The sequence below is a fragment of the Takifugu flavidus genome, chromosome 16, assembly GCF_003711565.1.
Source record: "Takifugu flavidus isolate HTHZ2018 chromosome 16, ASM371156v2, whole genome shotgun sequence".
In the NCBI taxonomy this organism is placed as follows: Eukaryota; Metazoa; Chordata; class Actinopteri; order Tetraodontiformes; family Tetraodontidae; genus Takifugu; species Takifugu flavidus.
Genome location: NC_079535.1, coordinates 7,571,242 through 8,028,741, shown reverse-complemented (window position 1 = coordinate 8,028,741; position 457,500 = coordinate 7,571,242). Strand labels below are relative to the sequence as shown.

The following is a 457,500-nucleotide window of genomic DNA, read 5'->3' as shown; positions in this document are numbered from 1 at the left end:
CATAATTAGTATGTATTGCATAATTAGTATTATTAGTATAATTCACTTTTTACTGACTGTTAAAAACAATGGGAATTTGCTGAGATCTGTAGCGCGGACATTGTCCAGCAGGTGGCAGCAGCGCTCTAGACTCGGGTTGAGGGCTGATGGGAGGTTTTCCTGTCGGACCTGCACAGGCAGGACGAACATAATCTGCTTTCATTCTTTGAACTGCTCCTGACCTACTAAAGCTGAGCCAGAATAGATATGCTGTAACTGAAGTATTAACTCGGGGATGCTCAAGGTACAAAGTACACACAAAAGGTGGATTTGCCTGGTAATGTCTCAGTGGTTGAACAGCTCTTATTGTCACCTTTTTTCTAAGTAGGTAGTTTCTTTAAATGATGGGCAATATTCCCTCATAGCAAGGTGTTTTTGGTCATTTATTTAAACGAAAGCCTCAGATTTTCCTTTTACAATGTTAAGTTCTGTGAAATTCATGTTGCTGTTTCTCGAAACTTGATTTATACAGACCGTAAATGTGTTTTCCCCCCTGTGGGAATGTGGACGCGGCCCACACTTTTTCTCGTATGTCACATTTCCACTAATGATGCGTCTCGGGAGGATTGTCCTTCAACTTGGCAATTTATCATTCGCAAAGATAAATTAAAGCTTATCTTTCACTGCCAGGCCTCTCTGCTTCGCTCACTTCACAGGAGCTTGGTCTCGCAAAATCATTAGAAAGACTGAACTCTGGAGATTCCCAAACCAGCCATTCATGAATTGTGACATGGAAATGATCAATTTAAGGAGACTTTCAGATAAAAAAAAAGACAAATGAGCTCTAAAACTTTAAATATCTTTAAGATGCACACCTTTCTGTCAGAAAAGGTTACAGTCTGAGTGAAAGGATTCCTGAAGCTCCCACATTAAGACCTCACACAGCGCCCTGCTAGCCTGCTCTGCTTGTGCAGCATATTTTTTTAATGATATAGCACTAATCTTGGGTTAAACAGCCACCCAGGAAACCACAGGGCAGCCCAGCCGAGTCAGCTGCGGTTGTATACACCGATCACTTCAGGAGGCTTCACCAGCAGATCTGTACATCACGTTCTCCTGTGGATTTGTTTTACGCCCCTCTGGGCTCTCATTTTCTAGACCCATATTGACCGCAGCCTTTGATGAGAAGGAAAGATTTATGGGTTTGATCAGTGTTTTTTTTGCACGGCTGACTTTTTAACTGTGGCTATTCAGCTGCACCAAAATCCATTAAATAGACATGTGAAATTTATGAGGAACCAAAGTATCATCCTCGGAGCCATCTCAGCATGTCCACAGTTATGGGTTCTGGGGCCGTTTAATAACGCCGGGGTCTCTGTCAGATTATTGCCTTTTGGGTGGTCATGTGGAAATGTCCTTTCCTTCTCTGCAGGACCGTCTCTTCTTTGTGATGGAGTTCGTAAACGGTGGCGATCTTATGTTCCACATCCAGAAATCCAGGAAGTTTGAAGAGCCCAGAGCGCGTTTCTACACCGCAGAGATCACTTCTGCGCTCATGTTCCTGCACGGCAAAGGAATCCTCTACAGGTCTGGATCAGGATCTTTCCAAAACACTGTTTGCGTCGGGGAAAATAAACTTTAATTCCCCCCACCACAAACGGCTTCCTCTGGGCCTCTGAAAAATAGGCTGTTGTTTATAATTGTCCAACATGTGAGCAGAACACAGAGTTGTTAAATTCTCCACGGGGCCCTCACAGTGCAGACTGCCCACCTAACGCTTCATTTTTGACATCATTATCATATATACTGTATATATATATATTGCACACTGCGACTGGGGGTTTCGCAATTCAGTTTTTAGTTTACGTGAACGATGCCCGAAATGATTCATTGTATTTTATTTATATGGTAATCTTATTACTCCTATTTCAGGATCATGATGGGGACTTTGTGGTGAAATGTACCTGTGTGTCTTTCTGTCTGCATAACATAACATGAGGTTTTTCTTCAGAAGCCATATGCTCCTGGCATGCTACAGCACAAACAGGTTGTCTGCACATTAGTAACGCGATGCTCTTCCTTTATAGGAGATGAGTTTTATCCTCAGTTGTGTAATATGTGTGTAATTCTGTTAGTCTAAGCTTTCTGTCTTGCCAGTGTCCATTTCTGTGGAAGTCCAATGTTGTCCCACCTACTGTGCAAGTTCTCAGAACACAAACTACTTGAATTTATCAATTTGAAGAAGACAAACCCACATTAATCACTCGTCTGTTACAATCAAAATCTAGGCGCTTTACAGAATCCCAGGGCCTGACCCCCAACAAGCAACAGTGGTAAGGAAAAACTCCCCTTTAACAGGAAGAAACCTTGAGCAGGACCAGGCTCATGTAGGGGGACCCTCCTGCTGATGGGGGGCTGGGTAGAGAGAGAGGAGAGGGGGGAGGACAGGTAGAGGAGAGAATAGGTAGAGATCATGCAAGTACATTAATAATACAAGCTGCTGGTGTAGGAGTCGAGTGGTCAGCGGGGTCAGTAGGTCAGCATACAGCTATGAAGGTGATACCTGTATATGGATAAAGATGAATACAATAAGGCGAACACGGTATCATGAACAGCTGCTCGATGCTGGCAGTCCAGTTAGGAACATCTGTGTGTATTATGGGTTTACGGAACTCTTAGATCTCGTTGCCTTTAGAAGAATAAGCCATGTTCGCAGGGATAAAACTATTTTAAAAATGATTCCAGTTGAGTACTTTCTATAACCTTTCTAATCAAAAGTGCTTCTGTGCAGATTTTATGAGGATGTTATCCAGATGTTGTCTTTGTGTTATACAGAAATGGGAAACTTGATTTTGCGTCATAGCGTTGTTCAGCATTCAGCCTCAGTTCTTTGGAAATTTCCCTGGTGGTGTAATTTTTTTTCGACATTCCTGTCAATTCTTTAGAGGGAGTTTCAGTAGCCCCTACTTGTCTGATCCCACTCAAAAGTGCAACCTGTCCTCACCAGGCACCACTGAAAGGGTCTTTACACAGCGAATGTGTGGTCCTGGGTTTACTGAGGAATTAAAAAAAAAAAATTAAAACGGCAGGAAGTAATGTGTCACAAGCTGCATTGGCAGATATGTCTACAGTGCAGGAAATGCACTGGTGTGTCTCTTCATTCACAGTTGGTCAGTGGTGCAGTTCATTTGAGGATCGAGCATCTGAGCCACTGTTACACAATCTGCTCACAGTGAAGCGAACCAGATTCATCTGTCCAAAACTGAGCAAGTGGTGCATGATGAGGAGTGTTTGAGACTTCTGCTATCACTTTGTGGCCTAAACCTGAGAAGCAAACTAACCCTTTTGATTAAATGTGGAATAATAATCTAAAATAAGAAGACAGACTTTATTCCATGTTTCGATGATGGATTAAAATCCTAAAATAGCTGTTAGCGATGCTCTAATGGTTCCTGTGAGCGCATTGTGGGAGAAACAAAATCAACTTCAGCTTTGTTTTCCATGCAAGCAGAATATTTATATGAAGGAACCTTTTCCTGCTTGGAAGACACAGTGGTCACATGGACATGTCAGACATATCCTGACCGTTATTTAATGGTCGGGCAGCCTCGTCTGTCAACAGAGGACAGACATTTGTCCTCAGAAGTCCTGTCCCGGCACGACAGGCCTGTCATGAATGCCTTAATACAAATATATTATTTTTTCCCATTCAGGGATCTAAAATTGGACAATGTTCTCCTGGACAAAGATGGACACTGTAAGCTGGCAGACTTCGGCATGTGCAAAGAGGGCATATTTGAAGGTGCAGCCACTGGAACCTTCTGTGGGACCCCAGATTACATCGCTCCAGAGGTCAGATTTTACAAGTGCTCAACAGAAATAGACTTAAAAGACTCATAAAGAATAAATTCAGCCATGTTTGAGTCTTGGGTCAGCTGAGTTCACATGATGTTTCCAGTTCCGACATTTTGTCTCGTCTGGCGTCACAGCCTGTGGTTAGTGCTGCCACTCAAGCTCCCTCGTGTCTGATGGGAAGGCAGTATACTTGTGAGGTCAGCTTGGAACTGGCACTGTTGACTTGACAAGTCCTCATCCTGTCGCAGGCATGCCTGGTTTTTATAATGAGGGATTAGATGTTCTTGTGTCCTTGTATTTGAGAGGCATCTTTTTTTCCCCCCTTACCGAGAATGTGTGTGTGTTTGTGAATTATGAAAGACGCCTTTGCTGCTCTGAGGACACAAACGTGTCCTCATCCAGCACGGACACAGGCCTTTCTGTGTTCTGACGGTGAAATGTTTTCACAGATTCTACAGGAGATGCTGTACGGGCCCTCTGTGGATTGGTGGGCTCTGGGGGTGCTGCTGTATGAGATGCTGTCAGGGCACGCCCCCTTTGAGGCTGAGAATGAAGATGATCTCTTTGAGTCCATCCTCAATGAAGAGGTCATTTATGCATCTTGGCTCAGCACAGAGGCCACAAACATACTCAAAGCAGTAAGTCTGTTTCATCCCTCTGTTTTGTACATCGCAGGCTGTTTAATAAAACCTTTTTTTAACCAAATGCATTCATTTTCATGATCCTTAAATAATGATCTGGCTTCCTGTCTCGGTTTTCAAGTTGCTAGCTTAACTTGTGAAGTCACCGGTCCTCTGAATGTCCATCATCAGGATTTGGTAGTTGTTGTCCTTCATGCTGTGCCGAGTGATTGGCAGCTCTGTTGTGCTCTGTCGGCCAGCTGTTTGGCCTGGGTCTCTTATATAACTATATTAAGGCATAGTCCGCTGCCCAGCTACAGCCCACAAGCTATAAATATGACAGCAACTTGTCCCTCCATCCCTCCGGTGCTTGCACTCCATTGGTCCGTCTTATCCTAGTCCACAGGCCAACACTCTTAAGGAGACACCAGAGCAATCTTCTCCTCGTGATTTGTGTCAAAGCTCTCAGTGTCACATGTTACATAAACACAGGCCGGTGTGAGTGGATTTGGACGCCGCCGTCCTATTTTTACTACAGGTTGATCCACTGCATGGATCTCCCCACTCTTGGAAGCAGGTTCGCTGTCTTAACTTGTCAGACTTGGGAGCCTTTACTGTTGGTTCCTAAATGGGAAATGAACTACTTACAATGGCTTTTAGGATCTTATTTTGTTTCATTATGTGTTTCAACAACCATTGATTTAGCAAAATATTAGAAAGTGGGATAAAATGGACCCAAAAATGCTGCCCTTATTTGTATGTATAACTCAAGACAGGGCACGGCAGAAGCATACATCAGGAGTCCTATTGGATTACCATAAACTATTTACCATTGCAAACGAAAATATGTTAAATAAAAAAAAAAAAGAAACCTTTCTGACAACTGACGCAGCATGTTACAGATGTGCAGCTGATCTGGAAAGATGGCATCACCTTTGTGGAAAGGTTTACCTCATGTTAAGCGGTCTAACTTCATGAACTGAGTCACCCCTGCTGGACCGTCCTGCTCTGTAATTCCCACCACGAAGATGGTGCCATATGATACTTTTGATGTGGTGCCATTAGCCGGAGTTGGCACATGTATAAGATTACAGTTCAGAAAATGAATGCGATGCAGGAAATCGACTGTGTGCACAAAGGCAGTAAACCAAAACATTATTTTGTTTGAAGCGTAGTGCAGACGTCAAACAGAATCGATTCAAGCCTCAGCATGTTGAGTCACCAGGCGCTGTTGCTCAACAGCGGGATGAAATTTAGTTGTGCAAACCTGACGCAGCATGTAGTATGTATGTATTCCCCTACTGCTACAACTTCATTCATGTTGGTCCCTGCTGTGGTCCAGCTGCTGACATGTATACTCATCTAGGCCTTTGGTAGCCTGTGGTGTTTATAGCTGCAGCAAATGGTCAGACCACACATTTTTCTCATTTTGCTCCCAGAAGCACCTTCAAACAAAAGCATTCCATTTTCTGTTCTCCCCCTTGCTCATCTCCATCTTCTCTGGTCAAAGAGAGAGAAAAAAACACTCAACAGGTGATTCACTGTTCTATTGTACACGACTCCAGGAAGTTGGGACATCTTGGATATTCTTAAACTTTGAGGCTGAGGTTACAGCACCAGGCCCAATGGTGGGTGTGGTGTTGGTAGAGGAGGGGATGGGATGTCATCCTGACTTGGCACTCAGTCCAAGTCTGTGCCAGTAATCTGGACGATTAATGCCACCTCATATGCATTTTGCATCCTTTTTCCTCTTTATTTCTATTTGTGGTTATAGATCCACCTTTTATTTATTCCCTGTGTATTTCTGGTAGAAGCAATGTGTTTTTATTAATGCCTTTTATGTTTTGTTCTGCCTACACTGGTTGTAAAGCACTCTGGTTTGAAATGTGCTATACAAATAAATTTGACTTACTTTTACAGTTACTCACTAAAAATTCAGCACACCGTCTGGGCTGCGTAGCCTCAGAAGGCGGCGAGACTGCTATTATCAACCACCCCTTCTTCAATGGCATCGACTGGGAGAAGCTGAACCGCAGAGAACTGGAGCCTCCGTTTAAGCCCAGGATTGTGAGTCCCTCTGAAGGATTCCAGAAGTGTGAAAATGATTGTTTAAAATGCTCCTGATTAAATCTTTGTGGTGCCTTCACAGAAAACGCCAGAAGATGTGAACAACTTCGACCCCGATTTTACCCAAGAAGAACCCACCTTAACGCCGATCGATGACCCTCTGATTCCTTCCATCAACCAGGAGGAGTTTGTGAACTTCTCTTTCACTGCGCCTGAACTGCTGGACAGCTTAGAGACTCCTTATTGATTGGGATTGTGCTACTTTTGCTGGACGGTTTTTCAGGAACAGTCTGTGGCTGCCTGTTCCCCACTGACACAGGGTTTTAAAGTACAGGGGACGGAGCCAAAGCACGTGCTCGACACGGATCAAAGAAGCATGTGATGAACTCCAAAGCCTTCCTCTGGCTCCCTCTTTGTAAAATGATACTGTTACAGTTCTGCAGTTGTCCGACGGTTTGTTTGACCTGGCGATTCTGAGGCTTTTATGACAAAGGGCCACAGCGTCAGAATTTTACTGTACATTTTGTCTTCATTAGATGGATACAGTTGCTGAACTTTGAATGAATTTGCACTTTTTTTTGAACATAAAGCCTCATTTGTGATTCACTTTGTCCTTCAGTGCTGTGCAAAGAAAAAAAAAAGAGACTTCCCAGAAAGCTCAGGACAGTGAGCAGATGAAATAGTTTTAGAATGATGTGAGGCCTGGAAATAAAAACAAACCGATTCACACACTGGATGAGAGGGAAATGTTGTAGTTTTAAAAGAGCCTTATATGAGATGAGAATCTATCCATCTCCTACCAGTGTGTGCTTTAGCAGGGTCACAGGGTGTGTGTGTGTGTGGGGGGGGATTGGAAGTCACCTGCTCACTGCCATCATTTCAAAAGTTAACATTTAAGGTGCCTCATAAGTAATAAGATGTAGGTATGTCATGGTTTTATTTGTTGGTGGGGGCAGAAATGACCTTGGTGTGATCGTATCAGTCCTCGTTTAGAATGATGCAACATTTCATGAGATGAAAGTACTGAGTACCGTTGCATGGGATGAAGTTTGGAGACTCCACATAATCCTCATTTGCAGGGTATGTTTGGCAGTTACCCAAGTCTGTGGGTGAAGTGATTCAGTACAGAGGTCGCTGCTGTCTGCTCACACACACACACACACAGGGCCTCTTTAAACACTCCGGCCGGTGCCCTGGCTCGGTTATAATACTTAATAGGAACATTTTGCACACATGCAAGTCCAGTAAGTTGTTAAATATTCCTGATGGCTGTTAACCCTCCCCCTCCCCCTGAAAACATAAAATGGAATCTAGCACGAGGGAGAACTTTAACCTTTGAGAACAATAATTTTGGCTAATCACCAGGAGGGCCCCTTCAGTCGTTTGTGTCATCACAATCCAGCGCAGAATAAACAGGAAACCACACAGCATCATTACTGCGGCTCGCACAAGAAACAGGAAGAGACCAGATGGAAATGTTTCAGAAACCTTAAAATGCACATATTTAGGCTCAAGAAAAGCAGAGAAATTCAACCCAAGGTTCACCAGCAAGTGGGCTTGCACAAGAGCAGCCGTTGCTTCAACATTAGAGAGTTTTTCGATCGAGCTTCTGAGACTAAATTGCTGGTATCAGATAAATTGTAAAGGAGAGTAGAAACACAACAATACATTGTTGAATGAAGATCCGGCATCATCTTCCTCGCTTGTATATTGCACCAGTCTAAAGGAATTTGATGGCAAAATGGTGGCGCAGAATTGAGCAACGGTTTGTTTTCGTTTTTCACAAAGCTGTGGCAGCTTTCTTCCGGAGGTGTCTGAATGAGAGGAAAGATTGAAGGGCCTTGTCAAACGTTTCATTACTGAGACTTGCTGATAGCTACCTGCAGGCTCTTTTTGTGCTGCGTGATCGAATCAGCCTCTTACTGCTGCGGATCTCAAATGATTGATAAAAAAGACGATGAAAATGACTTCATGTGACTCCATATTTCTGACACAAATCTAGGCACCATCATGGTGTCTGGTGTCACATTTGTCTGTTTTCCTTTTCAAAGCAATAGAAGAAATACTTCTGAAATAATAATGAAATTAATTATCTTTTCATGTAACTAGTTTGCAGGCAGCAACACTGAAGAAAAGGTGAGTGTTTTGGGTTGTGTAGATTGCCACACAGTATTTTTTTATACAACTTGTTCTTACAGAGCAGGATCAAGTCTGATATGACATGGTGCCTCACCTTGAATGACCTACGGCAGAAGGTGGGGCTAGAACCATAACACTCCCTCCAGCCAATCGGAAGGAGAATGACTAAATAAGTCAGTCTTAGCAGTAACCTTTAGCACAGTGTTACATGAGAACAATACAGATATGTCTGTGTAATAAATGCTGAGCTTTTCCCTCTCATTGTTCTCTCACTGGTTTACTGGTAATAGAATTAATCATCTCAGGCCAGGTAAAGCCCTGTCTCGTCATGTTTTCAATTGCCTCCTTGTCAAAGTTGAGGTATGCTGGTAATATTCTGTTTTTTGGCCCACAGTTCTGGAAACCATAGCCGTTCCTTATGTGGCCAAGCAACAAAACTCAGCTGAGTCAGATGGCGAGTGATCATTTATTGGGGTGTGTCATTCCTACCAGAACCATCAGGAAACAATGTTCCTTCCATATTCTCTTCCCACAAAGAACTTAATTGATTTGACTAATTTATAACTGCCAAATGTGAGAAGCCTGTCATGAGATAAATCACCAAACCAGTTGAGGAAAAAAACAGTAGCACTCTACCGAATTGACCCACGTGCTATCCTAAAGTAATTGTTTGCATTATTGTATTATCATTGACAGCACATCTGTAGCTTGACGTCAATCATTTTAATAACAAATAATTTAACCCATTTGTTTTTTTGAAGATAGATCAACGAACTAAATGGGTGATTTCCCGGTGTTACGGTCATGGCCCGCAGCTGTAAGCTGCAACCTGCGTCATAACCAGCCCCGCCTGTGATTGGTCGATGCTATTCCTCGACTTCCGGTGCGCGTACTCGCGGCTCATGTGACTTGCGCGCCTCCGCGGCGATGGAGGGGGGAGGGGGGGCTGTGACTGATCCTTTACGGAAAGTAGCGATCGCTTCTCCAGCGTGGCACTGTGGAACAGTAGGCGAGTGGAGCACTTATTATCCTGGGCGACTTTCATACGCTTGGAAGTCGTATGCAACGCACTTAACAGTTTTTTTAGGACTTAGTCAGAAAGCTCGGGATTATTGTGTATTTCTCGACGGGGCCGGACACAGTTTGATACCCAGAGAGAGACTCAACTCAAGCCGTTGCGTCCTGACATGGACACGGGAATTGCACCAGAAAAGAAAAGGTAACGTAAACGCTAGCTTTCTCTGAACAGCAACGCTGGGTGGGTGGTTTAACAGCCTAGTGAACGACTGTTGTGCTAGTTTGAGATTCGGCTGGTATTATCGGTGTGGTGTTGCGGGATTAATTCAAGGTTAACCCTGTTAGTTCGACAAAATGGGCTTCCTGGTGACGCTAGCGGTTAGCAAGCGGCTAGCCGAGCTAGCCGCCGACCAATCTTTTGACATTAAGCTGTTTAAGAGTAACCTTCTGCTTAGAACTAGTTACAGATAGTATTTTAATAGAAATGGGAATCTGTTATTTTAACAACAGTAACCTAGTTTTCAGCTAAATGTCTCAGTTTGTTGTGCCTGGTGTCAATCAAAAGGGTAAAAACTACTGTAAATTACAGAACCCAAATCCTTTTTTTTCTTCAAGATGTTGTGTGTCTGATGAAATGTTCATTATTTATATATTTTTATTTTTGATTATCTCGGGCCATTCTTACTGACTTTTAGAAATGCTGCAATTGTTATATGCCTGGTGTTTTAATAAATCCCATTGTCTTAATCAGTAATAATGTTATTTTACATGCCTAAACTCCGGAGAAAGTTTACTTGGATTGACTTTTGAAAGTTTGAACATTCGACTTGGGCATTAGCTTTGCCTTGCATGGCCCCTGATTTATGTTATGATGTAATCATTTTCTGTTTAATTGTTCAATTTAAAAATGGTGAGCATTATTATTATTATTATTATTATTGGACGGGCTTTTGTCGACAAGTGGACAAGAATCGATTTGTGTGCTTAGCTCGCTGATATGACTGGAAACAGTGTGTGATTGGCAGATAAAAGACATTTCCTGTGGCCACGATACAGCATCAGAGAACACTATTATACTGGTCAAAGCAGAAAACCTTGGAATGTCACCATGCCAACTTTGTTTTAGGTAGAAATGTTCAGCAAATTGACTATTTATTACTGGAACATAAGTCCCTTTTTCACAGTGAAGAATGTAAAAAACCCTTAGATTGTAAATCTATGTGAAATCTAAGTTGTAAAAATACTTGCTATGTTGCTGTACAGCTGCTCTTTACCTTTCACAAAGCAAAACACTGGATACATGCAGAAATTAATCACTGACAATCTCTGCTGTGTAAGAGATCATCTAGTTTTGAGTTGCCAGTTCTAATTATCATATTATCCTGACAATTAGAATTTGTGGCTTTTTTAAGTTGGCCCCCGAGCCACTTGGTTTTGCACAAAATTGTTCTGTTGCACACCACAGTCAGCAAAATGCTGCACTTGTCATGTAATCAGCATTTAGCTCAGAGATACCGCAGCTGTGTGCTTATTACAGATGTATAACACAGCCTTGGTGCTATTACAGGCCACCCATTGGGTCAAAGGCTCATCATCGGTGTGCTGTTGACAGATCTGTCTGCAATCCAGAAGCCAGTAGCTGTTTAAAATGATGGCCCGTCATGATCAACATTTGTTTAGTGTGTGTTCCGTCTGATTTCAGAGGAGATAAATATCTGAGTTCTGGTTTGAGGCAGTTCCAGCTGCTATGAACTGATGTTATTATTTGTGCCTAGTTTCATAATGACTAAGACCTGGCGTCAGTAAGGGTGTTTAACGGCACAGAGACAGTATCCTGGTTACCTGGAAACATCCTCGACTAATTAGTGGAGCGCATCGTTTGTTTTTGTTCACGTGTTATTTACTTCTAAATCGTCAGCAAAACGGTTTTATTTTTGTGCGAGTGTTGACACGCTGTACCAGACAGTGTCTCCTAGCATCAGAGTCTGGAATTTTTAATGGGATGCGCTCCCATTCCCCTCTCTTTTCTGAGAAATCTGCCAATTCCATAATGACTTTGACAGCGTGTTTTGGGAACAATGCAGGGAAGTGTGAGTAGAATCCCACCACACCTCCCCTGATAGATGTCCTGAACGGATGCTGCTCACTTTACAATGCTTGGCGCTCACAATGGTCTTTCTGCTGTGTTTTTCCAGAAACATACGCCACAGAAGCTCCCAAAATATTGGACCTTGTAAGAATTGAGCTTCTAACCTGCTCTTTTATTCCACTGCATTTTTGTCCCCCGTGTTCACTACACGGTTTAAAGTCGCCCAGATGGGATTATGTAATGTTTGGCCAGCCCTGACTGTCGTGGTGAACGAGCCCGACAGAACATTTTCTGACTGAAATAGGTCAGTGTTCTGACAGAGGCCGTATCAGACCGGGAATTCTACAAGCGCTGGGCTTTTTCCACCAGGCTCTGCTGTGTTTGTCAGTCCCAAAGCTGGATTGTTAACAGCTCCAGTGGTTTTTGGAGTATAAATGATCCTCTGCGAGGGTGATTGTGGAGCAGAGGAGTGCTGGGCCTTCGTGGCGTTATGCAACCGTGGCCTCTCTGTGTCTTTGTTTTAATATTAACAGACCTGGCCGGTTTCATTTCACTGAAGATCCGAAAGGAGCACTTTTGTGTACTCGTTACTGAGTGATGCACATTGAGTTAATTACCGTCCTAATGAAAGATTTACAGCTCGTTTTCGTGCTGGGTCTTGGAGCGGTTTCGTGTCTGTGCTGCTTTGACATATATGAAGACGAGGACCACGAACTTGAGCGTGTTGACTCTGAATCGCTGTTCAAAGCACGTTTGAAAATCTTTCCAAGGTAAATTAGCTTTGTTGTGCTGCATGCCCAAACCTGCACAGAAATAGCTGGAAGCACCAGGCTCTGTGTCAGAGAGCGGTTGGCACACGTGATGATATATCAGTCCATCATCCACGGTGGCTTTCTCTCCCTCCCTCCTTTGCTCATCCAGGAGCTTTTAGATGATGAAGTACATCTCGGAATGCCATTAGCTTTAACTCTGATGTTTACAGACTGCACAAGTTTTTAGGAATGCCATGAACACACATTTCTGGAGAAGTTCCAACGTTTGACTCGGTCTTTACTAAATTGCTGCTTTGTGAACCTGGGTGATGTTGGTGAATACAGAAGCTTATTAGAGTACAGGACATTCTATTAAGTTCCATCTGTAAGATTGTATCCTATTGAAATTTCACCTTGAAAAGAAATACTGAACATGCAACTTTGTTTTAGATGAAAAGGGACGTGCTGGGAAAATGTCTTCGCAACCCTGACGGGAGATTCGATGGGCTAATTTTAGGGAAAGGGTCCGTTCTCAGGGGAAGAACTTGGCCCGGGCCTGTGCAGTAAATGCACAACAGATCAATGTAATGTGAGTGAATGTTTGAAAGCCCCGAGCTTTGGAAGTGCACTCGGTTCTGTTTGTGTGTCCTCTAGCGTTATCAAAATGCAGGTGAGGTTTTAGGGAGCGACTCAATGACGGGCTATTGATCGCAATTTCATCAGAAACTCAGGGAGTCTAAAAAGCTGCGAGTTTTTTATGGCAAATACAGGAAAATCATGGTTTTGAAAGTCTTTTACTATTTAGAAATACATAAAACTCTGTGGAGATCCAGAGCTTTGAAGGCTGCTTGATTCAGATATATATAATGTACTAATGTAGCACAATAATAAATATGGTGTGTTTGTCTGGTAGGTGTCTGTCAGTGCCAGTATTATCATCCTCCTCTCTGAATCTGTTGAGCCAGGCGCATAAATGTCACGGTGATTTGTGTTGCACTACAGTTTGGCCGTGCACCAAGAGACAGAAGTAACCATGCCTCTCCAGCCAGCCAATCACTCCGAGGGGGCGGACTCCTTTCTTTTGGGCAGCGACCAATAAAACGGTGGCAAACAGCCATTGATGTGAATGTGTCTGAGTGGGACACAGACGGTTGTTTGCTGCAGCCGCCGACAGGCCAGCAGCTGATCGGCCTCAGTAAACACTCCGGACGGAGGGATGCCTCTTCTCGTGTGTGTCGTGGGAGCAGAACCGGTTAATGACCAAGCGCTCGTCTCTCGCAGGGTGAGTTCAGAGCGGAGAAAGGAGAAGTCGAGAGATGCCGCGCGATGTCGGCGCGGCAAGGAGTCGGAGGTGTTCTACCAGCTGGCTCAGGAACTGCCCCTGGCCCACAGCATCAGCTCCAGTCTGGACAAGGCCTCCATAATGAGACTCACCATCAGCTACCTGCGCATGAGGAACCTTCTGAACGCTGGTGAGTGCGTGAACATCTTGTATTTGTCACAGAGGCACATTTTCGCTGAAATAAAATTGGATTTTAAAGGCACACCCATCTGATGGGTCAAAAAGTCATCCCAAATGTGCATTTCATGTCTTTTCATGCCCACAAAACCTGCCGTCTGCCTCATTTGCTTTTATTTCTCAGCCATTCTTTAACGGCCCCATCTCCGCTCTCCTGTCTCCTGTAGGTGAGCCCATAACAGGGGAGGAAACGGACCTGGACCTGCAGCTAAATGGTTCCTATCTGAAGGCTCTGGATGGCTTTCTGATGGTGCTATCTGAAGATGGAGACATGATCTATCTCTCTGAGAACATCAGCAAGTGCCTCGGGCTGGCACAGGTAGGTTTTATTGGATGAGTGTGTGCATTAAAGAGACCACTGAGGGAGATCGGAGGATTTTGGGGTAGCCGGGAGCTTTCGTGTAGGAAAACGATTTTTGTCTTTACACAAGAAAAGTTTAAAATGTAGCATCTTTTGTGTGGTCGTTTCTTCCCAGTTTGATCTGACTGGCCACAGCGTGTTTGACTTCATCCATCCCTGCGACCAGGAGGAACTGAGGGAGATGTTGATCCATAGAACAGGTGATCATTTCATTTTAAACACGTGTTTTACATTTTCCCGCTTCATAATTGAGCTTTGTTGTAGTTGCTTGGGTGTATTTTGTTGACGTCTCATGCAACAATTTCTAGAATTATTAACCCAAACAGCACAGCTGGTCCAGTTTCTGTTTCAGTTTCACATCACATTTCCATAAAACTTTATGCTTTAGGATTTTTTTATCCTCCTGATAGTGATAAGCAATCTTTGCCGATCCTAAAGTGAAGCCTTTGTCCTGCTTCTCTCACACGTGAGCTTCATTGTCCAGTGTAATCAAACGTGAGGCAAATGTGAACGATAGGCTGGAATTGTTTCACCTGCAGCGGCTCAGAACAGTCGAACATTTCCTCTGAAAACAGAATATGCAAAGAGTCAGCGAATGTTTACTGTAACACCCAGAAACGGAAAAGCAACGTGAGATGTTGTGGTGTGGGAGTGGATAAAATGCACTGAGCGCTTGTTCCCTTTTTTAACTGTCACTGTCTTGTGATTTCAGGCTCCAAAAAGGCCAAGGAGCCAAACACGGAAAGAAGCTTTTTCCTTCGCATGAAATGCACCCTGACGAGCAGAGGTCGCACCGTCAACGTTAAATCCGCTACATGGAAGGTGATGATGGCAAATTGAAGTGATCTTTCCTGGTGTTGTGGGCCAGTTGTCTGATCTTGCTCCTCGTCCAGGTGCTGCACTGCTCAGGACATGTGCGTGTATATGAGAACCACACTGAGCCCAGTCCTGATGAGCAAAAGGAGTCGGCGGTCCCATACCTGGTTTTGATCTGTGACCCCATCCCTCACCCCGCCAACATTGAGTTCCCTCTGGACACCAAGACCTTCCTCAGCCGTCATACAATGGACATGAAGTTCACAGATTGTGATGAGAGGTAAGTCATTCATTAACCCATTAAATGCTTAAGGATCAGGATGCACCAATATGATCATTTTTGCCAGTACGAACACCTGGTATTAGAATTGTTGTTTGGGCCCATAGCACTATTTACTGATAATAAGAGAAAAGGTTTTTGAGATGATAAAATTTTCTACAGATCCAATGCCGATGCTGCATAAACACTGTATTGCCGATACCGATCCGATCCAGTTTTCCGATACACCGTTGCAATGCTGACATCAAGGAGGCCTACATTATTTTTCATTTACAGTTGTTAGCTTTTTATAGTAAACTTTACAGTCTTTCGTGCTCGTGTAGCTTGACAAGCCTCCACTAGCAGCAATACCACCTTCATCGTGAGGTAGTTTAACTCCCTCAATTCACAAACCTCCTGGAAGTCATGAATTACTATAAATTATGAGGATCATAAATCAACAAATATCCTAACAAAGTTACCTTATCACAGTATTCGTGGCAATCAAACACATTTTAAGCTCAAGGCGACTTCATTTAAACTCAAACTTGCGAACTTTGGCTGCTACTGCTTTTTTTAAATTTCCGCCTGCTGACGACCTTTGCCAGCGTCAGCGTCCTGCCATTGTTTAGGAACTTCTGGGTGGCGGTTTTGCAAATGACTTATCATTTGCGTGGTGTTGAATGGCGTGACACGGCATCCCCCTCGCATTACCTCGACCTTGCAAGTGTTGCATGCAGCTTTTCGATTATCTTCTTTCATCATTTTTTCTCCTCACTTTAACAGCCCACAATCCTGGCACACAAATGGAAATTAGATGGATGCACACATTTGATGTTAATATCCGCCCAGATGCACGCAAATGTTAAAAATGATTGGCTGATAGCAATATTAATGTCTATATTTTGTGCAATTCTACTTAAGAATCTCAGCATGGAATTCCTCTTCTTATTGTTGCTTAGTCGGTATTGGCATAGTCAACCGGAGCCACCTAGTGTTCAGAGGAGGTACTACCGCGGTCATCGACAGTACAATGATACATTTGTAAGTTGTTGTTTTTTTTTTTTTTACTTGTCCAGGATTACTGAGCTCATGGGTTATGAGCCAGAGGACCTGCTGAATCGTTCAGTTTATGAGTATTACCATGCTCAGGACTCGGATCATCTCGCCAAGACTCACCACAACTGTAAGCAGCTCAGTACAATAATCATTCATACAGACAGCAAGAAATCATCTAGGTGATTTTTTGAAATGCATTTTGAATAAAAGTCTGATTTAAATCGCTCTCCTTTTTTGGTCTTTGGTAGTGTTTGCAAAGGGCCAGGTCTGCACAGGTCAGTACCGAATGTTGGCCAAGAGAGGCGGCTTCGTGTGGTTGGAAACTCAAGCAACCGTCATCTATAACACCAAGAACTCCCAGCCGCAGTGTGTCGTCTGTGTCAACTTTGTGCTCAGGTGCAGATCTCTAAATGTCTTTACTTTCCGTGGGGGCTGTAATAAAGTGTAAAAATACCCTAAACCCAGGACAACAAACAACTTCTCTGTCATGTTACAGCGGCATTCAGGAGGAGAAGATGGTCCTGTCTCTGGAGCAGACTGCAGACGTGAAGCCTGTGAAGGAGGAGCTGCTGCAGGAGGAGGAAGAGAAAAAGTTCATCATCGAGAGCAGCTCCCCTGACATTTCTGAGCCTCTGCTGAAGGAGGAAGAGAAAAACCCAGAGTTGGACGTCATGGAAATGTTGACTGAGGTGACGGAAAGCCAGCCAGTGTGCAGCCTGTACGACAAGCTGAAGGAGAAGCCCGAGGCCCTCACCCTGCTGGCCCCCGCTGCTGGAGACACAATCATTTCGCTGGACTTCAGCTGCCCCGGTTGGTCTTCAGTCTGGCCCTCTCTCTCTCTGTCTTCTCATGTGTGCTTCTGACACCTGTGCTGTGGTTTTTGATGGATTCAGAGATGCAGCTGCTGAAGGAAGTTCCTCTCTACAACGATGTGATGCTCCCATCTACGAGCGAAAAGCTGGTTCTGCCTCTGTCTCCTCTGCCGCCCAGCGAGCCTCTCCATGTCGCGCCCACCACCCCCGACGATACAAAAGGGAAGCGCTGCATCCTCGACTCTTCTGCTACGCCTGCCAGCTCCTCAGTGGTAAAGCTGATTACCGTCAAGATAAACATTTATAGTGGTTCAATGTCCACAGAGCAGGGGAATCACTTTAATCCTACACCTTTTTAGGTCGATAGTCCACATGATCTCTGTTTCTGCATGGACTCGGATATGAGCTCAGACTTCAAACTGGACTTGGTGGAGAAGCTTTTCACCATTGATACGGAGCCCAAGACCCCCTTCACCACACAGGTGATCACGCTCAAACGGACACGGTCTAATTACTGATCAACACACGTGTCGGACCGTGTTGCGGTAACTCATGCATGCCCCCCGCAGGCAATGGAAGACTTGGATCTGGAGATGTTGGCTCCCTACATCTCCATGGATGACGACTTCCAGCTGCGCAGTCTCTCCCCGGATGAGGCTCTACCTTCTGGACCAGGAAACCCGCTGCAAAGCACCTCTGTCTGCCTGACACCAGAAATCCCCAGCTATCCCGGTTCCCCCTTCAGCTTACCAGACAGCTGCACAGCTTCCCCAGCACCCCCTGAACCACTGAGCACCCCTCACCTTGCTACCATACTTGCTAAGAGGTATTTTTTTCCCTACCTTGCAATGATTTAATGGTGTTCATTTGGGGATTTGCTCGTTTAAAGTCCCACTGCTGTGTCGTAGGACCACACAGCTGAACAAAGAGGTCGAACTCAGGACGCTGGCAGCTCAGAACACCCCACGCAAAAGAAAACTGGCTGACGTGAAAGACACGATCGAACAGGTACGTTCTCAAGGTGTAAATTCCTTAATTGACATTTACGAGGGGAGATTTTAAACATCTGGATTTGGTCCTTTTCCTCAGGGAGTTCTGCACATGGGGCAAATCGAGCAGGGCAAAAAGCTGAAGGCCTCCGACATGGGAACAACCAGGACCATACTTCTGCTGCCCACAGGTACGTGGAGCTGCTTCTCCTTCTTCGCTCCGTCGCCTCAAACCTAAAACCTCACTGAATTGCGACCGTCGCTTCCTGTCGTGTCCCGTAGACTTGGCCACTCGTTTGCTGGGCACCACGTCAGAAGACACCAGTTCACTCTTCAGCTTACCACAGCTCACCCGCGACGACTGCGAGGTCAACGCCCCCCTACAGGGCCGTCAGTTCTTGCTGCAGGGGGAGGAGTTGCTGCGAGCGCTGGACCACGTCAACTGAGTCAAAGCTTATCCTGCTCACTGCTGAATTAGTGGACACTACAGTTCCTCCAACCTAAAGTCACTCCCTCTCCAGGAAGCCCAACCCTCCTCCCTGACCCCTATTTATGTATCCGAACAAATTTGACTAGAGTTCGGCTGCCGTTTGTGCACCTAATGTGATATTTGCAGCATTCCACCGTGTGAAACACCATCGCAGCTCTGAGATTTGGTGCAAGGGATTCAGACATCGCAAGATGTCCCAATGTTTTTTCGTTGGCTCTCTCTTTCGGGGAGTCTTTTAGCACTCAGCGCCTCGACAGATGACCTTTTCCTAGCCGGTCACCATAGAACCTGGCTCTACTGCCAGGCCAGCAGTGTAATGTAAGCTTCAGTCGCACAATTTATATTTTCTTAAAAAGAAAAATATTACCAGCAATATATATTAAGCCTTTTTAATGTTGTTCTAATGGGATTTGAACAATTTTATTTTTCCTCCCATACTTGTATGTTGTAGTACTTGTACCTAACAGATGTCTTTAGTCCAAAAATATATAGTTTAAACCTTTTGTGGTTTGAATGTATCAATTAAGTCTTTGAGGTAAACGTGTGTAGCAGTCCAGTACATGTCACTTTATTACTTTACTGTAAGTGTGTGTTACTGTGTGTATGCATATACCAGGAAACTTTTAATTTACTCAGTTTGAATTCACAGCTTTGAGTCAGTCAGAAATCTTCCCTCTGTTTCCTTTGGCATTTCCATCAAGCACAAGTGAATTCATGTGTGGGCTTTTTTTTATCATGTGAGACAAACTCCAGAATCTGTATCAAGCACGCGGCATCTCCAAGCATTCGCATTTTACTTGTGTGACCAGTCATTATCTTGGCGTCTCTGAGCTGTCAAAGTGGCTTGCACCTTAAATGGTAGTCAGTTTAAAACCATTCTGTTGTCTGTCATGCTTCTTGTTGCTGTTCAACATTAAACAGCTTTAATAAAGAACACGTGTTTAAACTTTCATTGTCGTTGCATGGAAATTTCCAAAATACCAACAAAGCTGGCCCCACACCCAAAACCATAACTGGACTTTTATGTTTTTATTCTTTCCTCGTGACGGTCACTTCCTGTTGGCACAGATGGGGTTTCGACCTGGCACGTGAATGTACGGGACGCCTCTTGAAGGTTCCATCGACGGGGGCAGAAGTTCGAAACATTCCTTTCTGCTTCGATTTTCATTTTTATTACCTTACAAAGATATTTCATTTTTACTACACAGTTCTCGGACGGTGTGATCCTGACAAACGGAGTCGTCTGTCTCACTCTGTGTATTCGGGAGTGACGCGCAGTCGAAGCAGCTCGCCGCCTCTCTGAACCAGCATGCTGATGTGGTCGCTGCTGCGGACGGCCTCGTAGACCTCCTCTGAGGTGTTCGCCTTTGCTCCGTTTATCTCCACCACGATGTCTCCCGGAATCATTCCAGCTCTAAAATAAATGCAGTCGTGCTAAATTTAGTCAGTGCCACTCGATTAAAATCACCGATCATTCATGCAGCTGGTTCGTCTGCTGACCTGTCGGCCGGAGAGCCCATGATCACTCTGTGGATCAGGACGCCGTGCGTCACCTCCGGGAAGGATGGATCCCTCAGCTTTAACTCTGCAATGATGCTGCAGGAGAAGAAAAGGAACACGACGGATTTTAAACTGCGCGATAATAGGATGCAGTAAACTGCAAGCGGAAGCGGAGCACCCCCTACCTCGGTGTCAACGTCAGCATCATTACGCCGATGTAGCGCCGCCTTGTGTCTGAATCGCGGAACCAGGAACCTTGTGAGAGATGGACACGACCAGCACGTGAGGGAAAATCGTGACACAGAGAGCAATCACGCGGAACGGGAAGCGCAGGCAGACACGCAGCTTTTTCCTTACTTTTCTTTTGTTCTGCCCGATCCAGGAAAAGTCTCAGACGGTCGGATGGAATAGCGAAAGAGATTCCAGCAGTGACCTTCATGGTGTTTATCCCGATGACTTCCCCATCCTGATCGGCAGGAGAGGAAAGGCAAGAGAGTAATGTGAACCGTAAAATCTCCTGCTTGTGCAGTAAATCTGCAACAGCTCTGGTAAACAGTTCGATGTGATGATCAAAATTTGCAGCCAGCGACTCACCAAGTTTATTAGGGGACCGCCAGAATTTCCAAACTGCAACGCAAGTCGGCCACATGTAACATCAAGAAAGACAATTATGCCAGACTGACAGTAAACCCTCGGTAGACAGTGACGTGACCCTGAACTCACGTCGATGGCTGCGTCAGTCTGGATGTAATCCATGTTGGTGTTGGACAGGCCCAGCTCCTTACTCCCTCTCTGTGCTGAGCTGACGATCCCTGATGTGATTGTGTTCCGGAGCGCAAACGGGCTCCCCATGGCGACCACAAACTCCCCCTGTCGCACCTGGGCTGAGGATCCAAGGGGGAGTGTGGGCAAAGGATTCTACAGGTGGAGGAAGAGGAGCGGGGAGAGTCTGGTGATCGGTACCTCATCAGATGTCATTATAAAGAGAAATTATTGTTTTATTTCTTACTGCTGTTTGTTCTATTACTATATTGGATGGTTGGGCTCATTAAATTGTGAACTTAGAAACTGGAATGCTTCAATAAGTCGATCAAAGGTCTTGTTACTGTTTAGTTACAGGCCTACATAAGCCATAAATCCACATGCTAAAGTGGACTTTTATGTTTCATCTAATTGGAATCAACCGTTTGAGCTCCCAAACATCAAATCAGGAGTTCTGTTCTGTTCTGATGTGCAACACACAGCAGGGGAGCATCTAAACACTTGTGCACCTCCTAACTCTGAACCTTGGTGTAAGCTCTCAGACCTTCTCTGGCTGGATGACCCTTTATCAGCTTATCACCAGTTGTCAGGAGTTTATATTCGAATAACCCTGACCCATGTGTTTAGATTCAGTATTCACGTTACACTGACCCTTTATAATATAATATGCGAACTTCTATTTTGCATATTATATAATTAGAAATGAGCCATCAGCTCATTATCATGCTAGAAACATGGACTCACCTTCACACTGATCTTGATGGTGGCGATGTCTGCTACTTGATCGACGTCTTGCACAGTGGCGTTGTACATCTCCCCGTTGTTGAGCTTCACTCGGACGCCTCTCTTATTGGCCACAACGTGAGCGTTGGTAACAATGAGACCATCAGTGCTGATTAAGAACCCAGAGCCATTGGACACAGTGACTTCTCTCCCAGAAAAAGGATGTCTGTTCAAAAAACACATAAAGGTGAGCTCAGTTCATCGAGTAGAAGCAATGTTGTATTAATTTAGAAACAAAGAAAAAAGTAAATCATATGAACCCAAACCTGATCACTTGGATCTAAATCAACTTTATGTCCCCTGTCCTGTCAACTTACCTGCCCAAGATCTCAATGTACACAACAGCTGGGGTGGACTTTTCCACGACATCTGCAATAAAGTTGTATTTATATCTGGGGCTGTCCGGTTTAAAGGGAGAAGCACACTGAGCGGAAGACACAAGCAGGTCGAGACATTTCCTGGCCACTGAACCTCGCCTGTCCTTGGCTTCTTCCTCTTTTTGACCGTCCAGAAGCGCCGCGGTACACAGTCCCAAACCCACCAAGACCGACTGGGACAGACAATTGTTCTTCTGCTGCCCATTCTTTCCGTCCCAACCCAGCGGGGGCACTTTATCCGGTCTTGCGTGTCCCCCTGCGTCTCCGTGGTTACATATTACAGCATGTGGCAAACGGCTGACTGTCCTCTCTGCCAGGGACTTAAGTCCACGGCTTTGACATCGATGATGTGTCCTTAAAGTCGACAGAAGACACCGATAGACAGGAGTTGCTGCCATGTTGCGTCAATCCTGCCAAGGCGATTTTTGACAATGCTGAACACTTTAGATCCAAACGGTTGAGACTTTAGTGTCACTTAAAAGCCATACAGGTGGGAGAAATGAGAATAAGACATTTACAACAACACTGACGGAAACTACCTGTCAAGTATCGCTGTAGCCCGAAAATATGACTCTTTTCTTCTTCGACGAAAGGTTTTCAGTAGATTAGGCATGATTTTTTTAATCCTGCCCTCTATTGGAGAACAATCCACATTACAAAAACTGTAGTCCTACAGTGGCTAAAGCAATAGACATTTCAAGGTAATAGGGCAAATAATAGTAATAAAAGTAATAAGTAATAAAAGTAGACATCGTGCATACATTGTTTTATTTAAGTTTTAAGCTACAATTGTTTATTGTGAGCCGGCTTTACCGGAAGCCGTATGCGGAAGTGACGTATGTGTTTCGAAAGAGCGTCACATGTTTCGAACGAAAGGCGGCAGTAATGACAATTTTGAAATTTGTAGGCTAGATGCTAACTGCTAGCACACATACACACATACACACACGGATCTTTTAGGTTTTTTTTCTCAAGATAATGGCCTCTCATCAGCACTTGCTGCAATACTCAAATCCGCGGTCTGAATCCCCCGCCAAGGTATTTGCTAAACTAAAATCTAAAGTGCAGAGAGAAGGGGCGTACGCTAAGGATGGGGTTTCCACACGCAACGAGCCGCTGGGTGACTTTAAAATAAACCATGGGGCAGAGTTCAGATCGCCCAGGACACCAACAGAGAAATGCAATCTCAATGAGAGAAAGGGATTTAGTTCTCGGGACGAAGCAAAAGCATTGACCATCTCGCCCATATCAAGTCCTCAGAAGAACTTCGGCTTTTGGAATTCAAGGGACACGCTCGTCGAGGATCTTCTTGTTTCTGGCAGGGAGCATGGATGCACACCGAGAAAGGGAGGGTTCCTGGATTCATCAGCTGTGCCTCACCCCCATGTTTTGGTCAACAGCAAGCAGAACCACGTAGAATCAACTCGGTCCAGAGACGTCGATGGTTTTTATGCGAGCAACAAGACGCATATGAAAGCTGTGGAAAATGACCAGATGCTGAGGAAAGACCAGACTTTTGAAAAATCTCCCACCAGTGTTTATTCTCCGATGAGGAACAGGCTGAGGAAAAGGAAATTTGAGCCATGGGATTTTGGGAATATTAGCAGCAGCACAAAGATCCACAACGACACCCAAAATGAGCCTCAAGAAAACAGAAACGGCTGTGTTGTTATGGAGAACCTGGTTCATAGACCAGGGTTCTCTGCTGTCCAACCTGTTATCAACCACTTCCCTCGGGAACCCATAATGCCTCCGCCTAGATCAATGTCAACAAAGCGTGAGCTTTCTTTTCCTCTGAAATCTCCCCTTTTCTGATAATCTAGGGGGGCCAAACTGACAGGTGCTCTTTTTCTGACCAGATTGCCGTGTTTTATTAGAGATGTGTCCTCCGCTGTCTCCAGCCAAGATGTTCGCTTTAATGAAGAAGAGGGAGAATAGAGCGGCCCACCAAGATGTTCGCCACGTCAACAACAGCATGAGAGCTCTGTTTACTGCAAGTGAGTGTGAAACCTTGTTTGAGGTTTACTCCCATGTTCATGTTACTATTCTACACGAGTGACACTCTTATCTGACACTGCACAGATGAATTCCCTCAATCTATTGATACACCTCAGCCCACTGTGTCTGAAACGGTGGACACGGCCACGATGAGTGATGGGGAGAGTACGGGTCCTGGCTGTCAGTCCATTGCAGACACAGCTGAGAGCCAGTCTGCTATGGATCCCTCTGAAGACGTCCGCGTCCCGGCTGTGTCTTCGCAACCTGTTTTAATCGAAGACCCACTCATACTCAATTCACCGCGGGTCTCCATTCCGAAGAAGAGCGAACCCACGTTGCAGCCCGACTGCCCCCAGCTCTCCAAAATCTCACCTGTAAGTAAAACTGAACCTATGATTATTTCAAGCGAATGTTACAATTTTGTCTTTTCCTTCATGGCAGGAAAGAGTAATTCATCTCAGAAAATGGTTCCTAAGGCACAATCAAAAGGGCCTGTTTGTTGAAGGGATCCACAGGTAGGTGCTTTTTTATTGGCCGTGTGTTTTTATCATTTGAGATATAAATGAGGCACTACATGTAACTTTACTGCAGATCGGCTTTGTTTGTAGTTTTAATCATTACTACTTGTTTTTTTTTTGCTGCCAGGGAGGAGAACATAGCGTGGAACAGTAACATCATTGCAGAGAGAGTTTCTCATTATGCGGTGAAGACCATTACAGGCAGGGTTTACATCTTGGTTGGAAAAATGAACTTGCACATGGACTCTGGTGAGTAAGATGGTTAAAAAATAAACCCCCATTTATGTAAATGTTTTGCATCCATTGTTAATCTTTTAATGCCTTGCTTTTGGAATTTAGACTTTCCCAGATGGTTTTTGAAGAAGTTCTTAACTGGTTTTCCTGTCATATGGAAGGAAGTTTATGAGAAGTTTCTATCAGAGTCCAGATTGTAAGAACACGTGAAAGCCAGAATCATGAACACGTGACAACCCTTTGTTTTTATTTAACAGAAGTGTGTTTTTTCTCGCAACCACAGCAAAGACACTAGAAGGAAAAATGAGAGCAGAGGCAATACAGCAAAGACAAAGTCAAAAGACTCCGTCAACCCTTCTGTGAAGAGCCAGAGGAAAAATGTTTTTAAGACTCGTAAGAATATTATGAACATATGCAAAACGTAGCAACACCGCTAATGAAATAACCTAATGAAAGCAAACGTGTTTGTTTACTCTCCTCTTCAGCTGATACTGGTCCTTCCTCCTCCTCGTCTGCTACAATGTTGTCCCGAAGTGGTCGTGTCATCAAACCCCCTTTAGAGTTCTGGAAAGGAGGGAGGGTGATTCTGGATGCACACATGAATGTCACCATCCATGACTGTTACAATACATCCATCTGTAATCCTGTAAGTGAAGTCATCCCAGCTGTAAATAAATCCATCTAACAGCTGATATATCTAACCAGCGCCACTGTCTTTTAATCCCACAGGAGGACACTGCAGCTGTGTCTGTGAGCAAATTAAAGAAATTCTTGATTCCGAGCCAGAACGTTGACAAAGCAGCTTTGGCTCCAAAGAGGAACACCAAGGCCCCGTCCCGCAGACGGAATAAAGTCAAAGGGAACCGCGGGGAGGAGCCGTCCCATTCACCCGATCCTTCCGTGGAGTCTCTCAGCATCCCTGAAAGGAGCACTGGCAGGCAAACAAGATCCAGTCAGAGAGCGCAGCACGTGAACGCTGCCCCTGACCGGAGCAATGAAATATCCTCACCGGTGAAGGCAAGAAAACAGAAGAGCGCGACGAAAAATAGGAGACGCCACACGGTTCCAGCATCTCCACTGTCTCCTCATATTAGCGAAACGGCACCAGAACATTCGGCCCACGATAGTTTAATGGTCAGAAGAACAAAACCATCTAAAAGAGTGCAGAAGAAGAGAGGAGAGGACTCGCCACAACTGCAGCATGCGGAGCAAAGAAGGAAGGAAGTGAGGAAGAGACGAGGACAGCAAAATCAAGAAAAAAACAAAAAGATCTCAGAACCAACAAACAGTAAATCATCCACATCGAGCAAGAAACCAAAGATGTACAAAGGAAACATGCAGATTCCACCTGAGCAAGATGAAGATAAATGGACTGAGGAAGAGCTTGCAAAGCTCCAAGAGTGCGTACAGTCCCCCCAATAAACCACGTGCCGTTCCACAGAATCCAACTGAAGTGTGTTTGTCTCATCCAGGGCAGTGGCGCTCTACCCAAAACACACGGCAAATTACTGGGCAAAGGTGGCGAGTATTGTGGGAACGCGCCGTGCAGAAGAGTGTCTTAACCAGCTCACCTGCCAGGGAACCTCGCCGTCTCCCGTCAGGAAAGCCAGGAAAGGGAAAAAGAAGCAGCCAGAAGCACCAAAAGGTCCAGGTAGAGAGAAGCCTGCCTCGAGTGCTTGTTTGACCGAGTTTATTTACTTTCAAACAAAACCTTTCCTGAGCTTTCTCATATGAGGATCCTTCAACCCCCCTCCCCCATATTTTGGACATGTGTTAAAGATGAAACGTGTTTGCCAGCTTAGCCCCAGTTGTAATTAAGTCAAATACGGAGATGTGTCACTGTAATCTGTTACAGATAATCCGGTAATATCTGGTGGGGTGGGTACCTTCAAGAGAAAGCAGCAGGTACGCCACTTCCTGGGGACCATGTCCAAAGACAACGTGGACGACGTTTTCAGCTCTTCGTACATGCAGAACAAACACCTGGAGGTGGTCTCCTCTCTACATCAGCGTTTTCTCCAACATCCCAGCTCAGCTCACCGCCTATTCTTTATCCTCAGATGCCGACCACCTACACTTCAAATCTGAGCGACGAGCACGACATCAGAGACCTGGAGCCCGTGACCCCCATGTCGGCAGGTTTTCCTGCAGCAAAGACACCTCAGGCTCTGTATATCACCCCTGGCATGATGGGTTCCTCCAACAGGTGAATGAGCACTTTTGCATTGTGGTTGCTGAGAACTGATGCTAACATTGTTCTCAACCTCACAGGAGCACCGATGACAAGTACGTCTTTCAGTTCCAGAAGAGGGAAAAAAATCCGTTCAATGTCAAACAGGCTCCTTCTAAAAAGGTAACGGTCATTGCCTTCTCGTCTTTTATTTAGATGATTTTTTTTAAAAAAACAAAACCTCTGTTACTTTCTTTTAGAGCTTCACCGCAACACCATCAGCCAAGCGAACAATGAAGCGATGTGGCAATGCAGGTAAACTCTGGTAAAGTGTGGGCGCCGGGATTGTGAGGCATCACTTTTACATTTCTAACATGTGCTTTTTTTATTTGTTTTACTAGGAAAAGACACCTTTGTGGTTTGGGAAATGTTCCCAGGAAATGAAAGAGTGCTGTCTGATAGCGAAGCGGAGGAGGATTATTACTTCTCAGACAACGACTGTACCTGAGCGATCCTTGGCATTTTAAATAAAAACCACACCACATTTAAATGATTTATAAGTCAATAGAACAGAGGGAAAATGTGCCTCTTTTATTTTTTAAGGATTTATAAAAATTGAAGCTCTTCATTAATGAATTTTTTGGGAGTGTTAACACGGCATGTCCATAGTTGGTCAAACCGAGAGTTTTGGATATAATATCTTGAGATATTTGATTACCTTTTTTGACATGCTGACAGAAACACTGCTTTGGTCTTGTAAATAGTTTTTGTCCCCTTTCCAAGAGTCAGATGTAACTTTTAATAAATCTTCACTTATTGTTTACATTGTTGTACTAGAGTTTCTATGAGAACATGGCGCTGACTAGTGGTCGAGGGCCGCAATCTTGCCGGGTTTTATTTCCTCCTGGGTTGGATTGTGCGCCTCTTAACCTGGTTTGGAGAGTCTGGGGTACAGCCAAATGGTTTTTAGCACTGCAAATTAAAAATTAAAGACACAGCTGGGTTCCATCATGGTGATGAATGATGCATCGGAGCATCATTCATCCGAGGGTGCACTAACTTTCTATCTACGACCCTCTCGAGACATTTAGTGCAAAGCCAGGCCAGCTAACCAACAGTTTGCAAGAGTGCTCACTTCCCGGTTCTAATCCCCCACGAGGACACGCGCCTAAACAAAGTCACGTGAGGCCCGTTCACGTGACTCAACGGCTGCCTGACCCTCAGTTCCAGAACCAGCTCCGCCAGACCAGGACAGAGGTGATCCTGTTGCCTCAGAGGACGCCATGACCTCCCTGTGAGTGTTTTATTACTGAATGTTCTTGGCAATGCTGTCAAGAAAAGGACGAGCGATTCTCGAGTGTTGTTGCCCTGGTTCGTTTGTATCGACCGACTGAGCTACTCGCTAACATTAGCGCTAACGTTCCCTTTTACAGGAACGAGGAAACTCCACATGTCTGTCTGCGTGTTTTAATTAATAAAATAAGTCCCTTTGGGTGTAGTATCCTCCTTATAGTCTCCTCTTTATGTCTGCTTATGTGTGAATATGATTTTATGTTCTAGACTGACCTTCGCCATTCCCTTGTCATTCTGCGCTTCGGTCTGGGGCGGATATCTGGAATATAACCAAGATGTTCTGTAAGATCCAGAGGTTTTTCTGTTTCTTTCTATAAACTATTGAACAGTATTTTGGTGTCTCCTTGTCTAAACTCAATTCAGGGATATTTGTGCAGTAGTAGGCAAATATTGAAACATGCCTGTTATCTTTTAATACGGCATTTGTCACGGAAAAGGCAAGATAAATTGTTGTTAAAATGATAACACATTTTTCAAGTCTTCTGAATGTGGTGAGCTACAATCATCAACGTGGTTGAACTAAATAGTGAAATTGAATTTTTAATCCACTTTTACCAGGATTCCCAAAGACTGGACAAATGTTGGTAGGGTTGATGCTAAAGAGGAACTTCAGCTGACCTTTGCCCTGAAACAGCAAAATGTTGACCTACTCGAGAGGATGCTCCGAGTGGTGTCTGACCCTGACTCAGCAAACTATGGTGGGGCTCAGTCACAGTCAGGTTGATCTGGACTAACTGATCGTTCTGACAAAGGTTTCTTTCCAGGAAAATATCTCACCCTGGAGGATGTTGGAAACCTTGTGCGCCCTTCTGATCTGACTCAGAAGGTGGTGCGTGACTGGCTACAGAGGAACGGGGTTACAAACTGTCGGACTGTTCGCACTCAGGACTTTTTAGAATGCTCCATGACTGCAGAGTAAGCACGATTTAAAGCAACCTTTCTCTGAACCAATTGACTTTCTCTGCTTGCTTTTGACATTTATCAGACAAAAGTTCCCTGTCTTCTTAAGTTCCCTTTTTCTGATCGATGTAAGGTTCTTGATTTTATCCCAACGGCTGATTCCTCTTTCAGTGGTAGCCCAAAGAATTCCATTGAATTTGTTATTTTCTTTGTTCTGTTTGTGTTTAGGCTTGCAGAACAAGTTCTTCCAGGTAGCAGGTTCCATCGTTATACCCGTGATGATCAGTCTGTAGTGAGGTCATCCGCTCCATATTCTGTTCCTGATGATGTTTACCAGCACTTGGACTTTGGTAAAAACTTTCAAGTCAAGTATTTTCTGATAGAAGTGGAGGTGTATTGTGGATTGGATTGACTTTTTGTCCCCTCGCAGTTGGCGGACTTCATCGCTTCCCCCTCAAACAGCAGCAGGACGTCAGATCTTATTTCAAAAGGGAGCAGAATAACGTCAAGGCAAAAATCCACCTGGGGGTGACTCCCTCAGTCTTGAGGGCCCGTTATAACCTGACATCAGCTGATGTGGGACAGGCTCAGAATAACAGCCAGGCTGTAGCCCAGGTGGGTCATCTCAAAATATCCCCGTAACATCAAGTGTTTCATTTGCTGAGAGGGTTTAATGCCACAATTATTGCCACCATTCTCCAGTTCTTGGAGCAGTACTACAGTCCTGCAGACCTGGTCGAGTTCATGAGCCTGTTCGGCAGCGGTTTCAAGCATCACACTCAGGTGGATCGTGTCGTGGGCACTCAGGGAGCTGGAAAGGCTGGAATAGAGGCCAGTTTGGATGTGCAGTACATCATGAGCACTGGCGCCAACATCCCCACGTGGGTCTTCACCAACCCAGGTATTCGAGGGGGGGACTCGAGGGACAGTTGGATGAGGCGGCAGGTTGGGAACTATGATTCCAGTCAGAGAATCAAGGGTGCTTCTGAAGGAAGGGGCAGATGGATCCGATTGGGTTTTATATTTTATGTGCTTAAATCCACCTGTATGCAGCTGCGCCTAAAGGTGACGTACCCTGGACACAAGCCTGTGGGTTATTGATCTCAGGGGTTGCCCCCCCCCCCCCCCTCCTTCCGAGGCAGCATTGCTGGGCTTCTGCCACTAGGGCTCTCATACACCAAGTAGAAACTGGCTCTAATCCAGCGTCCATGTGGGGAACTGAAATAAAGAAAAACTGACCTCAAGTGGTAACACGGGACATTGTCAAACCACAAGCATGTTGCAACTCACTGAGCATCACTTCCTCGTTAACCTGCAGGTCGTCACGAGTCTCAGGAACCTTTCCTCCAGTGGATGGTGTTGCTTAGCAACATGTCTGACCTGCCCTGGGTTCACACCATCAGCTATGGAGACGATGAAGACAGCCTCTCTACCGCTTACATGGAGCGCATCAACGCCGAGTTCATGAAGGCCGGCATGAGGGGAATCTCTTTGCTCTTCGCATCTGGTCAGTGACCAGTAAGCACACAGGACTCTAACATTTAGTCTGGTGACGCTCAACAAAAACGACTTTCACTATCCTGTCTCCACCTCCAGGTGACAGCGGTGCAGGCTGCAGGCGTTCAGTCAAGAACTCCTTCAGGCCGAGTTTTCCAGCCTCGAGGTAGAACGGTTGCACCTTCCTACAGGGCGCCTGTTCTGCGGCTCCCTCTCTGGAGGGTTAGCAATGGTTAACATCCTGCATCTTTTTCTAGTCCATATGTGACCACTGTTGGAGGGACCTCATTTAAGAACCCTTTTACGGTCTCCTATGAGGTAACAGATTCCATAAGCGGAGGAGGCTTCAGCAATGTTTTCAAGATGCCCGACTACCAGGTAGTATTATGGGACATCAGCTCTTTTTAGGACTTTGTTATCAGACCATAACGTTGATGAAATGTTTTTGTTCTCCTACAGGCTTCTGCAGTGGACGCCTATTTAAAAACCATGGCAAAAGTCCTCCCCCCTCAGTCCTATTACAACACCACTGGCAGAGCCTACCCAGACATGGCCGCACTGTCTGACAATTACTGGGTGGTCAGCAACAAAGTACCTGTCCCCTGGGTTTCGGGAACCTCGGTAAAATAGCAGCAGAATGACGAGCTACGACCATCCAAGCTTAAAATGAGGTTCCACGGAATCTAAGCTCATTTTTATCCCTTCCAGGCATCGACCCCAGTGGTCGGAGGCATGCTGTCTCTCATCAATGACCAGCGGCTCCTGAAGGGGCTGCCCGTCCTCGGCTTCCTCAACCCACGCCTCTACAGACTGAAGGGGCAAGCTCTGTTTGATGTAAGGCAGACATTGAAAATCTGTCCATTAAGTTATGTTCCTATTTGATTGGTCATGCTTTGGAATCCTCCACAGGTGACTGAAGGCTGCCACCTGGGCTGTCTGGATGAGCAGGTTCAAGGTAAAGGTTTCTGTGCTGCACCATCCTGGGACCCTGTCACAGGCTGGGGGACGCCAAACTACCCCGAGCTGCTGACTGCACTGCTGACCTAATGGACATCAGGTTGATCACGGTGGTTTAAACCATCAGATGACTTTAAATTGCCCGACTGCTGCTCCTGCTCCTGCACTGCTGATTTGATCTTATAATACAATACAAATACACAGGTGAAAGCATCATGTCACATCTAAATGTGCGCACATGGCCTCTTTTAAGATGGTACAGGCGTGCCACTGTTAAATCTTCAGGGAAAAGTTGTGATATTTACGATGTTTTTATATTTGCTTATGATTTGTTTTTTAAATGTTTGTTTTTAACAGATTCAGCTGCAACGTCTGCCTGCTCAGCTTCATGCTGCACTTTATCCTTTCATGCAAATGGGAGAAATTGCAGCGTATTAAAGGTTGCAGGTTTTTTCCCCTGGTGTCTCCCTTCTTTCTAATATTGACCTCATTTTCTATTATTCTTACACTGAGCATAATAGTGGAGTTAATTACACAAGAGTGTGAGAACAATGTAATTTGAGCCATTGTACTATTTAGAGCATTTGCAATGCAAACATTGACACACCCCGTGGTGAAACTCAGACCAGCTGCGTTCATAGATTCAACTTTGAAAGCGTAAATAAATACAAGTAGAAGCTGACTTTTTCATTACCCAAAAAGTAGATAAATACTTTATTAAAACAACTATCCAACTGCCATAGCAACCTAATACTGGTGACACTGTTACCTACAGATGTGATCCGAGCGTAGACATGAATAAAGCTCCCTATTGGAGAGGTGAAACACCGGTTAACATCAAAAATGAATGAGCTAACATTTCAATTTGTTACATTCGTAATAAATTAAGCATTCTAAATGACCAAACACCATATTTCAGCAAATCAACATGTGACTCATGAGTTTCCTGAATATTCATGGTGACATGAAAGGATCAACGAGATCACAAACGATTCTTATTGTCAGAGAAATGAAGATTTGTGATGATGGTGCGGGGGGAGAACATTTTAATTAGTGATCGCTATTGAAATTCACATTTCTATTGTCTACATGATTCTGATTTCGGCTTGTACAAAATGAAAATATGCAGACACTCACTCTGAAAACCAAAAAAACCCCACTGGGACGCTCACATTAAGGGAAAACGGACCTCTTCCGTGAAGAGCTACAGGAAAAACCTGACTACACACATTAGAGCTTATGTCAATAGTGTACAATATGCACACTTGATGGGGGGTAAAAAATTGAAAATATCTCACTGCTTGATGCAAATTTACCCTTACTGCAAAAGTCTGAGCCGTCTATGTTAAGGTATAAATACGTTCTTAGATGCAGATTCATGAATTAAAACATCTTCACAAGAAGAGACTTTAAATTCGTCCAAGTTGCGCCACAGCAGGGTGGAATGCCTGAGCGGCTCGGGGGTTCTCCTCAAAAGTCCATTGACCAAACCTCCAAATTAACTGTATCAAAAAAAGCTGGAGAAAATATCATTTCTCTGCGGACACCTTCGATGTAGAAATGATAAAGAATGGTCTGGCAATTTGCTGAGGAGCAGGGACGGGGATCAAGTCCTCCAGTGTGCGCTCAAGCTGCTGCGGTCCGGGCCCGGGCTCACTCATTGGTTGTTTTTTGCTTTGGCGTGTGTGAGGATGTGAGACTTCAGGTTAGTTGACTGTGCAAATTTTTTGCTGCAGCCATCAAAGGGGCACACATACGGGCGGTCTCCAGTGTGGATGCGAACATGTGTGCGCAAGTTAAAGTCCAGAGAAAATCGCTTGCCACAGCCTTCAAATGTGCACTGCAGACAGAGGAGAAAGGTTTTATGCTCTGCGGGTGTGGGAAACATTCAAACATGTCGACATGTTTGCATTGGCCGAGTTCATTGTGACAGTCAACAGGTCTCAGACTGCAGGAAGCAGGCGTGTTACTCACCTGGAAAGGTTTCTCTCCTGTGTGTACAAGCTGATGTCTCTTCAGCTTTGAACTCTCGACAAAGGCTTTGCCACACTCTGCACAGACGTGCACCCGTGGCCCGTGAGTATGCAAGTGCTTCCTCATCGCAGAGTTATCCCTGAACATTTTGGTACAGCCCTAACACAAAAACAATCAACATCAACGTTATGATGTATGCAAGCCTGTGGGTCATGTAGAAACGAATTACTACATATTGGTTTCAAATAAACCAGTTAAAAGACAGATCAGTCTTGGTTCAATACAAAGTACAAATAACATACTCACTTTGTGTGGACAGGCTATAGTCCTGGGTGCATCGTCTTCTTTTACTTTTTTTGGCTTCATTCTGAATTAAATGGCAACACCAAAAATAACCTTATACGACACCATCATCAATTAAATAATACTTTTTATGGAAAGAGGAAGGCATGCATTTTTAGCTGGGTTTTAGTAACAAAACCGCACCACAGTATTTATAAAATGCACAGAAACCACTTTTTCCCCATTTACCTTGCAAACTCTGCTAGTTGTTTGGGGTCTGAAAGGTCAATGCCTGGGATGCCTCCGGGGGGGAGCTTTTTACCCGTCATGTATTCTGAATAATCAGGAGGAGAATTTTCTCCTGCGATCTGCTCCTCATGATCAATATCCTTCTTGTCATCTACAGGGGAGAGATACAAACATGCTGATTAGTCAGTTGGTGCAGAGTGGGTTGATCAAAGCCTTCTTATCTCCAACTACTGTATTCTCTCCTCAGTCACCACAATGTACATTGTTATTTATTGATTAAAGAGAAGCAGGAGATTGATTTTGTGTTGAGTCTCCATTTAAAGTCTAAGCTGCGGGGTGCTTTACAGAAGTAAAAATTAGTTTTAAAATCAAAAGTTGGGACTGACAGACAAGTGAGGGATCAGTGTTAGTTCGATATTTGCTGCAACAAACATGGGATTTCTAATAATAACCTTACGTGAAATGTCAATTTTGTACGATAACGACAATACGCAATCGTATGCAACCCAACAGTTAATGCAGTTATCACTGGCAACTAACAGCTCAACAGTAAAAATAAATAAATAAATAATCTACTCAAATTCAAGGAATTCTCATAGAAAATGCTTTAGACTAAAGGTTCTGTTTGGTTTTAAACCAGCACTCTGTCGCGTCTGGCTCCAAAGCCGGAAGTTTCCGTGCGAGCGGTTCGTGAAGGCATCACTGAACTGCGCCACAGCGGCCTAGCGGAGCCAGCTGCGGCTCTCCCACTCTCGCCGCCATCTTCGTCGGCCAAATAAACGCCATTTTTTCGGGCCGCCATACTTTCCAGACCGGGGAAATATGGCGGCGCCCAGCGACACATAAAACATGGCTTCCAATAAAAACAAAAACATTTCAAGTGAAGTTTAAGTAGCTCAGAGTTGGGAAATAAGTCCCGCTTTGGCGGAGGACAAGGCCTCAACCAGGCCGAGCCACACACGCCAGGACAAAGCATGTAGCCAGTATGCAAGAATTCAATCAGGAACTTACCAGAAGACCACATAGTAACCGAAAACTCTCCTTCCAGAGTCTTTATCTGCACCTGCTTCTGTTCCCATTTTCTGCCAACTTCACCCCCGGTCAGGTAGCTCTTTTTGCTAGCTCTCTTTCCGCTTCCAGACCGCTTCATCCGCCCCGTTGTTGAGCTTTTCCCATCGACTGTAACGAGAGTCTGTTCGATAAAGTCCTCCTCCACGGCGGGTACTGGTATAAGAATTTGATCCTCGAAGCCGTCATCGGCGTGCAGTTCCGAGTCATCGTCGCCGACCACTTCTTCTCTCGTTTGCACCAAAATCACCTCTTGTGGATGAATCGAGTGTGGAACGTCTGTGTCAAGAGGCTGCAGGGCGACCATAGGCTGGTGCTCACCGTCTTCTCCCACAATTGTTGTCTCGATCGTCTCTACTTCGATTTCGTGCAGTTCTACAATTTCCGCAGGCATTTCTGACCCGTCCGTTTCTATGTACAGGGTGTCCCCCGAAGCCATGATACCTGATGTTTATCCTTCCACTTCCACCGTGCTATTATTTTCCTTCGGTCCTTCCTGTCTGCACTCCGGCTTCCTTCTACCTCAACCGCCACAACTCCGCTCGCGGCTGAACTCTCGTCGCCGCAACGATCCCGTTTGAAATCTCGCGTGATTTGTGCTGTCTTCAAAGCGGTTAAACAGGAATACTTTAAGTTTAGTAAATGTGGAGCGCTTTGATGAAAAGTCAAGGATCGAATTGTTTCTTGTGTAAAAATATGCTTCACGTGGATTCTAATTCTAATTAAAACCTTTGCACTGGCTCACGAATGATTGCATTTTATTAACTATCATGATATAAAAGATATTAGTCGGAAAATAAACTCAAGGATGACGACTAGTCACACAAAAGGATGTTGAAACCACAATGCCTTCTTAGAAATCATTAAGCGTAATTGCAATTTTATGCATTTAATCATCTTATTGTCCAATTGCAAAAAAAAGTTTTTTTTAAAATGCGGAATTAATCAACAATTTTAATCTATATAGATCAAAAAATTTGAACTTATACCTACCTACCTAGACATTGAACTTATACCTAGCAACTTTAACATAAACATGATTAGGTTCGCCCTCTTTAAACACAGCATTTATTTGCATACATGTATGTATATAATGGTTGTATATATGTATATGTTAGGGCTTATGTAGCGGTCGCGCAGGCGGTTGTGGGGGAGGAGCTTGCGGTTCTGCCTTTCAGCTCCAGCTTTCAACCTGTGCAGGTGGGTGTGCCTCTGCAATGTGACTGTGACAAATGCATAACGCCACACTGGCGCATTCACGAGGAGATTTATCATGGGGAAAGCAAGTGGAAGGCACGACTTTGAATGGGTCTATAATGACCAGCCACACACTTCAAGAAGAAAAGAAATTCTGGGTAAGGAGATTAAGTTTGCGTCTTTTTCAAAAGTTATCAACGAATTTTGCGGCAGTTGTAAAACTGAAGCTGGACGTTTTGTTTTGTCCTGACCACAGCCGGTTAAACCTGTTTATTAGGTGTTGCTTGTGGTTGTGGCATCAACCTCAATTGTAAGCAAGGGGAAATATAGAACAGCCACGTTCCTCGAAAGCTACCACATTTTAAGGGTTTAATATATTTATTTCAATGTTTAAATCACTGGGTTTTTTTAGGCGTTATAATTTTGTAAAATGCAAATCAGTTTGTCAGCGAGAGTAAGAAATAATAATAATTTAAAAAAGACTATTTGGCACCAAATGAAAGCCTGTTTAGCGTTTCTCACGTTTACTCCTCTCTCAGCTGACTTTGAAATCTAAACAGTATCTGGATGACATTAACCTGTGCTTTTTCTTGTAAACTAATCTGCCTCGATCTTCCTTCTTCAATGAGCGGTGAGACAACAGCATGTTGATGGCAGGTGCAGCTGACAAAGTCCCTGGGCTCCCAACTAACACATTCTCATCTCCTGACACACACGAACTGCATGGAATAAGAGGAAAAAGGCAAAGGGGGAGAGGGGCCCCCTCAGATGGGCCGGAGACCGTGGAACCGCTTGATTTCTAACAAATGAGCAGTTGGCACAGTTCGTGCGAGAGGTCGTTTGACACCCTTAAGTCTTCAAATATTTAACAGTTTAGTATTAATCATCCTCAGCCCTGCCCTGAAAGGGGAGACAGTAGGGTGTGAGCTTTGGATGGCGTTCAGCTTCTTTTTAACAAAGACTATACTGACACTGTGGTCTTTGTCATCTGGTGCCTCCGGCGAGGTGAAGCTGTTGGTGTTTCCTGTTTCAAATGCAGTTCATCATCCACCTAACCTTTTGCCCATAGCTCTGCTGTACCTCTGCTAACATTTAGAACAGATGACCAACGGCGAGATACAGTTTTAGAAGCATAGCGAGGACTCCAGACTAGAGTGATGTGAAACTTGAAGTGAGTTTGAGAGCTGTGCTGAAACAGCTTTTACGGTTCTGCATTTATGTGATCAAGAAATGGAAACTTGGAGATTTAAACAGCGATCACTCCACTTTCTGATTTCTATGGGACCTTCAGAGGGGAAATATCCTCTCGCAGTTGTTGCCTTTTGCGTGATACCGTCCACAGGTGACCACCGGGGTATTCGCTCACCTGTGGACTTTGATTCCACTCAGGGAGTGTCTGAACACTTTATTCATAAGCAGTGAATTAGTGTAGTTCTTTGTGGCTCTGGCAACACGCAGGCGTGTTTAAACTGTAATCTGCTCACCTTTCTGTGAGCCGATCATAGCAACTTTACAAACTATCCTCGAGAAGCTGAAACTTTTTACAGCGCTGTGGTCACTTAAAGCAGTTTAGAGTGATTATTTTATGAGGTCTGGTTACTGACTTCACCTTTACCCTGTGCGTGAGAAACAAGTATTTAAAGCATAAATCACATGATGAAATATTGGTGATCACGTAAAAACACAATGTATTATAGATAATAATAATATATGTGCTATGTGATATACTTTCCTTGCAAATTATTGCTATATAGTTTGCCCTAGGGTAACTTTGGTTGATGATAGGGAATTGCTCTGTGTTAAACATTAACTAAGTCAGAAAAGGGTTTGGCAGGAAATACGAGCTCCGGATGGAGTGGGTACGCCGACCACAGTGTCCAAGCATTGTTAACCTTAAAGTTAGCAAGGTGAGTCCAATTTCTGTTTTGCATAGAGCGATCACAGAAGTGAGCTGAAAACAAAGAACCGGGCAACATTTGCATAAGCTATCGCCAGCGGCGCTCCTGCACCATACGTGCGCTGGGATCTGAAGGGGGTGTGATGGCTTTGTGTGTAACGCTGTTTTGAATGTGCGAGTTTTGGGTCCCTCGGCAAAACAACTCCTCTCGCCAATTAAGACTTTGTTCCTGTCAGCAAACTCTTCCCAAGAGACAGACTTGAATTATACTGCGTCAGACTGGGTGTGATGTTGCTGGTTGCCAGTTCAGATTAAACTCTGGAAAACGACAGCCGCGTAACAGACACGACACTTTCCAACTAATTACCTCGTTGTTTTGGCTTCTTTCAATCTGCTCCACATAAAACCTTGTTGTTTTTTTGGTCTGTTTCTCTCCTCAGCCAAATATCCACAAATCAAGTCTCTGATGGGTCCAGACCCCCAGTTGAAATGGGTGGTATCCGGAATGGTCCTGACCCAGCTACTGGCCTGCTATCTGGTTCAAGACCTCTCTTGGAAGTGGATCTTCTTCTGGGCCTATGCCTTTGGAGGCTGCATCAATCACTCGCTGACTCTGGCCATCCATGACATCTCTCACAATGTCGCCTTTGGCAACAAGCTGGCCAAGTGGAACCGCTGGTTTGCCATGTGGGCCAACTTGCCCATTGGGCTGCCTTATTCTGCCGCTTTTAAGAAGTACCACATCGACCACCATCGATATCTGGGCGGCGACCAGCTGGACGTTGACATCCCGACAGATATTGAGGGTTGGTTCTTTTGTACCCCAGCCAGGAAATTAGTCTGGATCATCCTCCAGCCTTTCTTTTATGCCCTCCGCCCACTGTTGGTCAACCCAAAGCCTGTGAGTCTGCTCGAGATCCAGAACGCCGTTGTTCAGCTCACAGTGGATTTAATTATCTACCATCTATGGGGACTGAAGCCAATTGTTTACCTAATTGCAGGATCCATTCTTGGTATGGGATTACATCCAATCTCAGGACATTTCATAGCTGAACATTACATGTTTCTGAAAGGACACGAAACATATTCTTATTATGGAGCACTGAACTTACTCACTTTCAACGTCGGATATCACATGGAGCACCATGATTTCCCCAGCATACCTGGCAGCAAACTACCTCAGGTGAGACTTACTGGACTCTGTGCAAAACTGGAGTCACCAGTAGCTAAGGTGGTGATCTTTTATCTTTATCTGTTTCAAATATACAATCCTCTATTCTTTCAAATGCAAATATCTGGCTGATAAAAGGCAGGATTTTGTGAATGATTAACACTTGAACCAAAGCACCAGAAGGGCATTAAGAGTGTAATTACTCCATTCTGATGCAGCGGACAGCTGCTTTTATTAAAAAACAGACTAAATCTATGGAAATTACATGTGGATATGTTATTCATAGAAACTGCAATACAGATTTTTATTAATCTTGATCTATGGTGATCAGTTTATGCTGTGAGCTGTTGGTACTGAATGTGTCATTTAAAATCCACAGGCTACAGGAAGGAGTTAGAAAAACATCATGTATTATATCATTGGATTTAGGGACAGTTGTGCAAGTGCTCCAACAGTGCAGCATTGTTCAAAAATGGTGTTTGACTGGACTGTCTGCACTCCAGTCCCGCCTCCCACTAAATATATGCACCAAATTGTGATGACAGATTTAGAAAAAATTTTAGATAAAATCTGGTATGCTGAGAAACTGGGATAGTTTATTAGTTAATAAATTAACTATTTCACTCAAAATGAACTATACTGGAATAAAAATCATCGTAATTCTTTCTGCCAATCTGCCATTTAGACATGTTTAGGTTTAAAAGTTCTCATTTCCTCACTTTTTTTGTTGTCAGGTCAAACAAATCGCAGCAGAATACTACGACTCCTTGCCTCAGCACACATCCTGGTCCAGGGTCTTATGGGACTTTGTGTTTGACGACAGCATCGGCCCTTATGCCCGAATCAAACGGACGTACAAGCTGAGCAAGCAGGAATAGGGACTGTGACTGTGATGTAGTTTTGTATTTCAGCTGTAAAAAACATCAATGAAAATTATATATTCCATCGTTTAATTGCTCTTTTCCTGTCTAGAGTGTTGTTGTCACTGTTGGAAAAATGTTTTTTCCTGTTCAGCCTAAACCATTCTGATGATGCACAAACTGGCCAATGCCCGTATCCCTTCTTGTGTAATTTCCTTCACCCTGATGAAAATTGTCCCACCGATTTGCAGAAAGAGAAAAACAGCGTCGGTATGGGATGAGTAACGGTCCTGTAGGTTCTCCTGAGGTTTGGGCTTGAGAGCTTAGGGCTCCCAGACATTCAGAGAAGTGATGAAGACGAACAAGTCGTATAAAACTTACATCCAGTGAGTTCATTATCAGTGGTGCTGTGCTGCCGGGCTGTAAGCGGATCCTTCTACAGGTAGAACATCAGTTCTACTGGAGAGCAACATCCAGGTTCTTCAGGTGATGCCAGCGGAGGTCTTCTGATCCACTCGGTTTCTGTTGTGTCAGAGAGGTTAGGGAGAAGGAGCTGCAGTTGAAGATTTGGAATTAAAACACACACAAGTGGAGTTTTCTGATTTGTTCCAACTGTTCTGAACCCGCAAAAGTCTGATCCGCATCATTTATGCCCTAATTATTCTAGTGAAGTCGGTTCTACCTCTGACCAACTTTCACATGTAACCTGTTTTTGTATCGTGTACTCTCAATATAATTGCTGAAGAATGTTTGAGCAGGAGCTTTTTTTTCTATTTGTTGTGATAAAATATAGAAGACAGGTTCTCCACGTCTCTTGTGTAACCCGAGGTGACTTCTCTCCTGCCGGAACATTAGTGCCTGCAGGTTTCTCTCACGTCCCAGAGAAACGCAGAGTTTAAGATCCGGCAAAGATGGCTGACGCAGTCTTTTGATTTTTGTTTTGTTTATTTGATTTAATTTACTTCCAGCTTTGAGATCAGAACATAGTCCAGAGCAGACAGAGGTGTTAAATGCAACAACCGATATGCAGTGAAATCCTTCCAGCAAAAGCACATTTGTAGTCCCGTGAGGTCGGTCAGCCCGTCCCGTCCCCCGTTCTCATCTCGGTGAGACGCGTGTTGCCGGAACAACCTTTTACAACCTTCACGTGTAGGAGCGGGGAGTCTTCCTGGAATCGAGCCATTTTCATAAATGTACCACCTTTTCTAAGTCTCTTTTTTCCCCCTCTCAAACCAAACTAAAATTCATAGAGATGTGGGGGGACCATGCAGGCTTGGGGAGGTGCACAAAGCATAGGATGACTATAGTACTACAATGATTTCCATCTCCGTAAAACCAGGTGGAACATTTACATTTATGGGTCAGTTCGGCAAATAATCCCCACGTTTCAGTGATGTCGTCTCTGGCCGGGTGACATCACACTGGAGTTGTAGAACGGACCGATTTGTTTCCAAAACCAACATACAACACCAGTATAAACAATGTCATAAAAAGCCTGCTTAAATATGCCCGTCAAGGGCAGGCGAGTCTGCAGCACCATTACACCCATATTGTGCTTGTAAATATCGATAGTTGGGGCCAAAAAAAACCAGAACCAAACACAAAATATAAAAGGCAGACATAAATGGTGTGCAAGATTCCTTTTCCTTCCATAATAGCAATAAAATACTCGTCGTCAACATCATCACCACAGTTTTTAAATAACAAAATGGTAAAAACTTAGAAAACAAAAATATTTTCCTTTTAAGACTGAACAGAGAACAAAGAGTTGCAACACTGGGCTGACTGAGTCTATAGGTGCACAGAGAGAGGACCACCCCCCCGAACTCAGGGCGACCGTCCGCCTCTCCAGCTTTCCACGGATCTTTTATCCCCTTTTTCAGTCCTTTCCGACTTCCTTTGCCCTCCTCCTGCCTCTTCTGCTCCTCTTTCTTGTACACCTCATCTGTCCCGTATTCTCTGTTCCTTTTTCTTTTTTTCGTTTCGCTGTCCAGCAGACTCAAATGTTGGCACAACGTCTCTGCAACGTGCAGAGACATTGAGAGAACATTCCTCCGATCCTCCGGCCTGTGCATCCTCCTCCTCTTCTCGCTCTCCTCCGACTGTTGCTCAGGTGAGCTTAGGATGTACCGATTCTGCCGATTTCGTGTCTGATGGCTGAGGGAAAGGCAAAGGGTTACAAGTTATTACGCAAAGTATTGACACGTTTGACACCCGGTTAAAAAAATAAAATAAAAAGCACATCTTACCATTGATGATTTCATCTTTCACCTTATGCAGCTCACGTACGACCTCGTCCAAAATTTCCTGCGCGACAAGACGTGGCTTCAGTTTTCAATATCAATGTTAAAGCCGGCGCTTCAGAGCGGGTTCTACACCCACCTGCTTCATCCGGTCAAACTCCGTGTCGGCCTCGCTGGTGCTGCCGACGGGTCTCACTCTGATAGGAAAAAGACACAGGAGAGGCGGTGAGGATTTCTCTCAACGGCTCCACAAAACCACATTTGTGCTGGTGCTCATTAAAATCCTCAGACCTGGACACCAGTGAGGACTTCTCTGAAGAGTTGGATCGTTCCCATGGCTTCTTCACAGCATCTGGGGAGGGGGCATGGTGTGAGGGACATCCTCACTCACAGCAACAATGTTCTTTTGAGCGTCGCCTACCTGTTGAGTTCTGCAGGCCTCGGCCACCAGAGTCGTCCTGCACAACAGAGAAACACATCATCACACACCAGCTCAGGCCCAAACCTCACGCCTGAGCAGTCCCACACGTTCTCACGCTCTGTTCCGTGGAGACTTACTTCATCGGGTTTCTCCGACGCTTTTCGTCTGAGGAGAACAAACGGATCATTTCATTGAGTCGATTCGTTACAGTCGACCAGAGGACAAGGCAGGAAAAACAAAAAGGACATGAATAAATTGCGCAGGATCGGTTTGGAATGTTGCCTGAGGGGATTTACCTGCGAGCTAATAAGGCATTCATCTCCTGCATCAGTCCTTCTCCTCCCCCGCCGCTGCCCCCGCTGGATCTGTTTGAGTCGCTTTTGCCGCCAGACCCGGGGGGGCTGCTCTCGTCCTGAACAATAATGAATTAAATAAGACAGCTTTTAATTTTAATACATAATTCAATAAAACCCTCAGAGGCTCACCCTGTGGACTTTACGTAGCTTAGCTCCAGCCAGGGCTGCAGCCAGTCCTGAGGGTTGCTGCTGGAACCCTGGAAGACCCCCAGGAGGCCCCCCACCAGTGGGCAGCGGAGGAGGCATGGGTGGGGGCACTGCCATTGGGGGCGGTGGACCCGGTGGTGGTGGTGGGGCTGGAGGCCCAGCCATCGGTGCAACTTGGGGAGGTGCTACAGAGAGCATAGCGGGGTGACCTGCAGAAACAGGGGGGCCTGGGAGGAGCAGAATTTAATGTTAATGGGGGTAGGGGCAGCTTTTATCGCCCCCTGGAAGTCATGAATGACATCTGAGAGAGAACGTGCACTCTCATGGTTACATTAACATCTAACTACAACTTCCTGAAACCTGGGAATAATGAAAGCTAAATTAGATGAATTTAGGCGGGGTTGCACTTTAAGTATGTTAAAGGAGACAGAGAGTTTCTGTGCAATAAAGTAAGACATATACATGCAGCTATGGGGCAAAAGCACAACACTGCAAATAAACTTAAATTAGTTGTATTGAAAATAGCAGCAAAGAGATGGATGGAAAATAAAGAATATTCTGAGGGCACAGACCTGAATATTATGGAGCCCAGCACGTTTAAAGGAATGGAATTGATTTCAGCTGAATAAAACCTTTAATATGGCCTTTAATAAGTCAGAACACTGGTTTTTAACTTTTATTTCTATATCTAGCAAGCTGTCATAATGGTTCATGCATTGTAACAGGCAAAGTGTTTCCAGTTAAATGTGGTCCTACAGCATAGTGACATCTGATAGCCATTAATTTACTTTTATTGCAAGTTACACTGGGAGATTACACTCCTACCTGCTAATACTGGCCTGAAAGACGCACACATACTCAGTAATCAAGCTAACCTCTACTGTGCTATTGCTAACTGCTGTGTCACCCTGCAGGTGTTGCACATACGACAGGTGCTTCATTGGGTGGACAATCACAGGACTAGCATTCTTGGACTAGCGTGCGCACACGCACACACACACACACACACACACACACACACACACACACACACACACACACACACACACACACACACACCACACACACACACCCACACACACACACACACACAGCCTTTTCCTAAGACACTCCTCCGCTTTCCTCCTCATACTTACTGCTGCTGGCCACATGGGCCTGCTGGGGGATTGGGGAGGGGGTCTTCTTGGGTGAGCCCCCATCAGACATGGCAGTGTAAGAAGGGGGCGAGGAGGAAGAGGAGGAAGTGGTGGGGGGCTGGGCCTGCTGGTAGTACACCTGCTGCTGATGCTGTGGTGGAGGCTGCTGCTGCTGGGGGTGGAAGGTGGATGCATATTGGGGATGGTGGCCTGCCATGGGGCCCGGGGCGCTCTGGTTTACCAGGGGGGGCAAAGGGACGGGCTCGCAGTACTGTGGAGTGAGGGGAAGGTGATGAGAATGAGGGGAGTAGGAGTCGTCTGGAGTGCCGTTGGACTGAGGGTGAGCCTGGTGCTGGGCGTACTGGTGAGGGCCCGTCACAGTGTTTGGGTCAAGAGGCGGGGGTTTCATCCTCGGGTTCAGGGGTGGGAGAGGATGAGCCATTGGCAGGACTGGCTGGGGGGGCATACCCTGCTTCACGGGCATGGCCATCAAAACAGGAGGGGAGGAGGAGGAAGGAGGTGCCTGATTGTACATTTGCTGCAAATGAGAGGCAGACCAGGTGCCATGTTTAGGGGGGAGGATGATGTCTTGTTGCTGGAGCTGCTGTTGATGATGCAGGTGGCGGACTGTGGTGGGAGGAGACAGGGGGATCTGACGGACCTGTCGGCCCTGGGTGTTCACTCCTGCCTGGACGGGGGAAAATGCTGAGGCCAGCGAGGTGGAGAGCTGGGAGGAGAGCTGGGCCTTGTCCCTAGCAGCCCCCACCTCTCTCTCCTGAGAAGGAGAGGAGGATGAGGAGGGAGGAGAGGCAGACGCCACGCGGACGTAGGAGGGTGGCAGTGTGCTAGCTCTGTACTGTTTGTACTCTGGAGGAGTGTCTGGGTGGGTGGGTGGGGTGGACACTTTATATTGCAGGGTGGAAACGACTGTGATGGCAGAGAGAGGAAGACAGGGAGGGAGGAGAGAGAGAGATGCAGACGGAGGGCAACAAACAAAGGAAAACAGAAAAGAGAAAAAACGTGAGAAGAATGAAAAGCAACCAAGCAAGTAAAGATGAGAAAATCAGGAGCAATCCAAAAAACAGAAGCCAATAGCAAATAAAGACTTAAAATATCATAAAAAGAACAAGCAGCAGAATGCAACATGACTGAGCCATGGTCAGAGAGCATATGACAATTCCCCCCAACAGTAGCTGGAAGAAAGTGATGGCAGTAGAGCATGTTGCAGGGGCAGTCGGGGGTCAGATATTCACTGACAGCAGGGACAAAGGGGACATGTTTAAGTCTGAATGTGCTTTTAAGGGGCAGACTTGAACATTTATATATGTGCATGGATAAAAAATAAGCATAAGGGCATACAGACCGGGGAGCAAACTAAGATGGGAAACACTAAGACAAACCACAGTGGGGAAACCTGTTCGCCTACATGAACGACCATGTTCCAGTCTGGAATCTCTTGTGTTTGCTGTGATGCTCTGCTGGTCCCAACAATGGCCAAAACCGGAGGAGCAAATATTTGCTTGCGTGCGGGGTTGCTAATGACAGCCTAGCATGACCAGCCAGGCTTTTTATTATGTCTCAGTGGTGTGTGTAGTTAGGAGCGAGCGCCGTGTCTCCAATCGCTCTGATCGCGGCTGCCGTGTCAACGTGTGTTACCTCAGCTGGGCGTGGCTGTGTTTGGTTGAGTCTCACCTGATCCTGACGTCCGTCGCTCCCTCTCCTTGTGCGCCTGCATCTGATGTTGCTCCATCATCCTATGAACGGGAAGGATGTCACTGCTCACTCAGCTGTAAGGTTTACAGTCAACCACCATCTAGGAGTCACAGGCCGGAAGGCCAGAAGCTGCTCTGCCAGCTTAAGGTCAGTTTTGAGAGTGACACATCTCTTAAATGTCATCTCAATATCCAATTTCATTAGTTCTCATTTGGTTTTTAGAGCAAAGACAAACTTTATTAATGCTTGCGTCAATCATACCGCCTCTGTGCCTCGTTGTCCTCTGAGGACGGCCCATTTTGGCGCTGGACAACCGGACCTGAAAGGCACAGGATGACAGGACATTACCACTTTATCTCCTAAAGCCTTTCCCAAACCTCGACGTATCTCACACGGCCTGTAATGCACAGTGTGGTGGTTTATATGGTACATGTGTAAAACACAGATGAACTGGAGACCATTTATCAGTAAGAAGACTCACCAGCCTCTGTAAAACAACCAAAGTTCAGAATGGTCCCAGGTACTTTGCCCCAGAGAGATAACAGTCATTTTCTAATTCTGAATAGCAAACATTTAAATGCAGTTAAAACAAATGAGATGTTTAAGGGTGGAACGCATAGCAAGTGCTTAAGGTGTTTTCCACTGCTCTCTCACAGTGATCCTTGATAATAGAAGTTAAATAAAACATTTTCAGACTCTAGACTTAATGAATTCTTCCCGCTTTATTTAGTAATCTAAGGCCAGACTGAAAAATGGTTGACACCAGGCACTGATAGATGTTTATCCTTTAAAATCATCAACATCAAAGCTGCAGCATTAGCTACAGATTAACATTAGCTACGGATTAACATTAGCTATGGATTAAAAATGAATACTGAACAACACTGAAGAAAAATTCCATCAATAAAAGATAATCAGCTGCTAAATTGCAGAGTCATGTTTCAAGGCTCCCTCATGTGCTGCCTCATTGCCTCCGATAAATGCTGTGAATCCTGCTCTGCACGAGCGTGACAGCCAACCAACATCGCTGTTATTTTCCCCTGCAGACGTCCGACTCGCTCTAGGGTGGCTATTAAGGGGAATCAAGGAGGGCGCTGATCACATATCAGCACAACACCAGTCTGTAAATCTCAGCACTCATCCTGACGCCACGCAACCCCCGAGGCTGATATTTCTGTTGACTCTGACTGGCCGTGGGGGTGGAGAGCAGGTTTATGGGAGCAGCCAACGCAGCCGGGCAGCAACCAGCTGTGGGAAAAGTCATTGGACTTATCAGTCAGTGTTTGAAACCAGGCCGCATCCCCCTGATCTGATGAATAAAGCTGTACTTCTGTGCTTTTATCACATCCAGAGACGCTTGTGTTGTGAAGCTTTAAATAGGCTCTTTCCTGTCTCTTGCTGAGCTACGACAACCCGACAACAACTGTCACACAGCTTCCATCCTTTCTCCTAAACTCATATTTGTTCCCTTTATAGATGTTTACTTCAATTTACTTCATCACTGAAGGAAAATCTAAAGATTTCAGTGATACTTAGTCCCTCCCCCACGAACACACCTGCCCTTTGCCTTAATCCCGCTGTGTTGCCGTTATACACAGTAACCCACCAGACCTGCCGGTTTCACTTGCAACAGTTGACCTGGTTGGGAAATATCTTTTGTTACGCTGCTCTAAAAAAAAGCACAGGCTAAAAGAGGTGAGTCCTAGAAGAAGTCTTCATTCTGTGACTCTTTGGCACTCTGAACTAATTAGCTCATGGTAATTGTGTGTGCAGAGCTACACAGTAAATTTGAAAACCCTGATGGTCACGGGGACAAAGAAGCCTGTTTAGCTATCAGAGGTTTTGTTCCCAGCCGTGTTTATTTGCTCCGTTACACAAACGGGGAAAAAACTTTTACAACACTCAAGGTTTGGTGCTGTAGGTTCCCACTCTGATCTGATCTGTTGAACAAAAAGATTTACACCTGCACTTCCTTGTTCACCTCCTGTTGTAGTACAACACGTGTGTGTGTGTGTGTGTGTGTCAACATGCTGTGTGATAAGAACCTCTGTTGTTGCCATAGTGAGGGTCAGCAAACGTGAAGCCCTGGGGATGGCAGGGCCTGATCAGACACGTAAGGGCATTGTTGAAGCTAGCGATACCTTTGTGTGTGTGTGTGTGTGTGTGTGTGTGTGTGTGTGTGTGATGATTTCTCCTGCTCTGTTTTCACTGGTTCGTTAAACACAATGGCTCCACCAGCGTCCCTTATTTTGATACGCATCCCTGATTGATACGTCGTCTCATCAACTCTTGGCCAAACCAGATCTTCAGGCTTTTCCTTGGCTTTGCACAAATGCATTAAAATATCTATTTATGACGCACCTTTTCACATGTGTTTAATCTGAAGCTGCTATAATCTAAAAAGGTCAGCAGAGAACAAACTACATTCAACTCTTGAGATGTGATCTATCAAAAAAGAAAAAGTCTGTTGCAGTAAATTTAGCAAGCCTATCAAGAACACATGAGTTCTTTATTATTATTTTTTTTAACTTACTGAGTCTGATGACAGCTGAAGAGACCCTTCTGAGGACACCGGGTGAAATCTCTGGGCTTCGCATGGTGAGCACCTTACTCAGGAATTTACAATATCCTCTGTGCAATTATGTCTTTTAGTCAGAAACAGCAAAACAGTCAGGAACTGTTTTACATCAGAGAAGCAGCCTTCTCCTGGCATGATTCTGATCCAACATCGTAATGTGCCCCAAAAAAAGAAGGGTTGCCATGTGAGCACTGTGGGGGAGCGGTTTTAGGGGGTATTTTTGCCACCAATAGGAGAGTCACACACACTGCTTACATGTATAAGCAGCAGTAACCAGATCTGGATGGATGCTGTTTGGTGAATCTGTGAGCATGGCTCAAACGTCAAACTCAAATACTTTATACTCAGTAGTAGATTTATTAACGTGAACTCATCAGATAAAAATACACATCGGGGGAAAAAATGAGTGACCTTTTATAGACGCCGACCCTTAATAAAGAACCAACCAAATCGGGCGCAGTTCGCATTATGACCAGCAGAGGGTAGTAGAGCATAGATAAGCTCATTTATATTTCAATCATTGACAACGACAAACTCAAATTAGAACCTAAACTCACACTTGTGCGGTATCTAGAAATGATACATAAATGGGGAATTTTACATATCTTTACCTGCGCTATCAGGTGAGCTGAGGACATTGAGGGCAAACAGCATTGCGTTAGAGAAGGTGGTAGCCTCCTCCTTACTCGCAAAGTTCAGCCCATAAACCTGGCGGGCGTCACGCCACTGGTGGAAGGTCGGGGTTGCCTGATTATATTTCAGGCCTTTGACTATGGAGTAGTTAATCACAACCTACGACAGGGAAAAGGAAGAGTGAATTTAGCAGATTAACACAATCAAATAGAGTGTCACAACAATACTCTAGGCCGTCAGCGTAACAAACTAAGCTTCAAGTGAGAACAAAACCAATCGAGAAGTAAGTCACCACTGAAGAGGCAGACACTTGTGCACATAGAGGCCTCACCTGCTGGTCCTGCAGTTTGACGCCCACCACTCTGAAGGTGTTGTTGGCAGTGTTGTGGTAGATGTTGATGCGGCTGAAGCCCTGCTGCCCAGGCTTGATGGGCACCCACTTCTTACTGGCATCATCGTAGACCATGACCGAGGCCCGTGCCTGGCAGATGCTCTGCTCACTGATGATAGCGAGGAAAAAAAATAATTATTTGATTAGTGCGAAACACACAGCAGCATGTGAGGTGAGGTCGGATTAAATAAAACTAGATGGAAGAAAAACTGGATATTTTCTTGTCTTTCAGGCACTGTGTAATAAAAACAGATCAGACCAAATCAAAATCATGATGTACACAAGATGAAATGTGCTCTTTAAACCATGGACCCTGTTTTATCTCAACACAGAAATCTGGAATCATGTGACCCATCATAGGGTTACTGAGATAAGAACTGGTGGTATTGTGCTATAAGGCGACACTTTAACACAAGGGCCTGAAATAATATCTGTAATATTTAAAAACAAAACAAAATTATAAATAAAGCCCAGAACTGAACTCTCCCGTCCTGTAGTATCGGAACTACAGTGCAGTTTCAGTTTTCCGCCGGCAGGGGGAGCCAATGACACAGCGCGTTACTCACCACTCACTAAGAAGACACATCATACATAGAAACATGGAGGTCACAGCTATGGTGAGAGGGTCAGGCAGGAAATTGTTGAAAAATGTAGCAGATGGAAGCAGGTGGAGAGATGTTCCAGCTGGGCAGAGGTGGGATTAACCTTTGCTACCCAAAGTGCCTCTAATTTGCACAGTTGCCTCCTTGGAGACTGCCTGTCTGAAAGGGAGTCAGTTTAAAGCTGAGGGTAAAAAAGTCACATCAGCTAAACCAAGCCATTCCATTTTTCCTGACATGAGCCCAAATTAAAACCTTGCTAGCTACCAAGTGCTTTAGTAAAAAGCTAAAAAAAATTAAAGCCTACCTCAATAATCCACGCAATTCAACATTTTGAAACATTTTAAGGTTTCTTGGAAGCATAATACCGACTATAATAGGCGATAAAGCTGTAGCTTAAACAATAGCTGTTTAGAGTAAATGCATCAACGATAACAGACAAGTGTTGCTTTTAAAGTTCCTTTTATAACCACATCCTACATGTAACATTATTAGAACATAATAAACGCAGAATCTTGAAGATTCGACAGATGGGTTTCAACAAAACTCCCACGATTATAATCAGCCCCCCCCACAAGCGACTGTTTTCCAGTAGCATTGTCATATGAGCCAGCAAAACACTATTAAAACATGAAGGCATCTCTGGCAAAGAGACATTTTATACAAGGACCAAGAGGGACAAGTCAAAAAGAGTCCAGCGGCCCAGATGTCAGAGCCTCCAAAGTGATTACATAACAGGTATTTGCTTCCTGGAACAAACAGGAAATTCGGATTCAAACAGGAAGCACATCTGTCATTTAGAAAAGGGGATTCAAACACAGTTCCTTAAATATGTTCAGATAAAATCAGAACTGCTATTACTCAGATATTACTCATATTAGAGTCCCCAGGAAAACACTGGGTTCCAGCTCACAGCCTCCCAAAAACCACAGTTGTGATGTTGCTAACAAGTCTAAATAGGTTAAAAGAGTCTCTCTCATCACATGGGAGCCAGGGGCCACCAGAGTCACCGGGAGCAGGAGAGGGAAGACAGGAGGGGAGGTGGCTGTGGATCTTCTTACAAAAACAGGCCCTATTTCTGGAGCAGTTTGGGCCAGAGAAGTGGAGCGTCTCCAGGCCGACGCTGAGGCTTTCACTTCCCTTCAAGCGGTCAGGAATAAAGCCCATCTGCTGGTAACAGCCAGTTTGTTGCCCAATGCTGAAGAGAGAGTGAGGGAGCAGGAGGAAGAGGAATGGGGAAGGGTGAAGGGTGGTGAAAGTCGTCCCGTTTGATCACGTGAGAGGGGACGGAACACGGGACAGGACAGGCTGATGAATATCCTGATATTTACAATAAGCAAAAGACTGTGCAGGAACACAGCGGCGCACATTCAGACATGTCCGACCAGGAAAAGCGCACGTGCCGGCACCAGAAACCACCTGAACCACCGATGGTTTGGGCCATGTTCTCACAGAACCAGCTCGACTTGCTCTGCTTTGAAAGCGTCGTGAGCTGAGTTCTGTTGCGACTCGAATAAAAAGGGGGCCGAATATTCCGCTCCTTCCCAAAAGGTTCAGCTCGACTTGATCTGGCCCGCGGGCTCCAGTCGGAGCGTCCCAGCTTGTTTTTGCTGGACCCCAGCACGTTTCTACGGTGGAGCTGGAATAACATTCACCTCCGAAGGTCGACCGGGTTGAGAGGAAAGGAAAAGAGAGAGCGAGACGTGTGGATGATGGAGCGAAGGAAGAGAGGGAGGGAAAGCCTCTGTCACACTGAGCGCCTGCCCACGACGCACAAGCCTGGCGGGCGAGCGGTGGAAAGGAGGACATATTCCCAGGCCCGTCCCCGCACACATGGTCAAACATATGTGCCCCCCCCATAAACCCCCTGCACGTGTATGTCAGAGTATTGGGTCCATTAGAGGAGATCCTGGCTGCCATTCATTTCAGTGAAGTGGGGCTTATTTGACCGCGTTTCTGGTTGGTAAAATGTTCCTCTGGGCCCCCTGTGAGTGGGAGGGGGCGGGGGTGGGGTGAGGGGGGGGTCCCTGAGAAGCCCCTGGCTGAAGGGCTTCTGTTATCATAGCAATTAGCTTTTGTTGCTGGGATAAATGTTTCGGCTTCACGCGCCCGACCACTCGATGAGCCGCCGATCGCACCGACACGTGGCTGACGAGCAGCTCGGATTCATCAGGCTGCTGTAGGAAGAGGAAGCAGACGCCCTCTTTGGGCTCGCCGCCACTCCGACCCTGACCGGTGTCTGAAGCTTTGCCTCCTTTATCAAGGTCTGAATTCGTGTTTCATAAAGGTCCAACCCTGAAAATATATAGAATCCACCGTCCAGAACAGTGATGAAGGGTCGCTGCAGACGGTGCAGGAGTCGGACAGAGACACATCGTCAACCACGATGTCGACGGGTTCCCTGTAGAGTCGCACAAATGTGGAGAATCACTGATATGATGTTGATTAGAAGTGAACCAAGACGTGGCTCCATTTATGGACTGAAGCTTCAATCATGAAGATAAACTTGAAAGGAATAAACAGTAAATGTATATGATCTTCTCCGTGAGTTCTGGGTGTAACAATCAATGGGGGGGGGGGGGGGGGGTTCTTGGCAACTGTTCAATTAACTGGAATGTTCCTGGGCTGCGTTGGCAGCTGATCACAGCAACAGAACAGCAAAAAACCCTCAGGGAAGAACATATGAAACAGAGCATTTTGCTTTAAAGAATTCACCTTCACATAAATCTCCCTCGGTCCTGCGGTTCAAAGACACACATGGATTCCGATGCCTCAACGATGCTACAGGCAAAAATAAAGTAAACCAGACCTCACATTTGTGCAGATGCAAACGGAACACCTTAAACTTTTCCTCCGCAGCCTCCGCAGCAGCACCAACGGCCCCAGGACGTTTCGCAGAACGTTCTGATATTGCGTTTCGTATCTGAAATATCTCAATTACACGCTAATTAAGTGCTCGGCAGGGCCTCGCTACGGGTGTGGGGCAAGACAAGAGACCCACAATTATACACACACACACACACACCCACTCATAATGGGACTGTACATACACCCAAAATAACACACTCACACTTTCAATGAAAGTGACAGACACACACTCACTTTACACACACGCTATGCTATGTGCGACCTTGACATGCCATGCTGACAAAAGATTAATAAAGAAAAGAGAAATGGAATTATAACCTTGACACAATATGGTGATTTAGGGGTCCGAGTGGTCCTCACAAAAATAGCACAGCCCGGGACCCTTTACCGATGATGGATCGGGTCAGTTGTCTGTTATTATTATCACCATGAGGATTATAGTCTTCAGGGATCTCTGGGAATTTTGGGGGGATAGCAAAGCCACCATCTGTTTATGGGTAACTTGTATATATTTACAGTATGGATCACTGTGTGTGTGTGTGTGTGTGTGTGTGTGTGCATATAGGTGGCTGCTGGGGTCTGGGAGACAGAGGCGAGGTCTGTCTGACTGGCTGGATTAGAGACAGAGCCGAGCAGGCAGATCATTACCTCACTGCAGTCTTAAATCTAAATTAACCAAGACTTAACTCTCATGGAGGACCTCTAATCTGCCCCACAGGGAAAGTACGGCTCGCAGCAGCGTGGAAGGTGGTGCGCAGGGACTAAAAACAGCACCAGCCGGCGTTACTGCTAACTCGGCTCCTCTGTAAGCCAAGCTAACCCAGCAGCCTCTCCTGGATGGGTTAGCTTGACTTGCACGAGGTGCCAGACTTGGCGACTGTAATCAAGACTGCAGAAAGGTCACAAGTCTCGTTATTCTGTTTTTGACGGACTCGGCATTTCTTTTGCCCCTTTGAACACTTTCATTTAATTCATTAATACTCTCAACAACGATTCGATTTTAAAATGTGGTAATGGCCCCTCGATATTTTGGTTATTTAGCATAGCCTCAGGTAGCACGCTAAGCATCAGGAACAGGGTCACACCCCTCAGGTGACGACCGCCTTCGTCTGTGCATCATCTGTAAACCTCCGCTCACCCCTCGTCAGGGTGATGGGGTGCTGGAGCCCATCAATCACCAGGTGAGAGGCAGGAATGCACACTGGACAGGTCATCAGGCCATCTCACACATGCATGATTTCGGACAGTAGGAGGATAGCGGAGCACCTTGTAGGCACTGGGAGAGCAGGCTCCTCCTGCCCCAAAATACCTGACCTGGAACTGAACCCACAACCTTTGTGCCCTGTGGTCACGACTGCACCTCGGCCGATTTGCAATAAGGAACAAATCCGTCCTCCTTCTGAATTCTCTGCCTCAGATTGGCCTTTAACAAAGTCTCACAGAGAACTGAGAGAAGATTAGCTCAGTATAAAACCGTGAAGTTGTGCTTTGATCAATGTAACAAAATCCATTTCCTGGGGGCCCCAAAGCTCATTAATTAACTCCCCAACTCGTTGTTTATTCCGTATGAAAGCGAGAACATACGTGTGCTGTTTAATGGGGGTTGTGGGCCAATTTTACAGAGCAGCTTTCGTAGCAGCCAGAAAAGAAGCAGTGTCCTAGATTATTTCAACATTTTTGTATGCTGCACTTTTCAGATCTTACGTCAAATTAAATTCAGCAGATATGGGTTTTGGAACTATGTCGGTGAGCAGACAGTGAAAGATTTGGACGTTTTTCCAGATTTGTTGAGCCGAAAGGCGGCGAGACGACACCTGACTGCATTGTTGCCTTTCTGGTGTCGGTCTGTGATGACAAATATGAACTACTGCCCCCTGCTGGTGCGGAGAGTTGCTGCCTCACAAAAACACGGTACGAGTGCTGCTTTAGCAGCGACTTTATCGTTCTGTATTCAACTCCACGGAGACAACGTGACATCATCGCCATCATCACATCCCTGATATCATCCCTCATCATGTGATCCCACAGATTGTAGTGGTGTATTTAACCTTTGCCCCGTGGTACTTACACTCAAGTGCAGAAAAGGGCTAAAATTAAGCACCAAATGGCAGATTTGAGGGGGAGGGGCAAAGCACTGCTGTCTAAATGGCATTAATGGAAACCACATTAACATTCTCATGTTCTTAGCTAAATGCCCCGGTTGTACACCAAAAGCTCGGTCTCGTGGCAGAATCGCAGTTTGCAGAGCTGCTACTTCAATCCACACACAAATGCTGCGGTATGGAGGATAATGCCTGACCTATATTCCGTTTCTCCCTTACAGCCATTCGTGTGCATCGCAATATGGAGCAATGGCATCGAAACAAATGGGGGGGAAAATGGGTTTTAATTCAAACAGGCTTCACTCGTTGAGACCTGTTCTGTGGTTTTAGGTAACATCATTAGCTTTGTATTCATTGCAAAGGCATGACCTTAATTCACATGGAAATGTTGTTAGTCACTGCAGACGGAAACGATGATGATCTCCGATTTGCATCTTTTACAGCCTCACCGATCTTCCTCTCCCTCATCTTTGCCTCCTTCTGATAACAAGGCTCCCAATGAAGCTGTTTGATCCGACAGCTCACATCTTGAGCTTCCCTCCGCCCTCTCTATACAACTCTTGCTCAATTCCTTTCCCAGAGAGAGGAAGGGGAGACAGAACCTGAACGGTAGCAGCTTTCCTCAAAAGCCATATGTGAATCAACCATCTAAGGGAAGCATAACTTCCGGAAACGTGCCTTTCAGCGCTGGAATGTTCACACAGTCGTCCGCCTCCCCTCTTTGGGACAGAAGGTTTGAGCCTAAACTTCTGAATCTTCCTACTGAGAGCCGTTTACTTGTGCTGAATAAAATTGTCCACACAATATGTAATGCAAAATAACCTCCATTCTACGGCTGAGGACAGCTTAAGATGGCAGATTAGTATTTGAGAATTGATTAAACTACAACAGGGAAAAGATTTGTGTCCAACCATCTGTGCTGCTAGCATACCTCAGCACTTCCCATGCTGTTTTATAACATTCTCTAAATAACAACATCATGAGTTCCTCTGCCTTTCAGTGTCTCCCTGACATTTAACTCATCGCTGGTGTCCGCCGGTGAGCAGACGCGTCCACGTGCACGTGGTGGTGTAAAGTTCTGGTACCAACCTGGAGGCGATGTGGTTGTAAAACAAGCCTGAGTCACTGACACTCTGAGGGAGGCAGTAACGGAGCACTTGGAGCCGAGGTACGTCCATTTTAGCAAAGAGGAACCAAAGATCCGGAGAGCCAACGCGCCCCCCCGTGCAGCTTCACTACCTTAGAACCAGAACTCATTTAAAGCAGTTTAATCCAGCAGCAGCCGCATAAATCGGGAAAAAACAACAAACAACAGCAGGCAGAGTGGACAGAGACATCAAACACCTCCCGCCTCCGAATTCTTGCACCGCTGCAACAAAGAGATGACGGATGCACAGACGGGCAGTGATGAAGTCATGCACTGACCAGCCTGTTGTCTGAGCGTGTGTGTGTGTGTGTGTGTGTGTGTGTGTGTGTGAGAGAGAGAGAGAGAGAGACTGAACCTCTGTGCTATTGTACTGCTGTAAACCCATGGGAGATTACCTCATATCCCACTTACCCAGCTGCCCCCCACCCCAGCACATACTAATGTTAATGGGGAGAGTACTGAGGGGTGGTGGGGAAGCACACCCCCCCAGTGCCCCGGCCCGCCGTTGCCATAGCCACCCAGTATTAAACATAGCCCGTATTAAGGACCAGCGCTCCGTTCAGAGGTCAGCTCAACGTGCATCAGCCACATTAAATGGGAAGAGTGTGCGTGTTAAAGGTCCATTAATGCCCACTGAGGAATTGACCCACACTGGAGGCACTTTGTTCAACTCACCAACCAGATTAATTAAAACTCATGCTGGATCCATAAATTGGTCTATAGAGCGTATTGATACAGTCGTTTGTTTGTGGAGCATCGTCTCAATGATTGTAGCTGTTCTTTACCCAGTCAGTCCATTACCCCCCCCCCCCACCACACACACACACACACACACACACACACACACACACACACACACACACACACACACACACACACAGTCCTGAGAGACTTCATCTCCTCGGTTTATTTCAAACCACCAGATTGTATACAGTACTGTAGCTTGTGGTTTTTAGGTATAATTATGTCAAGAATTACCCCAACAGATGTGAAAAACTCTCCATGGCAACAATAAACATCTCAATAGTTAGAATGCATCAGTTTGGCCAGATTATACAAAATAACTGTATTTTAAATTCACTTTAAACACACACACACACACACACACACACACGCAGAGTTGTTGACAGTACCACAGTGTGATGATGAAAGAAACCTCCAACCTTTGATTCTGGTTCACTGGCCTCCGCTCTCAACAATTGACCTCAAGCTCCATGACGACGGCGAGCAACACAGTCAGAGAGCCACAGGGCCTAAAACCGCCACTCCAGATTGGTTAAATAAGGGCTGGAGTCTCCACCGATGGGTTGGAGGGCAGCGCAGCGCAGGAGCGATTCATTTTTGGGTTGTTTTTTTTTTTCCACAACAGTGTAAAGCAGCGTTTCGATGGCGTCAGCTGGACCGCGGGACGTTTGCAGTCACGACGCCGGTGACGACTAACACAAACCGATATCGTATAAAGAACCGGCAAAGAAGAGGAAGCGAAAATGTGCCCGGCTGTTGACACGGTGTAGCTGGATTACATAAGAACGCATCGGTGAAGTCCTGAAGAGCGAAATATGTCGCCATCATTTATTCATGGCGCCGCTTCATGGAGTCGTCCCTCGGGCTAATTGTCATGGACACATACTGTTAAATTCACACAGCACCCCCCCCCCCCCCCTCCATCTTGCTGAGGACCCCTCCCCCACCTCTCCTCCTCCTCCACCTCCCTCCACACTGCGCGTCTCCTTGCTAATCCTGATCCTTAAAGGGAAACGCCGGCTCCCTTTGGAGGGAGACGCTCGGACAGGTAGCTCGGACACGGTGGGAAGTGGCGGATGGAACCCACACCCTGCTGCTTTTAAAGTTCATTAGATAGCAGGCCGAAGACTCCATGACAGCTTAGAGGAAGAGCTGAGGGAAGTTTTCAGGGCAGATTTAAGGCAGAAAGTATTGAGGTGTGGAAGAGCAGGCTGACGATGGCGGCGGCTCATTAATGGTGGAGCTACTGTGAAGCAGAGAGGCTTTCCCTCTGATGTCCTCCTCTTTACAGTAGATTAATAGAGCGACGCGGTCCAGCAGAAACCTCCGATGTTATCGCTCCTCCTGACTCAGACTCACTTCTCTGCTTCCACAAATCACCGTGTCCCGCTGTAATCTGCCCGGGCCGCATTAGAAAGAGAACCCTCTCCCCTCGTATCATCTGGTATCCGACTGTCCCGGCTCCGCACAGATTAGCACTCCCGAACCCTTTCCCCCCCCCTTCGCTCGCATGCAAAGAGCCACAATCATCCTGTGAAAGACAGACGGCAGCTGAGCGATTCCCGTTTTCCCAGGAAAAAGATCTCCTTGGGGCAACCGATCCGACTTCTGTGAACAGCTGGCCTTTAGAGAAAACTTCCAAATGAGCCAGATTTTCCTCGGTCGCCAGCATTTTCCATGCTCTGTGGTCTGGAAGCTCTAAATGTTAGAGGAACGAGAAGCTCCGCAGCCAGTTTCCCGGCTTTGCTTTTTTTCTTTAACGCGCACAAACTCCGAAAAACGGCACAGCCAAAGGACGATACTCACCCAAAATCGTCCAGGGAATACATGACAGTCCGGTCCTCCGGCAGAAGAGGGCAAAAGGAGGTGGAGAGGAGAGCGTTTACAGAGGAGAGGAGAGGCCGACAGACATGCTGGGGAGAACTCAGCCTTCACATCTTAAACAGATCCAGCACGCCAGCAGAGCGGACATGCAACTGAGACCCGGAGCGAGTGGGAGGGAAGGAGAGAGATGAGGAGTCAAGGAATTCAAGCAAGAGGAGATCATGTGACCCGGGCAGACCAGTCAGCTCCCTCCACACTAAAGACCCGAGCGCCGTCTTTCAACCTCCGAGGAACCGTTCCCACTTGATGGAAATTACATGTTGGGGTATATGGGAAACAGGAGTTCCTTTAAAAGGCACCTTTTTATAGCGTGCGAAGTAGAGGAACGCTACAGAGGAGCTTTAAATAAACTCGGCCGCTAAAAAAAAACACATGTAAGCTATAACCCCGAATCACCAATTAACAAGGGAGAGGGGAAACAAACAGCAATTCAGAGCTCAGTGGGAACACATGTCGCGTTTGGGCTTTGGAAAAACAGCCGCGGCATATTTGGTCTCCGTATAGTGGAGGGAAAAAAGGGATTAAGAGGGTTTGAAGGTTTAGGAACGTGCAACGGACTCAAGCAGCTCGTCAACGCTCGCCGGCGGCGAACGTTCAGGGCTTCGGCGGACGTTTATTCACGATTCCTGCAGCGCGTCGACGGCGGTGGGAGGTGATGATTACAACCGGGAGTTTACGCTGGGCCTGTCGGGGTTGCTAGAGTTGTGAGGACACGCTGCATGACGTGCACAGGGCTTGGAGACAATATCAACAATATCTGTCCTCAGGATTGCAACCATCAGCCCAACAGTCGGCTCTTTAAAAATAAAAAGCTCTTTTTCTGGAAGACTAACTGATTACATCAACCGATTTATGGGGCTTTCATCAATCATACCGACGTGGACAGACTCATCCAACATCCTTTTATTTAGTTTGTCTTGTTAGAACTTGATATATTTGGTCCCTTTGGCAGCTGGTCCCTTCAGCTCTCCCCCTCAAGATGTCAACAAGCATCTGTGAATAATTTCCATGTTGACCGGCTCTCCACAACATTGACTCTTTCCACTAGTCCAAGTCTGAAGGAGGGCGACCTCACCTCTGAACCCCCCCGGGCTGCTTGTTATGACGCCCACTCACGTGGTTCTAATGTCTGACCCGCTCCGAGCGCCGCAGCGGCTGCAGCATCTGCCTGCATTAAGATGCATAACTCAGCATTTCATCTGCCCCCCCCCCCCGATGACTCACCGCCAACAGGATGGACAGATCACTTTGTTTTGCACCTTCTTCCACTTTCTTACGCTCTACACGCACTCAGAAGAGAGGGGGAAGCTTCCCGTAATGACGGCGCTATTGTTGCAGGTCTAAATTTAACTCCGGCCCCTCACGTGTCCATGCACATACATAAATGCACATAAACCTGCAGCAATGGAGGCAGCGATCCCGAACAAACCGCCTCTGAATCAAACCCTCTCCTCCTCCGCAGGTCTTTCTGCCGATTGGAGTTAAGATTTCCTTTCGGGCCTTGAGTCAGAGGAAAGGACCTGCCTCCGGCACAGGACAAGGAGACAAAACGTCCAGCGAAACCGAGGAAACAGCGCGTGGATCCATACAGGATGGAAGGTTTCTACGCGTTTACCGAGCGTCAGCGTGTCTCAGCTGCTGAGCATTAGCTTCGAAAGAGTAATTATATTGGATAGTCAGGTAAAGAATCATAACGAACCAAAAGATATCCAGATGTGAGGGTTTTTTTCTGATTCTGTAGGGAAGACGTGCCAAGCTTTTTCACTTAAAGCGTCCCAAACATGCGCAGGAACACTGGAAGCTAGAGAGGGGAGGCCGAGCTGCATCTGAGGAGAGCTGTCACACTAGATCTGATGTCACACAGCAGAACTGAGCTGGCTGCATCTACGGAAACACAAAGGAGTCAAGCTAAAGGTAGAGCGGAGGAAATATGAAAGGCCTGCGTCCTCAATAGAGGACAACTGAAGTCCCAACCACAATCCACATACCGTCCATAGCTTCAGATATAGAGAGAGGATTTGAGCGCCACTCATATTTGGGCTCAATGTGTGCATCCATGAGATGTGTGTGTGTGTGTGTGTGTGTGAGAGAGAGAGAGGCAGAGGGAGAGAGAGGAAAAAACAGGGTGGGGGTCTTATAACCTGCCTGGCAACCAGCAGATTTAAACACCCGCCCTCCCGCTGTATTCCCCTTCCACCACATCGACCCCCCCCCGCCTGCTGCCGCTCACATCAACGTAAATGGCGTTTGCGCTTTTGGAGATAAATGCGTGATGCTGTCGTTTCCATGACAACCCTGCCCTTTCCCAATGCCCGCAATAAAGACGCTGGGTGGTGTCCGGCGGTGGCAAAAAGGTGGCTAATAAAGGAGAGAATCTGGCAGGCATTGATCTTACGGGTTATAAGCAGCTGAGGCCCGGTGGGTGGGCCCTTGGATAGCCCCTAGACTGTCCAGGAGGGGCAAATAAATCATCGGTAGGCAATGTCCGAGGTGCTGGGAGATCAAACAATGATTAGCTGTGTATTTTAATGGAGAATGTGTGAAGGCAGATGGAGGCTGGAGGCAAAGGGGCGAGTGCGCATCTGTCATGACGCGTCAAACAGAGCGCATGGTGCTAGCCGCCGCCGCCGCTGCTTACCTCATTTTCTCGCCTTTAATTCAGCCGGAGCCGACGGCACCGATGAATGAGACCAGCAGTCCGCTTAGATTTTGATCTGCTTGTACAGTCCCGGGGTTCGGCGTCCACCTCCCGGCCCCTGAGCGCCTCTCTGTCGACCACAGGCGGAGGATGAGTCTCGCTTCAGAGCCGCTAAGCGTCCACACGAGCGTTGTCTCAGGTTCGCTTTGTGTCCCGTTGTCTCTGCTCTCCACATGCGTTGCCCCTGCGGGTCCTTGAGTCCATGTTCTGCCGGGGGTTCTGCTCGGTTAAAGACGGTGAGCGGTGGTCGTCGGCCGCCGCCTTCCTCATGCCATATTTTCTTCCCATTCGGAGTGTTTTGATGAGGAGGAGATATTTGGGGGGGAATGCTAATGCTGCGGCTGAGCGGAGAGGGGAGCCGCTGACCGGCTCGATGCTGCCCACCTACGGCGAAGACGAACACATGCAGTCTGCCGCCCCCCCGACACCAGCGTTCTCTTAGGCTGGGGTGTCGGAACCCGGTCCTGGACGGATACGAAACAGCCGGGTTTTCCTTCCTGCCAGGCAGTAAACGGCGAGTGGGAACAGGTGAAGGAGTTGACTACCTGGTAGGACGGAAAACCTGGTAGGATCGCGGCCCTCCAGGACCGGGTTTCCATTACTTTTTAATCAATAAAATAACATAGATACAGAAAACTATTTTAGTGACGTAACTAGCTGTAATATTACTTGAATGTTCCCATTTACAGGCGCCTCTGTGGAGGATTTGGACCAAGAATGCATTTAAAAATGACATTTAATACAATGACTCACGCAGACTCACTGGGGATTTCATGTTGCATTTACTGTCAGATAAACGAATGTTAATATTCAGCATTCTGTTATAATATAACAGCATTCCGCAGCTCCAGATGAGCTCACCGCACAGTCTTTTTATGTCATGAGATGTCTTTGTTTCTCTTTCTAAATACAGTATGCACCTTACCAGCGACACAAAAGTGCAGCAGAGCCAAAAAAAAACAACATTTCTCTGTAAATAGGCGGAGCTGGAAAGCAGACATGTTTAATTATAAAAAGCTACAGTAGTGCTGATTCACTTATTCCATTGGGCAAATGAGTACCTGCAGCATGTTCATCAGGCTTAAGCAGTAAAATATATTATTACTTAAAGATGGAAAACCACATTTCGCAGTTTAATATCTCACTGCGGGCTGATGCTGCACATCAGGAGGTCTCCCCCACTACCTTCATCAACTCATCGGGGTGCAAACGAAGGCTTCACATCATTAAAAACTGCCCAAATATGTATAAAAAAAAATCCTTGCATGTGAAGGCAGGTAAGAGATAGAAAAAAAACCACAATTGTGGATCAAGCTTCAGCGAGTATTTACACATAGAAACCAAGCATTGATTTATGGGGGGGGGGGGGGTGACAGGGACAACAATTGGCAGTGAAGGAGTTGACTCATGATCAATAAAAAACAGATTTTAAAGACCTGAAAGCCAAAATGAAAAAGAAAATGTTGGTTTTGACGACGCTTGTCACCTTTAATACACTTTTTCAGTTTCTTTTGCTAATTGAGAAACGGCCTTTATTTTACAGATCAGGACTCAAGAACACTGGGTCAGCAGCCGCATCTAATATCAACTGGTCTTTGTAATTCAGGGTCCTGTCTGATATGTTGATAAGAGGACTTTCCTGAGCTGTAAAATACAAAACAAAGGTTTTGCAAATCAACAGGAGCTTTCATTACACAGTGTTTCTTCTGCTCTTGGACCTCCAGCACAGTTCGGAAGAACCTCTTTGGTTCTTGTCTGCGGTTTAAGTCGACAGGAAGCGTGGAAGCCAAGCTTAACAAATGCAGTCTGAGAATCGGAGCCTTTGGTTCTGTTTAGCTGGAGTTGATCTTCTGATTCACTCGGTTCCAGCTACAGTATGTGAGGGTTTGTAGTGCGACTAATCAAAAGAGGAAAAAGGTATTTTTTGCAACCGCACTGAACCACTGCAACAGTTCATCTCATTTGGGATCTCTGAGCAGACCAGAAATAGAAACCTCATCCTCGTCTTCTGCTGGGTCCGTGGAAGTTTGGTTCGGTTTAGTGCATTTTGGCTTCCTTCAGCAGGGCTTTGGGATCCAACGCAGCCAGAATCCAACAGCATCTGTTTCCCTGTTCCTCACACTATCCTCCACTGCATCACGCTCATGTCCTTCCCCCCGATCGACACCAGGCAGCTGTCGTCGTACAGGAAGCTCACGTTGGTCACGTGACTGCTGTGGCCGCTGTAGAGATGGCTCGGAGCCTGGGGCGTCAAACACAAATTTTGACAAATGACTGACCCTGAGCAGGGTCTCAAAGGCTACCAGGGCGGGTGTTTTGTGTGTTGCCACGTACCCTGAACTGGGAACAAGGGTAGGTGAAGAGATGGACCTTCCCGAAGTCATCTCCAGTCACCAGGAGGCTTTTATCGTGACTCCTGCAGACAGCGTTGACGTCAGTGCCGTCTGAACCGTCAGGCCACAAGCCTGAGGAGAGGGGAGAGGGTCAGGAACGTCAAAGAAAAGGCCATTAAGGATTTAAGATATTGGCAGGAAGCCTCCTGTTACCGAACACTTGGAAGCCCAGGGGGCAGGTGTAGGTGGCCCAGTCGATGTCTCGGGTGGTCTCCACGCTGACCACCTGTTTACACACTGATGGGATCCCTGAGGAAAAAGCACACAACAATCAATTGTTGAATGGAGACAAGCACAAATTTGGAGAATAATCGGAAAAATAAAATGGGAAAAGCTGTCAAAGACTCACAGTAGAGAATCTCATAGTCCCCTGAATTTGACACCAGGTACTGGGAGTCCACCGACCAGTCCAGGTGGGTGATGAAGCTAGAATGACCCTGAGGTGTGACACAAATTCATCAGGTAAGCTTGTGTACAAACCTTATATTTAAAAGGGGACACAGTTCCAGAAGAGAAGTGGCATAAATATGGTTTCTGCGTCCCCACAGCACACGCAGGCTGGAGTCGGCTCGTGTGTTGTTGATCCCTTTACAGCTTCTTCTGGGACATAAAGTGAGCAGAGGGTGTACAAGGGGGGGTGGGGGGGGGGGCTCGAAGACGGCGCCGAGGAGGAACTAATTTTAAAGCGCTGGGAGGAACTAAAAATAAACAAAGCACAGATGAGGGCGGAATATAAATACAGGAGCTCACCGAACATTTCCCCACTCGACTGTATTTCCGCCCATTTTCTGACACAGCATAGATGTAGATGTAGTTGTCATGGGAACCGATGGCCAGGAAGTTACCATCTGAGCAAACAAAAACAGGCAACAAGCTATTTAGAGATTGTGAAGTTGCGTATGATGTGTCACACCTGGAGGAATTCTGTGCCGTGTGATTCTGAATATGCGAAGGCCTGTCGCTCATTACCTGGTCCATATTTCAGGACAGACAGCTGCTCGTTTCCATCCGTGTGCACAGTGACGAGATCCTTGGAGTCCGTGTCGAGAACCAACCACCTGCAGAACCAGCAACAAACACTTCCACATCCTGGTTTTCAGTCTGGTCATTTTAATAATGATTGGAGTCTCAGCTTTGTTTTCTTTTGTTATAGTTGGAGCTGCAAGTTATCACACATTGTAACTCAAAATTGACTATTGATGAGGAGAGGTCTACCGGCCAGTTTGGGTTCCTATGGCAACCACAGCTCCTGATGGATGAAATCCTGCTGACTGAGCAGCATCCTGATATAGACAGACAGAAAATGGAACATAAACACATCAAATCTTGTGTCTTGCTGAATGCATTTTACATTCAAGCGGTTAAACTTTAGTTTACGAGTGTGCAGCATAAACAACAAACAAATATGTCCACTGAATACTTAATAACACATAAAAGTTTTTTTTAAAGTTATTTCTTCCACAGTGAAAAATACATTTTGTCTTGAAAGTGTTTTTTTTCTTGAATTATAATGTAATTATTAACTTAACGCGTTGTTGGGTGCGTCCTCTGTTCGCCCCCAGGGGGCAGTGTTGGCCAACCCTACCTCCATGATCTTGGCCCAGATGAGCTGATGCGAGCTGGAGTCCCACAGGCAGACCTGTCTGTCATAGCCACAGCTCAGGAAGAAAGGCTTCCAGGGGTGAACTGCCAGACCCCACAGCTCATCGGTGTGACCCTGCAGAGGAAAACACACCTCTTAAAAAAAAGTAATGTAATTTGATTAGAATGGATTGCACAACACACATGTATGCAACTTACCTGTGTAATTGAAATAAAATCTCCATCTAAACTGCCTTGCAAAACAAAATTCTTAGTGGTCCCAATGAGCACAGTCTCTCCTCTGCCCTCTGCTATAGTTCTGATGGGGCCGAACAGCTCGGGAACCTGTGAAAACAATGTTAATCTCCGTCAGGTCACATGCAGTCCAACATTTATGGCTTCTGTTTAGGGCAAACAAGACATAAATGATGCATTAGAGCAGAACCTGAGCTCATCCGCTATTATATTTATGATATGATGCAATACTCAGAATACTAAGTGGTCTCCTCAGGCTGGAATGCAAAGGAAGGGTAATACGAGAAGCCTCCATCAAAGGGAAGAGCTGAACATGCAGCTTTTATTACATTCTAACAGTGCATTGATACCCACGATACTGCATAAAATCGTACTGCTGTTTCTATAAACTTATTGAAATACAATTTCCAGCCTTTTCCCCCCACACGCCTGTCCCATTTTCACACTCCATTTTCTTCTTATTTTGCTACAAACAATGCTCCGCGGCTCCTGCTGAGTCGTTCCCACCTCCACTGTCTGTATCTGCTGGTAACTGCTGTCCCAGGAGATGAGCCTGCGGTCTTTTCCTCCAGACAGAAGCGTGCCGTTCCTCAGCATGCACAGGGCAAAGATGCTGCCCTCGTGAGCTCCCTGGATGACATGGCTGATGCGATTAGTGCCTGCGTGACAGAGATGGGATGAGATGGATGAGGCGGTTCAGTTGGTCAGGCAGAAAGGTCGACTGCTTGAAGAGGGCAGATTAACAGACAGGGTGACAGATAGACAGAGAGTGCAGGTTGGAGTTTGATTTCATTTCTAAATGTTGCTTCAGATGTATCTCCCCTCTTTACACCGTGATCCTAAGGTTCTGAATTCATTAACATGCCTTTTCCCCACGCCAGGATGTTCCCGCTCGAGTCTCCAGTGATGGTGTTTCCATTTTCTGCAAATGTCACACACAGCACAAACTTGGGCTTCTCTTGTTTCTGGGGGAAAACACAAGAAATAAATTTAATTCAGTGTGATGTGCTCAGAGCGCACCAGCATAGCATGAGCTCACGGCCCCAGGCCGCCATGATTGAATTAGCGCCGACAAATCGTGAGCTATGGCGTTTTGGTATTGATCTAACATTTGGGAAGCAGTCTGGCGGTGCCTCACCTCAAACAGCCCCTGCTTCTTGACCAGCACGCCTTTCTCCAGGCTCCAGAAATACAGATGAGACTTGCCACATGTCACTATGACGCTGCAGTCTGTCGGGTGGAAGTCCACACCAAACACCGACTCGTTGGAGCACTGAAGGCAGAGGAGATGCTGTCGCTACACGTGCGCATGCAGGATTCTGTTAATATCTTTGTTCTTAACTCACTTTGACTTCAGCCAGTCTGTCCTCTCTCTGCCAGTCCCAGACAGAAAGGACGTGGTCGTTGGAGTCATCGACGGCACACAGCGTGTTTCCTCCATTCTGAAGGTAAAAAGCAGCCATATTCACACATGTTCAGAGCGAAAGTCTCGTGCTCGGCTGTTTCTGTGCTGTTTCCTTACCGACTTGGAGAAAGCCAGGCAGACCAGGGCTCGATCAAAGAAGCCTGAGCCCAGAACATGGAGGGTGTTGAGGCTGACAGAGTCCCAAACACGGACATGAGGAGCCAGCTGCTGTCATGTGGAAAAAGAAAACCAAACCCAAAGTTGTAAATCCAAGACGTCTGTCAATCAGAAACTACAGTAACAGAGCATAAGCCCAGTACAAAGTGATAAAATGTCAGTGTCATTCCTACTTTTCCATCTGGAGTCGTTCCAGCTACCTGTCCAGTTGCTATGGTGATCTTATCAGGGTGGACAGCCAGGCTGGGGAAGAGGAAGATTGGGAAAATGCACATGAAATCGGTAAAAGGCTTTACACATCAAAAGGAGCGCGTGAATAAAGATGAGGGCCGGGCATGGAAGATGAAGGGTTCTGGTGAGAGCCATCCTCTGGCGCGCTCTGTGCTAGTGTGGATGAAACGGCAGTGAGGGTGGTGGGGGGGGGGGGGGGTTAGGGGTGTTAAACACTTTAAAATAGGTTAAAATCAACAGATTATTTTAACACCTCGGCACCGTGCATTTCCTGGCTTCACACTGTGGACTCAACAAGGGAAGAAACGGAGACGTGGGGGGCAGATGTGACTGCATCTGGTCACATGTGGGAGCAGTGCCCGCCGGGCTGGAGCGCGCATGTGCGAGTGTGTGTCTGCGTGCGTGCGTGTCTCACCATTTGATGTCATCTGTGTGTCCTGTGTAGTGCCTCTGCAGCTGCTCGTCCACATTAAACAGGACGACCACTGAAGCGATGAAATACACCGTCTCCCCAGTGGGCAGCAAGTAAAGGTTGGAGCGACAGTCGCGACCACGGTAGCCATAACTGGAGTTTCACCGGGATCAAGGAACAACATGAGAGCTTCAGAAGACAGCAGCAAAGGACAGTCTGGACAGTTAAAGAGGTGGAGAAATCCAGGAGCGTGCACGACCCTCACGTCCCTTCAGATTTAATCTCAGATTAACTAATATCTATTACACCCTATTACACCCTACCAAAACGAACCAAATAGAGGAGCCACTGACACGTTGTGTCCCAGCAGGACAGCTGCAGGACAGACCAGGACAGCTGCAGCTGCGCCCGCTAAATCAGCATCTGAATACATCACGATTATTCGTATATCTGCTAATTCTCTCCACAGTAAAAGAGGAAATGAGCAGTGAAAGGATACACCCAGTCCAGTTTGAGCTTGTTGCCGGGCGGGTCAGCTCTGGCCTCCAGGCAGTAGCTGTCCACTTGATCCTTGGGCAAGAACATGGTGATGGGACGACCCTTCAAGTACATTTTCACATAACCTTCCTCTGGGAAAAACAAAAGAAAGCATCAGTGAGATAATCCAGATCGGGTATATACACATGACTGATTTATCACCACGAGGGTGTAAGATTTTTGTGGATTAATGGCTCAACGTGTGGTAAAAGCGCAGACAGGACGGTGGCTGCTGCTGAGATGATGCATGACAAAGGCTGCTGAATGCGTGGCAGGGTGGACATGAGGGGAGTGATGTGTTTTTGGCACAAAAACGGACTCATTAAAGACAGCGATTTACAGAACAGGCACAAAGAGACAAATCAATGTTTTATCAGACTTTATTAGCCATTAATAAGAAAAAAAAAGATCAACAGGAGTGCAATATGGACCGCAAACACTCGCAGGTGGATATGCAGCTGGTGCTGGCAGAGGTTAACCAACAACAAACGCACAGACAAGCAGGATAATGGACAAGTTATGGAAAAATAAAATAAAAACCCAACCAAACTGAACAAACCGTTAATGCCTATAATACTTATAAACAGGCCCTAAATTCCCCTAACAGGAGGATTTGTCCTAAATCTGTCTGAACTTCAGTGGTAGGACGCTAAACATGACCACGCGTTCCTCACAAACCTTTTTCTGGCTGACTCTAAATCCAACTAGTAACAGATCTGGAAGTACTGGCTTGGAGACTTGACAGGGCTGCGGTAGGAGGGCGTATCGAGTGACGAGTATGATAACAGACTCCCTGACTTCCTCAAGTGCAGGTTAAAACTGGGCGTCTTTCTGCCGGCGCCACTCTTTCTGGACGACCCGGCTTTGCTGCTTTCTGTAGTCTGACGACGGCCTGCAGCTGCTCGGGCCGTCACAGCCGGAGCCACAGGGCCGCCGCTGCTCTCTGTCGGCTGGGCAGAGCAGCTCAGGTAAATCTGCACCGTAACTACAGCACGGATGGGGAAGGGGGGCAAGAACGGAAGAGGGGCGGCGGGGAGGGTTGTGGGGGCCAATCAGGAAGGTGTGAGGAGAAAGAAATATAAACAGACGAAAGTCATATTGTTTTCCTGTTTTTGTTATCTTCAGTACAAAATATCAAATACTGGCTGCAGCTATCAAAATCACACACGGAAAAATGGGGGAAACTATGTTTGGAGTGTTTAAATAATATTAATATTGAAGCCTCTATTCACCAAAATCCTCTTCCTTTAATCCACCTGACACACTCTCTGTGCAACACATCACAAGGAGGTTGACAGAGCTTCACTCAGGACTACATTCCAGTAAAAAAACACCCTTTTGCACTGAAGCGGCATCATAAATTATCCCATTTGCTTCTAAATGCTTCTATTTAAAGTGCAGGGCTGCACTTAAATGCAGTAACAGGCACCAAAGTGGAGGATTTAGAGGGAAAATTCCCCCAAGAATCCAAAGTGAAAATAACAAATAGCACTTTCTGCTTTTCATACACTCAAGTAAAGATAGATTAAAAATCAATATCTTCCTATGAGATATTCCTGAGCTCCAGGTCCCAAAAACACTGATCAAAAAATGTTTTAACTTGAGTATAAAAGATAATGATTCAACGTTAAAGCTGGATATAAAAAGAAATAAGTAATTCCCTTTTAGCACCTACAAATGATGGGAAGACAATAAGATCGGCAGTAAATTCTACAAAGAAGTCTTGGGGGGAAAAAAAGAGGATTTCAGTGTCGCCATGGTGACAGAAGCTAAAAGCACTGCCGTGAGGGAACACACACACGAACTTTGCGTGAACAAGTGTCTTCATCCGCCCTTTAACAGGTGTAGAGAAGCAAACGCTGCACTGGAAGTAAGATATGTGTGTTAGCCTTGGGTAAAGGTAAGGCCGCTTCACACACATGCACACACACACACACAACACACACACACACAACACACACACACACACACACACACACACAGCTGCCCCTGTCTGGACAGCTCCTCGATCGCTACACTGAAGAGACTCCTCAAAGTTCCTGCAGATGATTTTACTCGAATAAAACACGAATAAATGTAACCAGCCATCATGCTTTTATCGTTTATCCGTGTGCAGAGATCAAAGAGCTGTGGAGCCTGGGGGCTTTGGTGGGCGGGGGGGTCAGGGCCATCGGAACAGAGCTGGGGGTGTGGCCTACCTTTGCAGTGGGTCACACGTCGCATTCCTTGTAAAGGTCACAGAGAGAGACAAGCACCAGGTGAGGGATGACACGACTTCCTCACTTCCTGGTCTGTCCTAATGTGAGTGCACTTCCTGTTTCCTGTCTTACGGCAGTTTCTGTGTATTTAAATGTGTTTCATGTTCTGCTCTCTAATTTATGATGACTGATGTATTCTATTCTCTAACTTTTAACTTTTCAGTGATGAGAATGTGGCCTAAAACCTAAATGAAAACTGGATCCAGGTGTGTGCATCCAATAATAAAAGAGCAGCTCAAATGATGCCGGAAGGGAATTTTGATCAATGTTGATTCCAGCGCTGTCGTCTTGTGCATTTCTCAGTTGAACTGAGTCTCATCCTTTTTAGCTTTTTACCATTGCTTTATGAGAAATGATGACTTATGACGCCTAAATAAATAAACCTCCTGGACTAAGAAGACCCGTCGCTGCAATGTTTAGAGACTGCTATCAAATTCATATTAGTATCAGAAAAATCAATTTTATTCTGAATATTACTGATCCATTCCTGTGAAGTGACTGGACTACGAACTTCTGAACAGCTGGCTGCACTTCTACCCAATTAAAAAAAAAACGACTGAAAACACGAGTGCTAAACTGATTAGGTTGAAGCCAATCAAAACAAGAAAGGACAACACTCAACAAAAGATGGATGAAAAGTGGAAATGGGTGGAGGGAACTGGTTACTAATGGGTGAACTGCCTGTGGGATTGGTGTTCAGGACACAGAGTCCCTGAAAGGAACCTTAAATGAACTGAAATCTGAGGTCACTGAGCCGCAGGGAATGACGGCGCTCTCTGGGTTTATGATTACAGGAAACTATCAAACAAATCTTACCTGCGTTGAACACTGGCTCCCTCTGTTTGCTGCAAAGTAAATGGAAGTAAACAGACAGCTGTCATTCAGCATCCTACCTCCAGGTGGACCAAAGATTTTAAAGTGCTTCATAATCAGTCTGACGTATTCCCAGCTGGATAAATCCAGAACAGGAAGACAAAAAAAAAGCTTCCAGTAAGCATGAGAGCACTGGTTTGAATGGAACCGTTACCTGTCGCTCCTTTTCCCGCTGGAGTTGCTCCCCGTGGATCCAGCGCGGGTTCGGTTGCCCTTGGATTCCCCCGAATCTTTCCTAGTGAGAGTCCCCACGTGTTCGTTTGAGTTGGCTCTCCTCACGGTGCTGCGATGAGACAGAAGATGAAACGGGTCGTAAAATTACCGGGCTGCTCGCGAGGAGCGTTTTTAATGAAGGGCTCGTTTATAATTTCCACTCAAGTCAATGAGAAATGAAGTGATTGTGCTTTTCTGGTGATTGAAGGTGCACTGTAACAACAGAACGGTGGAAATCTGCATTTCAGTGGTGCAGACAGCCCCCTATTCACAACAATAAAAAGGCTCCATCAGCAGTCCATTGGCCAGCAGGCCCGGTCACCTAATCCACCCTATGGGAGAGAAGTCCATTCAAACCCTCAAACTGGCCAGTGGCCGTTATCCCTTCTGGAGAGTGTGCATGTTTGTTCACTAAAGAGCAGAATAGAGCTGGATGGGGTGGGGGGGGGGGGGGGGGGGTTGTTGTTTGCCTTATTATCCCATGAGGAATCATAGTAATTGGGCCTCTGGGAACACGGAGAGCATGGCTGTGAGTTTGCTAATGGGAATGTGACCAATTTGCACTTTGGTGGGACAAAAAGTCCCATTTTAAAGGAAAGTGTGGATATTAGGAGTGCATGGAGAAAGTAGTCATTCATTTAGCCAAACGTCCTCTGAGCTGAGGATAATTCTGGAAGCTTTTTAAGCAGTGGAACAGCAAACAAGCAGAAGAAGATATCATTTGACTGGAATGATTCTGCAGAACCTGCGAAAATATTTATTTAATATATATTTTGACAGCTGGACTCATTTAGCTTTTTAAATTATCGATGTCCATGCTGCTGATTTCAGGCTCTTAACATATTTTAAATGCTGCCTGAAAAAGGACGTCAAAATTGGCACTTGTAAGACCCCCACAGTCTGAGTTTGTCCATTTCATCTCCTTTATTTATCACTTCTGAGACAGAGAATTAGTGGAGTGATGTTTACCTCTTGCTGGCCGGTGTGCTGGTGTCCTTCCTGGACCCAGGTCCAGAGGGGGAAGGGAGAGTGCCGCTGGCTTTCTTTGGCAGGACAGTCCCGTTGTTTAGAGTGGACCGCAGGGGCAGGGTCGCAATCATTGGCCTGGCTGGTAAGAAGAAGAGAACCACAGAGGCCACATTCAAACAAAATAGGGAGATTACAATTGTAACACAATGATAAAACAAGGTCATACTTTAAAATTAGATTAAAAAAGAAAGAATAACTAAATGCAAAAATCTATAGAAAAAAGTGGTGTATTTTATCTCTGTAGGCTTTAGGATGTAAAAAGGGTGCATGTTTAGGTGAGATTCTATAATTCCTGTGTGTGGATGCAAACTCTTTAGGGATAAGAGCAGAGAACAATAATGGAACGCAGCCCCGAGTCTGAGTCATCCTCCAGCACCCAAATCAAACTGAAAACCTCATCTGTGGAAAGACTGAAGCTGGCAGCCGCTCAAAATTAGAGTCTGTTTCCATTTCATCATCTCATCGTCCACTGGAGGACACCAGCATCTGTAGTTTCACATGCACTTTCCCCCCCTTCTATGTGGGCGTGGAGGGGGGGGGGGTCAGTATCTGAGGCGCGGCCAACACATGCTGCATTGTTAAGCCACACAGGAAAGTCCTCAAAAATGGCACCGATGAGAACATGTTGGAGTCAGCCTCAAAGAGCAGAAGTAGCAACTCGCCTGTTCGTCTCTTCACACTCACAACCTGTTGACCTCAGGCGGTGCAGTACTAATACTGCGTCTCCTACTTCAGTACACAATGTAGTACCACCAACAGGGCCGCTCAGTGGAGACAAGACTTCACAATCAGCCTACCTGACTTCCCAACACTGCAGTCTGCTGAAGGAGACTTTCTCAGCTTAGCGGGGTCTATTCTCGGGACGCACAGCGCTATTAGCAACGCAGGGCGGGAGAAAAGAGGACAGACGGGGACAGGAAGAGGACAGTGACAGCTCATCAGGAGAGGGAAACCAGGAAAGAGAGAAAACAAAGAGGAAAAGGAGGGAAAAAACACACTTTTTCTGCAGTTTGATGCCCCAAAATAGAGCTAAAACAGCATTAAGCAGCAGGATTTGGTGTGTATTCTACCTTTGGTGGGTCCTCTGCGTGACCCCATGGCCTGCTGCTCCTCAGATACGTTGAGCCGACGCACAACGTCAGCCAGAGCAGACTTCAACAGCTGGATCTCGTCCTCCTGCATCTGGACCCTCTGCTCCAGGGAGGCGATCCGGTCGGTCACCTCCATACTGCTGGCGGCAGACGCGCTGTCATCTGAGGAAAACAGTCGGATTTTAAAAAGCACCGACGGCACCAGCAAATCTTCATTGTCTTTCAGCGAAATTGCAAAATCTGTCACTTGTTTAGCTTAATTTGATTTAAAGATACTCTGGAAAAGTTACCCAAACGGACGACAGTCATTCAAAGTTAGTGTTCACCTGTATTAAATTAGAGCAGCTCAAACCGGATCACAGCCAGTTTCACCAAACACTAAAAAGAACATGAAATAACACTTGTGCTTGCAGATTACGTGTCTTGGCTGTAAAGTGGCGCCCGCGTTTCTAATAAAACCCCCAACGCCGCGCTGCTTACTGTCTGTGTTCACTGAATTTAAACAAACTTAACACAATATTCCCACCCATCCATCTGACGCCCTGGTCCCAGCCTCCCCCCAGGTCCCCTTCATTAGTGACAAATACACACACGCATGCATGGTGCCACGGTGATGGATAAAATATTAATGTAAATCGCTGTTGTGTTCTCCCTGAAGACTGGCAATAACAGCATGATGCATTATGCATCAGAGGGCAGACATCTGCTGATTAGTCAGGCTTGCTTCTTCTTTAAATCTGGGCTAACGTGTTATTTCTTTTGAATTAGGCATAAAAAAACAACATACAGAGTGACTCTTATTGCAGCAGTAATTGTATATATATCAGACATTAGATGTTTTTAATGTAAAACAAGATTAAGCACATAAAGATGTGCAATCTTCATGTGTGTCCATTAAAATTCAGTTATGTTTTAATGTGTAATTTCAGCAATATGCCAAAGGTCAAATCAAGCCAATTGAATTAAAAAGGCAGAAAATGCCGGGGAGGAATTTGGATGGGTGTGTTTAAACGCTGACAAGTTCCATTAGTGATTATGAATTGTTCCAGTCAGGGAGACCCTCCACCAGGCAGGATGGCAAATTGGTGCATTAGCAGACGGGACACTTGTGCTTGTAACGGGAAACGCTTTTGAAAGGCTGAAACATCTAATTATGATTCACAAAGAGAGACATCAGCTCTACAACACACACTCACACTCACACTCACACACACACACACACACACACACACACACACACACACACACACGCTCACACACAGCATCTAAACTAACTACTAACAACTAAATAACTTTCTGTGCCTCCTTTCCACAGACAGAATAGTGTCATCTGACTGTCTGTCTATCAGCCTGCGCATCATTTTAAAACCCACCGGGGCAGGTTAACACCCCCTAATGTGTCCAAGCATGGGTGCAGTGGAGAACAGGAAGGGTGTGGGGGAGCTTCAGCGGGGTCTTTAATTTAATCTAGAAACAAGCGTGTTGAGAGTGTGACACCCCTGGGGACACATTTGCTCTCGAGGCGTCTCTGTCCAGCGGGGCCAAATAACCGAGATGTCAGTGCTCATCCAACTACGCGAACGGACACCGGCCCGCTCACATCGCCTCCGCAGCCGCGTCGACCTTCTTGGGCTCAGCTGGACCTTTCACACCTGTCAGACAGATGTGCAGCTCATTGCGCCGCTGTCAGAGCCTCTGTCGCCATCTTCTCCAGGCAATCTTTCAATAATCGGGAGAACATGGAGGCCGGCTCAGTCCTCTGCCTGCTAACCCTGAGAGGCGCCGCTCCCTGTCACCTACTTCCAGACCACCTCCCTGCCTTAAGTGCCTGTCAGCTCAGCCGCAGCGCGTCAATGAAGGATAAACATAAAAGCAGCCTCTCGTGTAGGCCATTTATCCTGTTTAAAAACTCCCACACACCCACCCTTCCTTCGGTCACCTTGTTCTACAGCCGCCCACCGACCTAAGTGACATCAATAATAGACCATGGAGCTTGCAGGCCCCCTTTTGCTGCCCCTTTCAGCTGTGAAGATCAATAAACTAAGGCTAAAATATTCCTGCGTAAATGCTCACATCCTGATCCGTGCTGGGCTGCGAGTGTTAAAGATCTTCTGCGGCTTCCCCCTGCCGAGCATCGCTGTCAGTCACAGCTACACCTCCAACGGTACAAGAAAAGAGGATACGGATATAAATACACACTCCATGATGACAGAGAAATGATGTGAGGGACGGTTCCCTCTCAGGCTCTCCGGCTGGCAGTGATTGATGGCTGTTTTTCTTTTGCTGTCTGCGGAGGAGCCGGACAATAAAGCTCAATTCCCCCTTTGGTGAGTGTGGATCAGGTTAAACCTTCCCGCAATGAACGCTTTTGATGAACTACGACCCATATTTGGAGAAAAAGGCGACGGATCCCAAACACAAGAGGCAGCAGGAAACTGCCTGACTCAATGTTATGACAGTCATTCCTGTTTTTGGGCGTCGATTACGTTGGATTACGTTGGACAGCTTCACCAACTGTGCTTCATTTCACAACACAGATGCACACAGGCGGGCACAGAAGACCAGAGGGTCACGCTTATTAAACAATCACCCCGATGGAAGTCGAAATCTAATCCCAGTGAAGTGACATGTTGGGTATTATTTATGCCACCATGAAAATAAGGAAATAATTCAGATAGAGATGAGGAAGGTTTGGATAGTGTTTAGATTTAGAACCACGCTGTCAAAAAATACACGAGGATGGTTCTAATGGAACATCAACAAGATCAATGACGTGATGCCTCGATGGGCTCCAGGACTGTTTTTCTTATAGCCGCGTCGTTTTTTTGTCATTCCATCCAAAGAGAGGATAAAGATAAGTGCAAGTGCAGCTAAAAGTACAATACTATGAATACTGGACTTTAATGTTATTCAGCACAGCATATGAAGAGACGGCAGCGTTTGGAAGAATGGGTTCTGTCTGAGGCGCCACTGAAGTCAGCCAGCAGCTGCACCTCAGCAGAATGAAAAATGACCAAACCCAGTGAGTGGCACAGTCACTTAAAGTGCCATTAATCCCACGTGTGACCCCAGGCAGACAGTAGATGACTTGGCGTTGGTGTATTAGCTGATCGACCGAGCGGATAAAGACGGCAGACGTTTGGTTTACAAACGACTTTGGCGGCTTCTGCTGGATGGGAGCTTTGGGGCTATAATTGGACAGAGGTGAATCAGAGGAGAGGAAACCCTCGTGTTCACGAGTAGAGATTAAAGAGGTGTCAGGCAAAGTAAGGTGAGAGAACAATCACGCAATGGCTGAGAGAGTGAGGAAAGAAATACAAGGAAAAAAGTGACTCCGAAGAGAGAACCTGTCTTTTAGGAGCATGTTGCGACCTTCCTACCTCCCATCAGGTTACCCTCAGGTCAAATGGGATGATTCACATCCCTCCTGTTCACTGTCACACACATCAAACTGCATCTTGTAGCATTCAAGATCAGCATTAAGCCACAGAAATGATCATGTGATGTAACATCATCAGCATTTCACTGTGTTAGCTGACAACAACAACGCATCAGCAGATATCTGCTTATCTCGTAAGCATTCCATTAGAGGTGTTTACATGCTATCCTAGCTACCTCAGCCAGCTGATGGCACAATTCCACCCCATAGTGTTAGACACTCCAAAACATTCCCTAGATGACACAATGAACAATTTCAACTTTTCCTTTAAGGTAGAATTTCAAAACATTCCAGAATACCTGTGAGGGTGTTTCTATAGCATCACTTCTGGAGGGATTGCTGCTGCAGAAAAATGAGTGCAGTCGCAACTTGAGGACACCAGCTTGGCCCAAAACCACTGATTCAGGAGAGACCAGGACCTTATCATTATTCTATAAATTGCTTTGCAACCTGCCTTCACCTCATCTCATCTGTCTGACTGATCCACTATCTTGATCCTCCTGCCGGTGGAATCCTGGACGTCAGGGATTCGGTTTCTCCTAACTCATCCTCAGTAACAAATCAAAAAAGGAAGTAAAATGCCTCACAAAAGCTCAAAAGACACATAACTTGTGTAGTGGTTGCTTTGGTTGTCAGTCTAAAATGACATAAAGAGAGTTAAAAGAAATATTAAAGATATAATAAAAGACAAAATATTATCCCAAAAGAAAGGAAAACACAGGTCACTGAGGCAGCTGAGGCATGTATTGTACATTGAATAATCCCTTGGCCCTGCTCTAACCCACACACACACACCCTCTTTCAGTTCTGGAAATGTTTGGAGTTGGTGGGGGATTATTCTGGATGTGGGCAGCTGATCTTGCCTGATGTGAGTGATCCCTACACTCAGGGAGTTGGAGCTTAGCGCAGCAGGGCTGGTTCGTTTCTAACCTCTGTCCCCTCTCACTCGCTCTGCCTCTTTTGCTCCTTTTGCTCATTCCCTCCAATAAAACTGCAGTGGGGCCGATTGTCTTATCGATGCCTGTGAGAATGAGCTTCGTACTGGCCGTTTCTGTGTCCCTGGTGTGCGTCGGCTGCACGTTCCAGAGAAAAGGCCATCTCAATCTTTGAAGTGCTAAGAGTTAACTGCACCCGTTTCACTGTTGGAATTGAATTGCATATGCATGAGGCTTTAAGAAAAAAAGATTAAACAGTGCATGCGTAAATCCCTCCTTCTCTCCGCATGCAGAAAAGGTCAAGGCCGCTCGTGACCCTTAGAGGATGTATTCACTCGTTTTGGAGCGCATCAGCCAAAAAGGGTGATATCAGCCACCGTCCTGAAAGCTTCCCCATCGATGCACCGCTTTGATAGTGTCTCTGTTAGCGTGGCCATGTAAGACAGGGAAACAAAGGACGGTTCTTAATATCTTTTACCAATTTAAGCATATAAACTGCTCATCAGAGGCAGTGACTCTGCACTCCAGGCTCTGACACGAGCCTCTTTCTCACATAAAACCCTGCTTTGTCTGGCAGTAACAAACAAACCACAGGGACAGAGGGCGGGATGCCTGTTCTGATATGTGTGGCGTTTGTGTGTGCATGCATGTGTGGACTCCCTCCAGTTGTTATGGGATACAAGACTTCCGTGCTGTGCACACATGCAGTCTGTGTTCCGGAGACCGTCCTGAGAATTAGCCAAACTTCTATCCACCATCTGGAGAGGAGAGAACATGCAGTGGCTTCACTGGCAGCAGCACAAACCATGACACCATAGATCCGCCATGGGATCAGTTTCTGGTGATGTGTAGGTGTGCAGATAAATCAAAATCACATTCTTTGGCGGGGTGCTTGGAAAGGCCCAAACTCTTTTACATTCAGCCTTTTTCAAAAGTGATTGTGGTCTAAAAAGTGTTTTAGGTCCCAAAATGATCATCTAAATATTATAGTTTCATCATTTTAATCAGAAGTCTGCGCTGGTGATTTCACCTGTAATATCTGGGACATAAAACGTATCCAAACACATTAAAGCAAAAGGAAAAATCAGTGCATTGAAGCGTTTGATGAGCCAGAGATGAAATAACTAAAGTACGTTAATTTGAAAAGAAAGTGCACCAATGAAAGGGCTGATTGTCAAATCACGGGCTTCTACTTTAACGCACGACGGAATTAAATCAAATAATCATGGCCATCCTCTCATCTCTGCACCTGTGTTTGTGATGCATTTTTAATGGAATTTCTGATGGGAGTTCTTGTCTTTTCCCTTCCCATCTGTTACAGTCAGAATACATACAACTGTGGTCACACACACACACACACACCACACACACACGTAGCTTTCCGCCTGGTTCTTTCATTAAGAGCAGATGTAAGAGACCAATTAGGCTGCTGGGTAGCCTCTGGGAGTGCACCTCGGCCACAGAGAGGTTAATTACATCTGCACACGTCAAGCTTGGCCAGGTGAAATGTTGGGGTGCAACCAACAGGCCATCAGAGACCCCCCATCTGTGGAAATGTAAATATAATCAAACCAATACTTGCAATGCTAACGTAATTGATTTTCCCTACCAGACCTCATTTCAATGCTAATTTGAAGCACATTTGAATCATAAAGCGGACTCTCTGATTGGACAGAATGACTTTGCAGGCTAAAAATAATGGCATCTCCCCGGGTTTCTGCTGACTCGTGTGATTTATATCCAGTCGCCCTCCCCCACAGGTAGAACGCTCGGTTGATCTTGGTTAATGTTACCCTGCAGAGCACAAGAATCCCACATGAATCTGTATTTTTATGCATCCCTGACATCCAGATCAAGGACTCAGGCCTACATGTCTTCACTCCAGATCTTTAGATGGTATGAGGGAGAGAGAGGGAGAGAAAGAGAGAGAGAGAACTACCATACAGGGTTTTCTCTTCTGTGTTTGACTGTTAGGAGCATCAGATAAACACAAGCAGAGGCAGTTTATATATTTAGCCCAGGAGCGCACCGCGTACTCCTGCTTTACATGCCTGATTGTTTTAGTGGGTCAGGGGACGAGGCTGTGCAAAACTGTGAAAACTGTGTCAGTGGAGAGGAGACAAGAGCAGGAGATGAGTGCTGGGAAGTGCTGAGTTCATACTGAAAATGCCCGTTGGCTGACCGAGAGGCTGTTTTCCACCAGCGCACTGACTCTGACCTTGTTTTAGAAGAGGGCTATAAAACACTCAAGCCGTACGTGCCAACGCCCATAATATTCATGGGAAATCCAAAGAATAATCAGTTAAGAATGGGCAGAAAATAGCATGAACACTAAAGCTAACATCCTCTTTCTATCTGCTAAGGTCAAAAAGTCATTTGTTTTTCTGTTGTGTGTCTAACTGAGATAGATGCTGCCTAAGAGACATAAATATTACAATAATCCTATTACAGATTCCTGCAGGGCACTAAGAACAGCAAAATCTAATCAACTCTGAGCTTGTCTTTGTCATCTGAAAGAAAACACTTACAATGGAAAGATGGTGTGTCCATTTAAAATTGAGTCACGCACAAGCTTTTATCCTCCCTGCCAGTAGGGGGTGCTATAGTGGCTATGTCATCAAGAAACAGCCAGCTTGCCTCAAACCAGTGTTTAAAATAACCACACGCTGTAACCAATAGCGGATGCTAAAGGCTCCCCTCTACAGCAAAGAAAGAGAAAGAGTGAAAGAGAAAGAGTGAAACTTATCGGAACAAAGGGGAGAGAAACAATGAGTCAGATAAGGGGGTGGGGGCTACAACAAGACTCGTGACTACAGCAGCCCTAGTGCCACGCTCAATATCCGAGTGTCTGGAGGAAAAAAAGCATTTCAGCACTTTGAGGTCCTCGTGGGGGATTTCTGCAAGATCAAAGAGGACGAAGGAGAAGAAGAGACCCCGAGAAAGAGAACCAGTGAGGCTGCAGTCAGATGAATAAATAATAACCACGTTTTCTGCCAGAGGAGCAGGAAAATCGGAGTGAACCTTGAAATGACTCAGCAGCATTGGTCAACATTACAGCGGCTTCATGTACAAGAAAATATTTTTAGAGACTCTGTAAAAAAAAAAAGAAGAAAAAAAAAAGAAAAAGGATAAGGTCATTCAAAGCTGAGTTAGAACACAAATGACTTTAAGAGTCAATAATCAAACTGACTGTATTGACAACAGTCAAAGATTATCAGGCCTGAATATACACAAGCACATTAAGCTCCTCCCACTCCTCTCTGGCATCCCTCCTTGGCTACTGTGCCCGGTAACGTGAGGCTTTAATCCTAATCCCTCTACACGTGCCATCATTAATCAGAGTTAACCATAGGACCACGGCCAGGAGGAGGACCAGGACGGATGGAGCGGCCTCGCCTCTGCGACACCGGCTAAATGAACACCCCTGATGTCTGGCCGTTCATCTGCACTCTCTTCCATCCTTTCTTTACCCCTCCGGTTTCCTCCAGTGTTACACAGCTGAGCGGTGCCAGCGAGCCTGTGGGTGAACAACACCAGCGTGCAGCACGAAGATAAAAGGGTGTTTGATCCAATTCCGAGCAGACGGCATTAACTTAAGAGGCAAAAGGTCCAGCACTGCTAATGACTGCAGGAAATAGTGAATATATGAGTGCGATCGTCTGCATGGCAGCGCTGTCGAGAGGGGGAGTTTTTACTCATCGGGAGGATTTAGTGCACCAGGAACCAGACGCTCGAATCAACTTCAGCATAACTGCTGGTCAAAATGAGCCATAACACACTGTATTATGAAGGCTAATTGGTCCTTTTTAGACACTATAGAATTAATGACAACAAAAAATGTATGTCACAATTTGTACAGTTGGGAATTCTATGACCCAAAAACACACAGGGACCGAGGACGTGTCTTTGTGGTACGCATCCTGCTCGTCCTGCCGTTGGCAATCCAGGAACATGGAGGTGTGTTTTATGATAGAATACCCAGAATTGGCAGATCAAAGCACCAGAGAAGAAAGTACGTCACAACAGGCTCAACACACACAAGACCTTTTAGAGAAGACGGCTCGGAGGCAGACACTTTTGATATCATCTGAAGATTAACATGTGTGTGTCGGCGCAGCAGACCGCTTCATCGCCTTGGTACAAATGAGGCCAGTTCTGCGTGACACTAAAGAAAGACTCTGCCTCTATTGGGCTCTGGGTCGTCTCTATGTTGCTACTTGGGTTGTCTTTTTTTGGATGCTGCGTATTAAAGCACAACAGATCTTAATCCTCTAAACTCACAGTCGGCTCTTACTGTATGGAGGATCTGCCATGGCGATGGCACTTCCATTGGCTTAACCCAAACAAAAATTTGGACAATCTAATACCAGGACATCAATAATTCAGGGAAAACAACAGCGGCTGCATGAATCGGGGGGAGGCATTGCAGACTGATTCAATAAAAACGGGCCATTTCTCCAGGACCAAATATGATTTCATGGATGTAATGGATGAAAAGGCTTCTCTTCGCAAGTGCTGAATTTTCAGTTTGCCTGAGCTGCCCCGGCCTCCGGAGGACAGAACCAGGCAGGCTGTGCGTACTTGTGCGGTTAAGCTGACCTAGTCTTCCGACATTAGTCTGGTTGGATGCTCCGCAGCACATGGGCCGAGCGAGCGAGGGGTGGGGGAAAGACACGAGCGGATGACATCACCGACGTTCGCCCCGAGCCCATCCGAGGAAAATGTGATGTCACATCAGCTCACAGCATCTGGTGCTGCTCATATGGACACCAACCACTGAGTCAGGTCAACGGTGGAGGTGCAGCTCCAGGATGTTTCACCAAAACATGTTGGAGTTTTCACGTGTTTGAAAGAGAAAGGTCGCGTAACCGTCGCGAAGGTCCGCTTAACGCCTGGAAATAACAAGAACAACATGTAGGGAATCTAAACTGCATCAACAAAGTCAAATCCTAACAGCTTCCGTCCTTGTTTAACTGTTCTCAGAGGTGTAGGTAGACAACATACTGCTTCAGGAACCCTGTAGCTACAATTATCGGGGTAATGTGATTCAAAAAGAGCTCCTTTAACACTGCGTCACTGCTACACATGTTTTTGAAGACAATCCTAACTCTTCACGGGTGTTTTCCCCCCATTTATATCTGAAGACAACATGAATACAGACCTGCACCTTGTGCCACACATACACGGAAGACACTTTTTACCTCTGGGTTTTTGTAGCAGTTAATTATTGTTAGGTGTTTTATCATTCTGCCTGCAGTTACGGAGGACAATAAACTTCAGGAAGCAATGCACATATTCTGGTTTATAGCAAATGGTTAAAGATTTGCCTGATTTGTGGATCTCAAGTGTTATCATGAGGGCAGAGCAGCTGCCAGTCTGTGCTGAGGGGGTTTCCTTCACATCCTCTTGCTTATATATAATAAATCATTCCTGCCAACAGGAAACAATTCTCTCAAACCTCTCTGCAGCAGCCTCCATTAGAGATACTGGTTTTTGTGTTGGTTAATCCCCGGGGGCTCACTAACTGTAGTTTGACAGGATGCATGCCGGACCAGCGAACCAACTCCCCCAATCACAACATGAATGAACTGGACAGAAGAATTCCTCCAATGAGCTGGGCCATGGTTAACTTTTGTTGAACAGTTTTCACACATCCTCGGTAATGACCTGATGTCATGCCGATGTGTCATGCTGCTACACTTTTTCCCTGAGTCATTCTCTTTCCCACCCATTGCAACCTGAAATTTGCTTTCTCCCTCTGCCTGCCAGCAGATGAATTACATTAGAGTGGCGGCATAAGTGTCTCCTTTTCTGTCTCCATCAGACAAGTGACGCGTATTTTCATGAGCCGTCACCATCACATCGAGCTGTAATCAGTCCCCCCGTCTTTGTTTACACTTCAGGTCGACTATTGACATTTTTCTATTCTAAAAACTTCCTCCACAATCATATTCTCCCCCCTCTCATCAATATTTAAAGCGACTGAGCGCATCGGGGCTTGCACCCACGCCCTTATGTACGTATAAACACACTTATGTAGGGAACCTTCTTGTTAACTTTATCAGCTGGTTACATGCAAACTCTGCAGACACAGTATAAAACTGGGGGGGGGAGACCGAGGATGGGGCAGGAAGGGAGAGCTGGCTTTACCGTTGCAGAACTGGAGCAGTGATGAGGTGTCATACAGGCTGCTGTAGCTGGAAAAGCCGTCCTCCATTCTCAGCCCTCGGTGCGCTCCTCTCCGCTGCTATCCTCGCCTCCTTCTCTGGTGACTCCCCTCTGTTACTTCAGCGTTCACTTGACGTCCAAGGCGCTCCCTCCATTCACTTCGCACGGGTCAGGCTCCCTGGGTGAGTCACCATGGCAACCCATTCACTCTGATTATGTCATGTGAACTCCAATCCCTCTTCTTTTTTCTCTCCTTTCTTCTCTCGGGAATAGAAAAAAGTCCCGAAGTCGAGCAGAAAACACTCCCCGCGTAAGAATGCGCCGGAGCGCGGGACAGACAGAAGTTCAGCGGCGGCTGCTGGTTTTGTTTTGTCCGCTCGTCTTTTCCCCTTTTCCCCTCCTCTGTCCCCCAGTCTTCCGCACAGACAGCTGTGTGTCGTTAGCTGTCCCTGATCTCCAGAAAAAAAGCAGCTCTGAGAGGGTTTGAGCTGAGAGCGCAGGCTGGATCTGGCGCAGGGAACGTGTTTTTGTGAGCGCGCATACACGCGTAAGTGTGGGCGTGTGTGTGTGTGTGTGTATGTGTGTGTGTGTGTTTAGATATAAACACCGGGACAACCCAGCCTTTCCCCTGTCACACAGCGCAGACGAGTCCGAGCCGAGGGAGGCTGGGCCTCTCACATAGGTTCCTCCTCCTCCTCCTCCTCCTCCTCCTCCTCCTCCTCCTCCTCTGCCGAGGAAGAGAGAGGAGATGGAGGAGAGGAAAGGCAGAAGAAGAGAGTATGGGTGATGTGAGGACAGGGAAGGAATGTAAAGAAACAAAGAGTTAAGTGTTTGTGTATGGACCACTTTCTGTCATTTAAACATGTTTCTATATGTTGTCTGGATCACGTGGTGGAAACATAAACAAGTTTAGTATCAAATAATTGTCGGCATATTATTAAACATTCATAGCCATCCCTGTCGTTTCATTCCAGGTTTGGTACTGTGGGCAGAGGAGGGAAGTGATTGAGATAGCAGCTATAAAACACAAAACCATTGGTTCAAAGGCCCTGGAGCTCTCCAATCAACATTTAGCTGCCTCTGTAGTCAACATCATACAGCTCACATTGACTCCTCTTCATCCCCACAGTCACACACGATCCTGCCATGTCTGGCGAGGCTAAACATGATTAGCGCTCTCCCCTCCGTCTGTCTTATCTTTCACGCTGCAGACTGCACCGAGACCAAGGAATCCTTAAAACAAGGACAGGAGGAGCGAGAGTCTGAAAGGAAGACCCTGGGATGAAATAAAAGACAGAAATAAATGGCAGAGAGGGGGATGGGGTGGAGAAATAGAAAGAGAGGGATTCAGGAGCGTGTGGGGGTACAGAGAAGGAGAGCAAATTAAAAAGTGGGGATATCCTTATGATTCTAATGGGGGTGGGTATATGCGAGTAAGGGGAGCCTCTACATTATTTATAGCTGGCAGGGAAAAATAACAAAGCTAAAGAAGAAAGAGTCCATGGCCTACATTCACATTTAAAGGTTCTTTCTCAACCAGACAGAGATGGCGAGAAGAGATACGACAGTGGGGAAGAAGAGGAAAGCAAACGTCCGCACACGTGGGCTCATCCCCCAGTCCGGGTTGATAGGTGGACCAGCGGGGTTGGACCGGGAGGAAGAGGATGCAGCCAAGCATCACTTTCTGCTTCAAGGAATCATTTTCTCTCCCAGTGCTTCGGGAAAACGTTGCGTTTGGTTTCACTCATGACAAAATACCAACCATCCAGAGGTCTGAAACCCTCGACCTCAGCTGGGATTACAGGGCCAAACAAGGCTGCGCTTTGTGTTGCGGTGTTACATTTGCACACTGCTGGGCTTGTTTGGTGAAATCACAAGGATTATTAATAACAAAACACAAGCTGGAGCATTGACCTTTATCCTGCGTGCAAGTACACCATGTTTTCTAATCCGGAACGTGGAAAATGCAACGAGGAATTTATATTTGCTCAAATGTGGTGTGATCATATTTCAGGCCACCACATGCACTGTAGGATATAGATATCCGCTGGAATTTCTGTTGTTTTTCCCCTCCAAAAAAACAAACAAGATAATCTTTAACTGTTCTTTGTGTTTTTGTTCGGTTGGTAGTGAGTCACAGTTTGTTTTGTCTGAAGGGATCCAGATTATCGTTAATCTCATTCTGGGGCAGATTTAGGCTGTAGATTAGGGACAGGTCTGTGTTGTTTTATGTGTGTCTCTCGATTTATGTCCTCATGTGACAACACCTAAGTGGCTCTTGCCATTATGACGGAAGTCTCCTCCCACTAAGCTCTGTAGCCCCGCCCACCCCCCAGTGGGTGGCAGGTGGTGGACGTCCTGCTGCTGCAGCACCCCCCATCCTCCCCCTCCTACTCCTCCATCCACTGATCCCCATTGTGAGCACACACCACCACCACCACCACCAGCGATGGCCCAAATTCTAAATTCTTTCTAAATGTCTCCATTCCTCTTGGTCTCTTGCATGTTGATGAGTGATTTCAAAACTCTCCAAAAGGGAAGAGCCAGTTCTGACAGTCAGGGTCAGCGCAGGTAGCTGTGTTACATCAGAAGCATGACAGAGGTCCAGTATCAGCAGAATTCACCTGGTGCTTCTGAAGATCCTGCTGAAGTGTTCACCCAAATGTGATCAGTCAGTCTGTCAGTGGGCCGGGATTATGCACAATCAGGGCCGGAGCTGAGGAACAACAGGGTCAATCCTCTGCACGATCCAGCCGCCATCTGGGTGCCTGTCCTGGTTACCAGGCGGCTCCATGCTGGAGGAACACTGGGTCTTATAGAACTCTGACACATGAGCCTTGTTATGGTGGAGGAACTGCAGGACGTGCAGAGATCTTTGTGCTTTGTGTGTTTATGACATTGTGAAAGATGATTTCGTGAATGATTTAACATCTTTAAGGTCCTCTCCATGGTAACAGAGGTCAAAACTGAATGAATGCACAATTTTCCAGTCAAATCAAACCTCAAGGTACAGCTTTCAGCACCTTCGTATCATCATTAAGAGCGTGAGTGCATGAATCCGTCCTTATGAAGCTGTAAAACTCTAAATTACATGACATTTTCAATTCTAATAATTAACCGTAACATTTTATCTTATAGTCAAAGCTCCATCACCTTAGTAATCTTAGAGCTTCATCTTTTCATTCCACACCTTAAACTTCAATGAGATGAGATCGATTTTAAAGGGGCGAGGGCGCGTTGAGTTATTGATGAAGGTAGAGTACAGTACAATCGGACCGAGGGTGTAAAATGGGACAGCGCCGCTTCTCCTAATAATCGTGTAGAGCCGAAGAGCGAGACAGACAGATGAGATATGAGAGGGGGAAGTGAATCAGCTGAGTGACTTGAAAATCCCATCATCATGTGCCATTTTAATCAAAACACATTCTTATTTAAGATGAATTCTGATTAAAATGAGGCAATATTATCTCAGAAAACCCCTTAAATAAAGAGTGGTTGTGAACTCAATGCGCCAGTGTAACTCTAATAGCTGAAAGATCATTTAACCTCCCAAGAATTGAAGGAATCCCGAAGGAACGCCCGTTAAAAAGTGTATGTCGTCATAAATTATGCGGAGGAAGTCTGACCTATTTTCAGGAGATGAAGCAGAAGCATAAAGATATCAGACAGAGACGAGAGTGCAAATATTAAACGATAATGTTCTAACTGTCCTCTCCATGGCAGAAGCTCAACAAACGTGGTTTGGGTGTGACATTTGCCAAAACTATTAGATTCACTGAATAGATGCAACCGATTATAAATGAGCTATTGCTCTGTGTATGACATTTATTATATTCCCACTTTCATTAACTGGCAATGGACAACTATCAAACTACAGAAACCATCAGCTCCATCCAAATTTCCCTGGAATCCATCTTGTATTTATGCGACGACTCGCCTGTTGGGGGCGCTATTTCAACTGATTGTAGGTTTAATATTTTTGGCATGTTTCGTGCAGACAGAACAGTGTGATTGTACATGGCAGCACCGCCCAGCGCTGCTGGCAGCACCGACTCCGAGTTAAAGATGTTCTGCAAAAAACTGGGTCAACGATTGTGTTTCCAGAGCTGTTTTCCGGTCATGGTTTTTAAGAGCATTAAGCATGTAATTCCAGAAGGATATCGACAGTCTGAAGCCCACAATCATTAAAAAAAGACAGCTTGGGAAGGTATTTTACAACTGCGATGCGTTAATGAAAGAACAGATATGATGAAGAGATAACATAAAATTGATTTTCAACGCCTGACCAGAAATGTAATTTCATTTATGACAGCATGACTCTTGGCAACCCTTTTGGCCACAGTGAGAAAACAGAATGAGAAAAGACACGCAAGGACCAAAAAAAGCTAGTTTTTCGTGCTAATGCCATTGCTCGAGGCGAAGATGCAACGGTTCCTCTGACACTGACACCAAACTGTGCTGATAGCTGTTGATAAATCATTTTGCTTCCAAAATAAGGTTGATTCTCTGGGACTGCGCCCACATCTTTGGCGTTTTAAGGCTGCACACCCTAAAACGCACACGTGAACGCTGCAGTCTCAACAACACACAGCCCGCCGCCCTCTGCGCTGTGGAAAAGAACAAGGAAAATTTCAGCGGGCGTGTGCATGTGAAGGAGATTTTCACACGCTGAGGAAAGAAAAAAGCACATTGTTCCAGTTTTCGCACAGGAGTATTCCCACCATCATGCCCATATCAGGTATTATGGTACTGAATCTGTCTCTTTCCTTCGCGTCTGACCTTTGTCTCTACAATATTGATGTAGCGGAGGTGTGTGAGACCGGACCTAAACCTTCCTGACTTCTCTAGATCTCATCTATATGCTAATGACTCATAAGTTTGACACAGAGGTGGAACAACACTGCTGTAGTCCATTAAACAAAAGTGTCTGAGGCCATGACTGGTCATTAAAAGACTGAAAATACTGCTAGATTGTACCGATCGATCACTCCACGAATGCTGGGAAAACACTCAGGATGGAGCGTTCGTCTTTAAATCCGCCCCAAACACTTCCAGGGTAGTTCGGCGGGGCTCTGTCTGCGATACAGACTCACCCACAGCTCATCCAGAGTGTGCAGAGCTGTGTTCTCTCAAGCAACGACAACATTAATCACATCTGACTTGGCTGCTGAAACATCCATGTAGACCCTTCCCCCCCTCCTTTCCTGCACAGATGAAGAACTCTGCTCGACTCTGCCTCTGCTCCACACACAGAGGGATGGATACACAGTGCAAGAGGGTAAAAGGGCTTCACATCTCCCAATGCTAAAATCCACATACTCTTTTCCTTCTTTATTGTTTCTACTGTGCAATAATGCTTCCTCCTCTACTGCTCCTCTCAAAGTCACACAGTCCTTCAGTCACTGCACGGAGCCTAAAATACACACTGAGGAGGAGGTCTGGCCTCTGCTGCAGTTTACTCTGTGACAGCCACAATCCAGCACCCCAGCCCCCCCCCCCACACACACACACACACACACACACAGAAGTAACTAAAACATGACAGTATGACAGACAGGTTTCAATCAGCAAAGCTACTTTGGCAGAGCACAGATGGAAGGTTGACATCAGTCGGCCATGACTCTCTCTCGCTCTCTCTCTCTCTCTCTCTCACACACACACACACACACACACACACACACAGTACAGGGAGTGCAGGCCTCTGTCACTGGATGCTGGTGAGTTTCTGTCAGCTTCCATCAAAGCTCTAATCCTTCTCCATTACGTGACACATCAGGCGATGCTGCTTCTAATTTTTCACCAAACTCATCTCCCGCTGCTTTCCATCTCTCCTCTTCATCTTCTCAACCCCTAGATGGTCTTCCTTTGCTTCCTCTTTGTCCTCCCCCTCTCCTTTTCACGACTCTGCACCCCTCTCTCCTAACGTAATGCATTAGAAACGAGGTTGTGTCGCCACCTGTAGGTTATCTAGTGAATTGCTGCGGCTCCGTTCCAAACAACATCCATCTCACTTTAAGACCTAAACCACAACACAAATAACATTCCACAAGAGGAGACTCACGGACGTCATATCCCATTCTGTTTATATTCCTAAATGCCAAGAATATGACTCATAAAAATAAAAGTATCCACACTAAATCGCCACTTCAAAGATGATTAATGACAAAATAATGAAGTAAACTGACTCATCTGGGTAACATCTGAGACCATTTGGCCTGTCAAGATATTTATCAACAGGTCTATAATTGGAAAAGTGTAATGATTTAAAAATGATGCAGGCAGTAAAACCAGGTTAATGCTCTTTCTGACAAACAGAATGAATAAGTTCTGTAATGGTTTTTTGGGCTGTGAACATTTTGCCTTAGTTCCTGGTTCGGCAAGTCTGTTTCTAACGTTTATTTCTGCTGATGACGTTTCCTCTGAGTGCTGCTTCCTTCAGATAACGTCCTCAGTGTTCTCTCAGCGTCCCTCCTGCACATAAACATCTGTGCGGAGAGTTTGACGACGTCATCCAAAAACTCGCAGACATTTACAACAAGCACGACACGGATCTATGGAGCAGATGCACCAGGCGCAGACAGGACATAAATATCTGCATGCAGAGGAGAAGTAGGCTTTCAACTCCTCTCTCACACACACGCCCACAGACCTGGACACACATTTCATACATCTTTCTCCAATTTGCACCTATACGTACAGCTGCAGCCAGGTCAAATCCATCCATTTTCTGTCTTTGCAGAGCTCCTCCAAGCCTCCACAAATCTCTGATTAACACATCTGGAGTGTCGTTCCTCATTATTTCTGATGAATCTTGAGGCAAGGACTCCATATAAGGATCCAAACTGAACCAGCTCCTTCTTTTGAATGCTTGCTGGATGAGCTGTCTCAGTGGAGCTCTTTGACTCAGAAACCCCCCCCCCCCCCCCCCCAAAAAAAAAAAAGAGAACCCATTAATTCTCTGAGAAGAGTCAAAGCATATATGCACCCTTAAGAAAATGTACACACACGCACACACATATTTATACAAAAGCCTTTTGCTCACCCGTAGGAGGCCCCTCGCAGTCAGACATGGTCAGAGCGCGAGGAGAGGAGCAGGACGGCGTCTTGTCTTCTCAGCTGGCGATCTGTCGTCTGTTTGCTCTTCCAGACTCTCACACACTTAACTTTGTTACTCTTTATCCTCCCTTCTTTCAACAGACAGTCCAGTGGCCGGTGGGTTTGTCCATCAGTCCTCACTCACCCTCCCATTGGACACTAAATCTGTAACCTGCAGCCCTCTCTTGGATCCTGTTCCCAAGTTGTGACAGATATAGTTGTGCTTATTCTCTCCGACTGCAAAAATATAAAAAGAAGAAATTCCTTTTATTCTTGGGGCCTGTAACAGACAACATAAGATCTTTCTGACTATTTTTAGCCCATGTTGGCTGCTCCCAGAAACATCAGGTTTTATGAGGGTTATGAGGTAGTAGCTTTATCTTCCACAAGGGGGCGCTTGTGTATAATTCGACCGTTGATTGGAGTTCCCGTCAGATCCTCACTGCTGGTGTACCAGGAGCTCTAACGGGTAAAATTCCCTCAGTTTGGACATCCAAACTTGATTTCATTGATCTAATTCATGTGGATAAAAAGCAGCATTTTTTTTTATCCAGTTTGCTGTAATAATAGAAAACGGCTGCTGGAGGGACAGGAGGATGTTTATAAAGAGGAACCCTGGAGGGTCGCAGTCTCTTAGTCTGAGTCCTCTCATTACACGAGGACACAATAGAAAGCACTTGTTGCCACCTTATAATGCCGTTCAGATTACCTGCGAGCACAAATGTTCCTCAGAACAAACTCTGCTGTGCGGATCACTGCCAAGCCTTCCACAACCTCAGTCGGAATCCCTTTTCAGCTTACTCAGCTGACCCTTTGTCACTTGACTTTGGAGGATTAACAGGAGGGAAAGGTCCAGCATGTGACTGATCCCTGTCCGGTACATGTGCCTGCCTGATTGGAGCTTTTGAGAAGAAGAAGTTAATGAGATGTCGGCTTCTTGTGTATCTGTCCTCCCGTTTTTATCTTTGATCTCCAGCTCCTGTTTGCAGAGGAGCTTGAAGGCCCTTTTGCAAACATAACCCAAACCTTCACCCGAGAAAGACCTTTTGACCCCGCTCGCTCAGGCAAACAGAAAGTGGAGCATCTACAGCTGTGAATGTTGACTCACTGATGATCACATGTATTACTTCAGCTGAGGTAATATATTCCAGCGTGCAAAAACACGACTTAATTAGATTGTAAAGTCGTTTAATTTGACTTGGATTCGGGCTTCTTGGAGATAAACAATCCAGGGGTTCCCAGTCAACCAGCACTGGTTTTACAGAGAGGAGCAGGAACAGGCTGGATATGGTAAAAGTTATTCACACAGGACATGAGAGGACCTGTAAAAGAGGGGCTCAGAGGGCTTCAAAAGGCAAGAAGGAGTGGAATGAGAAGAACTAAATAAAGTCAAATGAAAAGAAAATGAAGCAGGATGATATAATTATCTTTTAAAACAGGGACAGGTTTTTGTTAATGTGGAGTTAAGAGCGCACTAAAAGGCAGTATTGAGGGTTTTATCACAAACAAGTACATCATTTAAAGAGCAATTGTTGATGTTTTCCTGACATTAACACGGCGATTTCAGAAATTGCCCCTTTTGATTTTATTAAATAGTTTTAACTGAGCTTTCAAAACACCTTTTAACCCTTTTGCTGTGCTGTAGATGAAATACTGTTGGACCTTCTCTCTCACCTTCTCTAAGCTGGATCACGGCCTCCGTGTTGCCTTCACTGTCATCTCTCTGCGTCACTTCCAGCCTTGATCCCGTCTTCCTGGATGGTTGTTTTCCCTCCTCCTGTCACCCTGTCTCCACGTCCTTCAACTGCTGCTTTAACAGTGTTTGTCTGTGAGCTAATTATTGTCACAAGCTTTCATTTTTCCTTTGATCTAAGAATTAGTGGAACAATTGATGGCCATTTTAAGCTTGTATGAACATGATAATGGTTAAAAAAGGAACATTTTCTAGAGTTCAAAGACACATTCCTGAACATGCATGCTAATTAATTCATGTGGCTTCTCTCCCCAAAATTGTTTTTTTTTTTTTCTTAAAATCTCTGAACCCACAAAAAGATTAATGAGAAAAACATTTAGGTTCGATTTAAGCGCATTAAATACAATTTGCAAGTTTAATTTGCTCAATTTAATGAACAGCTATTGAAAGACAGGTATTCATTAAACAGATTACCTGCCAAACCAACCAGACGTCACATCCTGTGCTGATAAAGAGCCTGTTGACATATAGAAGAGGTAAATCCACGAGGTTGTGGTAATAACGAGGCTGATTAATATGCGCAGAAGGGCCTCTAGCTGACTTTAACAGCTTTATGTTAATGATGCTCCTGTGGCAGCAGCACTTGTGTATGCAGGTCCTAATGAACTCTTAATAGCGTTAAATGTAGCAGCCTCTGAATGATTCTGCTAACTGTTTTATAGCCGTGTGGGCAGAACCCTAATTGAGGACTTGTGGCAAAGAGCTCTCTGAAAGCCTTTAACAGCCCTGCATGAGGTGGCCAGAGGTGCACAGCTTCATCCCAGAGGCAGGAGAACAACCATAGTGATCAGCAATCTTCCATCTATAATAAAATGATTGTGTTTGACTTTGAAATAAATATATATATTTAAAAAAAATCAAGACAAAACATGACACCTACGTATATAAAAAGTTGACTGACAAGATTAATGTGTGTTAGTGTGTGTGCGTGTGTGTACATATACTCGGGACCAAAATAACCATTTTGCCCTGTCTTCACAACTTCAGAGGGCTGTTTGATGGTTGGATTTAAAGCCGAGGTTAGAAGTGGGTGTAGGTTAAGGTTAGGCTTCGGTTTGTGTTGTGATGTTTAGGGGTGGAGAAAGAGGCTGGGGAATGTATTGTGTTTATGAAAGTGCTCACAAGGGTAGGAGGACAAGCATGTGTGTGTGTGTGTGTGTCTCCACAAAACTCCCTTAAATGCTAGCATGTTGCATTAATGTGTTACAAGCACATATATTCATTCAAACTATGTTTAATTTAGTGACCACGGTGGGGGGGCTGGTGCATTTCTGGTAAAGGATTAACTGCAATGAAGGAAAACTTCCTCTGGCCGGGGGGGGCAGAAGTCTCCCTGCTGGGAAACGGCCGAGGTGTGACGGAGGGGATTCCAGAGCTCGCAACAAAAGGCAGGCACTTTGATTTGAGCGGCAGCAGCTCCAGACAGCACACAGGCACACACCAACACACAAACAAACCACAGTTCCCAGTACTCAGGAGACCTGCCCTCAGGTCTCAGCTGGCTAAAGGGTGGAGGAGGGTGTGTGTGTGTGTGGGGGGGGGTCCAGCTGCTTCACAGTGGTTGCGGGGTGTGACTTGAAAGGAGAAGGGAGCAGTGGAGGAGGACGCCGGTGGAGGGTTGATGGAGGGGTGACGTTATGTATGGAGCACAGCAGCAGCTAAGATTAATAGTAAAACTGTGGAGGTTTTGGCCTGGAGGAACAGTTTCAAGCAGAGAGCGGGGGTGGTGGCGACTGGGTGGAGGTCCTAAATACTCTGGTATGATGGATGAACTGGTGAGGAAGAGAGGTGGAGGAAGGGGGCAGCTTCAAAAGAAAAATAAGCCAGACGTTTGCTGGGATGTAGACTGAGGGAATGCAGGGCAACGGAACATGTGGAGCTTAGGAGCAGAGAGGAATTGCAAAAGCTATCCAAACATGGCTTTGTTTTCAAAAGCTGGCTCTAATTCAGCGCTCCGTTTGGACCCAGAAGAAATGGCGAGCTTAAATCAAGGGACCGATTCATAGCCGCGCAAGCAAAGGACGTAACGACAAATTCCTTCGCAAATATCCCGAGCGCTCTTACACACTTACATGTATTTCTTGACATCGTCCCATTCTTTTTTTCCCCACTCCTGATCTTGTTGACCTTTCAGGAAGTGAAACTTACAACACGTTCGATTTGTTTGCCACTAGTCTGCTCGCTAAAACTGACTGCTAAACTTAGCAAGTGCTGGCTAACTTGCTGTGTGTAACACTGCTACTTTTTGAATTTCATATTTAAAATGAAAACGTGTGTGTATGTGTGTGTGTGTGTGTGTGCTCCTTCAGTAATAGCTAACTCCACTGTGTGTGTATACACACAACAGATCAAAGATAACGTGCTTGTTTACCCTCCTCAGGCGCAATACGCAGAATTAAGGTTATATAACCATTTACAATGATAGATTCCACAATTTTGCCACCTGAAAACTGTAATTACGGGACAATTGTTATGTGCACATAATGAAAGCCCACTGTGGCCACATGGAGACGTCACTGGATCTGTCACTAAGCTATTGCATCTATCGAGATACCTCTGTGGCTTTAGTGGCAGGCATAAACCCTTTGACAAGGGTTAACTTCAGGGCTTTAAAACATGATCCAGCCACACACACACACACACACACACACACACACACGCACACACACGCACACGCACACACACACGAACAGACAGGCAGAAATGTCTCCTTGCTTCTTCCTTCAGGGCCTGCTAAAGCCATTATGGCTCTAAAAGAGATCGTATCTTCTCCGGGCAGACAGGCAGACAGACAAATAGTTAGTTAGACGGTTAGATATACACGGAGCAGCCTCCCCACAAACTGAGACCACTCTGTGTTGAGACAGGCTGGCTCATAATGTCTCACCGCTGTTCAGGGGCTCTCAGGTGTGACCGACTGGTCTCCTGTGGACCGCAGCCAAGGCGGCAGACAGGCGCAGGAGTGTTGCGTTCACCAGGACCGGGTGGGTATCTGCTCTATCTCTCCCCTCACATGCTGCGAACGCCGCCTGGAGCTCCGCTCCGACGCGAGCCAGGTCTTCTTTCCTGCAGAACCATACAGGCTTTCAGGGAGTTAATGCATATTTTTAAGCTGAGCCAAGGTCAAACGTTCCTGCCAAGGATCTGCCTGAGACGTAATTTCTCCCAGCAGCTGCGGTTTCTTACGCTGGATGACTAACTCTGCGTTCGAATCAAAGTCTGGAGTCAGACCACTGAAGCATTTGCAGCAGGGGTTTTTTTTAGAGAGCAGCACGATGGTTTTGGGTTTTTAGCATCTGCCCTTCTCTGCGACGGTGGAGCCGAGGCCCCAACGGCCCTTTCATGCTCCCCGGACACACACACACACACACACACACACACACACACACACACCAAACCCTTCCTTAACGCTGCTGATGGCTTGTTTTTATGAACGTATATTATTTCCAGATGGGGGTCGCGAGTAAAACCCGACGGAAACAAACCGGGTGAAATTGGAAACTTAACAAAACAGAAATTCGGCGGCACGGAGCGGAGAAAAGCAAACAAACCCTCTGCCCCCCTCCCTTGTTCCCCCAACCTTTAGCTGGAATAGAGCAACTTGTCAATTACACGGTTCCAAACGGAGGAAGAGCGCGCCACATCTGAACACGTGGACGGAGATACCACATTTCAGCTACGCACGTATGAGCACGGAACACAGCGCAGCACAGCCACAAACCCAACCACACGTATTTCCAGCTAATAACAACTGTCCGCGGGGGGGGGGGATGGGGGGCAAAAGTCTGTCTTCACTAGGGATACAAAAACTGGATCTAGAGAAATGTGCACGGTTACGCTGCGGATGTAGAACTCAGCGGCCATATGAAGATGTCACATTCTACGGTTGCAAGCTGAACATTGGAAGCATGTGGAGCCCTCGAGACGGGCCAGAAAATTCGTTTTTCCGCGTCGAGGAGCGCCAACAAATGCGCATCAGACATTTGACTCTCCGAGCTGGCTCCAGGGGGAGAACCCAACGCTGGAGGTTGGGCCCCGTGCTATCACTGGGGGACGTCTGCGCTGTGTGGCTAACGTCAAGCTACAAGTGGGAATAAAACCTGACTTGTCGGGTGTTCTGGTTTTTCTGCGTTTTTTTGGGAGGTGGCTGCCTGGTCCTGACTCGCAGGGAGAGCGGGGGCTTAAAAGCCTAAACATTCTGGGAACGCTTATTCACACATTCTTCCTTGATTTGATTTGTCGCCTGTTAACACGTATCAAGGTTCGAATCACAAACGGAGCGAGAACCGTAGCCGTTTATTTATTTCTACTCTACTCTCTATTTTACCTGGATTGTTTCTTACTTCAGCCTCTCCTGCTTGGCTGAGGGTTCTGCAGCCCGTTTTTATTTTGTTTTAAACTACGGGATCAACATGTCGAGCCCTCCCTGAGCCTAATTAATGAGCCAAACTTCTTTGTGTCGAGCAAAAGGCAGCTTGCATTACCCAGAAGTCATTTGGGGGCCTGCAGGTCTTTCCGTCAGGTCTGTTTGCTGGGGCATAGATAAACACACTCCTGGGGGAATATTTCCATTCCATTTAACCAGTCCTGCTCGTCACTCCAGCGGCGGCTCTTATCTAATCTGACTCAGACTCCCTTATCTCCATAATCAGACTGTAATCAGCCGGCTTTGTCCAGAAAACAAGGGGCCAAACATGAGGCAGGGAGGACCCTGAGGCCTCTGCTGATGAGCAGGCCTGAAAGCCTCCTCTGCAGGGGCATGCCTTTCCCAGTCCCCCCCTTACAGTTCAGTGACTCAACATTTCAGAAATGCAGCTTCGCTATAAACGAACGAATGTCGCTGCTGTTTGTTCTGCTCTTTGTCCTCCACATGATGCTCCAGTGAAAATCCCCGATCACGCGGATCCACCGCTTCTCCAGGCTTATCTCCGGCCGCCCCAGCTCCTCCCAACAGGCACTCGAGGCGGCCCATTCGCGTGCAAACTGCAGACTAAGCTCGGAATCTCCCGATGGGCGCCTTTGTCTTACAGCGGTGCCCCCTGCTCCCACCATAAGAAAGGGCTGCTAAGTAAGCTCATTTGCATGTATTAATTAAGGCCCATAATAAGCACAGCATGGCGGAGCATTTGAATGCATTCCGTTGGTATTGTGCAAACTCTGCGGAGCTCTGAGGGTTTGTGGTCCGGCCCGCTCCGATTGATGGTGTGTGGGCAGATAAAAGGATTTAAAACACACAGCAAGAAAAAAGGTATAGACAAGATTCAGCACACACACACACACACACACACACACACACACACACACACACGCACACACAGAGGTGCTAATGAGAACTCAACAGGCTGTTACTTATATTAAGGCTAATTCAATAAACATGCAAATGACCACAACAGAAAAAATGTATAAACAAGTCATTTATGCAACCAAACTGGGAAAACTGTACAAACGACAATAAACAAGGTATTTAAAAAAGAAATGCGATTAACTTTTCATTGAAAATAAAGTTTCACCCACAAGGTGCAAAGCGCAACAATGTAAAAACAATTACATCCGGTCGTATAAATATCCGTAACCAAGCACGGCGAAGCCGAGTTAGCTTCAAAAGTGTGTAAAAACAAACTGGAATGGTTTGAATCATCTTGGCTCCTCGCTGATGGGCCAGAGCTTTCATGGGTGTCGCCAGTTTCCTACCGCAGCGCAGCTAAAAAACCGGGGAACCGTGAAAATGCGGCTGCAGCCCCGGCGCATTAACATCAAACGCTATTTGTATAAGAGCTTGTTTTCTCTTCTCATCCTGGGGCTTCAAACGCTGAGCTGCAGCCGCTGTTCTCGTTACCTTCCTGGCCTCGAAATCCTCGTACCCCGACCTGGACTCGCAACAAAAGCCGACGCACACGGCAAATAAAGACAAGGTAGGAAAAGAAATAAAAGAAAGGGCACCAGGCTCTCCCCTCCTTAATTGTACCTGCAGGGAAATCCCCTTAAAAAGCAGTTGGCAGCGGCGGCGGCAGCGAGCTGGCAGGCAGATCAAACAATCGGAGGACCTATAAATACATCACATTCACTCGCCTCGCTTCAGCCGCCTCCTCTCGCCCTGCCTCGCGCTATAATCGGGGGATGGGGGGGTGTGTGGGGGGGATGCGGTTCCCTCCCACGGTGCAATGCGCCGCTCGTCGTCTGGTTCTGTTCTGGCTCAGCTGGGACGCGGCGCCGTCGCCTCACACCGCGGGACGTTCGGTTTTCTTCACGTACACTTCAGACGCTTCATCGGGAACCAGTTGAGCGGAGCTGCTCCTGAAGGAGGCCAGGAGGCGCCCTGAGAGGCACAAAATGGAGGAACGCAGTTAAATTAAGGCGATAGGCCGTGACCTTCGGGGATAAAAGCCCCGTTCTCCGCGCGAGCCCGACTGAAACCAGCGGCAAACGTGATAGCCTGACAAAACCTGTGCTTTAGTTCTGAACGTCAGACTACCCACCAGAGGTCAGAGGTCAAATTACTAACTGGCCAGGGTGCTCGGGTCACGCTCCATGGACCCTAGCCCCGGGCTTTGACCCAGAAATGGAAGGAAAAGCCGGTGAAAAAAAAGACAAGGTGATGGAAAATACAGAGCGAGATCTATTTTTGGAGCAACAGGCGGAGGGATTTGCTGCTGGCTGGTTTGTGATGTGATGACTCGATTGTGTGGTGGGACGTTGGTTCTTGTTGGAGTTGATCTGGAACTTTTACGCGGAGCTTAAACGTGCGCATAAAGGAGAAGCGGCTGCTTCTCAGAGATGATTTATTGGATGACTATACAAGCTTGTTATGGGGCACTTTGAGGATTTTATCTCCAACAGATTTACAGCCAAGTTAAGCTGTCATACACACAATAAAATACAAATATAATACAACAAAACAGGAGTTCAGACAGAGGGGAGGGTTTTTAACTCACCCGTCCACGTCTTCTGTCCCGTCAGAGTGAAGCTGCTGCACTGGGGGTGGGAGCTGCAGATGAACGCCGCCTCTCTGGCGCTGTGAACCGACAGCACGCAGCCCTGCTGGCTGTAAGAGGGCCAGCAGCGGTAGTCCACGCTCCCGGAGGCTCCCGTGCCTGGCATCACCGTGTAATCTAACCGCAGAAGAAGAGAAACCACTTGAATAGATGACCCTACTGAAAGATGGCGAAGCACTCCCTGGTGATGGGTTCACTGCTCCCTGGGAGAAACGGATACCGCAGCAGAACAAACCAGTACGTGAGCACATTTCCTTGTGCTCCGTTGCTGCCAGTAATAGGGGTTCCATATTTTACTGACTTTCCCCCATTTTCCTCTTAAAAAAACCTTTTTAAATTTTTGGTCTAAGGTTCTTGTTTCCACTTTCCACATCTGTGTGACATCACTGGAAATTACTTAACTAAAAAAGGAATAAATATTATCATTGTTCGTGGTAATTGAAGGTGTTAAAGGCTCTATTCAAGACCCTTAAAGATATAACTGCCTTAGGTTGAGTTTATTTAACGCCATTTATGACTTGTTAAGGACCTGTGTGAGGCATTCACTGCCCTGAAATTTCAGTTAAATTTTCCCCCCATATCCCAGAAGAGCATGTTCACCACCGAAAGTCAGAAAAGGAGTTTAAGTGAACAACATCTTCACTTTTTTTTATTTTTTTCACCACTCCGGCTTCTCCTCGCCTACATTTGCGCGGCGCTCGACACGTTAACCCCTTCGGTCCGACGACTCCGGCGTCGAGCTTTAAATCATCTGCTACGCATTAGTGGCAGCCACGAGGAGAAAAATGCAAACATGCGCCTGCACAGGCACACGTGCGTGCGAACGCGTGCGCGCGAAATCCGAACAAAAGCCTTGTCTGTGCACCCGTACGGCAGGAGCACAGCTTTACCGACTGTTAACCTCTGGAAAGGGCAGAAGTCACTGCGCGCCTGCGTGCACGTGCGTGTGTGTGTGAGTGTGCGCGTGCACGCAGGGGGTACCGCTGGGAGGAACATGCATAAGGATCTGCCTGAGAAAAGGGAACAAGGAGAAGGACTGTTTTGAGGATCCTTCTCAGGGGAGCGAGGAAAAAAAGAGGCCTGTTTTTTCTGAACGCAGCCTGAGCTGCCCGAGAGAGACGCGTGAAGAAAAGAGCTCTGGATCCACGCAGGCACGTTTGGAGCAGTAAATACATCTTAATTTTCATCTATCAGCCACAATCTCAAAGGAGAAAGACGCATCTATAGCAGCGATCCGTCTCCATCTGTCAGCAAAGTCGAACCCAGGCTGGAAGATAATGTTCTCACACAAACACACACACAAATATTACACTTTGTTCATCCTCCGGGTCTTATGGAAAGCATATGTTTCTGATGCGTCTTCTACTGCAGCTCTGCTTTTCCTCTCTTATTGACTTCATATGTGTTTTGATAGACGACGGCACAATCTTTGCATACTCGCCTTTCCTGTTGTTCAAAGCAGCGGCTTGATATTTATTTAAAGTTTTCTCCCATATTTCCACAGTGGGAATTCCACGATTCTGAGCCTTTCGTATTTAATATAAAGTTATCGTTGACGTGGCTTTGCCTTTATAAAACATTCGCAGACGTGACCCAAATAGAAAAAAGAGCCAGTTTGAAAAAGAAAAGTCAATAGTTATGAACTGAAATCACCCTAATGTGTGCTGGATTGTTCTGTTCTGAGCTGTGCTCAGATCAGCCTGTGCTAATTACAGCATTTTCCTTTATATTTCACGCTACTTTATGGAATAAGTAGGGTGATTGACAACTTAACACCGCTCTTAATAGAGCTGAACCAGCACATGGAGCGCAACCTGATCCCGGGGCTCCGCCACCCGGTCGCTACTGCCCAACCTCCACCATCTCAGGGGGGCAACAGGCTGAGTTTCAGTCTTAAACCTGACAGCACAAATGCTGCTAACAACAAAATCTTATGAAATTTCCCCAGGTTTTATCAAGCAGGCCGCAGCAGCCGGGTTGCCTCATAGCACCTCCTTGTTAAGCTACAGCGTTCCCTCCCCGTGTCAGCCCGAGTGCCCGTGTGGGACGCTTACTCCCAATCTGTGATTAAATTCACAAAGTGCTACTATATAAACAGTCCAGCATCTGTGGGATGGAAAATCTCACCACAGGAATGCAGCCAGCCTTTCTGTTATTAATATTTCATAGAGCGGAGAGCAGCGGGAAAGTGGGGGTGGAGAGGGGGGGGCGGTGAAAAACGAGCTGAAGAGGAGAAAAAGTGAAGTAATTTTAAAGCACATCGAACGGCAAAGGCGAAGGAGGGTTTTGTGGGGGGGGGGCTGGATGGAAAATGACGAAAGGAAATAAACTACGGCGATTTCATATAAAGAACCTCAAAAAGCTTTAAAGATCAAAGAAAGAAGCATAATTTAAATGAGTTAAAACACAATTCCTGTGCTTTCTCCCCCCTCCCTGTCTTTTGAAGCGGACGCTGGCTGTGCTCTGAGCCACAGACTTGCAGGATTAATCCCACTTTGTCGGTCTTGTCCTCTCATTCCAGCTGCCTAATAAACCTGTCAAAACAGCCGGAGCGGAAAAAAAACACCACCTTTCATTTTTCCCCCCCATCTTCTTCTTCTTCTCGAGATACGAAATGAAAACAGAGGCGGGGGCTGAAGAGCTGCGCGAAAAAAGGGGGATCAAAAAGAAAAGAGAGCGGCGTTTCTCCCACGAGCTGTTACCTGTGAATACCGATGGAGGCAGGTTGTCCAGGTGCAGGCCCGACCGGTAGAGGTGGAGGATGCGTTCAAATGCTTCCAAGGTCTCGTTGATGTCGGCTTTCAGCTCGCCTGGACACACAGAACAGACTCAAAACTCTGCTTTTTCCTCCCCCGCTCGCCCAAAAATCCCCCTTGTGATCGGCGCATGTGGTAAAATATCTGGGCGAGCTCATTAAAAGGAGCAGCTGGGCGGTGGCGGAGGCGTGCCATTACACGACTTCAATCGCAGTCTGATTTTCCTTTATGATCCCCAACAGTCAAGAAAGCTCCTGTCCTCACCTGTGGAGTTCATGATGTGGTCTACCAGGTGTGTGAGCCCGGGCGGGGCCTGGTGAGGCAGCAGGTAGGTGAAGAAATACCTGGAGCCGGGCAAAGACAACTCAGTCAGGCCTCGTCACATACTGTAGCTAGCGCAGAACGCGGCATGTCTCGCGGCAGCGCTAAAGCAAACACGGCCTGTAAAGCTGTCAAAAGTGGAAGTCTGTCTGAACGGAGAAGACTTCCTTTTTTCGTCTCCTCCGTCAGGCCTCAATGATCCAGCTGTGTGTTTTTACCCTTAACAGCCTTTCAGGCGTCCGTCAGGCCTGTATTTAAGCAATCATTAACATAACTGCGGCTCCATCCATCCATCACCAGCCATCAGCTAGTAAAGCTGTCGCCTTTCTCACCTATAGGCGTTGTAAATGTTCCTCTTCTCTCCCAGGTCCTCACACACTCCCCGGCTGGAGCACGGAAGGCTGAAGTTCCGGTGCGGGAACTGGAGGCCGCAGTCGGCGTCTGTCTGGCAGGGCGTCTCCGCGGCGCTGGCGTCGTCCAGGTCCGTCAGCTTCAGGCTGCCGGACACGGTGACGAACTGGCGAGGCTGGAAGTCCAGCAGGGCCACGGAGCCCAGAGGAGAGCGGGACAGGAAGTGAAGGAGCCTGACCAGATCCAGGCACACCTGGGAGCCAAAAGAGGAAAAACGAAACCTTTCATTTGGGTTTCCCTGTTGTCTTAAATGGTCCCATCATGAAACAGGTTTCATTGTGCTGAAGAAAACAGTTAAATATCAGAACCTGCAGCTGTGCAGCAACACTTTTTTTTTGCCTCTAAATCTTTACACCAACCACATTTGCAAACCATTTCCTGAGACGTGTTTTTATAGTACCCTTTAAATCCCACAATAAATACGGAAAAGAGAAAATACCAGTCGGGCAAAATTAGGACGCTAGCCGCGCACCGTAGCTGGCAAGAGTGGACCCCGTCACGAGCATATCTGTGCGGTTAGGTAATGCCCCGAGTCTTCTGGGTGTCACTTAGCAGGATCGAAGCATTGCAATAACAGGGCTGGCTGAAACCGAACACCCCTGGATTAGTGCGGCCCTGCGCATATGCGACGTAGCTGAAAGGGGCCAAGCAGCTCGAGGGGGGATTACGAACAGCTATTTGGGTGATACGGCTAAACGAGACCCTGCAGTTAAAGTGATACTGGCGGCCTGTGATTTCTGTTCTTCGCTAATCCAGCACTGACGCATATATGATCGGGTTGATTTGTCCTCCTTCACTCCTCTTTATACTCCTTCTCCTTCAAAGGCACGCACGCGTTAACACACTCAGATCCCTGGAGTGTGAATTCAGGCTTTGCCGACTCCCGCTGGGAGCGTACCTGGGCGAGGGGGTCGACAAAGCATGTGTGCGTACGTGTGTGTGACGGGATGACATTCCTAGCCGGCGGTGGATTAACTCCAGGACTCATCTCCACCGCAGCAGCGGCCTGATCAAATAGACCCTGGGGCAGATGTCGGCCCTTCAGGAGTTTCAAATGTCCGCCTCAATCATCCTTCATGCTTCATCTCTCCGGGCCACGAGCAGCGGGAGGCCGGTCGCACATGTTACATGTGCGACCGGCCTCCCGCGCCACTGGGTTTACAACCGCGGAAAATGCACAGCTGAAAACGGGAGCTGAGACTCACCCTGAATCTGTCCTCCCATGGACTCTGGAGCAGCTGGATCATCTGGAGAGGAGCGCCCTGCTCCAGGATGACGGTGAGCCTGCCCTTCTCGGCTTCTCCTGCACAGTGACCCTTCAGCTGTGGAGCGTCGAATAATAACCGTTAGGCAGGGAAGATTTTTCTTGCAATAGCAATAAGCACATGAATAAAATATCCAGTTTTTCCAGGCAGTAAAACCACATTAAAGAGAACTGTGACGTGCGCTTGATAAATTGATTTGTACTTTTAGGCGTATAACCCCCCCCCACACACACACACACACACACACACTGTCATCACATGAGAAACAAGCCCATTCTTTAATTTAAGTGATTTTGAGTTGGGCTGCAAGTTTCAAAGGGAGGCCGAATGAAGGCAAAAAGTAGCCGGGGACAGCAGGGAGGACAGAGGAGGACATTGTCTGCCCCTTCCACACTCGACCCAAAGGTCATGGAAGGGTCAATGATTTTAATTTAATTAGATGGGAAGGACCCGCAGAGCCAGTGAAGTCTTTTCATTCGGCTCGCTGCGTGTGAGACAAAAGAAAATTTGATGAGTGCTACACGGATTAGGTTGAATTTAGCACAATCCAGCTGCAGCTCGGGTGTTCTTGGAAGGGGGTTCGCCAATTCCACATTACAATTCTGGCTTGTGATTATAAATCAAATGAAACTAAATTCTCGTGAATCGGTAAAAGTTTCCAAATGCACGAGCCTTTTCACCTTGATGACGTTCGGATGCTGCAACCTCTGCAACAGGACGAGTTCTTTCTTCAGCTTGTAGGAAACGAGCTCCCGGCAGCCGTGAGGGTCTTTAAAATCCTCCACACACTTGCTCATATCGATCCCCTTCTCGTTGACCAGTTTTAACGCCACGGGCTGACCTCCGGCCAGATTTACTTTGACAACCAGCTTGGTGTAGCCGGAGCCGAGGACCTCCACCGCCTGCATGTCCACCAGAGAGTCGCAGCCCATCTCATCCAGACGCGCTGCCCTCGAACCGTGCGCGATCTCGTTCCACACACTGGAATCCGAAATTGGGTCCAGTGGTTGACCATGCTGGGCTGAAAGGCGGCTCTCTCCGGGCAGTCCGCCGGCATCATCATCACCATCTCCACCGTGGAGCAAAAGCAGCGGCACTATTTCTCTGCGCCTCTCGTTCAGTTGGTAAATCAACGCCCCGCGGAGCGACGCGGATTCTTCGTGGCCAGCGCGGGTCGCGTTGGTTAAATGTGATATTCTGCCTCCAAACTGCTGCACGCTGCTGATCAGGAGTGACACCAGGATTGAGAGGACCACGAAAGCCAGGAGGGCAGCCGCGCGTAATGAGTGGCCCATAGCGGGCAGTTCCCTCCGGTGGCGCGGCTGCTGCAGCTGAGCAGGAGGGGGGGTAGACGCACAGCCGCAGGCACGGACGACCTACTCCAAGTGAAAGGACTGACTTTTTCCAAGGGATCAGCTCCTTATTTCCACCTCCCCGGGAACTCCCTCTGGAGGTGTGTCCTGGCCGCTCGTAACTTTACACCCGCCCGAGCAACTTTGCAGGAGAGCTCGACCTCGTGTTGTCACTCAATCCGCGTGTCAAAGACCCTCCGCGGCTGATTTTATGGCGAAATAGAAACCACGCAGTGGCTGATTAAAGCAGAAATCATCGCCGACATCGGGGAAATGAAAAACATCTATCTTTTTATACCAGGGAATATTCCAGCAGCTGGCTAACCGCTTGATTTAAAACTACCTCAGAAAATAAAACTTAAATCCGATCAATCGGAGTTAAATGTTTGTCACTACCTCCTACGTCCAGCAGAGGGCATCAAAGAACATTATTCCCCATAAACAAGCATGGTAAATGAATTTGTTCTTGTTAGAATGTTTTAATAGTAACCTACTGAAACCCATTTTAAAATACATAGATATTCTAATTTCAGCCATTGTGTCAGTTCTGTGCTATCATCAGCATTGATGGCTGTAATCAGGCTGTAGCCAAGTGTTCCTCCTCATCAAACAGATCCTCCAGGAAATTGCCATGGCTGTCACTTTCATCCTGAAAGCCAACCTTCTTCCTTCTCCTCAGCCTCTCATTACATGTGTGCCTGCTGTCTACACTCTGTCCTTTAGCAGTGTGCATAGCTGTGTGTGTGTGTGCGCGCGCGTGTGTGTTCACAGTGAAGTCAACAGTGCATCGGCTGTATCAGCTGAAGGAGGCTGTCCTGATAGCTCCATGCCAACCAGGTCTCTGCTGAGACTGTGGAAACACACACACACACACACACACACACACACCACACACACACACACACACACACACACACACCACACACACACACACACACACGCACACACACAGATCATCATTGTTGTTTCTCATAATTACAAAGAGCCAGATCAGGACTTTTGTCCAAAAAAGATGTCCTGTGTGCCGTCTTTCCTTAGCTTCTGTCTATATTCCGTTGGTATCTGGTGAAACAAAGCTCAGCGTCATGATTAGTAATATCTTAAAGCAGGGATGGGCCAACAGCTGCCTCATCAGTAGCGAGACCGTCTGCTGTGTCAGGGTCTTTATGTCAGCTTTGGCTGACTTTCACTGCTCTGCGCCTGAAGACATTTTGTCTTTTCTTCTATCCTTCTTTTTCGCAGCTATTTGTGTGGAAACTGTGCAGAACCACATGTTCAGAGCTCCACAGATCACAGGGATTTCTGCGTTTGGCAACACAAATGTTAACTGATGCTCTCGCAACACTCAACAGAAACAAAGCGATTCATCCCCACTGTAGTCTATTTTGGATAAAACATAAATGTTTATGCCTATTTGGGCTAATATATTCTTTGTTCGCTCTCCAGCTCTTTGTTCATTGGATCCCAAAGTAAGAACAACTAAGAGAAATAAGGTTTTGGGGGTTTTCAGCACTTGGTACCTGGAAATAAATATGCTGTCAGTGATTTAGCCAGTGACTGTTGTCTTGGTCTGATCTCTCTTGCGAAATAGGTTCAGCTGTTGTTGCTTTCATTGAAGCACTATCATGTGTACCACATATATTAAAGGCAGCTGTAGCTCCTGTCCCAACCAATTAACGAGGCACCGACTCATATAAAACCGTCTGCTGTGAACTCTGCAGCCGGTTGGACACGTCTTCAGCATCGCTGCGGCTCCACCAATCAGCGCGCAGCTCAGGGCAGATTAACCCTCCGCAGCCTCAGCACCGCACCGTGGCGGCGAAGCCCAGAAACGAGCACGTACGCGCCAGATCACCTCCGTCTGGGCGCATGGAGACTGGTCGCTCGGCAAGTTTGAAAAGAATAAAGCGATTATAACGCAGTCGTTACGTCCTCGTCCCGCAGCCCGAGGACGAGCAGGAGGAGGAAGGGGAGGATGGACGCCTGCACCGTGACAGCAGAGAGCACGGATGCGATAGTGATGGATGAATCTCCCACAGATGAACGGGACATCCGGGAGGGTTTTCAGAGGTGCGTCTCGTTCCTTTTTCTTGATTGATGGCAGCGATTGTGACCAGTGTAGCAGAGCTGTAGTGGCGTCGTGATGGTGTTTCTACCCCCTGTGTTGTTCAGTCCAGCTGTGCACAGCAGGAAGACGCTCTCTGCATATCAGGCATTGTCATTTATGGTCAAGTCATTCCCAGGGATGGTTCCAGGTGTGCTTGACATCTCCTAAAAAATCATATTAACATTTTGTGAGGTCACAGTGTCTTTTATTTAATATTATTATTATTTTTTAAATTATATTTATTGTTTAGCTCTCTGGGTCATCTGTGTCATCCTGCTGTAAATGGCCATTGTGCTTTTAACATGACAGGAAACAGCAGTATTTTTAAAATGTAGATCTAGGAAAATGTACACATACGTACACACACACATACACACACACAGCCTGGGCTTTTTCTTGTAGAGACAAATGAGAATTAAAATTGAATTAATTGACCAATTTACATAAGAAAGGAAATTATTACAATCAAATGAACAGGTTGAGTGACGGGTGTAAAAGGACGGCTGCAGTTTAAATAATAGTCCTGATGAACAACGTATTATCACTACAAAATGAATGCAATGTCCAACACAGGAAAGTTTATTTTTGAAGCCTTTATGTAAACCTGTATACATTCAGCAGCATCTATGCAGCACACACGCACACACACACACACACACCCACAGTGTAAATTGTGAAAATATATGACTGTATCCGCTAATGCAGTCACAGATTGCATTCACCTATAGAGCAGGGATGAATTATTGTAAACCGGAATGAAAAATCAATGCATGTTGTCTGCTGATGTGTCGGGGGTGTGATGCCATTGTGATATCACGGCCTGGGCGTGGCCTGAAGCTCAGCAACACCTTTTTGAATATATATTTTTAGACTCAGCTTCTGAAATATTGAACAGCTCCACAAAATGTCACCCACTGTGTGGATGTGCTTTAGATGTAAAAACAAACAAAAAAAACGAATAATGAACCTAAAAATGGAGATTATCCTGAACCTGGCAGGACAGAACAGTTTCTGAAGCTACAATGGCGGATAATAGGGGTGGAAACAGGCTTCAATAGACTGAATAATAACTAGAGCTGCTGAGTCTGTGTTATTTAGTTGTAATTCTGGCTTTGGATCCTCTCTGAGCACCACTAATATCCCCTCTGCTCTGTACCATATACCACACATTAGTCATCAGCACATTCTGTTATGATGGGCTAATAAAACAGGTCATTTATCTTCAGTTTACCTACTGTGTCACCATAGTGACAAGACAGGAATTACGGTTGCTTCCAGTCTAATGTGGAAAAACAAGTGTGTGGGAAACACAGTAGATTTAAAAGGCTCCTAGTGAGATGCAGCTAGACATTAGCTGTTCCTTAACTTTGGATTCAGTATCAGGGGACTCCAGGTTTTCTATAAAATCATCATTTTTCCTATAGCTGTGCAATAGCTTGTCCATGTGATACAGGTGTAAAACTTTGATTGTAGTTATACTGATATATACAGTAATTCAGTGGAATCTAAAAGGCCAGTGTGAACAGTTTGACACTATAGTTTAGCCCGTAAGCACTAAAAATGTAGAGATGTGAAGCTGAAGACATGGTTTTTGTGAATAGAGAGTATTGTAGCTTCACGGTTTGATGATAATTAGATTAAATGATAACCATAGCCATGGGACTCACTCAGATTCAAATTTGGATCACAGACAGACCACGAATGTTTCCTAAAGCTAATGTGGCTAAAAATAGTTATCTATAGTCTCATGCACGGGGCTGGTAGAAAACCCCTGAGTAAATATGTCTCAAATATCTGGATAGTTGTATCATTACATGTGACTCAAGGAACCATCCATATTTACAGATCGAATTATTGCAGTTTTAAATATGATCTTTCTCTCCTTCTGTCTGTTTGCTTCTCCCAGTGACATCCCAGCAGTTTCTCTGTGCCCTCCTGACAGCGACTGTGCCGACGGGTTCCAGCTGACAGTCCTGGACTCTGAGGCGGAGCTGGGCGACAGTTGCAGCAGCCTCGGCAGACCCTCTTCCTCCTGCCAGCTTTATCAGCAAGTATGTCTGTCGCTGACTATACTGACAAACAATAGGAATTATACCAGATTTATGTAATCTGTTCCTTTGAGATCTCTCAGGGTCCTCAAGTTGGTGCCTATGAGTCTCTACCGCCCCACAAATGCCACTGCTGCCACCATTACGTGCCAGCCAAACCAAAAGCCTGCCACAACCGTCACTCCAACGCAGGAGGTCCCAGTGGGGAGAGGGGCACCGTGGGACAGACCCTTGACCATTACGGCTCAGCTCATCAGCTGTCCTGCCATGAAGCGGTGCAGTGCCACTGGCTGCAGGGGTCAAAGGACAGCGGGGCGCAGAACCCCGCACAGCGGCCTGGGGCGACAGTAAGGTCTGTTTCATCGGGGAAAGTGGCAGATTTCACTCTGAGTGTGTTTTAATCACCACTTTAATGTGCTTACAGGGACGGAGGCTTCTCCTGCGTACTGAGACTGTGAGTGCTGCCAACCGTGTTCCCTTGTAAAACCGTGATTATTTATTAATCAAGCTTTTGTGTTTTCTTCTGTGGTTTTGGCAGTTATTCCCGTGTGATAGTGAACTACCCAACGGTAGTGTTGCTGGGTTGTGTCATGCTGTTGCTGGGATTCTCACTGGCTGGAATCTTTCTTGGTCCATTACCTGATTTTTCTGACCCTCTGCTTGTGAGTCTCTCCTTCTCACGTACACACAGTTGTGTTCACACACCAAACTGGGATATGGTTGCATGCAACATTTAACCCCAGGGTTTATGCGGGACTCAGTCAATTATGGATGTTTCCATCCACTGTTTTGCCCCCCTCCCTCCGAGATGCTGCAGTGATGCATCACATTAAAGGATGTGCTTGCTCTACTTCAGGGCTTTGAGCCACGGGGAACGTACATCGGAGTTCGTCAGTCCAGATTATTCCTGCTCCAGGAGAACACAGGTCCTGGGAAACCACTCTCTCACTTACCACAGCAGCTCAATCAAAGGTTAAACACACATTAACACACACACCACATTACAAAGCAAATAAAAATCTGTTCTCGCGAGGCTGTTTTCTACTTTTTCACGATTTATCCTGCGGCAGCACTGGCGACGGCAGCAAAGGTCAGGATCTCTCCAGACTGCGGCTTAAGAGGATGCTCGCTACAGATTCGTCCCCAGATACCTTTCTCTGCAACTCGCCAGGTGAGACCAGCGGGTTGGATGCCGACTATAGCCATGAAACACACGTGCTACATCATGGGACCTCGATACGAGAAGCCTAGATTACTGTAACTTCACTGCTGTTCACCTCGTCTGTGTATGATGGATCCATCTGTCTCTCCATGCAGGAGAACATTTGGCCCAGTTGGTCTTTCGATCGGAGAACTCGGCCAGCCTTTGGAGTCTGAACGCCATCCACGCCATGTGTGCGATGGAGCAATCCAAGGTTTGCCTCCCAGCTCACCCTCGCTCCTCTGCAACACGCCACCATCGGTTCAGTCACCAACTTGCTACTAAATCGGCCAAATCTGTGTCTTTTGATCCAAAATGAATTGTCCTCCTCAAACATATATTAACATATATTATAGAAAATCTTTGCTGTGTCTAATGCAGATTCGCTCCCAGGCTCAGTTTCAGGACCTGTGCCAGCAGCACGTGAAGGTGGAGGCTGACGGAGCGGCCGGAACCGGCTGTTGCCCGAGTTGGTCTCTGGGGAATTACTTGGCTGTCCTCACTAATGCTTCCCGCTGCCTCAGTCTCACATCACAGCAGGTTGAGCAGCAGGCAAACAAATCACTGAATAATTATTATAGACGCAGGCTAACGCTTACATAATAGTCTGGAGTTTAAAGTTTTCAAGGAAAAAACCCCAGAGCATCAAATTCTTTAGTGACGTGACCTTTTCTCTCTCTCGATAGGTGTCCGAGTCTTTGAACATTCTCCGTAAATGTGCCCCATATTATCATGAAGGACATCTCGTAGAGGCGTGTGTTGACAGACCCAAACTGGGCGGCTGTTCCTCCGTCCCCTCCCACTGTAAACAGTCTCGTGTAGTGTTCCAGATCCTGCACTTCCTGGTGGATAAGGACTTCCTCAGCCCACAAACGGTCAGATACCAAATCCCTACCCTAAAGTACAGCCTTCTGTTCCTGCCCATCAGTAAAGGGGAACACATGATGAAGATGTACATGAACGGTCTTGAAAGCAAGGATCTGACGTACAACAGTACCACCATCACTGGGATAGACTTTGGAATCAAGCAGACGCTATTCAAGTATTACCTAGCTCGGGACTCGATCTACCCCATCCTGGCTGTGGTGGCTCTTCTCTTCACAATGGTTCTATACCTCCACTCTGCTTTCATTGTTGTTTTGTCTGCAGTGGCGGTCGCAGGCTCCCTCCTCACCTCGTATTTTTTCTATAAAGTAGTGTTTCACCTCAATTTCTTTCCCTTGGTCAACCTCTTAGCAGCCGTGGTTCTCTTGGGAATCTGCTCCAATCAGGTTTTCATCTTCACCGACTTCTGGAATCAGCAGCTATCCCAGAATCCCCCAGCCTCCCTGGAGAAGAGGGTAAACAGGACCTTGCAGGAAGTGGGCTATTTGATTCTAGCGTCAGGGTTGACGTCCAGTGCAACATTTTTCTCTGGTTATCTCAGCAGCATCACAGCAATCAGATGTTTCTCCATTTACCTCGGAACTGCCTCGATTATCAGCTCGATCTCGGCATTAGTGTGGCTGCCGTGTTCTTTTATAGCGCGAGAGCGTCACGCAGAGGCATCCTCTGCATCTGCCGCAGTGCAGGGGTGGAACCCATGCTGTTCCAAAACAACTGGTGGCTTCTGGGATACAAGTTCACGCAAAAAATGTCTCTTCGTTGTCCAGCAGAAGCTGAGAGAAATCAAAAGGGGTCTTGCCGACACGTCAAACTTGTTGTTCATGAAAATTCTGCCTTGCGGAGTGGTAAAATTTCGGTACATCTGGGTGTGCTGTTTTGCTGTGCTTGCTGCTGGCGGGACATACATGTCATGTGTTGATCCAGGCATGAAGCTGCCCACCTTGGATGGAAGGGCCCCTCAGCTTTTCCGCTCCAGTCACCCGTTCGAACGCTATGACGCAGAATATCGTCACATGTTTATGTTTGAGAGGCAGAGGAATGGAGAGGACAAACCTTTTACGTTAATGCTTGTTTGGGGTGTCCAGCCAATTGATAATGGAGACCAGTTTGACCCTAAAAGCAATGGGTCTTTGGTTTTTGATGCCGATTTTAGCATGAACCGACCAGAAGCGCAGGTTTGGCTAAAGGACTTATGTGGCCGGGTTCAGAACCTAAGCTTTTACGCCCCGCCATCACCGGAGGATAAAGACCTGACAGACAACATCTGTCTTGTTGAGCAGCTGATTAACTGGCTGTCTCTCAGACAGTGCTCGGAGACTGATTATGCCTCCAACTATTGCTGTAACGATATTCTGTTCCCCTACCCTCCCGCCGTGTTTGAGAACTGCCTCAGTATGATGCTGGCAGAGAGGTATGCCGAGGGCCATCTGGACCACAGAGGCCTGTACTTCCAACCAGATGGACGGGTAGCTGCCCTTGTGTTGTCATTCAGGACTACATACCACTACAGCTTCAACTACACCAGAACCAGCCTTTCTTACAGAGAATTTACCACATGGTTTAAGAGAGAAATATCAGATGCACCGGTGGGGCTGCGGAACGGCTGGTTCATTAGTAATCTGACACTATTTGATCTTCAGCAGTCTTTGAGCTCAGAAATTCTGCTGGTAGCCGGCTTCTCTGTAGCTCTGACATTAGCTTTGCTCCTCTTGACCACATGGAACATCCCACTGAGCATATACGGAACTGTAGCTGTAGGTGGCAGCGTTTTTGTCACCGTCAGCCTCTTCGTCCTCCTTGAATGGCAGCTGAGTGGCACAGAGGCCCTGTTTGTGTCATCGGCAGCAGGGCTGTCCGTCGACTTTATTGCCAACTACTGTGTATCCTACAGCATGGCTCCCCATTCAGACAAGATCGGAAAAGTAGCGCACTCCACTAAAAGGATGGGATGCCCTGTAGCAATAGTTTCTGGTGCATTTTTCTCCATGGGAATCCTCATGCTACCTGCCACAGCCTTACTGTTCAGAAAACTGGGTATTTTCCTCTTTTTGGTGAAGTGTGTAGCATGTGGCTTTTCTACTTTCTTTTTTCAGTCTCTCTGCTGCTTTTGTGGACCTCAGACAAAGTGCGGGAAGCTCAGCCTGCCGCGTTGTTCCGATCACCCCGAAGCCACACTGGCTTCCTGCTCTGCGGCAGAGGGGGGTTCGTCACCAGCTTCGACCGCTAACGGGGCTTATGCCAGCTCCAGAACGAGGAGGAGTTATGACAAATCTGCAGGTGGCTTTCTGTACCCCAACCATCAGCTTCAGAGACAGAAACAGACGAGTTTAGGTGGGGGCGGGGGCAGAAGGCCAGAGCAGTACGAGCTGCAGCCGCTGGCCTATCGACGGAGTGACAGCTTTGAAAACAGCACCTGCACCAGTAAGCTGTCCAACAGACCCTCGATCCTCTCTGATGAGATCGTGTACTGTGGGAAAGACGCAGGCAGGGGCAGCATGAACGGGGACTCTGAGGAGATGTGTGGCTTGGAACATAATATCTGTCAGGCCCCTCCAGCTCTCCAGACTTCATCTCCGTACAGAGAAAAGACCGCTGGCCTGGAACAAGACGACGCATCTAATGACAAGCTACTGTGTAAAGCATGCAGGGGTCAACCTAGTGGGGTGAAGCACTGGAGCAACACATCCTTCTCTTCTTCCAGCTTAGAGGAGACCATCATTAGCCAGACAATGGAGACCACTGACCAAGCATCTCTGTGCAAAGATGAGGAAATCACAGGAGAGCAACCCTGCGCCAATAACCAGGAGATCTCTTTCCAGTCTCAGAGCTCTGATGGTCTGGAAGACTCAAAAGAAACATGCTTGACTGACACTGAACCAGGACCCTCAACCATGCAGCAAAAGGACAGAGAGGAGGCGCATCTAAAACCAGGACACCTAAACGGGAGGAGAGAAATGCTACGCCTCTCTCTGAAAGAGACCGTTTATGAGATGGGCGGTAAAGGCCGCCCCGTTCAAGAAGTCGTCATCTTACCGAACAGTAAGCCGGACCTTCCAGATGTTTGGATAAAGAGAGACGGACAGCAGGAGGATACATGCTGAGCAAAGTGGTCACAGCCTGACCGTTTTACCTGGTCAACACAGCTGTCAAAGCGTGACTTTTTCCAACCTGGAATCTTCAGACACACAATTTCAAGTGCTTTGCTCAAGAACCCGAATGTGCATCAACACAAACGTTCATTGCATCTGGAAGGTGCGAACCCCGCCACAGTGGAGCTGTTGACCTTCCCATCATGCTGGAATTGGAGTTAATGAGCCATACACATTTATGGATTTTGCGATTACTGAAATAAATGTGTAGGAAAGTATATTTAAGTAGCAAACGATAATCTACATTCAGTTGGATTTGCACTATGTGAGGAATACATAAAGTCAGCGTTTGACTCAGTTATCATGTCACTGTGTATTTGAAATGATGAGGATGTGTCTTCAGTGCCGAAATATGCCATTTTCTTTCTATGACGGACATCAGAAGCGCAAATATAGAGCTAAGACCTGCAGGATCCCTGGATGTCAGTGGACGCCTTAGCCTTTAAAAAGACACTTTTTCTAGAGCAGCTGTGTCACCAGCTAATTTTAGATGCTGAAGCTCATGGTTGTTTTTTGTCTTTTAAGAGATATTAAGTTGCAAAAGACCATACAGCGGTGCAATACAGTTAGGTGGAAGCAAAGCTTTTCTCTCCAACTTGGACTTTTTTCTTTTCTTTTTTTACAGAATGTACCATGTGTCTGTGCATTTTCTGTGAAAAGTGTTCTCTTCTCGTGGTTAAAAAAAAAAAGCCAGTCATGTCGATGTAGTGGTGGTTCAGACCTGAAACGGACCTGTGGCAGATGTGCCTTTGTGTAGCTTTAATCGAGCCTTCACTTTGCACCAAGTGTTTGCGTTTGACATCGGGACTGTACAAACACAACTGTTGGCCTTCACTTTGCAGCACTCAGCAGACAAATCTGCCTTAGAGACCAATACAGCTACAACAGGCTTTTCACATTTAAAAAAGGTCACGTCACCGTTTATCGATTTTGATTCATCACATGGCTGAAATAAAAATATTTTCCAGAAAATGTCTCTTTTGATTTAATTGAAAATTCAGTTGGAACGGCAGATAAATTAAATTTAAACTAAAACTTGACATTTATCCACACAAAATCAGTCACCTTCTTAAGCACAGTTGAGTTTTGCTTTTGGAGCTAAACAAAAATGAAGCGAGCCGTCGCCGTCAGGCCAAAACGTTTATCCCAGAAACAGCCAATGCTAAACTCAAACGAGAGGATTACGTCACCATCAGGCTTAATCAGTGTCCACCCACTCCTCTGTGGCCCAATCAGGTAAACGTGTTGTATATTCAAAATCAGGTCCTTTGTAGCGTAATGCATGGAGATACATAGTGAGCTCCTTCTTCGTCGGATCTGGTCTCACCAGTCCACATTCACTGCACAGGTGGTCCCTGCTGCCAGGAGGAGCTGTCCCACTTGGGTCAGCCGCTTCGGTTGGACTCCCATTTGTTTCTGCTGGAGATTTGTCTGACATGTGAGTACTCATGTCTGCACAACTGCCTGTTGCTTCATTCGCGGTCATCCTGCTTGAACTAGAACCTGCAGGTGGCGCTGAATTGATATGTGGCTGCTGACATTCTGAACTTGTTTTGGTTTCAGAAGCGCCATCGGATTTATCCGTTTTCGTGGAAGTCTCGTGTTGCTCGGGAGCTTGTTCACATGCGTCATCTGGAATGTCCAACAAGTGAAGACTTTCCTGAGAGCGATGTTCCTCCACTAGAGCCTGTAAGAGTTCCTGATCACTCTTTTCAAATAGCCCCCCCTTACCTCTGTGAGGACCCCAGGCTGAGGACCCATAAATGGGATCATTGAGGATGGGGAAACCCAGGTACTGGAGGTGAACCCTGATTTGGTGTGTGCGCCCCGTCAGAGGCAAACAGCGGACCACGCTAGTCTTTCCATTAAAATTAAGTCTCTGAAAGACAGTTCTGCATTCCTTTCCCTTTGGATCCACTCTACACAGCCCGATTTTGAAGGAAACGACAAGGATCGGCTGCTCACAAATGACCTCTTCCTTGGGGAATTCGCCTTCTACGCGGCAAACGTACTCTTTTTCAAGCTGATAGAAAGGAGAACAAAAAGCATATTGTTTTAATTGCAAATTCTATCTTGATGACAAAACCTCCACTGTACCGACACCGGGGACATACCTGCCTATCTCTGACCAACTGGTCCAACTTCTTAGACGTCTCAAGCGTCCTGGCAAAGAGCAGCACTCCAGAAGTGAGGCGGTCCAGCCTGTGGACAGTGTGGAGTTCAGAGATGCCCCGCTCTTTCCCCAGGATGAAAATCACTGTGTTGTGGCGAAATCGGCCACAGGGATGGACAGGTATGGAGGCAGGCTTGTCGACCACCAGCACTTCACCATCATCCACCAGAACCTCCAGGGGTTTACCAACTACTGGGGGCTCATGGCGGTGCACCGTGTTCTTCATGTGGTCATTATTCTGAGAAGAGTTGGGGAGAGCAGGATGTTTCTAATCAAACCAACAACAGGGACTGAAAACATTACATTAATGGTATAAACAGATGTGGATTACTCGTGCTGGAGAAACATACCCTGAGCACCACAGACAGGTCCTCCATAGGCTGGTCATTCAGCCGGATGCGACCCTCTTTAGCGGCCTTCTGGTAGTAGTCGATGGACTCGGCTCTGAACTCACTTTTGAAGACCTCCAGAAGAGTCTTTCCAATCCATCGCCCTTTACAGTACGTTTTAAACTCAAAATAGTACGGATGCACCTTGCGCAGACCACCTTCGAAGTAGTAGGAGGTCTCCTTAAAGTGCTCCTCACTGAAGCTGACGCCAGAATTACGCTTCTGCGGAGGGGGGATGTACCTTTCGCCCGGACGAAGCTTCTTTCCCCCGGCTCCTCTTCGTCTCTTCCCTCGAGTTGTTGACTCTGGTTGTTCTTGCTCTTCGCTTTTGCGTTTGCCCGTTTCGGTCGTCTCTGTCGCCGTCACTTTTTCTCCTGGTAATCCGCCGTCGTTAACATCCGCCGCCTGCTCCGCCATCGTCAAGTTGCTCTGTTGACACAGTGACGAGAGTAAATATCGATTCCGATCTGACCTGACTTTGTAAAGTAAACTGATTTGCTGATCTAAAAAGTGGACATTTAACAGCTTCGAGCTTCTTAAACTCACGTGCATGGTTTACTTTATACCATTGAAGGGCGCGTAATGATGACGTCGCAGCGTTGACTCTCTAAACGTGGTTATAATTTCATTACTGACACCTAGGGGAGATTTGTAAGACTACACCTAAATTACACAAATTGGGATTCTTTATTTGACGCAAATATTGGTTGCAACTTGTCATTAAATTTAGCAGTACCAATTAGCCACTTGTGAAAGAAATAACCGTGGTGATGAGATTATTCCAAATTGAGGAATTAATTTGTAAAGTTGGATATATTCTATTCCACATATAATTGTACATTTTTCTTGCATTCTCTTTAGTGTTTCATCTAATCCCAAGTGACATTTAATCTTCAATCGTTCACTGAGTTTAAGCAATTGCCAACAATCCAATAATAATTTTGTCTGTTAGACAGCAAGCATTATTTGGTATTTATGATTAATTGCAGAAGACTATTTCATGGACCTTACTTATCAATCCTTACTTAATCTTCTAATTTTGCTGTACGTATCTAAGTAACAGTTAATAAAATATACATTAATATCTGTCAAGAATTGCCTCATGTACTGTAATGATTTTTGCCACAATGCCAGTGACAGTAGCGCAGAATTAGTGTGTTGGTTTACTATGAAAAAATGAGTCTTTAACATTGTCTTGTGTTTCTGCCATATTGTATTAAAAAAAAGAATTCCTTTTTAATTATATACAAATTCACAGTGACCCCCCCCCCAACGCCTCATCAAATGCAATTACAAATTTCATTTCAACGAACCCTTCAAAGGGAAAAAAGGTAATTGAAGGAAAAAAGAAAAATGATTCCAAGATGTCCGAATCAGCCCAGAGGACTGTTTTCATAATGTGGGATGAGTTTGGCAAACATGGTAAACTCCTCCTTGCACAACCCAAAGTGATGACAACACTGAAATCCTGAGAAGTGCTGTGGTGATCCAGAGACACGGCTCCAAGTCCATCCCCTGCAGAAGCCACCAATCAATCACAGTGATCACAGCTCTTCTCTGGGGAGAGACGCATCAGTTATCATTCGAGGGTTTGAATAACCACATAATTTAATAACTTTCTTTCAGTGATGTGTGGATGTTTGTGTGCACACAATACCCAGGCCACTGATGCCTCCTGTCAGTAAGTGGAACATACATCACTCCCATCAGAGCTTTCGTGATAAACGTGCCATCCCTCTGCCGATCGTACTGCATGAGCATCTGACTGCCGCTAGTAGGACCCACTGGCAGAATCAGGCGGCCCCCGGGCTTAAGCTGCGCCAAGAGCTTTAATACAGAGGAGAAAATTAATGTTGTTAAAATTAAACCCTCGGAGAGATATTAACCATGTTCTGAAACATCAAATGTGTTAATAAGATGAAAAGAAAGGTATACATCAACATTCCTTTGACTCTAAATTTGTGCCAGGCACCAAAACAACAGTTTTCTTACAGATTTAGGGACACTAGGTGCAGCAGCGCCAACATGAATGGCATCGTATGGCGCTCCCTCAGGGAAACCCTGCCTTCCGTCTCCCACTGTAGAGACACATAGAGTGATGTTTATTGTCAGCTCTTTACTTTCAAACTTTAAAGTTAAAAGAGGCAGCACATACCGACAAGCCTAATTCTACCAGAGGTGAGTAGTTCTGGGTCATCAGCTTGCACATTTTTTATTGACATTTCAACCAGTTGGCTAATGTGTTCAACACCAACCACCGTTCCCGTGGGTCCCGTCTACGCACAGAGGATAAAAGCGGCTGTTGCACTTACATTGGAAAAGTCACTGGTGTGTGTTCAGTAACTGACTAGTAAAGAACTTACCATCCTTGCAAAGCAGGCAGTGAGATAGCCACTTCCTGAACCCACATCTAGAGCAGCTGCCCCTTCCGTTAATTTGACACTCAACAGCTCCAAAGCATGAGCATGCTGTCCAATAAGGATAATGGGAAAATAATCATGGCAACAAACATCAATGTATAGTAGTAAATCATCTCAAAGCAGTCTAGTGTTAGTTACTCACCATGTGCGGTGCACTGATGGTTGCTCTGTAACCTGCGACAATAGATATTGTTCAGGAACGCCACATAGAAAGCCAAAACACCATTATTATACTGACAGATGCATGTGTGAATGGCGTGAATACCTATAGGCTGAGGAGAGTCTGCATAAGGATGGTCTGCAGAGTAAATCCCTCTGTCTGTAGCCAGCATCGCATTAAAGACTCGGTCACTTCGGATCACCCCATGATCTGAAGGATCAAATGATCATGTGGAAATTGTGTTTCCCGTGCAAACGGGGGAAAGGGGGGGGGTGTCATTTTATCATTATTTCAGGCGGTGGTATCTTCAATAGGGCTGATAAAATTCTCTACAGGCTAGTGAATATTGACCTCTCAGCCTGGTGATAAGCTCTGCATGAGTACTGCCGCTGGACATCCACGCCATTGCCCGGGACAGCAGCAAGCCCATAGGAATTGCCGCTACTACCAGCCGGAAAGCTACTCGCATGTCCTATCCCGGAGCTCCCTGCAGTGACATGATCAGCAAAAACTGAGGACACAATAATTGTGCAAGTTTTGGTTATTGTCTGGATTTTGCAATCGTTGAAACTTTAAAGCTAGCACGCGAGCTGACAAGTTGACGTTCAAGACCAGAGAGGTTATTAATAAAAATGATTCCGAAATTGATGATGATGATTTTGTATCCAATCGAATAATTAAAAAAAAAACATTTTCAATATTGACTGTGGTTCTTCACGCTGTCAATTTTGTTAAAACCCAAATTAATTTAGTCTGTTTACCTTGATATTCAACCACGGCCCTTCCCTACAGTGGGTCAAAACTTCCGGATTTAACTAACCTGACCAATAAGAGGCGTCCTTAAATCGCGAACGAACACACTGACCAATCAGATTACGTAAAAGTTTGACGGACAGTCTATTCGACCAATAACTGCACTCCAAAACAAGGACGTTGTCGCGACAGCCTTTAGCTTCTGGATAGTGAGCTAGCCAGGCTAGTCATTCATGCCATAGAATATAGACTATTTTTTATAGATATTTGATATTTTCCCCACAGGTAAGACAGATTTTAAATTACATCGCAACGAGCAATTATGGTACAACAAACCAACGAAATATGTGAGAATCGTCAGTGATTTAAGTATGCGGAGTCAGTTGAGGGCAAAAGTATGTTGGCTTGACAGAAAAACCTGCGTTGTTTCTGTTTTACACTTTTAAAAATCGGAGTATGACGAGCGTGTTTTAAGTAGCAGCTTTTTATTTTAAAAAAAGGCTAACTAATGTTTACTTAGGTGTTTTTGCCGCTCCGCCAGAATGGTCGACGACTTCGCGGTTCAGGAGGTTCGGTCCAGCGGGGAACTGTGGTCAGAAATCTGCTCTGGTCTGCCGGAGGTGCGAGATGAAGCAGCCGAGGAGAAGAACACCGACTTTACGGACCGTTTCCAGCCTGCAGAACCAGTCAGGGGACGGTGGGACGGGACAGACACCGGTTCCCCCACTGCCAAATGGGAACCGATGGAGGATTCTGAGATCTATATCGCCACTTTAGGTACACACGCTTGACCTGAAATACAAACAGTATTTTTTACAGAATATTATATTTTTTCTACAATAAGCCACAATAAAGAATAAATAATAAAGAAGTCTCCCCATGTAGGTCTTTTTTTGTAGATGCTTATAAGCTGTAGTTAAAATACACAACACATGGATGTTTTGACGTCACACAGGCGTTAATTACACCTCGAGAGAGAGACCTGCGTTACCTTGAAGGTTTTAATCAACCTAAAAATGACAAGTTAACCAATAGTGTATCTAGGAAGTAGTAATACAAGGTTACATTATACAGTTGGTAGCTTTACGATCAAAGACCATTGACTTTGATCTTCTGAAGGTCAAAGGTCAGAGGCCCCTCGGAATACATGACACGGAGCGTCGGTTCCTCCACATTTCCTGAAAATTTCCTTAAATCACTTTGACTTTTTGAGATGTTTTGTTAAGGAATAACCAAATGGCTCTGACAATTTCGATTGTAACAGCTGTAAAAAGGCGATTCGATTTTTTTTTTTTAAATCACTAGGATGTGAAGGTAAGAAAAGGCGATAACTCCAGAGGCTGAGTTCTTGGAAGTCTTTTACTAAAATGTTCTCTTTTGATTCAGAGAACCGTCTGAAGAAACTGAAAGGTCAGTCCAGTGACGTGACGTCCAGGGACATGTTGCGCTCTTTGTCTCAAGCTAAAAAGGAGTGCTGGGATAGATTTCTCCATGATGCCCAGACCTCCGAGCTCTTCCAAGGTGGTGACATGGACGAAAGGCAAGATAAAAGGGAGAAAGTGGATCCTGCAGTATCGATTTAAATATTATAAATGATTATAAATCACTGATTTGAGATGACTTTGAGGTGTCTTTTGTGTCTCCAGTGCTATTGAACACTTCAAGAGGTGGCTGATTCCCGAGAAAGTCGCTATCAGTGCAGAAGAGCTGGAATACCTCCTAAGACCATCCCATAATAAGGAGGCAGAGCAGCAAAGTCAGACACAGAAGGATGAAGAGCAGGAAGGAGAAAACCCCAACCAAGAAGAGGCTGACACTCACAGCCCGGAGAAATGAGCATCCGTATAAAAGGTCACGCTGGAAGAACTCATTGGGAAAGCCCTCCAGCCGGAGCCGTTCTGTTGAGGCCAAAGGGTCAACGAGGCAGTTCTCACCTGCCGTTATCCTCTGTTTCCCCAGCAACGGTCACAGGCACTGTTAGGCTCCATTCAAGTTGTTTAAGTGGCATCCTTGTTAATGCAATTTACCTCTAATATCGTATCGAACTACCGTTCCAATGTTAAGTAACGTTTAAACTGGGCCTGGACCTGTTTTCCTGTCCTGCCGTAATAATGTGCAAAGGTTGACGAAGGACCACGAGCAGTATCATCATGTAACCTAGACACTGATGACATCTGTAATATCCAGAATATAGAATATAGTCACCGTTACGTCTTTTCACCGTGTTGAATTCACTCATGAATCTAAGCCTCAATAAAAAGAAGCAGTTTGTATTCGTTTGGTCACTTTTCAGCTGGACGAAAGCTTTTATTTATCCGCAGAGCAGAGGAACAAAACCATGATTCAGGACTAATGTCATTAGGAATCCTGCTGTGTTTGGTGATTAATATGCCAATAATTAGAATTAATCAGCCAACACTACTAATATTGCTATTAGAAGGTAGATTCACGGTGTTTTCAGAGTTCCTGTTGAGTTCCTGGTTTGTAATAGGGGTCATTTCACTGTAAAGTCAATTTGGGAATCATTATATGGTCTGAAGAGGGAGATTCCACATTTACACAGCCACTCTTTCATTTCCACCACAAGGGTAGCAGCTGTGCTGCTGACTGTTAAGTGTGTGGAAGAAATCAAGAGGATTCCCCAACAGATCAGTGCTGCAGCAGATCCCCTCCTGGGTGCAAATGGAAGCTGCACAGTTTTCACTGAAAGATGCTGCCCTGAACACGCGTATTCATCGGAGGCCCTGCTGATTGGAATCATCAAGAACTCTGATGTGTCTGATTCCAACGTTGTTCCCAGCATCATTTAAGCTGCTAGGGTGCTGAACAGAAGCTGTTTGCTGGGCCACTTACAGATGGGCCTGTGCTGTCGATTATGTTCATAGCACAAGCAAAGCAAAATGCCCCCAGACCCCCCAAAATGCTTGATGGATTAAGAATTTAGATCTAAGAACGGATCCTCTGTCTGAATTAAACTGGGATGCCTCGAAAGTGGAGAATCAATTTTCAGATTTTCTGTAGTAAAACATGAATCAAATGGAAATATGCCTTTAGGCGATGGAACATCTGTGCAAATTACAGTCGAAAACACTTCCCGGAAAGTGTTTTGTTCCACACAAGCACTTAAGTGCATCTTTATTACAACTGGGAAACCCTGGCGTCAGTCTCCAACCCTAATCAATCAGATGCGCGTGCGCCGCCACGTGGCCGACAGCTGTTACTACACCACCAACCTTCGGGTCGTAAAAGCAAAACAGTAAAAAAAATAAATCCACCAAACACGGGCTCAAACGCATATATATTATTTATTACAATTAAATATTATCTTATATTACAGAGGTCCATTTGAAACTATACAAATAATCTGTGCTGTGATTAATATTTCCAAGATACTTCCAAAACCATGCAGAGAATAAGAACGTAAACTCACATCAAAAGAACAAAATAGCTTTTTATTTTTTCCTAATACATTTGGAGATGTGATGATAATCATTGCTCAAATTGATCTCTTTTTGGTGCAAACATTTCTGTGTGGTGATTAAAAATCTGTATCAACAGACTAAAATAAGAAGGCATTTGGAAGGTGGGCCAGTCCTTGAATTCATGGGAAACACCTGGAACATGTGCGGGATAAAGTAAACAGGCACAGGACACCGATTAAGACATTGGACACCGTGATTGAACACATTTAGTCTGCTGAGTGCTTCCTAAGGCCATAATATGTGTGAAATGTGTAGTTCCTGAACTATTTTATCAATCTGATTTGTTTTAATGATCTGCTTCTGTACCTGCTTGATATCCACGCTGGCTGATGGACAGAACAATATGTCAAGTATAGACATTTCAAGATGCTTGTTTTTAGCATTTAACGTCATTTCATCCACCTGCCCCACATTCAAAGGAAGTCAGAGCAGATAAAGTGAAAATGTGGTCATTAAAAAAAAAAATAACAGCACAAAGAAATTAAAATTTAGAATTCATCCCTGCTTCAGGAATTTAAGCTGAAAACAGCCACTTCTCTAAGGTGAGTTAAAACACCACAAACTCGAAGAAATCATTTACTGGGTGAGACAAATCTTCTACTTGTCAAAGTCCGGAGTGAAAAATCAATTGGCTAAATATGAGGCTACAGCACGTGGCTAGTTTAGCTTAGCATAGCAACATAGAGCAAGAAAATGGCTTAATGGTGACACAAAATGATATTAAAGGGGATAATTCACCAAAGAAATTGAACTTTCTCTCTCTACTCACCGAGATATTAATGGATGGGTAAATAAACCTTCTGAAACCACTGAGACTGAACCAAAGTCTAGCAGAGGCCTGCCTGGGTGCTGATGGAGGATGAGCGTAGCAGCCATTCAAATCACATAAGATGAGATGAGCACAGCACACCCGCTGTTCATCTCAAGCACTGAGGAATCAGGTTCAGCACACTAAAGAGCTCCGTTCCTCCGGCTGATTACACAATCCTAAATGAAAGGCTGGGAATGTTCTCTAAGGCAGCAAGATTGAGGGCACAGGCTAAGGTGAGTTTAGATGATTCTGCATTTAAAGGTGAAGAGGCAAAGCTTTCCACTGAGGAGCCAACGGAGGGAAAACGGGCTGAACTGGCAGAAGCTAAGGTACGTTTTGGTCCTGCAGGTGGAGCATCTCTGCTCAGGTGTCCTTCAAAACTGTATCGCCCGTCTGAAAATGCTTCTATACTGGAGAAGCTGCAGAAACACGGCCGCAAACGGCCTTGAACACTTTACATGGGCGACAGCGCAGCTACGGAGGGACAGATTGACCTCTGCTCTACACCACAACAAAAGCCACTCATCTAAAACTCTATTCTTCAAAAGGATCTGTCCAAAATAAATATTTTATCAGTACAGAAATAAATATGCGTCTTCTCTCAAATAGAGGAATGAATCATCAACACAGATCTAAATGCTACACTGTAATACATTACTCACCATCTCATTGGTGAACAAGCAAGAATATAGGTGACTAACTGAAACCATCTGCCAAAGACAGACAGTCATCCAGATATATAAATCCAAATGTACAGTCAGCCAACACCTGATGTCCGACCACATACCTGGCAAAACAAACAAACAAAAAAAATATTTGAAAATGTAAATTCTGTCTAAGCACTGATATAACAAAAATCTCCTCACCAACTTGGCTTTTTCCTGACATTTCTATCCTGCAAACCTAAAAAAAGCAGAAGTGTGCTTCCATTCTAGAGTGCAGGCCAGTACAAAATTACGAAATCCTCCACAGAGGTCAATTTTAGTCACAGATGAGACCTATTTTACTCTCGGAAACCCACAAAAAAGCGTATCCACGGTCGCATTTCCTGTTGTGTTGTGGTCGTACAACAAGGCAAATGATAACTGAATAATGCTGATTTAGATGTTTAACCATGTAGCTGCAGTCAGAAACCAGTTAGCATAGCTCACCTTGAACACCATAAACAAGTAGACCAAAGTGTCTACAGACAACAGCTAACTCAGCCAACCAGTCTTAGCCGCGCTAAGCTAACCAGACCAGCCGACAGAGACATCAATGCAACGTCTATGACATCATCAAACATTCTGTTTTCCCTTCAGTCGCTGGCGTGCTGCTTCACATCCATGAAATTGATTCTCTTCACGTCTACACAAATGTCTTACTCCTAAGAGCTACAGTGGCATTTTTATACAGCAGAGAACATCCAGGTTCTTCACAGAGCTGCTGCCAGGCCGGACAGCCACTGTACTATGATAAAGACCGTTTACAGTACACAGCAATAGAAACTCCGACACGACATGTCAGCCCGTGGATGCAACATAGCAAGATAGTTCTAAACAAAATAAGCACTTCTCTCGAGCCTCCATCCTAAACGTCACACAGCAGGTCGATACGCGGCTAATTAAAGTGAAAAGACGCCGACGGCGGCGTCAGCGGGGCGCGTCCCGCCACCTCGGGCGCTACTGCAGGTTCTTGAGGAGGCGTCCGTAGCGGAAGTCGTAGACGTGTCGACAGAAAAACACCAGCTCCGGGTCGACGTCATCGGGCACACAGTGGTGGGTGGGCGTTGCGTTGCCAACAATGGGTGGCACAATGAGGGAGGCGGCGTTGTCGTGCACTCCGTCCCTACGGCGTTTCACCAAGGCACAAAATCTGGAAAGGAACACACGATGAGTCACCAGATCGATCCGACGAATCTCCGTTGTGTTGCCGAGCTTCCTTCCTTACCGGCAATACTGTGCCAGCGTCAGGACGTAACATTTGTCTTCGATGCAGGCCACGCTGTTCACGTCCTGGTGTCGAGACGCAAAAATCTCATTCTGCGGGGGGGAAGGGAGTCGTGTTTTACTGCTGCGTTTGCCTACAGATTACTGGAAATACCAGCAGATTCTTCACAGGCTGCATGTTTGCGCGAGGCCGGCCGGTTTCAATGCTCCTCTGTCTCACGCGTCGCTCCTGAACCGTCAATACTGCTACTGTTCTCGCAGGGCGGCCGTGATGTGAGTGCTGCGTGGTTGGCCTATTTTTTTTTTCTTTTTGGTGTGGCTGACAAATGACAGACTTCATGAAATTTGTTTGTTTCTGGAGATTTAATAAAGTGCAACTTGTCCCTCTGGGCCATTACTGACAACAGGAAACAAGAAACAGAAGCGGTGGCTCTGCGTGTGCACCCGCCTGTGCAGCCGCTGGTTTTCAGGCACTTTTTCAAACACTTGGGCCAAAGTGACCTTTGGCTACAACCAGTGGCTGCTGAGTCGAACCCTCAGAGGACCTTTTACTGACTGTGGTTTCATTCACATGTCAATTCTCCGGGGTCAACCTAAAAAGCTAAAAGTGCTGTACAACAAAGCCCCAACATGTGAACTCTTCAGGCAGCAAAGCGTTTGCTAGGTTTGTTTCTTTAAAAAAATCCCTTTCTGGGTTCTTTAAACAGCAGCCAGGTCAAGGAGAAACGAAGAGATGCCGAGACAGTTGTGGCTTCCTTAATACTGGAGGACAGAAAAGGGGATCTCTTCATTGCTGGTATTTGGGCTAATTATGGAACAACCCATCAGAACTGCGGCTGTTAACTTGATGAGTCCTCGCTAAAGACCGCTAGCATGGTTAGCAGGGGTTAGATGTGTCCCGTTCTTCCTGGATGAGCTAATTCAGCGCTGCAGTATTATGTCACGATGCTGAAACGCAGCTGCCGCCCCTCTGTGTTCACGCTAAAGCTCTTGTCTCCAGTCTAATAGCAGCGTTTTGAGTTGTTGGCTCTCTCCAAAAGGAAATCCAACAGTTTCTCAGCCCTGTTCGCTGGTGTGTTTATCAACCACAAATAACACCCGATTTGCACCTGTTTGCTCAGGCTGAACTGGAGCCCTGTTACTGGTTTGAGAGCTGACCAGGAAGCTGACCAGTCCTCAGGAAACCCAATCACTCACCTCACAATGTGCGCTGGGGTTGCGTCCCCCTTGTGTGTGTTCTGGACGGTAGTACCAAAACAAACTCATCATCAGCTCTCCTGAGAAAAGAAAACACATGTTGGAGGTCAGCCACCGCAGCTTCTTCCTCTAAGTGTGAAGCCTTCTACCTGACTCTGGCTCCTCCCACAGGGCTGAGATCTTGGCCACATAAGGCAGGGATTTCTTCCGAGGTCCAGACTTGAGCAGAACGGTGTCCCGGACCTGAATCAGCTCCCCGTCCCTTTGAACGCCCTGGAAACACTTCCTCAGCACCGGCGCCTCCTCTCCCTGCCGACACAGTCACGCGTCAGTCAATGTGCCATCCGTGTTTAACGTGTTTCGGCAGAAACGTGGGCAATCGGGAATCTGTGACGCAAGCGCCAAACATCCCCCCCAAACTCCCTCCGGAGACCCAAGTTAAATTACACCAAATTTCATTATCGCCGTGACGACGCACAGCTCCAGCACGTACCACTGAGAAAACCTTCTTGTGGAAGGGAGGGCCGACCGGCCGCCAGCCGTTGGTGCTTTTTTGGCGGCCGTTCTTTGGCTGCCTGGCAACGTTTCGCTCCTCCGCGCCAGCAGAGACGGGCTTCAGTTTCTTCTCCCTGTCGTGCGGGCGCACAGCCGCGCCGCCGCTTCCGCGCACGCCGGACCGCGAGCCGCTGGGCGACTTGGCGCTCTGAGGACACTCCTTCGCCACTCGCAGCGGGGGCTGCGGCTGGCTGGGGTCGGACAGCGGCGTCTGCAGGCGGGGCACCGCCTGGCCCGCTGGAGGCACGGTGGGAACGGGGCAGCCCGTGAGGAGTCTGGGGCTGGGGCAGATGGGGACGGAGGGGGTGTGGTGATCGGCGAGGCCGGATGGGTCTGAGGAGAGAACGGAAAGAAAATAATGAGGAAGAGCATCGCCTCGATCCAGCACGCATAAGAACTTCCTCCTTTTGGATTATCAAATAAAATATCTTTTTTTAATGTCTTTTAGAGGAATTTACAGAGACAAAAATGTCCCAGAATAAAAAACCATTGAAATCATTCATGAACGTCCGCACTCGATGTGGCGGAGGTCCACAAACGCTGCGACCGACCCACAGAAAGGCAACCCCGGCTCATTTGTACGGCTCATCTAAAGCCGCAGCTGTGGTTGGAAACGTCCCTGTTCGAGAGGGCTCTGCCTGGAGACGGCGCGGAACGCCGCCGACATCCCAACCGCTCCGCTCTGTTTCACGCTGCGAGCGTGACGACACGTGTCTGCTGACCCGAGCAGCTGGAGCGAGGCGATGGAGATGTCAGCCAAGCCTGATCAATACACGCTGATTCACTGAGGAGATGCAATCAGGCGCAGCAGGAAGACCCTAACATGTATTTATCATTTGTCATTTCGGCGGCGAGCGGAGCAGCAGGTCTCCCGGGAATAACGCTGTAAAAAAAAAGTCATCTCTGCTGACAGGCCGATGGTGCCCTTATTGAGGAGGTTCGTCTCCGCAGACTGGCTTTCCGAGCACAGAAGCAGACGTGTCGGACCGCAGGATGACCTGAGGTGGGACCCACGTGTCGTTTGAGTCGCTCTGATTCAGGTCTTTGGACCACAGGAACCACTGACGCTGGAGCTCACACAATCAGCCTCGTACTCAGCGCCCAGCAGCCTGTATTCATGCTCACACAAAGGAGGTCTTGACCTTTATCTGATACCGGTTTGACTTCCGACTGAAGCCTGAAATGAGACGTTCTGTTCTGACAGTTGGGGAGGGCGGTTTCCTCTGGTTCTAGTTTTTTAGACCGCTAATGATGTCACTGAAAGCTGCTGGAGCGACCTTTGAATGAGACGTCCACCAGTTGCACCAGTGAGCTCGGAGCTGTTTGAATTTAGCTAATCAATAACTGGAACATCTACATCATGCATTTCAGGAGTGAAATACGACACTTTTCCTCTCCTTTCCCACCAGTTATCAATACAGAGCGTAGAGGACCTGGGGGAGGAGTTCTTTCCCATATTGCATATTTCATCCTGGATTTTTGCTTTAGCCTACTTAAAAAAAAAAAAAATGCCTGAGAAGATGCGATAAAGTCCCAGAAAAGCCGCTTCCTGCTCACCTCTCTTTGTGCCGTGGTTACATTTGGGGCCGTCCGCGGGATTGAAGGAGCAGCCGCTTCGGGCGATGGCTGGAATCACGCCGGATGATGACCTGATGTAGGAGGAGAACCTGTTGATCCTGCAGGGCTCTCCGTAGCACGTCTCCACTGAGGTGCAGCAGTACACCGGGTGGGTTATTCCTGAGGTCTGCGGCGCGGCGCTGGGGAGCAGCTTGGCTCCCTTGCCGCCTCCTGGGCATAACGTGAGCGGCGATATGGGGGACGGGGCGCTGTCCGTGTGGCCAAAGTGGACGTAGTAACCGGGCAGGCAGGGGTACGTGTGCGGGCTGATGGTGATGGACCCCGGGTGGGTCACGGAGTGGGTGGAGGGGAGATGATGGTGATGGTGGTGGTGGTGGTGGTGATGGTGGTGGAACACCTCGGACTCCGCTTCCTTGAGGGTCTTGTCCTCCAGGAAGAGGGCCAGTCTGTGACAGTACTTGACGCACCTCTCCTGAGTGCAGCAGTAGCAGGAGGACACCTCCGTCTCCACCTGCTCCTCTTTGACGGTTTTCAAGGAGAATCCCAGCAGGGAGCTGCAGCGGAGCCCCTGTTTGAGACAGTCCTCGCCCCCGGCCGCGGTCTTCCAGTCTGGGTCTACCGCCTCGCTTTTACACAGATTGCAGCAGCCGTTGACGGCGGCGTCCGGTTGGGAATGAATCGGGTCATCCTTGCCCTGTTGCCTGTGCTTTATTTGGTCCTCACGCTTGGGATGAGTCACACTTTTGGTCACCACTGTTTCACCGCTTGCACGTTTATCGCCACCTTCACCCTGAGCTGTGGATGACGCTTCAGTCCCCGGTTTGGACGCCGTCCTCTTCTGCCGTTTGGATCCGTAAGCAAGACTAGTGAGTTTGAGCAGCGTTGCAGCGGTCAGGCCTGCCTGGCGCCGAGGCGTCGGGGCAAAGATGGCCAACCAGTCGATGTCCTGAGCGTCTGCTGCAGAGCGCTTCTGTTTTTTCACACTTTCCTTTGGGCCCGATTTCCCTGCCAGAGGAACCTTTTTGGCTTTCCGACCTCTATGTTCAGGTTTGTCGTGACGACCGCCGGCGGGATCTTCGTTTGCGACCTGCCGTTTCTTCGTGGGGTTCGAGGGGGCAGCGTCGTCTCTGTAGAGCAGCAAGCTGTTGACGGCCTCGGCGTTGAGCGACGCCATTCTCCGCCTGCGGGGCTCAAATGCAGGCGCAGGCATGATTAAGGTGTCCGATTGGTTGATTTTTGGTTCAGGTGCTTGTTGATGAGCTGTGGAGGTTCTCTGAAGTCCAAATTTAGTCTGTCTTTGCGTGGAGCGCAGCTTCTTTTTGACTTTGAGGCTCTTCTGTTTTCCAGATTTTGAGGTGCCGTGCTTCCCAACCACAACTCCTTTCTCCTCCAGGCGGGTGAGCAACACACAACAGTCGAGCGACTCTCCGCCACCCAGCGCCAGCGTCTTTCTTCTACGCCGATGTGACTCCTTCGAGTCCTTTCCCCTCTTCCCTCCCAACTCATTCTTCTTCTCTTTCCTCTGCTTCACGCCGCCTCCTTTCTCTTTCAAGCCCTTCTCCTGCCGAAGCTTCCTGCATTTCACAGGCTGGCTCCGCTGAGCTTTCACCATGTTCTCAGCGTCTGTGGGCCGACGCACCGCCTCCTCTTCATCCACACACACGCACACACACACGCCGTCCTACAGTGGGGCGCTTTAGAGAGATCCGTCAGTAAGCGCCATCACGGATCATCACTTGGGTCCATACACTGCAGAGAGATGACACACATCGTTTCACGTTAAAGCTTAATCTGCATATACGCTCCCGCACAATCTGAGAGGAACTTCATGTAAAAAACAGGGTCTTTAAATGCATTATTTAACAAGCGGTTTTACCCACTTTGCTGTCAATGTCCAGCTCCTCAGAGAATATCTGCACTTAAACCGGCGTTCGCTTTGACTTGCAAACCACACTGTGCACACAGGATGGAGGTGAAACTGGGATAAAGAGCACATATATAATGTTTGAGCCCAAGGCTGTGTGCACTTTGACATCCTGATCTTTTTCCTCTTAGATCACAACACATCAAATAATTGTTCTCTCGCTGCTGAATGATTTAGTAGAGCGGCCAAATATGAAAAAGCATTAACTTTTGGCCCCCTTGTAGTAAAAAGATCACTTAAACGTCCTCAAACCCACGTTGAACCCAATTAATGATTCACGAGATGTGTACCGGTAGTTCAGGTTTTAACTGATTTTAGCTGATGAGCAAGAATTTCTCACACACCTCATATTTCAGTTTTCACACGGCCAAGAAAGCAAAGTTTGAAAATGAAAGTTTATTCGGCGCCTCTCAGGGTTGTTCATCTAAACTGGTGGCAGGAGCACTCATTACACAATAGCCTCCTCAGTTTCCATGTCAACAGGCTACACAAAGGAGCGTGTTTACACGCACGCTGCATCACACGCTTTGTTACCGCTGACAGGTACACCCAATTGCTCCTGAGTTCCTGATAATTCAGCTTCACGCGGCGGCGCTAATGCGCGTTAAAGCACTCGACCTCCGAGGGCCCGGTGGGCGCGAGTCTTTATGTGATATGACCCTTCAGCGGGAAAGTCACTTTCTCCAGGATGATCAAGGTGACGCCGTCACTTATCTCAACCTTCTGCCGATTCCACGGCATTTATCTGTGCTGTTGTGACTAAACGCGATTCTGAATGCTGCCTTTGTATCCAGAAAGATAAGAAGGACCCTCATAACGCCACAACACTAAAATGAACACGCTGTTTTCTGCCAAAGTTGATTCCAAAGCAGCAAGCCTGTTCTGATTCAATCTCTCTCCACACAGTTTACCAGACTGGGCATAGCGTCTCATTCTAAAGGGATTCTGGAGGGTTTTTAAAGTGGAGTTGATGGTATTTTTGTCCCATCACGGGATTACCTGGCGAAGATGGCCGTCACCTCTGAGCACGGAGCCAGATTCCTTCAAGCACGATTCGTTTAAGCGCTATAGGAAGTAAATGTGACGCAGCTCAGCACACAATTGCTAATAAGTACGTGTTCCCTCCTGCCAGCCTAATCCTTCTGGTGACGACGCAGGAATACATAAAAACACTGCGTTAGCTGCAGGAACGGCCTCAATTATCCCAATTCACAAAGTGAATTGTTCCAATAACAGTCGTCTGGGATTTGATTCACATATATGGATAATTCCAAACTCGGCATACGGTGTGAATCAACAGTTTATTCTTGCACTTGACGATTAAATGATGCATCTGAACACCCAGAAAATCCACCTCCTTTTGCTCCTAAAGAGTACATTTCAAAACTAATAAGGGTATTTATGCCCCCCCCAAAGCCTTTTGAAGAGCTGCTATTCCACCACAACCATTTGCAGCATTTCTGGTGATCCTAACATGTGAAGAACACATTAATTGATTCAGACTTTTTTTCCTAAACCATCTCATAACGGAACGGCTCGGCCAAGCATGAAAAGCAAAGAAATTTAATTTCCAGATAGCAAGAGAGCCGTTGGAGGCTCCCGTTGAGTTTGATGCTATCAAGTCAAGTTGCCTCATTTGAATAAGAGGACTGTGAACAATAGAGGGACGAGGCTCAATGAGGGGCATCGCTATTATTTCCTGGAAAGGTTTCAAGTTCAAATATCAACTCTGCTCTCTTCTGTTCAAGGAGGCCGTTGTAAAACTTTGATGGTTACTTCCCCCTTTCAACACGAGAAGCATCAACATTACATTTAATGAATAGGATGTAATAACTGTTTGCATTATTGTCTTTCATGCGGGAGCATTTTTAAAAATTATTTACTGAGTTTTATCTCTTTGCCGTTTACACAATGATTCTGATGGGATGTGTGTTCGAAACGTGCCATTTCCAGGACGCTCAGCTCCTGCCTCTCGTCTGAAGCTTGACGTGGACTTGGGGGCCTGATTTGAACATTTTCTTTCTATTTACAATCTCAAGACACATGGAAAAACCAAAACCCATAAAACTGATTTTGCTCAGAAATAAAACAAGCACTTCAAAAGGGACATTGGCTTGTTCAACACGCTCTCCGCCCCCTACTAATTTAATTTTAATGATCTCGTTATGGCCAAACAGGGAACCACTAATTGAGAAGATGTTAGCAGAGAATTAAAGCAGCCTTCCTTATACACTTTAAAGTCAATGGAGTCAAACTAAGACATAAAGCCCACTTAGCGGCGATCATGGATTTCTCCCACCTCCTGATGGGATATTAACTGACTGTGTAGTTTCCTGTGTGTGAGGGGGTGGCTGTGCTTGTCACACACCCTCCGTCAGAGCAAGGACATGGTGGAGAGCTATCATCATGACAGGAGCCCCCCCAGCTCCCTCAAGGCTGAACATCTTCCATGTAAACTGGTGATAGCCTCCAAATATCACTAAGTCCACGTTTCCCAGAGCAAACCAGCAGATCCACAATCCTCCACCACAAACACTACCCATCCTCCTCTTCCTCCTCCTCCTCCTCCTCCTCCCCCTCTTCCTCCACCACCTCCACCCTTCACCTCCATGCAGGTTCAGGCACAAGCACTCGCAAGAAGAAAAAAGCAAAACAACAACAACAAAAAAGGCAAGCACACCCGATGCTGGAACATGTCAGCAAAGATCAACCGTGCAGACGCGAGGAGAACCGGGCTGTTGCAGAAGCACACCCGCCTGCTGGAGCTCCGACTTCTCCGCGTATTAATCAGCCAACATGCCGTAGCAGAAGCACAGAAACGAGAAGTGAGCAAAAAGAAAGCAAACCAGCCTCCGATCGGCCGAACACCAACGCCGTGCGGCTCGGAGCGGCTCGCCGGTGCCGGTGCCATTAAACCCGCGTCAGAGCCGAGTTGCGGGGATGGTGCGCCCCGCCGATCCGATCAGCTCCCAACTGTGACGATCACCAGCCGCGATTCGTCGTTACCTTGCGCGTCCCGTCGGAAACAACGATCCCTCCTTCGAACGGCAGCGAGGAGGCGAAAAATCCCGTCCGCCCCGGTCACTTTCTGCTCTGCTGGGCTGTCGACCCGAGCGGCGATCGGCGGAGCCCGCAGCCGTCGGTAGCCGGAGCCATGGTGAGCAGCGAGCGGTGACCTACTTCGGAAGTAACGCTGGAGATAATATTCATGCACTGCCTGCGTTCATCCGTCGCTGCGCCGGGACATCTCCGTTTGAAGGCGCAACCACGGGGCTGTGGTGACCCTGCAGGGGCCGAACTCCTCACACACGCTCCAACTGGTCGTTTTTGAAATCATTTCCCACCCAACAGAACTCTCCCATGCATTATTTTATGGTAAAAGGACAAACTATTCCACATCACCCCCCCCCCCCCCAAAGATGACTTGATGGAGTGATTAAAACACTGAAAATAAGAGGGGAAAATGATCAACCTCACTAATAATGTGCAGCTTTAAATTATAGGGGGAAATAGATCCTAGACAGGGGCGTGATCCTTACTATCAATATTAACAAGCACCAACTACGCCCACGCCTTTCCTGCTCTGTTTGACCTCCCCTTTGATTGTATTTGCCCAATATTTCCCCCACACAAAAATTGAGTAATAAGTGACACTTCGCTGTAGCTGTTGGTTTTGATTCTTCACGGCACCTTTGCTGCACACAAAATCTGGCAGAAGACAACTTCTGCGGCGAGCAGCAACAGGGAGATTTTTGATTAATAACATCAGAAAATAGAAATATATAATTCGATTCACTGGTTGTATCCTCTGTACTGAATAACGAACGGACCCCAGTAACGATGATGAGCGTTGGGCGGCTCATTTATGACCCACCTTGTTGAGGGACCCCAGATAACATCAGCCTATTACAGACACTCACAAAGTACACACCACACCACGGGCGCGCTGACCTTTCAGTTAGACTCAAACAGGAAAAGTTTAATATTGCACCACAGGGTTCGTCTCTTAGCGGCCAACTGTGGCTACAGCATCAGGATCAGGCTCCGCGGGGACAAATGGTGATTGTCCTCATCAATATCGGCTCTGCGCTGTGTTAATTAACAGATGTAAACAAGCTGAGTGTGCCGAGTTAATGAGGCGTGAGGGCCAGGTGAAGCCCGGGGACGTCAGGCTGCTGAGAGCTGACCTCAACCGCAATAAAGGCGCCGCAGAGAGCGGCGGGAGACTGACAGCGGGCAAATAAATGCATCATCCTGCCATTTTAATTCACAGGCTAATTCAAACTCAGCAAACACATGTGAGCGGTGATACCGAAGGCAGGAGGGAGGTAATAAATGAAGCCCGGCGTCAAAGTTGCTTATTGTGATCAGACGGCAGGCAGGGACAGTTTATTCCCAAAGATATCCAGTCACACGGCTTTATCTGCAACTAGCAGCCTGCTAAACCTTCCTTCTTGGATTCTTTCTCCTGCTACTACCCCCGCCGGTGTACGTCTGCCTTCAGAGACGCTGCATGTATTAGATTTGTGTCCAACGGGGGTCACAATGAGTCCCCGACCGCCTGCAAAATCACCTCCTCGGTGCGTTTCAGGAGCACTTGCACCTGCCTCCCCGTGCAGCGCAGGATGCAATCAAATCACAAACACGCAGACAGCAGATAAACACATTTTAATGTCGGCTGCAAAGCTGGGACCAACTCTGACAAACACACCTGCGAAGCGCTGCGCAGCATTAGCGTTTAGCTCTGTTTTTGCTCTTTATCGGCTTCTGAGGGAGCTCTCTGGCTGAGACTCAGAGCACGCCGCCGCGGTCGTAGCTAGCAGTTCACAAGTGTCTCTTGGTCGTTTGTAGGTGCCTGATGTTGCCAAAAATGACACCCTGGAAACACTGGGTGCACAACAATAAGCATTCAGGGAAGCTGCGGGACGTAACAGCATGTGTGGTGGAACACTAAAACATCTTTCAGCTGTTGACCAGAAGCAAACGAATAAATTATTGCTTTAATTATTCAGCATTCTCTGCCGTCACATGCACGGAGCTCAGTCGCCGTCTCTCTGACTGACGCAGCCGCCGTAATCGTGTTAAACTGAGTCAGCGCTAAAGAAAATAGCCGGGGAAGAAAGTGGAGGATGGGGAACGGACCAAGAAAGGAAACATTCAGATTGAGTGCGGGTCTGCAGAATCTCAGTACGCCAGGGGGCCACCGCATGTCCCTTCTCACGTAATCTGGAGGTTGGCGTGGACAGAGACATCACGGGGACGGTTGGATGCTGTAATCAGACACCTAAATCTCCCACGTCCTTGACTTAGACGTGTCATCTTCCGTCTCCAATGTTTTCACCTCAGAGGTCTTCCGATCGCCCTACGCTCAACCCCGCTTCCAATCCGCCAGGATCATAACCTCCCATCCCCCAGAAACTCTCATCTGACTGCAAATTGACTTGAAGTTGGCAAATTTTTCATTCTGAAGGAGGCCAGATCGTGTCAGGGAGACTGGAACAACGATGCTCTCCTCCCATGATCGATTTCTCCTCTCGCTTCCAAAGTCAAAGTCAAAGCGCTGCTTCTGCCCTCCAGCTGCCCGGCAGCACGCAGAAAAACAGACAAAAAAAACAGGTTTTCCAAAATGTCTGAAGCTTTTGGTTCATTGTTTCTACTATTTGCTGTCACATTTAGGCGCCTTTGGGAAAAAAAACAACTTTCTTTTGTTTTCCGACAGAGACAAAAAAAGATGAATTATTATGAATTTCACTGGCCTGATATTAACTGTTGGCTGGGATATATTGGCTCATTTTAGAGAATGTGGGAAATTTAAGGTAGATGGAGCCAGTACATGCCAGCTTATGATAGTCATATTCATCTGCAAGTGTTAAGGGCCTGTAATTGACACGTCCTCGTTCAGGTTCTTAAAGGACTGTCTATATGTGGGACTGTTGTAGACAAATCGCCTGCTTAAATTAGTAAGAGCAAGAAGTGTCTGGCTTCCTGTGACTGCACTGCACTTCACACATCATTTTGTTTTAGCCGCGGAGGGCAATTAGCCACATAACTGTGCATTTCCTCGGGAGATGAAGGGAAATCAACCCTGCATTCATTAGAATTACACAAACATACAGCAATTCCAGATAAATGCTAATGTTGCTAATTATCTGCTTTGTGTGTTTAAGCCAATGTTTCCAATGTAAACAGGGCTTCAATGGTGTTTAAGGGTCTAATATGCATCCTGAATATCTATTTAATCTTTCAAGGAGTCACAAATGTAGTGGAGTCGTTTAGAAGGCTGACAGGCGGTAACATAAACCATAAAATACTGATGACAGGTCTTAATTAGCGAGACGTACAGCAGTCGCTCATCGCCAAGGTACTAATTTGTAGCTCGCCTGCCAAACTTCAAACCCAAAGAGCAGCTTTGTAGCAACCCGTGACGCTCGGGGGCATCTACATTTGACATGGATGAGCTCTGACAAGCTCAAATATTGAAGCTTTGAAGGTAATCTGTTTCCAATATGGTGATTCACGGGGCGTAAACACAACATTCACAATCACTGCTTCTGAGGTGTGCATGTACACAAGAGTGCAACAGTCCTGATCTGTTATCTGTGCATGACAAACAGAACATGCAGGCGTAAAACCTGGAAATCCCAGAAGTGACGCAAAACTGTCACGACCAACACGTGTTTGGTTCCAGTAAGTAAATAAGCCACGCCCCCTCTCACCAATCATACCTGTCATGTTACGCCATCATGCTCATTAGCGCAGCTTTAATTAGTTATTTGATGCCCCAATTCAATGGAGCTGATAGATCCGGATTGACGTTTGGTCGTAAATCACAGGAGTGAGACCTCGACTGCGCCAGATCCCGAACAAAGTACGATGGACAAATCCAGAAGTTCACGGCTTCACATTTGTACAGTCAAGATGACGAGGACGTGCACGGCCTGTCTTTAATTCACTAACATAACACTGAAATGAGGTTTGAACGTCTGATTGTGATAAATAGGCAGTGAAATGTTTGTTCAAAATTGGGATTCGGAGCTACCATTAAAGGATCCGCCACAATTCATGGGATGTTCGCTTCATGTTTTTGTGCCTGTTTTCATTTTTTATATCATAGTTCGGTATTATTTTGTACTGTGCTTTTTTGGGGATTTTTGTAGATTTAACGGGATCCAATTTTTTTATACGGCGTACAATGCACAGTATAATGTGCTTTGTACCTGCACTTTAATAAAGAGCAAAAATGATGATTCCTGTCAGAAATAATGTGCAGATGGAGATAAAGGGCATAGAGAAGGTGTGTTGGAGACAGGAGAACAGGTAGTAAGCTGTGATTCCTCAGCTTCAGCAAGAAGGCTACAAATGTAGAGATGACAGTTCAGCACTGCAGAGCAGATACAGGACAGGAAGTGTAATTATCTGCTTCTACTCTTCCTCTTCAAAGGGATGGGGCAGGATGCCAGACAGCCTGGCTGGCAAAGGGGGGGGGGGGGGAGCAGAGCCAACAGATAGAGAGATAGGGCTGAAGACTGGACTAAAAAGAAAAATACAAGCAAAAGGACATAGATGATCCAGGAAGGAGAGGCGCCGTTGCACTGCTCCTCCATAAGAAAATCAAACTTTGGGCAATTTTTCACGTCCAGCCTCCAGGCTTTCTGTGCTTGACAGCTACACAGAGGGGGCAGAACCTCTGAGCATGAGGGAGAGGAGGAACTGGGGGGGAACGCCACAACAAAAGGAGAAAGCAGGAGAATCAAAAGGCATGAGTGATGGGCTGAGATAGAGCAGAGAATGGAGAGCGGGAGAGAGCTTGTCATCGTCCTGGTGAACAATGCCTCTCTGATAGAGGCGGCCTGTTGCTGGATTTTCAGACCAGCTGAGGACGGAGCGAGGAGGGGGCCCGCCTCCCGCCTGCCCACCTGCCACGGCCTTAAGCATCTGCCAAACCGAAGGACGCTCGGTGCCATGTGCCGTTCACTGAAGGAGCCGGATGTTTGTCGGTCACAGCGAGGGCTTCTGTTCTGCTCGGCCTGAGCCAAGCAGGGTTTAATGTCACACACACCCGTGCAAACAATCCCAATGTGAGTGTGTGTGTGAGGATAAGACCCATTGAGCTCTGAAAGCTCTACATCTCCTGCAGCTGTGGGCTGGTCAACAGCTGACGCTGGTCTGAGGGGTTCTGACGGTTCCATCGAACAGACCTGCAATTTCCACAGCTGTGTCCAGGCGCTCCGCCGGAGTGAGCTGGGAAAACATGGGGGGACGGAGAGAAAGAAAGCAGGGGGGGCCTAACGGCTGTGAGGGGGCCCAGCGCAGATTACAGTGGATCTTTATTAATCCAGATTACTCACAATTCAAACCCCAGAAACACTGAAACAACTGAACAAGACACAAGAAAACCCATTCTTCAGGAAACGGCCAACAAGTCTGTTGCTAAGGAGACCAGTCTCAATTTGAGTTGATTGTTATGAAGTATCATTTACCAACACATTGCCCTAAAATATATTTTTCCACACACACACACACACACACACACACACATCACCTGATTGTGTATCACCCTCTGACCACAGAGGTTTCACATTGTTGGCTTTTGTCTCGCCACCTTCAGAATTTCCTCCGCTCAAATTTGTCCTCTCGCCACGACAAACAGCCACATGTCGACTGAGACGAAACACAATCGCCTCCATTCTGGTTTGCTCGCGCCGTTATATACGATCAGAGCGTGCACATGAGTCACCGCGGGTTTTTTCCACTGTATCTCCGCATCAACAACCTCCACCTAATTCCAGTACTCAGATACAGATGCAGATCAAACAGTGAATCTGAGCAGCGATTAGGTGAACAGAGGCGGCGGGCCACAGCGGGAAAAGACAAATCTGAACTTCACGACAGAGTGAGATCGGTTCACACCCGCTCTCAGGAGACTCGGTGCCATAAGAGAAACTAACAGATCAGATCAGATCACTAAAAAAAAAGAGACAATGTGAAAAACAGCTCCGTATCCTGGCTGCAGTCACCCATGTGCTTCCAATCTGTGACCACCTCCAGGCTACCGGGGCTTCTCACCATCCACTGTATATGTGTGGATCACATCCTTCACACTGACCCAACTATAATCACAATCCACAGCTGTCTGCAGTTGTCTGCCTCCATTTGGACCTATAATTAGTGCATTACAGCATAATGGTAACCAGTGGAAGTAAGGCAGGCAATAGCTGAGAGGACGCTGTTGTGTCTGCACGGCCTTCTTATGGAAGGAAAATCCAATTCAAACCAAAAAAGAACAGTTAGAACACATTCAATACTAAATTACTCCTAAATTAAACTACTAAATTAAACCGCCACAGTATTTTTACACTATTGTCCTGCTAGCTGGTTGGCAAATTATTCGAGAATTCAGAAGCAGCAATCTTTCTATCATATAAACCAACATTTAATGGGGCACCACACTAAAACTGCCAACTGTAACTTCTGTACTCCTGTTAGCTGTTTCCAGAAAATATACTGGAGGAAGTGGGAGCAGAAACACAATACAGGAATTTATGCCCGGGTGAGTCTCCCCGTCTGACTTAAAACTCTTTAAATTATACTGTAATGCAGTTTTATTCTCATGTTACGCAACACGGGGTAAAACTGTGCTTAGAGAAATAACTGTTTTAATCTGTAAATATTTCAGCGCTAGTGAGACAGGTGGTAATGAGGTCAGCGTGTAGGTTGCATTACCATAAGTGGGTTACTGGGAATTGATGAGGAAAAAAACGGAGGCAATTACATTAAGCACTCCAAATAACAGGAAATCAGTTTGCACGCACAGCCAGGAAAAAACAGTAAGTTAAAGTTGAACCTGAAATGGGTCTGTAACCTGTTGGGCTTGCTGCCTGCCCCCCCCCCCTTTCCCCCGAAATATGCTGTATTTCCAGATGTGAGTCTGGCCTGGCTCACCTTCACTGAAAAACCTGTCCTGAGATTTAGAGGTTAATAATCCAGAATTGAAGTGGCCTCTGTTTAAACAAGGCTGCAGACGTGCTGCCACATATTCACGCTTATAAAGTTCACTCTGATCTGCATACACACCCTCATCATTAAGTCGTCCATCTGCATTGCAAAATTTCCCACAATCCTCTGCTGGTCAATGCCAGTGTTGTAGCCTCAACAGAGCCTCTGTCCACACTGAAATAACTTTAAACTTAAATAACTGCTCAGTATTTTTTATTTTTTTTTGCTGTTGAGATTTTGTGTTTTTAAATGTTGTTTTTAACATTTCTTTTGACATGGATCTCAGAGCCGGTTGTGTCCTGATAATCTCACTCTGTAACCTGTGAAACAGTTATCTGTTATCACTCTGCCGCCTTGTCGCCTCTCTGAGACAGTCAGAGGGAGAGCGTAGCCACTGGAAACCATTTCACACATTCTTACCCCCACCCAACACGATTTTCATCTCGTCATTTATCAGTGTCGCAACTCAGCACCCTGGTAAAACAGACGCACACAACAGGGAGCTCTGTTTAAGTTTCCCCTCACGCATAAACAAGCCTGTTGACGATCTGGGGCTCTTCTTTAGAATAACATGTCTTTCCAAGCCAACCGAGTCTGTTTTTGGAATAAATGAGAAACCTCGACCTCCTCGCAAACAGGAAGTACATAGCCTTGAATGAAATATTTGTTCCATTTTTGTACTTTTTATTACCAAAGAGAGAGGCTGCATATCTGAAAATGAGCCGTGTTGATGCGGGATTATCATTTTTGCATTTGATTGAGTCATCACTCTTTGTTTGATTTCTCTAAATCAGCACATCTGAACTCATATCTGTGTGAGCTCCGCTTTAGTAACATTTCACATCCAACAAACAGCCCGACTGTGGCAAATGTTTTGGAAAAAGGAGACGTGTTCTTGAGCCTTGAGCAGGATGCTGTTTTCAACTGAATACATTATTTTCCAATTCAGAACCACATAAATTTGAAAAATAAGGTGCATTCATGTAAAAACACAGTCACAAAATAACTACAAGTATAAACTAAAGATCACGATCAGGGGCACCAGAGCAGGAAGTGTGAGTGTGAGTGTGTGTGTGTGTGTCTGCTTCAGGACCGCAGGGAGGAGTGTGTTTGGGTGACAGGCGTGTTCCATGCCCCCCTCCTGTTTGTGACCACAACAGGACACTCCTTCAGAAGTAATGGGATTATGTCCACCATTAATATTCAGCTCTTATGACTCACGTGTGGGCGCCGTGCATCCATTCTACACACTGCTGTGAGGGGCCCGTCAAAGTAAACTCTGGAGAACTGACTCGACACAAACATGCAACGACCTCCAGGACTGAGGCTCCATTGTCAGGCTTTAAAAACACCATTATACTGGAGAACACACTGGGCAACTTGTACGTTGACCTTTATGTCACGTTAAACCGTGCACATCCTATTTACAGAGAGACATCAGCTTTTCCTGAGCTGATGTTGACAGCTACCCTGACTGATTTATAAAAAATTTATAAATAAGATAATCCGCTGAGGGCCTGAAAAAGGAAAGCCCAGAAACTGAACTCCACAGAAGGGAAGCAACTGAAAGAAATGACCAGCACCTATAGCCCGGGTCTGTCCCGGGGTTCTGCCTTCTAAAATAAACCTTTTCCCCCATAGCTTTTGCAAAAGAACTGATGATATAATACAATGTCTGCATGTTCTAAGTTTCTTAAGATATTTAGCATAATAAACACAGACATTAAACTCATTCACTCTGCATGTGACACATTTCTAGCAACAGATCTGTTAGATTTAAAGGCAATATCTTTACTCTCAAATCCCCATTGAGTAACCAGTGTAAAAGTGGTCTGTCGCGATTATAAACCAGAGAGTTACCGCACATATCTCATCTATCAGCGAGACATTAATCCATCATAACGATATGGAATTATTTATTAACTGAAATCTGCCCGATAAGAAGCTCTCTGGCTGGCTGGCAGGCTACTGCGTAAATTCCACTGCGACGAGGCGTCAAGTTAAACTCGTTAAATGAAAAGTGCAGCAGAAATGAACAGAGCGTCCGGGAAACTGTCAAAAAATGTAAAAGTCGAGTCGAGCCACTTGGATCTGATTTGCTGAATCTTTTTCTAAAACTTCTTGAGTCCAGCGGTGATGGACCGTGAACTCAGCACGGACCCTCGCCTGTGTGACATGTTTCCGCAGGCACGAGCTGAGCCGACGAATGACGTCTCCGCTCTCGTGCCACCTGCACGAGGGCAGGAAGGCGTTAATGAGATAATCCCTGCACGTTTAACCACCAAAACAGAGAAAAGGGGTCTGAAACCGAGGCAATCCGGACCCCGAGACGCCTCGATCGAGTCCCGCCTGACACTTTCAGTTTTGCCCCGGGTGGCGATCGGAGTTGTTGGGTCTTACCGTGCCTGCAGCCCGGAGAGAAACCCAGAAAGACGGTTCGATAACAGGGGGATTACTTCCGCTGGTGGAGGGGGAGATGCGCCAAGTGTGCGATTCCCACAAGTGAAGAAGGAAAACGGAGCGAAGGGCGACTCATGCTGAGTTGGTCGGCTGGAGCCCGTCTCTTCTCTCCGGCTTTTCAAACTCCAAAACTGCGCCGCTTCCGTGCGCTCCGCGTCCAAAGTGTCGCCTCGGTGTTCTTCTTCTGCTCCGGAGGCGAAAGCGAGGAAACACTGGGCAGGTTCCTGCAAAGTACGGCTCTACTTCAGCGTGTTTTTACATAACAGCATCATCCGCTTCTTTTTTTTTATGTTGACGCATCATGTAGCGAAAACATGGAGTTTCTTAAAGGGCCACGGACGCGCCGTGCACATGTCACCGTCCCATGCAACAGCAGCACCAGCAGCAGCCCCGCTGCGGCCCATTCATGTCCTTAAACCGGGCACTTTCAAACACTTAGGTTAAAGTCTGGCTGGTCGGGCCTGAGCCTGCTCTGACATCTGACTGACTGACTGACATCTGACTGACTGACTGACTGACTGACTGGCTGACTGACTGACTGACATCTGACTGACTGACTGGCTGGCTGACTGACTGACTGACATCTGACTGACTGACTGACATCTGACTGACTGACTGACTGACATCTGACTGACTGGCTGACATCTGACTGACTGACTGACATCTGACTGACTGACTGACTGGCTGCTGCCTCCCACAGCAGGCTGCTACAACTAAGGTCCACCATGATGATGATGGGGAGTTGTGTCAGCAGTTTGTGCATTTTTAAGTGAATTATGTAAGTTTGATTTTAGTGGACTGACAAAACAGTTCCTTGAGGCATCATTGCTTATTACTGATCTGTAATGGTTTTGTAAACTGTTTATTTAGTTTACATTGAGGTGTTGTAAAATATAAACTCTTAACGCATGCGTCCGAGGTGGCTGAAGGTGTTTTTGATGGATCGTGAATCTTAAAATGTCATCAACCCGCTCTGGTTTAGTCTTGTTTTCACAGCCTTTCGTGGTGCCTTCAGGGTCCTCAACGCGCCCACCCACTCTGATGAGTTTAGTTTGTCGCTCAGTCACAAACTGCATCTTTTATACTTCTGTCTATTAGATTCTGACTGCCAGACACGACACAAGCTTTTATTTAACCGAGGCGGGAGGAGTCGGCCGATGAGATCACTCAGAATCACTCAGCAGAGGTGAAGAGGTCGCAGCAGAAAGAAAATTTCACCTATGACTCTCTACAGCGCTAAAGTTGTTCTTTCATGTTGTTCTATTTTCACCCACCAGAAAACTGACTGCTGATCAGTGACACAGAGCACTTTGTACAGGAGCAACATTTAAAAGTGCTGGAAACTGTCCCTCTCTGCTCTGTAGATGACCTTTGACCCGTGCGGCTTGTTTAATGGATACATGCAGTAGCTGGAGCTTCCAGACATCTCTTCAGATTACAGGCCATGGCTGCAGTTAGCAAAGAAGGTGACACCGTCACCGTTTAGTGCCCCTGAAGGAGACTTAAAATCAGATCATTTATGACTTTTACTCACCAGTGAGGAAGAGCTCTACGTTACTGCAAACCAGCTTTTGTTCCACTCATCAAAGAAAGGGAATAATAGAAGTTAAACGGGCTGGATAAAGAGATGCACGTGATCTTTACAATCATGGACGGCACGTTTGCATTTTGATTGACAGGCCGACTGCAGAACAACGGGTGTTTTGTTTCCTCACATGCATTTAATCACATTCAGACATCAAAAGAATGTTTTAAGCTGTTGAGCCAGTTTACAACCTTTCAATAGTCCCTCAACCTGAATGTTGTGACTCACCGTGTTTGGTAGTCGCTTCGGCGAACTTGTGACCGGGGACCCTTGACCTGACAGCGAGGAATTCAGTCCGAGCGGAAAAGATGGAGTGGACAGAAGACAGAGCAGCTTCCTCCACAATGACTCTGTCACAGGAAATCCAGTGTTCAATAATCAGTTCTTCTCACACAGTCAGCGCTTCGACGTTAAGACCAAGCTATCAAAATGGAATAAAGGCATAATTGATTGATGTCAAACAAGAGATGGAGGTGAGACAGAGGGAAAATCGTGAGAAACTGACAGAGAGGAAGGTTGTTGCTTTGTCACCTGAGGTCAGGTGTGAGGTCAGGTGTGAGGTCATCCTCAGGTGCTTGAATCATCATTTCTGACATCATCCCCTGGCATGACTGAACACGTCTCCTTTATTCTTTCACATAAGAAACATATGAACAGATCGCTCCTTGTCTAAATCCATTAGGCGTTCACTCCACAAAAACAGCCCATTTATTTTTAATTTCAAAAGCTAAAAGGCTTAAATCCCATCTGAAGGCATAAACAGATCTAACACTTTGGTCAACAGCCGTATTTACAGTGCAGTGCAGGAGCGTCTTCTCCCCCAGCAGAGAGCAGATTCACCTCCTGCAGAAGGCCAGCAAATAAAAGCGCCAGCAGGCGACGTTAATCCTTCAGCTCCGCGTCGAAGGCTTTTTATTTTATCTCGGAGAGCCGAGGACGACGGCAGCCCAGCGATACTGAGTATCAAAGTCCAGCCGAACAATCTCCCGGGCATCAGTCAGGCCGACAGCTGACAGAGGAGGACTGACAGCAGACGGACCGGAGGCCGGAAAAACTGATGATCCATCACAGAGACGGGTCGGGAACAGACGAAAGACTGACGAGATTGATACAGAAGTGCTCCAAACCTGAACGCAAAGGGGAAAAAAACCCTGCAACAGGAACCAAATCCTGAGCTATTTGCTCTTCTGATTGATGTCAGCGACATTCCGTCAGGGTAGAAGCAGCACGCTAACGTTCTGCAGCGTTCAAAGATTGAAAACGATCCTCTGTGATGTGGTCAAGAGCCACAGGTGGTAAAGCCGCCGCGTTTAACGGTGAATCTAGAGTACAATTTAAGCATCTTCAAAGCATAATTTCACTAAAAAAAGGATTTAAATACATAATGTATGTTTTTAATGTTCTTTATTAGGGTCGCTCTGATTCAGAAATGAGTTTAGTATTAATTTGGAAATGCCAAAAGATTTTTAACAGCAGAATCAGAGCTTCGGGCTCATTCGCCACGAGGCAGAGGGTGTTCTTGAACACGTCTGTTAAACAACCTGCCAAAAGCTTCCACAGATCAATAACAGCTGTTCAGAAACCGTGTTGGGCAATTCAAAAGAAGACATTGTTTGTTTTAGACCCAAAAGGCTATTAAAGGTTTATCAGAGGTTTCTCTTTATTTCAATCCATTTACAGCTTCTACAGTACATCTCTGATGACCTCAGGCCTCCACCTCTTCACTGAGCAGAAACACACACTTCCTCTAAAATCAACAAGCTGCTGTGGCAGGTTTTTCATCGCTCTGTCCTGGTTCTCGTCCCCAGGACGTGGCCTACAAATCGTTACATTTACAACTCATCCTTTACTTTGAAAGATTTCACTGAAATTTGCTGTTGGGGATCACGATTGGCATGATTTCATACAGCAACCTGATGGAGCAACAGGCTCTTGGGTCAGTAACTGTCTGCACAATAGTCAGTTCCAAGCTGAGACGCTTAGATGGAAGCTTTAGTGACACAATAAAAATCCGACACATCGACACTTCACGCGGTTTAAGGCCCCGGGTGTGAGTAACTGCCAGCTCTCCGGCTCTGGACTATTTGAACAGGGCGTTGAAAGAGCGTCCGATGATGAGTCTGCGAATCTCGCTGGTGCCGGCGCCGATTTCATACAGCTTTGCGTCGCGCAGGAAGCGTCCGGTGGGGTAGTCATTGATGTAGCCGTTGCCCCCTGTGGAGAGGCGACACACTGGTGAGAGCTTGCACCTGGAAACGTGACTCCGGTCCGGCTTCCTGGGACGAGGCGCAGTTTTCCTCCAGCGATCAGACGCGCGCACGAATAATATCAAATGTCAGGTGTCTTTGTATAGCGAGCGCTCCGCCAGCTGGCACTCACCCAAACACTGAATGCCGTCCAGAGCGACTTGAGTGGCGTTCTCCGCACAATACAGGATGACTCCGGCGCAGTCCTGCAGCAGGAACAGGAACTGCTTTAAAAGGCTCTCAATTCCCAGAAGTTCAGCAGCGCGACGACAGAAAAATGTGAGAACAATGGCCTCGCACAGGCCCCCCGCACCAGTCCTGTAGCCGTTAGATACAGTTACAGAGTTCAGGCTCTGTTCTAATGGTTACAGGAACCACAGGAGGGATCAAACAATCAGCAAATCAGAGACACTATGAGGTTTGTTGGATGGTCGTAAAATCCTCTCACCTTCGTACTGACGTGTCCTTTGTCGCAGGCCCGGGCGACATTGTACACGTACTGCCGACAGGAGCTCAATCTGGTGTACATGTCGGCCATCTTGCCTTGCATCAGCTAAAAACAGAGTTAAATGCATCATCCAATCATTTTTGCCTGATGACTGAACCCATTTCGCTACTGTGGCTTTTTAAATTCATGTTCAATCTAAAGATCGAATCCCAAACCTGAAAATGTCCGATCTTCTGTCCAAAGGCCTCTCTGACGTGAAGGTAGGGGACAGCGCAGTCTAAAACTGCCTGCATGATGCTGCAGAAAAAATGACAACGTTATTAAATCATTATTAAAAATTAAATAGAAGCTCCGGCGTGAACGAACCCGAGCGGTCCAGCGGCCAGCACCAGCCTCTCCAGGTCCAAGCCGCTCATCATCACATAAACGCCTTTATTTAATGAACCGAGGACGTTTTCCTCTGTCGTAAACCAAAGAACACGTTGAACCAATCAATGAAGGGTGGAGCTGTGTGATCTCAACGCTGGAAACAGTTCTTCTAAAGCAGACCTGGGATTTTGCAGTCTTCAAAGATGAGCTCGCAGGTGTTTGATCCCCTCATGCCCAGCTTGTCCAGCTTCTGTGCAGTGGAGAAACCCGGCATTCCCTACAAAACAGACTTTTTAGATGCCGTCTGCTGCAGATCCAGGGTCAGAGTGGAGACAGATCCAGAGACCAGCGCTCGGATTTACCTTTTCAACAATGAAAGCTGTGATGCCTCGCTGGTGCGCGCCAGGATCTGTCTTCGCGTAAACAATTAAAACATCGGCGTCGGGCCCGTTTGTGATCCAGAACTTGTTCCCGTTCAGGACATAATAGTCGCCTGAGGAAGAATGAAGAGAAAACACAAAGGAGTTTGTTTCAGCACTAATTTGTCTACATCGGTGTTCAGCTGCTTCACTGTCAGTGAGATCTGAGTCAGAGAAGACGGGGGGGGGGGGGCAACAGCTGCATGATGAGATTTCTCTGCATCAGTTTAGAGAGTAAATGATGTCAAGGGGCACTCGTTCGTCGGCATTTAGCCCTTTTTTGATAGAGCGGGTTCTTGCTAATGTTCTTAAAAATTACATTAATTAAAATTTCAGGGACATAATTTATGCAGGAGGAAACACATTAAACATGCAGTGTTGCCTTCCTAACAATTCTTTTGTCACATTAATATGGGCAAAACTACAATTGTAATCTTGTTTTAATGCTTCACTGCTTTTGACGTATTTTTCTGTAGATTTACAAATGCAACCCTGCCAGAGAACAACACAATAAAGACACCATATAAATAACTTTTTTTTTTAAAATAATCATCCTACCCTGCTTCTTTGCTTTGAGCTTCATGGATACGACATCGGAGCCGGCGTTGGGCTCGCTCATGGCCAGCGCTCCTACGTGCTCGCCTGTCAACAGCTGGAGAGAGAATGACAGAATCTAAGAATGGAGTCCCTCTGAGCTGATCTTCATAGGTTTCTGTATTTGACAAGCACGTGAACTGAGAGCCGAGGGGCCTGACCTTCGGCATGTACTTCTCCTTCTGTTTCTCGTTGGCATGGCGCACCATCTGGTTAACACACAGGTTAGAATGGGCACCGTAGCTGAGGGCGATGCCACCTGACACTCGAGACATTTCCTCCAGCACGATGATGTGATCGAGGTAGCCCAAACCGACTCCACCGTCTTCCACTAAACACGCCCAGTTTAAACATGATGTTATTAATGCATCATCCTGCTGACACAAACAAACTGATGGTCACTTTTTTCCAATTAATTCTGTCCTACCTGGAGCAGTGATCCCAAGGAATCCCATTTCCCCCAGATCTTTCCAAAATTCCTGGAGGAAAAATGTAACTGTAAAGGCCACGTTGATATTCATGACAGGGTTCCAATCCTAAAAGCAGTTGTGTGAAAAGAGGTGTTGGCTCACCCGCATTCTTGGAAACTCATTGTTCTTGTCAATCTCATCAGCATAAGGTGCCAGTTTTTCTTCACAGAATTTCCGCACCGTCTGCCTGAGCTTCAACAGACAACAAAAACACAAACAGATGTACGACTAAAATTAACGTTCTGCGCGGATGTCACACAACATTTCTTTCCTTGGGAAACAATGCTAACTAGTGTTTTATAGAGAACAGTCATGGAGTGAGATTAGCACTTAATTTCTATTTGCCTCCATGACAGAATGAGACGCTCAAACATGCATAAATGTGCTGTAAGATATGCAACACAATCATGCAATCACCAGTTGAACAGTACTAAAACATTATCAAGAATGTATAAATAGCAGAACAGAGTGGACCTTTCACCCAATCATATCCTTTTATATGGTCCCCTCCCTAAACCCCCTTTTAAGTGCCAAATACCACTGAATTGGTGTCATTTTACAGAGGAAAAAGCTCTAAACTACTACAAATTACTTTTGCGGATTTAAGTGCTTTACAGTGGTTGAACATTCCGATGACCAAAAACCACAATACAACCACTAAACAGGTTTTATCTCCTACACAGCAACTTAAAATGTGAACTACCGATGTGTTTCTATAAGGAATCTGTTGTGTTTTCCTATGGAGAACTTTAAAAATGGGCTAGCCATGTGTGCTAATGGGATAACTAATTTAGCGACTAAAACAGATGAAATGGATAAAGCCATGATAAAGCATGTGGCGACATTAATGACAGCACCCAGAACTTAGCTGGATGTTTAATATTTCAGATAGTTAATATCAAACTAAGGTATCCTAACTCTGATCTTATGTAATCACACCATACGGGGCGCACTGTCCTTGAGCGCTCTTTTCCTTTAATAAAATCATTTAACCCAGCATTATTTATGCTCAGATTAGGTGCGTGCACAGCTTTATTTATGAATCAACAGTATTTCTACAACCAAACATCCAAATGGACGCGCTAGTTAGCTAGCCATCGTTGCTAACCTGGATCTGATCGTCGGTGAGTCCGTTCACGATATCGTCCACAGGGAGAGCAGCACCTGCGCATCCTCGTCTCGGCACGGCGGGAAAAGAGATCCTGGAGGCGATGCGGAGTGCGTTTCTGACGGCAAACATGGTGCTGCCCCGTGAAAGACGCCTAAAATTGCAAAAAAGTTGATACTTTTCTGCTGCTTGGGGCTGGATGTCACGGTGGAGGTCTCACTCTGTCTATATTCCCGACATTAACGCGTTCTCTCCTCCTCGCGGCTCGTTACCGCCACCTGTCGGAGTGGAGTGGCCAATGCCCGCTATCGCTCAGAAAATAAGATCTAACGGATTCCTGGACTGTCTCTGGGGAAACGTCCCCTGTGAGAAGTAACTATACATTTTGTTTTTTAAAACTTTTAAAATTGCATAATTTTATTATTCTTTCCTTATGTCAGTAAGTGCTTTTAAAAATCCCCGGCATTGCCCCTTTGAGGTGAGAATGCTGATTCAGCGATTATGTTTTGGGTTTTTTTAAATGAACGGAATAACTCAACAGGGTCCTTCATTGCATTCTGCAGTGCATGAACCTGGAGTTATACACGCATTATGCAATGTGCTTTATATAATTGCACTTTTAAAAGCATTGTTTTATACAAACGCTAAACACCCTTAACAACAAGAACAGTAGCAACAGCAGTAATAAATATACTACTATACATTATATACCGTAAAAAATAGCAGTTGCAGCATTTCGCGCATCTGTGCGGCAACCTCAGCGCTTGTGCAGCTGATGGAAACTTCACCTGTTGGTTAAATTGTCGGTTAGGAAGCAGAAATGATCGCGGAAGCTCGTCATTTTCACCTCGCGGGCGTGACGCTTTGTTGCGCAGACGGGTTCCCCTTCGCCACAGTGCGCACAGGACACAGACGCTGTTCGGTGCGTCAAACCATTGGGCAAACCAGCAAGGAGGAAGTGCCCAAACTTGGCTGCGCTTCTCAAAAACGAAATGAGCAGATTTGGCACCTCAAAGTAGTTCGGATTTCACGCCGGTTTGTCGTGCGCATTCAGGACGGATTTTGGTCTCCAATGCCCAAGGAGTACAAGAGGCGGACCTCCAAAGAGTTCTCCCTCTCTGGCACAGCAGCAGACGAGGGGTCTCGTTTGGGGTCAGAGCACGCCGGGGGTTCGTCCCACCAGGATGAGGAGCAGACCCCCCCGTCCTCGGTAAGGATGGATGCGCACTCGGTGCCGCAGGTCACCATCACCCCGGAGGGGAGCGGCTGCTCGCGGGAGATGCAACAGAAGGACTGGGAAGACGAGGTGACGGGTCCTCTGCGCAGGAACCTGTCCAGCTCCTCCATCTCCTCCACAGGATCCTCCGCTGTGGAGTCGGAGGATGACCTCCTGAGTGACAGCGAGAGCAAAAGCAAAGGTCTGGTAACTCTGGAGAATCTGGTGGATGCAGGAGAGGTGAGAACGGGCTGGAGTGGAGAAGGTGTCCAAGTTAAAGTCAATGCACCCTTACGGTCTTGTGAGATTACGACTAGTAGTACTAGTACTAGTACCAATAATATTAACAATCTAATCTGAGAAGACGGGGTGTTTAGACAGTTCAGCATGTTTTCTACAAGAAAAACTTGAAAACATCTAAATTTTTCCTTTGTATTTTTTTACGAGTACCTTTATGAGATCCTCACTTCCCTAATGAGGGCGAAATGCTTAATATACACACCAACTTCACAACCATTTTGTTTACTGCTTCATGGAGAGCGTTGAGTGTGTGACAGACACACACCTGATTCACAGCGTGACAAAAAGCTTCGCTTGCATTTTAAATGTCAGATCGACAGAGGTGTTTTTTCTCTCGAGCTAGATGTCCTACATGCCCCTCCTTTTGCACACACACACACACACACACCACACACACACACACACACACACACACACACACACACACACACACACACAACACACACACACACACACACACACACTCCTTGCTGGCATTTGTGCAAATGTGATGGCCCTTCACATGCTTGACTAATAAATATTCCAAAATTACAACCAAAACAACAATTAAAACAAACAACCCCTCAAAAAACAGTGTCATACCGCAGCAGGCAGGGTTTCCTTGAATTTGTTTTTGTGTGATTGGTGGGGAAGTGTTTTATATGTGTGTGTGTGTGTGCGCGCGTGTGTGTGTGTGACCATGATGACTAACCGCTCAGTCTCTCCTGTTCGCAACAGAAAGTGCTCTGTTTTAGAGCTGTCGCCTCATTATTCAGACTCTCTCCGAGCGTCTGTCTGTGCACAGTTTACGTCGGAAAGTGCTCCATTTCAAACCAACTCACTTCTTCGGAGTTTTAAGATTCTGCTTCCTGACATGTTGAATGTAATGTGTTTTTGCAGTAAGCAGCTATTTTGAGCCCCCAAACTCTGACATTTAAAAGCAACATCAACACACACACACACACACACACACACACACACACACACACACACACACGCATGTGCACACGTGCACACAGCTTCACACCTGACAGCAAGAGCTGGAACAGCTTCACATTGAAGATCTGATGGTGTTGCATTGATGAAAGAATTCAACTTCCAGCACTGATGGAAACCATTCAGGCTCTTCTTGTCCCAAACTGGTGAACATGGGAGCGGGAGAGCGCCTGAGGCTCCTCGCACTCTTGTCAGGACAAAACTTGGTTCCAACGTGCTCAGGCTGACCTGCGTCTAATACTGCCGACGGTCCTCCTCAGGAACAGCTCAGCAGCTCCGCCAGTACGACAGCAGTGGAGCGTTTGTGTCTTCTTCACTTAGGAATGTTTCAAATAGAAATACTGGGCACGAAGCTCTGAAACACTTTGTGTCACAACAAAATCTGATCAAATCTGCATTGTGTAAAAGAAATATGCGGGTAGTACGGGCCTCTGTTAGGTAATAACGTAGATGCAGCATTCATGGAACCCTTCGCAGCCCAACATGTTATCAGTCAACAAGCGCCGCTGAAGCATGGCGCCTGACATTTGCGAGCTTCGGCTTCACACCAGGGCCGGTCAGAGGATGATGAGCCCTGAGACTTCCGCTTATCGCTGCCATGGCGATCCCTGTTTCATTTCTTGTTCCGGCATGCGCCGGACAATGTGACCTGTGCCTTGTGAAGATGCGTTCATGTACCACAGCACCGTTTATGGTCACCTTTGGCCGCTCAGAGCACGTTTTAATCACTTACTCAAGGACAGTTACAGGGCAGAATCAACAACAATACCAGCGCACTAGCCCACCACAAACCTCCTTAAGTGCCTCTTTGTGTTGCTTTTGATTGCTGTGTGTAATTTGAACAGTATTATGAGGGGGAAACGTCTGTGTGATCTCTCTGTGAGACCAGGTGATCCGGTCCAGAACACATTTGGAGCTGGAAGTCACACTTTAACGATGCTGAATGAAGATAAGAGCCGACTGAGAGTGAACCTGTTAACCTCTGGGTGTGAAAGATGACACGAGATCGGTTCCCTGACTCACACTGCCCCCCCCCCCCTCCCACCCTGTTCCTCCAGAGCAAACCCCCATGGTGGAAGTTGAAGACCTTCGTGCAGTGGCCCTTCAGCGCCAGCCAGAGGAGGAAAGTGAACTGGGTTCAGCTGGCGGGCCATAAAGGTGCGATCCGAGCCGGTGGGGGAATCCTGTTTGGTTCGTTGATGTTTTGCTGAAAACCCGAATTGTCTCAGGTAACTTCAAAGCGGCCGACGAGGGCAACATCCTGAAGAAGTTCTCCGAAAACGAGAAGCGGTGCTTCACGAAGCTGAAGGGTGACATGCTGCTGCCATTTGTGCCCGGTTACCATGGCGTCGTGGAGAAGGATGGCGAGTCCTACCTTCACATGACCGACCTGCTGGCGAACTTTGACCTTCCCAACGTGATGGACTGCAAGATGGGAGTGAGGTAGAGAAGAACACAGAGTTTTCTGCATTATTTTGGCGTGTGTGTATGTGTGTGTATGTGTGTGTGTGTGTGGGGGGGTTCATTGTAAATTTGTCATTCGTGGAAAAATGTCTGACGTGATCTGTGCAGCGGTGACAGCAGCTGCTGCTCTGAGTGTTTCTGCTCTTCAAGGGAACACCTGTTTTAACTGCAGGTTATGTGCTTGGCTTCCTGCCACAGCGAGCCGAGTCTGGGCGTGTGCGCGTGTGCGTCCGCGAAACACACAGGAAAACACACGGCAGACAACATACAGTATGTGCGAGTTCACACTCATGATGCTGCGTGCAGAGAGTCGTTTTCAGACTGAGCTTCTTGCCGACACGCAGATGCACTGGCGATGCATCCGAAGCTGCTACTGTCTGCTTTGCAGGCGCCTGTGTGCAGTGTGTGTCACGCACACACTTGCAGGGTGTCCCTGGAGACTCCCCTTTGCAAAACACTCAACCACACACTTGCAAAACCACCAGCAGGCGTGCACACACACACAGACGCGCACATGCATACGCCTACACACAGTTAGACAACGCGCTGGAGTCTCCTGTCAGCTTCTCTCTTTAGTACTGAGGAAGTGAAGCTCACAATCTGAAAGTGTCATTTAAATCTGCGAACTGTCCTCGCTGCATGTTGGGCTGTTGTTGGTCATCAGATTGTCAGAATGTCAGAATGTCACTCCGATTTTAAGACTTAATCCAAATAGAATGACGCTGGTTCCGTAGAAAGGATCGGTCTGCTTCTTTCACAGGGACGACTTAGACGAACCCTCAAAGTAAACAAGGCTTTCTATTAAACTCCAGGCACTGGCTTACTCTGGTGTGTAAACATCCAGCCGAGGAACCTGCCTGTGAAGCTCTTTCGCCTGTTGTTACAGAACATACCTGGAGGAGGAGCTGGTACGGGCTCGCGAAAGGCCCAAACCCAGGGAGGACCTGTACAACAAAATGGTGGAGGTGGACAGCGGGGGGCCGAGCCCCGAGGAGCATTCCCAACGAGGCGTCACCAAGCCCCGCTACATGCAGTGGAGAGAGAGCATGAGCTCCACCAACACGCTGGGCTTCAGAATAGAAGGAACCAAGGTAGCTGGTTGAGCTGTGTGTAAAAAACCCCACCAAAAAACCCAAAAAACTCTCTGAAGTTAACGTCAGCATATTTTCTAGAATCTACTTGGGGGCAGAACATGTGACTTCTGACATTTTCATGCCTCAACTTCTCTTTCAGAAATGCGACGGCACGTGTCGAACCGACTTCAAGAAAACTAGATGCGAGCAGGATGTCATCCAAGTGTTCAAGGACTTTGTGGAAGGGAACGTCAGCATCGTCGTACGTGGCAGCCACACACACACACACACACACACACACCACACACACACACACACACAGTATATCCACCCGTATGGACAGCAGTGAGGTGCATTAGCAGAGACGGCTACACCAACTACAAACACAGCGCTTTTACAAGCTCTCACATCCGTGTTGAGTATTTGGACAAATATGAGATATTTTGTATAATTAGTCCATATGTTTGAGGGAGCCTTGAACCTGGTTTAAATGAGTGCAAACAGCCTCCTCCAAGTGTTTAAACTGCAGGAGCTCAACTGTAGCTGCGCCACGCACAGCAAATATTGACTGGACACTTGTTTGAGTTTTCTATTATGAAGGGAGGCTCCCAGATAGGCGCCTACACCCTGTTATCCTGCAAATGCACGTTCCCATGAATGGGTGCTGGAAAAATGTATGTACGATGTGGTTTTTTTGTTGTTTTTTTTACCGTAAATTAAAGCTGTGCGTTGTTCCCTTTTCATACCACAGATGTCGTACCTGAGCAGACTGAGAGAGATCCAGCAGGCCCTGAAGGTGTCTGACTTTTTCAAACAACATGAGGTGAGGTTTCTTTTTTTATTTACAGTGCACTAATACTAATAATATGTTAACCAGGTTTTGGCAGTCTAAGGTGCATGTGCCTGGACTGGCACACTAGCAATAAAATGCTGGAACATCTGAGCTGCATTTAGACTCAAGTGTTATGTAAAACAAGGCCTCTGTGTGGCCTGACAGGGTCTTTGACTGTGTATCCTCCAGCCCACATTTACCACAATGCTTACTGTACACAAATAGGATTCTAAAGTCATGTAATAAGCTTGAAACCATCAAACAAAAGCTACAGAAGTGAAATAAGGATGCAGCGCATCCCAGTGTGAACTCCACACTCATTTTCCTACTTTCAATACACAGTTAATGCTGTGTTTATTACTTCTTTGTAAACTAAATGGCAAGCTGGCAGCAGTGATCTTGTCTGCCTTGTTGTTGGTTGTGGTCAAAAGGTCTTTTATCAACTCTGTAAACCACTTTTATGTGAATAAAAAGCTGATTGTGTCCTTTGTGTTTGTAGGTCATAGGCAGCTCTCTTCTCTTTATCCACGACCACACAGGCAAGGCCCAGGTTTGGATCATTGACTTTGGTAAGACTACACCACTACCAGAGGGCCAGACGTTGAAACACGACATTCCCTGGCAAGAAGGCAACCGGGAGGACGGCTACCTGTGGGGGCTGGAGAATCTCATCCACACACTAGAGGCTGTAGAGGAAGAGACGAGGGAGGAAACGGCTCACATGGACACCATAGAAGAATGCCACACCATAGACAGAGATGGTCAGTGAGGGGTGAAGGACTGAGAAACTAGAGGGAGGCCTTGATATGATGTGGACGGAGGGGAAGAGGGCAGAAATGAGTCTCTATAACTGACCAGGCGGGAGGGGGGGCAGAGGAGGGGTTGCTATACTGAACAATTGAGCAAATCAACTGACACTAAATCGACTTCCTGTAAACTAAAGAGAAGTGAAAGTGTGGGGGTGCTCCATGTGAGGGACAATTTCAAAAAGAACAACTCAAAATAAAAAAGGGGGAGTTTGTAAGTCAGACTATCCTTGTGGTCCCTGCTGCCCTGAAGTTTTACCTCTTTGTAACATTACAGGAAAATATCTGGACTGTGTCACTGACCTCATATAAATACAGTCAACTCAGCTGTTTATATTACTGTCATGCATCTCTATTTCTGTAGCCAAACTAATTTATAGCTGGGTGTTAATTTCTGATTAAGCTGAAAGGGTACAGGAGAGGGTGAGAAATGAGATGATTAAAGCAAAATGCGGGAAATACCTGGGACGGACTCTCTGCGCGAACAAATAAATTGTGCTCTCAAACAACTCAAGAACGCAAACTGAATTATGATTACATTACACAATGACGATATAATGATGTTAATCAGAGGAATTGTGCAAATAGAAGAAATTAAAATGTGTACATGGAAATAAAAATTGAAAAGTCAGCTACATTTATTCTAAACGGTATAATTACATATTTATCCAACTGAAAGAGACCCTGGTCCTCTCCAACTCCAATGCATTTGAACAATATACAGTCATTTCTATGGAGCACTGTTAGTTAAATGAGACCGTCAGTATTTTGCATAGAGGGTATGTTTGGTTGAGGCAATCAGTGCTCAGCTACATTAAAAAAAAAAGAGAAAAAAAATCACACAATCAAAAAGTGGAAAAAATATTTTCCTGCTCCATTAATTACACTTAAAAAGTAACCCAATGTCTTCAATCATGAAACTTTAGATCAGCTACATTTTCTACATGCTATCTTCAAGTGGAGCGTCAGCAGTACCGCAGTTGCAAAAATGAAAAAAATATAGTAACAAAACAATGAGTACGTATCAGTTACAACTAGAAAAAAAGTGGCTAAATGAGGGTAACCTGGAAAGAAACACTCAAACATTAGACATTCCACAACAATTAACTCGATTATTTGAATTAACGATACTCGCAGCAGCGTGCTGGGTTACAGTGCTGATTGGCTCCCCCTGCTGAGTAATCCGAGGTACTACAGCACCACCCCAGCTGCAGTATAGGTCTAAAATGGCAGTGATACACTACAAACACATCACACAGAAATAAATACAAATAAATCATAATATGTTACACAAAAAATTGCAATGGGTTAATCCAGTGTATGGAAGCGAGTATAAAAATAGCATATATTTTCACAGCTGCACTGTCATTAAATTCTATATATATACTTGAATGATTATGAGTCAAAGACATTAGCAAAATGGGAAAGAGTTAGAATTAATTTAAAAATAATAAAACAGGCAGAAATCATTATCTAACAGCTGGTGTCTAAAATAAAAAAAAAGTCAAAATAATCTGGAGTAAACAGGAAGTCTTTTCCACAGGGATTACTATCTTTGAGAAACAGCAACCGACAACCACAAGGTCAGAATATGAGCAGAGTCTGTGGATGCCTAATGAAAAAGCCTCAGTAGTACAAAAATAACAGGTATGTGACTTCTTAATCACGTGACCAAGGCTCTTTGTTTTGGAAATACAGCGAGCTGACCTTTGGCTGAGAGGTTTATCCTTTTTCCAACATTAAGGACGGAAACTTGAGAGCTCTCTAGACCGCCACATGTGGCATATACTTTTCACATTACGTAGGGCCCTTGTGTTACAATCTTTTACGGAAAATCCAATTTCAAAGATCAAAAACAAATAGTTCCAAAAGTTGCTTTTTAACTTGTGGTACGATACACTAACATTCCAACGCAACGCTCACTGTGCAACACGTACCAAAGCTTTCATTTAAAAACCAAATGGAAATGAGTTTTGTTTTTGTTTTTTTTGTTTTTTACAGCAGTTAAGATGGTTCAGGTTCTACAAAAAGTCCTGTAAAGAGTTCTGTTTGTACTGTGGCCACAGTGGAGGGTTAGTGTTCTCAGCATTCCAGGAATCCAGATTTGATGCTATAGATCTTAAATGACTGCAGAGTCTACGTGTTCATGCCTTACTTCTAAAACAGCCCAAAAAGGGCCCCTGGGTTTAGTTTTGAACCTGCCACAGCAAGCTGCTGCTCCAAGCTGCAAGCTGCAGCTGTCTAGATCGGGGTAACACTGAGATCCTCAGACAGAGAAAAGCCTGAGTCTCGGTCACATGCGGGTTTCTCGGCTTTGGTGTTTTTCCTGACGTCCTCGTGCCCGTAGCTGGCGTGGCGCTTCAACAGCAGCTTAGGCATACAGGATGTGGAGGTGTGGAGGCCTACCGACAGTCCCAAGCCTGTCCCAGAGGAGAAGCTGTGGCTGGCGCCGGTGTTGGGGCTTACATCCGCACCCTTGCTTTTAACCAACGGCAAGCTCTCTGCCTCATAGCTCTGCTCATCATAGGCATAATTGACGTTACCACATGGGAAAGTCTGAAGCTTCGCCAGGTCCATGCCAGCTTTTGTGCTGCCAACTGCTGGGGACTTGTTTTGGACAGGTTGAGCCTGGCAGGAAGGGGACGGAGCTAAGAGAGAGCAGGCACCAGCAGAACCGGGGTGGGTGTTGCCACAACCGGCCTTGCTGGTTTCGGAGGTTGTGTTGCTTGTTTGAGGAGCCTGAGAGATAGAGGAGGAGCTTGAAAGTGGCATGGACTGAGTGTGAGCTAGAGCTTTCTTCCCTCTGAAGTTTTCCAAAACCCAGGATCCATATGTCGGGTTCCACAGGTTCTTCGTCTTGTTCTTCAGCTTCTGGCTCCCTGAGGAGGAGTTGTTCCTCGAGCAGGGACGATGAAGAGGAGGGTCGTGATGGATGACGTGGCCTCCTGCAAACGCACTTGATGACAGACAGGGTGCGGGAACAGGCTCGGCCCAGGAGGGCTCCAGAGCCTCTCGGTACGACATCACCTGAGTGGGCTGGGTTCTCTGGTGGAGTAGATGGGGTTTGATGGGCTGTAGGAGGTGAGGGGTCGGGCCCAGACTGAGAGGGGAGAGACTCAGCTGGGAGGGGGAATCGTGGGAGACAGCGTGTGACATCAGCAGTGGCGTGAGGTTGTTGGAAGTATGGTCAGACGGGCGGGTAAATTTGCCACCATCATCCTCCGCAGTGGGAGTATATTCTACTGGAAGTGATGTATTCATCACGTCTGGGTCCTTATTAAAATCAGGATGTAGAGAAAGATTAATTAGAGAAAAGAAAGAAGCCTGTAGAGTCGCTAACACTAGTGACGTGTTATCAGGTACATACCTGTGAGCAGTAGTTAATCCTCTCCAGGATTGTAGAAAAGTTTGGTCGATGTTCAGGACAGTGCTGCCAACACTGGGTCATAATCCGATATCTACCAAGTAACAGATACAAATATCAGCTATATTCTTCTTATAGAACCTCCCCGGAGCCCTGAAAATACTCACACAGGCCCTGGACAGTTTTTGGGAGGATCCATCCTGCCTCCACTGGTGACAAACTCCAGCACCTCCTGGTTGGTTTTACAGGGGTAGGGCATATAACCCAGAGAGAAGATCTCCCACAGCAGTACTCCAAATGACCTGCAGGGGGAGCAACGGCTCAACAAAACTAGCTCTCATTCTGCACCAACAGCCTGAACTTTGCCTGTTCTGCTGACTCTCCCTGCAGCTGCACAGGTGGCCAATCAAATTATTTGGCCCAAGAAATGTTCAGTTTTAGTAGAACTTGAACCCTTTGCCAGTGAAACGGTTGACAAGGCTTTAAAACACTTTCATTTTCCCCTTATGTGATTAGAGATCATACCAGGTGTCAGTCTTGCAAGTGAAGATCCCCTCCATGAAAGCTTCTGGTGGCATCCATTTGACTGGCAACATTGCACGGCCACCTTTCCTGTAATAGCTGGCTCTATAATAACAAAAAAAACAAAAAAACCTGGCAATCATTTATCACTCTGAACCACCACGGCCAAGACTCCATGTTATGATACACTATATAAGTATCAGATACTTGCGGATTTCACAGACCTGTAAATGTCTCGTGCCATGCCAAAGTCACCAATTTTGGCAACCCTCTCTGGTCCAGGACAGGTGAGCAGGCAATTTCTAGCAGCAATATCTCTGAGAAGAAAAGGAGTCTGTCACAGAGTGCAGCTTTATGATAGCAATAAACCTACGAGTCCTCCAAATAACACAATATTATCATCTTCATCATCTCCACAAGTGGGTGTGAACCTGTGTATGAAGTGGTTCTCCTCCAGGTAGCGACAGCCAAGAGCGATGTCCCTGGCCATCTGCAGCAGCTGCCTCATTGACAGAGAAGAGGTCTGATTCTGGAAATTGGACAGTGGCAGTGAGACACTCAAAGGCTCTGGTACAGACACACACGTGTGTTACAGACACATACAGCTCGTGGCCTGTTCTGCCTCAGGAAGCTCTTCATGTCCCCTCCAGTCATGAGCTCCAGTAGAATGAAGCGTGGCAGGATGTTCAGACTGACCCCGATACAGCGCACAATGTTCTCATGGCCAAATTTGCTGCGCAGACAAAACAATGCAAAACAATGAAAACCAAGGAATAGTTTTTTGTGAGAGGTTCCAATGTAACGGATTGTGTAAAACCTCAGTTTTTTCATGATCTGGTTTAACTACATAGCTTATTAGCTTTGGTTAAACTCACCCTCGGCAATATTTATGGCCCAAACTAACCCAGGGAGTTCGGGAATTTATCCAAACAGTTCAAACACAACAAACCCTAAGTAGCCATTTTCAAGGGAGTAGAGTCAAATGACACAAGTGGGTGCGTTTTATTGATTAGTCTGTAAGGCAATAAAAGTTGAGCATTCTATGTTATCAACACAATAAAAAAGATCACAAGTTTTCTGTAGCTATTTTAAAATGCATACAAAAAAAAATACGAAGCATAAATTAAACGTAATTTCAAGGCAGATTTGTGAGTCCAGCATAAGAAAATGCTTTCCAATTTAGCTCCGACTGGAATGAATTGCAATTTAAAACATCTCTAATCAAACTAGAATACATAGCAGTTTTGAGCAGGGAAATTAATTACTGGAACTTGTAAATAGCAAAGTATAAACAAATTACATTGAAAGACAGTTATTTTCTGAAAGCCAAACACATCCCTGCATAAGCTCAAAATGGTGCGAGGCATCAATGTAAACGGTAGCATGTGCAATTTGGATTAGCTTTTTGTAGCACCGCGGTTAGTAACTGTGGAATCACGACTGCTTCACACCATATTTATTTCACAGCCTGTCTCCATCCCTGTTTGTTGGATTGTTTACAGTTGTACCAAATTTTTCAGAAGTGAAGAGCAGTACCTCATTATGAGGGCCTCCATCAAGAAATCCATTTCATCCTGCTCGGAGCAGATTTCTGGAAGAGTCTGCGGAGCACAATAAATTACAGTGACAGTTTCAAGGTGCACAGCCAAGAGGCAAGATCTCATTAGGCCTTATGAGCAGGCTAATGAAAAGCACGCAAGAACATGGGTTGTTGTTCTAGCATTTTAACCGCTTTCTGGAGCGATCGCAGGTCAGCGGCTAAACGATTTACTGGTTTCAGACTTGTAAATCATTTTGTGGCATCAGCATTGGTTATTTTATTTTATTTTATTTTTTGTCTCGACATTGCAGCCCTAAATTATTTGCTAAGACACAGTGTCCCACATTCTGCATTTAGCATGTTTAGATCTTTGAAGGGACAAGTGAAGCTAAATAAATGAATAAACATCAGTAAACATTACATCAATATTTTTGCAGGACTGTTTGACTTTTAGCCTCACAACAAACTGCACCCTGTGGATATGCTGATAAAATTATACGTTTTAATCTGTTTTCAGATGAAACAGTGAATTGTCTGATATCTGACCTTTATGGCCACCTGCATGGGTTTGTTATCATTGTTCATCCCAATAAGCTGCCCTTCGTAGACTTCCCCAAATGCACCATGACCCAGAGCCCTGGAAACACAAGAGTAAGATTATGTGTAAAGCACAAAGAATTTGTAGTTAGACACTAACATCAGTGCTAATGTGGCATCATTAGACATGGAGAACTTTAACTACAGTTTTTCCGAGTATCTCAAAGTCGTCAGTATGTGCAGCTGTACCTGAGAAGTGTTATGTTCTTGCGTGGGACTTCTTTCAGGTCATTGAGTGAGGCCGTCTTCCCCGCGAAGCAGTAGTTTGGGTTGTAGTCCGTCATGATGGTGGAGGAGCGAATCTTGCTCAGTTTGTACTCGGGGCTGTGCAGGCGTCCCCTGACCGCGTGCAAGTCATTCTTCCTGCGATACCACACTGAACACAAATACAATTAAGAATAATGACATCAAAGCTGATGTTTACATTCTTCACATATAATTAAGTGGACCAGACAAATGTTATGGACTTTTGTCAAAACAACTCCCTCACTATCCACGTAATGTAGGAGCCATAACACAAGGAGGGTCAGGCTGCATGTCATCCTTCCTGTCATTTTAGAGAGATACCACTCACAGCCATTCCCATTTTAAACTGAGATTCTGATGTGTTATGGCAGTCCTGTACCGCTACCCTGCCTGGCTACGGGCAAAACACAACTGTGGTTTTCAGCCCAACTCCAAGTGACGGACTTTGTGCAGCCTCCCTCTGAGCTGCTCAAACATGCACAAGTGCCCTCTATGAACACTCAAACAGTGCTTTGCAAGCCGCAGGTGGGACGTCCTCTCCTTGGTTACAGCTCCTAGACTGTCTGTGCCAGTGAGTTTGGACTCACCCGCCATGGTGGCAGCCCAAGTCCCCGATGCAGTTTGGTAGTCTGCCAGGGATGGGGCGTTGCGTGCAGGTAAGAGGTGCCGTCGAGCCATCGCCCGGTGGAGATGCTAGGGTCTCAGGGAGGGGTGGGTTAGGAAGAGGTGTGGGTTGAGATGGAGATTGAGGAGGAGGAAGGGGGGAGGAGAAGGGGTACCCAGGGAACAGACTACCTCTCTGCATGGGGGAGAGCTCAGGTGAAGAGACACCATTAACCTGAAGGATGCGTGTGTGAGGCTGTGTTGTGCGACGCGAAGCATGTAACTGCACAAGTGTATTTGTGTTTGTTTTCGTATCTTATTTATTAAGTTGAAAGTTCAAACAATTACAAACACTGCAGTCCTCATAAAGAGAATCTTTATCGTATCTCATGAAAGAGAAGTCAGTTTAGTTTGCTCCTTGATGACTTGCAGCTACACTCACAAAGCTGTTAGACTGGTCAGAATCAGGGAGGCATCGTTTTCATCCGCAGGGACGTTTGCACTCACTGAACTCACGTATGTCTGGAAGGTGATCTTTAACTGAACATTCATTAAAAGGCTCACACATACCGATTCCTGTCAGTGGGAAGAGAGCGCTTAAGCTTCAGGAATGTTTCAAACTCATTTAGCTTTCAATAGCTTTATGCAGCATCGATTACTTCAGCCAAGAACTCGAACTGCTTTTGTCAAGCAAGGATTTGTTGTCAGAAGAAGCAGAAGAGAAGAATGTATAACTGGTTCTCTTTAGGTTTACTTAAAGTTCAGAGTTACTAAGAGTTGACAGTAGGAAACTGTCTGGCTGAGGTTTACTTAAACTCAGCTCTAGATTGAGGTTATGGAGAGGATAAATGCCTTAAATCACACATGGTGGAGGATTACTGAGCTAGTCAAAATGCCAGGAGTCCCTTCCCACTTACATGGTTGTCAAAAGTTACCAAAGATGCAGAAGTTGCCCTTGTAATATCCCTCTCGGTCCTATTTGAATGTAGTAAGTCAAGCTCAGACACATACCAGTACGACGCATTATTGTTATTAGATTATCATACAATCAGAATTTCTAATATTGTCAGATTATGGTTGCCCTTTTTCAACTTTAATTGCCACATGACAAAAATTGTTAGAAATCCCTAATTCTTCCTTCCAGATCTTTAGTTTTGCAAAAATCCGAATTAATCCCAAGCCTGTCTGACCATAGATATGTTAACATACCGATGCCCACCACCTCTACATAAACCACTACTACTGGTGCCCACTCATATAAACAGAATACTTTTGTTTCCCACAGAACTACACTAATCTGCTTAGATTTGTTAGCTCAGGTCTCAGGTTTTCACAAGGTACCCTGGTCTTCAAGTCCCTCTGGTCCCGAATGGTCCTACTGTTACTACCAATTCTAAAGTAATCAACACATCTCCACATTCCATGCTTATCTCAAACCCTGGTTGTCCTTTTTACAACCAGTGATGTGTTTTTCCTATTTATCCAGGGTGATATAATGCCTCCAGCTTCTGATAACAACAGAAGACCTTCAGGCTATTCTCAAGAATGATGCCTAGGTGGCCTCCTTTAAGTTATTATCCATAACCATTGCAAATCACTTCAACTAGCCTATCGCACTCATCCCTCATCAGCTACACATTGCAAGGTTATTACAAGCAAGATGTTCACCGAGTACATTTAGATTTTATGGCAACATCTACAGCCCTCTCTTAAGGTTATATGTATCTTGTGCCAATCAACCTTAATTATTAGATCAAGTACAACATATACACAGAACACTGCATTATCTGACTCCTTATCAGAAGTATCATCACAGTTAGCTACAGAGAGCTCCACCTGACATAGTTGCATATAAAAAAAACGGTCCATATATGCTTGTGGCAGCGGCGCCATGTCCACATCCGCATATTTCTAATGATGCCTTGATTTGCTCTGCACACAACTAGAATAGCTCTTATAAATTAATACTGATATTTGTGAGTACGGAAGCAGCGTGTTCCACCTCTGCTCACAGTCGGTGGAAGGTGGACGGCATGGGCTGCGCACAGAACTGTACGATTCTCTTACTGAGGATGACGCCGGTGCAGAGCAGCACAATGCCACTGGCGACGGTGGAGATCACGACGGTCAGGATCAATGGTGTCGATATCTGGTCCTGTGGAGGCAGCCCTTGAGGAGCTGCCAGAAAAGTCAGCTATTAGGTGTCATCATTTATGATTAGATTAAAAAAAACGTGCCTCGGGTGTAATTACGTACCTGTGGCGCTGATGCAGGTGACATTATCGTTGGTCAGAACCTCATCATCCTCACACAGACAGATGATACGGTGAGTATCTTCATCCGGTTCACAGCTGTTGGACTGACAGTGGCTGCAGTTCAGCTCCACCTTGATCTCACACTCGCCATGGCTCTCCATGGCTAACACACGCACACACACACACACACACACACACCCAATATATTTCTCTAGGAGTTCAAGTGTAGGTGATGAACTATGTCGGTACTTTGTTAAACAGTCTCTAACTTACAGCACAAAAATTACACAATTAGATTACAGTCACTTATCTCTTTTTTCAGCCTGTTTTTATATCTCTTATGAAAATGAATGTGAAATCTTTGTCTTTCATGACAGGCAGCATCAGCAACAACAACAACAAAGAACAGATGTCTGCGTGTTAGATCCAAGGGCAACAGGCTGCATGAGGCTGTGAATTAGTCAGCTTCCTGTTCCTCCTGCTAACTAATTAGAATCAGATGACCAGCAGACTCTTATAAACAAACAGGAAAATACTATGGCACTACATATCCTCACATGCAAGTGCTCATACAATTGTGAGGATATGGGTCTATGGCAGAACTAGGGGTGGAAGAATGAACTGATTCACATCAGCACATTGATTCAAAATGGAAACAGCGATCGCGCCTTTATTTTGAAAATCTGTGTCAGAACTTCCGCGTGTGCCACCGTAGCCTTCAAGCATTGCAGACCTCAGCATTGTGGTGGATAAGAATGAAAACAACAATGATGAAATCTGCGCTCATCTTGGAAATAAATCAGTTTGGAAATATTTCGGCTTCATATGGAAAAATACGGCTCAACTGACAAAACTCACGCCACATGCAAACCGTGCCGGTGTGAGTTAAAATACTCGAGAAACACAAGGAACTTGGGATGGACACCTGTCAGATGTCACATCAGCTTTGACCAGCTTTTATGTGAGTCTGTAGTGAGCAGGTGATCTCTTTCCATTTATTTTTCTTATTAATTAGGAAGAATGCTACTTTTCATTTATTACCTGATGCCGTTAAGTGCTTAGAACTTGCACACACATACAGGCAACCAGGCATGCACACACAGGAACTAAGTGGATCAATTGTCTGGTGAGCTAAGTGAAGAGGCAGCTGAGACCTCAGGGCTTAATCTTCAAACCAACCGCCCTGCGGTTGGCTTAAGAGAAACGTGTCTGAAGCATCAGTTCCATGACTCAACCGTACGTTGCATAACTCCAACCTTAAGTGTTTGATTGTTCATCTCACAGAGGTGCAGGATAAAATTTGTTTGTGTATACCCTTTCTTCCAAGCCTTCCTCTGACTGTGAACAACTTGTAAGAATTTCACATGCATGATGAAATAAAATCCTTTAAATTGGCTTTGTGTTCAGGAAAATAACCATATCAATTTTCTTTTTTCTATTTATCTATAAATGACAGAGGATTATATTCTGATGCTTCTCTTGTCATCTTTTAGCTCACTGACCATATAGTCATTTCCCACTAATGTTGTATCAGTAACCTCATCATCGTCGTACCTGCCAGAGGTTGAAGGTACATCTCTCCCATTGGGTGGATGAATGAGACCCCATTCTGACCATCGGCTGTCATCTCATCTGTGGGTGCAGCATCCCCCCCTGTAAAAAAGGTTCTTTAATGCTCAGTCAACCTATCCAAGTCCATCGTCTTCGATATTTGTGACAGTATTGGATTAATCCCATCATTGTCTCTATTGTGCTGGTTCAGGTTTTAAAGAAAGGTGTGTTCTCCTCTTTCTCAGAAAACATGGAATGAAAATGTTGTGTTGTTCATTTGAACTCCCATTATTGGAATTACAAATGAACAACGCAACATTTGCAGTAAAAGTTTAACACGGCTAAGTTGTGCACCTGGAATTACATTTACCACACAGGACAGAGGGGCAATCAGAAATGGAGAAAAACCTTTACCTCTGTATCCACCTCCACCACCTCCAGCTGTGCAAGCTCCACCTCCACCTCCAAAACCCCCAAAGGTCGACCATTTGAGCTTGGACTGAGCCAAGGGGCACGAGAACCCCCCCTCGGCACCCTCCAGGAGAGGTTTTCCTGCGCTTGGCTGAGGACTGGGACTGTCTTTCCAGCCTCCGCCTCCACCTATAGAAACATAGATTTATAGTACTCCCTCATTAGAAGGTAATTTATTACCAAATCTAAAATTACCAAAGTAGCATTCAAACTTTAATTAACCATGATTTTAAAATGGGTTTTTTTTGTGTGTGTTAGATGAGCTTTGACTGGAAGCTTTGGCGAGCTTTGAATGGTTTTTGCATATTGTACAAGATGTCACTGGAGGCTGCTAATATGAGAGGACACTTAAATTAGCAGCACTAATAGACCCGAGAGAGAGAGAAAGAGAGAGAGAGAGAGATGATAACTGGGGAATATGTTTCTCCTGTCTGTGCAAATACCGCTGAAGAAATGAGCAGTGTAGGCTCAATATCATTTTCAAGGTGAGAATTTTTAACACATGGAGCTGCTGTCACAACATAAATCCAGTTCTCTCTGTCAACATATGAAACTTCTCATTTTTCTTCTTGGGGCCAGAGGGTTAAATAATGGCTTCATCTGTTGAAACTGCAGCAATCAGAAGGAATTTTACAGAGCAAAGGGAGGCCCGAATGTCTCACCTCAAAGGTCAATGGCAGAAAGAAGAAAACAACAGTTCAGAAAGATCCAATTATCCACATCTGTGTATACTGATGGGAGGGAGAGGAGAGCAAAAGTGTTTTTCAAGAAAAAAAATGGTCCCAAGAAGAAAATGGCCCGTCCTCATCGTAGACTGTTATCAGCTGTCTTCTTACAGACGTGCACATTTGGCTGCAGCTCAACATCAACAATCCAATAAGCTTGTGTTGGAGTGGTTATTAATGTGTAATTTGATTTGGAATAAGACGGGATATTAAAATATAAAAGAAAACAAAACATTTATGTGGAATTTTCTCATGATAATGCATGATATTTAGTTAAAGGGTAAGCAGATTTGCTATGTTAACATCAGCTTTACAACCTACTACTCAGTACACTACCTGCTGCACCGGTTTGTCCACTGGTACTGGGAGTTTTGGTGCTGTTTTCATACTGCTCCAATGGTATCTGGTCCTCACTGGTCTCTGGATCTTCTAAGTAGGCCTTACCTCCCCCACCAGCAGCAATCAGCAAGGGAACCATCTCACCATCCTCCATCTGAGAAGACAGAAGGTGTGAACCACTGTCCTTTTCATCCACATGTCTTAACAGAAGGCCAACAAATTAAGGGGAAAACTGTTCCTACATCTAGTGATTTTATGACCTTTAATGATAAAAGTGAAGCAAAAGAACAGTTTGTTCTGTCACCTTAAAGATGTAGGTGGCTCCCCCTCCTCCTCCTCCCCCCCCAGCCCATTCGACGCTGCCATCTTGTCGGCTGTCTTCGATTACTGACGACCCTCCTCGACAAATTTTGTGAGTTTCGGGATTTCGCTGCATCAGAAAAGAAGAGGGAGATCTCAGATGACAGCGACAAGCTTCACGAGTGTAAATCCAGCAGATGTTAATGTTGTTATTTTTAACTCTTGTTAGCTCTTCTTGCCCCAACTTCCCCAGTGTAGCGCATGGCCTACTCACTCCTGGACATGCATCCTCTCCCTGGTGTCCCACCAAAATGTAAAGTACATCTCCCTTCTCCAAAGGAAAAATGGCAGATATGAAAATCCCGTGGTTGCGTTTGTTGTGATTTCTGGCTCCCTTCCCTCCTGCAGCACCATATGCAGAAATCCTGAGGGAGAACAGTTCACCACAAGAGAAAATAACTGAAAGAAGTGGACTGCCCTCTCACGTTCACAGCCTGATGTTAAGATAAAGACGCTTGAGCAAACATCTGTCATAACACAGAAATGGAGAGGCGGTCACCTGCCGATGTTCTCTAACAGAAAGAGACAGTGTTGACACTGGCAGCTGTTTTTTATCATACTTGAAGTAATGTAACTCTGTGTGAATCCAGGGATTAATCCTGTTGCTTTTCCATTGCCTCACTTCAATCTGTCAGCGGAACAATGAGATCTCATGGCCTGCTGTACAAACAGTGACATCGGCAGGACTGGAGCAGTTTTCTGCTGGCAGGAGAGCGATCCACCATGCTAATTATGGCCAGACCATTTCAGTCCCTTATCCTGCAGTCACGCCTCTGAGCCTGCGTGACGAGTTCCGCGGACATGATGACATTAACACCTGGGTGAAAGTTGTCTCTCCACACCTCTGCTGTAATGTTTATGATAATAACAACAGAGCTCTTTCTGTCTTCTGACTATGTGTTTTACAAGTCTCTTATCTGACATTTACTTAAAATAACACAAACCATTCACTCACAGGTATCTGTTAGTAGCCGGTACCCTCCACGTTTGGACTCCTTTCATGGGACCTTCTTTTCCGACAGTAACAGTGACATTTTTGTTCCTGTAGGTACTGTCACACTGGGCCTGGGTTGGGCCATAAGGACCACTAGCACCACATGAATTGAACCACCAGGTCATCGAAGATACCTCTAAAAAGTGAGATAGAGAAAGGCCAAAGTGTAACAAGAACTTTGGAAACAAGCGATAACTTAGGAAACTCTACACTACCTGATGCAGAGGGCTCATGGATGGGGCTTAAGAAGTGATCCAAGTCTGCCATGTGTGGTAAGGAATTGACATCTGAGAAGAAGCAGGAACACGTAGAAAAACTGAATCTGTGTTACTGAAGCCAATGTAATAACCACAAATAATTTGACATTGATAAAAGGAGACAGACACATGGAAGAGATTCGATCAAAGTCCATAAATACAAGATTTCAACAGCGATGTAGCAGTCGTGGATTGTACATGTCTGAGGGGAAAACAGGAGCTGATTTATTGGCTAGTGAGGTTAAACTCCAAACTTGACTTGGCCCTGGTATCATTTAAGGAAATGCACATTTGAGAAACTGCAGCTAAGCAACAAAAAAAACAGAGATTTTTTTTTAAGGACACCAGCTGTTTCATAAAAATCAGACTATTTCAGTAAGAGAGCAGAAATCATTAAATGTCCTCTACCAGTGAACACAACAGACATTACAGAGATATGTGAGGAAGGTGTCAAGGCAAAACGGCAATTATCTGTCATATCTGGCAGTTCATTCAGCAGGACTTTGGTTTCATAATGTGCTCAGACCATTTGAAAAGGAGTGAGGGGGTCTGTCAGACACTAGACAGGGTTGATGTTCTCACACATGCTAATTCATTCAGTGTCCTTAACATTGTCTGCCTGATATAAAAATTCTGATTTTGGTACTTTCACAGTTTCAGGAAATAAGTTTGTTTTTCCTTTTAGGTACCAACTTATTTTAGGTGCAATTACTCCGATTTTATCTGATAAATGTACTGGTTTGGTAAATGTAATGGAGTTCACAAGAAATGCCACCAAGGTTTTGGAGCACATACTTAATATGCATTCATTTTTTTCATCCCGCCCCTCATTTATGCACCACCGTACTGATTTCCATGTAAAGTACATCTCATTCTCAATCAATTTTGAACTGAAATTAAGTGCTGATATTGTCTTTCTTCTCCAGAAATCGATAGTGACATAATGCCAGCAGCTTACCTCTGATAAAACAAGCCGCTCCAACTGCAATGTCATCAAGTGCAACATCAGCATTGGAGCCTTCTTCCCAAAGAGCTGTCACCTTAACACTGAACCTACAGCACAGCACATCGGTCTTTAGAATGCATGTATTTTAGCCCAAATTACTGTTTTTTAAAAATACATTTATATATTTTCAGGAAATATATACATTAAGAGCCATGATGTGAGCAATATGATGTTAAAGATATTGGCTTTAAACAAAAAAGATCAATTTTACTGCTTTGCAGGAGTCTTTTCTTTCCCTATACTGACCCATGATGCAACCCAGTCAGCTGCAGAGCAACATCTTCCCAATCATCTGTCCAAGAACCTTTCCGTTCCCAGACCAGTGGTGCGGCAGTTTGCCCTTCCTCCTCTATAGCCACCAGCAAAGAGCCGTTAAAGGTCCCATACAGGTACAAAGAGAAGCGCATCTGCACAGACAAGCACACAGTGACGACAGTTTGAGCTTCTTCGGGAGAAGAATGAAACATAAAAAATTACATTCTGGGTTTTTGTTTGAACGCAAACCTGGCAGGCGTTGGTGGTAGAGAATGGAACGGAGAAAAGGGAACTCTGGACAGATGCGTGTCGGAGCGAGTTTGACTCTCTTACCCTTAGAAAGAGGAAATGCCCTGAGAGAAGACAACAAATGTCACATCTGAGAAGGAAACTGACTGCACAACCTGACTAGCCATTAATTTTTTGCCAAGCTCAGAAAAGGAAAGAGGTCAACAGTAGTCTGCTGACTATAACGCCATTTTAAACTCTGTAAGCACAAAATGAGCGTCACACAAATGACACATCTGACATCAAAACCGATGGACATAAAATAAAAATGATGCTGAGCTACATAAATGGATGAACAGTGGGCCAACCTGGGGTACTGTACAAAGTGGCACCCTGCATAGGATCTCGTTCCCTCTCCAAAAGCTCGTCTCCAGCGATCCTTTTCCAGGCTGAGGGCTGGTTTGAAACAGACCAGCCACATGCATCCTGTTCAAATGAACAGTATGAACCAAAGGGGAGAGCACCTGGGAGGGAGGATCACAGTTATTATTATATTATTACGTAATGCAATGAAACACAACTGATTTTGAGATGAGGGAGAGTGTCCCAGCGTTCCCCTTCAAACGCTTGCTGTGGTTACCGCTCACCAACACCTTCACCTTGATGCTGCCCCACCACTTGGAGAAGCCTTTGCTTCATTGATTTCATTAGTGAGTAAAGCAGGTTTGCGGTTCTCAGCAAGCATTTTCTCTTAAACGAACAATTGATCGAAGAGAAACCAGCTTTTTGTATTTCAGGGGGTGAATGGGTGCAGAGAAAATGACTACCTGGAACCGATTTCTTTTCAAGTGCTGAATATGTTAAGTTTAAAATGTTTTCTAAGTGGGACATTTTGGAAAGACAGATATATCAAATTGTTAATTAAGAAATGACCTGCATCTCAACAAAAGTACTCAATACGACTCTTTTATTATGATAGTAGACCCACTGCTCACAGAATATTTATTTATAGCACAGAAGCCCTTGGCAATGAATAATCTGTTACCTCAAGTCAGGGGATTAACAATTTACTACGGATGAAAAGTAAATGCAGCTAATGCAAATTGATTGCAGCCTGCCAGGAGCTCTATTCAACTTCAAGAGTCCTGTACAAAAGAATCCCTCAACTGTCTCCCAAACTGAAGCACACATACCGACTCCACTTTTTGCCACTGTTTTCCACATTTTTCTAATGGTGCTAATCAAATCAGTTATTAAATTAAATTACGTACCAGCACACCAGTGGAAGTTTTACATTTTTCTAGGATTACTAACAGCCACTCATCCCTCAGTGCAACACTCACTGCAGATGAAGCCCTCGTCCTCTCCTAAAGGACAGTCGGTGTGGAAGTTGCACACTTGGGTGGGGTCGATGCATTCTCCTGAGTTTTCACAGTGGAAGAATTCCCCACATGAATCTGTAGAGGTGAGATCCATTAACCATAAATGCTGAAAATATGCTTATATTTATCTGTAAAGACATGCCATTTTCCTATTTGATGAAACACAAAACCTAAATTATAAATTTGTGTTTTTTCTAGTTATGTGTTAGATTACAGAGCTTTACTGTTTGGTTTTCCTTTTAAGTTTTGAACAGTGCCATAATGTTACAACCAACAATGAAGCCATAGTTCCCATTTATAAGCGATGTTAGAAAAATTACACACAAACTATTTAAATAATTTTAGGGGTTATAGCGGTTTGGTAAAACAGCAGTAACCATTGTGGCCTCACCCCCAACTTTCATGTCAAACTCAAGTAGTTCTACTCTATTTGTAAGAATATTCTGGTAGTTTACCAGAGGAATTTGGGAACTTTTGCTTTACCTAAGTCACAGTGTATGAACTCCAGCGCATCCAGGGCCACAGTTGCTCCATTTTCCTCCAAACAGGATGAGTAGAGCAGGGTCACCTGAAACGGTTCGTCGATCTGACCAATCTCAGTCCTCAAAATCTCCCACTTGGCTCTGCATCAACCAATCACAAGGAAATATCTTTGAAAGTGTTGGCACAAAATAAAAAATAAACCCTAGATATTTGAATCCGAATGAGTGCTGCTCGTCATCTGGTATCTTATGGCCACAATGCTCATAAAGAAGAGCTGGCCTCAAGACCTGAGCTTTACTGCTTTGGGTAATGTCAGAAGAAATGTCATCACTGTTTCTGTCCTGCACGTATGTCCGATAACATCGCTGATTAAAAGGTCAATGGAAAACGCTACATAGAAAAGGGTATGTCGCAACGCAATCGCGGGCATCTGCACTCAATCTGTGAGCTAGCGGGTTAATGACTTTGCTGATGTCCTTTTAAAAGATTTTGGTGGATGTCAGCTGTTCTCCAACAGTGATGGTTTAGTATTACAAATAATGTTGACCTATTTTTGGTGGTGCAGGATTCTGTGAGAGGAATTAGGAGCATGCTCTATTATGAAAACTTCTTTGAAGGAAAACTGCTCCAACAGAGTTAACATCTGGTCAAATTTACAATTAAAACAAAGCTATCAAATGTTTAAAAAGGCAAAATGTGAAATGTTTTGAATTTAATGTCAGCATCTAATGAATTCCCCTTAATGCACTATGACTCCACTTGTCTAAGCCCATGCCTAACAATACTATTGTGCTGTTTTAAATAGAAAAGCTCTGTATTTTCAGCAAATTGACTAATGTTTCCATTTCTGCAAACCATTCTAGGGCCCATTTTCAGGCCCACTTAAGCCTGTCATTTGTGGGGGGAAAATGGTACAATGTTTGCTAATTTGCTTAAATTAAACATGAACTATGCTAGGAAGAACACTCATGAGAGAGAGAGAGGGAGAGAGAGGACCCATACAGGTACGTATGGGATGAAAAGAGGGCTGAATAAATAGCTCTTTGCAAGTCACATCATGCTAGTTCCTCAATTCAATATTGCGCTGACATTTTGCACAAAGCTACTGTGTATGCACAACCATCCATTTTCTGTCTGAACCAATTACATAAAAATTCATTTACTGAGGCTGAATCTGGAGGCACAGGTGCTTTTAGCTGATGTAATGTACTTCAGTGATAGCTAGATCAATAGGAGTGATAAAAATAGGCTACATCCTACTGACAATACACTGACACAGTTCCATACTGCTGCACAAACATATAAATAAGAACAAGAACGGTGATTCCTAACCTGTGGTCACCACGGCTTGTGTGGTTGAGGGACAGAGTCCGAACGGTTGAACCTGAGAGGACTGCTTTAATTAGGAGAGTGAGGTTCCCCGCTGCCGGAGCAGCCTCATACAGAGCCAGCTGAAAAATGCACCGTTTGTCACTTCCTGGCAGAACTGGGCTGGTTAAGTGGTATTTGCATATTCCAGCACCCTTCTCAGCAGGGGAAGGGTTTAGAAGTAGGAAATGCCCTGTGGCAAAAAAAAGAAGAAGCAACATTTCAGGTTTGGCAGTTTTCTGGCAGTTTCATAATAATACCAGTCCAGGAAACCATATGGTGACTGTTCCAAGATGGAAACTCAAGGTATGAGTGGAAATGAAAATAAATGTCAAGGGAGACTTTTTAAAAGGGGTAGAACATGTTCCCGGGCCCAGCGATGCATCATTGGAGAACAGTTACCGTCGGAGCTTCCCAGTGAGTGGTCGGTCGCTGGCATCATCCCAGCACGTGCATTTCCGTGCTGCTCTGGAGTCGCCACCAACCAGTCACTGTGGTCGCTGTGATTAGATGAAGCCCAGAAGCATGCTGACTCAAAGTCACAAGAGATAACTGGAAAACAACAAATGCTGCATGAATTACACATTACTACACATGTAAAAACACCAAACAATGCTGTTTAATGGAGGAGCTGTAGTTGTCCTCTATTCAAATATTTCAACTGCCATGAGACGGAAGGTGCGAAGGCCTTTGCATGCCAGCAGGAGTACTGGGCAAACCTGGCCAGGCCAGTTTCCCTTTCTGGTTCCTCATCCGCCTTAGCCGCCCTCCATCACCATGAGCATCTTGTTTTTTCTGGTGGCCTTGATCAAAAAAATCTGCTGTTGATTAGCTTCAGCAAATCATTTTACATGCAGAGAAACAGCGGTGATGAAATCCAGCAGACATCAGCCGCACACCAAAGATAAACAGATCTAATTTGTGGAGATATTTATGAGTAGGAGCATTCTGGAGGTTCATTAAAAGCCACCAGTGAAGAGTCTGCTATTAACTTTGTGGTCTATTTTTAACTGTTTCATCATGTTAAAGACAAACAGCATGACTCTGGTTCAGTCATGCTTGTACTGAATGAACCTGGTGTGCAAAGGCCTTGAAAGGTCCATTATCCAAGCAATATTTGCACGTGGACTCTTGAAGTGTAATGTATTAATTTCCCTTGTAAATATACATGTGTGATCAACAAAAGGATCTTCATGAAAATGTTAATGAAGATCAATCAATCACCCCAAATTAAGAACAAACAATTAAGAACAAATTTAATCTGAATTGAATTGTCCTAAATTTGCTTAGCAGCCCAACAGAGGTTCTTCTTGAATTTGAATAATTTTGAAAGCATTTAGTCATGTGATATCTGCAGAAAAAAAACTCCCTCGCATATAATCTGAATTTCTCTGGGCGTAAAAGTCATAAAGAACATGATGACAGCATCCGTCTTATATCCTGATTAGCTCAATTTCAGCACTTGACGGGAAGTCAAACGTGCACCCGAACGTTCTCTTGCTAGCTTAGTTTACAAGTGGAAACATATGCAGGTCTAAATGAAAAGATAAAAAAACATTTGGAAACTGCCTTTTAATAAAAACAGCCCAGTAATCACAATAATCAAAGCTACAATAGTCACATGGGAGTGATTATTGGCGTATCCTCATATTAGGAAGTATGCAAATCTTACTTTGGTCCTCTTCCTCTGAACCCAGATGATGAGGAAACATCTGATCTGGGAAGTTCCCCTCCACAAACTGGTCCGGAAGACAGTGACAGGCTCTGTCAACTGAGGACAAGCAGACAGAGACAGAAGTTGGAGACCCTTTGCATTAATTTCACAGTACCTGACTGCCACAGAAATCCCTCTCAAATGTTCCACTGCTCTGGTGTTATTGAGTGAGCAAAGATGGACAATGGTGGTGCCTCGAGATGACATGATGCAGAGGACGGGCAGTGAGTCAGTCATAGGTCTGTGGCCTGCTTCCTTATGACTGATCAGGCCTGATAGTTACAGACGAGAGTCTACGACATCGTGGAGCCAGATTGTTTTTCTGGGCACTTTGAGGTGAAAGCATCATTTGGCCTTTCTGGAGGCTACAGTTGTACTGGAATCTACAGTATTCCATCTCCTTCTATCAAGTTGCCATTAAACATGATGATGAACTGTGCGTAATTACATTCCTTTTTCCACTTCTGCATCGAAAAGCCAAAACAACAACAGCACCGGCTGATAAGGTTCTCCAGGATAGGTCATGATCTCAGCTAAGAAAAAAGATGTTTTAAATTGTTGCCCTGGAGGGTATTTTTTGATCCAAAAGACTGAATAATAATTTTCAAATGTGAAATAACATATCAGGAAAACAGATGTGCATCCTTATGAGAGAGTTTAGAGATTCCTTCAAACTTTTCAAATTGCAAGTGAATGAGCTGCAGATGAGGGCATGTGGAGATCATTTACCAGCTCTGTGCTGGATCACTTCAGTCCTGGATCAGTTTCTGGACAGGTCCTCACAACATTCTCCCTCTTAGCTTTGTGAATCATGTACAAATCTCTTCATCAAGGGTTCTGAAGCTGTGAATTTTTCTACTTTTGTTTACTGTGACTAAGACAGATTGTCTTAACCTTACTGAATATCTTGAGAATTGGATTAAAAGCAAACAAAACATGTTTTTGTCTGCCTTCATGGTACATCCCAGGGCAGACAGGAAACCCACCATGCCTCAAGGATCATTCAGTCCCCACGATAAACAGACACATGAAATAGATCCAAGAATAGGATAATAACAGATGCAGTCTTGTTCCAGGAGAGGACAGAGAGGGAGCTCACTTTACATGTGATATAATATTCAACATGCTGACGTCCATGACCGGTTGCGAGTGAGTTAGATTTTCTGGGTCATTGCAACTTAACCCTGATTCTGGCTTCTGGACAGTGACATTATTGTCTTGTGATGCCTGGAGGGTGAGGTCCCACTGGTCAGACAAGAGAAATGTCATTATTTAAAGCCAAGCTCAATAAAAGCAGCTAGTTATGACAGTATTATGGTGGGGGGTGGGGGTGGGGGTGGGGGGGAGACAGCAGCAGCAGCTATTTATTAGTGATTATGTGCTATAAGCAGCTGTTAATAGATTTCCAAATATGGACACCGGAAAACCTAAACTAACACTGTACAGGCGGACTCGGACAAAGGAAAACATTATGAACCAACATGAAAAACAAGGCCTTTTTATTGAAAATCCCCAAGAATTTGTTCTTCCTTTTCACTTGTAAGTATAATTCAATACAGAGGGAGTGGTGCTCATTAGCTGAGAGAACAGCTTGTTGTCCTGCTGATGATCGAGGAGCGACACAAACAAACGTTTAAGTAGAAAAATCTAATACCGGGAATAGCATAGAAATCTCATGAAATCCAGGTGTCATCCTTCTGCTCCCGGTCAAAAAGACAGAGTTCCTTCTAATCACATATGAGATGGAGGATTAGGAGTGGACTCACTCACAAATTGGAGAGAAGTTCAAACTTATTAAAATCAGGAAAATCTGAGGACTGAACAACAGGTTGTTGTTTGGAGCTGATGTAGATAAGAGGCATGCACATTTATGCACTTTGGGTTTTATATTTGCATCTGCAGTGTAATTAGGAAACTGGCCTCAGTGACCCGGCATGCTGCCTGCACAAGAACTACTATTTAAGTAGAGATTTGGAGTGTTTTCATTTTTCCTTTTTGAACTTGCTTCCCTTATATCAGATTTTCCATATTTCTTCTTTAGCAGGGCGGAGACATACTGTTAGGAGGACAATCTGCATAGGCAGGACAGACATCATGGACGTGGGGATTTTAACAAATGGGGCTCATCACTGACCATTTCTCCGGTTCCTCTTAAAAAAGTCTATTCTGAGTAGGAGCTGATTTGGTAGATTACTTATTACTTAGCATAAAATTAATACCATGTATTAAAAAATAAGATATAAATTTGTGTAAATTGTGTATTTTATCCCAATAAAGTTACCTAAACAATTGTTCATGGAAAAACCACAGTTCCTCTTTCGATTCACCCAAAGGTGTTTAACTGACATTTAAATTAGAGCCATGTGAAAGACCTTTTCAGCTTTTCATCTGTCTGTCTCATGGTGCCGAACACATTGTGTTCGTCTGGACCGGGAAAGATCCAAAAGCAACAAAAATGCTATCACCACCAGAAACTCCATCCACCCACACATATGTGGAAACAATTAGCACATACCAGCTTGACTTTGAACCATGTTTTCTTCTCTGGCTAAAGTGATCAATCTGCAGGACAGCCTATTAGAAAATAAGGTGATTAATTCACAGGGGGTCTCAGGAGAGCCAGACAGGGACATTTAGATGATGTGGAAAGAACTAACCTAACTGTTTATGAAGCCTGGGACTTGTGCCTTGCCGATTTGAGAACCTTCAATTGAATTATGATACACTGACTTAAAACATCACCATAAGAGAATCCCTGTCCACGGCGAACTGTTGGGCTGAAATATGCAGGGCTAACAGCACATCCATTACAGGCTGACCCAAGCTCATGCCTAGACGCTTAGAGAAGGATAAAATCATGCTGAATTATGGCATCGCCTCCCAGTCATCACCTAAGATGTAGGGCAGCATGAAGGGATCACTGTCTCTCCAGCTGAGCCGGTGAGCAGATTTAAGCGTGAAAACACAAAAATGTCTTCATATTCAGCGTCTACCTCCATATAAAGAAGGAGGCTGATAACAAACGGGCAGTGACACAGTGGTCGCTCGCTCGTCTGTGTGGCGACGCTCTTCTGAAAGACCCATTCATGTGCAGCAAATTAAGTCCCATGACTCAATTTATGATTTAATTGGTCTCATCTAGGCTTCAATTAGCTGGGGTAGACTGGTATGTTCTTCCGTATCAGATGAAACTTACAAACAAATCTTCCAGGCTTTAATTTGCTCCCATTTCCATGACGACTGCAAACATGTATGAAGATAAAGAAGAGCAGAATCTTTTACTCTGTTACTCTGTGTGTGTGTGTGTGTGGACATTAAATCCCAGCATACACAACCCGATGAGCACAAGGTAAAGTTTGTTCAGTTGCTGCATGAAATGGCGTTTTCAGGAGCTTTGCTTTTCATCCATTCCAAGAACACGAACACAAATTCTCGTCTGTCCACAGCAGTTTGTTCCACAACTGCCACATAAATGAGCAGTAGAAGCTTCAAATGTTGTGAAATGTGGTTAAAGCTGTAAGAACTTTGATTGTCTATAATTTGGAGGTTTTCTATTGAGACCGAGAGTCGGCGCGTTTCCACTGCAGGAGTTCTGAGTAAATACTGACGGCCAGAACTTTACAAGAATGTCGAAACTGGAGGAAAACATAGAAGGAGCTGAGATGGTCTAATATGGTAAGAGAATATGATTTCCTGCAGTTTTGTGAAGTGCGGCTATGGAGTTTTTCCCAGGTAACTTTTTTGTTACGATCTATCGCTGTTAATAAATATTAGATAAACAGCATGTGTTGTGTTGTGATGCTTCTAAAATGCAAAACAAGTCTCGGGTTGTGTATCCGCGGAGGTGGCAGTGGAAGCTATGATCGAGAGAAGCGGTTTCAGGAAGGCTAAGGCTCCTCTTCTGCTGGGTTCCACATCACACTGTGCTGGAGGTTTCTGCAACAAGTAAATCTCAAGCTCAGGAGGTTTTGGGGGCCGATCTAAGGATCTACCCTGAAGCAGGGACTCGTTGAGACCCTGTAAAAGATCCTGTAAATGGCCATTCGGGGGAGGGTCCTGCAGGGCAGACAAGCAACAACGACCTCAGACACATAAAATTACCTCCCGAAGTTCCTGCAGTGGAAAAGCGCCTATTGGAGCTTTTCTCCTCTGCAGCCACATGGAGAGGAACTCCCACTAAGTCTGCTGGAGCTGTGCGTTGACCTTTCCCCACAGAGATCACATAGCAGCGTTTATGACACTCAGGCCTCACTGTGACTAATGAAAACCGAAGCCCTTTATATATAAGTCAGTTTCCTCCCGACAAAATTAGATTATATAAGCTCATTGTTAAAATGAATGAGGATTCTTTATTTTTTTTGTCTCTATAATTCGGTGGGCTTATTATTTAGGGTACTAAAGTTTTTATTTATTAAAAAGGCTAAAAGCTCTATTCCAGAACGACGGCATGAACAGCAGGTGGACAGAAAATACATGTTTGTTTTTTTTAGTTGAGGCTCCCTCTTAAAAAATGAAGGGCACCATTTGAACCCAGAAAAAAATGAAACCACCAGAACATCTGTGTCCAGTTGTGCTCAAAGCAGAACCAGATAGAGCATGCCTTTACCCTTTTTGGTTTTAAGGCAGCTTAATTTCTTACATATCCTGTGGGAATGAAAACTCACTTCCACATTTGAAGAGATTTTTTGAAGTTGACAATTATTATTTTATGATGTTTGACCTCTAAATGTCCCTGCTCTCTTGCATTTTAGACAAGAAAACCCCTGTCTGGTTGGTTTTATGTTTGAGTCGGCCCAGGAAGCAGTAAGACCCAACACATTACTGTGATTTACTGCGTTAGACACCATTACTCCACCAACTCCTCCAACATAAGAAGAACAACAGTACAAAACATTGGAATACATCTTGTTACTTTGATTTACGCTCTGTAACTTGTTCAGGTGGTACAAAGTAAATGCAGAGTGTTTTGCATCAGTGAGCTGCAGCCTTCTATCATTCAGGATGCCAGTTTCAGTACTTACATAATCCACCTGTTTTATTATTGCTGCTCGACTAGTCTGCATGCTGGCTTGGGTTCAGCAGCAGGGAAGGAGGGGGGGGGGGGGGTCTGTCATAAGAGCTCGCTCCCCGTCACTGGGATTGACTGCAGTAAGCGTCAGTGCCAAAGAGCTACAGCCGGACTTCTGCTGCGTCTCTCTTTTTAAACGGAAACATGGTCTTAGCCAATTGAAAAGGATAAAGGAAGTATTTATTGTCCGCCATCATTGTGGGAGAAGGTCCTGTTCGTGCAGGGAACAGTACAGGAAGAAGATGATATCAGGAAATACCAATTAATCCCAAAGAAATCTCATTTGCATCCCAAATTTTTGAGATTGTGAGATTATGAATCTGTGAAACAGACACATAGTAAAGATGCATTGTCATTTGGTTTTTGTAAAAACAGCTTAAATAAGAGAAAACCAACACTGCAGCAATAGGTTACAAATGGATGCAGTCTGTGTATTCTTCACAATTAACAAGTCAAAGATAAACCCCTACTTATTTCCATCATTGTGAAAACCTGTTATTGCTCCACAATTTAATTCCAAAATAGATGCTGGAAAAACAGATCTATAAATGGGCCATTTTAATTGTTAACACAATAATACTCATAGAAGATGGTTAGCTGAGGTTTAGCTCGGTTAGCGTATTAGAAGTTTAAAATTAGCAGCAGCAACAGTTTTGCAAAGATAAGACTAACTGTAATTCAAATGTCTGAAGATAAAAACTGATATAGGTTGTGAAACGCAAACCTCTTATCTGTAAATATTAAATACTTTTATACATTTTTCCAACATTTAATTGGATTTTTTTTAATGTATTGGCGCGTGACTCTGGAAATAGCGCCATCTATTGTTTACGTATAAGCTGGCTGCCCACGAGACTGTTTAACGAAATAAAGACGGGTTTTTAGCTGAACAGATGTAAATAGGATTTGAGTGCTGATGACAAGGTTTTAATAAGAAAACTGCAGTAAATGGACCAATAAAAAGTTTGTAGGCAGGTTAAACACTGCGGGAAAAACCAGGATCGGAGGCAATAATAAATAAAGACAAATGATGTTCCTGGACTTACTCATCAAAATGAGGACGTAGAGGTTAAGGCTGTGTCTTCGTATATAATCCATGTGTTCCCTTTAGTTGACAGAATCCGGGGATGTTCAGCAGGTCTCAGCCTCGTGACGACCACAGTGGACGGACACATGCGCGCGCTCCTCCGCTCCCTGCCGCTGTTTGACCAACTTGCGCACAGTTACATCCAGAGATGCTGCTGCAGCTCCCTGTGACGACACACACCTCCTCCTCCTTCCTCTCTCCCTCGGTTCCCTTTTCTTTGCCACCTCTCTCTCTCTCCCTCTCTCTGTCTGTCTCTCTTTCTCTCTGTCCCCCTCTCTGTCTTCATTTCTCTCTTTCTCTCTCTCTGTTTCATCCTCCCAGTCAATTAAGGCCAGTCTCTCCATTCATCACTCTGTTTCGATTTCTCTCTCTTATCTCTTTTTCTTTTTTCCTTTCTCTTTATCCCCCAGTCTCCCTCTCGCTAGCCCATCTGTCTGTCTCTCTTCATCTCTCTGTCTTTCTCTGTCTCCCTCCACCTCTCCAACCCCCCTCTGTCTCTCTCTCTCTGTCTCTCTCTCTGTTTCTCTGTCTCTCGCTCTTGCTCAGCCACTGTAAAGAATCATTTTCTTCCACAGTTGTCTATCCATCCCACCACAGTTGTTTCTGCTCTTAATAACATTTCAAATTTAAGGTTATGGCTGTTTTTGTATACACCTAAAACCACAGACGCCGCCCTGTTGACATACATGGTTCTATTTCTACTCTGAGACAATTCCAATCACAATTTTGATCTTTTCTTTTCATCAGAGTGGTATTTGAAGGAAGAGAAGGGCTGTTTCAGCCACTTTATGTCTTTAAAGTAGTCAAGCTGTGAACATAGTTATGTGGTTTTGATTTGATCCTTTCGCTAAAGACACGTGTTTGGCTTTTATGTATTATAACACATAAAAGCTTTCAGGGCATCATATTCTGACAGGTGGTTTTCTCTCAGTTCACATCTGTATTTGTGCTATCATGGTTAAATTGGTTCTGTTCAACTTAGAATCAGTGTCCGTTTATGCATAATCTTTAATATATAGCTCAGATATGAAGGACCTGGCTGTATAAATAATTTACTTGCTAAATCATTCCCAGAGAGCAAGAGTGAAACAGTTGGACCTGAAAATATTGTTAGTAAAGTGTTGGGTTGGTTTTTTTTTAACTAAAGTTTATCAAATGGGACTGCTGTGGATTTAGCTTCTTCAGAAGCAGCTGAAAGTGTCTCCGCTCAGGATAAATGATGCACATTGTGAGCTTGAGGAAGGCCAAGAGCAGATTTATCCATCTACCATGTCAGGCTAAGAGTCGCCCTCGTCACTCTGAAACTTACATGAAAAGAAATATCTGCTCCAAGAGTCTTTACATTAAAGGAGACGCGTTCGTACAAATGCTTGATGATTCTTTGGATGATCCGAGAGAGCACAGTCACACTGAGAGTGCGTGTCCATTCATGTGCGTGCGGGTACGTCCTAAATTAGGCCCAGAAGGTGTGATGTCACAGTTTCAAAGGGCTGTTTGAGCGAGGAAGCGGTTTTAGTTGCAGGCATCTGATTGTTGTGGTTAGGGTCAGATTAAGGGGTTTGGGAGGTCAATAAAAGGCCTCACAACGATCGCACGTACAACTGTGCGTGAGAGAGAAACGCAGGAAATTTTCCTTGAAGCCGAATCTGTCTTCACCGAGTTGGAACAACAAAAATTGCAACTTTTTAAGTTTTTGCTCAACGGCAGGACACAGTGCTACATGTTGTTGGTGTTTACCAAAGAATCTGCTGCTGCTGTCACGGCTGTCTTCCACTCAAAGCCTGGTTTCTCTCCCTCCAGGAGTCTCTGGGCATTTAAATGTTGACATTTTACATAACTTAATTAATAAGATTGAATTTGCCTGAGGGTTTTCCACAACAACAACAAAACCATTGAAAAAAAACAAAAAAAAGCCAACCCACATCCCTCTTAAATTCTTATCCAGCAGCTTTCAGGAGACATTCAGGTGTTTTTTAACATTCTAGATTCCATTAAGCGATTTAGGCTGCAAGCTAAAAACGGTAACCATGGCGAAGACGTAAATAGGCTGCCTGTATAGTTCAGGGAGAATTACTTGGATGGTGCTGTAACAACATGACACAGGACGACATTTGTGAAGGACAGAAATGTGGCTGGCGTCATTCTGAGTTGAAAGACCTCATGCATGTTTAGTTTGCAAGCATGACCCTGTCAAAGAGGATCACAGGGTATCAGAACTGTGATAAGCGCTGATGCTAATGAAAGAAGAACCAGCTGGAGCTGAAGGCGCCTCTTGATTCTCTTGGAAGCATCTCCAAGTCAGAACAAGTAAAGTTAGTCCACCTTTATTCTGCAGTACGCCACAGGAAATTAAAAAGAGAGGCCGGTGGGGAAACAACTGGGAACAGTTGGTGCAATCGTGCTCCCTGCAACATGTTACATTTGTAACGGGGTGGGGCCCAACATCGGGATATGGTGCAGGATATGTGCCATGACATGATCTACACACACACACACACACACACACACACACACCACAGAGCAGATATCCTTATGTTTTCTAGCAACAGGTCGTTCTAACAGCTGAAAGCTGTTAATTTTAATACTTCACAATCAAATAAAATCAGGAATGCATCACCAAGATGTGAAATCTCATCATTGTGGTTTCATTTACTCTGGAAAATGTCAATGTCATCCAGTAGAATGTTTTACTGATCGTTAAAGGTGCATAACAGCGTGTGATGAAACATGTTTAATGCACTGCTGAAGGTGATCCGAACACGATGCTCTTTTTTCCACTCGGAAAGTGCTCATTTTGGGGTTTATTGTGAGCCAGATGTTTATTGTACTGTGGGTGCATAAGCACACTAAAGAAAACACACAGGATCGAATAATGAATATACCTTGAAAAGGAAAGCCTTTCGTGGATCAGACCCATCTGTTCAGCACATTCCACCGAGGCTGGATTGGATTGAGATCTGGAGGAATTGGAGGCCGAGTCAACACTTGGAACTTATGTATGAGCCCCTTAAACCATGTCCAATGCATTTTTCACCTTTCTTCCATAACCAGCAGTAGCTTGTTCAGCAGTTTGAGCTATGGTAGCTTGTTCGTTGGACTGGACCCTTTGGGCCACATGCGCATCAGCGAGCCTTGTCCCTGTCCCTCCTTCCTGTTCCTTCCTTGGAACAGTGTTGATAGACCAGACCAGGAAGACCCCACAAGAGCTACAGGTTTGGAGAAGGTCTCACCCAGTTGCATAATCCTTCCTCCTGCCCTGCTCTCCAGCTCTGAGTAAAATGTCTCGTATCGGTGGAAAGATAATCAGCGCTAATCTCTTGACCCATCCCCTGATTATTGTTAAAAGGGAAAAATAAAACCAGCTCAGCACAAAATCTTGGCATTCTCCTGCAATCTACTTAACCTCTTGTCAACCCAATGTCATGAACCAGGTTTCCCTGGTAGTCAAGCCCAGGTTACACACACTCTGCACCAGATAGTTTGAGCCTCATGCCTAACATTCCAGGCTTTGGGCCCCTTCGTACCATTTGTTGATCGTTGAAAGGCTGCAGCCTACCTGAGTGTTAATGCTGACCATCTCCATGCCTTTATGACCACTGTCCCCATCTTCTCATGGCTTCTCCAGCAGGATAGTGCAATGTGTCACAAAGCTCATATCATCTCAAACTGGTTTGTGGAATGTGAGAAAGGTGCTGCAGTGGTGGATTCACATCGGGGATGAGCAGCCGACAGATCTGCAGGAACTGCTCGATGCCAACATGGACCAACATCTCTGAGAAATGTTTCCAACACCTGGTTGAAAGAATGACAAGAAGAATTAAGGCAGTTCTGAAGGCTAAAGAGGTTCCAGCAAGGTGGACGTACTAAAGGGGCTCCTTGCCTGGTTTTCAGCCTGGTCCTCCTTCCCTGGATCCATTTTCCCCATGTGTTCTAGAAGACAGGATGACAGAATAACCTTGGATTTTTATTTGTTTGCAAATTACTTCCACATTTTGCTGCCAACCTGTGCCATCCATCCCAGGAACTGAAGTTTTCTATAGACTTTAACTTTGCTGTTGTGTGCTGAATATGGGTCCAGTTTCCAGTCTGACAGGCATAAGAGTAAAATTCCTTCGCTGAATTTAATCTCCTCCTTATGCAAAACATCCTGACACAAGTTTGTAAATAGTTGACTGCTGCGGAGAGTAATTCCTGACAAGAATTATTATTACTTCAGTTTCTGTACAATTAGACAGGAGGCAAAGTGAATGCATTGGTTTTTAATAGTTACATATAACAATCAAGAAAGGAATATTCTACTATCAAAGGCTTCAAGTTATTTTAACTCTATTATTTCATATTTATATGCAAACAAAGGGAAAGAAGAAGCAAAAACTCTGACTTCTACATCCAGCTAGGAGGTGAGACATAATTCATCTGCAGAAAACTACTGTTAATATTTCTAATACCAAACCGTCTTAATAGATTTCAGGTTGTTGTCTGCATGCTGCCAAAGGTTGGTCAGACGATCGCTGATAGAGAGTTCATACTGATGCAGAGAAAGTCTTATCTTACATTGAGGATCAGGAATAACAAAGTCAGAAATCATGTGTGTTTGTGTGCGTGCGTGCGTGCGTGCACGTGGGAACTTTCTGTGAAATGTGATTTCCAGGGGGAAGCTACAGAGGCGAGCTGCTGGGATTTAATTTAATTGCATTTGGATATTTAAAGCAGCTCAAAGGCCAAAACTACAGGACATTTTTCTGTCCCCTGCAGATATTAGCTGATGTCGTTATTAAACATCCCACCCGCCACGTGCAACCACAATATTTGAGCTGAATCTCACAGCTGTGTTCTTGATTAATTTTGTCACTTCCAGCAGGCCAGGAGAGTTTTTAGTGATGTGATCATGATTTTAATCTATTCCAGCATGTGCTTTTAGAGAGTTTTCCATGTATTTATTTGGGACTTCTTTTTAGTTTTATGAATTCCTCCTCATCTGTTCGTATGGGCATGCGTCTGCCTGCCGTACTGTGTGTAGGTGTCACACGGGAACTCAAATCATGTAGCTGGTCTGTATGTGGGTCTAATGGACCGTGTGTGCACGGAGTTTTCTGCAGACTCACTTTAGCTTAATAACCTTCATGTAACAGATTTACATCAGTGCTGACAGGCTCATCTTTGCCAATTATGTCTCTGTAGTAGCTTTTCAAGGGAACAAAACATGTTTGGAGAAATGTCAGAACGCTGCTGAGCTGAAAAACAAACAACATTCTGAGTCTGGGAGGCAGCAGATAAAAATCAGCCCTCACTGAAGAGCAACTGCAGAACCTCCACTGGGTCCCCATCAGAAGATGTGTGAATTTCAAAGCCCACCTATTTCAAACCCAGAACCTGGAGGAACAACGGTTTCACTTTGCTGTCTGGACCTCAGACTTTGAGGACTCTGATCTACCCACATTTGGGGAAAAAGCAGTATAAAAAAAGTATACAGTATACACCAGTATATTATCGTGATAACTGGCATTTTCTTAATTTATTCTCCTTTTAGATTAAATTTCATGATCGCATTTAAAGTTATATTATACATTTTCCTTCAATGACTTTTTTTTAATCTAAAATGGCTTTGAACTTCCAGAAATGCCCTATATAAATAAAAACTCCTATTTTTTATATGACAAACATTCTGACAATGACCAGACTTTGACCAAAAGATGGACCAACCAAACAATCTCCAACCATCAGTCATCATCACGTCTGTGTCGTCCTCAGGAAACTAGCAGGAAATCGGGTTCAAAGTAAAAGTTCATTCTTTTTTCTCCTTCCCATCTACAGTGATGTGCAGAATTTGGCCATGACACATTCTCCCTTTTGTGCCATTTGCTGATTCTGCGCTCCCATTGTTCATATCTCATTGCTTAGCGTTGGTCGCGCATTAGCATTCTTCTCCGCACGATTTATTTACTCTGCTCGAACCCAGATAAAACTTGCAATGATAACCAACTTAATTATAATAAATGAGGCCAACAGAACTCCTACTCAAACTAATTTTACTTCCTGCTTCTTAAAGGACCATTTGTTTTCATTATTGCAGGAACAGCCTCAGAGTATCCACAGACGTGAAATGTAATATCAGCGTGTCACACCAGGAATCCATCTTCTTCTGTTAGAACTAAAAGGCTTAAATGGAATCCAGTCCTTCTTGACTCCGTGGGCCATGGGCCTGAACACTCTGCAGTATCCGGACTTGGAAGTTCCAGGTGAAATCCTGGAAGTCCTCCCTGGTTTAACCATGCTGGCAGGAAGCGGGTGAGTTTAATGAGACTAGCCTCTACTTTGTATGCAAATGAGATGTAAATCATCAGCCTGTTTCACGGCCCATCCTTTCCATGCACAGACAGCAGCAGCAGGAGGTTCAACTGGAACCCAGTGACCAAGAGAAGCAATACCAGCTAAAAAAACAGCGAATGTTAAAATGTAATGGATGTGCTGGGGATTTTTCAGGGAAACATTTTTTCTGGTTTTTACGTAATAGAACAATACAGCTGTCATAAATAATGGCATAAAGAATGCAAGATAACCAACCAAAGCTATGCCCGTCCTACTGCCTCTAAAGCAATAATTTAAGCTCCCTCCCTTTCAGAACATTTGAACAAGCACTGGGTGGTTTAACCTGGATGATAGTGGGCTGAATTTGTAGAATTTATCTCGAGGTGATCAGTGGAATGCCTGAGGACTCCTCGTCCTCTTCACAGCCAGGTCATCCCGTCGCACACATTCCCTGCAGATGGGCCGTTCAGTGCAGTATTATTTTGCAGTCAGCACTGAATAAAAATCAACTACCTTTAAGTTGCATAAAATGAGTGTTTAGGGTAGTAAATGGAAGTGGGAACAAGTTAATGTAGGAATCAGTTCTTTTTTGCGTGGATTTTACTAAATCACTCAGGATTTTGGTCCCATGGAACAGCTCTATTGTTTTACCTTTCTCCTTGGTTGAGGGTGAACTTACTTAAACCTCCACAAAGTCATCTGGACGGCCAGAGTCGTCACCGAGATCGTTGCAATCGAGTGTTCGCAACAAACGCCAGGAACGCCGGGAAGCGATATCAGAGGAGTTTCGCGTCAAAGCACAATCAGCCCGAGCGTGCAAGAGGACCTGATAGCTGATGAAGGTGATGACATGACTGTGGCCAGAAGGCTGCAGATCCTGCAGTCAGAAAGCATTTAAAGAGAATTGCGTGGAACTTGTGTTGTTCCTGAGCCAATTGTCTTCTTTAATAAGAGGGGATGGTTTCACCTCTGTTCCAAGAGGCTCGTCCAATGGTTTTTATCATTCTGGGAGTTTGAGACTTGTATTACTGGGTGTGACACACACTTCAAACCCCGAGCAACCATCGTCGGCAGCGTTCAGACTCCCAAGAGATGATCTTGCAAATTTTGATTAACTTGGGGGGAAAAAAGCACCGATTTGGCGGACAAACATGCCAACTTTAACAGATCGTATCCAGTGACTCATACCTGACAAAGGAGTAAGTGTGAGGAGTTGAAAACTGAAAAGGTCTTAAAAACAGAAATTCTTTAATATGAAAGTATGAAAATCAGTTAAGTGGAAACACATTTTTCCCCACTCATGCCCACCGTTGTTAACAACTGTGAGTGAGGGTTTACACTCAACCAAAGTGCCTTGTTTTCCTCCGGGCCTGGCAATTAGCAACAACACATATGTTGGTCTCCAAACACACATTTAAGCAACACAGACCACCCATCAGAATACCAGGAGGTTCTGTGCTCTCACCACTTTCATATAGGCTGTGCTTCTAATCACATTTTGTCCTTTGAATGGGTGAAAACCAACCCAAAAATGTAGTTTTGCATCACTACATCTGTTTCTGTTAGCCACAGCTCAGCTCTCACTGCTCCAAAGGTTTTTCTCACCACTTTTTCCACTCAAAATGGAGACCGTGAAGTGGCCTTTTCGCTGTTAAATGGCACATTCTAACGAAATTGAATTTTCCACCCTGCCCCCTCCGCCGACAAAGAGGAGTGGCTGCTGTTCAGGGAGATAATTATCATTATATAAAACGGGTCAATTAGACCCACTGACCTGTGCGAACCTCTGCAATCTGCAACGATTACTGTGTCAATGATGCACTTTGGAGAGGCACATATAATTAAGCCACTTTAGCCAGAATAACTTGGCTTTGGTTCCTCTGTACAAAGCAGAGAATATATGAAAGGATTAACATTCAGATAGTCTGATTAGCCTGAATGACAATGAACAATGTGTCAGTGGAACATCCAAGCACATATAGTGGAAACTTTAAAAACTGAATATTAAAGTGTGATTTCAGTAGCTCGGTGCTAAATCAAAGGGGAAAGGATGTTAGTGTCCATCTGAAGTCGCTCTGTGCTTTTCTGCAGGGAGAAGGATGTTAAGTGGATCAGCCGCTACTGTGTGAAAGCATGTTGGCACAAGTGTGAACAAAGATGTGAGGAACATCTTGGTTTTTTTGGATTTACCCTGACATGGACATTTCTCCACTTGCCAGTTTCGATCTCTGCTTTATATTTACCTGATGTTTGATCTCCACCTGCCTTAACCCTTAATCCAGGGCTGCTGGCACACAGCATTCATGGGAACATCTTCTGTGTCTGTCAGAAGTGATTAAAGCGTCTTCAAGGTTTGAAGCTCTTTGAAGCCGCTCCAAGCATTTTGTTTTTTTGAGCTGATGAAATGTGATGAACCATTATTGTGATTGTTTCGTATATTGAACTTTTGTAGAATTTGGATCAGAAAGCCGCCTATAAAAGTGGAAAACTGAGTCGTTGCAGCCTAAAATCTTTAAGTGGTGGTTTTGCATTTGGCTAAACTGAAGAGGGTGGCCAGGATTTAGAGGACCTGAAGTCTGAACCAAGGATCAAAGAGGGACAAATGGTCGCAAATCAGTTAACGAAAAGGACCAGGGGTTCCGATCTCTGCCTAAATTGGCAATGCTGTCCGATGTCTCTTAAAGGGGCTTTCAGAAGACCAAGGCGTGTGTCACATTTAGCAGCCCAACACTAGCCAGTGGCTGCTTCTTTCATGCAAGATCTTTGACCACCCTTCTTAGTTGGCTCGTTTCTTTTGTTCTCTGTTGAAATCCTGATTTCAACATTTGGTGCCAGCTGCACTGGCCAATAAAATAAACCAAATCTGAAGGAGAGTGAATGAGTTTACAGGTCAGCCAGTGACTTAACTTTGGAAAAACAGCTACTTTAAGGATTAGATAGAGAGTCTACAGGAACGGCTGTTGGCATTTGGCCAAATGTAGTGATTAAAATATCTTGGGATGTTTAGACGTATAGCTTTCACAGAAGTGTTGGAGGTAGCAGCTTTTAAAGGGACATATCATTGCCGACAGTGCAAATCTGTGCCTGTTTATAGACATATAGTGGTAAATTAGACTTAAGTTGATAATGCAGTTAAAAGTTAAAGGACTGCTGCATGTAAACACTTGAACTAGACCTGATATGCCCCCGTGCATTCTGCCTGACCTTTGACCAAAAGGTAAATGAAATAATGCTGGACAGAGGGAGAGGTGCATTTAAGACTAAGTCTAAGTCTAAGTCCTTGCACATTGGACGCTGGACGCAGTAGTGACGGCTCCTGCTCCCAGATTGATGGCCGGCTGCGTCTCTGGCTCGGAATACCTCTGCATATAAATATACTGATAAAGAACTGTCAGACAAATATGACATAACAACTGACGCCAGTTAATAATGGATTAAAAGGACAAGACAAAAGTACATTTTTAGAGGGCTGTCGAAAGGTGAAAAGGTTAAAAATCCTTTTTAATAGCAACGACATGGCTTTAATTAGCATCTTTAGGTGAGGATTCTTCTTAATTGTCGTGGACAGACTCAAGGCTGGCTGGAATCCTCCAGAAGCAACAAGTAGCCTGTATTTCCACTGGTAGCAACTGCTGCTTTTTGTCCATCTGGCATCTTTACTGTCCGATAAACACCTGCCACCGCGGCTCCGTGTGAAAGCATTGTTACAGCGAACCCAAGAGTCACAGTAAACACAGCGATCCGGCAAAAGTTTCTGGCAATTCCTCATAGAACCGTAATTAAACTGTCAAATTAAAGAAACAGGATCAAACACGTCAAAATCCAGGATGAAAACAGGGACCCTTATTTGGAGAGAGTGTCACCTCCCAGCCCGCTGATCTATGGGCTGCAGGAGAAGGTGGGAGTGTGAGAGATGACAAAGTCCCGCTTGAGTATGAGGAGTAGGTGGGTGTTAAACAGCGCTGGTGTGAGTCTGCGCATGGGACACCTTCTTGGCACGGATCTCAATTTAATCTGAGAGCCCTGAGAGGTCGTCACAGTCTGCATATCTAACAATGACACAGGCGCAGGAAATAAACATATTTTCAATCCAATCAGCTTCGCTGCTGAAACGCCGCTTTAAAGCCGTATCCAAAAAATAAATAACTGCTTAAACGCAAAAAATCAAAGTGGAAAAATGAAATCAGAGGCTGATTCATGTCTCCATCCAGCGCCTCCCAAACCTGGATTAGGATCATATTTTAAATCACAACCACAAATCCAACTTTGATGCTTACATCCAAATTTGGGGCAGCGTCCTCACTTTAGACCAGATGGTGAAATACGGCCAGGAGGAGAGGATAAAAAAGCAAATATGAAAACAAATATGTCGACATGCAACAAATATCTGGACTCAGCTCAACATGTGGACTTGCTTCTGCATCACGGGAGTTATGTTTCGCCTAGATACACTAAGGGTCGGGTATTTTACCTTCCCCAACGGCAGAGCTCATCCAACCTCCAGGCTGGTGGGTATGAGGAGACACCCAGTTTTGCCTGTGTTGCTATGGGCTGGATTTTGTTCTGCAGCTCATTGATTTTTGGAGGATGGTTGATTTCATTACAACTTTGGAATTTCTGGAAGGAAGAAGAACCCTGGGAAAAGTGCTGCATTCTTGGGACATTTCTACTCATGAGAAGTGAAGGCAAAAATCATTTGGATAGGCATCAATTTGGACAATATCAGCCGCGAATCGGCGATGATATCAACATCTGCTTGTCCTCAGACGACCGCGGGAGGAACCACAGGAACTTCCTCCCACCTCTTCCGCTCAGGCTGCGCTGACAACGGAGGTCATTTGTGGACAGATATTTTTATGGGTGCTTGTCCCGGATCACATACGCAAAGCATACATCAAAACTTGAAGGATGGTTTTGGGCTGGTGTGGTCTACACACACACACACACACACACACACACACACAATTAGAGTTACGTGACTGTCGCTTCTTAACATTTTTTCCAATCTGTATTCTCTCACCCAGTAACTTGTGCTGTAGCCAACAAATTCCCAGGACATCATATGTGTTTTGTATACATTATGATCCCAGTGAAAGTGTAGCTTTTTATAGATATAACTCTCATTATAACCCAGTGAAGGAGGAAATCGATACAGCGACTGAACAGGAAATGAAGAATGGGAAATGAGAAAGTCGGGAAGACAAATTCACCCTCTTTCTCAAATTCAGGCCACTAAAAATCTGTGTGCACATTCCAGATGATATTCCTGACATTCTGCAGTCGTCATAAGCTTTCTATAAATAACACTCTTCACTGGTATCAGCAAAAATTAACATTTCACACAGCAGTCCAAGGGAGCCGGTCCAGAGCTGTAAAACTCAAAGGCTTTATTCACATGAAGTAATCGATGGATAATGTAAGTGAATAAAAAAATGCATCATGACTCAAACTATGCTTTTATCAGCTAACAGCTCTCAGTGCCTAAAAACCCAACAAAACTCTTTATAAATTATAATTCCAGCACCATTCACCAAACAGAGCACTGCGGCCACGCCGAGCCTGGACTTCTGAGCTCTCTGGAGGGCCTGAGCGTCACTCATGTTGGCCAGGGTGCATTTTTTCTGAGTGTGTGTTGCAGATGGGGACACAAAAAACCCCCCGCAATATTAAAGAAAACGTTTCGTCATGTTGTCAGAGCTGTGGCTCTCAGAAAAGCCTTCCTGTCTGGAGTCACAACCATCCCGAGGGACGCTGGTGCGGCCAGCAGACAGGCGGCGCGCAGCCATTTCTTTTGTTCCCACTCTTGGCGCATATTTGGAACTTTCAGCACGTTCAGCTATATCAAAGAGGAGACTGTCACACAGACTTTTATTAATGTCCTTCGGAAGTTCTGGTCCCAGCAGCAGTCCTCTGACTCTCTTATCTCCAAAACCTCAGAACAAACACGTATGCACCGACATGATGAGACGCACCGAAGAACCGAGGAGTAACGTGACGGAGGACGGCAGCTGGATGTGAGGGATTAAGAGAGAGCCATGGAAGTGCCGTCCAGCACATGCCTGACATACTGTAATCTGGTCCTCTTTGTGAGCGTTGTCACAACAATGCAAAGCCCCCGGCAGGTATGGATCATGGAGGAGGAAAAGCTTCCAGTGAGGGATGCCAAGGTACAACATCAGACTGAAATCCTGCTCTGATAGAGGCGGTATGTGGAGTGTCAGGGTTCCTGGGAGGTTTCTTTCAGTCGTCTGATTTGCTCTCAGGTTCGGCATGTGTGGAACTCGAGATCATTAAACTCAAAATCTCTCAAAGAAAAAAAAGAATTTTTACTAAAAAAAAAGTCATCCATTGAACACCACAATGCTCCTTTCTGAATGCTGTGGTGGTTCAGTCCTTGTGCAGCTCAGCAGGACCTTACAGGCATCCGGCATGTTGCTTTGATTAATCCTGGCCTCTGAAATCCTGCACTGGAAAATTCTCCAGGTTATTTCCTGCCACTTTGGCAACCTGGTGCTCCTTGATCCCCAGGAAAATCATTTTTGCCTCCATAACCAGATATATGACAGCCGGCGTCCCTCTGTCTGACTTTTAGAAAAAAAACTCAAAAAGTTCTGATTGGATTTCTAGGAAATGTTCAGGAAATGTTCCGGATGGAGGGAGTTTGACCTTATAAAGTGACCTACTACGTAACCTTGGATACCTACTGACTGTGTACAATCTGTGATCTGTTCGCAGGCATTTTGAATAAATCATGCCGACATTCACTCTGCTTTTGAAAGAGAGTGTGTGCTTTGACAATTGTTACATAATGACTACCAAAATCTTAATTCTAAGTTTGAGGTGGGTGCATTTTTGCTGGGCCCCACAACTTCAAAAGAGGTTTATGACTGGTTTTAAGGGTGAGGTTAGAATTGGGTTTAGGTCGAGGTTATGGGGTTAATTGGGATGGTTATGGTTGGAGTAGGGCACTGAATAAGGTATTATGTCTATAAAAGCCCCCATAAAGATAGAAATGTGAGATGTGTGTCCCTGTTACATCCCTCCAAAGAACTGGAGAGATAAAAGCTCCTGTGTGATCTCTTTATTATTGACATTTTTAATGGGCTTTAAGTGCATCCAGACAAATTGTTCTGGAGTCAGATTAATTAGGCAGCTGACCTCAACCCTGACCCCCGTTTAACTAATGGCTGCAATGGAAAAAAAACGCAAGTTAACATTTGTATTTCCACCTTTTTCCATGCAGATGGAAGATGAAGACTTTGTAGTCCCACGAGTCACTTTAATATTGTCAGCATGTTACGAGATTCAGAGGAATAATGTAGAACACAACGCCCCAATAATGAGCCAGAACTCCTCCTAAAATATAATAAAAGACCAGACTAGGGAACTAGCAAGGCTCGCAGTCTTCTGGATGCTTTTTTAAAAACAAGTACAAATGGCTGCCAGTTGCGATTTTATTTATTCAGCACATGCTGCATTCAGATATTCTGGAGCTGCAGGGTTTGTGATTTGAGTTGTATTCAGATCACGCGCGCTCATGTCAGCTGCACTTTTCAAATAACCCATCATCCTCGGCAACATGGCTAAATGTATATAACTGTATTATATTTTTTAATCTCAACTCACCCTTGCATTAAATGGAGGTGTAATCTGGAACCGAGGCTCTCTGGCTGCATTAGAAAGCCCAACAAAACAGCGTTGCTCTTCAATCAATGCGGCTAAACCAGAGAAGTTAAAAGTTCAACCTGTCATGCGCTCGCTTGACTCTCACATTAGACAATGATTAACACATTAGAAGCACAACCCAAGTGTGTGTCGGACCACAGCCTGCGACCATCCACACCAGCAGGGATCCAGAAGCGGAGGAATTCACGGCGTGCTTTAGGTGAAATAAAAAAAATAAAAAAATACCAAAACAACTGGATTTCTATTGAGTTCCCGTCCCTCCTCACTTGAAGGGGGCTTTGAAAGAGTGGCCTGCTGAATTCCAAACGCTCCCTTTCGTGCAAGCAAACGCAGCAGCTTTCATCTCCCACCAGCCCAGCCCGGCCCGACATGGCTCTCGTTAGGCCGCCGTTAAATATTTCATACGACCCAAAACTACAGAGAGGCAACGCGGCAGGAGATGACGCACTTCAGCAAAGTCCGTCGGCTGTGTTGGGGTCGGGGGGGGGACTGGGTGGCCAGTTGGCCTCGGCGTTTAAATGTGACAGGGTAGTCTCTTCTTTATTTGAAATAAGATTATATAATGAGATTATATCATCTTTAAACAATAAAGAGAGCCCACGTGCTGATGTTAACACTTGCATCATTAATATATTCACTTTGTTCGGGGTCGATCGGGCTCATCAAGCGCAAAAATCTATTTTAATTGATACAACCTTCATGATGTTTTTTTTTTTTTTTTTTAAATACATGCAGCTCATTTACATCCAACACAAATGAGGCTGGATTATCAAAGTGCACGCGCACACACTCACACACACACCCAACCTTTAAAAAAAAGTTTTCCACCAACTCCATCTTTAAAGTCAGATTTGTGTCCCTCTGCTCTTGTTTTTCAGGGAGCCGTCGGAATCGCTCTGGCCTGAAGGCAGCCTTTGTTAGCAGGACGTCGTGAGATCGCGGCGTCCAGCCTCTAATGCAATCAGTTTCAGTGAATTACAACTGCTCCTAATGGCATTAGGATCTGGTGATACTCATTCAGTCCACTTAAGCGCCTGCATGTCACCCACTTTGGAAGGACAGAGCCGGGAGACGGACGGCTGTCCGGACAGCATCGTTCTCTGGTGAAGTGGGAGAATTACAGTCAGACGGCTGCTCTGATCTTCAAAGAGGATCTCTTTTATCGTCCTGCCTCCATCTTGAACTGAAATAATCTGTCCACGGGGATTTTAAGAGTTAATATGACGACGACCCCCGCACCACCACCACCACCACCTAAGCAGCACCAGATCGCCGCAAACTCAGACCCAGAATGGTCTGGGGTTTGAATCCCTTTGGGGTTGAAGTGCACAAACCACGAGAGGACGTGCTCCTTTCATCTAAATTCCATTGATGTGAAAAGATAAAGAAATATGCTTAAAGTTTATGGTTCTGATCTCAAGGTTATTATAACGACATTATCTATACGTGCAGATAAGGACGCCATTGTTGTTTGTGCAGGCATGTGCTCACACATAAAGGGCGCTTGTGTCAGCCTGATCCGTTAGCACCCTGTTAACATCATTAGCCGTTCAAAGAGGCGCCTCCGTCTTTCCTTTCTTCATTTGAAACGTCGATCTTGAATACCGAGTCCTAACGATATAAATAGTTGGCTGTGTTCAGACAGGGATAAGGGTATTAATTATTCATCTACCCTACACATCTCACATTAAAGTGATTTGTTTAAGCCCAGACAAAAGAAATCAGTGTATTAAAATGCCGCGGCAACAACTTTCCCGTGTAACTTTTACCAAAGTTTAAAGCAGAAGTCAAAAAGTCTCTTTCTTGCCCCCAGAACAGGATTTTATAAAAGAGGATTTAAAGAGTCCTCTATGGTTTTTACTGGAACTGCTAAAACTACCCCAGAGAAGCCTTTCTGGCAGCATTTCCTCCCAGGTGAGGGTCCCTGACGAAAGCTGTAAACGCTTCTGGTGCAGATTGTGTTTTATATTCGATTAACAAGACCCCCCCCCCTCCAGTCACCCAGATTTGCAGCCTTGTCCAGTGATTAAATTCACCTGTGTCTTCCCCTTCCAGTTTCAGGTCCAGGTTTGGCCTCTGGTGTGAGCACAGCTGCAGCACACAGCCAGACTGCTGTCTGATTGTTTGTCTTCAATGTTGTGATCATTACTGTTGGGGAGAGGAGCACTTTTATGGCTGTTGTTTGGGCTTTGTCGAGCCAGAGGCAATAAAGCTGAATTTTGAAACAGTTTATCTTTGTCAAACTACGGACGAAAAATGTACATTTACGGCTGCAGGGTCGAGGTCAGGCTAGTGTTCGATGTTGCTGTTGGCTGAGGGGACGCCGTGCACGATGAAGCCCTTCACAGATTTTGCACAGAAACATTTTGGCCCTTTTCCCCACTAATGACAACAGATAGGATCCAGATGAGGAGCGGACGGTGTTCCACAGCACCCAGAGACGAGTGGAGCGGAACTCCTGATAACTGACGTATATCATCAGGTGTGTCAGATTACCGTTTCAGTGCTGAAAGAAAAGTGTTTGAGCGACCAATAAAACAGCGTCTTCGCTCAGATCGGCATCAGCAGCGCATCGCTCACACGGATGCCGACAGCTTAAATATCCTCCCGTCATCCAGAAAGATTGGTTGTTCCAGGAGTGGCGATATTAGAGCGGCTGATAAAAACCCAGCTTTCACTTCACATCTTTGACATTCTTCAGATCAGATTTCTTCTCGATTTGGATCGTGGTGACGGTTGCCGTGGGGGATTTGCTCGGCCCTTCCACGACACAGTTGGCGACGCAAAAGGATCAAACCGATTCATCCTCCACAGCCTTTTCCCACGTTGCTGCAACCGTCACGGAATCTGAAGCGGGAGGCAACACGGGGATCTGTGTCCTGTAGAAGTCAGACTGGGTGAACTGAATCACCTGGGACCCGTTTCAGTGCCCGACAGCAGCAGAAACCGTTCGGCACCACTCGTGTTATCTTAAATGGGCACAAAATAGAAGTTTGGTGTGAAACAGCACGGCATGCGTCTGCTTCAAGAGCAAATTCGGAGGGCAAATGTCCTGCAGGTTCAACTCCCAGCAACTCGACTTGTCACCCAAGAGTGTGAAGCTGCAGGTTTTTTGGCGAACCACATCTTTAACTGAAGTTTAGTGCAGCGTTTTCAGGCCGTTTCAGAGTCTTCCGTTGTGGTTCCACCGACACATTTATATCCTCTCTGGTTTCTGTTATGTTGCTTGTAACAAAAAAAGGGAACTCAGTGCAGGTCATACCTCCATCAACTCTGTCCGCAAGCTATTAAAACACATTTACCTTGAATCTGAGCACCCTTTCAAATTAATAACAGCTGTTTGGATGATCATTTTTATGGCACTTATTTCCCTTCTAAGGCGTCGCTGACACATCCTGATCATGAGGCCGTGCCAGAAGATTGGACATACGAAGCACATCTTTCCTCTCCATCTCCAGTTGTCGAAACATAAATGGGAGTTTTCTTCCACAAAAAAGGTGCAGCAAGAATACTAGAGGCAGAGAGGAGTGCTGCACCAGCAACCAAAATGCTGGATTTCTGTGATGTGAGGGAACTGTCAGAAACTGTGCTTTAGTTTAGGTTTCAAGCTTAGGGACATTTCCACTGCTTTGATTTTATTGAGAGCTGCCCAAAGCTTGTTTTTTTATTGATAAAAAGTCTTATGAGACTCATTTTCTACTAAAAACTCAGTGTCTCACTCCCCCCCGACCCCTGCACCCTCCTCTCTTTGTCCCAGCTTTTGTTCCAGTCCTGCCTTCAGTCTCTTTGGTCACTGGAGCTTTCCTGCGTTTGGAGGATGTTCTCCAGCCGTTTGGCCCTGATGGGAGGCAGCTGGTCGTACACATCGAAGCCAAACTCCGAGTGCCGCTGTGGCAGACGGAAGAGCAGCAGGTGGGTTTTCAACACCTGGGGGGAACAGAAGGGGGTGAAAAAAGGTACAAAAGTGGAGGGAAGACTTTTGAGGCCCGTTACTCTCACCCAATAACTAAAACTCCAGGATTACTGGTTAGTTATAGATTCTTTTATATCTGGCTGAAAAAAAAGAAAAAAAAGATCCACGTAACAAGGCTCTGGGGTTTGTTGAGTGCCATCAGCAGGGAGATTTAAAGAGCAGTCGTCAGATAAAATCAACAACCTCCAGAAAGCTTTACGATCTGTGGTAACACGATGAGTTGATCCGCCATAATTCTCTCAGCTCTGCTCTTCCTTTGTTTACAAGTGGTGGGAAAACAGAATGATCTCCGTCAAGCTTGGTCCTTTCAAGTGGCACAAAGACTAGAGGAGACCTGCTGCCTCAGTCTCAGCCTGCTCGTTAGCGTGCAGGACTGGGAGCAGGCCGGCAACCTGGGACAGCAGCCGCAGGGCGCTCCCGCGTCGCAGACTTACAATCACGCTGCGGACAGTTGCTGCGCTCGTCCTGCTGAAGAAAGGCGTAAAGACAAGCTGGCTTTAGCGCCATGGATGCCATAAAGCAGCGCTTCTCAAATGTGGGCGCGCCCCCCTGGGGGGGCGCGGTGCGATGCCAGGGGTGCGCGTGTGACCCGGAGACATGTGTTTTTTTTTTTTTTGCCGTACTAGAATAAAGTGTATTGCACATCCGCGCACACACCACAAGCAAGAGATAGGAAGTGCAGTGAACAACCACCAAAATACTTAACAGTGATGAAAAGAAGGCGGAGAGAGACGGAGATAATGAGACAAACGAAAGTTCTCCGAAAGCTAAGACGAGGAAATATGACGAAGCCTTATAGCGCTTGGCTTCACTGCGACTACGGTGGGAGACGAGGAAGACCGGTTGTTTACTGTGTCTAAAAATGTTGGCAGGACAGCATGAAGCCAAATAAATGAAGGCGTCACTTAAGACATTACACCCCAGTCACGCTGATCAGCCGCTTGAGTTTTTTTGGCAAAACGTGCCGAATATTGGCACAATCATCCCGCTTTGGTCTATATTCCTTTCTTTTTTTGTTTTCTTTAATATTATAAGATACATGCTATGCAGAGGTGTACTTATAACATTTCATAGACAAATGATACTAATTATAGTCACGGCCGGGGGGGGGGCGCAAAATGTTTTCTTCTTCCTGGGGGGGGGCGTAACGAAATAATTGAGAAGCACTGCCATAAAGCATCCCGACGGCTCAGTGTGAGCAGGGCCTGTATCTGGGGTAGATCCTGGAATGGTTTATAAAATGTTTCCACACGTAATCTGGACGCTTTGTGGTGGGAACGTACTTGATGAGTTTGACAATTTTCCCACAGTTCACCCCCACTTTCATCTGGCGAGATGAAAAATTTGCGCAACACATTTTCCTCCCCATGGCCACAAACAAGGAAGCCAACTGCGGTGACATGCTGCTCGGCATTCAATGTGGGGGGGCTGCTGTGTTTTGTGAAATAATCTAGGCAAGATTCATGGGAAAAGTTTAGAGAAGAGCAGGGAATAACAGAGCACAGGTGACGGATGGCTGGATGATGGTTACCAGCTTTTCTTTCATCAAATGCTGCCTGTGTGCATCTGTTATCAGTCAGAATCTGTAGAAATAATGCTGATGCATGGCTGTTTCCTACTAACATAAATATTGAATGACAAAAACTACGAGGAAAGAAGAGAGTGAAGAAAATGTGAGGTACCTCATCAGTCAGGGAGTAGATTTTCCTCAGCATACTCCGTCGAGCCGTTTCAACTTCCTGGAAAAAAATGAGGTAATTTAAAGTACATTTCTTTATGTGACTGATTCTTAAATACCACAAAAGGACTGATTACTTGTGTTTAAGTATATATATAAATGAAAATGTGTATTTTTTAATACTAACTGCTCTAAAGTCCTTTCATAGGAAAGGTCCACAAACCCGATCTCAGCCTATAAAGGGGAGTGAGACTGAAAATCTGTTTAGCATGGATAATCACTAACATGAGAATTGGTTTTATAGACTTTATTTACATCCAATGAGTTCATTACTTGGCACAAAATTGCATTCGTGTGAACCATAAAAACACACAGAAAACTTCTGACAACTGTCTCCAAATATCTGTCTACACCTTCTGGTTTCACTAAATTGTTTCGTGTACTTGCCTGAAATTGGGGCTAATAAAAAAACCCACAAAGCACCGACTTGATATGAAAAAGTTTTTTCTTAAGCCTTCAGGAAATTACTAACAGACTCCTCGAAGTGACAGCCACATGTCCATTTACTTTTAGACTACAAACTGCAATGTGATGTACCTGGGCTGCAGCATCCTGAGAGAATATGAAGGCGTTGACGTGAGACAAGGCGACCACGTACAGCACCGGACACCGGCGAGGTGCCAGCGTCCCCGTTACTAAAGAACGAAAGTAGAGGCGGAGTAAAGGGAGGGAGTCCTCAGCAGGAGAGGTGAACCGTTCGATTGGGATGGAGAGCTTAATGTGGAGACACAAATAAATGTCTTCTTATATGAGTATTTATCTCACGAACACGGAGACAGAAAATCATCATTGTTACCTGTTCAATCGTGACCCCCAGTGACCTCAGCATCCCCACGTGCTCTCCGAACACAGCCAGCTTCATGGTGGCGCTGTAACGCCTCTGCAGCGGCAGAAGGAGCCAGCAGCCAAACAGCCGGTCTCCGAAAGACACGGCTTCGTACTGGGTCAGGAGCGCGAGGTACAAGTCCTGAAACGAGGCCAGGCCTGGAGGAGGAACATTAAGGTCCAAAGAGTCTAGCCTGGACTGCCTGGAAAAGGAATATGATTAAAATAGATTTTAATTTCTCTGTCTGAACTGGTAGGAGGAGGGCAAACATTTTTTAGACCTGGTGAGAAGTCGGAACAAGCCCCAGGTCAGTTTCTGGACAGGCCTCTCAAGAAACAAGTCACTGGAACACAGGAACACACAGGACAGGCGGGCGAGCTTGGCGACAGGCGGGACCACCTGAAAGATGACAAGTATTCTAATATATCACAATTTTTCTTAAACAAACGGACTCTACTTGTTTCCGTACCTTTAGTGCCTCCTCTCTCCAGACCTCCAGCACCAGCAGCCACTGCAGACAGTGGGTCACAGACTGCAGTGCGCCCTGCGGAAGCGCCTCCACTTCCAAGCCTCCACTGCCAGACACGCCCGTCTGCTCGTAGAGGCTCACCAGTGGGAGGAAAGGCCAGTCAGATGGCAGGATGGGGCCGGTGAGCTCAGGGAGGAGGTGGGATTTGACCCATGGGCTGCGGCCCAGCAGAGCGTCCCGGGACGTCAGCACGGATGGCTCCAAATGAGCCAGGTGAGTGAGGAAGCATCCTTGTATGGACGGAAGCTGGACGCACGCGTCACGCAACAGAGCTCCCACTGTCTGGAGAGAAGGAGACGTGTGCTCTGTTTGCTCCTGAAGTTTGAGTTCCCCCAGCTCTACAGCCTCAGGCCCACCACTGTGTCCCTCCCTGTGGGGGGAGGACAGATGGAAAGAGTAAATTAGTACCAACTCAATGGCACTGGCCTCTTCCATCAAACTCAATAAAATTAAATCTTTAAAAAATTATTTTAAAATGATTTTTCTTTGCTTCTGTCCAAATTGACATTAAACTGAACTCACGATATAAAATCCTTGCTGAAGACGATGGTGGAAAACAGCTCATGTGCCATGGATTCACTGCCAGGCAATAACCACGGTAACAAAACCAGCGCCACCTGGTGATACAACGAGGCGTGCTTGGCTATTTGTGGTTCGACTGGAACCTGAGAAGGGACAAAAAAATGAAAGCCCTGAATTCCCACAAAGCTCTCGTGCATTCTTTTAGTAAACTAAACATCAGCACAGGATGTGGCTGAAAAAAATGTCAAAAGAGAAGGCCTACTAATCTGTGCGCCAGCCGAAGCAGCAGGTAGAGAAGATAGTGCTCGTGACGGAGGAGCCAGGCTCGGCCGAGAACCAGGGTCGGCGTGGCCTGACTGCAACTGCGCAGGTAACCGGTCACGGGTTCTGACAGCAGGAGATCAGCGAACTGGGAACAGACAAGAGGCAAAGAAGATAAATACAGGCAGGTGGTAAAACCGCAAGTCACCAGGAGGTGGCAGCAAAATACACATTAATGTGTGTGAAATTGAGAAACACGACTGGTGACGTGTGCGACAGAGCATGAAAACCTGCCTTGCAGCATAGTCCTTTATGGATGTCCATGATTGTATCTAGTAGAAAGCCAAGTCCTGTGAGGAGCGGAAAGGGAGAGCTGGAAGCAACCAGCCCTGGATGATCCCTCCATCCATGACAGGCCAAACCAGGCAGGCTGGGGATGGTTTCATGGCTCACATGGGATGACTGGGCGTTACACACAACTGACGATGATCTTGCAAAAATAAATAAAAAAATCAATAGGTGTGTTGACATTATACAATCCACAAAACTCATTATGGTGTGTTTCAGACTTACTTTAGGTTCTTGATCAGAGCTTGAACAGCATGATGGGAGATCAGAGGACGGAGAACGTCAGATGTCAGCAGTTCTAGTTCCTGCAGTGTCTCTACTGGCTTAAAACAGCTCTGTGGACCATAATAATTTTGGAAAAACCTTCACTTAACAAGATCTTTCTTATTTCACAGCACACAACAGAAGCTGGTACCTGTTTGGACAGCTGTTGGTAGTAAGCATGTAAGTAGGCCAGGTAGGTCGGGATGACCGCCAGGCTGCTTTCTTTCTGAAGCGGATTATCAAGATTCTTCACAAAACCTTTCAAATGCCCCAACAGTGATGGCTGCAACCCAGTGATGTGACCCCAGGACACGGGTGGGGGTGGGGGGCACTCGTGACCCTGTGAGCTGAGAGAGAAAATACAAATAAAAGGAGGAAATTGTGGGGGGATTTTTTTCCATTTCATGAGCTACCACCCCGAGCCCTACCTGACCATGCTGGTCTGCAGCTCCTGGTGGCAGCCGGCAGTGTTTGTGACCTGGGTGAGCAGAGAAAGGAGAGCCTGAACCCGCTGGATCTGCAGGGGCAGCAGAGGGTTTGAGGAGTCCAGGACCCTGTGAACTGACTGCAAGGACTTGGCTAAGCTGGGATACAGTTCTCTAGGAGAGGATAATGACAAGATGGAGATAAAAGTCAGGAACAAAGCAGCATATTTTAGATCTGGACAATGTCAAGTGACTCACAAGACTCAGCGCAAGCTTTGCTACTGTGATGAAAATATTTTACGATTTTTTAAAACAAGATAATTTGCAGTTTGTTTAGGAATCCTCTGCATCTGGCGACCAGCTTGTACTGTATACGTATACTGACATGAATAATTTGCAGGCCTGCCCATATCCAGCTGCTACAGCCCACAGCCTGTAGGCCTCAGCAGTGATCCTGACGGCCTCCGACTCCTCCAGGAGCAGCTCGCTGGGCTCGATGCTCAACACATGAGACAGACGCTCAGTCACTCCAAAAGAGTTTAACTAGGGAGGGAAGACAGAAGGCAGACAAATAATTGAACCATGACTACAACCTTTCCAAAATAAATAGTCTGAATCCACTGACTGGGAGTCCTCGAAGTACTTCTGAACTCACCAGTCTGGCACAGGCGTGTCTGCCAGAGGTCGCCACCACTCTCAACAGCTTCATGGCGCTGGCCAGAGGGAGTCCATAGGCAGACTGGCGGGGAGTCAGAGATGGTGCAGTCCAGGAAGTCGGAAAGAACTCTGACAACAACGTCTCCATTAAACGAGGACAATCTAGAACCTAAAGTAATAAAGATATAAAGCCAGTAAAAGTAAATAAAGCCAGTAAAGTGCACATGAAATCTGGGGGGAAAAAATCTCAAGGTTCAATATTTCAAAGGATTCAACAAATATTTAAAAAGAAAAGGAAAGTGATACAGCAATTAAATATCTGAGGTTCTAATCTTGTTCAAGATCTTCCGATGGCAGCCTGTCACTAATCTTTGCCTGTCTTTGTATTTCAGCCACACTTCTGGTGAGCTTTTTAGATGAAGAAATGATTAGTGGCTTATGTTTACTGGGCCACAATATCAGTAATTCCATCCAGAACATCAGGGAACCATCTGTCCTGGCCTTAGGTTGGGATTTTTGTCTGTATCCTGTTGTGGTCACATTTGCAGACAAGTTGCAGTGAGTGAATCTGCTGGGTTGCACAGATTTATTGGAGTGAATTTGTGTAAATGTTACAACTGTGACATCTCAAATTCCCGCTAGTAATCTCATATAAGTCCTAACAAATACGTAACTACCTGAGTGGCAGATGAGGAGGAGTGCCTCGCAATACGAGTCAGGATCTCCAGAACGTCCTGGACAACTCGAGGAGAAGGCCGGACCACCTCCAGGATGTAACGTAGCCTGGGGAGCAGTTTCATCTTCAGCAAGCCCTGAAACATGGACAGAATTCATTCGACCTTCATCTGTAGAGCATCCTCACGGGGGGGGGTGAAACACAATATATCTCAGGGGAACTTTTCTGTCTTTGCCTTCACAACATCCTGCCTGGCCACATCATAATCGCTCTTCCTCGCTTCCCTCTCCTTTGCGCTCTCCCTTATATTTTCCGGCACCCCCTCATCCTCCTCATCTTCATCATCCTGAGCAGAGGGTAGCAGAGGGAAGGACGCCAGACCCCGAAACCAGGAGAAGGTGCTGTCCAAACACTCCTGAAGGGACACATTTGGCACAAACGCAAGATATTTCTTTCAGGAAAACCAAAAGCATTGTAATTATAAAGATTAAAAAAAACCATAAAGTCAGGTGGGAGTGGCCTTACTTCATCCTCCGCACACACAAGAAAGGCCCTGAGAGCATGCACCGCTGCGGACATCACCCCCTCCACGCTGTCGTCAAGGGCAAAGCGCAGCAGGAAGAGCAGGCCTGCGTCCAGCAGCACGGACAGAACGCTGCCTTTCAGAACAGAGGTGTAACCCTCTGCACGTGCCTACAGGGTGATGAAGATGAGTGACCTGGAACATACGGCACGGTGACCTGGCAGGTGTTTGGGTGTACCTTTGACAGGATGTTGGCCAGAGTGCTGAGGGCCAACATCCTCTGCTGGTTGAACTGACTGCGAGACAGCATGAAGAGTTCCTGCAGGGAATAACCTGCACGCTGCAGCAACAACAAAAATCAGGAATTACAAATAAGGCTGCAGGAACTAAGCTCTGCACATTAGCCGCTTGTTTGCAGCTTACAGTAATTAAAGTGCTAAACATCTCTTCTGACCTCAGGCTCCTCTCCGTGATGGTGCAGGCCTAAGTGGGTGGGCAGATCCTCATTAGGGGGTATCAGAGTTCCTGCGAAATTAAACCGAGCTTGCATTGCCTACAAGGACACCACAGTTTGCTTTAGCTAATCTTCTGACCTGACTGGCCACAAACCCAGAGAGAATGAGTAAAACCTTGTTTTTTTGTTCTCTACCTTCTTGGTTCCCTTTTTTCTGGGCGCTGGTAAATCTCTCATCCACTCCAGCTTCTCTGGCTCCACCTTATCCATGTGTACCCACTCCTTCTGAGGCCTCACCGGCAGAACCTCCTCTGCATTCGCACGCACACAAACACACACACAGAGGATCAAAAACAAGACCACAGTGACTATGTGCCTTGTGTGCCTAGGGAGGGTTAGGGAGAGGATTTTCTTCTTCGTATAAAAGCAGAAGCATCACCTGAACAAACGCTGACATTATTGTTTCAGTAATATTTGCTGCACACTGAAAAATCTGGTGCGTGTCACTGTACTGCGGTGTAACTGGGAGGACTATAAATCATATTTAGCCAGCAGGAAAGATGTGAAAGCTGCAAAGTAAGAAGCGGATCTCCAGACGCATTCATTATAACAGTAGAAGTGAGCTGCACTGAAACCAACCATGTCGCATCAATTCAGACAATGCTGGCCACTAATCAGGAACAGTGACCCAACCATTCTAAACTGGTGTCTTCCAAAACTTCTGAGAAAAACTCAACAGCATAATGTAGATCAGAACTTTATCTTCTTAAATACAGTTTAAAAGGCTCTTTAAAAAGTCTATTAATTCTCCAATCAACAAGTTGTTTCATTTTCTATTGAAAAATGTGTCCTAATGACAGCAAAGTCCGTCTTCATATGATCCATTAGCAACGACGTAACCAGGTCAGGGAGTTTTCTTTGACTCCTCTCCAGAGTTTTAATTGCACGGAGTGGCTTCTGCTGGCCCGCTCGGGCCTCTCTGCTAATCACACAAAGTGAAGTCAGCATAACGCCTGGATTCCAGCCATGCACCAGAAGCATTCTGCACGGGTTACACAATTAGAGAATGGATCTTTGGGAGAGCGGGGACATGAGCGGGATCAGAAAGCATTGAGATAAAGGCCGGAGTGAAGGGAGGAAAAAAAGCTGACGGGCAGCCAGAGGCGTTGGTTGTATTAGTCGCGCACATTTATTTTGACAGTTTGGGCAGCAGGGATACATTTAAAAAATGAATCACTCGGCCAAACGCCCGGAAGAACTGGCAAGGAATAAAAGAATCCGTCATACCCATCACAGCAGGTGGCCGTGGCACCCCTTCTTCTTCCCCCTCCCCTTCCATCGTCACTTCTTGAGGCTCCGGAGCAGCACTGAGGGAGTCTGACTGTTTGCTCACGTTTTCGAGAGGAATGTTTTCCCGGCTGCTTCCGCCCCGGGGCAGTTCGGAGGGGGAGGTAGAGGATGGGACACTCTGAGCCTTTTGAGATCTAATAAACTTCACCAGCCTTGGATCTAGGAAGCAGAAATAATCATGTTATATAAGCACTGGTATCAACATATAAGGTTTCATCGCCCTTTACTGGTGGAAAAAACACAACATAGATCTTATCTTCAGTTTAACACAAAGATAAAATAATGAAAAATACCATCGGTGTGATGATTGAGTTTCAAGTGGTCAATAAAACCATCAATTGACTGAAAATTCCGTGCAACTAAATAAATAATTGATGATACAAAGGTATTTGAAACAAAAACTACCAAGCTGAGACAGTAGCTTCTTCTGCTCATCTAGAATCTCAGACTGGGACATTCCCTGGAGCTTGGCCTGGTTCTCTCTGTGGATCCTCTGGGTCTCTCCTGTACTATCAGGGTCCACAAGCCCCTGTCCAGACACCAACCTTGGTCCTGAGGCAGCAATTGGAGAGTAAAATAAGAGCTGTACTGATAAAATAGAGGGAAACTTTGACAAAAACAGAAGAAACATTCAAACATGCCAACTCACGGTCATCCGCAGCACGACACTGATCTGTTTCCATGCTGCTGTCGCACATCTGGACAGTTTCAGGGGTGCACACAGACGCTGCTCCCTCCTTAAGTCTCTGAGCTGCAATCTGACGTGCAAAGATACTCTTCTTCCCTCTGGACAAAGAATGTGGCCCCTGTTTGGAACGATACAGGCATTTTAAATGATCAAACTCTCCCTGATATTTTAAGCTTACTAAATTATTTCTGGAAGATTGAAATGACTGAATTACCTGACAGTCAGTTTCAGAACGGTGCAGTACTTTAGGGAAGGGCATTCCGGTCAGTGCTGGTAGAGATATCGGTGTACAACTGGTGTCTCTTTCCTTGGTACGAGTAGTGTTGCACATCCATTAATGTAACCACGAAAAACAAAGAAATATTAATGGCAGTCATGTCAACATGACATCACCACGCTCAGCACTTACAACGATCTTAGACAGAACTGCGCTGATGTGACTGTCATGTCTGTCCAGCCTCTCCTCCACATCCTCATCCTCAAAGGTGACGCGGTTGGCTTTAAAACGAGACTTCTTCGGGGGGGCTGGTGTTAAAGACGGCAGTTGGTCGGGAAGATCTACAGGCAGTGTGAAAGGTGAATCTCGGAGCTACAATGTTAATCCTTTTTTCCAAATGCAAACAGAACTCTTTACCCTCAATGGTGACAACATCCCTGTCTTGTGCATCATCCTTCCCCTTTACTCCTCCACCTTCCTCCCCTCTCCTCTTGTCGGGTCTCCGGACCACTGTGGCTGCAGCCGGGGCACCAGAGGTCAGAAACTGCTGCTGCTCTCTTAGGAGGTCTTCCTCAGAGTCTGCTGGCTGGGGGCGCCGCAACATCCTTCCTAAAGACACAATATGATAGCCTGAGTACTCCTGGTGGGAATAACTTTATCATATATTTCACAATGCAGTTGCGTGTCTACACACTTGAAATCAAACTACTAATGTGTGCACCAACGCCTAATTAGAATTAAAATACGTATCAAACATTTTTGTGGTCAGATTATTTAGAAAAATGGTTATGATGGCCCCTCAACTAACTACATAGGAATCCAACCTACTGACACGTTTTTCAACCGCTTAAAGTATTTTATCTGGGTTGATCGTGAAAACCGTCGTGGTTTAACAATACTGTAGGGGATTCTATGGGGAAATTTAGAAAAACAGAAGTATATATGACTAATAGAAACACAGCTAACGTTAGCTAAAGCTTTACATACTGCTTTTCTCTTTTCACGTGTGATGTTGTTGAAGTTTCGCTACATCCGCTCCGACTCTGAAATAAACGTTCGTCTCAAATGTCCAACTGTGCAAATAAATTATAGTTGTTCCAAGCGATAAAAGCGTTGCTTATTACAACACATTTTATAATCTTTAATCGTACATTGGAAATGTTTAGCTAACCTTCCGGTAATTCCGCAAAACACTCGTGGGTGCACACGGAAGACTTTTAATGTGACGCAAAGTTTGGCCTTCAAAATAAAAGCTGTAACAAAATGTTGCACATGGGACGAATTGAATGGGGCGTTTCTTTTTTTAAAAAAAAAAATCTTTATTGAAAATCGAATATTACATGGTGGTTTAGGGGGGTTCCAGGCCTAATCTTGTTTTTTTTAATCATTATTATTGCGTGGATGACGTCGTACCTTAAAGTACACCTCGCAGTTATACTTCCTGTCCTCTTCAGGACTGTGGACAGCGCCCTCGCGTCTGGAAACACCCCGGCACGCTTTTGACACCAACCCGGCGGCTTCTATTAACTGATCGCCTACAATAGTTGACTGCATCATGGTTAATCTCTGCTGCCTTTGCTGCGGTGACATCCCTCAACCCCGCCCCCCTCCGTCTGGTCAATTAGGACCACCGCGGGACAGCCGCCCTGTGCAGCAGCAGCAGCAGCAGCAGCAGCCGACCTGCTCCGGGCGTGACGCCATCGGGCCGAACCGACAGCTAAAATCAAGAGCGAGCGGAGAGAGGGAAGCTCCTAGGAAAAAATAAAAGAAAAAGAAAAATGAACAAATAATCTCTCCCTGGTTAGCATGTTGTCCTGCGATCTGGACTCTGCTGAGGACGCGGCGGCCAGTGCTTCCATTGATGCTGAGGGAGAGGAGCAGGAGGAGGAAGAGGAAGAGGACTCACCGGCAGAGAGTGATGTCTTGGAGGAGGAGGTACGCGCACATGCAAACCGTTGATATGTTGCTGTTAAAAAGAAAGACGACAGAAGAATCTCTGGGAGCAGCTCTGCTCTGTGACTTTAAGAAAAGTTTAAGAAATGTTAACAGCAGGAGCCACTAAAGGTCCCTGATGCCTAATCCCGGTTTATTCACGTTTTTAACTGCTTTCTGTGTTTATAAATCACTCATACATTCATTCCTCTGCTGGCTGAAGTCAGTTTGATAGTGACTGACACACAACCACGTTTCTCTCTGAGAGCGTCCACCAGTTTTGTTCTAGCAGTGAGGGTTAGTTCTTTATTATTCAACCCCAGAACCATTACTACTGTGACTAACTTCTATTCTGTGTAGTGTAAATAGAAGTTAAACATGTATCTGTCAAAGGAGTCTACAGATGATTATCTACATGTCAGCAGGGGGCCTGCACCAGCGAACACTGTCTTCTATGGCGGTCTTGTTTGCTGCATAAATAACTGAGGTGGAACCAGCAAAGCGACATGCCCACCCCTGTGTCAGCGCAGTAATGGATGGGCTGATTGTCAACATAAATCCTTTCATTCCGTGACCGAGCAGAGCACAGGAGCTGCGGCGCAGCCTCTCTCGCCACAACATCCACTCACAAATACGTGACATCACAAAACTCAGGAAGACATTCACGTGCGGGCCATGAAAGCCCCAAAGGTCTCCACCACAGGATGGGACCACCAATTATATCCTACCATTAGTGGAGATGGTACAGATTTATTGTGCCGATCGTCTTTTAATCACCCCTCTGTGAGTGTGTGAGAGAGTGGTGTGTGTGTGTGTGTTCTTGTACTTTCCACATTCTGATTCTACTACCAACGTGAGGACATTTTGACTGGTCCACCCAACTTCAAGGTGCTGTTTGAGGGTTAAGATATAGATTTAAGGTTAGAATTGGGTTTGGCTTAGGGTCAGGGTTAGGGGGTTAGTTGGGATGGTTAGAGTCAGGAGCTGGTTGGTGTATTATATCTGTGGAGGTCCTCACAAAGAAGTACAAGGATCTGTGTGTGTATTGTGACCCGTGTATGGTTTCCTCTCATCCGGCGACTGCTGGGAATCAGCAGCAGTTAACAGGGAAAGGATGGATAGATTTACAGTCTTACACCAGGACTTCTGTTAGATTCTGGTCAATAAAATAACTCTAAATGCATGTGCATCATACTCACGCACTTGGAAACACACATATTTGACGTCATTTCCGCAGCTTCCCTTTAGTTCGATTTCATTTGGTGCCCCGGTGTGAAAAAAGCTTAGAAGTGTTAGTCGAAGTGTGTTATTCTCAAACCCTCCGTCTCTTTCTCCGCAGCAGCGGCCAGTGAAGCAGTCCCTGGGCGCCTGCATGTGCCGGGAGTCTCAGTGGCGCTGCCTGCTCCTCTCGCTCCTCATGTACAGCTGCCTGGGTGTGGTGGCGTGGTGTCAGCTGACCCGTGTCACCAAGATCAGCTTCAACGCCGCCCTCACTTCCTCCTTCGCCTCCTCCTTCAACCCCTCCGGGCCGGGCGCCGGGGGTCACTCAATGATCTACCACGACAGTCCCTGCTCGGACGGCTACGTCTACATCCCCCTGGCCTTCCTCCTCATGCTCTACGTCCTCTACATGGCCGAGTGCTGGCACTGCCGGGCCAGGAGTGAGCTGCAGTGCAAAGTGGACGTGGACAGCGTGTACGAGCGGGTGCTGCGCATGCGACAGGCCCAGCCTTGCATATGGTGGAAGGCCATCAGCTACCACTTTGTCCGGCGGACGCGGCAAGTCACGCGCTACCGCAACGGGGACGCCTACAGCACCACGCAGGTGTACCACGAGAGAGTCAACACCCACGTGGCCGAGGGGGAGTTCGACTACAGCCGCTGTGGGATGAAGGACGTGTCCAGGGAGCTGAGGGGCCTGGAGGGACACCCAGCGACGCGGCTGCACTTCACCAAGTGTTTCAGCTTCACCGAGGCCGGCCCAGAGAACGATTACCTCAACCAGAGGGCCAGGTTCTTCTCTGGAATCGAAGGTTTGGACGATTACATGGAAGCAAGGGAGGGAATGCAGCTGAAGAACGTGGATTTCAGAGACAACCTGATTGCCTACTTGGACCCGGACAGGATGCCTTGGTACAGTTCCCAAGTTGCCTTTTGGGTGGCAGCTGTGCTGATGCTGTCCTGGCCCCTCAGAGTGCTCATAGAGTACCGCACCGCTTACGTGCACTACCGCATTGAGAAACTCTTTGGGTTGGAGTACAGTCAGAGCAGCCCCTCCCCTTTGGACGAAGACAGGACTTTGGGAGGCAACCCCAGTTGTGTCATTCCAAGAGTGGACACCCTGGACAGCACTGAAATGGAGTGGCACATATGCTGCAATCGCCAGCTGATCCCCAGCTACTCCGAGGCCGTGCTCATCGACATGGTCACGGCGGACTCAACCTCGCCGCAGGACACGGGGGGCACCTCCTCCTCCAACTGCGTCCTGCTGGACGGCAGCCGGGCGGCGTGGAGCTACGGCGCCCTCCAGAGCCGGGGCAGCTGCGAGCACTGCTGCGAGCCCAACGCGCAGGGCGGGCGAGCGGGACGCCGGAGGAGGACGGTCACCAGCTCCAGCTGCTCCTCCATCTTCTCCTGCCGGAGGGGTCTTTCGCGATCCCGCCACTCCTCCAACACATCCCGGCTCTTGCTGTGCCGCATGTACGGCTCCCATCTCACCGTGGCCCTGTGGAGGAGCCGCAGCAGCAACCTCACGGACTCCTGCTGCGCCGACGAGCAGTGCTGCCGCTCCGACTCCAGCCAGCTGGCCCTCAGCGACAGTCCTCCGACCTACAGGGACGCGCGGTTCTTCCCGGTCCTCATCACGCATCGGCCCGAAGGCAACGAGGACGGGAGGGAAGCGAGGCGATATTACGTACGGAGAGAATCGTCCTGTGTGGAGACGTCTCTGTGAATGACATAAATCCACCCTTCATTCATCCTCAGTCACTTCTGTCCAATCAGAGACGAGGCATGAAGATGACAGGAGCCATCAAAGCAGCCCCACGCATCTCCACCTTATCCTGGGCCAAGGTTCAGCCTGAGAACAGCCACAGATCCGGGGGATCTGCGTGTTCTCCTCAGGACAGCAGGGACTTCTTCCTCTGATGAATATTCAAACAGCTACAAACATGAGCTTTAACTTTGGAGATTTACCAAAGCGACGTCCACGCGTGAGTGTAACCAGGAGAGCTGTATTATAATAACCTAACGATCGGACTTTTAGTTGTTTTCAAATCCGATGTGGTGAAGCCAAAGACCGTAAAGAGTACGTTTCTATATTTTGAGATGCTGTAGAGTACAAGACGTTTTCATAGAGACAAAGTGTGAAATTAATGTTAAAATAAAAAGCAATAAAGGGAACTCTGGATGATCGGTTAGCACGGAATGATTTGGGAAAGAACATTGATGTCGAGGTATTATTTTTATGGAAAACACTTGCACCATAAAAAGTCTAATATATATTGAAATATAACAGCACGGGAGGACACAGAGTGTCATTTATGTACACAGATACTGGCATGGACACACAGAGACACACAGAGTTTCTGAATAAAATGTATACATTCATTCATATGTTGCCGCCTGTTATTGACAAACGTTTTTTAATTCCCAATGTCATTAATGGCTGTGGTCGTCGCGTCCCGAAAGTAAAAAAGATCACAATAAATAACTTTCTCGAATAACAAGAACACAATTCTAACAGTATTTATAACACTATCAATTAATTGGAATCATCGTTGACACAAAAGAGCTTGTAGTTAGGCACCAAGCTCAGAATATAGTTAAAAACAGTCTACATGGCTGTTATCTTTATATAAAATTACAGTTGTGGATGTGATGCTGTGGATGCAGATGATCGGGTTAAATGTCAACAAACACGCTGAGCAGAGGTATGTCCTGCGGAGTGGAGGGAATAATGCACATTTAAGTGTCCACTGCAGTGGAGTGAAGAAATCCTTTGGCCTGGCCCCACAGATGACATCATCTGATGTGATGTTATATACTCTGTGTGTGTGTGTGTGTGTGTGTGTGTGTGTGTGTGTGTGTGTTGTTTGTTTGACCCCTGCACATGTCAAAGTGTTGAATGAGATTTCTTATTATATAGTATTAAGGGTTAGGGTTAGTGGTAACTCAATAAGGTATCACATGTATGTGATATATATAGGAATACATTTTAGAATTAAAACGTAAGTTTAACATAAGATTTAATTTACAATTAAACTAATTTCAGAAAATTCTCAGAAAATCCTCTTCTTATTATCCCCCCCAAAAAACCCATGAATAAAATTGTTATAACCCAAAAGTTTTAGCCAGATATTAAAACCCTCTATATTACCTTTAATAAAATACATAACGCACCAATATTACTATAAAACATGAATGCATTACTTGACGTATTCAGCAGCCTATGATGCTGAACTGAACAAGTAAAAAGTAAGTTGTAATTCTGGAGTTCGCCATATTGACCACTAGGTGTCACTATTGTTTGCGTCTTTTTCCATTTCATTCATAATGCAGCATTACAATAAACTGTAAAACGATGTCTTTGTTAATTTAACTCAAAACCTTAAAAACATCAAACGCATTTGCACCGTAACGACTGAATTTTCGCAATTCCAGAGGGAAACAATGTTCTCCAAAATAAGCTGCTGCATTCCAATATGACTCAAAATGGGGTCAAGGTTTTAGCTTAACATACATGATCCAACTTTTCTTCTGGGAAACATTGTTATGACTTCTCTCTGATCACAATCAGATGTCAACATTATAATATTGGTGACTTGCAGGAACCTTTTAATGATGTTGCCATAGATTATTTCAAGTGGATTTGTCTAAAACTCTGAAACCTGTTTACTTGCATTTAAACCTGAAATAAATATTGGCAACATTTGGATTTATCCAGCTGATAGTAATATTTAATTGGCTTTAAGCCAATGATAACCTTTCGCAATCTATATTAGGAAATAATTCTTGTGAAAAAGGCTTAGGCAAGTATGTCAGTAATACTCCTTACACATACGAATAGTCATAGATGTTACTTAACTGCTTTGACACCAGTGACGTTATACACACACATGAATTATATTATTGATATATTTGGCTGAAGAAGCTCCCCAGCTCCAATAACAGCATATAACAGTGTTTAGAATTCCTCCTAAAATATCACCATATTGTAAAGTATGAATGTTTCTGGAAAGATGTGGAAAAAATCTTTTTTATTAACTTTTTCGATTGAGACGCTAAACTGTCTCAGTCTGCTGTCAGCCACAACTGTCAATCGTCTCATTTGTTTGTTTTTATTGTTCAAACTTTATTTAAAAAACTAAACAGCGATTTTTGACAGGGGCGTGTCTACACTGGGCGCTCGTGGCGAGCCGTTTGAGTCTTGGCTGACGTCACTTCCCAGGCGCGAGACCGTCATGCTAACAGTGGCTAAACAATCGATTGACTTTACAAAGTAAGAGCTAAGCTGTCAAGATAAAGTCGGGAAGAACACAGTTTTACCCACAAAAAATAACGCTTAGTCGTGTTTTAGGCCTTGTGTGAAACAGAATCAGCTCTATCTTCACACGCGTTGTGCCATTGCCTTTAGCACGTAAGTTGTTGCCTTCGCGGAGGATTTCTTTTTCTCTGGTATGATTGTGAGCCCGTAGGACTCCGACACTTTCCGGGGAGCTATGAAGCTGCAGTGCGATGTCGAGGTTGCGAATCGGATGCTCCCCACGATCGGGCTAAAAAGCCGAGGTAGAGGAACTAGAGCTGTGCTCTCCATCGGAAAACATTTGGACAAGACGAGTCAGCGGAGCAACGTTTACCTGATGATCTGCACAGCTAAAGACCGAGCGGGCTCCAAGTACAAGGTTCGTGTCAACCAGTGCCTAAAACCGCTGCTATTCCAGCATTAACTGGCTGGAATGCCTTTACAATGCACCGATAATTGTGAACAAGTTAGTTTTAGTCATTTGATGTTAGTTTCAAAGAAATCGCACTAAATTTGGTTCAGGAATGTCAGCTGTAGATCAACCTGTTTGGATTCCTCTTTGAAAGGGAATCCTGATCTTAATCCTGATCTTAATCTTTGGGTTATTATTAGAAATGTATGTTTGATGATTGGATAATCCGCCGGTAATATTATCTTTTGTGTGTAATGCTAGTATGTAGTATGCAAAAAGATATCACCTATGTAAACAACTGGTGTTTAAGTACGTTGGTTTCTAACGTTGGACACAAAATGTAAATAAAAGAGAATAAAACTCTTTCCTCTAAAAGAACTGAACCACTTGAATTACATGCAAACAATAGATTTTCACTCATTACTCTCCACCATTCCTGAGCTGTGGGTGTAAACCTGCACATTGGTGACAACTCTCAATACTTACGGACAATACGGACAATTCCTGTCTCAACTTGTTTCAGAAGGATTGATTCACTGTTGGAGGAATGATGCAGACTTGATGTAATGTTGACCAACACGCTGTATTTTTCCATCTGTGATGGCTGACGTGTTTCTGTTGCAGCTGAAGGACAACATAGAAAAGTTCTTCACAAAGTTTGTGGAGGAAGGCAAAGCCACGGTCAGGTTAAAGGAACCTGCTGTTGACATTTGTCTGAGCAAGGTATGTATTTCACACTGACATAATTGCTGTGTTTACATAGGGACCTTTTTTTTTTGTCTCAGAACAATTAAATTAATGAGAAAGCCATTTTATTCTTCTGGCTTGAGCTGATTATTTACAAAGGTACGGCACTCTGAGACAAAGTGTGCAGCTCTCCATTCAGTCATGTATCAGCAAGCCAGACTGACACGTAATGTTGTTTTGACGCCAGTTTAGACGCCATAGCCGCCTCATTGTTTCTAGCCGCTGTTTTTGAGGCAGCAATGACCTTTCACCCAGATCCTCACTCGCACCGGCAGAATCATCATCACACGGGGGGCTGCGTACACTGATCACACGCCAGGCAGCTGGAAAAAGACGGATAGACCAAGCTGCACATTATGTAATGGGGATGTTTGTGTCAATATTGTCTATTTATCAAAACGAATCATTCATCACCATGTTATATCCACACCACCTATTCCTAAATTAACCTACAGGGCGCCCGATTTAAATACATCGTGCAAATCACTTTTAATGCTAGTCCTTGGATGGAAGTGTGTCAACATATTCCAGGTCAGTGAATGTAGGTTAGATATTTCAAGGAAGCCGTATGCAACCACCTGAGGCGATGGCTTGGCTGTAATTCTGCAAATTTGCGTTCGGTTGCTGTGCGTCGTCTGTGTAGATTCTCAATCATCCAGGTCATTGTGTCCTGAACCACACCCACACGTTCAGCTCCTCTTTTCAGTGCAGACGGCAAAATGAGAGCAGATGATCAAAAATGTGCCGTATTTATTCTTGAAAATCTGTAGGAATACTTTTTTTCCCCCCATATTTTTATTCAACTTCAGGCTGATGCCAATAGCTTAAAGAACTTCCTGTCGGTGGCTCGCCTGGCAGAGAGAGGGAGCGACCCCGGCACCATCCCTCTCTCCAAACTGACTCCAGTGCGCGCCCGAGAGGTAGAGCAGCCCAAGAAGAAGCTCACCATTGTGTCCAAAAAGGACTACCCCCTCTCCTCCAACTTCCCCTACTCTCTAGAGCAGCTGCAGGTTTCCTACTGCAAACTGTCACGCGTGGACATGAGGATGCTCTCCCTCAAAGGTAGAGGTGCTGTCTTTGGAAGATTTTCAAATATATAGCAGTGTGTGACAAATCAGTGCATTTTTTCCTTAGCTCTTCGTAAGCTGGACCTCAGCAACAACCACATCAAGAAACTACCTGCCACCATCGGGGACCTCAGCTGCCTCTCTGACCTGGTGCTGCACAATAACCACCTGGAAGCCTTCAGCGACGCCCTTTGTCTTTCCTCCTTGCAGCACAGCCTGCATCTCCTGGACCTCAGTCACAATCGTCTGCGGGCCCTCCCCGCTCATTTCTGCCGGCTCCGAGAACTGGTCAATCTCAAACTGGACAACAACGAGCTCGCCTGTTTGCCGTTTCACGTCGGCCGACTGTCGAAGCTCAGGTATCTGTCTGCGGCGCACAACCGGCTGGCCGCGCTGCCCGGGGATTTTCGAAAGCTGAGTCTGGAAAACCTGGATCTGTTTGGGAATCCTTTCATCCAACCCAACCCTCTCAACCACACAATGAACCTCACATTCCCTTTCACACTTCAAGAGTTGTCATCCAGAGCCGTGGTCAAACTCAGGTTGGGATTAAAACCGCTTTCATTTGCGCTGCTGTCTGCATCTTTGCAACTCACCCCTGCCTTCAATCTCTCTTTTTATCCACTAGGATACCACACGGACCTCACCTCATACCAGCCCATTTGTGTCGGGACCTGGAAGTAGCCAAAACCTGTGACTGTGGCAACACTTGCATCAGCTTTTACATCAAGACGGCGGTGAGCGTGAATCTGCACCAGGTTTCTTACACAGTGGTCTTGGTGGACGACATGGGTGGCACAGATGCTCCGGTGGAGCAGTATTTCTGCTCCCTCTCCTGCTACCTGGAGTTTTTGGACAGTTCCATCCAAAGGGGAGTCAGATGAAGACAAACTGTTATTTAAAGGCTGACCTTTGCAGTCAGATTCAGGTTCTGACATTCAGTAGGAAGTGATGCAAAATTTTGAGTTAAACTGATCTGTGGTCCAGGTTTCTATGATTGACAGGACAGAAAAAGTTGTCTGTGTGTAATCCACCTCACTTTATTATGCACTTTTCATACATCAAGCCTGTGTAACAGGATAAGTATTTGTAACCGAGAGGATTACACCAAACCGTAGCTTACGTCTCCTCAGCTGGGGAATAAAGAACACACATGTAGCTTTGTTTCTGAGCATTGTGCCTGGGACCTGTAACTTTTAATTATAAATGTCTAAGTTCATTATAATAAAAATGGCCATTCTGTCGAAAGTAGCTCATCCTGGGACTCCAAAAAATGTCTTATGCAGAGTCTAAAGAATTGATGGTGTTGGACAGATTCAATTTTCATAGTCTTTAATCAAGCTCATATATCAGTGAGTTCTGGAAAGTGAAGCCAGCAGATGTGGAGTGGTCGCTGATGATGGTTTCTCTGCCGTCTTCATCCACCTCTGAGGACAGCAGGTGGGGGTTTGTCTCCAGGCTGCTGGTGCTGGGAGACCTGCTCATCCTCTTCCTTTCTCTCCTGAAGTAAAACAGGCTTCATGGTCATGATCTCAACAATTCCAATTCTCATTTTTTATAAAAGAATTTCTAGTTAATGTGTTGCATTAACCAAATGTTGCATTAACCAGATGAATGACAAAGTCCTGGCAGGAAATACAAGGGCGATATTTAATAAATAATCTCATTCCACAAAAGCGCTATATTTACTTTACAAATAATCCAAAATGTCTCTGGCCAGAGGAGACTAAGGCATGTTTTCTGTGATAAATGTCTCCTGGATGGTTAATATTTAAAAGTCTTTGGTAAAAACAGGATTTGTGGTCATATAAAGCTCATGTTTTATGTTAAACATCAAATTTACATCTTCATCGTTGGCAGAACAGCTTTTATTTGGACCCAAGAGACAAAAAGAACCTGACTGAAAGTCTCCATTCTCATATCAAGACAGCTCATTGTCATTAATAAGGTCACTGTTGGTCACAGAGCTGCATGTTAAATGTTATCACCAGGTCCACCATATTTCTTTAAACAAACAACATTATGGACCCTAGAAGTCTTTTTCCCTCTCCTGCCTGAGGTCAAATTTAAACGATGGTGCTGAATTTTGAATTGTGGGCTGAGAGAAGGAAATATGATGATCGTATGAGGTTCAGCCAGCCTCCACACTAGTGCAACACGCGCTCAACGTTGTGGTGTATGTCATATTTTGCACAGAACGTGCTTGTGACAGGCAAACAGGTGAGCTGCTCCATCCAGGGCCAGGTAATCGGATTAATATAAAACCAAACAATCAGTGATGAAAACAGTCCAACAAAGGCCACCAGTGAAAAAGCAGCGATGACGCGTTTTCGGTACTTGTCGAAAGTGCCGAAGGCGAGATACGGCAGGAAGGCAAAAGACAGCAGCAAGCCGCTGAAGAAGCCAAAGATGTGGGCGATGTTATTGATCCATGGCAGGAGCCCACAGATGAGGAGGAAGAGCAACATGACGAGCAGCTCCAGAAAGGCCTTCCACGGCTTCTCCAGGACCTGCCAAGCATGGAACAGCTCGACAAACAGGCAGGCGAGGAGTCCAAACTGAGAGCCAGCTGGACCCACCTGCAGGAAGAGAACAGCATGGGCTGATTTGGCTTCAAGGAAAGGCACATTTATTTATATAGAACTGTTGAGACACAAGCACATTTGGAGTGCTAAAAACAAAAGGCTAAAGGGCACATTTGAAGTCAGGTAAGATGGAGGACATACAGTACATACAAAAAGACATATAGGTTCAAAGGAAAACTAAAACCAGGTTCTGCATAAATGTTAGGAAAGAGCTGTGAATACCAGCTCTTATCATGACAGGTGCTATCAGAATCTGAGGTCTCTTCATCAGAACTCTTATCTCCAGTCTGTCATCTATCACATTAGCATACAGAGGCTTCGTTAACACCATGCATGGCCCCTGTGGAATCCCTCAGATGAGGGCACTCAGGCCGAGTTTTAATCTCCAGTGTGGGAAGCAGGAGGAAACTCTTGTGCATGTGTGGCTGTGCACTCACCTCAGGTCTGTAGGGCAGTACCACCGCTGATGCCAGGTTCCCAGTGATCCCACTGAGCAGGTAGATGATGGAGATATGGACCCAACCAGCCAGCCTCTCCAGGTCCCTCAGAATGGTCATCTGAAACACCACTGACATCGCACAGTGTAACACCCTGCACACACACACACACACACACACTGTTTTTGCATATGCACAATATTAGCAGAAAGCATGTGCAGTCATATGTCTATAGAAATAAATCTATATCACAAGAGCTGACCTGTAGCTGAGGATCTTACCCTTCATGAAGGAAGAGAGAAAGCCAAAGACGGTAGAACTGATCGGGAACTTTAGGGTCGAGGAAGGGCAGCAGGCCGCACACGTCATTCAGACAGTCAACCTGTGCAGAAGTACGGTGTGATCGGGAATCCACCACTCTATGGCACACACACGTGCACACAGCACTACCTGTGAGCAGAGGGTGGCGCCCTCGTGGAAGTACCCACGCATGAAAGAGCAATACTCTCTGGTTGTGATCTCACACCTGCACAATGAGTCACAGAAGCGTCACAAAATGTGCATTCTTGGCTCCTGAATTATCAAAGACAGCCATTTCCACCAGCTGAGGAGACATATGAGGGTGCTGAAGCCCTAGAAACACACACACACAGCTCTCACCTGCCCTTAGTTCCTACACAGCAGGGCCGTCCTCTAATGTCACAGTCCATGTGTCTGTAGCCGGTGCGCTTCCACTTTTTAGGGTAAGTGCACACCTGAGAGACGGCACTCACCTGTTAGAACCGCAGTGATTACTAATAATAATGATATCAACAGCAGTGTCCCCTCACCGGCCACTTGGTGACATCATCTGGCCATGTGTGGAGCTTTGTAGAGGCCGGCACTTCACAAATTCTGCCCGCACAAACACGGAAGGAGTCAGGAAGCTTATCAACACACAGTTAGTGGACAGAACCTCACCAACGTTCTCACCTGGGATCTTGGTGGCAGACGGAACCGGAAAACCTGATGATGTCCGCAGACTCGTTGTGCCATTTAACGAAGGTGGCCAGTGTTTTCTGCATTTGTGTCCAAGGTGACATTCAGTGTTACTTCAATACGAGAATTCATCCACACGACCAGCGCCACGAGCTTTCCTGCACTGATGCTAAGCTAATTAGCCAAGCAGGAAGATTCAGAATAAAGACTTACAGAGCAGTCAGATTGGAGAGTCTGTACACAGCCGGAGTTGTCGTTCTGAACACAGCAACCGGATTCTCTCTCCAATTCTTTGAACCTCTGGATGAGGCCGACGATCTGGGGGTCCTGACGCATGCAGGGGGAGAACATGGCCCCCAAACGGATCAGGTCTTCCTGAAAGGTTGTGGGAATGTTAGAAGTGAAAAACCTGGAAAAAAGCAACTCGGTTTCTACACAATACTCCCCAGTTGGGATGATGAAATGAGTGAAGCCTGAGGGAGGTCAGTATTTGGAGAAGTGTGCAACAAAACAGGGAGAAAAACAAAGAGGAAGCTGTAACCCGGAAGCAAGATCGCCTCCAGACTCACTGAACTGGGACCAATCCAGATGTTTTCCTGCTGGACGTAGCTGATGCTCTCATATGTGGCCTTGTTCTTCTGTATCTACAGGGGCAACAGAGTAACACTGATGACACAGGTCACCTCAGGGCTGTGCCTGGTCTACCATCCAACAGAGCTGCAGGTGGCATTTCTGCCTGCTCAGCAAAGCGGCAGATTTAACATTTCTTTTGAGGTACAAAGACATGAAGTCAGAGTTTAACATTGTAAGAGAAAGCTGTACAAACTGCACAAAACCGGCCTCCTCACAAGCAAAACCGCCTAAAAGCCTGTGTGCTCGATGCAGCTTACAATGAGCAAATCATGTTGAGCTCTGGTGGGTCAAAGGTCAAAGACCTTCTGACCTCACTCACCAATTGAGATGAAGAATGTTGCGCGAACCCGATGGGAGCAAAGCCGTACATACAACAGGACAGCAGCGTGATAACTATATGCACAAAGGTGATCCAGTAGGTGAAGTACACCCTGAAAGGAAGCCGAGAACAACGGTGGGTTGTTACTCACGGACCTACAATCATCGGGGGCACCGTCGCTCACCGGTGGCTGTGCATGTCATCCAGCTGTTTTTGGACGTCACTGCTGAGGCTGTGGCGATAGTACCGGATCAGCCAATTCCCCAGCACACCCACGCCAATCTCATGTTTGCCTTGGTCAGCTATAAAGCGCTTCACTTTTAGGGCAAGGCGACCAGCTCGGCAAGGACGACTCTTCCGCGTGACAGCGGGGGTCCCGAGTGTTTGAGACGCGTCCCTGCTGACATGGGTGGTGGTGAAACAAAGAAGCCAAGGGTCAAAGCGTGCACGCATGCAGACGTGTATACAGATAGAGAAGCCCACACACACACGGGCGCCACGGTGGTTGGAATGTGTCGGCTGGTGTAAACTCACGGGCCGAGAACCCTCTGGTCGGCCTGTTCTCTGGCAGCAAATGCAGGCATGGGAGGAGATTCAAACACGTCAGCTCCTGGCGGGTATCGACCATTGCAAGAGTTGATTTGGACTTACAAAAAATTCTGGGCAGGGGTCTCTGGCTGATGCCTGATCCCCATCTGTCACCTCCATTACTTGGTTTAACACTCATACTTAGGTTGTGCGTGTGAGAGTGAGAATTAAGTGTCTTTATTTTCAATAACTTACCTTGTATTTTGTTATCTGTCTCTACAGCTGCTGATTGTGGTTGAAGGTAATCGACAACAGTACTACAGGGGGTAGTTGTGATGTTACTCGGTACATAATTAGATCAAATTTCTTTGAGCTTTGATCAAAGGTCAAGGTGCTTTGATCATTTTATCCTTAAACCTGTTTAATCTATTAGACGTGATCTATTGATCCATTAGACGTGCGTGTGCACGTGTGTTTAATGACTTAAAGACTTTCGTGACTTCTCTGAAACCTTTCCGGTCCTTTTCTATGGGCCTACACTTTGTGATTTGTCATGCACCGAGGCGTGCACGCTATTCCCGATCGAGCCGTACGTGTCGGTGTATTTCAGTGCCTGTGCGTCAAATAGCCTGACCTGTAAAATGTGCCAAATATCCCAACAGAATAAAAAGAATTAGGTGGAATAACAAGAAGACTGCTTCATGCCGAGGCACACAGGTCCAAAAAGACCTCAGAGTCCTTCTATGGGTCCCACCACAACACAGGTGGGAGCCACCGAGTCGTTCAGCCCATCACCGTGGTCCCCTGGCAGGGGTGCGGGCGCGCCACACTCAATTGGCCCCAATCTGTAATAACTGGTCAGTTCCTTTTAGATAGGGTGTTCACACAATTGTGGACATGACGTTTGACCTGCAGCAGTCCTGGAATGAATAAAGAACTCTATTTAAAGCTGATGAACCTAAAAATAACCCAGTGTGTTAATGCTCAGATACTAACAGCCATGTGTTTGTATGATCAGAAGAAAAGCAGCGTTCGCGGCAGCTATATTTGGCTTTTTGAACATGTGCTAGCTACCTTTGTTTCCTTTAGAGATATTTTTCAGGGTAAAGAGAAGAGAGCGCAGGGTTCAAAAATACCAGCTCACAATGGCTTCACCATGGCACTGACTGGCTCTTGTGTGTCAGGTGTGGGTTACAAGGTCGCAAAGCAAATCCGAGTGGAATTTCTGTGCTAATCTGTCCACAATAGCATTAGCCACACACCACATGGTTTGTTTGAGGATTGGTTCATTGATAGCACAGGAACAAGAGAGACACACACATACCGAATCAAGCAATTGTTTCATCTCAGGCTTTTATCTCTGTCGTTAGTAGCATGCAGGACCCTCAGCCTTCATGGTGACTGTAACACATAGATATCACACCTGTAGTTTCAGCAGGAGGCTCACACGTGTTTTGTTTTGGGAATTTTTAATTTTATTTTGGTGTTCAACATGAGTTTGTCCGAGAAAGCTGGATCCTTAGAGCTAGCTGAACATTAACCTCTTCCTCCCTTTGTTTCGGTCACTTTTATTCCTTCTTCTGTCAGTTCATCGCTGCTGATGTTGGTGCTGTAAAGGGATTTCCGTTTCCTTCTTGAGAGTGGCGCCCTCTACTGGCGTGGATCAGCGCTTACATGGCAGTGAGAGTGAACCTGCTCCAGATACTGTACCTGGAATCTTTGGGGAATTCCAAACCAAAGTGATGACAAATAAACTTTTAACAGCTACCGTGTGGATTCAGATGAAGAATAAATGCGAAGCTTTGTTTCTGAACACTGTGCCCATGATCTGTAACTTAAATAAAAATGTTTGTAAAGGTTAATAAAAATAAAAATGGGCATTTTGTCAAAAGTAGCTCATTTTATATCCAGAGACCAGAGTTTTTAGTGTTTGAAAATCTTCAAAGAAGAAAAGATCTAAATTTTTAATCCAGCCTTCTCACACACACACACACACTCTCTCTCTCTCACACACACACTCTCTCTCTCTCTCACACACACACACACACACACACTTATGCTGCAGATTAAACATTTTTTAAATTCTTGGTCTTTAATCAAGCTCATATATCAGTGAGTTCTGGAAAGTGAAGCCAGCAGATGTGGAGTGGTCGCTGATGATGGTTTCTCTGCCGTCTTCATCCACCTCTATGAGGACAGCAGGTGGGGGTTTGTCTCCAGGCTGCTGGTGCTGGGAGACCTGCTCTGTTGGCAGCTCGTCCTCGTCCGTGTCTTGTCTCTCCTGCTTCTGTGGACTCCCTGGGTGTTCCTCTGGGACCTCCTTGCCTGAACTCCCTCCGCTTTCCTCATCAGTTTTGGACTCCTGGGCCTGTTGGGAAACCTCGTAGTCCGTCGCCTCCTCCTAGAACAGAAGCACGTTAGCAGGAACCTTCACATGGTTTCCAGCATGCTCTAATTTTCTCTCACCTTCAGACCTCCGGTCTCATTTTCCATCTGTTCCAAGGCGTCTGACGTCCTCATCTTAGATGTTGTCTCCAGGGAAACATTGAGAGCTGCATTGCCTCTATTTTCTAAGCAATCTGGATGTGTGGCAACATCTAAATGAGCCTGATTTTCTGTTTCGGAGGCATCCTCCTGTTGGTCGTCAGTATTCCACTGAAGACCTCTCGGCTCTTGAAGCGTTTCTTCCTCCACACTTCTGCACTTTTCTACTTCCTCCTCTTGGCTCCTGCTCTGTTCTGCACCCCTCGCCATTGTCACGTCGCCTGGCCCCTCCTCTCCTTCACCCGTCCCTTCGCTCGTCTGCTCCTCTGGTCCCTCGACTTCGGTCTCTGTCAGCTCGTCCCTCTCTTGCACCTTCGCGTCCTCCTCTGCGTCACCGTTGCCTACCTGCCCATCGCCGTCAGCGGGAACAGGTCCCACGGCAAACTCAAAGGCCTCGTTGGCAGGAAGAACAGGTAGTGTGACCGTAAGCTGACCTTTCTGTTTGTTGAACTTGGCCTCTCCTCTCTCCTCGTCTACAGGGTAGGCGAGAGGCAGCTCCAGTCTGTACGCTGGTTTCTTCGACTCCAGCAGCAACATTCTTTCTGCTACTTCCAGGCTGGCGTCCGTGACCTTCTTTAAAAGTGGTACATCGATGGTAACCACTATCTCCTTGGGCCTGGGGCTTTGGGCTGTGTAGCTGGAACATGTGAAGTCCTGTATGTCTATGTAGGAACGGTATTTTAAAGTGTAGTTTGGCTTTGTTGGCTCTTTGGGTTTTGGAGGCTGGATGTCCAAGCCAGCGCCGCAGCGCTTAGCTGTTGTGGCTGATCCTGCAGGGTTGCTTTGCAGGGATGCCGGATGCCTTTTCTCATCAGGGAATGGGAATTCCTGATGGGCAGACTTCCCCGAAGGCTCTTTGGACCCGGGGATTGGTTTTCGAATGACACATGTTTGTGGCGTCCCTTTGAATTTTGCACCAATCTCTGTCACATTATTCCTGTCTAGAGTGACGTTGAAGGTGCTCTGTATTCCCTGGATGGCCGTGTCGTTGACCATACCCATGAACTGCTTGTTTTTGCTGGCCATGTTCAGTGTGTCGGGGTGAAAAATAACAACATAAATCATCATCTTCTGACCTTTTTTATATATTTCTTGCCTCTCTGGGTGCAGTATATGAGGCAGGGCCCAACAGAGACCCCTGCGGCCATCCTCCAACACTTTAGGGGTAAAAGAAGGTTTAGCAATTTTTTCACTGGCACATATATTTATGAAACATTTGTGGCTGCCGTTCATACACGTCCTGAAAGCCCTAAAGGGTTCCGGGTGGATAAATTCTATTGTACTTCCCTTATCCTGCTCCAGCAGTTTGATCTCCTCTTCATACCTTCTCCTGTTCTCTGGGTCTGATAATTCCTGCGCGTATTCTCTGAACAATTCCCTGAACTTCTCGTCTTTGAAAGCCTTTCCCAGTCTGTCCATTTCCTCCGCCGTCATGTCGAGCTCTTTTAACTTGTTTCCCATCTCCATGGTGACGATTGCGACGGGAAAGTTCTTTGGTCGGGTAGTTTGTGGAGGTTTCTTTAACTAAGTGACCGCCGAGACGTTTACAATGTTGCTTTTGTGTGTCAGAGACGCTAGCTAAAGTGTTAAAAGCGCGACGAGAAGTGTCACCATGGCAACTCAGCGTAAACTCTATGTGACGTCACTCACCTTTGATGCCCTTTAAGTAAAAGGCAGGAAAAAAGCCAAATAAAAATAAAATAAAATAAAAGCCAAATCCAAAAAGGCAAAAAAAGACTCATCCAGACACTAAAAACTATAATATAAAAGAAAAGTTGACGGAATTACCGCTAGGTTCACAATATCACTGCGATTGAAAAATAAATGCGTATATAATTTCCCGCATGAGAACCCCAAAGGGGATATAAACATGTAGAATTTACAAAAAGCACCGAAGTAACGAACTGTAGAAGGCCGAGGACAGTAATATTAGCTCTGCTATTATACATTCGTTATCAATTTTAACTTCTGAAATGCAAATTTTGTTATTTTTAAATATATTTAAAGGTTCGGCCTGGCGTTATTGTCATTTTTTTGAGTTACACCGCTCCACCGAAAGATGGCGCTATACACCGTTGCTCCGGTGGCACCCAGCCAGAGAATAACTCGGTCAGTAAGGCAAAGGGGCGGGTAGGCTGGGGAGAGACGTGATTGGTCGCACCCCCGAGTACATATTTGTCCCTCTCTGATTGGAAGGGGTGTACTGTTACTGGGTGTGAGACCATCGCGGATGAATATGAGGATGCGGAGGGAGGATGGAGACGGCACCGACTCATTCTTAGATTTGCGGGGTCTTCATGGCTTTATTTTTATTTGCTCCATTCTGCATGAATGATGATGTCTCCTCTGTGGAATATTCATTTTTTTCAGGGATGGAACAGCTGATCCCCCCCATCCCCTGTTATTATTTGCATTTAATGTTCTCCACTTAGCCGTTACAACACCAGTAGTTTGGTTCATTCAGCCAGAAGACCTGGGGGATGTCAGACTGAGATGGGTGGGTTGACACCGGGTGACGCACAGAGGATGTGGGAAGGAACCACTCACTACATTTCTACATGACACAAACAGGAAAGACTGTTGCCTTTGCCCACAACCCAATGCTCACGCTTTGTTTCTTTGGTCACCAAAAAATAAAATAGCGAAAAAGAACCAAAGTTGTTTACATTTTTTTGGTTTATTATTACAAATATGTATTAAATAATATGAAAAGTTAGACAGGGATATGATCATGTATAATGACTGTACTGATTATTAATATTCATATTTACATTTTTTTCCTGCATTAACATTAACTCAAATATAACAAATAAATGCATTCCATCATACAACAAACAATACATTCACATAGATAACTATAACCTGTTATAAGGGGTAGGAAATGAAATGCATAAGATAAAGTTCATACAAAGGCTTTGGCAAGGGTGCATACATATTGATTATATCAATTTTTAAGATCTTTTAGAGGAAAGAGGCATGTACAAATGAGCATTTCAGAGGGAAAATTAAGTCCAGTGCATGTTTTTTTTTTTTTTAAATCCCCATAGCAGCAGCCTCATGTGCGTGGCTGCGCCCAGTGACATCTTGGGTGGTTGTGGGATGGCAGTGTTTGTCTACTTGGAACTGGCAGGCACCAGCATGCTTAGCGGGGCAAGGCCAGGTTTTGTAGGAGGTGTCTGTCTAGCAGCCATTTTGTTCAGGCTCTGAACGTCGGCCTGCCAGGAGGGAATTTTCTTGGTGGTCATGTGGCGGCGTGCATGTTTGGTGAGGTGGTCGCTGCGCATGAACCTCCTGTCGCACACGGGGCACACGAACTTCTTCTCGCCGGTGTGCGTCCGCCGGTGACGCGACAGCTCATCGGAGCGAGCGAACCTCTTGTCACAGCCGTCCCAGCTGCAGCTGAATGGCTTCTCGCCTGGAGGAGGGACAGGAGAAAGTGACAAGTCAGCGAGTGAGTCACACTGGAGCCGTAAGAGCTCGTTGCCACATCGGGCGGCTTTACAACGTCCTTTCCACAGAAACACAGAGGCGTGCAACGTAAAACCTCACCTGTGTGTGTCCTCAGGTGAGCTTTGAGGTGGGAGCTCTTGAAATACGTCTTCCTGCAGCCTGGGAAGTTGCAGACGTAGTTCCTCCTGCGGGAAAAGTCCATCTTTGTGGCTGTTTGGCTGCTGCTGATTCCTGATGGCACATACATGGGAGCTGGGGCCAGAGGTAGCAGTTTGGTGTTGCCCAGGGTCACGACAGTCTGCGGGCAGTGAGGGGCCTGAGGGACTGAGGACTGAGGGAGAACCAGCATCACCGTCCCCTGGGGCACCGCTGAGCCCACGATGAGGGGCTGCTGAACGGGCGCTGCAGCAGTTGAGATGGCGGAGGTGGTCTGAAGGCCAGTACCGGACGCCTGAACCGGGCCGGGGATGAAGGCTGAGATTATACCCGATTGGCTGCTGACAGGGAACATCTGGCAAATTATCTGCGGGCTGGTGACGGAAGGTGGGGACAGGGTTGCGGAAACAGCTGGAGGGGGGGTGCTGATGATGTGAGTGGGTACGGTTGAGGTACTGTCCGAAGAGGGTTTGGAGGGACTGGCTAGCTCTGCTTTGGAATAGTGGGTAGTGAGTAATGTGGGTGCATGTGGAGCCTGAGGAGGTGGAGGTGGGTTCGGCTGATCAATCTTTGCGGCGCTCTGTCCCTGCTGCTGCTGGCAGGCCCCTCCTGACGTGACTCTGTCTCTTGTTTTCTCTGGGTTGGGGGCCGCTGGAATGTGTTGTTGGAAGGGGGTGCTGTCTGCCGTGTGGCGGATGACGCTGGTCACCATGGCTCTGCAAGGCTGCGGCTGACAGGAGTGGGAGGGGCTCGGCCCAGGTTGTTGGGAGGATACGGAGACGCCGGAGCCCGCCTGGAGCGTTAAAGATTCGGCAAAGCTGGGGCTGTGAGGGGGGGTCATACACTGGACGGAAGAGAAGCATGAAGAGAGGGATTTATTGGTGTGTCAGCTGGCAGTTTCTGTGGTTTTACTGGAACAGGGGTAGCAAAGACAACCATCACAGGTGGAGAGCGGCCACGTATCACAGGGCAGTAACACTGTGAGCTATTAACTGTGATTTTTATGATTGTTTCTGTCTGAAGGTCAACACACTTTACTGTATATAAGGGTTTGGGTTTGGATTATTTTTGCTGAAGCATCTCTCACCTGCCCTATTGTGATGTCGTTGACCATGACCTAAGAGTGATCTTTATACACCTACACCATAAGGTGATGGGGTTTAATGCAAGCCCCGCCCCCTCCGGAATGTATTTACTGCACAATGGTTGGTTAAATTGGTTGATACTTTTATGGAGGGGCAGTTACAACACTGACATTTATGTAATCACATAAATTTATGTAATCACATAAATGTCACATAATAGCCACTTACCAAGGATGAGAGGGACACAAAGTCTTTGGGGGGCTCTGGAAGGTCTGGGGGCAAGATTGAGTCACAGGAGTCTGACGCCGGAGTGAGCGGTCGGGGTTTGCAAGGTGTCGGCCTGTTGCCTCCGAGGTAGTGGCCCTGGCCCCAAGAACTCATGCACACCAGGACCTCAGCCGCCTCCAGATCCGTGTACTCCAGGCCAGACGTTCCGTTAGAGACAGACTGTTCACTGTCGTGCCTTCTTCTCTTGGACTGGGACCCGCAATGAGCCTGGGAAACAGAAATAACAACATCACACAAAGAAAGCAAATTGCAACGCCTTCCGTTGCTGACACATTATGAGTGTGATGTCTTTTTTTTCCAACTGTATGACCCAACTGATGCAACTCATATCCCATTTTATTCAGCAGGGAAAACAACATCAGTCAAGCCAGAGTGCCTCAATGGAAGGTCAAAACTGCCGATGAGGGACTGAGGTGACTGGGTCTAAACCCTGCCCAATATGAACCGCCTCTGGCTCCAAGCCAAAGCGCCTCCCATGGCCAAATATAGACCCAATAGTGACGTGCTGCCTAGATGAGCCATGTGAAATCCCCATAAAGCCAGTTTACATCAGGAAACGGGTTTGTTGCATTGTCATTATAATTTGCATTTCCTATAAACGACACATCTTAATATCCGCCCACCGGCGACAACCTGGCTGACAACGGCCGATCATCATATTGCTGAAATCCATATTCTTTGATTTTTAACAAAAACATCAAAAAAGCAAAAGTATGAATTTGTCAAGAGTTTGCATTTGACATGATTGGATTTATTCAGCATCACTTGCAGAGCAAACCCACCCTGGAACACTATTAATACAATTTTACGCAATCCTTAAGTGTTTCATTTAGCGGACCACTTCGCTTAAGATGTAATATTCAATCCCCTTAGTAAACAAGTGGATGTCACTGGACTATAAAAGACGTCTGGCGCATAAATCACGTAAACAGTTGAATATTCCCGAGCGTCTTACCTCATTTGACTCCATCTCCCGAAATTTGCGCGCTGGCATTGAGGAAGAAGACGTCAAGAAATCGCTTTTTATATACGGTCAAATCAGCGTAGAACAAAGAGACGGCGGTCGCCAGGGCTGCTGCCTGTGCTGTGGTGGGGTTGAGGTCGCTTTTTTTTTCTTTGACTGGCTCCCTTTTCTCTCAGCTGTGTGTGTAAAACATGGGGCGGAGAAACAAAAAAAGAAAAAAAAAAAAAGAAAAACAAAACTCACAACACGCACTGGCGGGTGGCAACACTCCGCCAATCACAATTGAGTGTGTGCGGAGCGTCAGCCAATGGGAGAGGAGAGAGCGCGTGAACAGTGCATGCTCGTCGGCCGGTTGGAGGAAATGGGGTGCGTGGCCGTTGGTGGGCGTGGCCATGAGAGTCAGCGGTGTCAGAGTAAACCCGGTGAACTGCCAGCCGCTTAACTAGGCAAAAGGTCGATTCAGTCTATGCTGCGTTCACGAGTTGTGGGAAAAACACCCACATGCCGGCTCGATGAAATTATATCGCAATAAAACTGCACTTATTTCTATAGCTTTCTTTATATATTCAGCATGCAATATGAATATATGAAATTATACGTTTGGGGAAAAAATATCTGTCACGTGTCGGTTGCGCGTGATCGCCATGTCCTCGTGAATACCTATATACCGGTAGTTACATTAGTAGAGCCAAATGCAAGGTATACAAAAATAGAAGCCATAACAATTTATAGATTTGATCATTTAAACATCCTCTAGTACTCATATTTATTTTGTTGAATATTATTATTTAATGACGTGCTTTAAATGTGATCACTAATTATATACTTTGAGAATGTCTTTGCTGCGCATTGAGAACACGTGTGCATATATAGGCCAAGTTAATGTAGACTACTTTATAACGTGTCATTTAGATTATGTAGGGTAACGATACAAACACACCTGTTTGGCTGTGCTGTTTAAAAAAGCAAAAGTATATATAAGCCGATCTTGTTCTCTCGAAGCGAGAAGACCTGGAGAGATTCGTGGGTGTACAAATTTCCGAATAGTTTGTGAACGCAACACCCGTGCCAGCGAGGGAAAGCGTGTGTGTCTGTGCGTGCGTGTGACGTGTGTTTGCAACTATCTTAGCAAAAAATACAAACATCGAGAATAGAAAAGCCATCCTACAAAGAGCCCTGGAAAAATAAGTAAAAGAGATAAACATACTCTCATTAAATAATAAATGAACATAAGTTCAAAAGCAAATATTCACATATTATTAGTTTCAAGTAATCTAGGTCAATGTTAAATAAGACAAAAAGTAGCCCTCATTCTTCATCATTCAGCAGACACTTGTTTTGACTGACAGTGCAGTGAGTATGAAGGGATCCCAGTCAACTCCAACTGTCCTAATATTCACAAGATCTACATGTTTTCAGAGTCTGTGACTTTTGACAGTGTACCTAAAACATGAAATAATTAAGCGTGAGCTCAAGATACCCATGGCCTATTGTCTTCCAGGAGTTCATTTTCACAAACCCAAGTCAGGGAATTCGAATCGGTGCTGACCTACATATGTGCTTACATCACCAAATGCAGATGGACAAAGAGCTAAAACGAGCTGTTGGACTCCCCAGAAGTCCAAACATAAAGAATTCTCAATTTCTCATCAATTTTTTTTTAAACTCAACTATGTGTTGGAACTATTTCAGGCCAGCATCAGCCCTGCGATGTTTCATATTCTGTTTATAAAATATTTCAGTTTAACCCTGATTATGTTGCTCTGCAGTGTTGCAGCGACGTTACAGCAGGTGTGTCGGCTCCGTCCTGCCTACCGGCAGCTCAGTATCGGGGGCCGGGCCCCTGTATGACTCACATGAGCAAGACTTCAGGGAGCAACGGGGCCATCCAGCACGGGTGGTTTGCAATAGAAGAAGGGGAAAGGGAGGAGTTCCAGGAAAAATGAGCCGAATGCAAAGATGACAGCCGGCTCGAGCCTAAGTACAGCAGCCTGTTTGTGATAGAAGTGGGACAGGCCGCCTCAACTTAGTTTGGGAATCTGGAGGAAAGGTTACCCTGGCCTTATCTGGACCTCCCCCAGCACACCTCCCTGCTCCCCTATCCGGCCAACTCCCCCAACTCAGGAACTCAAGGAGTTGATTCAGCGAGGGGGGAGTTCCCTCAGCAGGGTTAAATATACCACCCCTAGACTATATTTCACCCACGGCCCCCGAGCTCATGACAGGCAGCTCTGAAGTGTTATGAACCAGGGAATGTTAGTTCCACACAAGTGCAAAACGTTCCTATGTCACCCGCCGGACAGTGTTCAACCGTCCAGGTATTACAACCTGATTCACACTATCTTGGTCACATCCGTTCAAATCTGCAGTCTGAGACTTTAACTTACATTTGTGTTCTTCTCTAAAACAAGTTTAAACTCTGCTGACAAGCTTATCGTCACTAGGTCCACTTCCTCTTTCATGTTGTCACGTGTGTTGACATTGTTTCAGTGTGTTCTCCATGTTCTCCAGTGTCTGTGTGGCTAAGCTACTTTTATTCGTTGATGTATTTCCAAAACTTTGTTCCCCAATGAACTTTTCTCTGAATTGTTTTCCTTAATTTTTTTTGTTTTACAGTGGTAGTTAATATTTTTAGTCACTGAAGCTGAAGCTAAATACTCCTTCCTTCTTCCACCAAAGCAGAGATCACACTTTTTGTGTGTTAGTGCCCCTTCTGCAAATATGAGTTTCCCTGCGTAGTTCCCTGGTTTCCAGCCATTATGATGCTCTTTCAGTCATCACATAAGTCACATAAATTATGCATGGGAACAGGAGTGGCAGTGAAGTGCATCAGAGCTTTCCAATAAAGAAAAACCCCAAAATTTGCCATATTTCCTGCACAGCACAGCATACTAAATGTGAATACAGATACAGCATCAGGGTCCAACTGCTGTGCAGTGATGTTGATGTTGTGGTTGTTCCTGAAGATTTCATTTACTTTGTAAGTGATTGGTGATAAAACTAAAATCCCCCTGAACATCAATAAAGACCTCATTGTTGATCGTGGAAGAATTTTGCAAGGAATTTGGTCGATTTGCTGTGATAAAATGTATTATATAGGTGTAAATTCCACACCACAGGATGCTTTGTTTACCCCACAGCACACACGCGACCTCCCCCTCTCCTACCGAGTGACAACAGGAATTCCGACAAGCACCCGGCTCCTGATTGGTTGGAATGTTGTCTTGGCAACACAGAACAGCAGACAGTGTTGATGGCTTTCTCTGGAGGTTGTCTAAGCCTGTGTGAAATCTATGAGAGCTATATGCTAAATAACTTTTAAACATAACTCTGTCTTGGCCTTTGTTCTGAGGATTGACGCTAATCCCAATGTCACCAATTTGATCGTGTTGCTGTGGAGGGCATGTCATAATGTTGCAATGTCTACATTGAAGTATCTATGGCGACGGGGTTGCCTGAAGCTACATTTCAATATGACTGCTGTTGCCTTTTAACAAAGAAGCTGCCTGATTTAGATTTTTATATCGTTTTGATGGTGTCATCTGTAATCATGGAACAAACGTATACATAGAGATAATTAATGATTAGGTAAATGGAACTCACAGGGCTTCATCCTTCGCTCATCTGTCTGTGTGTGTGTGTATGTGTGCGATTCCAGCAGGGGTGTGTTGCTCTGTCCCACCTCCTGCTGTCCCACATTCTCTGACAATTAATCAGCCGTGTCACCCTTTAGGTGCCGTCTATTTACTTGCTCCCTATATTGAAACCATATGGATCGTTTTTCTTGTAACAGATGAAAATGCCAACAGCTGCAGACTGTGCAGGTCTAAAGTGACGGTTGTGACAAGTGTGTTTCCTGCTCACGTTCACTCACAGTGACAGAAACCAGTTATGAAACATACCGTTCAAGGCTCGGGTCAAGAGGGGCAGAAATAACTGGACTGGGTTAAAGGTAACATTGCATTACTAGTCCGCCAGCTTTCTGGTGGAAGATGTGGACCTGCGCAATGCACAACTGCTGCGCAACTGATTATTACAGCAATTGGACAACTATCTAATGATATCAGCCTAAATTTCCCAGATGGTTGAGAAAGGGACACATAACTATTGAAAAACCCGCCTTTGTTTTGCTTTGAATCAGCACCATCAAGCCTGATATTGAAGACTAAAACAATGCCATCAGATGGAGACCAGATGGCATTGTTTTTCTCTGGAGAGGTCTATTTTTTTTTTTAGGTTTTCCCCCATTTCAACATGCCAAAAATGCCCTCCTTCCATTCTGTCTCAGTGTCTCCTCCAAGCAGGAAAACATCTGCTGCCCAAAACTCCTCTAAAGGGTTCTGCAGAGAAGGTGTTGCCTTCGACCGCCTTGCCATGTGTCGAATCAGCTGTGGAGCAGGCAGAGGCGGCGGAACACTGGACAGACTCCAGGTTTCGGTCTCAAGCTGATCTTGACGAGTTGCACGCTCATCCAGTGAGGAGGGTGTGAGGGCACCAGCCGGTTCTTCTGCTCACTCGCTCTTGTGTCTTTAGCTGATTCTCTTTTCCCCTCATAGTTCCTTTTTTGCTGCAGCTAGTCCTTCCAGCATTGCTGCGCTCTCACGGTTTGAAGAGTGTCAGCAAAATTACCAAAGAGGGAGGCCACAACCCGAATGCCGAGGTTGTATTTTTTTGCAGCAAACCCATGCAATTCACAGCCAATATGGAAACAACTTAATTATTCTGTGGGCCTCTAAGGCCCATTGCCAACATGTTACCCTATCCTGTCAAACGGTGACTTTCTTTAAATATAAAATTAAATGGCTGGATCATTAAACCTGAATGTATCAGTATTTGAGCGAGCCTGCGGACACGCAGCGCCGCATGCCTCGCTGTTAGCAGGAGGCAGAAGGGCTGTGGTGCAAAGGGAGCAATGGGTTTCCTCAAAGTGCGATGCCAGAGCTGCGCCGTTTGAACAACATTAAAGTAGGTCATTTGTGGTCTGGTCTGCAGCGGCGTTTTAAGAGCGCACTGTTTGGCAGTGCAGGAGCTAAAGTGCCGCTGAAGCTGTAACTGTGATAAAGAGGTAGGTGCACACAGGTATGCGCCTTTATGCATTGTGACATCAGGTCCAGTTCATCGCAGGACAGACATTCACACCCAGGAGGGAGTTTCTCAGTGTGCACGTTTTTAGAACTGTGGGAGGAAACAGCAGGAAACCCACACAGGCTCATGCAAGCTTGTACAGAAGGTCAAAAGTGTGGAGATGAGACATTCTTGATATGAGGTGAGCTTACTCACCACAGAACCACCCAGACACCCACACAGCCATCCATTCTCCTGGAAAACGTCCTTCATTGTTGGTTTTTTAAGTATTCTGCCGGGGCTGGAACATAGCAGAGTCTCCCTGTGCCACATTCTGCTGCCATCCAGGCCTCTGCTCTTCCCAACTGTTGTGGGGTGGATGCAGAGCGTCACTCAGACCGGAGGGCTGAAGGTCACACCGGCAGGGGGAACGTGCTGTTGCCAGCCCCTCAGAACCATTCTGGTCCAGAGCCTTTTGCTCAGATGGATGAACAGTAAACAGATCCGGTATCTGCTGCGCGAGGGATGGGGCAACAGTCACGACTAAATTTTAGCTCTGGAGGAAAGCTAAGAAAAGAACTGTCATAATGAGCAAGATGGCTGAATGATATCACCTCGACTTGTTTTCATGTCATTAGACACAAACTATAGATCTCAGAAGGCCTTAAAGTGCCCAGCAACAGAAGTATCACATGTTTAAAAGATAATCACACACCTTTCACTGGACAGCATTTATTGGGAACCTTGTGCATGAAATACTTTACAAAATACATGAATTGAAAAATCCTGTGGCCACACTTTTGTCCCGTGACATGTAAAATTAGCATGACTTCATATAAAAAGAAGAAAACATATATTATTGAGAATATGGATTATATATGTTTTTGGTTTTTTTTTTAAAAAAAGGACCCACATCCATTCTCATAATAAATATATACACAATAAGTACTGAGACATAAGAAGCGATCATATGGACCCACTCAGCGAATATGTACATGTCCACCTTAAACATTATCGTCAAATATGCATTATATACTGCATCCAATTCTTTCTGAACGTGTGTAAATCTCCATACCCATATTGCACTTTCAGAACAGCCTGCATAGAATGTATAAGATATTCATTCACCCACTTCATCCAACTTATGAAAACCGATTTATAATGGAAGGTGAGGCCTGGTTCACAATCTATTAATTTAGTATCAATTTAATACTTAAAATACAGTGATTATTTAATTGATCTGAAAGAAATCCTTTGTCTTATTCACACACAAGAAAAAACCATATTAGCACTAATAAAGACAACACATATTCACAATATTGGCCCATAACTGTGTGATGGCTGAGGAGGACTAAATACTGCCACGTTGTTTGGTTTGAATACACTTGGGGCTCCGTCCATGTTTTCCAGTCTGCGCGCTAAACACACGTGTTTATGAGTTTAAATAATCAGTGCTAGGGCATTACGAAGGGAGCGGCGTCGCTTTCTTAAAAAAAAAACAACAAACATCTGAGAAACACTTCTGCTCGCATAGCATGAGGTAGCAGCACCAAAGGCATCCTGCGCGACAACATTTCAGGTGGTACAAATGACCTCAAATCAATCAAAACACCTCCTCATGGCTTTTCTGATTCCTCTCACGAGACTTTTTTTTTTTTTTACAATTCACTTGGAGTCCATAATCGCCGTGTAAACCTGCAATCCCCCCCCCCCCCCCCCTCGTCTGGGTGACCTGCTGGTCCCCAGTCAGATTTCAGTAAGGGTGAGCTTGTACATGCCCCCCAGCTCCTCCATGGTGATCTGGAAGGTGTCTTCATTGGAGTAGTGCCTGATGATGTTGTCATCCATGTGAACCAGAATGCTGTTGATGACATGAATTAATCGTTAATCACTTGTGATTGCGCTGCAGCCTGAAACATATAAGTGCGAGCTCCTATTAGTGCTCGCGCAGGAGAGGAGCCGCTCTGCTGCCGCCTGTTCACACGTTAGCAGAGCTGGGAGCCGGCAGCTGGGATGAATTCAGTGAATGTGACCCCCTGACCTCTCTGTGGGTTTGGGCTGCCTCAGCATTCAGTGGAAGGCTGTCAGTGGCATTTGTTTACTTGGGGATTCTTGTTGTCTTTTCTGTTAAAGTGTTTTAATTATGGAAATTTAGGCTGTTAAGGACGTAAAGGTTTGCAGTCGACTCACCCTTTCTTGCACTTCTTATAGACTTTTCCGATCTTTTCCAAAGGCAGCTCATACTTCTCTGAGATCTGAAACAAACAGATATATTGAACAAAGACGCACAGCAGATGTCAGACATCTGTCTCATCTGTTATTTTACTGTCCTTTAGCCCCAGCTACATTTATATTAATTTACTTCTTATATCCCACAGAGACTAATTTGCTCCCCATTGTCCTGGATTCCCTCCCAGATTTCATTCTTCCCTCCCTCTTATACACTTTGCGGACTAAAAACACAGTATCCGCAGCAATAGAATGAACTCACAGCTTCCACCAGGCCTTTCAGGCTTGGATCCTTCAGCATGACGGCATCGAACACCTCCTCTGTTTCTTTACGCACATATAGCAGGACTGTGTGGTGAGCAAATTAAAATTAATAAATAAAAAATCAGGCATCCGAACAAAGTACATTCACAACTGCAGCAAAAACAAATTTGGAGATTAAATTCACAGAAGAGCACTTCTTTGGACAGTTCGGAGGGGTCATGAGTTTGCAGGTTTGCTGCATATCGAATGTTTGAACGCACGCTCTTAACAGCATGTAACAGACAGTACGAGCCAGATAACACAGAGAGTCACGCAGTAGTAATGAGGCCACACATCGCTGATTCTCTCCTGTGGAACCGGTGCTGTTTGTGGCATCTTCACACAAAAAATTCAAGTCAGCTTCACACATGAGGTTTTAATGGCCTGTTCATGGAGCAAAATCTAAGACTGGGACTGAAGTGTGGCTTCATAATGTTACAGATATTTCACAGGGAGGTCTACAGCTGCCGTAGATGATTATTATTAATGTGCACATCTGCCCAGGAGGCAGTTCACAGCGATTCAGAGCTGCCTGCCGCAGTCTTAACAGCAGAAAGGTTATAAAGCCTCAACTCAGCAATTAATTAGTCATTTTAGAGAGCGAAATGACCCAATTAAAGGAGTCACTGAAGTCTGTTGGAATTTTCTCAACGACGTCTTTATCAAGAAAGAAAGGAAGAAATCATTTTTAAGCTGGTCATAATTCCAAAAGATCCTGTCTGCAGCCTGCTTTGGGAACCAGCAAGCTGAAGTCTATGAATAGTTTATGGAGTAAAGGCCACGGGATTGTTTGCATGTTTGCACATCCTGCCTGACATTGGTATTTTGTTCGATCTCTAAAGGCACTGAGCATGTGTGTGTTTTGAAAGCAGCAATAATCACATGGCAGAGAGAGAGAGGGAGCACACACGCACATGCATGTGAACACACTAATTTTCCCCCCTGAGAGCACATCCTTTCCATGGTACCTTTCTTTGGTTCCTCCTCTCTTGCCATTTTGCTTGGAGGTGAAGCGAACTCATCGTCACTGAAGGGTAATCTCTTGATGCCTGAGCTGCTGCAGGGACAAGTACACATACACAAATCAATGCTTAAAAGCCCCTTACAGCCAGCTAACAGGCCATAAAACATACACCAGCACAAAAGCCCTTCAGCATTCCTGGAAACAGCAGCCCCAGCATGCTTTTAATGGTCAAGGGTCAAAGGTCATTTCAATGCAAAAATGACAAAGAGCGAAAGGAGTTAAACAGAGCATCCGTCATCTCACCTTTCCTCTCCTTCTTCTGTTGGGAATGGCTGCAGAGGAAACAGAAATGGAGAACTTACATGAAACGAAAGCAAGCCTACAACACTGTATTATATAAGATTATTACTGCCTAATATCACCAATGTGTCAGTGTAATAAACTAGATAACACTAACAGTTTAGCCATAAACGCTGCACGGAGGGTAAATCTATGGTTCTGTTACGGCTGCAGGTGGAACGCTCCAGCAGCAGCAGTTGGGCACCTTTCACCTGTTTCTGATGCAGCTTTTAATGTATATTGACCCGATCAAGAATAATGGAAATGTGATCGAAAAGCAAACAAAAAAAACTACGATTTTTAAAAAAAAGATCCACTCAAATGAGCTACACGTGCCTTGTTTTTGATCCCTACAGGACAGCAGCAATCATAGAACTTTTGAAGGGAAATCCTTTAAAGGTCGTTGGCTGTTGGTCCCGAGCTGCTGCAGCTTTGGCCCCGCCACCGCTGGGGGCCAACCAAACATGTTTTCTTTGCCCTATTGATCACAGTCTTGCTTTTTTTAGAAGTCCGTTCCAGGCATTTAGATAAACCTGTGTTTATCAGAATCCGAGAGCAACCCACTCAAGTTCAGTGTCATTGAATGATACAAAAATACCCCCCCACTGCCACCCCTCCAAAGCAAACTTAGGATGAATGAGCCGAGGGGGAGGCGTGTTGCTCATTAACCAACCGGGGTCACTGCTGAGGCAGTTTAGAGTTACAATAGGATTAATGTAAATGTCACTGAACTGTGGGTGGACACAGGAGCAGCCTGGGAAAATGCATGTGAGGAGAACGTGTAAACTCGGCTTCTGAGAGCGCATGATAGGCCCGAACCAGATGTGGGTACAAGTGTCAGGTGACGTGTTCCTATGGAAGGTGCACAGCACAAAGTTCAGTCACGGGGAAGATGGACGCCACTGATAACATGACTGTAACCACGAGTGTCATGTGCTCATGCTCTGTATCTCAAGCAGGGCACGAGCACCTTGGTTATAAAACTGATTTTTTTTTAAAGAAAAATCTTTTCTGTCGGATTTAAATTGAACTAATAGCATAGCAACTAATCATCTGTAAAACAGCCCCGGCTCATCTCGTGTCACTGGTAAATGATTCATGCTGCAGCTTTAAACCCAGTCATCGGGGAGCGGGAGGCCTGTCAGAAGTGGAAACCACAGCTGTCTGTTTCTGCCTGCTAAGCTGGTCAGCTTGACCCAGCTGAGCGAGAGTATTTATGGGCCACAGCAGCCATGAAGCCTACAGGTACACGTGCACATTGAAAACCGGCGTCAATGTCAAACTTTACAGCAGACACGTGATTGCACCTAGCCTTGACCTGCACAGGTAACGCTCATGCTCACCGCGTGTCTGTCAGACTGACACTTACGTGGCGCTGGAAGGTGGAGAAGTGAATGTCGGGGATGAACAGGATAGGCTGGGTCTCGAAGTCCGTCATCATTTTGAAGATGGTCACATCGTTGCGCTTCTGGAGGATGGGCACTTTCACATCCGCGACTAAAGGGATGACACACACAAATGGACAGACCCTCAGAATGTCATCTGCTTGGCTTCAGTCTGAATATCACTTGTTTTGACAGCGGAGTTCCTCACAGGCCAGGGCAGAGTTGAGGTCGGCCACCTTCCCTTTCCGACGGGACTGCTTCCTCTCCTCATCCCTGATCTTCCTCTCGGCTCCCTTGTCGCAGAACACCTTGATCTGGCAGTAGGCGCGGTGAATTGGCTTGTTGCTGCGGTTGTTGTAGCTGTAGGTGTCGATCTGCAGGTTCAGAGGGAGACCCTTCACACCCTTCTGAGAGGAGAAGTCTGTGCTCAGACAGTTGACAGAGATGAAGATCTGTGGACAGATAGAAGAAGGTATTAAGACTCAACAAAGAACATGGAACACGTTAAAGAAAAGAGAAAAATGCAAATAAAAACGCTGATTTACTCTGTACTAGTGAAAAAATTCATACAAAAATAGCTTTTTAAAAAACTAAAGAGCATTAAGGAGATTCCTGCAGCTGATGCTTAATTTTGTGTCCTCTGTTGCCCCCTACTGGACATTTTGGGAAATGTCCAACATGTATCCTTTGTTCTCCCCATTGTCTTTGTTTCAAACAGGAAATCTGTTCGGGAGGAGCATCTCAACGGCGTTTGGAACCATATCAATACATAAAAAAGAAGAGAATTATCTTTCGATTTACCAAGCCCTAAATAGAGAAAGCTTAGCATCCATAACTATAACTATAGATAATAACTAAATTAAATGGTCACATAAAGACCCTGAAAATAATTAATGTCATTAAAGATTGCAATACATAGCAAATAAATATTGATAAAATGCTAAATGGAGTAAATGGGTGGTGCATTTAAGAAAACAACACCCTCGCTCATTCATTCGTCGTGAAAACAAACATCCCATGAACAAAGGCCTCGAGTCATGAGGCAGGCAGGTCCACATCCTGGTGAGCGGTTGTGCGACTTTATTTATGTTAAGTGTGTCCTAAAGAAACACGGACACACGAGCCAAGGTGCCACTTCTGTCTCTGTCTGTAGGCTGTTCCTGTGGATCGACGCCAGAGAGCGACACCACAATAAACATGTCTCCTTCCTGTTGGACAGGTTTTGGTCTGCCAAGCTTTCTTGTGGCGGATTTTTTTTTAAATGCCGAGAAATGCCTTCGCATGAAGCACCACAATAGGGGTGACGAGTTGGACCAGTCTCGCACAGCAGTGGCGTCTCTATGCAACCAGATTAAACACACAGGAGGAGGTAATGACGTCGTCCCTCTTCTGTCTAAACCCCTATTTTCGTTAACGGCTGTTTGGAGCGATCACAATAGACAAAGTGGATGATGGTCAACACCTGAAACCTTCGTCCCGGCCTGCAAACGACTCCGCCTGAATCAGCCTTTTTTGGCTTTAAGGGCGTGAAAAGAAGGACATTTCCTGAATTCTGCTCAGGTTTTTGTCCATGATTGGGGTCTTACTTTGGCCTCATCGCTGGTGTCCCAGGTGAAGGAAATGGCGTTATAGGAAATCTCCTCGATGTTTCCAATGGTGTTGAAGCTCTCTTTGTAGTCGGCTATGAGACAAAACAAGAATTTAGTGACTCACTGGAAGCAGCTACACCAATGCGTCAGTCGATGATGTCGGGAATCTATTGTTGTCTGCGTTTCTTCTTGCGTTAAAAGTAATTATGACTAAAGACATTTAATTGGGCTGTGGGCTTTGTTTAAACGAAGCTTTGTTTCTATGATTTCCACCCACTTGAACTTTAGTGCTTTCTCTGAATTTTGTGTCCACATGGGGGCCATACTTTTAACACAAATCTAACTTGTATGTGATTATTTATGGGTTTGTGTGTATAATGTTAACGTAACTTACCGATGTCCAGGCACCTCTGCTTGGCTGTGTGCTGTCTGGAGTGCCAGTATTTCCAGTGTTTGAGCTGATCGTCTCTGCATTTCTCCTCCCCGAACACCACCATCACCACGCTCTGGACATAAACACACGCGGCGATGAGGCGGCAGTGTTCTGATGACACGCGGCTTCGGGTGTGTCCGTCTTTCAATCCTTCGCTCTTACCCTGACTTTGGTGATGGGTTGCTGTATCCCTTTGTTGTCGATCTCCCTGAGGGTGATGGGGTAAAACTGGCCCTTGTTTAGGTAGGTCATGGTCCCGTCTCCCGTCTTCTGACGAAGACTCTTGGACGCCTCGAGGGTGTACTCGAAGTTATTCCTGCAAAATCGAGAATGCACAAAACATGGATTTGACACAAGTCGGCGGGCTAAGCGCTAGTAAACCCCCCCCCCCCCCCCCGTGTGTGTGCAGACAATTGTCTTTCACAGCATTTGGTGTCTCCCCTGTGACTGTGATGAATGAGGCCTTTCTGTGGTGTCAACGGCGGCGGCACGACTCACCCTGGCGCAGCGTCAAACTGAGGATATTCTTCAGATGCTATGGAGGACATGCGTAACTGGAGCTCCCCTGGGAAGGAAAACACCTGCAACCCCAAAAGGAAACAGATAAAGAGTGAGGGGGGGGGGGGGGTCAAGGCAACACAGAATCTTCCTTTATTAGTCTTTTCCCACATCCATGGTGCTGCCTTCATGGTGTTAAAACTCCTTACCCCCCCTCCTGATCTGGTGTTTTGTTGGGTTACTCTTTTCTTAGCTAATTCCCCCCCAGGGTTAATGGAGAGAGGGGGGAAGAAAAGGCTTTGGCTATTGTAGAAGAAAAGTACAGCACTTTATTGTGTGGGTGAGACAATGACATAATAATACACCGGTCGCTATTTTGGCACGTTCAAATAAAACCAGGGGAGGCTGAGCCCACCGCTGGCTCCGTAGGATCAGGTGAAAACCCTTTTGTCTGATGGGTGAGACCCGAGAGAGACGAGAGGAAAGAGGAGGAGAGGAGAAGGAAAAGGGGGGGTTGTGGACAGGGTCTGAGGGCGGGGGGATCGAAACACGCACCTCCTGGGAACTGTCCTTGAAACTCTCGGCAAAGGTGGAGTCGGGCGGCGTGCACGACTGGGTGCTGGGGCTGAACTGGACCCCGTTGTGAGCGAGCTGGCGCTCGAAGACGCCCGCGTGGCCGTCGGTTTCGCCGCAGTTGTTGGGCATGGTCACGGAGAAGCTGTGGCTCGGCACCTCCGTCTTGATGGGCGGGTAGTTTGGCACGGTGGCGATGGAGACTGTGACTGTCGTGTCTGGAAGGAAAGAATCAGATTTTTTTATATTCTGAGCCCGTCTCGCCGCCCGTGTTGGCAGATGCTGGCAGACCTGGCGAGGAGAACTGGCTCCTTTTGTCCTGGGCCAGCTGCAGAATATTGAAGGGCCCCTTGACCACCTGGATCTTGTTCTCCATCCCGGCATCGTGCAGTGATGTTATGGAGTGTCCGGCCTGGAGCTGGTGTCTGCAGCATGGACAAACCCCATCACAAAGAGTTAAAAAGATCAAAACTACCCTCATTTGTGGGGTTTTGGCCAGGCGCCGAATCGCTCTTGAGCCAAGCGGAGGGTTCCTGCCGCTCACCTCTTGTTGGGATCCACGTCACAGATGAGCGCTTCTGGCTTGTTCTGGGGTATTGTTCTTTTTTCCCTGGGCACCTGTATGGGTGGGTAAACACAGCCGCTCAGTATCTGACCACATCACATCCAACCACCCCAGCGTGGCCGGCTGCCTGGGCGCATGAGTGGATCAGTTACGCGGCGCACGCTCTGCCTTGCAGATGTTGCTCATGGTCCAACGACAGGTGAAGGTCAGGCGGGTGAAAGGATTTGTAAGTCGATCCCCTCCCCCACGTGTGAATCTGCACTTTTGATTTATGAGGCCGCAACTCTCAAGCGTTTGGTGTCTGCGCGGTTCAGCGGGCGTTTTTAATACCTTGTAGTAGTCGTAGAGGAGGCCCAGAGCTGCCGCGCTGTCCTCGTCTCCGTTTATGCTCATCATGGCCTTGGTGGCTGCCGTCAGAGGATTCTCCAGGAAGGATTTCCAGGCTTCATCCTCAGTGGTGAAGGAGCGGCGTTGGCCCCCGTAACCCGGCTCGTTCTGGAGAACGAGGACCGCCCGCTTGCTGCAGAAGGACGACAGGTTCATGAGTTCGCTTATCACTGGGTAGGTCAGAGAGGGTGTGGTTTGATGCCCCCGTGTCAGTAAGGGCTCATATACTTTGGAATAACACAAGCGTCACGTTCACAAATCCAAACGCCAACAATCACAGCGTTTGAAAACAGGCCAGTTACGAGAGATAAACGGTGTCATCCGCGGGACCAGTTGTTCAAGCTTTTCAGCGATTGTGCAACATGTCACAGCCGAGACGACCCGGGCGAGGGCTGATCTACAGGCTTGTCCAGTGTGACGGCTCGGGCAGCGCTGATTGGCTGAGGTGGTGACCAGAGGTGTCACGTCTGCCCTGGCGGCATTCCTGCGCTCGCTGCCGAGAACCTGTTTGCAGAAAATAACCGCGGCCTTCCTCGTTCCTCCTCCATGGAGCAGGTGAAGGAGCTGCTCAGGTGTTTTGTTGTATTCTGTCATTATACATGCAGAACAAATACCCCAGGGGAGAAGATGCTGGGAACTCTAATAGGAACCTCCATATGAACATATATAATTGGGAACGTTTGTTCACTTTATATTTGCTTAGACATTTTATCTTAAGAAGCAGGAGCAAAGAAAGTACCATTTCTTCACCCCCGCCCCCCCCAAACACACACACACACATTACGATTTCTTTAATTAATATCATTAATATGAGTCTAAAACCTTTTTTTGTTTCTCTGCATGGAAAAGAAGTGTTAATTAGTAAAACTATCTCTAACTGTGCTGTTCTTAAAAGGCAACCCAAGATCCCGATTTAGAGACACACTCCATTAATATGCGTTAGATTTAATTGCAGGGCATAAAATCGCAGCACAGATGCAGAGACAGACTCGTTTATTCGTCCATTTTGGCCGTTTAGGACTGCAGATGTGTGCAGATGTTATCTTCTGACACACACACACACACACAAAAACATAACCTCATACATATGGTAGCGCTTGCTTGTATTGTCTGTATGTAGTCGGGGCCAACGCCTAACAGGTGTACAGTTTCACTCCTCGCAAGCTCTCCTTGTCACTGTCCTCCAAGTTAAAATAAAAAGGGGGGGAAATTAAATATATGGCGGACATCTAAACCAACACTATTAATTTTATAAAGTATCTATTCTTGTCCAAACCGCCCGCAGCAGAGACCGTTTTCTTCCCTTTATGAGCGCTGCTCTCAGCCCCATATTTATTCTTGAACAAACATCATTAAGACTATCCACATAACAGTTAGAGCTTAGGGCAAAATCAAACAGCGAACAGCACATCGCTGTCACGGGACGCTTCCTGCGCCTCCGCTCGCACGACAGGTGGAGAAGCACCTGTACAGGCTTGGATATGACAGGTGAACGACGCAGGGGACAAAATGAGATGCAGACATTTATCCCATGGAAACCAGTCTTAAAGCAGACTTAAATTCAAAAACACATCCAACCCCCCAAAACGGACATAAAATAGTGCTAAAACGCAGATGTCGGGATGATTTTAAATATCAGGCAGCGGCTGCAGGACAGAGGTGGAGCGGACCGGGGCCCGCGCTCCTGGGGGTCCGTTTGTAGCGCCAGAAAAAAAGTGCAAAAAAGAATATCCACAAAATATTTACAGTTATTATTACAAACTTCTTGTGTCAACCCGTCCTCCCGTGCAGGCTAAAGGTGGAGAGTCAGGACAACTTACTTGTCATGCTCCTGTGACATTTCGGTCGGTCGAACTGGACTTTCTAGTTGGTACTGAAAATCCGATCCGTCTTCTTTACGTTGTTGCGCCGCTAACGCCGGATAAGGGAAAACAAGGTGTCCCCGACTGAGAGAACTCGTTTTGTCGGCTTTTCTCGCTTTTTTTGGGGGGGCAAAGCTGTGGAAATTGAGGCCGGTTTTACCTGTGACTGAAGCGCGGATTGGATTACAGGTGGATGAGGGGGCGAGGCCACGCTGTCAATTGCCGGATCGCGGCCGCTGATTGGCTCATCTGGGCGTCTACCTGGAGGGACCAAACGGCGAGTACTCGGAGAACAGGGTTAAAAACTTGATATAGTCATCACCGGTTTGGAAAAAAAGACCTAGTGAAAACATAAAAAGTTATAGGACATAAACATCTATCAGGGTGCCTGCATTTTACTCGGGTGCTTCTATAAACTTTCCCTCTATTGTATTTAGGAGTCACATGTTGTACTTGAATTTACATTTGTGCTCAGGTTACTACACTTTTCAATCAAGGGTGTTTAAAATTCTAAGGAATCCAATATTCTCCATTACAATAAAAGCTACCAATATCATCTTTCACCATGATTTTACTTGTAGTCGTATTGGAATTTCTTTATAGCACAACACAAAAAGGAATATAATTAATAGAACAAATTAAATTCAATTACAGGTTAATAACAACTAATAACCTGGCGGAAATGTGTTTTGTTTTTTTTAAATGCATGTATCATCCTGTTAATTTGCTGAGAGATATGGCTGAAACTTCAGGTTGGTGGGTGAGAAGGAGCTACATCAAACAAAAGCAGCCTGACTGGGTGTTTCCCCACATTTAAAGTGAATGTGAAAATGAGTGAACTGGTCCTTTAATTTAGCTGTTAAGTTGTTGATGAAGCAAACTTGTCTAATTATTTTATATTGACTGTAACCTTTTCAGAGCTGGGTTTTCTCTCTGAATGCATTATATATGTTTTAACCCTTTCATATAAAATTTATTGTATAAAAAAAGAATGAAACTGCATCATTAGGAGCTACAAGCGTCTGTTGCCTGTAAAAGAGTTGTTTTAATGCTTTGTAAAGAGGTAACAGTTTCTGGTGATGACACAGGCTGTTGTTTACATTCTCCTGGAGGATAGATTAGCATAAGCTCATCCAGCTGCAGGTTACAAACAGGCAAATTTCTGTCTTGAAACCACAGAAAACATCACAAGTAGAAGCTGAGTAGCGGGGGTTTCTTAACAGTTAGAAACAAGCGAAAGGCCCATTTTGTGCCGAGCGGCTTCAAAGACAATGGAAGTCACCAAAAGCTTTAGTAATTAAATGCATAGAAGTTTATGGTTTGTGCCTGCAAGTCAGGAATTTGGGCTTCTGCTTGTGTTTGCATCATCTCAGTTGTTCGGAATCTTCAAAAGCAACTCGCGATCACACAAACATGCATGCACGATGATCGCTAACACCCGGAAAACACTGGGCAAAAAGAAACACCACCAGGAAAAACAAACAGCTTAAAAGATGCTATCAGTGATGTTCTTAGCCAGTTTCTCTCCCAGACCCAGGCACCACCTCCTCCCCCTCCTCTGATTCAACCTCCTGCTCCTGGATCCTGGTTTGCTGTTTATTTATCCCAGAAGAAGGACACCTGCTTCTCCTGCAGCTTGTTTGTGTTTGCATTGAGGACATGGGATAATCCAAAGATCTGTGAGCACGTATGCATGTGCATACATAGATGGGTCGGGGGGGGTCGGGGGCTGTTCCAGAGCTGGAGTCCATCAACCCGGTAGGGAACAAAGGCAGGGGCCAAACAGACTGAGGAAATGGAAGTCTGGATTAACCCGGAGATCCAACCCAACTGCCAGAATATTCCAAGATGTGGACAGATATGGGTTAGAAGCGCACACACACACACACACACACACACACACACACACACACACACACACACACACACACACACACACACACACACATGCAGTGGTTCAAACTTACTTAAAACAATATGACAGCAGAGAATATTGAATAACAAACAACCAATGGGGGTTGTGCACTTGTAGGAAACTTTAGATTGTATATTCCTATTCAATTTGATATATTCTAGAACTTTTCTAAGTAAAGGACACACACTCTCACACACACACTCTCACAATGACAATTTCATCTGCATGTCAGACCCCTGGGGGCCTGCTGGGGCTCTTTTGTTTGGCCAAATTTAAGAAATTTCAACTTTACATTTTTCTTACCCTGTGTTATAATCATCATTTTATTTCCAAAGCTTGATGGTTTATGTCCCGAGGGTTCGGGGACCCTTTGGCTCCATAGGCTCAGCAGGTCCAAAAGTCCTACTTTGATTTTTATTTATTTCATGACACTTTTGCAAGGGCGAAACCACCAACCGCATTCTGAGTATCTTAAAAATCCCTAATATTAGATTATTATGTTTTATAAACTTCCCCTGACAAAGCTGTCTAAAGATATGTGGAGGCTGTCCAGAATGCACAGGAATACTCAGTTACCCAGAATTCACTTCAACAAAATGGGAAAAAACAACAACATTTTGACATCTCAATATAAAGGCTGAAGCAACCTCTTTTCCCCTGTTGTCACATGTGCTCAGCTCTTCAGCAGATTGGAACCCACACCCAGGCAGGGCTTCCTGCAGTTATGAGCGTCCAACAGCCCGAGGCTGAGTGATGATCTCACGACCGGGAAAGACAGAGAGACAAAAAGAATCATTATTTTTAAAGTGTCTCTGTGATCAGTGCACAAGCAGACAAGGTGTAAAAGTGCCAATTGTCCTGTCCAACCCGACCCCGCTGTATGCACACGCAGATGATCCTAACAGTTTTCCAACGGCTTGAACCCTCCAGGATGCCTCTGTCAATTTACTCAACATACTCCCCCCCCTCCACCCCCCCCAGTCCCCGCTCTCCACCTCCCTGGAAAACAGTTGTGTTCACTCCAGGCATTTAACCGGGATGGAAATAAGATGCAAATGCCATCTTTTCCGGCGTGTGAGCACTTGTCGGAGGCCTGCTAACTTAACTGGGGTGTGTTTGAGCTCAGACTGGACCACTTTCAGCTCCAGTCTGGAGAAACTATTGTTGGGTAAACAGGGGGGGAGGGGGGATTGTGGATGTGAGCGGCCGTATTTTTATTTTTTTTTGGAAGATCATTATCATCTTTTAGTTCTCTGGAGGTTGTCAGTGGGGACTGTGGAAAAAAAAAGCTCGCTCAACAGTAACATTTACTTAATAAGGAGTGTGATGCACAAATATTATGTTATTAGTGCAGCTCAACACTTCTTCACTACCAGTGCTCTGCTGCAGTAGCTGCATCCCTTCTCAGTTGGTTTCTCTTTATTCGACTGGTATTTTCATGATGGTTTCTTTGCTTCTGCTGAAGTTGTCGTTGATGGTATCGGACTGATGACAGTAAAAACACCGACACTGGGGGCAGTACAGGCCCGCATCAGCGTATACGCACCATGTATGCGCGCGCGCGCGCGCGCGCGCGCGCGCACACACACACACACACACACACACACACACACACACACACACACACACACACACACACACACACAGAATTAGGGAAACAGGGCTTGGACTTTCCCCCCCAAGTGTTTTGGGATTCAGGGATTCCTAATGAAGTGTGTGTTTTGTTTCAAAACAAAACAAAACCCACCTGCCCGATGGACCGTTACACACATCGTTATGTAAAAAGGTAATGTCGTGAATGCATTAATACAAATACCCCGTGTTCAGTAATTTAATTGTTCATTTTAGTTATTTTGCTATGGGTATAACTGCATGGCATCAGCAGAAAATTAGTAAATTTTTGGCATTATCTTGAGTTACTGCAATAATATTTTTGCCATCCCGCATGTTTTACCTTAAACTGTTACATTCCACATTGAAGCGATTTGACGTGATTTTTTTTAGTTAAGCTGCTTAGCAAAGCCATTGATAGTTATCTCTTTTAGTGTCATCATTGTAGGGATTTGGATTTCTGTCTTGTCGTATGCTGAAGGGGTTTGAAGATGGATCCCCTTGGAACTCTTTGGAATGGTAAAGTTTAGAATACAGGTAGTGTACATGTCATTTCATTCTTTCTTGGGTACTGTTTATTAAATATTGGGGTTCTGATAGAGCATTAAATTAGCTTTAAATTTTCTAACATATTTATATGACTGTGTGAAATAACAAGTTGTTTTTTACTGTTTCCATCTGTTTCTGTGTGTCAGGCAGGGTTTAACCGCATTTTTATCCATTAAATAATGTTCTTTACCTACTATCTGAAAGTCAAAGACTTTGAGACTCAAAGAAAATCTGTATTGTAAAACAGATATTTTCAGTGTAGCGTAAACGAACGTTGGCCGTTTGTTACTTAAATGAACAGGCCCTGCAGGTCTGCTAATATATTCATCTGTAAATCTTTGTTGTGGAATTCAGCCAACTGACATTTTAAAAAGCAGTTTCCCAGTAAGCTGAGAATTTAATTGTGAACAGCTGTACAGGTCTTGACATTTCCATGACATTCAAAACAGAATTTTACTTGTTGTGTTTTTGTGTCAGTTTCTATCTCCCCTTTGTTATGAGCTCTGCTGCCCCTTCCCTGACTGAGTCTTTATTTGATCCACTCTTAATCCCATAAAAAGCGACACCATGCTAACTTGTTTTGTATTTACAATTGGCCACAAGACTGAGGTTTTAGCAGCCAGTAAGACTAATGGTGGAAGAATGTCAGCAAACCAAACACACAACATTCCTTGGTAAACACAGAAGCATCAGAGTATTATTTTAAGACACAGGTTCATGGGAAACCAGCATCTAAATACAGTGTAAGGCAGGCACAGGTGCTTTAGCAGCACTGGATGTTCTGGTGGAAACAAAGCAAACCCACTGGTTAATAACAATAAAAACGAGCCTCTGGTATAAATTCTATACATTCTTTGCAGATGATACAGTTATAAACCCTGAAACTTTATTATTATTTGTTTTATCTTAGAGACCTTACTAATCTCCCAGTCTCTAAAAATAACAACAAAAAAAAACAAAGCAACTTTTTCACTGTTCATCCTCACTCTCATGGCGAACAGGCAGACAATAATATGCACATTATTAACCTGACTGTTGCTGCGAGGCTGAATGCTGAAGTGGTTTATGGTCGGGACCAGGGAGGTGACTTCGGAGTGAAGGCGGTTATTGTTTGAGAAAGCGTGGGAGACTGCAGAACAAGCTGGTCTAGTTGTCACACGCAGCCTCCCGTACTGCCCAGGCCAGTTCTTACGGCTGTCGTGATTGATTTGACCTCACCAGAATTCTAACAGCAGCAGTCCTCCCCACACCTCAGATGTTCTGAATTTCTAACACCAATACCAACCGCTCGTTAAAAAAGACTCGATCTCCTCATCAACTAGCAGCTCATAGGAGCATAACTGGAAAATTCCAGTTGAAGATGGAGAATCTTCTTGCACATGTCGGCGGGGTCAGGCTTCACGCATGCCGTGGGAGTCGCACACGTGCTCTCGCTGAGGGTGAGAGAAGAATCCACCCTCAAAGGGGAATCTTTCAAATGCAAAATATGTGCTTGAGAGGAGACAAAGGCGGAAATAAAAGGAGTAAAAATAAAGTGTCGTGGGGCTGTGTTGGTCCTGGTGTAACACCTGACCCATAAACGTCATCAGTCATGCTTAACCCATGAGGGCTACGACAAATGAAGCCTCTCTGTTTCTCTGGAGAAGTTTCACTGCGGTGTTATCAAATCAATTTGATACACTCAGTCACAGGTCTGTGGCAGTAACGCATTTATCAGGGCATGCACGGACCTGCAGCAGTTTCTGTTGTCCTCCAGCCAACCGTCGGCTGCCGCCCGCCAGTTGCCGCCATCGTCTAATGTGTGGGAGGAGCGGCTCTCACACCCTTTTCGTGCTCCTCGCCCGCAGTTAGAGCCAAAATTCATCCGGTGGGTTCAGTATTGAGCAGAGCTCGCATCATCCCCTGGCTTTAGTGGGTTATTGAAACTTAGAGACAATACAGGTTGCATCAATGCAGCCACGTTGGGTCATGCTGAAGGAAAGTAAGAATCGTGTTTATGAGTTTATTTTATGAGTTCAGTCCCAAAGCTAATTAAGGTGTAGTGAAGTGGGGTCAAAGGTCGTGCTAAGAGTGAAACTTTAAATTAGTGGTTCTGTTATCTGATCCTCATACCAGTCAAACCAGCATCTCCTCTGCCTCCCATCAAGCCTGAGGTGGAGCTGAGAAAAATTAATGAATGCTGAATAACAGATGGCAAAACTCTCCTTTTGGTACGTTAAAGTTTAGCTTCTCTGTCTCGCAGCTTTGTGAGGCAGAAGTGACATTTGTGGCTTTTGTATTAATGAATAATGACATTGGTCATTAATGACACATTAAAGAGACATGAATTTCCAAAACAGGCTGGGAAAACACAAGACAAAATCAATACAAAACAACCCGGATTTAATCAACTTTAAAGGCCTTAAAAGATAAATCATAGGCTGAGTATCTTTCCAAACAAGCCAACAGGAAACACAGATGTGTTGTGGAGATTTTTATCTTACTATGATAAGTTTTTTTTTTAAAAATAAAATAAAGAAAAATCTGACGCATAAAGTGGATAAAAATATTCTTACGGGTGCAGCAGGGTGCGGAGGGCACCAGCAGGGGGCAGTATGTGATAACATGTATGTGCTCGTGCACACGCCCACTCTCACGCTTCTGCTTTTAAGAGTTGTGTAACGCATTTTTTTTTCATCGGGTTTCAACATGTCTTCCATTCTGTGGCACCGTGAGGAGAGAAACTGGCCACTCTCTCTCATACACACACACGCGCGCGCACGACTGCCACACACTGAAGAGGGTTTAAGTGCCGTGCCCTCAGCCTTTTGGGCTGTATTCTTATGCAAATATCGTTATGTAGAGCCGTGTACAGGAGCTCTCAAATATGGAAATAAGGAAGCTCTAACTGACGCTGCAGATGGTTGATACCACACACACACACGCACGCACACACACATCAGTGTGACTCTTCTCTCTTTCATGAATATTTCATAGTCACCTTTTTTTGGATTTTGTTCTTTTTTAGAAAAACATGGACAAAGGAAGTGAAGGACAGACACTTCATCTTGCGTGGGGGGAGGAAACAGGAAACAGGAAGCAAGTACAGGAAGTCCCCCCCCCCCCCCCAATGTTCTCCTTGCTTCTCCTTGGCCCACTCTCACAGATGCTACTACCATGTCCGTCCCCTCCCTCACCACCATTACCACAAAAACATCAGCGGCGTGCCGCTGGTCGCTATGGAAATGAATTCAAGAGAATAATAAAGGAGATTTTTCCTTCCTACTAAGTGAAAAGAGGAGGCTGCATTCGTTACACTGGGGAGAGGGCAGCTAAGAGCGATCATGGGCCCTGAGACGAAATCTTAGGAGTGCGGTTTGTTTTGCTCTGAAGGCAAATGTGGAAGCATCAAACACTTCAGCCGTGGCGCATGGACGGGAAGGAATGGCTGGAACTCAAGTAACAAACCGCACTCATGCTCAAGGACACAGCGACCTGTCAAAGCTGCAGGTACCCCCCACCTGTGTCTGTAAACACCACCGTTTCCTGCCCAGCCAGCATCCAGCGGGTTGTTTTCTCATCACTGCTCTGTGTAAACATATCTGCAGGGAGTGGCGTGTTCTTCAGAAACCCATGCTGGAATGACTGGGGCATGCTGTCATCAGAGGTGTCCTAAACCCCTGAATAGCTTTGTTCATTTTGTTCCATTTGTGGGTGAAAAAATTAAGCTCAGCTCCTCAGCTTTGATTAGCCAATAAAGATGTGTCAGCTTGATATAATCATCTCCGTACTGCCTATTTAACAGTCTTATTAGACTGAATTTTAACAGGGTATATTATTCAGAACATTATAAATGGTGACACACTCTTTTGGCATCCGTCCTGTCTCCCCCTCAGTGTGAAGGCACATGAAGTCACTTCCATTAAAACAAAAATACCCTGAATTTGCAGGATGTTGCCCATTTAACACTCAAATTGAGGTTTAGGAAACACTTTATGTGCTGTCACAATATAGTGACGGATGCTGACAGACTGTGACAAAAATTTAGCAAAATTAATCAAGAATTATTAACGCTCTTCCTTTTTTTTTTTTAACTTACAAAATAAATGTAACACACCCAAACAAACAACCTAACAATAAAAACATTTCACAGACAAAAATGAGATAGATAATGGTGGAAATTTCACCTGGAAATGAGCCGACAGGTAACTTCAGAGGAGGCTAGCTAGCTAGGCTAACTGAGAAAAAGTAAAGAACACATTACCTAACGGTTTATAGCTGTTAGCGTCACTAACCTTATTGACAGAATGATTGTTGTGGAAGTATTATGACCTGCAGCCTGATAAGTCTTTCTACACTCCTCTGACAAATAACCAAGTGACATCACTGCAACAAACTATTGATAACAATAGCAACGCTGATATCCAGCTGTTATTGTTGCACACGCCACAAAAGCATAAAGCTTATATCATGCAATATAATTCCACAAGTCCAATTTATTACCCCATCAAAACTGAAGAAAGCTTTAAAACTAATAAAAGACCTTAACACAGTTCTACATATCGTATCAAATTTTGTTATATGTGTCATAAATCACTTCCGTTCGAAGCATTGTTTGCAGACGTCCCTGCTGCAGTGCTTCCTCCAAGGATATCCTTTGTGTGTTTATGACCACCTGGTATTTATTGCGTTCCTGGCCCGTTTGGATGTAGTATTTAAAGTAGGAAATGTACAGGGTGAATGTAATGCATCATAGAGGAGACAAACTTAGACGCTCTCATGTTCAGAATGTTTTGTTTCCTTTTGCCGTCTCAATTGTTTAGTAATTGGTGAAGAGTGTGTGCAGGCAGGTTTGCTATGGTGACAGCAGCTCAGCAGGGGGTAAGGAAAGCAACACAGAAGAATCTGTAACATGAGAAGGAAACAACAGCGGAGCAACTGATAAAAACAGTCCTGCAAAGGACAGAGGTCAGTCTTGGTGTCCAGGGTGACTTTCTGAAGAAGTGCACCTATTTGCTTCTTTCCCCCTGTTGCTGAGAGGTAGATGGGGCGGCTGATGTGACCCTCGGCTGTGGCAGGCTCGGGTCTGTCCAAACGCAGCAAACGAAAAAAGAGGTCAGCCAAACGAGCCTGGTCCTGCCCAGTGTTTCTTCCAGTCAGCAGGCAGTTTCAAAGACAATCTTGATTGTACTAGATGCTATGTAAATAAAGTTACATTGAATTATTGTGTGTATAAAATATTTGCCATTATAAGCTGATTTTTGGTGAGGTGACTTCATCACCATGAAATCAAAGCACTAATTGTGACAGGAAACAGAAGCCTTTGTGAGGTTTCTTAATTCATCTGTGTATCCTAAACTCAATTAAAACTGCTGTCTGTGAGAAAATATTAAGGCTTAAATGAAAATAATAAAATAAAAACCTGTGGGGACAGAGTCGTCGAAACCCCGGAACAATATGGGACTCATCCTAACACAGCAGCCATTTCTGCAACCTCTCTCTCTCTTGTCCCTGCTAGCTGTTGCTAAGTTTATCCCTGCTGTGCCAGTCTGTGGCCCAGAGGCGTGCAGAGGCAACCCAGAAAAGACAGAGTGCACTGTCAGTTAGAATCATCGGGGCAGGAAGGAGATGAAAACTCACCATGGCCTGCTCCAGTTTACCAGCACTGGGGGCTCTAATCCACTATTGAACGGGTGACTGTGGGGACATTAGCATAAAAGAAACTTCAAATATTGATCACAGCTGAGAACAGTACACTACTTCTTCCTGATCTTGCTCCTTCTGTTTACCTCTAAAAGCCTTAAAGTCACCTAATAATTACACTTAATAATTCACACTAAGTCACTGAACCATTTCGCCAGGTCCATGCTAATTACCCCAAAGCTGCAAAGGCCCTGCCCCTGGTCAGTGTCAGTGTCCAAAAAGCTCTCAGATTAAACTCCAAACTCTAACTTCTGATGGAACCTGTGCCTGTTGGTCCAGGTCTGCACTTACTCTGATGTGAAACTCTTGTAAACAAATAAACATCTTGGTAAAATTGGCGCTAAAGCCCCCCGGAAGAGCCGCTTCAGCTGGTGCATCGCGTACAACACGGCTCGAGGTATCGATCCCAAACGAGGCACGCTCATCAATAATTGCCACTGTGACCTCCACGCTGTGCACTGACATCATCAGTGGAGCTGAGTACCCCACTGGAAAAGCCCCTCTGGTCATGGCTGGGAGACTGGGAGCTGTGAAGCTGCAGCTTGACTGGGTGTTGCCGGCTTCTCCCTTTTGACACAGTCGAAAAGGGCTTGAGTATGTGCGTGCGTGCACGTGTAAGTTTGTCAGTAGTGCGGCGAAAACTACCTCTGAATGGTATTTGTCAATTTATTCTGTGTGATTAACAAACACAAGTGGTGTTGAGCGACTGGAGCGTGACACAAGTGCTGCTTCAAGGAAGGATTTAGGTCACAAGTTTCATAACAGAGGCATTTTTGAACGCTATGTGACATTTGCCCTTTGACCTGACGTCATTGTAGGCTGTAAGTATTACTTTCCTGGCGGGCATGTTGCTTATTTTGCAGCAATTCATTATTCGCTTGATCTCACGAGCGATAAGAGAATTTGTGGACTTTTCCCGGACGTAGGTGTTGAAAAGTGGCCTTAAAAGGAAACAGGCTGCTACAAACATGGACACTGCGATAAAAAATTACTAGTAAAGTAAAAAGTATGCTGATTTGTTGAAACCTGACTTTAGGAGATGTCTCCGCCACTCCTCAGCAGAAGTTTCGGGCATGTTGCAGCACAGGCCAGGCAGTGTCTGACGGCATTCTGAGCGAGGAGCAGAGTGAAGGAGGGCGCTGGGATGAGTCATATAAAAAAGCGGTGGGACTCGCTCAGAATTCCTCCCTTTGTTGTGAATGTGTGGTCTGCACATCTCTTGCTGACTGGCTAATTTTCGGGAGGGAGCCAGGCCTTGTGACTAGACGGGAACGGGGACGGTGGGGGGGGTGTCTCTCACCTTTGGGGAGAAACCACAGGGAGTGGCCCGTGGATCACAAAAAAACAGCTCCAGAAACTTTCCATTTCAGTTGGGCTCGCCACAGACGAGGAAGGGAGAGGCCTGAGAGCGAGCCAGTCTGCATGTTTCGGGCTGTTTGACTGCGATGTTATCACAGGCCTGGCATTAAAGCACGGAATTAAAGCAAGTGTGTCACGTTTTGTCCTTTTACCTATTAGTTACCCGGGAATTTTTAGTACCAGTCGCTCACACTGGTGAGACCAGAGTTCGCCTCCTGATTTATAGTAGGTGGAATAAAATAACCAACCGATTCTTTTAGGGTGTATCCTGGCTGAACAGATGCTTATCAATCAGAACCAGATTTCTCCTGACACCATGTCCTGCGCACACCTGAGAGGACATGCTCTCTGCCTTCGTTCTTGGCTGCATTCCTGCACAAAGCTGTCCCACCCCTGCAGGTTGACACAGGCGTCTGCCGGATCTCCTGATAGCTCGACAGGGTGTTGGTGTCAGGGCGTGTACCTGACAAACGCGGGGCAACCGTGTCCGCCGAGAGCGCGCTGAACTCTGCAGCAGGACAGATGGTATAGGAGAGATCTCTGAACACTTCAGCCTCCTCCTATCACCGCCGGTCCTCGCAGCGCTGGATATGTGGGAGAACTACAAACCCACTTGTTGTGTAATGCTTTTTTTTCTTTTCCTCCCTCCCCCACAAGATCTGCTGCAACAGAATTGGTCAGGGACATTTCATCATGCCCTCCTCCCCTCGATGAAGAGAGTGATCATTAGGCTGGCCAGTAATTGGAAAAGATGAGGATTTAGAAGCCATCCGGCATTGAAAAGCTAACGTCGAGAAACAGATACTTGGGCTAACATTCTCCAACTCTAACCTCGAGTCACCTTACAGGGAAAACCTGACAAACTGGAACTGATATCTAACTACATTTTTGTCTCTTTGTTAAAGTAGGACCTGCTCGTACAACAAACACCATCCTGATCACAGATCTGTATACACTTGTGAGGACATCTGTGCTGCGTTTGTTGAATGACATGAGTTTATTCCAAAGAATGATAGATTTTTTTCCTTAACTCTGCTGTAAATGACATTTATCCCAGCAGTCACTGGGTGAGAGGCAGGAATACACGCCGGTCGTGTCACTAGTCCATCACAACACAATTGCACACTAAAGAGAAGTTTTTCCCAATTTAATGATCATTTTTTTGGACTGTGTGTGGAAACTGGAAGCAGCACAGCTGAGGTCTGTGCTCTCTAGGTGCTTTTTTTCCCTGAACTTGCAGAGGACAAAAGTCTCTTTTCAAGAGTTTTAGTTTCCCACTCAAGGGCTGGAAGCTATTATCTGAGTCAGGTTCATGAACTGGGTCCTCCCACATCACCGCACCCTGCGCTGATCATGACCATGTTTGATTTATTCAATGCAAAGAAAGGAAAAAGCCTGGGTTCCATCAAATAAAATGTGCTTTGATAACAATATTTTCATCACATATATATACTTTAAACATGAATTAGAAAATCCTGGTTCCATCTGGATTCACCAGAAAGCTTCTAAAGATTAAATAAATGTCTTCCTAATCCCTAATTGATTCCTTCTGATTGCATTTTTACATACAGTGGGGGGATGGTGGGGCTGGCTTGAGTGGAGCATCGTGTTGCTGCACTCGGGGCTCTTCTGCAGCCAACTGGTCCACTCTGCAGTGAGATGGAATGATGCTCAGCGGCCGTAGCTTCGGGGCTGGAAATGCTGCGCAGGCATGTTGGAAGATGGAGATCTCTGTTTCATCCACATCGGAGCAGGAGGTGGAGGACAAACGGGAATGAGCATGTGTGTGTTTGAACATGTTTCAATGCCGAGCACCCCTGGAAAAGGTTGAGTCTTCAGAGGTGAAAAGGGAGCAGGAGGGAACACTGGGCATGCACTGCATGAATAATGAGATCAGAGGAGGAGAGCACAGAAAATTCTTCTGACAACAGTGTCTGAAGTCTGCAGTAAATATCATCTAATATAATTCTATGACATAAGGAAATCAGAATATTATTACGTTGTCTTATTTGAAAATTGGTCACGCCACAGCTGTCAGTAGGAACCATAATTTTCTAATTAGATCTAAGGGCGATCGAGTGAGGTCATAAAGGTCATGTGTTTGTCCCGAGGCTGCCTTTGTCAATTCTGATCACTCAAAAAAACGACAATCAATGCTCACACAGAGGAGAGGAGAGGAGAGGAGAGGAGGAGGAGAGCACAGAAAATTCTTCTGACAACAGTGTCTGAAGTCTGCAGTAAATATCATCTAATATAATTCTATGACATAAGGAAATCAGAATATTATTACGTTGTCTTATTTGAAAATTGGTCACGCCACAGCTGTCAGTAGGAACCATAATTTCCTAATTAGATCTAAGGGCGATCGAGTGAGGTCATAAAGGTCATGTGTTTGTCCCGAGGCTGCCTTTGTCAATTCTGATCACTCAAAAAAACGACAATCAATGCTCACACAGAGGAGAGGAGAGGAGGAGAGGAGAGGAGAGGAGAGGAGGAGAGGAGAGGAGAGAGAGGAGAGGAGAGGAGAGGAGAGGAGAGGAGAGGAGAGGAGAGAGGAGAGGAGAGAGTGCTCTTGTGCAATTACTGATCACAGGTTATGCATTATTCATAAGCAGTCAGCGAATTAACCCGTGAATGCGACCAGCATAACTAATGCAGATGTGCAGTGGTTTATGTGGCAGATCGCCTTTGTTTGTGCAGAGTGTATGTATATATATACAACTTCCACAACTAATGTTTTATATACTGTATATATATATATATATTTAAAGAAATGTATTCTCATTATTCACAGTTTATTATCAATCACAGTTTCTGGGTGGGCAGCAGTGAACTACATGTAATTTATACATGACTATGATTTAAGATTACTTCCCCTATCAGCCCCTGGAGACAGTTCCTGACTCCTCTGAAGCCTCTCGTTCCTCTGAATCAGGCTGTTTAAGCTCAGGTATTCCTCCTGCCTAATAGGGACATTTCATTGGTAGATGGCTTTATATTAATTATCTCTCACCTTTTTCCTGCCATTGGTGTTTATTTTTCCTGTTCTTTTCGACATTTTTGCAATTGCTTTTCCTTTTTTTGCCACGGCACTTGTCTGGAGAGCATCACAGGCACATCTTAGAAACACTAACAGCACTCACTGGTCGATGAGAAGCTCATTCCAGACAGGCAGAAGCGCTCACAACTGTTCACTATAGTAAAAATCTCCCAACGTGGTGGTTCAAATATACGAAACATTACTGTTAGATTTAGTGCTGATGTGTGTGACAGACGTGTGTGACAGAGTCCATATGTTACAGGATGGGTGTCAATGATAAAAGATGCAGGGAGAGTGGAAAGTGTTTGATATTCACTCATCCTAATGTGTGCTGGAGTGTATGGAAGTGTTAAATGACCTCTATTTAGAGTGGAGGGATGACAGGATGGAGGGATAATCGCTGTGAGACGTCACCTTCCCCTGAACAGTTAGCTGTCCTAAAGCTGAAGGAACACTGGGACAATTAAATGAAACATTAAGTGTCAGTTGAGCTGAAAACTCAACTTTGGGAATTGCTGTATGTATGTATGATTTTATTATGGCTTGTTTATTACATTTGAATGACATTCCATTTAGACATATAAGCAGGATTCAGCTCAACTCCTCTCAGATTATCATGAGTCAATCTGTTGCATTAATAATTCTCTTTATGTCTACAGGAATTCAGCTACCAATCAATCATGAAGAATAAATGTGAGCTGTAGGCCACCATTTTGTTGGCTAATATCCAACATGCGGCTAAAAACTGGAACTGGACCCAGGGGATTTCCCAGCCTATTAACCATTTCTATTTATAACCATCAGGCCTATTAGGTGGACAAAAGTCTCTTCATGTGAAAATGTCATATCTACACAGAGTAAAAGATGTCAGTGTTCTTAGGCTGTGGAGTATGAGCGGTTGTTGGTTGTGTTGCGGCGACACTGCGTGTACAAAATATTACATTTGATCTACACAATATGTAAATGGAAGTGTTTAAGTTGGAATTCATAACTGGTACAGGCTGCAAAGTCTGACTTTGGACACAAAGCAACCACAGGCAGCCAGGCCCTGAAAAGTAAACACAAATGTACACGTTACTTAAATATTAGGTACAGATTCACCACGTTACCAAATTCCATCAGCACTTAGGTGACTCCAAGCAAACCTTTGAGAAGACAAATAGGACAGAATGACTCACAGTGGGTGTCTACATGTTGCACAAATCCGCACCTTTTCCTGAACCCTGGGGAGTTTCACTCTTTGTTAGACTGGCAAGAAAGTGTAATTCAGGTAAGTTCAAAGGTTTGATCAACTCTTGACTGGCTGTAATTCGCCTCATATGCTAGGAAGATAGTGTAAGTTTTGAAATAAACAGGTATATGGCTGCTTGTTCTTTTTGCTATCGCCCACAGCATTTCAGGTAGAATTTCAGGTGTCTAGGAGGGGGGACATTCCAGAGTGAAACCTGATCTGCCTCAGGAAGTATATAGTGTAATTCCATTCCTCATAGACTAAGACAGCTGCGCTCATTCCTATACTCCATGCAGTGTTAAGATGAATACTTGTGCCTGTGTGAAGCAGAAAAAGGAACCTGGGAATTTTAAAAAGTTTCAGGTGGTACATGTTTGGTACTAGGTACAGTATGTGTCTTTCTTCAGAGCTCCAGGGCATGAACAGGTAAAAGGCCCCCAGTTCCTCATACAGAAAGACCTCTGCCCAACCTCCCAACTCATCTCAGACAGAGGCATAGTCATTTCATTGATTAATGTTTTGATTCCCAGCTTAAACATTCACAAGATGATTGAGATTAATAAGACATCATATTTTCCTTCTAGGTCAACTCTCTTATGACCTTCTATACTTGCACAGAAGACCTCAAATCACTAGGTTTCAGCTGCATTCGATTTTGGATAAAAATCACACACACACACACACACACACACACACACACACACACACACACACACACACACACACACACAGGACACGGTTTTCATATTTGTAAGATTCCACCATTCTACCATATTTTAAATGAAAAAAAAATCCCAAAAGATAGTAAAGGTAACGATTTGCCACACCCGCTTTCTATTCTGCCTACGGCATGTGAAGCGAGAAGTGATTGGACAAGTTTCGCCATGGCAACGACATGACGTAATTATCCCTTGCTCTAATTGGAGGAAACCCCGTGGCCCCAACCTCTGCAGTGTTCCGGTCTGTCAAACTTCCTCCGAGGTCCCGCCTTTTCCACCCGCGCTAAACAGCCATTGGTCGGCCTTGCAAAAACCAATCGCTTTTCAAGTGAAATAGCTTTTGCGATTGGAGGGTTGATATGCAGATATGCTACCTACCACAGCAAGTTCAGTTGTAGTTCGCTTGCCTGGTGCTGCTGTTCTTTGCGTGTCGGACCAACCTTTCTAACAGGCTCGTTTTGGATTGTCGAAATAAGGTCAGAAAAGGGTTCTTAATATTTTATATTTTCCCACAGTAGCACTTGCTTCTCGTTCGCTGCAGAGTAGACGTGTTGTGTTTGACTGAACGTTTTAAATGAGTGACGTCAACGAGACATTTTTTCATTGAAAGGAGTGGCCGATGGAGCTAACGCAAATTAGCCTCTGCTAACTCGCTAGTTGGTAGGTTCAGACAGCTTTGTGGCGGGTTTCATTGCTAAGGGGAAGAGTTGCATTCACTTTTTTCCCCCTTGTGTGCAAAATAATCGTGGCTCTAGAAATAAATGGTTTTCATTTCACAATTTTTATATATATATATATATATTTTGGAGGGGGGTGTAAAGTGTTTTAATTGCGGTTAACGCGAGACGGTCTTTTCCTAATGGTCAGTGTAGCGTTTCTTTTCCGATGAACCAAGATGACTTTGTTCTAGCGGCGTTATCTAATGTGATGCCACGTTTAGCGTCCTAGACAGATGCATATTTTCCATGGCATAATTGTTGGGCTGATTTGCATGACTATCAACTTTTTTTTTCACCCCATTCCAGCTTACAAAGTTAGAGGGGTTTACCGTCGCCAGTCCTTTGCTACACCATTCACAGTCACCGACTGTCTCCAACTCCTGGATTTCTAAATCCTCGGTCATCAACTCTATAAACTATGGAGAGAAAGGATCTTGTTATGAAGGCCAAGCTGGCGGAGCAGAGTGAACGCTACGATGACATGGCAGAAATGATGAAGGAGGTTACAGAACAAGGAGTGGACTTGACAAACGAGGAAAGAAACCTGCTCTCCGTCGCCTACAAAAACGTGGTTGGGGCGAGGCGGTCTGCATGGAGGGTGTTGTCCAGCCTTGCGTCAAAGAGCGAGGCCAACTCGGCGGAACATAAACGAATCACAGAATATCGGAAGAAGGTGGAGCAAGAGCTGGAAGAAATCTGCAACAAAGTTTTGGTAGCGTATCCCATTTAAAATCTTTAGGTCTGCACCAATCATGTCACACTTCCGCGTTGTAATGCTCCAGAAGCGCATTGTAATGAAGTGCTTCGATCCAGGGCAAGTGGACCTTTCTGGGCTACTCTGTTGTTTGACCGTGTTTTGCATGTCTTCTGAAAGGCTTTATGTTCAAATACCAGTTACTGGAGCCTGAGACTAAAGGTCCCCTTGCCCTGGGTTGAAGCCCTGAGCTTCTTTGACCTGGCTGACTGATAATCTACACCAGCACATTTTTATGAACAGTAATCCAAATCCATTGTATATATTCTACATGAAACAGACACCTGTTGTGTAACTTTGGCTTCCCTAAGGTGGGACAAGGAAGTAATTCATAGTCCTGCTGTTCTCCCTGTTGGGAGTTTGGATTTGGAACAATAGGCTTTTGCATTTCTTTGGGTGTAAGCTAGCAAATGGCCATAGTGGCTACACCAGCAAGGTGTCTGACAGACTGAACTGGAACGTCTCCCAACACCACAGCAGCCGTGCCGCTGATAAACCACCGTGGACTCGTACATGGATGACTTTTAAGATGTCCATGTCAACCACGCAATGTTGGGATATTACCCTTCAGCCGGTCTATTTTTATGTAATACAGTGTAAAACCGCTAAGGGTCACATCCTATTTTTGTTTAACTGCTTTCAGTTGGTTTCCTGTAAGTGTTGACAGGGTTTTGAACAGAGGGCGTGTCAGTCTTCATGCCATAACTTGCTTAAAAGCCTTTCAGGTAACTTTGTACGCACATAATTCACCAAACGACTTAGCTTCTGTTTTCAGGCCACGCTAGAAAGTAGACTGTTGGGTCGTTGAATGGGTTGGTCTTTTTAGTTTATTTAGTAGCTTTCTTGGGCTGGTGTTTCCTCATTGTGCTAAGAGCGCCCCCTACTGCATTTTTAAAGAAAGGCAACATTTGCTACCTGACATTCACCTGCTTGAATGGTCAAAATTATTTGCCGGATTCCCAGAATTTAAATAGAAACCCTGTTTGTAAGTCCTACAATCACACAATGTTATGAAAAGAAATCATTGTTAATCATGCAAAAAACCCAAAACTATAATAGTCGACATTTTAATGTACATTTAGAAACGACATTCGTCCTTTTCGACGTAAACTTCAACTCTAGCAACACTTTTCAAGGGCTCATTTGGTCATTTCTATTAATGTTTATAGTTGTTAATTGAAGGTAACAGTGTGCGCTTTGACTGCCTTGTGTTTAATCCAAGGATAGCTTGATGTAGTGATGCTTAACACTCCTGCTACTGACCAAGACCATATCTCCTGGAATAAGAGGTGTACTGACTGATCCAGGCACCGTTGCATTCTAAAGGAGACTTTCACTTTTTTAATAGATTCCAACCGAGAGATTTGTGATGCATATTACACCAGGGGGAAGGGGAAAAGCAGTGTTATAAGACAAGATGTCTTAATTATGACATTAGAGAGCACTGGGGTATATTGGATCCCCATTTTGGTTGGAAAACATTACAAGCATTACAACATTGATTCAGCAGCTGCGTAATGCAATGCACTGTCCCCTTTGAGGGGAAACTTGATAATTATTTCTACGTTATCTTTGCTTTGTCGGTAACAGTTTCCTTGATTTTTGTCTTCACAGAACCTGCTGGCGGAATATTTAATCAAAAACTCTGAAAATCATGAAAGCCAGGTCTTCTATTTAAAGATGAAGGGGGACTACTACAGATACCTTGCCGAGGTTGCCTCTGAAGATACGAAACAAAGCAAGTTCTCAGCTTTGGAAACACCCTCATATATTTTGTAGTTAAAGTCTTGTTGCCCTAATTTTATTTTTTTACCAATATTGCATTTTTAGACACCATTGAGGAGTCACGAAAGGCATATACGGATGCTGTTGAAACTGCCACTGCGATGCCCTCCACACATCCCATTCGCCTGGGATTGGCCCTTAACTTCTCTGTCTTCTATTATGAGATTCTCAATGACCCTGTACAGGCCTGTGAGCTGGCCAAGAAGGTCTGCTGACTACCTTCAAGTGTCACTGAAGCCTGTTTCAAGGTGTTTATGTGGGTTCAACTTTTCCCATATTCATTTGCAGGCATTCAATGATGCCATTTCAGAGTTGGATGAACTAAAAGAGGAATCTTACAAAGACAGCACCCTGATCATGCAGCTCCTCAGAGACAATCTGACAGTAAGTGTCGGCTTTATAGATAATCGATATCCCGTATGTATTATTATCTCCGACCCATACGCCAAAAGAAGTAAAGGTTAAACGCTTCTGTGTTTACCCATTGAATCACAGACTGTGGCATTCCATCACGATGGAAATATCAAACTATCTAACAAATTAATTCAGTGCCCCAGTAGTTTGCATCCTGAATGTCCAGCGAGCCAAGCATGTGAAGTCATCATCGTCTGTGTCAGGGTTGATTTGCAAGTGTTCCCAGCCAGAATGGTGGCTTCTATAACAGATGGCTCACTTGCTCCGAGATTAAGGCCTATGCGGTACTGGAACTTTTCTGATGGCTCACCATAAACTCAGTTGGAAATAAAGGAGTTAACCCGTAGATGCCACATGTGATGATGTTCCGAACTTAGGATCCTTTTTGAAGTTATGTAGCGATGCTTCTGGCCACATTAGTTATAAAGGGAATATGGTGAATAGTTGGGTTACGTGACTGTACTGTGATTTAAACAAATGTTTCTTTCTCTAGTTATGGACATCAGACAATGCTGCTGATGAGGGAGAAGGTGGCGAAGGTGGAGAGGGCGAAGAGGAGGCCAAATAACTTCTGAGACCACCGAAGGGAAAAGCTTTCTACGCATCCTTCATTCCTTAATACTCTAACATTCTACCACTGATTTCCATCATTGAAAAGTGTGATAAAATTAAATATTTTTGACAATGATTTGGGCATCTGCTGAAAAACTCTTCCCCCCCCCTTCCCTTCCCAATATTTGTCCTGGCCCTCCTAATCGTGCCGTTTTGATTCGTAGGAAAGTGATTGGTGGTTGAGTGACATGCTAATCTAACTCCTAGCTCAAATTTAAAGCTGAAACCTGCTCCTGTCATTTAAATAAAAACCTAAAGTCCCATTAATTAAGGTTATATTTTCCCACATAATGTTAACACCCCTCCTTTTTAAGTATCTCTGAACTGTTATATATGGTTACTGTTGATTAAATCCGATTTAGATTCAATTTTTTTATAATCCGGAGAAAGATGGCGCATGTTGAGGCAGAATATTCAACCAATTTAAGAAGTGCCAATTGATAAAATCCTTTGTTTTTGGACTGTAGTGTCACTTTCTCTGAATTATTTATCTGACCAAATGCAGGAACCCTATCAACAGATGGAAGACAATACACTTCTTGCATGTCTTTTTGGGATATTACACTGGAATGGGGAGGTGGGTGCAGAAAATGCACTGTGTCAGTCTGTACACATAACAAGGGTGATGTTAGTCTGCCCAGTGGTTGTCATTTAGAAATTTGGACTGCTATTGTTTTGCTATTTGTACAATTGTAGTCTCCAAAAGCTTTGTGGAACTGTTCAAATCCCTATGTATCAGCTATGTTATCAGGAATAAAACCTTTTTTTTTTAAACCACGTCTGGAGTAATGTCTTTTTTTTTCTTGCTTTGCACATTATTGCATGATAATAAATATTGACACAGATTGTGTAAAGTAGAAGTACAACTAGGGTCCGGGCTCAGAACACTATTAAAAAAAACGGTCTAACTATTATAAGTCCAGTATTGATCCGATTCCTTATAAAAGACAAGGGAAACGACATCTGGCAGCAGGGAATATTGATGCGAGAAGCTGAGGATCTGATTGGGCTGCATTAAGCTTCACAGCGCGATCACAAACAGGTAAAAATAGTCCCAGATTTCCGTAATGATTTCAAAAATTATCATTTACTCAAATCTCGACGAAGGTACTACTTCAATGTGTCTCACGTCTCGTATGCAAACTGGACAGCGACGCCACTGAGTGACGTCACACTTCCTGTTTTCTCTTTGGCGCTCTTCCGGTGACCAGATAGGCTCGTGGTCCTGCGCGAACAGATGACGTCACACACGCAGCCCCCTAAACTGTTTTGAATCGCCACAGGTTTAGCTTGGCAATATATACAAGTCACACACGTTTACATTGGCAATATATTGTCGGAAAACGCATATATATCTAGGGTTTGGAAACATAAAAAAAAAAAATCACATATATAATAAAGTGTACAGACGTATACTTTGAGATTATATCGATCAAACCTACTTTTATTGCAAAATAGTTTGCATGCTGTTGGTATGAGAACTGAAAAAAACCTTCTGGATAGAAGGCGACACGTCTTCAAAAGAGAAGAAAAACAGTGCAGTTGGCAAACTACCTTGAATAGTTTGTATGCTGCTTTGAGTATTCAGTACTCTGTAAAAGTAAGTATAAAACCTTTTAGCTGTCGAGCAAATTTAGAAATGAGAAGGATAAAGGACGAAATAATTCAAACGTTATCCAAAATTCAAAAATTTTCCATTAAAGGGCAAATAACTAAAATCAGTCCTTTTATCTAGAGGATTGAAGAGGAAAAAAATGAAATTCCATGTCCATCAATTCGTGTTGCACCCAGACAAAAAATGAATAGGTACCTCAGTTTGTGTATTTATTCTTAATGCCCCTGCAAAATAGTTTGCTCGTTTTTAACGCACCTCCTTCGATCGCTTTTTTGTGTTTCCTTAGTTTCCAAGGTTCCAAACAGTAACCACGGTATAGAAATCACAATACATTACGTCACCTATATGTCGAGTAGCCAATCGCAATACCTGACGTCATCTTTAAGCGCGGTCCTGGAACCAGACCAAATCTGGTCCCGACAGGGTAGCTCCGCTAGCTAATGTCCTAGCATTGTATGTCTAGCCTATTACATCAAATAGTGACATGTTAGCGTTATTATTATGACAAAATGAGCTACATAATAATGAGGAGTATATTATTGATGTCATTTGTAGCTAACTATTGGGTCAATAGTGCTATTAGGTCAAGAAATAAGAGAGAGAGTGACACAGGACACCCAGATTTCGGTTCGTACAAGCTAACAGCGCTAAATCCTTGACATTTAACGATTGCCATATTTTACTACAGAAACACTTGTGTTTATTTGCCACTATCAACCGATACTGACTTAAACTATTATGTCCTAAAGGGGAACATTTTCTGAGTTTATACATTATCCGCGCGGATTTTGTTGGGCTAACATGTCGGTACATCTCTTCCAGATGTTTTGAATTCCATCCTATCAGATTATGAAGTGTTGCCATTGTCAGGACTCCAGATGCATTCCGTAAGGAAGAGAGAAATCCGCACCCAGTCCCACCTGGAACGTTTGGTGAGCTTCACGGCCCTGCAAAGGTACAGAAACTGACAGCACACCTTATTCAGTCACTTCTTGTCCTAAGGGATAGACTTACATCTTCTTGAAACAAAATGATTTATATATCCTGTCTGTTTTGGTCAACATGCATTTATGTAGTCCTGGGGAACTAGTTACACATTAACATAAACCCCTCCATAAAAAATAAGACCCTCAGAGAGCGCAGACCTCTGCAACTCATTTCTACATCCATTACACCCCTAGTGAGCTCCTCGGCTTTGATGTTTGGAAGGTCAAAGTTTGTCTGGAATGTTGAACATCACCAAAATTTATCCAGCTCTTTCTTGGTCCGCTATCAACATTTTGTGAAAATTTCATTAAAATGTGTTTATAGCTTTTTGAGTTATAACAGCCACACAGACAATTGGCTGGGGTCACACAACCTCCTTGGCAGAAATGATAAGAAATGCGTTCAGTAAAACAGACTAGAGTCTGTGGAATCAGGAAATGCTTTAGGCGGCTTGGAAAATTACATTTTTGATACAATGGCTGCACAAAATTGGCGTTTCTTTGGATTTGGCCCTAATTCTGTTATAATCAATATGTTGTTTGTTTAGATTGAAATTGTCAGAACCCTGATGACAAATTCAACCATTTTTACTTTCTCTGTTCTTTAAAGACATTTCCAACTTTACTTGACTACTAACACTGGCCTTTTCACGGAAGACTTCAAAGCTGTGTTTCGAGATAAATATGGAAGAGAAAACAAGTATGATGTTCAACTGCAGAACTATTTCACCGGACACCTCATTGGTACGTAAATGACAGGCTCATAACTTTGCAGTATTTTTTTTTTTTATGTTATGAGTTATATCTTTTGAATGCAAAACAAACAAAAAATAAGAAAAAAATCAAACGTTTGTCTAAGAAATGATAGACATCAAGCTATTTGCCTCTTTTGTCATATTTTAGCATTTTGTGTAATGTTGCAGTTTTTGAATCTGTGCTACTAACTTTATGCAGTTCTGTTGGTGTTCAACAAGTATTTTTTATGTATTTACAGGAGAGGAGAATTCACGTGTGCAAGCACACATAGATAGAGATGAGTTTTCTGCTCACATCCTAACCGATGAAGTGGAATACAATGTGGAGGTAACAATCAGCACATTGTCTTATCCATTGTGAGATATGTTTCCCCCTTCTTGTATAGTGCCTTTTTACATTTGTTTTATTTATGTTATCCTTATCTGCATCCTCCATTGACTACTCGGGATCTCTTTTCTCTGCCTGTCCAGCCCCTGTGGAGGTTTACAGACTCCCAGATCGATAGCGGGTTACTGGTTTATCGCTCAGAAGATATCAGGAATTTGAGCCGCCTTGCTTCACCAAAAGTTTGTGGTTACATAAAGGAAGAACCCAGAGATCTGCTGCCAGAGTCGGCCAGGACGGAATGGGATAGACAGCAGGCTGGGGATCAGGAAAATGGTGAGTGTTCCCTCTTTTCCTTCACAACGAGGCTAAAATATCCGAAACGTGTAACCCGTAATGCACATATGCGAAATGTGGAGGAGGCTGAAGTGTATGTACAGTATGTTTCAGGAGTTATAGATCATGAAACATATGTAGCCTTGTTCTAACCCTGTTTGTAGATGGTAAAGAACAGATAGTGTAGGAGGATAAGAAAAGCATTAGTTGGAGTGAAAGAAGGAGGAAAGCTGTAGTAGCACAAAGGAGGTGGGTGTGAATTATTGTAACAGTCACTTTAATAAAGGCCTTTTTATTACAAAAGTGCAGCTCAAGTTATGTTCGAACAGTCTGCTGACAAGTGGGTATTATCTAACCCCCGAGAACGTTTGAGGTTTTTTTGCTGTGTTGGAAATGTGAAGTATGTATCAGCTCAATATGTGAGAGGAAATCTAAAATACCCTTCGAGCTGCTGGCAAAAGCACTCTTTGGAGACATTTGTTGTGATGATTTTTATGGAGGTGGCATTAAAATTCATGTAACCTTTGCTTACCCGACTTGTGAGTCGTCACCCACCACCCACACACATTACTGAATGGTGCACAGGCAAGTGAGTACAAAAGGAAATATTATTTTATTGCTAAAGTGTAAAACAACAGAATGTTGTTTTTTGATTTTTGTTTTTAGGTTGTGTCAGTTTTGTGTTTTCCTCTCCGAAAGAATGATTTAATTAATGAGACACATTCTACTTTTAGGATGGAGAAGAATTTTTCTTTTTATTAGCTGTTGCTGTGTCTTCATCACAGGCCACCGAAGAGAGAAGAGGCAGACTCACGACCACAGGAAGAACACTTGTCCACTGCTACTGGTCGCCGATTATCGCTTCTTTCAACACATGGGCCGCGGACAAGAGAGCATCACGCTCAACTACCTGGTCTGTCTGGTTTCATGCTACCTATAAATGCTAGTTTTGATAGATAGAGTTGCTTTCTAATTGGGCAAATTGTTGGAAATGTGGTTTCTCGTGTATATATCTAACTATACTTGTGTTCTGTGGGGCAATGATGTGATGTTTTTCTTTGCTTTCAGATTGAGCTCATCGATAGAGTTGATGATATTTATAGAAACACAACTTGGGATGATGAATTCACAGGATACGGGGTCCAAATCAATCAGGTGTGTGTGCGTCTGTGTTTGTGTGTGTGTGTGGAGCAGCTTTATATCTCACTCACATGTGTGTTCATTGCAAATTCTTTATATAAGGTTCTCTGTGGTAACCTCTTATTACCATTGTGTTCTCAGATTATCATCAACAAGGATCCCACCGAGGCTCCCTCTGGCCGTTCAGGCTGGGTCCATTACAACATGGAGAACAGCCCCGTGCCAGGAAAAGAGGTGTGGGATGTGAAGAGACTGTTGGAGGTAGGAAAGTGAGAAAGATTTGTAGGCGGTTGGAGGAGCTGAAAGGTTTATTTTGAGTAACCAAACAAAGCAAAATGTGCATTGATTGAGTCAGTGTAGAAAAGATCATTTAATGCTCTCCCTGTATCCTGCAGCAATTTAGCTCAGACATAGCTGACAATGCATCCACGGTGTGTCTGGCCCACCTGTTCACCTACCAGGACTTTGATCAGGGCACACTGGGGCTGGCTTATGTAGCCCCCTCCAAACCTCAAGCACTGGGCGGACTCTGCCCAAAACGTAAGAACTGACCACACAGATCACACTGTTGGGATAAGTGCTGAAATCAGTTGATCTTGCTGTTTTGTTTGATTTGGCAGCGTACTATCCTTCTCACTCCGCGAAAAAGCCCAGTTATCTGAACACAGGCCTGACCAGCACCAAGAACTATGGCAAAACCATCCTTACAAAGGTCTGTTTGGCCCCCTTCTTCACGTCACAAATCAAATTTCTACAGCGAATGAGAAAGAATAAGCAAATTTGGTCTGCTTATGTCCAGGAGGCAGATTTGGTGACAACACATGAGCTGGGTCATAATTTTGGAGCGGAGCACGACCCTGACAACATTGCTTATTGTGCTCCCAGTGATGACCAAGGGGGCAAGTTTGTCATGTACCCCATTGCTGTGAGTGGCGACCACGTCAACAACAAGGTAAAAACATGCAGTTTAATGATGATGTAGCTCTTTCTGCTTTTGATACGAGCTCCTCTGTAGCTACTAACTACAGATTTGCTGTGCCACCGAATAGCTGTGCGAAAGTTGAAATGCTCTGTGTGGCACACCCATCAAACTGTCAAGCACGGCTCTAACTTCCTGCTCTACTTGCTTGGCTTTTCACCCCGCAGCGATTCTCCAACTGCAGCAAGATATCTGTGGGGAAGACTTTGCGCTTCAAGGCTCCTGTGTGCTTCAAGGAGAGGAACAGTAAAGTATGTGGGAACTCCAGAGTGGAGGATGGGGAGGAGTGCGACCCAGGGCTCCTGCACCTCAACGACGACCCCTGCTGCACATCTGACTGCAAATTCAAAAAGCGTGCGCAGTGCAGGTACGAAATTCAACAATTAGGTGAAATTTGATTGTTTACCCTCGGCGTGAGAATCCCATACAAGTCACACACGTGTTCTTTACTGCAGTGACAGAAACAGCCCTTGCTGTAGGAATTGCAAGTTTAAAAAGGCAGGAACAAAGTGTCAGGAAGCCATCAGCGCTACCTGCAAAGGCACATCATCCTGCACAGGTGCGCCCCCTTCAGGATGAACTCGAGCATTGCATCGAACGTTGCCAGACGATGGAGCCCTATTGATGAGCTGACATTGCTTCTTTTTTGCATGTTAGGCAACAGCAGTCACTGTCCTCCCCCTTCCAACGCCGTGGACAACACAATCTGTGTGGATAATGGCCGTTGTCACAACGGGGAGTGCAACCCTTTCTGCGAGGCCACACAGAACCTTCGGTCCTGTGCTTGCAACGGTAAAATAAGGAAGGTTCGACGTCTAGATTGTCGATGTTTCCCTGGGCTTTAAACTAACCACGTGAGCTCTTTGCAGAGACGGAGGACTCCTGTAAAGTGTGCTGCAGGGGAAAAGATGGCACCTGCACTCCTTTCATCCTGAACAATGGCAGTTTTCTCTTCCTCCGCAAAGGCAAACCCTGCACCGTGGGCTTCTGCGACGAGGGCGTGCGTTGGCTGATTAACCTCTGTTCAAGAATTGAAGGTAATGACTAATTTGGCACCGTCTGATCATTTTTCAACAGGGGAAGTGCATGAAGCAGGTCCAAGATGTGATTGAACGGTTGTGGGATTTCATTGATAAACTGGACATTAACACATTTGGTGAGTTATTTAAAGAGTAAGAATCCACTAGCATGAGAAAACTAGTCCTTTTTCTAAGCACCCCCTCTTCTTCCCTAGGGAAATTCTTGGCCGATAACATCGTGGGATCTGTGGTGGTGTTTTCGCTCATCTTCTGGATTCCTCTCAGTATCCTGGTCCACTGTGTGGTGAGGACCTGCTGCATGTCATCACTGATATCTTCATCTGTAGCCCTTTCCCATCCGTAACCAGAGTGATATTTATAATTTGGCTGACACTGGTCTTTTTTCTTCCTCCCTCTAGGACAAAAAACTTGACAAGCAGTACGAGGAGAACAAAAAGTGCTTTTTCCACCCTCCGAGTGTAAGTGTCCCAGCTGTTAAAGCCGTCACGCACGTGCACTAGCCTTGCTGCCAAACTAACCAAACTAATACTCATTACTTTTGACAGCTGCCACTAGTAATCAATTAATCTTGCCGGCTCTAAATTGGCTTGAAAGTCTTAAAAACAGGGGGAAGAGCGGGACTAGAATGAGTTCAAGCTCTAAATGACCTGTCCCATCACTCTTTGCCTTGGCCCCCCCTTTTCATTCTCATTGGAACTGCAGCAGATGGTGGAAATATGTAGTAGACCTCCTGCCATAGGTGAGTGCGTGTGCTCCGGTTTCGTGTTGCTCCATGATGGTGCATGGTTGGCAGCCCACGTCCGGGATACTCCTGCAGTCACTTACTCCTTGATGTAATCACTCAGCTGTTGGCGTGTTGCCAGCTCTCAGAAATGACCGAGAGGCGCAAGTGCAAAATCAAGCTGACACTTTAATGTGGCTGAGGACTCGTGTGCACGTGTGTCCTGCACACCTGCAGAAATTACTTCAAGAAAGCAAGATGGCTCTTGGGGAGTATTCGTTGAGAACTGATCAGGTTGCACCTTGTTGTCATTTGTGGATCTGATATAACGTGTCAACTTTTAAGTTTGCATCCACTGCTGTCGAGAGCCACAAAATCAACACATTTTCGTCCGTTAGGTGGTTCATTTTATTTATTTCCTTTGGTTTTCTTTCTGTTTGTTTCTAGCGTGTTAAGTTTATTTTGATTGGGTACATTCCAAAAAAGGAGAGGTCTCCTCTCAGAAAGGCTTCAGCTAAAACGGACCTCTCTTGTGGCAGAGAAAAAGCACAGGATTAACAGCCCAGCACGTGTATCAGGGCACATTTACTTTCCTAGCTTAAGCTTTTGAAACTTAAAGACACAAATTGCTACTGTCACTTCAGCCGGGTGCTTTTTTCTGCTGCACACATGATCATGATGAGATGAGATGGTCTAAATTTAGCAGAACAGAGTAAAAATTGGAATGTTCCCACTAGTCACAGAGGTCTGTTAGGTCTTTCAACCTTTCTCTCTGCTTTTCAGAGTCAAGAAATGCTGTGCAACCTCGAGTCGGCGTCCGTGCGCATCGTCAAGCCTCCTCAGCCTCACTCCTCCTGCGCCGGCCGGATGGCGCTCTCCTCCCTGCCCCCGCAGCAGAGCCAGGCCAGAGTCAACCCCACGGCCGGCAGCAGTACCCAGGCCCTCGGCCAGAACTGCGGCTCCACCCCGGACAGCGCAGGGGGGCTGCGTATGGCCACCATTCAGGAGGACACCAGCAGCGACTCTCACCTCGGCGAGGAGGGCCTGTCAGGCGATTTCACAACCGCAGGAGCCTGCTCGTCGGCTACGAAATCCTCCTACGAGGATCTGACCGAACAGAAACGACCAGCCAGGGACCGGCGGCGCCTGAAAAGGCAGGAATGCATTGACACTAAAGAGACCGAGTGTTAAATGCCACAGCCGGCGTGTTTTTAGGGAACACACAACTGCTTTTTTGTTTTTAATCACAAATCACATGCAAACCTGAAGGGCGAGTGTTGAAGGCTCAATGTGTCTTATCTTATATAATTGGCCTCTGTGTTAAAAACTACTTATATGTTAAAGTTAGGCAGGTAGATGTGGGTCCTGGAGTTACTGTAGACCAAATTTGTTCCCCAACAGGACCCTCACCACGTGTCAATCAGTCAGCACTTGCACAGAACAAAGCTGGTTTTAAAGGCCTTCAGAAGTTAAGTGGGTGGTTTTAATTGGCTGTTTCTGTATTTTAAGACTCTGAAATAGCAACACAAACAAACACTTAGATCATTTCTTTTCTTTAGTAGCAGAGTTTGGGCTCTTTGGCAAGAAATGATTTCTGAATATGCACATTATTGTTCTGTCCAAGGACTATAATCCTGATATTTATCTGTAACTGTGTTGATGAAATGTGAGAAAAGATGATCTGCTTGTGCTCAAAGACCCATCTAAGCAGTTTGTTATCGCGTTTTTTAATGTTATTGATGTCATAGAAGTAAACATTTTGTTTCACGTTATAACGTGGTGAATTTTGGGTTTTGATACGAGTGTCAGAACAGCACTTAAAGTATTTTAAAACAACACTGGAAGAGTTTAAAGAAAGCAGTGTTCCATTAGTATAACTCTCTTCTTTGATGATTTTGTGCAGACGATTTGTTCAAGTTAGCCATCTAGGACAGATGCACTTCTTTGGTTCAGTCGTCACTCTCAGCTTCAAACTTGGTGCCTTTTATCTTTTTTGTGCCTTGATGCTCTGAAATGACCTTCTGAAGTCACAAAATCCTGTTCTTTGTCCATTTTAAATGTCACCATTGTTGCCTGTGAAAACTGTTACATGTGTCATTGTTTATTCTTTATGTTGCTATGCATAACCCTGCTCATGAAAGTTTCTTATGTGCATCTCAAAATAAAAATCTTTGTATTTTGAACAAAAGTGCACTCCTATTATTCAACAGATACAAATTCAAGTGATTTGCTTGTTTGCAGCAGGAAAGTTTTGCATTGCTATTTTTTATTTAAAGTATAAAAACAGGAAGTAGAATTCATTGGGTAGAGAGGAGGCTGCTCTCAGGGCTCTTGGGATCCACATCTCCCCAGTAGGGTAAAATAAAGGGCAAATGGGCCACTCGACTTTCCAGGAGCCTCCACAGATGCTGGGCCACAAACTGATTTCCCCTTTGTGAGAGATGGAGTCCATCAGAGAGGTAGATCGTGTAGTCCTGCAGAGCAGAGAGCAGCCTTACAGACAAAAATCATGACCTAATGGTTTAAAAAAACAAACAGCAGATGCTATTGATACTAATATGGATTTCATGTAGGAAAGAGTTAAAGGTGTTGATGCTCATGTTTGCTTGTAATATCAAGAGTCAAGAACTTGACTGGGTTAAAAATGAGCTGGAATTAACACATTCTTTCCTCTTCAAGCAGTTATATATGTGCTCACCTGACCGTCTTTCTGCATCAGTGACCAGAGGTCCAGCACATCTGTGCCACACTGAGCAGCAGCCTGCACGCACGCCTGGGCGTACTGCCCTGCCACCGAGTTTAGCCGGTTGAGGGAACATCCTGAAAGAGACCAGGAGAATCACCCCGATGCCTGGAAACCTGGAACGTGAGTGGGACATAACTTTGGAGAGGAATAGATGCTACCTTTCAGGATGCACTCTTTTTCCCAGGCAGGCTCATGAACAGGCGGAGGGGTGATGAAGATCACCCTGTCAGCTGGCACGCCTGCCGAGGCCAGAAATCTGGTGATCTCCCTCAGGTTCTCTGAGTACTCCTGCACCGGGACGTGTTGTTGGGGGTTTTTATCTGTGCAACAGCAACAGAAAAGTTGTGTATCTTATTATAAAACTACCTATGTGTAAAGATGAATTCAGTGATCCGGGACAGGAAATCTCTGTACTGAACTGTACCTTCCAGAGAACAGTCATTGGCTCCAAAAAACACAGTAACAGCAGCTATATCGGTGTCTGCTGAGTTCTGGCTGCTGATCAGGCGAGGTAGGAGTATTTTGGCCCATCTGGAGTTATATCCTGAAAGTCCTCTGTTCACCACATCGCATTTTCTGAAGACAAAACTTTGATTTAGGTGCGGGCAATCTCCAAAGTTCGAAAACCGGTAAAGTCATAAAGTACAAGCGTGTTTGAGAAAATATTCACTAGTCACCTTGCGAGTTTGTCAGCAATTTCTGCTCCCCAGCCATTCGCTTGAAACGAAAACTGAAAGATACGAGCCACATTTATCGCTGCAGCATGCTAACAGCTGGAAATCTAAAGGAATAACTGTGCAGTACATAAAATGCAGTAAAATATATAGCTATGCGTTTCTGACCTGTGTTATGGAGTCCCCAAATAAAATGACTTTAGGCCAAATGACTGTATTAAATTTTGACATCTTGAATTAAAGTGAACCAAAGGTGACACTTTTTGAACAGGCACATTTACGGTAGTCTAAACACCGTCCAATCCGGCTTGACCATTGTGGCAAAACATTAAAAGTGTGAATTAATCTTGATGTAGACATTTACTTCCAAGCCATCTGGGTTATGTATTGAGGATAATAAATCTATGCTTAGTTTATAGTATGCGCGATATTCCCTTTAAAATATGGGAACTGTGTGCTTAGGATACGTTCTCAATTCCCACCACTTGGTGGCGCTGCAGTTAAACGCCCCCACCTCACCTTTGCGGAAATGCATTTCATTTATTTCCTCCTCTCTTCCTCTAAATATGGCGGCCGTCGGGCAACGTATTGGACGGGGCTCTTGCGGGTTTGGACACAAGATTCGTCACAGTGACCTTCAAAACAAGCAACGTAATAGTTTACTGCACGCGTCCCCTTTGTTCGCGAAGTATCGGTTGCGTGGTTTTGAAAACTTCGGACTGCGTGTCGTCGGAAATGTGGCCGAAAGAAAGACCGCAGGAGGTTTACAGGAAGGTTGCGCAGTGCTTGCTTTAACGCCGTTGTTTGTTTACACCAACGAGGGGCGGAAAATTAGAAAAGGCACCCAAAATGAAGACTGCCTTGTACGCCCCAAAGACCGCACATCCACAGAAAACATCCCGGATTGCAAAATTGAAAATAACTTTTCTTGGTATCGCGTCAGGAGTCAGAGGACTTTCTGCACTCCCAGATCTACTCAATTACTGCTGAGCCAAATGAGAGCTTACAGCGACTATGGACCTCAGGCCGAACCTCTATTTAAAAGTAAAACCGGCTACTATGACATTCTGGAGGTTACCCCTGCTTCTACTCAGGCCCAGATAAAAACTGCATATTACAAGCAGTCCTTCCTGTTCCACCCGGACAGAAACGCCGGCAGCGACGCAGCCACTGCCCGCTTCTCTGAGATCAGCGAGGCATACACCGTGCTGGGGAACAAGACCCTGAGGAAGAAGTACGACCGAGGACTGCTGGGGCTGTCGGACCTCGCCGGAACAGCCCGGGCTTCTGGGAAAGACAGTGCGGGGAGCGGCGCGAAGCAGCCGGGGACGAGCCGCCGGTCTGTGATGGAGCCAGGCGACCAAAAAAAGATGTTCGACGAGTTTTTCAAGTCCCACTATCACGAACAGCTGCGAAGAGAGAAAGAACTCCGAGGCCGAAGAGAAGAGTTTTTGAAAAAGCAGACGGAGTCGTTTGAGGAGAAGAAGAGCGACTGGATGGTGGAGATGGGTATTGCAGTCATGATAGTCGTAACTGCGGGGTTATTGTTGAACTTGAGAAGCAGATGAAAGATGCGCCACGGAAATGACTTTAAAGGTCAAAGTTAATCAAGTTCCACATGCTTAAGCCTTAACACTAGCCATGTGTGGAGGGAAACTAAAATTTAACGCATCGTTGTTCACTTAAAGTCAGTGAACCTCAGTGCAAGTGTGCAATATTTGGAGTTGCTAATATGACTCCACAGTTTGAAATGAGCATCTCCATATAGTTATATTTATAAGTTATGGTGAGTTTGTGTGGTATCATTCTGAGATTTCTTTCAATGCCAAGAAAGATGCTGCTGCCGATGTAAAACAGATATATAAACTCTGGCTTTTATAAAGCCATCAGTATTGTATTTTTGTTAACATTAAGTCTTAACGGTGTGATGTTCAGATGGTTGAACTAAATTATAGCTGAAAATCTAACCAAGTTAAATTAAAGGCCTGTCAGAGCCTGTACAACCAACTGCTGCTTAAAGTTCTTGTCACATAACAGCGATTTAACACTTTGCACATCATACATAAGAACAAATAAGAAATAGCTGCATTTAGAAATTCACAGTGCACATTCAAATAAATCACAACATCCTAAAATATATACAGAAAACAGTAAAACCTTAAAACACTAATGTAAACACAACACCAACATTTAAAATAACATAAACAGATGTTAGTTTTTTCACACAGCAGATTCTGTTTGCTTTTACAAAACAGGTACGGGACCCTACACCAGACAGACCTAATCTCAGTGCGTTGATGTGTCCAGCTAATCTGAGATTTAGGTTAATGTGATCTGTGGTTCTAGATGAGCTGCTTCAAAGATCACAACCTAATTACGAGTCCCTCAGTCCTGCCTCCGTGGTCAGATGGCGGGATTGAGAGCATCGTAGAGCCTCTGCACTGCCAGATCCACCATCTCTCTCAGGGAGTCGTCCTCTGTTCCTTCATCATCCACGTAGCAAACGCTCTGATCAGGATGACACCAAAGAGAAATCCTTAAAATAGCAAAAAACAACCGTGATCGCACACAAACAGCCACTTCAGCTCCTCACCCTCGTGTCCAGGCTGATAAGAATCGTCCTCCCATCCACCGTGACCGAGACGTTTTTGTCGTCAGTGAGCTGCACACACTCCTCTCCAAACATTTCCCTGCAGTCAGACAGCGAGATGGTTCAAAAACACTCACTCAAACATTCCATATGAGTAGATGTGGCTTAGAATACCTACTGTAACATGACTCCCAGCCGTGCTTGGAAAACAGTAATGTCCATTATGGCATTCTGTGTCTCCATGACTACAAACAAATCGTGGGGGGAAAAATTCAGAAAAGATTATTATACAGTAAGGAATCTACATGGCACATGAACAGAAACAGACCTTTCAGGGCTTTTGGGTTTGATTGGACCTCCAGCACTACGGTGGCGATGGCGTCTGCGTACATGTCATTGATAGGGTTTGCGATCCACTGAAATAAAAGGGAAGAGTGAGGTGTGACAGGCTGCTCCCACTAGGGGGAGACATTTTGCAGGCGTGGGTAAACTCGAACAGAACTAAATTCCGAACCACCCCTGGGTACCCGGATCCTATCGCTCACCTCCAGCAGCACCATTCCAACCTCGTGGATCAGAGTGACGCTTTTAAAAACCTTCAAAGTGTTCTTCTCGGTTCCGTCCAGCTCCTCCACATCACCTTAAACAAAAGAAGAAAGCATCAGTGTGAAGGAGAAACAGAGAGCTGGTGCCAGCCTGAGCGGAGGAAGCCTTACCAGTGAGGTTCCGGAGGTGACAGACGAGCAGTGAGTACGGCCCTGTGAAGGGGATGGCCTGGGACTGTTTCACCGTGCTCATGGCCAGTTCTGTGTATGCTGCAAGACAAGCACTTTTGATGTAAATCTGTCAGTATAGCCCTGATACCCAAAATATGACTCACTAGAAAGGTCAGAAGGGTTGAGGATGTGATAGTTGAAGTTCTTCTTCACCAGAATGCCTGACACCCTTTGGCCCTGAACACACTTATTATCAGCCAGAGAGCCCATCACCTGAGAGAGGATGAGACGTTTGTGTCAAACATGCACAAAACTCATTTGGATCCTTGCAAATGCAGCTGACAGGAATTTACAGACACTGGATTTTAATGACCTTGGCCAGTTTCTCTCCTCTGAAGTTGAGAGTGACGGCTTCTGTATTGCGTGGGTTGTGGACTTCGATGTGAACCTGGTCATTATCCTCATATTCCCTGATGAGCGCAGCCTTCAGACGGGCCATCTCATTCTGCTCCCCGTGGACCAGGATCTGAGGAGGAAATGCTTGTTTTCAGGCTGATACTCATTTAAACTTGAATCAATTTGGTTCTTCTGCCCTGGTTCAGTTTGTGGCAGTATTTGGTCCTAAACTGGCTCATTAAGGGGAGTATTAGCCCATCTGGCCCCCAATACTGTGGACCCAGCTTCCTGCCCAGGTACGGGAGGCTGACTCCCTCTCTACTTTGAAGAATAGACTTAAAACCTTCCTCTTTTAGAAAGCTTATAGTCAGTATTCTGTAGTTAGTCATTATTCTAGTCACACTACTTCTCATTCCATCTTAGCTATGCTGCCATAGGCCGAGGCTGCTTCCTCTGCCTCCCTGTATTAATCTACAGGTATCACAGACCCCAAGGAGAAACCATGTGTTTGGTCTTCTTCCAGGTTTCCTTTTTTTATAAGGCCACTGCTGCTTGTTGGGGGTCAGGCTCTGGGACAATTCTGCTGTAACAGAAGCTGGATAGATAAGATGATTTGAACTGAATCCTACCACGTGTGGTGGTTTGAGAGCTCTGATGAACTCGCTGGTCTGCTGGTAGTCAGTGTGGGCTGAGAACGAGATGTAATCCACTGACATTTTCAGCTGCAGCTTCTGCCCTGACATGGTGGTGATCTCCTCTGGTTCTGACATGATGTGCTGAAGGAACAAAACAAGGATCAATCACGGCGCCGCAAAAATGCAATTCCTTCATTTCGTTTGGTAGCCTGACCTTTGCCAGGGTTCCCTCTACACAGTATCCAGCAATGATCACTCCGTTCCTCTTGTCGGTGCACCAGCTCTCAAAGAGCTCTCTGGACAGGCCGCTCTGCATCATTCCAGGAGATGCCATGACCACGCTTGGACCGATGTCATCAAAGTGATCCATGCTCTGGACAAAACCAACACATTCCCTAAGGATAACCCGGGCCACGAATCCCTGTGACTGCGGTGCGGCTCAACTCACCTTGAGATTGCTGATGTGCTTGAAGACAAAAGGGTTGTTAATGTTGATGGCCTTGCGTATCTTGTCGTTCATAGCGTTGACGTAGGTCTGGTACACAGCCATGCACTTCTTGGCCAGGGATGAGGCGTAGTAGATGGGGATGTCATGCAGCTCTGGGTGGTTCTGCCAGTACTCATCTGCAGGACAGTAAAACACTCTTAAGAAACTGGAGTGGCGTCAACAGAACATCTTTAAGCAAAGGAACCAAAAGAAGAGCTTCAGGACAAGAAGGTAGGTTTAGATTTAGAGTCATGATGTTTTACCCAGGATAAGCAGCAGTTCCTGAGCCCGTCCCAGGGCAAACACGGGGATTAAACAGCGACCTTCCCTGTTGACGATGTCATGGACCGTGTTGCAGAACCGAGCCTCCCGCTCCTCCCTCTTCTCGTGGATATGGGTGCCATAGGTCGACTCCTGTCAACAGATGGCAGCAATTAGCTCACAATCCATTTAAGACATCCCAGAAGGGTTTGTTGTAAGGTGTCATCTGGCCTACTATGATTAAGATGTCAGGTTTGACACTGGGAATCTCAGCCGCCATCAGATGTCTGTCTTCCTGCCGTGAGAAGTCTCCTGTGTACAGCAGCTGCAAATAAGAAACTGAATCAACAGGGAAGCTTGCTAAAGGTTAAAAGGAAAAATCAGGAGAATTACCTTGACTCCAGCTATTTCGATCATGAACATAGCAGCCCCCAGCACATGGCCAGCATGGTAACACCAGAACTTTATCCCAGCCACTTCCCTGACCTCATGGAAATTAATGGTCTCAATCTTATCCATACTCTCCTCCAGGTCAGTCTCAGCATACAGCATTTCATCAGCAGAAATATTGCTGCAACGAAACAAACCCGTTTATCTAATGTATGTTATGTGTTCTTATCTTGAAGGAATTTTGTATGGCGACGTCTTCCAACCTGACTTTTACATAGTCTGACAGTAGCCAGCGGTAGATGGCCTTTGTGGCGTGGGTCATGAAGGTTCTCCCTTTAAAACTGGTCTTCTGAAGGAACCATGGGAGAGCTCCACAGTGATCCAAATGGAAACTTTATAAATCAATGATAAATGACAAGAAAATCACAAGAGATTACACCCCAGAGAGCAAATATTTAAATTAATTTATTCATTTAAATTTTGATTACTGGCTGATGAGCAGCAGATCAATCTCAGCTGGGTCAATCAAGTCTATGTACGGGAGTGCATCCATTCCCTCCAACCCAGGGTGGATGCCACAGTCCAGCTGCCAGAAAATAGATTTTATTAGGTCTTTTCTACAGGAGCTTTGCTCTAGACCAAATCTCTGTTAAAGGATTAATGAATAAGTAATATTTTGAATACTTAAATCTAGACTGACATGCATTTTACTGTCACATTCGGTTACACTCTAATTTATAATTTCTAATAAAATAAAGACAAAAATATTTACCATGATTTTCCTCCCTTTGAACTCTAGGATGATGCATGACCTCCCAACCTCTTGACCAGCACCCCTTTATTAACATAAAAATGTAATTTGGTATATCAAAGAAGCAGTATATATAAAATATTAATAAATCCTTATAACTCACAGTGGACGAATAAGAAGCTGGTCGCTTTCCTCTGCAGGTACATTAACATCTATTTTGCGTTTTGTTGACATATCTTAGAAAAAAAATATCCAGACAGGATTGTGACAATAATAGTGAAATAAATAATAAAAATCAGCAAATATACCCATCCATTCCGACTAGCGTTCAATGAATGAACAACGACCACTTAAATTTAGCGTCACACTTCCGGCGTTGTGTCAAAATACCGTCGACAAGAATCTTAAAGGTTAAGAAGTGTTCCGGTGTGGTTTTTGCGGTTGACAATTCTCATGAGTAAATATGCTAATATAAACTATTAAACATAGAAAACTCTTGAATAAATATCCAACAATAATAAATACAATAACTAGAAGCTCCTCAGCTTGGTTTTAAATTTGCAAGATGATTTTATTCGTTACGTCTCCTTTAAGTGCCGTTGGGTGTAGGCTGTGAAACTAAAAGGCGAAAGAGCGAACTGGAGGTAAATAGAACGCTTCCTTCTTAAAAAACCTTGTAAATTAATTAGATTTTCCTTCAAACGGTGCATAGAGACGGCTGCTGACAGAGCATATGTGACGATAACGCTAGGCTAACTCTCCTGATCGAAGCTTTTGTGTTCGCCCGTTTCAAACTGCCCAATTTTAAACTCTAGTGTGAAAGCTGCCGTTTTAAGGTGAAGCAACATCTAATAGTTTTATCAATACTTTTGTATTTGTTTAGATAACGGGCGATGGAAAGCCTTGTTTTAGCGCTTCCTGTTGCCGAATAGGCAGGTGAAAGTAAAAAGTGATGAATAAGTTCAGGGTAACGTGTTGTCTCGGTTGGTTCATTTTAAAACCAGGATGCAGGTCAGAGTCCTGCAGCCACCATGGTAGTTTGAGATACTGTTACAAAGGCAGGTGGAAAGGATAAACAGACTGTAAATTTATCTGCTGTCCATTTGCAACTCAATAGAGTCCCTCTAACTCTTTGTGTGTTCACTTGCTGTTGTGTTACTGTCATATCATGCAATACTGTCAAATGGTTCTCTGCATGACAAAATGTGGCGAATGCATCAAACCATCCCACGCACTCTTGTTGTAAATGATCGCATAATTCACGCGTCCTGTATTATTCATGCAAAAGTATATGAATTAAACTTTGAATGATTAATTATAGTGTAGTAACAACTGTACTCGTGCAAAGGTTATCTGTGCTGAGGCTAAAAACTCTGGGTTGTGGTGCGTTAAACACTCTTCAGGTCGCAGAGGTCCGGAGAGGGGATGCAACCTGTGGTTCGTCATGGTGAACAATGTTCCGGAAAGTGAAAAAGCGCCACAGCAGCAGCAGTTCCCAGAGCAGTGAGATCAGTACTAAAAGCAAAGTAAAACACACGTTTGACTCTACTTCTCTGCTGTTTGTTTTGGACCAAGTCAACGACCACCCTTGTTTTTGAATGCTTGTAGTCTGTGGACTCCAGTTTGGGAGGCCTGTCCAGGTCCAGCACAGTCGCCAGTCTTGACACAGACTCCACCAAGAGTTCCGGTCAGTTTCCTTTAGTCCCTCATCACCTAAACGCCTCCTTTTCTTATCTGTTTATCCACCTTGTCACCGTAGGCAACAACTCGTCTGAAGCGTGTGCTGAGTTCCGGGTGAGGTATGTGGGAGCGATTGAGAAGTTGGAGTTTAACATGAGCAAGACCCTCCAGGAGCCTCTGGACCTCATCGGCTACATCGATGCGGCTCAGGTGAGAAGCCACAGGAGCGAATCGATGGTGTCGCGTTAAAAAAGATGCTGGAAAATCTTTTTGGCTTCACAGCAAGATGGGAAGTTGCCTTTTGTTCCCGGAGACAGAGAGATGATCCTGGGGGTGTCCAAGTATGGCGTCAAAGTGGCCTCACTGGACCAATGTGTGAGTGGAACCTCATTGTATTTTACACTTTAACCTGCTGTCTTTGACCTTGTCTGATTTGCTGTTGTGACCAGGACGTGCTGCATAGGCACCCTTTGTACCTGATTGTGCGCATGTTGTGTTACGATGACGGCTTGGGCGCAGGAAAGAACCTCCTGGCTCTCAAGACCACGGACGCCCAGCAGGAAGGGTGCAGTATCTGGGTGTATCAGTGCAGCAGCTCGGTGAGGATAAACTCCACCGTGAGCGATGCGATGTGTCATTATGTCAAAACACTGTTGTTTTCTTTATTTCAGGAGCAGGCTCAGTCCATCTGCAAGGTCCTGTCGGCTTCCTTTGACTGCGCTCTGTCCTTGGACAAGTCCTGATGGTCAGAGAAGAGGAGGAGATCTGAGGAGACTGATGAAACAACTGCTAATGACAGCAACAGGCTCAACGTTTCCTGTTCTTCACCTGTATGAGCACAAAGGATGGAAGTGAGGGAGAAAAGGGGGACTTTCCTGAAGCCAATGGAAGAACAGAGGCTTTCACATCATATTTAATGTAAATTATGGCTCTTAATGGTACAGAAGGGTAACGAGAAACCAGAGAGTACACAACTTTCTTTCAAGTGTTCTGGTACACTTGAAAGTACTTAATCAGAACTGTAACCCACAAATTAAACTCCTTCATTTGTGGTGTTCATTCACTTCCGTTTTTTAAAATCATGTTGTAGATTTATGCTGTACCAAAAGCTTGAAGTGTTCTGATTTGATACCACACATTTGTGGTTTTCAGTATTTAATAATACAGTTCATTAGACTCCCTGAAACAATGGTAAAAACCTTTCTGGTACTAAGATCAATGTGTTTACAATGTTTGATTTTAATTTCAAAAGTTGGTTGAAAAATGTGACATAAAGGTACGAATGAGAAGAAGCCTTTGGTGTTTTTACACATTAAAGCATTATTTCTCCTGTTTGCTGCAGTTTTATTTCCAAAAGTGTATTAAAACTCGCACAGGCATCAAACCCCCCACAGAGGGCGCCATTGTTACAATGATGTCAAAGAGTCCAATTTAAACACCGCATTTCACTATGAGAAAAATAATCCCATTAAAGGAACTCAAACAATCGTATCTTTAATATTTTATTATTTCCAGCTGTTTTCCCATTTACTGTACAACAGGTAAGAGCCAATGTAGTAACCAACAAACAATTAAATTTATTCTTCCCAGTTTTGAGTGAGCAGCCGAGCGTTTATCAGCTCATCGACCGCAGCATTGAGACATGTATGGGTTCTTTTCTTTACATTTAAATATAAACACAACCAAACTATGTACACAAATAGTTTCTCAAATCTTCCAATTTCCAGTGAGTTTATGTGACGAAGAAAGAGGATCAACTCTGACCTGCACGTCACATTTTCATTCACAAATCCACCGAAGGGTTTCAGATCAAATGCCTCAATAAAAATACGAACAGAACCACAGTTGCTCTGCAACTAAAACTGAAGGTGACTGGCATCAAAAGGCTGTAGTTTGTTTCATGACACCATGGAGAAACTTGTCTTTAGACGCTGGAGGATCAGAGATGCAGGAGGGATCCTGGCTGGGGGGGAAGATCATGAAATCAGATTCTCTGTTGATGACACACACTCACTCTCAGTCCTCTGATGAGGCAGGCGACGGGTTTATGCAGACAGGATGAAGGACTGCTGCACCCATCTTACCTGAACCTGCATCTGTTACTGTGAGTGTGTGTGTGGAAGCGCTCAGCGGAGATGGGAACTGGTTCACAGCTGCATCTCGTGCTTATGAGAAAAATGAGCTACAGGAAGTGGCAGGAGCAGCATATTCACATAGGTTCCCGGCTAACATTAGCACCAATAAGAAGACCTCAGCACTGGAGGGCTACAATGAGAAGCAGGGAGGCGTTTAGAGCAGCTCACACATGGAGGCGCAACAAGGATGAAGAAGAAGTTCACATTTGGAGTCGATGGGAGGCTAAAACGCGCTTGCAGTGGAGAGAAATGATGAAATACTGTACATATACCCTTCATGGTGTCACGTGTTGTGACGGGGATAAAGATGAGAAAAGTGCATTTATTGTTAGAGGTCGTTCACTACAATCATCATTTAGAGCTTTGAGTCTTGATCAGGAACATTAACAGCAAGCATCCAAAGGCCACGTCGACAGGCTTTGGACGCCAATAAGACAATTTCAGGGGTGCAGCGATGCTGCGATGTCAGCAGCGATGGGAGGGCCAACAGGTGGGGGGGGGGGGGCAGACGATGAGGGACCACTTAGTCAGCGATGAATTGCACAAACGTCACCGGGAAAGCCCCTCGTCTCATCGGCTCGCCTTCGATGTGGCCCAGCTGTGAAAGAAAAAGGTGAGAGTCGAGGAGAGGTGGAATGATATGAATGAAAAAAAAGTAATCTAATTACTTACATACGAGACTAAAATGAACCTAAACACAAAATCTGAATCGTTATTGAAAGAGTCAATATCGATCAATAGAGCAAAAGCTGATTTTTCATTGAATATCTGCTAAGATATTATTTATAAAGCTGCTTCTACCCGATTAATTTCTGTGTATTTTGCACAATTTCAGAAATCATTAGGAAATTTAGTTTTTTTTTTAATTTGATGTAAATCTATTTTCAAAAATCATCATGACCATCTATCCTAACTAAACACAGAACACAAGTGTGAGCTATGAGACTAATCCACCATTAAGACCTTCGTCATATTAAACAGGATTTGCCGTTTTTCTCTGTTGTTATTTACTTCTTTCCTCTCACCCAGACAACAACATGGAAACACGTCTGCCAGTCAGCTTAGCTGGAACACCACAGGAAGTGCTCGCCTGACTGAAGTCAACATTAGTTTCACATGACTGCCAGGAAGTAGCAGCATATCATGTTTGTAACACCCATGATTGAAAAGCTAAGCTAATAAGCCATAAACAAATCTACTAGTTTCCGCACAGCCTAAAAAGGACATCCAAGTTTTTGTGTGGACCAGAGGAAGAGACAAATAACAAGAAAAAGTCAGCTATCCTTTTAATTAATATGACATCACTACATATTACCTTGGCTGACACAGAAGACGTATAATGTCCATTTAAGTAATTTCTAACGCCTTCTACACCTGAAAATAAGAAAGCTTGTTTCTGCATGTCTTGAAAGCCTAAACATAAGCAGGATATTGTGGAAAGAGACATAACTAAGTTTAAACCTAAAGTACAGCAAATACAAATCCATTAAAATATCTGAAATCATCTGACGACCGTCACACATGAGCTTATTCTCTGCTTCAGTTCATCATAATACTTCAAATAGTGACCTCAGAGGGCCGGATGGGGACAGAGTGAATAAATACAGCCATTTTTCTGCAGCTGGTTGGCATCTAAAGAGGGGACTTCACAGAGGAAGCAGCAGCTTTTTTGTTGCGGTCGGAAAAAGAGCATCGGCCAGTGTGAGGTCATGCCGCGGCTCCATGGTTACGCAGCCAGAGAGGAGGTGGACCGCGCTTTGCTGAAGTATCACCAACAGACTGTTAATACTGACCCACCACTCCTGGTCCTCCTCTCCATCCACCACGATCACCTCACCCTCGGTGAACGTCAGCTCGTCCGGGTTGTCGGCCACACAGTTGTAGATGGCTTTCACTCGCTTCGGTTTCTGTTTCTGGAAAAACAAGAGACGGTGACGCCCAACTTTGGGTACCGACACTTTTGCGTTCCACAAATATCATTGTTTTGGGTTTTTTTTGACAGTGGCAGGAACCTGGGGGATCAGAAAGGCCACCAGAGTAGGAAACCAGAACCCTTAGCTCTGCGCACTTAGAGTAGATTTAGACAGTTAATGTTATTTTGTCATCCAGGCCTGAAGGTGGCGCTGTTGGATAGTTTTAGGGCTAAAGCTATAGAAACGTGCAGGAAGTTAAGAGTTTAGAGCTAAATGCTTTGTTTCAATTATAAAATCAGCTATAGATTAAAAATGCACAGGCTTGATCTTGGCTCATTTCTGAATAGAAACTGAACACCTCAGTCTGTGGTGTCTAAAAAGGAGACTGGTTGTGGATTAAACCTTTAAATCAACAGTCAGAGGATCAACGCAACAGACTAATAAACAGTCATGAGAAGAGGAAGAGGAACTCACATAGAAGGCCTTCCTCATCATGGGTGCTGGCGGCAGAGACTGACCTATGGAGTTCTGGGGGCACCCTGGCACTTCCTTAGCTGGAACAGGAAGTGGAAATGACATCACCACAACAACAGAGGGAAGAGGAGCCGACAGATAATAAAACAATCTGACAGCATCTCACTGGGCACTGGACACTTTCAACAGATCGGCCGCACTAACCTTGTCGTTCGATGGACTGTGTTCTGTTTAGATTTCCTCTGTTGAAGCTTTTATCGTTGCTGAAACGTAAAAGGACACAAGAGTTTCAAAGCAGCAGTCGGAAGCAGTGAACTCCTCGGATGTATGACGGCATCGTCAGCCCCAAGCTGGATAAAAACAGCACCACTCTGGCTGCAGAGGAATGTGACCGTTCTGCTCAACAGCCACCGTGCAGCTTCGTGTGTGACATTAGAGGACAACAGGAACCTTGAAAAAAACTGCCCTTACCCAGCAGGAGATTTGGGCGGCACCACCCTGGAGCCGCCTTGGCTCGACTTGGACTGTATATTCATGCCATCCATCTTTGCCACAGGAGCAGGACCCAGACCTGGAACACAGAGGTGGAAATTCCTACTGGATCCCTTTTCACCTTGTCAGGTGTCAGAAAGCAAAATGAGAGCTAATTCTGTGTGACAGAGGACGGGTCCCGTACCTCCAGTTGAAATCAGTCTTATAGGCGGAACCGGTGGGTGCATGTTGGGCGGGTCTGAAGATGACCTCTGCCGGCCCATCGCGTCTAAAGAACCGGGCTTCCAGCTGCCGGATGCTGGAGACTGGCCCATCCCCCCGAGGCCAGATAACTGGACTGAGAGAGAGAAACAGAAGAGTTATTAAGACCAAACTGTGTCCGCATTACAAGGCTGGATGTTTCCATCTGACTGTAATTGGAAGGGACAGTTAATGGGGAGAGGGAATGTACGGAGCGTCACGCTGCAGAGAAGCGAGCTGAGCCACAGGACCAGAGACTCATCCTCTGCTCTGCTGGCAGATCTCCAGACGGCCACTAATGATATTAAAGTCTGACTGGGGGGGGGGGGGGGGGGGTCACAAGACAGCTCGCCTTCAAAGCTATAATCAAGTTTTTAAAGCCACGTCAACAGAAAAGAGTCCTGTCTAATGATGCTGCACTTTTAAGCTGCGATTTAATTTGTGCCTAATCAATTTAGGACAAAAGAGTTTTCCAGGTTAAAAGGTTAAAGATCCGACAGAATCGGATGCACAGGACAGATCTGTAAAACGTGGAGTCCTTGGAGGACACCTTCGCTAAATCCCACCGCCCCAGGGCAACAACTCAGGTCAGGATCATGGGACACATGATTTTAATCCCGCTTCCCTTCTTCCGTTGCTTACCCAGATTCCTGGGGGGGAGGGGCGGTGCCGCCGGGCTGCCCGGCTGCTGTGGGCCGCTGCTGAGGATGGTGCCGTAGGTCTCGTTGTTGACCAGGCTGGGCATGAAGGCGCGCTGCTTGTCCTTCATGAGGCCGGCAGCGTCGCGGCCTGCAGAGCCCAGACTGGAGTGGTGGTGGTGGGAGTTGTTACTGGGGGTGTAGCAGCTGACGGGCCGCTCGTCTCTGCGAAGTGGGCTGGGCTGGAAAGTTGGGAGTTTGGTCTTAAATGTTAAAAATCTACAGATTGAGCATTTCTTGTATTGATTCAATTGGGAGACAATGGTCCTTGAACACCCATTTTCCTGACAATACACTAATTTTCATGTCCAGCTTTTTTAAGACTTTTCCCACCCCCCCCCCATATCTTTTACCTTCTCGTCCAAATCTTCATCACTTTCATCCAAGTCTTCATGCTGCAGGCACCATTCATACTCCACATGGACGTGGGCGTTGAATTTCCCCGCCAGCGCCTGGTTCAACTGTGAATAAAACACAAAAAAAGACATTTCTTCGATGGTTTCGGGACACAAATGTGGGTATCAGTGAAGTTAAAACACGGGGAGCTCACCAGTTCCTCACACTGTACATGTTTGAGCCTCCGTGCAATATCCAGTGGTGTCTCCCCGGCCTCATTAGCTGCAGGAAAAAGAAAACAAACATCAGAAACATGTAATTACTGTCGTAACCTCATGTATAAATACGCAGCCCGTTCAATTTCCTCCCATTTAAATTAAACAGAAGAAATGTGTAATTAGACAGTTTCCCACAGTGAAGAGCTTTGGATTCTCCCTGTCCTCTCCGACTGTAGATAAGTGTTGTGACAGAATTACCATGGAGTGCTGGTAAAGGCCACACCTCTGAAAACCCAGTGTGTTTGTGTCTCTGTGTGTGTGTGTGTGTGTGTGTGTGTGTGTGTGTGTGTGTGTGTGTGTGTGTGTTTGAGACTGCGTGGATGTTTTCCACCATTTTAATGTTCGTTCTGACATAAAAGTCCCTAACAGAGTAGTTTAAAAGCACAGCTACTGAGAATGACGATTCCAGAGAGGTTCAGTGAACGCACCACGGCTGGACCAAGTTTCCTTACCGATGTCTATGGAGGCCTTCCCCCGCAGGAGCAGCTTCAGACACTCGCTGTTGTCGGTCAGGCAGCAGTAGTGCAGCGCCGTGCTGCCTTTTACTGTCTGCTTATCCAAATTCAAGCTGCAGAAAATCACGTACAAATTGTTACATTTCCACAAGGGAGCCCCCAGTTTACCCTGGATAACTTTGCAAGTAGGCGACTTGAACAACAGTCACTTCTGTTGTTCCTGCTTTCAACTTTGTTTACCTGTTCTGAGTGAGGAAGTCGACGATGTGCAGAGATGTTCTATCCACCAGCCTGACAGCCAGATGAAGGGCCGTTTCCCCGTGTTCCTGAAACAGAAAGCAGTAACACCTCTGAGGATATGAGACGATGGCGTGAAGGCGCAGAGCAGGAAAGACACAATCTCTGCACTGACGTGTCCGTTTGCCAGAGGTATGGGCTCCATCAGGTCCACTCCCTCGGCGTAAACTTGGATGAGGGAGAAGATGTCCCGAGCCTTCACTGCGTCGCACAGCGTGTGGAGCCTGGAGGTCGTGTCGGGACACTTCTTCCGAGCAAATCTCTTTTCAGTGTACTTGGCGGTGATGAAATCTTTCCTCGCCTGCCTGGTGGAAGATGTGCAGTATTTTCATTTGTAGTCTCAAATTAAAAAGATGTGATTGTAGCTCGTGGCAAGTTTAAATATTTGGTTTGATCTGCAAAATTCAACATGAATTTGACTGTATTGTACAGAGTATTGTGCTCCATCCAACAGAGTAGGGTTTGGATGTGCCCATACAATGGTCGCTGCTGTGCTGTGGCAGAGTGTAACATGATGCTGGTAAGTGAGAGGGAATGAAGATTTCAGGGGTAACTTACATATCGCTGGCCGGGTTGGGTTTCACCACATTTTCAGCACTTAAACAAGCCTCCATGATTTCATTAAAGCCTGCATTCCCCACGTTCTTGGCCAGCTGTGGAGCACACACACACACACAACACACACACATCAATTCCACCTTGGGCTTCTACTAGGATGCTGCACTGATTTTAAACTGGAAATACCAAATCCGAAAACTATGAAAATGTATATTCCTACAACCAAAGGTCATTCAAATTTATAAAACAGAAATGACCAATTAGTGATTTACCAAGAGCTCTGAGGTGCTGAGTACATCCAGAGTCAGAGACTGGATCCTGGAGTAGTGGACTCCCAGCTCCCTGTGGATCCCTGAACATTCAATGCAGGTGAGAATTCCCAGGTTGGTGGACAGCCACGTTGGGTCTGAGAGAGAAAAAGATGGTAACAAATGCTGGGACTAGCTTAGTTAGCATCCTGATCTCATGCTGCCACTCACTGGGTGCACCGCAGTCACAGCACACATCGTTTCCCGTCATCCTCTTCACCTCCACCAGGATCGCCTTGGTGAGTTCCTGAACGATGTTGTTCTCGCCAACATGCTGGTCTCCTTTAAAGGCCTGATTCAGGGCCTCCTCCTTACTGTTCTGAAGCACCGAGATCCAGCTTAAAAATGAGAGCATCACAAAGTAAACGCTGGTCAACAGTTTGGTGGAAGAAGGCAAAAATTGAGTAAGAAAGGATGGGAGTCAGCCTGGGTGTGAGGTAGGAAGCGTGTAGAAAGTGGTCGGGGTGGTAAACAGGATGCACTTAGCACAGAAGTGTACACGCAGAGAGGAAGGAACGGGCACTCACATCTGACAGTCTTGGTCATCCTCAGCCTGAAAATGATACGTTCTGTCGTCTGTAACAAAAACAAACAATGGAGAAAGAGAATATGGGTGAACAAGAGAAATAGGATACATAGAGAGTCCCACAAGGAGCTTTGAAAACTTTGTTTCCTTTGTCCGATAACGCACAACTACGCAACACAAGAACTACTTTTACATCTGTTTATAAAATGAAACCAAGCAGTTGATTAGCTTCTCCAACATGATGCTAACATCTGTCAGGACCTTGTCTTAACATTCATTGGTGAGATCAGAGTTCAGAGTTCATCGTGTCCAGTATTCACAGCTAACACTCCCCCTCTGTACTGTACATGTGTGTGTCCAGCATGTGCTGGTACTCAAGGCTGAGAAAATAAGCCATAACTCACGCGATATTAGGTCAAAGCTCCTCTTCTCCTCTGGATTGTGTTTCACTTGACAGGTGAGCAGATTGAGTTTAGCTGGGGGTCTGTTAGCCTACAAAGGTAGCGGGAAGAGACAGACAGTAACAACTAACATCAGGATCAGTGGCTTTAAGTGTATCAGCTGCTGGAGCCAGATTAGAACCAACCATCTACATATGTGATGAATATATAATAAATATATATGGTCAATGCAGCTCTTTCCCCTTTGACCCCAAATGAATATAAACATGAGCGTGAGTGAGCACGAGTGCGTTTACTGACTGTGCCGTGTGAAATGGTGAGATATCCATTCTTCGCCGTGCATTTCCTCTTCTGCCACACTTTCCTCAACCTGATACAAAAACACAAGGATGTTTAAAAAAATAAACCATCCAAATGACTGGAAATCTGTGAAGACAAGTTTCCCTCCGCATTCATTTATTTTTAAAACTCACCCGTCACTTTTCTTGTAAAGGTAGCCGCTGCGCTCTGTGCCGTGCTCCTTGTTGCCCTGCGGCTGGTGAAGGCTGTAGGTGGTGCTCGGCCGCACCTGCGAATCCTGGGAAAAGACGCAAACTTTGAGGGGGGGGCGGTGCAAAAGAGGAAAACTTCACGGATTCCAATGACAGAAATGTCTGTTTTTGTGAATCTAATCTCAGGAGGAACAGTGCAGCACATGCCTTGGCTGGAGCAGGGTTTATCTTGTGGACATTCATGCATGACTGCAATGGAACAACAACACAGATGAAACAAAGGCCAGATTTTTGCATGAGTGATGCAATTTCCATTCTGGAACTATTACAGGAAACGGGGGAGGAGGGTATGAGACGGGGGGGGTCGTCTTTTGAAGGCTAATGTTCACGAAGCACTAATGACTTCACTGCTCGTTGCTTTTATTAGAGATCAGACTCACAAGATGACATTCAATCAGCAAAACTTCGACTGTGTCTCTACAGCGTTTTTATGCGTTGGTGTAAACGTACAAGCGACAACTTGTCGACAACCAAGATCACCACTGACACGAGACACAAATAAAGGGAGTTTGTTTTGTTACAGTTTTGAATCCACTTACTCTCCTAGACTTGTGTCACAAAAGAAGGAGGCAGAGGAGGAAGGAAAGAAAAGATTCAGGTGAGACCAGGAGCAGTTGGAATAGTTTACAGAGCACAAGATCTGACATCAGTTCACACGTAGAGCTCACTTAGATCATTAGATGATGCGTTTAAATCTCATAAGCATTCCTGTTCACACCTGCAACTCCAAAAGAACCCGGATCAAGTCTGGATTAAACTGCATGTGTGAATCTGTGTACATCTCAAAGGTGAAGAAACATCAGACACCTTCAGTTGCGGTTTTATGAGTGCAGGCGTGTGTGTGCGTGTGTGTGTGTGTGTGGTGTGTGTGTTACCTCCTTCTGCTCCACTTGCAACGCAGACTTGAGGACTTCTCGTAACTGAGTCAGCTGTTTTCTCTCCTCGTCCTGCACCTGCTTAATCTGTTCCAGAGGACGAAGATAAGACACACACGGTACGTGGAAACAAAACACACAACACAGATGCTGCATTTTTCTCACAGTGTGGAGATCCGTAGCCAGTTTTTCAATGGAAGGTTTCAAGTTGTCAACAGCTTTCAGGCCATCCTGGAAGAAACTGACCAGAAACAGAGACGATTATAATGGTGGAAGGACAGACTGCTAAATAAAAACTGATTACAGCAGCTTTTGATATATCAAAGCAGCTTGAAACAGAATGTTCTCTTACTTGCACTGCGCGTGGAAGTATTTGATGAGGTTCTGCAGCAGATCAACGCCTTTCTTGATTTTGATCTCATTGACTTTAAGTAGATACTGAGAAGACATTAAACACAGATATATTCTCCTTTAAAACTCCAACTTCAGTCGAAGGATCAAGTGACGCAGATTACGTCACCTTCAGACTGACCTCACACATCTGGAGCTGGAAGAATCTCCTCTCCTTCTCCATCTCCTCTGCGATTTCCGCCCCACTGATTTCGGTCCTGATCATCCCGTGCTGTCGTGCGTGTTCCTTCTTCTCCTTCTCTATCTTGGTGCTGCAAATGATATCAGAGAATTTGAGTGCAACTATGAGAGCAACATAAAAAGGGGGGATGCTGTGAAAAATCAGCTCCACTGATTCTCAGTGAGGCCAGGCTTTGGGTGCTGCTGCCTACGTTTGTCAGGAGTGAAGCAGCTCCTGCTTTCAGGTTAAATAGGAGACGGAACAGGTTTGTGAGACACTCAGTGGTGATTTTTCCCACATGCATCAGACTGCAGACATTTTTTCATGCAGCCGGCCGGAGAATCACAGGGGAGACCACCCATGCAACGGGGCATTCTTTTCCATATGCTGTTTTATTTCTGACAGCATATATTCATGACAGAAGGTTCAAGAAGTCGGTTCATTTGAGAGGCTGTTTAGCCGGGTTCATGTGCATGAAGACAGATTCATTCATCAGTGTGTTGGCTCATGTTACCTGTCCTGGCTGAAGCCCAGGTCATTACATGAGGTCTTTAAAAAAAACATGAGTAGACATTTTTTCAAAACATCTCAGTATTCCATTAACTTTCCTTCATGCTGCATTAGATGGAATCTACTGAACTTCAAATATAACGTGCTTATCTTTCCTTCACATCAGAATATTTAATATTCTGCACCGATGAATTTCTGCTCAACTGACGATTGTTGCACCTTGACTTTTTATTTTTTAAAAGTTTGATCCTGAAAATCACCTGAGACATTTGTCTGAAAACCCGTCTGAGGGACACAAATGGAGATCAAATTCTCTTGATGTTGAGGACTTTGCCAGCCTTTGTCAGCACATGAATCTTGCAGCATCACCGCGGCTGCAGCTAACACAGACACACGATAGCCAGACTGTTTGGTATCCGGCCAAACTGCCGGTAATTCAGCTAATGTTTGGGCGGAGGTTCCATCGATTTCAGTCAGGCCAGTTCAAGGAGTGAGTCACCAAATAAAAAGGAGATTCTGAGGATGAACTCTGCATTTCAATGAAAGGCTGAGCCGCACTTGCCTGAACTGTGACTGAAAAGTTTGGAATTTAAAAAATAAAGTGAGAAATCAAGATCAAAACATTTGAGGTCTCCTGAGAAGACAGCAGAGAGGTCAGAGACGAGGCCAGGCCACAGATGGAAAACAAGATTTGGCTGGATGTTTGAGTTTGTTTGCAACTCTGCTGATGACCTCCAAAAGGTCACCAAGAGAGGGAAAAAAAAAGAAAAGAGATAAATCAAAGAATGGTAGCGAGCAAGCGCTTTTGAACCCAGCAGAAAGGTTGTGCTTTCTGATTGAAACAGGTTGGAGAGGAGACGTTTTACCCTTTCAGTAAAGAGTGTCCTTTGCTGCTTGTAACAGACATGAAAGTGCTGTAAGAAAAGCACGTGTTCTTCTGCGAGCACAGTTACAACAGAGAAGCTGGTGTGAAGGTGGGAGGTGACAGTGAAGATGATGGAAGGACGTGATGACAGATAATTACAGAAGGGAGGGAGGAGACAGGCCAAAGACTCAGTCTACATATTAATGAATGCAGCATCAGATGTCTGGAACAGATACAGACGGAATGTAAACCTCTATTGACCTCCAGGTCACAGAGAGAAGAGTGCATATGATATCATGGAACTTACACTTTAGTTTCATAGTCTTTCCAGGCTTTGTCAAAAGGCTTTTTCAGATCCTGAGGGAGGGAAAACAGAAATCAGTGAGAAATGACAAAACAACCATTAAATCAAGATCAAAAAGATTGTTTTAGAGCAAAAACACCAGTGAGTTGTGACCGTTTCTGGCATCCGTAACATGATTTCCTGTGCAACAATGCGCAGCGCATTAAAAGCTACTCGGTGATTAAACAGTGATTAGCACAAACACATGGCGACACTGTGGGTAATTAACCGAGTCTAAAGGGAAACGGTTTAATTCAGAAAACTGCTGTCTGCTTCCAGTGTGCTTGTTGCCTAAATTATAAAAGGTGTTGTCAATTATTTATGTTCAAACCAAAAAAATCTGATATCTAAAATTAAAAAAAAAAAAAAAGAAGCACGCCCATTGCAGCAGATGCTACTATTTGTTTTGCTTACTTTTACTGGTGAATGTGAAAAGCTTGCATAAGTCTGCTGGCAAGGATTTAGGGCATTGTTAAAGCTCCAGAGAGGGCTGAGATCCTGAAGTTGACCTCTGGCTGAACAGCAGTGGAGTGGCGAGTTTAAGGGTCATGGTGTGGATCAGGGGGCCAAGCCATAAATACTCAGCCATTCATTCAGGTCGGGAGCAGAAATCGGAGGGGAAAACGGCCTTAAAGCACAAAGAGGACGATGACCGAAGTGTGAGAAAGAGTCAAAGCAAAAGAGGAAGTTTCTGAAAGGACAAACTGCAAGTCAGGAGAACCCGAAAGCTGAGAGAGGGAACAGAACCTGCTGTCAAAGACAGAGAAGTAAAATGGCCAAGTCTAAAAATACAAAATTCTGACACAGTTGTGCAAATGACAGGAAAAAGGCCAGGACACAGGGCAAACACCCCCTGAGACACCGTCATGCTCCGGTGGCCTGAATCCCTCAAATCCCTCAAATCAATGTACACCCTGAGGCCTTGAAATGACCTCCTTCCTCACCTTTCCCTCCTCTGGCTAAACACTTGTTCCGCTGCCAATGCCAGCAGCTGCCATGTTGGTCTGATGTAGGAAGAGCTAACCTTCAATCAAGACGCCCCAGTATCCCTCTGTTATTTTCTTTCATGCTTAAACAAACCGAATTACAACAGTTCCATATTAGGAGTGCGAATTTCAAAACCTGTCCAAGCAGTAACAGATGCAGCATTAGATGCCACCACCGGAAGTGGTTAACTGTCCTAAGCCTACTGTATGTTGAAATAACCGCTTGGATATAAAATGCTCCTTTAAAACTACACGTGTGGCTGACGTTTAACACAACAGAGCTCTAAATGCAAACAAATGACAAAATAGACCTGATAAGCCGTCTTCCCTTATCTGCAGACAGCAGTAGCGAGCGTATTTGAACGTTCACGAGCCAGTGAGCAACAATAGGGACAGCTGGACGCGCTTCACTGCTCACACCAAAAAAGCCAGAGAGACCACGGACCTCTTTCCTCACACTTACATAAACAAAGCAGCAACCATCCACACAGAGGGACTGAATTCTGCAGCGCCGCTGTGACTCATAGCGGGTTAGAATCACAAACTGGTCAATGAGCGGAGGACAAGAGGGTGGGCTGGCGGCATGACATCATGCTGATGTCCATTTTGAAAGCCGGTGGTTAGCAGAAAAGTCTTGTGGACTCAGCCCTTTTCATTTCCCACGCACCGGCGTGTCCATGTCCATGTGAGTTTGGAGAAATAACATTAGCAGGTCCTCGGTGACCCCCGCCCTGCACTTTTGTTGCCTGTGCTGACTGAGCAGCAAACCAAAAAAGCTTCAAACTCAAGTTACTGTTATAATAGTATAAAATTGAAATGGGGGTAGGTGGTGTGGAAAACGGAGGGCTTTCAGGCTCCAGCAACGGTGCACGTTGCTAGGCTGTCGTCCCCTAATCGCAGCGCCATTAGCAGCTGCCTCCCACAGGGTCGGTCCCACTTGTTGCCAATGATGTCACTGGCAGAATATTAACGAGCTCTGCTGGGAAAAACAACGCCAAGAAAGCCATCGAGTTAAATCTAAAGCTGCGACTCACCTGCAGCATTTGTGAAGCCCTTTACCATGTAAAAGGACCTCAGTATAATTTAAAAAACCTGGGGTTATCTCAAGATAACACTTTGCTTTTTCTAGGATTTCAGGAGTGAACCGTTGTTGTTAGGATGACCTCAGCGTCCCAGATTTTTCCTCCTTTTCACATACATTACTGATGGGAATAAGACATTAATCAGTATTTCAAAAAACTAGAATGGATCATTTAACCTGATTATGCATAAACCTCACTGAGCCTTTCAGTTTCTCTCGCTCTCTTCCTCTGTTATGACAGCAACATCATCCCCAATCACCTTCCTCTACCTCCTTCTCTCCATCTAGTCTAAACAGCTCATCATGCAGGTCTGGACTTCTTCCTGCTTCCTTCTCCTAACAGGTACGTTCCCCTAGGAGAGTGCAGGAGAGAAAAGCAGACTAATGATGGAGGAAGAGGAGGGTGGTGATGAAGAGTAGAGGGATGTGTAAGGCTGTAGAGGTAACCAGGAGACGGGGGGTGGGGGTGGGGGGGGTTTCCATGACTTTATTTCAGAGACTTGAGAGCGTGAGTGTGGATGCGAGCTGAGGCTCATTAGCTTCATGTCAGAGGTTCAATGAGAATGATCTGAGGACTAATGAGTAACGAGTGGCTAAGTGTCATAGATGTGACCCCCCCCCCCCCTCGGCCAGACTGTGGAGAGGGGGGGGGGGTCAACACGGGCGAAAGAACAAAAGGAGGAAGTGATGGCGAGGAAAAGCAGATAGAGGCTGAAAGGAAAACACTCGATCGGCTGCACAAAAAAGAAGAAGAAACGGAGAAACAGTTCAGAGGTCGACACAGAGCCAAGCGGACAAGAGTCACGGTGAGACCATGCGTTTCTATGGGAACCAGCCTCATTAGCAGGGTGACTTAATTGCATCATACCTCTGTGTAAACCTCAGCCAATCCCGTGCCTGCAGATTGAAAGGCCCCAGACTGGTGCGGACAGTAACCAGCGCTGATGCCATTAAAGGGCTGCAGGGGCAGTTAACTGGTGACTGTCCATGCACAGGAGAGGCCGGCCAGCCACGCTGCAGCTTAGTGGTCTGTGTGAGGACGCCATCAATGCCGTTGCTATGGTGCCGGTCCGATTTGGACAGATATTAAACCTATTCACCTTGAATGGAGACCTTTTCTTGGTCCCCTTTTTCACAGAGAAATGTGGGCGACATTTTCTACTGATTGCAGCATTTCTTTGAGGTCAACCCGAGGCTACACTCGTCCAACTGTACCAAACTTCCTGTTCAGGAGACATGCCGTGTTGTTGCCTTACCCCTTTGACGCCTTTCAAGTCCCCTTTCAGCAGGCTGTCCAGAGGAAAAGTGATGATGTTGTTCATGTTTTGAAACTGCAGGAAGGCGAGACAAGAATTGAGGTTACAGTGGATAATATAAACCCGCAGGACCTTAATGCTCTGAGTATATACATTTTAAATGACTGAGTTTAGTCTGCAATCACTACGTCACCTCAATTTAAGACCTAGATGTTGACACAGTTAATATGATCCTTTATGAGACAATTGCTCGCCAGTTTGCTGTCAGTTAAGTCCTGCCTTTGTGTAATGCTGCACATTTAACCTGAAAAGCCTGCAGAAGCATTAAGAGATTACATCCTCAGATCTAAGCAAGGCTCATATTTCTTTAATATCTGGTGCTGAGATAACACTCATGCAGACTCTCCAGCTCCTGCTCTGTGCACGCTGATACACTGTCTGGAGGCAGTGAGAGACCTCACAAGATGGTGTCAAATTTTTCCAATATAACCTCGGCTTCCATAAAAATCCCAGGAAAGGACTGTGTTGAATCAGATCCAGCAGATATTTGGTGTTGCAGATGTTGTCCATTTCAGTGGAAAATTAGAGCAACCTCCTGAGGGCTTTAGGTTCCAGATGGACTACATTTGAGCTTTGAATACTTGTTAGACAACACAGAGGCTCAAAGAGATAAAAACAATAACGGCACCAGTTGGAAAACCTTTCCATGTCCCATGAGAATTTACCACCCTCCCTCCTCACTCCGTCCACCCCACAGTAAACACACATGCGCTCACCAGGTTTTTGAAGAGTGCTGTGAGCTCTTTGGTGAATACAGAGAACTTGAGGAACGCTGAACCCAGGTCAGGATCATCTCTGTAGACGCAGTTTTCCCCAAACTTCTCCAGGGCCTGCGTGTACTGCTCTTCGTTCTCTACATGAGCTGGAAAACACAGCAAAACAAAACAGTCAGAGCATTACAATCACACCACAGTAAAACACACACATTTTTTATGTAGAATCTGAGGTCATTTTATCAAACATGGTTTAGATTTTCTTCAGAATCCTGAGTTTTTAGCTGCGTATAAGCTTTTGTCCCCCCAACGAAGCAGCCGATGACAGGATCTTTTGCATGTGCAGGGGCAACAAAGTCACACAAACTGCAACATTTTCAATCATATGTGTGACAATAAGGAGAAAATAGTGATGAAAATCTGGTGGCAAGACCAAGGATTCATCAAACATGTTGAATCAGGAATCTAAGTGAAAAGAATGCGTTGATGGCTCAAGACACTGCAGATTAGCCAGCTAAAACCAGCAAAAGCTCCTAAGAGAGGGGTGGAGCGAGTGACAGTATTGTTACTAGATAGATCTAATGGAAAAACTCCAGTGTGACTCAGCATTATGCCCAACACACACGCACACACAGGTAAATTCATATGCATGCAGGCAGATTTAAAGATGAAGGTGGGTAGGTTTGTGCCACTGCAGAGCTTTCGTCACATTATTAAAAGGAAAAAAAAACCTCTAAAATAACTGGCTGTCAATTTCAACTCAACAGAAAATAAAATTAAGCTGCTGAATGTCAACTGAAAGCAAATCCCCGTCCCCAAGTAAAATAAAAGTCTTGTGAGCCAACTTAAATATCATGCAATGCTAAAAAGTAGAATAACCTTTCAAGATTATGAAGCCTTTGCATCTTTTAAATCCAAACCAAGTGCTTGTAATGTCTTAAACCCCCCTAAAAAAATCATACTAAATGATTTAGGATTCTAACCAGCAGCCAGGGTTGCTCCTTCAGTTACACACCAATTCCTTTCCTCTGAGCCATGAGCTGCTTCAGTAACAGCAGTAATGCAACGGTTGGGAAACCCCTTAAGGCCTTTTCCCCCCCACACAGGTGACTGCTTGCACAGGCTGCAGCAAAGGTTCGCAGAAAATTCAAGAAAAAGATGAATAATACAGGTCAACTTAAAACAAAACCAAGCCAAAGCTCGTGTTTACTATAGGAAGTGCTGCCGACTGAAGCAACACACAAATCTTTAAATAGCTGGCACGTGACCTGCTAACACACAGTTGTGTGCACAACCCCATCCTCCTCTCAAAGACAAAAAAATAAGATTATAATAAACCTTTTCAAGGGATCTATTGAGAATATCCCACATCCAAACGTGCAACCTTATCCAGCTCTTTCATTCACACCCAGAACCACAGACAGGGTTTAATTATCCAGCCTGTTTCCTCCCTCTGTCTCCACCACACTCACTGTTTATAGTTGGCTCCAGCAGGCCTGGACGTACTGACAACCACTAACACAGCGTCTGGAAAAGTCCATGTCAACTGTCTCTGTTAAAAAATAATGAACTATGCATCTATTTTATACTGGTAACGCTTCAGTTATGCAACGGATATGAAAATGAAAAGAAAAACCACGGGGGTAATAAACCAAAGAAGGAAGAAGGAGAAGGAAGCTGCTGAGTGTGCATCAGGAGCGTCCCCTTCATCCCTCCGTCTGTGACCCTGACCTCTTACCCCCTAACACCTCCAACCCCAACAATAATGTTCAGAAGACCAATGTTCAGATCTGCCACCTCTTTATTGTTAGGTTATAGTCATTTTAATCATCACACGTTATACAACCATTATCCCTAAAGGAATAGAGAGCGCGTTTTTGACTGTACAGTTTGCTCAACACAATACTGCGTTAAAATAGTAACTCTCAGTTTAAAGACACACCGGCGACATATAGAGCCGAAGAGTGATTGTGTTGTATTTAAGACAGATTAGACTCCAGTATGTCTGGAATGTAACAACCCAAGGTTGTTTTTCTACTGGAAGCGCCAAAAGAAGCTTCACGCTCCAATGCAAAATGGTGCATTCAGTTCCTCCTGATATTTATATACACCGGTAATCCAGCTCATTATCATGGCAAATCCCATCTGCCTGAAACACCTGAATGCCTCAAACGTGCACCCTGACACATGAAACGGAAATTCGGGATTTTTCACCATTTCCTGTAGCACTGAAAGGAGTTAAAATAGCAGAGATTAGCCTTTCAAGTCATGATGGAGTAGGGAACCTGCGCGTGTCAAATGCGCAAAAGAAAAGGCATACATGTGAGCGCGCACGTTTTACAACCGCAGCGAGGTGAGGGAAAACGTCTGTGCGGCCACACAAACGCAGCGTGGTCCCCAGCTGTTCCTTTGGGGCTGTAGATCAGACAGCTGTCCCTGTAGCCTGAACAGAGCGGGCTGTGTTGTGAAAAAGACACCATCAGCACATTGTTCAGAGGTCTCTCTCCCTCCCTCGCTCTCCCGCTCAGCAGGGTTCTGTCAGGCAGGCCAAACAAAGGACACTGGAAACACCCAACACCGGCACAGCTCGCCACAATGAGCATGGTAATAAGACACGCGCACGAGCGCACGTGCACACACTGACTACTGGAACAAATGCTTCGGGGAGGTGAATGATAATTGCTTTAGTCAAACCAATTATCACACCTTATATTCAATGTCTTGATCGCTTCGTAAATAACCATTTTTGATATCAAAGGTACCATTTTAGACAAGGGCGTAAAGAAACCACACATCCCAAAAATATTAAGAAGATATAGCAGAACTCACCTAAACCGGATGTGTAGATGGCCTTCACGGATTTCTTCATCTTATAGAGAACACTGCGGTCCACATCCAGAGCCTGAACACACAGAAAGATGCAAACAGCTTTAATTCTTCACTAGAATGCCTTTGAACTGTAGAATAAATTGTATTTCAGAAGCATTTAGAAAGCATTCTGATTTTAGGATTTCATTCCAGCAAAGACACTAATGAATCAAAATATCAACATTCTACAATGTATACGATACGATAGAGATATACTGTAGTAGAAATCCAGCCTTCTTTAGAGGCAGAGAGGATGTTAGCATCAGATATAGCATCTCTAAGGCATTGTGCGTCGCGGAATTTGCAAAGATTCGGTCAGTTCGACTTCAAGTCACACAGAGTTGAATCCTAATGTCTGCTGTTCTTGAAGGCCTGTCTCCATAGGTTGGTACAGTGCGTGTGTGTGTGTGTGTTTATGCCAGCTCCACTCTGGCCGTGAGTAATGAATTATTCAAGGAAAAGCTAAGAATAGACCGGGTTCCATTGTCACTCGTTCTGTGTGTGCTGTGTGTGTTTCTCACGATAAAAGACACGAGCAGTAAGGAACCCACACACATGAGCAATACTCACACTCGCTTTAATCACAAAAAATTCCAGCCAATACAATGCTACGCTGTCTTGGCGATGAGTCCGGAAGTCTCCCGGGATGAGGGGGATTTGGGAAAATTAGTTTTTGAGGGCTTTATTAAGTGAGCCCGCCTGAGACGGCTAAAGCTGGCGCCACTTTTCCCTACCCTGCACTCCTGAGTGACAATATCAGATCCCCTCTGCTAACAGAAAGACACAATGGCTACCATTCAGCTGCAGCACATAGCCGCACACACGGATACTGGACAAAGATGGCAGGAGACCCGATGTGATGATGCATTAAATACATAGAATTAATGTGTTACAACAGGTTAGATAACTGGTGTGTTTTATGTCCAAACAGCCAAATTAGCATCGTCTGGCTGCAGCTCAGAGCCACGAGTCTGTTTATGCTGCTAAACTGTTTCCAAAACACAACACAAAGACAGAGAACATGCCAACAAAAGGATTTCCACAGAGGTAACTGGAGACGAGTGCTGATGTACCTTGAGCTCAGCTTTGTAAGTTCAAAACCCTTCAAGCACTCAGTGTAAAAAGCCTTAAGAGGCCCTGAAAGTGTTTCTGACATCCTGAGGCTTGGCTGAGAAGCCACCACACACCATACAAAAAATAGGTGTTTTCAAATTTCAGGAAGCTCTTTCAAAACGAGCCATCAATTATTTAATGATTATTTGACATTTTAAATGTGTCTGGAGTGGAGGCTCAGCAAAGGGGGAGGTTAATCAAGTCAAAGCACGTCACCTCATTTTAAAAGTACCTGTCTGGTGAATGGAAACATTTCAGCAGAAACGACTGTATTTGCCAATGTGTTTAATGCAGACAGAAACATAAAAGTGATAAATACGCTGCTCTTGCTGGAATTAAGCTGATCCCTCCATAAAAAAATAAATGGCCCGGTGATTTAGAGAAATGTGGTCAGTCCAGCTCCTACATCAGTAGTCAGGTGGCGACTGTGAGGCCGGCGCTGGTGTCATTTCACAGTAATCACGACTGGAATCTGCCTCCAGTGATTGCTTCATCTTCTGAAACATGTGTGGCCCTGTGAAGAAACGTCTGTTGGCTCAACGTCACCAAACAGGTTTTGGAACTTTTAGTGATGTCAGTTGCCCTGGGAAAGCTCCTGGGAAAAAGCTGGGAGAGTGGCTGCCTTAACATGGACTTGAGTAACCGGTTTGGAGTTTTTAGGATTATACCGTTGTACGTAAATTAGGCGTTCCCACACTAGTATATTTATTACCACTATAATTCTGTATTTTTATCATCCAGTTGTCCCTTTTCATCAACAAAGTATAGTCCAATGGGAAAAAGGGCAACAGAAGTGGGGGACAAACAGGCAGGGTAATAAACCAATCTGAACACACCATAAACAAGACGCTAAATCACCCCCCCACACCCCCACACACACACACACATACAAACACACACACACACAGAGCAAGCCAAGCACCTCCTTTCCAAGCACTGGAGCACCAATGAGCTCCTGTAGATCAGGTCTTGGGTTTGTAACAGAGGTTGCAAATATGACATCGAGGCAATGTCAGCATTTTTCCTCCTCCTCCTCCTCCTCCTCCTCTCCTCCTCCTCCTCCTCCTCCATTCTCACACCTCCCAGAGCAGATTTCTCCACCGTTCGGCAGCTAATCGGCTGTTTTGACCTGGCAGAAGGAGGAGCCCGAGTGGAACTGAATTAATCTTCCTTTTAAATCAAAGCCACCGTCATCGTCCCGGCGATTAAAAGTGGGAACCATCTGCTGCCGGCAAATTTACAGGCCGTCACCCCACAGCTGGGTCAAAGAGATCATTTCCACGGGAAGCCACTCCGCAATTCTCTGAAGCCTGAAGTTCAAGCCTGACTATTTATGTGCATGTGTGATTCCGGTAGGTTAACTATGCAATCCATGTATAGTTAATAAACTCTCTGAAAACTGATATCTGACACTCACATGTGTGAAAGTCAGAAGCTGCTGCTGGCCACAATGTAAGTGGTTCTAACAAGTCTGCTGAATGTGTGTGCTCACACTCCAACTCAAAGGCTCCTTCGTCTGAGGAAGAAAGACATTCCTGGATGATTGCATGTTGGAGTGAACAACGCACACAACGGAGGCCCGGCTCTATTGTTCCCTCCCACCAACTATCTGCTGATGACAGCATGTCTGGCGTGTAAGACGCTGGCACCGTCACAAACACATCCAAATTCAGCAAAACATGACATAAGCACCCCTCCCCGTCTGCATCGTTGTTATTCTCGTGAGAAAACTGTTAAAACAGGCATTATTTCAAGCAACAAAAAGTAAAACTCCGATCAATAAAATCCATTTCCCTCTTTGCTTACTTTTGAGATCAATAACCCTCCCATCTAATGGTACATTGATGAGATCCAACCTTGAAACATGGAACCACAAATGGAAAATAAATAATCAATACACTTTTACATGTTAAAAGGGAGGACTGCTCACTGACTCTATCATTTTATGACGTGCTGACTGCTGACTTTGGAAGATCTGCTGGATTTTTACTCACAGATGAGAAGAGATAAGCAGATAAATCATTATTAACCGGCTGCGTTGCAGCCTTGAAAGACACAATAAGTCATTGAGTGTGTCAATTTACCCACATTAACCTCAGCCTTGCAACACAGCAGCAGAAAGTATCCTATTAAGCCCCTTTTACACATGCACTGCAATTCTGACTTTCAGCTTCTCTCTTGTGTAAGCTGCATGGCTTGGCCAAAATATGTCAAAAGATCCATCTGTACCACGATTTTCTCTTTTAACTTCATCCACATGGGACATGTATGTGAGAGGGGATTTTAAAACATCGGTTACATCCATCTCTAGTGATCTAGAAGAATTCACCTGTCAACTGAAAACTGATCAGAAGAATCATCCTTAACTAAAGAACGCAGCATTTCTGCAGCTGTGGAACAGAAGTGTTGGTCTGGCTCCATCTCGCTGCTTCTGATCAGTTCTTTCAGACACATGAGCTCCTGTTCCACATGTGGTGCCTTCAGGGTCAGTACAGGAAGGCTGCTCTCGTTCTCGCTCCCTACCTGAATATCAATAGAGGAAAAGCTCACTCGAAACACATGTCGGATATACAGCACAAGCCTACAGGACAGAGGGGTCCCTGGGGGACCCAGGCTTGGAGCACTTCCGCAAGTACAGATAGAACGGCTGCAAGAGCCAATTTAACCAACCAGTCGAAATGCGATTAACAAAACCAGGTCTGAAATACAAGAAAAGTAACAATACAACTCCATTCAAAATAAACTGGGGGAGTAAAGTCAATATTTGGAAGGAAGAGGGTTCTGCTGCCAGGCCACGGTTGTAGGATTTCTTTGGTCCGACGGCAGGGATGCAATTTAATCACTCCGTCTCTGGCAGAAGGGAAGATGTTGATTCAATGGAAGCACAACAGAAAGGACAAGAAGGGCACTTTCCCAAAATGGTAAAAATACACAAACGTCTTTGTTCAGGTGGGATATGACTTAGGGTTTCCATTTCTATGCGTTCTCTGCGAGTTATTCCAACATAACGTATCAGTCTGGAGGTGATTTCGCTTTACGACTCCTTGGTGAATACTACAAAGACCACCGTTGGAGTAGAGCCTGGACTGCGGGCTGCTAGAAATCACGCCGGGACGACAACATCAAGTGCGGCAATTAAAGTGCTGGAAAACAAACTTTCATGTTAACTGCTCAGCCAAAGTGCTCATTCGGGGTTCTTGACGTTTTACAACTTGTGAGACGGCGTAAAGCCGCAGAACATTTGTTTCTGTATCCCAGACAGCTGTGCTACCTCCTGAGGATAATACTTCAAACGCTATCTTGTTTTATGGGAGTTATGTCAGGATTTATCAAATCATCCTGTTAGTGTTACTCATTTTAATCCGCCTACAGCAACTGTTCATTTCTTCATAGACCAGAGATTAAAGTGCACAAGCATAAACCAAAGAAAGGTGAATGAAAACTGGCGAACTGATGGTGTTGCGTTTAAAAACCGTTAGGGTAGTCTTGCTACACTTCAAGGGGAGTCTTTAATTAAGTTTAGGAAATTGCAGGCGACGGATATAAAACAGGTTGGAAGGAGGGAATGGGAAATGAAAAGCAAATGGATGGACTTGACTGTCCCTTTGGTTCCTCTCACTCCATCATGCTGGTGTTAAACCAGTCCTCCCAGAACACGGTGGCCAGCACACAGTGGGCGTGACACAAAGAGGTCATGACCAACTTTCTTCTGAGAAACAGCCTGGTAAAACAAGCCTTTTTACAAAGAGGGAAAGTTCAAACAAGCCTTTGATGGTAACTTTTATGATGTAAAGTTATTTTCACATTTAAAAAAGCAAATGCACCCTAAATGCTCTTAAATAAGAGTTCAATTCTAAATATTTTTAACATTCAAAGCTCACTTCTTCAAATGATAAAATAAACACAGAAGTGCTCATTTTAGCTGTCGTTTACCCACAGTCTGCTTTACTGTAGTTCCTTATCCTTTATAACTTGGCAAGTTTTGCTTTGATTGCAGAGATAAATCAGACCTGGAGTTCACTTGACAGTAAACAAAGCAGAACAGTTCGACGGAGTCAGAGCTCGAAAACTCCAAATATTCCTAAAATAACCCAAATATCTCGTTATATGCGCGCACATAGCTCTATCGAGCTGATTAGGCTTTGTCAAATCACTTCAGATCCCTCAAACCTGCGTGTTTCCGGAGTGAAAGTGACAGCAGCACAACACAACTGTGAGGATTCACCCCTCACCCCCCCAGCATGGCCCCACAAACCCAAATGGCCTGGACTACAAATCAATGAAGCAGTTCATTAATGAAGAGGCCTGTCGGGCCATAATGGAGATCAACAGAGGCCATCTAAGACAATATGGACCAGGACACTCTGATGGATGGGGTGGTCCTCCAGCCTTCAACCAGATCGGCCCTTGTGGTCAACCCCAACTTTTGTATGGGCCAATATCAAGTTTCACCAGAAAGTTTGACTTAAAAAAGTAAAGATAATCAGGTTTTGCCAATAGCAGCAGCTGTGGAAATTATTTCACACCAGAAGACAGTGAGAACAACTTTGTGTGCTTCAGTAAAGTTGACAGTTCACAACATAATCCACTTAATCTAGTTTAAACGCTCTTAAACTCACCAGTAATCAAGCGCAAATTCCAAAGTGCCACACAATGTATTAGATATCATATTAAAGCAGGCGGAGGGCTCTTGACAGGGTGCACAAAATGACACTAAAAACAGGCATAAAAACAGTAAGTTTATCGAACTGATAAGATATACGTAGATGGATTTGTTTCAATGCACACAGCCCACTCTGATGCATTTAATACTGCAAGTTAAAGATGTAGGGGGAGCAGATGGAGGGTGAGGGTGAAGGGAGGAGACAGGACCGCACTGATGCTGCCAGAAATCCCATTTCAATTACAGGAAGCAGTAAGCTTCTTAGGTATTATATAAAGACTTGTCGAAGTGTCTGAAGGTTTTGGGCTGCTCACATTAAATCCTGGTGCTGGTGCTAGCCTGTAGATCCATCTGTGTGCCTTTAATGCTATTGTCTCTGCATTGATAATCCCACATTCTGAAGGCTTGTTAAAACTTTCCTCGAGGCCACCTGTTCGCTCCCACCAACCTGACCTGGAATGGGGGAGGAATCAGGGCAATAGGTGGCTGAGCCTTGGGAATTACTCCAGCATCAACACAAGCTGGTCAGGCTTGGACGGTGCACTTTGTGGCACAATTAAGATAATTCAACACTAAAGTCAAGCAGGGAGAGCCCGCCGTTTTGCTGTAGCCCCGCTCCCAAGGAGACAGATCATGTGTTAACACAAGATGTGTGTCTGTGTCACATTAAAGCATTGGTTTGCGATTAAGCTTAGAGGCGCTATAAAGAGATGAGCGACTTAAGACAATCACAGCAGGGACACATCAGCCGCTTTTTAATCACTTATGAGATCATCATGAACCTATTTAGTATGTCACAAGGCCCATTACATCAGTGCCCTGAACAGTTGGTGCAGGAAAACTGGATTGCCAACAGGTGCAGAAGATAACGTTGGCCTGAAACGGCACATACCACGGCGGGTGCTCGAGATATCACCTTAGACTATCTAAACAAAAACTGACTGAGTGGCATACCGCAAAAATGCATATCTGCTAACAAGGCTGCCTTGGTCCTTGATCCTTCAGTAACCAACATTGGTCAGCGAAAACCTTAGATTTAGATAAGGTTCACTCACTCAATAAAGAGGGAAAATGACTGAAAAAAAGGGGGGGGGGGTGCAGCAGAGGGAGAGTAGTTCCTCCTAGCTAGATATGTGGATCCCTGGTCGTGAGTACTAGCAGGACCAGTTGGATACTGCCTGAGAATGATGATAAAAAACCCAGTCTGTACAAGTTACTTTCTAGGCTACTGTAATTTAATGTTGACAGGATATCAAAATAAATCCTTGAAAAGCACCCAGATGATATGAAATGCTACACCTGAGTGCTGATTGGAATTAAGAAGAGTGGTCATATTTCTCCTCTGTTGGCTTCCCGTGAAATAGGTTTCAAAATACTCCTGACCTTCGCGGCCTTCTGAGACAAAACACCATCATTACCCCCACAGACCACTCTGCTCTCAGATTCCTGGTTTACTTGTGGTTCTCTAAAGATTCAAAAGTGGAATGGGCAGCCTGAAGCCATCAGGCACCTCTGCTTTAGAACTAGGTCCCCATCCAGGTACAGGAGGCTGACACCCATTCCACTTATAAGATTAAGATTAGTCTTAAACCTTCCCCATTGAAAGACATTATAATCAGCCATTTTAGAGCCACAGTCATTATTATAGGTAACCTAATGCTCAGAGATAAAACCTTTATCCCTCATGGCCCTGGTTTCTGGGGGACAGCAACCCCCCATTCCTCACATCTACCACTCCTCACCTGCCCATTTATAAGTCACTATTTGGTATCATAAATTCCTGCCTTTCTCCTGCAATGCTACGCAGGTATCCATCCCCCACCCCCAAGATACATTTTGAATCTCTGAAACTGGTTCAAGTGTATAAAAAAAGAAAAGAAAAGCTTTTGTAGCCCAGTAACGTCTCTGAGGAGGACAACAACCCTTGATTTAGGGTCTGTGTTTGTTTCCAACATCCCACAGATGCAAATTAGAAAAAGTGACAGTTTGGGCCTTTGAGAAGCAGCATTCTAAAGCAAAGGTCAAAGGTTGTTCACTCGCACGACCTTCACTTTAGATATAAAATACAGTTACAGTTTAAGATATACAACCCCAAGATTGCTGAAAGACGAGCCTCTCACTCTTTACCGGTGGAGACCAAGACATAAGTGGCATTTCTTCAAAATCAATTGCACCGCTTCTGTAACCTAAAGGTCATCTCGGCCCTCGGGGATGATGCCTGTTTTAGACCAAACCTGCGAGGTTATACGCTACACACGGAGTGTTGGCTGTCCATTATCACTACTCCCTCACAAAAACGCTTAGCATAGTGTTTCTAGTAAACAGCCATTGCTCATCATCTTTAGGGGAAGAGGAACTATTATTTTCTCAAGCTGTTATTTCTGAAAAGTTTGGACTTTAAAGACAAAACAAGTAGGAAGGACGAAAAGCAGCGTTTTACAGGAGCGGGGGGGTGGTTAAAACCCCAAATCCCAACATCCTCTTAGTAGATAAACAGGTTTTTACTGCTGTGGATTGAACAGTGGACACATACACAAGTCTTTTTGGTGGGTTAGTAGCAGTTTTAACAAGTAGCCTAATTAAGGCTGTGCCAGATCCAAAACTTTTTGCAAAGAAGTAATTGCGCAACATTTTTTTTTTGCCATTTCCTGAGTGCTTCAGATCTCCCCTCTTGTTAATCTGTCCTTCGGTAAACAACCAGACTGTGAGGTGAATTTGAAAGGTTTTTTCACAGATGAGACATTAAGTGTAGAAGCCTTATTTACAAAATACACAGCAAGGGAAGCATTCCATACCTATGTGACACATGCAGTGTTTTATAGAGACCAACTATGAGACTTTCCTGATTTTACACATCAAGGTGTGTTTACTAGTCTAAGAATCTCTATTGTGGCTTCAAGGGAGCTGCAGGAAGTGTGATAATCTCAGGTTTATTAATGAAATAAATTGTTCTTAAAAAGGCCAGAGAACAAGATTTTGATCAAAGTTGTCCAAAGTGAGCAAAAAGGGTCAGTTTCAGATATCTGAAATAATAAAACCAGCAGAGAGCTGTCAGAGAACATGCTGGTGCTGCTTCAGTTGGCCCGTCCTCAACTGCCAGCTCAAGGGTAAAACTGAAAAGTGAGCGTTTAGAAATCTGCTACTGTAAGGAAGGTCAGAATCAGCGCTATGCTGCAGCAAAATCTGATGTTTTCACCTCAACTTCATGAGTAAAAGAAGGTCACTGCCAGTCGTCCTTGAATGGTTTGTTAAATCCATCAAATAAATATAGTGGGGGGAAAAAAACAGCTGATCTTTACACATATAAATAGCAGCTGCTGGTTTCGTAGATGCCCATATAAGTCCATAAATAAATGTAAATGTGATCATGCGTGTGTGTGTGAGTGTGTTTGAGATTCCAGCCAGGCCAGTAGACAATAAGTGGAAGTGTTCCCCGGCCACTGTGGTGTTTAATTGGTCAAACAGAGCAAAGTGAGCAAGGTCTTGTTGCCCCAACAATAAAGCCTTGTGTTCTCTGAGCTAGTGCGTGCAGGTCAGTGTGAAAGAACAACACGCCGCCCGGTTTCTCTGCGTGCTCCTGTAGGTCTCCACAACAAAGATCAAATCCTCCCCAAACAGTCAAGCCTCCCGTTTTTGCAGAGAAAAAATGTCTTGTTTTTTAAACAAATAAATGAATTCATAGTGCAGATTTACAACCATTTCAACCCAAAATTAACAGCAACGGTTTGAAGGCCGCGTCTGTGACGCATCTGTCCACCCGAGCAGGTGTGTGGCTGGCTGATAACATGGTAGATAAAGTGGGAGTCAACTGATACCAGGGGTCAATCACCCATCTGACCACGGCCCTCAGACCGTGCATGCACATGCTTATTCCAAAAAGGCAACTAACTAATAAATAAAGTCAATCATGAACCATTTCTTCCTTCAACAGCTACCACACAGAGAGACCCACTAACACATATAATACAGACTTGCTCCTGTGAGAAATTCTATTTTTACCATCCGCAAGGGCGAGGCTCTGCCATTCAACACACAAAGTAGGGAAACGAACAGGGGAGGGCGGCAGCAGAGGACTGTCAGGGCACGAAGCGGAAATGTCCTTCCTACTGATGTCCTGCGAGCCAGAGGGAGAACGTCAAGTGTTTTCCGTGCAAACACACCTTCTCCTTGCACCAGTATTTGGCGATCACCTTTCTGTGCTTCGACCCGCACGGTTGTCCCCGATTCCCTTGGTTTTATCTTTGCAAAAGGAAATTCAGTGCATTTTAATCTCGAGGAGCAACCACACTTCTGTTAAGCTTTCCGAGATTTCCTTCCTTCCCAAGGTGTCTTTTTGGGGAAGGCACCCCCCCTCCAAAATGAGGTTCTTTATAATTCGTATGACTGAATGGCAGAGAATAATCCAGAACAGTGGCAAAAAAACATCTTAATGAACAAAGGGACATAAATTGCCCCGCCACTGGGAGGTGGCTCATTTTATCACCGCGCAAATGAATTAAACTCGTAAAAGCCGAACGCGTATAATTAAGGGACCGTAACAATGCTGCGTTCACTTACCTCCTCCAGGGCTGCCACCGTGTTCCTGCAGTGGGACATCCTGGTGGTGAAGTTGGAGGCAGTCGGGGATTTATAGTCTTCATTTGTTTCTGCCACAAACTCTGAAACCGTGATTTGGTCCGGCATAATTGATCTCTTTGCCGATAGATAGATATATTTCAAAAAGAAGACGTAATCCCACTTTGGCGACAGTGAAGTTTTGCACCAGAAAAGTTTACAGCAGCAGGGGGGATGTCTCTGAAGGTCCGCGGGGGCAGAGAAGCATCGTGTTTATGTCATTCCCGATTCTTCCAAACTGCTCACCGGCTCCAGGCGACACCGCGTTGCCGCTCTTTGCAACAAGGTGATGGGGGTCGGTTCTGTACCTCCTGGCGTTTAAGCCACGACTCGCTTCCCATTCAGTTTTAAGGGTTGGCGCTCCAGTCGCGTAAGAAATCCCTCTCTTGATGGAGTCTGACGGTGTTTCCAAAGCTCCGGCGGTGTGTCGGCAACGCACGTCCTCGTCCTCTCGCCCCGGGAGAAACAACAGCCAGGCGTTTTCAACCGGAGCGCATGAAATTGACAAAGGTAGAGGAGGGGACTCGGCGGGGCTGCGGCAGCCAATGAGAAGCAGCCGCCGGAAAATGGGAACCAATCAGAAATCTAAGAAGGCGTGACCTTGTGCTGCATTCAAGACCCTCGCCAATTTATACGCATGTGTGGGATGAAACGTTAAACCAGCGTGGGTAGGTCAACATTTCGCGCATAAACAGTTAATTTCACGAATAGGTATCTTAACCTGGTCTAAAGCGTCTTAAATAAAGAAATAATAATAAACAATATGGTGATAGTAATAAATATAGTTACCAAAATGTTCCGTTCTCACGATTTTTGTTTTAAGTCAAATTGTTATTTAATTTAATGTGTTAAAAAAAGTCACCTTTCAATAATGCTAAAGAAGGATAAATAGTTTCCAATTGATCTGCACATGTTTTCCATGTTACTGTATTAATCAGTGAGCTAAACGTGCCATCTATACAGTACAAATTGGTGACAAAGAAGGCTAAATGTTATGACATTTATCAAACTAACGTCACCAAACTCCATATTTTGGCATATAATATAGCCACAATCTTGTGAAGTTGGTCAAGCTGATGCACGCAGGTTGGACTCTACAAATATTTCCGATATTCTTCAACGCACCATCTTCAGCACTGTACCTTAGAAAAGAAGCAGACAGATGCAAACATGTGGGGAGAATGCAATATATATGAAATATGACTTGACATAATGATTAATCTAATATTTACAGGACAAATTGAATGGGCTTATTCCCATTTGTAGGTTGAGGTTTAACATTTACTTAAACGTGATTAATCAACTAGTGCTCTTTAGTCATGATATTGTGATCATATTATTGTTATTTTTTTGTTCATTTTCTATTACAAAGGTTGATGTTTCTGGATTCTAGAGACAATTCTTCAGTCTTGCCCCCACATTAAAAGAGGAAAAAAGCTAATTAGGCCACTAATTCCCAAAGCATCATCAACTTAGCACACCAGCTCTAAATGCATGGAAATACTGCTGCAGCATTGTGTCCACAGGGGAATATGTTCAGTCATTTTTGTCGGCCACAGGTGGGAAAAAAGTGGTTAAGAAAACTACTTTGTGTCCTTGAAATACTGCTGGGAAAAGGAAGGTAAAAAAAAAAGAGAAAGAAACATTCTTTCATTAGCAGCCATGTGAAACCTGCGAAGACTCTCCCATGCTGGAGTTTTTGTCAGCAGTCGGCTCCCAGAGTCTTTTTGCTGGACTTTGGGGTGAAAAATTGGCTGTTTTTTTGTTTGCCTCTTTCAGCCCCAGCAAGACAGCTACTGGTATAAATAGTATCGCCGCAGCCGAAGGAAAAACCCCGGCAGCTTTTAATCACAAACTGGGCAGTGTTCACACATTCTTTTAACTCTGCAGCGTCTCCTGGCAAGCTGTGAGATGAAGAGCTCAATACCCAGGCTGCTCTGACAGACTGGCTGCTCAGGCAAACACACACACACACACACACACACACACACACACACACACACACACACACACACACACACACACACACTGGAGAGTATCTGCTAACCAGAGACAGGGCATGGTCAGCAGAGCCAAACAGCATAACCTTTGCATACAGTTTGATATTTTCGGGACCATCCGTCCTTTTGAATGGAGGGTTTATTCTTATAAACAAACAAGCTCGAGCTTAAAATATTCAGTGTTTTTCAGTTAAAAGTTTCCTGTGACTCGGAAAAGCAAACAAAAATGTTTCTTATGAACACGTGATGAAATGTCTGAATCAGGTGGAGCCTTTTTGAATTCCCCTCAGGGAAACAGTCATAAATGAAACCTTGGTTTGACTACCAAATCCACCTTTGCCTCAGCATAAAGAGAAGGCGGTGATCACTGGACAGGGCAGAACAACAGACAAAGGGGGTGCCGTTACATACAGGCACACTTCTGTAAACATGCCTGCAATTAGGGATCCAGCAGAAGTGAGCGCAGGATGTGCCGGCAAACATCCAGAGTGTGATTTGCATTTGAATGTCAGCAGGAAGCGACAACATGTAGCTACAATAAAGAGGATTTCAGTTGCAGCCTTAGTCACTTTTTCCTCCCTCTCACGCTGCCAAAACATCACGACTGTGTCACAGGTGGGGGTCACCTCACAATCCAGCTTTTTATGTCTCAAATAAGTGGAATGAATGACTTCTTTGAGCAGCCCGTTCTGTACGTTTGGCAGCCAAAGCTTTTTCCAGCGCACGACTAGCTGAAACGACAAAACCTCCGGCCAAAGTGAGGAGCTGAATCCAGCTCCTCGTGCAGATTTTGAGGGTATTTATGGAAGGCTGAGGTGGAGAGGTAGCATGGACCCGTGCTCGGGGGCTGCTGAACCTGAGCCCCGGCTGTACGTCGCGGGAATAATAATGGGAGGGGAATGTGGGGGAGAGCCACAGGAGGAGGAAGAGGAGTGCCGAGGGACGGGCAGTGAGCTGTAACCAGCTTTTTCTCTCACACACAGAGGTGAGCCAAACTGGGTTCTATCTCAGAGAGCATGGTCCTCACAAACCCTTATAAATCCTCCTTATGATTGTAAATCTTTTAAATTAAATTTCTGCTACAACATTAGCATACTATTTGTTGTGTCTCAGGAGTAACGTGTTTCTATAGTATTGATGTGGGTCATCCCTCCATGGATGCATCCATGTTTCTACAGAAGCCCAGAAGCATTTAATCCAGAGTTGGGTGCAAAATTCAAATCTTCTCGGATGTTTTGTTGCAGTCACTCTAATCATCGGCTATAATCGATCACATCTGGGGAGGAACCGCCTGGTTTGACGTTGTCTGTCTGCTTCAGCCACGTTTTGACGTCTTCAGCCCCGTGACCCGGTCAGAACGGCGAGCAGGCCGAGTTATCGCGCTGCTGATCGGCAGCAGATGTTCGACATCTTTCGGATATCGCCATGACAACGCACCACAGACACGTCACTAACCAGCAGGACCGCGTCCGGTCCCACAGGAGGAGCAGAGAAGAACCGGTGTCGGCCCCAAATTAGAGAGCTTTTCTGTAACGGTGACATTTCTAACGCGTAAATGAGGGTGTTTAAATGTAAAGAGACTCACTGGAGCGCTGCGACGCTTAGGCTCGACCTCTCCGGGAATGAGCGGACCTCGGACCCAGGACCCAGGACCCAGCAGCTGCAGCTGATGGCAGCTATTGTGTCTCTCTACCATCCTCAGAACAACCTGTATTTAAAAAGGATGCCTGTTCCGATCAGAACAGTTCGCCGAGACCGCCTGGGGTTTCCAGGGCGTTCCTGAATTTTTACCAATTTTACAATTTTTACAATAAAGATTGCAGGTGCTTTGCAGAAACCCGGAGCCGGACCCCTGATGCAGCGGTGGTATAAATATAAATAATAAATAATATATAAATGATCATTCCAGCATGTTTCAGCGCGCAGCAGGCACAGGCACTGGGAGAGGATCAACACCTCTCACCATCATTCATTTGATTAAATTGAGTGTGTGTTTATTTCCTCTGTCGCCTTGGAAACGACTGCGTGTCACATCAGACCTCCTTTGCATCCATTCCAATCAAACGTCCTTTAGCGGGAAAGAAATCAATAGGTCAGAGTTCCAAGCTGCATGCGCGTTAAGGCCAATGCAGATTAAAAAGGACAACGTCCTCCTCCTCATCCTTGTCTACACATCCTCACAGAATCAAAGCAGGTCGTTAGCCTCCTTTTATGCTCCAGTTTCTGAGCTCTACCAGACAGCTCACCCTTTCCAGTTAACCTTGAAGGACGCCCAAGGAAAGATGTTCTCCCCCCACCCTGAGCACACGTCTGAGCGGTGATAGGAGTAGCCTCTTCATCATTAGGGGCAAGTGGCTTTTACAGTAATTATTGCTCCTCTTAGGTTTTGGCACTGAGCGTCTGGACATACGAGGCACCTCGGTGCTTCAGTGGAACCTGGACCTTCTTCCCTGCTCACAGTCATTTATGCCTCAACACACCCAGTCACCTTCCATTGTGCAGTTTAGCTCCATTTTGTTTTGTCTCTTTCCAAGGACTCCTGATACTTTCTGCAGAAAAAGGAATTCTTCCTCTGTGTTTATTGCTCATTTCCTCCCCGGTGAGCCAAACCACAGGATATTAATTGGTAAACCCCCAAAACTATGCACAATTAAGACAGTATTAGTTATTCATTCCCAGGAGCCATCAGTGTTATTTTAAAAAGGAGTGTGTTAAAACCTGTCGATGAGCTCCTATTGGCAGATTAAACCACCCATAATGGAGAATTTACCTACGGTACTTTTAAATGGGCTAAAATCAGCTGAGTCTCTCAGGCAGAGCTGGGCCGTATTGACCCATCGATTAACAAAATGGCACCTTTAAAAACACATCGCGGTCATCGATCCTCATCTTTTTTCGCAGCGTATTTCTTCTGGAGAAATCTCAGCCTCTAACAGTGCTTCTCTTCTATTTCTAGAGACGGTTTAGGGAGACTCTGTTCTGACCCGTAAACACAAAGACACTTCCTGTCTCATTCGCACAGAGAGAGGCTGAACGTCCCCGGAGAAGCACGCCTCAGTGCAAAAACATGAACTATTGCCTCTATATAAGGAGCTGATTATGGACTCTTCCATCAGAGCGAGTATCAGACACAGAGCACTGAGATGTAGATGGTCTAAAGAAACAGGCCCGTTCTTGTGAGTCCCAGGATAAAAGAGGAGGAACCTCCAGGAACTCAGCATTCACACGCTGCTGCAGCCTTTTACGCGGATGAATAAGGGATTTGTCTCATCCCTCTCTGGTTTCTCCTCTGAAGTTCAGTCTGAGGTGGAGAATCTGTGTTGCGAGTTGGGAAAGGAGAGTTGCCATGACGATGCCAGTTTTAATGAACTGATTTGAAATGAATATCGTTGAGGGAGAAGAAAGAGAAGACCAGCATATGTGTTTCTGCTTGTCGTTCTGTTCTACTGTCTCTGCGTGGTTATGGGTTAATGGTATTTCTATTATCTTATGTTTGTTCATACATTAATAATTCAGTAATCCATGAATCATTATGCTCACCACAATTGGTGACCACGTTTTCACCTTTTTATTTGTCCTCTGATGGAATCCTTTTGCAGCTGATGTTCAGGTAGAAAAAGGAAAGAATGCCTTTGATACACTTAGAGATTAATATTCCAAACAGGCGTGCAAACATAAACACACCCTTTATGCTGACTCACTCCACTGCCAAGAGCCCATGTGACTGGGATTCAATATCAGGTTCCACAGAAGATGTGCTGGTTTAAAACATGCATGAAACCAAAGCAAACAAAAGGCACAATTAAAGGAGAATGTTTATGTACTGGAAACACTTCCACTGCAAGTTACAAGAATGCACAAAAAAAGCTTGAAAAAAGGATTTCTAAGAGAAGAAAGCGAGATCATTCTTTTACTGCCTCGTGTTTTAAAGGTTTGAGAGAACCCACCTCTCCACAAAGCACTATTTGCATTGATATTTAGGTAAAAGATAAAACATTTGCGCCAAGAGAAAATGACTTAGCTCACATGAGCAGAGAAAAAGACAAATCACAATGAAAGAATGGGTACATTTTCAGAGTGGAATGTTGTGTCTCTGACCTGTAACAGTTATACAAACATATAGCTTATCTACCCTCAACAGCCTTTAACAGAGTCAGATTGTTTCGCTTTATAAGGAAAATTATTCCAGAGGAAGGTGACAAAATAAGTAAAGGCCCTATTTTAACCCTAAAGAAATGAGACAAATCAGTGTTTTGAAAGCACAATGTGTGAATAAAGATTTTTTTGTGCTGCAATTTTTAGATGCATCACAAGATGTCAAGACAGGACAATAAAACAAATGTTTGCAGACTCTAATCAAGATTAAACTGAATTAAAATACGTGACAATGTGCTGCCCTCTGCTGGAAACGTTGGCTACCTGCAAGCAAAATCTTTCTTTTCTTGACAGTTGCCTCGTCCAGTTTCATTTTGGTTTTCATGCTTCATTGTTTTATGAACCAAACATTAAGGCTTTCTTTGTGTACTTTCTATAAAAGTCTTTTTTGAAACCTATTGGGAAAAGGATCATGAATCATTTCGTATTTATGCAGGTATTAAAGGCAACATGGGAAAACACTTATTGACCACTAGATGGCGGTAATCGACAGTTAGTTTCAGAAAGTTTAGGCAAACGTCCCATAGCTCGATTACATAACAGTTACGGTATCAAACAGCTGTCCGAGAGCCGATAGTTTAATTTCGTACTTGCTTTCCATTTTTACGTGCGTGAAGGAAAATTTGTGTTTCTAGGAGGCGTGATGCAATCTTTTAACTTTATTGCGCGCATCAAACTGATCGTTGGATAACTGTGCAGCTGCAGGAAGGCCCCCGTAACAACCGTCAGATGCATTTCTGCTTTCGCACTGCCAAATGCGCCCCGTTACGTCACGCCTTGTCCTCCCTGTGGAATGCAGAAAGGGTGGGTACCGCATGCTCCTGCGAAGTAAGACCTTCTGTCAACGAAGAAAGTGGTCGGTGGACTTTTTAACCCCTGCAGGTCAAACTGGAGAAGCACGCGTGAGGGTCGGACCGTTAATATCTCCACCTACGTTTTCACTTTTTTTTTTAAAACGTCAGAAATACATTTCTGTTTCTGTCAAGATAGTTCCCCTCCTTCAGACGGACCGCCTCCAAACCTGCCGCGCAAGCGCAAAACTGCCGGGTTGCGTTTAACTGAACGGCGACGCAGGATTCTTAAAACGATTTTCACCACACGGAGACGTCTCAGGTGGATAAAACTCCATATCTGTGCCGAGCCCCACTGTATTCACGCAGCGTCGACAGCGAGGAGCGGGCCGCCCACGGACGCCGGACGAACAGCAAGGCGCAGAGGGGGGAGTCCTCTTGTCTCCGTCTGGTCCTCTCTGTTGGATGTGTGCAGTGGATGACAAGTGTCCAGCCCGTCGCAACAACAGCAGCGGCGGCGGCGGCGGCAGCAGCAGCAGCGTACGTATCATCCCAGCAGCCGAGGGGAGTCCAGAGTACCGGGGGAGGAGAGAGAAAGGATTTACGGACACCGACCGAGCATGGCTACCCAAACGACAGCATCCTGCACCGGATCAACTCTGCTGCAGCCCATAAGCGAAATCATAAACCTCCCTCTCGACCAGGTATGTTTTTGGATGTAAAATAATCGGTGTGTGATCCGAGTCTTTGTGTTAACAGGCAGTGGGTTATTTCCAAGACGTGGCTAGCGTGTCTGCATATAAGGTTAGCAGAGGCTCGCAGTGCGCCGCGCTATTCTTCCCAAACGTTAGCTTAGCCTTTCTATCTTTCAGGACAGCTCAAATGGAGCGCACACGCTCAGCGTTGGCGTTCGGCTCCCGTCATCAAACACGCTGCTAATTGCTTTTGTCTCATCCCGTCGATGCTCAGACGCCAGGCCAGCGATTACGGGATCATTTTCGAGGATCATCCCTGTAACCAGGACTCATTTCCACCCAAAGTTAGCACAATAGTAGTCGTTTCAGGCCGCGTCTGCTGTTGTGTAGCATTTCACACGCAGCGGACAACCCAATCTATTGTTGGGAGATGATAAATGGCCTGCAAATGGCAATGATGCGGGGATTTAATCCATAATATGGTGTTACTATTTAGGATGACACCTCTTTGGAAGGTATTTACTGCAACAAAAAAACAAAAGCCCACATATTCATTTTGTAATCCACGCACAATGCAACACACTCCAGCATGACAAAGTTGTGTGTGTGTGTGTGTGTGTGTGTGTGTGTGTGTGTGTGTGTGTGTGTGTGTTCACCTTGCTGGTTATGAGAGAGGGAGAGAGGACACCAGGCCTTCGTGGTCAGGGAACGCTGAGCAGATTTCAGATTTGCAGACACCACACCCACCTGGTCGTTCCCTGTGAGTATTTAAAGTGCATTCCTGGAACAGTGATGTGGGCAGATAAAGCCTGCACGAATGTCACAGCGGATCATCAGCTGTGGGCTTTCTGAGCAGCCTCCCGGTGTTTTCTGCTGCTGTCTCAGCTGTTGGCTGAGCTCTCTCAGACCCATATCGTCCTTCCAACAGTGTGGTTGTCGCTGGTTTTGCATGGCGGACCTGATTTACCTACAGCCTGATAAAAGGGCAGTTTACCCTGTTGTCTTTAGAGTCCCTGCGATGATGAAAAAGTGCCTGCAGGTTTAAACACTTTGCACAGCTTTGGTATCAGTCAAAATTCATGTCACCGTTCAAAAGTGTGAACTCAAACATTGACTGCTGAACTCTGTGGCCCCACAGTTAAACATCCACTTTTACCTGCCCATTTTCTTAGTTTACTCTGGTGCATATCCAGACTGGGGCTGGATAAACCACCAGTGGCTGTCAGGGAGGCTGGAGCTCAGTGTAAATGAGTTGCTGGAAGCTCGGGGACTGTGTGGTTTCCCCACAGAGACACGCCGGTGCCGCCGGGAGCTCCGTCGCTTGAATTATTGCCGTGTCTGTTGATATATTTGTATTTGTCCCATTTGAATGCGGACAAATGGCGCACGCAGGCGCAGGCCGTCAGACCTCAACGCTGTCTTGTCGGACAGGTGTCATCGTTTGAGCCAACGCCACTTACCTTCACTTCCTGCCAAGCGCTCTGCCCGCGGTGCCAGTGTGTGTTGAGCATCTGGCAGTAGCGTGGCCCCCCGTTGAACGCGTCAAACGGAAGCTTTCTCATGTCTTCTCTCTATTTTCTTTATTTCCAGCCCTGAATTTTTAAAAAAATCACCAAATTAACACGTAAACAAACGTTCCTCCCTTCAGAAGCGGCGTGCGTGTGTTGCTTTAAAGGCCCGTCTCTTATAGGAAAGGGTGTCGCCTGTTGTTACACGCTGATGTATGTAAATGTGGGAAACTGCTCCAACTTTAACCCCCCCCCCCCCCAAATAAAATGGACTGAATATCAAATATTTATTCCGTTTGCTTTAATTGTTGCAAACGGCACATTGAGCATTCTTAAACGTGTGTTTTATGGCCATTTTTTTTAAATTGTCAGAGCAAGATTATATAAACAGGTTGATCTCCTTTTTAAAACACACCCCCCCTCCCGGGTGGGGAGTGGAGGTTAATTCAGGGGAGGAGGGAGGGGAGAGGAGGGCTAAAGTGGACGGGCTCAAATTACACATCTCGCCAGCAGCTGCATCTCCATCATTTGAATTAAGCTGCTTTGTATGTGCTCGTCATAAACCTTGAGTGGAGGTCAGCATCCAGCCTAAAGTGCTGTTATAAATCTTGAAGACATTGACCCGACGGCGTTCCGCCCGGCAGATTCTGACTCCTTCCCAGCTTCTTTGTTCCCCATCCATCTCGTGTCCACTCAGGCTGCAGCCGGTTCCTTTAGGCTAGCTTCATGCTCCCTCATCCCGTCACACCCCCGGCGCCTTCATTGATCGGCACGCGGCTGAGCGCTGATCTGATTTGCTTTAACCGCCGGCCTTGCAGCTTTCTGCGCTTCTTCCTGAATCACCGTCGGATCTCAGCAGGGTTCTGTCATAGGTTTCCCAGCAATGTCGCTGCATCATATTTTCAGATTGGAGCTCAGTTTCCAGGTTGTACGCTGCAAAAAGTAAAAAAAAAAATAAAGTTTTACTTTATACCTTGATGAGAAATATGTGCATCCGGAGAGTTTTAGCTTGGTTGAACTAAAAATAATATCTGATACGGATGTTGAATATTACACGATAATAATTAACCAATATTATCGCACAAAGTATGAGCTTATCTTATCGGTCATGTGTTATCACCCCTAATGTCAAAGAACTCTAGTCTGAATTGGTTTCCTGTTTTGTCTCGGGCCAACATGAACATGTTTGCTGTGGCTGACGGAGCCCCTGCAGATCAGAGTGGCCGCTCTGACCCGAAGGTCACGGGTTCGATCGCGGGCTGCCAACGTATCGCAAGGCCCCTGAATGTGTCCGAATGTGTGTGATCCTTTATTTGTCCTGGACTTGCCTGTGATGTCGGCTGTGTATAATGCAAATATGTTTCTGCACTGTGGCACTTACGGGGACGACTGCTGGCTTCGGTCTCTTGTGGTTAAACAGCGGCGCAGCAAAGAAAGGAAACGGCGTCGGTGTTTTTGCAGATCGTTAATTATTTAAACGGACCAGTAAAGTCTGATACAGCACACAGACGCTGCCTGTAGCCATCGTGCGTGCTGTGGCGACAAAAAGAGGCTGTGCAGTCACTACAAGCTGCCTTCTGTGTAGGCGACATATTGGATGGCGGTATGTCACAGTCGGAGGCTGCGTCTTTTGTCACGAAAACAGGCGCTCTTTTGACGCTCTGTCTGCGGGGCTGTTGGACAATAGGCGGCTAAACACACGCGGGGCTGAGGTTCTGCCCGGTTTCTGCCTTCTCTCAAACCATGCAGGTGAACTAATTGAAAGGAAGAGGTTGAAAGACATGGAGCCTCATTCTTGGGAGATTTCTGGGAGTTTTGGTGAAGAACCTCCGCTTGGTTCCTCCAATGAGGCCCCCTGCTGAGGACCTCGTCCCCCAAGCCCTGTGCCTTGGGACTGTTGGTCTTACTTTTAAGCCCCGGGGACTCGGCAGCATTTCCCTACCTCCCCTGCATCTTTAATTGGCTCTCCTCTGGGGAGTCTTCGCCTTCCAATTGATTTTTCTTCCCTCCTCAGCTCTCCCTGATGGAGCGCTGCTGCCCGCCTGCGTGCAGCTGATTCCTCCTGGGGAAATGAAGAGACTCGGCCATGTTTATAACGTCACTGCGCGCTGGAGAGCGAGGAGGCCAGTCTTTTATCATCTTATGTTGATCTTGTTTCTGCTGTGTGCTGTAGTTAATCCACGTGTATGTTGTCACAGTCTCAATAGGCCAAATTACACATTGTTTTAGCAGGAACGACATTTTAAGGCTGTTTCCTCGGGTTAAGCCTGATGATTATCATCAGATTGAGCCTTACAAGTTGGGGATTAGTGTTTTCTATTTGTTATTTTCTCTTTAACCCCACTTACTCTACCCCTTGGCTGGCTTTTGGATGCAGGGTTTCCTAAAGACGCATGTTGCTGCTAGCAGTAGCCTTAGCTATTGTTGGGAACGGTCTCTGTATCTCCTGCAGCGCTGTCTTACTGCAACTACGTGCACGTTTGCTGGTCACTCGCGTGACTCAGCCCAGCCAGTCATCAGTTATATTTGTAATGGTGACGTCTGATGAGGGCAGGTTTGGGTTTCTCTGCACACTCACCCCTGGGCTTGTGTTTTAAAGCAGTTGTGTTTAGTGCTGGAGTATCAGTGGTTTGCGTAGATATTTAGGGTATTTGTTGTTATATTGGGGATATTATTTTCTCATTTTTATGCATAAATTAGCAGTAGCTCTTTTATTTCTCCGAGTTCCTGGATTTTATTGATCAGCATTGATTTGCATCACTGTAGCTTAAAAACCATCCACTGACACTACCAAGTGAAGAGTCCTCATCTTTGCTCCTTGCCTCCTCGCCACACTTGACTTTTCAGCTTACGAGGGCTGGAATATTTGTTTGTGAACAGCTCTGAGCGACCCTACAGACACCTCTAGAGTCTTTCCTGTGATTAGAAGCTCCCATCTGTTTTCTAGTTCCTAGAAAAGCGACACTTTCTTGAGTATAAGCGATTTAAATTGTGCAATATTTAACTTAAAAGGCTCCGACGAGCCCACCACACGTTTACTGTACAACAGAAGCTACAGACATACATTTTCCAGATACGGTTACTTTTGGTATCCCGATGCAGCATGATCCTTAGACATGCTCTTTATGAAACCCAGTCATAAAATGAACATAAACATTGAGTATTACTAGGCTAGAAACCAAACCAACAGCTTTTGATTCACCCGTGTGTTTTTTTTACACGCTGACACGCAGCATCTTGAGGCCTAGGAGTCATGAACAAATTAATTTTTTCTGTCCTCTTTGTTTGATGTCTAATAAATCTTGCCGGATTAACCGTATTTGCTGCATCGCACCCAAACACTTGGAATGAGAGGCTTTAAAAAAGCCGAGAGTGGCTGCATCCCTGTGCAGGTAGGTCAATGGATAAGACGACTTTGAAACGATGCTCGGATATGTATCATGCACACATATTTATCAGCGTGTTGATGGGATGATTCACTACGCAATGATGTCACACTGACTCTTTAAGAGTATAAGCTAAATAACTTTTCCTTTCCTTTCATGACCTCTGACTTCTGTTCCTTGGCCCATCTTGTCCCACTCATGCACTTGGTTGCACTTTGCTGTAGGTCACAAGAACAAAAGCTCAGTGCACCAAATCAGTCCTGTAGTTTGGAGATTGGGACACACACGTGCGCACACACGCGCACGCAAGCCCAGATTGTGTGCTGTTCTGGACCACTGCTGTTGGCTGTCTTCAGGGCCACGGTTGATCATCGGGGCTATTAATAGTCTGTCTGACAGTAGAGTCTGACTGGGAGCTGTGGATCAGCTCACAGAGAGCTGCAGGCATTAAAACTCAGGGTGTGTGTATGGGTGGGTGTGTGTGTGTAAGTAAAATGCATGCCTTTATATCTATGTATGTGGGACTTTATTGTGGCGTCAAGACGGCCTTATCAATTTATAGCCCTTTATGACTGTAATAAATGTCTTCAGTGCAGCTTTATGAAGTGAATCATGTCTAGGTGTCCAAATTAAGTCTATGATGGGTGGGAGGGACCATGCACCCCCCTCCTTATTCACCGTGCTGATGGAAATAAATTAAGCCTGTGCAGGGAGGCTGGGTGCTGCCTGTGCAGGGAGGCAGGGTGCTGCCTGTGCAGGGTGGCAGGGTGCTGCCTGTGCTGGGTGGCTGGGTGCTGCCTGTGCAGGGTGGCTGGGTGCTGCCTGTGCAGGGTGGCTGGGTGCTGCCTGTGCAGGGTGGCTGGGTGCTGCCTGTGCAGGGTGGCTGGGTGCTGCCTGTGCTGGGTGGCTGGGTGCTGCCTGTGCTGGGAGGCTGGGTGCTGCCTGTGCAGGGTGGCTGGGTGCTGCCTGTGCAGGGTGGCTGGGTGCTGCCTGTGCAGGGAGGCAGGGTGCTGCCTGTGCAGGGAGGCTGGGTGCTGCCTGTGCTGGGTGGCTGGGTGCTGCCTGTGCTGGGTGGCAGGGTGTGTCCATATGGCTGACTAATCAGATGGAGTAATGATCAACAATGTTACTGCCCACCGCCTTGGTCTTTAGTCCATTAATGACACGGAAACGGGTTGTTATGTTAATGACGGGCTAATTCTACCGCCTAATTTCTGTGCAGACACGCAAACTGGCGCACTCGTCGCCCGCTTTTATTAGTGTGTTTAGCGTTCAGCCTGTGTGTGTGTGTGTGTGTGTGTGTATGTGTGTGTATCCAGGGAGTTTCTGCAGCTTTATGGAGCACTATGATGACCTGAGCTCAGCAAATAAGCTTCACCTCGGGATGCTCTAAGGACTCAACAAGCCAGTTTTATTGAGATCTTTATCTGTCTCGGTGTCTTGTGGGAACTTGGTCCATACGCTGTGTTACATTTAAACAGACTTTGCAAAATAAGCATTTTTCCATTAATTAAGACTGGACTTTATTCCAGTGTTATTAACCTGCTGTGGGCGCCTCTGCCACCCGTCTTGGAATTGACATTTTTGGAGCATTGGAAAGCGATGCTCTGCAGTCGTCACATCTCTGACAGTCACAGCAGATATAAACCAGCCTTTTGGGTGTAGAAGGTCTTTTGCTGGTAGTCCTGGAATGTGCAGACACAGAGAAACATTTGGGAGGCAACACGGTGAAATAAAGGTTGTGAGTGGCGTGAAGGGGGAGCGGGGCTGTAGCCCTCCAGACCTTTATGTTTCCCTCACTCTGCGACATGGACGTGCACGCTCTTATTTCACTCAACAATGAGCTTCAGGGAGCCGTCTTATCTTCTGCCTCTTCCTGCAGCATTCTGAATGACTTGCTGTCTTCTGCCGGTTCTCCTCTGCCAGCTTGTCTGTCGGTCCACTGCGCGGCGTCTCGGAGCCGAGTTGAGGGCAGTGGCAGCTGCACAGCGATGAGACGCAGCTCATGTGATGCCTCTTATCTGCTGTCCCGATAAAAAGCATTCAGGAACTAGGTAACACTGTTCATAAGCATTTCATCAGACCTTATTAAATATGTCATTACAGTTCAGTTTATTAAACTCTATAAGTTGGATTGTGTTTGAGTGCTAAGCTCCCAAAAAAATCACAATTTGTCCTCTTTATTTCAGTATTTTTAAGGGCCGAGCCCATTATTCTAAGGTTTTCAGCAGGTAATTTATCCCAAATTGAGAGTTTTATCTCCTTTCAGCACAGGTATTTATGACGTACATTCAAAAACAAAGCGTTCTGTACCCCCGGGGTGAGGGTTGACCTCGGAGGGAATCAGTAATGGAGGAAAAGTTGCATGTATTATGGATGAAGAAACAGAAGCCTGTCTGCTGCAAAATGTTTCTTCAGTGACGGACTGCTGTCAGAAACACAAGCGCTTTTAACGCTTTTAACCTCTTGTGTTAACAAAGCCAGTCGATATCAAGAACTGTGGCGTCTCTTGAAACGTTCAGGGGTTGTTGTTTCTGCCGTGTTGTGGTGTATTAAGTTATTCTCACCCCGTTGAACCTGTAACCTGCACGTCCTGCAGCCATGAGTCTTCTGCGCCACCAACTTTGCATCGGCTGTTAGCCGACCCGTCTCTCGGCTCCTCTCATACACGTCTTTTGCATTCTGCCACAGCGGGGAGGAATTGGAACGCTCCTCTCTTTGCATCTGTTGGTTTTTATCAAACTTGAACTCAGTTCTTTGATGCTGCAGCTGTAACAACCCATTCTTATGGAATTCATCTTGGAATTCTGCCTTTTGAAATGATGTTTCGAGGGGCCGTTGGAATGTGGGGAAATTGGAGGGTTTGCTGCTCCCTTGAGGTCTCCTCTTTGCTTTTAACTTCCTTGAAAAGTGGATTGTTGGCGGCTGATGTGCTGCTCGGACTGAGCTTCGGCCTGCTGACACTTAAGACTTTTTCCTCGGAACAATTCGGCTGTCACGCCCTTCCAATCTCCCATGCCAGATCTTTCCCTACAAAGCAGCATGTTGACGTTGAGGGGGGGGCTGTTTCTGTTGTCCGCTAATCTCAGGCTGTGCAAAGACAGAAGTCAAAGAGATCAATATATGAACACAGCGTCACAAACACCCATAATCACCTCATATCCAGCAGGTTAGTATTTTTTAAACTAAATACAGCAAGTTTCAGAATGAAGATCTGTCTTTTTTGTAACTTCTCTTCATGTAATGTGTGTTGCAACTCCGTTTTGTCCAGTACTGGTTATTTTTGCCTCTGTGGGTCATGTCGATAAATCCGTCACCGTAACGAGGGTGGGACACCCGACTGACACCAGGGTGGCCGGTCAGTGGAAGTGGAAAGTGACGCTTGGCCTCGTGGCTTAAACACAACCGCCGTTAAAAAACGGCTCTCAGATTAGGGGAGATGTCGTTTTTAGGGCATCGTATCGAAAAGCAAATTCACACTTGTCCAATAAAACTATGCTGCTAATGTGATAAGTGACACATCAGTATGGATTTGCTTGACCACAGTCTGTTCAGGCTGCTAAACATATCTAGTGCCCCCCCCACACACACACATACACACACACACACACAACGATAACACAGGGACAGAAGAGGCCTTTGATGCATGTGTATCTTTGTATCCAGAGTGAAACAAAACCTCAAAACTATCAAATGTAATGGTGCAAATAAAAACCGCCCCTGCATGGTCCAGCTGTATCCTCCCCCCGCCCCTCCGTCCTTCATGCTCGCTCTCATTAATCTTTTAGGACGTATAGACTGATAATGGATGGTGTTTGCACTTATTTGCTGCTCACTGATCGTCATCAAGCCTGACCTAAATACAGCGCACAGACTGGCCGTTCTGTCTTTCCAGCAGCATCACTGGAGGTGCCATTAACGGTTGAACTGTGAATATTGGTTTGATTCACATCTTAACATTAATATAATGGGATTTTCCGTCTGCATCGACATTTTATGTAATCTGTAATTTTACTGGTGCAGCAGCTCTTGCATGTTAATGTTAATGCTGTCACAGTTTTGGTGTCTGCATGTGTTTTTTGTGCTGGTTAAGGAAGATTTACGGCAGAGATGGGCGAAGGATAAATCTGGAAGCTTTTACTTTGTGTGTGTGTGTGTGTGTGTGTGTGTGTGTGTGTGTGTGTGTGTGTGTGTGTGGTGTGTGTGTGTGTGTGTGTGTGTGTGTGTGTGTGTGTGGTGTGTGTGTGTGTGTGTGTGTGTGTGTCACGGAGCAGTGAGCGCAGTAATCCCAGTTGCCACATGCGGGAACATGGACTCGTTCCCAGCTCCGCCCTGAGTTTATTCATTGTTTTTCTCCCCACTGTCTCCCTGGGTTCAGGTTAACTTTGTGGCGTGCCAGCTGTTCGCCTTGCTGATGGCTGTGTGGTTCCGGATCTACCTCCATCCCAGTAAGACCAGTCCCTTCATCAGACATGTGGTGGCCACTCTGCTGGGCTCCTACTTGGCTCTCTTCTGTTTTGGCTGGTGAGTCACAGCTCTGCTCATCTTGACACAGTTTCCATGCCAAATAGTGTGAAATCCTTCCTTCCTTCCTTCCTTCCTTCCTTCCTTCCTTCCTTCCTTCCTTCCTTCCTTCCTTCCTTCGTATTCTGTTGGTGATTCTTCTCCTGCAGCCTGTGCTCATGTTACATCATTATGTCAACTACATTTCCCAGAATGCCACTCCATGAACTTCAGAGACATAATACACTTGTCTGTGGACAAGTTAACCAAACATTGTTCATAATTAGTTACACTTAAGGAAAAATTGTGTTTGCTCTGCTTTTGATCTTTACATATTTATGATGATCAATGGGTTTGGGGAATAAAAACAAAGAAGATTTTGTATTTTTTTTCCCTTTTTATGAATAAAACATGTACCTATCCAATGAAAATCAGAGTTATTAAAGTTATTAAAAAATTAGTTATGTCTTCATTTGATTAGTTGCTTGTAGTTACTGAATCTGAAAATATAATTTCCAATTATTCATGACTGGATTTATTTGCAGTTTGAATGTTAAACTAGTATATATTAATATTGTATTAGAACAGAATGGGGTTACAAACAACTGTTTTATAATTAAATGTGTAATGGGGTTAAATTTCAGCGTTAATTTTTTATTAGCTGTCATTGCTGACAGTTTGACTGACTAACTGACATCATTAATTCATTCTCACCTTCAGCTGCATGTCTGTGGTCATGAAATATAAAGATCAGTGGGAACAGACTGAGAAACTTTCAGAACTTATGGGTTTTTATATCAGCAGCTTGTTTACTTGTCTCAGACAATAGCTTATCCTATTCCCTGCCTATATATACTTCAGCAGTAAGGCACTACATAATCCATTTATTTTGCTTTTTTCCCATCCCATTAATATTTTGGGCTTCAACCTTGCAAATACAAAACCTGAGTCTGACAGACATTTACAGAACAACACTAGAGGAACTGTGCTGTTCCTGTCTGCTTTGTTTTTTGGTTTTCTCTCAACTTCCCTTTGTCACTCTGCCCTACTTGGCTCATATTCCTCTTAATGGCTTGATCAGGTTGTAACTGATGTTGCTCTGGAACAGGCAGTGTGTTGCCTCTGACTGGGCCTATGCTGCTTGTAAATGGAGAGAAACCACTAGTCGGGCATTAAAGCAACACTTTCAGGAATATGCTAACCAAGTGTTGTATTAGCTTTCCGTCGGAGCTCCTGGTGACGGAGTTTTTATCTGATCCTCTCGGCGACAGACGGATCAAACCACAGGGAGCGGGGTCAGCTCAGGTTGTTTGTCGAGGCTGGGAGGGGTCACAAAATTTGATCAATCATATAGTGTCACATGACATATAGCGTCACGTGACTATATAAATGCTGATAATATGCTGATATCACCAGAACTTATATCGCTGAGCTGCTTACAGGGTTTGGAAGGGTGTTGATTGACTCAGCAGAAATATGCTAATGAACTGTAAGGAAGTGAAACAAAGTTTAAACTGTGGGCACTGAACTGTAAATGGGCACCTGTTTAAAAGCCGGGTGTGACTCTGCCCAAAACATGTTTCTAGTTCGAAGGTGGTTTTTTCCCCTCTTTTGTAACCCGAGTTTAAAATAACACTGTGGACAATGATTCAAAAGTCACTATAGGCAGCTGAAACAGCGTTTGATGGGCAGAAGCCGTAACGGTTGGTGTGATATCACACAGGCATCCTCTTCCCCCTTCTGAAATGTGTCGTTATGTCTGTTTTAATTGCCTTTCTGATGACCTCACACTCTTTTGTGAACTGGCTAATAATAGCTCAGTGTGGCATCTCCTGGAGGCCCTGACGCCGGTCACGCTGCCCTTCACTGACCCATGTGGCTGTAGGTTTACGTGCGTCGGGTTCACTAATTGTTGCCACCACACACGTCTGCGCAGAATTCGCAGTAATGATGCAACAAGACGGTGTGAATCAACTAAGGACTGGGTGAAACATGAGCGTCATTATTCTGTCCTATGACTGCAGGCACGACATTACTGGTGACAAAGGTCCTGCATCACAAGGCTGAAGGTGTGGCTGTAGTTTTGAAAGGCCATTATTGTCTCTTAATGATGGATTAGGTCGTGACAAAGAAGCATGTGAAAGGTTTCTTATGAAATACGTGTGTTTCCCCTGTCCATGAATGAAGAGCTGGTGCAGAGAGAGGCTGAAAACCACATAATTCACCGTGTCTCTCCCCACAGGTACTCCCTCCATTTCTTGGTGCAGAGTGGTCTGTCCTACAGTGTGATGGTCTTCTCCGGCCTGGAGAATATGCACAAGTAAGTGCGAAAGCGGCACATTTGTTTTTCTTGGTTCTGACTTCAGGAATCAACAGAAAACCTGCAAAAACAGGGAAATGTCACAGTTTGCTGCATAAACATGACTTTGACTTTGCTTTCCAGGGACACCAACCTTAGTCACAGTTGCAGTGTTGGCTGGCAGTTATCTGAGTCAATGAGTCATTATCGGACACACACAGAGACACATACAGATACACACAGACATGTCTCTGTGGGCACTTTCATAGACATAATACACTCCCCAGCTCCTCAGCTTAAACCCAACCATCCCAACAAACTCACTAACCCTGACCCAAGTTGAACCCTAAGACCATGTCTTAACCCTCAAACAGTCCTTTTCAAGTTGTGGGGCCCCAGTTGAGGATCACAGTAAGGATTTTGGTACTTAATATATAGTAAATGTGAGGAGACACGCACGCACACACACACACAGACACACACAAAACACGGTAGGTGATATTCTTTTGATGATGTACGCAAGGTCATCCATGCAGGTGACCTCTGAATGGAGCTTCCCTCCATGACCCAATGCATGCAACATGCTCGACTATTTAGTGTTTAGTTGCCTCTTCAAACGAAAACCCTCCACTGGCCAGTCCCGTCCACGCGGAAGCGGTTGGCATTTCGCCATGTCTCTCTTGTAAATGTACAGGCGAGCAGAGTCCGCAGCTCGTATGAAACGGAAGCTGCTATTTTGGATGTAGCTGTCACTGCAGCCAAAACGCACAAACAAACCCCCCCCCACCCCACGAGAGGTAACATTTACCCGCTGAGGCAAGACACACTGACATGTCTGTGTTTGCTCGGGGCGTTCAACCCATCGGGCTCCCATAACAAATACTCTAGTGACAGTTTCAGATTTAACTATGCTCGTGGTTAAAGTCCTCCGCTTAACTCATGCTTCGAATGATTAAAGTGACTTGACACGCTTCAACCTCCTCTGCTCGGAGACATATTGTACTTTCTGCAGGGACAGCTTTTATGATTTGTCAAACGCGCTGAACGGTTCACCAACCGCTCCAGCAATTCTCCCTGTCAGCAATTTGTTGTTCTTCCACTTAACCACACTACCCTTGGGGGACAAGGGCACAGTTTGACAGCTTTATGGAGTTGATAAAATTATTTGGGGACTGTGAAAATGGCTACCAGGCCACCCTCACCCCACCCCGTGTGTGGATCTAGTCTGACGTCATGCTCATCATCGAGGCGTCATGTTTCCTACCCTGGATCTTGTACCGATGCCGCTCCCTAACCCTACTTTTCACCTGTTGGACATGATGAGGGGCGATGGAATGTTTTGGAACGCTACCAGCTTGTCTGACATGAACCCAGCCCTTCCTACTGTTTGGAAAAGTGAGCCAACTGGTTTGACTTTCTTTGTGTGCTGTCTCAAGCAAATCCTATGACACACCATGTCTAGGAGCGCTTTGCCTAACAGGGACTGCTTTACACTCAGAAATGGCTGACTTTGATACTTCGTCTGTTTGGATCAAATTCTTTGAAGTGGTCGGCGGGGGCCTCTTGCGGGGTGAAACGGAGCGGAATATCTGTGCCCGGTCTGTGTAAACATGGCATACACCTGCCTCCAGGCATTAGCCATGTGTACACAAACATAGAGGGAGCGCTGTCAGCCGGCGGATGTTTGTTTGCAGCACGCAGCATGTTCTCCGTACCTGCGCCGCCTTCTCTCAGTTCTGCCTCAGCAGGGGACCGGTTGATTTTTTTCCAATATTTCCACCCCGAGGTGCCGTGAGTGGAAATAAAACGCGCCCCCCCCTCCCGAGCAGCGAATTATACAAACACAAATGAGAGGAGGATAAAGGCAGGAGCCTGCTGCTAATGCAGCTGCGGCGACACACGTTGCGCATGACCTGCGTGATGGCTCCAGCTGCATGCTGTCAGGAGAACCTTGGAGAATATGGTCGCCTTGGTTGAGTCGTGCAGTTTCCCATAACACAAAAAGACTTAAAAAGCAATGGGGGGGGGGCACAGCGCAGAGACCTGATTATGGTGCTATTTAGTGTTGCAGCATTTAGAAGCTCTGTATGAAAGTGTTTCATGTTGCAGCAACGTAAATGTGTCGGAACGGCCTGGCAACGGCTACAGTCGGCTCCCACCATCAGAAGGTCCCGTTGTGTCTCGTTGACAATGCAGCCTTGCTCGGACTCCCACTCACAACCGCACAATCCTCTGATTGTTGGCAGGAGAAGAATGTGTGCTGGCCTGCTTTGACTTGGGCCGGCTCTTGCTCTCTTTTTTCCTCTTTACATTAAGCCTCCTTCTGTCAAAGGAACATTGTCAGGTTCTCCTAAAATGTGTCCCAGGGATGAACCCAACCTGATTTTTGCTCTTTGGTTTGACCTTGAAGCAAATGAAGAAAGTATGGAAAAGCTTTTTTTCCCCTAGTAGTGTTTTGTGTAGTACTTGCACGTGACACGAGTTTAACATTTTCCCCAGATTTTTAAACACCCTCATTTTCATAATCCTTTGTCTTTATTTTTACCTCCTCTCCTTGCAGGTACTGCTTCATCGTGACCCTCGGCTATCTTATCCTGTGTCAGATCACACGAGTCTACGTGTTTGACTATGGCATGTACTCTGCAGATTTTACAGGGTAAGAATATGTCAAAAACAACAGTGCCTGCTCTGTTTCTGATGCATCATATTTAGTATGATGCAAGCAGCCTCCACAAGAGGGAAATAAGTCACGCTGCTCTGTCGTCAGGAGTGCAGCGACTGTGACTGTAATAGCACGTGGTTGGTTCCCACTCCTCCAGACCGTCTGACAGTTCAAGCAGACAGCCTGTACTCCCAGCAGGGTGGGGGTGGCTAGTTTCTAGGCAACCAAATGCAATCCCGTACTGCCTCTTTGAGAGCAGTGATTTCAGTCTTTCCCTACCTTCCCCCATAAAATCATGCCAAAGTTTAGGACAGAGGTCGGCACCCTGCGGCTTTTCGCAGGGTGCCTTAATAGTGGCTCCCTTCTGGCCTCAACAACCCCCTTCCCCCACGGAAATAAACGTTATTTCCTAATTTATTATTTATTCATATATTATTATTTGTTTGTTGCATAGTTATCCTGGAGTTTGAGTTGATACCATCTAATTTTTAAAAAAGTTTTTTTATTTATAATAGTTAAATTCATTTGCCTTTACCTCCAACGACGCTGGCTTAATATGTGGCGAGAAAATATCCAACAACAAAAAATGGAACGTTGGAAGACATTTTCAAAACGAGCACTGAGCTTTTCGCTGAAAATGCCCAACTGAAGATGAGTGAATGAAAAGCTGAAGAAAACAAACTATCTTTCCAGAAGTGGATCAGCTCTCACAATCAACTACAGCTGCTCGTTTTTTGGCAGCTCAGGAGATCGTAAAGAGAGAGAAGCTGTTCACAGACAGAGACTATATAAAATAATCTTTCATAAAAATGACAGAGCATCTACTCACCAACTTTAAAAACAAATGAGAAATTGTTCAGAAAATGTCCTAATTTTAGCTGCAACTTAGCAGTTAGCAGACTAGCAGATTATTTAGCAGACTGCTTTTTATTTTAATTTTACACAATTATACTGTTGAAAGGCCTCAAGTAGGCCTGCAAATACTTCACAGTTCAATTTATTTCAAAGTAGTCCTACAAATACACACTGCACTTCTGTTTTCTGTGGTTGTCACAAGTAAAATAAAATAAAGAAAACCTTTCAAATTTTTAAGATCTGTTACTTATTTGTGGCTCCAGACTATTTTCTATGGTGGAAGAGGGGGCAAAGTAGCTCTTTTGATAATGGTTGCAGATCCCTGGTTTGGCACTTTGGCAGATGAGTAACCAAATGTGCAATATTGCGACGTTTTCATTGATATTTACTAGCAGCTCTAAATTTCGGTCGAGTGAGTAAAAGGGCTAAATCTTTAAGAAAATATAGTGAAGCCGTTTCACATTTTTAACCTGTTCTTGTGTGTTCTTCAACAGGCCCATGATGGTAATAACACAGAAGATCACCAGCATGGCTTTCGAAATCCACGACGGTGAGTTGAGCATCTGCAAAGCAAAGCTGGCGGGTTTAAAAGAATTTGACAGATGTGTCGGCGGACAATGGCCCAGTGAACCAGGAAGTGAACATAAACGCAGTTACATAACAGGGCTTTGAGCAAACCGCTCCCCTCCCGAGTGTTTAAAGGCTGATTTATTAAATACAAGCTCACACCTGTATGTACAGTTCATGTTTACAGCCATTACTGGTTGTGTGTGTGTGTGTGTGTGTGTGTGTGTGTGTGTGTGTGTGAGAGACGGAAAAACGTGTCCATAAAGCTGAACAGCTGCTTCGCAGTTTCACTTCCTTTAATTAAAACAATTATTAATATTTGTCAGAAGATAGAATTTACCTAAAATTACTCAGCAAGCCGAGTGATAATATCCCATGACGCCACAGCTGCCGGCGTCCACTCAGTCTAATGAGGACAAATGCGAAGGTCTCCAGAACAAAGACTGCAGTGACAAAGTAAATATAATCTGAGGAACGCGCTGGAATTTCGGTCACCTGAGCAGCATCGATCAGACTAATTCGTCTTCTCAACCCCCGTGTCCTACATGCAGCGTCCCAGACAGGCAACAGCGTTGAACCTGAGAGGGTGTATTACAGAAGCCAAAACAAATCTGGTGCCATAAGTTGCCCTTGCTTTTGTTGCCATGGTGATGTGCGTCGCCGCTGTAATGGTATTTCTCTTTGGGTCTGTCTGCAGGATTGACCAAGCGAGATGCGCAGCTGAATCCCAATCAGAAATACCTAGCTATCAGGTATGTGGCTCAGGTATGTTTTTCCTACCTCAGGTGAACGGGTGCAGACGAGCGATCGGAATAAGAGCTAATGACTCGAATCAACGCGAGAGGTTTCCTGTCACGCACGGTTACCTGGAATAGCTGCAGCCCTGCTTCACGTGTGCGGATTAGTTTCTCAGACAGTCGCTGTGACGCATGATTAATTTCACTGAGAGGGTATAATGGTGGAGCCCCCAACCTCGGCTTTTAACCGCAGTTTGCAGAACTTTTCCTGGATTCAATTCAGAGACAAAGAGATAAAAACCTCTCCAGGGAGGCCTTGCCTTGCCCCTCCTCCTGAACAGCCCATGCAAACAAGTGTCCCCCACCCCACCCCACCCCACCCCGCTGTTCAGGAGGATGCCCAGCCTGCTGGAGTACCTGAGCTACAACTGCAACTTCATGGGGATCCTGGCCGGCCCCACCTGCTCCTACAATGACTACAAGGCCTTCATCGAAGGGACGGGCTTCCAGCCTCGCCATCAGGAGAATGCCAACGGCAAGGAGAACGGGAAGTGCAAGCAGAATGAACCTTCACCGAAGGTGCGGCCCCGTCTTTCTGTTGAATTGTAGAAGGCACGCGCAGCAATTATAATTGATGTGGTTCCCTTCGTAGAAACAAAAACAGACATTTCAAAATCAACCCAAAGGCAAATTGTGTTTTTTCTCCCTGAAAAAACTTTTATCTGAACTTCAAATAAGATTCACTAAGTTCAATAGACTTAAAATGTGGGTGTGGAAGAACACTAGCTGAAAATAGAACCGGGGAACACTTTGAATTCCTAACGTGGTTATTCATTTATTTGGTGTATTGTTTCTCACCTCCGCCCAGAACGCCGTCATCTCCAAACTCTCCACCTGTGCCATCTCGCTGTTTGTGTATCTGTCGCTGTGCAAGCTCCTCCCCGTGGAGCGCGCCATCGACGACGACTTCGTCAGCTCCACGCCCTTCTACCTGCAGGTCATCTACCTTTACCTGGCCATGCTGGCTCTGCGGCCAAAATACTACTTTGTGTGGACATTTGGTGAGTCGGCTTCAATAATGTCTCCATTTATGGAAACGAGGCTTTGCCTGTGAATTCTGGTGTAATGGCGCCATCTAGTGCTGGAGTTGCTCGTGTGTCTGCGTCTGGTCCTCATTAGCGGCACTCTCATGCCTGCGGCTTGTGTTCTTTCTCCTGCAGCGGATGCCATCAACAATGCCGCTGGTTTTGGCTTCAGCGGATACGACGTAGACGGCTCCCCGCAGTGGGATATGATATCAAATCTCAGAATTATGGATATTGAGGTTTGGCTTTTTAATTTTTAAAAAAAAAACTTTTGGAACCTGTCTAATGGTTTATTGTTTGTGTGCTCCTTTAGTTCGCCACAAGTTTTAAGAGTTTCTTAGACAACTGGAATATCCAGACATCTCTTTGGCTCAAAAGGTTAAAAACGAAATGATATATTATCCCGCTTCAGGTGTTTACAGTGTTGTCGTAGGACAGACAAAATATTCAGCTCTGGTTCCAAATGTCGTGTGTCGTGCTCTTCAGGGTGTGCTACGAGCGCTGTCCCGTCAACCCCACCGCCGCAACTTTCCTGCTGTCAGCCATGTGGCACGGAGTGTACCCTGGCTACTACCTGACCTTCGTCACCGGCATCGCCATGACCATGGCCGCACGTGCAGTGAGTACACACACGCTGCGGGGCAAAAGCGGCTCACATCCGACCTTTTCTCTACCTGGTCATGCACTCGCGTACTAGGTGTCATGTCAAAACAAAAGATCTCTAACCTAATCGTTAAGGAGAGAAATGTGTTGTAACAGATGTTGTGTTTAAGGCTTCTTTAATACTATTACACAGTTATTACAGCAGAAACTGATGTTTATATTTACATTTACATGAAAACACAGATGCATTTCCTGATCTTGCAGGTGAGGCACAACATCAGGCCGCACTTCCTTGTTTCCGACTCGCACAAGTGCGTTTATGACATCATCACGTGGGCGTGCACTCAGATCGCCATCAGCTACACGGTGGTGCCGTTTGTCCTACTAGCCGTGGGGTCGTCCCTCAAATTTTACAGGTATGTTTTTATGAAGCAGGGTGCTTTTGAAGCGAGTAGTGCAGCCTCTGCTCTAGTAAAGTGGGGTTTACTGACAGCCGTGTCACAATCATCAAACCTTTTTCACTTACTGGTTTTCACTGGTTCGCTCGTTTGGTCGTAAGGCCTAATGAGGCAGTTTAATGAGCGAAGGAACGAGGAAGGGAACAAAGTGGAGGTGGTTAAATCAGCACGTCGCTGCTAAATGAGCTGTAGTGATGTGGGTCAGTGTCACCATCATGGATGAGAGGTGAGATGTTTTCAGTTCCAGATCTCCATGGCTGCAGACAGAGTGGGGTGTGAGGGGAACATCCTGTTTCTGTGTGTGTGTGTGGGGACGGGGACGGGGGGGGGGTCTATACAAACTGTCAGAAGCAGACTTTCTGGAGTCCGTTCCTGTCTGTGCAGCCCTCTTCGTGTTTCCTTGCTTCTGCCTCTCTTTTGCACCAGTTCATTTAATTTGCTTCAGAGTGGGTAAAAATCCTTTTGGGCTTTCTTAAAAAATAAAATAAAAGAAGAAGTGGTTTCCTTTCATTTATGAGTGTGATTTACCTGCAGGTCCTGGTACTTCTGTTTACATCTCCTCTGCATACTGGTGGTCCTGGTCCTGCCTGTCAAATCGAGACGCCGACAGACCAAAGAGCAGCAGGACGGCCTCCAGCAGGACGGCCTCCAGCCGGTCGGCCTCCAGCAGGACGGCCAGGTGGCCCACAGCAGCACGGACAACAACTGCAACCAGAAGGAGAAGGCCTCATGAGGCCCTTGGCAGCACCGAGCCGTCCCATCAGCACAGGAACGTTAGAAACCACTGAAAGCTGGAGCGGGGCAAGTCCGTTTCTCTAACACAGAACCAAATATTGGACGCTCTGAAAACCCCAACAGGCAGAAAACGCGAGTCAATGTTCTGTTGAAAACGTTTCAGTAGCAAAAAAAGACAAAAAAAAAGAAAAAAAAAAAAGTCGGCGCTCATTCTATTGACTTGGATTTAAGACCAGGACGTAACAATGGCCATGGTGTAAACTAATACATGATAGCTGTTAACTTTACTTTACAATAGTGGGAATGAAGACTTCCGAGCTGCCTTAAACCCTCTATGTACTTGTCTGTGGAGCGGCGTGCTGCGAGATCACAAACTGTGGTTTCGCCATCGTGGTTGTAAAGAAAAAAAATAAAAGGAAGCGCTGTAGGTGGAGGGTTTTTGTCGTCTGAATATGAGCCTCCGTGTGGCAGAAAAGATGGAGGGACAAAAAAAAAGTGTCTGTGTAAAAGAAACATAACCTTTATCATCAGCTGCCAATTTCAAACAGGCCTTAGGATCCGTGGTTTATCGTCTGTTTTTGTTTTATCTTGACTGGAGAAGCGTTTGCTTGAATGTGTTTTTGTATTTAGGTGTTCGTGCTAACTTCATCTGACATCCATTATCATCTTTCTTCTTACCGGCATGTATCAGCTGACGTGGGAAATGGAACTTGGCTCTGGCACTGAAGAGATATTCTAATCTATTTCTGCTATCTTCAGTATTATTCATATCTGCTTTTTTAAAAGTACAGATTCAGGATTGTGTGTTTTTTTTTTTTTTTTTTCTTTTAAAGGCGTTTATTGTTTTTCACTCACCAGGTTGTCGAGGATGCTTTCGAAGCTGTTTAAACATTATTTAAACCCGAACTGATATGATTAATTGGTGAAACACTGGACTGCTAAAGTAGCTGGTGAGGACGCTGTCATTTTACCTTGTGGAAAAAATCCAGTTTTATCCCTGTCAGTGGGAAACCTTATTTATTTCTGTGGCGTCACAGTGCAAAATTCAGAGTAGGAGCGGCTCTGGTGCCAGATTTCATATTCTGTGATGGTAGCGGGTCTCATGGTGCATTAACGGAGCAGCGGTCAAGACTTTAACCTCCTGCAGCTCACAGTTCAGACTGGTGATTCATTTCCTCCTCAAGTGACGTGTTTATGGATGTAATCAAGGACGTTGTAGCAGCGAGGGCAACTAAAACGGGACATTAAAGGGACTCAATGCTAAAATGCATCTGTTTTATCAGGTAGTGATCTGGGGATTGGATGGAGTTTGCTTTTTTTAAAAGAAACAAAGCAAAACCCAAAACAGAGATTGGGCTGCAAATGATGGACTCTGCATTTCTTGTGCATTTCTAAGGTTTTCTAACAGTCATATATTCCTGCCATAACTCCGTAAGCGTGTAAGTATTCATGTGGTCCGTTTATGTCGATGTGTTCTAATGTGAACTTTATTTCGCCTGGGCTTGGTGTCTCTGCTCGCGGCCCACTCAAGGGAAAAGAACGTCATTCTATGAAACACGGTCTTTTTTTAAAATTATTCTTATTTTGCACTGCATGGCCAACCAAACCAGCAGATCAATGCAAACTGCTCCATACGTCCAAAGTGCCAAATCAAGAATGGCGCATTTTATTTTGTGTGTATGTGAGCATGTGTGACTGCGTGTGCATGTGTCCCTGTGGTATGACTGTGTGCGCGTGTCTGCCTGTGTATCTTTAACGGTTATTTTTGTGTCAGAAGGAAATTTATTGAAAGATTTGTATAACAGTACATTAAAGGTTATGTGGGGAAAAATAAAGATAAATTATTTTTAAACACTAACATGTATTTATTTTCTTTTGAAAGGCCGATTGGTGTCTTAAAAATAGATTTTGATAATATTGATTGAACATGTAGAAATGACAGTGTTATTATAAGAGCATTTCACACATTTGTTACAGCCTCAGAAGAATATAGATTTTGTTTTTTACCCTTTTATTCCCTCTTGTATGTGTACCGTACATTTAAAAACTGGTGCAAAGGTCACAGCCCTCATTATCAGTAACCCAGCACATTTGTAAACAACTTAAATATTTTGTGAAATGTCAGCTGTAGCATCCCCGAGCTGCAATGGAAAGAAATGCCTACTCGACATTAGCAGTCCTTGCATATAAAAGAAAATACCGGGGTAAAGGCCTTTAAAGCTAATATTTAGAAATGCACATACATTACTGTCATGTTTTACTCATGTACGGTGGTGCGTTCAGGCCTCATCGGTTTTTTAAATCATCGTCGATCGCTGTATTTTTTAAAACGTGTCTCTGCAAGACACATTTCGGTGCTGTGTAACAGTTAAATAAGCGGGTAATAAGGGCACCAGCAGGGACTGTGGAGCAGCCGTCAGAAAAGCGGAGGAGGGGTTTTTGACCCCGTCTGCGCCTCCACTGTAAGCAAACAGCAGGAAGTGGAGCTGCCGACTGTCGCGGACGGAGCGCAGGTTAATGTGGAAAAATAAAGAGCAAAAGTTGGATTTTTGGACATGTCCTCCAGCCTGGAATAAAGATAGAAACCATTGCAGGTTGTTTCCAACGAGGTAAGTGCACCTCACGTCACAGTTTGTACTTTTTATCCTTTTTTTGGAGCGGCTAAGCGTCATCTAGCATTAGCTAATTAAGGACCTGTTGAAAAGCTAGCCAATTTAGGCTAGCTTACGTTAGCCCCGTCACCGCAGGGAGTTTCGCCCCGGTGTTTTGCTGTCGCTGCCCGGAGTAACAAACACGCAGCGTCACTGTTCTCGCAACAGCCTTATTCGGAACCGGTCATAAGAGACCATGAAGTAAATACAGCCTTTCGTGTCCCCAAGTCTGCGCAGCGTGACGTGTGTCATCCAGATGTTTACTCTTGACAAGTCGGGAGACACGCACGGCGGCTGTTGTGCCCCTTTTGTGGGACCGAAATCGTGCTTAAAGTCACAAAATCGGAGAGGAAACTAAGGAACTGCAGCCTGTTTGTATCTGGGAGAGCGTGGTTTATTTCTAAGCGCTGCGAGAGAAGAAGACTATTTCCCAGATGCAGTTTATCGGTGAGCGGTTCCATCCACCAACCTTTACTGCTGAACTTCTAGATTCGTTCTTTGAGTTGTAGCTTTTGAGCAGACTTGGCTGTAAGTCTGGGAATTGGATCCTCAGCAATTTCGTGCCCACATGACACGCCGAGGAGAGCTGACTGGATAAATTTAGAGATCCATCCTGTGCGACTTCCCAAGTTTCCTCGGTGCGTGTTCAGCAGCAGAGTCAGCAAGGCTTTTATTTTCATGGTAGCACACGCACATGTGTGTTTTCACATAAATACTGAGCTGCACCTCACCCCAGGGCGTGGGCGACACACAGAAAATCCGTTTAGTCTGTCTTTGACAGGTGCCCGTGTGTTTAACTGGGAAGACTGGGAATCAGCGAGCAATTGGGATTCACCGTTTTGCATCTTCCACTCATGATTTGCTTGTAAAGATGGTTTCTGCCATCCTTTGCTTGGGAGCAGGAGTAAATAGAGCCCCCAAATAGAGCCCTGTCAGCTGATGCGGTGAAGAACATATGTACTGAATGAAAATGCGCTGGCGTGTCCATTGTGTTAAAGGATGGGTGTAGGCCAACCCCCCTCATCTAATATTCAGCCCCGGGTAAAGGGGGGGATGCTGAGCATCAGCCCGTCAATGCTTGTTGATCCTGTGCGAGCGAGCAAAGGACAAAGATCGCGCTCGCGTCTCCAGATAACGACACGCTTCCCTTGACATCAAGGTAAGATCGGCTTTCTGCTCATCTTCACGTGCTTTCTGGGGGGGGGCGCGTGCTGGTCTTTCACTCAGCTCCTGCCACTCACTGCCTTTGTGTCTTCTACTGTTGATTTAGCAGATGTTACTCTCTTTTCTCTGGTTGTGTTTTCTAAAGAGGTTTTGTGCGACTTCTCATCCAATCACCGCTCAACAGAAGTGGAGATAAAGGGTCTCTGATTGGGTTTTGTGGGGGCGATGGCACAGCCATTGTGTGAGGGACGATGAGCCGGGGAGGGTGTGTCCACAGGTTTCCATGTATCTCCTTCACTATCAACAAAAGGTCATATTCTTCCTCTTAGAGAGTTGGAAACACATAAAACTACTGGTGCTGTTAGATTCTCTCAGAGGGAAAAATCCCACAATCTGTCTGTGAATTTTTTGCCTGTTTTAAACATTGAAACCAAGTTTGCACGTGGCGTTTAAGCTTATATTCACTATATAGGAGTCTTCCCTGCTGCTCTTAAGGGTTTTAGATAGATGTTGAGTGACTTAAAGAAAATAGGAACATAAATTCTGACTCAATGTGGGCAGGACATCAGTGTGACCACGACAGACGAGCCCAGCCTCATGAATCATTAATGTGCTGTGTTATTGATTGGATGAATTTCTGCTAAAGAAGAAAACGAAGCCTTTCGAGTCTAACGTTGTAATTGTACTGTAATTTACTCTCGCTGTTTAGAATGAAGAGACCTGTAAGTCTTTAATTGCATCTCTCTGCACTGTCCCCGGCTTTTAAAAGCATTTATAGCATGTAAATATATACTTCCTCTCTGCCTGGCGCTTCAGAATCAGCAGTTTAGTTCAGTTTGGTGCACAGATCCACAGTTTGGAGGAGGCTGCCACTGAGCTCAGGTCTTGATATAATTAGAGCACGCGGTTGAGTTCACCGATTGTCCTGAAGCATCATTACCTTAAAGGGCACACACATCTAAAGCCATTGTTCCTCGCCGGTGAACTTTTGTGGGTCGGGCGCTGTTAATTGCCCCCCCCCCTTGATCGTCCTGAGCAGACAAATTTCACCCCGTGTTTTCCGCGCGACTAGACAGGCTGAAATAATCTGACTAACTGAACCAAGTGCTCCCGTTAGATCTTCTGCAGTGATCTTGTCCAACACACCACAGAGTGCGTTTCTACATGCACGCGTGTAAGAATAAATGGCAAACGTGTACACACCTTTAAAGACGCCACATGTCCTGGTTGTCACTCCCGTTTAAAAGCTCTAAGCAGTCCTCTGCTGAAGTGCTCCGTTAAGGCTGATCCACTTCTGCTCCTGCCCTCCAGGGGTCCACAGCTGGACAGGGTTGAGCCATGGACACCACCACCTCCCTCAAGATGACGTCTCTGGCCATCCAGAGTCTGTTCAGCTTCGTGGAGGAGGACAACCTGGCTGCCGTCAAAGCACATCTGGACAAGTTCAGAGATGTGGACAGCAGGAGCGACGTAAGTCCTGAACCGATGATCCCATTTAAACTCTACATCTTTATTCAGTTAATAAACAACCTAACTGAAATACTCATAGATTTAGCATTCATAAACATACAAAATTTTAACTTTTCCTACCAATTCTGCCACGTTTATTGACTTTTTGTTACAATTGTGAGACAAACGGTCGTTTGATACCTTTACCCCCAGAAAAATCTGCATTCTTTTTACCTTTGATTGAGTAACATTGTGTGAATCTAGATTGATTTTAACATTTATTTTACAACAATAATCAAAGCTGGAAGGAATTCAAAGTCAAGTAAGAGTCTCGCTCTTCAATCTGTGTCTCCCTCCTCTCCTCGTCCCAGAATGGACAGACTCCCCTGATGGTGGCAGCAGAGCAGGGCAATTTGGAGATCACTCAGGAGCTCATCAAGAGAGGAGCCAACGTGAACCTGGATGATGTCGTAAGTGCTCAGACGCGCACACGTCACCTGCCACATACCAGCGCTCCACGTGTCCCATCGCACAGGCTCAAAACAATGCGGTCATATCAACCGCGTGAATTTGGAGAAAAAAGAGAAAAGGACCTTGACGTTCCACCTGGCTGAACTTGCCTCACTCGGGCTTAGTCCACCAGGCCTCAGGCACCATAATGACGACTCTTCCCACTCCTGTTTTGACTAAATGACAGGATTTGCTGGCTGACCAACACCCCGTGCCTTCAGCAGCCAGTCCCTACATACGCACACGCTCAAGCACATACGCATGCATGTTTACACTCTACACCTCTCATTATAACCTCGTTTATATATGACCTGCTATTACACGCCGCGCACTCAACACTCATTTGTTGCACAAGGAGACAGGAGCAGCAGTCGGTACTTTACCGCCTGTTGTTCTTCACACGCTCGGACACTGTATGTTCTGCGTATCCATGCCGCACCGTGCTCCCATGAGCACCTGGTACGATCAGCTGGTAGGTACAGAGTGGCCGTTTTTAGGAACTGGACGGGTGTTTCTCCAGATGTTTGTGATTTTAAGGCACTTCCAGGAGTGACGGTTCGCTTGTGTGCGCAGGACTGCTGGACGGCGCTGATCTCAGCAGCCAAGGAGGGCCACCTCGAGGTGGTCAGGGAGCTGCTGGAGAACAACGCCAACCCAGAACATCGGGACATGGTGGGATCTTTATTCACTCACATTATTTCTGCTTTAAATGAACAGTTTGGTTGTAGCTTCTGATCAAAAGTTTAATAGAAAAGTAAAAACAATTGTCTTATAATGGGAAAAATCCTCCTCGTGGTGCCTTCCCTTAATATAAAAGAAAATAATCGTTGCATATGGCCTTTACGGTCAACAAATAAGTGAAGAGGTTTTGCCCATCGCAACATGTCAGAGATGAATTGACAGGAAACTCGTGGCAATAATGTAAGATGACTCCTTTATAATTGCCTTCATAGCAAAGTTGACATCTCGATTGGATCCACTTTAATGGTTTGGCTAAAGAATGATGATGAACTCGGTGCTGGGTGAACAGATACATCCATTAGCCTTGAAAAAGAACTAAAATGATTTTACCGTATGTGCCCTGGCTCCTCTGTGGTGGTAATCCCATTTACTGAGCTGGAGTCGTCTCCGCATGGAGCACTCATACGATTTAGTTGTGGAATATAGACATGTCAGAAGCAGACGGCTGTCTGCCGCCCTCCATCTGGCCGCTGTAATGCTCATTCACGAGTATCCTTTTTCCTATTTTGGTTTTTATTTTCGAGCTTGTCCCAGTTTATTTGATTTTTAAATAAAATTTGAAAAGTGAACAAATGTTCTGAATGGTATCATAATCATCAATAATATGTATTATTATTACACTTGCCGTACATTTCTAGACAACATCAGTTTTAATAAAACGCAGTCAGACGTTTAGAGTTGACTTCTTGGACTTTGTCACTATGGAAGTGACTCAGGACATGGACTGGCTCACTCCCATCAGGTGTGTGTGCGTGTGTATAAAACCACAGCCACTGGTGGCAGTGGGATTATAATAAACCAGTCTGTGTGATACTGGGCTAACTGGAAAATGTGTCGCAGAAGCTGTAAATAGTACTTTTCCTACCACAAAATTGACTGAGATTTGACCTGTTTTAGAATCGTCCTGTTTACTGTACAATGAAAGATTAATGTCAGCATCAGTGCAAAGACTGTATGTTAACCGTAGAATGTGTATTCTACTGTAGATCTGTATTCTATTGGTAAAAATATGTCTCTTCTGTCCTCATATTGTGTTTGTCCCCACTCAGGGAGGATGGACAGCTCTCATGTGGGCAGCTTATAAAGGTCGTACAGATGTGGCTGACCTTCTCTTAGAAAAAGGAGCTAACCCCAACATCACTGGTCAGGTACTGAAATTATTCCCACAGACACCACTCTATCCACCATTATTGTGTCATTTATTTATTTACCTTTTGAGAAGTACCTATATAATAGATTTATGGTGGATTTAAACTTTCCATATGTTCTGAGAGCTCACAGTGCTGAGACTGGTCGCAGAAAATGGACACTGATTTATGAAATGTGATGTATATCCAGCAAGAGCATATACATACATATATATGTACCCACTGACCCCTTGTCTTTGCCCCAACAGTACAGCGTTTACCCCATAATCTGGGCGGCAGGGCGAGGCCATGCTGAAATCGTCCACCTTCTACTGCAGCACGGAGCAAAGGTCAACTGCTCTGACAAGGTAACGGAGTCACGAAGGATGTTCATCATAGTCTCGTTGAACTATCGCGACGGTGGTGCCACATCCTTCATTTGTTGTTCTGCCTATTTAGTCCCATTCTTGCAGTCATGTTTTTCTTCCCCCCCCCAGTATGGCACCACTCCATTGATCTGGGCTTCCAGGAAAGGCCACTATGAAAGTGTGATGCACCTTCTGGCCAATGGAGCTGACGTGGACCAAGAAGGAGCTGTAAGCAAACCACTAATAAAATCCCTCTACTGCTACTGCATTTGCTGCATGACCCTTAAAATCTGCTCAGAAAGCAGCTTCACTAAATAATTGATGACGTCTGTTGTAGTACATCTGTGCTCCTTTGTGTCACGTCACTGTCCTGTCACAAAATGACTCAGTTCATCAAAAATGAGACGCCTGCGTGTGTAGAAGCTGGTGCAGAGCTGTTCATTCATAAGTAATTAAGTGTCTTCAGTGCCTGGAGTGATATATGAGGTATCGTCATTGAGCTGTAGTGCTTTCCCTGACCATCGGGGGGTTAGGTTTAGGGTTAAAACAGAGCACAATCACGACACCCACTCTTAAGTGATTTAACATTTTTCCTTCTGCAACTTTCCAGAACTCGATGACTGCTTTGATCGTGGCGGTGAAAGGCGGCTACACCGATGTTGTAAAGGAGCTTTTAAAGAGGAACCCTAATGTCAACATGACAGACAAAGATGGGAACACAGCACTGGCTATCGCTGCCAAGGAGGGACACGTTGAGATTGTGCAGGACCTTCTTGACGCCGGCAGTTATGTCAATATTCCTGACAGGGTGAGGCCAGCTCGCTGTTGTAGTGCAGGTTTTCTGTTTGGAAAGTGTTGCAAAATACAGCTCGAGTTAAGTACAGGTCAAGTTTCATTCTGTTATCCTGGTCTGTTTTTTCCCATGCTTTCAGAGTGGGGAAACAATGCTGATTGGAGCAGTGAGAGGAGGTCATGTGGAGATAGTCAGAGCTCTGCTGAACAAATATGCTGATATTGATATCCGGGGACAGGTAGGAGCCCCCATCTTATCATTGCTGCTGGCTTATTTAAGATTACACAGAAGGAGAAGGCCTTCCTATGTTCTTACTCTTGTTTTTTTGCCAAAGTGAACATTTCTACATCGATTAGTACAGACAAAAACATTTTCTTAAGGTTTAAAGAAAAGCAGCTGCAGGCTCTGGGCTTCTGCATATAAAAATTAGATAATGCCTTCCCAGCACAGCCCTTTTTTCTTTTTTTTATTATTGATGGGTTATTTTCTTCGTTCATGTGAGACAGTTCTTTGTGTTCTTGACATCAGGATGGAAAGACTGCCCTCTACTGGGCAGTGGAGAAAGGCAACGTTACCATGGTGAGAGACATCCTTCAGTGTAACCCTGACACCGAGAGCTGCACTAAGGTACAACACCAGCGCGATCATGAGTACAATTTAATATCTTGTATACATTTGTTGTTTTTCAATAAGTATATCGTTTTTATTTCTTTTATATTTACCATATCCTGATTTTCAAATTCAGGTCCCTGCACAATCTCTTATCTGTATGGCAAATGAGCTTAGATATATGTCTTTTTGATAATATTAAATAAACAATGGCAATAATTAAAATTCTGTTTGTCTTTTTAAGGAGGGAGAGACTCCTCTCATCAAAGCAACGAAAATGAGGAACATAGAAATAGTGGAGCTGCTGTTGGATAAAGGAGCCAAGGTGTCTGCAATGGACAAGGTACTGCTCAGGCCTATAAGGGTGATGTCTGAAAGTTGTGTTTGTGGTGGAGGACTACGGAGATTTAATTTCTTCTTATTTCCTTCCCAGAAGGGAGACACGCCGCTCCACATTGCCATCCGAGGGCGAAGCCGCAAGTTGGCCGAATTGCTGCTGAGGAACCCTAAAGATGGCCGCCTGCTTTACCGTCCCAACAAAGCTGGAGAGACGCCCTACAATATCGACTGCACCCATCAAAAAAGCATCCTTACTCAGATATTTGGAGCCAGTAAGACTGCCATATTGTATTTAATTCATGAAGACTTCCAATTATATTTTACATGATCTTTCTTTAGCTTTATTTATTTATTTCTCTCTTTCCGTCCCCTCCAGAGCACCTCTCTCCGTCTGAATCAGATGGAGACATGTTGGGTTATGACCTATACAGCAGTGCCCTAGCGGATATCCTGAGCGAGCCCACCATGCAGCCGCCCATCTGTGTTGGGTTATATGCTCAGTGGGGCAGCGGAAAGTCGTTCCTTCTCAAGAAACTCGAAGGTGAGTAACTATCTCACCAAATCAGTAACCAGTGAAAATGAATGGTTTATATTTGTGATAAGATGTGAGCTCTTTTCCTCTTGTCCCACAGATGAGATGAAAACTTTTGCTGGACAACAGATTGAGCCGTTGTTCCAGTTCTCTTGGTTGGTGGTCTTTCTCACTCTGCTCGTGTGTGGCTCGGTGTCACTGGTTCTGGGCTTCACCGTGGATCACAAACTAGCCATCGCTGTGTCTCTCAGCCTCCTGGGCCTTCTCTACATCTTCTTTGGTGAGGCTAATTTAACAGTGGGGTTCTGTGGCGAAGCTTAGAGCGTGAACACTGTTCAAATCATTTCACAAAGATAATTGAAATTTTCATCACGTCACCAGTGTTGGTGTACTTTGGAAGTCGGCGTGAAAGGGAGAGCTGGAACTGGGCGTGGATCATCAGCACTCTCCTGGCTCGTCAGATCGGTTACCTGGAGCTCCTGCTCAAACTGATGTTTGTCAACCCACCAGAACTCCCTGAGCAGACCACACGTGCACTTCCTGTCAGGTGAATTTGATACATTGATACACACTTTAAGAAGCTGTTACATTGTCTAATCTGTCACTTTTTTCGGTGACTGAGTGGATGATTCCTCTGCCTCATGTGCCACACAGGTTCCTGTTTACGGATTATAATCGTCTGTCCAGTGTCGGAGGGGAGACCTCCATGGCTGAAATGATTGCCACTCTTTCAGATGCCTGTGAAAGAGAGTTTGGCTTCATGGCTGCTAGGCTGTTCAGGGTCTTCAAAAATGACGAGGTCCAAGGTAAGGCTGCTCTGAGATGTCAGGGATGTCACCATCTTTGTAAGCATTTCATAAGGTATTGGCTGACAAATTAAAAAAAGAAGTGCCTTAATCTTAAACCTTTCAATTTTTAGGCAAGAAATGGAAGAAAACATGCTGCGTTCCTTCTTTCATTCTGTTTTCTTTGACGCTGGGATGCCTGATCACCGGCTTGGCGTTATTGGCCATCTTTAAGGTCAGAGACATTCATCAGAGATATTTAGCTTAAATACAATATTAGCACAAATTTAATTTAATGTTTCTTATTTCACAGGTGGATCCTGAGAACCTGACAGTGAATGCGGTGCTGATAGCCATGGCCAGTGTGGTGGGCCTGGCTTTACTGCTGAACTGTAGGACCTGGTGGCAGGTGGCTGACTCTGTCTTCAACTCGCAGAGGAAGCGGCTGCACAATGCCGCCAATAACCTGCACAGGCTAAAGAGTGAAGGATTCATGAAGGTCAGCTTTTTCCTTTCTAATGTTGAGATGATGATGATATTCTGCTGCACTCTGTTTTTTCACTGCTGTGATATTCTCACCCTTTTTAGGTTTAGGCAAGTTAATTGCTTAATGAAATAGCATGTTTTTTAATTAATAAAATCAAGTAAACAGTTGAAGCACATACTGTTTGAGAGTCCAAAGCTGAGCCACAGTGCTGGTAAAATAATAAGACTTAAGAATAATGGCTTCCCCTTAAGTAAACAAGAGTTTAGGATTTTTTGGTGACTAAACCCAAACTGATGCAATGAGTCTATTCTCATTTCTTAAACAACCATTTTTAAAGACACATGCCTTGGTCTTGGAAAGGGTGTTTGAGAGGTCTCTTTGAGAAGGGTCAAGTCACTGGCTGCATCAAACAGGGAAAACAGTTAAAGAGATTGCAGAAACTACTAATACTGATATTAGCTTAAGAATTGTCCAGCACATTATAAAAACTGGAAGGATACTGGGGGGAAATGCGACAAAACATGGTTGGTGATCATTTACAGGTTTGGTGAACTCATACCGTAGCATACGCTGTTCCAGAGTGATGAGGGCATCAGGGTAAAAAGAATGAAGTGGATGAAGTAATGCAGCCTGCATGCCTAGTGCCTACTGTACAGGCCTGTGGGGGCAATGGTTCAGCATCATTATGTGCCCAAAGAATGGGGTCAGCTGACTAGCTGAATATACTGAACCTATAACCAGTGATAAATGGCTAAGGAAGCATGAAGCACCATTTTCATACATGGATTGGCCACCACAGACTCCAGACCTTAACCCCATTGAGAAGCTTTGAAATGTGCTGGAGAAGGCTTCAGGCAGTGGACCGGCTCTCCCATCAGCAATGCAGGATCATGGGAGAAATTAATGCAACATTTTATGGAAATAAATCTTGTGACATTGTAGAAGCTTGTTGAAACATTGCCACAGGGAATGTGTGGTAAAATCAAAGCTAAAGGCCATCCAACAATATATTATAGTGTGTGACCCTTTTCTGTTTGGGCAGAGTATTTCTATGCAAGTTTGACTTTAAATTTAATTAAATATTTAAATTTTATGAACTTATTTATTTTGCTAGCATCAAAGCTTACAGATATACAGTATACCGCATATTCATTAATTAAAAGGAATATAGTCAAATAGAAGTTGAGTCAAACCTGGGCCTACGTTACATCATCATCATTTGGTTCTTCTTCAACAGGTTTTGAAGCACGAAGTTGAACTGATATCAAAAATGGCCAAAACCATCGACGGCTTCACCCAGAACCAGACCCGCATGGCCATAATCATTGATGGACTGGACGCCTGCGAGCAGGACAAAGTGTTACAGATGTTGGACACGGTGCGTTTGCTCGAGACTCAGAAATGATGATTGCCTGATTAGTAGATAATATATAGAAATTTTGTTTTCATCTGTCACTTGATTGTTTCGGGGCAGTTTCATGTGGTTCTTTGCTTTGAATGGGTCTTTCACCGGTGGACACAGAGTCTTCACTCCTTCAGTGCTTTGCATCTGCCTCAGACATCCCAGATGCATCAGCTCACATCCAAATTTAGGGTGATCCACAGCTTCTAGAATAGAATAGAATTTCATTCATTTCAAACCCTCAAATATGCAGCTGTCACAAACACCATGACCAAACTCTCTTTGTTTGTTCATTCTGAGTAGATTTTGGCGCTGACATCATGTGACAGGGCAGTAAGGGGTGGTGCAGGCAGCTGCTGCAGGGTCAGCGGTTCATCCCGCCGAGGGTGCTGATCAAGGGTTAATCAACTATGTCGCACAAATCGATGTCCCGTGACATCTTGACAATGTCCTTTAGATGGCAATTGGAAATTCCCAACAGCATGTGCTGCAGAGCATTCTCATGGGAATAATTAAGTTTAAGCACTACGGCTGACTGGTGCCTGTGGGTGCAATGAAAATGTTGATTTAGATTGTAGATGATGCGATTTAGAATGAAAATAGTGGACTGGTTCCTGGGTAGAAACACAATCAGACCATACCTTTTATATTATTCATGGCTCCCTTCTCACTGCAGGTAAGGGTTCTCTTCTCCAAAGGCCCTTTTATCTCCATCTTTGCTAGCGACCCCCATATTATCATCAAAGCCATCAACCAGAACCTCAACAGCGTCCTGAGAGACTCCAACATCAACGGGCACGACTACATGAGGAATATTGTTCACCTGCCAGTATTCCTCAACAGCAGAGGTCTGAGCACGGCCAAAAAGCTCTGCATGGTGACTCCCACCAATGGAGAGCCTTTGCCCTCTGAGGGTGAGGAACCTTTAACTTGCTCATTTATGGAAAATAGAAATGACATTTCATTGAGTGTTTGATATCATGTGTCGCTTTCTCTTTCAAGGATGGCATGAAGACATGGAGAGGAAAATGTCTCTGACCAGTCTGGACCAGTCCAAACTTGGCAGCAAGAATGCGCTCAATCGAAGGGTAATTATTATTTATATCTTGTTGTCTCTATTGTGATTGGAGTTACAGCCCCATGGGAGCAGCCTCTGACCCCAACGCTTTACCGTAAATGTTCCTGCTCTTTGTTGCCTCCAAAATTTAGTGGGAAGTCACCACAGGTATGATATTGGCAGGAAGGTGCAGACAATAGGAGACTAAATCAAGGAGATGAGTACAGAGTGCATGGCCAAAGTTCCTGGTGTAATTGATGTAATGACTGTTTACTCTTCCTGTTGTGTCGCCATGGCCTAATGACGGGGCCTAACAGCGGTGGGTCCCTGTGACAAAATGCTGGCACCAGGTCTGCTGGCAGGAGGCTAAGTGACTCTGCTGCTGCCGCGATGCGTTCATGCCCCCCCACAGGAGCCTGTCACTACCCTCCTGCCTTCCGGCCTCCTCTTTTGTTTGACATTTGTTTGTACCCATGATTTACCAGTGATATGAATAATTGGTGTGAGATTTTTTTCATTATGGGTCTTCTGTCTCATGAGGAGGGCATCAGGATATTTCTTCACCCTTAGTGGCAATACAACTATTCATCACAGAGAGAATTGGAAGAAAACGAGCCAATAATTCTGAAAATCCACAATAAAACTGCTATAGGAAGTACAGGGGTGCTCGTTTGAAAATACCTTTCCAGCTCTGACTGAGAGTTTGCCATATGTTTGATCTCTCCGAGAAAGCGGTCATGAGACCGGCATTATGACTTCAAAGCCAGCCAAAAGCCTCACCTTGGCTCCTGACCACGGCAGCTGTCTGCTGGCACAGATGTTCTCCAGCAGGGCGCATCCATGTCAATAGCGTGTCTGTGGGTCATGAGTGTTCATCTTTGGGACAGAGGCTCTTTGTTTCTGAATTTGCAGGGAATTAATGTGTTTTTCTCATTAAAACATAGACTCTACAGACAGAAAGAGAGGCTGTGCTTGTCGTCAGGGCAACCCTGAAAGAAATCTTTCATTTAAATTGTTTTCAATTAAAAGTTCGCGTGGTTAGGCTATAAAGTTTTGGGCCATGTCTAACTGTATTAAGCATTCACATGCTAAGACTAGGTTAGTCAATATTGAATCATAGTTATGTTTAAAAAAAAATTGTTTCTCTAAAACATTTTTTCATAGTCCCGAGTTGTGTCATTTAATAAATTAATGGCTAATTTGGAATACAAACAGCAAATAAAGTAATCCATTTAGTGCGTAGTTTCAAGCCAACTGGAAACACGGCTAATTTAAACAAAGACCCTGTGATGATGTGATCTGTTTATGCTCTGTTAAGGACACGTACCGCCGCCGCCAGATGCAAAGGACAATCACCAGACAGATGTCCTTTGACCTCACCAAGCTGCTGGTGAGTGAAGACTGGTTTAGTGACATCAGCCCACAGACCATGAGGAGGCTTCTCAACATTGTTTCTATCACAGGTAAGAAATGAACTGTAAGGACAGTTTCTACCAAAGGAACAGGGCAACAAAAACATACCATGGAGTCAGATTTAACAGGCCAGTAATCCTTTGTCCCTCCATTTTGACAGGCCGTCTATTGCGGGCCAATCATATCATCTTCAACTGGGACCGGCTGGCGTCATGGATCCACATGACAGAAGAGTGGCCGTACAGGACTTCATGGATCATCCTGTTTCTGGAGGAGACAGATGGAGTGTCTGACCAGGTCACTCTCAAGACCCTCTATGAGAGGTACAGGTTCAGCTTGAATAGTTAATCAGGAGTTTATTTCACAAGTTTTATCTCATATATTCCTCAAAAGGTATTTAATTAAATACAATATAAATGAGAAATTATATGAGTGAAGTTTAGTATCAGTTGTCACCTTTCAACACATTTATTTCTGGCTGTGAATTCCTAAAAAAAAACAAAATGGCTTTTAATATTGGAGACAAAATAGTGATATATATATATAGCTTTGACCAGCAGGTGGTGGTAGAAGATTTGGTTTTCAGCGTGAACCATATTGTTGCGCAGCAATGGCCGTGGAGTGTCTTAGTCATGGACATCTGCACAACGGTTTTAATCATATAAATGATAAAGTAAAATTAAAACAGGTTTTAATTCATGAAAAAGCACAAAACTGAAGCTAAAAGAACTAAACATCAACTGTTTGCCTGAGCAGGAAAAGAAAAGTCTCATATATCTGCCTGTGTAAACAACATGACTGCTCATGTCATTGTATGTCTGGGAACACGGATGCTTTTAGACGTGCTCACCAGAGACAAGAGCAAGAGAACCGTCAAAGACTCCAGTCTCTGGGTGCGGGTGCTGTTGTATATCAGTCACTGGCCTTTAAAGGTTGCACTCTGTCACAATACACTAGTGCATACAACTCCCGCGGCAGCGAGTTGTCATACACTGTTATTGTCAGCCTGTCAACCATCTAGATTCAGCAGAGGAGCCTCCATCCCCCATGTTCAAGGCAGAGCACTGCCTCATTAGACTAGGTTAACATTGTATGGCAAGCAAATATCAAATGCTATTACAGTATCGAAGAAGAATACTGTTCAACACGAGCCTAATACTGTTGTACATCTCTGCCTCAGATTAAAAAAGACACATCCATACCATTGAAGTATAGAAATTAAATACCTCTACACTGAAATGCTTAAGAAATGCTTAAGCCTATAGCCATTCATGTGATCATTCATGAGACCAGTTCTGTCTCATTTCTTTGTCTTCGTTCTCATTGGACATCTTTCCAAATGGCTGCTCTGTTCTGCAGTGGCCGTCGGAGAAACGTCCTTAATGATGATGACAGGAAGCCTCAAACAGGCTAAACACAGTGCCTTGCTTAGAGGCCTTATCTCTTGCACTAATCTGCCCCTGATAAGACTCTGCTTCTGTCTATGCATCTCGTTCCGTTGCTGTTTTCGATCTCTGTAATGTTTGCAACGCAGCATTCTGTGGTCTTCTCAGACTCGCACTCCCTCTTCTTACACCTTTCTGGTTGAGACAAGGATAGATACTCGTGGTTTTATCCTCTTTAAGAATGCGAAGATGTGCGTGCTCATTATATCCTGCATCTTAAATACTGTCTCTTTTAAATTATGGCCAATTTTCAAGCAAGTACACACACACACACGCACATGCTCTGTTGGATTTCACCATTTTTAAAGAGCTGCACATCCCTTGAGCATTACTAAGTGACTATATTAGTGGTGAAGTGAATGCGGGGGTTAGTCAGCCCCTTATAGGTCAACTGTCACCCTACATCTCAGTCATAATGCAGCCGGGCTTCCTCTGCTTTTTTGTAAAGCTTGCTGCAGATAAGTAGGCCACAGCACACAGCACTAGATCAGCTATAAATCCCAGTATAGAAAAATCATTTGCAACAATTGATCCTTTTAAATCATGATCTTGGAACTGAGATTTTCAACACGGGTGTCCTTCAGAGTCAACAAATCTAAGAACTAAATTAATATGAAAATCTATGAAAGCAGTAGAAAAAAATGCCTCTTTCTCATATCCGTAATATAAAAAAAAGAGATACATCCACACCCTCCCACAAAAAACACTCTCAAAGTGGACAAATAGCTGTTTTTAGCAAACTGTCTGGCAATGTTGGGGCATTAAATGCCATTGTTTGACACATCACAGAGAGAAATACATACGACTAATTCCTGTAGCAGGAGTTGGCCAGTACAGCTCCTGCTAATCTGATGGAGAATGCATGTTAATAACCTTAACAATTTCCATCATTACCAATAAGACGGGGCAGCCTCGACTATTATGGCATGGTGGGGGGGGCATCTGTGTAACAAAGATAGAACTGTTTGAAGGAGAAATTTACTGAAAGCTCAAATCTAAACAGTTTAAATGGTGCTCTCACAGCTGGTGTGAGGTGAGATTGTTAAGCCCTAAGGATTGAACTGGCAAATAGAAACACTGAGTTTTTGGAGTTTTTGCTTGAGATACCTTTACAGACTTAATAACTACAGCTAACCCACGCTTTACATTGCTCTGAAACACCCCAGCCCTTTTCCTCAATTACCGGTACTGTTACTCAGTGACCTCAGAGTCTTTTTTAGTGGAAACTCTTCCAGAGATACAAAAAACCCCATAAATGTTGTTCAAATCTAACCTCTTACAAAAAGCTCTTGTCACAACTGATATATATTCCTGGTCTCTTTGGACCAGCATCTTTTTATTATTTATTCATCTGTTTGATATATTGGGACCAGTTGGTGATTGGGGCTGGGTTTCCTCCTTCAGAGGGTTTATTCCTGGACGCCCAGATCCTGTTTTTCAGCTTGAGATTAAAAAAAGTGTCACTGGTCCACCGAGCAGGTTCTGACATCTGGTGCCCTGCCTGTGCCAGGATGCCCCTGCCGCACTCAGTAGTGGGTTTCTGGCACTGCCACCTGGTTCTCCACACCCACACATAAATGCACACCACCAATGCTTGCCATGCGTTTCTGCACACACTGACACAAAGACGCGGCGAAGTAGGCGCAAGTTGTGAGGAAATTAAGCTGAAATACAAACATTAGTCTGCACACACTTCAGGTCACACAAAGAACCGGCACGTATGGTGAAAATGTAACACAAGCGCGCACACACACCTTGCTCTCACGCCAGAGGAAGAACATATGTCACCCCAACTCCTCTGAGGATCAGTCTAATTAATCAGGCCTGGAGATGCAGGCAGCATTCAGCAAACACACATATGTGCACACAGACTCACACTTGTTTACAGAGTTGTGGAAGCAGAACAGAGAATTCGTTCAGGTAAAATGACAGTGTTTGTAAGTGTTTGTTTTCAACTGGGTTTTCCAACATTTGTGGCTAAAATCCATCTAAATATTACTTATTTTTATATGTGAGCATACTAAGAAACAGCTCTTCCTCTCCTTCCAGTTTTCAATCTGTTTGTTGTACCAACCCTCCATTTATCCACCAAACAATCTCCCTCTTAGAGATGAGACTAGAGCCAGGCACTTCCTGGACGCTTCAAAACTTTTTTTTCCTTGCTGATTGTGCTTTGAATGAATATGTAGCCTGGCAATTCAGCCCTAATTAGAGAGACTCTTATCCAAAGCAGCGAAACATTAATATGATGCTCTCTTCTCTCTTTCAGGATTACTTTAATTGGCACAATTATTGTAATTTGGTTGCAATTATGTGTCGGGATAAAAGTGCAGTTCCAAACCTCATGCGGGTGATTCCCTTTATGTGGAATCCTTTAATAAGCTTTTAAATGTCGTGCCGCAGAGAAAGGCAAGATCCCATTCTGCTCTTGAGATGAATACTTCTGAACTGCCTGAAGTCTTTATTCTTTGCTGTGTTGCCTTTTGTTCCTGTGAATTCCTGCTGCATTTATCGGACTGTCAGTCATCAATGTTTGAATATGGCTTTCTTCTGCCTCCCTGCTGGGGGCGCTTGTTGTTCCTGCATTCCTTTTTCCTCACGGTACACAGTCAATGACCAAGTAAAACCTTTTTATTGAATAAATTGTTATAAAGTATGCTAACAAAACCTCACATAGTCCTAATTACTAATAATGACATGCTTAATGCTGCATGTATGGTCTGTGTCTTACATCGCATGGCTAGCTGACACTTTGTGCGTCTGACAGAGAGAGTGCACAACTGCTTTTATCTAATCAAGAGTCTGCAACGGTCGCTTAAAATAGGAGCTGCTCTGCGGTTAAATGTTGTCTGCGTGCAATCAGCAAAGGCAAGCAGAGTGAAGGTGAGTCAAGTAGGTACCCTTCAGGGGAAAGGGATAGAAGTGATGCAGCTCCCAGTGAAAGCAAACTGGACAGAAGGTCTAGAGATGCAGGATTGCATCAGGTGAAGAAGGAGCAACGTGAGGAGGGAACTATTACACAACATTCTTTGTTGGAAAATCTGTAAAGCGCTTCTTTTTCTAAGCCCAGTGAGAGAGATTAGGTGTAAGTGGTCAGTGTCAAATGAAATACACTGTTCCCTTCTGTGCACAAGTCACAAGCCTCAGCAGCACCTCTGACTGGTCCCCCACATTTTAGTCATGGATTCATCCATCAGTGACAGCAAGGTTGGATTAACCTTTCAGGAAGCCCATGGCTGAGAGGCAGACCTCCGCAGGACCCTCAAATCAGTGTTGTCGCATTAAACATTATCCCTGATTACTCTGAGGTGTCGCTGAAAATGTTCAAAGGTTAGAGGCTTTTTCTATAAATTGCTGCACTGGCAGCACAGGCTTGTGAGATGTTTGGCACTGACCTTTAAGTGGGCAACGAGATTTGTCACTCAGCTAATGCAGGAGCCGGGGGCACATTTGATAATTACACCACCACCCACATCCAGCACTGCCGTGAGCTTAACATCCCAGACCCAAAAATATGGCGGTCAGGCTCTTTATGGGATGTGCAGGTGTAGAAACCCAGTGAAAAGACAGACCGGAGGGCTTTTACAGCCAAGGCGTCTTACCGTTTTTTTCATATGTGGTCAGTCATTGTGGATACACCCAAAATAATGGAAGGATTTGTTGAGGCCTGACTGAGTTTCCATGGTCTGGATGACTTTTTTGATAGTGAGAGTGTTCGTGTGGTCTGGCCCACATATTAAAACCCCACCTTTTGGGTTTAGGGTTGAGTCATTCGTTCGTGTTGAGCGTATTGTTCCTATTAAGACTTAAAAGCAGAGCTATGGTCCAAGATGCTACTGAGACCGTGGAAACTTTTGGAGGAAAAAAAGCAATAATGCTAAAATTCTTGTATTCACACGAGCGAAATACGTCATCATCACATTGGAACAGTGGAGGTGGGACGATCTGTGGACATACTGGTGTGAATGTACTGGCAAACTGGGATTTCATGCTGAAACCTTGTATAGTTCAGTTAAGGTTTTGGGGTCTGGAACAAGGAGACTCCATTTCAGTTCTCCACATGAGTTTAATCAGCATTTCGGGGAACCACTGAACGTTCTAGGCCTGTCTCAACTGGAGACAGTTCCCTCTAAAACAGCTCAATTTATTATTTTTTTTATCAGCATCATGTGTTTTGTGTTAGCCGCTCGTCTCTGTGGTTTGATATGGGATACACGGGTCCAGTTTAGCGCAAGAGAATTTTAATTATTGGAATAAAATCGGCCTTGGATGTATGCGTAAAACAGACACTGCCACAATTGTCAGTTGGCACTGCCAAATGATTGGAGCGGGGAGGCGGCGAGAAGAGAGCAGGCACACGCTGTCCACCTCAGATGATGGATTGGATTCAAATCAGGGAAATAAAACTGGATTTTAAGAAGAAAATAGCATTTAATCTAAAGTAAAAACAGATTTTAGTTTTCTTTGCCTTCGCGGTGGTGGAGGCTTTGGTGGGTTTCACTGTAATGATGCTGCTCTGCCGTCCACGCACCACTTTTCTAGGCTGTCTGCTGTTCTCCCAGAGAGGGCCTCACCGGGTTCATCCACAGACGCCGTGCCAGCAGCTCTGACATGACGCTGACCAGAAGAGGAATGTGCCTGATTTTAGTCTGGTTGTTGTTCTGGTCACACATTAAAACTCTTTAACTTTTCAAACACTGTGCGCACAAGGATTTGTCTTTTTCTGCAGACATCTGACTCTGTATTTGGGACCCTTTATGGAAATGTTTGGCATCTTGGTGCCTCCTTTGTAGATCGGTTGCGTCCATCATCCGCGAGCGCAGCAGACAGCTTAAAGCAAAGTCAAGTGGCACATCTGTACTTAGTGCCCAAATAGCAAACAGAAATGATAGAGAGCAGAATTCTGGTCATTTCTACCACTTGCAGTGTGTGGGTGGTTGAGAGGAGAAGAAAGACTCTGCTCCAGGCAGCCTTGGGACCTATTAGCATTTGGATAAGCTCAGAAAGCTCCTAATGGCTGCACCACACAGAAAGTGGTTGAGCCTAAGCGCCTGTACCACTGCTGCTATAAGCCGGGTCCTGTAAATGGAGCCATTGTGCAGGAACAGCTTTAGCTCACTTGTCCTCGCTCCGCTTGAAAGCAGCACCCTGGTTGTTCGTCAGCACTCCAACCTAAAAGCATCCATCTTGTCATTTGGCAACTGATTGCTGATAGCAGCGTCTTTGTTCCTTTTGTCTGTTCGCTGTGAAGATGACTAAGTTTGAAGTGATTTCTGTCAATTGCTTCATGCCAAGGCCAACAACTCATCCTTAGTTAACTCCAGAGGATGCCTTCTGAAGTAGTTAAACTGCAGTTGTCATTTAAGGGCTACCTCTGTTTCTCACACCATGCAGTTGAGGATGTTGGCATAACTTGCTCTAATGGTTTATCAACTGTTAGTTCTTCCGTGGAACAGTAGTTGTGCCTCTATAGTCCTTTTTGGCCCTTCATAATTCTCCTTATAAGTCATTCAGACACTTGTGATCTTTAACAGTTCTCACAAGGCCAGCGTTGAAACGGGAGCTCGACTTTGTGCCATTATCTCAGACACGTCCGCCCAACCAGCTGGGACAGGACCCTTGACTCTCCTTTTTTCCCCCTCTTTCCATCTGTCTCAGTGTAAATCGGTGATAGATGACCTTGATTTCTTCACGGCAGCTCATGGTTGTGTTTGGAAGACGCAGGTCTTTTTGCTACGGTGTGTTTCTGATGCAGCACTGGTCATAACATGCCAGTATGGAAAGTCCTGGCTGCTTGCATCCTGTGATAGGTGGAAATGCAAAAGCACTGGATTCCTGTCTTTCAACTATTTAGTTTTTTTGGTTTTTTTAAAAAAAAGTAGTTGTATATGCTGTTGCTTTGTGTAAAGGGGTTAAAAAGAAACAACAAGCAAAAAGTGAGATTCCGTAAAATGTCACGGCGGGTGTTTTGTAAGAGGAAGTGCTGTGTGTATGTGTGTGAGTCAGTGGCTCCTGTTGGTCTGTGTCTACATGCCCACAAATAAACAGCAGTAAGTCAGCTGGCAACGGGGAAGTACAGGCTTCTTTCAGTCTGCATATGGGTTAATATAGTCCATGAGGAAAACAGTGAAACACGCCCACACTCATGGGCACAAACACACACCCCAGCACTGTCCAGGTGTACATGGTGCTGTTAACTTTTTTTATTTTTATTTTGTGTCCACGCTACGGCTGTTCACTGTGCTTGGGTTTGTGGTATGGGTGCATGCAGGTAACATCTGTGCCTTCAGAGGTCTTACTCATCCCCCACAGCAAGGGGGCACATGGGCAGGGTTCATCCGCGTGCCAACATGGAGCTTCCTTGACCTTTGGGGTCTTGTTAAAGGTTCTAATGGAAGGAACACTGAGAGGGCTTTGTCCACTGCAGCCCAGCTGTGGCTCAGTGTCGTCTCTGCTCACAGCCTGTTTCCGCACTTTATAGACTGTGTGTATCTGTGACACACTTGAATCCAGACAGTGACATTTGGATGGCTCACCTTGGCTGGTCTGTGGGAGTGTGGTTTTTAAGAAGAAATGGAACTTAGATGCAGTCATATCCTGTGTATCTGATCACTGATCTTAAAATTTCAGTTCCTTCTAGTCCTAGAGCTGTGGCAAAATATCAGAGTCTACTGAGGTCAGTATCTTTGGACATATCATTATTTAAGGGACACCCCATCCCCTGTATGTCTTGGCAAAGTGGTTTAGATTTGGTTTAGAGATGTACCCACAAGGGCGCAGATTTGAGATTTGCAGCCGCAGATGTGTCCATCACCGACCATCTGTCTGGTAAAAATGTCCTTGAGCGAAGACTAGACCTCATTTCAGTTAAAAAAAAAACCCCGTTCAGTGTCCTCTCTACTGTCTCTACTCATCAGTGAGCTAAAAAAAATGGAACTGGGCTGATGAGGCTGCACCCTGGGTTTGCTTTAGGTTAGTCAGTGGTTTTGTCAGGTGCTGACAGTCAACATCAGCTATCATGCTGTAGCAATAATCATCCTGGCAAGTCATTGAGAGGCCAGCCGCTGTTTACTCTCGAAAACAGATCGGAGTGGTGAAAAAACCCCCGAAACAAGCTCATCATCCATATCATCAGGAAAACAGCAGTAGTCACAAACACACGTCTCCTGCATGGGACCAGGGTGGATGTGGACTCAACTGTAACTGGTTGGCCTAGAAAACTAACTCATTTCAAGCAAACCATGAAGGGTTTGGGTGACACATTACAGTGGAAAAGTGAGGAGGGGGAACCTCCCCAGCCTGCTGCTGGAGTTTACCCACTCATCTGATAAGAGCAGCACATTATAGTGATGAATAGCCAGTGTCAGAAGTCGGGCAGACTTTCATATTTTTTAGAGCTGCATGATGATCTTAATGAGATTGCTCCTGGTTGTTGGTTGTTGGTGTTTGGGTTTCCACAGCCACATGCTACTTTGTCCTCATTTATACTGTTGTTTTATTTTTATCAAGCACAGTCCAAATTGGATACACCAGTTTAAAGCAAATAATCCTCGCTACTTAACAATTCCTGTGCACTGATGACATAATATGACATTTTTTAACTTTTTAAACTGAACTGTGCTGCTGCTTTGCTGTGCAGCGTTTCGTGTGTCGGAGCTACATTTCTAAATATGGAGTATTCGGGGTTTGGGATAGCAAACGTCTTTGTAGCAGTTGTAGCGCATCATGACGTGCTTCCATTTGCTGCTTGCTAAATTACCCTGATTGTCATCTTCTCAGGTTTCCTCCTCTGCTTAGCGAAGATAACATCCCTCACTCTATCTGTCCTCAAACATCCCCCCTCTCACTATCTTGCCTTTTCTAAATCCAGTTATCTCTGCTCTCATGATGATGATGGTCGTTGCATATCTCTTCTATCTTAACAGAACTTCTTGCTATTTCCTCTGTTCCCTTTTCATCAGAATTCAATGGTTCATGTTTTCTACTGAGCCCATGTAGCCAGAAAACTGCCACGTTGATATATATAACCCACCTAAATATAGTGGGCTTTGAGTATACAACTAATGAAATCACAGTATAATAATGCACTATCGTTACATTTATTTTTCCTTTTCTTTTTAAGAATCTCCAAGAATATCCCGATGACCAAAGATGTGGAGCCACTGCTGGAGATTGATGGTGACATTCGGAGTTTTGAGGTCTTCCTGTCCTCCAGGATGCCCGTCCTCACCGCCAGAGATGTGGAGATGTTTCTGCCATGCACTGTCAACCTGGACCCTAAACTCAGGGAGATCATAGCAGGTTCATAAACACACGTTTGTGCAGTCGGATGAACAAATCAAAGGGAAATGTAAACGATCACTATTCCAGCGAAGCGAAGAGTCATTGCAGCAAAACAGAATCGCTCCACTGAGCCCACAATAGCATTCAGAACATTCTTGAGTTCTGCTGTGGGGATTAACATTCTTCCAAATGATGTGACTCGATGGCCACATTGGCCTATTTTAACTTGTGTTACGCGGCTGTTTGTGTTCACTTTCACTCCCAGCTCATTTGGCAGCATCATTATTCATAACGTAGCAGCAGGGTCTTCTCTAACATCGCCCACCGCGTGGAACTTAGGAACCCACAGCTTGTTTCTCGTTTACAAATGGGCAAATATCAAGGAGCTTCCTGCTGCAGCACCGTGGTATCAAGGCAATATTTTCACCCTAGTTACTGCCTTCAGCACCGTTCAGTGACGTAATAAAGCATCGATATTAACCCCTAAGTGAGCGGAGCTGTGTTTGACCGTGCGTCAGTGTCCATTCATCCTATACGGGAGTGTCAATGACGCCTAGTGTGAAGCTGCTGCATCACTGAATTATGAGACGGCAAAAAAACACACAAAGTCGCACACACACAAAATCTGTTCCATTGAGTCATTAGTGCAAATGATCACGCAGACATTGACTCTGAGTGCAGGATCCACGTCCTTAAACTGTGTAGGTGTATACGGAGCAACGGAACATGTGTTTCATTGTTTGCGTTTGTGTGGGAGGGACTTTTCACCTCCCCGTGTCCCCATGGTGACCATTGATCAGACCCAGTCATTTTGCTCCTTCCTCTCCTGCTACTTGGATGCCTGTGTCCTGTGGCCAGCCGCCGCTCGGCTCCGTCAGTGATACCCGCCCATGGGCCTGACTCACATCATAAGGCCCCCATTGTGTTTGCCGGCTGGATCGGGTCGCTCTCAGCATGTCATTCAGCAGCCACTTGTGTAACAAGGAGACATTCTGGTGCCTGCTTCGCTTTCTGCTACTTACTTTCTTGCCTGGACACAGAAATCCCTTCTCTGAAACGAACTTTGTCCGGGTTTAGTTCATTTATCTGTTGAAAATCTTGGCAATGTGCTTCTGTTGATCATCACATTAGTTTCGGGCTGTCTGCTTTATCTACAGTGAATCAGCAAATTTACCTGTTTAGGATCAGTGCAGTTATAGAAATGTCAGGTAATTAGCGTGATCTGCTCACGGTGTCTCTGCTGTATTCAGATGTTTGATTGCCTTTTATTTTTGAGAAAAACAACATGTTTACAAGCAACCTCTTGTGAATTAACAAAGGTAGCTTGTGTAAACTGATTGTTAGATATGTATTTTATCTTAACTCTCCGAATATGATGAAATAAATGTACATGGTTGGTGCGTGGGTGGATCTGAGGGAGCGTAGTCAAGTCGGGCTCATCTACATCGCAGATAAACACTCTTCTCGTCTTTCTCCCTTAGATGTGCGTGCAGCGAGGGAGCAAATAAACATGGGAGGGGTGACCTATCCCACATTGCCCTTGCAAGACGCCGGACCCCGTCCCCAGTCCATGTACAGCCAGGGCTCTGTGGCCTGCTCTCCCACTGTCGCCTTTGCCAGACCGCTGCCTCCTCAGCCGCACAGTTCCTACTTCAGTGGAATGACCGGCCCTCAGCACCCCTTCTACAACCGGGTGAGACAGGAAGTGGGCTTTTCACTCTTATCAGTGAAGGGACGAACCAGATTCCCTCATGAAAACAACAACCAATCATTTTTGTTTTGTTTAGTTTGTGTATCTGAGCTCCTTTATGTTTTTCATTTGATTTTCCCTTCTTTTACCGTCCCTAGCCTTATTTTCCCCAACATGTGTATCACCAACCAAGACATTACTCCCACCATGTCTTCTCATCTACCCGCCCTTCCATTAAACTATCTGGTCAGCCTAAGGACAGCACCAGTGGACTAGTAAGTAACAGACAGCGCTGGATATATCAGGTCCCTCACAGGACAATTACAGCTACAAATGTTGTAGCTCAAAACTGATATTGAAGCAACATTAACCCAAAGATCATTGTGTCAATTTGAACATCAAACATTATTTGATTTTTCCAAGACGTTGTTTACACTGCCTCTCTCTGCAGCCTCTGCCATCCGGTGATAACGGTTCTTGAGATTTGAGACCAAAATAGACTAGATGCAGTTCTAAAGTCCGATTGCGCAACCCTTACTCCCCCTTCTGTGTCAATATCAGGGTGTTATTGTGGAGGAGACCAGAGAAGTCCTCTCCTCCTCCCTCTCTGAAGCTGCTACGGTAACTTGTAGTTACAGTCATGAGGCATCATTAACAGTGGTAGTTTCCCATGAAGTGTATTTAAAATGCATGCCTACATGTTTGACACCAGCACTGTAACACCCGGGAGGTGATAGGACAGACGTAGACTGCAGCTTTAACTGCATGTGATTAACGCCGGGGCTCAGAAGTGGGGCATTTTGATGATTTGTGCTCCACAAAGCCACTTATCAGGATACTGCCAGAGCGCTTTTGAAATCTACATGAGAGATTAAAATAAAGATTACCTTGGAATTTTCCTTTTCTTGTTTGCCTGCATTTTAGCGTCTGTATAATCTTCAGTCTTCCCTCATTTTCTTTAAACTCCCGTCACCACCTTAGTGTAAATTACACTATCTATTCTTCATGTCTTCCCTCATACCTTTGTAACCCTTCCTTCCAAGCATACATTTCCATTTGGCTTCTACAGTATGTATGTATTAGCCGATCTTATCCCTTCCTTTGTTTCCATTTGATCTCTTTGTGTGGCGTTCACATCTGTGCGTTTTGCTGCAAATCTGTGAATATGTGCACACACACTCGCTCATTTAAGTCTTTGAGATGTGTAACAGGCTGAGCCCACTGTAATTGCTTAGCTGATATAAGTGTGGGTATGGATTCCTCGGGCTGTCGGGATTATCATCAGAGCAACTGTTGGGGCTGCGAATACACACACACACACACACACACACACACACACACACACATACATACACAGACAATAAGCTCAACTCTGGTGGAGCTTATCGCCTTACCAAGACGCTTCCTCCCTCACAGAGCTCTGTTTCCTCTTCACCATCCTTCTGCCCAGCCCTGAGCTCAGCCCAGCTGTAATTACAGTCTTATCACACACATACATACTCACACACACAGACACTGGGAGGGTTCACACTAATATATGCAGACATTTATTCCTTCTCTCACATTCTTAGTATTGCAGTCTGATTTGTGGCGTCCTATTGGAGGTGTTCTTACATTAGTACTTCTTTTGGTGTGGTGTGAGATGTCTTGTTATGATTAAGACTCTCTCTATCATGGAGGTTCCCTAAAGCAGCCGTTCTACCCTGGAAGACAGACGAGTGTCGGGCTCCGCTGCTGTCCTGTGACCTGATAATGAGTTCACTGGGTTTGTCTGCCTGTGCTCCTTTTCCTCCACAGGTCCTGCTCCTGGCTTCAATGTGCTCTTGTTTGTATTGTTTTCTGACATTTTGTCTGTTGCTTCCCTTTGTCTCCTTTTCAAGCATTTAAAGTCGCTGCCTTACAAATTGAAACAGGTACACCTTTAGTGAATATTTTAATGTCACACCTCAACTAGCCAATCCTTGCTCTTCACTTCTAACACCTGCAAAGTAGCACCAAGCATGCTTTTAGAATAACTAGAATTAGCATGGAAAACTTCACATCCTGGAGTAGTTTAGTTAACTCACTAACATGGTCTCATTTTAGAGTAAATCCTCTACATCATAGTCCCCATGTGCCAAATCTCCATCCTCTTGGCCGCTACTACAGGTAGCTGGCGTCTACCATTGTGTGCTCTGTCGCATGAGCTGCTTATTTCATTGTTTAACAAGCACTCGTAGTCTCAAGCTCAGCTCCTCTCCAATGGAAGCTGAAACAAAACACAGGGCTTAGACTTAAGCTGTGTCTTAATGGTGCTAATAGCGGGAAGAGACAGCATTGGATCGAGTGATAGGAGAGAGAAATGTACCGTATTAATGGGGAAAACGGGAGGCAGAAGCCAAATTCCTGGGGATAGTTGCTGAATCACATGACAGAGACAGGTCTGTGCGGCTCCTGTACCACAAGGTGGCATATCGTCCTCGTGTGAGTCCTCAGTAATAGTCACATCGGGCCTGGCAGCTGCTGGGTTCCGACATTTTCCATGTGGCAACTCACAGACTCACTGACTCCCTCTCTTAAGTGATGTCTGCGCGGTTTTCATTCTTGTGTATACAGAGACAAAAAGAACAAGAGTAGGTAATGTCGTATTTAGATGGGTTGGCAGGTTTGTTTACTTTTACACTTACACTGTGTGACTGATGAAGAGAGTTACTGTGTGGGATTGTGGTTCTGCAGCTCTGGGTGTCTCACAGCAATGCTGCATGTCGGCTTCGCCAGGTAGCATTTCTGGTTTTACCTTAATTAGTGATGAACTGTTCAAAGAAATTAAAGGACATTAACTGTGCCCTTAATTGTTTTGAACATGTAGGTATACAGTGCTCACCAGCATGCAGCTGAGCAGTTTAGTTTGCCCACCAAAGCACGCTGAAGAGGTTTATATTTTAACTGTCTGTGTGTGTTTAGATCCAGCCCGCCGTCCTGCTCAGCTCTATGAACACTGGTGCTGTTTGTGAGCTGGTCAAGCAGATAGATGGGATCGACACCACCATGCTGCCTCAGTACACCGCCATCATCAAGAAGGTAGGCCTGTTCATTCATAATCCACTGCTTGTCTCTCATAAACAGGCTTGTTCTCTTGCATTGCAGCAGCCATTTTTCCTCTCATTTTCCTGCGCAGGCTAACGTGAACGGTCGAGTGTTGTCGCAGTGCAACCTGGATGACCTGAAGAAAGAGATGGAGATGAACTTTGGTGACTGGCAGCTCTTTAGAAACATGGTGAGACTATTTCGGGGGCTATAGTGAAATAAGCAACCAGCTGTATTTATATTTTGAGTGAATATCTGCAACTAACCTGTAGTGACATGTGTTCCTGGACCTTGTCACACTTGATTATTCAAAAAGGAGGCAAAGCAGAATTTTGTACACGACCTAGTTTATTATGGTCGATAGCTCATATTCCCTATTTTACAGGCCGTATTGTGAGAATGGCACCAGTCAGTCAGCCAGGAGACCACTTGATTAAGTCAGGGCTGAAATCACTAACACGTGCCACTGGCTCTCCTGCACTCTTAATACCAAACCAGTGTCCTGAGTTGCTTCTGTGTTTCTGGGGATTCAGCACAAAGCTCATGTAGGAGCAGCAGGAAAGTGCTGTGGTCTTACAACACTGTGGGTTAACCACCGTGGAGCTGCCAGGAGGCAGCCAGTAAACATCTGGTTTACTGGCTGATCTGAGTTTGTTGTTGGAGAGGAGTGGACAACGCAATATTCTTAATCCAAAACCTCTTTCCCCCACTTCCAATGTTTTCACCAAGGTGATGGAGCAGCGGCACGCAGAGACTCAGGCCCTGCTACTGGATGAATCTCGAGCTGCTAGCGAGCAGGGCAGCGTCACACACCAAACAGAGCCCAAACGACGCTCGGCCGTCGTCCAGCAAGACGCGGCAGCGTTCAGCCTCAACCTCAGCTTTGAGGAGCTCAGCGGAGCCGGTCTGGAGGAGCCTCCGAGACCCAGCGGCAACTCGCAGTGGACGGTCAGCTTCCATCTCAACAGCTCTGTATAAATAAACCGCAACTGTTTGTGTGCATACGAAAATGATTATTTAAGAGTAACGCCAGCCCCCATTTGGTGACTGCCAACTGCAGTGCTGTCACTCAATGTTGGTCCAACGCATAAAGTTTTAAAAATAGCAATTGTGTGGGAGTGTAATAACTGCAAATGCGATTTGCACAGTCGCACCACCTAAACTATCCCGAGCCCACAACTGAGCCAAGGCGTTGGTGACCTCCCTGGTTTCACATTAATGTGGTTTTTGAGAAGTGAAAACAGCAGCCAGAGAGAAAAAACTGCGCCGTACAGGATGCTTTTGAATATTGCAGAATTATAAATACACACGGGCACTCTGCTGCAAACAAAGGTGTCATGAGGCTGCCTGGTTTTGTAGCTTACACTCCCATTTTGCAAACTCTGACACGAGCGCTCACGCGTCGGCAGCTGCCTCTGCTGCTGTATGTTCTCACTTTGTGTTCTGTTTTCCAAATATAAATCATGTGACACAATCCTGGGTCTTTTGTCGAGTTGAGCTGAGTTTAATGCCTCGCCGTGGTTCTTTTTGTCCCTCATTCTGCTATTCTAACTTTTTTCCCGTCACCTAATCAGGTGGCAAATCTGAGGACGTCGAGCATGTCCAGCCTCAACTCTCAGGAATCCTCCAATGACATCTGCAGGCTGACTGACAAGCAGCAAGCGGAGTACCGCGACGCCTACAGAGAATACATCAGCCAGATGTCCCAGCTGGAGATGGCCGGCGGTGGGGCAGAGAGGCCTCACCCTGGACAGTTCGCCCAGGCCGGCAGCTCCGAGGACAAATCGGTGGGTGGACAGTCTTTTTATTTTTTTTTTCCAAGAAGCATTACTTCTGCATTTAGGCGATGAGACTTCCTGGTGAAGGTGTCACATCTGTTGCCGTTGCTAAGAAAGCTACTGTGTGTTTGAGATCAGGTACTCCGTCATCGCCGTTGGCCGTCTGTTAGGTTGTCTGACAGCCACAGTGTGATGATGGAGGAGTGGGAGGTGTGTGCTAACGTTCTACCGTTATACACATCTCATGGCTTAGAAACACCAAATGTTCGTCTCTGCCTCATCTTGACCTCAGTCAGTCTTCCTCAGATGACATTCGGCACCGGTCGCCAGTCCATCGTAGAGCGTGACTGCAGTTTTAATATCACAAAGTCTAAAGGACGACTCAAGTTGCGCCCTAGATTGTTAAAACATCCACATTATAGGAACGTCCCAACAGAATAAAGTGTTCCACTTGGTTTTTGTTTAATGGGGATTTTGATATATTACTTTTGTGTATTTTATTAGTACCCAAAACTCTTGCAGACAAACCACAGTTTGATGAAAGGATGTATTTTTTTTGGTTCCTCAATTTCACATTAAATTGTTATTTATGTTGGCACATAACGGATAGACAAAGAGAAGATGGAGCGCATTTCCACGTTTTTGTCAGTGAATCCTCTTTCCTTTTGTTAGGCCAAGGATGGAGCCGACCAAGACAGCCGCAAATCCTTCACCAAGAGAGGCTCCAAGGCGGGTGACATCACAGACTTCCCATCAGGGGCCGACAGTCAGCTCCTAGACACCATCAGTGAGGAGGATGAGAACCACAGCGCGTCCTGCAGGACCCCAGGCACCAAGAAGAAGGGAGCCGGGTCATTGTACCAAAAGCTGCCCAACGATGAAGACTCGGGCCCAGAAGAAGCCGACACCACCACTCCCCTCCTTCACAAAGAGGCTTCACGCTCAAGCTCCCAGCACGCCGGGCCTCTCACCAGGCCTGGCTTCCTCACCGAAATCAGCCTGGATAAGAAAGATTCGTCCGACTCGGGGATGCGCTCCAGCAACAGCTCGTCGGACCGCTCCTTGGAGGAGGCGGGAGGAGACGCCGAGAAAGGAGCCATGAAGCGCAGCTTGATGGAGCTGGAGCTGGAGGGCGTGGTGAAGAAGAGAGGCCTCCTCCCCAGCAGTCTGAGCGGCCTGCAGGACGCCACGGTGGCCCGCATGTCCATCTGCTCCGAAGCCCCGTCTGAAGTCAGCCTCGTGGCCAGCAGTCCCGAGGAAGGATGGACGCCCAGTGGCCAGGGCAACCTCAACAGCGGCAACGACAACACCGCCTTCAACGACAACGCCACCAACGACAACGCCGACATCAGCAACCGGCGACCGGAGCCCACCACGCCCTGCAGCACCAGCGTCTCACCGGTTATCGTCATCACTCCCGGCAGCACCGCCGCCAACACCACCACCGTCGCCTCCATCCACAACCAGAACCTGCGCTCCTTCAGCCTGGGAGATGAGAGCGAAAGCGTGCTCTGAGGAGGCTCGTATAAGCTCTCGCTCTCCGTCTTCACACTCTTTGGTGTCAGAACAGTTGTGTGTATCGTTAGGGGGTGTCGTTGTGAATCCAGAGCGGTGGAAAGCTTGAATTTACCGATTTATTCACGTTGTGTTTGAAGAATATGGTGCTGTTGTAGTATTAGTGTGACTATTGATGGAAATGTTGCTGAAACTCTTTGTGTTTGGTGTAGAAACTCACTCGTGGATGTAAACTGGTGTCTGGTGCATGTTGTAGCCTCCAAGGTGATGATTGTTTCTCCAGTTTCGAATCCTTGTGTAATTGTGTGCTTTTTGTGCCGTGTGGTTTGTGGATTGTGAATTAACCTTGTGCATTTTTTTTCTTGTAGAAAAATCAGCTGTTTGACTAGTGCACGTGCGTTTCACTTGAAAAATAAACCTGGATGTTTGAACTGCTCGGCCTGAGTGTTTCATTTGACGGAAGAGGGACTAAAGGGACGCGCATTGACACCGCTTCTGTCCTCCGATAGATGGCGCACTCTCCACACAAACGCATTGCGGGGCCATTTGTTGGGACTCTCCGAAGCATCAACTGCTGAGAACAACAAGATCAGATAGGTGAATCTGGAAGGGTTCTAAATCATGTGAGGATTCGTATTCGTTGGTACGTCACAGCTCGGATTATTCTGCTCTTTTCTTGCTGACCTGATCTGTCATCCAGTCTGATGAAGTCCATAAAACCGCCGGTGGAAGTTTGATAAACGTTTTGAGAAAATAAAATACCATTGCTGTCAGCACAGTCAAAAACACCTCATTTCCCCCCTTTTGGGTCTTAAAGCAGCCTGCAGTTTAAATGACCAGCCTGTCACGCTCAGTCATTTGATCCCATTTACTTTACGCAGCATGCGAGAAAGTTCAAGCGCAGTCAGTGCGCACTAAATAAGCTTTTTATGCAACCGTGTTTGCTTCGGGGAGGCGTTGACACCGTTTTAGTCTATTATGGGGTCACAGGGGGCAGCCCAGATAAGGATGGGAGCTTGTTTTATGAGTCATGGCTTCACGCAACCCGTCGATTTCTACACAAGTCAAGATGGAAACCAAAACACCTCCATTCAAGTCCACTCCCCCCCAAAATAACACATCCTTTTGAGCGCTTTTGATTTATTTTTGTATAAAAAAAAAAGAAGGTACAATTTACATTACTTTTATAAAAAGTTTCAGCATAATTAAGTACAACATTACACTTTTGCAGAAGTTTCAGTTTTCTGCAACTATACAAGATAAACTCCCGAGAAGAGTTCACACCGTTTCATTCGTTTTTCATTCGTTTTTTTTTTTTTTTAAACAACGTCCAGTCCTTCATGTGCCAACAACTCTGACAAGACAAGACTAAATGTTTTTTCTTCCGTTTCTGTACAGTAACTAAACAAGTTTCTATTCGCGTCCCCGCGAAAAAGCGGAGACCTTCGAAGGAGGGGGGTGAAGGGTGATAATCCTTGTGACAATAATCTCGTTTTTTTCCCCCCCTCCCACTGTCGGGAATATAAAGCGCCTTCCATTTCCAGAAAGGACCCACAAATAAAACAATTCTTAAGTTAAATAATAAGTGTCCAAACAGAAAACACATCACATAAGATTGTCCCATAATTAGCGAAAGTCTTTTGATTTGAGCGTCAGGAGGGGGGGAAAAAGGAAAAATGATCCAGGCCTGGAGGACAAGAGACAGGAGAGGTGACGGTGAAGGGAAAAGTCCTGCTCCTCAGGTCCTGTGTGTGTTGTTTTTGCGTCTTGACCAAACACCTGCAAAAGATTGAGAAAGAGAGGCGTGTTTAGAAAATGCAAACAGGGCAGAGATCCGGACAGACTGGCGCCAGGGAGGAAGCCACAGTTTTTAACATTTAACCAAACACTCCCAATACTAAGCAAACCCTGCGCTCCAGATGTACACACACATTCCCAGAAGTAGGGACTCACACACACTTTTCGCACAACTTCAGCCTACAATCTGGGGAAGAATCAGCGTAATTGCAGCTCAGCTGGCGCCTGCCCACTTCTTGTACCAATTATGTGCAGACATCGTAGTAGCGGTAATCCAAACAGCCATTATTTTCCTGTTGCAGATGCTCTTCATTACAGACACGAGATGTCCAGAGTACAACCCTGCGCGTCTGCTGCTCGCAGTCAGTCAAACTAGCCCGGGGCGAGTTTGATCCACCACCACAAAAAAAAAAAAAATCCCAACGCAAAAACGGAGATATATCTTAATCTGGATTATTTCTCTGACACGGACACTTCTGGTCAACTCGAAATGATACCAGGGTGTTTTTGTTTTTAAATTTCTCTCACAATTCTTTTTTCGAGCTGCTTAAATTGTGACCAAAATCGAATTCTGGTCGGGCCAGTTGCCTTATCCGTAGCAGTGCTGTGGTGCGTTCATGTACGGATACAAACCAGACGCACTGAGGCCATTAACAGCAGCGAGGGACGAGAAACGCGCATTACTGAGGCGACAAATGTGTCGGTCAGCGGTAATTCTGGCCCATTCTGCTCCGGCAGACTGGCGGACAGGCTGTCGCGGAGCCTGGGAGACATGAGCACAGCCTACTTACCGCTTTAACGATGTAGAGTCCGGCTGTCATCTGTCATCAGTTCTGACGGCAACTCCGGGGACTGAAAACAAACAAGCGGACCAAATGTTAATTCTCTACGCAGGAGCAGAACGGAGGTTTAACACGCACAGACGGCGCTGGGACGCGTTTCTCTGCACAATAGAAACAGAAGAAACGTGCCATTTTCTTCACCAATAGGCCATTTTGCGCGACTTGACACATAATCTCGAGGCGCAGACTGCGCGCACAGATGGGGAAATTCGCCTCATATGGTTCATCAAAACATCGGCCTAATCAAGGTGTTCGGGGGGGTCGAATTACCTGTAATGACAAAATGCTGATATCTGTGTTGAGGGTGGTCAGAGGGGTCCTGGACGGAGTCTGCCCCGGCCGCGTCGGGTGATGCAGGCGGCTGTTGAGCGCTACGCTGGAGTCCAGCGCGATCTGCAGGTCCAGGATGTAGTCGATGACATGCTGCAGGATTTCCATCTTGCTGACGTTCTTGTTCTGCGGGATGCTGGGCACCAGCTCCTTCAGCTTGGAGTAGCAGTCGTTCATGTTGTACAGCAGGCTGAGCGGGTCATCCACCGGGGTCTTGCTCCGAGAGATTCCCAAGGAGTGCTCTGAGAAATTCGCGTTGTTTTTCCGGAAGGACCGCACAGGGCTTATTGCTTTCATTTTGTCAGAAGCGGAGAGAGCCGAGACGGTTCCTGTGTGAGTCGATGAGCTCGTTTCTTTAAAGTCTTGATTTTGCCAGACGACCAGCGATCAAACTGGATTACCGAGCTGTCATTGTGGTTTATATAGGAAACAGGCTGGGCATACGAGGCAGGAGGGCTCATCGTGCTAATTGGTCAGGAAAGACACGTCACTCACCCTTTCTTTGGACTTCCATTGGCTCCCTGTTCGTATGCCCCGCCCCTCCGACATCACGTTACCGGTGGCAACGCATTCTGGAGGCGGAACCCAGAGGACGCTTCGCAGCTCCGGTGGGCAATTTGGAAAATTAAGTCCTTACCTGTTTCTGATCAAGAAAATTAATGATTCGCGAGGCTGTTATTTGAGCACAAAGTGTGAGCACGCGGTATTAATTCTGCCAGCACCTGTAAAATGTGTAGAAATTGACAGAAACCCAACTGGAAACACGACGAAAACACAAAGGTTCCGGCACAATAACGATTATTGTACATTAAAAATGATGTCTGGTCATAGAGGACTGGCCGCGCACATTGTAGGAATATTTTCTTTCCATTTCTAGTTGCTGGTTGAGGTGATATCTGCGAATTCGCGGGTGTGGAGCGGTGACAATGATGAAAATGATGATGACAGGTAGCACATCAGGCGCGTCTGATGAACCCTAATTCACTCCAGCCCGGCCCGGTGTGAGGGTTCTTCTTAAACTGAGGGTCTAAGAAAACGCTTCTGCAAACTGAAACCTGGCGCCACGAAACGAGTCGATGGGGAGAGTAGCCCATGGCGCACAGAGAACGTGAGGAAAAGGGGAGGCCGAGCTGATTAATACTCTGAAATCTGACAGAAGTTTGTCGCACCTGTAGTTTGTGTCTGTTGTCAGCACTGGCGCGGAGCGCGGACAATGGGGTTCGGCCCGTTTCTTGTCTATAACAGGTAGTATAACGGTATATCATCGCGGTTTTTGTTGCTTTGATGTGATTGCTTTATCGGCACAGTTTCTCCAGCAAAGCCCCCGCGTCATTGTGCGCTCAGCTGATGGACTCATGGCCAACAATGCGCTTTTAGATCGTGAGAAGGTGATTAGTGGCACTTTATTTTCCCGAATGACCCATTTGTTTTAAGGACGTACACGGTTCAGTCCTCAGCTGGAGGTGGGACTTTGTTCGATGCTGCACTAATTGCCCCCGAGGGCAGATATGAACTCTTGTGCTCCCCCCCCCCCCCCCCCCCCGCGCAATTCTATGTTGTTTTAGAATCAAATTCAAAAAGAATTGAATTAAAGAATAGTTAATGTAATGTTACGCTTTTCTCTTTTGTCAATTCAGATTCAACAAAGTGAATAAAACCCTGCGCCCAAGTGGTCGTCCTGGACAAACCAGAGGCAGTTTGGAGAGAGCGCGCAGCCTGGTGCAGGTAGGATCTCCTTCCGCGGATCATTTAGGACTCGGTAGAAACGCGGCGAGCTACCATCAGTACCATTAACGATTTGTATTCAGCATGATATTCGGCGAAAATTACAGGCAAGTGCCATCTGTCTGTCTGCCTTTACGCACGGCTGGTACGGCTATGGACACCGGTTTTTGTTGGACCTCCTTTTTTTTTTTTTGCATTTCTAATACAGTCTGAAACTCCCGCAGCACGTGTCCACATCTGTGCAGTCGCCTTTTCCCATTTTCTCCGCGTCTCCGCTTCGCTCCCGCAGCTGAGAACATCACGCACGGCGTCCCTGACTGATGCCTGACAGGCGCGTGAGGAATCTGGCGCAAGAACACGTCGCTGCAACTTCGCGCGAGCCTCCGAGAGCAGCATCCACATCCTCCTCCTCATCCTCCTCTTCCTCTTCTTCTCTCCTTTCTCCCCTCTCGCGCTGTCTTTGGAACAGACTCTCTGGCGCCGGCGCCGTGACGTCACCCATTCACAGTAGCCTTCTAGCCAGTCCTCGCGGCGCCGCTCAGACGGTTTCCATGGACACGGGGTTTCGCGTTGGTCATGAGAAGCGGCTCTCAGCTGATGGGACCGAACCGGAGTTTTGGGTCTTGTTTTCTTCGGTCTGGGTCACATTCTCTCGACTATTATGGATCTAAAATGGAACCGCTTCTGTTTCAGCTTCGTTAAGAAAACCGACTGGAAAAAAAAAACCCTTTACGTAACAAAAACAACATGGGCCATTTTCTGTTATGGAAACTGTAGTTGTTTTGGTTCGTCACTTATCAGCTCGGTAATAATCGTTTTATCTCTAAAGGGTCTAAATGTAAATGTGTGCTTCAAAAATAAACTCGTAAAATTGCCAAGAAAGTTATTAGCTTCAATATTTTCATTTTTGGATGTTTCCAAACCTACTGAATCACGCGTTCGTAACAGATGAAACGAGTCCATACTACCAGCCCGCCACGCCATCACCTGCGGGGCACCCACCCGCATTTAAGGGGGGAAAAAGACGTTTTTGATCAAACAAGCTTTTCACTCAGCCCACGCACAAGCACGGAGACACGGGTCATTTTTGAAGTTCTTCTAAAGTTTCTTTTACTCCACCGAGACTCAAAGACATTCCTCAGTCGCAGCGGAGGTCACCAACCTATTAGTTTGGGTTCAGGAGATAAGGTTCAGAAAACAAAGCGGAGCAGCCAGCCGGGAGAGGAGCCCTGGAGCCCCGGCGTCGGACTGTCTGCGCTCCGCTCGGCTCAGTCATCCTCCTCGCTGTCCCAATAATCGTATCTTTGAACAAACAGTTGACCTGAATGTATTTTTGACATCAATATATTTGTTTATGCGCGTGATTGTGGATAGTAACAACCAAATAAATGCAAATATTTTCTGTGATTTCAGTTAGGCGGCCAAAATAAACAACCCCAGTTACCTACGGTTACACTAATTCGTCGAAGATAACAGAAAATGGAATTCTATTTTTTTTTTAAATTCAAAACGTTATTCTAGGTTTCTTTTATAATTTAATGTTTATTTCTCATGCCTGTACAAACCGCACATTTAAAGCTGCTGTAAAACTCTGAATTCCGCTGGTTTCACACTCCGAGTTACTCCGAGACGCAACCAGCGGGGTCCGTAAACGCATCTCTGTCCTCCAGCGTTCCTGAAGTGGCCCTGTCGCTGCTCTGCCACGTGCCTGTCGCGTGCAGGACAGTTGCAAGGATTCTTGTAGCGGCGTCGACCCCCGGGTGGGCGTGGCCTCCGCCCCTCTCCCCACTCTAACCAGCCAGGATGTGGAGCTGAACTGGGACCTGGTGCCTTTCTTGACGTTTGTGTCCGATATTAAATGGTTTTACAACAACCAAATCCATGTTTTTATTATTATTTTTACCCCAGAATTGCCACTGGCAGGCTGTTCTGATTGCCTGTTTCATTTAATCTTTTAATTGTCACTCAGAGTGCATTAAACACCGCATTTGCATTAAATGTCTTATCGTTTCCTTTCAGCCATCCCCTGAACGCCTCACCAGATAGATTAATTTACAGCACCAGGCTACATAACATCCAATCCATGTGCACTATATATGGGTTCACCTTCTTTTATCAGAGATATTAAGATTTTAAACTTGTAAATTCTGAAATAACAATTAACAAATCACTTATGGATAAATATAAGATAAATAGCCTAAAGCAAACTTTGTTCTTTCAGAGAGGGGGAAAAAAAAGACATTTAGGTAGAAGTCAGCCCAGATTAAACCCACTTTGGTCCTGACTAAAAATAAAACATCGGCTGTCCTTCTCACTGTCCTCGTCCTACATGTCTTTACTGTCTCCTGTGGTCCACACGGGATTCTCTTTGCTCTCTCAGCAACGGCCATCGGGACCTGGCTGCATTGCAACGTGAGAGGCTGCTGCGGGCGCGCAGACAGGCGGGGAGCACTGGGAGACGTGGATGGATGGGAGATATGAGGAGGCCAGATTGGAGACAAAAGCAGCCATGCTGCCCGAGTGGCTGGTCGTGGAGTGGCCACTCCAGGCGTCCCTGGAGGCCGGTCCTCCAGTGCCCCGCGCACAGCTGGCCGCACGAATCCTGACAGCAAAGGTCGACAACTGAGGTATTGGAACATAAATTATGCTATAACTTGTAGCGACAAGGCGTATGACTAACGCCTACAGCCGATTCTTAGACAGTCCCCTGTTTTGCCCGGTACTGGAGCGCTCAGAATCGTTTGGCCAGCTTGACAGCCACCAACGATTTGGCACTGGAAAAAGTTGGCTACAGTTTAACTTTATGGGCAATATTGCCCGTTGGCATCAAATCACACGTTAACGTTGCCGTGTCGCCCACCTATCAGTGCACCACAGCTGTCACCGGAGCTAGCAGGCTGTACCCTGTAATCTGATAGGCATATCCGCATACCTCCGGTTTCAGACGGGGGGCCTGACAGTGCGGTTTCTAAATGAACGCGCTGTCAGAAGATGCCAGTTGTAATCAGATTTTTGCAGCGTGGAGAACAGAGATTACTGGATGTCTCTGCATTTATTCTGATTTAGCGTCAGTTAGCATACTTCGTATTTCCTACGACTACAGGGCGATAAAAAAGTAAGCTATATCGTGGTTTTCATGCGTGTTACAAAGTGAATGTATAAATGGGGACCAGACTCCAGAGGTGTCGGCATGAAGAACATTTACTGATTTCTGAAGTCCGCAATGTTCACCTGATTCAAATAGGAGCCCCGGGGTAAATCGACGGCGGCGGCGTTGTTTCATTGCCGTTGTGCACGCCATTAGCTTCCTCTATTCCAGGGGGAATTGAAAATGTTTGTGAGACGTGAAACTAACTTCTGATACCACGTTAGCCAAACGGTTCTTGGATTCGGTGGTAACGCGCTTCTGTCTGAGTCTCTCTTGGCCTTTGTAGCATTATTGGACATGGATTTTGCTAATGCTAAGTGCTAATTTTATCCGAAGCTCCCATTATCAAGTCCATCAATGCTAATTTTGTGTCTCATAGCCATTTTCGCCACAATTGGGCAAACTTTTAACCGTTTGCTCTTTCTTTTGCTCTTTCTTCAATGTTTCGATGTATTTTAAGGGATTTTGGGACTTTGTTTTTAAGGGATTTTAGGATTTTTGTTGTTAAATTTTCCTAGGCTTCTCTCTCTCTCTCTCTTTTTACAGTAGCTGCTGCTTGAAAAGTTACAGGAACTCATCCTACTGGTCAAAAAACAGTTTACCAGCTAGTTAGCATTTACCGCCAATGCTGCTGATGCTATATTATTGTAACTTGGACAGACCAAAGTGGGAACATAAAAGGTCAACACTTTGGAGGGAGCAGAGGTCCGTTTCCTTCTGCTGTATATCTCGTTCTCGCAGCAGAAGCCACTTCCTTATAACCCCGAACCACCTGACCGCAGTCGGTTCTCTGTTACTCAATCTTTGTGTATTTATACAACACAGGAGGAAGAGAGAGTTAATGTAGGAAACACGCTCTCCTCCCATTCCGGGCCCGTCCGTTGCTTCATCCTGCTGGTCTTTACCAACCGGGCCTGTGTTGTCTCTGAGTGATGCGTCTGGTGGTTGGACAAGCGGCGCTGCAGCCTCGTTCCAGTGCACGTCTGCACTGACGCGGGCCTTGCGGAACACATATTTCCAAATCTGTTTGAATAACATAAAAGGAAATACCAGCCTTTGATGTCTGACTATTAATAGAGGCGGTCACAATCCTAATGTGCCGCGAGAGTACCTGTCCCTGCAGCCCTGTGGTTTCTTTGCACGTGCACGTTCTCGTGCATTCATTTGCAGCCCCTTCCCCGCCGTGCTTGTGCAAATCAGTACTCGTGCTGCATCTCTTATCTCCGCTTCTTCAGAAATGGCTGGAAGAGCCGCTGAAGATGTCTCACGCCCCCCCCCCCCCCCACCCGTAAGCACGTTGAAGTGGTCAGGTGGATCACCAAGAGCCAGTGCGTTTAAATGATCACAACCACAAAGGTTCTCACGGCCCATAATCCTCTTTGGCTCTTATCTGCGGCCCCTCCTCACCCGTCACCCATCTCATCGGCTCACGGTGGATCAGGCCGAGCAGCAGAGACTTTCTCATGCCTTTCTCCCTTGGCGTGCCTCCTTTCTATCTCCTTTCGTCTGTCTCGCGCCACCATGGCTGTCCGCCATCCTGCTCTGTTTTTTTTTTTTTTTCTCGTCTTTGCTTCATATCTTCCTCTCTCACTTTTCCCGCTCGGCCTTCCTTCGTTCCCGCCAAGGGCGTCCCGGCCTTTAAAGGCCCTCTTCGCCCTTTGACTAACAAAAGCTGAGTCACTTCTTAAATGAAGAGCAGGGTCTTTGAGCAACGCTCGCTAAGCCCCATTTGAAGAGACTCATTCCCTTATCAACAATGGCTCCGTCCCTGCACGGGGACGCCGATCAAACGCGAGGCGCTTCATTAAAGATTGGGGGCCGCTAAGCTGCAGCGGGAGAGAAAGTGCATTTGAATAACTTTCCTCAGCTGAGGCATCTTTACATCTTTGTGATGTAATGACACTAAATCCTTTTAAAAAGAAGAACTACCCTGGTTCAGATCGGCCTCTCTCGGCCACCCCGGGTTAATGTGGCTTTCCGCTTCCATATCGGCCAAATGAATCAACTTTTAAAGGCTGTTAGCTTTATTAAAAACATCCCGGAGGGAGCGGTTATGGCCGGCGGATGTGTCGCACTTAGCTTTAGATTACTGAGACTTATTGGAGTAACAAGCTAATGGAATTAAGGTGCTGGATTTCATGCACCGTTGCCAAGATTCGGCATTAAAAGGATGTGCGCTGAATAAATAGCGCTTTAAGTAGACGAGATTCCGACACGGGAGAGATTCGCCTGTCAGAGCAGCATTGTTTGCTTGGCTCCGCAGCCACTGCAATCGTCAAGCGTGCTAGCAGCCACAGAGCCGCGCAGGGACGAAGAATTCCGTGGAAATCGGGCTCCTCTTATGCGCTTTCAGAAGCCGAAGTTGAGAAACCGCGAGGAAACTTTTCAGTTTGTGGACGAGGCGGCTTTGAAAAGTACTGCTGGAAGCACAGAGACGGGAGGTTTTTCTGTCGCACAGATCTATATTTGCCAGCTAATTACGTCCATGAAAAGGAGAATCAAAAACGAAATCCAAATATTTACCGAAATAAACTCGTGTTTTGTTTCATTTTCTCCGTCGGTGCTGCCAGAACGGAGTCCTCTCCATTACAGATAATTCATCTGATGTTTGTGTTTGTCGGTGGATTAGCTGAGAGGCGTTGCTTTTGGCCCGCGCTGTAAAACGCTCTCATCTGTATTTTAATCGACGGCGGAGCAGTGGGAGGATGTGGCTCGGTGCCACGATTTCACAGTGAAAGAGAGGATCGTATGTAGCAGGTAATCTATTTGTGAGAGTGGTTTATCCGTGTAAATGGAATTAGGGGATGGTTGTGACGACCCATTAAAAAGGCAACGCTGAGCGGGCGCGTGGAGACGTGTTTGATCAAGACTTGAGACAATAACGGCTCCATCTTTGATATCCCTCTTTATAGAAGTTGCGTGTCAGTTGCTTTATTTCTTCCTTTTCACAGCAAACATGTAAAGGTAAAAGCCCACCCTGTTCAAAGTGAGCTGAGGAAGAAGAGGCTCGCTGAACCCAGCGCTGTTGACATTGGGATGGCAGCTAATTAGGTTAGGCTCAGCGTAGCATGCACAGCTAACCAGGCTGCTCCGGGCCTCGGGCTCCGCAGCTCCTGAGGTGAGTGTTCCACCACGGCCGGGGACTTGCTGCTTCTAACCTCGGCGTTGCTGTGAAGGTATAATAATTCCAGTCATTTATCCATCTCCGTCCACAGTTAGCCGCTTAGCATCCCGGTGTCTCCGTGTTAGCCTCCTGGGTTCTGTTCATAGTAGCGTTGGTTTCTTTTTTTGTCGCCCATAAACCCGAACATCTTTAAAACAAGAAATGACACAAACGAGATCAAAGTAACCGACACGTTTCTAGCTCCAAACACAGGTCGACCTCTTCGGGCTTCGACTAGCAGATTCATAAATCTCCACTTGGGATTCGCCGCTCTGGTAATTATTGGGGCTGGAAGTGAAAAAAAAAAAAGTCCCGAGAATAAAGGACTGAGTGGGTGAGCGGGAGGTTGACAGAAGCTCTGTTTGGGTTCATTTTCACAGTCCTTGCACTTCCCCCGTGGGGCTGCGCTTTGTAGCATATCATTAGCAGCTTCCTTGTGTGGAATCCCCGTCTCTGATTCCATTTCCGCTTTATTGCCAGTTGGGCTTCGCTGAAGCGAGATGGTCAAGCTGGAAAGGGGATGTGAGGCGGCAAAAGAGGATGTGGTTTGGGAGTCTCCAGTCTTTGTTCCAGCATGTGACACAGATGAATGACTAAATAGTTCTCTGACACTTTGTTGCCTTCAGATGATATCTGAGCGTAGCGCCGGCGCCGGTCACGCGCCGCCGTCGGACCGGCAGCGGAACGTCTCGTCTGAGGTCGCATCAGCTCTTTGCCAGTTTGAATGAACTGCGATGGTTTGAATGGCTGAAAGTTAGAGTGTGTTTGGGCACCGCATGTAAAGAAGGAGAGGAGGAGGGAGGGTAATGGGAAGAGGACGGGAGGAAGGCGGGGGGGGGTGTCCGGTCATGCTCAAGACTGGCGCCTTTGAGGGGAATAAGAGGGGAAATACAGAGAAAGAGGGGGGGGCTTTACAAGCCACCCAGGTTTCATTACCACGTCAATCTGAAGAGAGAGGGAGAGATGGAGAAGGAGAAACAGGCCGGCCAGGGCCCAGCAGTGGGGCCGGATCCATATGGTGCTGCCGGCTCTGGAATGAATAGTGAATGGAGCGGCTGGGCTGCTGGAATCTGCCTCCAAGCCTTTGTGAACAGGATGACCAAAGACAAGAGGGAGCTCTGCAGATGGCCCGGGCTATAAATAGGTAGCTAGTCTATCTCCACGCTGTCACTCTTCCCGTCTATCTGCCTCCCAGCTTCTCCTCACTCCCCCCCCCCCCCCTTCCCGGACGCACCAGGCCCCCCCAAAATACCACCGAAACTGGGAAATAAAAACTTCACCCTTCTGTGCCACAGGGCCATGCGCTTAAGACAGTGGGTCCCGGCCGACGTTTATCGTTCAGATTTCTCAGGGATGCAGGAGCAGGCCGGGAACGTGCGGCTGTGGCGAGCAGAGACGCAAAGATGGAGCTGCTGAGGAGACGGGAGAGAGGCTGAGCAGTTGTTTTCAGTCCAAACTTCTCACAGATGGACTTTAAAGTGAGTGATAAATCCATGTCCAGATTGAGGGTCCTTTTGTCATTAAACTAAGCCTTAGCACTGCTGTCCATCTGGCTCTGTGTGTGTGTGTGCGTGTGTGTGAGTGTGTGTGTTCCTGTTTGCAGCACGTCTTTGTGTATAGACACTGGACAAGATCTGGTGGAAGCGAGAGACACTTCAAGCCTTCCTTTTAAAGTGCTGCTGACTCTGGCACACTTTAAGCTAGCCCTCGGCTCATACTTATATCTCTATCCCACACACACACACACACACACACACACACACACACACACACACACACACACACACACACACACACACACACACACACACACAGAAGTAAACACACGTCTTGGTTCAAGTGGGGCACCAGACTCTGAGGTGCCAAATCTGGAGCAAACATCGAAGATGATAATTATGATGAAGCTCATGAGCAGACCTGTGGAGTAAGAGATGACGTATTTGGTACGAGTGTGTGTGTGTGTGTGTGTGTGTGTGTGTGTGTGTGTTGATCTTTAAGAAGTGATCCACCACTAAACAGAGTGAAGCAATCAGGCCTGGATGACTTATGTCTGGACCACACAGAGTAGAAGGCATCAATCAGGAGGATGCTGCATGAAAACAGTGGCATCGGAGTCTGCTGGCTGAACTTTTACCACCCCTTTGTGTGTGTGTGTGTGTGTGTGTGTGTGTGCGTGCACACTGGAAAAGTCCTAATCAGCTGAATTCCTGTACTAAGAACAACACATTTCAGTTCCAGTGACAAGAGCATCTTTTGAAAGTGTTTTCAGCAGTATTCACTCCTCCCTAAAAGTGGGTGTTTTAAGGGTGAAAATGAGCGTTCATACAAAAATGTTTCTTTTGCTTTTTGGAGGACGGAAACTGGGAGTGTTTCCCAGCTGAGGCCTCCATCTCTTTTAACTCCAGACAGCATATCTGCATCTGAGCCCCTCCATGGTGCAGAGCAGATCTACCCTGCGGAAAATACGCCGATATGCTGCCTGGAGAATTACGGAAATCCGGGTTTTACTGCCTTTTTTTGGGAGGGTTATTCATCACGGTCGGGCTGTGCTGGTGCGTCTCAGCAGCTGTGGGGCTGATGTGCTGCTGCTGGGTTGGAGAACCTTATCGGACACTGTATGAGAGCATGACAGATGGGGCTGGGATCAAGCCCTTCCCTCTCTGTCCATCTGCAGCTCTGAGAGGAGAACAGACGACCTTCTGCGGCTCCTTCCACCACCACCACAGACGTCTCCCACCTTTGGTCCGTGCTGGTCTCACTGGTTCCTGCAGAATTTTGACTTTTCACCCAACAGAGCATAATCTGCCAACCTGCCGTTCCCATGACTCCCCCCCCCCCCCCCCGCTGACACATGCACATAGCCTGCGTCAGAACGTGACAGACAGCGAGACAGAAGTTGTTTTTGTCTTTTCCTTCTTCTCCCTCGCTCCTGCATATGGCCATCCTCTCTGCGTCTGTCTATCTGTCTGTCATTACAGTAAATCAGAGGGCTCTCCGGCTTTATCCCAGCGTCCTTCTGGCTGGGATGGCTGCAGCAGATGTTGGAGCCCGGGACAAAATGGATTTCCCCCCGCTGAGAGCAGCTTTTCTTGGCCTCCTTAATGGAGGCTCCTTGAAATGCTAATGCGCCACCATTAGTATAGTGGTGGTCTGGCATAGTGATGGTGGGAAAGACCACAATCCCGCCTCAGAGAACCTTTGTCACCAAACAGCTCCCGGAAAATATACCTCTCTGATCGGACAAACGTCTCGCAGAGGTCTCGGGGAAAGAGGGGGGGAAAAAAAGCGTGAGAGGGAGATATTCATCCCACCACACACAGAGCAAGTGTGTGATGGCATCTCATCCCTCACCCCCCCCACCCCTCATTCAAAAAAAAAAGAAGAGCTCAAAAGAGGGATAATGATTATTGAGGTTCTGAATAGACGGAAAAACCATAAATCAGCTCCCACTTCTCAGTAAGCGCCGGAGTTTCAAAGATCAGGTGGCAATTGTGGAATTAGGGGGCTTAAGGGGTTGAAAAGATTCTCCGATCAGCAGCCACTCACTGCTGTCGGAGGAACCAAACAGCAAACCTGCTTTGCATGAGCAGCAGGTACCACATGTTGTCACTCCTGGAGGCGTAAAGGGAGGCAGAGAGGAGGAGAACGGCACAGGCAGGAATTTAGACGTCTCTGCCGCGTGGGTGTGGGGGTGTGATCTGCTGCCTGACTTTGATATGTCCACAAATATTTCAGTGGAGCATCTTAAGAGGCATTTGCCCTTTTACTGTTTCCCCCTTCTACCTCACACACGTGCGCGTCCTGAGATTTATCACTCTTGGACACTCTTGTCCTTGTCAGCAGCTGGCAGGCTGAGTCGTGTGTGTGTGTGTGTGTGTGTGTGTGTGTGTGTGTGTGTGTGTGTGTGTGTGCCCCACTAAGGCCTGCTGCTCCGCTCTGCTGTGCTGGCCAGGCCATGTGGCCACTTTAAAGCTCCTTTCTGAGAGTCCTGTGAAGTTGTTAAGGAGCTCCTCTACACTGGCAGTTGGCTCTGGGAATCCCTTTGCCAGCTGTAGCCCCCCCCCCGCTTCATTTCCCTCATGCTTCCTCTACGTCTCTCCCGTTTCTGTCTCCATTTGCCATTTGTTTGTCAACTCTTTTCCCTCCCTGGTTCTCCCTCCTCTGCCTGTTCCCGGTTCTGACCACCGAATCTGCATAATCTATGTAGTGAAACATCATCGCGGACCTTCTGTCTCTGTTGGCAGCCGTCCGGCTGCACATGTTTTATCATGTATACCTGCTCCAATCACTGGAAATGCACTTTGGCAACAGACACAGAGCCACATGTGGCAACGATGGCCGTTTCGGGGAAAAAAAAGGCAAAAATCTAGTCTCAGAAATGAATTTTAAACATAGTAAATGGGATATTGACTGTACATAGAAGGAATAAATATGGATAAATAGTTCATGTTGAGGCCTTATGAGCTGCTAATGCAGAATAAATGATCAATAGGTGGAATTCTTGTCTTGCTCTACCACTTTTACCCCCCGCCCCCCCCCCCCCCCAAATACTTGCACACACTGTCACAAGTGTGGAAGGTTGTGTCCCGCTTTGAATTTGCTTGACCTTTCATCAAGAACAGAGAGCAGGTGCACTTGTGTCCTGTTCCCTGGCTTCTGCTCCCAAGGTCTGCGGTGCACATCTGCTTGAGTGCACGCTCGCTTGTACACAAAGAATACATTTGCTTGTACTGCCATCGGCTCCGTTTGCGGCAGATGCCCCCGGCTGAGGGGGTATTTGGGAATAGAGGGTTAAAGAAAGCCCATATCGACCACTGATGTTCCCTCTTCCAATACGTTATTAGCTTAAAAATGTAGCATTTTGCACAATCTGACTTTCAGATAAGTTCGGCTCCTCCGAGAACCCGACGCGGTGGCGTCGACTTGCCCTCCGTTTCAGATACTTTCAGTCGCAGTTGAGCAACCTCACCAACGTTTTTGTCGCGAGACGGGACGCCTCCTCTAATTATCGGGAAGCAGGCAAGGTTTTGTCGCTCCTGCTGACTCTCCACCATCCGCCTGCCCGTTCCTCTTCCTGCTCCTCTCCGCTCTCCAGAGACGGCCGTGCAAGCTGGCGTCCTTTCACTCCACAGATGTCTCTGTTCCTATAGGGCTCTTGCTGCAAGGAGATGTGTTGGCAATCCTGTGAAACACACCTAGCATGCTCACACACACACACACACATGCACACATTCACAGAAACACCTAAACACATGGTGTGATACTGCTGTTGTCGCTGCTGGAGTCGGTGTCTGTGCAGTTTTGGTTTCGCTCCCCTTCTCTTTCCCTCCGTTTCCTGTTTGTTTAAAAAAGAAAGGGGAAAGTAATGAAAAGTGTCTGCGTGCGTGTGCGCGCGCGCACTTGTGTGTGTGTGTACATGGCACATCCTGTGACAACCTGCTGTAGCAAAGATCTGCCAGAACTCTCGAGTCAGGTGTGACAAAGTTGTCACCGAGTACCTGAGGCTGCCGGGATTAGCACCTGCTTTGTGTCACGTATGTTCCTCGGTCCCTCCACGAAGGCGCCGCCACCGTCACCACGCCGTCCTCGGGAGAATCCTACGTGACCCGCTGCACATTTGACCACGCCGTGGAGTTTTTTTAGCAGTATAACGTGCTCGGATCAGATGCTGACACGAGTGTCACGTGCATGGACGGAACTGGTCTGGAGTGTGTGTGTGATGAGTGTTTAGTCTAGCATGTTGCTGCACTTGTCTGTTTAACAGCGGCGCTCTGACATGTCCTCATGCTGGCTGTACTGTGACGTACAAGTGCGCGTGCTTGTGTGTGTGTGTGTGTGTGTGTGTGTGTCCTCAGCATGGCCGTCCATCTGTCTCCAGGAGAGCAGCTTCCTGTTCCCCTCTCATCTCTGCCACACTACCACACAGCCTTACACGCGCGCACACAAACACACGTGTGTGTAGGCCTTCTGTCTGTCTGTCTGTCCGCCTGTTTGCTAACACACATTTGTCTGTCTGTCTGTCTGTCTGCGCACATCCCTGCAAAGCTCATCAAAGCCAGTCATCTGCCTTCCTTCTGTCTCTCTGTCTGCCTGCCTGCGTGTCTGCCCGTCCATTTGTCTGTCCTCCAAACATTCGCACATGATGGGGGTGATGGGGTGGGGGTGTGTGGGGGTGTCTCACATGTGCCATTTGGCATCCCCCGGCTGAAGCTCAATGGAGTGCTAAGTGGCAGGGACACAAAATGGCCGCGGCAAAGCGGATGTGGCAAAATGGCAGACTGGTCAAAAAGGTCCAGGATCGTTTCGGCCGCGTTATTTTTCTCAAAGTGATCGAAGTGGGAGGAGGGCCGTCGTATACGGTCGTATCGACCCCTCCCTCGCGCAAGAGGAACTGATCGATCGGCTGCGGCGGCACACAAAGATCGTTCCGCAGGCCCCAGCTTGCTGGAGAACAGCGGCGTTGGGGGGGTGGCGTAGCGTGTGTATGTAGGAGTGAGTGTGTGTGTGTGTGTGTGTGTGTGTGTGTGTGTGTGGGTGCGCGTGTGTCCGAGGGGGACATTGATTGGAGTTATTTCTGCTTTGCCACATGACAGATGCAGGCTGTTCACAGCAGAAACGTCAATGCCCACACCTGCTTGGGTGGTGAATGTGAGGCATCACTGATGATTGCCTCTGTGTGAGAGCCTGAGGAAGTAGGCGGACGGACTTTGTCAGGATCACGTCGCTAATATTATGTGAATAATGAGAGGCTTGTGTTTATAAGGCGTGTATTTTCTTTAATGTGCAATCTCAAACGGAGCGTTCCTTATTGTGGCTGCATTCTAGTTGCAGGTGTCGCGCAATGAAATTAGATAAAAATGAAGCGATTCTCCTTTACTGCCGATTCCATTCATGCCCACTTGAGAAATATGTTGTGGTACTTTTCAGACCACCCTATATCATATTATCCATGGCCATATGTGTGCACCCCTCAATCTGCTGATTAAAAGTGGAAGGAGAGATGGAAGGGCTGGGAAAAAAACATTTTCTGGCACATAGAAATGTTTTAAATTAGGCAGAAAAAGAAGAGAGCCAACGCTAAGCGTCGGGGCGTGTTTGACGCAGGTAGGATTATAAGCCCTAATAAGTTATAAATGATAGTAATGGCCATCTGTTCGCCTATAGGGAGCTCCTAGCCAGCTCTGATTTGGCACGCCTAGCTGCGGCACGACAGACACTCCTTTGAGCATTGGGCATTTAGAACGCAGCCACCTCGTGCCTGGGCATTTGCTAAATTCAGACGTGACACTCTTGACAGCAGATGCTCAAAGCTAGACTTCAAGACGAGGATAAGTAGAGATTTTTTTTCCCTCCTCACCGGGAGCGTTCTTAGCACCGTCATTAGCTAAAACCGCCAGGCGCGCCTCCTCCACGGACCATTAATACCAACAAATTAGGTCCGACGACCACGCGGCTTTAAAACCGCGCACGCGACAACGCGGTCTTAAATCGTAGAAAATCACCTGACCATCACGTTGTTGGGGCAGTAATGGAGCGGCTGCTTTGTCCGTGGTAACTGTGGCCTCCATCTGTGTGTGTTTGTGCATCAGGGCTCTGGTCTTAGCCCTGTGGCAGGTGTCTCATCTCATTGCGGTGTTTGCAGTCTGGCCCCTTTAAGCACTGTGGCCTAGCTGAGGGAGATTACACACACACACACACACACACACACACACACGCACACACACAGCAGATGGGTGCAGACCTCAGCACCCACAAACATACCAAGCATGGCCAGGCTAGCTGCACATAATGGGTCTGTGGAGTGTGTGTAAGAAGTTACATATGAAATATCTCGTCCTGGAGGCTCCACGTGTGTATGTGTGTGTGTTTCATGCCTCAGTATTGCCAAAGATATTGGCGTGTAAACATTCTAATCCTGCAACCCAGAGATGAGGGGATGACGGTCTGCTAGGCTGCTATCACGGCTAGCTTAGCCACCGTGGCTGAGATATCTCCCTCTTCTTCAGGTTCACTCATCAAAGCAGGAATTACTGACATGGCCGGCTTGGATGCAACACCGAGCTGCCGAATGTTTCCATTCATATCGGGCCTTGTGTGCCTGGCGGGATAAAAATGTAAATCGTTAAATGCTAAAGTGCTGGAGGCTACAACCGCACCTTGCTGACAAAGGCTCAACCCTGACTGCTGTTAATCCAGACCAGCCTCAGAAGGGTCATATAACTGTAGAGCTGCACGTGCATTTTTAGTGCCAAAGTACCTTAAAAGTACCTTATGATCAAGCCACTGTTCACTTTCCACCTTACCTCCTTCCTGGTGATTATCTAGCTGAGAGCATGGACAGGAGAACACAATTAATGCAGCCGGGTTCTACTCAGAACTCTGGGACGTGTTGTCCTGTGTCTTTGACCCTTCTTTATTTTCTAGATGATAATAATGAAACAGCAATACACTCGCCTGTGCGTGCGCGCGCGCATACACACACACACACACACACACGCGCGCGCGCGCGCGCGCGCACACACATACAGCTTAGAGCCACAGATGCTCCTCTGTGTGCTCTCCACACACGCTTGTTTCATATGACCGTGGGCCGATGATAGTTACCAAAAAGACTCATGAAAGAGACCTTATTGGTGACACTGTGTGCATGTGTGTGCTTGTTGGTTGAGAAGTCAACTTTGTTCCCTCCCCAGCTGTGTGTGTCCTCAGGGGTCTGATGTCCAAACAGGAAGAGGTGTCGAATGGCCCTGGGACAGGACTCTGGGAGAAAACAACCAGAGACTTGTGTGTGTGTCACACACACGCGCATATGTGTGTTACACACACTGCACAGACCCACACTGTGGTGCGTCACCGAAGCCTCCTTCTTAAAAGTGTAGTTTCCCACCCACTCACACGCTCAGGTAAATCCATACGCGCCTGTCGACCACACGGCTCCGTCAGATGGCGACGCCGTTCAGTTTGACCTTTGCATCCCCAAAGCAGCGCAGTTGAATGATTCCTGATGGCCGCCATGGCAACTGACCCCCCTTTATTAGCCTCACATTCCTACTGTTACTAAATCAGAGCTGTCATGTCACATTACCATCACCTGGTACCTGTTGTAGCTACAATCGGACACACGTAAGGTTGGGAGTGTGTGTTTATTCGTGCTGCTCGTGGACCGGACCATTTCTCCACTGTTGTATTAATCACAGTGGGTGTGAACGTGCACGTGTCGGTGCACAATTGTCTGCTTGTATTTCTGTGTGTTGGGACAAATTTGTTTTCAACTTCATTTCTTGAGTGTGTAAGTGGGTTTGAAAGGCTCTGTAATCAGGTTCTGCATCTGTGTGTGTGTGTGTGTGTGTGTGTGTGTGTGTGTGTGTGTGTGTGTGTGTCTGACAGAAGCTGGATCATGGCCCCAATCCAGATCCTTTTTGGGATCTTTTCAAAAATGAAGCACACATGAAAGGGAAAGCGTCAGAACCGAGCCTGAGAAGAGCTTTCTACACCTGGTCCGTTACTCATGAGTGTTACTATGGTGTCCCTGGTTCTGCGGGGGGGGTATCAGGAAGTCCTCAGGTGCTTCTGGCGCTGTAACAGGTCAGGACGGTGCCCTGATAACTCGTCGTCCACATGAAGGCAGATCCGCCCTAAAAATAGATCAAAGTTCCGTTATCTTGCCACGATGAACAGTTGGATCAGGAACAAGGGAAACTTCACTTTGTACTGTAGAAACAATTCAGCTTCATCTTTAAATCCCAGTCGTTCTGAGGTCACCGAGCTCGGATCAAACCCTGCCGTGGCCCGAGGAGTCCAGGACATCCTTTCGTTGGCAAAAAGGAGAAATTCTTTCTTTCTACTACATTTTTCCAGCTCTCTGACCCTCTTTTAATTAATAACTTAATGTTCACTAAAACTTTCTGTGAGCTAATTCCCATTTCTATTTTCACTTATCTCGCTTGCACAGAGTCACATTTCGGTTGCGAGATTTAAAAAAATTCTATTTGTGCGTTTCAGTAAGAGCAATCCTGCACGGCGCCGTCCATTTGAATGGTTCCCACGCTGCCCACGACTGAATTCTTGCCCGTTTCTTGTTATGCGATTGCGTTCTCACCGTTTCCATTTCCCCCTCTCTGATAAATTTAAACCCTCCCTCTGGGGGGAACAGAAGCCCGCCTCAATCTGGAACCAATTGTTTTGTGCAGTTCACGAATCCAGAACCAAATCTTGACAAAAGAAGTCTTGTCAAGGGCCGCTGTGTTGTTTGTTTATGCCAGAATTACATACTGCCGTGTTATAAAATTATTTATTGTGCTGTTGTGCTGCAGCTGCGGTTGCCGGGGGGGCCCCGGAGCCTCGCAGCGTATCAAAGCTGTCACATATGCTGTGGGCACAAATGAAATTAGCCCCAGTTACAGATAAGGAACCACTTTTAAACACGCTGGTGCGATTACGCTCTGCAAGTTGGGCGACTGGTTAACATTTCTGCTATCACGTTAGCGTTTGACGCACACTCGCAATGGGTGAATTCAAAGGCAGTGCGGCGTTGCAGATAAGCAGCCGATGAATAAATTCAACATTTTTGGTGTTGAAAACTCCGGCCCTGCTGAACTTTAGAGCCCTCTGTACGACGGAACATGTAAAATCAGGGATAAACAGCTGTAGAGGATCTTTGGCGGTGTCTGCAGCCATGTCAGGGCATATTTATGTGCATAGGTGTGCACGCTAAAAGCTGGGCCACATGGCCAGGGGGCATGCCAGAATAATGCTGCCAAGAGGAAGCTTAGTGAGTGGTGCCATCTGACCCCAATAGGCCAGCAAATAACCTTCTGCTTAGATGAGGCGCTGCAGATATCTGCAGAATTAGCAAAAGCCAGATCGATACTATGGAGTCAGTCACACTGAACAAAACCTTTGGATACAACAGTTGAGCGGCAGTTGTAGCTACACAGGCGTCAGCGTCACACCCCGCAGTGGGAAAGGGGATACCGAGGTATACCGTAATGCACCACACTTGCCCGGACTGCACAGCTTAGTGGAAACACAGCTTTGGTGATTCCTCGGCTCCTTGACCTCCTCACCCGTCTGTGCAGTCACATGCAGGGACAGGAGACGGGTCTGGCTGGACCTGCAGGAGGATCTCTGGCTGCCCTTAAACCTATTAAGGCCACCTGGGTGCGTAGCCACGCGTGGCTCGAGAGACGAGCGGACGCGCGTGACTCAGTGCGTGCTGAGGCTGAGAGGAGGCCAGGAGGAGCAAGCTGTGCTGCAAGATTAGCAGCCTCTCACATGTTGCATAACAGATTCCCCGTCCTGTGAAAAACCTGCCCGCGTGCCGGCGCCTGCTAAGCAGCGCGGTCTTCCCCTACGGCGCCCTCTACGCCCGCACACAGACACGCACGCGCACTGCCACCCGTTTAGCTTCCAAATGTATCCCCGCGTGCAGAGTTGCATCACATCAGCTCCTAGTTTCTGTGTGTCCATCAGTTCCATGTGAGGGGATGACAGCCGGACCGGCCTCCTCGCTCACACAGGTCGTATCCACACCATAACAAATGTCATTATCTGGACCAGCCTGGAGGTGATTAGGTAGTGTGCTGCTCATGGCTCTGTGTTTATCATGGGACTGCTTCATCCATCCAGGCCAACTGAGTGTGTGTGTGTGTGTGTGTGTGTGTGTGTGTGTGTGTGTGTGTGCCTGGGCTTGCTTAGGGCTGTGATCCGATGGGTCCTATAACACCAAATCAAACACAGAGGGAGATCCAGCCGTTCTGTCGTGTGTGTGTGTGTGTGCATTTTTGTGTGAGAGGAGGGGGGGTTAAGTAATAAACAAGATCTCCATGGTGACAACAGATGCAGCTGCAGCAAAGAATGAAATTGAGTGTCAGCAGTATGGGCCCACTGTGTGGAGGGTTGTGTGAGCGCCGAGAAGAAGAAAACCCACCAGCAGCACGGGCCCAGCGAGGATCGTAAACAACAGCAGGCCACGACTTCCACAAATAGACCTCTTAGAAAAAAACACCCCAACACAGAGCTGGAGGGGTAAAGATGACATCTTCCACGAGCGATAACACTCAGAATGGAATTCAATCTGTACCAGGAAAATCAAGACTACATTCAGGAATAACGCACAAACCAGCTGTAAACTGCGTACGTAGGGCTAAAAATTCCCCACTCCGACAATCCTAATCTCTGTCATTCATGCTTAAAATGTCAGGTTCTCCGCTGCAGGACCAGAGAATCGCCGCCCCTCCCCCACGGCTACGGCGGCAACAATGTATTCATCGGTCTTTGTCATCTTTCATCATTATATGATAATCCTCTCAGCTCACTCCTGGTCCGCCTTGACAGCCCCCCGTAGTGATTCTTTCTCGCCCCGTTGTGCGCCGAGCGCGCCGCCTTGATTCCCGCATCCTGTCGATGGCTCGTAATACCTCCGTTATGGGCCCAGGATGGAGCGCCGCAGCTTCACCTCAGCGCTTAACTTCAAGGGCGGATATCAGGCTCTGGCTGTCGGGGCACCTCGGCTGGCGGTACGCGTCTCATCCCGGGGTGACCCGACCTGCCCCGGCCCCCCCGGCCCCCCCGGCCCAGGCTATTTTCCAATATTATTTATGCAGGGGCTCTTTAGTCCTCTCTAAGCTGGCTTTTTCAAGGCTTTTCACGGAAAGGCTAAAAACATACAAATCCCACCCCCTCAAAAACACTCCAAAAACATATGGAGCACTATACCTTAATCAGAGCAGTGTGTGTGTGTGTGTGTGTGTGTGTGTGTGTGTGTGTGTGCTCGCTAATATTAGAATAATCCCTGGTGATTATGGGAGTAGTTATTAGGATGAATATAGCAGCAGGCTCGGGTCGGGCCGTGCTGAGCCCGGCTGTAGTGAGAAACAGATGTCAGTTGACCCACATCTGCACAGCATGCTGGGAAGTTGGAGTGATTCTGATCACCTAAGGGACACTGTACATCTGGGGCCCTCGGTTCGCAGTGTCCCGAGGAATCTGTGTCTCCGCTACTGTCTCTATGTGGACATTCCTCACATTTCAGCTTGCCACGTTCCACCCTGTAAGTTTTATTCCCAAACCGGACCTGCTGTTATCCGAGGCCGCGGCGCTGGTGGTGCAGAGCCTTTCATTGCCTCTTGATGGATTTGATCTTGTTTCATGCTGCAGGTCTTAATCAGATTTGCATACACATTTCTTTCAGTCCCCACTTGCTGGAACTGAGTTTTGTGTTTCATGACATCACCAAAAATCACGATGGGAACAACACGGATGCGTGTTAGAAGACTCCTGCACGCCTACAACAGACAGAAGAGACGGCAGCAAGCTTCCTCGAGGCTAAACCAAACATGTTATGGTTGCGTTTGCTTCAAATGCTGCGGTAGACCCACAGAGGAGCTCGTGCTAATCGGAAACAGCCTGGCGAGTTTCCATCGAGCGCTGTGCTTGATTCTGTTCATCCGCCGGTTCCCTGAGCATTCCTCGATGCCCCCCTGAGGTCTGAGGGGTCACTGTCATAGATATCTCGATGATTTCTCTTGCAGGCCACCAAAAAACAAGTTCACACAGTGTCGTGTTGCCCACTGAGGAAAAAATACGTCATTTCCCAAAGTACAGTGGATGCCTGCAGCCAAAAAGTAAATAGTGCTGATTCCCCTGCAACATGATGCCATTCCACCTTTGGTGATCCTCCAAGTGCGCTCACAAAGAGCCACAACGAGCTGCAATGCGAAGCGATCTGGTCCTCTTCTTTTGCCCCTTGTGAATCCGCTCACAGCTTCATTATCAGTCAAAATGCACTGAAAGTCGACAGATCCAATTCAGCGAGTCAACAGTTCTTTCTCCTCTCGAGGCCTCGTCCTTCCTGTCATCGGAAGGATTAAGGCCCATCCTTGTCATCCCAAAGGGCAGAGCACATTGATTGACAGCCGGGTTCAGCGTGTTGACACAGGTCCGTGCCCCCGTCATGATCGCTGATTGTCCCACGCTGGCCCTCAGAGTGACAGGTGCCTGCAGAGCCATTTATTCCTGATACAGCAAAAGAAAAAAAGTGCCCCCCCCACCTTGACTCCACACTTCTTGTCCCTCTGCCTCCTTCATTAAACCTTCCATTGTTCTTTTTTATATTTACATTGTGTTTTGAAGCCATTGTCTTGACCTTCTCCTCACTCTCCTCCGATATCATCTCGTCCCTCTTCTAATGCCGCATTAATCTCAAGGAATCTGCCAGATCTTAATTAGGCTAATTGCCGCGTTTGTTTTAACTTAACACTGATTATGAGCTACTATGTTTGAGCTCGGCCTAACAGATGGAGTGCTTAGTACTCTTTTGGGAAGGCTGAGAGGAGTCAGGATGAAGCTGTGTCTTCTTTTTTCTTTTTTTGATGTTTCTCGTGTTGCTCAGGAATTCAGCTATAACCTTTCCGAGGCGGCGGAGCCTCTTCGGGGGGACGGTCACGTCTGAGAGATAAAACCGTCCACTGATCTAAGCAAGTTGTTTAAATCACCCAAAGTTCACCCGCAGTCCTCGAACGCAACGTTGCGACAGCTTTGCACCTTAATCGGCAGATTCAGCCCCCCCCGATACGATAGATACAGGCTGACGGACACGTCGCAGCTCGACTGTATGAGCACTATTAGGTGTTTGTGTGAGTGCAGAAGGACGCAAGGGCATCAGATGAGTACAGAGTGTTTCCACCTGCCAGGTGCCTGGTCTCTAATCCCCCTCTCTCTGTCTGATTAAACACACACACACACACACACACACACACACACACGGAGGCACAACAAGGTCATCTCTCTGTCAACCATACAATAGCGCTGTGTACCCATCTGGCCTACATCCTAAACACTTCCTCTTTAGAAAGCAAATAAAGAGGACAGGAGAGCTAACCTGCGCTGCCATAGAAACGAGTCCCAAGTAACTTCCGACTATCATTTAAGATAATGAATCAGGGAGGAGGGATTTCTTTTCGGATATCGAGGCAGAACTAAGATTCTGCTCCGACCGGAGGAGCGGCAGCTTTCTGCGTGTTCACCGAGCAGCATCTTGACCCCGTTGATCTCTTCTTTAATTAGTATAGCTGGGACACCTGGGGCCGCCACGCACCGTCCTGCCAAAACGGCCGCTTTGACGGCCGCTCAGCGGCGCAGCTGACAGTCGGGAGGCGTTGAGAGTCGCTAAGCAAAAATACTTTTATTTTCAGGAAAGCTCTCAGTAGATGTTGATGCTCACTTGGATATCTAAATATTCTGAGCACCTCAATGTTCATTAGCTTTTCAGCCATGAAAATATCCATCTGCCATCAGACCCACTGCTCCGATGCTATTGTTGTTAGCATTGCAGCCTCTGGTGATTCCGTTACAGTACAGTTCAGTTTTGGTTTTTCTATGTTTTTATTGACACACACCGAGACCAGCGACCTTAAACACGCCGACCACGACACCTTTTGTGATGAGGTTGCGTTTGTGTATAGCGTTGTTTCGCAATAACCCACTTTAACCGATATTTTGAGCTGTGGTTGGTGACGTGCTGCTGTTAAATGCAGCACATCTGTGATGAACGCCATCACACGTTTCATGGCTCTTTTTTCTGGGGTTATTTCTGACCTGACAGGATCTTCTCACTCCCACGCCGCTGCCGTCATGTAACGCTGGGCGTTGATTTCTGGAGGATTAGGTGGCCTTTGTTGAGACGGTGACACCTCCTCCTCTCCCTCCGTCTCCTCCTCCCCCTCCAGGAGGTTCCGCTTCTTTCGGCCCCGCCAGGCACCTTTAATGTCTGACGGGGCCCTGCGCCGCCGAGGTGAGGGCAGGGTCAAAGGATCGGAAGTGGCCTGTGACGTCGGCCTGTAAATTAACGAATGCTGGATCCAGGAAATGTTTGACAAAAACGTGAGATACAGCAGAACACCCGCGGCGACCCAATTATGCACAATTTACAATATTTTGGTGTCACAGTAATGAGTAGGCTACATTTGCCAAAATCCCGAGTGTGTGTGTGTGTGTGTGTGTTTTGATTCTCATTCCGAAAGCGTCGGAATTCCACGCGGTGCCATGCTGTCTGTGCCGTCTCACCTCTTCACCTGTTGAGGCTGTGATTAGATGCTGTCAGTCCTCAGGCTACGACGCTCCGTACACGTAGGTACAGTTTTCTCCCCGCGTTACGTGGTGGGAGAGCAGGATCCAGCGTCTGCAGCCCTCTAATGAGCAATCTTTCAACGCGCCTGTTGGAACTCCGGCAGGGAATATGCTGATTATACGGCGGCAGTTTTTGTAGGGGTATTTTTGTGTGGATAGATGCAAGTATAAATACATTTAACCCCGCGGCACCGCGACGCAGCTACGTATCGTTAAGCCTGAAATCTCTCTGCAGGTTAATCTTACAGCGGGGAGGCTGACAAAGTAGAGCTGACCCTGGGTTTGGAGTGGCTCCTCCTCTCTGGAGGGTCCGTCTGGAGGTCGGCCATGCTCTGTCTGGGCCACGCTGCTCTCTAATCACCCTGACACTGCACTTACATGGCTGACAGCTATGGCGCCAGAGAGTGCGGCGGGGGAGGGGGGCTGTACATGTGACAAGGCCCACCTTGGCTCTCCACTTGTTCCCTCTCGGTGTAATGGCTCTCTATTGATTTCCTGGGATGACACAGATCCCTGCTGCCCTTCAGCTTCTGCTCGAGCCCACCTGAAGCCTGTCGCCGCCGCTGACCCCACTCACCAAAATGTTGTATTTATTTACGTTTTTGAGTCGAGCCAGACGCTCGTCGGCGCCGCGGTGGTGAAACATTATCCAGCGGCGCAGGTTGGTACCTGCGTACAGTTGCAACATCATTCCTTCACAGCTCGTATCAGTCAGCCGCGGCGCCCTCTGCCACTCACCTAATTAGGTCTAGGAACCCCTGCATTATTCACAGACCCCCCCTAAATCATTCAAAGGGACTCTAATGAGTGTGTGCGTGTTACATGCCTGTGCTTGAGCACACGAGGGTGGGGGGGTATAAAGGGTATAAAGGATCGCTGCAATAAAGCCCCTCCCTACCCACGACATGTCAGACATAATTATTCACCCTCAGAAGATGCATGTCCACAACACAGGGAATGGCACTCTTCTTCCCTCCCTTCTCCTTCTCCTCCTCCTCCTCTTTGTCCTCCCCTCCCCCTCCCTCCTCCTCCTCCTCCTGCCCCCCCCTTCCTCTGTGTTTAGTGACTGACAGGGTGCTAGATGACTCAGACGTTCTCTATAGATAGACAGATAGCAGAGGAAGGTTGGTATTGTTAGGCAAGAATGTTTCATGTTGCAGAGGTCGACTGCGTGTGTGTGTGTGTGTGATTATTTTATTGTGTAAGTTGATCTCATTAGGGCGAGCTCAGCCATTTGTACACCTTGTTGGTTAAACTCTCGCATAATCTACGTCTTGCATGAAGCAAGACGTGTGTTGCTGCGACGCGACTTAGCGATTCCAGGCTCGTTTCACGCACAGATCCAGCTGAGTCATGATCAACAGTGGGCGGCTGTTTTCTCTGGGTTTAGGAGCTGGAAGTGGTTCGTTCCTTTGTTACCACAGTCAGCAAGAGACAGATGAAAAGTCAATATACATCACTTCCTCTCACTCAGCCAATAGATGCTGCTGCTGCTGTGTGCTCGTGTGTGTGTGCGTGCGTGCTTGTGGGGGGGGTGGGGGTGGTGATATTGTTCTGTATAAGATACTATTTAGCTAGGCTGGTGACCAGCAACTTTTGGCCTGCTAATTCTGCATGTACTTCCAGGAATGTGAAATGTTTCCTAAAGCCCGGCAGTAGCTCTGGAATTCAGGTTGAATTCCAGAAGACGGCTTTTGGTTCTTCACAGGATATCTCACGGACACTTTAATGAAGAAAACAAGACCAGTTAACTCAGTCGTGTCTCGGTAGGGGGTTTGTGTTAGCCTGATTGTACTCATTCAGACCTTTGTGAGACACAGTCTCTGACGTTGTTTTCAATGTTGGGAACTTTTTTCCACATCTACGATGCGGACACCCTCATTTTCCAATAAGAACAGATCTAATTATTCCCATTTCCCCCCTTTTTTTGCAACATAACCAGGATATTGAGATGACCCATCAAACCCCCCAGACTCCAGACTGGTGCTGCCTTAAATCGCCAAGTGAGGTCACGTCACCGTCTCCTTTACGTCACAGCTAAAGAACATTCAAGCCAGGTTCTAATCTTATAGCTGTTGTAGCTTTATTCAAATGTGCAAAAAGACAAATCTGGCATCGCAACACTTATGCTAAAGGTCTAAAAAACTGCATATGTGTAGAGGAAGGTGTTACATTAGAGTGGACATGTTAAACACAACGGCGCTCTGATGCAACACTTCCAGATTTTGGCAACAGAGGGCTTCAGTGGTGTCGGTGTATCAAACGTCTCTCTTTGTTTAGCTACACTGACGCGCGAGGGAAGCGATCTTTGCGCTGAATGCCAGCGAGTATACGTGCAAAAGGACCATAGGCCGTTGGCAAACAAGCATATTAGCAGGCAAACAGCAGAGCAGCACTTCTCAGGAGACGCTTCAGCGTAACTGGGTCTCAATTTTGAAGTTGGCTGTGAGGCTAAGTAGATTACAGGCTTTTTACCGCAGACGCAGGATGGGAAAAATATGGTGAAAGCGGTAATGAGAAAAAGAATTAGACAAGATAAAAGTGTCAAGATGTCGGTAGAGTGTGTGTGACAGAGAGCGAGGGAGAGAGAGCGAGGGAGAGAGAGTCCCTCTGCATCGTTAATCTGCTCCATCCCTTCCCCCCTCTGTTTCAATTAAGAAAATTACTTTTTAGTTCAATTAACAATAATTCACGGTTAACTGAATAAAGTTTATTACACAATCCAGGCGACAACACTGAAGGGGACACGCACGCAAACATGCACGGGGGTTTTCTCGCCGCGGAAATTGCCGGGCCCCCTGATCCGCTGACCCGCTCCGGCTTTGGCCAAGGGCGGCTCGTTGGAGCCGGACGCTGTTGGCGGGGACGCGAGGTGACGCTGCAGGTCTGGGGAGGCCGGTGTGAGAGAGGCGGCATCTCAGGCTCTGATCCAGCCCCCCAGGCGCTGGCTCGCATCACAGCCATTACCTCCCAAATGCTAATGCTAACAGCCACATTCTCCGGAACGGCGTGAGCTTGGTTAACTACAGATGGGCTGCAGACGCTCAGAGTGATGAAACAGTGCAGCCGATGAAATATCAATTCAGTCCGTTTCATCCTCCAGTCTGACCCTACTGCCCCCGTTAAAACGACTAAGCTGCCCATCGGCGGGGTAATCTCTGCCGTCATCATTTTTAACATCTGCTCAGGGACCGTTATTCCATGTACTTACAGTCCTGTGCTGCTATTTCACGAGCAGGAGGAGGAGGTTTGGCCTGCTCGCAGGGGGTGTCTGAGGGGAAGTGATCAGATCCCGTCACAAAGCGAGTCGACTACCTTTGATTTCTCCTGATATGGATTTCCTCTCGTCCCCTCCGCATGTGTCCTTGTCTTTCTGTATCAATAACAAGCCCTCGGGCAGGCCTCAGCCAGGAAGTGGAGCATTCGGTGATCACACACACCAACCTCCCGCTTTTCTGTGGTAAATTGGAAGAGTTTGGTGTTTATCAGTGACCCCCTCGTGCACGTCTCGCCTGCCTGGACGGAGCAGCGTCACACAGTCCTGATGGTCCTCCCCTCCTTCATCATCTCACGCGTTCTTCATCCAAGGGTTTCTGAACGCTCCCCTTTGATTCGTGTTCAGCCTCTGCGGACCGGCCTTGGGCTCGCTCATGAATCAAACATCACTCTTAAAAGAGACGGTTCCCGTCTAGCGGACGTCGCCGCCCGCCAACTTTCTCTGTGATCGTTTTTTTTAAAGCGCGGGACAACTCGTCCGCGTCCATTCGTTTGCCCTCTCTCGCTCCCAACGAGAGCGGCGTGATGACATGGGCGCAGGACTGTATGATTGAGATAGATGATCCGCTTTATCATCCCCGTTTCCGTACGTGTGCGCATGTGCACGTGCGCTCCCAGCGCGCTGAGGGAACACATTGTGACCCTGGTTGTATTTGGCCACCAGAGTCCATGTTGGCAGCGGCTGAAATGATGATTAAGGAGTTGGGGGTTGGATTGGAAAATGTGGATTAATGAAGCTCAGATAGAATTAATGGCAACGGCGTCCCGCAACGGCGCAGCGGCTAAATGAGAATGTGTCAGGGGTCCGCCAGCGTCCCCACACTTACTGTACTTTCAAGGTGATGGGAGGCGAGAGAACGCCGGCCTCTCTAACCCGACGCACTCAGAACTCAGACTTGATTCTTCTCTTATCAGTCAGAAGATACGAACGCCAGCACTTCCTGGATGTGATGCGTTTCCTGTTGTTATCCCTGGGGTGAGACATTAGACAGGGAGGGATCAATCATGGTGTCATCCAAGGAAAGGCAGTTTGATTTAATCACAGATTACAAATGATGGATTACACACTAGCGTCCCCTCTTAAAAAGCAAGTGCTGGTGCCTCAGTCGCCCCCTGGTGACGGGCTGCAGTAAGACACTGAGCAATGGTGGTTTTACATTAAAAAGAAAAATTTTACACACACACACACACACACACACACACACACACACACACACACACACACACACATATATATATATATATATATATATATATATATATATATATATATATATAATTATTATTATATATTTAGCAAAGTATTTATACATTTAGCAATATTTAGCAAAGATGGAACTGGTACTTTGTGCGAGGGTGTTGTTAACAGCAATGCGTTCGCAGCCATCCGTTGTTGGACGGTAACCATGAATAGCTTGAGGCTGAAACTGAACTTATTACATTGTATGTAAATATTTGCAGAAGAAGTTGCACAAAGTTCTGGTTCTTGGTGCGTCCGCTCCGTCTCTACACAGCAGAGGTGCAGGAAGGAACAGACGCATCTCTCTGCTGCGACTCGGAGCCTCAGATGTTTTTCAGCAGCAGCTGTGAAGACTGCAGCCGCCCCCCCCACCCCCAACACACACACACACACACACACACACACACACACACACACACACACACACACACACACACACACACACACACCAGACCTAACTTAACTTCATCTCTCTCAGGATAACAGTTGTCGGACCGACTCGTACCGTCTTTGATTTCACCACCTGGTTTCGCCGTTCGGTTGGTGGTCTTTGACTTTTACCTCCTGCGGGCTACAAACATCCTGTGTGTGTGTGTGTGTGTGTGTGTGTGTGTGCTCACACACACACCTGGATGACACATTAGCATGTGAAGTCAGGAGCCAGGGAATAGTTTTGCTGCAGGTGGTGATCAGTCATTAATGCCCGATCAGTTCTGCAGGTAAATGTTTACCTCAGACTGGTTAGAGATTCCTGGAGCCTCCAGGCCGGGATCATTAAACCCTAACTGACAGCATTTGTAACAGTTTGCAACTATTTCTAACTGTTGTGGGAAATGTTAATGATGAAGCTGCTTGCTTAAGAACTGGAAAATAACCCAAGCCAAACAAACGATAAGATCTTCTTTTTTCTGTTCTTTTCTTAAGCTAATAGGGAGCAGGGTCATTGTTCAGACGCCTGGAAAATTCTTGATATGGAATAAGATTCCAGGAGATTCTGCTCATTTTGGCTCATAGGGGAAAAACTACACAGCTGTCGTGTTTATGTGAGATATTTAATTGTGGGTGGAAGTTTATTTTTATCCCAGAGCAGTTTGGCTTGAAAGTAAGTGGTAGAGAGGAGGGGGGCGGTGGAGGGGGCAACTGAGGCACAAAAGGGTGGTTATATTTTATAGAAAGTGACCTTTAATACCCCAATATTAACATTCAGAGTGAGAATCTCCTGATCACACCAGGACATTTTGCCAGTGTGATGTGGATCATGTTGCACCCTTGCACGCTCATCTCGGGATGATCCTGTGGAACACACAGAAACCCAGACACTTCCTTCATGACTGCTGAGGCTGGTCCTGGGGTGAAGGGGGGGGGGGGTCTGTGGGAAACGCCGGAACGGGAGAGAAGACGCAACACTGAAAAGAGAAAACTGAGATCGCAAACACGGACGGGAATGAGCTCCCAGGTGGGGTGTCACCCTCCGGGGGAGGCAACAGTTGTTGACAAAGCGCTGAATGTGGCCGTGTCACACGAGAAGGTCCCGGCCGGCCCGCTTTTCATCAGTGATTGTTGCTAATCTGATGATCGGGATTATCGGTCGGTCGCTGGTGTATCATGATCTCAGCGTGGACGAGAGAAAACTTTTAAAATATAATAATAAGTTAAAATATCTGCTTCCTTCTTCCCAGGACGGATGTTAAAACCACCAATTGATAGATCGCTGTGAGCCTGGGCGATATGGTAGAGGCCAGGTCTGAATCCCACACCAGTGGGCCGGCTCAGACAGAACCCTTCTCATTTGGCTCTTTGTTTCCTCCCTGAAACTTCGGTGACACAACACGTGTTGTTGACTTTGCCGCCACCTTCCCTTGGTGACAGGGTGACCTTCCCCTTTCTCCCACACACTGCTCTGCTCAGGTCGGTGCATCTGTGCCTGTTTACCAGCCTGCCCGCGTCTCCCTCAATCTGGTGTGAGGAGCGCGGCCCACAGCTGCTCCTCTCCTGTCGCCCACCGGTCCCCGGTTGTAACGACAGTCGCTCGCGCGCGCTCCGAGGATACCGGCGATCCAAACCGGCGTGTCTGCGAGAGGCGGCGCTCGCTGCTGAGGCGGAACATGCAAATGTGGATACGTGTGATTTGAGGGAGGGCAAAGAGAGGTGAAAAACAGAACATGCCTCCAGGTGATCATGGGATACCCATGACATCATCCCAACAGGTGTTGTTTACTGTCGTGCTGAAGTGGGGGGGTGAGGCCTTGGGCTTGTTTGACTGTCAGCTTTAACCCGTCCGACTGGTTTTTGGACCCTCAGCTGCAGCAGGCAGCAACTCTCCGGTGCGTCTGCTGTATAGGGGAAGTTTAGGCGGAGCGGGAAGGAAGAAATAAGGGTTTGTTTTTGCTTTTTTTTTTTTAACTTGGTGTTAACGAGCCTCTCAGAATAGCCTGAATATCAGGAAATGCCACAACAGCTTCTGCTACATAATCAAGCCAAACGTGTGTCTGTTGAAACCGCACAGCACCGGATATCAGTCAGTCAGCAACGCTTTGATGGAAGCCTGTGATAAGGTTAATTACCGGCACTGAACGCGGCAGCTTTTCATCCGGAGTAGATAAAAACTCAGTGTAAACCATTCGGAAGCGACTAATGAGGAGACAAAGCGTCTGACATGTTGCAACGCTAGCAAAGGTTTTCCCCACAAGCTACTGTTTTGTATGAGGTCACATGATCAGCAATTGTTTATTTCAAGGAGGTGTCACAAAAGGTGTGTCAAATGAACATTGCAGGAAAACTGCAACTTTGCAACTTGCCGATAAGGTGGTTGGCAACAGAAACGGTCGTTATTGCGCCGGCTTTAGGGCCCAGTTGGCTGATGTAGAAGTTTTCCAAAGCTCTCATAAACTCCTGGTTGTGCAGCGTTGCCTGTTGGAGCCAGAGAGATGGTTCTTTGCTAATTCACATGCAATTAGGAAATGTAAATAAGACAGGTGCTGCTGGCAACTATCAAAGTCTTTATTTGTTTTACCTGAGGCGTCTCCGTTCCTCCCTTTGTGCTCACTCTGCACGCTCACATTCACACCTCTCAGCGGGCTGAGCAAGGTCACCCCTGCTAGTAACCCGGAGGGAGTCTGACACGACTTCCAAAGGGCTCGAGGAGAAAGTGAAGAGAAAGTTGCCGCTCGTCAGAGGCGATGCATAAAATCTGCCTCGTTTGTGACTGACATATGTTCGGTGTGTGTGAGGGAGAGGAGCTGGGATCAACACTCTCTGCACATAAGGAGAGCTACAGCTGCTCGATAGCATCGCTTAGTTTGTGTGCGAAGTAAGGGTACGTGTGTGTGTGTGTGTTGTGTGTGTGTGCGCGAGAGGAGGGTAGTGTCTTCACACAGGCATAGCAGCAGCAGCGTGCCAGTGTGCGGAGTGGAAGTTGAGTGTCAAACTGGTGGAGAGGCTGGTGAAATCTGCCGTGTCGTTTCAGCCGCGCTTGAACCACCTTCACCCATAAAAACTCCCCATTGCGAAGTTTGACAAATATGGCAAATGTGCACGTTTATTATTGGGACTGTCTGCAAGCAACTTTAAAAAGACAGTTTTCTTTGGTGTAAATATTCAGATGCCCTCCCACAGGCGGAGACGCAGGCTGGCTGCAGTTTATCACACGCGCACACACGCGTGCGCTGTGTTTTATGCCACTGGCCACCGCCTTATTCCCACCAGCTGTTTAGATGCATAAAACCCGGGCTTGTTGTTAAGTCCGGGGGTTTAAAAGCACTGCCAAGAAGAACACCGGGCAGGAATGACGGCGTTAATTCTCTGATTTGAGTCACCATTCGGACTCAGCGTTTAAAAAGAGCTTAAAAGTGGCAGCTGGTGTCAACAAGGTAATAAACTCTGGCAGCAGGCTGTCCGTGTCAGTGTGGGGACGTGGACACAACAGTCGGCCACGTGCAGGCTGAAGTTGGGGTGATGCAGTCATAATTCATAGCTGATCGGCTGTGTTAGCGCTATAGCATGCAGCAGGTCAGCGCTGGCACGTCGACCACTGCTGGTTTCTGGCTGGAAAGTGGTTTTAGAGTTAGTAGCAGATGACGTCACCGTCTCCGCCCTGCCTTTCTTCTGCGGGCGGTATAAGATAAACCTCAGAACATCCCTCCAGCTTCTCATCTGCCTCAGCTGACCTTTCCAGAAGACCTCCTCATATTGATAAGTCCTCCCTGGACGCAGGCCATCAAGTGCATTACGCCGCGCTTCCCCGCCGCTCCTCGTGGATTTGCCCTTCACGTTACAGCGGCGGCTTGTAAAAGCTGCGGCACGCTAGCACTTTAGCTCCTCTGCTTTTAAAACTGCCTGCGACGGTCTGTAAAAACCTCTTTACGGTCCTCACCTCACTGCACTGCTGCACTTCCAAGTGTAGCTTCAACTGAGTGCACGTCATCACGTCAGTGGCGAGAAAGTGGCGTGGAAGATCTGCACGTGCGTCTAATAAAATGAGGGTTATGTCAGTGCGACATTACGCAACAATTCCCCAGCCTTCCATTGTCCATGACTCACAAACAAGCATCACTTTATTAATCACATTAATGTTCTGAAGTGTTACAGGTCATTTCTGATTCTCCTTCCAATAACGGCTTAAAATCAAGGCGTCGCACTGCCGTGTTTTAGACATAATCCCCATTCTAAACACGGAAAAAGCCTCCTTACAGGTAGAGACTAGTCGGGGATCTGAGGTCAGGGGAGGTTCTTCGGGAGAATTTAATGTTTGTAGAACAAGCAGCAGAATGGAAAATGTGCTATGTTCACCCTTCAATTCGGACTTCTCTCTTCCCGCTTTCTGAATCCTTGTATTTGGGATGTTTCTGCGCAGTGCTGTCAGTCAAAGTGGAGGACAAGTGCAAGGTGTCCTGAAGGTTAATGGCTTCGGAAACGCTCAGCGATTTAAACACCATATGGATAGGCTCATCATCTACAAGCTGTTCAAGGTTGAACCCATCCAGAACACTGTAGGATTGAGATAATAGCCTCCTTGGCCCAACTGTTGTTAGCCGCTGATCTCCTGTCAGCTCGGAGGAGGTGGTAGGCGCTAGGACCCGACAACCCTGCAGATTTTGACTCTCCGTCTTCTCTTATCGGGCTCTCAGGTGTCCAGAGGTGTCTGTGGGGCCTCTTCCTTCCTGTCGTGCCGCCCCCGTTTCTCCCCCGTCTACCGCTCCCTTCCCTTTCTCTTGTCTCCATTTAGCTCGTCAGCCGCACACACCCGCCGGTGAGCGGCTCACCCTCGCAGCCATCTGTTTCCAGGCGGCTCCGCGAGCGCCGCTGAAATATGTAGGGCCTAATTAATTCAACCAAATTGTTTTAGAATAGATTAATACAATAATGGCGGCGCATGAAAGGTTATTTCAAGTACACCACTCGGCTAATCTCATTAAAGGTTAGAATTCACTCATCTGTACTGTACGACGCCATATATGTATGCTGTGTATGGGTGCTGATTTCACTCATTATTGTTATTATTATTATTATTATTATTGAAAAGAGTGGTTGATATAGGAGGGAATGAAAATATTTGTCTTTAAACTAAGAAAAACAGGAGCGGATCACTTTAGAAATGGGTGTGACAGTATTAGCATTGCATGGTTACGTTAAAATGCTAATTTAACGTTCATGATACACACTGACAAGACTCTGGCTTTAATATCGTTCAACAATAGAGGACATAGGACGTTCCTCATCTCACAGTGGGTTATTATATACTGGATCTGGGAGATGCCTGCAGGTTTCAGGGCGTCCAAAGATCAGAAACAAGATTTCTGGCAGTGAAAACCAAGTCTTGACTTGCTGAAAGCCGTGCGAGTTTATTTCAACGCTAAGCAGCCTTGCGAGTCATTATGGGATGGCTTTGATGTATTTGTTGCTCTCATGTCCTGCAGGTTCTCTCTCACTTGGATAAAATGCTTAATCAACAGTTCCCGTTCAAGTTCAGCAAAATTCTACTTTGTGGACTTTTCCTGCCCAGCTGAAGGTTTGTTGACGTGCTGGTGGTGCATGCAGGTGCAGCACAGGTGCATGCAGGTGCAGCATGAACAGGGTCATTAGAAGGTGCCCCCCACCGCTGAGTCCGGTCTCGGCCTCTGAGGCTCCATGGAAGAGCCCTGAAATACAAAACTACTGTTGTGGGCTGCAGCTGCAGCAACTGTGGACGATGTAACCCTGGACTGCTTCAGACGACTCTGTGACCTCAGCATCAGGTGCGAATATCAAACACCAGGAGCTGGAATGATGCTGAAAAGTGTTTCATTAGTAAGAGTCGATTTATAGGGACACGAATGCAAAGGGAAGGGATCCATCAACAGCCACTGAGCGTAAGATCACCTCCAAAAATTTAGAAATGAGTCCATTTTTGTCATTTGCCCTTGACTAAGTGGCAACTTTCAGCCCTCCCAATCAGCACCAACCCTGTCCAACAGAGTCCTTAAAGACAGGAAAAATGACTCAACGGTTCCGTCACGCCTTTTTGTCCCATTAACCTTTTTCGCTTTTCACGGCTCCACTGAAGCTGCAACGCTGCAGCTCCAGCGTTGCAGAAGACGAATCTGCGATTGTTTTTCCTGCGACGGCTGTTCGGCGCAACAGCTGGCGAGCCTTAAAATCCGCCGACCTCCACAAGCAAACCCGCAATCGTTCACTGGAAAGCGTTTATAAATGACAAGACGGCAGAGTCGTTACAAAGGGCGTCATTCAGAAGCGTCGGTGCTTTTCTGTTTGATTCTGGGGTTCTCTGTTGATCCCTGAAGGACGAATCTGACCTCCTGGGTGATAAATCTCCTCCATCATTAAACTGCTGTAACTTCACTTACTGCAGCACCATTTTTAAAGGCGAACATTAATCACTTCAGTGGCAAATTTAACCACCGAGCCAAGAGTGGTTCTTTAGCAGAGCGAGCCCCGTTTGCATGGAAACGGCTGGTGACCCTCAAACGAGGCTCTTCATAAACGTCCCTGGCGAGACGGCGCCGCCGTGTCATCGCTCACCTGGGTCCACCTCTGCAGGGATTCGGGCAGAAGTCGTGGCTCAAGAGGAAAGTGGGCCTCTGAGACCATCAGGTCCCCTGCTGGACCTCCAGGGCCACTTCCTATAGACGGCTGTGGTTCATTAATGCCGGCATTATGGCCGAACCCGCTGCAATTAGACGTGTATTTAAGGCACGCCGCCACGTGCACCTCCAGAGCATGCTCGCGTAGGCGCACGCTTACACCTACATGCATACACGCGCTCGCACTGGCGCCGTGTCGGATGCATTTTTAAGAGGGGGAATATGGTAATGAACCTGGCTTGATAGAGTAATTAACTGGGCTAAATGGAAATCCCAAGAGGTTCAGTGATAGTTAGCAGATGTTCTCTGAAATACATTAAAGACCAAACGTCTCGTGCACGCAGAAACGGAGAGAAAGTGGGGGAGCTAAAGAGCACTGATGTTGTTGCAAAAAGGTAGAAGTTCTTCCCTTTTATCTCTAGTATTAAAATTTCACTGTGGAGGTCTGCAGAGAATATAGCTGTGTGTGTGTGTGTGTGTGGTGTGTGTGTGTGTTCTGCTTCTTGCTACATATTGATAAGTATGCAGTCTAGTAGCAAAGGGAGGACATATTGGAGGGGTTGGATTACATTGGCTTTAAGTTAAGGTTATGGAGATAAGAGAGGAGCTGTGTTATATCTATGATTCTCACAAAGACGTCTAAGGGTGTGTGTGTGTGTGTGTGTGTGTGTGTGTGTGTGAGAGAGAGAGATGTGGTAACAGAATTACACCATAGGGTCAGTTTATCGGATTTGTTTCCTACTGTATCTTTATACATTCACCACTGTGATTCAAGGCCTTAATAGTCATAACGACTCAATTTTTATCTGCTGCGCGTGTAAGATGACACCTCAGTTCTCCTGCTGCTTTCTTTGGTTACACAGATATAAGCATCAAAGAACAAAAGGATAAAGAACAAAGCGACACGAAAATATCAGTGCAGGAAATGAACAAAGGCTGACAGGGAGCTAATGAGATTACTGTGCATGTACTGTAGATGCACCTCTGCATGTGATCCCCCCAGCAGATCCTTCACCCCAGTAGAACTCCTCAAGTGCAAGAACTGCTTTTGTTCTTGTACCACAGAAAGTCATTTTTGCTGGGCTAATGTTCGTTAACTTTCCAACCACGCACAGTGTAAAAGACCTGCAGACTTGTCATTTCTTTAAACCGTATAAAAACGCACATTTTATTCTCGCTCATGAACTTAGAAATGGAGACGAACAACACCAGATGGACCGGCGGTCCAGCTACTTTTAAACATAAAGACTATACGGTAATTAGGCGCCAGATGAGATAGAAATAATGTCTGTTTCCACACGCCTGGTGGGAGAGTTGTTCGGTTGTTTCGCATATTTCGATAAGGTGCGACGACTCGACTCAAAATTTGTTGCATTTAGCGTAGCAAAAACACATGTTAGTCGCCACCTTGATTTACGCCACTGCTTCGCATCCTGCTATGAATAAAAGCCTGAGCCGATCTGTGTTTTATAGCTTCCGTACAGTAAGTATGGAACCCCCGAAGGCAGCAAAGTCCCACTCTGCAGCTAGCTAGCTTACTAAGGCACACTGAGGGAAGCCATCTGCTTCTCTGTCGGAACTTTAGAACAAAAGAGTCCAGATAGTCAAAGTTCAGCGGCTCATCAGAGCAAACTGACATCATTTCTTTCCCTTTCTCTCTCTTCGTCAACTCAAAAATAGTTCCCTGAGAAACAAACACCGAAATGAGGAGAAAAAGAAAAAGTGTGTGTGTGCAGAAACACCTGTTAATATTGGGTTTATTTCTGAATTTCTTCCAGTTCTTCCATGTGGTCAGTAGGTGTAAAGCAGCTGCAGGAAGTGTTATAATGACTTCCTGTTTACTCCGCCTCCTCCCACCCACTCACCGGGTACAGATGGCCGTGTGGTCCTGCATGGACCGGCTCCATCACTAATAAACTGGCACCCGGCACAAACTTATTGCAGACTAAACTCCCAAATCATCTGCATCCTCCAACCCCAACACAGATATGCTGTTTGCTGTTATTCTGTTTAATATGACGCCATCTGATCCATCACTCGGTGTTCCGCTAATGCTGCCTGCTCTTTTATGTAATCTAATCTTTATGTTGTTTTTCCTGCTTTAAGATGCATAATGTGTTTCAGAGGAAATGTCAGTCCAGTCTGTTTGGATGCACTCAAAAGAATCAGCAGTGCTAATGCTAGAAAAAGGCTAATATCAAGCCCCTTTAGTAAAATGGGGGTTGTTTTAGATAACAAATATTCCAGCATATTTAGCAGCAGTTATGTGCTAATGTGCAGCAACAACCTCTTCTTCCCGTATACCACACTAGAAACATGTGACCGGCTATGGAAGTTAGTGAGGAGTGATACGTTAAAAGTGCTCTGGAGAGCCAGAAGATGTGAAAGCCCAGGAAGAAACGCTGGCAAAAACAGTAAAAAGAGTTGTTGTGGGTTTATTTTGCCTGTGTTGTTTGTCCTCCGTATTTTGTCCCTTTAAATTCATCGGTAAACAGCGGTTTCACCTCCGGTGTATTTATCAGTGTGTGCCCACTTTTGGCTGCCATGGTAACCTGTTAAATACACCACAGAGTATATGGATGTGACATCTGCCACAGTGCGCTCGGTTTTGTTTTGATTACTGAAAGCTCAGGCCATGCTAATTAGAACAGAAAATTGTCCTCTTACTTCTACGGCTAACAAAGATGCAGCATTCCGCGTTTGAATTAATGTTGCTACTCCTTCCTCCGCATGTCATTTATAACCAAAACCTGCTGAGGTGGTGCAGAAGAAAGTCCCAGTCCCCATCCTGCAGCCGGAGTTGTTGTCGTTCCCAGAGGGAGCAAAGGTCAGCTCAGTAATGCCTTAATGTAATAGTTAATCTGCGTAACATTCCCAGGAAGTCTGCTGGTTAACCATTTCCTATTGAATCAATCATTATCAGAGCCTACATGAGAATTTCCTTCACCTGTTTCCTCGTGCCACCAGTCTTACTTCACCACACCCCCTCTAGGTACTTCACGACCTCTGAACCCCCCCTTTTCCCACCCTAAAGGGTGCAGCTACAGCTGGCTTAGCATCAGATATTTGTCAAATTAGATCCCTTCCACGGAGCACTGAACGCGCTCCCCTCCTCCGAACCTGCAGATCACAGTTGTGATTAAAGTCCTCCCCCGTCGCTCAGGAGATTTCGTCGAAATTGGCAGCTTTATCGAAGGCCACGGCGCGTAGATTACTGTAATCAGATTCTGCTTTAAGGGCATTTCGCTGCCGGGATAACTGCAAACAAATCTATGATGACAGCTTTAACCCTAAACTAAAACACACCAGAGTGTCTAATGGAGTCGGCCCACTAAGATTAGCGTCATCTGTTTGGGCTAGCTACCTCTGAAACACACACACACACACACACACACACGCTTATCCCTCAGATTCCCAACTACAAGGAGCAAAGAAGCGTCAGGAGATGTTTAATTAAGACAACAGATCAATTAACAGCTCAATTAGCCTGGCTAATTAGGGGCTCAGTTGGAACAAAAGCACATTCTCCTCTGCTCTCTCCTTCCCTGTGTCTCTCTCCCCTCACACACACCCTCTCTCTCTCTCCACTGCGCACACATGCACTCACACACACACACACACACACACACTCTCGCAGGGCTTGGGCACAGGGCACGGTTGTCGCAATAGAGCACATAATCCTACTTAATCGTCAGTCCACATTTTGGCTGGAAAGTGTCTGGAGGGAAGGATGGGAGCAGGAATGGTCCCCCTCTCCCTGAGTTTTATCTGAGGATCCAGGATGCCTGGATGCTGGAAGACTAATTGAAGTTACAGCAGCCCAGAGGTGGAGATGATTTCATGCTGACCTTTTTTTTCTCTTTTTTTTGCTGAGTGCATGACATCATTCTTAAGTTTGAGTATATTTAAACTTTATTTCATGTTTTAACATGAACAGGGTATAATATAACACAAATACTCTGTGTGCGTGCGTGCGTGCATGCGTGTGTGCGTGCGTGCGTGTGTGTGTGTGTGTGTGTGTGTGTGGTGTGTGTGTGTGTGTGTGCTAACAGGTGTACCTCCTGTCGAGTTCTCGTGTGTTTCCCAGTCTTCCGGGATCCTGGTGAGACAGTGCTGATGCTAGCATGCTTGTGAGTCTGCATGTGTTTTGGCAGAGGCTGGTGCTCTGGACCCCCCTGCCCAGTCAATTAGGACGACTGTGTGCTGGTACGAAGCCCCGTTTTTGTGTCTGTCAGGTATTTCAAACTGTCGACAAAATATATTGAGGGATATCTCTCTCTCCCCCCCCCCCCCCCGGCAGATTTAAACCCACCCAGCAGTTTGGCCGTTTCGCCTTGAGTGTCGATGAAGCAAAGAGAAAAAAGTGACGTCATTATTTTTTTAACCATGTCAATTGTAGGTTTTTCTGGAAATCCTCTTCTGCTTTCACACCTCAAGAATACATGACAACAAAGAATAAGTCATCTACAATTACCAGTAGAAACACAAGACAAAACAAGCTTCGATCCATATTACGATTCAGGAGGACTAATGATGTCAATAATCTCAATGTTGTCAATAATCATAACAACAATCTTAAAGTTGTTCCTCAGAACGACACGTTAAATAGTTAAGTCTTCTTAATTCTTTTCAATATCCATCATCAGTTAGTTCGCTTCAATCTTTTAACTCAATGTCTAAAATCAAACATTATACCATTAAACTATTAAATGCACAGCATCCCTAGGAATGTGTCCGTGTGTGTGTGTGTGTGTGTGTGATGTCCTCATCTGCTCTCTGTGTCTCTGCAGTGTTGCTATGTTTTTGCATATTTGAGGTAACAGAGGTGACAGGAGTGTGTGTGTATGTGAGTGTGTGTGTGTCTGTGTGTGTTTGCATCTGTGTGTTCCTGCGTGTGTGTTCCTGTGTATCATGCTGGGTTCACGTGCTCGGTCACCCCATATATCTTCAATGTAGCAGACAGGTCTGGGGTTCTGGTGCCGATGCACTGTCTTCTCTCATTACTGAGCAGGACCAGGAGGCGGCCCAGGCTGCACACACACACACACACACACACACACACACACACACACACACACACACACACACACACTGGAATAAAATCTTAAAAGGTGAAGACATGTCTGATTTAATATGTTTATTGCAAACATAATGGAAATTAAAGTTCTACTCCTGCTGCTGTTGCTGATATCTAAACTGCCCATGATGAATAATAACAGCAAAATTTAGCTTTTATGGAGAATTTGTTCCAGGAAACAATACAGTATCTACACCACTCCCCCACTGCTGTGGCCTATCTGAGGGAGATTACAAATAGACACACACACACACACACACACACACACACACACACACACACACACACACACGACAAGCTGATGACCATGTAACGACAATGGGGTGCAGTGTGTGACAAGAGCCTTGTGACAAGATAAGTGACAGAAGGATAGGCTGCAGCCATGTGATCCCCCCCACTGACACACACACACGCACACACACACACACACACACACACACACACACACACACACGCACACACACTTCCCTGTTTTCCAGCGTTAATAAATTGCGTCCCAGCAGCTGTGTCTGCTGTGTGATCTGATCTGCCGGGGACGTCCACCGTCCACAGACTTTACTCCTTCCTGTCTCTGTCCGACTTCCTGCCCAGCTGAAGCTGCTCGGACAGTTTCCAGCCGCTCTCTTCACATAAAGCAGGATTGGATTCTGCTGGAGCTTCACGCTCGGCTTCCTCGATATTAAACCTGGACAAGCACGCAGAAGACAAACAAATGTCCTACGGAGGCTGGGCTGCTTCCTCTGCCCTGTTCCGGCTTTTATGCGGCCTCTGTCTTCATCAGCGCGTCTGCTGCCACTAATGTCGGCCCTGTTTTCCGCTTTAAGAGACACAGAATCGCTCATTTCATTTCGCTGACGACTGCTCCCTGTCTCCTTTAAGGCACAGCTCCTGACTGGTCGCAGAGCTTTTTCATACTATTACGTCTTTTGACTGCAGTGATGGAATGAAAGCGCAATATTTAGCTATGGCGTCCCTCTACTTGTATAATAAGACATATCCCAACCGTGCAGCTAAAAGCTGGGGGGAGCAGGGCACTTTAAAAGATGTCTCATGGCCAGTTGAGGACAGAAACTCTCTTGCTGTCATGAACCCAAACTTACAGCACATAATCAGCTTTGTTTTGGCACTTTGTAGGTTTTCAATTTCAGGATTTAAAGGAAGAAGATGAGGCCAATAAAGAAGCCACGCACACATGCATGAGTATAGCTGCAATGTGTGGACAAACAAAAGAGCGCAGAGATGCTCGGTGGAACGGTCACAGAGAGATTCCAGCAGTGTGTAATTGGCCTTAAGCCATTCCACTGGCCTGCTGCTCTCTGAATAATGCATGCTCTTTTTTAATGAAGCCTTTTGTTGTCTTTTTTTACTTCTCTAGGATGTAGGGTAAAATTAGCATACTCCTGTGTCTGCATCTTAATGAGCCTTTGGCCACTGAGGGTTGGTGCTGTTCAAAGCAGCCCCCCCCCCCAACACACACACACACACACACACACACACACACACGGATCTTAAGGTAAGATAAGGATAAGAGCGGCAAGACTGAAAAACCCCATCACCCGGGCACCATCAAAGCGAAGAAGGTGGAGGCGGCGTTTTGTTCCAATGGCAAATCCGCCGCTTTCAATTCCGAGGGCGGGGGTTTAGGGAGGGGGCTCAGAGGGTAAAACGTGTCACCCTTTCACATTCATGTCTTTTCAGCGCTTCTTTCACTGTCCGTCTCTGAGCGTGAATGCAGAATGCTCTTGCAGGAGGCTTACAGTCCCAGAGTCGGTCCTGGAGATTGGAGCGTTCAAGGCCCGTCCTTGAGTGGGGCAGGAGAGCGTTCCTCAATCACCGAGGCAGGCGCCACGGTTGCCTAATCCTTCTGCAGGGCCACCTATCATCAACAGGCTGATGCTTTGGAATGCACTGAGCTGGGATGGGGCCTCGGCTGAGGGGTCAAAGGGCAACAAGAAGACGGAATGAACTCGGAGGGAAGCGACAGTTGGAGCAATACTAATTCCGACTGGTCCTGTAAAGCGAGGCGATATTTCAGACGTCTGCCCTCGTTGGTCCGGACCGTCAACTCGCCTCAAACGCTTCCTCCTTCCTGGCGTTTCCTGGCTGACGGATTCATTGGGAGCTGAAAGGAGCGGTAAGTTGAGAATATCGTGCGCGACAGCAGCGGCGCCAGAAGAGCTGCACTTGGCTGCCGGTGTGTTTTCTCTGAACAGAGTCACTCGGATAATTAACCTGTGCATTACCTTCCCCGCTGATAGGAGGCACCACGCGCGCGGGTTCAGCGCGTCACGGAGATTGATCTCGGGAGCGCTGGGATGGGAGAGGAAGGAAGCCTCGCCGCTTGGCAGACGGCGCCGTACCTGTCAATTTTCGCATTCTGTTCAGTCTACCAGGTTCAGAGAGAGCCTCATTTCCTAGATTGGCTCGGGAATGAGGCTGGCAGACGAACAGAATAAGAAGTGAAGTTACAAGATGCTCCCTCGCTGGTCCCGTGGAGCGGCAAACTTTCTGAGGCATGAGCAGCTCCCGACCTCGGCGGTGGGCTGAAGCCACAGCTGGGGGGGCTGCAGCCCCAGACGTGTGAATAATTCTCACGTAGAAATGTCTTTTTTTGCATGAAAAACAATGAGCAACCTTCCAGCTAAGGCTTTTGCTAACCATTTCACAGCTCATCTTTAGTCGCTGAAACAATCCTGTTGTCTGTGCAGGCTCCATTACCAGGAAGTGGGGACATGGTGATGGACTTGGACACACCAGCGCAGGACCAGCCCGTCCTAAAACCGGGCCAATCGGACCTGCAGGAGGAGGTCTGGCTCCACCTGTCAGCTGTACCAGCTGCTGTTGGCACCAACATCAGCACTTTTCTTCGCCAGGAAGTGCCCTCTTTCTGAATTTCCGCGTGTGAAGCGTGTTGTTTCCAGTGTATCGTGAAGCAGGCATGATTATTTATTTTCATATTATTTATTTATTATTTCGCCTAAAGTGCCGGTGTGATGGGCTAACAACGGACAGGACGCCTGTAATCACAGCTCGGTTCTGCAGCTCCAGCGACGTTAGATCAAGCACGTGGGGGCAGCTGCTCTTTGAGCCCAAATGCTTTTGTTGCGCGGCGAAAAATGCTAAATAATTCTCTTTGCTACCCTGCGTGTGCAGGACGGCGGGCTGAAGTTCTGTCCCGTGGCTCAGATCAAACGGCAGGCAGGTTCAGACCAAATGCTCAGGAGGGGAGGGCGCACACGGAATGTGTTTGTCTGTGGTGGGGGTGACGAGCACGTGCACGTTCAAATTTAGGGGAAACAAGGGAAACTGTTTATTAGGTACGAAGAGGAGGCTGCAACACCCGTTTCTTGATGATTAATTTCTGCTGTAACGATCTCAATATTGGACCAGGGTTGCCTTGAAACTGGGCATCAGCCAGCAGGGAGAAATAAACCTGATACTTGAGTTATTTCTGTTGGTTAATGGAGCCCGTCTCAAGATAGAAATGCGCCTGACCACACCTCGTTTTGGGACAAACAAGCCCACCAGCACACAGCTTGGCACAGGCACATTTACTGCTTACACCATGTGGGGGCTGGGCGTGAAAAGCATCGCTGCCTGGGTTGGAAAATCAGCAAAAACACTCGTGCTATGCTAGTTCCTACCCCAAGGTGCAGCCCTACAGTGACGACAGGAGACAATTGAACTGTTTGGAGATGTACATATGGGACGTAAATAAAATTACTTCTGCTTTTCATGTGGCCAGATTCTAAGTTATAATTGAAATCTGCCTCATTTAAATAAATGCATAATGTCTCATCCCCGTTGCTAACTTGCAGTTTCCCTGCTGGTGCTCTGGTCCTCCTCTCTGTGGTTCTCTGTGGGTCTCTGTAGTCCTCCTTCAGTAAGGACCTCCTCCAGGTTAGTTCCTCTCTGGTCCATTTCACGTCTTTTGCTTGGTAATCCGTTTGCATTCACACTATGAATAAACCACACCAGGGTTCATTTACAAGCGAACCGAGACCCACATTTTGAGGCGGACCAGATTTCGCTTGTTTTGTCTGCGTCGAGTGTTTTTAGAGCTGTAAATCAGGAGCCCGTGCCTTTGTGAACAAGTTAAAAATCATTCTCCACTTCTTTTTCTCCCTCTCACAACACCTTCAACAACCCAGGAATTCTCTCGGGAAATTAAATGAGTCTGTTTTTCTTGCCTGTCGTTCACAGGTGAGGGACTAAAAAGAAGGTTATAAAAAACCCGTCACCGAGCTCTTGGCTTTGAGTGCGACATATTTTTTTGGATTAGCGTCAATGGCGAAACGCGGGAGCGCAGTAACTCACTCAGGAGCATTTTTAAAAATGGATGGAGAAGTTTATTATTGGCCAATAATCCCAGCAGCTGCATTCAGGCAGTCAGTCGATATGAGAAAATATTGGAAAATGATGCAGTGTGTGTTTACCGTGATTGGGTTTGGAGGAGGAATCCAATAAAGATGATGAAGAAGCCTCATCTCCGCACCTCGCAGGGCCGCGCTGGCTGCTAGCGCTCAGCGGAGGAAGAATGCAGGGAGAGGGGAGTGATTACTGTCGTTAAGTTGACAGGAAATGTTGCATCTCCTTGACGTTTAGTAATGATCGCAGCAGCTGGGAACAATAAAACTCCAACACTGAGCAATTATTGGCCTGCTTCACTTACATTGGATAAAAGTAATAATGCACATTATCCCCACATCCTCCTTTTATAGTCGCGCCAGCGAGGGAGCAGAGGCAGCAAATGAGATTTGCCGCGCAGGAAGCTGAGTGGGCCGACGGTTATGATTGACTGGAGGAAGACTTCCTGCAGAGATGCATGATGGGACTGCTCTTCGTCTCCAACTCTCGCAGTCTGACTGGCTTCACACTCCTGTGTTTTATTTCTCGCGATTCAGCCCCGTGCCTTTGGGACGGAGGGGGATGATTAGAAAGTGGAAATGACACCCGGAGAGCGTCGATGGCAGCTGGACGGAAACCACCAGCCGTATGTTACAGCAGAGAGACGGAGGGAAAGAAAGAAGGATTCAATTATCACCTCAACCAAAGTGCAGCTACACTGATCCATCAAAGGTGGTTTTTGATTTCCAATCAAAACAATTAGCAAAGATGTTCTATAAGATATTAAATATATTTACAGGAGGGTCAACACAGCATCTCCAATAATTGAGATACTTGCATGTCTTTTAAGAGAGTGGCTGGGTACATGTAGAGAAGCTACAGTTAGCTATGCTTATGCTTCAAAAATTCCTCTCTCCTGCATGAAAACATTGTCCATTAGCAAAAAGAAAAACAAATGCACAATTATTCTTGTTGAAAGTCCGTAAGATGAAACACTAGATTCCCATTGTTATCGCTTTTCATCAGTTTAAAGCTCCATTTATGAATGATTCTACATTAATCCCATATCTGTGTTTCTACAAGCATAAATATAAAGGTGGAGGTAGAGGCCTAAGCCTCGTTTTCCAAATATAAGCGAGAGCTACAGATGACAGAGTGTTGTGACCTTTTTGCTCCTTCTCCGTGTGTGTGTCTGCACAAGAGCGGATATGAGCAGCAGAATATTAATGATTGATTAGGCCTGTCGTGGCCACGCATAAATATCCCGTTTGTGCTACAAAGGGCATTTCCTAGTAGCTCTCATCCTCTCCTTTTGATCAAAACTGGCCAGATTCTTTGTAAATGGCTGCGTAGATGTTGCCCTTCAGAAAAGGCACTAAAATGAACCTGTGAGGAGTTCTGGCCGTGAAACCCAACAGGGCTTCATTTGTCAGAACGCTCCGAGAACACTTGGCCGCCCTCCTTTTGCGAGGTGTAAATACGGACGGTGGAGGGCTGCGCTGATGTAGCAATACCGCCCAACCTTGACTTTAAAATAGGAAATTCTTTTTTTTTTCCATCTTGCTGACTTCCTGTCTGACGCTCTGCAGTGAAGAGGTATTCTGTTCTTCCGAGTGGAGATGGAATAGAAAACAAGCCTTCGCAGAAACACTTCTCACTTCTAGATGTGTTTGTTTCTGTGTGTGTGTGTGTGTGTGTGTGTGTGTGTGTGTGTGTGTGTGTGCGTGTGCTTATGTCTTCCGGGACACTTCTAGCTCTTTGGAGGGGCTTTCAAGGAAGTTGTTGCTCTTTCAGTCTTTCCTCTCCTCCGCAGGTGGTTTCCCCTCCTGCTCTGGTCATTTCCTTCTCTCGCTTGTTCGTGCCCGCAGTAACATCTGCCCTTGCCTCAGGTGGGGGGGGTGTTGGTGGTAATGGTGGTGGTGGGGGGTGAAAAAAGTACACACTTGGGCTAATCGAAATAGTTTTCCAATAAGTCAAACCCCAGCGCTGCATCCTCCTCCTCTGTGTTCACTCATCTCAGAAGGTTGAAGTAGGTAGATGATCGAACGGCGCCAACAAAAATGCGCCGACGCCGTCGGAAGGTCGATGTCATGTTTGTTTGCGGAGTTGTGTCCTTTTATGACTCACGGCTGACTGATGAGTGTGAGGTTCATTCGTATTTAGTGGAGCTGTGTGGAAAGTTCTTCTTTATTCCCTCCGCTTTGATCTCTGCGCCGGCCGATATAAATGCGACCTATTCACAACAATCTGATGAAAGGAAACCATTTGCGTCACACATTTGCCAATCATTTCAGGTGGCGCGTCCCGTCGCACAGCGAGGGGCGGCAAACTCTCGGAAAGCCAAAAAAAAAAAAAATCCCTTTCTGTGTTTCTGTTCCTCTCACCCAAAGTTTTCCTCTCCCTGGCTGGGCAGCCGCAGGTTTCCAAACAAACTAGCTGAAACATGTTGTCTGTGAGTCTGTCCGTCCAGCCCTCCTGCTGGGCACCAAAGCTGCCATCCACAATGTAAGCAGGTGGCGCTGGCATCCCAGGGAGAACGGGCAGAGCATGTGGGCGTCACGCAGGCGATGCCAATCCGAAATTCCCAGCTGACCTCCAAAAAAACCGAGGCTACGGGCTGTGCTCGCCAATCTTGGGCGAACTGGAGCTTCGGCTCCTCCGCGCCTCTTCTTCTTTTGCCGTCACAGCCCATCGAACACACATTATCCGCCTTATTTTGAATCGAATGCCTTTGTCGCTGCTAGCGCGCCCGCGCCTCTGTGTTTGCTTTGTGGGGGTGCTGTTCAGCTGAGCGGGACTAGCAGCAGGCCCCAGGCCAGCCGCCTTCGGTTTGGACGTTAATGAACAGAACAGGAGTGGGCACATCTGATGAGGCTGGCCATGCTGTCATCTGATTTTCATCTGGTGTGTGTGTGAGTGTGTGTGTGTGTGTGTCAGACAACAGGTGCAGACCAGATCTCAATACACTGACAAAATACAGCCTCTGCTGTGCCAACACAGGTGATTTCCTCCTACAAAGGCGCACACAAACACACATCCTTCTGCGTTTCACCATTTATCTACCCCCCCACCCCCCATCCAACGTTCCGGCCTAAATGACAGTTTGATTACTTACATTGTCAGGAGGGTTCGAGCTTCGCTCTCCCTCATTGATCAATTATAAATCTTTGCCTTTGAGCTGACGAAGTAAAAACCAGTCTAACAGACACCTTTTACACACAGCCTTCAGTCAAACGACTGAGCAATACACGCACACACACACACACACACACACACACCCACACACACACACACAGTGGAGGCTCCGAGTGACAACATCCTGCTCCTCTGGTTGTCAACAGGCCTGAAGCAACAACAGTATTGGCGTGTTCATTAGAATACTACCTGTCTGAGGCTCCCTCAACCACCTGGATCTTCAAACAGAAGCACCTCACGCTAATCTGTCTTCCTGTTCGCCTGTGGCGTACAGGACCCGCGTCCACGCTGACGCGTCACACACCAACCACTGCAGCGTTTCCCCAAATGTCACATTACCGCGCCTCCTAAGCAGGCAGAAGCTAACGAGACCGCGAGGCGGAAAACGTGACTCTGAGGAGTGTATGGCTGTGTGTGTGTGTGTGTGTGTGTGTGGGAGGGGGGGGGGTTCATTGCTGCGTCCGAGTCCAAAAATAACAAAGAACAAAGGCGGATAAATGAGTGAGTTTTCGACAGACTAGCGGTCTTTTGGCAGCAGTGGCCAGGCGGTGGGGGGAGCGACGTGGAGCGCTAGCGGCCCGTCCGCACATCTGTCCACGCAGCACGGGGTGGGTTCCAGCGACACCCACAGAAACAGGCTTAACCTTCTCGTCCCCCCACCACCTGTTCATTACTATGGGCCCCCCCGTGGTGCCAACGCCACTCTGCTCCTCTCCTCTCACCCGCTCCCTTGTTCTCGTTCTCTGTCTGTCTGTCGCTCCTCGTTCCAGTTCTCTTTGTTATCTTGGTTTTTTTCCCCCCTCTCTCCAAAAATCGCTTTATAAAATCGTTCTATTTACTTTTTGTAAATTCCAAAACCCTCTCGTCGAAGATTTCAAGGAACCAACAGAAAGAAGGAGAAGGAGCTCAGCTGAAGGACGCAGAGGAGAGAAAAGTGTCGGACTTCCGTGGAAGCGAGGAGGTTTTTCCCGACGATGCTTTGTGAAAGCGCGTCAGCCCACCACCAACTTGGAATCCCCCCGGTGCCTCTTGTCTGCTTTCAGACCCATTTTTCTCCACATTGTTGGTAATTTCAGCGTCCTCGCCCGTGGCATCATTCGCAGTTGGCCCATTTAAATCCCCTCAGAAAATTGCATTTGGAGAAAGGAAATGACAAGATTTAGCTCGCCGCGCTGTGCCAGAATATCCGTGGAAATCAGACATGGGAAAAAAATAAATAAAAATCGGCAAATGTCTCATCACGGCTCCCAAAAAAGTGCACGCACATACAGAGTTGGCAGGTCTTTGCGTTCTAGATTGAATTATTTGGTTAAGGTAAACCAACAGACGTTTTAATTCACTCATTTTGAAAATTCCACGTGAATTCGGAGCCTCGCTGGTTCGGACGACAGTGCAGGGAGAAATGCACCGCTTACTCATTTCAACTGAGACAAATGTGAAAGTAAAACACTCCGTCGGCCGTGCCTGTAAAGAACGCCGTGACCCCGTCATTGAGGCAAAAACCAAAAACATCTATTTTTAAACCCCGTTCACAGGTTTCACACGCTCACATTTAACGCTGAAACCAACCGGAAATGAAACTGAAGTTGTCTTCCTCTCTGGAGTGTGTGTGCACGTGCGTGCTTGAGCGTGTCCCTCGCGCTCCTCGCCGTCTCGCATTCCGCTTGGACACCTCGGACTCTGCGAGACTCTCCACCTTTTTGACTCTCCTAATTGCTTTTGCGCGTCGGCCACGGCGACGATAAGCACAACCCGGCGACAACATCTCAATTTCCCTCCTCAACCGAGCGAGCATCCTTTCAATTATCCTCCCCGTTTTTTCCCTCTCTCCTCCGCTCCTCCGTTCTCCTGCCTCCAAATAAATTTCATTTCCCTTAAGCCCGCTGCCTCCCAGTATCTGATTGCGTCTCACTCCGTTATCCATGCGTGGTATTATCGGGGAGACAGACCCTCGCTGCTCACCGAGAGGGGACGGCTAGAGGCCCCTGATTACATACCAAATATCAAGCACCATATTTAAATCTAAAGTAGCTGCCTGTGGGGAATATGGCTGAACCGGTTCAGCTTGTTAGGTTAGTTTGTCGAGAAGGATTTTCCTTCAGTTGTGTGTCTTTGTTACTTAGATCATGTCTGCCTGCTGAGAACGAAGGTGGTGGAGCAGATTTAACCTGAAAACATTATCGGCTTCATAAATTTACTCCAGCTTTGTGTTTTATTGCCTCCCAAAAGCTCAAAGTGATATTATCCCCCTTTAAAAGAGGCATAAAAGTCTCTCGGCGGGTCAGGCTTCGATATTGATGTCGCGCCTTGTCGATTTTCCCACAGAGGACAATCTTGCAGTCTTGTAATAATTACAGAGCAATAAACACACAACAATAAAGTATTCAAGAAAGCCCAGATAAGATAGCACCTGAACGCCTGTTTATTGCAACAGGTTCCCACAGTTCACAGCGTTCAAAGGTCTCCCACGCAGCCACAGACGTAACCTCAGCCGCTCCCGATCAAAGCCCACAGCCATGAATTGTGTGTCCGAGTCGACTCACTAGCGTTTGGGCTCCTTCACAGGAGGCGCCTGCTTTCGTTTTCATTTCAGCCCACACAGCCGAAGAAGCTCAGAATTTGTTTCATTTGCTGAGACATTCTGCTCCAGTTTCGCAATTTGCCGAGAGCGTCGTCCTTTTGTTTCAGCTTTTATGTGTGTGAATCCACCTTTGACGGGTTTGATGTGACTTAAAAAGATGTGACAAATGGTTGAAACTTGCACAGAAATAGCAATTCTGAGTTTCCTCATCTGAGCGCCATCACACCGCGATGAGCTGATTTATTTCCACATTCATTATTCGTCTGTGGCCAGATAGCACCACGCTGGTGAGCTCTGTGAATTCAACATTTATCAAAGGCCAAATGAGATCAAAGGATTTTAGCTGCGTTTGTGGAAAATGTTCTGGCTTCCTGCACCATTTTCAGATCTTTCTTCTTTCATTCTTATATTTTCAGCCTTTTGACTCTTTTCTTTTTAGTTCAACAAGTTTAGTGTGAATAAGGTGAGCAGATAAAGGAGGTTGACTAATGGTCTCCTGGAGATGCTGGGAACTCTTCTTTGTCACCTTTACGATGCCTCTGATAGCGGGTTTGTGTTCGCCGGCCGTAAAACCTCCCGGTTTGGACTTTATGCAGTGATTCACAGCTATCGGCCTGTTTGTTTCAGCTGTTTGCTGATGAAACACTTATCGGTGTGAGAAGAAGCCCGGAGCCGATAGAGACGAGACGCACAGACGGACGGGGCTGTTTTCTCCTTCTTATGTTAACGTGGAACTCTTTTTTTTTTTTTTCCATAAAAAGTGTCAGCGGATGGATGGAAGTGCGACATGTTTTTAAAAGAAAAAAAAACCAGCATCTCTATAAATGAAGCTGCACTGATGATCTCAGACATTCTCCCTAATTTTGGGCCTAATTCAATCCCCCTCGTCTGCACTCTCGCACGCTGACGAGATCTCCAACACAACAAGCAGCCAAACACAAGCATCCATTAATTAGTGGCGTCGTTATCTTTTAATTATGCGCTGGGTTTATTAGGCATCGCACCCATTCACCCAAACCAGCCCGTCTATACACTCCCCTCCTGTTTCCCAGTTACCTTTGAATCTCCACGGCTGGCAGACAGGTGAGAAAAGATGGAGGGAGAGCGATGGCAAACCGGTGAATAAAAGGTTCTGAAATGATGTGCCGGCAGTCCAGACAGGGAAGAAATAAACCACCCGCAGCCTCCCCCCATCGCTCTGCCTCAGCACACCTCCGACTCGGCTCAGAGAGAGAGAGAGACAGACAGAGAGAGAGAGAGAGAGAGAGAGAGAAAATTTTTACAGCTCTCCAAAATCATTATTGGCAATTAGCGTTCGTCAGGGAAGACAGCAGCTGCTTGTAATTACAGGTAGCCCCTCATTACTTCTCCCCGTGCACGTGTGCGTGCGTCTGTGTGTATGTGTTTGGGAAGGACTTGGAGCCAGTCTTTATATTTATATATATATTTCTTTACCTCTGATGTTGAGCGACTCCATGTACACTAGCTATGGAGGGCTGGAGACTCTGGCAGGTGCAGCGTGAGAGGAGGAGGAGGTGTAAAAGCTGTACGTGCACGGCTGCTGTGCTGCATGCTTGCTGGACTGGCGGCTCTCTTCTCCAATGTGGCTGCTCTCTGTGACTCAAAGCGCTCCTAAAGTTAGCTCCAGTTAATAGGCCCCCGCTGTGAGACCCTGACTCCAGGTTAAAATAACCTCACATGTTGGGGCACACGTCAGGGTGAGCAGCGCCGGGCAGAGAGGAGGGTTCCGCAGCTTCAACTCCGGTCATTTCGCCCGCTGCGTTGGCAACAATGGGGCAGAAGTAGCCCTGGCACCGCATGGACCCGACCCTCCTCCCAATAGATTTGATTTAAGGAGAGTCACTCCCTGATAAAGGAGGAATTTCTACCTAATCAGCAGCTGGAATCAGATCAGAAAGAGCAAAGGTGGAAACAGAGGCTGACTGGCTCATTATGAGACGGGATCAGACTCACAACAACACCGCTGAGCTACACTTTAATACCATTCCAAGTGCTAACTCTGCCAGATCAGTGAAAAGTTTGAGGACAATGTTTGAGGTGGGATGAGGATGAGGTAAACACAAACCTCTGGCACGGATCACTTTAATTCCTAGGTGAGCAAGTCCACCTGAAGCTTTTAGACATTTTGCCCCTGCGGCTATATAAAAGTAGGTCTCCATAAACAGTTATACATGCAAACATGGCTGCCCTTGACCTCCCACGCAGCAGGGTGAGGTTTGATGGAGACGGCACCCCCACGGAGGTCAGGGCTGCAACTCACGAGGCCTCTCTGGGACGGGAGCCACGCTAACAGTCAGCATTAGCCACTTTAGCCTCCACTGAGCGTTTGCTGTGTTCTCTGATCAAAAAGAAGACCTGAATTGGACCCCCCACCCCCCATTCTCTTCGTGAATGCACTTATTAGTCCTCACAGAGTGAATCATGTTTATGTTTTCCATCACGGGTGAGAAACACTCGTCACTGTCAGCCTTCACTTGTGCCTTCTTCAGCTTCCTCCTGGGTGAGCAGTCAATCAACAGATTCGTGAGCCTGCAACATAAAGCCCCGATCATGTTCTTGCTAACTCATGAAGCAACGCCACGTACATCCCCCCCACAACCCCCCACCTCACACACACACACTTACACACACACTCCCCGACCTCTTTAGACCTTGAGATCTGCAGAGCTTTATTCACTGCAAGGGTGCTGGGATTTTATTTCTACACACAGACACGCACGCACGCACGCACGCACGCACGCACACACACGCACGCACACACGCACACACGCACGCACGCACAAGCATGTACACTCCTGCTCGGTTACAGTACAACAACCGGCATCCTGGCAGCAGAAGGGCTCACATTTGCAGGGCATCTCTCGTTTCCACTGTAGACCATCCAACGCAAATACAAAGAACAACTGTCACATTCAAACTGGAGCTGAAATGACTGGCTGGGTTTCGATTCATCTTGTCTGTCCGGGTCTCTCCTTTTTATTTGCTGCCATGAAAAGTTGGAACTGTTTGAGAACCCTGCGCAAGAGGGAGAAGATCAAGTGTGTAAGGATTTAACAGATGGAATTGGGACTAAATGAAGCGCTAATGCATGGATGGTATGAAGCCGCTGTGCATTTTATTTTGTTTTTTGTCCAAAATTTTAGGAAATACGACGTTCTCAACATGACAGGACACTTCAGATCAGAAATGCCAATTTTTTAAGAGTGCCCACCCCTTTTTAGATGCAGTTTCTGCTTGTTTCCGTGGCAGAATGTGGGAGATAACCGAGGCTCCGTCCCACCGATGCTCCCGATGCTGCGGCGGAGCATTTACAAACTGTTAAGTCAGATTTCATTTAGCGGCTCTTTCATCTGTTTAAACCCAGTGAGCCGAGTCGCCCCGCCGCACGCGCAAAGGTGCGAATTTGCTCAATATTTCTGCGAATGTTTGCCCCCACGTGTGCACGCGGGTGTACCCTGTCATGCGTGGTTCCCAAATGTGACTCCCAACCCTGAGCCATTATGTGGAGACAGCGGGTATAATATCTGCAAACCTTTGCCGCTGCGCTGGATAAGTAATGGCCTCGAGACGTCCTTTATCTGCAGCCGCACTCCTGCAGCTGGACTTGTGTATTCCCCACCTCACACTCCCTGTCATACACAGGTATTGCATTATGTATGTGTGTGCCATTTATTCCCCACACAGCCGTGCATTTGCCACACACAGATGTGGTCATGAGGGAGGCAGATAGGGCAGAGACTGACACATTCATTTCCTTAACGGCAAATTTGGCTGCGTTTTTTTTTTTTTTTAAGCCGCTTTAGCGATATATATCCCCTGCAGATGCGGACGCCGAGATGCATCCCATCATGCCTTGCAAATGGAGGTAGCCAGGCTGTGTTGGGGAGAGATAGGGGGGAGTGTGATGTTCAGGTGAAAACAGCGTGAGGAGGCAGAGGTGGACGTGAGGAAGGCGGGTCGGGAAAAATTGAAACGGGACAGAAGGGAAGAGGGGAGGTGAAACAAAAGGAGAGTAAGACGGGGAGTGAGTGAGCTTTGTGCTCTTAGGCTCTGTGGGAGGTTCGGCCCAATCATTTATAAAAGGTAAATGCTGTCAGAACGCGGGGTGTTTAAGGCGCGGCGCTGCAGGTGTGATTTATGCTCTCTGTGAGGGGCTATAAATCACCCTGCCTTTGTTTCCACAGACCGCTGCTGCCGCCGCCGCCGCGTCAGGACACATCCGCCCCTGCCTCGGCTACACAGCAGACGGCCACGCAGACGGAGCAAAGGCGCACGGTGACGTGGATGCATGGCTGCGAGCTGGAACGGCAGAGCGCGCGGAGTCTATAGGGTTGATGTTTGGAGGGGACAACGTGATGGATGCAGCTGCCGTCGCCGCTCGTGGCCAGATCCACCGTGTTTAAATCACGGCTTTGAATTCCTCCTGCTGCCTTTAAGAGGAGAGAGAGGAACTGGACCAGGGAGATGCCCTGGACCAGTTTAGCTCTGGTGCTGCTCTGAAGGTCGAGCTGTTCATTTTTACATCCATATTTGAGATTGTTTAACAGAGGAATGACGGGAATGATCTCGCCCTTCTGTGGCTCTTGTTGCTTTTGTTCCCAGAATGTTGGTTCATTCCACCCAGAACGTGTCCTTACAATTCATCCCTGCTGAACAAAACACGTCTTCCCTGTAAACTAGCACTTACACCAGTCTGAGGACACAGGAAGTATTGACAGGATGGCTGTGTGGGCGGGATCGGGGCTTCAGCAAGGTCACGAGATCTGCGTATGACCATCACATTGCCGGCATTCTTCCACCCCGTGTGGAGAAAGATCTTTGTTCTCCACACAAAACACCCACCTCTTTCGAAGGGGTATGTAATAGATTTGCACATTTTTACATTGCTCGGGGATAAATTTGAGCGCAGTTTCCGATGCGTTCCAGCAGCACATTTAAGGCATCGATTGTCCAAAATTCCCCACTTCTGCACTTCCGCAAGGACAGAAAAATGGGCATTAAATTGTAGCTAAGTATCATATGTAACAGGATTTTCTGGCAGGAACAATGGGTTTATCCTCAGGAAATAGCAGTGATCAAATGGAAGCATCGCGATGCTCTTGTTTTGTCGTAAAAACAAAGAGGTTTCTGGAAAAAGTCAGTTACTCATCGCAGCGGGGCTGACTAAAAACAACAGCCCTCGCTCTGGGTGGAAAATTCCAACTCGTCATCTGGAAATATGATGCGATCTGTTACATTCAACATATTCAAATAAGGTGGCGTCATGATTTACCCGAGTCACTGGATTCTGTATGTGTTCAAATGTCACTCTTGCCCCTGACAGTGACGTTCAACTGGGTCGAACGTCGAGAAATCATTATTGTGTGAGTAAAAACAAAATAAGCCCATCAAATATAGTAAAGGAATAAAATATTCATCTCGGGTTCAGTCCAAGCAGAGATTTTGATAAGAGAAGAGAACCCCCACTTTGATTTGTTTCTGAATGCGCACAAACATGGTTGTCGACAGAAACCCAACTGTGCTGCACAAAGAGCTCAACAATGTTCTCCACTCAATACATAATACAAGTGTATAAACCCCCCCAGAGAAGGCTTTCTGTCTCTGGCTGTGTGGGCTGGGGGAGGAAAATGGAGCTGTAACACACGGCGAGCACCTACAAGCTGACCTGAATGGCTGCTGCTATTCTGATTTCCCTCAGGAGCTCCTCTCTGGCCTGTGCCCATGTTTCAGATTCCAGTGGGAGGCCATTAATGCTCAGCTTGTCGACCTGATCCATATGTATGGCTGGCTGCGCCGCTCTGTTCGGCTCCTGCCCCCCTCCCACCTCACCTACGTGACTGTCTCCAGGCCCCTGGCTGCTGGAGCTCAAATGGGTTCCCAGTACAGCAAAGACGGGGACGGGAATGGCAGCCGTGGATGAGATGGAGGACAATCAGGGTAGTTTTGTTGCGTCTGGAAATGTGGCTGCAGCTAACGGGCTCTGTTTGAGAGACAGAACCAGGCTGGAGAGCATTTGGGACGTCTTTTCTGGACACGAGTAATCATCCTGTCTAGCAAATGTACAGAGATGCTTCACTGCAGCAATTATTCCAGCTCTGTGAGGCGAACTGATCCATTTATGGGCGTGAGCCGGCTTCCTCAGCCTCTTTTCTCCACCTCAACAGAGCTACTTTCTTTTTTTAAGGTCGGAGCTGGACTGATGTCCTTTGAGTGGCGACGCACGTTTGGGCAGCTGCACTGAACACTGAACATTGTCTAGACGGTCTAATTAAGAAATCATTTCTGAAGCACCATTATCCCAGTTTGGTGACAGAAGAGCCAAGACAGGCGCAGTAAAGGAGGTGTTGTCCCTGTCCTATTAAGTCCTCTGCTTCTCTCCTCACGCGTCCATCGTTTATTGTCGTGTTCATTTACAGGATGGAAATGATTTGAGGAATGATCAGCATCAATTTAGAGAGCTAATGGTGGAGGGTTTCTCTGCTTCTCCTCTGCCTGTGTTAATATCCATCCATCCATCCATCCATCCATCCATCCATCCATCCATCCATCCATCCATCCATCCATCCACTCACCCATCCACCCACTCATCCACCCATCCACTCACCCATCCACCCACTCATCCACCCATCCATCCATCCATCCATCCATCCATCCATCCATCCATCCATCCATCCATCCATCATCAGATAATTAATGAACAGTATTATTATTTACTCAGTTCAATAGTAACTATAAGGACTGCATAGAGTAGAACTCTTATGTGCGGACCACTAACATGGTTGAACCCTCTCACACTTCCCAGATGTTGACCCTGACACTCTGCCATGGCAATGGCGACGCCTCCAACGCAGCCGACCTGCAACCACACCCCCCCGGTTACGGTGTCGAGGTTTACAGGACGCGTGTACCGTAACTGTATACACCAACACACTAGTCCACAATAGTAATCACTTCATATCAATGCTTAAATAAGTCTTTTTTAATGAGTAATGAAATCACCAATTATCTATAGTTTTAAAACAATGACGATGTTGGACCATTTGACTCATCATCCAATGAGCACAAATAAATATACACACAAATGTGATTTTTCAAAAAACCTTTGTTCCATTTTTGGAGTTGAGACATTATTTTATCCACTAATAATTGTCCTAAATCAAAGAAAACAAGGATAAATTGAATTTTGCAACATTGGAGGACGAGTTTGTGAAAAATTCTCAAACAAACAAAAAGAATCCTTTTAGCTGAATTCTTTTGAGACAAACAGCTCTTGATCCCAGATTTGGGTAATATTCCACCTAATTTAAAAAAAAAAAAAAACTCTTTCAAATTTTCTCATTTTGGACTCTTCAAGAGCACAGCGGGTGGCTGAAACACAGGTCCAATAATTTTACTATTTTTTTTTTAATACTATTAACATTTTATTATGAACATACTGTGCACATTTATCAGTTTTACTCTGATTACCATAATTGTCATGAATATAAAACAATTAAGATTAAGACGGCACCTCTGCCAAGTGGAAAAATAAGGCTCCATGATTGGCTGAGAAAATCCTCAAAGAACAGTTTGCCCATCACTTGTTGTTGGCTGGGGGTGTAAATCCCAACGTTGGCAGTCTGGAAAGAGGCGAGTGCCTTCCAGTCAACACACTGGGATTTCATTTATTTATTTATTTTTAAATAATCTGAGTTTAGTTTACAGTTTGAAATTATTCCTGTCATATTTTCACATTTGTGTTTCAAGTTTAAACAAATGATCCGACAGGACCTTTGAGGAATGCTTTCTCCTCCTTTTCCCTCTCTTCATCAGGCCGGATGTGACGGGTGCAATTTGAACCGAAAGCTGGAACCGTTGGTAGTGACCCTTTATTAGTACACAGGCACACAAGGAAACACAGGAAACAGTCCGTTCTTCAGGCTCGGGGCCCACACAAGTCTGTGGGTTTCAGGCTCGGGGATTGGGTTTGAGCAGAGCCGGAATGCCGAGCTGAGGGGGAGGACGGGAACCCTCGGAACCGTACAGTTCCGTTTCCAGCGGGCAGGAGTGACAGAGAGGGCTGACGAAGTAGCAGAGCAGACTGGGGATGAGCAACAGCGAAGTCGGGGCGAGTCGGAGCGGCCAGGACCAGGAGAGCAGACAGGAACCAGAAACACTGAGGCACAAGTCGTGGTCAGGGACGGAAGGCTGGTGAGTTTACTGGGAGACAGGCGGCGCAGGCAGGTCAGGGTCAGCAACAGGAGGTCAGGCAGATAAGTGCTGGAGAGTCTTGGATGGAACTGCTGAAGAACAACCTGGCAAAGACTGAGAGTGCAGGGGAGGCTTATAAACCGGGCTGGTTGGGAATGAGCTGCAGCTGTGCTTACAGGTGAGTGGAGTTGAGCTGACGGGGTGGGAGTGGCTGGCAGGTGGAGAGGAGCAGAGGCAGGGAGAGTGGAAAATTACTGGGGCAGAGGGACAGGAGGGACCTGGGGGAATGGGGCTGTGACACCGGAAGTTCCATTCATTTCAAATTCAAATGATAAAACAGGTGTAACAGCACCCTGTAAACTACAGATTCAGCCGCTCACCTTTATGCCGAGGACGCTGAATTTTTCCATAGTGGCGGCGTGTTGGAATGACGCCACCCTCAAGTGTGACTGAGGCGATCCCCGCGGCAGCTTTGGAATGCTTTCACGCTATCATCCCACTTTAAAACAAGGAGATTTATCAAGAACGTCTGCCTCAGCTGGGGCTTGGGGACCAAATTACACCCCCGATGTCTGGAAATAGATGGGTCCAGATATAATGGTGATGGCCCCTGGGTGGTACCCCCGTGAGGGGGAAAGACGAGATCAGAGTGGAGGTGTGAGCTGACTGTAAGATTACATTTTCCCTCTTTTTAATGGATAAGTGCTCCCCCCCCCAGTACACTCCCACTGTTCTGCCTGGTTCCATTTCTCTCTTTTCCACCATACTCTCAAAGTAAAAAAAAAAGAAAAAGAAAAAGTGCACACCCGCCAAACAGGCACATCTCTCCCATCTCTGCCACCTCTCCCTCCGTCCTCCCTCACTTGATCCTTACACCTACGTGCTACAGATGGTTTCATTTTATAAGAGATAAAACCACATTTGGTGGAACTGATTAAACAGAGGGAACAACATCCCCATCTGCCATTTATTCCAATCTGAAATTGCTTGGGCAGATGCTGACATCTTTGGAGATGATTGATTCACCCCGCCTGGCCAGAGAAGAGAGGAACAGAGAGGAGAGCGGAGCTGGAGCCTGCCGGCACTGCAGCTTCCTGCCATAGCTCCAGTCCCACCAACTACCCAGCTCTCTGAGCCATCTCAGCTGTTCTCCAACAGGCTGCCGCAATCAGGCTCAACACAGGCCCTGATTAGACTTGGGCAGGTGAGTGTGTTGCACGTAATCATGGGACCAGCACACGCCAGATCATCTGCTCCAGTGTGTTCCTCCACAGGTAACACACACATGCACACACGCACACACATGGTTTATGACTGATATTCTTCAGCATGCACATGGTATGGAGCTCACTGTATTGTGGCCACGTACATAATTCCCGTAAAACTATTATTAGCGTTGATTAGATTGACCAGTCTCAGGTCACATTTCAAAACTTTCCAGGCTTTTCCAGTTAAATTCAAGATGGGACAAACATTTACGGCTATCTGAATGTTAGCTAACACAGTTTCCATCTTTCAAGATAGTTAGCATTCTGCTAACACTCTTCTTATGTGACTTACCTCTGGTAGGTTGCAGCTGCAGGTGAGAGCCAGACAAAGAGTTTTAAAGGTTTTATAGCTTTATTCCATGAAATAAAGATACACAACGAGCTTTCATTGCGGGCAGTAAGTGAGGAAATAATACTTTTTGTCACGTTGCTATCACAAAGCATCTCTGTGTAGGGGCTGACAGCAGTGGCATGTGTAACAATTGAGGCTCTCTTGGTGGTTGCTAAGGCCAACTGATGTCACATTTGTAAGACGCCGTCCTCTCAACCTTCAGCTAATCAGCATTTATAGCCTGGCGCTTGCAGAGAGACCCCCGCCCTCTGCTGTGTCCAGCCTCTGAAGACGCAAAACTCCCCCTGCAGAATGTGTCACCGAAACCAGCGGCGTGTGAGCTTAAGCGTGCGATGTAATGTGCGCGGACTCATAAAAACTGCTGAGGTGGGCGCTTCGTGGCAATCAGGGGACGGTCGCAGCTCATATACTTGTCTGATGATAACCGAAGATGGAGGGACGGCGACGGAGCTCTCTGAGGGACCGCTGTGATAATTTAGCTGAGGGACAGGGTGTGAATCATAGCCAAGGCGAGGGCAGATGGGAGTGGGGGGGGGCTGGAGGTAGCGGATGACTCATTAGGGTGGGGGCAGGGGAGATGGAAGAGAGTGCGGCATCCTCCGGGATCCAGATCGAGCCGGGAACACCAAACCTGTTCTTGTCTCTGTCCATTTTCCGAACTGTCGTCGTCACTTTTTCTGTCTCACCCCCCCTCCCCCCCCCACACACACACCCACACCCCCGCTCTCTTAACCCCTCCAGAAATACAACAGCAACCTGAAAATGGCAAATGAATTCCCAATCTGAATGTGCCCCCCCCCCCACTGCAGCTCTCCAGCTCTCACCTCAGGCTGCTCATTCTACCTCTCCTCCCCTCTGTCCTCCTCTTCCTGCAACCATGACAAACTCTGATGGGAAATTCAAAATCCAGAGCAAATTGTTTCAGCCCCCCCCACCACACACACACACACACACACGCACGCACACACACACACACACACACACACACACACACACACACACACACACACACACACACACACACACCTCTCCCTCTTAGAACCAGTCAAACACTAATAGAGAAAAGGCGAATTGTTTCAGTTCAGGCGGCTGCCATTTTGTGCATCTGTGCGACGTGACGGCGGGCGTGCACGGAGACGTGGCCCTCGTCTGCCCTACTTCTTCCAGCGCAATAATCCATTACCAGCAACATCCACACCTTTTTAAGAGTTTCAACTCCCTAAGGCTTTGACTTTGGACAGGCAGAGGTTAGAGGAAAACAACCCGAAAGCAGCCTTATCTTCCAACACACAAATGTTTGTTAAAGCTCCCCCATTAAGTCCCCCCTGAATTTGCATATTAATTGCATTTTGGCTCCACTTCCCACCTTTAAGGCTGCTGTTTATAGGTGGTTTATTTCTTTTGAGGAGACGCAGACGTCCGCAGGGAGCTCACCTGCAACGGAGGACAAGAATTGAATTGCGCAGGAAATTGCTTCAAGTTGAGTGTAATCGAATTTGCACCCCCGCACGCCTCAACTCGAGGACCCAGAGGTCACGCTTCTCCAGGGAGGCCTGACCTCTCATGTACTGTACACAAAAAATACAACAAATCCTCGTGCGCTGCATATTTTCTCCCCTGAATCAGCCCGATGAAATGAACATTACAGAAACAGAAAAGCTGAGATGAATGGCTCTCATGTCATACACCCCCCCGTCCTCTTCAGTATTTTCCTTTTTCTTGTGAATAGTGTTTACTGCTCACAGCCCTCTCGACAGCTTTCTCAACAAATGTTTGGGAAAATGTGAAAGTTTTAATGACTGGATTGAGTAGGGGATAAAGGAACAGCTGGAGGTTCGGTAATGTAGTGGCTATTCTTATATAGGAGAGGTACACTCAAGCTGTCTCATCTGAAAACCTGCCGTTGTGGCTTTATCCGTGCTTAAGAAAAACAGGTGACTGAGTTTTTCCCCTCATCCTTATCTCCAAAACAATGTGACCATATGGGACTTGAATACAGCTCTGCATGCGCGATATTGCATTATGCAGAGGGGGCCTACTTATTACTCTCAGCATAATAGTTTCATTCCAGGGACACACATGTGCTTCTCTGCTGCTCTGATTTCTGCTCTCACCGATGACATATGAGGACGCACTAGCCATAAGGTGAAATAGTTGTTATTTTTATTTCCGCGCGGCGCTCATAACAATCGTATCAATTAGCTACGAATAAATTCCACCACAGGAGATTTGGTTTAATGGTAATGGTCCTTCATTCGGCTGTAAATCTAATGATCGGCACTCAACCCACGGCCGTAACTCAGTTCTGGGGTATTGATTTCCTTTATGCTGCGGGTTGATCTCTGGCCTGTTAGAGCCTAGAATGTTGCAGTCGCCCTGCAAAAAGAGTCAACTCAAAACCAGGACAATAAAAAGCAGCCGCAGGAGCGAGGGCGGAGGGCAACTCATGCACTGGGGGAACATTCGGGACGCTGCGCTCGCTCATTTCAGCATCTAGTGGTGAGTAATTCGTATGTGATCGTTGTCTAAATGAATCATATCACAGAAATCATGTAAAAGTCCTTTCAACTGGAACATTATCAGTAATGAGCAGATCCGCCGCCCTCTCCTCCCTTTTCCCACCGAGTGTGAATAATATGCCAGTAGCTGCCTGAGAGAAAGCGTCGCCTCATTATGACTTCCATTACAGCGGACCACGCCCCTTTAGCAGCATCATCTCCCCTGGCCCGCTGGACCACGGCCGCCTGAGGCGGACAAACCCGATTTTCCGCGAGGCCGTTCGCTCTCCTCTCAACATGGTTGTCTGGCTCCTTGTCTCATCCTGCTCGTGCAGACCACCGGCCCCCACCGGCACGTGATATCAGCGAGGACAGATAAAGAGAGAAAAGCAGGGCTGGGCGTGAAAAAAGGCACGCGCACGAGCCTCCGCATTGTGCAAGTTTCTGTGTTAGGCGTGTGCAGAATGTGTTGTAAGCGGTTGGGTGAGCATTCAATGGGACACATAGGACTGCTCCCTCACAGATGCAATTAAGCTAAATGGGATTATGCCTATCACATTTCAGACAGGCCAGCCTCATGACCACCTGGGGGAGAGAGAGAGGGAGAGGGAGAGGGACGGGTGGGTGAGGAGGGGGCCGATCAAGAGGGATACGAGAAGGGGGTGGAAGGGTTAAGGAGGCGTGGAAGGGGGGAAGAATGGTTTCTAAGAGACGGCATCCAGTGTAGCTGAACTCCAGTGAAGGATGATGCACGTCCTGGGTTCTTCTGGCTGTAGCAGAAATCCTTCCACCCGGATGTGCGTCAGCTCCCGTGTGTTCTCTTGATAGTGATGGACAGGAGCGGCCCCCACCAGCGCTGGGTTAAATGTCAGCGTGAACAAAGACACACGGGAGGGGGCGCTGACATTTTCACACTGGCTGCGTCTGTTCATGGATTCTCATAGAGGCGACGGTGTATCGGGCGCCACGGTCGGAGGGGGGGGGGGGGGGTGACAGAAGAGCCCTCCGCCATCTTCCATCGTTTGTTCCTGTATTAATGGTGAAAGGACAGGACATGTCACCTCGGTTTTTGTTACTCCATACAGTTTTGCGCATCGATGGACATTGTGGGTGAAAGCTCTTGCAGACGTTCAGCCTCTGACCATCCCCCCCCCCAGTTGCGGCAGTGGTTAGGACACGTCCCTGTTGCCCAATCACACACTCTCATTGCTCCCCCGTCCTCACAAACCCAGGGTCGTGTGCAACCAGAACTGCTCCGCAGTGACACAAACCTGCACATATCGATCTGCAAAGCCATTCCTGTCCAGTCTCCAGCTGTCCTCCCCTCTGTTCTCCATCTAAAAATGGTTTGACCCCGTGTCCAGATGTCCGTGCATTTGTCATTGCCAGTAAATAACTGTGTGGCCGCCGGTGGACGTCTCTTAATGATGAGGAATTAAATGTTGCTGGTTGACCACAGAGGAAGACTACAGTGGACTCCTGAACGCGAGTGGGGCAGAGAACTGAGACCGAGTCGGGGTCGACTGGAGTGCTGTGATAGGACATGGCCCATTAATTATTGAATTTGCTGACGTGATGATAAATGGCGGTTGTAGCCTGTAACTTTTACAAGGCCAGCTGGGTGGAGGACCAGTGACTCTACTGTTACAACGTGTTTATTTGTTCACCCCGCTGAGATAATCTGGTCGTTTCAGTTCTTTACAACGGCGCCGCGCCTGTAACCCTCCGCAAAGGCGGTCGGAGAGTCGGACCGTGCATGTCGGTGAGACAGGAGACGGTGACGCTACCATGTTTTCCCGTAGGCCGGCGGGGGAAAGAAAGGCAACACTGTGCTGTGTTTGCACTGCGTGGGATGGCCTCCTGCCCTTGACGTGCATGTGGTAAATACTGCTCTGGGGCGTTCACTATGAATTGTGGGTCAAAGCCCTTCAGGCACTGGAGAGTATAGAAATATTGTACAGTTTGTTTTAGATGCTCCGACAGACTTAACAAGAAAGGCAAAGCGAAGCCAGAGATGCTCCTCTCTGGGCTGAATTAGTCTTGTTTAGTTTGTCTCAAACGTTCCCCGTTGGGTAGTTAGCATCTGAGAGCAACGATTTATCACCAGAGGAAGAAATAACTAACCGCTTATCTATCGGTACTTTTAATATCTGGCAGAAATCCGGCTCATTTGCGGAGGGCTAAGGTGCTGCTAATTTAACTGCCTCAACAGCTCGGTGCTGCACACTGAATAATGACCCTTTTTATAGGAGACACTGGCTGAACTGGTGCTAGAATAATAGCAGCATTTATGAGTCAAATGTATGGTTAAAAGTCACAGAGGGCATTCTGGCTGTATTTGTCTCCTGCGGTGTTTGCCTGTCTCAGAATAGTGCAACTGCCTGGCGAGGGAGTCAGGGTCTTCAGGACTGTTTTTTTTCTTGCTAGCTACGCCATCACTAATGGCTGTCCCTGTAGATACAGCCTGCTGCAGCCAGCTGCTGCTCGGGCCCTCTGGAAAATAGGCTGGCAATTAGACCTCGCACTTAAAACAAGGTGAGTCAGGACCTTTTAATGGTGCGCTATTTCTGCGCCGCTACACATGTGGCCGTTTTAGGTCTTTTTCTTTCTTTTTTTAAAATTTTTTGCTCTGGGGGAGCACTCTGGGCGGTCAGACGTGGAGGTTAGTACGTCCAAATACCGTAACTGCACTCGGGGGCGGTCAGTAATGATGAGGAATTGTTGCTGCTGGAGGATTTCATTGTTGTCTCCAGGTAGATTGAATCCATCCTGGACAATGCTCTATATTGTTACATACATATAGCCACAGTGCTGCTGCTATATGCTAGCTCTGTTTGTCTTCCTTTCTAAGATGGAGGGTTAAAAGCTGCCCATGTTTAGAATGCTGCACCTCATTTCCGCGAGGTCACCCAGCTGACCTTAAATCAGCGTGGCAACATATATAAAGGAGCGACGCCAGCGAGACACGGACTCACCCCTTGTTGTGCACACAGAAATGACCACAAACACAGCAGCACGGTGGGGTGGAACGAACGCGAGCGTGGAAAGAAATTACTTACCGTTGCACAAATAGAACATGCGTAGGTTGAAATAAGAGGGGTAATATCCCTGCTATTTCCTGGTGCGCTTCATTAAAAATAAATCTTCCTGCTGCAGCCAGTTTTCATCCATGTTTAATTTCCTTGACGGTGTTTAATCTTTAAAAATATTTTTATGAAAGCACGTCCCGGCTAAGTGTTTTAAAATGCAGAGGGCTGCTGTGGACTTACAGAAGTCTCCTGTTTTGGCAGATGCCTTTTCACCGGGCGAGGGTTTCTTCCTTCAGGCTGTGGACATTTGTCCATACGCTGCGACATAAAGCTCTCTGGACTGCAGGACAGACTGCGAGTGAGGAGAGACCACCAGTGATAAATGATAGTCTTCAGCCGGGCCAAAGTAAGTGAATTATCTTGGCTCTCTCCTGACCAGGTGTCTAAGTATGAAACAGACGGAAATTATATCAAATAAAAAGATGACTAAAAATAAAGAAACTATTAAAAACAAATGAAAGCGTCAGTATACAGGTGATGGCGTCAGGGTGCACTGATACATATTGTGCACGTGTGTGCCTCTGCGAAGTGCTCGCTGTCTTTTGTTCTCTGGGAGATAAAGAGCATCCACTGCTCAGGAACAAACACATAAATATGCATTAATCTGTTCTGGTTGGGCGAATCTGAAGAACTGTCAAGCATCAATTGTAAAGGTCATGCTTTGTTTGCTTAAGGGAAAAATCCCAGAGATCATGGTTAGGGCACCATTTGAATAAACTATTCAAGGATTTACAGTACGAGGAGTAACCTTCAGGGGCAAACACACCCACTTCCTGCCACGGGGGAATAGAATTGCTACAATTATGGATGTGTTCTATTGTCAGCTTGGACATATAGGAACGAATGTTGATGTCACACAGATCCAGGGAGTCAGATGTTGCATTTAATCAGCGTAGGAATCATTTTAAACTTCTAATTTGACACATATTTTAGCCATGGAGCTGTAGGGATTAATATGGCCACTACTGCACTACGGCCCCGCCCCTTTCTGTGGAGCAGGACACTCGAGTGGGACGTGGCAGGTGGAGCGGGGAGGTGACCGTGGCCCGTCCCGTGCAGAATTTTGGTAACACAGTACCGGACCTGTGGAGCGTGCCACAGCTTGGTGGACAGCCCTGGTGAACAGAGGGTCGGTCCCAACCCCGTGAAGGCGGAAGCGGTGGCCCCGGAGCCTAAGAAGGCGGAGAGACGGGAGCCAACGAGGTCATGGAAGCCCGTGTCTGTGTCATGCATGGAAAAGGCCTTCTCAGCGGGCAGGCGGGCAGCCCGCCGTCCTCTCCTGTCCCACTTCCTGGGAGGCAGAGTGTAGCAGCTCGTTTGCACGTGCTTTGTATAGATTAAAGCCGGCGGATGTCAGGAATAATAAGTAGTAGAGCTCAGTTCACCCTATAGTAGTCACCCTCCTCCCCGTGTGTTTCACCATCCTGAGACGTGGCACCTAACATTAAAACAATGATGCTGCAACTTGGTCCCACCTCACGTGCGCGCGTGCACGTGCGTCTGAAAGAGAGCGAGACAACAAAGTCCTCTCATCCCATTAAGTCTGTTCTTCAATCACCCAAATGGTTGCTTGGGCAAAGTTAATTGGGACTGTGCAGTAACCCACGTAAAAGGCATAACAAAGAGGGAATAATTAATATACAGAGGACACGCAACAAACATCGTGCATAATTGACGTGGTTTTTGCTCGGTCATTTCGACCATCAATCTCTCCTCCGCCCACAACAACCTTATAAATAACTCTGCTTTTGTTTGGTCTCCGAGTAATTGTTTTCGCCCCGTTATCTTGAGCGTTTTAAAAATGGATTCTGGGATTTATGTCGACTATATTGTCACTTTAATGTTTTTGGCACCACATTTGACTCTGTCGGCCATTCATTAGAGCCTCGAACGGCCTCGGAATAGTTTAATACACAATTATAAACACATAAATTAAAAGAAAAGAAATTCTAATTGCCAAAACAGGTTAGCCACCATTTTAGCAAACATCTTCAGACAAGAGTCACAAGCATTTTCGAGCTTAAAAGGAGGGACAGGTGTAATATTCCCAACCCAGATTAGAAAGTCTCTCAGCGGTCCGGAAAAGCCCCAGATGAAGATAAAGAAGCCTGACATAATGGAATTAAAGAGGACAAAATTGGTATTTGGGCTTAGTACACTGGCAGCATGATGAATTGTGGCATTTTCTTCAGGGGACATTGCTGGAGGAAATGTTATAAAAAGCCCATGGGAACCGACAGCCATCCATCCTGTGGCGGCGCTGGTTGAGGGGGGGGGGTTATGGTGGCCCTGAGGACTCGGGTCTGCGCGGCAGTGGGTAATCTAAACAGTGACACCGAGCTCCAAGGCCTCTGTAGAGTTGCCTGCAAAGAAAACAGATCAGGGGAGAGGGATCAAGGTTTGTTTTCCTCCCCGTTTCTAGGTCATTATTTATTATGTGGAATATCAACGTCCTTGCCTGCTGCACGGGATCTTCTCCCCCCCAATTGACAGATCTCATTATAAGATAAACGTGACAAAGATAGCTCATAATGCTTCAGAGAAATGTAACACCATTAGCAGGTCATTGTCATCGTTCTAATGTGTCCTTTTAAGCCGCTTAGTGAACTGGTGCTGAAGTGTGATACAGGGATTAACCTATCAGAGAGTTGCTGCGGAGGAGTTGAGCCGCCATTGATGGAAATTTTTGGACGCGCGGCGATATCGTTCCGTGCGCCGGGGCAGAGTCACGGCAGCGGCTGAATCCCAAACGCGCGGAGGTTTCTGGGAGACGGGGGAGGATATCTGGAGGGTATGGGCACCCACGGGGCCGGGCCCGCCGGTGGCGTCGGTGCTGTTGCAGTGGGGGAGAGTCTATGAACAGTTTGTTCCCTTTACACGTCACATAAATTCATTTATTGTTAAAGATCACCTGCTTTTGGTGACGCTGCAACAACTGTCCTCATTACAGAAGCCCAGCCAGCGCCTGTAGTTAGCCTGCACACAGTATAAATCTCAATATCGCCAAAAGGCATCTTGTTTCTTGAATAACCCTCGATTAAAAATGGGCTTTTAACGAGTTGACGGAGCTGATATACTGAGGTTGAGCATCTGCCTCTGTGGATTAATGACGAAATTTCACATTTGAGTTGGGGAAGCGGCTCCAAAATGTGAATGGCAGCAAATGCTTCCAGGGTTAAGTGCTAATTTATGGGGCCATTGTTTAATTCCACCACGCCGAGGAGCCATCTGCAGTCATGAGGACGCGTCGTTATCGTTCAGCCATTCGTTGCACTTTTGGTGACTGTTAGCTGACACGATTTCACCGATCAACTTCACGGCCTCATCAATCATTCCATTAGCTCTCAGCCTCGCGCTCGGCGTCCCATTAAAGGGAGCGAGCGGGATAAAAGATGCACGGTAATGATGATACAACCCACATTAGCTGAAGAGTTCTCTGGCACGCACCAAAGGAAGGAAGAAAAACGAGTGTCGTGTTTCTTTGTGTTTTCTTTGTGTCTTCAATTTTAACGTTTTGAGATTGAAACTTTTTTTGATTCCATTTCCATGTGACCTTGATTTCAAGGGGCCCGAACAAACAATGCGACATCCATTAGCATCCTGCTAATTGTTAGTGAAATAGTAATCATATTTAGGGCCTCTTTCAGCTCCTTATTTATTTATTGGACATATGGAGGTGAGCTGCTAGTGGAGGTAGACGTGATGAATAGAGCCCCGGGATGCAAATTAAAAGGTTTGTAATTAAACCCACCCATCGTAATGGCTTTCTTGCCTGCGACCTGATGGTTCTGCCTGCAACAGGAATGGATTTTGAATTTGTGGGTATAAAAGCCTACGTGCTCGGCTCCGCGTCTCAATCGCAACATTTCGTTTGTCCGTTTGTTTCTGATTAGTTGGCGCTGAAACCAGAGCGGAGGAATGACGCCTAAATCACTAATGCTGTAAATCACAGTGTGGTTGTCAGGGTAACGGGAATATTTATGCTGCTTTTTTAGAAGTGGGGGGTAGGGGGTGCTCATGTGATCAGGGGATAGTAATTATAGCATACGCTTAATTACATTAGCAACCTCCTGTCTTTTCATATTATCTCCGATGCAAAAAACACAGGGAGTGATTTGGTTATG

At 45.9% G+C, this 457,500-nt stretch overlaps 35 protein-coding genes and 10 long non-coding RNA genes across 90 annotated transcripts in view; 23 read left to right on the top strand and 22 right to left on the bottom strand.

Annotated features, from left to right (window-relative positions):
• prkcha (protein kinase C, eta, a) overlaps positions 1-7,123 on the top strand; it is a 13,965-nt gene extending 6,842 nt beyond the window's left edge. The window contains exons 10-14 of the mRNA XM_057059179.1: positions 1,412-1,566; positions 3,693-3,831; positions 4,284-4,472; positions 6,375-6,521; positions 6,604-7,123. Coding sequence (XP_056915159.1) covers positions 1,412-1,566; positions 3,693-3,831; positions 4,284-4,472; positions 6,375-6,521; positions 6,604-6,768 — 795 coding nt within the window. The 3' untranslated portion in view covers positions 6,769-7,123. The remainder of the gene's footprint in view (positions 1-1,411; positions 1,567-3,692; positions 3,832-4,283; positions 4,473-6,374; positions 6,522-6,603) is intronic.
• A 2,466-nt stretch (positions 7,124-9,589) lies between these two features.
• On the top strand, positions 9,590-19,773 carry hif1aa (hypoxia inducible factor 1 subunit alpha a). Its single transcript, XM_057059171.1, has 15 exons — positions 9,590-9,879; positions 13,800-13,990; positions 14,205-14,356; positions 14,514-14,598; positions 15,111-15,220; positions 15,292-15,494; positions 16,553-16,659; positions 16,781-16,928; positions 17,029-17,342; positions 17,426-17,616; positions 17,704-17,826; positions 17,914-18,170; positions 18,253-18,352; positions 18,434-18,524; positions 18,616-19,773. The coding sequence occupies exons 1-15, from the start codon at positions 9,848-9,850 to the stop codon at positions 18,777-18,779; spliced, it is 2,268 nt and encodes a 755-aa protein (XP_056915151.1). The 5' UTR covers positions 9,590-9,847; the 3' UTR covers positions 18,780-19,773.
• Positions 19,774-19,972: 199 nt separating this feature from the next.
• Positions 19,973-22,847, bottom strand: LOC130540195 (serine protease HTRA2, mitochondrial-like). 2 transcript variants are annotated; one of them, XM_057059182.1, is made up of 8 exons: positions 22,186-22,847; positions 21,830-22,034; positions 21,047-21,241; positions 20,918-20,950; positions 20,509-20,789; positions 20,324-20,419; positions 20,076-20,237; positions 19,973-20,000 (listed from the first exon to the last, which is right to left on the bottom strand). In XM_057059182.1, exons 1-8 carry the CDS (start codon positions 22,641-22,643, stop codon positions 19,997-19,999), a joined length of 1,434 nt encoding a protein of 477 aa, XP_056915162.1. In that variant the 5' UTR covers positions 22,644-22,847; the 3' UTR covers positions 19,973-19,996. The 2 variants fall into 2 exon arrangements, with proteins under 2 accessions (XP_056915162.1, XP_056915163.1); XM_057059183.1 differs by having other exon boundaries at positions 19,973-20,237; positions 20,509-20,578; positions 20,681-20,789; positions 22,186-22,844.
• A 271-nt stretch (positions 22,848-23,118) lies between these two features.
• Positions 23,119-27,988, top strand: mis18bp1 (MIS18 binding protein 1). The gene is made up of 15 exons (XM_057059163.1): positions 23,119-24,022; positions 24,105-24,242; positions 24,328-24,617; positions 24,685-24,758; positions 24,889-25,010; positions 25,101-25,191; positions 25,279-25,388; positions 25,481-25,641; positions 25,725-26,395; positions 26,468-26,646; positions 26,851-26,984; positions 27,056-27,201; positions 27,267-27,348; positions 27,426-27,480; positions 27,567-27,988. Exons 1-15 carry the CDS (start codon positions 23,224-23,226, stop codon positions 27,671-27,673), a joined length of 3,159 nt encoding a protein of 1,052 aa, XP_056915143.1. The 5' UTR covers positions 23,119-23,223; the 3' UTR covers positions 27,674-27,988.
• A 312-nt stretch (positions 27,989-28,300) lies between these two features.
• tpp1 (tripeptidyl peptidase I) lies at positions 28,301-32,328 on the top strand. The gene is made up of 13 exons (XM_057059180.1): positions 28,301-28,459; positions 28,726-28,800; positions 29,077-29,216; positions 29,283-29,433; positions 29,647-29,768; positions 29,849-30,033; positions 30,121-30,319; positions 30,737-30,925; positions 31,015-31,081; positions 31,173-31,293; positions 31,375-31,536; positions 31,624-31,749; positions 31,825-32,328. The coding sequence occupies exons 1-13, from the start codon at positions 28,449-28,451 to the stop codon at positions 31,960-31,962; spliced, it is 1,686 nt and encodes a 561-aa protein (XP_056915160.1). The 5' UTR covers positions 28,301-28,448; the 3' UTR covers positions 31,963-32,328.
• A 227-nt stretch (positions 32,329-32,555) lies between these two features.
• On the bottom strand, positions 32,556-35,995 carry yy1a (YY1 transcription factor a). The gene is made up of 5 exons (XM_057059184.1): positions 35,389-35,995; positions 34,378-34,528; positions 34,153-34,213; positions 33,847-34,005; positions 32,556-33,712 (listed from the first exon to the last, which is right to left on the bottom strand). The coding sequence occupies exons 1-5, from the start codon at positions 35,882-35,884 to the stop codon at positions 33,530-33,532; spliced, it is 1,050 nt and encodes a 349-aa protein (XP_056915164.1). The 5' UTR covers positions 35,885-35,995; the 3' UTR covers positions 32,556-33,529.
• Positions 35,996-36,640: 645 nt separating this feature from the next.
• On the top strand, positions 36,641-41,321 carry degs2 (delta(4)-desaturase, sphingolipid 2). The gene is made up of 3 exons (XM_057059185.1): positions 36,641-36,800; positions 38,980-39,722; positions 40,445-41,321. The coding sequence occupies exons 1-3, from the start codon at positions 36,719-36,721 to the stop codon at positions 40,586-40,588; spliced, it is 969 nt and encodes a 322-aa protein (XP_056915165.1). The 5' UTR covers positions 36,641-36,718; the 3' UTR covers positions 40,589-41,321.
• Positions 41,322-41,496: 175 nt separating this feature from the next.
• Positions 41,497-62,653, bottom strand: evla (Enah/Vasp-like a). Of its 6 annotated transcripts, none has more exons than XM_057059174.1 (14): positions 62,171-62,653; positions 50,129-50,297; positions 49,776-49,956; positions 46,848-46,905; positions 46,566-46,627; positions 44,874-45,800; positions 43,720-43,964; positions 43,531-43,646; positions 43,372-43,399; positions 43,235-43,271; positions 43,105-43,165; positions 42,953-43,010; positions 42,820-42,877; positions 41,497-42,727 (listed from the first exon to the last, which is right to left on the bottom strand). In XM_057059174.1, the coding sequence occupies exons 1-14, from the start codon at positions 62,173-62,175 to the stop codon at positions 42,690-42,692; spliced, it is 2,043 nt and encodes a 680-aa protein (XP_056915154.1). In that variant the 5' UTR covers positions 62,176-62,653; the 3' UTR covers positions 41,497-42,689. The 6 variants fall into 6 exon arrangements, with proteins under 6 accessions (XP_056915154.1, XP_056915153.1, XP_056915155.1 ...); XM_057059173.1 differs by lacking the exon at positions 62,171-62,653 and adding an exon at positions 59,455-60,090; XM_057059175.1 differs by lacking the exon at positions 62,171-62,653 and adding an exon at positions 58,068-58,506.
• Positions 62,654-62,995: 342 nt separating this feature from the next.
• eml1 (EMAP like 1) lies at positions 62,996-92,443 on the bottom strand. 7 transcript variants are annotated; one of them, XM_057059167.1, is made up of 24 exons: positions 92,270-92,443; positions 74,665-74,847; positions 74,392-74,466; positions 73,535-73,673; positions 72,507-72,635; positions 72,296-72,324; positions 71,420-71,446; positions 69,184-69,313; positions 68,688-68,837; positions 68,215-68,284; positions 67,982-68,092; positions 67,806-67,901; positions 67,598-67,732; positions 67,325-67,424; positions 66,967-67,118; positions 66,424-66,549; positions 66,209-66,340; positions 65,839-65,906; positions 65,593-65,681; positions 65,374-65,471; positions 64,973-65,060; positions 64,777-64,872; positions 64,565-64,695; positions 62,996-64,472 (listed from the first exon to the last, which is right to left on the bottom strand). In XM_057059167.1, the coding sequence occupies exons 1-24, from the start codon at positions 92,295-92,297 to the stop codon at positions 64,347-64,349; spliced, it is 2,508 nt and encodes an 835-aa protein (XP_056915147.1). In that variant the 5' UTR covers positions 92,298-92,443; the 3' UTR covers positions 62,996-64,346. The 7 variants fall into 7 exon arrangements, with proteins under 7 accessions (XP_056915147.1, XP_056915144.1, XP_056915145.1 ...); XM_057059164.1 differs by lacking the exon at positions 92,270-92,443 and adding an exon at positions 85,210-85,473; XM_057059165.1 differs by lacking the exon at positions 92,270-92,443 and adding an exon at positions 85,210-85,473 and having other exon boundaries at positions 67,982-68,089.
• LOC130540198 (uncharacterized) lies at positions 85,270-86,150 on the top strand. Its single transcript, XR_008954328.1, has 2 exons — positions 85,270-85,409; positions 85,501-86,150. It is a non-coding gene; the product is annotated as an uncharacterized LOC130540198 (long non-coding RNA).
• A 7,028-nt stretch (positions 92,444-99,471) lies between the features above and the next one.
• pkdccb (protein kinase domain containing, cytoplasmic b) lies at positions 99,472-107,236 on the bottom strand. The gene is made up of 7 exons (XM_057059363.1): positions 106,501-107,236; positions 105,761-105,877; positions 104,477-104,748; positions 104,088-104,167; positions 103,770-103,877; positions 101,008-101,184; positions 99,472-100,391 (listed from the first exon to the last, which is right to left on the bottom strand). Exons 1-7 carry the CDS (start codon positions 107,113-107,115, stop codon positions 100,294-100,296), a joined length of 1,467 nt encoding a protein of 488 aa, XP_056915343.1. The 5' UTR covers positions 107,116-107,236; the 3' UTR covers positions 99,472-100,293.
• A 1,708-nt stretch (positions 107,237-108,944) lies between these two features.
• disp2 (dispatched homolog 2 (Drosophila)) lies at positions 108,945-117,534 on the top strand. Of its 2 annotated transcripts, none has more exons than XM_057058239.1 (10): positions 108,945-109,242; positions 111,186-111,330; positions 111,411-111,679; positions 111,752-111,781; positions 111,866-111,989; positions 112,184-112,299; positions 112,398-112,498; positions 112,645-112,742; positions 112,910-113,068; positions 113,215-117,534. In XM_057058239.1, exons 1-10 carry the CDS (start codon positions 109,148-109,150, stop codon positions 116,512-116,514), a joined length of 4,437 nt encoding a protein of 1,478 aa, XP_056914219.1. In that variant the 5' UTR covers positions 108,945-109,147; the 3' UTR covers positions 116,515-117,534. The 2 variants fall into 2 exon arrangements, with proteins under 2 accessions (XP_056914219.1, XP_056914218.1); XM_057058238.1 differs by having other exon boundaries at positions 111,402-111,679.
• Positions 117,532-120,181, bottom strand: rpusd2 (RNA pseudouridine synthase domain containing 2). 3 transcript variants are annotated; one of them, XM_057058245.1, is made up of 4 exons: positions 119,671-120,181; positions 119,086-119,553; positions 118,677-119,003; positions 117,532-118,585 (listed from the first exon to the last, which is right to left on the bottom strand). In XM_057058245.1, the coding sequence occupies exons 1-4, from the start codon at positions 119,674-119,676 to the stop codon at positions 117,761-117,763; spliced, it is 1,626 nt and encodes a 541-aa protein (XP_056914225.1). In that variant the 5' UTR covers positions 119,677-120,181; the 3' UTR covers positions 117,532-117,760. The 3 variants fall into 3 exon arrangements, with proteins under 3 accessions (XP_056914225.1, XP_056914223.1, XP_056914224.1); XM_057058243.1 differs by having other exon boundaries at positions 119,086-120,181; XM_057058244.1 differs by having other exon boundaries at positions 118,677-118,973; positions 119,086-120,181.
• Positions 120,182-120,314: 133 nt separating this feature from the next.
• On the bottom strand, positions 120,315-123,113 carry pcmtl (l-isoaspartyl protein carboxyl methyltransferase, like). 3 transcript variants are annotated; one of them, XM_057058248.1, is made up of 9 exons: positions 122,974-123,113; positions 122,056-122,191; positions 121,810-121,914; positions 121,687-121,718; positions 121,488-121,592; positions 121,280-121,400; positions 121,117-121,202; positions 120,782-120,951; positions 120,315-120,681 (listed from the first exon to the last, which is right to left on the bottom strand). In XM_057058248.1, the coding sequence occupies exons 2-9, from the start codon at positions 122,171-122,173 to the stop codon at positions 120,669-120,671; spliced, it is 750 nt and encodes a 249-aa protein (XP_056914228.1). In that variant the 5' UTR covers positions 122,174-122,191; positions 122,974-123,113; the 3' UTR covers positions 120,315-120,668. The 3 variants fall into 3 exon arrangements, with proteins under 3 accessions (XP_056914228.1, XP_056914226.1, XP_056914227.1); XM_057058246.1 differs by lacking the exon at positions 122,974-123,113 and adding an exon at positions 122,466-122,536; XM_057058247.1 differs by lacking the exon at positions 122,974-123,113 and adding an exon at positions 122,466-122,511 and having other exon boundaries at positions 122,056-122,215.
• Positions 122,625-124,730, top strand: ccdc32 (coiled-coil domain containing 32). 2 transcript variants are annotated; one of them, XM_057058249.1, is made up of 4 exons: positions 122,625-122,742; positions 122,999-123,234; positions 123,844-123,997; positions 124,104-124,730. In XM_057058249.1, the coding sequence occupies exons 2-4, from the start codon at positions 123,000-123,002 to the stop codon at positions 124,291-124,293; spliced, it is 579 nt and encodes a 192-aa protein (XP_056914229.1). In that variant the 5' UTR covers positions 122,625-122,742; position 122,999; the 3' UTR covers positions 124,294-124,730. The 2 variants fall into 2 exon arrangements, with proteins under 2 accessions (XP_056914229.1, XP_056914231.1); XM_057058251.1 differs by lacking the exon at positions 122,625-122,742 and adding an exon at positions 122,835-122,852.
• A 1,013-nt stretch (positions 124,731-125,743) lies between these two features.
• On the bottom strand, positions 125,744-146,692 carry bahd1 (bromo adjacent homology domain containing 1). Of its 3 annotated transcripts, XM_057058242.1 has the most exons (8): positions 136,939-137,246; positions 133,889-133,986; positions 131,988-133,757; positions 130,369-130,763; positions 130,025-130,184; positions 129,876-129,955; positions 128,680-128,771; positions 125,744-128,604 (listed from the first exon to the last, which is right to left on the bottom strand). In XM_057058242.1, the coding sequence occupies exons 3-8, from the start codon at positions 133,618-133,620 to the stop codon at positions 128,412-128,414; spliced, it is 2,553 nt and encodes an 850-aa protein (XP_056914222.1). In that variant the 5' UTR covers positions 133,621-133,757; positions 133,889-133,986; positions 136,939-137,246; the 3' UTR covers positions 125,744-128,411. The 3 variants fall into 3 exon arrangements, with proteins under 3 accessions (XP_056914222.1, XP_056914220.1, XP_056914221.1); XM_057058240.1 differs by lacking the exons at positions 133,889-133,986; positions 136,939-137,246 and adding an exon at positions 146,329-146,692; XM_057058241.1 differs by lacking the exon at positions 133,889-133,986.
• Positions 146,693-149,608: 2,916 nt separating this feature from the next.
• Positions 149,609-153,879, bottom strand: ivd (isovaleryl-CoA dehydrogenase). Of its 3 annotated transcripts, XM_057058734.1 has the most exons (12): positions 153,628-153,877; positions 152,622-152,711; positions 152,477-152,528; positions 152,211-152,380; positions 152,014-152,107; positions 151,399-151,529; positions 151,217-151,313; positions 151,034-151,127; positions 150,883-150,964; positions 150,668-150,772; positions 150,353-150,425; positions 149,609-150,187 (listed from the first exon to the last, which is right to left on the bottom strand). In XM_057058734.1, exons 1-12 carry the CDS (start codon positions 153,757-153,759, stop codon positions 150,054-150,056), a joined length of 1,254 nt encoding a protein of 417 aa, XP_056914714.1. In that variant the 5' UTR covers positions 153,760-153,877; the 3' UTR covers positions 149,609-150,053. The 3 variants fall into 3 exon arrangements, with proteins under 3 accessions (XP_056914714.1, XP_056914715.1, XP_056914716.1); XM_057058735.1 differs by lacking the exon at positions 149,609-150,187 and having other exon boundaries at positions 150,377-150,537; positions 153,628-153,879; XM_057058736.1 differs by lacking the exons at positions 149,609-150,187; positions 150,353-150,425 and adding an exon at positions 150,551-150,577 and having other exon boundaries at positions 153,628-153,878.
• A 629-nt stretch (positions 153,880-154,508) lies between these two features.
• Positions 154,509-160,930, top strand: itpka (inositol-trisphosphate 3-kinase A). Its single transcript, XM_057058733.1, has 7 exons — positions 154,509-155,083; positions 157,177-157,276; positions 157,348-157,561; positions 158,469-158,673; positions 158,816-158,917; positions 159,407-159,478; positions 159,987-160,930. The coding sequence occupies exons 1-7, from the start codon at positions 154,700-154,702 to the stop codon at positions 160,254-160,256; spliced, it is 1,347 nt and encodes a 448-aa protein (XP_056914713.1). The 5' UTR covers positions 154,509-154,699; the 3' UTR covers positions 160,257-160,930.
• On the bottom strand, positions 160,908-186,976 carry ltk (leukocyte receptor tyrosine kinase). Its single transcript, XM_057058732.1, has 29 exons — positions 186,668-186,976; positions 180,512-180,610; positions 179,242-179,391; positions 178,804-179,032; positions 177,472-177,611; positions 176,950-177,063; positions 175,975-176,130; positions 175,628-175,731; positions 175,370-175,530; positions 175,076-175,170; positions 174,076-174,147; positions 173,822-173,996; positions 173,081-173,231; positions 172,811-172,936; positions 172,504-172,660; positions 171,386-171,571; positions 170,975-171,073; positions 169,422-169,583; positions 169,233-169,343; positions 166,506-166,692; positions 166,266-166,356; positions 165,716-165,780; positions 164,783-164,912; positions 164,611-164,708; positions 164,404-164,496; positions 164,183-164,284; positions 163,825-163,959; positions 163,661-163,751; positions 160,908-163,566 (listed from the first exon to the last, which is right to left on the bottom strand). Exons 1-29 carry the CDS (start codon positions 186,717-186,719, stop codon positions 162,535-162,537), a joined length of 4,563 nt encoding a protein of 1,520 aa, XP_056914712.1. The 5' UTR covers positions 186,720-186,976; the 3' UTR covers positions 160,908-162,534.
• Positions 186,977-188,006: 1,030 nt separating this feature from the next.
• On the bottom strand, positions 188,007-190,490 carry LOC130539958 (uncharacterized). Its single transcript, XR_008954263.1, has 4 exons — positions 190,265-190,490; positions 189,743-190,037; positions 189,591-189,665; positions 188,007-189,188 (listed from the first exon to the last, which is right to left on the bottom strand). It is a non-coding gene; the product is annotated as an uncharacterized LOC130539958 (long non-coding RNA).
• Positions 190,491-204,293: 13,803 nt separating this feature from the next.
• Positions 204,294-215,703, bottom strand: rpap1 (RNA polymerase II associated protein 1). Of its 4 annotated transcripts, none has more exons than XM_057059137.1 (27): positions 215,568-215,703; positions 214,572-214,763; positions 214,347-214,495; positions 214,152-214,244; positions 213,899-214,055; positions 213,655-213,801; positions 213,187-213,408; positions 212,095-212,210; positions 211,900-211,998; positions 211,684-211,785; positions 211,448-211,615; positions 211,158-211,337; positions 210,924-211,058; positions 210,245-210,415; positions 209,975-210,132; positions 209,593-209,763; positions 209,316-209,511; positions 209,126-209,235; positions 208,847-209,042; positions 208,554-208,700; positions 208,292-208,434; positions 207,710-208,139; positions 207,521-207,639; positions 207,211-207,442; positions 206,952-207,128; positions 206,359-206,415; positions 204,294-204,630 (listed from the first exon to the last, which is right to left on the bottom strand). In XM_057059137.1, exons 2-27 carry the CDS (start codon positions 214,756-214,758, stop codon positions 204,481-204,483), a joined length of 4,212 nt encoding a protein of 1,403 aa, XP_056915117.1. In that variant the 5' UTR covers positions 214,759-214,763; positions 215,568-215,703; the 3' UTR covers positions 204,294-204,480. The 4 variants fall into 4 exon arrangements, 3 of the variants coding, with proteins under 3 accessions (XP_056915117.1, XP_056915116.1, XP_056915118.1); XM_057059136.1 differs by lacking the exon at positions 215,568-215,703 and adding an exon at positions 215,142-215,363; XM_057059138.1 differs by lacking the exon at positions 215,568-215,703 and adding an exon at positions 215,326-215,351.
• Positions 215,704-215,955: 252 nt separating this feature from the next.
• On the top strand, positions 215,956-219,701 carry si:dkey-13p1.4 (transmembrane protein 151B). 2 transcript variants are annotated; one of them, XM_057059139.1, is made up of 2 exons: positions 215,956-216,089; positions 217,426-219,701. In XM_057059139.1, exons 1-2 carry the CDS (start codon positions 215,961-215,963, stop codon positions 219,037-219,039), a joined length of 1,743 nt encoding a protein of 580 aa, XP_056915119.1. In that variant the 5' UTR covers positions 215,956-215,960; the 3' UTR covers positions 219,040-219,701. The 2 variants fall into 2 exon arrangements, with proteins under 2 accessions (XP_056915119.1, XP_056915121.1); XM_057059141.1 differs by having other exon boundaries at positions 215,961-216,089; positions 217,429-219,701.
• Positions 219,702-221,520: 1,819 nt separating this feature from the next.
• On the top strand, positions 221,521-225,087 carry lrr1 (leucine rich repeat protein 1). The gene is made up of 5 exons (XM_057058730.1): positions 221,521-221,989; positions 222,647-222,745; positions 223,579-223,831; positions 223,904-224,378; positions 224,465-225,087. The coding sequence occupies exons 1-5, from the start codon at positions 221,807-221,809 to the stop codon at positions 224,718-224,720; spliced, it is 1,266 nt and encodes a 421-aa protein (XP_056914710.1). The 5' UTR covers positions 221,521-221,806; the 3' UTR covers positions 224,721-225,087.
• Positions 225,088-225,462: 375 nt separating this feature from the next.
• On the bottom strand, positions 225,463-229,416 carry LOC130513031 (inactive rhomboid protein 2-like). Its single transcript, XM_057011571.1, has 12 exons — positions 229,323-229,416; positions 228,973-229,105; positions 228,789-228,900; positions 228,406-228,480; positions 228,077-228,211; positions 227,831-227,916; positions 227,689-227,752; positions 227,519-227,631; positions 227,309-227,384; positions 227,140-227,240; positions 226,859-227,012; positions 225,463-226,415 (listed from the first exon to the last, which is right to left on the bottom strand). The coding sequence occupies exons 1-12, from the start codon at positions 229,414-229,416 to the stop codon at positions 225,984-225,986; spliced, it is 1,575 nt and encodes a 524-aa protein (XP_056867551.1). The 3' UTR covers positions 225,463-225,983.
• Positions 229,417-231,196: 1,780 nt separating this feature from the next.
• Positions 231,197-234,278, bottom strand: dnaaf2 (dynein axonemal assembly factor 2). Its single transcript, XM_057058728.1, has 2 exons — positions 231,783-234,278; positions 231,197-231,717 (listed from the first exon to the last, which is right to left on the bottom strand). The coding sequence occupies exons 1-2, from the start codon at positions 233,325-233,327 to the stop codon at positions 231,409-231,411; spliced, it is 1,854 nt and encodes a 617-aa protein (XP_056914708.1). The 5' UTR covers positions 233,328-234,278; the 3' UTR covers positions 231,197-231,408.
• Positions 234,279-234,518: 240 nt separating this feature from the next.
• klf11b (Kruppel like factor 11b) lies at positions 234,519-237,998 on the bottom strand. The gene is made up of 4 exons (XM_057058729.1): positions 237,795-237,998; positions 236,780-237,046; positions 235,410-236,310; positions 234,519-235,275 (listed from the first exon to the last, which is right to left on the bottom strand). Exons 1-4 carry the CDS (start codon positions 237,831-237,833, stop codon positions 234,974-234,976), a joined length of 1,509 nt encoding a protein of 502 aa, XP_056914709.1. The 5' UTR covers positions 237,834-237,998; the 3' UTR covers positions 234,519-234,973.
• A 5,585-nt stretch (positions 237,999-243,583) lies between these two features.
• grhl1 (grainyhead-like transcription factor 1) lies at positions 243,584-254,135 on the bottom strand. Of its 5 annotated transcripts, none has more exons than XM_057058723.1 (16): positions 253,953-254,135; positions 252,076-252,265; positions 251,725-251,798; positions 251,472-251,605; positions 251,163-251,398; positions 250,608-250,690; positions 250,272-250,425; positions 250,071-250,182; positions 249,674-249,768; positions 248,296-248,539; positions 248,072-248,199; positions 246,667-246,695; positions 246,368-246,456; positions 245,359-245,444; positions 245,058-245,122; positions 243,584-244,728 (listed from the first exon to the last, which is right to left on the bottom strand). In XM_057058723.1, exons 1-16 carry the CDS (start codon positions 253,970-253,972, stop codon positions 244,614-244,616), a joined length of 1,854 nt encoding a protein of 617 aa, XP_056914703.1. In that variant the 5' UTR covers positions 253,973-254,135; the 3' UTR covers positions 243,584-244,613. The 5 variants fall into 5 exon arrangements, with proteins under 5 accessions (XP_056914703.1, XP_056914706.1, XP_056914707.1 ...); XM_057058726.1 differs by having other exon boundaries at positions 246,368-246,453; XM_057058727.1 differs by lacking the exon at positions 253,953-254,135 and adding an exon at positions 253,879-253,900.
• Positions 247,914-249,032, top strand: LOC130539957 (uncharacterized). The gene is made up of 2 exons (XR_008954262.1): positions 247,914-248,559; positions 248,806-249,032. It is a non-coding gene; the product is annotated as an uncharacterized LOC130539957 (long non-coding RNA).
• A 27-nt stretch (positions 254,136-254,162) lies between the features above and the next one.
• Positions 254,163-258,057, top strand: LOC130539956 (uncharacterized). Its single transcript, XR_008954261.1, has 2 exons — positions 254,163-255,858; positions 257,955-258,057. It is a non-coding gene; the product is annotated as an uncharacterized LOC130539956 (long non-coding RNA).
• Positions 258,058-270,418: 12,361 nt separating this feature from the next.
• On the top strand, positions 270,419-275,159 carry LOC130540202 (14-3-3 protein beta/alpha-A-like). The gene is made up of 6 exons (XM_057059189.1): positions 270,419-270,576; positions 271,126-271,531; positions 273,188-273,311; positions 273,404-273,564; positions 273,647-273,742; positions 274,266-275,159. Exons 2-6 carry the CDS (start codon positions 271,238-271,240, stop codon positions 274,338-274,340), a joined length of 750 nt encoding a protein of 249 aa, XP_056915169.1. The 5' UTR covers positions 270,419-270,576; positions 271,126-271,237; the 3' UTR covers positions 274,341-275,159.
• Positions 275,160-276,374: 1,215 nt separating this feature from the next.
• On the top strand, positions 276,375-284,469 carry adam17a (ADAM metallopeptidase domain 17a). Of its 2 annotated transcripts, XM_057058208.1 has the most exons (20): positions 276,375-276,626; positions 276,822-276,954; positions 277,596-277,729; positions 277,980-278,068; positions 278,212-278,401; positions 279,187-279,314; positions 279,470-279,556; positions 279,683-279,802; positions 279,937-280,081; positions 280,162-280,253; positions 280,341-280,493; positions 280,688-280,887; positions 280,976-281,079; positions 281,178-281,312; positions 281,390-281,520; positions 281,598-281,676; positions 281,755-281,843; positions 281,959-282,018; positions 282,263-282,299; positions 283,065-284,469. In XM_057058208.1, exons 1-20 carry the CDS (start codon positions 276,509-276,511, stop codon positions 283,448-283,450), a joined length of 2,610 nt encoding a protein of 869 aa, XP_056914188.1. In that variant the 5' UTR covers positions 276,375-276,508; the 3' UTR covers positions 283,451-284,469. The 2 variants fall into 2 exon arrangements, with proteins under 2 accessions (XP_056914188.1, XP_056914189.1); XM_057058209.1 differs by lacking the exon at positions 282,263-282,299 and having other exon boundaries at positions 276,376-276,626.
• A 61-nt stretch (positions 284,470-284,530) lies between these two features.
• Positions 284,531-286,359, bottom strand: iah1 (isoamyl acetate hydrolyzing esterase 1 (putative)). 2 transcript variants are annotated; one of them, XM_057058213.1, is made up of 6 exons: positions 286,221-286,359; positions 285,705-285,757; positions 285,452-285,603; positions 285,186-285,347; positions 284,980-285,101; positions 284,531-284,755 (listed from the first exon to the last, which is right to left on the bottom strand). In XM_057058213.1, exons 1-6 carry the CDS (start codon positions 286,239-286,241, stop codon positions 284,579-284,581), a joined length of 687 nt encoding a protein of 228 aa, XP_056914193.1. In that variant the 5' UTR covers positions 286,242-286,359; the 3' UTR covers positions 284,531-284,578. The 2 variants fall into 2 exon arrangements, with proteins under 2 accessions (XP_056914193.1, XP_056914192.1); XM_057058212.1 differs by lacking the exon at positions 286,221-286,359 and adding an exon at positions 285,870-286,147.
• LOC130539697 (dnaJ homolog subfamily C member 30, mitochondrial-like) lies at positions 286,268-287,708 on the top strand. Its single transcript, XM_057058211.1, has one exon. The coding sequence runs from the start codon at positions 286,268-286,270 to the stop codon at positions 287,267-287,269; it is 1,002 nt and encodes a 333-aa protein (XP_056914191.1). The 3' UTR covers positions 287,270-287,708.
• LOC130539695 (cleavage and polyadenylation specificity factor subunit 3) lies at positions 287,564-292,299 on the bottom strand. The gene is made up of 18 exons (XM_057058210.1): positions 292,091-292,299; positions 291,949-292,012; positions 291,665-291,762; positions 291,440-291,568; positions 291,180-291,357; positions 291,022-291,111; positions 290,789-290,939; positions 290,487-290,662; positions 290,253-290,411; positions 290,033-290,179; positions 289,381-289,533; positions 289,172-289,280; positions 289,008-289,106; positions 288,837-288,931; positions 288,620-288,707; positions 288,470-288,536; positions 288,295-288,391; positions 287,564-288,209 (listed from the first exon to the last, which is right to left on the bottom strand). The coding sequence occupies exons 1-18, from the start codon at positions 292,159-292,161 to the stop codon at positions 288,105-288,107; spliced, it is 2,076 nt and encodes a 691-aa protein (XP_056914190.1). The 5' UTR covers positions 292,162-292,299; the 3' UTR covers positions 287,564-288,104.
• Positions 292,300-292,415: 116 nt separating this feature from the next.
• itgb1bp1 (integrin beta 1 binding protein 1) lies at positions 292,416-294,939 on the top strand. Of its 3 annotated transcripts, XM_057058217.1 has the most exons (7): positions 292,417-292,571; positions 293,331-293,453; positions 293,536-293,614; positions 293,687-293,817; positions 293,890-293,982; positions 294,057-294,206; positions 294,279-294,939. In XM_057058217.1, exons 2-7 carry the CDS (start codon positions 293,382-293,384, stop codon positions 294,348-294,350), a joined length of 597 nt encoding a protein of 198 aa, XP_056914197.1. In that variant the 5' UTR covers positions 292,417-292,571; positions 293,331-293,381; the 3' UTR covers positions 294,351-294,939. The 3 variants fall into 3 exon arrangements, with proteins under 3 accessions (XP_056914195.1, XP_056914197.1, XP_056914196.1); XM_057058215.1 differs by having other exon boundaries at positions 292,416-292,571; positions 293,536-293,817; XM_057058216.1 differs by lacking the exon at positions 292,417-292,571 and adding an exon at positions 292,609-292,763 and having other exon boundaries at positions 293,536-293,817.
• A 157-nt stretch (positions 294,940-295,096) lies between these two features.
• asap2a (ArfGAP with SH3 domain, ankyrin repeat and PH domain 2a) lies at positions 295,097-324,273 on the bottom strand. Of its 4 annotated transcripts, none has more exons than XM_057058205.1 (29): positions 323,731-324,273; positions 313,359-313,431; positions 310,533-310,678; positions 309,757-309,831; positions 306,398-306,447; positions 304,677-304,806; positions 304,497-304,582; positions 304,310-304,385; positions 304,145-304,231; positions 303,417-303,458; positions 303,192-303,295; positions 303,019-303,088; positions 302,722-302,809; positions 302,319-302,367; positions 301,963-302,129; positions 301,756-301,889; positions 301,484-301,578; positions 301,041-301,230; positions 300,869-300,954; positions 300,626-300,741; positions 300,110-300,177; positions 299,913-300,020; positions 299,504-299,741; positions 298,806-298,958; positions 298,601-298,700; positions 298,334-298,392; positions 298,130-298,209; positions 297,536-297,649; positions 295,097-296,340 (listed from the first exon to the last, which is right to left on the bottom strand). In XM_057058205.1, the coding sequence occupies exons 1-29, from the start codon at positions 323,854-323,856 to the stop codon at positions 296,266-296,268; spliced, it is 2,985 nt and encodes a 994-aa protein (XP_056914185.1). In that variant the 5' UTR covers positions 323,857-324,273; the 3' UTR covers positions 295,097-296,265. The 4 variants fall into 4 exon arrangements, with proteins under 4 accessions (XP_056914185.1, XP_056914184.1, XP_056914186.1 ...); XM_057058204.1 differs by having other exon boundaries at positions 297,536-297,655; positions 323,731-324,272; XM_057058206.1 differs by lacking the exon at positions 303,417-303,458 and having other exon boundaries at positions 297,536-297,655; positions 323,731-324,272.
• A 2,121-nt stretch (positions 324,274-326,394) lies between these two features.
• Positions 326,395-327,624, top strand: LOC130540242 (uncharacterized). The gene is made up of 2 exons (XR_008954339.1): positions 326,395-326,772; positions 327,032-327,624. It is a non-coding gene; the product is annotated as an uncharacterized LOC130540242 (long non-coding RNA).
• A 2,916-nt stretch (positions 327,625-330,540) lies between these two features.
• mboat2a (membrane bound O-acyltransferase domain containing 2a) lies at positions 330,541-352,684 on the top strand. Its single transcript, XM_057011961.1, has 13 exons — positions 330,541-331,437; positions 340,701-340,846; positions 343,068-343,145; positions 345,685-345,780; positions 347,136-347,191; positions 347,906-347,960; positions 348,338-348,524; positions 348,814-349,006; positions 349,166-349,269; positions 349,344-349,408; positions 349,517-349,649; positions 349,898-350,049; positions 350,626-352,684. The coding sequence occupies exons 1-13, from the start codon at positions 331,354-331,356 to the stop codon at positions 350,822-350,824; spliced, it is 1,548 nt and encodes a 515-aa protein (XP_056867941.1). The 5' UTR covers positions 330,541-331,353; the 3' UTR covers positions 350,825-352,684.
• LOC130513257 (uncharacterized) lies at positions 337,821-339,480 on the bottom strand. The gene is made up of 2 exons (XR_008946663.1): positions 338,106-339,480; positions 337,821-338,007 (listed from the first exon to the last, which is right to left on the bottom strand). It is a non-coding gene; the product is annotated as an uncharacterized LOC130513257 (long non-coding RNA).
• Positions 352,685-352,988: 304 nt separating the features above from the next.
• On the top strand, positions 352,989-384,464 carry kidins220a (kinase D-interacting substrate 220a). 8 transcript variants are annotated; one of them, XM_057011955.1, is made up of 35 exons: positions 352,989-353,435; positions 354,476-354,636; positions 354,787-354,951; positions 355,953-356,111; positions 356,462-356,560; positions 357,174-357,272; positions 358,391-358,489; positions 358,738-358,836; positions 358,966-359,064; positions 359,447-359,644; positions 359,769-359,867; positions 360,158-360,256; positions 360,483-360,581; positions 360,672-360,849; positions 360,954-361,118; positions 361,210-361,389; positions 361,491-361,656; positions 361,764-361,915; positions 362,029-362,129; positions 362,208-362,393; positions 363,619-363,759; positions 364,460-364,697; positions 364,786-364,871; positions 366,159-366,303; positions 366,414-366,576; positions 375,821-375,999; positions 377,463-377,674; positions 377,830-377,946; positions 378,233-378,292; positions 379,552-379,584; positions 380,615-380,731; positions 380,829-380,927; positions 381,467-381,685; positions 382,312-382,524; positions 383,188-384,464. In XM_057011955.1, exons 4-35 carry the CDS (start codon positions 355,980-355,982, stop codon positions 384,028-384,030), a joined length of 5,115 nt encoding a protein of 1,704 aa, XP_056867935.1. In that variant the 5' UTR covers positions 352,989-353,435; positions 354,476-354,636; positions 354,787-354,951; positions 355,953-355,979; the 3' UTR covers positions 384,031-384,464. The 8 variants fall into 8 exon arrangements, with proteins under 8 accessions (XP_056867935.1, XP_056867936.1, XP_056867934.1 ...); XM_057011956.1 differs by lacking the exon at positions 354,476-354,636; XM_057011954.1 differs by lacking the exon at positions 354,787-354,951.
• A 689-nt stretch (positions 384,465-385,153) lies between these two features.
• On the bottom strand, positions 385,154-387,403 carry id2a (inhibitor of DNA binding 2a). The gene is made up of 3 exons (XM_057011962.1): positions 386,940-387,403; positions 386,619-386,679; positions 385,154-385,809 (listed from the first exon to the last, which is right to left on the bottom strand). The coding sequence occupies exons 1-2, from the start codon at positions 387,294-387,296 to the stop codon at positions 386,623-386,625; spliced, it is 414 nt and encodes a 137-aa protein (XP_056867942.1). The 5' UTR covers positions 387,297-387,403; the 3' UTR covers positions 385,154-385,809; positions 386,619-386,622.
• Positions 387,404-387,624: 221 nt separating this feature from the next.
• Positions 387,625-390,722, top strand: LOC130513253 (uncharacterized). 2 transcript variants are annotated; one of them, XR_008946658.1, is made up of 4 exons: positions 387,625-388,244; positions 388,316-388,387; positions 388,637-388,724; positions 390,395-390,722. It is a non-coding gene; the product is annotated as an uncharacterized LOC130513253 (long non-coding RNA). The 2 variants fall into 2 exon arrangements; XR_008946657.1 differs by lacking the exon at positions 388,316-388,387 and having other exon boundaries at positions 387,631-388,244.
• On the bottom strand, positions 389,809-390,427 carry LOC130513256 (uncharacterized). Its single transcript, XR_008946662.1, has 2 exons — positions 390,295-390,427; positions 389,809-390,026 (listed from the first exon to the last, which is right to left on the bottom strand). It is a non-coding gene; the product is annotated as an uncharacterized LOC130513256 (long non-coding RNA).
• A 29,961-nt stretch (positions 390,723-420,683) lies between the features above and the next one.
• On the top strand, positions 420,684-427,132 carry LOC130513255 (uncharacterized). The gene is made up of 3 exons (XR_008946661.1): positions 420,684-426,584; positions 426,811-426,964; positions 427,059-427,132. It is a non-coding gene; the product is annotated as an uncharacterized LOC130513255 (long non-coding RNA).
• A 178-nt stretch (positions 427,133-427,310) lies between these two features.
• On the top strand, positions 427,311-431,579 carry LOC130513254 (uncharacterized). Its single transcript, XR_008946659.1, has 3 exons — positions 427,311-429,969; positions 430,094-430,413; positions 430,544-431,579. It is a non-coding gene; the product is annotated as an uncharacterized LOC130513254 (long non-coding RNA).
• Positions 431,580-457,500: the final 25,921 nt, after the last annotated feature.

Bases quoted from the DNA above. Each gene is read 5' to 3' on its own strand.
- ltk (XM_057058732.1), bottom strand. From the start codon at position 186,719: ATGGATTATATACGAAGACACAGCCTTAACCTCTACGTCCTCATTTTG. The intron at 172,937-173,080 runs GTGAGTAGGCCA...TTTCTGATGCAG, and splicing joins GAGAGGATGCATGTCCAGGA to CGAAATCCCGAAACTCACAA. The intron at 164,285-164,403 runs GTCTGTGAAATC...TTGTTATTATAG, and splicing joins ATGGCACGAGACATTTACAG to AGCCAGCTATTACAGGAAAG.
- disp2 (XM_057058238.1), top strand. From the start codon at position 109,148: ATGGACGCCTGCACCGTGACAGCAGAGAGCACGGATGCGATAGTGATG. The intron at 111,990-112,183 runs GTGAGTCTCTCC...GCTCTACTTCAG, and splicing joins ATTTTTCTGACCCTCTGCTT to GGCTTTGAGCCACGGGGAAC. The intron at 112,300-112,397 runs GTTAAACACACA...ATCCTGCGGCAG, and splicing joins CCACAGCAGCTCAATCAAAG to CACTGGCGACGGCAGCAAAG.
- id2a (XM_057011962.1), bottom strand. From the start codon at position 387,296: ATGAAAGCAATAAGCCCTGTGCGGTCCTTCCGGAAAAACAACGCGAAT. The intron at 386,680-386,939 runs GTAATTCGACCC...GTTTGTTTTCAG, and splicing joins TCAGCATTTTGTCATTACAG to TCCCCGGAGTTGCCGTCAGA.
- itpka (XM_057058733.1), top strand. From the start codon at position 154,700: ATGCCCAAGGAGTACAAGAGGCGGACCTCCAAAGAGTTCTCCCTCTCT. The intron at 158,674-158,815 runs GTAGCTGGTTGA...CTTCTCTTTCAG, and splicing joins TCAGAATAGAAGGAACCAAG to AAATGCGACGGCACGTGTCG. The intron at 158,918-159,406 runs GTACGTGGCAGC...TTCATACCACAG, and splicing joins AAGGGAACGTCAGCATCGTC to ATGTCGTACCTGAGCAGACT.
- asap2a (XM_057058204.1), bottom strand. From the start codon at position 323,856: ATGCCGGACCAAATCACGGTTTCAGAGTTTGTGGCAGAAACAAATGAA. The intron at 300,742-300,868 runs GTAAACAAAGTT...GATTTTCTGCAG, and splicing joins GACTTCCTCACTCAGAACAG to CTTGAATTTGGATAAGCAGA. The intron at 299,742-299,912 runs GTAAAAGATATG...CCAACTTTCCAG, and splicing joins ATGAAGATTTGGACGAGAAG to CCCAGCCCACTTCGCAGAGA.
- degs2 (XM_057059185.1), top strand. From the start codon at position 36,719: ATGGGGAAAGCAAGTGGAAGGCACGACTTTGAATGGGTCTATAATGAC. The intron at 36,801-38,979 runs GTAAGGAGATTA...TTCTCTCCTCAG, and splicing joins AAGAAGAAAAGAAATTCTGG to CCAAATATCCACAAATCAAG. The intron at 39,723-40,444 runs GTGAGACTTACT...TTTTGTTGTCAG, and splicing joins CTGGCAGCAAACTACCTCAG to GTCAAACAAATCGCAGCAGA.
- ccdc32 (XM_057058249.1), top strand. From the start codon at position 123,000: ATGGTCGACGACTTCGCGGTTCAGGAGGTTCGGTCCAGCGGGGAACTG. The intron at 123,235-123,843 runs GTACACACGCTT...CTTTTGATTCAG, and splicing joins GATCTATATCGCCACTTTAG to AGAACCGTCTGAAGAAACTG. The intron at 123,998-124,103 runs GCAAGATAAAAG...TTGTGTCTCCAG, and splicing joins GGTGGTGACATGGACGAAAG to TGCTATTGAACACTTCAAGA.
- ivd (XM_057058734.1), bottom strand. From the start codon at position 153,759: ATGTTTGCCGTCAGAAACGCACTCCGCATCGCCTCCAGGATCTCTTTT. The intron at 151,530-152,013 runs GTAGGATGATTA...ATTCTTCCTCAG, and splicing joins GCTCAAAGCAAAGAAGCAGG to GCGACTATTATGTCCTGAAC. The intron at 150,188-150,352 runs GTGAGTGCCAGC...GCCTCTCCACAG, and splicing joins GGACGGCATTCAGTGTTTGG to GGGGCAACGGCTACATCAAT.
- LOC130539697 (XM_057058211.1), top strand. From the start codon at position 286,268: ATGGCGGCCGTCGGGCAACGTATTGGACGGGGCTCTTGCGGGTTTGGA.
- LOC130513031 (XM_057011571.1), bottom strand. From the start codon at position 229,416: ATGGTCGATACCCGCCAGGAGCTGACGTGTTTGAATCTCCTCCCATGC. The intron at 227,753-227,830 runs GTGAGAACGTTG...TTGTGCGGGCAG, and splicing joins GTCTGCCACCAAGATCCCAG to AATTTGTGAAGTGCCGGCCT. The intron at 226,416-226,858 runs GTGAGTGCACAG...CTCTTCCTGCAG, and splicing joins TACTGCCCTACAGACCTGAG to GTGGGTCCAGCTGGCTCTCA.
- evla (XM_057059172.1), bottom strand. From the start codon at position 56,935: ATGGACGTACCTCGGCTCCAAGTGCTCCGTTACTGCCTCCCTCAGAGT. The intron at 49,957-50,128 runs GTGAGGCCTCTA...TCCCTGTCGTAG, and splicing joins TCAAACTGCAGGACCAGCAG to GTTGTGATTAACTACTCCAT. The intron at 46,906-49,775 runs GTAAAGATATGT...TGTGCCTTTCAG, and splicing joins CAGCTCACCTGATAGCGCAG to GTCCGGTTGTCCAGCGCCAA.
- dnaaf2 (XM_057058728.1), bottom strand. From the start codon at position 233,327: ATGGAGATGGGAAACAAGTTAAAAGAGCTCGACATGACGGCGGAGGAA. The intron at 231,718-231,782 runs GTGAGAGAAAAT...CTTCTGTTCTAG, and splicing joins ATGAGACCGGAGGTCTGAAG to GAGGAGGCGACGGACTACGA.
- bahd1 (XM_057058240.1), bottom strand. From the start codon at position 133,620: ATGGTGAAAGCTCAGCGGAGCCAGCCTGTGAAATGCAGGAAGCTTCGG. The intron at 130,185-130,368 runs GTACGTGCTGGA...CTGTGTCGGCAG, and splicing joins ACAAGAAGGTTTTCTCAGTG to GGAGAGGAGGCGCCGGTGCT. The intron at 129,956-130,024 runs GTAGAAGGCTTC...TTCTTTTCTCAG, and splicing joins GTGGGAGGAGCCAGAGTCAG to GAGAGCTGATGATGAGTTTG.
- pkdccb (XM_057059363.1), bottom strand. From the start codon at position 107,115: ATGGGCCACTCATTACGCGCGGCTGCCCTCCTGGCTTTCGTGGTCCTC. The intron at 103,878-104,087 runs GTGAGGACAGGA...CTGTGTGTCCAG, and splicing joins CCACATCATGAACTCCACAG to GCGAGCTGAAAGCCGACATC. The intron at 100,392-101,007 runs GTGAGTTAAAAA...TGTGCCTCTCAG, and splicing joins GGGACAGAAGACGTGGACGG to GGCGCCTCCTGGCCTCCTTC.
- yy1a (XM_057059184.1), bottom strand. From the start codon at position 35,884: ATGGCTTCGGGGGACACCCTGTACATAGAAACGGACGGGTCAGAAATG. The intron at 34,214-34,377 runs GTAAATGGGGAA...CATTTAATTCAG, and splicing joins CAACTAGCAGAGTTTGCAAG to AATGAAGCCAAAAAAAGTAA. The intron at 34,006-34,152 runs GTGAGTATGTTA...TTTTTGTGTTAG, and splicing joins CTATAGCCTGTCCACACAAA to GGCTGTACCAAAATGTTCAG.
- kidins220a (XM_057011956.1), top strand. From the start codon at position 355,980: ATGGACACCACCACCTCCCTCAAGATGACGTCTCTGGCCATCCAGAGT. The intron at 366,577-375,820 runs GTACAGGTTCAG...TTTCTTTTTAAG, and splicing joins CTCAAGACCCTCTATGAGAG to AATCTCCAAGAATATCCCGA. The intron at 377,947-378,232 runs GTAAGTAACAGA...TGTCAATATCAG, and splicing joins AGGACAGCACCAGTGGACTA to GGTGTTATTGTGGAGGAGAC.
- itgb1bp1 (XM_057058215.1), top strand. From the start codon at position 293,382: ATGTTCCGGAAAGTGAAAAAGCGCCACAGCAGCAGCAGTTCCCAGAGC. The intron at 293,454-293,535 runs GTAAAACACACG...GAATGCTTGTAG, and splicing joins AGATCAGTACTAAAAGCAAA to TCTGTGGACTCCAGTTTGGG. The intron at 294,207-294,278 runs GTGAGGATAAAC...TCTTTATTTCAG, and splicing joins TGTATCAGTGCAGCAGCTCG to GAGCAGGCTCAGTCCATCTG.
- adam17a (XM_057058208.1), top strand. From the start codon at position 276,509: ATGAGCTACATAATAATGAGGAGTATATTATTGATGTCATTTGTAGCT. The intron at 279,557-279,682 runs GTGTGTGTGCGT...TTGTGTTCTCAG, and splicing joins ACGGGGTCCAAATCAATCAG to ATTATCATCAACAAGGATCC. The intron at 281,080-281,177 runs GTGCGCCCCCTT...TTTGCATGTTAG, and splicing joins AGGCACATCATCCTGCACAG to GCAACAGCAGTCACTGTCCT.
- rpap1 (XM_057059137.1), bottom strand. From the start codon at position 214,758: ATGTTGCGGCGCCCCCAGCCAGCAGACTCTGAGGAAGACCTCCTAAGA. The intron at 209,043-209,125 runs GTAAGTCTGAAA...TATTTTTGCAAG, and splicing joins GCTCTGATCAAGAACCTAAA to ATCATCGTCAGTTGTGTGTA. The intron at 204,631-206,358 runs GTACCTCACATT...TGTTCCCCCCAG, and splicing joins TCTACTCCCTGACTGATGAG to GTGTTGAAAACCCACCTGCT.
- lrr1 (XM_057058730.1), top strand. From the start codon at position 221,807: ATGAAGCTGCAGTGCGATGTCGAGGTTGCGAATCGGATGCTCCCCACG. The intron at 221,990-222,646 runs GTTCGTGTCAAC...TTTCTGTTGCAG, and splicing joins GAGCGGGCTCCAAGTACAAG to CTGAAGGACAACATAGAAAA. The intron at 222,746-223,578 runs GTATGTATTTCA...ATTCAACTTCAG, and splicing joins TTGACATTTGTCTGAGCAAG to GCTGATGCCAATAGCTTAAA.
- tpp1 (XM_057059180.1), top strand. The intron at 29,769-29,848 runs GTAAAAACTTTC...GTCCCCTCGCAG, and splicing joins TTACCAGCACTTGGACTTTG to TTGGCGGACTTCATCGCTTC. The intron at 30,926-31,014 runs GTCAGTGACCAG...CTCCACCTCCAG, and splicing joins CTCTTTGCTCTTCGCATCTG to GTGACAGCGGTGCAGGCTGC.
- si:dkey-13p1.4 (XM_057059139.1), top strand. From the start codon at position 215,961: ATGTTGTCCTGCGATCTGGACTCTGCTGAGGACGCGGCGGCCAGTGCT. The intron at 216,090-217,425 runs GTACGCGCACAT...CTTTCTCCGCAG, and splicing joins GTGATGTCTTGGAGGAGGAG to CAGCGGCCAGTGAAGCAGTC.
- rpusd2 (XM_057058243.1), bottom strand. From the start codon at position 119,676: ATGCACGTGAGTTTAAGAAGCTCGAAGCTGTTAAATGTCCACTTTTTA. The intron at 119,004-119,085 runs GTATGTTTCTCC...TGGTTTGATTAG, and splicing joins ACCTGTCTGTGGTGCTCAGG to AAACATCCTGCTCTCCCCAA. The intron at 118,586-118,676 runs GTATGTCCCCGG...CCTTTCTATCAG, and splicing joins AGTTGGTCAGAGATAGGCAG to CTTGAAAAAGAGTACGTTTG.
- eml1 (XM_057059164.1), bottom strand. From the start codon at position 85,276: ATGGAGGACGGCTTTTCCAGCTACAGCAGCCTGTATGACACCTCATCA. The intron at 74,848-85,209 runs GTAAAGCCAGCT...TGTTTTCCTCAG, and splicing joins ACTGCTCCAGTTCTGCAACG to ATGACAGCGCGTCTGCCGCC. The intron at 65,907-66,208 runs GTAGGGTTGGCC...TGTCTATATCAG, and splicing joins TCTGGGCCAAGATCATGGAG to GATGCTGCTCAGTCAGCAGG.
- mis18bp1 (XM_057059163.1), top strand. From the start codon at position 23,224: ATGGCCTCTCATCAGCACTTGCTGCAATACTCAAATCCGCGGTCTGAA. The intron at 25,011-25,100 runs GTGAGTAAGATG...TTTGGAATTTAG, and splicing joins GAACTTGCACATGGACTCTG to ACTTTCCCAGATGGTTTTTG. The intron at 26,985-27,055 runs GTGGTCTCCTCT...CTTTATCCTCAG, and splicing joins TGCAGAACAAACACCTGGAG to ATGCCGACCACCTACACTTC.
- hif1aa (XM_057059171.1), top strand. From the start codon at position 9,848: ATGGACACGGGAATTGCACCAGAAAAGAAAAG. The intron at 14,357-14,513 runs GTAGGTTTTATT...GTTTCTTCCCAG, and splicing joins AGTGCCTCGGGCTGGCACAG to TTTGATCTGACTGGCCACAG. The intron at 17,617-17,703 runs GTAAAGCTGATT...ACACCTTTTTAG, and splicing joins CGCCTGCCAGCTCCTCAGTG to GTCGATAGTCCACATGATCT.
- LOC130539695 (XM_057058210.1), bottom strand. From the start codon at position 292,161: ATGTCAACAAAACGCAAAATAGATGTTAATGTACCTGCAGAGGAAAGC. The intron at 290,940-291,021 runs GTAGGCCAGATG...ATCTGTTGACAG, and splicing joins AACCTGACATCTTAATCATA to GAGTCGACCTATGGCACCCA. The intron at 289,107-289,171 runs GTGAGTCATATT...CTTGTCTTGCAG, and splicing joins CAACCCTTCTGACCTTTCTA to CATACACAGAACTGGCCATG.
- LOC130540195 (XM_057059182.1), bottom strand. From the start codon at position 22,643: ATGGCAGCAACTCCTGTCTATCGGTGTCTTCTGTCGACTTTAAGGACA. The intron at 21,242-21,829 runs GTGAGTCCATGT...CTCCACCTGTAG, and splicing joins CCATCAAGATCAGTGTGAAG to AATCCTTTGCCCACACTCCC. The intron at 20,790-20,917 runs GTGAGTCGCTGG...CCTGCCGATCAG, and splicing joins GCGGTCCCCTAATAAACTTG to GATGGGGAAGTCATCGGGAT.
- grhl1 (XM_057058722.1), bottom strand. From the start codon at position 252,288: ATGAACCTGTCGTCCTTCTGCAGCAAGCGGGCGGTCCTCGTTCTCCAG. The intron at 251,606-251,724 runs GTGAGCGGCAGG...TCCATGCTGCAG, and splicing joins GACGTGGATCCCAACAAGAG to ACACCAGCTCCAGGCCGGAC. The intron at 248,540-249,673 runs GTAAGACCCCAA...ATCTGTCCACAG, and splicing joins ACACCAGCGATGAGGCCAAA to ATCTTCATCTCTGTCAACTG.
- iah1 (XM_057058212.1), bottom strand. From the start codon at position 285,932: ATGTCAAAATTTAATACAGTCATTTGGCCTAAAGTCATTTTATTTGGG. The intron at 285,758-285,869 runs GTCAGAAACGCA...CGTATCTTTCAG, and splicing joins TTGGGGACTCCATAACACAG to TTTTCGTTTCAAGCGAATGG. The intron at 284,756-284,979 runs GTGAGCACATAT...TCTGCTCTGCAG, and splicing joins TGATGCAGAAAGACGGTCAG to GACTACACGATCTACCTCTC.
- mboat2a (XM_057011961.1), top strand. From the start codon at position 331,354: ATGGCTACCCAAACGACAGCATCCTGCACCGGATCAACTCTGCTGCAG. The intron at 345,781-347,135 runs GTAAGAATATGT...GTTCTTCAACAG, and splicing joins TACTCTGCAGATTTTACAGG to GCCCATGATGGTAATAACAC. The intron at 349,270-349,343 runs GTTTGGCTTTTT...GTGCTCCTTTAG, and splicing joins TCAGAATTATGGATATTGAG to TTCGCCACAAGTTTTAAGAG.
- pcmtl (XM_057058248.1), bottom strand. From the start codon at position 122,173: ATGCGAGTAGCTTTCCGGCTGGTAGTAGCGGCAATTCCTATGGGCTTG. The intron at 121,203-121,279 runs GTATGTGCTGCC...GTGTCTCTACAG, and splicing joins TGGTAGAATTAGGCTTGTCG to TGGGAGACGGAAGGCAGGGT. The intron at 120,952-121,116 runs GTAAGAAAACTG...TCTGTATTAAAG, and splicing joins CACCTAGTGTCCCTAAATCT to CTCTTGGCGCAGCTTAAGCC.
- LOC130540202 (XM_057059189.1), top strand. From the start codon at position 271,238: ATGGAGAGAAAGGATCTTGTTATGAAGGCCAAGCTGGCGGAGCAGAGT. The intron at 271,532-273,187 runs GTAGCGTATCCC...TTGTCTTCACAG, and splicing joins AAATCTGCAACAAAGTTTTG to AACCTGCTGGCGGAATATTT. The intron at 273,565-273,646 runs GTCTGCTGACTA...ATTCATTTGCAG, and splicing joins CCTGTGAGCTGGCCAAGAAG to GCATTCAATGATGCCATTTC.
- klf11b (XM_057058729.1), bottom strand. From the start codon at position 237,833: ATGCCAGCGCGCAAATTTCGGGAGATGGAGTCAAATGAG. The intron at 236,311-236,779 runs GTAAGTGGCTAT...TCTTCCGTCCAG, and splicing joins TTGTGTCCCTCTCATCCTTG to TGTATGACCCCCCCTCACAG. The intron at 235,276-235,409 runs GTGAGGTTTTAC...TCCCTCCTCCAG, and splicing joins TCACCTGAGGACACACACAG to GCGAGAAGCCATTCAGCTGC.